Source organism: Theobroma cacao, chromosome 4 (genome assembly GCF_053813885.1).
Source record: "Theobroma cacao isolate CCN51 chromosome 4, ASM5381388v1, whole genome shotgun sequence".
NCBI classification, from domain to species: Eukaryota; Viridiplantae; Streptophyta; class Magnoliopsida; order Malvales; family Malvaceae; genus Theobroma; species Theobroma cacao.
In genome coordinates, this window is record NC_142642.1 from 120,283 (window position 1) to 673,321 (window position 553,039).

General features: G+C 34.5%; 72 protein-coding genes, 1 long non-coding RNA gene, 1 other non-coding gene and 4 pseudogenes across 126 annotated transcripts; 31 read left to right on the forward strand and 47 right to left on the reverse strand.

The window, feature by feature from the left end:
• Positions 1 to 5,704: 5,704 nt before the first annotated feature.
• Positions 5,705 to 13,602, forward strand: LOC18600669 (UTP--glucose-1-phosphate uridylyltransferase). 2 transcript variants are annotated; one of them, XM_007031258.3, is made up of 22 exons: positions 5,705 to 5,842; positions 6,003 to 6,108; positions 6,205 to 6,252; positions 6,367 to 6,458; positions 6,562 to 6,652; positions 6,783 to 6,843; positions 6,942 to 7,019; positions 7,106 to 7,156; positions 7,262 to 7,335; positions 8,256 to 8,328; positions 8,435 to 8,492; positions 8,604 to 8,650; positions 8,746 to 8,811; positions 9,485 to 9,517; positions 11,596 to 11,648; positions 11,715 to 11,790; positions 11,862 to 11,918; positions 12,008 to 12,091; positions 12,175 to 12,273; positions 12,358 to 12,462; positions 13,172 to 13,243; positions 13,328 to 13,602. In XM_007031258.3, the coding sequence occupies exons 2-22, from the start codon at positions 6,056 to 6,058 to the stop codon at positions 13,352 to 13,354; spliced, it is 1,398 nt and encodes a 465-aa protein (XP_007031320.3). In that variant the 5' UTR covers positions 5,705 to 5,842; positions 6,003 to 6,055; the 3' UTR covers positions 13,355 to 13,602. The 2 variants fall into 2 exon arrangements, with proteins under 2 accessions (XP_007031320.3, XP_088661519.1); XM_088805393.1 differs by having other exon boundaries at positions 5,796 to 5,853.
• A 9,503-nt stretch (positions 13,603 to 23,105) lies between these two features.
• On the reverse strand, positions 23,106 to 30,100 carry LOC18600670 (isocitrate dehydrogenase [NADP]). Its single transcript, XM_018120076.2, has 16 exons — positions 29,940 to 30,100; positions 28,595 to 28,638; positions 28,387 to 28,496; positions 28,174 to 28,211; positions 27,944 to 28,021; positions 27,795 to 27,848; positions 27,598 to 27,699; positions 27,385 to 27,476; positions 27,182 to 27,285; positions 27,033 to 27,101; positions 26,833 to 26,948; positions 26,638 to 26,672; positions 26,025 to 26,167; positions 25,796 to 25,918; positions 25,502 to 25,600; positions 23,106 to 23,376 (listed from the first exon to the last, which is right to left on the reverse strand). Exons 1-15 carry the CDS (start codon positions 29,986 to 29,988, stop codon positions 25,513 to 25,515), a joined length of 1,245 nt encoding a protein of 414 aa, XP_017975565.2. The 5' UTR covers positions 29,989 to 30,100; the 3' UTR covers positions 23,106 to 23,376; positions 25,502 to 25,512.
• A 4,018-nt stretch (positions 30,101 to 34,118) lies between these two features.
• LOC148763041 (small nucleolar RNA Z103) lies at positions 34,119 to 34,217 on the forward strand. The gene has a single exon (XR_016026097.1). It is a non-coding gene; the product is annotated as a small nucleolar RNA Z103 (small nucleolar RNA).
• Positions 34,218 to 34,535: 318 nt separating this feature from the next.
• On the reverse strand, positions 34,536 to 49,003 carry LOC18600672 (Protein kinase superfamily protein). Of its 5 annotated transcripts, none has more exons than XM_007031262.3 (16): positions 48,703 to 49,003; positions 48,506 to 48,589; positions 47,348 to 47,488; positions 47,180 to 47,250; positions 45,430 to 45,523; positions 44,607 to 44,684; positions 42,157 to 42,223; positions 41,566 to 41,651; positions 41,379 to 41,429; positions 37,849 to 37,896; positions 37,417 to 37,537; positions 37,140 to 37,320; positions 35,807 to 35,944; positions 35,621 to 35,733; positions 35,292 to 35,363; positions 34,536 to 35,186 (listed from the first exon to the last, which is right to left on the reverse strand). In XM_007031262.3, the coding sequence occupies exons 1-16, from the start codon at positions 48,871 to 48,873 to the stop codon at positions 35,068 to 35,070; spliced, it is 1,635 nt and encodes a 544-aa protein (XP_007031324.3). In that variant the 5' UTR covers positions 48,874 to 49,003; the 3' UTR covers positions 34,536 to 35,067. The 5 variants fall into 5 exon arrangements, with proteins under 5 accessions (XP_007031324.3, XP_088662133.1, XP_088662132.1 ...); XM_088806007.1 differs by having other exon boundaries at positions 37,417 to 37,564; XM_088806006.1 differs by having other exon boundaries at positions 41,379 to 41,480.
• A 499-nt stretch (positions 49,004 to 49,502) lies between these two features.
• Positions 49,503 to 53,716, reverse strand: LOC18600674 (2,3-bisphosphoglycerate-independent phosphoglycerate mutase-like). Of its 3 annotated transcripts, none has more exons than XM_088805891.1 (9): positions 53,418 to 53,716; positions 53,014 to 53,097; positions 52,639 to 52,788; positions 52,357 to 52,560; positions 51,517 to 51,941; positions 50,923 to 51,115; positions 50,745 to 50,840; positions 50,140 to 50,295; positions 49,503 to 49,895 (listed from the first exon to the last, which is right to left on the reverse strand). In XM_088805891.1, the coding sequence occupies exons 5-9, from the start codon at positions 51,717 to 51,719 to the stop codon at positions 49,731 to 49,733; spliced, it is 813 nt and encodes a 270-aa protein (XP_088662017.1). In that variant the 5' UTR covers positions 51,720 to 51,941; positions 52,357 to 52,560; positions 52,639 to 52,788; positions 53,014 to 53,097; positions 53,418 to 53,716; the 3' UTR covers positions 49,503 to 49,730. The 3 variants fall into 3 exon arrangements, with proteins under 3 accessions (XP_088662017.1, XP_088662016.1, XP_088662015.1); XM_088805890.1 differs by having other exon boundaries at positions 52,970 to 53,097; XM_088805889.1 differs by having other exon boundaries at positions 52,929 to 53,097.
• On the reverse strand, positions 51,903 to 53,028 carry LOC148763042 (2,3-bisphosphoglycerate-independent phosphoglycerate mutase-like). The gene is made up of 4 exons (XM_088805355.1): positions 52,929 to 53,028; positions 52,639 to 52,742; positions 52,357 to 52,560; positions 51,903 to 51,941 (listed from the first exon to the last, which is right to left on the reverse strand). Exons 1-4 carry the CDS (start codon positions 53,026 to 53,028, stop codon positions 51,903 to 51,905), a joined length of 447 nt encoding a protein of 148 aa, XP_088661481.1.
• A 14,417-nt stretch (positions 53,717 to 68,133) lies between the features above and the next one.
• LOC18600675 (cyclin-dependent protein kinase inhibitor SMR11-like) lies at positions 68,134 to 69,895 on the forward strand. Of its 3 annotated transcripts, XM_088805146.1 has the most exons (3): positions 68,141 to 68,294; positions 68,484 to 68,621; positions 68,795 to 69,895. In XM_088805146.1, the coding sequence occupies exon 3, from the start codon at positions 68,825 to 68,827 to the stop codon at positions 69,548 to 69,550; it is 726 nt and encodes a 241-aa protein (XP_088661272.1). In that variant the 5' UTR covers positions 68,141 to 68,294; positions 68,484 to 68,621; positions 68,795 to 68,824; the 3' UTR covers positions 69,551 to 69,895. The 3 variants fall into 3 exon arrangements, with proteins under 3 accessions (XP_007031329.3, XP_007031331.3, XP_088661272.1); XM_007031267.3 differs by lacking the exon at positions 68,484 to 68,621 and having other exon boundaries at positions 68,134 to 68,294; positions 68,656 to 69,895; XM_007031269.3 differs by lacking the exon at positions 68,484 to 68,621 and having other exon boundaries at positions 68,134 to 68,294.
• A 1,887-nt stretch (positions 69,896 to 71,782) lies between these two features.
• Positions 71,783 to 72,838, reverse strand: LOC18600676 (uncharacterized). Its single transcript, XM_007031270.3, has one exon. The coding sequence runs from the start codon at positions 72,763 to 72,765 to the stop codon at positions 72,142 to 72,144; it is 624 nt and encodes a 207-aa protein (XP_007031332.3). The 5' UTR covers positions 72,766 to 72,838; the 3' UTR covers positions 71,783 to 72,141.
• A 6,300-nt stretch (positions 72,839 to 79,138) lies between these two features.
• Positions 79,139 to 86,780, forward strand: LOC18600677 (transmembrane 9 superfamily member 4-like). The gene is given in 8 exon segments (XM_088805543.1): positions 79,139 to 79,382; positions 79,492 to 79,532; positions 79,631 to 80,216; positions 80,292 to 80,429; positions 80,592 to 80,748; positions 82,745 to 83,229; positions 86,125 to 86,375; positions 86,462 to 86,780. Coding segments are annotated over 7 exon segments (1,779 nt in total). The 5' UTR covers positions 79,139 to 79,230; the 3' UTR covers positions 86,345 to 86,375; positions 86,462 to 86,780.
• A 1,143-nt stretch (positions 86,781 to 87,923) lies between these two features.
• LOC18600678 (P-loop containing nucleoside triphosphate hydrolases superfamily protein) lies at positions 87,924 to 92,213 on the forward strand. 7 transcript variants are annotated; one of them, XM_007031272.3, is made up of 5 exons: positions 87,924 to 88,164; positions 89,010 to 89,128; positions 89,306 to 89,351; positions 91,457 to 91,536; positions 91,660 to 92,213. In XM_007031272.3, the coding sequence occupies exons 2-5, from the start codon at positions 89,110 to 89,112 to the stop codon at positions 92,079 to 92,081; spliced, it is 567 nt and encodes a 188-aa protein (XP_007031334.3). In that variant the 5' UTR covers positions 87,924 to 88,164; positions 89,010 to 89,109; the 3' UTR covers positions 92,082 to 92,213. The 7 variants fall into 7 exon arrangements, with proteins under 7 accessions (XP_007031334.3, XP_007031335.3, XP_007031337.3 ...); XM_007031273.3 differs by having other exon boundaries at positions 89,309 to 89,351; XM_007031275.3 differs by lacking the exon at positions 89,306 to 89,351 and having other exon boundaries at positions 87,926 to 88,164.
• Positions 92,214 to 98,613: 6,400 nt separating this feature from the next.
• Positions 98,614 to 101,386, forward strand: LOC18600679 (voltage-dependent L-type calcium channel subunit). The gene is made up of 3 exons (XM_007031277.3): positions 98,614 to 99,005; positions 99,724 to 99,961; positions 101,007 to 101,386. Exons 1-3 carry the CDS (start codon positions 98,739 to 98,741, stop codon positions 101,159 to 101,161), a joined length of 660 nt encoding a protein of 219 aa, XP_007031339.3. The 5' UTR covers positions 98,614 to 98,738; the 3' UTR covers positions 101,162 to 101,386.
• A 1,656-nt stretch (positions 101,387 to 103,042) lies between these two features.
• On the reverse strand, positions 103,043 to 109,234 carry KAN (Homeodomain-like superfamily protein). Of its 3 annotated transcripts, none has more exons than XM_088805234.1 (7): positions 107,667 to 109,234; positions 107,373 to 107,449; positions 106,719 to 106,764; positions 106,313 to 106,478; positions 103,345 to 103,426; positions 103,174 to 103,265; positions 103,043 to 103,091 (listed from the first exon to the last, which is right to left on the reverse strand). In XM_088805234.1, exons 1-7 carry the CDS (start codon positions 108,541 to 108,543, stop codon positions 103,082 to 103,084), a joined length of 1,350 nt encoding a protein of 449 aa, XP_088661360.1. In that variant the 5' UTR covers positions 108,544 to 109,234; the 3' UTR covers positions 103,043 to 103,081. The 3 variants fall into 3 exon arrangements, with proteins under 3 accessions (XP_088661360.1, XP_088661361.1, XP_017974326.2); XM_088805235.1 differs by having other exon boundaries at positions 106,313 to 106,469; positions 107,667 to 109,230; XM_018118837.2 differs by having other exon boundaries at positions 103,345 to 103,423; positions 107,667 to 109,228.
• A 5,308-nt stretch (positions 109,235 to 114,542) lies between these two features.
• Positions 114,543 to 116,691, forward strand: LOC148763043 (uncharacterized). Its single transcript, XR_016025758.1, has 2 exons — positions 114,543 to 115,231; positions 115,563 to 116,691. It is a non-coding gene; the product is annotated as an uncharacterized LOC148763043 (long non-coding RNA).
• A 142-nt stretch (positions 116,692 to 116,833) lies between these two features.
• Positions 116,834 to 118,829, reverse strand: LOC108661531 (protein GAMETE EXPRESSED 1-like; annotated as a pseudogene).
• A 21,489-nt stretch (positions 118,830 to 140,318) lies between these two features.
• LOC148763044 (protein GAMETE EXPRESSED 1-like) lies at positions 140,319 to 142,709 on the reverse strand. Its single transcript, XM_088805828.1, has 6 exons — positions 142,216 to 142,709; positions 141,521 to 142,108; positions 141,306 to 141,432; positions 141,044 to 141,230; positions 140,763 to 140,910; positions 140,319 to 140,678 (listed from the first exon to the last, which is right to left on the reverse strand). The coding sequence occupies exons 1-6, from the start codon at positions 142,689 to 142,691 to the stop codon at positions 140,432 to 140,434; spliced, it is 1,773 nt and encodes a 590-aa protein (XP_088661954.1). The 5' UTR covers positions 142,692 to 142,709; the 3' UTR covers positions 140,319 to 140,431.
• A 36,576-nt stretch (positions 142,710 to 179,285) lies between these two features.
• Positions 179,286 to 182,607, reverse strand: LOC18600686 (protein GAMETE EXPRESSED 1-like). Its single transcript, XM_088805685.1, has 7 exons — positions 182,390 to 182,607; positions 181,302 to 181,795; positions 180,607 to 181,194; positions 180,394 to 180,520; positions 180,133 to 180,319; positions 179,865 to 180,012; positions 179,286 to 179,780 (listed from the first exon to the last, which is right to left on the reverse strand). Exons 2-7 carry the CDS (start codon positions 181,775 to 181,777, stop codon positions 179,528 to 179,530), a joined length of 1,779 nt encoding a protein of 592 aa, XP_088661811.1. The 5' UTR covers positions 181,778 to 181,795; positions 182,390 to 182,607; the 3' UTR covers positions 179,286 to 179,527.
• Positions 182,608 to 183,121: 514 nt separating this feature from the next.
• LOC18600688 (plant viral-response family protein (DUF716)) lies at positions 183,122 to 185,778 on the reverse strand. Of its 4 annotated transcripts, none has more exons than XM_088805164.1 (2): positions 184,568 to 185,778; positions 183,122 to 183,525 (listed from the first exon to the last, which is right to left on the reverse strand). In XM_088805164.1, the coding sequence occupies exon 1, from the start codon at positions 185,568 to 185,570 to the stop codon at positions 184,569 to 184,571; it is 1,002 nt and encodes a 333-aa protein (XP_088661290.1). In that variant the 5' UTR covers positions 185,571 to 185,778; the 3' UTR covers positions 183,122 to 183,525; position 184,568. The 4 variants fall into 4 exon arrangements, with proteins under 4 accessions (XP_088661290.1, XP_088661292.1, XP_088661291.1 ...); XM_088805166.1 differs by having other exon boundaries at positions 183,122 to 183,538; XM_088805165.1 differs by lacking the exon at positions 183,122 to 183,525 and adding an exon at positions 183,571 to 183,896.
• Positions 185,779 to 187,288: 1,510 nt separating this feature from the next.
• On the forward strand, positions 187,289 to 189,875 carry LOC18600692 (Pyridoxamine 5'-phosphate oxidase family protein). Its single transcript, XM_007031291.3, has 6 exons — positions 187,289 to 187,653; positions 188,059 to 188,094; positions 188,687 to 188,888; positions 189,199 to 189,277; positions 189,361 to 189,478; positions 189,665 to 189,875. The coding sequence occupies exons 1-6, from the start codon at positions 187,484 to 187,486 to the stop codon at positions 189,687 to 189,689; spliced, it is 630 nt and encodes a 209-aa protein (XP_007031353.3). The 5' UTR covers positions 187,289 to 187,483; the 3' UTR covers positions 189,690 to 189,875.
• Positions 189,876 to 191,077: 1,202 nt separating this feature from the next.
• On the forward strand, positions 191,078 to 197,929 carry CFM2 (CRM family member 2). Of its 3 annotated transcripts, none has more exons than XM_018120200.2 (14): positions 191,078 to 191,918; positions 192,583 to 193,111; positions 193,188 to 193,318; positions 194,169 to 194,483; positions 194,565 to 194,721; positions 194,889 to 195,181; positions 195,415 to 195,474; positions 195,585 to 195,641; positions 195,719 to 195,805; positions 196,056 to 196,304; positions 196,390 to 196,621; positions 196,957 to 197,087; positions 197,182 to 197,417; positions 197,509 to 197,929. In XM_018120200.2, exons 1-13 carry the CDS (start codon positions 191,229 to 191,231, stop codon positions 197,389 to 197,391), a joined length of 3,141 nt encoding a protein of 1,046 aa, XP_017975689.2. In that variant the 5' UTR covers positions 191,078 to 191,228; the 3' UTR covers positions 197,392 to 197,417; positions 197,509 to 197,929. The 3 variants fall into 3 exon arrangements, with proteins under 3 accessions (XP_017975689.2, XP_088661572.1, XP_017975690.2); XM_088805446.1 differs by having other exon boundaries at positions 191,082 to 191,918; positions 197,506 to 197,929; XM_018120201.2 differs by having other exon boundaries at positions 191,083 to 191,918; positions 196,393 to 196,621.
• Positions 197,930 to 203,336: 5,407 nt separating this feature from the next.
• Positions 203,337 to 206,473, forward strand: LOC18600695 (ferredoxin thioredoxin reductase catalytic beta chain family protein). Its single transcript, XM_007031296.3, has 6 exons — positions 203,337 to 203,569; positions 203,984 to 204,096; positions 204,793 to 204,842; positions 204,964 to 205,035; positions 206,020 to 206,080; positions 206,196 to 206,473. Exons 1-6 carry the CDS (start codon positions 203,473 to 203,475, stop codon positions 206,238 to 206,240), a joined length of 438 nt encoding a protein of 145 aa, XP_007031358.3. The 5' UTR covers positions 203,337 to 203,472; the 3' UTR covers positions 206,241 to 206,473.
• Positions 206,474 to 207,226: 753 nt separating this feature from the next.
• On the forward strand, positions 207,227 to 210,883 carry LOC18600696 (uncharacterized). 2 transcript variants are annotated; one of them, XM_007031298.3, is made up of 7 exons: positions 207,234 to 207,577; positions 207,793 to 207,914; positions 208,179 to 208,228; positions 208,335 to 208,777; positions 208,936 to 209,016; positions 209,707 to 209,769; positions 210,600 to 210,883. In XM_007031298.3, exons 1-7 carry the CDS (start codon positions 207,533 to 207,535, stop codon positions 210,660 to 210,662), a joined length of 867 nt encoding a protein of 288 aa, XP_007031360.3. In that variant the 5' UTR covers positions 207,234 to 207,532; the 3' UTR covers positions 210,663 to 210,883. The 2 variants fall into 2 exon arrangements, with proteins under 2 accessions (XP_088661841.1, XP_007031360.3); XM_088805715.1 differs by lacking the exon at positions 208,936 to 209,016 and having other exon boundaries at positions 207,227 to 207,577.
• Positions 210,884 to 211,043: 160 nt separating this feature from the next.
• Positions 211,044 to 212,037, reverse strand: PMZ (zinc finger (AN1-like) family protein). The gene is made up of 2 exons (XM_018120167.2): positions 211,806 to 212,037; positions 211,044 to 211,639 (listed from the first exon to the last, which is right to left on the reverse strand). The coding sequence occupies exons 1-2, from the start codon at positions 211,908 to 211,910 to the stop codon at positions 211,184 to 211,186; spliced, it is 561 nt and encodes a 186-aa protein (XP_017975656.2). The 5' UTR covers positions 211,911 to 212,037; the 3' UTR covers positions 211,044 to 211,183.
• Positions 212,038 to 214,517: 2,480 nt separating this feature from the next.
• On the forward strand, positions 214,518 to 216,997 carry LOC18600698 (RING/U-box superfamily protein with ARM repeat domain-containing protein). The gene has a single exon (XM_007031303.3). The coding sequence runs from the start codon at positions 215,031 to 215,033 to the stop codon at positions 216,753 to 216,755; it is 1,725 nt and encodes a 574-aa protein (XP_007031365.3). The 5' UTR covers positions 214,518 to 215,030; the 3' UTR covers positions 216,756 to 216,997.
• Positions 216,998 to 219,889: 2,892 nt separating this feature from the next.
• On the reverse strand, positions 219,890 to 221,150 carry LOC18600699 (peroxidase 31-like). The gene has a single exon (XM_007031304.3). It carries the CDS (start codon positions 221,014 to 221,016, stop codon positions 220,039 to 220,041), a length of 978 nt encoding a protein of 325 aa, XP_007031366.1. The 5' UTR covers positions 221,017 to 221,150; the 3' UTR covers positions 219,890 to 220,038.
• A 2,372-nt stretch (positions 221,151 to 223,522) lies between these two features.
• SAG101 (senescence-associated gene 101) lies at positions 223,523 to 226,840 on the reverse strand. 2 transcript variants are annotated; one of them, XM_007031306.3, is made up of 4 exons: positions 226,239 to 226,840; positions 225,767 to 226,127; positions 224,870 to 225,439; positions 223,523 to 224,628 (listed from the first exon to the last, which is right to left on the reverse strand). In XM_007031306.3, the coding sequence occupies exons 1-4, from the start codon at positions 226,247 to 226,249 to the stop codon at positions 223,795 to 223,797; spliced, it is 1,776 nt and encodes a 591-aa protein (XP_007031368.3). In that variant the 5' UTR covers positions 226,250 to 226,840; the 3' UTR covers positions 223,523 to 223,794. The 2 variants fall into 2 exon arrangements, with proteins under 2 accessions (XP_007031368.3, XP_007031367.3); XM_007031305.3 differs by having other exon boundaries at positions 223,523 to 224,631; positions 226,239 to 226,834.
• Positions 226,841 to 227,103: 263 nt separating this feature from the next.
• Positions 227,104 to 235,228, reverse strand: LOC18600701 (sulfatase and phosphatidylinositolglycan class N domain-containing protein). Its single transcript, XM_018119526.2, has 18 exons — positions 234,870 to 235,228; positions 234,296 to 234,487; positions 234,054 to 234,209; positions 233,355 to 233,648; positions 232,822 to 233,039; positions 232,648 to 232,722; positions 232,417 to 232,483; positions 231,681 to 232,006; positions 231,032 to 231,265; positions 230,759 to 230,946; positions 230,151 to 230,292; positions 229,948 to 230,056; positions 229,307 to 229,409; positions 229,005 to 229,194; positions 228,443 to 228,541; positions 228,302 to 228,360; positions 227,646 to 227,751; positions 227,104 to 227,513 (listed from the first exon to the last, which is right to left on the reverse strand). The coding sequence occupies exons 1-18, from the start codon at positions 235,105 to 235,107 to the stop codon at positions 227,349 to 227,351; spliced, it is 2,961 nt and encodes a 986-aa protein (XP_017975015.2). The 5' UTR covers positions 235,108 to 235,228; the 3' UTR covers positions 227,104 to 227,348.
• Positions 235,229 to 237,262: 2,034 nt separating this feature from the next.
• On the reverse strand, positions 237,263 to 239,298 carry LOC18600703 (Gibberellin-regulated family protein). Its single transcript, XM_018118728.2, has 4 exons — positions 239,137 to 239,298; positions 239,011 to 239,043; positions 237,795 to 238,416; positions 237,263 to 237,687 (listed from the first exon to the last, which is right to left on the reverse strand). The coding sequence occupies exons 1-4, from the start codon at positions 239,191 to 239,193 to the stop codon at positions 237,503 to 237,505; spliced, it is 897 nt and encodes a 298-aa protein (XP_017974217.2). The 5' UTR covers positions 239,194 to 239,298; the 3' UTR covers positions 237,263 to 237,502.
• A 4,045-nt stretch (positions 239,299 to 243,343) lies between these two features.
• On the reverse strand, positions 243,344 to 246,287 carry LOC18600704 (Heavy metal transport/detoxification superfamily protein). Its single transcript, XM_018118714.2, has 4 exons — positions 245,811 to 246,287; positions 245,174 to 245,227; positions 244,109 to 244,168; positions 243,344 to 243,802 (listed from the first exon to the last, which is right to left on the reverse strand). Exons 1-4 carry the CDS (start codon positions 246,162 to 246,164, stop codon positions 243,674 to 243,676), a joined length of 597 nt encoding a protein of 198 aa, XP_017974203.2. The 5' UTR covers positions 246,165 to 246,287; the 3' UTR covers positions 243,344 to 243,673.
• A 446-nt stretch (positions 246,288 to 246,733) lies between these two features.
• On the reverse strand, positions 246,734 to 249,766 carry LOC18600705 (uncharacterized). 2 transcript variants are annotated; one of them, XM_088805736.1, is made up of 9 exons: positions 249,551 to 249,766; positions 249,069 to 249,227; positions 248,728 to 248,802; positions 248,285 to 248,380; positions 248,029 to 248,121; positions 247,796 to 247,939; positions 247,585 to 247,692; positions 247,145 to 247,256; positions 246,734 to 247,030 (listed from the first exon to the last, which is right to left on the reverse strand). In XM_088805736.1, exons 1-9 carry the CDS (start codon positions 249,638 to 249,640, stop codon positions 246,999 to 247,001), a joined length of 909 nt encoding a protein of 302 aa, XP_088661862.1. In that variant the 5' UTR covers positions 249,641 to 249,766; the 3' UTR covers positions 246,734 to 246,998. The 2 variants fall into 2 exon arrangements, with proteins under 2 accessions (XP_088661862.1, XP_017974252.2); XM_018118763.2 differs by having other exon boundaries at positions 247,145 to 247,196; positions 249,551 to 249,764.
• A 278-nt stretch (positions 249,767 to 250,044) lies between these two features.
• Positions 250,045 to 254,361, reverse strand: EMB506 (Ankyrin repeat family protein). The gene is made up of 8 exons (XM_007031317.3): positions 254,169 to 254,361; positions 252,925 to 253,295; positions 251,894 to 251,973; positions 251,625 to 251,723; positions 251,435 to 251,533; positions 251,245 to 251,343; positions 251,065 to 251,163; positions 250,045 to 250,673 (listed from the first exon to the last, which is right to left on the reverse strand). The coding sequence occupies exons 1-8, from the start codon at positions 254,207 to 254,209 to the stop codon at positions 250,569 to 250,571; spliced, it is 993 nt and encodes a 330-aa protein (XP_007031379.3). The 5' UTR covers positions 254,210 to 254,361; the 3' UTR covers positions 250,045 to 250,568.
• A 345-nt stretch (positions 254,362 to 254,706) lies between these two features.
• LOC18600707 (protein VACUOLELESS GAMETOPHYTES-like) lies at positions 254,707 to 255,976 on the reverse strand. Its single transcript, XM_007031318.3, has one exon. It carries the CDS (start codon positions 255,881 to 255,883, stop codon positions 254,999 to 255,001), a length of 885 nt encoding a protein of 294 aa, XP_007031380.3. The 5' UTR covers positions 255,884 to 255,976; the 3' UTR covers positions 254,707 to 254,998.
• A 3,296-nt stretch (positions 255,977 to 259,272) lies between these two features.
• CSLC04 (Cellulose-synthase-like C4) lies at positions 259,273 to 262,553 on the reverse strand. Its single transcript, XM_007031320.3, has 4 exons — positions 261,522 to 262,553; positions 260,730 to 261,038; positions 260,238 to 260,642; positions 259,273 to 260,148 (listed from the first exon to the last, which is right to left on the reverse strand). The coding sequence occupies exons 1-4, from the start codon at positions 262,155 to 262,157 to the stop codon at positions 259,513 to 259,515; spliced, it is 1,986 nt and encodes a 661-aa protein (XP_007031382.3). The 5' UTR covers positions 262,158 to 262,553; the 3' UTR covers positions 259,273 to 259,512.
• A 19,305-nt stretch (positions 262,554 to 281,858) lies between these two features.
• Positions 281,859 to 284,661, forward strand: TBL22 (TRICHOME BIREFRINGENCE-LIKE 22). The gene is made up of 3 exons (XM_007031323.3): positions 281,859 to 282,217; positions 282,288 to 282,583; positions 283,721 to 284,661. Exons 1-3 carry the CDS (start codon positions 281,986 to 281,988, stop codon positions 284,492 to 284,494), a joined length of 1,302 nt encoding a protein of 433 aa, XP_007031385.3. The 5' UTR covers positions 281,859 to 281,985; the 3' UTR covers positions 284,495 to 284,661.
• Positions 284,662 to 285,225: 564 nt separating this feature from the next.
• On the reverse strand, positions 285,226 to 288,152 carry LOC18600712 (uncharacterized). Of its 2 annotated transcripts, none has more exons than XM_007031325.3 (2): positions 287,253 to 288,152; positions 285,226 to 285,409 (listed from the first exon to the last, which is right to left on the reverse strand). In XM_007031325.3, exon 1 carries the CDS (start codon positions 287,827 to 287,829, stop codon positions 287,278 to 287,280), a length of 552 nt encoding a protein of 183 aa, XP_007031387.3. In that variant the 5' UTR covers positions 287,830 to 288,152; the 3' UTR covers positions 285,226 to 285,409; positions 287,253 to 287,277. The 2 variants fall into 2 exon arrangements, with proteins under 2 accessions (XP_007031387.3, XP_007031386.3); XM_007031324.3 differs by lacking the exon at positions 285,226 to 285,409 and adding an exon at positions 287,020 to 287,131.
• A 1,689-nt stretch (positions 288,153 to 289,841) lies between these two features.
• DOX1 (Peroxidase superfamily protein) lies at positions 289,842 to 294,679 on the reverse strand. Of its 3 annotated transcripts, none has more exons than XM_007031328.3 (10): positions 294,524 to 294,679; positions 293,670 to 293,933; positions 292,415 to 292,564; positions 292,200 to 292,333; positions 291,854 to 292,067; positions 291,571 to 291,716; positions 291,174 to 291,401; positions 290,767 to 290,969; positions 290,437 to 290,680; positions 289,842 to 290,250 (listed from the first exon to the last, which is right to left on the reverse strand). In XM_007031328.3, exons 1-10 carry the CDS (start codon positions 294,587 to 294,589, stop codon positions 290,019 to 290,021), a joined length of 1,881 nt encoding a protein of 626 aa, XP_007031390.3. In that variant the 5' UTR covers positions 294,590 to 294,679; the 3' UTR covers positions 289,842 to 290,018. The 3 variants fall into 3 exon arrangements, with proteins under 3 accessions (XP_007031390.3, XP_007031388.3, XP_088661791.1); XM_007031326.3 differs by having other exon boundaries at positions 294,055 to 294,661; XM_088805665.1 differs by lacking the exons at positions 293,670 to 293,933; positions 294,524 to 294,679 and adding an exon at positions 293,484 to 293,598.
• Positions 294,680 to 307,022: 12,343 nt separating this feature from the next.
• On the reverse strand, positions 307,023 to 314,435 carry LOC18600714 (alpha-dioxygenase PIOX-like; annotated as a pseudogene). Its single transcript, XR_016025827.1, has 11 exons — positions 314,321 to 314,435; positions 313,913 to 314,150; positions 313,361 to 313,510; positions 313,106 to 313,239; positions 312,675 to 312,895; positions 312,461 to 312,599; positions 312,097 to 312,324; positions 311,687 to 311,889; positions 311,492 to 311,603; positions 307,535 to 307,681; positions 307,023 to 307,244 (listed from the first exon to the last, which is right to left on the reverse strand). The product of XR_016025827.1 is annotated as an alpha-dioxygenase PIOX-like (transcript).
• Positions 314,436 to 317,721: 3,286 nt separating this feature from the next.
• On the forward strand, positions 317,722 to 322,917 carry DEG9 (DegP protease 9). 3 transcript variants are annotated; one of them, XR_001927627.2, is made up of 10 exons: positions 317,722 to 318,464; positions 319,089 to 319,288; positions 319,375 to 319,555; positions 319,720 to 319,911; positions 320,806 to 321,038; positions 321,598 to 321,699; positions 321,849 to 321,899; positions 321,996 to 322,100; positions 322,206 to 322,529; positions 322,809 to 322,917. XR_001927627.2 is itself a non-coding variant. In XM_088805445.1 (9 exons), exons 1-9 carry the CDS (start codon positions 317,864 to 317,866, stop codon positions 322,286 to 322,288), a joined length of 1,821 nt encoding a protein of 606 aa, XP_088661571.1. In that variant the 5' UTR covers positions 317,722 to 317,863; the 3' UTR covers positions 322,289 to 322,545. The 3 variants fall into 3 exon arrangements, 2 of the variants coding, with proteins under 2 accessions (XP_088661571.1, XP_017975391.2); XM_088805445.1 differs by lacking the exon at positions 322,809 to 322,917 and having other exon boundaries at positions 321,996 to 322,122; positions 322,155 to 322,545; XM_018119902.2 differs by lacking the exon at positions 322,809 to 322,917 and having other exon boundaries at positions 322,206 to 322,545.
• LOC18600716 (WAT1-related protein At3g28050-like) lies at positions 322,712 to 325,167 on the reverse strand. Its single transcript, XM_018119903.2, has 7 exons — positions 324,845 to 325,167; positions 324,682 to 324,747; positions 324,441 to 324,554; positions 323,781 to 324,051; positions 323,507 to 323,665; positions 323,256 to 323,407; positions 322,712 to 323,157 (listed from the first exon to the last, which is right to left on the reverse strand). Exons 1-7 carry the CDS (start codon positions 325,039 to 325,041, stop codon positions 322,992 to 322,994), a joined length of 1,125 nt encoding a protein of 374 aa, XP_017975392.2. The 5' UTR covers positions 325,042 to 325,167; the 3' UTR covers positions 322,712 to 322,991.
• A 2,707-nt stretch (positions 325,168 to 327,874) lies between these two features.
• Positions 327,875 to 330,318, reverse strand: LOC18600717 (WAT1-related protein At5g40240-like). Its single transcript, XM_018118708.2, has 7 exons — positions 329,970 to 330,318; positions 329,797 to 329,862; positions 329,549 to 329,682; positions 328,746 to 328,957; positions 328,495 to 328,653; positions 328,264 to 328,415; positions 327,875 to 328,164 (listed from the first exon to the last, which is right to left on the reverse strand). Exons 1-7 carry the CDS (start codon positions 330,158 to 330,160, stop codon positions 328,011 to 328,013), a joined length of 1,068 nt encoding a protein of 355 aa, XP_017974197.2. The 5' UTR covers positions 330,161 to 330,318; the 3' UTR covers positions 327,875 to 328,010.
• Positions 330,319 to 331,877: 1,559 nt separating this feature from the next.
• Positions 331,878 to 334,475, reverse strand: LOC18600719 (WAT1-related protein At5g40240-like). The gene is made up of 7 exons (XM_007031337.3): positions 334,097 to 334,475; positions 333,919 to 333,984; positions 333,680 to 333,793; positions 332,968 to 333,211; positions 332,686 to 332,844; positions 332,457 to 332,605; positions 331,878 to 332,317 (listed from the first exon to the last, which is right to left on the reverse strand). Exons 1-7 carry the CDS (start codon positions 334,285 to 334,287, stop codon positions 332,155 to 332,157), a joined length of 1,086 nt encoding a protein of 361 aa, XP_007031399.3. The 5' UTR covers positions 334,288 to 334,475; the 3' UTR covers positions 331,878 to 332,154.
• A 2,375-nt stretch (positions 334,476 to 336,850) lies between these two features.
• LOC108661533 (WAT1-related protein At5g40240-like) lies at positions 336,851 to 339,138 on the reverse strand. The gene is made up of 4 exons (XM_088805815.1): positions 338,069 to 339,138; positions 337,795 to 337,953; positions 337,565 to 337,716; positions 336,851 to 337,419 (listed from the first exon to the last, which is right to left on the reverse strand). Exons 1-4 carry the CDS (start codon positions 338,309 to 338,311, stop codon positions 337,266 to 337,268), a joined length of 708 nt encoding a protein of 235 aa, XP_088661941.1. The 5' UTR covers positions 338,312 to 339,138; the 3' UTR covers positions 336,851 to 337,265.
• A 120-nt stretch (positions 339,139 to 339,258) lies between these two features.
• Positions 339,259 to 341,889, reverse strand: LOC18600721 (WAT1-related protein At5g40240-like). The gene is made up of 7 exons (XM_007031340.3): positions 341,487 to 341,889; positions 341,309 to 341,374; positions 341,069 to 341,182; positions 340,357 to 340,600; positions 340,067 to 340,225; positions 339,838 to 339,986; positions 339,259 to 339,698 (listed from the first exon to the last, which is right to left on the reverse strand). The coding sequence occupies exons 1-7, from the start codon at positions 341,675 to 341,677 to the stop codon at positions 339,536 to 339,538; spliced, it is 1,086 nt and encodes a 361-aa protein (XP_007031402.3). The 5' UTR covers positions 341,678 to 341,889; the 3' UTR covers positions 339,259 to 339,535.
• A 4,007-nt stretch (positions 341,890 to 345,896) lies between these two features.
• On the reverse strand, positions 345,897 to 348,559 carry LOC18600720 (WAT1-related protein At5g40240-like). Of its 2 annotated transcripts, none has more exons than XM_018119831.2 (7): positions 348,221 to 348,559; positions 348,059 to 348,124; positions 347,799 to 347,912; positions 347,115 to 347,319; positions 346,840 to 346,998; positions 346,611 to 346,762; positions 345,897 to 346,465 (listed from the first exon to the last, which is right to left on the reverse strand). In XM_018119831.2, exons 1-7 carry the CDS (start codon positions 348,406 to 348,408, stop codon positions 346,303 to 346,305), a joined length of 1,047 nt encoding a protein of 348 aa, XP_017975320.2. In that variant the 5' UTR covers positions 348,409 to 348,559; the 3' UTR covers positions 345,897 to 346,302. The 2 variants fall into 2 exon arrangements, with proteins under 2 accessions (XP_017975320.2, XP_007031400.3); XM_007031338.3 differs by having other exon boundaries at positions 348,218 to 348,559.
• A 1,034-nt stretch (positions 348,560 to 349,593) lies between these two features.
• Positions 349,594 to 351,779, forward strand: LOC18600723 (Pentatricopeptide repeat (PPR) superfamily protein). 2 transcript variants are annotated; one of them, XM_088805471.1, is made up of 2 exons: positions 349,594 to 349,844; positions 349,948 to 351,779. In XM_088805471.1, the coding sequence occupies exons 1-2, from the start codon at positions 349,697 to 349,699 to the stop codon at positions 351,285 to 351,287; spliced, it is 1,488 nt and encodes a 495-aa protein (XP_088661597.1). In that variant the 5' UTR covers positions 349,594 to 349,696; the 3' UTR covers positions 351,288 to 351,779. The 2 variants fall into 2 exon arrangements, with proteins under 2 accessions (XP_088661597.1, XP_007031405.3); XM_007031343.3 differs by having other exon boundaries at positions 349,594 to 351,779.
• Positions 351,526 to 354,054, reverse strand: LOC18600724 (WAT1-related protein At3g28050-like). Of its 2 annotated transcripts, none has more exons than XM_088805472.1 (7): positions 353,768 to 354,054; positions 353,595 to 353,657; positions 353,412 to 353,447; positions 352,859 to 353,093; positions 352,518 to 352,676; positions 352,116 to 352,267; positions 351,526 to 351,917 (listed from the first exon to the last, which is right to left on the reverse strand). In XM_088805472.1, the coding sequence occupies exons 1-7, from the start codon at positions 353,953 to 353,955 to the stop codon at positions 351,776 to 351,778; spliced, it is 975 nt and encodes a 324-aa protein (XP_088661598.1). In that variant the 5' UTR covers positions 353,956 to 354,054; the 3' UTR covers positions 351,526 to 351,775. The 2 variants fall into 2 exon arrangements, with proteins under 2 accessions (XP_088661598.1, XP_007031406.3); XM_007031344.3 differs by having other exon boundaries at positions 353,334 to 353,447; positions 353,768 to 354,053.
• Positions 354,055 to 354,327: 273 nt separating this feature from the next.
• UVH3 (5'-3' exonuclease family protein) lies at positions 354,328 to 363,636 on the reverse strand. 3 transcript variants are annotated; one of them, XM_007031345.3, is made up of 18 exons: positions 363,483 to 363,636; positions 363,153 to 363,403; positions 362,710 to 362,882; positions 362,552 to 362,624; positions 362,273 to 362,350; positions 362,025 to 362,146; positions 361,836 to 361,950; positions 361,249 to 361,326; positions 361,091 to 361,144; positions 360,313 to 360,497; positions 358,315 to 360,115; positions 357,628 to 357,822; positions 357,066 to 357,151; positions 356,528 to 356,846; positions 356,285 to 356,421; positions 355,990 to 356,074; positions 355,268 to 355,795; positions 354,328 to 355,159 (listed from the first exon to the last, which is right to left on the reverse strand). In XM_007031345.3, the coding sequence occupies exons 1-18, from the start codon at positions 363,568 to 363,570 to the stop codon at positions 354,515 to 354,517; spliced, it is 5,013 nt and encodes a 1,670-aa protein (XP_007031407.3). In that variant the 5' UTR covers positions 363,571 to 363,636; the 3' UTR covers positions 354,328 to 354,514. The 3 variants fall into 3 exon arrangements, with proteins under 3 accessions (XP_007031407.3, XP_088661754.1, XP_088661753.1); XM_088805628.1 differs by lacking the exons at positions 362,273 to 362,350; positions 362,552 to 362,624; positions 362,710 to 362,882; positions 363,153 to 363,403; positions 363,483 to 363,636 and having other exon boundaries at positions 361,836 to 361,942; positions 362,025 to 362,036; XM_088805627.1 differs by lacking the exons at positions 362,025 to 362,146; positions 362,273 to 362,350; positions 362,552 to 362,624; ... (1 more) ...; positions 363,153 to 363,403; positions 363,483 to 363,636 and having other exon boundaries at positions 361,249 to 361,322; positions 361,836 to 361,939.
• A 298-nt stretch (positions 363,637 to 363,934) lies between these two features.
• Positions 363,935 to 365,802, reverse strand: LOC18600726 (protein RESTRICTED TEV MOVEMENT 3-like). The gene is made up of 6 exons (XM_007031348.3): positions 365,761 to 365,802; positions 365,352 to 365,481; positions 365,056 to 365,225; positions 364,693 to 364,978; positions 364,420 to 364,589; positions 363,935 to 364,295 (listed from the first exon to the last, which is right to left on the reverse strand). The coding sequence occupies exons 1-6, from the start codon at positions 365,783 to 365,785 to the stop codon at positions 364,138 to 364,140; spliced, it is 939 nt and encodes a 312-aa protein (XP_007031410.3). The 5' UTR covers positions 365,786 to 365,802; the 3' UTR covers positions 363,935 to 364,137.
• Positions 365,803 to 367,262: 1,460 nt separating this feature from the next.
• LOC18600727 (putative inactive receptor kinase At2g26730) lies at positions 367,263 to 369,758 on the forward strand. The gene is made up of 2 exons (XM_007031349.3): positions 367,263 to 368,576; positions 368,907 to 369,758. Exons 1-2 carry the CDS (start codon positions 367,277 to 367,279, stop codon positions 369,482 to 369,484), a joined length of 1,878 nt encoding a protein of 625 aa, XP_007031411.3. The 5' UTR covers positions 367,263 to 367,276; the 3' UTR covers positions 369,485 to 369,758.
• A 1,841-nt stretch (positions 369,759 to 371,599) lies between these two features.
• LOC18600728 (RING/U-box superfamily protein) lies at positions 371,600 to 375,862 on the forward strand. Of its 8 annotated transcripts, XR_001927545.2 has the most exons (3): positions 371,600 to 373,309; positions 374,890 to 375,182; positions 375,308 to 375,862. XR_001927545.2 is itself a non-coding variant. In XM_018119569.2 (2 exons), the coding sequence occupies exon 1, from the start codon at positions 372,104 to 372,106 to the stop codon at positions 373,304 to 373,306; it is 1,203 nt and encodes a 400-aa protein (XP_017975058.2). In that variant the 5' UTR covers positions 371,600 to 372,103; the 3' UTR covers positions 373,307 to 373,309; positions 374,881 to 375,862. The 8 variants fall into 8 exon arrangements, 7 of the variants coding, with proteins under 7 accessions (XP_017975058.2, XP_007031413.3, XP_088661722.1 ...); XM_018119569.2 differs by having other exon boundaries at positions 374,881 to 375,862; XM_007031351.3 differs by having other exon boundaries at positions 374,890 to 375,862.
• Positions 375,863 to 376,466: 604 nt separating this feature from the next.
• Positions 376,467 to 377,444, reverse strand: LOC108661758 (uncharacterized). Its single transcript, XM_018119570.2, has one exon. It carries the CDS (start codon positions 377,237 to 377,239, stop codon positions 376,760 to 376,762), a length of 480 nt encoding a protein of 159 aa, XP_017975059.2. The 5' UTR covers positions 377,240 to 377,444; the 3' UTR covers positions 376,467 to 376,759.
• Positions 377,445 to 381,752: 4,308 nt separating this feature from the next.
• LOC18600729 (uncharacterized) lies at positions 381,753 to 385,460 on the reverse strand. The gene is made up of 7 exons (XM_018119568.2): positions 385,280 to 385,460; positions 385,093 to 385,173; positions 384,799 to 384,975; positions 383,848 to 384,018; positions 383,408 to 383,623; positions 383,234 to 383,322; positions 381,753 to 382,734 (listed from the first exon to the last, which is right to left on the reverse strand). Exons 1-7 carry the CDS (start codon positions 385,362 to 385,364, stop codon positions 382,045 to 382,047), a joined length of 1,509 nt encoding a protein of 502 aa, XP_017975057.2. The 5' UTR covers positions 385,365 to 385,460; the 3' UTR covers positions 381,753 to 382,044.
• Positions 385,461 to 387,624: 2,164 nt separating this feature from the next.
• LOC18600731 (potassium transporter 8-like) lies at positions 387,625 to 393,738 on the reverse strand. The gene is made up of 8 exons (XM_007031355.3): positions 393,162 to 393,738; positions 392,590 to 393,079; positions 392,454 to 392,507; positions 390,560 to 390,820; positions 390,421 to 390,473; positions 389,582 to 389,705; positions 389,245 to 389,499; positions 387,625 to 388,845 (listed from the first exon to the last, which is right to left on the reverse strand). Exons 1-8 carry the CDS (start codon positions 393,198 to 393,200, stop codon positions 387,746 to 387,748), a joined length of 2,376 nt encoding a protein of 791 aa, XP_007031417.3. The 5' UTR covers positions 393,201 to 393,738; the 3' UTR covers positions 387,625 to 387,745.
• A 5,032-nt stretch (positions 393,739 to 398,770) lies between these two features.
• On the forward strand, positions 398,771 to 399,994 carry LOC18600733 (uncharacterized). Its single transcript, XM_007031358.3, has one exon. The coding sequence runs from the start codon at positions 398,913 to 398,915 to the stop codon at positions 399,873 to 399,875; it is 963 nt and encodes a 320-aa protein (XP_007031420.3). The 5' UTR covers positions 398,771 to 398,912; the 3' UTR covers positions 399,876 to 399,994.
• A 283-nt stretch (positions 399,995 to 400,277) lies between these two features.
• On the reverse strand, positions 400,278 to 402,562 carry LOC18600734 (spermidine synthase 2-like; annotated as a pseudogene).
• A 337-nt stretch (positions 402,563 to 402,899) lies between these two features.
• Positions 402,900 to 406,344, forward strand: LOC18600735 (cyclic nucleotide-gated ion channel 18-like). The gene is made up of 6 exons (XM_007031360.3): positions 402,900 to 403,358; positions 403,660 to 403,872; positions 403,966 to 404,276; positions 404,633 to 404,744; positions 404,890 to 405,126; positions 405,571 to 406,344. Exons 1-6 carry the CDS (start codon positions 402,900 to 402,902, stop codon positions 406,342 to 406,344), a joined length of 2,106 nt encoding a protein of 701 aa, XP_007031422.3.
• A 4,721-nt stretch (positions 406,345 to 411,065) lies between these two features.
• On the forward strand, positions 411,066 to 415,153 carry LOC18600736 (benzaldehyde dehydrogenase, mitochondrial-like). The gene is made up of 11 exons (XM_018120340.2): positions 411,066 to 411,254; positions 411,728 to 411,862; positions 412,027 to 412,169; positions 412,320 to 412,473; positions 412,575 to 412,804; positions 413,257 to 413,346; positions 413,535 to 413,708; positions 413,811 to 413,948; positions 414,313 to 414,450; positions 414,554 to 414,615; positions 414,698 to 415,153. Exons 1-11 carry the CDS (start codon positions 411,179 to 411,181, stop codon positions 414,969 to 414,971), a joined length of 1,614 nt encoding a protein of 537 aa, XP_017975829.2. The 5' UTR covers positions 411,066 to 411,178; the 3' UTR covers positions 414,972 to 415,153.
• Positions 415,154 to 421,519: 6,366 nt separating this feature from the next.
• Positions 421,520 to 425,559, reverse strand: LOC18600737 (putative serine/threonine-protein kinase PBL28). The gene is made up of 7 exons (XM_018118893.2): positions 424,898 to 425,559; positions 424,756 to 424,809; positions 424,337 to 424,450; positions 422,666 to 422,884; positions 422,466 to 422,581; positions 421,993 to 422,253; positions 421,520 to 421,905 (listed from the first exon to the last, which is right to left on the reverse strand). The coding sequence occupies exons 1-7, from the start codon at positions 425,547 to 425,549 to the stop codon at positions 421,666 to 421,668; spliced, it is 1,656 nt and encodes a 551-aa protein (XP_017974382.2). The 5' UTR covers positions 425,550 to 425,559; the 3' UTR covers positions 421,520 to 421,665.
• A 145-nt stretch (positions 425,560 to 425,704) lies between these two features.
• LOC108661514 (UDP-Glycosyltransferase superfamily protein) lies at positions 425,705 to 429,272 on the reverse strand. Its single transcript, XM_018118820.2, is given in 3 exon segments — positions 425,705 to 425,844; positions 427,602 to 428,222; positions 428,225 to 429,272. Coding segments are annotated over 2 exon segments (1,410 nt in total). The 5' UTR covers positions 429,081 to 429,272; the 3' UTR covers positions 425,705 to 425,844; positions 427,602 to 427,668.
• Positions 429,273 to 430,325: 1,053 nt separating this feature from the next.
• Positions 430,326 to 431,912, reverse strand: LOC18600738 (RING-H2 finger protein ATL1-like). Its single transcript, XM_018120300.2, has 2 exons — positions 431,424 to 431,912; positions 430,326 to 431,178 (listed from the first exon to the last, which is right to left on the reverse strand). The coding sequence occupies exon 2, from the start codon at positions 431,056 to 431,058 to the stop codon at positions 430,405 to 430,407; it is 654 nt and encodes a 217-aa protein (XP_017975789.2). The 5' UTR covers positions 431,059 to 431,178; positions 431,424 to 431,912; the 3' UTR covers positions 430,326 to 430,404.
• A 755-nt stretch (positions 431,913 to 432,667) lies between these two features.
• LOC18600739 (uncharacterized) lies at positions 432,668 to 435,754 on the reverse strand. Its single transcript, XM_018120299.2, has 6 exons — positions 435,618 to 435,754; positions 434,454 to 434,732; positions 434,251 to 434,357; positions 433,983 to 434,115; positions 433,616 to 433,810; positions 432,668 to 433,186 (listed from the first exon to the last, which is right to left on the reverse strand). Exons 2-6 carry the CDS (start codon positions 434,718 to 434,720, stop codon positions 432,905 to 432,907), a joined length of 984 nt encoding a protein of 327 aa, XP_017975788.1. The 5' UTR covers positions 434,721 to 434,732; positions 435,618 to 435,754; the 3' UTR covers positions 432,668 to 432,904.
• A 3,872-nt stretch (positions 435,755 to 439,626) lies between these two features.
• MBD9 (methyl-CPG-binding domain 9) lies at positions 439,627 to 453,051 on the forward strand. Its single transcript, XM_018119490.2, has 10 exons — positions 439,627 to 440,207; positions 442,174 to 442,888; positions 443,058 to 444,155; positions 444,263 to 444,955; positions 445,554 to 445,859; positions 446,609 to 446,947; positions 447,604 to 447,702; positions 447,886 to 448,320; positions 449,318 to 451,525; positions 451,958 to 453,051. The coding sequence occupies exons 1-10, from the start codon at positions 439,723 to 439,725 to the stop codon at positions 452,255 to 452,257; spliced, it is 6,678 nt and encodes a 2,225-aa protein (XP_017974979.2). The 5' UTR covers positions 439,627 to 439,722; the 3' UTR covers positions 452,258 to 453,051.
• A 1,436-nt stretch (positions 453,052 to 454,487) lies between these two features.
• LOC18600741 (homeobox 1) lies at positions 454,488 to 457,125 on the reverse strand. The gene is made up of 4 exons (XM_007031371.3): positions 456,471 to 457,125; positions 456,251 to 456,384; positions 455,757 to 455,996; positions 454,488 to 455,104 (listed from the first exon to the last, which is right to left on the reverse strand). Exons 1-4 carry the CDS (start codon positions 456,553 to 456,555, stop codon positions 454,733 to 454,735), a joined length of 831 nt encoding a protein of 276 aa, XP_007031433.3. The 5' UTR covers positions 456,556 to 457,125; the 3' UTR covers positions 454,488 to 454,732.
• Positions 457,126 to 465,666: 8,541 nt separating this feature from the next.
• Positions 465,667 to 467,838, forward strand: LOC18600742 (bidirectional sugar transporter SWEET4-like). The gene is made up of 6 exons (XM_007031372.3): positions 465,667 to 465,885; positions 466,157 to 466,193; positions 466,757 to 466,973; positions 467,049 to 467,210; positions 467,330 to 467,449; positions 467,550 to 467,838. The coding sequence occupies exons 1-6, from the start codon at positions 465,843 to 465,845 to the stop codon at positions 467,712 to 467,714; spliced, it is 744 nt and encodes a 247-aa protein (XP_007031434.1). The 5' UTR covers positions 465,667 to 465,842; the 3' UTR covers positions 467,715 to 467,838.
• A 2,994-nt stretch (positions 467,839 to 470,832) lies between these two features.
• On the forward strand, positions 470,833 to 473,330 carry LOC18600743 (bidirectional sugar transporter SWEET7b-like). The gene is made up of 6 exons (XM_007031373.3): positions 470,833 to 470,866; positions 471,288 to 471,324; positions 471,858 to 472,077; positions 472,608 to 472,766; positions 472,925 to 473,044; positions 473,144 to 473,330. The coding sequence occupies exons 1-6, from the start codon at positions 470,833 to 470,835 to the stop codon at positions 473,279 to 473,281; spliced, it is 708 nt and encodes a 235-aa protein (XP_007031435.3). The 3' UTR covers positions 473,282 to 473,330.
• A 2,662-nt stretch (positions 473,331 to 475,992) lies between these two features.
• On the forward strand, positions 475,993 to 479,348 carry CYP38 (cyclophilin 38). The gene is made up of 7 exons (XM_007031374.3): positions 475,993 to 476,355; positions 476,624 to 476,914; positions 477,032 to 477,231; positions 477,922 to 478,157; positions 478,547 to 478,689; positions 478,803 to 478,874; positions 478,967 to 479,348. Exons 1-7 carry the CDS (start codon positions 476,170 to 476,172, stop codon positions 479,192 to 479,194), a joined length of 1,356 nt encoding a protein of 451 aa, XP_007031436.3. The 5' UTR covers positions 475,993 to 476,169; the 3' UTR covers positions 479,195 to 479,348.
• Positions 479,349 to 479,966: 618 nt separating this feature from the next.
• On the reverse strand, positions 479,967 to 488,725 carry LOC18600745 (Protein kinase superfamily protein). 7 transcript variants are annotated; one of them, XM_088805694.1, is made up of 9 exons: positions 488,584 to 488,725; positions 488,366 to 488,455; positions 486,918 to 487,003; positions 485,448 to 485,520; positions 485,050 to 485,364; positions 483,554 to 483,675; positions 482,807 to 483,003; positions 482,489 to 482,663; positions 479,967 to 480,557 (listed from the first exon to the last, which is right to left on the reverse strand). In XM_088805694.1, the coding sequence occupies exons 5-9, from the start codon at positions 485,348 to 485,350 to the stop codon at positions 480,054 to 480,056; spliced, it is 1,299 nt and encodes a 432-aa protein (XP_088661820.1). In that variant the 5' UTR covers positions 485,351 to 485,364; positions 485,448 to 485,520; positions 486,918 to 487,003; positions 488,366 to 488,455; positions 488,584 to 488,725; the 3' UTR covers positions 479,967 to 480,053. The 7 variants fall into 7 exon arrangements, with proteins under 7 accessions (XP_088661820.1, XP_088661821.1, XP_088661819.1 ...); XM_088805697.1 differs by lacking the exons at positions 486,918 to 487,003; positions 488,366 to 488,455; positions 488,584 to 488,725 and adding exons at positions 481,065 to 481,298; positions 481,500 to 481,634; positions 485,652 to 486,175 and having other exon boundaries at positions 480,420 to 480,557; XM_088805696.1 differs by lacking the exons at positions 479,967 to 480,557; positions 486,918 to 487,003; positions 488,366 to 488,455; positions 488,584 to 488,725 and adding exons at positions 480,907 to 481,298; positions 481,500 to 481,634; positions 485,652 to 486,172.
• Positions 488,723 to 496,608, reverse strand: LOC18600746 (uncharacterized). 2 transcript variants are annotated; one of them, XM_007031383.3, is made up of 19 exons: positions 496,335 to 496,606; positions 495,916 to 495,953; positions 495,799 to 495,821; positions 494,906 to 495,012; positions 494,781 to 494,832; positions 494,616 to 494,700; positions 493,525 to 493,615; positions 492,891 to 492,929; positions 492,679 to 492,746; positions 492,519 to 492,581; positions 492,336 to 492,391; positions 492,174 to 492,247; positions 491,928 to 492,020; positions 491,733 to 491,834; positions 491,501 to 491,581; positions 491,298 to 491,389; positions 491,161 to 491,176; positions 489,316 to 489,426; positions 488,723 to 489,218 (listed from the first exon to the last, which is right to left on the reverse strand). In XM_007031383.3, exons 1-19 carry the CDS (start codon positions 496,455 to 496,457, stop codon positions 489,117 to 489,119), a joined length of 1,416 nt encoding a protein of 471 aa, XP_007031445.3. In that variant the 5' UTR covers positions 496,458 to 496,606; the 3' UTR covers positions 488,723 to 489,116. The 2 variants fall into 2 exon arrangements, with proteins under 2 accessions (XP_007031445.3, XP_007031447.3); XM_007031385.3 differs by lacking the exon at positions 491,161 to 491,176 and having other exon boundaries at positions 496,335 to 496,608.
• A 784-nt stretch (positions 496,609 to 497,392) lies between these two features.
• On the forward strand, positions 497,393 to 499,434 carry PDE329 (calcium homeostasis regulator). The gene is made up of 3 exons (XM_007031386.3): positions 497,393 to 497,898; positions 498,117 to 498,281; positions 498,692 to 499,434. The coding sequence occupies exons 1-3, from the start codon at positions 497,500 to 497,502 to the stop codon at positions 499,010 to 499,012; spliced, it is 885 nt and encodes a 294-aa protein (XP_007031448.1). The 5' UTR covers positions 497,393 to 497,499; the 3' UTR covers positions 499,013 to 499,434.
• A 259-nt stretch (positions 499,435 to 499,693) lies between these two features.
• On the reverse strand, positions 499,694 to 502,806 carry FDH (formate dehydrogenase). The gene is made up of 6 exons (XM_007031387.3): positions 502,576 to 502,806; positions 502,019 to 502,190; positions 500,878 to 501,418; positions 500,635 to 500,759; positions 500,082 to 500,194; positions 499,694 to 500,005 (listed from the first exon to the last, which is right to left on the reverse strand). Exons 1-6 carry the CDS (start codon positions 502,657 to 502,659, stop codon positions 499,892 to 499,894), a joined length of 1,149 nt encoding a protein of 382 aa, XP_007031449.1. The 5' UTR covers positions 502,660 to 502,806; the 3' UTR covers positions 499,694 to 499,891.
• Positions 502,807 to 507,355: 4,549 nt separating this feature from the next.
• Positions 507,356 to 512,264, forward strand: ERA1 (Prenyltransferase family protein). 2 transcript variants are annotated; one of them, XM_007031389.3, is made up of 14 exons: positions 507,356 to 507,661; positions 507,735 to 507,821; positions 507,910 to 508,015; positions 508,327 to 508,362; positions 509,136 to 509,218; positions 509,295 to 509,348; positions 509,623 to 509,674; positions 509,843 to 509,907; positions 510,548 to 510,604; positions 510,712 to 510,865; positions 510,977 to 511,063; positions 511,141 to 511,321; positions 511,426 to 511,553; positions 511,697 to 512,264. In XM_007031389.3, the coding sequence occupies exons 1-14, from the start codon at positions 507,546 to 507,548 to the stop codon at positions 511,931 to 511,933; spliced, it is 1,443 nt and encodes a 480-aa protein (XP_007031451.3). In that variant the 5' UTR covers positions 507,356 to 507,545; the 3' UTR covers positions 511,934 to 512,264. The 2 variants fall into 2 exon arrangements, with proteins under 2 accessions (XP_007031451.3, XP_007031452.3); XM_007031390.3 differs by having other exon boundaries at positions 507,361 to 507,661; positions 510,793 to 510,865.
• A 734-nt stretch (positions 512,265 to 512,998) lies between these two features.
• On the forward strand, positions 512,999 to 515,812 carry LOC18600751 (uncharacterized). Its single transcript, XM_007031392.3, has 3 exons — positions 512,999 to 513,870; positions 514,283 to 514,418; positions 515,414 to 515,812. Exons 1-3 carry the CDS (start codon positions 513,113 to 513,115, stop codon positions 515,606 to 515,608), a joined length of 1,089 nt encoding a protein of 362 aa, XP_007031454.3. The 5' UTR covers positions 512,999 to 513,112; the 3' UTR covers positions 515,609 to 515,812.
• Positions 515,813 to 517,675: 1,863 nt separating this feature from the next.
• LOC18600752 (2-methylene-furan-3-one reductase-like) lies at positions 517,676 to 519,813 on the forward strand. Its single transcript, XM_018118648.2, has 4 exons — positions 517,676 to 518,103; positions 518,548 to 518,871; positions 519,148 to 519,307; positions 519,429 to 519,813. The coding sequence occupies exons 1-4, from the start codon at positions 517,891 to 517,893 to the stop codon at positions 519,692 to 519,694; spliced, it is 963 nt and encodes a 320-aa protein (XP_017974137.2). The 5' UTR covers positions 517,676 to 517,890; the 3' UTR covers positions 519,695 to 519,813.
• Positions 519,814 to 521,004: 1,191 nt separating this feature from the next.
• On the forward strand, positions 521,005 to 522,447 carry LOC18600753 (2-methylene-furan-3-one reductase-like; annotated as a pseudogene). Its single transcript, XR_016025885.1, has 4 exons — positions 521,005 to 521,292; positions 521,410 to 521,733; positions 521,829 to 521,988; positions 522,094 to 522,447. The product of XR_016025885.1 is annotated as a 2-methylene-furan-3-one reductase-like (transcript).
• A 598-nt stretch (positions 522,448 to 523,045) lies between these two features.
• LOC18600754 (2-methylene-furan-3-one reductase-like) lies at positions 523,046 to 524,521 on the forward strand. The gene is given in 5 exon segments (XM_018119342.2): positions 523,046 to 523,267; positions 523,398 to 523,476; positions 523,479 to 523,720; positions 523,818 to 523,977; positions 524,129 to 524,521. Coding segments are annotated over 5 exon segments (975 nt in total). The 3' UTR covers positions 524,401 to 524,521.
• A 6,035-nt stretch (positions 524,522 to 530,556) lies between these two features.
• LOC18600756 (Exonuclease family protein) lies at positions 530,557 to 532,696 on the reverse strand. The gene is made up of 8 exons (XM_018119344.2): positions 532,619 to 532,696; positions 532,448 to 532,519; positions 532,127 to 532,278; positions 531,899 to 532,029; positions 531,570 to 531,790; positions 531,254 to 531,463; positions 530,997 to 531,077; positions 530,557 to 530,911 (listed from the first exon to the last, which is right to left on the reverse strand). The coding sequence occupies exons 2-8, from the start codon at positions 532,468 to 532,470 to the stop codon at positions 530,674 to 530,676; spliced, it is 1,056 nt and encodes a 351-aa protein (XP_017974833.1). The 5' UTR covers positions 532,471 to 532,519; positions 532,619 to 532,696; the 3' UTR covers positions 530,557 to 530,673.
• A 5,508-nt stretch (positions 532,697 to 538,204) lies between these two features.
• Positions 538,205 to 541,341, forward strand: KLCR2 (Tetratricopeptide repeat (TPR)-like superfamily protein). Its single transcript, XM_007031400.3, has 3 exons — positions 538,205 to 538,360; positions 538,763 to 540,757; positions 540,894 to 541,341. The coding sequence occupies exons 2-3, from the start codon at positions 538,767 to 538,769 to the stop codon at positions 541,105 to 541,107; spliced, it is 2,205 nt and encodes a 734-aa protein (XP_007031462.3). The 5' UTR covers positions 538,205 to 538,360; positions 538,763 to 538,766; the 3' UTR covers positions 541,108 to 541,341.
• A 1,959-nt stretch (positions 541,342 to 543,300) lies between these two features.
• LOC18600758 (GDSL-like Lipase/Acylhydrolase superfamily protein) lies at positions 543,301 to 545,150 on the reverse strand. The gene is made up of 5 exons (XM_018118671.2): positions 544,814 to 545,150; positions 544,500 to 544,700; positions 544,151 to 544,323; positions 543,804 to 544,074; positions 543,301 to 543,713 (listed from the first exon to the last, which is right to left on the reverse strand). Exons 1-5 carry the CDS (start codon positions 545,070 to 545,072, stop codon positions 543,463 to 543,465), a joined length of 1,155 nt encoding a protein of 384 aa, XP_017974160.1. The 5' UTR covers positions 545,073 to 545,150; the 3' UTR covers positions 543,301 to 543,462.
• A 1,461-nt stretch (positions 545,151 to 546,611) lies between these two features.
• On the reverse strand, positions 546,612 to 550,962 carry AO (L-aspartate oxidase). The gene is made up of 8 exons (XM_007031403.3): positions 550,693 to 550,962; positions 550,080 to 550,224; positions 549,585 to 549,942; positions 548,854 to 549,096; positions 548,576 to 548,632; positions 548,366 to 548,446; positions 548,107 to 548,168; positions 546,612 to 547,852 (listed from the first exon to the last, which is right to left on the reverse strand). Exons 2-8 carry the CDS (start codon positions 550,211 to 550,213, stop codon positions 546,841 to 546,843), a joined length of 1,947 nt encoding a protein of 648 aa, XP_007031465.1. The 5' UTR covers positions 550,214 to 550,224; positions 550,693 to 550,962; the 3' UTR covers positions 546,612 to 546,840.
• Positions 550,963 to 553,039: the final 2,077 nt, after the last annotated feature.

The following is a 553,039-nucleotide window of genomic DNA, read 5'->3' on the forward strand; positions in this document are numbered from 1 at the left end:
AGCATCATTGTAGGTTGTGTTTTCTCATCTTCTAGTGCACTAGTTTCTTACTTTAACTAATCTTGATCACTTAGAGAACGTTTATGCGAATGTGAGAGTGTTTATAAATCATGAGTTTTAGAATTTGTTTTGGTTTCTCTCAAGGTGAAATCCTAAGCTAAGCTTAGTTAAGGAGATGACTTAGGCCGTTGTTGGACTGATTGAGCTTTTTAAGCCTACCAATTACAATTATATCCCTAGTCACCCTTGTTTGAGCCAAAATTTTTCCTTTCTTTCATCACACTCAATAAAAAGCCTTAACTTGTAAATAAAATTCCCACTCTTACACCCATCACTCTTAAGCACATAGATTAATTCTAGGAGATGTTGTGAGGGTAGACATGATGAAAAAGGGTAAATAAGTGGGGTCACTTATTCAAAAAAAAAGAAGAAAAAGAAAAAATTTCACCCCATTACTTACACCAAAATGACATAAGTTTGAGGGTGCATATTATTTAAAAAAAAAAGTGTGTTTGATGAATTTAGAGGATGATGAATTGAAGAAAAAGGGTAGTGACTAGGAGAAGTGAGAGGTAAGGCTTGTTAGAAATCTTAGGATAATCATGTGCTTGGGGTGACTTGAGCTACAATTGATCTTTTATCATACCTTAACCCGAGCCACTCACTACAAGCTAGAAAAGTCCTAAGGATCTTTGACTACGTGGTAGCCTACATTAGTGGAGAGAGAAACGAAGAGCAAACTTATGAAACTCTTGACAATTTAACTTCTTGCATGAGTATAAACTAATCTGAGTGACATGATATGTATTGCAAGAAATTTTACACACACTCACGGGAAACCAACTGAAAATGAGCTTGCAATTTTGTTGATGCATGCACTTGAACAATATTTGTGATTTGCTGTGAACTTGGAACATTAGGTAACTTATGAGGAGTTTAAGAGTGATCTTTGCGTTGGTGCAATGAATTTATCGTTTAGTGATTTTTGTTTTAAGTTTCTCAGAGTATTTTAAGTTTTGCTTGAGGACTAGCAAAAGAGTAAGTTTGGGGATGTGATAACTCTATTATATAAAGTTATCATAAGGTATTTTTCGAGCATACATTCGGCTTATTCTTTTAGTTTTGTACGTAGTCCTTAGCAAATTTTCATTTCTTTTTTAGAAGTTAACTTTTAAGGCGGTTAGAGTCATTTTGACAATTTGAGCTTCGATTGCTGACAAAAAATCCCCTAAATCCAACTTTTGACCATTTAATCTTTTTGATTTTTGAAGGAATGGAGGCTAAAAGTGAAGCAGAAGGATGGACCTCAACAACTCTTCACTAGGTGGCCTAAAGGAGGAAAACATGGTGGCAGAAAGTTCAAGGTGTAGCAGCAAAGAAGGCCAAGAAGAGAGTTTATCGTTGCAGCGAGAAACCATTCTCGCTACAGTAAGAAACAAAGCATTTCAACAGCAGAGCAGAAGGATTTTTTTGCAGCAAGAATCCAATCTCGCTGCAGCGAAATTGAAGAAGTTTGCAATGCCAAGTCAGCTTTAGCTTGCTGCAGCGAGAATATGTCAGACAAGAGGAATATTCTGGGCTCGAGATCCTAGGTCAAAGGGGAAAAAGAGGGGAGTATAAAAGGAAAATTTTGCACAAAAAACAAGAGGGATTCGGTAGAGACATTTTTGGCAAGAGGAGCTGTAACCAAACGAGAAAAGAAGAAAGATTTAAGGGGAGGATATTTTAAAGCTGCAACAGATTATTTTGCTCTCTCTCTCTAGATTTGAAGCTTTCTCTCTCTCTCATTTTGTAAAACTATGCTCTTACTGCTGTATTGTGTACTCTATTTCTTTGAAATGTTGAGCTAAACTCACTTATCTAGGATTATGGTTAACTCTATTATTTAGTTGGGATATTGGTTGGTTGGGTGTTTATTCTTAATGCAAATCTTGATGTTTATTCAAGCTGGAATCTATTATCCATTTAATTGATTGATCACCAATTAATTGAGTTTGAATATTTGGATTACACTTGAAAAAGTTAATCTAAATTAGACTTAGGCTTGAGTAAAGTGTGTTCAAAACACTAAAAAATGAATGTTGGTGCTTTGATGTGTAGTGAGGGTAGAAATACAACTAATTGCCACACTTAGTTAATTAGGAATTCCTTAACTTAAAGAGCTTAAATTACTTGTATCTTATAGATATATAAGGAGGCAAATAGACTAGGCAAGTGTGTAATACCTTGACAGAGGATTACACACAACTTAAGATCCTAGACTAATATCAAATTCCATTGAGAGTAAATAACTAACCAAGACCAATTCCAAATGAAGTAATAGAGGACACCATAATCCTAGGTTATTAGACCATTGATACCAATTCCATTTATTAATTGCATTACTTAGAGTAGATTTTTGTTAATTAGTTTACATTTTCTATTTAGTCATAGTCCAAAAATTAATTTCTTGGATAAGGTTAGCTTGTGTCAATTTTGGTAATTAGCAGCAATCATTAGACCAACTCCTCGAGGTTCGACATCCCACTCATCACTTACTACTTGTCACGACTGTGTACACTTGCACGAAGTCTTTGCTAGTAATTTACATTCAATTTGAGTATATTTACATATTGCATAGGCAAGATTATTATTATTTTTAGCTAGCAACATGCAGGGAGAATGAATTTCGCTGCAGCGAGAAACTTGCTGCCATGCTTGCTACCTTGCTTGATTTTGACCTACTTTTTACCCATTTAACTTCATGGATTGATCATGGGTTTGTGAAACACTATAAGGGTATTAATCAAGGTTTGAAATGAGGGGTTTTTAGTAAGAAATTAAATCAAGTGCATTGTTTTTGAAACAAGTGCATCATGATTTCCAAATTCTTCCTATCGATTGCTTGTTCCCTTCTTATGTTCACTCACTGAGTTTCGTACTCACATTTTTAAAATTCATGTTTGTAGATTTGGAGGCAATTGGGACCTAGATTGAGTCGCACACATATGCTCGTCTTCTTGGTAGGTACTATGGCATCTAAATAGTTGTATCTTCACCCAGAGTCACTCCGCTAATGGTCTCGAGTCTATTACTTGTGAACATGTATATATTATGTAAACTATTAAGAGTCATGTTATAAATGAAGTATGTATATGTTGGATTGATGATGACAGTACTTTGATATAATATAAATATGAATATTCAGTTGCTATAAAATATTACTAGAATATTTACTTTTGAGAGTTACAGCACTTCATTTTAAATATGATGGATGGGAATGATAATCGAAATTGCATAAAGAGGCTTGCTTGGGCTTAGTGGGCTATGCCCATTGGGCCCATGCGTCGGTCATGGCCCGGGAATTTGGGCTGTGACAGTAGGTGTAAACCGATACAAGTATTAAATGAGTGTAGAAAGAAGAATATTTAGCTTAAAGAAATGTTACACTTATGACTTGAAAAGCTAGAAGAGTAAATGAGAAATAAATTATTGAAACTTTAAGTTGTGTTTTAGATTCTTTCTATGTTCATAATGAGGTGGAAGCTTATATCTATAGTGCTGAAGCCTTTGAATGTGGTTGAAGGTGTATTAAATGCAAAAACAATCGTTCTGTTGTTAGATTTATGCTCCAACGATGTATTTGGGAATGTATTCAATATATTAACTGCATTGAATTTAAAAACCCGTGATAATCTATTGATACATTTTGAGCTGTATCGATAAATTTTGGACAGAATCATTTTGTGAAAAATCTATAGATACATTTTGACAATGTATCGATACATGCAACTCAGTTTGGAATTCTGAATATTCTATTGAAAATTTATCAAGACATTTTGACAACATATCGATGCATGCAGACTAATTTAGAACTCTGAGCATTATGTTAAAAATCCATCAAATACATTTTGACAATATAACGATACATTTAGTGTAAAATGCCCTTCTTAAAGTTTCTGTGAACTATTTTCCTTTTCAAAATGTTTTTATCATTTGCTTAAATATATCAAGAAAATTGTATACTTTGTTCAAAATACTTCTAAGCAATTTTTATAAATTTATCTTTATTATTTCAAAACATGGAATTAATTTACAAGCTATTGATGGATGGTTTTACTAGAATAGACAATATCCATATTATTGTTTTAGTAAATGATGCGAAAAATGGTAATAACATTGATTTGATCCACAAGAAGAAACTATCTCTTTTCTAACACAGCAACACAAATTTCAAATAATATATTGACACAAAGCACTACATAATTTGTTTTTTTTTCTTGCTTATTGATGTTTAACCGCGTATCATGCAATAGAAAATTTTTCAAAAAGTGAAAAAGATATATATTAGATGTGTCTTAGTTTATTAGAGAATTTGATTATACTAAAATAATCTAGATATCCATACATAAACTATGTTTAACGCATTTAAAAGTTAAAGATAGTTTAGAATATCTGTATTCATTTACATACCTTCTCGTAAAATATAAAAAGTTGAAACCGTTTGTTCAGCGTTATCCCAGTTTATATTTCCACCGACGGTTTTTGGCCACCGTGATATGGAATGTAACAGGAAGCAAACTTGAAAAGGGCATAAAAAAAAAAAACTTGAAAAGGGAATATTCTAGGCATGAGACCAGAAGGTAAAGCAAGATGCTGCGGGTAAGGTGTCTTCCTTGCGTGAAGATGGCGCCACTCATTCCCGTTTCCAACGTGCTCTTGCCGTCGTATTAGCCTATTATTTTTATTTGTTTTGGGACTTTTTCATTCACATTACAAAATATTCTTAAGACTTTTATTAACAAAATCTATATTTCCTAAAGGAAGATCATGAATTAGAGATTTTCTTGCAAGAATGCCAGACTTCTCATCACACTTTTCCTTTTTATTGAAGCATCAAGATTCTTTTCCTTATCGAGAGAAACGTAACAAGAAAGAGTACTAGTAATATTTTGTTTTTCTCTAGAAGTTGGAATATTAATGGTATATTTATTTTCAAAGGAAAGAAAAATCATGTCATGAATAACAAAAAAATCGAGATAAAAATTTAAAAACGTATAACTTCTTAAAAGAAAAAGCAAATAAAAAAGATTTTCTTCTAGAACATGAATAATTTACTTTATCAGTTTAAAACAATTTAATCGATTAAGGGTTAAATAAAGTATATACTTCTACATTCCATATTCTCTGATCATTTTTCATTTTTTAGATATTCAAAATTATACTTTTCTCCCCTTTTTGGACATCTAATATTTTTATATTTAATTTTAATTTTCTGTTTCCCTACTTTTTTGGTATTAAAACTATGGAATATCAATTTTATTTAAAAAATAGAAATTTTTAAATTTTTTAAAAAATACAATCAAATCAAAGTTTAATTTTAAAATTTCGTAAAACTTGATAGATACAGAGGGAATTGATTTTAGATATATTTTACCTTGGTAAAAGTTTAAAAAAATAAAAAAGACTATAAAATTAGTGTAATTCAATAATGTATTCTTCCTTAAATGGAATTGACTCAAAACGTAGCATTTTAGTTATTTAAGATTTTCATCGTTTTTTCATCGATAATTTTCTATGAAGTAGATTCTAAAAATAAATTATCAAATACATTTTTAATGGATTATTTATCTCACACTAAAGTGTAAAGAGTTCAAGGAATCCTTTTATCTTCCTTTAATTTTTATTTATTATTTTGTAGTGGTATTAATGGCGTCAAGGGCCACATCCGTCACCCATCCCTGCGATTAGGTGTTGTCTGTACTCATGCTTCTGGAACATATATACTTGATAAAAGAAAAAAGAAAAAAAAAACGAAATTTGGTGTAGATGCGTATTTTACGAGCTTGAGATCATTTCCAAGGTGAGACAATAGTACGCAACGCAACATTCTCCTCCTATTCCTACATCTCTTTCTCTCTCTCTCCATATGTTATGTGTATATATATACGTGCGGGCGATTTGATTTGGGCATTTCTAATTTATTTCTCGTTTCCTTTCCTTTGTGTTTTGGTTTTGCGTAGTGATAGAAAGATAGGTAGCCTTGTTGCTTCCGCCATCACTCATCACCAATTCAATGGAAAAGCTCACTCACCTCAAATCTGCCGTTGCTTCTCTTTCTCAAATCAGGTTTCCAAATTTCTTCTGCTCTCATCTTTGATATCATTAGTCATTCATAACTCATCAGTCAAGTATTGACAATAATAGCAATCTTTGATTTTTCAGTGAGAATGAGAAAAATGGATTCATCAACCTCGTCTCTCGCTATCTCAGGTAAAATTAAAATAAAATAGCCCTTTTGGATCTGTTTTTTTTTTCTTTTTCTAAATTTTTATATTTAGCTTCCAATTCTGATATTGAAAATGTCATAAATGATAAACATCGAAGTGGAGAAGCGCAGCACATAGAATGGAGTAAGATCCAAACACCAACTGATGAGGTGGTGGTTCCTTATGATACCTTGGTTTCCATTCCTGATGGTAATAACATTAATCAATATATATCCATTTTTGTTTAAGAAGAAAGGAAAATCGGATCGCATTTGATTTGATCTTTGACTAACAAGCAAACAAACTGATGCAGATCCAGCTGAAACTAAGAAGCTTTTGGACAAACTTGTTGTCTTAAAGCTTAATGGAGGTCTTGGGACAACAATGGGGTGTACTGGTCCCAAGTATGTCTTTTCATCCTATTCCATCCACTCTAAATAAAGAATCATATACTCCTATATTTTGCTTACTAGAGAAAATTATAAACTACTGAATATCTAATTATTGTTGTTTCTTTTAAAAAAAAAAACACAGATCTGTGATTGAAGTTCGTAATGGCTTGACATTTCTTGACCTGATTGTTATACAGATCGAGGTATCAACTTTTCCCCCTCATAAATTGTTGAATTGCTTTCCTTTTTCCTTTTTGTTTTATGTTAGGAGCTTCAGCTGACAATTTTTCCTTTTGTCCAGCATCTTAATTCGAAATACGGATGCAGTGTTCAATTGGTTCTGATGAACTCATTCAACACCCATGATGACACACTGAAGGTTCCTACTTTTATGTAACTTGACTTGTTATTTTCATATTTGTTAGAGATTGGATCTAATATTCTTATAACTCTTGCTCAATGCAGATTGTAGAGAAGTATTCCAATTCAAACATTGAGATTCATACTTTTAATCAGGTTGGTGATATTGATTTCAAATTTGCATTCAACAACTTAAAACAGAGATCGTTTTCTTGTAGTTTCTTTCCCTGATTTTTCCCTTCATCTCTTGGATAATCATAGAGCCAATATCCTCGTTTGGTTGTTGAAGATTTTACTCCATTACCATGCAAAGGCCAGGCTGGCAAAGATGGATGGTAACCTATCACTTAATTTATTTCTTTTCCGCTTAATTTAGTCACTTTATTACCATGCAAAGGCCAGCCTGGCAAGGTTAATTGGTATACTTGTAGCTAAAGATGGATCATAATTTTTAAGACCTGAAATTTTGCAGTTTCATCTGCTGGTCTCATTTCATGTGCCTTCAATAATAGCTGTGAATCACTGAAGATGGTATTCATTATTTTTGAGCTTCGTAGTTAAACTTGAACTGATCATTTGCCTCTTAACATGTTATGAACTTTGGCATATTTTGAAGCTTTGAAGTGGTTCAGAAACAGATGGATTTATTATAAAGATTAAGTGGTTAGTTGTAATTCAGGAAAGCATGGGGAATTCACGTGTCATTAATATTTAGAGTCCTTTCAAAATCATTTTTCTTTTCCTTTTGAATCTAAGCTATAAGCCATTCCTACGAAAAGTAGTAGTTGTTTTTGTTGTTTTGAAATCTGGCCCATAAGTTCATAAGAATTTTATGTTAAATGATGAATGTTTTTATTCTAGTTTAAGGTTTTCACAGGATTCAACATGGTTGAAGAGGATCAAAGTTTTTGCAAATTAAGTATAAGAATTTTATAGAATTTTATGTTAAATGATGAATGTTTCTCTTCTATTTTAAGGTTTTCACTGGACTCTGCACTGTTGAATGGTTTGAGTTATGGGTAATATAGTCATCAGATTGATTGATTTCAAATATGTAGCTATAGTTTCTATAATATGCTATCTTTTGCCTGCACTTGGATAGTTCACAATGTGAAAATTATTTATTCCAGCTTTTTAGTTTTATTAGTGTCCTGCAGTGATTAGGGTTGAGAATTATGATGGAGCTTTTGATTACTTGTTTTAATTGCTTATTTGGTGTTTTTCTCTTTACAATATCAATTTTTTCTGGATGAAGGTATCCTCCTGGCCATGGTGATGTGTTTCCATCTTTAATGAACAGTGGCAAGCTAGATGCTTTCCTATCACAGGTTGTGGCTGCAATGCAGTGTGATTTCTGTTTTTTGGAAAAAATTTCATGTATTGAATTGGAAATTTCATTTTGATAATTTATTTATATTTCATTTTTAATTGTAGGGCAAGGAGTATGTGTTTATTGCCAACTCAGACAACCTGGGTGCTATTGTTGACTTGAGTATCCTCATTCTGGTTTCTAATGAACTCTGCTTTCTAGTTAGTAGTCACACACACGCACACGAATCTCAAGTTATTTCTGGCTATTTTAGTCCTTGACAGGATGCTATAGAAATCTTAAATCATTTGATCAAAAACAAGAATGAATACTGTATGGAGGTACAGGAAACTATTTAAAAAATTCCTCATTGTAAGCAATGTTATTTGGTTTTCCTAGCTCCGTGATTATAGCTTCATTACTTTTGTTTATGTAGGTTACACCCAAAACCTTAGCTGATGTGAAGGGTGGTACTCTTATTTCTTATGAAGGAAAAGTTCAGGTATGAAATGAACTCTTATTTTCTTTAGGATTTATTAATCAATCCTCCCTTAATTTTTCAAAACAAGAGTATCTGCGGTTGCAAAGATAAGCTTTGTTATCTTTCTTTTTAATCAGCATAAATAGGATTTTGGAATATAATTACTATTTCGCATGTTTTGTGATAATGACTTGATAAACCAAATGCATAAAACCTTAAAAAAAAAAAAACCAAATGCATAAACAATGTCATACTGTCTTGTTAAAATTTTGTTAATAGATTTTCCAATCCTAGAAAACTAAATAATTATTGTTGTCTTTTACCACAAAACTAAAAACAGTCTGAGTTTATTGTAATCTCGTTCTAGATATTGAAAAATCAGAAATGATTTCTGCAGCAAAAAGCTTACTGAAGTTAATTTTGAATAATTTCCTGCTTAAGCTTTTGTTTTTAGTTAATTGTCTCAGAGTTTTTTCCTTTTGGGATCATGATACATTCTGTTTTTGCAATGTTATCTTTTTCTAATGCTTAATGGTGAATCATTGCTGAGAAAGAAAACAAATATTTTCCCCTCCACTGTGCACTAGTGTACAACACATTTTTCGTCTTCTGCATTTGAAAGGAAGATAACAGAATGAATTTAGACATTGCCTAACAACCTTTTATTTATTTTGATTTTATTTATGTGATTCAGCTCCTTGAAATCGCCCAAGTCCCTGATGAACATGTAAGTTATCCAGATCTCCCATCTTTTGCTTGTCTATTTTTTCTTTTACGTCAATTGGTTTTAACTCTTCTTTTCTAATCTCTAATAGAGATCACATGGTTTTAATATTAGAATCATCACAATTTTGGATGGCAAGTGATGCTAGGCAGTGCTTGGATTTGCCACCTTTAATAAAATACGTTTAATTATAGTGGGGATGATTACTATGTGATCTATTCTTATTAGATGTTTGTAAGAAAGCTAAAGTTTTTTGGGGTGGTTATGGACTTCAGTTTTTATGAGACAATATCTACTATATTAACAAATATTGAACAGCTAGAAAGTTGGACATTTTGCTGAAGTTTAGGTTAACTTGGTTGCAAAGATAAAAATTTTGGGGGCAGTTAGGATTTGTAAAGGAATATCCTATAGGCTAAGATTGAATGAAGAAATCAATGTTTAGGAAGTTGTTCAGATGCTTTTCTGTAACTATGAACAATAGTTTAAGCGGTGAAGTAGTAGTCACTGCTCAGACCAACAGGCAAGTTTAGTTCCCTTTTATTTGTTTCCAATCCTTGAAACTGAGTATTTGCTTTGTAAACCAATCACCAAACCCATATTATCTTCTTTCATCCGGTTAAACGCTAAAATTACAAGTTATTGCCAACCATTTTACTATATTTTTCTCAATTTCATGCGACCCTTTTCCCCATCCTAACACAAAATTGGCCTTTACTATCCTATTCCTACAAGGACCTGAGGTTGATATCATGAAACTACCAAGATTGACCAACTTCAAAACTTTAAATTTATTGTTTCCCTTTACTATTTACTATTTAAAACTTTTGATCGCACAAAATTGGCCATTACTACCCTCACTTTCCCTTTCTTTCTTATTGTTCTTTTTTGCGCCCCTTTCTTCTTTCTTTTACTGATTTCAACCTCCCTTTCTTTCTATTTCACCCACCAATTTGGGTCCATGATTTTGGCTATTCAGGTCGTGTACCTAAGTGATCTAGGATGCAAAAGAACTGTGTACAAACTGCATAGCAGTTCCAAGAGGTAGCAGTGATCATGGTAGATATAGGGAGAAATTGGGCTGGGGGCCTTTTTTACTAAGAATTTAACAAGATTTACCTTGCTATTTGCAACTATTACTTCTAAAACATGAGAGATGAAAGGCTGAGCCGGAGGCTAAGAACATAACTAGATTTAATATTTTTTTTTGGATAATTTACAAGATTTAATATTAGGTGTAACATGTCTTTAGATTTGGGCCTTATTTTTGTAAATATTTAACAGGATTTGCAACTGTTAGGTCTAAATATGATAACTGGTTTTGGAAGTGTTAAAGTGAGTGGGGCAACATGATAGCCTTACAAGTGTGCTAACTTTATGTGAATTTTGATCTCTTGCTAAAGTCTAAACCCCAATGAACCCCCGTGTTTTTGTTTGGTAGGACTAATGAATCCAACACCTCTGTCTAGTGTTGGACGCATACAAATTCCTTCATCCCCTCTACATGGCAGCAGGCATCTAAATTGCCTATGCTAGCAAAGTGCCTTCAATTCTCTCTCTCTAAACAATGTTGAGGCTATCGGGAGGGTGGAAGGAATCTTTGAAGAATTTAATTATTTATAATTGTAATTGTGCTACTTTATTACATACTATGAATTCAATTGTAATTTTTATATATATTTTGGTTATTTAATATGGATTTGTATTTTACTTATTTTCCAAGTATTAAGGCTTTAAGTTTACATTAGTATTTTGAGTTTGTTCTATGGTTTTGACCATAAAAAGATGTTTCTTCTATAGTTTAGGGTTTACCTATAAATACCTTTGTCATTTCCTGGTAGGTTGAACTATGAAATATTGAAGCTTTTGATTATGAGAAATTAAGATTTTGATATTTTTAATATTTTATATCTGAATATTTGAGATTTTGGGTGTTTCCATTTTTACTTTGGAGAATTTTATTGAGATTTTCAGATTATTTGTGAAGTGTTCATTTTAGATAGTTTGTTCTACGTCACTGTTTGCACTGATAAAGAAAACTTTTATCAGGTTTATAGTTGACATTATTCTTTCTGTTACAGGTCAATGAATTCAAGTCAATAGAGAAATTTAAAATTTTCAATACAAATAATTTGTAAGTCACGCTGCCTTAATATGTCGTAACTGCTTATTGGTTTAGCACTAATGATTTATGTTTCAGGTGGGTGAACCTGAAAGCAATTAAGAGGCTTGTGGAAGCTGATGCACTGAAGATGGAGATCATTCCAAACCCAAAGGTTTGTTTCTTTTGCTTTATGATGTTGCCTCTGTTAGAGTTCTGATTTTCAAATAATAAAATTACCTGTAGGAGGTCGATGGAGTCAAAGTTCTTCAACTGGAAACTGCAGCTGGTGCAGCAATTAGGGTATAAATTGTGCCAATTATGGTTATGATTTATTAAATGTTGAAATTTTTTTGAAACTTTTCTAACTGTTATTTCCATGTGTGAACAAGTTCTTTGATCATGCTATTGGTGTCAATGTACCTCGATCACGATTCCTTCCGGTGAAGGCAACTTCAGATTTGCTACTTGTTCAGGTTATTTTCTTCTTCCACTGACACTGCAACCCTGGATGACGATATGAAGCTCCCCTAACAGGTCCTCATATTCTGTTTTGCAGTCTGATCTTTACACCTTAATCGATGGCTTTGTTATCCGGAATAAAGATAGAACAAATCCTGCGAACCCATCCATTGAATTGGGGCCTGAATTCAAGAAGGTAAATACTTGTCGCGTTTATCTTTCACTTTCTTATGGATGCTATTCGCATAAAGGCCTTGATAGTTTATAATTTGCTTAACAGGTTGGCAACTTCTTGAGTCGATTCAAGTCAATCCCAAGCGTCATTGATCTTGATAGCCTTAAGGTGACTGGTGACGTATGGTTTGGTACTGGTGTTATTCTTGAGGTATTTTTACACGCTCCAGGTGTTGTTTACCTAGATGTATGTTTTGAAGTTTTGCCTCTACTGCCATATGGGCTAATATATAGGAAGGAATCAGTTGGCGCTTTTGCTGAAATTAAATATTATCATGATTGTATGTGGTGTCCTTGAAATTAAGTTTAGTGGAATTTCCCATTATTTGGATCCTTTTGATGAAATATAGGTCAAAATATCTGTTAGTTTCTGAATAGTTCTTGTAGCCTAGGTCTCTTATTTAGTTACTGGTAGTAATTTTGTGAAAGTAAATAATGCTGTAAATGGCTATAAATTATTGCTCTAAAGTATTGTGGTTCACCAATTTTATAACTTTAATGGATTTGGCTGTAATGGTGTCTAATATGATGTAATAGATTAAAACCTGATTATTGCCGATGTTTGCAACAACGTTGAAGAAAATGTGTACAACTGTATTGATGCTTATTTTTTTAAATAATTCATTTGGTACTTCATCTGCAACGAAATCCAGTTGCTGGATGCTCTTTGCTTTGATGGTCCAGAGTATCATGGGAAATTTTGCTGTAGATATAGCCTCTGTCAAAAGGTTTAAACATAATGCTTCTAGTTTTACCTCTGGCACTTATCAGGATAGGTCAGCAAGGTTCAAATAAACCGGAATTAGTATTTGATTTGATCAGCTTGTTGATTGAAACTATTTATAACCGAATCTTTTCAGGGGAAAGTGAGCATTGCTGCAAAACCTGGGGTGAAGTTGGAGATTCCTGACGGAGCTGTAATTGAAAACAAGGTAAACACTGGCATGCAGGACTTTTCCTTATTGCTATTAAGCTATTGGTTTTGTTTTGCTAATTGGTTGCCATTTTGTCCGTAGGAAATTAATGGCCCCGAAGACATCTAAGAGTTGCCTGCCAAAGTTTCTGGTAGGGCTTACCATGTTGAGTCTTGAAGATTTGACGTCTGGTTTTGGTCTTGCAATGGTTATGCTTGTTGATAGGAAATAAAATACATGTACTTGGAAGTATCTGGTTTGTATCTTGCGGGAGTTCCACCGAGAACTTTACTATTTGAGCTGTATGTGAGTGAAACCAGTATTCTGCCAATGTTCTATGACTTTGTTGTCTTCTATGTACTTTTTCTTATTAGCAATTTCACCCTTCCTACTTGGAGTAAGGACATCATTTCTCTATCATTCAAAGGCATTTCCAATTTTGAAAGATGATTAGGTTTTCCCAGCTATCAACCAAGGAATTCTGTTATGAAAACATCATCTCAAATGAAATCTTCAAAAGGAGAAGGATAAATCTTCGTTCTTAAATGGTCAATCGAAAGAATTATAAAATAAGAATAAAATTGGTCAAATTATAAAATTAGTTCTTGTATTTTATAAAAATTGTGAATTTAGACTTTGTACAATAATTTGTAAACATTAAGTCTCTATACAATTTAAATGTTGATAATGTCGGTCAATGTGATAAATATTTTTTATTACTTATATGATATGATGTTTAGTTGTGTAAGTGTGGTATTTTTTTGTTGATGTAGCATTGAATCTAACGGTATAATAATGATAATATAATATTTTACAAATGATGTAATAATAATGCTGACATGATGAACCAAGCATTGATATAAATTTTACAAATGCGAGTGTAAAATTATTTAATATGAGGTAAATGTTTTAAACAGGATTGGAAAAGAAACAAATAAAAAATATGAATAGAGTTTTAAGATTTAGGGAAAGAGTGTTATAAGACAAAGAAAAATTGAATTTTTATTTTTCTTAATTTAAAGTAGTGAAAAAAGTGTTATGAAATAGATAAAAAAATACCACATTATCATTAATAGACTATCATATTTAATGTCACATCAATAAAAAAAGTCATGTTGACATAAATAACAAAAAATTTTAAAAACTTTTAGTAATTGGATTAATATTGCCAATTTTAAAAAGTATAAAAATTCAATTTTTATAAATTATTATATAAAGATTAAATCCACCACTTTATTAGAGTATAAGGATTAATTGTATAATTTAACCTATAAAAATCAAGTGCTTAGGTAGAAGTGGCAAATGGGTGGATTTTTTTTTTTTTTTTTGTTTAGAATGCAAAATTTTATTAATTAGGAATCACACCAAATGAAGTGCAGACTCCACAAAAATAACAGTCCAAGTACAACAAAGACAAATCAAATTGCTTTCAAAAAACAACCGTCAACAAGAAAGGAAAAAAAAATAAAAAGGGGCAACACAAGCCAAAGTAAAATGCCTAGCATCATCGAAAGCAAAAAGAAATAAAGTCAGGGCATAAGACAAAACGAAGATCAATAGATAAACTGAACCAAATCATCTGTACGATCAACACCATCCTTGGCTTAACATTCTGCAAGCTGATTAGCAGATGACGGAATGTACAACAACAACCATTTGAGCAGCTTACGTTTAAAATTATTCATCAAACACATAATATTTCTCATTCTCCAAGGAGTAAGAGAAGGATCGTTAGCCCATTGAACAACATTAGAAGAATCAGACTCCACAATAAGTTCATGAGTGTTAGCCCAAGGAAGGTTTCCTTAATAGTAAAAATCTCAGCAAAATTAGAATAAAAAATACCCACAGATTTGGAGAAAAGAATCTTAATGCTACCGTTATTATCACACAAAACTCCACTAATCGCAGCATCCCTGGGATAGCCTCTAGCAGTTTCATCCACATTAAATTTCATGCATCCATTAGGAGGCTTGATCCAATCAGTCATTAGTTTGTTTTTCTTTAACACCACAGAAGCTTTAGCATAAGAGGGGTCACTAACAACATCCATAACAGATGAATTCTTAGGAGGCCACTTGGCCTTAGCCCACCAACCCACTTTTAGTTTAATGACATCAAAAATTTGGAAAATATCAAAGAGCTTCCCATTGAAAATAAGATCATTTCTAGAGAACCAAATAGTCTATATTATAGAATAAAAAGCCATGTGCCAGATAGGATGTCACCTTTGCTTTAAAATAATGCCATTCCAGAGAAGAAAAAGATCTGTCATGTTGCTAGGAAGAACCATGTTTAAGTCTCAAGATTCAATCCACAGGTTTCATGTTCTCCAAGAGTCATAGCATGCGAGACGTGCGAAGCAAAATAGCAAACATGGTGATAACGCGAAGCGCACCTGAGGACTATCAGAGAATAAGGAGCTTGATACCGTGATGGCCATGTTAAAGGGTCAAGAGCACTATCCAATGAAAGTTTGGACAATTAAAAAGTCAAGTAAATCTTTTGGTGATTGTTGCAAGTATCTCCAATGCTAGCTTAGGAGATAGGGAAAAAAGAGCCAAAGTGCTAGAGCCTAAGTACTATATACAAAAGGACTAGAGATGTGAAAAAGCTAGAGAATTTCCTCTTTGATATAGAACATTACTTCCGAGCTGTCATGTGAAATCCCACCTTTTAGTTAAAGAATGGAAAGTATAACTTAACTTGTTGAGCTACGGATTTGAAGTTCTATAAATGATTTTGAACACTTTTTAGCTTAAGAATACCCATCAAATGATATCAAAGAAGTTTTGGGAAAGTTAAGATTCAAATGGGGTTAAAAAGACTTGATTTTCCTCTAGAAAATAATATTCTGGAGCCAAAGTATCGAGACTTAGCTGAAAGTATTGAGACTTGATTCATGGGATGAAGAATGTCTCGAGACTTCACATAAGGTATTGAGACATGACTACTTCAAAAGAAAGTATTGACACTTTCAAAAAAAGTATCGAGACTTTGGTTGAAATACCCTAAACAAAATCATTTTGTTTCAAAAGTATTGAAACTTAAGCTCAAACTATCAATACTTCAACGTCAGACTTCGAAAAATAAAGGATAAACTTGTGTTTTCACACCTTTAAATAGAGCTCAAATTTCAAGACCTAACATTCCCCTCACTATTCCTGCTGCCAAAGCTTTTGTTTTTCACTCTTTTAACTCTTTTCCAAGCTTCAAATTTGTTTTCCTTAAAAGAACAAATGGTTTCAAATCATTAAACTCCTTTTCCATTATTTTGGAGGTAAGCGAATGATTTTTCAGCAATTATGTTTACGAGTTTTTCTCTAAAACTTCTGTTAAGTCCTAAAAATGTGATTTTTTATCTCAAATGCTAGGTTTCAAACATTTTCTAGCATAATAAGCTCATCAAGGGAAAGCTATCACTAATTAAAATTAGTTTTGGAGACTAGACTATGGTTGAAAGTATGAATAGAAAAATAAATAGAGATTTGGACTAAGTTAGTTGGAGATTTATACTCAAGGTTATACTTAGAATGCTATTTATGATGCTAAGGATGTTATTGACACTTGTTTAAATGTTGCTAGGCAATGTAGAAAACGTTGGTATTTTTGGAGAAGCCAAGTACTCATCGAAAGTCAAGAAAAGGTTCAATACGCTTCAAGAAAGTGAGTAGATATATCGTTTTTAAATTATTTTAGTATGTAAAGCTAAAAGCATGAATTGATGAGTTAGTTGGTTGACATGATTTCTATTCCCATTTTAAAGGTGAAAATATATTTGTGATTGAACCCATGTTTTGAAAGAGTTTTCAAACTTATATATATATTATATTAGTTTTCAATAATGGGGATAAGTCCTTTCAATCGATTTAGACCAAACCACCATTTCAATAAGATATGTATAAAATGCATGTATGTTAAGTTGAAATTGGATGTATTGATGATTCCACATACCACACGAGTTAAGAACAAACACATAATGTATGCTAAGTTACCATTGTATGTGTTGATGATTCCACACATTATATGAGATAAGAATGAGCACATGATATATGCTATGTTGCAATGTCTGTGATGATGATTCCATATGCTATATGAGATAAGTATGAGTACATGTTTAAAATGCCATATACATGACAACGTTGAATGAGAATGATGAACTATATGATGAGTATGTAATGATTGATAGTTCAGAATAAAATGATAGGGTGTCCACGTTAATGAGGGTTATACCATTGACAACTATGAGCTCTATGGGTAATGGAAGCTATACCATTACGATCTTTTTATGAGAACGGGAGTGAAGCGCTGATTCCATTCCTACGTGCGCCACATTTGTCCAGGTTAATGGGGGTTATACCATTACCAATCCCATGGGTAATAAAGGGCCATACCATTACCATTATGTCTTATAAGATGTGGACATTTTCATAGTCACTAGCTAGACCTTAGCTTGATCATTAACTTGATTAAATGTAAGTTGCTAAGTTATTCTAATACATGTTATGTTAGAGATGCTTAGAAAGAGCTTTCTTAGCCCATTATGGATGAAAGTTAAGATGTAAAACTTATATTAAGTCTAGAAAGAGGAAGTCTCGATACCTATGAAACGAAATGCTAAGAAAGCATTCTGTGAAAGAAGTCTCGATACCTTTAAAGGAGATATCGAGACCGCATCCAGGATTCTCGACACCTCCCTTGAAGGTATTTAGACATCAAGCATAGAATGAAAATGTTAGCCCTTTTTTTATGTATTATAAATGGTTTTACACTTAGGCTTTATTCTAAAGGTTTATATGGCTTTTAAATGCTTTGAAAGACACTCAAAGATTTGATGTAAATCTATTTTCAATATTTTGTTGTTCAAATATTTTATTCAAAAGGTTTGATTATGAGTTCAAAGGCTCGAAATATATTTTTTAGCAAAGTTGATAAATGTGCATTTGAAAGATTATACATGCATGGTTATTTAGAGGTTATATTTGTGTAAAAGCTCTAACTTCTTGACTTATTCACTTATCATATCCATTTACGGAGTCTTTATGACTCACACATTAGTTTCCCATTTTTTTTTGGTAGATTAGTGATAGCTTTTTTACTAGCAATCAGTGTTATGGGGACGTAATCTGTTCCTCTTCTTTCGGTAGGTGATCTAGCAGCTGTTTACAGCTTAGAGGTCGTTTCATGTTTCGTTGATGAGTTGGTTTTTATATATGTTTATGTTATGAATGTTGAACATATTATAAAGTTGTAGATTTTCATGGCATTGTGCATATTTTATTGATTTATATTTTCATGGCTAAGGCCCAGTTAAGCATCAAGGTGCAAGTACATGTTTAATGAGATGATTTTAAACTATGTTTGAAATGACATGATATGAGCATGTGAGCTTTTCCACACGTTATAAGCCAACATTTTGTAATGATTGATGTGATGACGCTTTTCTACAGTTTATGTGATATATGAATGAATGTTTAATGGTTTATATGTGTAAAAGGAGAAAACTTGTTATCCAATTACAAAATGCCACATGTTCAAAATTAGTAAATTGAAGATATTTTTTAAATACGAATTACTTACCGCTATATGGACTTGAAGATATCATTTAAGATAGCCTTATAATTAATCATAAAATAATTAATTTAATGGTTGAATTATCTAAAAAACACGTAGTTAGACTAATTAAAATTCACTTATGAGTCATATATATTTATTTCTTGAGATAATATTTAATTTGGACTAATTAAAATTTACTTATTGGTCATCTAAGTATCTCTAAATAAATCAAGATAATTTAGAGATAATATTTAAATTTGACCGAGCAAAATTTACTTAATAGTCATCCAATTTATTTTCAAAAAATCAAGATAATTTAGAGATAAATTCTAAATTTAATCATCCAATTTATCTCTAAATAAATTAAGATAATTTAAAGATAATACTCAAATTCAACCAATCAAAACTCAAAGACTCAGAGTTTGACTAATCAAAAGATCATTTATGAGTCATCTGATTTATCTCTAATTAAATTAAAATAATTTAAAGATAAATTCAAAGAAACTAAATTTTCATGAAAATCTCTCATCTAACACTACAAATACAATATTCCTTCAAGCCAATTGACGAACCACTAAGAAAAAAGATCAAGGGAGAAAGAAGAAAATTCTGAAGAACCAAAGCCTCCAAAGTTCCACATATCCAAGAAAAAAGGAAGATTCTGAAGACCAAAGCCTTTAGAGTTCCACATATCTAAAAAGGAATATCTAAAGACCAAAACCTCTCTAGATTTCCAATCTACAAGTCCAAGTGATCCAAATTGTTCGTTTCAAGATCAAGTCAGAGTACCCTTGAAGCAAAGCCTTCAATTTGTTCATAAGACCCTTGAGGTCGAGATCAAGTCAGAAGACCCTTGAGGTCGATATCAAGTTATAAGACCCTTGAAGCAAAGCCTCTAATTTGTTCATAAGACCCTCGAGGTCGAGATCAAATCATAAGACTCATAAGACCCTTGAAAAAAATATTCATTCAAGATCAAGTCGTAGACCCTTGTAGAAAATATTCATTCAAGATCAAGTTGTAAACCCCTGAGGCTGAGATCAAGTCATAAGACTCATAAAACCCTAGAAGAAAATATTCATTAAAGATCAAGTCGTAGACCCTTGTAGAAAATATTCTTTCAAGATCAAGTTGTAAACCATTAAAACTAATTCAAGATCAAGTCATAAACCTTTTAAACACATATTCATTCAAGATCAAGTCGTTGACCCTTGAAGCAAATTCAAGATCGAGGCATAAAACCCTTAGAAAAGATATTCGTTCAAGATCAAGTTATCATAAACCCTAAAACAAGGATTGAAGAAACTAATTAGAAGATATTCTCTATTGGAAAAGAATCCTAGATATTGTAAATTCACGTTTGATATATAAATAAATATTTGATATTTGTCTCCTAATTTTTCAAGTCTAAAACATTCGACACAAAATTTATGTGTACAATATGATTTTTTTAGTTTATGTATGGATGTAAAAGGCTTACTTAGGTCTAGCAAGCTATATTTGTCTAGGTCCATGCACCAGTCACGGACTCCCAAAAATGGGTCGTGACATGTCCACATTGAGTCAAAAGAAAAGGTGGCAATGGCCACGATGTATCTTGTTGGGGATGCCACATTATGGTGGTATTCAAAATTTGTCAATGGTGAATGCCTCATCAACACTTGGGTCGACCTCGAGCGAGAAGTAAGGAATCAATTTTCCTTAAGAATGTCTAATGACTCCCTTCCTTAAAGGCTCTCCTTTAACAGTCTTTAACCTTTAAGAACATGCCAACAAAGAACTTCCATTTTAGGAAGGGCAAGGTTAACCCAAACCTCTTTCCACATATGTCGATTATTAGCAACATTACCAACAACCAATCTACAAAAAGATTTGGCAAAGTAGAGACCATTTGAACTCTCTTTCCATGTGACCTTATCCAACATCTCTTTATCAAGAAAAACATTGCTTAAAATCTCCATTAATTGCTTCCAGTGATCTCTCTCCCAATCAAAAAGGTCTTTTCTTAAAGGAATATCCTAACGCCAAAAATCGTCAATCCATGAGCCAAAATCAAGTAAGGAAAATTTTTTGTTAGAAACAAGTGCAAAAATTAGTGGAAAAGCAACACAAAAATAGAGATTATCAATCCAAATATCTTGCCAAAATTTAATACAATCACCTTGACCTAGAAGAAAACCAATACTTGCGTTCACCAAATCTGAAAAGTGACCATTATCTAGTGACTGGCTAATGATATTCCTCCATACATATGACATCCTTTGATAATTACGACGGGAAGGTAGCAGACAATTAGCAATCATACCATTCTTTTTAGCAATAACATATCTCCAAAAAGAATCCCTCCCTTCATCGAAACACCAAACTTATTTATTAAGGAAAGAACCATTCTTGACATGAAGATCCACAAATCTTGAACCTCCATTATCCTTAGGAGCATAAAGAGAATCTCAATCAACATAATGAATTTTACGGTTCGAATTATCTCCAGACTAGAGAAATCTTCTTTGAATTCTATCTAGTGCCTCCTTAACATTATGAGGTAATCGAAACAAGGACATATGATAGACTAAGAGACTAGAAAGAACATATTTAATAGGAATCAATCTCCTACCAATTGAGAGAAATTTACCTTTCCAATCAGCTAGTTTATTCTCAAATTTATCCACTATGGGGATCCAAATAACTCTTAAGCCAAGATTAACACCAAAGGGCAACCCTAAACTAAGTGAAAGGGTGAGCCCAATTTACATGAAATTTCATGAGCCCAATCTTGAAGCACATGATCTTGGATGCCGATTCCATAAAGGGAGCTATTATTAAAATTTGTTTTAAGACCAGATAGTAACTAGAAGCTAGTGAAATTCTCTTGAAACAAAGTAAGCTATCTATGTCAGGCTTGTAAAATAACATGGTGTCATCTGCAAATTGGAGATGAGACACCATAAAACCATTGCTCCCTATTCAAATTCCATTACAATAACCAAGAGAAACAACCTTGCTAATCATAGCTTCAAAAGATTCCACTACTATGTTGAATAAGAATGGAGAAAGAAGACATCCTTGCCAAAGCCCCCTGCTGATTTTAAACTGCAGGGTTAGGGTTCCATTAACAAGAAAGGAAATTGATGTTGAAGAGATGCAAGAACTGAGCCAATTCCTCCATCGAAGACCAAACCCCATTTTAACCATGATTAAGTCTAAGATTCCCAATCAACTCTATCAAATGCCTTATTGAAGTCCACTTTCAAGAAAACACCATCATGTCCATCTTTTTTAAGCTTACCCAAAACTTTATTAACAACCAAAGCACAATCAAGAATTTGCCTACCTTTAGTAAAGGCAAACTAGTTATGACTAAGGATGGAGTCCACAACATGACGAAGCCTATTGGTGAGGACTTTCGCTGTCAACTTATATATCCTTTCAAGTTCCAACCGAGCTCATCAAACCATAATCACTAGGACTTGAAGGGTCGGCTTATTTTGGAATAAGAGAAATAAAAGAAGAATTAATTCTAGCATCAAACTTACCTAAATCAAAGAACTCCGAAAACAAGATCATAACATCAGACTTGATTCTATTCCACTGATTTTGAAGAAAGCTCATGTTATAGCCATCAATACCTGGGGTCTTGTTTCCATCGCAGGTTTTGAGGCAAATGGGTGGATTTAGGTCCTTTTGAGATTGAGTTATATCAAACTCGATTTTGGTTTGCTTGAATAAAGTTTGTCTCATTTCATTTTAGATTTTATATAAGACGCATAGAATCAAGTATTATTATTTTGTATCTTAATGGTTACAATTTTTTAAACTGTATAAACAATATAAGCAAGTTTAATACTTGCCAAGAAGTTAAAAAATTTTCATTATCAATATATTAAATTAAAAATAATCTTAAAATTAATTGATTTGAAATGATATATCACACAGATATTTCGATTTCAAATCATTTTAAATGCATGAGTCATTTCAATTTGAGCATCTCAAATTGGAGTTATATTTGATTTGAGCTTCTGGAAACTTGGATCTTTCACTTTTTGATCAACTTGAATCCGGTTAGGATACTTTACCTATATTAATCTGTTAAGTTTTAAAGCTTACTTAAATTTGATGTCTCCTTTGCCTTTTTCTCCTTGACTTCTTTCTTCATTCTGTTCCGTATACAAAGCCCTGTTTTTTCGGTCCTCTCCTCACCTTTTCTCTCCTCTCCTGAACGTCTTTCCACTTGTGCTACTTCCAATTTTGTTTTAACCTAATTCATAAATAACTATTTTTCTTTGCAATGCAAACCATTAATCATACATTACACAAACTTCAATAATTGCTACCAAAAGGATCGAAAATAGATAAGTTTCAATGATGTGAGATCATTATCTCAATTCTTTCATCATTTGGTCACAGCCAGAGTGAAGGATACAACCAGGGAGATTGAACAAAATCCACATACAGTAAATAGCGCATAATCAGAGCCTTACAAATAATGTCCATCAAATGCCATCCCCAGCCTTCTCACCTCACATTCACGCTTTTATTATTTCCCTGCAAAAGCCCCAAAGCATCAACAAGAGCTCTCAACCCTTGCATATCTGAACCTGCAACAGATTGTGATGCAAACATTAACCGCACTGAGTAAATTCAAGGATTGAAATCATATATAAATCTTTTTGACAAGAAGCCCCTTTAAAACTTATAGCTAATCTCCTGAGTAAAGTCACGGTCTATAACAATTACATTTCAATAATGAACAAAAGTCATAGTCCACCTTGTGATAAATCTCTTATATAGAATTATTTTGCCACATTTTAGATGTTAAAATAGTTAAATCCTTGTGCTTTTAAGTTACGTTTAAGCAGCTATTATGCTTTTAGTTGATAAGTTTAATGCATGTTGAACTACTTTAGATTGAGTAATTCTAACTCATTTTCATGCTAAAAGTCCTAATTTGAGTCATTTCTGGTTTAGTCGTTGCTTTGAAGGTTCTCAAGTGTATAAAGCTTCATGAGAGTGAACCGCGCAAAGATGGCTATGTACAGATTTTTACTGAACATGCTGCAGTATTTTAGGCATAACTTGCACTACAGAAGTCTGATTGATGAAGTTCTTAAACAATTGGAAAGCTAAGAGGAAGGGCTACAACTTTCATGTTTGTCACTTTGCCCAAGTCTGATCAAATCATGGTCAAACACCTTGTTGAAGTCGGAGCACTACAGTTTTCTGCATAAGGCAGCAAGATAAAATGAAGGCTGCAGCTTTGGAGAGTCAAGGTTGTGGCACCCTTAATGTCCAAACTCCCATACATGAGAAAGAGAGCACAGCGCTGTGGCGCTGGTAAAGCAAGGCCAAGGTGCCCTAGTAAGTTGAAATTCCCATACTCTCACCCGAGAGCAGAGCAGGGTGCCACGGTGCCCGTCGTGTTTCCAAATTACTACAACTTACAGGATTTTTAAAACTAGGGTTTTTGAAGAGTATAAAAGGCCCTTTTCAGAGGTTTTGAAAGGGAGAAAACAAGCAACTATTTTAGAAAAAAAAAAAAAGCCAAAAAGAAAGCAAGAAAGTAAGAGAATTCGAAAGAAAATTGAGATAAAAAAGCTTCAAACTATTAGTTTCTCTCTCTACTTTAATTTCTCTTAATTTTCTTTAACTTAGATTAATAGTTAATTTTCTTTGAATAATGTTTTTAGTTAATATTATGAACTAATTTACTTTTTCTAGGATTATAATTGAACTCAACATATAATTTGAATACTTTATCTCTCTTTTATCTATTTTCTGTAGATATGAATTGTTTATTCCAATTCTATGTTTCATGTTTCTAATTGCTTAATTACCAATTAGATTGATTTAGATATCTAAATATAACTTGACAAAGAGAGTTTAGATTAGGTCATGAATGGAATAACATGTGTTTAAGTTCACTTAATTGATTAAGCGATTTGATTTGCATATAAGCTAGACATACACCTATATGTTGTACGTAACCAAAATTAGAGCACAAACTTAATGAATCTATTTTCAATTGAATTTACATAAGCATATAGTAAATTAATTAAAAGAGATTTTTATTGACACCTCAACAAAGACTTGTAAATAGCTTAGATTTTAGATTAGCAACTCAATCCATTGAAATAAGTCTAGAAGGACAGATGATTCAGATGAAGTGTTGAGGGATATCATAAATCTAGGTTTTTAATCAATTGTTTTTCTAGTAAATTTTGTCATTTAATTATTAGTTTAAGTTTGTTAGTTCAATTTTGCTTTTAATTAATCTTTTAATTTTGATTACTTGGATAAAATTAGTTTGTCACAATTTTAGTAATTGGTGCAATTCCCTGTGGTGTTCGACACTCTACTTCTATATCACTTGTTATGATACGTACACTTGCATGAAGAAATTTCAACAACACCTTGCTCTACCAGAACTACACTTTTCTCCTCTGATATATCAAGAAAGAAACATGCTGTAGAGATACTATGTTCCCATATTTACCAAAGTTACAGCATCTATTGGAAATATACACTTGCCAAGGAGTTCATTGCAACTAAATTTCACAGCATAAATAAGTTTATTTAATATGATTATCTTCACAATAAAATGATCTCTTTCAGGTGTAAGAACAAAACAAGCACAAAGGACTTGGTCAGGACTTAATACACAGAAACATTTTGAAACTGCCAAATAAATGTCATTTGGTAGCAAGACGAGTTAGACGTAGTTACCATGTTTAAAATCATGCTTTAACAGAAAGTCTTGCTCTGAGCTCTTCTGCCACAGCATCAATGAAATCCTCAGTGTTCAGGTATTGGTACCTAGCAAGCCTGCATCATTCATATGAATGTTACAACCATATTATGTATAATTGCATATATGCATGCATGCAAGTGAACATACAACAAACATGAGTGCCCAAAAACATATCAAATGTATGTATATACTCATTTGCAAATTCATTGACCATATGCTGTAAGCTCTTGTTATTTAAACTGTATAAAATGTGCTTGATAAATAATTACTTAGACCCGTGAATGATCAGTGCAAGATCTTTGGTCATCTTCCCAGATTCCACAGCTCCAATACAAGCTGCCTCAAGTTTCTCAGTGAACTCCAAGAGTCTGATATTGTCATCCAATTTTGCCCTGTAAACAACAAAATTAATATTCTCACTTAGTAGTTTTGGTAAACATTTAAATAATCTCATTCAATACCAACATAAAAAGGAAAATAACCAAGTGTTATTACTACCTGTGTGCAAGCCCACGTGTCCAAGCAAAGATGGATGCTATGCTGTTTGTGCTGGTTTCACCACCCTTTTGGTGAACTCTGTAATGTCGCGTAACCGTACCATGAGCAGCCTCTGCTTCTATTGTCTTCCCATCTGGGCACACCTGACATGTAAACCAATTCATTTTCAAGTAGGGCAGATTTGGTGCATAGGATGTCAGTTACGATAAAACAGAAAGCATGTCATCCCAGGTTCGGTATTTATCTTAAGAGGAGAGGATGACTCAATACAGTGGAGGGGACGAATATTTTTAATCGTATGGGATAGGATGATAGATATGAGGGGTAATTTTGACCAATAACAAAAATTATCATACCAAACTCTTAATCTTGCACACACCAAATATAGAATAGGATAAAAATTATCCAAACCTAGTGGCAATCTTTGCACACACCAAACATAAGATACGAGATATTATCTAATCCAATTCCCTTCCTTATATTATTTTATCTTATCCTCTTCATTATCCTCTGCATAAAATGCACCCATAACTTCTTAAATATAAACTTATTATTTCCACCAGCAGATAAGAAGATAAAAGTTGAGAAAAGAAACTGTAGACATGAGATATACCAGCACAGATGTCATCAATCCAAGAGATCCAAACCCTACAAAAAGCAATTTAGGTTTAGTTACCAGGCCAATATGGGTTACATGCAACAAGAATAATGCATAACAAATCTGAGAGCCTTTATGGCTGTAAACTTCATCAAATTAGGGTTGAAAGGGGGAACATTTCTTTGCCTACTACTAGTTTGTAGCACAAACCTTGGGCTAAGAAATCACTTTGGACATCACCATCATAGTTCTTGCATGCCCACACATAACCTCCTTCACTCTTGACAGCATATGCCACCATATCATCAATGAGACGGTGTTCATACCTTCAATTAAATCATCTAAATCAATATTTAACATAAATATAAGCAATAATAAGGTCATTTAAATAAAATAGAATCCCTACTCACCATATCCCAGCAGCCTCATATTTTGATTTCCACTTAGCCTCATAAACCTCTTGAAATATGTCCTTAAATCTTCATTGAAAAAACAAACATGTTTATAGGAGTCAAAATTGAAAAAGAAGTGCATAAGACTAATTAAGCAATCTGCATACCTTCCATCATACTTCTTAAGAATAGTATTTTTGGTACTAAGATAAAGGGGCCACTTTTTCTGATAAGCAGTGTTCATAGAAGCCTCAGCAAAAGCACGTATGGACTGCATCCCCAGTCAAATGTAAAACAAAACAAATCAGCCACAACTAGAACAAGCAAATTTGGCTTCAACAAGACCATCAAAAGATTTATAGATTTAGACCTCATCTGTGTTATACATGGCCAATGAAACTCCTCCATCACCAGTGAAGTTGAAAACTTCCCACTCTGTCTTCTCATCTTGTCCCTCTGGCACTGCAAACAACAGAATCAATAAGCCAGTTATTTATGAATGAAGTTGTGCTGAAAATTAGAAAATACCAATTGCAAAATAGCAACGGAATCTTTGGAATCATCAAGCAAAGAAAAGATTTACCAAAAACAAGTTTTAGTTTCCCAGGTCCTTTAATGACAGCATCAGTTGCTCGATATTGATCACCAAAAGCATGCCTTCCAATGCATATAGGCTTCGTCCAACCTGATGAGACAAGAAGTCAGTGTCACTTCATATAAATGTAAAAAAAAAATAATAATAAAACATATAGAACTTCAACATCAAAAAAAATTAGAGACCTGGGACCAATCGCGGGACATTTTTGCAAATAATTGGTTCTCTAAAGACAGTACCTGAAAGTTTATACCAACCAAAATAGCTAGTTATTGAGCCAACACAAAATAATAGGAAAATTTTTCAGTGAAGACATGAATGCATTAACGCTAACCGTTCAAAATGTTCCTAATCGTCCCATTAGGACTCTTCCACATTTGCTTTAAGTTAAACTCCTTAACACGAGCTTCATCTGGCAATCACCAACACCATATTGTAAGAACTTGCCCAATTTCAAGCTTTAATGAATATCACCATCCAGTAAGAATCCAAATTTCACTAATTCAACAAGTGAATGCTTGCTTCTTTCCAGTAAGAAATTCAGAATAGTTCAACGATGTATACCTGGAGTAATAGTAGCACACTTGATGGCTACATTGTACCTAAAATAAGAACCAAAAGTACTAGGGATCAGCAGGAGAACAAAACTCTGATAATAAAATGCAAGTACATGGACCCAATTAAGTTACCAGTAGGAACAACAGCATTAACTAAATATTAGTCCAAAGAGATATTATCATTATGTAGGAATTTTAGAAAGAAATAACAGAAACATACTTAAGAGTAGCTTCTGCACTTTCAACTGTAACTTTGTCATCAGTAGCATCACGATATGGAAGGCCAAGGTCAAAGTACTTAATGTCCAACTCCAAAAAGGGAAAAATGAGCTGCAGAAAAATCAAAGGATGTTAAGTTCACAAAAACTATCTTTAAATCTTTTGACAAATATTATATACACAGCATCACACACAGATCAATGAATCACCTTATCCTTGATAGATTTCCAAATAACTCTGGTCATTTCATCTCCTGCAGCACAGAAATGAACAAGCACATGGGATCAGGAGGAGAAACATAAGAACGTTCAGCGACCAAAGAATTTCTAATAGTGATTATGCCAATTCAACAGAACCAACACAAAGTAACTGCAAGGTATAATGTACAACATTGTCAAAGTCTTAAAACGCTTAAGGTATGCCTCATGGCATTCTTCTCATAAAATTTATAAAACTCAAAGATATCTTCCCTCTTCAACAAAAACTCAATCATTATACCTCGCCATATATATGCATATATGTAGTTTGCTAACAGGTTTTCTACAACATGCTCAATCCAATGTCAAGAAATTATTCTTTTCCCTAGAGTAAACTTTTCACGACAAGCCATGCAGTGCCAGTACAATAGCATGCTTTAGCCAATTTGTTAGTTGTATATTAATGAAAGATCTCCTGAGCCCTGCCTACTGCATAAGAGCTCATTAAAAACATCACATAACAATCAACATAATCGAATAAACAGCTTATTAAGAAAGGACTGCCTAGCACACACATAGTGAAAAGGATGTTCTTGGCTTTGATTTGAAAACAGTCCTCTTTTCCATTTTTGGCCTTTTAGATTTGGAAAGGCTTTGCTTTTTATGGGGATGGAAACCATTTTCAGCTTCCTGCTTTGTAGCTTAACCATTGGATTATAACTTTGTCCTTCATTCCTCACTTCCATTTTCCAACCAAGCAAAGCTTAGGTTGATCCAAATGAAAATGGTTTCTGAGAAAATAGAAATTCACAATAGCAGAAAAATGAAAATAATAAAACATGTTTTAACTGTTTCAATATATATTTTAAAAAAAGTTTTTTTTCGCATTTACTAAACACACATTCTAGAACTCAACTGAAAAATGGTTTACAGAAAATGAAATGACCTAAGTTTCTCAAAATAAATTAAGTTGCAGGATCTATTATTATTGTAAATTTGTATACAGATATGAGATGTTAATTTGATTGGTAATAGTGACTAGCAGCATCTCCATAGGTTATGGACTCCAAACAAGTCCAGATTGGCATCCACAAACAGTTTAAGTTTTGGTTTTTATTTCTTTTTCCCAAGTGTATCAAGTTAAGAAAGAAATGTTAATATAATGATCAGATAAACACCTTTGCATCCAATCGAAAATCAACCACAGTTAAAGCAAAGAACAAGTCCGGATCTCAATGCAAAAGCTAATATTGATTCTAAGCAAAGTAAACCATTTGGATCTGAAAGAGAAAGCAGAAGCAGAGAGAGGGAGATCTGCGGATAGGGGGAAAAGAAAAGCTGAAAGAAAGAGACATACCATCCATCTCAACGATGGGATTGACGACCTTGATCTTCTCAAAAGCCATTGCTTTTAGTGTTAAGCCTAACCGATTTCTGCTCAAATGTATGTGGTTTTTAGATGAAAAATCAAAACTGGGCAGCTTTGTTAGAAGAAGATGACATGCAAATTGCTGACTTTTTGACCTTACCAAACCCACTATTTATACTATGACCCTATCTTCCCCACCAACCATAACGTCTCATTTACAAATATATTTTTTAGAGGTATTTTAAAAAATAACTCTTAAAAATAAGATATTTTTAAAAATAGTTATTTTTATAATTTTAATTATTTTTAGTTAAATTAGATAAAATTATATGTTATAATGTTACATGTCATGTATAAAAATATGTTACATATCATTATTAGGTTATTACACGTCATGTACAAAATATGTAACAAGTTATTGTTAGGTTGTTACACGTCATAGTTAAATTGTTACATATCATATACAAAAATATATGACAAGCTATGATTAGGTTATTACACGGCATGTATAAAAATATGTGACGAGTTATTGTTAGATTGTTACATGTCATGCTAAAAAAAAATATTATTGTTACACGTCATGGTTAGGTTGTTACACGTCATGTTGAAAAAAAAATACTGTTGTTACACGCTATGTACAAAAACATATTACACGCCAAGGTTAAAAAAAGTTGTTACACGTTATGTTGAAAAAAAAATATTATTATATGCACGCCATATTAAAAAAAATTATTATTGCATGATATATTTAAAAATATTTTGTTATTCTTTAACACCTAAAATATTATTGTTACTTATGAACCAAAACTTCAAATCATTTAAAAAAAAAATTCTTTATAAACCTAAGTTTATAAATTTCAAAAATTTGAGTTTATTAGTGTTTAGGTCCCGAATTGATTCAATTAAAAGCTATTTCAACATATGATTATTTCTATCGTTTTAGTTTTATGTAAAATACCTAAAAATCGAATTTTTCAAATAACTACCCACCCATATAGGTCAAAACCATTGCTTAGTGTCTTGAAAAAAATACTATTGTTACACATCATGGTTAAGTTGTTACACGCCATGTTGAAAAAAAATACTGTTGTTACACGCTATGTACAAAAACATATTACACGCCAAGGTTAAAAAAAGTTGTTACACGTTATGTTGAAAAAAAATATATTATTATTGCACGCCATATTAAAAAAAATTATTATTGCATGATATATTTAAAAATATTTTGTTATTCTTTAACACCTAAAATATTATTGTTACTTATGAACCAAAACTTCAAATCATTTAAAAAAAAATTCTTTATAAACCTAAGTTTATAAATTTCAAAAATTTGAGTTTATTAGTGTTTAGGTCCCGAATTGATTCAATTAAAAGCTATTTCAACATGTGATTATTTCTATCGTTTTAGTTTTATGTAAAATACCTAAAAATCAAATTTTTCAAATAACTACCCACCCATATAGGTCAAAACCATTGCTTAGTGTCTTGAAAAAAATACTATTGTTACACGTCATGGTTAAGTTGTTACACGCCATGTTGAAAAAAAATACTGTTGTTACACGCTATGTATAAAAACATATTACACGCCAAGGTTAAAAAAAGTTGTTACACGTTATGTTGAAAAAAAATATATTATTATTGCACGCCATATTAAAAAAAATTATTATTGCATGATATATTTAAAAATATTTTGTTATTCTTTAATACCTAAAATATTATTGTTACTTATTAACCAAAACTTCAAATCATTTAAAAAAAATTCTTTATAAACCTAAGTTTATAAATTTCAAAAATTTGAATTTATTAGTGTTTAGGTCCCTAATTGATTCAATTAAAAGCTATTTCAACATGTGATTATTTCTATCGTTTTAGTTTTATGTAAAATACCTAAAAATCGAATTTTTCAAATAACTACCCACCCATACAGGTCAAAACCATTGTTTAATGTCTTGAAAGCTCAAGAAAGATAAATCTGAAAATGCAAAAGAGAAATCGGAAGCATAGTAAACGAATATCGAAGAGAGAAATCGATAAAATTTGAGAAAGTGTGATGCTGAAGAAACAAATTAAGATAAATTATGATAAATGATTTAATTTATTTGAAATAGTTTAAAGGTAATTTTTTGTCAAATCATGATTAAATATAACTAAAAATAATTAAATTTATTTTAACGATTATTTTTAAAATATCTTTATCAAGAAAGGTCATTCCTCACAATTTTTATTCTTTGCTTTTTCTAATAAAGTCACAAATTACAAATACAATTAAAGATCTCACATGAAAAAAATTAATGAAATAAGTTGAACAAAAAAATTAGTTAAGAAGTTAGCATATAATTAGACACAGATAAATTTAACATAAAACTAAACTAAATCCACTTATAATGAAAAATTAAACTTGAAATCTCAAAATTTTAAAATCGACAAGGCCTCTCATTGATTTTCTTTTTTTTATTACTATATTAATTTTTATTTTACATACCACAATTTAATGTCAATCATATAACCAACCAATACATTTATATTATTAGAGAGAATTCAGCTTCAATAATTAAATTCAAATCATAGAGATAAATGGATATAGCCTTATCTTAGCTTACCTTGATATTGTAATCTTATTACTTTGATATATCTTATCACTAGTTTACATAGGTTTTATTTATATTGTAAATTCTTAAGTTTGTACATAGTGGAATGAGTAGAAGATGACTCCCTGCCTTTACACCCAAATGGGCGTTTCGTTAACCTATATTTCTTTTATCTTTCTTCATGGCCGACCAATCAAACTCTGTCAAGTTCTAATATCATTTCATCTAACCAATTGAATCATTTGGTAACCATGGGATGCTGCTACACACTACACAGTTATCCATCAAACTTTACCTCAATTTTTCTCATTATCGATGAAGCTCAAATGCAACAAAGAAAACTCTTGTGATCATGTAACAAAGTTATGGATGTATCATTTGTCTTGTGTTAATGCATGTTGTTTTATCTGCTTAAATTGATCTTCATATTGTCATATGATGTATCCTTTATAGAGATGGGGAGTGAGGATGATTTTTTTGGTACTGGAACCTTGAGTGATGAAGCTGCTGATGATAGAATAGGAAGATAAAAATGTAGATGTTGCATTTGTGAGTTGAACTCTTCAACTTGAATATAGCTTCTTATCTTTGAATTTGTATGTGGATACCCAAGAAGCTTCTTAATTAACTTTTTCTTGCTTTTGTAAAACAACAATACCATTACCATGATATTTACTTCTTTTTTCTTTTCATATTTGTTGACAGCCCACTCTTACTATTTCTCTTTTCTGAGTATTTGTGTTTGATTGTTATGAATGAAACAAGGAAATTCTTGGTTGTCATCTTAAATGCTCTATTTTTATGCTAAATAGATTTGTAATAGTTAACGCACTTTCCTTTTATTCAATTTTTTTTTTTTTCGGTCATTGTTGGTCATAATGGTGGTACTGGCGGACTCTTCACTCTCTTATTTTGGGTTTTAAGAGTAATATGAGTTATGTTGAATAATATGATTTTTGTTTGTCGGCAGCCCAAACTTTCCACCGCCCAACCCCAATCTTTTGCCCAATATTAACTGAATAAACCCAGTTGGGGAGACAAGGTTACTCTTGTAATTTCAAGCGAACTAGGGTTTTGTCATCTCTTCCAGACTTATAATCCGCCTCCTCCTCCTCCTCTTACTTCCTCGGGCTAACTCTTTTCATCCTCTCTTTAAAAATTTCTCCTCTTTCTGTGTTTTTGTCCGCTGGGGATTTTCGTAAAAGAAGGCAATAAATTAGAGTCACTGTTGCGCTTGTATTAAAATAGCGACTTCAGCGCTGTACGTTGCCTATATCAATTTTGGGGCTGAAATTCTGGCATTTTGCTTGTTTCCCTTCAAGTTTCATGCATACAGATGGGCCAACATTTTTAAATTTATATATATTTCTTTGTTTTCTATGTTCTTTTTTTTTGTAGAATCAGAGGGAAGTGATGAGCATTTCAGTTAGATGATTAAATCTGCACCGATTGTGCCATTTTTTTCTCTACTCTCTAATTCGTTAAGAGATTGCAAGCCACAACTTAAATGCATCTCCATCCAAATTTCAAAGGAACTTTAATTGTGTTTCATTTTTAGTTTTTGTTGAATTTAATTATTATGGAAGTGATGATTATTTCCCCAGATGATCGAAGCTGAACATACTGTGCGATTAGATTCTCATTTTTCATGAGAATCCAAGCCAGGAATCTGATCCATAATTCTTTATTTTGATTTGATTTAATTGCCAAGGATTTTTTTTTTTGAATAACTTTATATTAGTAAATTACAAATTACATGTCGACTGAAAATCAATTTAGATCTATTTTATTGAAAACTAAACTTGGAATTTGATTAGGTTTTTGAAACAAAATAAGGCGAGCTGATAATGGCGGGTTTCTATCGTAAAAAATGATAACATATCCCTTATTTTTTTCTCATTTTAATGTGTATAATTTTAAAAAAAAAAAAAGAAGAAGAAATGGTTGGTATCAGAATTCAACACCACACTTTTTATAACTTAACAAGTGAAAATGATACCACCTCCTGAAAATATTTGTCTTACTATAGAAATGTACAACGAAAATGTCAAGTTCCACAGCCCTTTTTCACCAAAATGAAATAAAATTAAAAAAAGAAGCGATGATGTCATAAAAAAATTAAAAAAAAAACTAAAGCAGAGGCAGAAACAACAGCACCGCCAACTGCCAACCTGTGATTTGAATCTCGTGATCTATTTTCTATATAATTTCTTCAAAGATCAAATTTATCATCAATTATAATTTCTTCATTTGCAGTGAACTTTATCAGGGAGAAACATACATGCTTGCAAACAAATGAACTCCTAGGAAATTTACAACAGGTACAAGACTGTATCATATAGCATTGGCCATGCCCTCCATTCTTCCCTTTTATATACACAACTATCGTGCAACACTCAATATTCCATCCGACCAATCTTCAAACTGCGGTTGTTACCCCTCCTTGAGCAAATTGAGGTCTAAAGTCGGAATCTCTTTTTGCACCTTCAACTTTCTCCTAATACAAAATAAATAAATAAATAAATAATCTACACTCTAATGTTGAAGAACAATGTCAAAAGGCTTTTTCCAGAACCACTCATCTTTTTATAGAAGTTATTGAAAGATTGCTTCAACTTCCCCATCCAAAAAACCAATTCCATTACCCCTGAAAATATTGAAACATTTCAATCATTCTGCTACCCTTCCTCACATGGTTTATTAACCATATACAAAGAAGGATCAAAACATATTAGAAGAAAAAAGCCCTTACCCAGAGCAAGCTTTAGATGAATGTATTGTATATTTCCTATCAATCTGGCAAATAAGACCACTAACGTCAAATCTGACAAAAAGAACAAGAAAAATAATAATATTAGTTAAATTTCTTATTACAACAATACATCGTGCCCATATAATCAAAGTCTTCCAACTTAGCAATGTTAACAGTTCAGGAATATAAATCCCTCTCACCATATACTCAAAAATGCACATACGCACAAGGACAGGCACAGGCACGGGCACATGGAGACACATGCATTAGAAAGCTCTCTCCTGCTTAGCAAGATTAAGACTGATTTAAAAATTGGAAGAAATATTTACCAGAGCAAGGATTCAACTTCCGAGAGAGACCATGTGAGGCATATTTGCCATAGGTTTGCAACCTCACCCGTTTTGAAGCACCCAGCTTGCTAATTATAGATCTCAGTAATTCACTAAAAAAGAAATGACGAAGCAAGATTAGGAGTTACTAAACTCCAAATAAGCTACTGAATTTATCTATCTTACTCTGTTCGCAAGATCATGAGAAAGTCCGAAGGCAGAGATTCCATGAATGAAGACAAGTCCTCCATCTTTAGAGACTTCAAATCTTGTTTCAGTTTCTTTTTCTCTTCAACCAACATTTCCTTCCCAAGACCAGATTTACTGCCAATCAGAAAATAAAATTGTCAATTAGGTTGGTATCACAGCTGTTAAGATATCATAAATGTGTCACTAAATTGAACCTCTCAGTCTCTCTTCGGCCCATTCCTCTCCCAAAACAATGACACAGAAAAAGAAGGATGAAAAGATGAATTAACATATCGGCGGAAATGCTTCAGGTATTATAACATAGGAACCTACAAACAAGAACTAGAAAGTGAATAGAAATTAATTATGGCATGTTGTTGAACACTTACAAACCACTGTCTTTCTTAAAGGGAAAATCACTTAATATTGTGTACACAAATGAGAACTAGTGCTGATAGGAATTACAAGAGGCATGTCACTGAAGCTGCACTTTATCTAACCTAGAAGGACACTTTCAAGATTGTGCTTATCATGTCAGAATAAAAATTGCACCAGAAAGTGGTACCTTGTTTTTACCTTAACAAGCAGAATGAAAAACAAAAGTTAGAAAGAAAGACAACATGAATCAAAGCAAGAAATATTAATCAAAATCAGACGATGGCTTGATTCGTAGATGCAACATAAATAGTGCCCTTGGGTTTCAATTCCTATGGTAAAGAGGTGACAAGGGGAGTAAGTTTGGTTCCAACTTTCTTGAGAATAAAATGACGTAAAGTTGATCTATAATTCCATTATCCTTAAATTTAAAACCACAGAACTACGAATTTTTTCTTCATCTCAAGTTTTGACAAGTGGAGCATTATCTTGTTGTGAACTTTTATGAGGGATCAAAAGTAGGAAACAAAAATTAATTGTGTTTTCTAGAACAGCCTAGCTTGTGCTGCAATAAGCCAATAATCTTTATTATTACACTGTCATGCATAAGGGTTGGGGAATTTGAACTTATGACCTCCCAAAGGATGGCCAATCTTTATATCTTAGAACCAAGGCCACTCTGACAAAATGTATGATATCTAGCATCATCTTAAGATGAAGTATAGTAATCTTGACGGTTACATTTGGTAAGTGTTGCCATCAGAAATGAGAATACTATCCTTACAAAGTTGATGCAAAGATATAAACTTCTTCCACTACTGATTTTACTTCAAATTCTGAAAGGAAACACTTCATCAGCATTCTACTTAATGTCTCCACAACTAAAATCCTTGACAAATAGCAAGATTCGAGAACAGAAATTAGAAAAGCATAGAGCAAAAAAAAGGTAGATCACCTATCAATTGTTCTTCCAGTGAACATAACGGGGAAGTATCTGGAGTACTTCCCAACACCAAAACGTTCACCTAAATGCTGTATCATTTTTGAGTCCAAAAGAATCAAAGCCTTCCAAAGCTGACAATATTCTAGCCTGAACTCTTCATTTAATTTTTTGCAGATTCCATGGTCCAGAAGAACTGCATGTTTCACCATTTCAGCATAAAGGTACATATGCATATTAGCATGATTAGTAAACCTTATCTTAGAGAGAAATTAATAGATTCAGGACATACCCAGAGAAAAGCCATCCCGACCTTCTGGAGATACCAATATGTTACCGGGGTGTGGATCTCCATGCAAGAAACCATGAATGAATATCATTTCTGCAAACACTTCCACCAATGCCTTAGCAACCTTCAAAACAAACCGAGTGAAGCCAACCTGAGTAAGTGAATTTCCTTCAGTGCAATAGAATGAACTACTGAAAGCCTATCAAAATCACTATGGTAGCTAATTCAACGACCATACATACAGAAATTAAGGTACCCAATTTAGAGATGTTTCACCATCAACAAAGAAACTTGACACATAGGATTTACTCACCTACCCATAAGACAGTATTATCCAGAATTTAAAACAATATGCATAAATAATTGCAATTGCAGTAAACTCATCACCCGTCATGACAAAATTTTAAAAAAATATTTCTCGCAAAAAAAGAAAACCTTCACTGGATCTATTTTCATTCCCTTCAGAAATTCGACATCGTCAACCTGAAAGATAAGGAACTTCCTGTTAATGGTACATTACAGTCAAGCCAAAACCACAATATACACATGATCTCAAGTGCAACATAAGCAACAGTACAATAGTTAGCTGTATGCATGATGAAAATATATTCAGCAATCAATGCCAGAAGTAATCTTCTAAAATTAGTAACCTCACATTCGATAATTGTTACCATTTAAAGGTTTTCCCAATAGTTTAGAGGCTGATTTAGTGAAGGGAACAAAATTTGCACCCAGTGTCAACTCTACCTTTATCCTCTCCTTGTCAAGGATCAAAAGTAAATATTATTAAATTCCAATCAAACCAATTATAATATTGCTAATTAATGGAAACAAGCCAAAATCAATATCCCAGTTGATATGCCATGCTCAGGTATTCAATTCCAACAAATATCTTTCTTCATCCCCACACCCGCCCCCACCCCCCTAAGCAAAGTAATTAGAACAGGTCTATCCATCTTGCTTTCACTATTAAAGTAGTGATGCTATCTTGAAAACGCCAAGCGAAAAGTATAGTAAAATTGCTCCTTTTTCTTAGAGCCACTCACTTGAGTTCTAAAGATGCTGCAGAAATATCATATGATTTTTAGTCAAGGGATCATGGTTGTTTTGCTTTGGCCACATCAGCATGCTGATGCCAGTGTTTCGGACAGAATAAAATCCTCCTTAGATCAGAGTAGCGGTTATAACTAACAATCTGCCCTTCAGAAGAAAGTTAAGGCTACTGATCAGGCTATAGCAAAGCCAAAATTGATACTCTTAATTAGCAAGCTTACTAGGTAGCCTGATTTACAACTACCAAGTCTATCTAGACCATGTATATGGAGTACACTACCACATCTAAAAGTACTGTCACCCGATACAAATATCCAACCCCCTAGCCCGCATCATGTTCCAAAGCAAGTGATTCCAATGACAAGAAGTTCACAAATCGAACCCTACTAAGTAGAGAAAAGGTTTGAAGATGAGGAAGATAGAACAAGAGAGTTTATTTTCAACAAACAGAGTTGTAGAGATGTTAAGTGAAAAGATATGCAAGTCTTAAAGCCTAAAAATGGATTTTCCAAAATCCAACATCAGTAACTGTTTGGTCAACTAAAAGTTTATAATGCATTTAAAACCATTTTATTTTATTGCTCTTCCTTTTTCAAAGAAATACTACATATATTTGCGCTTGCACATTTAACTGAGTGTGCATCTTACTAAACAAAGTAAAGACTCTCAAGTGTAACACAGCATCCAATACCCGGCACAAGTTGATCAATAAACTCACATGCTTGAATATCTGAAACCTACATTGTGTAAGTACCTAACCCAAGCTTCCACTTGTTGACTATAGCTTTTTATTGGACTTGAAGTCCAATGTGATAAAATGCCATGATTATATAGTGTGAAGGATGTGACGGACCAAGAATCTCATATCAGAAATGAAGTTCAATGTTGATGGAGCAGCTCAAGGATGCCCCGGCAAAGCCGGGATAGGAGGGGTAATGCGCAACAATAAGGGGCAGATTAAAGTGCCTTTTTCCAAATCTATCGGGATAGGTGATTCTAACATTGCGGAAGTTAGAGCCATTAGGGAAGCTTTTCTGATTTTCTCAGCTTCTAAGTGGGCTATGTCCCACTCACTTGTGATTGAGAGCAACTCACAAAATGCAGTGAAATGGATTAATGCACCAGGGGAAGCACCATGGAGATTCAAGAAGTGGATGTGACACATCGAAAAGCTAAAGAAGGGAATTAGGAAGTGGGAAGTCAATCATATATTTCGAGAGAATAACCAGTTGGCCGACAGTTTAGCCAAAGAGGGGGTGCTGCGCCATAGTGATGTTCTGAACATCTATGAGGATTAGATGGGTGGGCTCTGCAACATGGGGGGTCAGGGTCTTAGGAGTGTCGAGGAGGCTGTGGTGGTGTCAAATTCGGGAGGCAATGCATCCTGGGGAGCTGAAGGTAATGATTTCTCGCCTCAAACAGAGTTCTGATCATGTTCTGAGGCATGCAGGGGGAGATCATCCAGGAGGCTCTTTGGTCATGGGAACTGTCAAGGGATTCCATCCAGATGTACCTGTGCGCTGGTGACCTGGTAAGTTTTGCAAGGTGCTGGTCCTCCACTATAGATATGGTTGTTTATGGTCTTGTGTGAGACCTACGGGGAATTGGATATTTGATTTGGCTGATTTGTGTGTTGAAGCTTAAGCTTCGTGGTTGACGCTGAAACGAGTTGAGTGGTGCTCTGCTGATAATGATTTATCGGATTTGGGTTGGTAGCGTCAGGATCTTTGATATGTAGGCTGAATTGATGTTTAGGATCCGCCATGCATCTTGTGTTTTCTGTTGGAAGGGGTTATTTTGTATTGGGAATGGATGGGACACCTCTGCTGTGTGATCCTTTTGTAATGCCTGGATTTTAAGTTGATATGATAGCAACTTAAAATCTGGAACTGAACTGTATTTCTTACAGGGAATTGCTCTTCCCTTGTTGATGAAAGAAATGGTTAATTTTCAAAAAAAAAAAATCTATATCTAAGTGGTGTAAAGCTTACTTAACTCCTCCAGTTGCTACTTATGTAGCCTTTAGGTTGAACTGTGATTCAATGACCCCATAATTCTGCATGAAAGTCAAGGAATTGCCTTTTTTCCTGTGTGCATACTGCATACCACAATGCAAAAACTTGGCAAAACTTTTTGAAGTTAATTAAATAATGAGGGTATCTCAGGCATCATGGTGCTTGCGTAGTGTAATATAATCCTTCAATATATGACACATACCTCAGAGGTCTAATACTTAGTAACTCTACATTGACGCTAGTAATTTCTAGTTCATTTGATTTAGTTTGATTTATCATCCAGCAGCAGTTCTTTCCCAAGTTGATCATAGCTTAATCTTTCCTTAGCAAAGCAGTCTAAGCTTCTTTTCTAATCCAACCACTAATTATTACTCACTTCGTCTCATCCCATAAAGCTACAATCTGTAGCTTACCTTGCATAAGAGATATGTAAACCAGTCACACACTATGCAGGTAAACCCCAGAAAAGTAATATAAAGATACATGGATATTAGGGATGCTCAAAAAGAAAAATAAATAGAAACTTTTATTTCAGGATTTTAGATTTTTTCAGTTCGCTCCAAGAAAGAATTGATGAAGTTTGGTTACAACTCAGATTGGCTTACAGAAAAACAATCAACCCAAGAGGGGGATCATATACTATTTTACATGATATATTTAAACTTCATAAATTCAGAACAATTTCATATTATTACTATAAATGAAAGAAAACAATCATTGTAGAATATTTTGCTAAAAAATATATATAATATAGAATATATAGCACCAGTTACCAGCCATCTAACTTCAAGAGTTAGAGACATTGCAACGGTAAGGAGTTATAAGAAACCTAAACTTCGACAGCACCATACATTACATAAAAAATATAAAACAGATTACTAAGCCATTTGCCCTTACCTTGTGGCCACTACAAAACTGCATTGTGAGAACTTGTTTTGTTGTAAATTCCTGAAGAGTGGATGTAAATCTTATATAACCAAGCTTTTTATATGTTCCCACCTTGTTAGAAACATGAAATACTCAAATGGAATTTATTCAATAAATGGTGAAGTAGAAAATTAAGAGTAGAACAACTATGTCATACCCAAAATACATGAGGTACCCTAACAATCTTGTTCTTTTTAAAGCTGTTGGCAATTGTCTCAGAGTTTCTTGCCTCTTGAATAAAATCTGTGGAGACATAGGGGGAAAAACCAATAAAAATATTGCAGCCATCAAAGTAAACAACTTAAAGTTGAAAACAAAACGTAAGTAGGATATCAGCTGATATCCTGGTCTCTCAATTCAAACATATATCTTTGAGTAAATTACACAGAAGTCCTTGAAGTTTAACCAAAATTCAGCATTGAGACACTGTTTAGGAAATAACAAAATCCCTAGAAATATATATTTTCATTTTATTAAACCTTTCAATCATATTCAAACTCTTATTCAGATAATGGAAGGGGCATAAACACAAATATGCTAGTGACAAGAATATAATATGAGAATCAGGAATTTTATGGATGTGTGAATACTCACCAAAAGATACCAAACTAACATGAAACTATGGGCACACAATACATTCCCAACTTGATTGACGATCATAACTGACTATGAAATATAAAACCGAAGAACTAATTCGCAGCACGTATCAATAGCAGACATGACTGTCAAAGACAACTCTATAACTCACCAAGCTCCATAGAAACTGCTTTAGTGAATTCTGAGACCAGCCACCCAAACCTATATTCAGGGAAAAACTGAACAGAGAGAGAGAGAAGATTAGGAGATCTAACATAAGTATAATATAAAGGGAAAAAAGTAAAGACATCTCCGTGCCAACATTATTTATTTTCTCATTTCCAGATCCAGCTTAATGTAGCAGAAACCACATTTGGAATAAAAGGGGACCGCAACTCCTAAGTGGTACACACTGCTGTTGCTTATTAATTTTGAGATAACTAGACATCTAGCTCCACTTTAAGGATCATTAATTTTGAGAGCAAAGCTATTGATAAGATTAATTCATGGATTACTTGTCAGACCCTACCTTTTTTTTAAAAAAAAAAATTCTGACTATGGGAATATTTATAGAACATTAAATCTGGTCAGCTTGGCTAGGACCCAAAGAAGAGTCCAATATCTTCCTTACATTTCACATGGATGCTCAAAAACCCAAACAGCCTGTTTAATTGTTCAGAACATGTCAGGCAAACCTTTAGTTGGTTGAAGATCACCCCTTTCCACCTCAATATTATTCATTTAAGAAATTTAAAACTCTCAGTTGTTTTTTTACTTTTTTCTTGACTTTCTCTTGCTACTGCTAGAAATTCCTATTTTCATCCACCATCACTTTCCAACCACATTCCACACTTATCCACAATGTACACTTCATGCATGTACCTCCATAGCTTCAATAATGAACCCCTGGCAAGCAAGAAAATCATGGTATGCTAGAGCTGGCAACATGGGTAGGTCCGGGTCATTCGAGTTCAGATTTAAGTAGTTTCGGGTCATTTTGGGTTTCATGTAGCCATTTTCACAAATTAGGACAAAACAATGGTTTGACTTATAATATGATTGATGTTAAGTTACTATTACAAATTAATGTAATAATATTTTAATATAAAATGCGATAAAAATAAATTTGAAAATTGATAATATATCATATAAATATAAAATCCTTCCTATCCAGCTATCCCGCCAATAAAATTGGATAAAAATTAACTGACTATGTCGAATAATTTTATATTCAGCATATTTTAAATCAAATTTTAGATAAGCATGACAACCATTCAAATATTGAAAAGTATAGATCTTAACCTTCAAAAGGTTGAAAATATTTTATATAACTATATTATAAGGAATATTATTTTCAAAAAATTTTAACATTTGATTAAAGGAGAAAAAACAAGTTAATTAGTGGTAATTTTGCATTTTGTATAACATCATTTAATTTCAAATATAGTGATTTTCGTATTGAGCTCAGGCCATTATAAGTTCAGGTCATATTGGATTCAGGCTTTTGACATTTTTTGTCAAATTGAATTGGGTTGGTTTCGGCTTCAGGATAGGTATTCTAATTCGGGTTAAATTTGTCACCTCTACGTCTGGCCACCACCTAAGATTACATCTACTGCTTAAATCTAGGTCACATGTATGAGGGATCAAGCCCAGGGCACATGTTGTCTCTGAATCACACCACTACCTTAGTTGCCCCAAGTGAACTCCAAGCTTATAGCCTATTCCTCCTTTTTCAACCTCTATTGGTTCATCTTATAACTTCAATAAACAATATCCTTTCTTAATCACAAACCGACTTTAACATGCTAATAAGACCCTTTTGCAAATGCTATCATCTTCACCATTTAGAGTAAAGCCTTCATAGTCCTTCCAATTTCATGGAAAATAATGAGCAAAACTATTGTAGACGGTTTGGCAGCATAAAAGAAAATCTAGTGAAGGCATGATTTTATCAAAGTTGCTGCAGAAAAGGGGTTAAAGTACTGAGGAGGTTCCTGTGCTAATCAAAAAACGTATTTTAGTCTCTCTATCAAAATTTTGGGTAATTTCATCCCTATACTTTGATATTTGTAAACAACTAAGGACAATTGATAACACCGCAAAAGAGGATTGTTACCCAAGCTGACATGGTGATGACATAGCATTGATGTGTAACTTTCAGTAACAAGTTGATGATGTCGAATATAAAAGTATCTGTATGCTAACATGGAATTTTAATTAAGGGTTTAAGCTAACAACAGTCATTACCCAGTTCGCATAGATAACGGGTCACAGTGTTATCGATTGTCCTTGATTGTTCACAAATGTCAAAGTACATTGTAGAGGGAGAAGTACACTTTTTGAACTAGTATAGGGACCTCCTAAGTACTTTAACTGCTGAAAAGGTCCCCAGCAGCATTGATAAAGGTGAAAAAGAATGACATGACTACATGCAAAAATCTACAAGATCTACATCAAATAGCTTAGTGAAAGTCTACAGGAGGGGTAGAATTCGTTTCGTTTTCAGAAAACCTATTTGAAATGACTAAACATGGTAAATACAATCTTAAGTCATAGAAAAGCAAAATTGATATCATTTGACAAATATTAAGAACAATTATTAAGAAATTCAGTGCATACCCATGCAACAGATTTTGAAACGAAATGCATTATTCTTGTGTCTAACTTCATTTTCTTCTCTAATCCAGGGTATTGCACCTATTCTCCATAAAAGGAAAAGCATTTTGTTGTCAAATACTTACAACCATATGAACATGAACAAACTTTAACGAATTAAACAAATACTTACAAACTGTATTAACAAACTTTAATGAATCAGACAGTATTCAACAAGCATCATGGTAAAAACAAAGAGAATAAGAGGTAAAAATAATAATAATAAAAGAAAAAAATAGTTTCTTTCCTTCTCTTTTTATGCATGAACAAAACAAAAGTAATAAATGACATAATGAAAAAAATGGTGACACATATGTTTTACATACTTCTATGCAAGTTTCCTTTAACTAGGATTTCATGAATTTAGCATATTGGTTAGATACTACAAATAGTATGCAAAGAAAAGACATCCTTTATTTCATGAATTTAGGATTTCATGATTGGATCAGTCTCCAGTTTGAGTTGCTTCGGGTTTAAGTCATTTCGGATTCATGTCATTTCGTGTTCAAGTGTTTCAGGTTTGGTATCTTCGAGTTTTGGGTCAGTGACTTTTTCAATTAACTCACGTCGGATCAGGTAGGGTACCAAGTGGGTTCAGCTGGGCTTGCAGGTTTGGATAGATTTTTGCCAACTCCAGATGAATGGTTCCATGCATGCATCTATGAATGACGTTAGAAATCTCTCCATTAACTCTACCCATCTATGTATAAGACAAAGACATCAACCTCAAGTACAAAGAGAAAATCAATAAAGGAATTAACTAAAATCAAATATTCTGCCAACAAACCTTAACTGCTACTTCTTGACGGTCTTTCAACATTGCATGATGCACTTGAGCAATGGACGCAGCAGCTATTGGTTGTTCATTAAACCAAATGAAACTGAAATTTACACAATAATCTTCTAGTCAATCAAAAATTTGTGTTGTTCATAGACAAGATTTTACCAACATAAGCAATGAATAGAATTTTGCTTTCCCCTTTTCTGTTGGTTCTATAGGATCTAAAACAAGATGTTAGGATCCATATTCAAAAATTTAATCTATTTCTATCGAAAGTACCTACAAAAAATAATGTGCTACATTGTTACACCATCTTACCTTCAAAGTACCTAAAGCCCTCTCTATTTTGAAAATAGACACTTTCACCCCTAGACTGTCAACCAAGTTAGTCAACTATTAAACTCTTGAGGGACCCGCTGCCAAATATTCCTAAACAGCCAAATCATATTTGTCTTTGGTATAAAGAGACAAGTGAGGTTAGTCGAAGAAGAAATAAGGCTATTTTAGTCAAAGACATTGATTTAGCTTTTTAAAGAATATAAATATTTGCTCTTACATTCGTTGCGTGTAAATACTTGTCATTTATTTTAAATAAATTTTATATAAAATACAAATAATTATAAAGTATAAAGTTTGAAGAATAAATAATTGTTTGTAATAATAATTTATAAACTATTCAACACTATAATTCGAATAACGAAATAAACTAAAATTAAAAAAATTAATTATATTGAAAGTAACTATTAATTAATAGTATAATATATTCATAATTTATACTAAATAGCAAATGAAACCTTCTCATTAAAATTTTTCTAAATCCTCAAAACACTTTTGATGGATTTTTAAAATTTCCCTTATTTAAGAGTTTTCAAAAAATATATTACTTAGCATTTTTTTTGAAATGCTATCATATGTTAGACTTTCATTTACTTACATGATCAAGGTTAAAATGCATGAGACGCAAACAAAGCTAGTTGAGATAAAATTTATCATATTTAACTAGAAATAATCACTAAACAAAGCTCAACATTTCTAATGGAGGACGGAAATATGCTTGTTGAGAGATCAAGTTATCTAGGACTTCATTTTATACTTAATATTTTTTACTGTAATTTTTACATTTATTTAGGCTATTTTAGATTATTTAGGTTCTTTTATATTAATTAGTATTTTACTTCTTTTCCTAGTATACGGGCTTTAGGGTTGTATTTGGTATTTTATGTTTTAGGCTTAGTTATAAATACCTAAGTTATTTTAGTTTCAGGTAGGCTTAGATTTATTATTTATTGGTATTTTCAGGTTATTATTCCTTCACTTTCATCTTAAACAAAAAATTGAGCGCTGGATGACCCAATCTGTCATTCTTATAAAGAGAGCTAATGTCCTCTTTTAACTTTTAAAAGAATAGCATATTAAAAACTTAAAATGTAAAGAAACCAAAGGGACACTCAAGTCAGAGGCCTTCTTATGCACCTTTCCACCTAAAAAATTATTTAGAAAAAATCACCTTACCACAAAAAGCATGTGAGGTAAGGTGCGAGATGCTTTTCTCGCTTTTCTTGATTTTCACTATGCCATAGTGCCTGAGCATACACCTTGACAGCACTGGAAGGCAGTATACTATCTGGACTATATGCTAGCCAATACACACTTAGTAGTTGTCAGGATGAAATCATCCAAAGGGAATATGGAAAAAGTGAGGAAAGATGTTAACAGTTAAATGAATCCAAACTATGATTAAAGCAATGAAACTTACATCTTAGACAGATCCTGACCAAGATTGCTGATTATTGTTTCTTTTATGACCTTAAAATCACAAGGAACTGCCTACAGTGTCATAGAACCAGAATTTAGAATGAGAACCTACAAGGTATCTCTTCCTGGATAACATTATATGCACAGAAGAGAATAAAATCAACCATACCTGATCCTGCAACGAAGAAAGGGTCAACGAGTATTCTTTTGGGACCTGACGCAGGGAAGCAACAAATTGACCAGCTTTCAAATAAAAACCTTTATTCATTTCACATAACTTCAGCATTCTCTTAGCTGAGCGCAAATGAACCTAATTAGCACCACAAAACCAAATATTAGTATCTACTGCATATGTAAGATCAAACATTCACCAAAGCTGAAGCTTTTTTATACAGCCTTTTGCAGTCTACACAAAGTTCATTCAAAGAATTTTATTTTGTTTCTTCGACAAGATTTTTGAACAAATAAGAAGGTGACATCAACTGATGTTTCCTCGTTTGAGTTTCTTTTATAAAGTATTTTATAGGATAATATCAGAGTTAACAAGGTTCTGTTTTCTTCTTCTTTTTCTTAATTATAGCAGTTTTAATACTATAAAGCTCTTACTAATATAATTCATTTATTTAACGTAGTCATGGGGGAAGAAATGCAGTTAAGAGATTCTTCCAAGAACAGGTAACTCAGTTGAAAATGAAGGCCTCCATTAAAGGAACTACATTTCTTAAATTTGCTTCGGCCGAAAGCAACTTCAACCCTCTAACAGTAACAGAAAGTACGGCATCTTACCCAACCAGAAAAATCAAGATGCACAGAAACATCAAGAACACATCAATTTAAAGCTCCAGATATATGTTTACATGCCATTTGGTGTTTCTTTTTGCCATTTGCCTTCTATTATTCACATTTTGCTTCCTTAAAACTTGCTACAATGTAAAAAAAAAAAAAGTTAAAAGCAAAATCATATTTGATTAATAATCAGCAAATGGTTGCAGGATAGTTTCTTTTCAAGTATTATCGGTCAATGTACAATCATACATTTTGTAATCATAAAAATCAATTTTTCAATTTTTGGTTATTTAATAAAATTGTTTACTTTGGTATCCAAATACACCTTTTACCTTCTGTTTTGGAAGCAAAAGGCAAGCAATCAATGTGAACATGCAGCAAACAGATTCCATGTATATTAATTTTCTATTAGTATTTACTTTCGTTTATATAAAAAAAAATGGGGAAGTGACTTAATGGAGCTTAAGAATTCCTATGCGAGTTACAAAGTTTTTTAAGGACAATAATGTTATACAAAATGGAAGATAGAATAAAAAGGAACCTCAGATAATAGAAGACGACATTCATCACAGTCCTTTGGCAGCCCATATAAAGAATACTTGTAGTCAGCGACGGTGACCGCAATCTGCACCACAAGGAGTCGAAATCAGAAAACAGGTTTTGAAAAAAAAAAGAAAAAGAAAACAAAATCCAGGCAAGGGATTAAGGGACTCCGAGAGGGAGAGAGAGAAATCTGACAGTGAAGATTGCACGAGAAGAGCGAAGAAGGCCTTGGAAAACGGAAGTGTCAGGGGAGAAGGGGAGAAAATTGGAATGGGACGCAGCTTGATAACAGAGGCCGCTGGCTGTGAGTACGTAAAATGCAGCCTTGGCTTTCGCGGGAAAGTTTGATACTGTTTGTCTTCTCATCTGCCTACTGCTCACTGTATGCAATTTGGCTTTGGTATCTCAGTTTCAACTTCAAATAATGGAGTTCTTCAAGTTGAAGCATTGTTTTAATAACAGCGCCGTCGGGCTTATTTCCAGTTCAATCGGCTAATCCAGTTAAACATAAATAAATTTATTGGCAATTGCAAAACCATTCGCGTTATTAGTTTGTTAGAATTTTGCTCGTAGATTGTAGCAGGAAAAATATTATTTATTAAATTTTAATTTTAAAAACATTTTTATATATATATATATATATATATATATATTTGCATATCTTAATATATGTTAACATTAGTAAAATTATATTTTCTTCATAATTATAATTCTTATTTTTGTCCCTCTACACCTTAAATCTTTTTTCTACACCTTAAATTTTACGTATATTAATTTCATGAAAATACAATATCTGATCTAACTAGATTTGTTCAGCTTTTGAAAGATGTATTACTGTTTATTTTACTTTTTGCAATTCTCTTGAATTCTTAAAGATCCATTGAGTCTGAGAATCGATCATTTCTTTCTTTATCCACAAAACAAAACAATCTTTGAAAAGCAAACCGAATTTTAATATAGTACAAGTGGATTCGATAAGATTTAAATAGTATGAGTAGTTTAAAAGAAAATAAGATTCCAATATGAATACCTCAAGGCAGTGATTATCTTATCCGTGCTGATACCTAACAGCAATTGGCTACAAAAAAGAAACTTTCCAAAATTACCAACTCACAGATTCAAAATTTAACTTATTCAACCAAATAACAAGCTATAACACCCAAGCATCTGCCTTGAGTAAATAATAGTACAAAACAAAATCTAGGCCATGTTTTCTTGATATCCTAGTTATCAGCTACTTCAATGAGTGTTGGCTCGTAGTCACTTGGAGCCACAAATCCATGAAGATTCATCACAGTTGCAGCCACGTTGGCAAGCCCACCATCAGGAACATCTTTACGGAATCTAACACCAGGTGCCAATCCAGAGCCTCCAATCGCAATAGGCACCTGTAACAAAATCCAACAATATACAATATGCATCAGTAAAAGGGAGTGGGGGGCAGATAATAGAAAAACGAAAACCAACTCAACAACATAATGAATTCCATCATATGGATTTCCAGGCTGATAAAGCCACCCAGCTAATAAAAGTACTAATAGATACAATGCAAATTGGCCTCAAGCCACCCAGCACATTGAACCTCATCTTGCAATGTTTTCAACTGATTCTTGAGGTGTTCTGTAAACTTACAGGCTGACAAGTATGCGAAGTGAGTATTTGAAGGTTGCCACTCTTGTCATAAAGAGGTTGCCCAGACTTGTTCCTTTTCACCATATCCTCAGCATTGCCATGATCTGCAGTCACAACATATATTCCGCCAACTTGCTCGATGGCATCAAGGATCATCTGCAATCCAACAATGTAACTAGGTAACTCAAAGAATACTCTGAAAATGGCTTTCAACATAGTAAAATGGGTCATTCACCCTAGAAGCAGACTACAAGCAAGGCTGCCTGTTTCAATCCAAAATTGGATACAATGAAATTTAAAAAATAAAAAAGATATCGAGAAGCAGACATTTATCAGCGGTACTTAGATCTAGCCAGAAGGATAAGAGCCAGAGAATTGAAAAAGATAAAACATTCTCATTATATATTTCTTACTAACTTCACATCCAATGAAGAATTACCCATCTAGTCTCATTTTTACCCCAAAATTCAAACTTTCTCCTTAGATCTTGAATTTATGATTTGCTAGGTTACTCCATGAGTCTTGCAAATTATGATTAGTCTGTCAAAAACCTGTAAAATATGAAGGATTCCAAAATGCGAATACAGGAACTATAGCCATCATACCTTGACAGCTTCATCAGCAGCCTTGCAGGCAACAATTGTAGCTTGAATATCTCCAGTATGGCCCACCATGTCTCCTTTTTGTAGGTTAACACGAACCTAAGGCAACATGAAAAAAAAATTAATAAGTATCTATAATCAACCTGAACACCTGTTTCCAGATACATAAGGCATCTGTTACCTGGTCAAATTTGTAGCTCAGAATGGCATCCCTAGCCTTTTCAGCAATCTCCACTGCCTTCATCTTTGGTTGCACATTAAATGTAACGCCAACATCACTCGAAATTTCCACATATTCTTCCATGTCAGGACTGAAATAGCCAGAGCGATTTCCATTCCAGAAGAAAGTGACATGACCAAATTTGACAGTTTCACTATTGGTCAAGAAGGGAAGATTAGAACAGCAAAGCAAACAAATAAAACATGTGTCTCAGAAGTCAGCGATTATAATAAAATGATAACCCCCAGATAAAATAGGCCATTAACTCTTTATATATCATAAAAATAATATAGTGTGCGACAAAGTAGTGAGTCATCACACCTGGGGACGAAAATAACTTTAGGATTGAGATTCTAGTTATCTTAACCAAATTTATTATAAAAAATGAAAAAATAAAATCAAACTTCAGAACAAGAAATGGAGAATTTGTAGGGCTATAGGACACTGGCCCACTCCAATTCTGGAATTAGCCAAAGAACTTACTGTCATTTTCAGAGAGTACTCTACAAAACTAAATGACATTTTTCTTTTTGGAAAATTCTGCTATTAACACACCTGCAAGCAAAAGTACGAACACCATTATGCACCAAATATTCACCAGATGTCCTTTCTATCTCTGGTGGAGAAACAAGGTAGTGGCTTGGAAGCTTCAACTCTCCATCATACTGTAGCATTCCAGCATAATGGATTTTAGGGAATGGCACTCGATCAAATTTGTCAAAATCATGATACTCAAGAGCCCTGGCAAGCATGACCATACGATCTGCTCGAAAGTTAAAAGTAACAACAGCATCACCATCCACTATTGGATCCACAGCCTTCCCATTCTCATCAACAACAACAAAAGGCTGAAAATACTGGTCATTTGCATTGGGATGCTCCCTCAATTTCTTCACAGCTTCAACAGCATTCCTAAACTTGTGTGGAGCTTCACCAAGAACTTAGGCATCCCATCCTCGTTTCACAACATCCCAATCATTCTGCAAAAGATCCACTCATAAAATAACTAATTGAGCAGATCATCTAACCACAGAAGCCAAAATGTCATTCCCAATACACTTTTTTTGGTAGAATCCCTTCAAGTTTTCTAAATTTAACTGCCTAGCCTAGCAGGGATTGATCCAGGTACTTGTATGGTTGGTCTCACCAGTGAGTCAAACAAAGAAAATGACAGACCATGATCAAAAGGATAAAAACTGAGAGGCAATAAATCAACAACAAAGAGGAAAATTCATAAAAATAATAATAATAATTTGATAAACAATAACCTACGTTTACAAAGAACAAGAGAATCGCATTTATGATTCATCAGTCTATGCTTATTTGGTTCAGAAGTTATCCATTACCTACTTAAATCAACATATTTGTTTAGCAAGATTCTGATAAATTCCTAACCTCATAACGGTCCATTGTGACATACATACGGCCTCCGCCAGAAGCAATCTGGGCATCAATGCCTTTCTCACGTAATTTTGCAAGGTCATTCTCAAGAGTCTCCACAAAGCCTACACTTGAACCATCCAAAACATCACGCTCATCAGTGAGAATGTGAACACGGATTTTTTTAGCACCATGTTCACTAGCTCCCTTCAACAGCAACTGCAAAAGGAAAAATAAAGAAACAAATCATAACTTCCGTTAGGGGAAGCTGAACCTTGAAAAGATAATTTAAGTTACCTGCAATTGATCAAGCCGAGAGTGTACACCACCGTCACTCAGTAATCCAATAAGGTGCAATGTCCCGTTTTTGAAACATTCACTTATGTACTTAATCCTTCTCCCTGATAGATTTTTCCAGAGGAAAGAGCAAGATCAACTAGCTTAGCCCTGCAATTTGAAAAAAAAAAAAAAGAATAAGCTGGCTCAGTTAGGATGCCAAAAAGTTGTCGATGGGAAAGGCTGGGAAAGGAAATGCGCAAAGCCGCAAACCGAAGGATATGTAAAGTAACAATATGAAGGAATTTTACAAAGAGCGCAGTTTTCCTGAAACAGGATGAGAGCATCAGACCCTTGAGCAAAAATGCGTCCCGCACCAAGAGCATTGTGACCAACCTCACTGTTGCCCATGTCATCTTCTGTTGGAAGTCCCACGGCGGTTCCATGAGCTCTAATCAATCTCCATTTCTCAGGGGCACCCTTTGAAGAGGAATGACAAGATCACAGTCAAGGTTAATATTATTATTAACTCATGACAAAAGAAATAGTATCGATTCCATTCATTCATTCAATCTTCAATTGATTGAATTATTTTAAACAAATATATTTATGGACCGACTCGAAAAATATGTATCAAAGTCCTAGAATAGAAACTTACAATTAATTAATTTAACCTGTAGTCTGAACCCTCGTAAATTTTTTGGTGAATAGAAAAAGGTGAAAAAAAAGAAGTAGCAGATAAAGAAACTAGAAATACAAGGAAGGGGAAAGGCAGATAGAGTTGAGCTCAGGAGCGGAACCTGTTTGAGAGAATCCATGGTGGGAGTGTCGGCAACATGGATGCAGTTGTACTGATCAGGCTTGTTCTCACCCCAACCGTCCAGAACCACCAAGGCTATGGTCTTTCCCTTTGGCAGCTTCGGGTGATCCTCCAACTTCCACGTATTTTGTCCTGAGCTTCCCATATTTTTCTTTCTTTGCTCCTACCTCTATCCAACAGGCGATAATATCAATTTAGCTGAAGCTTTGAGAGAGAACCAACGCTATATAGCCAGTGGAGATGGTAGAGTAGCATAACCGCATTTCACGCCGATAGATTACTACAATATATATGGATATATTGGAGAATATTGTATTAATATTATCGTATTCTATTCATTTATAAGCTTTTTTTTTTAACTATAACCTATATTAATAATTTTATATAATAGTATTAATATTGAAAAAAATTTCGATCCATAAAAATAGATATGTTTTATTTATTATATTTTTAAATTATAATTTATTATTTTTAATTATTATATAAGTAATATTTATGATTGTGTGTAATAACATCAAATAAAAAATAGACATAATGTTCAAATAAATCCTTAAATTATTTTAAAATATTTAAATAAGTTTTTATTCTTTTATTATATTTAATCAAGATTTCGTATTTTTATTTTGAGTCAAATAAATCTTTATAACTAATAATTAATTAATTATCATTAATAAAAATATTACTTGTCATTTCATATTCATATAATATTGACATAACATTAATGTGGAGAATGAAAAATACTACATGACCATGTTATCATGTCAAATTAATATGTCATATCATTATCAAATATGATACCTCAATATGTCACATTATAATCAATTATAATATTTTAACATGTCACATCAACGCGATACGATATAAAATAATAAATAATTTTTTAATTAAATCAATCATTAATCTTAAAAGCTTATTTAACTCAAAATAAAAAATGTAAAAATTTATTTAACTCAAAATAAAAGTATAAGGATTTGATTGAATACAATAAAAGTATAAAGATTTATTTAAATTTTGTTAAATAGTTTAGAGACTTTTTTGTATATTATGAAAAAAATAAAATGCAAATTAGAAGTAAACACAATTATTAAATAAAAAACTTATTTTATTTTTAAATTATCATTTTAAATATTTTCATTAGAAATACTGAAATAATCATGATAGCCAAATTAAAAATAGGGTTTGTTATTATGAGTACATTATCAAAGGAGAGTGCAAGGGCCGCCCACAAAGATTGGTTAATGGTTTCACCTAATTTTCTTATTAAAAGGAAAAACATTAAAGGTAAAGATGCAAGGGCTTAATTCGCCACAAATCGCAAGGCAAGAAAAAGTTTAGTTAATATAATTACATTTTCTATGTGACGTTTTAATGAAAAATAAACCTGCTATTATGCACTTGGTCTGGATTAGTCCTGACATATATTCGGTTTAACTTTGCCGACTTTGCTTATCAGATCAACACCTGTTACGAGGAAAGAGGAGAATAAAAAGTAGTGTGAATAAAGTATAATAATAAAAAAATGTGTTGGTATGATTACCTGTGAGGATAGTGTTGTCTTTGTATCTGGGTGGAAGGTCCTCTAAACTCAATAAACTGAAAATAGTGGTTAGGGATTGTCTTTGGCGGCCGGTGTTTCTGTCTGTCTCAACAATAAGAGTGCGTTGGCCTCAACTGGTTTACGTGCCCTTTGGTGCTAACTCAAAAGTCACTTGGTTGTTTTCCTATCTCTAACTTACATAGTGGCTGATAAAGTCATACTTAATTTGTCTCAATTATCTGCAAGGACGGTATGTAAGAAACGCGCAAATGATTGGTGGGCTCTCTATGTGAAGAATGATTACTGTTAGGGCAGACATAATGACCGAAGGGAAGATGTATAGGTGGAAATGTAATCTATATACCTTAAGGACAGTATTTGTAGCAGCAAGGTATATAAAGACAAAGAGCAAGAGCAAAACATTACAACATGGAGCCAAAAGATTGTGTAGCAACGATTGCAGGAAGTAAGACACGCCAGATGGTGCTTTGGTACTAATAGTTGTGCAAAAGTTCATCTATTATAATCCGTCAAATGGCATCATATATTTTTGAAGAAGCAAAACAGCTGGGAATATAGTTTACCCGGTAAGAGCAATAATTATACATGAGTGAAAAGCTTCATATAATAAAAAGAGAGTGAACATAATAAAAAGTATAATATGTACCATATCATATGTATTAACAAAAACAGGACAATTGATTAGCATTAACACTTGAAGGTTCCTTTGTAACTATGTTTTTAGTAGGTGTGCATTGAAGATCATGAATTAAAATTTTTAATGCGTTTTTACTAATAGCTCTTGAAAGAGCTACATATAATTCACCATAACTAAAAACTGGTTTATGCAACCAAAGCCCAATACTTGGGATGTGAAGGATGATGCTGGCGAGGAAAATGCTAGCTCTGAAGATGGCATTAGAGGAGTTGGGTTATGCAAAGGCTAGTGGTGAGAATGTTAGATAGTTTGTTAATGTTGGACTTATTAATGAAAAGTTGTGACTCAAGAATTACAAACACTAACCTTATTAAAATATAACTTTTAAAAGATTACTAGATATAATTATTGAATAGTTATATTATGAAAGAAAACAATTATTTGAAGAGTTATATTATGAAAAGAAATTAGTCTTTTCATACTATTTGAAGAGTCATATTATGAAAGAAACTAAATCTTTTTATTGAAAGACATATACGTTGGTTTATTATATAAACAACGTTCTTACACTACTAATTTCACAATTTTGATAAATGTGTTGAGGTATTTGTTGTATCCTGGAGGTTAAAAAGATTCCGTAAGGAAAGTGACAATTCAAGCCCTCAAAATCATACTCTTTCTTCTTCTCAAATTTTCTAACAATCTTAAGGTATTTTTTAAAAACTTTTTCTCAATTATTTCATGATGGAGACTGGGTTGGATTCAAGTGTGAAGGTTCACTTCCAAAATCAAGAAGTGATCTGTCACGACCCGAAACTCCCATCGAGCCCGTGACAACCGTCGCGAAGCCTCGATAGACATTCTTCCCTCGAACGCCTTTCGAGACCTCGCAAGGCTTTTGTACCAGTTTTTCCATTCCTCTCTCTTTATTTCCTTTTCTTTTTTTTTTTGAATAATAAAATAAACTAAAAATATTAATTAAAATAATCTATTTTAATGTAAAACAATATATATATATATATGTATATTTTTGAAACATCAAAAAATTAATTTTCTGCACATAAAAACAAAATAAATTTATACATACTATAATATAGAAAACTAGAGTATGCACTTTAAATTACAATGACACGTGAGCCCCCAAATAACTGAGAAGGTTTAAGTCTATAACCTTGCTTTTTAGGATGCAACTCCGAAATTTACTTATCGATGCAATTGACAGTCTACTGCCTATTCTGAGCCTGAAAAATATATAGGAAGAAGGGGTGAGATTATAAAATCTCAGTGAGTAGACAGATATCATCAAAATAATCTAAAGCCGAGTAATAGGAGACAATTAAAATAATTCATCCCAACCCATATAAATAATTGGATTTTATCTAATTACTCAACATGGCTTATGCACTTTTCAAAAACTTGGCCCTTGTCAAAAATTCATTCTCGGGGATACCTCGCGAAAGCATCTTACCGAGACCGCCAAGGCTGTTTATTGTCACACACACAAACACATTTCACCTTTGAAAACACAGCCGTTCCTTGGCGTTGGCTGAGTCCCACTTTCATGTGGTGGCCAACGTGAAGTGTACTCAAATCCTACCTCGGGAGTTATCCTACGAGCCTCTCCAATCGAGGTAAGCTCAATAATTGGGAACCGTGCCCCTCTATTTAGGCTAGCCCACGGAACCCCTGTCACTGCAGTGCCCACTTTATAATCCACCAACCAATAAAATCACAATAGTATGACATGGCTCACTTAACACATTCAAGACAAATCAAAGCAATTCACATATTCTTTAAATTATAAAAATAATCAGTCATACCCACATTTATCATAAGCCATTTAATGTAAAATCATGGATAAACAACACAATCATAGTATAGGTCTCCAATTACTCTATTTTTGAAATCATTATTAGATTTTTTTTTAAATTTTATAAAACTATTTTATAAAATCCCATTTTCCCATAAAACACAATAATTTTTCCAATTAAACCATTTTTTCATAAAATCACACAATTAAATAAATCTACTCTAGATAATTAAGACGATAATAAGTTTACTCACAGTACTAGGAGTAGATATACTCCTATTCTCGATCCTCGGGTGTAGTCTTTTACCCGTATAAGATAGCTCACCACCTATCCACAATACATGACACAAAAAAATTCAATAATTTGTGTCAAATCAATATATATTATTTCAGGCTCTTATCCATGCGTATGCACTAGATAGGGTGTGAAATGTTTGGACAATCGCTTAATCACAGTGTCCGACCTAACTCGCCTATACACAGTGTAAATTTCTAAAATCTTCAATTCAACTCCAAGTCCATCCATTTCAATTTCAATTATCCAATTATATCCACAATACCTCAATGACTGTGAATGTGGTCCAATTTATCAGTTCGGATCATAAATTACACTTTTACCCCTAATGGGTAAAAATTTCAATTTTTTTGCACCAAAAATTCCCATTAAATTTTCAACCTCATAATTCATCATTTTTCCATCTAATTCTCTTAAAATAAAGTCAACCTCATCCTCACACACCATTGGCTAGATTCAGGCTAGAGAAATTCATGGAGAAAATGAATATTTTTCTTGTTGTTTTACTCATAAACATGCTAAACTAACACTAAACACTAACATAGTTCAAAATCAAATTAATCTAACAACTTTCTCTCTCTAAACCCATATGATCAGATTTGAATCCATCATCAAAACAAATAATTTAACCATGGAAAATAAGGAGAAATGCATGGAAATGATAAATCTTAACCTAAGCTTGAAAAATTATACCTTTAAACACTTGATTCCTTGAAAAATCACATTTTTTCTTTGAATTTTCTCACTCTAGGGTTTGTTCTTATTTCTCTCTCTCTCCTGCTGGTTTTGGCTGACCCTCCCAATGAATAATTCTGAAATTTTCAAGCCTTTTAATAGGCTTAATAAAATATTATTATTTTATTTACCTTTTGAATATTTTATTATTTTATTTTTTTCTAGTCATCTTTTTGACTTTATTTTTCTACCACTCAATCCTCTTCACTTATCCATGTCTTCCATGAAATTTCTAGACTTTTCCAAAGTTTTGGTGGGGTAAATTTTTAAAAATTACACTTTTACCCCCGTAAAGTGAAAAATTACATTTTTGTCCCAAAAATTGAAAAATTGCCCATAGACATATTTTTCATCCCTTATACTCATACCATTCTCCAATTTGTCAAATGTGATCTAAATTCTCTCAAAATCTCAAAATTTATCCGTGAGTGGAAAAATTACGATTTTGCCCCTAGATAGTGAAAATTCTGGTTTGACTCCAAATTGATCCTCAAACTCCGAATTACCATTTTGAGTCATCCCTGAACTGTGAAACTCTTAATTTCACCTTAAAATTCCTATTTGAACTAGTTCGAGGCTTAATCGACTCAATGGTACCATTAAGGGCAATATCGTCTTTTAACAATTTCTCGAACTTCCTAAATATACAAACATTCTATCGAGCATGTAAATGACGTAATAATTATTTTACAAAGCAGGGTTTGACATGATCAAACTCAATAGATTCAACAGAATGAATTTCACTAGATGGAGGGATAAGATGGTATTCTTATTAACCACATTGAAAATTTATTATGTTCTTGAGACGAATTAACCATCTAATTCAAAAGAAAATCATGTCAATAGAAGTAACATCTTCTGAAAATAACGTTGCAACAACAACTGCTGTCGCAACCACTACTGATGTTAACATGGAGTAACGGAAACATGATGAGTTTATATGTCGTGGATACATTCTCAATTCTCTCACTAATCAATTGTATGATCTTTCATATATAAAACTTCAACAAAAGAAATCTATACTACACTTGAGGAAACGTACAAAAAGGAGAAAAAAGGTACGGATAAATTTCTTGCATTGAGATACTTTAAGTTTACCGTGATGGATACTAAACCAATTATGGATCAAGTACATGAGTTACGAATTCTGGTCTTTAAATTAAGCAAACTGAAAATAAAAATTCCTTACTCATTTCAAGTAGGAGCAATTCTATCCAAACTTCCACCTTCTTGAAATAGATATAGGAAGAAAATTTGCACTCTCTAGAAAGTTTTACCATTGAAAAGTTTCAAACTCGTTTTCATATTGAGGTAAAAAATCATGCTAGAGATGCACTCGTTCTGGGGTCAAATACAAATTTCGTCAGTGAAAAAGAAAAGGGTTTTGGAAAATTAAAAAGAAATAGAATCTAGAAAATAAACTTCAAGAAATCCAAGGAATATAAAAGTGATAAAATGTGTTACCATTGTGGAAAGAAAGGACATTTTATCAAGGAGTGTAAGTTCAAAAATTTTGAAAATCTTGAAAACAAGATTATTGCTTCTTGTTATGGAAACAAGGTAAACCTTGTTGAACATGATGTTAAAAAGCTTGTTGCAATGGTGACTGAAATACATATTGGAATGGTTACCGAAGTAAATATGGCTATTGTAACAAAACATTCAGAATGATGGTTAGATTTTGATGCTACTATTCATGTTTGCAATGACAAAAGACAATTCAAGAGTTACGAAGAACTCAAGAGACCGGAAGAAATTTTAATGGAGAACCATAATCTTGCTAAAGTGCTTGGCAAAGGAACGATTGAGTTAAAATTTACATCAGGGTAGAAATTAACTTTACTTAATGTATTCTATATTCTTGAAATTAGAAAAAATCTTGTATCTGCACATTTATTGTGTAAGAATAGTTTTAAGATTGTACTAGAATCTGATAAGGTTGTAGTATCGAACATTGCTGTATTTGTTGGAAAATGATATTCTTGTGACAAAATGTTCAAGCTCAATATCAATAAATGAATAATTCTTTTACGTATACTGTTGAGCATTCTTCTGATTTATGGCATGTTATACTAGGTCATTTAAATTTTCAATTTTTAAAATTTATGTCAAAACATTATTATATTTCATGTCAAAAAGATAGTTTTGAAAAATGTGAAATTTGTGTTGAGGCAAAAATGATTAAGAAACCTTTTCCAAAAATTGAAAGAAAATTAGAATTATTAGAACTTATACATTCTGTTATTTGTGAACTAAATGGTTTACTAACAAGGGGAAGGAAAAGGTATTTTATAACGTTCATTAATGATTATTCTCTCTTCACTCATATTTTAGAACCCTAAAACAAAAGATGAAGCATTTGACAAATTTAAAGAATTTAAACTGTTATTGAAAATCAAAATGAAAAGAAGATTAAAATTCTTCGAAGTGATAGAACAGAAGAATATTTTTCAGACTCGTTTTCTCTATTTTATAAAGAGAATGGAATAATTCATGAAAGGACAACTTCTTATGCACCCCAACATAATGGATTAGTCGAAAGAAAAAATAAAACATTAGTAGATATGGTAAATAGTATGTTGTTAAATGCAAAAGCTCTTTTTAATCTTTAAGGAGAAGCACTTTTAACAACATGTTATATAAGTAATAAAGTTCCTTTAAAAAAGTTACTTATGACATTATATAAATTATTGAGTAATGGCAAAAAACCAAATTTGAATTATTGTAAAGTGTGGGGGTGTATAGCTTATTACAAAGTCACGGATCCGCATAAGACAAAATTAAGACCTAGAAGCATTAAAAGTATTTTTGTTAGTTATGCACAAAATTCAAAAGCATATAGATTACTTGATTTAAATTATAATGTTATAGTTCAATCTATACATGTTGATTTCTTAGAAAATAATTTTTTTTACAATTATATTAATTTTGAAAAAGAAAAGTAAATTGAAATGTATAATACCCCGTACTTTGATATTGTGACTAATAAAAACTTACTGGATGCCAATTGAGGTTAATTATGATGTTTAGAAATGATGAAAGATGAAAGGAATAGTTTGGGATAAAATATTCTACACACGAGAAAATAATAATAAAATAATGATAGTTTTATCAAAGAAGAATTTGTGAGATAAAAGTGATTCGAAAGTCAATTGAGGCATAATAAGGCATTTTGGATACCAAGGAGACAAGAGAAAATTTTTAAAATAAAATAATATTTTATTAATAAAATAATATTAAAAAATTAATATTTTATTCAGTGTCAAAATTTTTCATGAAGAATGAGTATATGGTCAATCTAAGTGGGGGAGAAGAAGAATGAGAGAATTTTGGAGAAAAATGACGTTAATGGGGCCGCGTGTTTTTATTAAGTAAAGATAGCGCGGACAAACAAATATTTAAAATATTATGGAGACACCGTGTTGGAGTACAAACTTCGTACTTTATTTGTACATGTGTAGAAGAAGATAATAGAAGGAAGTTGGAGTTAAATGAGTATTGGGAGGACTAAATTAAAATGGAAAGAAACAAAAAGAGCAAAACGATAATTTTACACAAAGCTTGGTCAAAGCTTCCAAAGGAAGCTTTGACTCTTATCCTTATCAGCCCAAAACAGTCCTCATCTCCTCCAGCAAGATGTTTCTTCTTCATTCTTGAAGCTTCAAATGCCATTCTCTCATTTTCCCATGGAAACTTAATTTTCTTTCATTTTCTTTCCATTTCCTTTCTCTTCTTGCTTCTTTCATCTCCCAACTCCTTGTGCACCAAAGTTACAACTTCTAACCCCAATTTCCAGCACACCTAAACCCTAAGAGGAGAAGAAAGAAAAAGAGAAAAAGGAAGAAAAAAGCTTGGTTTTGGTGATGCAAGCAAGGAACGATAAGAATTCTTGTTTTTGACTTAAGTAGTTTTTGAAAATGAGTTAGTGACTTAGAGAAATGTCTTGTGGCAACAAAGATTGGCTTGATTGGAGAAAAATTGGTAACATGTAAGCCAATAAACCCATGGGTACATGAATGACTCAAAGTGGAAAAGGAAAATGGTAAGCATAACACTATGTTTTAAAGTCTACGGTTAGTTGAATATTGTGAGGAATTATGGTTGTTGAAATGATTTATTTGCCTAAGCTAGTTGAAAATTATTAAGATTGTATGGCATGTTGTTTGAAAGAAATGAAAAAGGAATATTGTGGATGGAGGATTGAGAAACAAAGTATTGAAAGTTAGATAGATAACAATGCATGTAAACTAAGAAATAATCGAGTGAAAGTGAGAATGATTGTTGCTGCCATATATGTGGATTATGTGTGGAAATATAAGATAGATTTGGGTGAAAATTATTTAGAAAGGTTGAAGTAGACACGTGACATCATAATTAAGTTGTCGGTGATATAATCTAAGGAATTTTGTAAGCAATGATATAAGTAATTTTGGTAAAAATGTATTAAAATGTGAGTTAATTGAAGATGATTTCATGATAAGATGAAAAATATAAATTTAAGTAAGGATTAATTGATTGAAGTGTTACCCGTATACATATGTAATTAAATATATTGAGTTCGTATTATTGTTAGAAAGTGCAAAGATAAGGTTAGAGTACTATGATGGCGTGCTGGAGTAAATAACGAGAGACCGGCCAGTGAAAATAGTTAGAGACACATCCAATCAAATAGCGATGTAATATCCCGCTATAGTAAGGTGAGTGAACTACATTTCAAAATCATTTTGAGAATGTGACTGTTTTGTACAAAGCATTTGAATGATTTTATACAACTTTATCTTAAAACAAGTGCCTTGGGAACAAGCTTTTGCTAAATGATTTTATGTTGTGATATGTGGTTGTTATTGATTCATGCACTATTTCATTATGATGATATATATATATATATATATATATATATATATGTTGTGCATGATAATTGATATTGTGTATGATGACTATAACCGTGTGTGTGCACGATGTGGGGGGATGCACATGCCGGTGATGATGGTGGTGTGGGAGATGGATGATGATGGTGCCCGTGTGCACGATGTGGGGGGAAGTACACGATGACACTGATTGTGCACGATGTGGGGGGATGCACATGATGACATCGGCTATGTGCACGATGTGGGGGGATGTACATAAGCCAGGTGTGATTATGCTAATATTGGTGTTTTCTATGCATTTATATATATATATACATCTATATTTATGAAATCAAAGTTCATGAGTATGGTATATGGTTTTGCATATGTGAATCTTGCATGTTGAACTTTGAAAGTTGCTAAGTATTGTCAAATTGGTGTTCATTGCAACAAGGAATTTGGCTGTAGCGAAATGGATTCTCGCTGCGGTCAGAAACTCTCGATGGTGATGCAGTGTTGTCACTTTGGTAGCAATTTTGACCACCTTTCAATCAGAACTGGACAAAATGGTAAACACTAAAGTCGTAGCCCTGCCTCTTAGCTTTCTAATGACCTAACAAACATGTCAATTGAACCCATGTAGTGGAAGATATGCTTGAAAAACTAAACCGTATGCAAATCGAAAATGCCTTTTTCTGCAGCGAGAATGAAACTTTCTATTTCACGTAGCATTTGGCTGGTTTTTACCATATTTTCCACTTCTCCAATTTCATGTTGAATATGAATTCTCTATCGTCACATGATTTAGCGACCAAGGGTTCAATTGAGGGTTTTAATAAGGACTTAAGCTAAAGTGCATCATTTTCAAATAAGTGCATTATGATTTCAAACTTTTCCTTATTATATTGCTTGTTCTCTTCCTATGTTCACTCACTGAGTTTATACTCACGTTTTCAACTTCATATTTTCAGATTCAATGGTCGTTGATTCGTAGATTGAGGTGTCCGTGTACCCCCATCCCTTGGATAGGTATCTTGACACTCAGTAGTCATATCTCCTCATCCAGAGTCACTTCGTTGACGGTTAAAGTCTTTGTCTATGTTTCATGTGAATTTGTAAAGATATATTGACAACTATTTATGTATGATTTGAATTATGATGCTAATGTGAGCATTCACTTGGGTTTTATAAGTTGCGTTGGAGAAGTTGACATTTGAGCACTATTAAGCACAGATCTTAAAGAAATATGCTAGATAGATGGGTTAATATACAAGTGCATATTGAGAGGCTTGCTTGGGCCTAGTGGGCTATGCTTATTGGGTCTTTGCATCAGTCATGCTCGAGAATTGGGTTGTGACAAAATGGCTCCAATAGTTGGTGGAAAAAAAACTTAATAACTCTATTAAGCCAAGAAAAAGTCAAAGATTGAGAAAAAGAGAAACATTTAGATTATGATTATGTTTCTCCAAATTCAATTATTTTTTTAGTTGAAGGAGATAGAACCAAAATAATAAATAAAATACCACTTCTACTAAGTGTAGATGAAGACCCAAAAACTTTCAGTTAAGTAATGTTTTCAAGAGATGCAACTTTTTGGAAAGAGGTTGTAAATGATGAAATGGACTCAATAATGTCTAATAATGCATGGGTCTCAGTTGATTTGCTTTCAGGTTCTAAACTGATTGGATGTAAATGGGTGTTTAGAAGAAAATATAATACCAATAGTTCCATGTAAACCTTTAAAGCAAGATTAGTTACTAAAGGTTTCAAACAAAATGAAGGTATAGATTATTTTGATACATATACTCTAGTAGCTAGAATAATATCCATTAAAACACTTATAGCATTAGCTTCGATCTATAAGTTACATATATATCAAATGGATATTAAAACAACCTTTTTAAATTATGATTTAAAGGAGAAAGTATACATGGAACAACTAGAAGATTTTATACTTCCTGGAAATGAGAAAAAAATGTTTGTAAATTGGTTAAATCACTTTATAGGCTAAAGCAAGCTCCTAAACAATGGCGTGAAAAATTTGACTCATCCATATTATCTTATGGTTTTAAACATTATGGGACTGAAAAATGTGTTTACTCAAAATTCACTAAAAATTATGGAGTAATTATATGTCTTTATGTTGATAATATGCTAATATTTAGTAATAACATGATCGACATAAATGAAACAAAGGAATACTTAACCTCTGTATTTAAAATGAAGGATTTGAATGAGGTTGATACCATTTTGGGTATTGAAGTTAGGAAACATAATAATGGTTATGTTATCAATCAAAGTCACTATATTGAGAAATTGATCAATAAATTTAAACATCATAATATAAAAGAATTTAGTACTACATATAACTCAGGTATGAAAATGCCTAAGAATGGTGACAAGTAATTGCATAACTTGAATATGCTAGTGCTATTGGAAGCATTATGAATGCTATGCATTGCACTACGCCAGATATTGCATTTGCTGTCAGCAAATTATCAAGATATACAAGTAGACCTAATAAAATTCATTGGAGAGCTATTAAGAGAGTTCTTGGATATCTTAAAAGAACTAAAAATTTTGACTTATATTATTCAAACTATCCAAGTGTATTAGAAAGATACTCTAATGCAAGTTGGATTACTAGTGTAAATGATAATAAGTCCACTTTAGGTTAGATTTTTACCCTAAAAAGTGGTGCCATTAATTGGATATCTAAGAAACAAACTTGCATCTCATATTCAACAATGGAGTCTGAGTTTATAGCTTTAGCTACTGCAGGAAAGGAAGCGGAACGGTTGAAAAATTTGTTATTAGATATAGAGTTGTGGCCATAACCAATGCCAGCCATTTTCTTATATTGTGATAGTGTTGTTACAATGTCTAGAGCATATAGTGATGTCCATAATGGAAAATCTAGACATATTAGTTTAAGACATGATTATATTAAAGACTTAATCTTTAGTTGGGTAATTACCATAACATATGTTAAATTTGTAAGTAATTTGGTAGATCTTTTGACAAAAGGTTTTGCAAGGGATTTGGTAAGTAGTACTACAAAAGGTATAGGTTTAAGACCCTTATTAGACACCAATAACGAGAACCCAACTTTTAATTAATAACCTTTAATTACAAAGTTCAATGGATAAAAACAAGTTATTGTTATGTGTCTGTGATGCATTATTAGAATCCATTCATTAAAATCTTATTTGAAAATAGTGCAGTCCATTGCATATAGAGGTTCAGTTATACTCTTAATGCAGTTTGAATATTATATTATGAAAAGAAAAATGTCTAGAGCAATGGGGATATTAATGAAAACTCCACCTACATAAACATAAGGAGTGGTGCCGCTGCAAGAAAAAGAATTTGGGAGTTTCTCTTGTAAATGTTTATTATGAACAGGATAAGTCCATGACCATTATGGTGCTAAAACTGAACGATTATTTACAGAAATATAAATGAATATTATGTGTGGTGTATCTTCAATTCTAACACTAGGAGTCGAGGTTCAATCTGCGGACACCATCGACTTCGTTCGGGTTCTAAGATGCATTCACTAATTGATAGTTCAAATCGAGAGATACCTTCTTACGTAATATTTGTTTGAGTGAAAGGTAAAAATAAATAAATATATATATTATAAAAAAAATTAACATTTCAAACTAGTGGGGGATTGTTAGATGGTTTGTTAATGTTGGACTTATTAATGAAAAGTTGTGACTCAAGAATTAGAAATAATTACCTTATTAAAATATAACTTTTGAAAGGTTATTAGATATAATTATTGAATAGTTGTATTATGAAAAGAAATATCTATTTAAAGAGCTATATTATGAAAAGAAATAAGTTTTTTCATACTATTTGAAGAGTCATATTATAAAAGGAAATAAATCTTTTTATTGAAAGATGTATACGTTGATTTATTATATAAATAACGTTCTTACACTGTCAATTTCACAATTCTGATAAATGTGTTAAAGATTTTGTTATATTCTAGAGGTTGAAAAAATACTTTAAGAAAAGTAACAATTCACGCTCTCAAAATCACAGTCTTTTTTTCTTCTCAAAATATTCTTCTTCTGCTTTAATTTTCTAACAAAGAACTCCATTGAGATGGGTGTTATTGATCATTTGTCAAGCAAGCTCTTGAACTACTCCGATAGTTGTGAGCATCGATACCATTTTGACATTTTTGGTTTTTACTTGTCTGCTTCAATCTCCATTTTGATTTACATGGCCAATGTTAAAAAATACATCAAATGACACATATTTTCTAATAATAGTATGTATATTTTATTTTATTAATGTGTACCTAACATTATAACTTCTTGTATCCATTTTTCTTGACGGGCATATTTGGCACTTCAATTATTTACACTCAATAATCACTGGATTACATTTATGTGTCTCACTACAAGGTTCAACAATTTTTTTTCAATAAACCACTGACCATTAAGTTGTTTTCATTCCATTACACCCAAATGTATGTTTTATTTGTTTTGTTTAATCAGGAACAAAAGCTGAGTTTTCCACGTGAACGTCACTTGGATAGTAGCGACCATGAGCCGCGTTGTGTAGGTAAGTAGGACAAGAAGTGGAGCAGCCGACTTGGAGCTTCAAGTTTGACTGCCGCACATGACGACCCACGTGCAAGCAGCTTATTGGCTCTATATATCTCAACTGAGGATTGAGGCTATGTCTATGAAAGCTTAAAGTGTACTCCACTCGGACCAGTCTAGTACTCCTTTGTTATGATTATCAGCACAAGAAAATGATCGAACGGCTTATATTAATCTAAAAGGGAAGAGATTCAGCGCAGTCAAAAGGTCCCCAAGGACGGGAACCTCCTTTTAACTTTATCGCTTCACTAATCAAAGTAACCAGTCACTTTATTTCCCTTCCCTTCCCCTTGCTGCGCTGCGGCCGCTGCATTGCCTCCCGCATTTGTGTTTGCCTCGTTTTCAATCCTCAGGTAACCACTTATAACCTTCGTTTGTGTTTTTTTACTATTTTAAATATTCCATAGTTGATTTATTTATTACCTGTATTTTTTTCTTTTATTACGGATTTGTTCATCTTCCTTGAATCTTCATTCTTCGGTGACTGTTTTTTAATTGAAATATGTTTCTTTTCTTCGCTTTTTGCTCTTTTCATCCTATAGTATAAGGGTTGTTAGAATTTTCTGCATCCTTGAGAGCGCAGAAATTCCTCATGTTGGGGTTTGTGATTTCGAATAAGAAAGGAATCTTCTTCCGTGCTCAATTTGCTTATTTTATCCTCAGATTTCTTATTGTCCCAGGTTTACTTCTGAATCTAGCTTGTTTACATCTCAGGATTTCTCTTTGGAAGGATTAATTTTAGAACACAAAAGCTCAGTTTTGAAATGCTATATTAGCGTTCGGTACTCAACTGCCATTGTAAATATTAGCCACTATAACCTTGGGGTACTTTCATTTCTTTTCTTTGCTGCAGCTTCCTTGGCTTAGATTCATTGTCGGATCTATGGATACGGGAGTTTGTGCAAGCAAATGCCAAGACCTTTCTCCCAAGTTAATTAAAAAATCAGATAATATTTGCATAGAGGAAGCTAATAGGGAAGTTATTGATCCATCTACATCTAGCAGAGAAGGTAATGAGGAAACTTCCCTTGGTCCTATCACTCCAGATGCCAACAGAGAAATTGGGGAGTTCCCCTATAATTGTAACTCTCCGCCCACGGCAGTCAAGAAACCACAAAAAATTCCTCACTTTGATCCTGATGCCACCACAAACCAAGACTCATTGGCTTCTGCCAACCACTGTAGTCCCAAAACCCCAAAGGATGGTGTTTTCGACCCATTTGCTCCTGGCCCAGAAGACATGGTGTTGGCTCCCCTCTGTAGGAAATATATTGACGAAATGAGGACTAGTGTTGCACGCTGCCTAAATTTTGATTGTTCTGTCAGAAATGTGGATTCTGGAACTCATGGAACTGGTGCAGAATCTATTTCGGATGAAGAAATGTTTGAGTCTGTTTATGAAAATCTCTTGGAAGCTATTGTTTCAAACCAAGCTGAGGGTTTTCTTAATGAATTTTTAAATATAGGATGGGATTCTGATGGTTGTAAGACGCCCCCTTCAGCTCCTTGCCTAAATGGAGTTGCTGAAACTTGCCCTGGTGCTCCTATTAAGCCCTCTGGGAAATCAAGGAATATTGATTTGGGATTTTGCAGAAAGCTTGAATTCTAACAGTAATGACGAAGTTCAGCATTGTATACACTCAATCACATGGCAATGGGATCTGTTTTGCTTTGTGTGTCTCTACCCTAACTGCCATGCCTCTAATTATAGCTTTTGCTCTTAGAGATATCTATCTGACTGAAGTTCACAGGGTAGAATTAAATTGTATAGTTGTTTTTTATTTAAAACTCTATTTATTCTTTTTGACAAGGGATAATGCTTGCATTATGCCTTCTTTGTAGCATCCTGTCTGCATATCATCATTGAACCATCTTGTAACTGGTTTTATTTGTCAGATGATGATCGTCTGTAGTAGTCAAGCTTCAGGAACTTCTTGTATCATTGGTGACTCAATTCTGTGGCCCCCCTCTTCTTTCAGTGTCTGCTTCTGTTTCTTTTCCTTTCTTTGTTAACCCTCAAAATGAAATGCTTGCACTTCATAGTCAACATTATGTTCCCCTAACACGTTTAAGGGATAGCCTTTGTTTGAACAGTTGAACTGCAAAATTATGAGCGCTCAATGTTCCTTTGGTTTGCATTTAGAGATACTAGATGTAAAGATACAGTTGTGTCTTGAGCCCTAGAATGCAGGGATTCATATTTATGGAGTTTTACTTGTCAGGGATGTTAATGTCGTGTCTGTGCTGGAGGTGAGAGTTTTACTCATCTCATTATGTCATGATGTTGTTGTCAACAAAGTGCTTTTAGACTTAGCTGTTTGCTTTAGTGCGCTTATTTGCGTGGTATTCCCTGTGAAATGCTATGACCGGAGATGCTGATGGTTCTGCTTGTCTCAAGTAAATGGTTTATTGATACTTTCTGGATTGTTGGGTTTAATGCATTGGAAAATATTTAGATGGAGACAATAAACTACAGTTTATTTTTTATACGTATAAGAGTCTAGAAAGAGAGAGACGATTCAAACCTTGGACTTTGAGTCTTCGATCATCTTAATCTTTTATACATACGAGAGTATAGAGAGAGAGGGGGTTCAAACCTTAAGCTTTGAGTCTTTAGTCATCTTAAAAAGGGGTGGCAATCATCAGGCCGAGCTTCGGTTGTTAAATTATATTAAAATCTACAATTGCTTCCTATAATCATGTCAAATGTTCATTTTTGTATTTAAAAAAACTGCCATCAATATCAATTCTACTCTTATGATGGCAGGTGCGTATCCTTGTGTTTGTTTCTACACGGAAGAGTTTATTGATGATGCTTTTCAGGTGCTTGGTGAAACGTATATTAGCTTTTTTTTTAAAGCAAGAAGGCTAATTCTATTGGAGAGGTAGAACTACTCTATCAATTGGCTAAGCAAGTTATGCATGTTTACAAGATTAAGTGTGATTGTATATATCATTTCAAAATAAAATTCGTAGTTTGAGGTATAAAGAGAGAATAATGTGAAATGGTTATTTAATGCCAGAAAATATTATTGCCATTCCCATTTTGACACATTAATCTATTTTAAGAATAACATTAGGACCGCCAGTAGTTATCTCTATCATTTAGCTACCCTCTTTTTCGTTTTAAGAACATTTGTTTACCCTCTTGAATGAATATATCAACATTTATTAATTACTCCATAGGTATTTATGTTGACATTTTAAAAAATTTGAATGGAAGTGATATTTGCTTATGCGAAGAAATCATCACAATAATCTTTTTCAGAACAACACTTTGATATAAATATAATTTTCTCAATTTGAGTTATCAATCTTAGACTTGGGGCTCAGGCGAGGAGGTTCTGGGTCCACTGCTTGAGATCATTTTATGTTGCAGGACATTCTATAACATTATTAAAAGGAAGCTTCTAATTTTGCCAAGTGTAAGGGTTTAAAGAGGAGATTTTAAAACTCTAACAGGGTGCCTCCAAGATTGGGTTTTAGATGTCTAACAAGTTTCTACAAAAAGTTTTAAATTGCCCAAGCGTGAGAAAAGTAAAAAATAAAAAAAAGTTCCTTAACAATTCTACCAGAGTAGAACAGTAGACTCTAAAACAAAAAAAAAAATGGTAACAAATTTGAAGAAAAAATAAAAGAACAAGATGAATTTACAACAACCACCCACAAAAAAGTTAGATTTTATTTTTTCTTTTGCTTTTTTCTAACAAAAAAAAAGAAAATAAAAACAAATAAAGTTAGACTCAATTTCTTTTTTTCTGAACAAAAGGTAAAACTTTTGTAAAACACAATAATAACAAAAGCTCAATATTGAAGAAAGAGATCAAGAAATATCCTTACCTTCTTTGATAATTCTACTTGTTTTATTTTAGAAGAGAAAGAAAAGAGATGTCGAAGCAAAGAGAAGTGCAAAGAGACCCGTGTGCATTTAGAAGCTGTCTAAGAAATGAAAAACAAAAAAGGTGTAATAAAATATAAGGGGACTCTTCTGCATTTACAAGCTGTCTAAGAAAAGAAAAAAAAAAAGATACGTTCTATATCCAGAGCTTTATCATCCCTATATTAAGTATGACGACCAGCACAAATATACAAAAAGAGCATACTGTACGCGTTCCATATACAAAGTAAAAGGGAAGGGGGAGTAATAAGTAAAGATGCTCCCAGTCACATATTAAGCAGTTAACACGCAACGCATCCAACTCACAGCTTTGTCTTAGTCTTGCACTCCTGGCTTTGGATCTTGAGAGCTAGAACAGCTATGGTAAAGTGGCATTCAGATGTAGCAACAGCATGCTTCTTGAAAAGCTTCAGGAAGGTGACCCTGCCTGGAATCCTTGTCCGAGTATCCACGACAAGTTGCCCATCCAATACATCACTGACCAGAGCTGTTATATTGGACACCACCTCGTCAACCTCGAGTGTAAGACGGGAGGAAATTGTTGTGGACCCCATCGCAGGTATAAAACCTGGTGGGATGTCAGCCTCCCCAATCTGGTTGCCTCGATATGAAAGGAAACTCTTGCCAGAACCGTGCTTGAAGCTGGCACGGTTTCGATTTACAACAAGGAGTTGGAGGTCGAGTGTGATGTTGAGTTGAATATTAAAAACTGGGAATGTGATACGAGGAGAGACCCCATCAAGTGTTGCTGAGAGGAGTTTGATTCTAGGCTGCTTGGCTTTGAATACGGTTAATGCCAGGACAAGAAATATGATGAATATCAGCAGAAGGCAGATGATGAGCACACAACCGACTGAGAGACACCGGCGTTTGCATATATTTTGCCTGTGTTTCTTCTGGGAGATTTGTTCGTGATCTTCCGTCATTGTTCTGATTCTGATCAGAAAAGCCTCCTTGGAGTTTTAATTGATTGTGGTGGAAAAAACGAAAAAAGAAAGGGTATTATGGTGAAGTAGCGGGGCTGATATTGATATTTGATCCAATGCAAATGCAAGCAGTTGGAGGGGTAACAGCTAACAGTTGGGAAGCAGGGGCTTTAAATGCCTGAAACCGACAGCGGAGACTCTCTTATGCAATGCATCGGATTTGGACTTCGGAGGCAGGCGGCAGGGGGTTGGAGTCCTTTAATGCGCTCCAATAGGCATATTGATCTTAGCAACCAAGAATTTCGTGTTGGAATCAGTAACGAATTCTTTTTATTCTTTCTTTCTTTTCTAGCATAGGTTTTTTTTTTTTTTTTTCTTTTATCTACTTGGTTGTAGTTTTCTCTTCTTAAAACTACACCTGATAACTTTAGACACGACACGTTAACACGATATGAGAAGATACAGGTCAAACAGGTTATGGGTTTAGTCTTAACGTGTTTCGTGTCTAATCGTGTATGACACGTTTCGTATCTTAACGTATCAGACACGACAAACATGTTTAAAACATGTTTACTTAATCGTATTATCGTGTTGTCGTATTTAAACATGTATACGTGACACTTTTATAAACCTATTAAAAATTAATAGTTAAAGATTATTTTAACTTTATATAAATAATTTTAAATAATTATTTTAATAAGTTTTTTAATTTTTTAAAGGTAATAATATAAATATTACGATTGAAAATTATGAATGATTTTTGATATTATTTGTATTTGAAGATTAGATGTTAATGATGTATTTTATTATATTATATGATAATGAATTTTACATATGTTATTTATATTAAATTTTATTATATTCGATGTTATTATTATTTTTTTTGTTTTGTTATAATTATTTTTATAATTATTGATTTTAAATTTAAATAATAAAATTATATTTAATTGTAAATATTTTTATTTAATCGTGTTAAACGTGTTATTAATCGTGTCGTATCGTATATTGACATATTTAATAAACGTGTTAATCGTGTCGTGTCGTATTACACATTTATTAAACGTATATGTGTACGTATTTTAAATTTAAAATACGAATATTAAACGTGTTATGTTTGTATTTAACCTTAACGTATTTCGTGTTTAATCGTATCTGACACATTTACAACACGAAAGCACGAATTGCTAAATCTATTTAAAACTATATCAATCAATCGATCTTAATGACTGATAGATACACAAAATGGCGTATACCTCGTCGTTGGCCATTGGGACTCATAAATATAACAAACTTCCCCTTTCAATCCTAATAATTGCTCCACTCCTCGCTGCAAGTCCATCTCAACTTACTTGGTGCATAACTCAAGATTATTCCTAGAAATATAGTAATAATGTTCTTATCTGTGTGAATCTCCTTCAACAGTATCATTTGTTCCTTAATCACCAACCTAACTAATATCAAATACCAAATATTCTTTGTACGACTGTGGTACATACTCTATTTGCTCAAACCAATAGCATTCTGGCTGTCACCGTAAGACAACAAATACGCATCTTGCTTCAATCCCAATTCTTAATAAAAATTTTTCATCCAAAGCATTTTCTTTCCAACTTCATTTGCAGAAATATATTCAGGTTGTCATATGTTGTTGTTTAAAATTCTACTCATGCTCGTATATGTATCACAAAAACAATATAATGGCAAATAGAAGATAATGTAATGACAAATAGAGTATCCATCTCAAAGAGAATTGTTTTAAAAATTTTATCAAGTATTAAAATTAACACAATTTAATTTTATCCAAATAGTTAAAAAGTAAATAATTATTTAAACTAAAAATTAACAAAACTAATTAATAACAATAAAAATCAAAGCAGAAATAAAATTTGATAAAAGGATTATAATATCTCTCATATTTCATCTAAATTTTACATTTCTTCGTTAACTTATTTTAATGAGCTGAATTGCTAACCTACCTAAAGTCCTTAATTATTTGTAAAGGTGTCCCGACTAATCTTAAAAAAATATTTATTTTAATTAAAACACTATATTGTTATGTGAATTGAAATTAAAATAAACTCATTAAATTCAGATTCTAAATTTGGCTACACATGGCATATATGTGTATCTCTATCCTATACACAAATAAATTAATAAGATCATATGCTATTTCAATCTTAACCTACATTAAACTCCTTCTCCCGATTTATGTTTAGATTTTTTCATCAATTTAATTGGTAGTGAAGCAATTAAAAGTATTAAGAATAAATTGAAATAAACAATTCAATTTCATTGAAAATAAAGTAAGAAAAAGATTAAAAACTCAAATTAAATGTAAGTTCAATTGCTATCTTAGAAACTTAAAAATTAGTTGCTCATAATTGTAAAGATAAATAAAAGCATGTGAAATTTAACCATTAAGAGTAACAAGAAAAATAAAAACCAAGGAAGAAGACAAAACAAATATTTGTAACTTTACTTTTTAAGTTTCAACCTCAACTTCTACCTTATTGAATCTCAAGATTGTCTTTAACTTCTCTCAAAGCATTCTTTAAATACTAACTAGAGTGGTCCCCGCTTCGCATGGGTGTTGAATTTTTTATTAAAAATAATTTAAAATTACATAATATTATAAATAAAAATAATAATAATTAAAGAGAAATAATTTGAAATTTAAAAATACTATAAATAATAGTTATAATGATAATTTAAAGATAATTTTTTTAATTTTTTTAAAATATTTTCTTTTCTCTTATTAAGCAAAATTTTTTATTTAAATATTTTTTTTGGAAAACGATTGATTTTTAGATCTTAATATATGCTAATGTTCATATAATCATATTTTGTTAATTACATGATTCTAATAGTGAAATCAAATTCATATTGAGAAAATATAATATTTTAAAAGTAATTATTGATAAGCTACATAATTGATACTATAAAATTATTAAAATAAAATGAATATTTTTTGAAAGTCAAAATAAAATGAATATTAATTATACTTATAATTTTTTTTAATTTTAATGATGAAATTTTCTAAATGATTTTCAATTTTAATTAATTCTTTTTTATCTCATGCCTTTAAAATTATTTAGAATTACTCCACCTTGTGATTCTTATCATGTCTCATTAAAAATTAAAAATTTATTTCACGTCAAACTTGGAAGAAATCCACAAATATCCACCAAAAAATTTTATTTTTATATTATATTTTATAAAAAAAATATATTTCTTAATACATGGAAGCATTGTTAGCTTCAATTCCCTGTGAACCAAAACACCATCACTCAATGTGGAAAAACCTTTTCTAAAGCTAAAGAGAAAAAATTCCTTGTTGACAATCCTAATGCAACCGGCTCCACAAAAACCATCTCTAAAATCTTTTTAAATCAACTATTTTAAATTAACCACATGTCAATAGAAGAAGCCACAAACATAGCCAAGTGTGGAAGCCCCTTTGGGGTTTCTTTTTACTTATGTTATAGATAATTTTGACCTAAAATTCTTTAAATTAAACATAATTTAACCTAATGACTCAACTTGTAGGTTAAGAGGTGTTCAAAAGCCAAAACATCAAATATCATTCTTCAAATTGCCACTTCTACAGCATAACACTAAGTCAATCTTCTGACGAGATTTTCTTTGTCTTCGAGATAGAATGGGAAAAAGTGATCCTTATGAAAGTTGTAATCCTATCTCTATCTCTTAGCTTTCTTATGATTTAAGAATCACATCATTTGGATATCTAGAGTAAGAGTTATGGTCAAAACACTAAAGCATGTATTAGTAGAATTCTGAGTTTTTCAAACACTTTTCTTTTCAAAATTAAACTTTACTTTTTTAAATCCTACAAAAGCATAAAAAATAATAAATGATAGTCAAATTAAAGTAAATAAATATAAAATTAAAATAACTCAATAAAAACAAACTAATTAGAAAAATAATTAAAAATAACCAAATTCTAGTAAAAATTTAAAAACAAAATAAGACTAAAATAATTCTATAAAATAAAATTATCACATGTCATTTCTGCATCTATAAAGCTTGTTGCACATCCACTTAATAGTATTCTAGTGAACCTTTCCCGAATTAGAAAAAAATCTATTCTATACGCTAATTGCGTGAGCAATGTCACGTTGTGTACAAATCATAAGATTCATTAATCAACCATCTTCAGAAAAGTAAGGAATTTTTTTCATCTCTTTTGGACAAGACTTCTTGCTTAACCTGAAGTAGTTGGCAAAAGACTGCTAACTAATTTAGCATTATTCATGTTTAACTTTTCAAGCACCCGTAATAGCCACAGCTTCCTAGCTCTTCGTTTCAAGAATTTGTCTAGTCAATCTCAAGTTTTGCATATCAAATGACTTTGAAAACTCTTTCAACTTACTAATCATTATCACATCTTGTCCAACAATTAACTTATTATTGACATATAACGAGAAGATAATGAATTTATCATTAGAGAATATTTTAATGTAAACGCAAGGATCTAAAGATGTCATCGTGCACTCTTGAGTCATCATGAAACAAATCAAACTTCTTGTTCCACTGTCTCGGGTCTGCTTCAAATCATGCAGACTCTTTTTCAATTTGCACACCAAGTGTTTTTTCTCTTTCACTTCAAAACCCTCTAATTGCTTCATATAAATCTCCACATGCAAGTTATCATGCAAAAAATGCAATCTTTATGTCACGTTGATTAATCTCAAAGTTCAAACTGGCTACAACTCGGGTGAAACTTATCTTCACAACTGGAAAGAAGATCTTATCAAAATCAATGCCCTTTTCGTGACCCAAGCCTTTCACCAATGAAAGAGCTTTGTATTTTCATCATCTTTTTTCAGCCTGATGCCCCATTTGTTCTTTAATGGTTTCTTACCTTTTGAAAGCTTAACCAACTCATAGGACATAGGTGCAATTTTTCCGCAAAGAATTCATTTCTTCTTGCATTGAATCCAACTAACATTTATTGTCTTTATAAGATTGTATTTCTAAAAAGCCCTCAGGCTCCCCTCATCAGTAACTAAAATATAATCAGAACTGGCAGAACTTAAGAATGGCCTTGGATTTGTTTGTTTTACCCTGCCTTTATCGACCCTACTTTGATATCACGAGTTAGCTTTTCTCCCAGTCTTGTGCATGGTGCACGCTTCGGATCCTCCAACTGTGGCTGTATTCTTACTTTCCTTGTATCTTTCCATCACCTTATCCTCTACCAAATATGGGTGCATTACTTATGGGGTTAGATTGGCCGGAGTTGTACCCAGCTGAGATCAATCTTTCCGCAATTACTTTGCCGTTTTCACGAACCTGCCAATAGATAGACTTAGTAACGAGAATATATGTGACCCTAATTGGTTTAAGACAAAACTAACTATGGATTCGAGCCGTATGCTCCCACCAATAAAAATCATTTTCTAATTAACACTTGAATACACAAGTTAGACTTAAAGCTGTGAATGTTATTGTTATCTCGAAAATAATATATATGGAGTAGACAGTAAAACAGATAAAATCGTAATTATCATGATACAAAAACATAATCATAAGTATGAATCTAAAAATAAATGTTATTAATTGGAAAGGAAAGATACATTTTTATAAAATATCTTTATCCTCTATGACATACATTTTAAACCAAAGTTATTAATTGATGTACTTTTCTGTTTTTTCTTTCTTTCTTTCGTTTTAAATATATTTATAAAAGTTTGTAATATACATTAAATTGATAAAATCATACATTTGATCAAACAATTTATAATTTTCAAAACTAAAATAAAAATTATAACACTCACCATGTAGCACAAAAAGCCAATATATAATACTAAGTAAATATTAGATCTAATTTCTTTTTCTTTTCTGAATCTTCATATTTGGATAATATTTTGTGTGTTGATTAAAATTCTTTTTATTTTACTTTGAAATATTTAATAATCAATTAAATATTTTTTCTTCATTATTATTTTAATTAATTTATATTATTTTAAAGTCATAAATTAATTAAATTTATAAATTTTATTTATTATCATTTCTTTATACATAAACAGTATTCACTTAGTGCGAAAGTGTCAGAAACAAAAATTTTATATCCAAGAAAAGTGGCAACGAGAAATTGCTGCTTTCAATAATTTGAAATATTCGGTTTTATTTTCGTTTTTGCGAAACAAAGATATGTTTATTAAAAAAAAAAAAAAAGGGGAAGAACCTTAGGCCCCGAGGTTTGGCGTGTGTGTAAGTTTCGAACGACTACTGGTTGTGCGGTCCTTATCCTTTGGTTAGAGATGGTGTGGATTGCTTCTCACTCTTTAGGACTTGTAACTAGTTGGTGTCAGTCATACACTTTGCTATAAAATATAAAAATAAAATAAAATAAATACTAGAATAAAAGTTGTCCCCTTTCCTTCCGACCGAGACCCCAACACGTTTTTGCAGAAACTTGATCTCTGGACTCTTGGTGAGGGAATGGAGAGAATAAGGGCGTGTTTGGTAGCGCTGATCGTTCTCAGCCTCTGCGGCGTACCCCAGGTGAGATCCAGTGCTTCTGATCATCGTTACAAAGCTGGAGCTGAAGTTCCTCTCTACGCCAATAAAGTAGGTCCCTTCCACAATCCCAGGTATTGCTTCCTTTCTTTCGGATCTCGAACTTGGAATTGAATACATTTCCTTCTCGATTGCTTTTGTTTGCTGATCTACCTCAACTTTGTCGTTTGTTTTCTTTAACAGTGAGACATACCGTTATTTCGATTTTCCATTCTGTTCATCAAGTTTGCGTCCAACAGCTATTCGAGCATTTTTAATGTTTATAAATAAATCAAAATTATTTGTTGAGAGTGTTGTAACTAAACAATTTGAGCTTGTGCAGCCCCCGTGAAGGAAAAGAATGAAGCTCTCGGCGAAGTGTTGAATGGAGATCGATTAGTGAGTGCCCCTTACAAACTTGACTTTTTGAATGACAAAGAGGCTGAGATTGCCTGCAAAAAGAAGTTGACAAAGGAAGAAGTCGCCAAGTTCCGAAGTGCAGTTTCAAAAGACTATTACTTCCAAATGTATTACGACGACCTCCCCATTTGGGGTTTCTTAGGGAAAGTTGATAAGGAAGGGAAGGTTGATCCCAGCGAGTACAAATATTATCTCTTTAAGCATCTCATATTCGAGATCCTTTACAACAAGGATCGTGTCATTGAGATTACTGTGCAATCTGATCCCAACGCCCTTGTGGACCTCACCGAAGATGAACAAGTCAATGTGGATTTCATGTACACTGTTAAATGGAAGGAAACGGAAACTCCGTTTGAGAAGAGGATGGACAAGTACTCGCTATCTTCTTCGTTGCCACACCACTTAGAAATCCACTGGTTCTCAATTATCAATTGATGTGTCACCGTTCTGCTATTGACTGGTTTCCTTGCTACCATTCTTATGCGAGTCCTTAAGAATGATTTCGTCAAGTAAGCCCCGCGTTTTGATGCATGCCAATCCATATTTTATTCAAATCACATGATCCTGTATTTCTTCTTTAATAGGTATGCACATGACGAGGAATCAGCAGATGACCAGGAGGAGACTGGGTGGAAGTACATTCATGGTGATGTGTTCAGGTACCCAAAGCACAAGTCTTTGTTTGCAGCGGCTCTTGGTTCTGGCACCCAGCTCTTTACTCTGTGAGTATCACCCAAAGTAGTCAATGGTTATTCTCCATACAAAAGAAAGAAAAAAAGGGGAGAGAAGTGTTTAGCTAAATTTGTCATTCCCTAAAAATTTACTTTTGGCTTTCTGTTTCTGAGTAATTTGGTAACTATCTACTTGTTTGCATTCTTTTCCAGTACAATTTTCATTTTTATCCTCGCTCTAGTTGGGGTCTTTTATCCATATAATCGAGGAGCTTTGTTCACTGCTCTGGTTGTCATTTATGCACTTACTTCTGGCATTGCTGGCTACACTACTGCCTCTTTCTATTGTCAGCTAGAAGGAACAAATTGGGTATGTAAGACTGGTCTCTTTTGCTGTTTCCTTTACATAAATTATTTTCGCTTTAGGCTTTGCTTTGTAGGCGGATAGAGAAATGGAAAGATGGAAAAAGAGGGGAAAAGTGAAAAGATGGAAAACATGTTTTTTTCTTTCAATTGGTATGCTTCGTAGGAAAGATGGAAAAGTGGATAGGAAAAATGACCTTTTTTCCCATCCATTCTTGGTAGAGTTGAAAAATGAAAGGGAAGAAAATGAAAATTATATAATTTTACCATTATACCTTTGTAAGTTAAGATAACAAGGTTACTCTAAGAAAATGATGGAAAATATTGTAAATGTGCAACACTTAACTCACACTTCTCCCATTTTCTCTCCTCTAATCATTTCAATTTGGAATGATTTGTTTTTGTGTATAAGGAAGGAAAATGCTAATATCTCCTATTTTGTTTCCTCTCACTTTTCTCTCTTACCAGGCACTAGTGAAAATATTTTCTTTCCAATTTTTGACTCAGCCCTTTCCATCCTCCCACTTTTCCCCTTGACCAAGCAAAGCCTTGGTTTAGAGGTGAGAGAAAGAAATGCGATATTACATTTTCAGGAATCTTTTTCTCGTTTATAATAGTCATCATCCTTTTCACTAAACATAAATTGCCCAGCTGGTCAAGCCAAATAAAATGTTTCTGTTCTCGGTGTGTGTGTGTTTTTTGAAGTGTGGTGGGGGAGGGAAGTTAGGAGATTTGTTAGGAGTAGCTGATGAGCACAATTACAACCAAACTCTTGAGACTAAGACTTAACTAACATGGGAATCACAGCCGTAAGTTCAATTAAGTATCAAGGAACAACCAACAACCAAGAATTAAGGAGGTGTAGGAGTTCCTCTTTATTTTTAATGTACACCAAGGATGATGGGGGTAAGTTCACCCACTTTTAAGGACGTAAGAGCCTGACTTTATAAAATATTTCCCACAATCATCTTTAGGACAATCCATTTTGTACTTGCCCCCTACTTTTACAAATCTTTCTAAAGTAACTCTTTTAACATTTTGAAACATTCTAATGTGAATTGAATTGCGTTATTTATAATTCTAAGATGATTCTCTTGTACTTGGCCTCACTCAACCAAGTCATAACTAGTCATCTGATTTAAACTAAATACTAATAGGCACCCTTAAATACCTATTAATGTTCTATTCAATTGAAGCCTTATGGCACATTGGAGGTATATGGGTAAGATATTTTATACGTATAAAAAAGATTGTTTGCTCAATTAATTGACTGCTGATTAGTAGACCTAATGACTTGTTTACCTTACCAGGTTGGTATCTGTCTTGGGCTTCTAACTATTCATATCATGTTAGGGTCATTAAACTAAACAAATATGTTATAATCCCAAATAATTTTCCATGAGTGAGAATACTCAATCTTCAGTGTTACCAAAAAGCCCTAATGCGAAAGAATTCCAGGAATTCCATTCTGCTTGCCTATGTAAACATTCTATGTTCTCTCACAATTTTGGTTTTTATGAAAAAGAGAAAATGGAAAAAATTGTCTCTGAATGATATGCTATTATAATGTGCATTTGGACTTAGAAAAGCATGAGAGGAGGCTAGTATTTAGAGATTGAAGCTTATATTTATTGATATCAAAGCAGAATTACCCTATTTTTGTCAGCATGAATGAATTTTAGTTCCTTAACTACTATTGAAGGTGAATGCTCTCAAAATTTGAATTGCTTCATTGTCTTTGAGTCTTACAATGCTCTTTCTAGAAGCTGATTTTAGGGTTGCTATAGTTTTAATCTAAGCATCATGCGGTGGCAATCAAGCAGTTCCTTATTTTAATTCCATTTTCTCCTCCCTGCAAGAGAACAATAACAGAAAGTAGGAACTTGGAACTAAAACATGCTAGCCTCCTCATTTTATAATAGTACTTAAAGTGAAAATGTCTTTCTAAAATTGAATATCTTTTTGGCCAAATGTAATGACTATTTCTACCTTTGTCATGACAGGTGAGAAACTTATTACTGACTGGAGGCTTGTTTTGTGGACCTCTTTTTATCACATTTTGCTTTCTCAACACTGTTGCAATTGCTTATAAAACCACTGCAGCATTGCCATTTGGAACTATTGTAGTGATTTTTCTCATATGGGCTCTAGTCACATCTCCTCTATTAGTATTAGGAGGTATTGCTGGGAAAAATAGCAAGGCAGAGTTTCAAGCCCCTTGTCGCACCACAAAATACCCCAGAGAGATTCCACCGTTGCCTTGGTACTGCAAAACTCTTCCTCAGATGGCAATGGCAGGGTTCTTGCCGTTCAGTGCTATCTATATTGAACTTTACTACATATTTGCCAGTGTGTGGGGACATAGGATCTACACCATATACAGCATCCTGTTTATTGTCGTTATCATTCTCTTGATTGTCACGGCTTTTATCACTGTTGCTTTGACTTATTTTCAACTTGCTGCTGAAGACCATGAGTGGTGGTGGAGGTATGTTTTGCTTTTGGCTTTCTGATATGCATATTTTAAAAAACACATGCGTTTGCAAGTGGGCATGAGCAACATATAGGAGCATACATATAGATGGTTGCTTGAAGAATATTTTAAAATTTCTCATATTTTGAAACATTGTTCTACTAAGCTCAAGTACTTTATTTTGTTTGTTTGTTTGTTAGCCTGTGTGTGCATACTTATCTTTTAGTTATAATGTGCATAATTTCTTTTGATATATAGGTGGATTGTTGATATTTGTGTCCTAATTGTCCTTTTCTCCTCTATAATTCTGAATGAAATTCTACATTTGTATAATCCTCAAATGTGAGAAACACAACCCAAGTTGCCAAGTGCTACTATTCTTTCTACTGTGTAGTTGATAAGCTTTTTGTAGATCTGCAAACGGTCTCCTAAAATGTGACGATAGAGCTGTCTTATGATAATGTAATGAAAAGTGTAGGAAGAACATATTTGATTATTGCATGTATGCTATTAATGGCTGCTTGATTATTACACTAGTCGTACGATATGTTGTTGGAAATCAAGCTCCTCCAACATGTATTTCAACCAAAGCAACTAATAAGTGGTATTGCCAAGCTCAATACTTTGACGCAACCCCTGATCTTGATTGATGGTTTTTTTCTTACTTTTCCAAGACAGTTAGTTGCCTCTAACACAAAATGCCCTGTAGTAAATCCTTCATTAGATGGATATCCAGTCAATCTGCATTAGTTAAAACCTGAAAATAACCTTGATTATCTTTAAGTGAACAATACAATGGAGCATTCTTAAAATAGTTGAAGATGCACATAATGACAGCCTAATTACTAGTCCCTGGAGACCTTGAGAATGGTTACTGCAGAAGAGGTGTTTACTTTTTCAATAAGAGAGAGGTGTTTACTTTTCTTTTAGCCACCCATTTTGTTTTGTAGTGCTAGTACAAGATAAGATGGCAATTTGTATTCCTTATGGTGCACATAATGGCATCCTTAAAACTAGTCCTTGGAGAGTAAAAAATTGACTAATCATGCTTATTGCAAAAGAGTCTATTTTTCTTCTAGACACCCATTTTATTGTTTAGTGTACAAAAAAAAAAAAAAGACTAATGGATGAGATCCATGTTACTAGTTGGAGTGTGCTACTCTAAAAGAGACCATTATGCATCTAACATACTTATTTTTTATTGGCTAAAATACTAAAAAGGCCATCCTATCCTTCTGTTGTACCTAGAGCCTTTAAAGTGTTATTTTTGTTTAATTGAGCCCTTATTTGGATGGAAGCTGTTAAAATCCATTATCTTTGCCATGTCAATATCTGCATGGTCATTATTTCTACCTCATCAACATCTACATGGCAAAGTAAGGCCTCTATATATGCTGATATGACATGCCATGTAAGTTAGAGTTACATGATGTAAGCATCTTCACAGCATGAATTTTCATATTTTTACACGTGTATGCTAATGTGGAAATGATAATGATCATGCGGATGCTGACATGGTAGATGTAATTGACTTTAACGGTTGCCATAAAAAGTAAAGGTTTAATTAAACAAAAATAGTACTTTAAGAGCTCAATTGAATACAATAGAGTAATAGGGGCTTATTTGGGAAATTTGGGAAAGTACAGGGGCTCTATTAGTATCCTGACCTTTTATTGGCTAAAGAACATGACTGCTGCTTGATGTGATTCTATTTCTAGATGATTGCAACAAAGTAAGGTGGCAGTCTGTATTCCCTCTAATGCACATGTGATTTTTCAACACCTCCACTACGGGAAAGTGATAGAATTTAAATTGGGCCTATTGGGCTGAAGCATCAACCGTGTTCTTATGTCTGAATTATATAAGTAATTATCAGGGAGGGAGAGTTGGAAAGGTAAAATAATGTGATGTTGGAGCATTTATGTATGATCTTCTTGCGATACTAATGTCCTAGTTTAAGGGTGAAATTGCTTTTGTCAGCTCGTGGTGGTTGTTTTGTCTTCTATGAATTTGAGAAGTTCATAAATAAATTAGTCTGTAGAATTTGGATGTCGGTATATTAATGTCAACCAGTCTTGAGGTAGTACCAAAACAAACAAAGAATGAAAAAAGAGAAAAGAGAAAAGAAACAAAAAATTCAGTTTGAGATGTAGTATGGAGCACTGTAATTCTAGAGTTCCACTAGGAGCTTCATTCTTTTAAATTACAGTGGTTCATCTTCATCGGAGATTGTGCACATTTTTTTCTTCATTTCTTTTGGGTGGTTGAGTGAGGGTTATTTTGCAAATGTGTTGCTTGTGTTCTATCTTTGCTTGGGCCTATGGATGCTTTCTTGTGTTATTAAAAGGGATAGCAGATAGTATCATGATGATGTATCACTGATGGTCATGGCTTTAGGTGGTGTCACATGATAATCTTGGCACACTATTCAAACTTATTGGACAATGCCTTAAACTTATTATTCCTGTTCTCATTTATGCATATTCTATGGAGTAAGCTCTAATCTTTGCTAGATCAAACCTCTAGGCCTGAATAGGAGGCATTTGAGTGAATCTTTGCCTCATCTCACCTTGGATCTGATTACTGATAACATTTTGACTCCTCAATTCCTGAGTTAATCTGCTTATGTCAGACCAAGTGAAGATTCAAAGCATATAAAATAGCCTGGAAATCCACTTTCATTGCTGAAACTTTACTCAAATTTGCTAGGAGAGGGTGTAAACACCTGTGGAAAGTTGTCATTTTTGCATGGGCATCAAGTTACTATCATTTTTAAGTCTATCTTGGATCGTTTCTGGAATTAGTAATATAAATTAATTTTATGACTAACTGGCATTTCGGTAGCATCTCAGATGGGTCTGTTTTCAATAATCAGCTGGTCTAAAACTGTCGTTCTCTTTGGTCTGTTAGGTCCTTCCTTTGTGGTGGGTCTACCGGGTTGTTCATATATGCCTACTGTTTGTATTCCTACAATGCACGATCAGACATGTCAGGCTTCATGCAAACCTCATTCTTCTTTGGGTGCATGGCGTGCATTTGTTATGGTTTCTTCCTCATGCTTGGGGCCATTGGCTTCCGTGCTTCTCTGTTCTTTGTTCGTCACATTTACCGTTCTATCAAGTGTGAGTAGGAAGATGGACGGTGTTCCCTGTTTACTAGAGGTATGTTTATATTTGCTTTATGGGAAGCATTCCCTTAGTTTGTTTTAGGATTTATAATGATGATTGGAGCTTCTTTCATATTACAGAGAGCAGATTGGGACAATGTGCTTCAGCCCATGTTTGCTGCCAAGGGATATTGCAATGTTGTATGAAATATGAATCATGTAGGGTCACCTTATTTGATTACGACAACCAGATGCCAACAGAAACTTGTATTTCTGAGTTGACTCATTACACGACTCAACAATTCCTTTTATTTTTGTTTTTAATTTTTATATTGGGGAGTATCATACTGAATATTAGGATGCTTTAGGAATAACTTGGTGCTGTTATACATGTAAACCCGAATGAATTGTTCATCTTCACCATGTTAGCTCTAAAATTAGTAACATATTGCAATCTCTATGTTGCTCAAGGTTTTGGGAAGTGATTCAGAGTGAACACCAGTTGGGAACAACGAAGGCCGGGTTTTTGACATGAAATCTCTGAAACCATTTAGTTAAAAATAATTTAATTTCTTGAAATTGAAATTAAAACATGTGGATTGGTAGGTTGCATGTGATTTTTGCATGGTTCGATCACAACGTCAAAATATTAAGTGGTAACAGATGAATCATAATTAATTTAGCTGGCAAATCGACTTTTTTTTTATTTTATAAAATTTTAACGCAATTGTCTTTACAACTTGTAAAAATCACAAACTATTTTGTTTATAAAATATAAAAGAAAAAGGATTTTTGTGATATAATAAAAGATTTGTGTGAGTAGCTGTAGTTGCAAAATGTGGTCGGCTATGTGCTCTACTTAGGACTGTATACGTGAGCGAAAGTACAAGGATCTACCTTAAGGTAGCTTAGCATGAGAGAAGTGAAAATATATTTTTTGTAATGTGTTTAATTAAATTATATTAAAATATTTATTTTATAACAGATCATTATAATATAATATTATAATATAATTACATTATAGTTAAGAGATATAATGTGATTATAATCTAAAATTAATGCAATCACGTTACATTGCATTCTGTAATATTATTAACGTTATTTTTTTTTAATTTTATTATTTTATAAAAAATATTTTATAATATTAAAATATAAGTAAAAAATATTAAAATAAAATATATAATATAAAAATTAGAAATTAAAATAAAAAATTAAAATTTATATAATATAAGTAAAAAATTTTAAAAAATATATAATATAAAAATTTATATTAAAAAAATAAAAATAAAAATATAATATTATAATAAAAATAAAAATAAAATATATGATATTAAAAATATATTTAAGAAATAATATTATATAAAAATTAATAATAAAAATTATAAATATATTAAATTTTTGTTTTAATAAATAAAAATAATTTTAAAAATTAATATTATATTTTAAATAAAATACTTATAAATAAAAAATTATAATATTATATTTTTTACATTTTAATTATTATTTTATTTATATATTAAATATTATAATATTATTTGTTTTATAATTACGTTACTAACGATCACGTTACATTTTAACTACCAAAGGTACCGTAAAAATAGATTATCAGCTTCAAAACACCAATTTTCTCCCCTTCATCCATTCTTTTGCTTTTGAAAACAGAAATACAAGTATTTTTCCAGTTCCACCAACCAAAGCTGTCCTGGAGTGGAGAGGCTAGAGCCAAGTCAAGTCGTTGGGAGGAGAATACTAAACCAATCTCTCTCCTCTTATTACCGCCTCTATATCCGGCGACAACCCAACTGAAATTTAAAGTAACCTCATTCCAATCCGATAAGTATTTGGTAACTGCTTTACCCTCTCTTTCCTCCTAACTATATACCAAATATATCACTTCTTTTTATTACTGTTATTCTTCTCGTTTTGATATACATATATATATATATATATATTTATATATATATTTGATATGAGGAAATGGGATTGAAACTTAGCTCTTTCGACACAGGATGTATGTATATACCATCAAACTAAATGCTCAGATGCTCTGGTTTTGATATATTCATTTCATGTGACATGGAAATATGACTTTTGATTTTGATTTAATTTTATCAAAATGCTCATTTGAATTTGATTTCGTTCATAATGATTGGTTGACTTGAAAATTTGATAGGCTGTTAGGGGTAGAGATGTAAACAATAGCAATTGCGAGTATGAGAGTTGGAATGGTAAAGTGTTAATTTCAATTGAAAAGAAGGATGATATGGTAATTTTAATATTAAATTGCTAACTGAGAACTGTAATTTGGGCAGCAGAAGTTTTCAAATGAATATAAAAAAAAAAAGTACAGAGTTGCGTTTTTCAATAGAGTTTAGGTATGTGATTGTGTCCTGGCCAGCATTTACAAAATCTGAGTGTCATTTTGCTAAGAAAATATTTGGATTAGGGATTAAATGGTTGGTATCTTACTGTTTTCTAGCATAGGAAAGAATATATTTAATTAAAAGCTAAACTTAGTACTGTAAATGATGGAGTTTGTAGTTGATGATAAATGAATTTTGGACTTTGTCAGTTTCTTTTATCATTTATTCCTTTTCTATGTTTGAAGCTAGCAAGTAGAGTTTTCTAAAATGCTACTCTCTCTAGTTGGATCATAATGTTTGTTTTTTCTCGTGTTTGAAAATTGCAGAGTAACCGTCTTTTCTTAGTGAAGGAAGGATCCGTCTTACTGTTGACTTTTAAAATTTCCACCTGTTGTCGCTAAAAGATTGTATATTGTCCCACTTAATATGGCTTCTGATCACAAAGGTAATTTTATCTGATATTGCTATACTTTGAGTTGAGATTGATGCTATAATTGGAACTCATTGTGGTATCAAATTCAAATTTTCATTTTATATCTAATTCCTTCCTTCAGTTCATTTTAGTCCTTGTTCTCGTTTAGCTGTTTATGCAATGCCTTAATATTTTCTTTATTTCTCTTAGTAGGAAAAGTTGTTGTGATTATGGGTGTTAGTGGAGCTGGAAAATCGTAAGCGTTTTATCCCCTCCTGAATTGCTTGTCGCACATGGAACTTAGAAGTGTTGAAACTCATGCAACATGTTCCCTTTATTTTTTTGTGTGTAATTTGTCATTCATAATGATCACCTTTACATTGTGTACCATTTGTCTAAAATGCAGTAAAAGCTAAAACTAAGAAGTTCTCTTTGCCTCATTTAAGTTTCTTGATCTCTTCACATATTTATTTGTACAAAAAGAAAAATTATCTATTAATTTAGATTTCATTTGTTGATACTATTATTATTTGTAATTTTTTCTTTCTAAAAAAATGGCTAAAAAGTAAAAAAAAAATTAAAAAATTAAAACAAAAGGAAAATATGAAAAGTCAATAAAATGGAATCTTAATGATGAATTTGTTGTCTATTTGTGATAAACTTTCATTAAAATGATCATGTGTAGGTAGCTGCCGTCCATGAAATGAATGTTTTGGATAATTATGCTATGCTCTTCACCCTTCTTCCCTTGCCCATTATATATGACAATTTTTCCGCAATGATACCTTGCTAGTAATTTCTAATTTTCTTTTGGATGGTAAGGTTTAAATTTTATCTCTTTCATGGCCAAAGTGGAATCTGTTACGCTGGTTTTATTTGGAATTTGCTTCTGCAGTATCTTAGAAAGAGGAGATTTTCTGTTCACACAGAATCCTATGAAGATAGTACATTGAAGAGCAAGTAGACTTACTCTTTTTATTTGTGGCTAAATCCGCACAATAACAACATAATCATTGCCATACACGACCCATGCCTGATATCTTTTTGAAATTTCCTATTAGATATCTCTTGGTGATAATAAATGATGATTTGTCCGGAGAACATGTATCTAATCTGCGTATTTAATAAAAGCTCAAGAGAATGTTTTGTGCATCTTAATGTACTGATCTTTGAATGGCATTGTTACCCACAATTCTATCGCCATGTTATTTTTAGTAATGATGAGTTTAGAGATTTTAGCAATTATGGTCTACATGTGATTTTCATAGGATTTGAAGGGATCATGGAATTGAATTTTTTGTAAAATTTTTCACTGTTACATGGTTGTATGTTTCAGTCTAATTGATATAGTCTTGAATCCTAAGGTACATTACCTGAAGCAACTGTTATATATTCAATAAAATGAGTCTTGTCTATTTTGTAGATACAAATTCTGTATCAAACCATATTCAATCTGTTTACGTTTTCAAACTGTTAAAATTGCCATTCCGTGCTTCAGAAGGTGGGGGTGTGACAATTTGCAGTCGAATCCCCATGATTTTCAAGCCCAGAAAAAAGTGGAGAACAGGGTTAAAACAATATGTCGAGATTTTTCCATATTGTGTAAATAGAAAATAAAGGAAAATGCTATTACAAGCACATATAGTGTCTAATGGTTATTGATAGGGAATGAGATATTACATTTGACATAATGAAAAATGTTTTGCTTTGAATTATTGGTTTTTCAAATAGAACTTTCCCAAAAGTTGTATGATTATTTTGTGACAACATCTCTTCTTTCCGCTTAACTTTCTTACATCATTTTTGATAAGGTAATAGTTGATTTTTATTTGAAGTTTATTTTAGTTGCATGACTAGGATCTCACTCTAATTCATTCACTTGACTGAAGGATTTTGTTCCTATTGTCATATTCAGATATAGAATCTGGGACATTGTTTATTATGATATAATTTCTCTTTCTACCTCTTAATCTTTTCTTTTTTTCATTGAGAGGCCAAGAAATCTTTTGTTTAGAAAGCACTTTGATGTTGATGGAATCATCAAGATCCACTAGATCAATTGTTAGTTCTCTTCTTTTTCTGTTTCGTCGTAATTAGTTTGACTTGACAATAATTACGTGTACTCTATGAATTCTTTTAATATATTCTATTATTCTATAATGCAGATTCAATTATTATATTGTACTACTGTAATGCAAATAAGATTATGTTGATCCCATTTATTGCTTTGTTTAATTTTTGTTTGTTTCATTCTTTATATTTACACCGATTTCCCAAGCTGTTTACATCACATATGTTCCCATGTCCTGCTAAACTAAGATCCTCTTCATGCTCATCTACTGGCTTTGTGTCTTTAACCAGCACAATAGGTGACATGTTGGCCAAAGTTTTGAACTGTAGCTTTCTTGATGCTGATGATTTCCATCCACTATCGAATAAAGGTAAACATAGCAATCAATGACATGACTATTGAGCATATATTCATGATTTTGTCAATTTTTTTTTCTTCTATAGGGTTAAATATGTTACTGTTTTTTAATGTTTATAATCATTTAAATACACAGAAAAGATGCGCCAAGGTATTCCCCTCTCAGAGGAGGATCGGATTCCGTGGCTGGAAATGCTAAGGGATGTTCTAAAAGAGAACTTAGTAGTTGGAAAAACTGTGGTACTTGGGTGTTCTTCTCTGCAGAAACATTACAGAGAAATTCTAAGATGTGCTGATGCTGCATATGAACATGGCAGCTATGCCAGTAAGGTGCAGTTTGTTCTGTTGGATGCTCAGGCTGAGGTGCTTGCTGGTCGGCTTGAGAAGAGAGCTGCAGAAGGGAATCATTTCATGCCAGTCACGCTTCTGCAATCTCAACTAGACTTACTTCACATAGATGATGCTGAAGGGATATTCAGGGTTGATGCTACTTTAAGCCCTCAAGTCATTGTAAGCACAATACAAGCATTGTTGTTGTCTAAACAAGCCATACATTAACAGTCCTTTTAGGAACTCTTAAGGAGTCCTTCATATCTTGACCTGATGTGTAATTATGCATTTATGTGAATGTTTAATCGATTAAAATTTTACCATTAATTGATTAAAAAACAAGGAAAAACTTTGTTAAAACTGGTTTGTTGATTATTAGCCACCTTATTCCACTAAAACTTTTCTTTTCTAAAATTTTGAAATGATTGAGCATGGTTAATAGACTAACATCTCTTGATAGTCGACTAATTGAGTTTTTTCTATTTATAGTAGTTGTTTTCATCAGGCACACAAAGTCAAATGGAATGTCGTTTCATATTCTTCCTGTCAAATTTAAAATTGACGGAAAACCTACCTGCATTACTTGAGTCCAAAAGTTAATCAATCAAAATTTTTACAATCTATCAAAATTCTCAAATTTCATTTGATGTTTAGAAAATTTACAAACCTTAATGGTACGATTAATGCCAAAATTTCAGGAGGAGGTCTACAAAAGTAAAAGGGAAAGAGGAAAGCAGACCCACTAAGTACATCCCTGTGAAAATTTTGTCTAAAAATCATTTTTCTTTTGATTAAAAACAATTAAAATAAAAAAAGTTATTTTTAAAAATATCGTACTTCTAAAGACTAAAAAAAATCATCCTTATTCACAAATTGACAATATTTAAACTAGAAAAACCTCCCACAAAACCTTTGCCCATGACAGAGGGTGGGGATGAGACCTCTCATCCCATATACAGTTCTTGTCGTGCAGGCATCACCAGTCTCCGTGCTTAGATTGTGGATTTCCTTTTATTGGTCCCTACGCCACTCCCTCAAGCTCCCTTGCCCAACGCATTTAGTGCAAGATTTTCATCTTGGGTGCTCTTGCCCAACACACTGTCCGTCGTGCTTGTCACTTCACTGGACACCTTGCTTTCGGCGTGTTGGTTTAGGCCTTCTCAGCCTTATTTGGGCACAATTCCTTGCCTACAAAAGCATCTTGGATTAAGGAAAGCCTAGCCATTTAGTTTGAATTTCCTGAAATTAAGTTTCTTCATCACTTTATTGGGACATTAGTGTACTACAAAACAGGTAACGTTACATGAAAAGAATCGTGGTTTCTTTCCAAGGTCTGTTGACTATGTATACGACAGACATATTAGTTTAGATTATCATCAAGATGAAAAAGATTCTAAGATGAAATACCAACATAATTACCATGATTGCTAAGGTTGAACAAGTACTAGTGAAAGATTTACCATGGAGCCGTCATAGTTAGCTATTGGATATGGATGCCAATCCCACATTTCAATGCATTATATAAATTACTTACCAAGAGTTTCCATTAAAAATGTAGAAAGTAAAATTTACAAACACCCTAAACTTATAAAACAACTCTATATATGAAAGAGAAATCGAGAGGTATTATAGGATTGTGAAGAAATTAAAGAATTTGACAATAATATTGATGTCAAATAAAAATTAAAAGTAAAACCTTTTTTTAAGAAAAAAGTCATCCGAGCATTTGGCTCGATGATTTTGACATGATTTCATATTCAAAGAATATAGTTTGAATCCTCCTTCTCTAAATTAAAATAAAAAATTTGAACATATATAATCATCTATAATCAAGCACTATATAAAATAATGTGATAAAAAATCCACAAAAAAAAAATAAAGAGAAAATAAAGGTTAAAGAAAAACTCAAAAAACTACCTTATGTTATGAATATATGTGAATATCCATTGTATTTCATAATATCTAATGTATCTCCTCATATCCAATGTACATATTTATGTTAATACATTCCTATCTCCTAGGTTCATCTAGTGTATGTACATTCCTATCTACTAAGTTCATCCCCTCTATTTATATAAATTCATTTTCCCTCCATCTATATGTGCCTATAAATAAAGGTATTGTAGTTGATGGTTGATAGACTGGAATAAGAAATGAAATAGAAGATCTTTTTAAATTCGTACCACTTCTCTCTAATATCTTTTTCAAAGTTATATTTCACAACACTTCTAAAGTTATATTTTACAACACGTTATCAGCACAAGGCTTTAATCAACTAATAAGGTAATTTTTTTAATTTTTCAATCATTTAGATTTTAATTTCGTATATCGTCCAATTGGCCTATAGCCGACAACGGACCTTGAGCCTCTTTTCATCTCTTGAAGCGACGGTGGCCTCCTAAGACACTTGAAGTTATCAATACAAGTGCAAATAGAAATCACTAAGAAAAAAAAAAGATGTCTGTTTGCTTGATAATGCAACGACACATATCATACTTTGTGGCAAGCACTTTTTCTCAAGTGTGACATTGTGCAAGGCAAATGTCCACACAATACCAAGTCTCGTTGGGATTATTGATGGCTTTGAAAATGCTACAGTTGTTCTGTCAAATGGCACCACCTTGCATATCAGAGATGCATTGCTAAGCAGTAGATTAAAAAGGAATCTACTTACCTTCAAAGGTATACATCATAATGGGAACCATTTTGAGACAATTTATAAGCAAAATAAAGAATATCTCTGCACCACTTCTTATAAGATAGGCCAGAAGACCATCCATGAGAAGTTGGAAGCTTCATCTATAGGATTGTATTGTGTCACTATTAGACTTATTGAATCCTATGCTACCATTTCCTAGAAACTAGTAAATCCAGATGGGTTTGAACTTTGGCATGATTGCTTAGGTCACCTCGGTACTACAATGATGCGTAAGATAATCCAAAATACTAAAGGACACCCTTTAAAGGATAAAAAGATTTTGTTGTCCAAAGATCATACTTGTGAAACTTGTTCACAAGGAAAGCTCATTATTGAGCCTTCTATGACAAAGGTGAATCTTGAATCCCCTTCTTTATTGCAAAGAATTTCGGGTGATATTTGTACATTAATACAACCGACAAGTGAGCCATTCTGATATTTCATGGTATTAGTGGACGCATCTTGTAGATGGTCCCATGTTTGCCTTTTATCTAAGCGCAATGTCGCCTTTGCACGTTTACTTGCGTAGATTATAAAGCTCGAGACACATTACACTAATTATCCAATTAAAAGCATAAAGATGGATAATATTGGTGAATTTACATCAAAGAGCTTTGATGCTTATTGTGCTTCACTAGGAATCGAGGTTGTGTACCAGATTCCACATGTTCATACTTAGAATAGATTGATAGAATTCCTAATTAAATGCATCCAAATTATCGCTTGTACTCTATTATTGGGGACAAAGCTCAACTTTTTAACATGAGATCATGTTGTTTTGCATACAGTAGCACTAATTAGATTGCGCCCTACTGCTAGTCTCTTGTAGTCTCCCATGTAGTTGGCTCTAGGTTATAAACTAGACATTTCACATTTCACATTTCACATTTCACATTTCACATTTCACATTTCACATTCACATTTTATAGCATGGCCAAAAATGACAAAAATGGGTCCCCAACATCGTTTGGACATTTACATTGGGTTTGATTCACCATCCATTATTAGGTTCTTGGAACGAATGACGAGTGATCTTTTTACTACTAGATTTGCGGATTGTCATTTTGATGAAATGGTGTTTCCACCAACTAGGATATCTAAAGATTCCATGGTTGAGAAGTAGAAACCAGTAGAGATTTTCTCCTAGAATGAGAAAAATCTATCCCATTTAAACCTAAGAACACCTGAATGTGAAATAAGGTACAGTGTATAATCCATTTACAGGCTATTGCCAATAGACTTCTTGACACATTTAATGAAGTTGCCAACATTACAAAGTCTCATATTCTAGCTGTGAATGTTCTAGTTAAGATTGCTGCTCCTGAAGAATAGGTTGAAATATATCAAAATGGCTCACGCCTGAAGTGTGGAAGACTGATAGGATTAAAAGACACTGTTCTTTGAAAACAAAAAGGGAGGAAACAGGAATCCACTCCAAAAGACCCTGGTGTTGAGTTGGCTCCAAGAGAGCCTATTACCCTTAAAGAGGCATAAACCCATGAAAAGACCACTAACGTTGGGAATACTAAGATTTTCATTACATATTGTAATGAGATTTGGGATAAGAGTGAGATAATCATCGATGATGCTTTTGCACTCTCAATTGTTCACGAGATTATAAACGATGATTATGAATCGTAATCTATTATAAAATGTCGTCAAAGGCAAGATTGGCCCAAGTGGAAGGAAGCAATACAAGCTGAATAGGCTTTTCTAGCTAAATGAAAGGTTTTTCGGCCTGTAGCTCAAACCCCCAACAATATAAAGCTCATTGGAAACAAGTGGTTCTTTGTCCATAAACGAAATGAGAAAAATGAGGTCGTGACGTATAAAGCCCGACTCGTTGCCCATAGAGACTTGAGATTGATTATGATGAGACATATTCACCTGTGCAGGATATGATTACCTTTCGTTTCCTTATTAACCTAGCTATTTCTAAAAAACTGAAAATACGTCTTATGGACATTGTGACGGTATATTTATATGGTTCACTAGATTCCGATATTTATATGAAAATTCTCGAGGGATTCAAAATGCTTGAAGCATACATTCCTTGCAACTTATTCTCAATAAAGTTTTAAAGATCTTTGTACACGTTAAAGCAATTCGGCCACATATGGTGTCAATGCTTAAGCGAGTACTGAATTAAAAAATCGTACAAAAATGATTTTATCTACCCATGCATGTTTATTAAAAAATTAGAAATAGGATTTGCTATAATAGCAATTTTATGTTGACGATATGAATTTGATTGAAACTCTAGAAGAGTTATCTAAAACTGTTAAATATTTGAAAAGGGAGTTTGACGTTAAAAGTTTAGGTAAAACCAAACTTTATTTTAGTCCTGAGCTTGAGCACAAAGCAAATGGAATACTTGTCTATTAGTTAGTATATATTGAAAGATTGCTTAAACGTTTTAATATGGACAAAGCTCACCTATTGAGCACCTCTATGGTTGTAAGGTTTCTTGATCTCTAAAAAGACTCGTTTCGTCCTAGAGAACTTGATAAGGAAATATTTGGTCCTGAAATACCATATCTTAATGCAATTAGGGCTTTGATGTATTTGGCATAACGTATATGATCGGATATCGCTTTTTGTGATAATTTTGTTGGCACATTTTAATTCTAAGCCAACGTGGAGACACTGGAATGGTATAAAACATATCTTCATTTATCTCTAAGGAACCATAGATTTAGGATTATATTATTCCAAGGATTTCACTAACTCTAATTTAGTTGGATACGTTGATGCAGGATATAAATTTGATCTGCATAAGGCTTGCTTTCAAATCAGTTATTTATTTTGCTATAACGGCACCATCATTTCTTGGCGCTCTACTAAGCAAGCACTAGTGACTACATCTTCCAAGCACTTCAAGATTATCACTCTATATAAAGCTGGAAGAGAGTGTGTTTGATTGAGATTCGTTATAATGCATATTTATAATTTTTGTTGTTTAACATCGGTTACAAATTCTCCCGTTATAATTTATGAAGATAATGCTGTTTGCGTTGCATAAATCAGATGAGGATATATTAAAGGTGATAAGATCAAGAATATATTGCCGAAATTTTTCTACACTCACGAACTCCAAGAAAGTCGACGAGTTGATGTTAAACAGATTCACTCCACCAATAATCTTATAGATTTTTTTACCAAATCATTGCCAACGTCAGTATTTGAGAAATTAGTATATAGCATTGGAATGAGAAAAATTAATAAGATGCAAGATTAATTTACCCCTTGAGTGGTAATATAACTTAATTGAAAGGGAGCAATTTTGGATTATGCACTGTACTTTTTTTTCTTTTTGATAGATTTTTATCTCACTGGGTTTTTTCAGCTTAAGGTTTTTAATAAGCAGAATAATGAACATTTAAGGGAGAGTGTTATGAATATATATCAATATCCATTGTATTTTATGATATCCAATATTTTTATGGATATCCAATGTATATATTTACGTTGGTACATCTCTATCTCCTAATTTCATTTAGTGTATATTTCTATCTATTACGTTCATCTTTTCTATTTATGTAAAGTTTTTTCCCTTCCATCTAAGTGTATTTATAAATAAAGATATTGTAGTTAATTCGATAGATCGAAACAAGAAATAAAATAGTAGATCTTCTTACATTCTTACTACTTCTTTTTAATATTCTTTTTCATAGTTATATTTCACAACACTTTTTAAAGTTATATTTTATAATACCTTATTATTATTACCCTAAAAAATCTAAGAAGAAAAATATCAAAAAATCCATGCTAAAAATATAAAATAATTGTAGTATGTTTACAATTTTAAGGTGACAATTAAGTTAATTAACTACCTCATAAGTAAATGTTTTAAAAAATAAAAATATCTTTTAACTTCCTTAAGAATTCGTAATCATAAAATCCTAAACTCTAAAAATACCTATAAAAAGCACTCAAAAAAAAAAAAAAAACCTTTAACTTGTTCTAAAATATCATTGAAATCCTTGACCACAAAATCCTGAAGCTCAAACTCAGGATTCAATTTAGTTTACGTAATAATGACATACAATTTCAATTCTATGACATATAATAAATTATTTAAAAAGCTAATCCGAAAGTTTCCACTTTCCATCAAACAGTTAGACTGAGAAGGTGGTTGTAATCTACCCTTCGTTCTTCAACTTACAGTAAGTAACAGCACATCCGTGATGGCGGAAAATATGAACGGCGTGTCCGCAGACGAAAATAAGTGCTGCCACAGGGAGGAGACGCTCTACGGCGTTCTTCATCGTTTGGTTTCGATGATCATCTTCCCCGATGCATCGTCATCAGCATCAACTCCGCTGCTGCAGCGGATCAAAATCTCCATTTCCGAGAACGGGCCTCATCTGGGCGAAGCGTCTAGAAACACTGGCCGGGCTGTTCTGATGTGGACTCGTAGAGGCAGCCCTATTCGTGCTCTTCTCGTCATTTCTGTGAGCTTTTTCTTTTAATTATTCAATTAAATCGATGAACTTTCCTTGCTATAGAATTGATAAATTAAAAATGATTCATTCTTAACTTGTAACTAACTATGGCTTAATCTTGCACATTGCTTGAGCAAACACAATTGTGAATATCTCCTATAACAACTTATCTGATGTTTGTATAAGCGGGGATAGACTTCCCAAAATTCCTCGTTTTCTCATTCGTTCTTACCTTTTCTATCTATTTGATTTGATTTGATTTAAAAATTAGTTTTTGATGCTCTTTCATGCTGCAAAATTTTCTGTTTATCAATTGAATGGAGTAGCACATATTTTTCCTGCCAATCTCTTGTCCTAATAAGCTTTTTCTTAGCTTTGTTTTAGTAAATGACATGGAAAACTTTAAATCATGATGGTTCCATCGTATTTATACCTGAGTTACATATTGTGGTATGAGTTTGGAATTGCTTGTGTGCCTCTGGACTTGATCACTTTTCTACATTTGTCCTTCCAACTTCTTTGTGGATCTCTTATGCACCAAGCAGCTCTTCTTTCTTGCAGCTTATATTGATTTCTAGTTATGATAAATAAGTGACCTTTGATTCTGATTACATCATATTATTAGCTTGCTTCTCTTGCCCATACTCTTGCCTCTTGCCTGCTACCTCCCATAATTCCCATTCTTCAGAATTCCTCTGATTTTTTCTTTTTACCAATACTTCTGCAGGTTGGGACTATTACTTTTCTTACCTTAACAGGATTGCTCGTATTTATGCTTTTCTTTCTGGCTGCAACTGTCAATGCCATCGTCATCTCTCTTCTCATCTCTTTGGCAGCTGCAGGAGGCTTCTTGGCTCTTTTCTTTGCCTGTGTAACAGCTATATATATTGGGGCCTTATCAGTTGCTGCATTTGTTATTTCTACTGCAACAATTTCTGCAATTGTAGCTGTTATTGTAGCTGCAGGTACATCTCTAAGCATCTGCTTTAGTTTTTCTTGGTTTCATTCTTATAAATTTTTAGATTCTGTTCTGTTTATAAAATCCAATTTTAATCCTTGGATTAGAAACCACAAGATGAAGCATTTCAATTAATTAATTTATTTAGGGTTGAATTTTTTTTATCTATATAAATTTTTGCTGAACCTATGACCCTGAACGGATATCAGTCGAATGGAGTTTATATGGAAAGCCAAATGAAGTTGCAAGAATTTGCTGTACACAGAACTCTCTATATTGGGGCAAATCATCTCCTTGATTTTCTCCTTGAAGTATTTGTCTGGTCCTTCAGTGCCCCAAAGTCGGAAGATAGATAGAAAAAATATGATGAAAACTTAGGATGTATAAAATTGGAAAACAGAATTTGCAAGGGCCCATAAATGGTGAACTGAGTTTAGATTTTCTACTTTCTTGACCTGGTTGTATCTCCCATCATCACCATGAGTATGTTCACTTTCTCTCTCTCTCACTCATGCTGTATGGCTTGGCCTACCTACGAGCACAAACGTATAACCATGTGCACTTTGTTGACTAAGTTTGCTTTATGGTGTGAGTGGCTACCTTTATGTGTATGAGTTTGCATGCTCTCACACACTGTGGTTGCTTGGTGTTTTTGGCATTACTTATTCATGCTATTCTGGTGTTTCATGGCCTCCAAATTTAGAAATCGTGTAAGATGTTTCAGCGACAAAGTTGAGGTCCTTCATAGTGCACATTCTGGTAGTTTGTTATTAGTGTATCCACACTGTTTGCTGTCTCTTTTGTGCCAATTGCTGTCTTTTTTTGGCACTGCTAACATTTTTAGGCTATTATGGTAGTCTTAACTGATTATGGAGTTCCATACCCTCCTAATTGCCATCTCAAGCTGTTTCAGCAAGAAGCTTCAGATTTTTCGTAGTGGATATTGTTTAGGCTTTTTATTTATGCAACTTGAATTTTCTGGAGTGGTGCTTTTCAGTTGATATTTCAATAGAAAATTGGTGCTTTTCAGTTGATATTTCAATATGAACCAGGTTGGGTTGGGTTCATTTGGGCTGTATGGTTGGCTACTAGGAAAAGTGTGGCCCTTGCTAAGCACTCATTGAGCATGACTGGATCGGCTCTTTCAGTTTACTCTTCTGCTCGGCATACCCGTCACTACCAGGAATCGGATAAAGTTTCAGATTGAAGTGCTTTTGTGAACATAAGCCCCAGGCTTGCCTTCAAGAAACCTGCATGCTCTGGATATTTGTACAAGTTTTATGCTTGCGCTTATGTTTTTGACAGCTTCTGTGCATGTGTGTGTTTTCAGATGCTGTTGCTTGTATATAGATCAGAAGCATGACTGTATTTGCCTATTACCAGTGGTTCCAGAATCATAGGTAATGGTATAGTATTACAGTTTGTCTAGTTACATAGCCTGCTTGCTGGCATGGTGTTAGATTTTCCTGTTTGTCTTATCTTTCATCCTGGGTAACAAAATTCCGGTGTAAAAAGGGTCCTGACTGTTTGGAGTTCAATCATTTCTGGATGAATGATGTATGCTTATTCCTCTAGATGGGTTGATGCTTAGCTTGTAGTGGAAACCATGATAGTTATGGACCAATTGTATACTATACTTGATGGAGTTTCATGTGATTCACAGGTTTGTTTTCTAACGTGTATTTTGGGATATGGTATGATTCAGAAAGCGAATGATTGGCAAATGACTGGTTTAACCATTAATAATTTTGCGCATATTGCTTTTAATGATTAAGTGGAAGATCATTTCAATTGATGTAAAAATGATTGGTGGCATTTAATCACTTAATGGGTTTTCCGATCATCAAAATTGTAAGTCTTGGGGGGGAAATCGTAGGGGCTAAGAAAAAGAGAAAAGGCTGTGCCAAAGACATAGAAAAGGACAGCACAATAGGTAAGAAAGCCCAAATCCCAATCCCAAAAATTTAAAAAGAGCCCAAACGAGGTGATGAGCTAGCATTCATTATCTCGGGAACAATGACAATCTCTTCAACTTTACACTCTGCTACAGCGATGAGATTGATTTCAGTGAAATTGAAAAGAGGAGTGGCGATGAGATTGACAATGGTGACTCTGAGATTTGAATTGCAGTGATGAGATTGGAAAAGATTACAAAAAAAAAATCAGACGAAGCGGAGTCCCTTTAAAATTCCATTGAATGTAGGAAACTAATTCATTAGTTTGCTTGTTTTTGTGTCTGTCTTTCATGCTGCTTCTTTGATGTCCAATAATATTGAATTTTTAAATGAAAACTGCTAAAGTGTCTTGATCTAACAATCCGACTATATATTCATACAATTCATAAAAATTAAATATTCATATATACATATGTTCTTCATATCATTCGGAAATATGGCCCGACTGTACCTTTTAATTAAAACCATATCAAATCAATCATTTACCAATCATCCATCATTAATCAGAGCGTTGGAGTCAAAATGGAACAACTAGCACCAAATTTAGCTTTAATTACAATTATCATGAAAAGACATATATATAGAGAGAGAGAGAGAGTTTAGAATTGTTTGCAATAAACGAATTTATAAACCTCATTAAATTCATTTCAAATTCAAGGTTGTTACTTTTGAAATGTTAAAACAAGTGTTAACTTCAAATCAACAATTTTAATTCCATAATTTCATTACTATTGTTTCAATATTCAACTGTTGACATATATAGCTAAGGAATTACATAAAATGAAGACAAGACAAGGTGTTGCTTTGCCAAAATAACTCTCTAAATTTCATTTCAAGTGAACTCCCCTGTTCACTACTTGGCATTTAAAATGTGTCAATTAATCCATTTACAAATGAATTCTGTTATATATATACTCATACCAAGCATATATAGAGTTAGTGGCTATACCTGACTGACTGACTGTATGTATGTATGACAAGATGGTTACTTCTCAAATGATGAAGATTAATTAATTTCTTTTCTCGTTTGTTTGTAAAGGCTTGCAATCAACATTTATATAATGAAACTTCAACTTTTATCACCAAAAACAATCTCCCAAAAAGATTTAGATATCTAATTACTAATACTGAAAAAGCTGGAATGGCTGCAAATATAGATCTAATCTCGTATTTCATGTATGCCTGTCCATTTATGAATACAAGGGAAAGAATCAGCGAAGCACACATCAAATGTAAATAGAAGCAAAGTGTGATAGTAAATTACTTATGTTGTGTGCCATGCCAGTCCGGTCTGCCTAACGTGAACTCCAAGCTTGGGTTTTTGCAATTCAACAATGGAGTTGAATCACAAGATTCCTGCAACAGTTCACAGATTTGTTTACCATATATAGTAATCAAACATATGATATATAGAAGGCTTTCTAGCTAAGGTTACCTCAGTTCTGTTGGATTGGAAGGATAATGGTCCTCTCACCCCATCTATATCATTCGAATTTGCGTGCAACCATGCTTCTCTGCTACCAAATCAGGTGTGGTTCAAATGACAAAACTTCACGCCAGATAATTAATATTCTTTTTTAATTAAAAGTTAATTACAGTAAAATTGTTGATATGGTACCTAAAGAAAATAAATTCATAATTAAGTACTTCAATTTTCATTTCATTAAGCAATTGAACAACTTGCAAACTCTATTAGTCAAACGAGTGAAGTGACAAATAACATCCAATAAGAGTTAAACACATTATGCATTCTTATCAATTGTTTTTTACCACCTCATCGATTTGTTTAAAGAAGTTAGTCTATGTTGCATACTATTTGACGAAGCAAAGTTGGAGTATTTAAGTGCAAATTTTAAACTCTAGATACCAAATCGAATGTTGATTATAATTCAAGTATTAAATATGTAATTAATCTTTTAATTAATTATGATATAAAATCTTTTTCTTGGAACATCAAAATGTACCTTATAGTTTGGAACTTAAAAGGAAAATTACGATTTGAGAAATACAAATTATGCTTTCCCTGTTGTTTCAGTGGAATTCAGTTAACCACACTTCAACTCTATGGTTGTACCAAAAACAAAGGGATGAAAAAAAAAAAAAACTCTAGCTTGCTTCATTAGACACGAGATGTATCCTGACCAAAACTTGATCTCCTTTTCTAATCTTTTATGTGTTTTGACAATTTTCTTCCACCCTAAAGAAACACAAACAAGTTTAAAATTCCAATCCAAAACCCCTATATATATATATATTCCTAGAGATTTGTTCACTAGTAAGCAAATGACGTAGCTGTTGTATGTTGTCACTTTTGCAGGTGTGTGATGCTGCGATTGGGCAAAAGTTCAAAGAAAATGTGTTTGCAAGAGGGGTGCGACACAAAATGCTCACGGTTGAAGGGAAAATATTAGGTAGGGAGAGGTGATTTTTTTATTTATAACTTAATCGACTTGATTCAAGTGGCATGGTAAAAGCTAAATTTATCCTATACATGCAGAAATAGAAAGCTTTGATTTTTTTTTAATTCCGTACCTAAATCTTCTAATCATGTTCTTTGACAACAATGAGACTTGTTATCTTGAAGTCTACATAAGTACGGGCTTTCAGTTCCAACTATAAAAATTGAGTGACAATTCCAAACTTACCTTAAATAACATTATTTTTGAATCTTGTTAAAATCTAGACTTGCAAAAATAAGCGGTGAACTTGTGTCGCTTACAAAAGGCAATTTTCTTTGCTTAATAAAACCCTAGACATCTTCAATTTAAATTTCATAGTCGGGGTTTATAATGTCCATTAAGTTTTGATTAAAAAGATTAATTAATTAATATAATTACAAATTGAGCATGTACACACTACGTACAACAAATTTTATCTTTAGTTTACCAAGATAATATTTGCAATAACTCTTTTAAATTTAAAAAATTTGTCTTTTTTTGCAATATAAAAGGTATATATTGTGCTGCAATAAATTATTACAAAGTGCATTGCGCTGCTAGAATGCATACAAAAATTGTTGCAAATACTTTTTAAAATAATATCATTCCTGGTACTTTGCAACAACTTACATATTTTTGTAAAAACATTTTTTGCTGTATGAGAAACCTTAATAGGTGTTGCAAGCTACATTTAAAAACAAAAGAGTGTGTAAAAGTTATTGGCATTTTGGAATTGGCATTGTTACATTATACAAATATCTGATTAAGAAGCTTCCTTCTTTACACTTGTAGGCATATATATGTGGGATCCGTTCACTTAGTGTAAAAGATTCAGATTAAAATCTATACATCTTTCTCTGCTGTTTTATTCCAGAAAACTGGATTAACCTCTGGGGAATCAATGCTAAGATGAAGTGCACCAAAAACTCATGAGTATCAAGTTTTGTTTATATTGTAAACCACCTATATCCAGTCTAGTGGAGTTCTTACGCTAAGCATTATATATGTTTTTGTGAGCTGCTTGCATATCAGATTTTTGGGTATCTATCATTTAAACTAGTCAATTTGAAACAAAATATATATGCCAAAGAAGAGCCATACTAAACAAGACATGACCAACATTTAAATGAGGTTGCTACCCAAAAGATGTTTATTTGATACAGCACTGACACCATATAATATAGTTTATATTTATAGGAGTGACTAAGTCAACAGAAAAGTCTTATTGGTCCTTTAGATGCAATCAATTTCAAGGTAGGTTCGAATTAGAATAAAATTAGTAATTAAATTTTATATGTTCAACAATAATTTTAATTTATTACAGTTTTGGATCATTTCAAGCTTGAATCTTTTTAAGTGTAAATTATTTCGAATACTTCAATTCTTTTCAGGTTTAAATATTTGACTTTTTTTGTCAATTTGGATTTGATTGAGTTCGAATTTTGGATTTTTTTGTGAGCTTGAGATAATTTTCTGAGCTCTAAGAAAGAAGAGTTTAAAATTGATTAGTGGCATGGGATGAGTCCTAAAGAAAAAGAACCAAGTATAGTTTCAGCTTTTTACTCTCATCCTAATTAATTAATTAGCATTTCATTATGTTTCTCATTGCTTTTCTCTCAGCGCTGACAGCCTCACACCAATCAAACTCCCAAATCTTAGCTCAGCATAAAATTTTCCCCCAATAATAAAAAACGAAAAAGAAAAGAGTGAGAGAGAGAGAGACTAAAGAAAAAAAAAGGAAAAAACCAAGCAGAAAATAATAAAGCAAAAGCTGCCACAAACAACAACTCCTTTTATTCTTAAAAAATGGTGGACGTGGGTTTGCATTTCTAAGCTAATATAGTACCATGCAAAAAAGAAAAAGGACAGCCAATAGCTACTAGTGCTACTGCATCCAATGCAGTCATGCTCATTTACATACATACATTCATACATAAAGAGAAAGCGAGGGAGGGGAAATGATACCTTGAAGAATTACTCCACATAGTAGTAGTAGGATTACAGGGATAGTCCAATTCTTGTTGCAATGACCCATCTGAAGTTCCTATTTGATCTGTTAATCCACGCAGGCCACGTTCGCTGCCGCTAACAGCAGTGGATATGTCTTCTTCTCCAGACCCATCTGATTGACCTTGCAGATATATAATATTAATGTGCAAATTGAAGAATGAACCATGCATAAATAACAATATATGTATGTATGTGTGGATATCCATATCCTGTGTGAAAGTATGAATTATTTACATATACATAATTTATATATATCTACATATAGATATAAGAGAAAGGAAAAGATAAAAGAGAGAGAATTCTTAAAATAAGGCTGCTAAAAAAAGCTGAAGCTAAGCAAATACGAAATAGTAGGAATTACCTGAGGAGGCTGCAGGCTTGTCAGTTGTCTTAACAGTACGATACATCTGCAAAGCAAAGTCATAGCAAAGGAAGACCATTTGAACACATATAGCAGAAAGAAAAATAGAAGAAATGAGAACAAAGCCAAAGAAAGGATATAGAGGCATATAATAAATTAAAAATCCATTCAAATCTCTCTCTCTCTCTCTCTCTCTCTCTCTCTCTCTCTCTCTCTTTTCTCTCTCTCCATAGGTGGGCTTCTGGGCTTTGTCTCGGATTCATCATTAACCACGAGGTTGATGTTTGATAAGGTAGTATTGAGGTGTGTATTATTGAGAAATGATGACTACTTTTGTCTGTTGTCATTCTACCAATTTCTTTCTCTCTCTCTCTCTCTCTGTTACAGCAGAAGCTGTCTATTTGGTCTCAGAAAGTTGCAGGCTCTTGGCACACTTCTCTTATTTATTTCACATCCATTCATTCACTCACTTGTTCCTTCATTGAAACCATTGCCTTCTATGGCTACCGTGCTGGTAGGATTAGACCAAGACCTGAGCCTCGCGTGTGAGCGTGAGAGAAAGAGATAGAAGAAAGAGTGACAGACAGATAGTGAAAGCTAGGTACCCAAACCATAAAAATGAGCATGTTTTCTTTCTTTCTTTATTTGGCATACCTGTAAATGGCTTTTCACATGAGCTAATGTGAGATCTTTGACATCCATCAGCTCAAGAACCGACTTCGGAGTAGCTCCTGATGAACCCCATCAAAAGAGATTATATTAAAACAATGTATATGCACCTCACCCCCCAAAAAAATCTCTTACTTATCAAGAAAATCCAAAATCAGTACCGCTCAAAAGCAGAATAACAAAAAAAAAGACTATCAAATTTAAGCGATAACTAGAACAAAAACATTATGAAGAGCAAGCTTCTTTGTAAAGAAATAAAACAAAAGAATGAAATTTTACTTTCATGACCACCAAGTAGCTCAACAGCGTGAACAAATCTAGCGTGAAGTGTGCTAGTCCATCGCATCCTTGGTGCTCTCATACTTCTTTTAGTCGGAAGCTTAGGCAAGAATCTTGATCTAATCAGTCCATTAGAAGTATCAGAAGATCCAATTCCATAGTGGCTATGTTGGGGCTGCTGGTGCAATTGGTGGGATTTGAAAGCATCCTTGGAAATCCCATTGAATCTAATTGTTGCCGGTGACCGATAAGCGGGCGAAGCTTGAGTAGACCCTGAGCTTAATATGGAGATGGGATCTAATCCTCCTCCAAAGTAAGGCGAAGCAGAGAGAGATGGAGAAGAAGAATATAAAGAGGAAGAGGGATAAGGTATTTGGTAGAAGCACATCTTTGGATCCCTCTCTCTTGAAAGATTTTCTAAAGTCGGAAAGGGGAATGAACGGTTTTGATATACTGGAATCCCTTTTATTGGCCTTGCTCCATTTGATACATCAAGTAGGGAAACCCCATGATTTATGTGATTTAAGTGAGTATTAGTTGGGTGAGGATGGCGATGAGTGAGGTGAAGAGGGGTATGCGATGGTTGTTCAGCTCCACCAGTTGAATTTCTTCTGCACTGCCTCTCCTGCTCCATGACATTAGCTGGATGTGGACGTGCTAGAGACAGCTCGGTGTAAGCTTGTGAGTCACTTATCATGGAGGTGCCGCTGTTGGATTTGCTGACTTCATGTCCGCTCAAAAGATTGAAGCTTGTATCAATAACTTCACTGCTCTTGCTGCATATCATAGAAGTGGAAGCTTTAGGTGGACTAATGTGAAGGGAAAGATCAGGAATTGGGTTCGAAGAGGGTTCAACGAAAACCCCTTCCAAGGGCATGGTTCACGGCTAGGTTTCTTTCCGAGTAGTTACCTTTTCTCGCTGCTTAATTAATAACTTAGTTCCTAGGAAATGAGAAAAGTGGGAGTGTGGTCAAGTGGGTGTTTGATCTTTTTCTCTTCTTTTTTGAGAATAAGTATGTTTAAAAGTGTTTGATGTTATTAGAAACTTGTGAGAAAAAAGATGAAAAAGCTATGAAAGTCCAGCTTGGATTGTGTTTGCTAAAGGGGAAGAAGGAGTTAAAGAGAGGAGATAAAAAGGAAAGAAAAGACTCTTCAATTAATCTTCTTCAACAAACAAACATGCTCTTGAAGAAAAAAAAGAGAGAAATAGTGTTAGTATTGGCTTGGAGGAGCAGATGATGGCTGGAGAGAGAGAGAGAGAGAGAGAAGTGCTTTTAAGCAGGGGAGGAAAAATCTATAAAGAAAGAAAAAGAAATCCAGAAAGGCATTGAAGGGAAAGGGGAGAGAGAGAGAGAGAGAGTGAGGAATTGGCAATGACGTTCCTCGAGAGTATATCTCGGAAAATGACACTAGAGGAAGAAGAGCACAAGGTATCTCTTTCTCTTTCTCTATCTCTGTCGCTCTCTGTTTCTCTCTTAGTCAAAACCAAGCTTTAAACAAGCAAAAAGAAAATTCACCGAAATAATAAGGTGGCTTTGATTTTCCTTCCCCGGAGACGACGGGATAAAATATGTTAGAGAAAGAATGAGTCTCTCCACGCTGATTCCTTTTCCCCCACCCTCCTCGCTCCAATCTAACTCTCTCCTTTTTGTCTATATGCTTTTCCTTTTTTATCCCAAGACTTTCTTCACACTAAGATATTAATGTGGTTTTTTCTACGTTCAAATGGGCAGAGGCTAGCTAGTCTAGACAAAGAGAAAGCTGGTACATAGACATGGGATTAGGATATACAGGACCTTTTTCATTTTCTCTATTTTTTTTATTTATACTATTATTATATGTAGAGATACTATAGACCCATTGACCTCAGTAATGAGAGACCCACCACAAAAGTGGGTTTTGTTTGCTTTCATGTGTTCTCTTCGTAAACCCTAAATCTGCTCATTTCCTTTCTAATTCCTTTCCAACCTCCCAAATATTCCCTTCTAATCTTGTCTGGCCTTCATGGGTTTTAGTATGTCTTTCTTCACATGAACCTCCAAAAAAATATATCCTCATTGACTCCCACACAATATGCACGTAATTACTATTTGCAAAACCCTAAGCTAAATCAGATTAACATCATCTTTGTTTATATTCAGAAACTATCCTTTTACTCTAAATACATTCACAGGAGATAACAAACTAGCTCTTGGGGAGGCAACTCTTTACTTTTTTATATATATATATTTGGAAAATGGGGATTTGAACCCTACTTTTTTTTAGAAATAGATTATATACTAATTAATGAGTCAAATGCTCAAATGTATTTCTTTTTTAAAAAATAAAAGGCATAGAGGTTTTAATGCTACCAAAGATTGCTAAGTCAAAAGCGATGTTTAGATGGTGCATTCAATGCATACTAGGGTTACAAGGATGTTCATGTTTCTACTTTCATCCTCGAGAGCTTGCTCTCATATAATTGGAAATGTTATAGTTTAATTTTCTTTGGTACATATGGTAGGTAATAGTACATCAAATGAAATAAATATTTGATTGAACAAAAAAATGAAATAAATATTTCTTAAATAAGGCGCTTAACTAAGGATGAGAGACATTAGTCGCTAACATAACCATCAAAAATATATATTATCTCTCCAGTCTCATTTTCTTTCTTCATATTTTCTTTTTAGAACATCCAAAAATTACTAAACTTTTATATATCCACTTTTAAATACATAATACTCTTACGTTTTTATATGGACTTTTTTACTTATAGACTTTAGAAACAATTAAATATCCATAGTATAAAAAATTAAAATACATGTTATCAAGAAGCAATTTAGCCTAAAAGTTCATTCAGAATCCGTAAAAGTAAGAATTTCAGGGAATGACATTCGACTATCCCTATTTCTTAAAGTGAATAAACCATGCGATTTATTTCCACAATTAATCCAACCAAATATCATATTGCAATCAAACAATTTATCTTCAAAATTTAAAGCGCAAGTGTCCACATCAAACAATAGATTTTGCATTTCATAAGTTGCAAAAAACAAAAAAAAAAATTTCATGCAACATACATGAGAGTGCCATATAAGGCTGTCCAGGTGCCGACACTTCCAAATTGGTTCATAAGACCATTGGCACAACAGTACCATAAGGAATTTTCATCTAAGGTAAAGATCGAGTTGCCAACTAGATTTATTAACGAGCCTGAGAACTCAAAGAAGCGACTACACCCCTTGCAAAGTACCTACCCTCTATATATCATACTGCGCTAGAGATGGGTTGGGATAAGTTACAAAAGTGGAAAGGCGTTAGGTCTCTACTCAAGCTATAGAGCTCCACCTTTACAATTATCTAATTAGTCCACACAACACTAAGACACGCATTAGCAATTTAAATCAATCAAATTCATAAATGAAGCAGACAGCATTCTTAGCATTCAAATATAATGAACAATGCATAAAATAAATCCTACAACATGCCATTCTAAACAAATAATTTGACATAAAATCCTAAAACATGCATACTAATGAGTAAACCATAAATAACATGCTTTATGAAAATAATTTTGAACGCGATTTTTTAAAATGGTAGTTTTGAAAATGTTTTGTAGTGAAAATGGTTTTGAATATAATTTTTGAATCCTATAAGTCCAGAACAAAATGGAATTGTTGAGAGGAAAAATAAGATTTTGAAAGGAATGGCAAGAAAAATGCTCTATCAAAAAAGTTTGTCAAAACTATTCTTAGGTCTAGACTATCAACACAACTCACTAAGTTTTAAATAGAATATTGGTTAGGCCTTGATTGTGAAAACGCCGTATGAGCTTAACAAAAGAAGAAAATTAAACATCTCACATCTAAAGACTTTTGGTTGCAAATTTTATGTTTTGAGCAATGAAAAACGCACCATTGAAAACTTGATACTAAGAGTGATAATACTATTTTCGTGTGTTATAAAATTAACTCTATGTTCGATTAAGTGTTTAAAATAAGTTTTTTAATTGTTAAAGAGTCTACATATATAGCATTTGATGAAACTAAATGATGCACCAAGAAAAGTTTGTTGTGATGTTGTTGTATAATAAAATTGTTTTACAATACTATTACCTAATTAGACTACAATATTTAGTTAATGATCCAAGATTGAAATTCGACAAAAGACTCACATCTGGTTTGAAGTTCTAATTAAAAATAAGGATGTTAACAAGTAGAGTAGCAGTTATTTTTAAGATATATTAATCCGAATCTTATTTTTTTGATAAGATATCTAAATTTTATAAATATCTGATTAAATTTTTGAATTGGTATTATTTACATTGAGCCATCATTTTTTTGAATCCAAACATATGAAGCCCAACACAAAAGGTCCAAAACAAAATACAAGAATGAACAGTAAAAAAATTCAAATAAAGAAGGAAAAAGAAAAGGTCTATATGTATTTGAACCAAAGTCAACGAGGGGCAGCTTAGCAACTTTGAACCGCGCTATACTGAGAGAGAAGAGAGAGATCGGCTGAGCAGCTGAGAAGAGAAATGGATGAAAGGAAATTTTAGGGGTTTTTTAGGTTTAAATGAAAGGGCAAACGGCGGCGTTTGGGAGGGTGGAAGAGGAAAAATAGAAGTCGGCCGGTTCTAAACAAGCCCAATCCAGGTCCATTCAGTCTATCAGCGTAGTCAAGGCCAAGCCCAATTGCTAATCATTTCAAGCCCTTGCACAATTAGAAGTGATTTTGAGGTATAATTTTCCAATTTCTTTGTTTTATTCTTACTATTTATTTATTTCTTTTCCAAGAAAAAAATTGAGAAAATTATTTATTTTTTTATAGGACTAAATTAACTAACCATCATAGGGGATACAACAAATGCTCAAAATGGTCTCATTAATGCATGTTAAGGAAATTTGCAGTGACATTTTCTTTCAACAAATTTTTGAGGTGAAAAATATTTTAATGCACTCCACGAAAGTCTTAGGAGTGTTTCAAAAATATAAAAATAATTATTCCAACATGTGAATGAAATTCAGATAATCATAAGAATGTAGAATAGATAAAATAAGTAGAGAACAATTCAAAGAGAAAATTAATTGAGAACAATAAAGTTAAAGCAAATAAATTAACTCTTAAATAATTTGAAAATTGAATCATTCTTTGTTTTCATCACATGCATTGGAATATCTATTAATTGTGCAAGTAAATGAAAATATGAGCAATGATGGGATCTCAAGGAAATTATGGTGACAACTTTCTTGAAACATTCCCGAGGAAATATTTTGAAAATTTAGCCAAAATTTATGGAGAATTTAAAAAATTTTCCAATATAAAGGGAGAAGTAAAACGATAATAAAATAATAAGAGGATTGGATAGTATAGAAAGAAGGATAAAAGACATAACAATAATAATAATAATAATAATAATAATAATAATAAGAGGAAGAATAATAAAAACCATTTTCATGAAATATTGAATCAATCCAACAACAAAGTCTACAACTTAAGTGCTTTTTTTGAATTCTCTTGAATTGAGGAGAACTTTTCTAGATCTCACAAAATTATTGGGTAGGTTTGGAAATTTTCCTCAATATTTAAAAATTGAAATAATAAAAAAATAAAGTTATAAGATAATTATTAAGGGGAAACAAAATTAAATACATGAGACTTAGGACCATTATATTAAGGTTAAAAAGATTAATATATGATTAATTGTTATCTTTTTTGAGTGGACACAGTAGACCAAAACCTATTTTTGTAATGAGTCTTAAGTCAAGCTTAACAATTACTAAAACCAACGGATTCATTTTGATGACCAATCACATCTAAACAAAAAAATTAATGGTAACTCTCTACGTGTCAAGCGGTTGAGTTCTGAACCCTGCATGTTTTGACATAGATCCAAGCACATTTTTGTCATTTTAGATGTCAAGTGCCAACCAAACAACAACTCCATAAGTTTCCCCTGTTTCACGGGCTTGAAGCACGTGTTTTTCCTTGTAGTCAAGGTAAAGAAGCATTTCAGTCATACGTGACATTGTTAAGTTGAAAGATTGAAATTGAAACTAAGCTACTCCTTTAGAGTATGTGGCTACAACCTCAATTTAGTCTTTGTGGAAGTTCTGACGCTTCAATAGTAAATGTCTGTTCCAGCATTAAAATTCCTATTTGTAGGACTAGCCCAATATTATTCTTATTAGCTTTTACACTTGTCAACTGCAATTGGCAACAAAAGGATCTGAGCATTTTGCCAGGATGCCCAATTTTGAATGCATCAAAGGATTGAGGTGGGTGAGGTTTGATCATGTTGCCCGTAAATATAAGTAAGATGACTCGGAGGAGAGAATAGAGGCATCCCTGACTGTGAGCCCTTCGACAATAACATGCACGATATCATAGTGATTGAAGATAGAACTAAGCAGCTCTGCCAAAACGTGGCAATTGCCTCATCGTTGGTGTAACATGGTCAATACGATGTCAGTATTAGCGAACATAATCATCGTAATGTCAACATTTGATGGAAGACTACTATAAGTGATAACAATTGTATAAAAAATTAACAATTATTATATTATAAGAATTTGGATTTATATAAGTAATAGAAAAGAGACCAAATTCAATTATTATAACCTAAAAATTAAATTTAGAATTTAAGCATTCAATTTTGATAAACTTAGAATAAAAAGAAGTTGGAAATAGCAATTTTGAGACGTGGACTTTGATTAATTAGAGGGAATAGCTATTCCCTCCAATATCCATTCTATGAATCATGGCAGAATGACGGATTCCAATGGAATAAGGACGAAATGAAATATTCAATATCCGTCTAACCAAACGTAGCACGTTTCTCATTCCATATCCAGACATTCGAGCCTGAAAGCATTTGATAGGGTCATTAAAGGTTCTTGTAGCTCATACTTTTGTTGTCAGCAAAAAGAAGAGGGAATCGAAAAGAAATAGCTTTGAAAAAAGAAACTAGAACCTTTTCTTTCTCACCCGTTTTCTCTTTTAGTCTTTTTGCTGTAATTATTTTCTCTCTCCTTACTTCTGTCTAATAAATAATATTCCAATCATAAAGCAATCGATTACAAAATCATTTACCCACCTCTGACATGAATACTTTTCTTTTCCAGTTCAGCCAAAAGAGTCCCATACCCTTCTGCCCCTTCCGCTTGCATTTATTACTCTCATTTGAAGGCATGGGCCATCTCTCTTTATCTCTCTCTCTCTCTCCCCCATAAAGCATCAAATGATGTCTTTTGACTTTTCTTTACCATTTGGTTGAGTTGATTTTTGCATTCACGTCTTGCGTTCTTCATTGGTGACCCTACAGTGACAACTTAATATATAGAAGTTTGCTTGGTTACCTGGACGGAAAAGATGCTTGTTGAAGTTTCTATCTCAGGTTTTTAGTTGATTTCTAGGCCCATGGAACTTGACTGGGTCTTTCCCTTTTGGTGTTACCGTTAGAGCGAGCTGGATGCTTGTGGTTCATCCCGGTAAGTCTCCTAATTCAACGAAAAGTATTCGCAACAGTTGCAAACCTCTTCTGCCAGGGGCCTCCTACCCATTGGTTTGGGTATTTTTTGGTATTAACACTATCCCTCTGTATCTTTATCGTCTCATAAAGCTAAGCCTAAATAATAAAAGAACAAAATAATTGGTTTCTTTCTCTTTCTATTGCATTCAAGGGAATATGTCAGTTTGAAAATCATTGGCGGTTAAAAAAACAGTTGGTGTTCAGAATATCGAGCTCGGTGAAGAGCTTGATGAAGTGACCAATCTTTTTTTTTGAGCAAAGACCAATAATACTTTGTCGGGCTTATTTGATAATTGCGTGTGTTTCCAGTCCAGGAGATGTTAACGTGTTCGATGAAATGACTGAAACGAGTTTTGTATCTTACAATTTGTTGATTGTAGGTTTTGATAAGTGAGATCAGCTTTGAGTTGGCCATAGCATTTAGGAGGATGCAAGCAGAAGGAACTACGTTTTGTTAGGTTATCCTTTCGACGTTTTTTTTTTTGTGTACATGAGTGATCACGTTTTATAGTGGCAAAGGGATGCATGGTCAGATTGTATGATTGAGCCAATTGCTCATGACTTATGGACTGAGTGAACATTTGACTTCATAAAATACCATGTCGAACGGCTCTTGCAATATGCAATCAATGGACGCATGGAAAGTCCTGTCAAGTTATTCGATGAGATGGTTGAATCTGGCATCAAGCAAAATGGGGTAATATTTATCTGGTTGTAGACTTGTGGTCAATCCAGGGATCTAGTAGGTACGGATTTGGGGGTTTTATCAAGTTTAGAGGTTTGTGCTTGCCTGGTAGATATCTTAGGTGGAGCAGAAGGTCGAGGAGGCAATGGCTTGAGTTTGTGAACTACATGTCCGTGAAGATGTGTGGCAGCATATAATATATTGCTTAACACTTGTTTGAGCTCGAGCCATACAGTCCTGGAAACTATTTCATGTTATCTTCTGTTTAACACAAATGCAGGGGTATGTGTGAGGCAATTTAAATATAGGGTAGGAAGGTGATACAGTAGAGAGGAAATCAAAGAAAGGCTGGTTGCAGCTTGATGCAAGTACAGACAGAATTCACAATTTTGAGGTGAAGGTTTTTGAATTTAGTAATTCTGTGGAGCAAAGCAAATTTTGGAGTGAACGGCTGGAAGATAAGGAAGAATGGAAATGTAGCTGACATTAATGGCATTGTGCTTCATATGTACATCAAGAAGGACAATGAGGTAGGTCTGTGAATGAGCAGATAGCAACTATATTTTAACTCATTTAGACCGCTGGTGGATAAAAATTGTTTCAAGAGTAACAAGGAGAGTGATTATGTTTAGCTGGTACATAGTAGTCCCTTCGTTTCAAACATTGTGAGTGCCCATACAGGGAGTGCCCGTAAAGCATGCAAACAGTCTTTACTCCTTAATTTCTTCTTAAATGTATAGTATAGGGTTGTGGTCCTATGTCAATCATAAAATGAATGCTGAGAAAATCTAATAACAGTGTTAAAATTCTCAGTTTCAATTCAACACCTGGGTTTAGTGCAGTGTCCACTTTATTGCCATATTGGTGAGCTAAGAAGGTAAAAAAGAAAGGAAGAAGAAAAACGTAGGGGAATCCATGGAAACAGAGACAAGAGACTTAGAGACAACTTTATAGGATGAAGACTGTTTAAAACACTAGAGTGGGGGCCTCTGAATAAACAGCTCCTGCGAGGAAAGTAGAAAAACAGTATCAAAGAGAAGACACTGTCGCAAGGTGTAGTTAATCTTCAAACATTTTTAACACACACTCCAATATGCAAGTCAAAATCTCCATTACAAAAACAAAATGATAATGAAAATCTGCTGACCATTGTAATAATAAAGAAATTTTACATTTCAAAGGAACTTTTTTAAAGCTCTCGCATCTAATACCAAATATGAAGATAAAAGGAATAACAAATGAAAAAGAAAGAGATAAAAGTAAGGCAAAGTATGTATGCATACCAATATATAGCCTGGGTCTCAAACTATATGTTTGTTTTGTGCTAGTGAACATGTAGATAATAAAGCTTGACAGAGAGTAGACTAAGAATGTTTTAATTAATCTTGATTCAAAGAGCATGGCATTGAGCAGGGCATGTAGCGTATCTACAACAGTGAACATGCTTTCTAGCTTTGATTCGACAGCCTCCTGTAAAATGAAAAAACCAATCAGAATGCTATTCCAAGCAAGAACATTACTGAAGGTATATAACAATTCTAAACCTGTGCTGCCAACATTGACTTGGTACTTTCGACCAAGTGATCGTGGACTTGTTGAAACCGTTCCTATCGTTCAAGAAACTCTTCCAGTTGTTTTTGTTCATATTCAGGTAACTGCTGCAAAGCATTCCTATAATTCAGAAACAAGTAAGAAAACGAGAAATTATTGAAACTCTTGAGTTTGATATGTTCTCGTAAAATTTTTTTCCTTTTTTACCTGCTTTCTTCTAGTGCTTCAGATTGAAATCTAATCATATATTGGACACCCTCAACTGCTGTTGACTGCCCCTCTAGCAGTTGTCGTTGCTTATCTAGAGAAATCCCTGCCGTATTTCCAATGTCATGAGCTGTTCTTTGCAGATTGTTTATGCTTGAAGACATTGCATTTCCAACTTTGCTAATCTCATTCTCTATTGAAATAGCTTCATTTTTCAAGTTATCTATTTCATGCACCAAATTTTTGTTAGCACCAACAAGCATTGTTAATCCTTCCTTGAGTTGATCATTCATCATTGCCTGACCATTTCGCAGCTCTTTTTGCGAAGCTGCAATATCGACGGTTTGCTTTGTGTACTGTCTGCCAGCGCTCATTTAAACTGTGCATATGACCCTCTAAACTGTGACTTGTTTGATCTACATTAGGAATTCGAATATCAACTGCATTTAATGAATCATGAATCGGACTTGAACTCTGCAACAGAACATTAGTTCTTTCTTCTATAGAATCTAGTTTGTCTTCTGCATATTGGGCTGAATTTATCAGTTCATTAACCAGTCTCTCCCTGTCATGCTTAAATGCCTAGTTCCTGATAACACAAAAAATCCAAATTCAGGTAAGCATAAAAAAGAAAAAAAATACGCAAGCAAAGTAAAACTGAAATTAATTAGGCTGGTAAGGGACGGAAGCTTAACTGTAACTGATAGCAGATGGGATTGGTCTTGAGCAAGAATTCGAGATAAACCTTGTGTTCCAAGTGTTCAAATTTTTTAGGTAATAAACCATGTGAGATTTTGTGTCACAAAACGGAAAAAGGGACCTTCCAGAATCCTTTTGAAAGCGGTCACTTAGGTGCCATGCAAATCTTGAACGCTTCTCGTATATAGCAATGATCTCTTTGCACCCAGCGAAGAGATGTCTATAAGCTTTCTTCCAGCAAGAATTTTACCCGACCAACTTATTCTTCACATCTTTGAGCAACTTGATTCCCTTCTCATCGTCTAAACCATCCATTGAGAATTCAACCACTAAGGTGTGGTGAATCGCATTTGTATTAAAATGAGTTTCTACAGGAAAAAGAGAGAACACACACCATTGCTGGCATCATGGTGAAACACAGAGTAATACCACCAAAGACAGAAAAAGTGATGATAAATAATTGAAGCCTTCATTTTCTCAAAACCCAAAGACCTGCATTGAACATTTCAAACACAGAAATTTAATGTTCACCACCTCAAAATCCTACATCAAACAAAGCAAAAATTTGACTCCACTCCCTTTACTTTTCGCAACAAGGTTCAATAAAGCTTCATATATTAGACTAGACTAACAAGTCTTGAAGTCCAAGAGAAGCTGAGTCCAAATATTTTAATTGCTCTTTATTTTATTTATTTTATTAATCTTAAAATTATTTTTTTATCATCAATCCGACTTTATAAAGAAAAAGTAACATCAACAAACAAATAGCAAGTTCATTGCTAAACAGTTCCCATTATGTCAATATCAGTTTTGTTCAATTAATATTTGAAAATTCAATTAGACAAAATAAATAGATCGACAGAAGATGAAAAGTACAAGACAAAATTACATGCCAACATTTTTAACCAACTAGACTTGCAGACAATCTTAAACTTGCTATCTTAACATCGTATAGACAACATTATCTTTTCATAAAGTGACAAAGAAGTCTCAACCCACAAAATCAATCAGATAAATATATAATTGTTTAATTAATCACAAATCCTAAATGAACTTTTAGTATAGTAATGATAATGGAAATCAAATATGTTAGAGATAAGACAACCTTGGCTTGCGAAATGTGAGAGGAAAAAGAAAAACAAAGGGAGAAATGGCTTGAAATGAAAACTATCAAGATATGAAGCGATTCGTTATAATCCAAATATGAAATGATTCGTTGTTATCCAAAAATGAAACAATGTGTTTCTTTATACAAGAATGCGTAAGATTCTTTTGTTTTTTTCAATATTTTTATTAAAAATATTTCGCTGTTATGAATATATGTGTGAATGTCCATTATTTAATACTTGATAAAAAATCGTGAACCTTGTCTATTTCATGAGGTGAATGCGACATTATTTAATAATTCTAATCATGGACATGAAAAAAATCACCATAATTACTATAATTGTGCTCATCACACTAATTATTATATTAATAATAAGAATACTTTTAACCCACAAAGAGTGAATGAATACTTTTAACCCACAAAGAGTAGATGAATACTTTTAAATACTTTTAAACACCAGATGTAAATGAATACTTTTATACCATCAAGCGTGGGAGAACAGTGAAAAGATATAAGAAAAAGATAAAAGTGATCAGAATAAATAGAATGTAGAAAATGTTTGTTATTGATGAGCCATAAAAGGCTGTTGGTTACGTACTTGTTGTACAAACATGCTATTGACCTTTATGAAGCATTATTGAAAGTGAAAAAAGAAAAAATATATATTGAAACAAATTTTGTTCAAGATGATTGTAATTATGGCCAAATTGATATAACACATTTAGATGTTGTTTTTCTTGTCCATCCTAAAGGAGGAATTGATCATTTGATTGATAATAAGAATATCCAAAAACAAAATTTCTTAATAGTTTGTTGGTATGTTTTAGTATAGATGTTTGTATATGTTCTCATTACATTTAAATGACATATTCTTATAATGTGTTTTAATAATAAATTTTATATTTAATATTTTCTTATGCTAACTTATGAGTTTCTTATTGTATATATCTTATTTTATTAAAAAAATATTGATATTCATCTGATTAGATCTAAGATCAATGATGCAAATATATGTTTAGAAGACATTATTACAATGCACACTATATTTAAAGATAAAAAATATTTTTCCCACTTGACAATGGAAGAAACCAATGTCAATAAAATATTTGGAAGTATAAGATTAATTGAAGACTCCGGAAGAGCCAATATTTATTATCCGTAGGAACAGAGTTTATAATAAAGATGAATTATTTCTACTAAGTCTCAAAGAACTTTATTAAGTTTTAAAGATATTCGTCCGAACAGATATCATATTGAGACAATAAATAAAAGAGAACGAACCCCATGATTGGCATCATGGGGAAACAAGGAATAATACCAACAGAGACACAAAAAAAAAAGTGATGATACATCATTGAAGCCTTCATTTTGTCAACACCCAAAGACTTGCGTTGAACATTTCGAACACAAAAATTTAATGTTCACCACCTCAAAATCTTACATCAAATAAAGCAAATATTTGACTTCGCTCCTTTTACTTTTTGCAACAAAGTCCAATAAAGCTTAATATATTAGACTAAACTAACAAGTCTTGAAGTCTAAGAGAAATGAGTCCAAATATTTCACTTGCTCTTTATTTCATTCATTTTGTTAATTTTAAAAATTAAAATTATTTTTTTATTATCAATCTGACTTTATAAAGGAAAAGCAGCATCAAAAGACAAAGAGTAGGAAAATTAGCGAACAATTCCCATTACGTCAATATCAGTTTTGTTCAAATGATATTTGACAATTAAATTAGACAAAATAAATAGATCAACAGAAGATGAAAAGGAAAAGACAAAATTACATACCAACATTGTTAACCGGTTGGACTTGCAGACAATCTTAAACTTGCAATCTTAACATCATATATATAACATTTTCTTTTCATAAAGTGACAAAGAGGAACTCAGCCCACAAAATTAATTAAAAAAATATATAATTGTCTAATTAATAAGAAAGTCAAAAAAATTTTAGTATGGTAATGATAATGGATATCCAATGTGTAAGAGATAAGACAACCTTGGCTTGAGAAAGGTGAGTGGGAAAAGAAAAACATAAGGAGCAATGGCTTGAAAAGAAAATCGTCAAAATATGAAACGATGCGTTTCTCTCTAAAAGAACGCGTAAGATTCTTTTGTTTTTAAAATATTTTTATTAAAAAGATTTATCTGTTATGAATATATATGTGAATGTCCATCATGTTAATTCTTAATGAAAAATCATGTATCCCATCCATTTCATGATGTGAATGTGACATTATTTAATAATTATGGTCATGGACATGAAAAAGGTGATCAAAATTATTGCAATTATGGTGATTACACTAATTGTTATACTGAGAATAAGAATACTTTTAACCCATCAAGAGTGAGTGAATACTTTTAAACCACTAGGAGTGGAAAAACGGTGAAAAGATACAAGAAAAAGATAAAAATGGACAGAATAAATAGAATATAGAAAATGTCTATTATCGATATGCCATGAAAAGTTATTGGTCACTTACTTGTTGTACGCCAAAACATTTTGTTGAACTTTATAATGCATCATTCAAAGCGAAAAAATAAAAAATATATATTGAAACAAATTTTATTCAAGATGATTTTAACCATGACCAGATTGATATAACACATTTAGATGTTGTTTTTCTTATCAACTCTAAAGGAGGAACTGATCATTTGATTGATAATAGAAATACTTAAAAACAAAATTTCTTAATAATTTGTTGGCATGTTTTAGTATAGATGTTTGTATATGTTTTCATTATATTTAAATGATATATTCTTATTATGAGTTTTAATAATAAATTTTATGTTAACATTCTCTATTGTTAACTTGTGAGTTTTTTTATTGTATTTATCTTATTTTATTAAAGAAAATATTGATATTCATCTGGTTGGATCCAAGATCAATGATGCAAATAAATATCTAGAAGACATTGCTACAACGCAGACTATATTTAAAGATAAGAAATATTTTTTTTAACTTAACAATGGAAGAAACCAATATCAATAAAATATTTGGTAGTATAAGATTAATTGAAAGCTTCGGAAGAACTAATATTTTTTCTATCTAGAAGAATAAAGTTTATAATAAAAGATGAATTATTTTCTACTAAGTCTGAAAGAAATTTATTAAGTTTCAAAGATATGCGTATGAATGGATATCATATTCAAACAATGAATAAAAGAGAACCACCCCATGATTGGCATCATGGGGAAACACGAAATAATACCAATAGAGACAAAAAAAAAACTGATGATAAATCATTGAAGCCTTCACTTTCTCAAAAGCCAAAGACCTGCATTGAACATTTCAAACACAAAATTTTAATATTCACCACCTCAAAATCCTACATCAATTGAAGTAAAAATTTGACTCCGCCCCTTTTACTTTTTGCAACAAAGTCTAATAAAGCTTTGCATATTAGACTAGATTAATAAGTCATGGAGTCTAAGAGAAGCGAGTCCAAATATTTCAATAACACTTTATTTATTCATTTTATTTATCTCAAAAAATTAAAATTATTTTCTTATTTTCAATCTGACCTTATAAAGGAAAAGTAGCATCAAAAGACAAATGGCAAGTAAATTGCCGAACAGTTCCTAATATGTTAATATCAGTTTTGTTCAATTGATATTTGACAATTAAATTAGACAAATTAAATAGACTAACAAAATATGAAAAGGACAAGACAAAATTATATGCTAACATTTTTATCTTGTTGGACTTGCAGACAATCTTAAACTTGCAATCTTAACATCATATAGATAACATTTTCTTTTCATAAAATGACAAAGAAGAACTCAACCCACAAAATCAATTAGAAAAATATATAATCGTTTAATTAATGAGAAATCCTAAAAGAACTTTTAGGATGGTAATGATAATGGATATCAAATGTGTCAGAGATAAGATAACCTTGGCTTGATAAAGGTGAGAGGGAAAAGAAAAAGAAAGGGAGCAATGGCTTGAAAAGAAAATCGTAAAAAAATGAAATGATGCGTTACAATCCAAATCTGAAACGATGTGTTTCTCCGTAAAAGAGCACGTAAGATTCTTTTGTTTTTTGAATATTTTAATTAAAAAGATTTAATTGCTATGAATATATGTGTAATTGTTTATTATTTTAATTTTTAATGAAAAATCATAAATCTCATCCATTCTGTGAGGTGAATGCGACATTATTTAATACTTATGGTCATGTACATAGAAAAAGTCACTATAATTATTGCAATTGTGGTGATTACACTAATTGTTATACTAATAATAAGAATACTTTTAACCCACCAATAGTGAATGAATACTTTTAACCCACAAAGAGTAGATGAATACTTTTAAATACTTTTACATACCAGATGTGAATGAATACTTTTAAACCATTAGGAGTATAAGAACAATGAAAAAATATAAGAAAAAGATAAAAGTGGATAGAATAAATAGAATATAGAAAATGTTTGTTATCGATGTGTCATGAAGGGCCATTGGCCACGTATTTATTGTACATCGAAACATCTTGTTGAATTTTATGAAGCATAATTGAAAGTAGAAAAAGAAAAAATATATATCGAGACATATTTTGTTCAAGATGATTTTAACCGTGGCCAAATTGATATAACACATCTAGATGTTGTTTTCCTTGGCCACCTTAAAAGAAGAATTGATAATTTGATTAATAATAGAAACATCCAAAAATGAAATTTCTTAATAGTTTGTTGATGTGTTTTATTATAGATGTTTGTATATGTTTTCATTATATTTAAATGATCTATTCTTATTATGTGTTTTAATAATAAATTTTATAGTTAATATTCTCTTATGTTAACTTGTGAGTTTCTTATTTTATTAAAGAGAAATATTGATATTTATCTGGTTGGATCCAAAATCAATTATTCAAATATATGTCTAAAAGACATTTCTACAACGCACACTATATTCAAAGATAAGAAATATTTTTTCCACTTGACAATGAAAGAAACCAATTTCAATAAAATATCTAGTAGTATAAGATTAATTAAAGGCTCTAGAACAGCCAATATTTTACTATCCGAGGACTAGAGTTTATAATAAAAGATGAATTATTTTCTACTACATCTCAAAGAAATTTATTAAGTTTTAAAGATATTCATCTGAATGGATATCATATTGAGACAATGAATTAAAGAGAACCAACCTCACGATATGCATGATGGGGAAACACGGAATAATACTAACAGAGAAAGAAAAAAACTGATGATAAAGCATTGAAGCCTTCATTTTCTCAAAACCTAAAGACCTGCATTGAACATTTCAAATGCATAAATTTAATGTTCACCACCTTAAAATCCTACATCCAATAAAGTAAAAATTTGACTCCATTTCTTTTACTTTTTGCAGCAGAGTCTAATAAAGTTTCGTATATTAGACTAGACTAACAAGTCTTGGAGTCTAAGAGAAGCGAGTCCAAATATTTCAATTGCTCTTTATTTTATTCATTTTATTAATCTTAAAATTAAAATTATTTTCTTATTATCAATCCAACTTTATAAAGGAAAAGTACCATCAGAAGACAAAAAGTAGGTAAATTGTCGAACAGTTCCCATTATGTTAATATTAGTTTTGTTCAATTGATATTTGACAATTAAATTAGACAAAATAAATAGATCGAAAGAAGATGAAAAGGACAAGACGAAATTACATACCAACATTGTTAATCAGTTGGACTTGCAGACAATCTTAAACTTGCAATCTTGACATCAGATAGATAACATTGTCATTTCATAAAGTGACAAAGAAGAACTCAGCCCACAAAATCAATTAGAAAAATATATAATCGTCTAATTAATAAGAAATCCTAAAAGAACTTTTAGTATGGTAATGATAATGGATATCAAATGTGTCAGAGATAAGGCAACCTTGGCTTGAGAAAAGTGAGAGGGAAAAAAAAACAAAAAGAGTAATGGCTTGAAAAGAAAACCGTCAAAAAATGAAAAGATGCATTATAATCCAAATATGAAACGATGCGTTTCTCAGTAAAAAAGCGCGTAAGATTTTTTTATTTTTTGAATATTTTTATTAAAAAGATTTAATTATTATGAATATATGTGTAAATGTCCATTATGTTAATTTTTAATAAAAAATCATAAATTTCGTCTATTCTGTGAGGTGAATGCGACATTATTTAATAGTTATGGTCATGTACATGGAAAAGGTCACTATAATTATTGCAATTGTGGTGAATACACTAATTGTTATACTAATAATAAGAATACTTTTAACCCACAAAGAGTGAATGAATACTTTTAACCCACAAAGAGTAGATGAATACTTTTAAATACTTTTAAACACCATATGTGAATGAATACTTTTAAACCATTAGGAGTGTAAGAACAATGAAAAGATATAAGGAAAAGATAAAAGTTGACAGAATAAATAGAATATAGAAAATAAAAGTATAGAAAATGTCTGTTATCGATGTGCCATGAAGGGCCATTGGTCACGTACTTGTTGCACACTGAAACATCTTGTTGAACTTTATGAAGCATTATTGAAAGTGGAAAAAGAAAAAATATATATCGAAACAAATTTTGTTCCAGATGTTTTTAATTGTGGCCAAATTGATATAACACATCTAGATGATGTTTTTCTTGTCCACCCTAAAGGAGGAATTGATCATTTGGTTAATAATAGAAATATCCAAAAATGAAATTTCTTAATAGTTTGTTGGTTTGTTTTAGTATAGATGTTTGTATATGTTCTCATTATATTTAAATGATATATTCTTATTATGTGTTTTAATAATAAATTTTATATTTAATATTCTCTTATATCAACTTGTGAGTTTCTTATTTTATATATCTTATTTTATTAAAGAGAAATACTGATATTCATCTGGTTGGATCCAAGATCAATGATGCAAATATATGTTTAGAAGACATTGCTACAATGCACACTATATTTAAAGATAAGAAATATTTTTCCCACTTGACAATAGAAGAAACCAATTTCAATAAAATATCTAGTAGTATAAGATTAATTGAAGGCTTTGGAAGAGCCAATATTTTACTATCCGGAGGACCAGAGTTTATAATAAAAGATGAATTATTTTCAACTACGTCTCAAAGAAATTTATTAAGTTTTAAATATATTAATCTGAACAGATATCATATTGAGACAATGAATAAAAGAGAACCAACCCTATGATTGGCATCATGGGGAAACACGAAAATACCAACAGAGACAAAAAAAAAACTGATGATAAATCATTGAAGTCTTCATTTTCTTAAAACCCAAAGGCTTGCATTGAACATTTCAAACATAAAAATTTAATGTTTACCACCTCAAAATCTTTACATCAAATGAAGCAAAAATTTGACTCTATTCCCTTTACTTTTTGCAATAGAATCCAATAAAGCTTCGTATATTAGTCTAAACTAACAAATCTTGGAGTCTAAAAGAAGCGAGTTCAAATATTTCAATTGCTCTTTATTTTATTCATTTCATTAATCTTGAAAATTAAAATGATTTTTTTATTATCAATACGACTTTATAAAGAAAAAGTAGCATCAAGTGACAAAAAGCAGGTAAATTACTTAATAGTTCCCATTATGTCAATATCAGTTTTGTTCAATAGATATTTGACAAATGAATTAGACAAAAAAAAAATAGATTGAAAGAAGATGAAAAGGACAAGACAAAATTACATACCAACATTGTTAATTGGTTGGACTTGCAGACAATCTTAAACTTGCAATCTTAACATCAAACATATAACATTTTCTTTTCATAAAGTGACAAAAAAGAACTCAACCCATAAAATCAATTAGAAAAATATATAATCATCTAATTAATAAGAAATCCTAAAAGAACTTTTAGTATGGTAATGATAATGGATTTCAAATGTGTCAGAGATAAGGCAACCTTAGCTTGAGAAAAGTGAGCGGGAAAAGAAAAACAAAAGGAGTAATGGCTTGAAAAGAAAACTGTCAAAATATGAAACGATGCATTATAATCCAAATATTAAACGATGCGTTTCTCCGTAAAAAAATGCGTAAGATTTTTTTATTTTTTGAATATTTTATTAAAAAGACTTAATTATTATGAATATATATGTGAATGTCCATTATGTTAACTCTTAATGAAAAATCATGAATCCCATCCATTCCATGAGGTGAATGCAACATTATTGAATAATTATGGTCATGTACATGAAAAAGGTTACTATAATTATTGCAATTGTGGTGATTACACTAATTGTTATACTGATAATAAGAATACTTTTAACCCATCAAGAGTGAATGAATACTTTTAACCCACCAAGAGCAGATGAATACTTTTAAATACTTTTAAACACCAGATGTTAATGAATACTTTTAAACTATTAGGAGTGTAAGAATAGTGAAAAGATATAAGGAAAAGATAAAAATGGACAAAATAAATACAATATAGAAAATCTCTATTATCGATGTGCCATGAAAGGCCATTAGTCACGTATTTGTTACACACCGAAACATCTTGTTGAACTTTATGAAGCATTATTGAAAGCGAAAAAAGAAAAAATATATATCGAAACAAATTTTGTTCAAGATGATTTTAATCGTGGCCAAATTGATATAACACATCTAGATGTTGTTTTTCTTGTCCACCTTAAAAGAGGAATTGATCATTTGATTAATAATAGAAATATCCAAAAATAAAATTTCTTAATAGTTGGTCGGTGTGTTTTAGTATAAAGTTTGTATATGTTCTCATTATATTTAAATGATATATTCTTATTATGTGTTTTAATAATAAATTTTATATTTTGTATTTAATATTCTCTTATGTTAACTTGTGAGTTTTTTATTTTATATATCTTATTTTATTAAAGAGAAATATTGATATTCATCTTGTTAGATCCAAGATCAATGATGTAAATATATGTCTAGAAAGCATTACTGCAGTGCACACTATATTTAAAGATAAGATATATTTTTCCCATTTGACAATGGAAGAAGCCAATTTCAATAAAATATCTAGTAGTATAAAATTAATTAAAGGCTTTGGAAGAGTCAATATTTTACTATTCGGAGGACTAGAGTTTTATAATAAAAGATGAATTATTTTCAACTACATCTCAAAGAAATTTATTAAGTTTTAAAGATACTCATCTAAACAGATATCATATTGAGATAATGAATAAAAGAGGAGCAACCCCATGATTGGCATCATGGGGAAACATAGAATAATACCAACAGAGACAAAAAAAAAAAAAAACTAATGATAAATCATTGAATTCTTCATTTTCTCAAAACCCAAAAACCTACATTGAACATTTCAAACACAGAAATTTAATGTTCACCACCTCAAAATCCTACATCAAATGAAGCAAAAATTTGACTCTATTCACTTTACTTTTTGCAACAGAGTCCAATAAAGCTTCGTATATTAGACTAGACTAACAAGTCTTGGAGTCTAAGAGAAGCGAGTCCAAATATTTCAATTGCTCTTTATTTTATTCATTTTATTAATCTTGAAAATTAAAATGATTTTCTTATTATCAATCTGACTTTATAAAAGAAAAGTAGCATCAAAAGACAAAAAGCAAGTAAATTACTTAATAGTTCCCATTATGTCAATATCAATTTTGTTCAATTGATATTTGACAATTGAGTTAGACAAAAAAATAGACAGGCAAAAGATGAAAAGGATAAGACAAAATTTCATACCGACATTGTTAACCGGTTGGACTTACAGACAATCTTAAACTTGCAATCTTAACATTAGATAGATAACATTTTCTTTTCATAAAGTGACAAAGAAGAACTCAGCCCACAATATCAATTAAGAAAATATATAATCATTTAATTAATAAGAAATCCTAAAAGAACTTTGAGTATGGTAATGATAATCGATATCAAATGTGTCAGAGATAAGACAACCTTGGCTTGAGAAAGGTGAGAGGGAAAAGAACAACAAAAGAAGCAATTGCTTGTAAAGAAATCCGTCAAAATATGAAACGATGCGTTATAATCCAAATATGAAACGATGCTTTTCTTTATAAAAGAGCACGTAAGATTTTTTTGTTTTTTGAATATTTTTATTAAGAAGGTTTAACTGTTATGAATATATGTGTGAATGTCCATTATGTTAATTCTTAATGAAAAAACATGAATCACATCCATTATGTGAGGTGAATGCAACAATATTGATTAATTCTGGTCATGGACATGGAAAAGGTCACCAAAATTATTACAATTATGGTGATTACATTAATTGTTATAGTAATAATAAGAATACTTTTAACCCACCAATAGTGAATGAATACTTTTAACTCACCAAGAGTAGATTAATACTTTTAAATACTTTGAACACTAGATGTGAATGAATACTTTTAAAGTACTAGGAGTTTGATATGTTCTCGTAAATTTTTTTTTCCTGTTTTACCTACTCTCTTCCAATTCTTCAGATTGAAATCTAGTATGAGATCGAAGACCCTCAGGTGCTGTTGACTACCCCTCTAGAACTTGTTGTTGCTTATCTAGAGAAATCCCTGCCTTATTTCCAATGTCATCAGCTGTTCTTTGCAGATTGTGTATGCTTGAAGACATTGCATTTCCAACTTTGGTTATCTTATTCTCTATTAAAACAACTCCATTTCTCAAGTTATCTACTTCAGGCCCCAAATTTTCGTAAGCACCGTCAAGCATTACTAATCCTTCCTTAATTTCGCAGCTCTTTTTAAGAAGATGCAATATCTACAACTTGCTTGTGAATTGTTTGCCAGCACTCATTTAAACTTTTCATATGACCCTCTAAAGAGTCATTGCCTATTACGGGAATTTGTAGACAAAGACTTTCCAAGATACAACAAACTTATAGCAAAATGTTTTTCGAAGGTTGATGTCTAGTTTGAAAATGCGTTTCCTTTTATAAACACAAAAAAGTTGTGTCTATTGTGTTTCTATAGATGTATTTTTTGTATTCAATAGATGTGTTTATTATGTTTCAATAATTGTGTTTGTTGAAAATACTTTTATTTATTCAAAAAGTTATGTTTTAATCTGAACAGTCACATCTTAAATAATTATCAAATATTACAAATTATCCAACAATCCCCCACGCATTGAATATTCTATAATGAGGCTATGAGGCTATTTAATATAAAAAAATTCAGTACATAATAACAACATATAGTAACTTGTTATTACCTATTTAAAATTTATTGTTAGTTTTGCTAACTCAAAGTTGAGCTTTCATTACTAACGCATTTAAGTGAAGAGTGTTAGCCTTATTCCATTAAATGTAGATTTTACAGTCTCTCTTGGCAAATCTTTGGTAAGTGGATTAGCCAAATTCTTGCAAGATTAACATAAATTATATTTATGATGTCATTTGAGATTAATTCTCTTATGTAGGCATGTCGCAAACTTATGTGTTTAGACTTTCTATTATAAATCTTAATGTGAGTTATACACATTGTAGCTTTTCTACCACAATACATGGAAATGACTGGCATCAATTCTGGCCACAACTTTATATTTAATAACAAATTTCTTAACCATTTCGCTTCCTTTCCAACAACTACTAATGCTAAAAATTTAGATTTCATTGTAGAATTTACTGTAGATGTATTTATCAGATTGATTGATCTTGTAGCCCTCAGCCAGAACAACCTCATCAAACTTTGACGTTATTGTTTAAGTACTAATCTTATTCCATACAAAGACTTTACAGGCTTACACGCATTCCCTTTTTCTCAATTAACACCATTGTAATGCATTCCCTTTACTTGTTTATAACGCATTCTCTTGTTATCACAAGAACTCCTTTTAAAGGTCTCAAGTAAGAATTTGAGATAAAACCCTGTGTTCCAAGTCGTTCAAATTTTTTAGGCAACAAACCATGGGAGATTTTTGGTCACAAAACGGAAAAGCGGACCTTCAAAAATCCTTTTGAAAGCAGACACTTAGGTGCCACGCAAATCTTGAACGTTCTCATCTGTAGTAATGATCTTTTTGCACCCAGCAAAGAGATTTCATTGTAGAATTTACTGTAGATGCATTTATCATATTGATTGATCTTGTAGCCCTCAGCCAGAACAACCTCATCAAACTTTGACGTTATTGTTTAAGTACTAGTCTTATTCCATACAAAGACTTTACAAGCTTACACGCATTCCCTTTTTCTCAATTAACACCATTGTAACCCATTCCCTTTACTTGTTTATAACGCATTCTCTTGTTATCACAAGAACTCCTTTTAAAGGTCTCAAGTAAGAATTTGAGATAAAACCCTGTGTTCCAAGTCGTTCAAATTTTTTAGGCAACAAACCATGGGAGATTTTTGGTCACAAAACGGAAAAGCGGACCTTCAAAAATCCTTTTGAAAGCAGACACTTAGGTGCCACACAAATCTTGAACGTTCTCATCTGTAGTAATGATCTTTTTGCACCCAGCAAAGAGATTTCATTATAGAATTTACTGTAGATACATTTATCATATTGATTGATCTTGTAGCCCTCAGCCAGAACAACCTCATCAAACTTTGACGTTATTGTTTAAGTACTAGTCTTATTCCATACAAAGACTTTACAAGCTTACACGCATTCCCTTTTTCTCAATTAACACCATTGTAACACATTCCCTTTACTTGTTTATAACGCATTCTCTTGTTATCACAAGAACTCCTTTTAAAGGTCTCAAGTAAGAATTTGAGATAAAACCCTGTGTTCCAAGTTGTTCAAATTTTTTAGGCAACAAACCATGGGAGATTTTTTGTCACAAAACGGAAAAGCGGACCTTCAAAAATCCTTTTGAAAGCAGACACTTAGGTGCCATGCAAATCTTGAACGTTCTCATTTGTAGTAATGATCTTTTTGCACCCAGCAAAGAGATGTCCATAAGCATTCTTCTAGTAAGAATTTGACCTAACAAACTTATCTTAGCCTTTTCGAGCAACCCGATTCCCTTCTCATTGTTTAGAACATCCATCGAGAATTTAGCCACTGAGGCGTGGCGAATCACTTTTGTATTAGACTGAGTTTCAGCAAAAGAAAAGAATTAACCCCATGACTGGTATCTTGGTGAAACATAGAATAATACCAATAGAGATAGAAAAAATTGATAAAAATCATTGAAGTCATCATTTTCTTAAAACCCAAGACCTGCACTAAACATTTCAAACATAGAAATTTAATGTTCAACACCTCAAAATCCTACATCAAACAAAGCAAAAATTTGACTCCGTTCCCTTTACTTTTTGCAATAGAGTCCAATAAGCTTCATATATTAAACTACACTAACAAGTCTTGGAGTCCAAGAGAAGCGAGTCCAAATATTTTAATTGCTCTTTATTTTATTCATTTTATTAATCTTAAAATTATTTTCTTATTATAAATGAATCAAAAGACAGAAAACAGGTTCATTGTCGAACAATTCCCATTATGTTAATATCAGTTTTTTTTCAATTGATATTTGACAATTAAATTAGACAAAATAAATAGAATGGCAGAAAATGAAAAGGACAAGATAAAATTACATGCCAACATTTTTAACCAGCTGGACTTGCTAACAATCTTAAACTTGTAATCTTAACATCATATAGACAACATTTTGTTTTCATAAAGTGACCAAGAAGAACTCATCCCACAAAATCAAGTAGAAAAATATATAATCGTCTAATTAATAACAAATCCCAAAAGAATTTTTAGTATGGTAATGATAATGAAAATTAAATGTGTCAAAGATAAGACAACCTTGGCTTGAGAAAGTTGAGAGGAAAAAGAAAAACACAGGAAGCAATGGCTTGAAAAGAAAGCTATCAAAATATGAAACAGTGTATTATAATCTAAATATGAAATGATGTTTGTCTTTGTAAAAGAGCACGTAAGATTCCTTTGCTTTTTTAATATTTTTATTAAAAAGATTTAACTATTATGAATATATGTGTGAATGTCTATTAGGTAATTACCTAATGGAAAATCATAAACCTCATCCATTTCGTGAAGCGAATATAACATGATTGAATAATAATAGTCATGGATATGGAAAAGATCACCATAATTATTGCAATTGTGGTTATTACATTAATTATTATTCTAATAATAAGAATACGTTTAACCCACCAAAGGTGGACAAATACTTTTAACAAAAGTTTTTTAATTGTTGAAGAGTCTATATATTGCATTTGATGAGACTAAATGATGCACCAAGAAAAGGTTTTTTGTGATGATGTTCTATAATAATGTTATTATACAATACTATTACCTAATTAGACTATAATATCTAGTTAATGATCCAAGATTGAAATTTGACAAAAGACTCACATCTAGTTTAAAGTTTTAATAAGAAGTAAGGATGTCAATAGGTAGAATATCAACTATTTTTAAGATATCGTAGTTGGATCCTATTATTTGATAGGGTACTTAAACTTTATAAATATCTTATTAAAGTTTTTACTTGGTCCCTCATCCAAATATTTTAGACTTTACTTGTTAAATACTCACTTGTTAAATACCCGATTCAAATGAATTTAAAATTAATTTTTATGTATATTATTAATGAAAATTGATTTAATAAATTAAAATTAGTTCATAAAATTAGATTAAAATTTAAAATCATATTTAGAATAATTAATGAATTTTAGTAAATATTACATTAATTATAAAAACTTAAAAACATAATATAATATATATAACTAAAATTTAATGCTACAAATCATTATCTATAATCGAGTTTGGATAGTGGGTATCCTAAAACTACTATTCGAACCCTACTTGAACCTAACTATAAAGTACTTCAACCTTAAGTGAATCAAATAATACAAGATATCCGATTATAAGGTATCCATTAATATCCTTAATCAAAAGTTCGAAATCCAATTTAGATTTTTCACTAGAAGTCTTAAACCTAGTCGACTAGAAGTTTTAAACAAAAAGTTTAGTTTACATTCGACCCATGCCAATGACGAACTTCTAAACCCATATGCAAACGAATTCATTTACTAAAATCCAAGCTATCCACATGAAACATAATAATATAAAAATCTATTAGTTCATATGGAAAATTATCTTTAAAAGCATTAGTATATATACGATACAATGTTATATAAAAGTATAATAATGTCAAAACCATTACGATGCTGAAGTATGCAATGTAATATGCAAGGTGAAGGTATTGGTAAATGTATTGTTAATTTGTTGTCACGTATATTTACTTAGATAATTTTAAATAAATAAAATTCAAATTAATTGGGCCTACAAATGCAATGAAAACTTCAATATCCAATTGTTTACATTGAGCCATCGATTTATTGGATCCAAACATATGTAGCCCAACACAAAAGACATTTAAGAAGTTGTGGTTGCAAGTTCTATATTTTAAGTAATGGAAAATGCACCGTTGAAAATTTGATGCTAAGAGTCTTATGTTAAAATTAACTCTAGGGTGAATAAAGTGTTTAACAAAAGTTTTTTAATTGTTGAAAAGTTTATATATATATATATATTGCATTTGATGAGACTAAATGATGCATCGAGACAAGTTTTTTGTGATGATGTTGTATAATAACATTATTATAGAATACTATTACTTAATTGGACTACAATATTTAGTTAATAGTCCAAGATTGAAATTCGACAGCAAACTCACATCTAGTCCGAAATTCCAATGAGGAGTAAGGATGTTAACATGTAGAGTACTCGTTATTTTTAAGATATCTTAACCTGAACTTTATTATTTGATAGAGTACATAAACTTTATAAATGTTTGATTAAATTTTTGACTTGGTACTCGAACCTACATTTGAATATTTAGACATTACTTGTTAAATACTCATACTCGTTAAATACCCAATTCAAATGAATTTAAAATCAATTTTTATATATAATCGAGTTTAAGTAGTGGATATTCTAAAACTACTATATGAACCCTACTTGAACCCAATTATAAAATACTCTAATCTTAAGCAAATCGAATAATACAAGATAACTTATTATAAGATATCTATTGATATCCTTAATCAGAAGTACGAAATCCAATCTGGATTTTTGACTAGAAGTCTTAAACCTAGTTGACTAGAAGATTTGAATAGGAAGTTCACTATAAATTTGACCCATGCCAATGACGAACTTCTGAACCCATATCCAAAGGAACTCATTTACTAAAATTCAAGGTATCAACATGAAACATGGTAATATAAAAATCTATTAATTCATATGGAAAATTGTCTTTAAAAGCATTAGTATATAACTGTATATATGCTACAATGTTATATAAAAGTATAAGATATTAAAACTATTACAATGCTAAAGAATGCAATGTAATATGCAAGGTAAAGGTATTGGTAAATACCTTGTTAATTTGTTGTCAGGTATATTTACTTAGCTAATTTAAATAAATAAAATTCAAATCAATTGAGCCAACAAATGCAATAAAAACTTCAATATCCAATTATTTCAATTGAGCCATCAATTTATTGGATCCAAACATATGAAACCCAACAGAAAAGGTCCAAAATAATACACAAAAATGAACAATAATAAAAAATTTAAATAAAGAAGAAAAAAGAAAAGGGCTTTTTGCATGAAAGTCAATGAGGGGGCAGCTTGTCAGCTTGATCCTTTACAGAGAGAGAGAGAGGTCCGAGATCGGCTGAGAAGAGAATTGGATGGAGGGAAAGTTCGGGGATTTTTAGGTTTTAATGAAAGGGTTAAACGGCCTCGTTTTGCTGGGTGGAAGAGGAAAAATAGAGGTTGGCCGGTTCTAACCAAGCCCAATCCAGGTCCATTCAGTCTAATCCGCTCAGTAAAGTCCAAGTCCAATTGAAAAAATTTCAAGCCCAATCTCAATTACGAGAGATTTTGAGGTATAGTTTTCAATTTCTTTGTTTTATTCTTACTATTTATTTGTTTGTGTTGCCAAGAAAAAATTGAGAAAATTATTTAGTTTTTTATAGGACCAAATTAATTAACCATAATAGGGGATATAACAAATGCTCAAAATGGATTTGAAGGAAATTTTTATTGACATTTTCTTTCAAGAAATTTTTTAGGTGAAAAGTTAAAGAAAATAAATTAATTCTTCAAAATCTGACCAATGAAGGGATTTTTCAAGAAATTTGAGAAATCCCAAGGGAGGAAATATTTTGGAAATTCTGTCAAAATATTGGGAGAATTTAAAAAAATTCCAATGTAAAGGGAGAAATAAAAGGGTCAAAATGTTGGGAGAATTTTTTTTGTTTTAAAAATCCAATGTAAAGAGAGGATTTAAAGGATAGTAAAGTAATAAGAGAATCGGATAGTATAGAATGAAGGATAAAGAAGAAGAATATAAAATATTGAATCAAACAAACATCGAAGTCTAAAAATTAAGTGATTTTCTTAAATACTTTTGAAGTGAGGGAAACTTTTTTTAGATCTCACAAAATTATTCAGAAGGTCTTTGAAAATTTATCTCTATATTTAAACATTGAAATAATAAAAAATTAAAATTTTAAGATAATTATTAAGGGGAAGCAAAATTAAATACAAGAGATTTAGGACTATTATATTACAATTAAAAAATTAATAAATGATTAATTGACATTTCTTTAGTGGATGTCGTAAACCTAAACCAATTTTTATAATAAGTTTATGTCCAATTTTAGAATTTTATTAAAAATAATAGATTCATTTTGATGATCAACATATCTAAATAAAAAAAATTACCAGTGACTCGTTAATTTACGTATCAAGCAGTTGAGTCTTCGAAGTTAGCATGTTGTGACATAATTCGTCAGAACATCCAAGCACATTTTTGTTATTTTAGATGCCATGCGCCGACCAAACAACAAGTCTATAAGTGTCCCCAAATTCGTGGGCTTAGGTGTTTGTTGTTGTAGTCAAAGGAAAGATGCATTTCAGATATATGTAACATTGTTAAGTTGAAAGATCGAAATTGAAACTAAGCTACTCTCTTAGTATGTAGCTACGACCTCAATTTAGTCTTCGTGGGAGTTCCGCTGCTTCAATAGTAAATGTCTGTTCCAGCATTAAAATTCCTATCGGTAGGATTAGCCCAGTAATATTCTCACTAGCTGTTCCACTTCTCAATAGCAATTCTTGCAGCGATAGATTGTCGTAATAGTAATGTGTCCAGTCATAATGCATCCAACCACAGATTCTCAACATTAACATTTCTGAGAGTTGGAACGTTCGGACTTATTATAGACATTTCTGCTACATGTTGCTCATCGATAATTATGATTAGTCATTAAAGTGTTGCAAAAATTAGATTCCAAAGTGAACGAGGGAGAAAGCACCTTGACACGTTGAGTTCAGGCATTTCAAAGTAAGTGGTCATCTTCGCCGGTGACCCTACAATGACAACTTAATACGTCGAAATTTACTTGGCTACCTCGACGGAAAAGAAGCTTGTCGAAGCTTCTATCTCAGGTTTTTAGTTGACTTTTAGGTCCATGAAACTTGACTAGGTCTTCCCCATTTGTTGTTACCGTTACTGCGAGCTGGATGCTTGTGGTTCTGCCGGCTACGTCTCCTAATTCGACAAAAACTCCTCTACAGTTGCAAACTTCTTCTGCCAGGGGACTCCTATCCATTGGTTTGGGTATTTTTTGGTATTAACAGTACTCTCCCTCCATATCTTTATAAAACCTAACAGAAAAGAAGAAAGAAATGAAGTCTCACAAGTGGCACAGTCGGGCAAAGCCAAACGAGGGAGGCCATGCCTTACTCTCCTCCAAATCCGGAAGGAATAAAAATCTTTCTCACATAAAAAAAGACCAAGACTCGTCACCTATTTCTCCGTTCTTGAGGACGGCCTCAAAGATGTACCCAGGCATGTGAGTGGTACAGTGGCATTACGGGAAGTGGCAACATCAATTCAGTATTCCTGAAATGGGTGTTTTGGAGAAAGTCTGTTTGTTTCTATTTCTATTGCATTCAAGGAATGTGTCAGTTTGAAAATCATTGGCGGTTAAAACAATAGTTCATGTTCAGAAGGTGAAGAGCTCGATAAAGTAACCAATAATACTTTGTTGGGTTTATGAGATAACTGCGTGTGCTTACAGTCCAGGACATGTTAAGGTGTTCGATGAAATGACTGAAACAAGTTTTGTGTCTCACAATCTGTTTATTGTAGGTTTTGATAAGTGGGATCAGCTTTTTGAGTTGGCCAAAGCATTTAGGAGTATGCAAGGAGAAGGAACTGCGCTTTGGTAGGTTATCCATGAGTCGTTCTTTGAAGTGTGTGCATGAGTGATAACGCTTTTTAGTGGGAAAGGGATGCATGACCAGATTGTGTGATTGAGCCAAATGCTCACTTATGGACTGAGTGAACATTTGACTTCATAAAATACCATGTCGAACGGCTATGCAATATGCAATCAACGGACGCATGGAAAATCCTATCAGTTATTCGATGAGATGGTTGAATCTGGCATCAAGCAAAATGGTAAACTTAATCTGGTTATAGAGTTATAGTCATGAAGGGTTATGGAGGGATGGATTTTGGGGTTTTATCAAGTCTAGAGCTGGATTATGCTCGCTTGGTAGATATCTTATGTAGAGTAGGAAGAAGGTCAAGGAGGCAATGGAGTTTGTGAAGAACATGCCTGTGAAGATGTGTGGCGGCATATATATGTACTGCTCAAGTCTTGATGATTTCATGGCAATGTTTCTCTTTAATAGCGTGTTGAAGAAAAGTTGTTTGAGCTCGAGCCATACAGTCCTGGAAACTATTTCACGTTGTCTTCTGTTAACACAAATTCAGGGATGTGTGAGGCAATTTAAATTCAGGTTAGGAAAGTGATACAGTTCAGAGGAAATCAAAGAAAAACTGGTTGCAGCTTGATACAAGTACAGATAGATAGAATTCACAATTTTGAGGGAGGTGCAGGTTTTGAGTTTTGCAAGTCTGCAGAGCATAGGAAATTTTGGAGTAAACTGATGGAAGATGCAGAAGAAGTTGGAAATTTACCTGACATTACAAGTATTGTGCTTCATATTTACATCTAGAAGGACAATGACGTAGGACTGTGAATGAGCAGATAGCAACTTATTTTATCTCATTTAGACTCTGGTGGATAAAAATTGGTTCAGAGTAACAAGGAAAGTGGTAACATTTAGGTGATACATGGTGGTTCCATCATTTCGCACATTGAGCGAGCCCATCCAAGGAGTAATGGTAATAGCATTTGAACAACCTCTACTCCTTAATTTCTCCTTTAATGTGTAGTCTAGCTCTCCTTATTTTAACTACTAGAGAAGTGTTGGAGAATGTATTGCATCTTCTAAACTCTTATGTTCATACGGTTGTGGTCCTAAAACAGTATTCTCAGTTTCAATTAAAACTTGGGTTCAGTGCAGTCTCCATCTTTTTGAGTAAAATTTATCATCATTTGAGCAAAAAGAATACATATTACTGAGTACTGTGCATGGAATAAGACTATAGCACAAACTAATTAGACTAGTGTTATATGCAAAACTGTGCTTTTACACACTGGGGTAATGGGTTCAACTTTATTGCCATATTAATTGGCTGTGCTAGGAAGGTACAAAAAAAGAACTGAAGAAAAAATAAAGGAAATCCATGGAGACAGGGACAAGAGACATAAAGAAAAATTTAAAGGATGAAGACAAGAAAGAGGGCAAAATAGAAAAGCAAGAGATATACAAGAACTCTAAGGGTAACTCTTTTAAACACTAGATTGGTAGCCTTAATTGCTCTGAATAAACAGCTCTTGCAAGGAAAGTAGAAAAAGTATCAAAGAGAAGACACTGTCGCAAGTTCTAGCTAATCTTCAAACATTTTTAACATGTAGTGTAGATTTTGATTTGGATATCTCCACCACAAGTACAAAATGATAATGAAAATCTGCTTACCATTGTAATAGAGAGGTAAAGAATAGATCAAAACTTAACAGCCAAGAGTTCTATTTTGTGATAATTTCTGCTATGCCATTGTAACAAACAAGTTAGGAGCAGTTAGGACTGAATAAATGTCGAAAGTTTAATTGTTGGAAAAGAATACAATTTGGGATTTGAAGTAAGCTTTCAGCATTTAACGTTGACGGAGGTTATATTTTCTTGTGTTCGAAAAGGTCGTGATTAAATTCTCCCCAAATTCTTCTTGAATTAGAAAGTCAGGGTCTTCAAGTTTGTCTACATCCTCTGGTAACTCATCATTTATCCAAGGAGACCAATCCACATCACTATCCGTTTCCCATGACAACGCTTCGTTGCTTTGAATTATATTAACTTTCTCCATTAATGTTAATAACATCTGATGGTTCAAATACTCATAGTCCCTGCATATTTTATTACAAGGAATTAATTTAGACATGCAATCTATAAATCTCTCTTTGCACAAATATCAGTCTTATTTGGCATACCTGTATGTGAAAATGGCATGTAGAAGCTGAATAGAAGCAATAAACACAAATAGTGACCTAACCAGATTTACCATCCACGTTTTGTGTTCAATATCATTTGTTGTGAAGCGAAGAACGGCAACTTCTAACAAGAATGTAGCACATAGTCCTGCGAACGTGAAGAAATTTTGCATTGCAAAGGAACTTATTTAGAGCTCTCACATCTAATGCCCAATATGAAGAGGGTAAAAGATATAACGAATGAAAAAGAAAGAGATATAAGGCAAAGTATGCACGCGTACCAATATATAGCCTGGGTCTTACAGCATATGTTTGTTTTGTGCTAGTGAACATGTAGATGATAACGATTGACATAGAGTAGATTAAGAAAGCTTTAATTAATCTTGATTCAAAGAGCATGGCATTGTGTAAGGCATGTAGCTTATCTAGAGCCATGAACATGCTTGCTTGCTTTGATGCAATAGCCTCCTGTAAAATGAGAAAACCAATCAGAATGCTATTCCATGCAAGAACATTACCTAAGGATATATAACAGTGTGAAACCTGAGCTGCCAATATAGACTTGGAACTTTTAACCAAGTGATCGTGGAGTTGTTGAAACCGTTCTTGTCGTTCAAGAAGCTCTTCCCGTTGTTTTTGTTCATATTCAGCTAACAGCTGCACAGCATTCCTATAATTCAGAAGCAAGTAAGAAAAAGAAAAATTATTTAAACTCTTGACTTTGATATGTTCTCGTAAAATTTTTTCCCCTGTTTTACCTGCTCTCTTCTAGTGCTTCAGATTGAAATCTAGTCAGATATTGAAGATTCTCAAGTGCTGTTGACTGCCCCTCTATAAGTTCTTGTTGCTTATCTAGAGAAATCCTTGCCATATTTTCAATGTAATTAGCTGTTCTTCGCAGATTGTTTATGCTTGAAGACAATGCATTTCCAACTTTGCTTATCTTATTCTCTATTGAAATAGCTTCATTTCTCACGTTATCTACTTCATGCCCCAAATTTTTGTAAGCACCATCAAGCATTACTAATCCTTCCTTGAGTTGATCATTCATTATTGCCTGACCATTTCGCAGCTCTTTTTGCGAAGCTGCAATATCTACAGCTTGCTTGTGAACTGCCTGCCAGCGCTCATTTAAACAGTGCATATGACCCTCTAAACTGTGAGTTGTTTGATCTACATTACGAATTTGACTATCAACTGCATTTAATGAATCATGAATCTGACTTGAACTCTGCAACAGAACATTTGTTCTTTCTTCTATAGAATCTAGTTTGTCTTCTGCATGTTGCGCTGACTTTATCAGTTCATTAACCAGTCTCTCGGTGTCATGCTTAAATGCCTGGTTCCTGATAGCACCAAAAATTCAAATTCTGGTCAGCAGAAAAACAGGAAAAAGAAACGCAAGCAAAGTAAAACTGAAATTAATTTGGCTGATAAGAGACGAAAGCTTAGCTGTAACTGATAGCAGATGGAATTGGTCTCAAGCAAGAATTCGAGATAAACTTTGTGTTCCAAGTGGTTCAAATTTTTCAGGCAATAAACCATGGGAGATTTTGTGTCACAAAACAGCAAAGAGGACCTTCCAGAGTCCCTTTGAAAACAGTCACTTAGGTGCCATGCAAATCTTGAACGCTTCTCATCTGTAGCAATGATCTCTTTGCACCCAGCAAAGAGATGTTTATAAGCATTTTTCCAGCAAGAATTTGACCCAACCAATTTATTCTTAGCATCTTCCAGCAACCTGATTCCCTTCTCATCGTTTAGACCATCAATCGAGAATTTAGCCATTGAAGCATGGTGAATCGCTTTTGTATTAGAATGAGTTTCCACAGAAGAAGAGAACCAACCCCATGACTGGCACTTTGGTGAAACACAGAGCAATACCAAGAGAGAGAGAAAAAAGTGACAATAAATCATTAAAGTTTTCATTCTCTCAAAATCCAAGACTTGCACTGAACATTTCAAGCATAGAAATTTAATGTTCACCACCTTAAAATCCTACATCAAACAAAACAGAAATTTGAGTCTGCTCCCTTTACTTTTTGCATCAAAGTTTGGAGTTCAAGAAAAGCAAGTCCAAATATTTCAAACATCAAAAGACAAAGAGCAAATTCATTGGTGAACAGTTTTCATTATATTAATATCAGTTTTGTTCAATTGATATTTGATAATTAAATTAGATAAAATAAATAGATCAATAGAATATAAAAATGACAAAACAAAATAATATGCCAACATTCTTAATCGTTGGACTTGCAGACAATCTTAAACTTTTAATTTTTTCAATTTTAACATTATATAGATAATAATTTTTTTTAAAAAGCGACAAAGGAGAACTCAACTCACAAAATCAATTAGAAAAATATATAATTATCTAATTAATAACAAATCGTAAAAGAACTATTAATATGATAATGATAATAAGAATCAAATGTGTAAGAGAAAAGATAACCTTGATTTGAGAAATGTGAGAAGAAAAAAAAACAAAAGAAGGAATGATTTAATAAAAAAACTGTCAAAATATGAAACGATGCGTTCTTTGTTAAAAGATACGTAATCCGAATATGAAATGATGCGTTTTTTCTGTCAAAAGATTCGTAATCCCAATACGAAACGATCTGCGTAAGATTCTTTTGCGTTTTTTACGTTTTTATTAAAAAGATTTAACTATCTAATCATCGCTTCTCTTTTAGTTTTCCGTGATTTTATCGTTTCAGTGTAATAGGCCTCAATAGTAAGACTGAGTTGTCATTGTCAAGGAGTAGTCCACCCAAATAGACTTCTTAAAGTTCATTACATAGTTCATTTGACAGGTGTCCAACCTGCTCGGGATGGGTCAGAGCATCGTTTTGAGGTCGGATTTGATTTTAAAAAGAAAGGCCCGATAAACCAAAGTCACGAGCAACTCTAATTCATTTATCTTTTCACTAGAGTTAACCCAATTCATGACAATTCTTCCGTGGTACTTCTTGGCTCAAGTTTTGGGTCCCTCGGTTGATCCATATCCGTGTGCCTATTAATTGACACGTGTTTAAAATTAACTCTATAAAGTTTTAGATTCACCAAAAAAATAACTTTTAGTTATCATTTATCACGGATAATATTTTATCATTTAGGTATTAAAAATTTCAATTTATATATGGAGCAACATCTTTGTTAAAAAGTATAGACTTAAGACATATTTTCCTCTCAATACATCTTCTTTGTTGGAAAATTTTGGCTTAAATTTTTGAACTGGATTCTTTAGGATCTAGTTGATTAAGAACACAATTTGAGTGATAAAAGGAATTGGATGGCAAGTATGCTTCATGGAAAAGAATCCTCAGTTGCAAATGCAAAGTACTTGGTGGGTAAGCATGTTGTTAACTAAAGATAAAAAACAAGACCTCGATGTCTAAATTTTTGGGTATAAAATGCCCGCTGTAGTCTACAAATAAATATGCAGGAGCAGGACGAAATGAATTAAACTTAAACAAGAATCATGATATCCACAAGTATGCAAAGAACCCTTGCTTGAAACTAATACACATCCAAGATCCAAGAGGTCGAAATGGTTTAGGCCATCAAGTAAATCTACTGAAAACAAAAGGAGCATCATTTCATATCTTAACATCCAATTTTTTTGCTCAGCCTTAACATCAAATTTTACCAGGCCAAGAGATCTTCGTAAGCTAAGGATGCATTGTATCTTTATGGTTGGATACAGCTTGGCGTTGAGATTAAGCATTCAAATGCTAGCTGAATAAGGAGCTGTCGTTATTAAGAAATTGTTAGAAAAACAATATAAAAAAAAAAGGAAAAAGGCTCGAGGTTTACTGTAACACAATTTTTTTAAAGAGTTATTATTTATTATGGAAATTTGCAGACAAAGATTGTCTATAATACAATAAGCTTATTGTAGAATGCTTTTTGAATGAATGAAGTCTGGTTAGGAAGTACATTCCTTTTATAAACACTGAGAAATTGTGTTTGTTATTTTTCAACAGATGTGTCTTGTTAAGTTTCAACTGATGTATCTATGTTGTTTTTATAGATGTGTCTATTGTGTTTCAACAGACGTATCTTCTAAATAATTTTCAATAATTGTGTTTATTGAAAACACTTATTTTATTAAAAAATTATATTTTAATATGAACAGTCACATCTTTAATAATTATCTTCCTTCTCTATGTAATGTGATTGATTCAATGAAATCACATTTTGATCTCTTTTGACTTTAATTCCCAAGACTGTATCAATTTTATTGAGATATTTTATTTTGAAAACTGAAGCTAAATATTTCTTAGTTTCAACAATTTCAAAACCAACTAATGAAGATTCTGATGCACAAAAGACAAAGACAAAAAAACATGAAGAAAATGAATTGATATGCCATGGACATATCCTAAATACTTTGACAAATCATCTATATAATCTCTACTCTAATCTGAAGACTTGAAAGGAAATTTGGATAGCCTTGGAGACTACTTACAAGAACGAGAAACAAGGTAATAATAAATTTTTGTCCTTAAAATATTTCGAGTTTAAGACTAGTGACAATCTGTCTATCATGGATCAAGTACATGAATTACAAGTTTTTATTTCAAAACTAAAAGACCTTGAGGTTAAGGTTCCTAATGCGCTACAAATAGGTGCAATTCTTTCTAAACTACGTCAATTCTGGAATAATTATAGAATACAGGTTTTGCATTCTATGGAGTCTCTATCAATAGAACAATTCATAACTTAGATGCAATAGAATGTGAAACACGTGCTCGTGATGCACTATTTCAACCCTTTAATTCGAATTTGAATCTTGTGAGTCAAAATTTCAATAATTTTGGAAAAGAATTCTACGAAATCCAAGTCATCTACACTGAAAGTTTCAAGATAGGCCTTTAAGAAAAAAGATAAGAAAAATATAAATTGTTTCCATTATAGAAAGAAATGTCATATGATTAGTGAGTGCAGATCAAGGAAGGCATGAAAGAATTTTGGTTCTAAAAATCTTGAAAAAGTAAACATGGTAGAAGAGGCTATCGAGGAATTGGTTGCCATGGTTTCTATAATGAATATTGGAATGCTAACAAAATTGAATATGGTTGTTGATTTTAATCAAAGTAAAGATTGGTGATTAGATTCTGGTGCTACAATTCATATACGCAATGACGAAAACTTATTCAAGATTTGTATGGAAGTTAATAAACCAAAAGATGTTTTGATGGGAAATCATGTTACAGTCAGAGTTGGAGAAAAAAGGATTGTCGAGTTGAATTTCACTCTTAGACAGAAGCTAACATTACTCAAGTTGTCATAGAATCTGATAATGTAATAGTATCGAAAGGTAGCCTATTTGTTTGAAAATGATACTTTTGTAATGAATGTACAAGTTTAGTATTGATAAAATAAATATGGTTTCTGCTTTACTGTTGAGTCTAATTCTTTATTATGGCATGCTAGATTAGGATATTTAAATTTTGGTTCCATGAGATTTGTGTCTAAATATGTGAATTAACTAGAAGAAGAAAGAGATATTTTATAACTTTCATAGATAATTATTCTAGGTTCACTTATGCTTATTTAATTAAGAGCAAAAATGACAAAGAAACCTTTTCATAGTGTGGAAAGAAACTCACAAGTATTAGATATTGTGTATTCTAATATATGTGAATTAAATGGAAAATTAACTAAAGGAGGAAATAAATATTTTATAACTTTCATGGATAATTATTCTAGGTTCACTTATGCCTATTTAATTAAAAGCAAAAATGACAAAAAAACCTTTTCGTAGTGTAGAAAGAAACTCACAATTATTAGATATTGTGCATTCTAATATATGTGAATTAAATGGAAAATTAACTAAAAGAGGAAAGAGATATTTTATAACTTTCGTAGATAATTATTTTAGATTCACTTATGTCTATTTAATTAAAAAAAGATGAAACTTTCCAGAATTTTAAAGAAAACAAATCTGTTGTGTAAAATCAAGAAAATAGGAAAATCAAAATTCTAAGTAGTGATAGAGGAGGAGAATATTTTCCCACGGAATTTGATAATTTTTATGAAGAAAATGGTTTGATACATTAAAAAAAGTGCTCTTTATTCAACACAACAAAATGGATTGCCTAAAAGGAAAAACAAAATTTTGGTTCATATAACAAATGCTATGTTATTAAATGCACGTGTAACAGCATGTTATATACTGAATAGAGTTCCTTTCAAAAGTAGTAAGTGTTCACCTTATAAATTTTGGAATGGAAGAAAACCAAACTTGAAATATCTTAAAGTGTGGGGGTGCTTGACTTTTTATAAAGTTCTTGAATCATAGAAAACAAAACTAGAACCTAGAACAATAGAAGGTGTTTTTGTTGGCTATGCCCAACATTCTAAAGTATATAGAATTTTAGATTTATAATCATATGTTATTGTAAAATCTATCTATATTGACTTTATTGAAAATAAATTTCTATATAACTCTAATAATAAATTTGATTGTGAACAAAATGTCTTAATTCTAAGTTGTGAATAAAGTAATATGACTTCTAATAATACATCCAGTAAAAAAAAAAATAAATGATACTCAAATTGAGCCTAAAAGAAGTCAAAAAGCCAGAAAAAGAAAGCACTTAGATTCAAATTTTGTTGACTTGCAAGCATTAGCATTCCTTGTGTAAGGAAGTAAAACAAAAGTGTATAATAAGATACTTATTTTATTAAATGTTGAAGATGATCTAAAAACATTCAAAGAAGCTATGTCTTTAAAGAATGTAGCTTTTTGAAAAGAAGTAATAAATGATGAAATGGATTCAATCTTGTCAAACAGAACATGGATTTTGGTTGATCTTCCTCTTGGATCAAAATCTATAGGCTGTAAATGGGTATTTAAAAAGAAATATAACACGGATGGTTTTATGCAAACCTTTAAGGCTAGACTAGTTGCCAAAAGTTTCACGTAAAAAGAAGGCATTGATTATTTTGATACTTATACTCTAGTAGTAAGAATAACATCCATAAGAGCGCTTTTAACTTTAGCATTTATTCATAAATTACATGTACATCAAATGGATGTTAAAACAACTTTCTTAAATGGAGATCTTAATGAAGAAAAATATATGAAACAACCTAAAGGTTTTATACTTCTTAGAAATAAGAGAAAGGTTTGTAAACTAATCAAATCACTTTATGGACTGAAACAAGCTCTAAAGCAATGGCATAAAAAGTTTGATAGTATTATACTTTCAAACGGATTTACACATAATAATGTAGATAAATGCATTTATTCTAAATTTACAAAAGACTATGGTGTAATCATATATCTTTATGCAGATGATTTGTCGATTTTCAGTATAAATATGCTTGAAATTGTTGAAACCAAGAAATATTGGACTTCAGTTTTCAAAATAAAAGATTTCAATGAAGTTGATATAATTTTGAAAATTAAAGTAAAAAAAGATCAAAATGTAATTTTATTAAATCAATCACATTACATAAAGAAAATTCTTCACAAATATAATCATTTGGAAATCAAAGAGTTTAATACTCTTTATGATTCTAGTATAAGAATTGTGAAATAATTATGGCACAATTAGAATGTGCAAGTGTCGTAGGTATCATAATGTATGTTTTACATTGTACTAGACCAGATATAGCCTTTTTCGTTTGCAAACTTTCAAGGTTTACAAGTAAACCTTGCAAAGATCATTGGAAAGCTATTATTAGAGTACTTGGATATTTAAAGAAAACAAAAATTTTGAAAATTTGTTACAATGGTTTTCCTATTATTTTAGAATGATTTTTTTATGCTGGTTGGATAATTAATATTGATGAAAATAAATACACATCAAGATGGATTTTTACCTTAAAAAGTGGTGCCATTAGTTGGACATATAAGAAACAGACTTGTATTATGCATTCCACAATAGAATTTGAATTTTTAGCATTAATAGATGTTGGAAAAAAAAAAGAATGATTGAGAAATTTGTTATTAAATATAAAGTTGTGGCCACAACCAATGCCAGATTTTCGTATATTGTGATAGTGAGGCTACAATGTGTGTAGCCTACAATAAGATTTATAACGGAAAGTTTAGACACACAAGTCTGCGACATGTTTACATAAGAGAATTAATCTTAAATGGCGTTATAATAATAGATTATGTCAAATCTTGCAAGAATTTGGTTGATCCACTTGCAAAAACCTTTGCTAAGAGAGGTTGTAAAATCAACATCTAGTGGAAGAGGGCTAAGGTGATAACAAGTTACTATATGCTGTTATTATGCACTGAATTTTTTATATTAAACAGCCTTATTATAGAATATTCAGTGCAATTGTTACAAGGAGAAGATGAGCAAAAGGCTCTTAATGGAAATGTCAAATGCTTGTGATAATAAGGGCATAATTACAAATTCTACTTATATGAATATTGGAGTGGTGCCGCTTCAAACAAAAGTTAAAAAGGTTTACTCTTGTAAATATTCATGAAACCAAGATTAGCACAAGGCCATATAAGTGTTAAAGCAGTAAACAGAAGCTTAAAGTGATTAAATAATAGTATGTGTGTGATACTTTCAATTATGACATAAAGAGTTGTGGTTCAATTCTTATGATTCCAACAACTTCATCTTAACTTTAAAATTTCTACACTAGTAGATAGTTCAAATCTTCGAGATACTTTCTATTATGCATAGTATTATTAATATTACAAACTAGTGAAAAATTATTGGATAGTTTGTAATATTGGAGAGATTCACGTTGGAAGATAATTATTAAAGATATGACTGTTCAAATTAAAACATAGCTTTTTAAATAAAATAACTGTTTTCAACCAATACAACTATTGAAAGTTGTTCAGTAAATACGTTTGTTGAAACACAACAAACACATCTGCAAAAATAATACAGACACATCAGTTGAAACTTAACAAGACATATCTATTGAAAGACAACAAGCACAATCTTTCAGTGTCTATAAAAGGAACGTACTTTCAAGCCAGACTCCATTCATTCAAAAAGCATTTTGCAATAGGCTTGTTGTATCCTGTAGAATTCTTGTTTGTAAATCCCCATAACAGGTAATAACTCTGTAAAGAAAGTGTGTTACAGTACGCCTCAAGCCTTTCTCTTCTTTTCTTATATTGTTTCTTAACATCAAGTCAATTCCTTAATTTTATCATGCAAAGCCAAACTTCTACAACAGTGACTTGGAAAATTTTAGGACATAATAATAGGAGAAACTATTAATTATGTTGACAAAAAGAAACCAAAAAGGTGACCAAATCATGATATAAAGGACAAGAAAACATTCAGGTCCATAAGAGGTTGTAACTTTATTGTTGCTTGCTTAAACAGAGTTCTTTATTGTTCTCGATAGTTATGGGCATGCCTTTAATCTTACTAGATGACTTGGAACAAAGGCAATATCATATAAGGGTCTTATTACATCAAGAGTTAAAAATAGTTACCAAAATCATGGTGCAACAGTGAATATTCATATCAATTTGCATACAGAAGTTGGCAAAAAGCATTAAATATGATTATTTTGATATATCTGTTGTCACTTAACCACACTTTTGGAAATTAAAAATATTCTTAAATACGAAAAAGCAAAACTGATTCTTAGCCACACATCTTAATTTTGTATTTACTTTCTAGTAATTAGCCTCACAATTTGATACAAGACAATTCTCAATTTCAATGAAGGTTACAAATATATCAAACTACGAAATATGAAGAATGATCAAAGCCAAACAAAATTGAATCATAGAATTTACATATAATCATTACCACTAACCAGGCAATTGAATATTACAAATATTCAACTATTTCATATATCCAAAAAATAAAAATAGTCAACTATCCTGCTCATATTGTTAAACAAAAGAAATTCCAATTGTGCCAAACACTTCAACACATGCAGCAATTGATAATTCTATTTTATAGAATTATTTTACTCTAATTTTGTTATTAAATATTAGCTAAATCCTCAATTTTTAATTATAATTTACTTATTTTCAGTTGTTTTTATAATTAGGTTACTTTTAAGTTAGTTATTTTAATTTTATGTTATTCTTGTTAATTTGGTTATGATTTATTAGTTTTTATATTTCTTTTGTAGAATTAAAAGTGATTGGGCTTAATTTTGAAAAGTAAGATGTTAAAAGACCCAAAATCTGCTTGCATATATTTCAGTATTTTGGCTATATCTCGAGCTACAAAACTTCAAATAATGCTATTCTTAGATCAGTGGAAAGCTAAGAGACAGAGCTACAACTTTTATGGGATCTCTTTGTCTAGTTCTACCTCGAAGATAGAGAAAATGGCGTTGGAAAATAGCTAGATGTACTGTGCCGGGAATGAAAATTTGTAAAGATTGACAATTGAATTTTGGGCCTCTTATTATACTTTTAAGCCCAATTAAACCCTAGGTCAGCTTAAGGAATTTTAGGTTAAGTTTATTGGTATAAATAGGATATGTTTAACAACATTAAAAAAAAAAACCTTTGGGAGATTCAAGAAGCTAGAAGTTAAGGTTGAAACTTGGAGATCAAGACGACAAATATTGTTTTGTTTTATTCCTTAGCTTTTATCTTTCTTGATACTTTCAATGGTTGAATTTTATACAATGTTATTTTATTTTACGATTATGAGTAGCTAAATTTCTTTTTCTAGGATTACAATTGAACTCACATGTAGTCTAAGTTTTTAATCTCTGTCTTACTTATTTTCAATGGAATTTGAATTATTTATTTCAATTTGTTCTTAATGCTTTTAATTGCTTGGCCACCAATTAAATTGATTTAAGAATCTAAACAAACTTGGGAAAGGAAGTTTAGAGTAGACTAAAATTGAGATAGTATATGATCAAATTAATTGATTTGCGTACAGGATAGGGATATACCTATAGGCTATATGTAGTCAGATTAGAGCCTGAACTTAATGAGTCTGTTTTAATTTCAATTCACATAGAAATATAGTGTTTTGATAAAAATAGATATTTTTATAGGACAAGTCGAGAGACCCTTATAAATAATTGAGGACTCTAGGTTAGCAATTTAACCCAATGAAATAAGTTAAGGAAGAGAGGTAAGATTTAGATAAAGTGTGAGGGATATTGTACTCTTAGGCTTGTTTGATTTGATATTTTCTAAAGTTATTATTATTTTGATTTTTCTTGTTGGTTTTATTTTTAGTTTTAGTTAATTAATTAATTTTGATTATTTGGATAAGATTAAATTGTTCTAATTTTAGTAATTAGTAAAGTTTTAGATTAATTCCCTGTGGGATCGATTCCCTGCTTGCTAATATACTATCTATTCGATACGTATACTTGCGCAGTAGGATTTTAACTGACAACCATCAATACCATGTTCAAACTAATCTCCATTAAGATTCAGATAGAACAAGAGAACACACAAACTAATCTCCATTAATTTATGTAAACTCAATTGTGATTTCCTCAATAATAACTATTGTTGATTTCTCAAGCAAATGCACGTATTGTTAACAAGTAATATAATGATAAAGTAGAGTATCGTTCCCATAGAGAATTGTTTTAATTCATATTTTTGCTAACTATTAAAATTATAACACCCTAATCTTATCCAAACAACCTAATTATTAAAAAGAAAAATTAAAACTAATGAACTAAAACAAATCTAAAATCTATTAGCACAATTACTTTATTAAACTTGATTGGCTTTGAGATATAAGATTATAATGTCCTTCAATACTTCATCTGATTATTGTCTCTTTCTTAAATCAGTTTAATGGATAAAGTTATTAGTCTAGAGTCCTAAATTATTTACAAGTCTCTGTCGAGTTTCTCATAAAAATATCTCTTCCAATTAATTTACTATATGTCTATGAAAATTAAATTAAAGAAAGATTCATTAAGTTCGTGCTCTAATTTTAGCTATGTATGACTTATAGGTGTATGTCTACCCTATATACAAATCAAACAACCTAATCAACTAAGTGTATTAGATCATACGCTATTCTATTCAAGGTCTACCTAAGTTTCCTTTGTCAAGATTTAACTTAGGTTTCCAATTCAATTTAATTGGTGATCAGGCAATCAGAAGCATTAAGAACAGAATAAAATAAACAACTTAAATCCATCAAATATAAGCAAAAGAGAAATAAATAAATCGGATTACGTATTGAGGTCAATCATAATCTTAGATAAATAAAATAGTTTCTCATTAAGTCACACATCATCATCAAATAAAGTTTAAACGTCGAAACTAAAACAAGAAAAATAATGTATAAAGAAACTCCAAGATCGAAACTCTTGATCTTCAAATCTTCTTGAATCCTTCAGTTTCTTTTCAACTACAATGAGAGTTTTTTCAGCTATTTTGTGGCTTGAATCACAACTGTCAATCTGGTGTTTCGTTCTCCCTCAAAAGTCCTCCGAAAGGCTATTTTTATAAGCTTTGAAGTTAGGCCACATTGGGTGAAGAAAAAAGTCAATTCTAATCAGGATTTTATCATCACACTACATGAGCCGCGACCTTGACCAATTAATTAGCAAAAATCGTAATTGCTTTAAGATTGCTGCATTGATTCAACTTTGACAAGATTTTGGCCATTTTTTAAGCCAAACTGGATGAAGTGATAAACATGAAAGTTGTAGCTTTCTCTCTTATCTTTCCAATGGTCAAAGAATCACCTCATTTAGAGCTCTGTAGAGAGAGGATGGTCGAAATACAGAAACATATGCAATAAAAGTCTACACCTTAAAATGACTCTCCTTCTTTCATTAAAATTCTTCCTTCATTAAACACTTACAAAACCACAACTAAATTAATAATAACCTATCTTAATCACATTAACACCAAATTAAGCATAAAATTAACCAAGATTAGATTGACTCACCTAAATTAACTAATTTAAACTTATTTAAATAAAACTTATTAATTTCTATACGTTACTACAAAAACTAAGTTATATTACTATCAAAATTAAGTCCAAATAACTTTATATCATAAAGTTATCAATAACATTACAAAAGAATGAATTATAATGCTTTCATTCATCTACTAAATAGAAAACACTAAAAGTTTTACCTCACATATGTGAACTTTGACCATTGACACCCAATTCCATAATAGCTGCATTTTCTTTCCCCAATTCATCTTCTTGTTTAATCTCATCATCGAGATCATCATCAAAATCTAAAGTGAAATTCCCCACATTATTATCCATCTACTACATTTCAGCCCCTAATGGCCTATATCACAAACCATTTTCTAAAACACCAACACCATTCCTTTTACCCATAATTGACAACATCACAACAACCAAAACCACAACCAAAGCAAGATGGCAATCAAATTGCAATGTTGCGATAGCTCTTCCTTTATTATTAGAATCTTAAACCATTTAGGAAATTTCACTAATATGGAAATCCATGCTAAACATTTTAGGAAGGTTTTATTATCATTTTAGATGCTTTAAATATTTTAGGAAACTTACTAAATTTGTCTTAACATTTTAGGAAACTTTTCATATTTGGTCATGGGTCCTAAACATTTTAGGAATTAGCCTTATCCATTCTATAATTATGTGTATATATTCTTACTAATTTTAGATTATTAATCTTTATTAGTATCTCCAACAAATTAGTAAGACTTTCCTTAATTAAATTTGCTTAATCTGTTAAGTGGTTATCATTTAAAATTTGACCAACAAACTTAATTAAGATAATCTAATCTTTATTAGATTATGATCAATTAATCAATTCCATTCCCTTAATCGAGAGATTTTCAATTTAATTGAATAGAAAATCAACTTGAAAATTTGATATCAATTAATTAAAATTAATGGATTCCAAGCACGTGTCCCCTACAATTTGAGTGTAAATGATTAGCCAAGGAAAGAATCCTTACTCACCATTTGCCGCCACTTTATTTAGCTTGTTGCCTACTATAAAGTGTTATGGTTCCCATGTCAATAGGGAGGTACGGCAACCTTGTGTGGTGGCTCCCTAGACAACTCTTATCATAGTTTGTCGTTTGCATAATAAAAAACATTGTTTTCATTTTGTTGAATATCCAGCCCATCATTCATCAATTCTAGCCAGGGTTGTCAATGGGTAAAGTACTTGGTAATTTTGAGATAGTTTACCCTAAATTTTATTAATAAATAGAGTACCCAAATCCTATAATTACCCGACTAATTTTAAAATTTTCTACCCAAACTCGAACTTTAATACTTTCACACTACTCGTTAAGTACCTGAACCTGTTAAAATACCCGATTCATGTATTTTTACTTTAAAAATTTTTCAATCAATCATGCATTTTTCCAAAAATGCAATGTTGCAAGCATCAACATAAAGCTAAATGATTATTTTGATACAAAGAAAACCAATTTGACAATGCAAGTTGCTACCCTTCTTGCAATTGTATGACATTAATCTTTTTCTCTTTTTAGCTATTCTAGTCCATAGCAACACTAGAATGCATAAATAAGAACTTTTTCTTCACAAATCAATAGTGGCATCAAATAAAACAAACCACACAAACTACCATTAATTAAGTAAAGGAATTGCACTCTAGATGCACAAATCTAATACTAAATAATCTAATTAACAAAAAACCACACAAACTACCATTAATTATCTAATCATGGCAAAGAGAAGAGAAATGACAAAGACGCAAAAGGATTCACCACTCACGACAATAGAGTTGGCACGATAAAGAGAAGAGAAATGGAAAAGAGGCAAATGGTTCATTACAAAGAAAAGAGAAGTGGTGAGGACAACTCATGGAAAAGAGAAAAAAAAGCGGTCAGATTGAAGAAATTTTGTGGGAAAGAAAGAGAGTTGGCCACATAAGGTTAACAGGTCAGGTTAAAATTAATTTTGATGTGATGTGTATCTATTATATATTCTATAAATAATAATAAAATATTATATAAATGGGTATAGGGTTCAAGTTTGGGGCAAGTACCCACTTGAACTCAGATATTGACATAATCGAGTTTGAGCAATAAGTACTCAAGGGTGGTACCCGAATCTTATTCGAACTTAATATGGATAGTAAAATTAGTATCTAAACTCGTCCCAAACTCGATTATAAGGTATCCTTGTAATAGGGTACCTATTGCTAGCCTTAATTCTAACACAAAATTAATCCCTTAAATGAACATTTCAAAAAGGGATTTAATTCTGAAATTTTCTAAATTAAATTTGCAAGACTTTCTTGTCATTCAAAACCAAAACATATGCTAAAATTATGTGTTGGACATATTTTGTGTTTTACTCCAATTCATTGCTTAATTTCAACCTATTTAATCATGAACATTTCATGATCAAGCTGTCCACTTATCCAACATTGAATGTGAACAATTTCACACCCTTAGCTTGTTGAAAATTAAGCAAATCTTTGGATAAAAATAGTATAAGGACTATCCACACGGTTTCTCCCTTAATTGAATCTATTTTTGTAATTATTTAAATGTGTGTCTCATTTATCATTTAATTGCATTTTAGGCAAGTTACTAATCCTTCGAATTGACTATAAAAACACAAAATCATTTTCAAAACAAAAGCTAGTCAATTTCAAAATTAGATTTTAAAATTAAAAGGAAAACACATGTGTTGCCAAAGATAGCACTAAAACAAAATTAAGATTTTACTTCATTTAGAAGTGTATTTCATTCAACACTTAACCTAAACTTTTAAAAACTTTAAGTACTGATTTAAAGTGGTTGAAAATGCACTTAAAAGGTTAATATTCAAGTCTAGACAGAAGCACAATGATCAACAAAACAAAAAAGATAATGATGCCTTAAGACAACATCCAAAAAATCGAATGTAATTGTGTTTCATTGGTTATGTAAGACTTATCCATACTTTAAACAACCCTTTGACATGAATAAAGAAGGCTTAAACATGATCAAATCAAATCTACACTTACGCAAAAATGAAGCAAAATGGAAGGATTAAAATAGCATCTATTTGAAATTGGTTTTGCACCAAAAGACATCAAATCAAAACACAAAAAATCCTAGATGCTAATCATGATCACGAAACATGTAATGATCATCCAAAGCCTTGAAACATGGCTCTGATACCACTAAAAGGAAATGATCAATCATACATCACAATGCAAATAATGAAAATAAAATAAAAAAAATCAAATGTAGTAAAATAATAATTAAAACCAGCCTTTTCACCCAAGGCCACTTTCATGGTTTTTGGATGATGTGTAATGTAACAAAACACACATGTAATTTAGTCCTTACCTTGGGTACAAAGGAAAGTTTGATTTCTTGTACCAACTCCACCAAACAACCCCTCTAAAAAACCTCACACCAAGCTCGGTTATTGTAAACGAAAGCTATCCAAGAAATTTTTGTGTAACCTTTGATGAAAGTCCACACCGTGAATGGAGAAATCTCTACAAGAGGGTGAGATTGCCAAGCCTTCAATGTGTTAGAAAAAATGTGTGCTAAACACTATTCTTTTCCTTTCACTTTAGCCAAAAAGATCAAGAGAAAAATAGATTTTTCTCTCTTACACTAACAAGGTGCAGCAACACTACTCATTAGTATTGAATGGTGGCTCGGTTACTTGGATGAGTAGTTTAAGCAAGGTATTTATACCATGGACTCTTACCCATTGGTTTAGGTATTTTTTTGCTGTTAAGAGTATCCTTTCATATGAACTCCTACCCATTAGTATTTATACCAAGTTTGGTTGTTGCAAACCAAAGCTTTTCAAGAAATTCTTTTACAACCTTTATTGAAAGTTCACACAGTGAATGAAAAAATACCTACAAAAGGGTGTGATTGTCAAGCCTTCAATGTTTTAGCAAGGATGTGTTCTAAACACTATTCCCTTCCTTCCACCCTAACCAAAAAGATTAAAAAAAATAGATTTTTGTCTCTTATACTCACAAGGTGCAACAGCACTACCCACTAGTGTTGAATGGTGATTAGGTTACTTGGATGAGTAGTTTAAGCAATGAATTTATATCATGGACTCCTACTCATTGGTTTGGTATTTTCTTGCTATTAAGATTATCCCTTTATATGGACTCCTACCCATTGGTATTTATACCAAGCCCCGATTGTTGCAAACTAAAACTGTCCAAGAAATTATTGTGTTGTCTTTAATAAAAGTCCATACGGTTAATGGAAAAAACCCTACAAGAAGGTGGGATTACCAAGCCTTCAATGTGTGAGCAAAGATGTGTTATAAACATTATTCCCTTCCTTTCACCCTAGCCAAAAAGATCAAGAGAAAAACATATTTTTTTCTTTTACACTCACAAGGTGTAGCAACAATACTCACTAGTGTTAAGTAATGGCTAGGTTAGGCAAGGTATTTATAACATAGATAAGTAGCTTAAGCAAGGTATTTATATCATAGACTCCTATCTATTAGTTTGGGTGTTTTTTGCTATAGTCTTTTCAAGCAAAGTTGAATCTAAAAAAATAAGCAAAATTATTTTTTCATGCAAAAGATATATTAGAATTTTTTTGGCAAAGTCAGGCAAAACCAAACGAAAGAGCCCATGCCTTGATCTCTTCCAAATGGATTTGGAGAAAGTTTGTTTATTTCTACTTGTATTGCATTCAAGAAATATGCTAGTTTGAAAAATCATTCTATTAAAAAAAGAATTCATGTTCAGATTATCGAGCCAGCACAAAGCTTAATAAAGTGACCAATAATATAGTGCCACAAAATGGAAAAGAAGACCGTCCAGAATCCCTTTGAAAACAGTCACTTAGAGGCCATGCAAATCTTGAACATTTTTTATCAGTAACAAAGATATTTTTGCAACCAGCAAAGAGATGTCTATAAGCATTCTTCCAACAAGAATTTGAACCAACCAACTTATTCTTAGCATCTTCAAGCAACCTACTTCCCTTCTCATCATTTAGATCATCCATCCAGAATTCAACTATTAAGGTGTGGTGAATCACTTTTGTATTAGAATTAGTTTCTGTAGAAGAAGAGAACCAACCCCATGATTGGCATCTTGGTGAAACACAATGTAATATGAATAGAAATAGAAAAAAGTGATGATAAATCATTGAAGCCTTCATTTTCTCAAAACCCAAGACCTACACTAAATATTTTAAACACAAAAATTTAATATTCGTCACCTCAAAATCTTACATCAAATAAAGCAAAAATTTGACTCTGCTTCCTTTACTTTTTGCACAAGAGTCCAATAAAGCTTCATATATTAGACTAGACTAACAAGTCTTGGAGTCCAAGAGAAGCAAGGCCAAATATTTCAATTGCTTATTATTTTATTCATTTTATTAATCTTAAAATTATTTTCTTATTATCAATCCGACTTTATAAAGAAAGAGTAGCATCAAAAGACAAAAAACAAGTTCATTGCAAAATAGTTCCCATTATGTTAATATCAATTTTATTCAATTAATATTTAAAAATTAAATTAGACAAAATAAATAGACTAACAGAACATGAAAAGAACAAGATAAAATTACATGCCAACATTCTTAACCTATTGGACTTGAAGACAATCTTAAACTTGCAAACATTTTCTTTTCATAAAGTGACAAAGAAGAACTTAGCCCATAAAATCAATTACAAAAATATATAATCATCTAATTAATAACAAATCCTAAAAGAACTTTTAGTATGATAATGATATTTGAAATCAAATGTGTCAGAGATAAGACAACTTTGACTTAAGAAAGGTGAGAGGAAAACGAAAAACAAAGGAAGCAATGGCTTGAAAAGAAAACTGTCAGAATATAAAATGATGTATTTCTCTATAAAAGAGTATGCAAGTTTCTTTTGATTTTTTAATATTTTTATTAATACGATTAACTGTTATGAATATATATGTGTGAGTGTTCATTATATTAATACATAATGAAAAATTATGAACCCCATCCATTCTGTGAAGTAAATGCGATTATTACATTAATAATTATGATCATAGAAATGAAAATGGTTACCATAATTACTGCAACTGTGGTGATTATATTATATTAATAATAAAAATGCTTTTATTCCACCAAGAGCGGTTGAATACTTTTAACCCACTAAAAGTCAATGAATACTTTTAAATATTTTTTAACACCAAGTGTGGATGAATATTTTTACACCACTAAGAGTGGATAAATACTTTTAATCATTAGGAGTGGATGAACAGTGAAGAGATAAAAAAAAATGAAAGTTGACAAAATAAATAAAATATAGAAAATGTCTATTATCGATGTGCCATAAAAGGCCATTGGTTATGTACTTGTTATGCACTCAAACATCTTATTGAACTTTATTAAGAATTATTGAAAGATAAAAAAGAAAACCTATATATCAAAACAAATTTTACTCAAGATGATTTTAACCATGGCCAAATTGATATAATACATTTAAATGTTGTTTTTCTTGTTCACCCTCAAAGAGGAATTGATCATTTGATTGATAATAGAAATATTTAAGAATGAAATTTCTTAATAGTTTTTTAGTACGTTTTAGTATAAATGTTTGTATATGTTCTCATTATATTTAAATGATATATTCTTATTATGTATTTTAAAAATAAATTTTATATTTATTAATCTCTTATATTAACTTGTAAGTTTCTTATTGTATATATCTTATTTTACTAAAGAAAAATATAGATATTCATCTAGTTGGATCCAAGATCAATGATGCAAATATATGTATAGCAAACATTACTACAATGCACACTATATTTAAAGACAAAAAATATTTTTTTCACTTGACAATGGAAGAAACTAATGTCAATATAATATTTAGTAGTACAAGATTAATTGAAGATTCCAGAAGAGCCAATATTTTATTACTCGGAGAAACAAAGTTTATAATAAAAAATGTATTATTTTCTATTAAGTCTTAAAAAAATTTATTAAGTTTCAAAGATATTCGTCTAAATGGATATCATATTAAGATAATGAATAAAAAAGAAACTTTAATAACTTTATCTTACATCTATTATATCGGGTAAGAAATGTGTCTTGAAAAAATTACCGTTCTGTTCTCTAGATTACACTACATAAATATTAAAATGATTGAAACTTATACTATAGTAAATCAGAAGTTTACTAATACTACCAAAAAAAGGGGCATTATTAATGAAAATTTACGTCAGTAATAGTTAAGATTCTGTCGGTATGTTACTTTATCAACGACAATATCGACTAAAATTTTTGTCAAAATTCGATCAGCAATAATATAGTCAATAATGGCAAATCCATTGGCGATGAAAATATTTCATCAGTAAATTACCGATCAAATAATTTATCGATACGTTTGTAAGAAAAAATCCAGTTTGTTGGCCAATTTGTAGTTGATAATGGGGAAAATCTATCAATAATTTTCCTCGATATTCTGTCAGTAGCTACTGATAGAAATTTCTATTGGGAATTTCGTTGGTAAATTTTTTTTCTCAAATTAAAACTTAAATTAACAATCTAAGCTTTGGCTTTAATGGAGAAATAGTCTGCAAAAGCTAAAGCTAGACTTCCTACGATGGCCTGAGAGATCATAGCAACATCAACTTTACATCGAGAGAATCCATTTTTCAAGGTACTTCTCATAGATGCTATTAAGCAGAAAAAACTAGTAACTAATCTTTTCACCATTATAAACCATGGTTTTGAATATGATTTTAAAATTTGTTGTATCTCAGGGATATCATTTTCTTAATGTAGAGAATTCCTATCTATTTTTTTTCCTAAACTTTTAATATTGTTATTTTCACTTCTGGAAGAAACTCTTTGTTTTGAAGTTGTGTATATTTAGCTGATTTGCACCTAAAACTTCATATTGAACGCAATTTTTAAAGATGGTAATTTTGAAAATGTTCTATAGTGAAAATGGTTTTAAACATAATTTTCAGATCCTAGAAATTCACAAAAAAAAAAATGAAATTGTTGAAAGGAAAATTAAAATTTTGAAAGCAATGGCAAGAAAAATGTTTTATGAAAATAATTTGTCAAAAATATTCTTAGATTGAGGTTGTCAACAGCGCTCATTATGTTTTAAATAGAATATTAGTTAGGCCTTGATTGTGAAAACTCCCTGTGAGCATTACAAAAAAAAAGAAAACTAAACATTTTACATTTAAGGAGTTTTGGTTACAAGTTTTATATCTTAAGTAATGGAAAACACACCATTGAAAATTGATGCTAAGAGCGATGAAGCTATTTTCATGGGTTATGAAATTAACTCTAAAGTGTTTAACAAAAGTTTTTTAATTGTTGAAAAGTCTATATGTATTGTATTTGATGAGACTTAATGATGCACCAAGAAAAGTTTTTTGTGATGATGTTGTATGATAACATTATTATACAATACTATTCCTTATTAGATTACAATATCTAGTAAATGGTCCAAGATTGAAATTCAACAGAAGACTCGCATCTAGTCTAGAGTTCTTATGAGGAGTAAGAATGTTAAGAACATGTTTAGCTTGGCATTTTTTTTTTTAAGTTTAAAGCTATTATAAAGCTCTTATGAAAAATAAAGCTTTTAAAATTACATTAAAGTTGTTTGGTAAATTTACTTTTTATAAGTTTTTTTTTTGGATAAGCTGTTTGACAAAAAAACTTATATAAACTTTAATTTTAATTAAAATTACTATAAAGGGTATTTAATAAATCATAAGAAAAAAATTGAATCAAATAAAAAAAATGATTGTGAAAAAAATATAATTTTTCTTATAATATTATAAATTGCTAAAAGATAAAAGAATAATATAAAAAATTATTTGTTGTTATTTTTTAAAAATTGACTTGAAATTTATGACTTTTGGAGCTAAACAAAATCGATGTTATATACAAGGAAAAGAACCCAGTATGATATTAATAATGGATCCAACTAGGTCAGGAAAATCACGTTTAGCCATTTGGCAACTCATTTTCTATTAAAATCATCAACGTTAATTCCATACAAATCTATCAAGGTTTTGATGCCCTCACCAATAAAGTTCCCCTCCATGAACAAAAAAGTTTTGGCTTTTATATTTTTTTCACTTTTTAATAGGTTATTTATTTTGTCAAGGAATGCCACATCATCTGTTGGTACTGTTAGCTCAAATGTAAAATTCACTGTTAAAAAGTTCAAGGATTCTGCAACTTCTGTTACCAAATGAATTAAAGTCTATTTCAATTTTCTTATAATGCAACCTATTATTATACCTACAAGAAAAAATTCTTTAAAATTGAGTTACCACAAACGAGTTTGAATATTAACTTTTCAATTTTCACTAAATTTATCTCAACAACCATTGACCTATTTGACTAATTATTTCAATCATAATCAACAAATATTATATACACCAGAAAGAAATTAAGAATAAATAAACATCGCATAATTGTCATATCAAACAATAAACTGAGAAATATCAAACAATAAAAAGAATTTTCAAAGCAAAAAAAAAGAATGATAGAAAATAAAATGACAAACGAAATAGAAAGAAAAAGAAAAAATAATACCTTAATGTAGTTTTATATTTTGGGTTTTCTTTTCCTTTAATTTTTGTAAGAACAAATAAAACCCTAAGAAGATAATTTGCAGAAAAGGGGACAGAAGAGGGAGATCGATAAAGAGAGGGAAGGGGTATTTTTTTAGAGATGATCTTTTTGGGAAAAAAAATAACTCTCTTAAGAAACTTGCATGTTTTTTTTTCAAAAAAAAAAAAGAGAAAGCTCTTATTTGGAACTTTTTTTAAGCTTTTTTTTTTAATTTTGTTCTTTAAAAAAGTTATTTTTTTAAAGAACTTTTCACAAAATACTATTTGGCCTAACTTTTACTTTTAAGAAGTGGATAAGCTGAAAATAAATTAGGCCAAACAAGCACTAACAAGTAAAGGATCCGTTATTTTTAAAATATCCTAGCCTAAACCCTATTATTTGATGGAGTACTTAAACTTTATAAATATCTAATTAAATTTTTGAATCGGTATCTAAACCTACATCCGGATATTCTAGATATTACCTATTAAATACTCACACCCATTAAATATTCGCTTCAAATTAATTTAAAATCAATTTTTATGTATATTTTTAATGAAAATTAATTTAACAAATTAAAATTAATTCATAAAAATTAAATTAAAATTTAAAATCATATTTAGAATAATTAATGGATTTTATTAAATATTATATTAATTATAAGAACTTATAATCAAAAAATAATATATATAAAACAAAAATTTAATATTAAAAATCATTGTTTATAATTGACCTTGGATAGTGGGTACCTTAAACCTACTATTCGAACCCTACTTGAACCCAATTATAAATTACTCTAATCTTAAGCGAATCAAATAATTCAAGATACTTGATTATAAGGTATTCATTGACATCCCTAATCAAAAGTTCAAAATCAAATCTGGATTTTTGACTAAATGTATTAAACCTAGTCGACTAAAAGTTTTGAATAGGAAATTCAATTTAAATTTGACCCACGCCAACGACAAACTTCTGAACCCAAATCCAAACGAACTCATTTACTAAAATCCAAGCTATCCATAGGAAACACAGTAACATAAAAATTATTAATTTATATGAAAAATTATCTTTAAAAGCATTAGTATATATATGATACAATGTTATATAAAAGTATAATGATGTTAAAACTATTACAGTGCTGAAGTATTATGTAATGCAATATGCAAGGTAAAGGTATTGGTAAATATATTGTTAATTTGTTGTCACGTATATTTACTTAGATAATTTTAAATAAATAAAATTCATATTAATTGGGCCTACAGATGCAATGGAAACTTCAATATCCAATTATTTACATTGAGCCATCAATTTATTGGATCCAAACATATGAAGCCCAACTGAAAAGGTCCAAAATAAAATACAAAAATGAACAATAAATAAAAATTTAAATAAAGAAGAAAAAAGAAAAGGTGTATATGAATTTGCACCATAGTCAACGAGGGGGCAGCTTGGCAGCTTGATCCTTTACAAAGAGAGAGAGGTCAGAGATCGGCTGAGAAGAGAAATGGATGGAAGAAAAATTTCGTGGTTTTTTAGGTTTAAATGGAAGGGTTAAACGGCCGCGTTTTGGTGGGTGGAAGAGGAAAAATAGAGGTTGGCTGGTTCTAACCCAGCCCAATCCAGGTCCATTCAGTCTAATCCGCTTAGTGAAGTCCAAGTCCAACGGAAAATAATTTCAAGCCCAAGCTCAATCAGAAGAGATTTTGAGGTATAATTTTCAATTTCTTTGTTTTATTCTTACTATTTATTTATTTGTGTTGCCAAGAAAAATTTGAGAAAATTATTTATTTTTTTATAGGACTAAATTAATTAACCATAAAAGGGGATATAACAAATGCTCAAAATGGATTTCAAGGAAATTTGAATTGACATTTTCTTTCAAGAAATTTTTTAAGTGAAAAATATTTTAATGGACTCCCCCAAAGTCCTAGGAGTGTTTCAAAAAAATAAAAATAATTATTCCAACATGTGAATGGAATTCAAATAATCATAAGAATGTAGAATAGATAAAATAAAAATAAAACAATTCGAAGAGAAAATTAATTGAGAATTATAAAGTTAAAGCAAATAATTAATTCATAAATTGCATCTAAGTATTTAGCTTATTGGTTGGTGCATAATCCCCATACCTAAAGAGTAGAGTTTAAATCCTCCTTCTCCCAATTATAAAAAAAAATTAACTCTTAAATTATAATTTGAAAATTGAATCATTCTTTGTTTTCATCACATGCATTTGAATTTAATTGTGCAAGTAAATGAAAATCCGACCAATGGTGGGATTTCTCAAGGAAATTGTTGTGACAAATTTCTTGAAAAATTCCTAAGTGAGGAAATATTTCGGAAATTCTATCAAAATGTTGAAATAAAAGGATGATAGAATTGGATAGTATAAAAAGAAGGATAAAAGACATCATAATAATAATAAAAAACAAAAGCAAGAATAATAAAAACCATTTTCACAAAATATTGAATCAATCCAACAATGAAGTCTAAAAATTAAGTGATTTTCTTGAATACTTTTGAAATGAGGGAAATTTTTTTTAGATCTCACAAAACTATTAGGAAGGTCTTTGAAAATTGTTCTCAATATTTAAAAATTGAAATAATAAAAAATTAAAGTTATAAAATAATTATTTTTTTTGAAGGGCAGAATAAAAGTTCATTTCATAAAAGATTTACAAAAGACTACCACATAAGGTAGTGAGGCAGTTCCTTATTGCTTACAATAATCCAGTAAGTTGTAGAAAAAAAAAAGGTTAGGAGGCAAGCCACTGGTTGCCTATGAGATCAAACCCAATTTGGAGTAATCCCATAACAACCAATGAAGAACCTCAAGCAACATAATCCCCACCACAATATACATTTGGGACCTCAAGAATGACCACAACTTAAACAAACAATGGTAGAAGTTCCACAAACATAAAAAACAAGAACCGAAAATGTAGCTTGGGAAAGTAATTTAGAAGAGCTTACTCTGTATCAATTGCCAACCCATGTTTTCTATCATCATTGGTCTCCAACAGATCAGAGGCCTTTTGAACTACCCCTTTAGCAAAATTTTCAATCATTTTATTTCCTTCCCTTAGCGTTTGATAGATTTCCCAATCACTAACCATCTTCTTCAAGCTCTCAATGTGTAAAACCCATTTTCTAAGTCTCCATGGGGCATCGTTTGGACTTTCGATGCACTTCACAGCATTAAGAGAATCACTCTCAATGATGCATGAGAAATTTCCAACCCAAACCGAGAAGGCAAAGATAATGAAAGCTTCGCGAATTGCAAGAAGTTCTGTAAGACTTGAATCCCCAATGCCAATATTTTTTTAAAATCTAGCCAGCACCATTCCATTTTCAGTCTTTAGAATGCCTCCAATACTTGCATCCCCTGGGCTGCCATTAGCCACCCCATCAACATTGAATTTAAGAGCCCTTCCAACTGGTCTATTCCAATTAATGGCAACTCTCTTCTTAGGTCCATTGGTCTAGGTAGTAGGACAACCTGAGTGTTTATACACATCTAAAATCGATCCATGCTGAAAGGGACAATTAGCATTTACCCATGTTTCCGTTCGCAAGTGAATGAAGTCCTATACTTACTTGCTATCCTAACTTGCATTTTGAAATACAACATCATTTCTAAAAAGCCATATGGTTCACAAGATGGTGAAGGCGCTCAACACCCAAATTCTTTTATCTCCATTATTGGCGCATGAAGAATTCCATATCAACACCAATTCTTTTATCCCTCAAGGCATGACCCAAGTAATCCCTCAACATCTACACCATGAATACCAAAAGGTCCAAACTTTGTCAAACATAACAAAAAGGTGATCAACCGTTTCAATGCAACTTTTACAAAGGCTACATAAGGCATTTTTTCCTCTTAAAAGGCCTATTTGCAGAAGCTCAACCTTTACTACAATCCTTCCATTCATAAGTTGCCACATGAACGCCTCCACCTTGTGAGGGACTGTTCCCCCCCACACCCATTTCCACATAACAATCTCATTACTTGGTCTTGCACAGTTCATCACTTTTTTTACAATAAGCTTTGGGAGAATAAGTTCCACTAAAATGTCATTTCCACAATAATTCATCTTTCATTTCTTTGTTATGATGAAATTCCTCAATGACTCTCAAAAACTCATTATGTTACCCCATCTCCCACTCCAAAGAAGGTCTCTGAAGCTCAACCTTCCACACCCATTTCTCGCCTTCCCAAATTCTGAAATCTTTTGTTTTCCTTACTTTTTTAACAACAAGAGCAAAAATGCGAAGGAAGGTGTCTTTGAGCTTTAATCCTTCGATGCATTCATTTTCCTAAAAATTTAATCTTTCCCCATTTCCAACAATAAAAGCAAAGTTAGGTACCACATGGATGAAATGAGGATTAGAGGGGGATAACGGGGAGATAATATTCTTCCACATGGGGGAAGCCCATCTGCTGTTAATATTCGGATGAAGACAATCTGGATCCATGTCATATTTTTCAGACAACACGTTCTTCCACAATGACACCCTTTCCACCCCAAATTTCCATAGCCATTTCTTCAACAAGGCCTTATTTTTAATATGAAAATCAACATTACCAATTCCCTCATTTTCTTTGAAGTTGCAAACCTCCTCCCATCTCACGTAGTGCGTTTTGCTTTTTTGTTCACTCTCTCCCCACAGAAAGCTTTTCATGATTTTTTCTAATTCATCTTTAATCCTTCTCATCATGACAAATAAGGACATAAAAAAATTAAGGGACACAAGAAAGAATAGACTTTAAAAAGGTGATGCGTCCACTTAACGAAAGAAGTTTTAATTTCTAAGCAGCTAGTCTTGATTCAAAACGATGCACCACTGGCCTCCAAACTCGTGTTTTGTTTAGGGCAACTCCTAATGGTAGATGAAGATAAGTAAAAAGAGGATTTTCCACATTGCAACCAATTTCTTCTACCCATATTTTCAAATCTAAGGTATCAACTTTGATGCCAATAAAGGAGCTTTAGTCAAAGTTAATCTTCAAACCTGAAATAAATTCAAAACACCTTAGCACTTTTCTAATTACTTTCAAATACTCAAGAAATAGAGGGCAGAAAACCATTATGTCATCTGCGTAGTGCAAATGTGAGGTGGACATATTATTTCTTCCAACTTGGATACCTTTGCAAATATTGTTTTCCTCTAGTTTTTTTCATCATATGGCTGAAAGCTTCTGCCACAATATCAAAGAGGAACGGCGACAAAGGACAACCTTGTCGTAGTCCTTTCTACATTTTGAATTGATGAGTGGGAAACCTGTTGACTAGAATTGAAATGTAAGCAGTACCTATACACTCCAAAATCCAACTTATCCATTTACTCCCAAAGCCTATTTTACTCATGATAAGATTCCTATAGTTCTAATCCACATTATCGAAGGCTATTTCAAAATTGACCTTTAAAATTAAGCCACCACTGTCTTCATTTTTCATGATATCAATGATCTCATTGGTGATCAACATTGAGTCAATGCGTTATTTTCCTTTAATAAAGATAAATTGGAAATCACCAATGATTTCTCCCATGAAATTTTTAAGCAGATATGATAACAGCTTTGCAACCACCTTATAGAGGCTACTCACGAGGCTTATAGGTCTGAAGTCTCTCAATACCTCTAGATTTTCAATTTTGGAGATCAAGGTGATGAAAGATTTATTAACCCCTTTGCCCAATTTACTGGTTTGGAAGAATTTAGTGACAAATTTTGTGTCTTTTACTCCCACTACGTTCCATTACTCTTTGAAAAAACTTATATTGAAGCCATTTGGGTCAGGAGCTTTATTCCCTTCGTAACTACTTATTGTATCCTAAATTTCTTGTTCCGTGATTGGCCTTTCGAGCCAAAAACTAAATTGATCCCCCCGCTTGCTAAAATCAAAGTCCAGATCAAAAATCTCCAAAACCCTAGGTTTTTTATACAGCTCCTCAAATTGATTAGCAATGACATTTTTCACATCAGGTGGATTCTCAACAAAGTTGCCATCAATGTTAACTCTGGGAATAAAGTTGTGACTCCTACGAGCTAATGCAATCAATTGAAAGTACTTCGTATTTCTATCCCTATCTTTAACCTATTGCACTCTCGATTTTTGTCTCCATTCTTTTACTTCACCTTTGTAGAGACTTCATAGTTCAGATTTCAAGGACAACACCTTATCTCTAAAGTTCCACTCATCATTCCTTTCATTAGGTTTTTTGGTAACTTCACTAAACTCCTCTTCCATCGCTCTAATTTTGTCAAAGATATTTCTATATTTCCGTTTCTACGAGGACCTGATCTTTAGCTTGAGATTTCTAAATATTTCCCATAATTGTTTATCACTTGAGTCTCCATTCTGTTCAATATTCCAATGACTCCTAACCAACTCCTGAGAGTTAGCCTCTTCAAGCCAATAGTCAAACAATTTAAAAAGTTTGAGATTGTTGTTCAATTTTCTACTCACGTAAGCGTACGTATCACAAAGATAATATAAAAATGAGTAGAGTGTCGATTCCACAGAGAATTGAATTAATCCTTATTGTTAACTACTAAAATTAGCACACCTTAATTTTATCTAAACAATTAAAATTAAAAAAAATTAAATTAATAAACTAAAAACTAAAACTAATATATCAGTAAATTTTACTTCTAGTGATTAACAAACCTAAGATTATAATATCCCTCAACACTTCATCTGAATATTGTCTCTTTCTTTTAACTTAGTTTAATGGATTAACTTGCTAACCTAGAGTCTTAAATTATTTACAAGTCTCTGTCGAGTTTCTTATAAAAATATCTCTCCCAATTAATTTACTATATGTCTATACAAATTATATTGAAGAAAGATTCATTAAGTTTGTACTCTAATTTTGGCTACGTATGGCTTATAGGTGTATGTCTACCCTATATGCAAATCAAATCACCTAATCAACTAAGTGCATTCGATCATATGCTATTCTATTCAAGGTCTACCTAAATCTCCTTCGTCAAGGTTTAACTTAGGTTTCCAATTCAATCTAATTGGTGATCAGGCAATTAGAAGCATTAAGAATAGAATAAAATAAACAATCTTAAATCTATCAAATAGAAGTAAAAGAGAGATAAATAATTCAGACTACATATTGAATTCAATCATAATCTTAGATAAAAATTTAGTTCCCCATCAAGTCACACATTATCATCGAATAAAATCTAAACATTAAAATCAAAACCAAGAAAATAAGAGAATAAAAGAAAATATAGAAAAACTCAAGAATTGTATTCTTGATCTCCAAATCTCCTTGAATCCTGTAAATTCTTCTTAACTTCAATGGCTTTGTGGCTTAACTCTCAGCTATTAATCTGGTATTTCTTTTTTTGCTTAAGTCCTCTGAAAGGTTGTTTTTATAGGCTTTGAAGTTAGACCAATTTGGGTGAAGAATGAAGTCAATTTCAACTGGTATTTGCTCATTAGACTATGTGAGTCGCAGCCTTGCCTAATTAATTAATAGAAATCGTAATTGCTCTAAGACTGCTGCAATATGTCAATTTCGATAAGATTTTTGGCTATCTTTTAGGATGAACTGAGTGAAGTGGTAAACATGAAAGTTGTATATTTTTCTCTTATCTTTCCAATGGTTGAAGAATTGCTTCATTTGAAGCTTCGTAAATGAAGTTATGGCCGAAATACCAAAACATGTACAGTGTAAGTCTGTACCTCAAAATTGCTTTCTTTCTTTCATTAAAATTCTTCTTTCAAACACCTATAAAAGTATAAATAAATCAATAACAACCTATCTTAACCATATTAACACCAAATTAATAATAAAATTAACTAAGATTATATTGACTCACCTAACATAACTAATTTAAAATAATTAAATAAAATCTACTAATTTCTATACATTACTACAAGAACTAAGTCAAATTATTATCAAAATTAAGTTCAAATAACTATATATTATAGAGTTATCAGAGACCCTAATTTTCAATCATCTGCCCTAATTTGATTGGACAACGATCTGAAAGAGAGCAGGAAATGGTAGTTTGAGGAGACTATGAAAGGTAGCAGGTAAACATGGCTCAAGCAAAAAAAGGTCCAACCTGCTAAAGGAAGGCTCGTCCTAGTGATTACACCAAGTATAATTAGCGTTTGTCAATGGCAAAACTACAAGGTCAATGTCATTTATAAACCCTTCAAAATCAGCAACTAATTTCGTGATGTCACTACATCTAATTCTTTCTTCCTCGCACCTAACCGCATTGAAATCACCCTTAACAATCCACCAAGCATCAAATTTCTTTATTTGTTCAATCAACTCCACTCACAAATTTTTCTTCTGCCCTTAATCAATTGGGGCGTAGACATTAATGAACCCGCACTTTTTGCCAATTCTTGAGACTATTCCAACCATCAGAAGATAATTCTTCTCAATAATGCATACCTTTAATTTAAAGAAATTAATACTCCAAATGTTTAGAATACTACATGATCTCCCTTCTGCTTCCACTGCCAATCCAGAAATACTGTCACGGTTCCATAGTTTTTCATAGGGGTTTGATTTGACTTTGCGCAACTTGGTCTCTTGAATAAAAATCATGTCTGGTTTTTCGTGATTAATTAGTTTCTTAAGAGCACTTTGTTTCTCACCATGACACAATCCACGAATATTCCAAGTTAAAATGATAATCAAAAATAGAAAAATCACAAAGGAAGAATAGCTCACTAGGAGAAAGCTTACCCACGGATTGGGGTCCTCAAGACCGTCACCTTTTTACTCTTTATTTTGCCCTTCCAAGATATTTCTTTTGCTTCTCTGAATTTTTCCACAATTGTATTTCTGTCATCACAAAAACGAATGCTTAGCTTATTGCATGTACCCCACATCATGGCAGCCTCATTTAATATTGCCATATTTCTATTTGCAATGTCACTGTCAGAGATGGAGAATTCTTCTAGTATAATTTTGTCTCTATCTTTTTCCATTGTAGCCCTCAGTTGCCTACGAAGTTTTTTCTCTTGATGGCTGGTCCACCACTTTTTGCTCTTTCATTCCATTCTTGACAGTTCCTGCTTCCCTCACCGACCTCTGATAGATGTTCAATAACCTCAATCGGCAATGACTCGAAATTAGAGTCTTCCCAACTGTCAATCTCAATCTGGCAAGATTTAAGAGCTTCTTCTTCACATCTCTATTCCCTTAAGTCAGTGCTATATCGTTGGTATGGATCCTCATTTTTGTCATTCTTATAAGTTGATTATGTCAAGACTGGAACGCCATTTCCTATCACTATACCAAGTTCAACTTTTTGGGAGAACGGCACTTTGGAGCTTTCACTGTTCTGGTGCCTCAAGATTCCAAAAGGATTAGTCAAAGTGCAAAGCAAATGAGAACTCATGGTTTGATTGGGTTTTGAATGACTAAAGCTTTTTCTTAGATTTTCAAGGCCCCAACTCTTATGATTCACTTTATCATGCACAACCCATGCTTCCATTGGGCCTCGTGACGCCTTAATGGATTGCGCTTTCACTGTAAATATTTTTTTTTTCTTTCACTCAAGTCCAGATTACTTAGTTTACAAGGCTTGAGCTCATTTTTTTGGTCTTGTCTCATTTCTTCCTTTACCAAGTTAATCCTTCTGTTCTCCCGTTTCAAATTCAAATTTGTCTGACAAACACTGTGTTATGGAGATAGGCCATTGCCCTGTCCCATCAATCTCTGCTTAGTTTCTCAAGGTGATGTATCACCCAAATTGGCTGACTTGACAATCGTTTCCCCTACCATGTCATCAATAGCTCGACGTTCCCCCATTGCCTCTTTACGACTGTGAGTTGTAACATTCCGGTGAGACGTTGACTGATTTTTTAAATCTACTACAACCAAGCCTTTCATGTTCTATAATTCCTTAAAGTAATTGCTGTGATCCCATTATTTCGGCCCTAACCATATGGGATTCACCGTTAAGAATAATACAGTTCACAATCTTGATTTGAGTTTTGCTTCTCACCTCAACTAACATCATTACCTAATCAAGTTTTCTTTTTTCAAGAGTTTCATTGTTGAATCTGATAAATTTCTCCCAGCTGTTTCCAATTGCTTCAAAAACAGGAAAATACCAGATCTTCAATGGAAATTCCTCAAGTCTGACCCATACACGATATTTTCTTTCCTCCTTCCATGCATGAGAAGAAGTGATGCAGTCGAACCACCCTTCAAATAGTTCATTATACATCTCCAACAAACAATTCATTTCTTCAGGATCTCCAAAGGTCAGCATCATAAGTCCTCCACCAATGGGTTTAACGTTAGTCCGGATTCCTTGATTGAAAAGGGCTTTCTGGATATCTTCCTGCTTCGTGTAAGCGCACTTTGGTCTGCCAATTGCACTACATTTAAGCCATTCAAGATTGACTTCTGAGATAGTCACTTCTACAAGTGGTTCGATGATTTCAGATGACTTTTTAGTCTCCACTACATCCCTTGTAGCCACTGAATCAGATTTATTTCTAGTTGGTTCTTGCCTTACTGAAAGGACCTCTTTGAAGGATTTTTTTGTCTCTTTTTCCTTATCCTCCTTCCCATTTAAATTTCCACCTACCTTGGGGACCATTCTCCTTTTATCCGCGACCTTGACCAAGATAAGTTTGCCCTTTATTTTGTTACCCTGACACCCATTAATGGCTCTCTTTAACTCCCCTTCAAACCTGTATCGTATAAATGCATACCTTGCCAATTTGTTGACTGCAATTTTGGGAAGGAAGATGTCAACCACGACACCGAAACAGTCAAAGATATCCTTCAATGTTTGCCAAGATATCTGTGGATCAAGGTTACCCACGTAGACTGAAAATAAGCTATTCCTCCATCTTTCCATGGCGTTGGCTCATTGTTAACATGCATCTGCTTTCCAGTGCTTGCCAAAACTCCCTTCTTCTCCCCCGTAGTCGTTGACGATAATGCTCCATCATTATGTCATTTTCTTATGTATTTAATAATAATGCTACTTTGTATTTTATAAAAATAATTATTAAGAGGAAACAAAATTAAACACAAGAGATTTAGGACCATTATATTGCAGACAAAAGATTAATATATGTTTAATTGGTGTTTTTTTTCGAGTGGACATCATAGACCAAAATCTATTTTTGTAATAAGTCTAAGTCAAGTTTAGAAATTTTATTAAAAATAATAGATTGATTTTGATGATCGATCATTCCTAAACAAAAAAATTAGTGATGACTCCTTTACATGTCGATAGCGTTTGATATGAGGGAAATGAGAGCACATTCTCTGTAATATGCTCAATTAAATTACATTACAGTGTTTGTTTTGTAAGAAATTACTGTAATATAAGAATACTATGCAATCACATTACAACCAATGGATGTAATGTGATTGCAGTTTAAAACCAATGCAATCAAATTGCATTACACTCTGTAATATTATTAAAGATATTTTTATCTTTCAACTTTGTTACTTTATTAAAAACATTTTGCAATGTTATAATTTGTTTTTTTATATATAAATTTCAAGAGATTTTTTTTTGTTATTCTCAGTGGTCATGGTGATTGTCAATAAATTTTATATTATCTTTTAAAAAATTAAAATAAAAAATATAATATAGAAAATTATATTAAAAAATAAAAATAAAATATATAAGATTATAATAAAAATAAAATATATGACATTAAAAATATATTTAAGAGATAATATTATATAAAAATTAACAATAAAAAAATACAAGTATATTAAACTTGCATTTTAATAAATATGAGTAATTTTGAAATTTGACATTATATTCCTAGTAATATACTTGTAAACTAAACGCTGTAATATTATCTTCCCTATATTTTCATTATCATTTTGTTTATATATCAAATACTATAATGTTATCTTCCCTGCAATCACATTGTTTGTAATTACATTAACTATAATCACATTACATTATAAAGTACAAAACGTCATCATTAAGCGGTTTGAGTCTTTGACCCTAGCATGTTATGATATAGATGCAAGCACATTTTTGTCATTTTAAATGCCATGAGGAAACCAAATGACAACTCCATAAGTGTGCCCCGTTCCGTGGGCCTAAACCACGTGTTTGTCCTTGTAGTCAAAGGAAAGATGAATTTCAGTTATATATAACATTGTTAAGTTGAAAGATCGAAATTGAAACTAAGCTACTCCTTTCGAGTATGTGACTAGTACCTCAATTTAGTCTTTGTGGGAGTTCTGATGCTTCAATAGTAAATGTCTGTTCCAGCATTAAAATTCATATCGATATGATCAGCCCAATAATATTCTAATTATTAGCTTAATTTTACAGTTGTCAACTGCAATCCTCTTCAGCAATAGGTTGTCGCAACGGTAATGTATCCAGTAATAATGTATCCAACCATAGATTCTCAACATTAACATTACCAAGAGTTGGAACGTTATAGTGATAAATTATTCGGACTCTTATCATAGACAATTCTGCTACATGTTGCTCATCAATTATTATGATTAGTCATTCAGGTCTTACAATGAATGAATTTCAAAGTAAATGAGGGAGAAATTAAGCACCTTGACACGTGAGTTCAGGCCCTTCTTGTGTCTGACATCATCTCGTAGTGGTTTGTATCGCGGTAGCTCAGACCCTTTTGTTGCCAATGGTGGTTAGCAAGAAAGGGACAAATGATGTCGTTTTCTACAAGGATGCCCAATTATGAATGCATGAAAGGATTGAGGTGGGTGAGGTTTGATCATGATGCCCGTAAAGATATGTAAGAAGACTCGGACGAGAGAACAGAGGCATCCCTGACTGTGAGCCATTCGACAATAACCTGCACAATATCATAGTGATTGAAGATAGAACTAAGCAGCTCTGCCAAAAAGTGGCAATTGCCTCATCGTTGATGTAACATGGTCAATGTGACGTCAGTATTAGTGAACATAATCATCTTAATGTCAACATTAGATGGAAGATTACTATAGGTGGTAACAATCGTAGAAAAAATTAACAATTATTATATTATAAGAATTTGAATTTATATAAATAATAAAAAAGAGACTAAATCCAATCATTATATTCTAAATATTAAATTTAAATTTTAACCATTCAATTTTGATAAACTTAGAATAAAAAGAAGTTGGAAACAGCTATTTTGGGACGTGGACTTGGTGTAGTTAGAGGGAATGGTTATTTCCTCCAGTAACCATTCTATGAATCATGGCAAAATGACCGATTCCAATGGAATAAAGACGAAATGAAATATTCAATCTGTCTAATCAAACGTAGCACGTTTCTCATTCCATATCCAGACATGCACGCATGAAGCATTTTATAGGGTCATTAGAAGTTGATGTAGCTCTTACTTTCGTTGTCAGCAAAAAGAAGAGGGAATTGAAAAGAAATAGCTTTGGAAAAAATGAAACTAAAACCTTTTCTCTCTCACCCGTTTTCTCTTTTAGTCTGTTTGCTGTAATTATTTTCTCTCTCCTTACGTCTGTCTAATGAATAATATTCCAATCATAAAGCAATCGATTACAAAATCATTTACTCACCTCTGACATCAATACTTTTCTTTTCCAGTTCACCCAAAAGAGTCCCATACCCTTCTGCCCCTTGCATTTATTACTCTCATTTGGAGGCATGGCCCATCTCTTTTATCTCTCTCTCTCTCTCTCCCATTCCCCAACATAACATGTTCCACATGTCAAACTCAAAGCGTCAAATGATGTCTTTGACTTTTCTTTACCATTTGGCTGAGTTGATTTTTGCATTAACGTCTTGCATTCTTCACTAGTGACCCTACATTGAGAACTTAATACGTCGAAGTTTACTTGGCTACCTCGACTGAGAAGAAGCTTGTGGAAGCTTCTATCTCAGATTTTTAGTTGATTTTTAGGCCCATGAAACTTTACCAGGCCTTCCCCTTTTGTTGTTACCGTTACTGCGAGTTGGATACTTGTGGTTCTGCCGGCTAAGTCTCCTAATTCGACCAAAACTCTTCTACAGTGGCAAACTTCTTTTACCAGGGGACTCCTACCCATTGGTTTGGGTATTTTTTGGTATTAACACAATCACTCCAAATCTTTATTACGGGAAAGTGGCATTACGGGAAATGGCAACGTCAATTCAGTATTCCCGAAATGGGTGTTTCGGAGAAAGTCTGTTTGTTTCTATTTCTATTGCATTCAAGGAATGTGCCAGTTAGGAAATCATTGGCGGTTAAAAAAACAGTTCATATTCAGAATATCGAGCCTGGTTAAATGCTTGATAAAGTGACCAATAATACCTTGCTGTGCTTATTTGATAGTTGCGTGTGTCTCCAGACGAGGAGATGTTATTGTGTTCGATGAAATGACTGAAACAAGTTTTGTATCTCACAATTTGTTGATTGTAGGTTTTGATAAGTGATATGAGCTTTTTGAATAGGCCAAAACGTTTAGGAGGATGCAGGAAGAAGGAACTGCGTTTTGTTAGGTTGGTCCTTGCAACATTTTCTTAAGTGTGTCCATTATGATAACGTTTTATTGTGGCAAAGGGATGCATGGCCAGATTGTATGATTAAGCCCAATGCTCACTTATGGACTGAGTAAACATTTGATTTCATAAAATACCATGTTTATCGGCTTTTGCAATTTGCAATCAATGGGCGGCGCATGGAAAATACAATCAGTTATTCGTTGAGATGGTTGAATCTGGCATCAAGCAAAATGGGGTAATATTTATCTGCTTGTAGACTTATAGTCATCCAGGGCAATAGCAGGGATGGATTTTGGGGTTTTAATAAGTCTAGTGGATTATGCTTGCTTGGTAGATATCTTTGGTAGAGAAGGGAGATGGTCGAGGAGGCAATGGAGTTTGTGAACAACATGAAGTGTGGCAGCATATATACTGCTCAACTCTTAATGATTCCGTGGCAATGTTTCTCTTTAATAACGTGTTAAAAAAAAAGCTGTTTGAGCTCGAGCCAAGCAGTCCTGGGAACTGTTTCATGTTGTCTTCGGTCAAATGCAGGGATGTACGAGGCAATTTAAATATAGGTTAGGAAGTTGATATAGTTCAGAGGAAATCAAAGAAAGGCTGGATGCAGCTTGATGCAAGTATAGACAGAATTCACAATTTTGAGGGAGGTGCAGGCTTTGAATTTTGTAATTCTGTGGAGCATAGAAAATTTTAGAGTGAACTGATGGAAGATACAGAAGAAGTTAAAATCTACCTGAGATTACAGGTATTGTGCTTCATATGTACATCAAGAACGATTATGATGTAGGACTGTGAATGAGCAGATAGAAACTATTTTTTTACTCATTTAGACTGCTGATGGGTTAAAATTGTTTGGTGGGTAACAATGAGAGTGATTATGTTTAGGTGATACATAGTAGTTCCATTCAAACATTGTGCCTGCCTATACGAGAAATACTGCTAATAGCATTCAAACAGTCTCTACTCCTTAATTTCTTCTTTAATGTAAGGTCATATGGTTGTGATCCTAAAAAACAGTCAATCATAAATGAATGACCGAGTAAATCTAATAACAGATGGTAAAATTCCCTGTTTCAATTAAAACTTGGGTTCAGTGCAGTCTCCATTATTTTGAGGAAAATTTATCATCTGATCAGAAAGAAATACTTATTACTGGGTACTGTACATGGAATAAGGACGATAGGACAAACTAAGTAGACGAGTTTTATATGCATAACTGTGGTTTTACCCACTGGGGAAAAGGGTTCAACTTTATTGCCATATTGGTTATGCTAGGAAGGTAAAAACAAGAAAGGAAGAAAAACAAATAAAAGGGTATCCGTGGAGACACAGACAAGAGAATTGTAGAAAAAATTATAGGATGAAGCTTCTTTAAAACACAGAGTGGTGGCCTAAATTGTAAATTGCTCTGAATAAACACCTCTTGCGATGAAAGTAGAAAAAGTATCAAAGAGAAGACACTGTCGCAAGTTCTTGCTAATCTTCAAACATTTTTCACACTCCAATATGCAAATCAAAATCTCCACTACAAGTACAAAATGATAATGAAAATCTGCTTACCATTGTAATAGAGAGGTAAAGAATAGATCAAAAGCATACAGCCAAGAGTTCTATTTTATGATAATTTCTGCTATTCCATTGTATAAGATACAAGTTAGAATAAATAAAAAATTTTAAACTAAGAGCTCTATTGTATGGCAATTTCTGACATCAATTCTCCATTCTGTACATATAGGAGCAGTTAGTACTGAATAAATGAATACTAAGAGTTTAATCAATGGAAAAGAATACAAATTTTGGGTTTCTGCGTGTGTGTCAGCAGTCGGGTGCACCAGCATAAGTAAGCTTTCAGCCTTTACGTTGCCGGAGATTATATTTTCTTGTGTTCGAAGAGGTTATGATTGAATTCTCTCCAATTTCTTCTTGAATTATAAAGTCAGGGTCTTCAAGTTTGTCTACATCCTCTGCTAACTCATCATCTATCCAAGAAGACCAATCCACATCACTATCCGTTTCCCATGACAACGCTTCATTGCTTTGAATTTTGTTAACTTTGTCCATTAATGTTAATAAAATCTGATGGTTCAAATATTCATAGTCCCTGCATATTTTATTACAAGGAATTAATTCAGTCATGCAATCTATAAATCTGTCTTCGCACAAATGTCAGTCTTATTATGCTTACCTGTATGTGAAAATGGCATGCAGAAGCTGAATAGAAGCAATAATCACAAATAGTGACCTAACCAGATTTACCATCCACGTTTTGTAATCAATATCATTTGTTGTGAAGCGAAGAACGGCAACTTCTATCAAGAATGTAGCACATAGTCCTGAAAACAAAAATAAATTTTACATTGCAAAGGAGTTTATTTAGAGCTAAAGGAATAAATAATGCAACCAAAAAAAAAAGGAAGAGAGAGATACAAGTAAGGCATAGTATGTAGGCGTACCAATATATAGCCTGGGTCTTACAGCATATGTTTGTTTAGTGCTAGTGAACATGTAGATGATAACGATTGACATAGAGTAGATTAAGAAAGCTTTAATTAATCTTGATTCAAACAGCATGGCATTGTGCAGGGCATGTAGCTTATCTAGAGCAATGAACATGCTTGCTTGCTTTGATGCCGTAGCCTCCTGTAAAATGAGAAAACCAATCAGAACGCTATTCCATGCAAGAACATTACTGAAGGATATTAACAATGCTAAACCTGAGCTGCCAATATTGACTTGGAACTTTCATCCAAGTGATCGTGGACTTGTTGAAGCCGTTCTTGTTGTTTAAGAAGCTCTTCCCGTTGTTTTCGACCATATTCAGCTAACTGCTGCAGAGTGTTCCTATAATTCAGAAACAAGTAACAAAAAGAAAAATTATTAAAACTCGAGTTTAATATGTTCTCACAAATTATTGTTCCCTGTTTTACCTGCTCTCTTCTAGTGCTTCAGATTGAAATCTAGTCATAGATCGAAGACCCTCAAGTGCTGTTGACTGCCCCTCTAGAAGTTCTTGTTGCTTATCTAGAGAAATCCCTGCCTTATTTCCAATGTCATCAGCTGTTCTTTGCAGATTGCTTATGCTTGAAGACATTGCATTTCCAACTCTGCTTATCTCATTCTCTATTGAAATAGCTTCATTTTTCAAGTTATCTATTTCATGCACCAAATTTTTGTTAGCACCATCAAGCATTGCTAATCCTTCCTTGAGTTGATCATTCATCATTGCCTGACCATTTCGCAGCTCTTTTTGCGAAGCTGCAATATCTACAGCTTGCTTGTAAACTGTCTGCCAGCGCTCATTTAAACTGTGCATATGACCTTCTAAACTGTGAGTTGTTTGATCTACATTACGAATTCGAATATCAACTGCATTCAATGAATCATGAATCTGATTTGAATTCTGCAACAGAACAGTTGTTCTGTCTGCTATAGAATCTAGTTTGTCTTCTGCATATTGGGCTGAGTTTATCAGTTCATTAACCAGTCTCTCCATGTCATGCTTGAATGCCTGGTTCCTGATAACACCAAAAATCCAAATTCTGGTCAGCATAAAAAAAGAAAAAATTACGCAAGGAAAGTAAAACTGAAATTAATTTTGGCTGATAAGCGACGAAAGCTTAACTGTAACTGATAGCAGATGGAATTGGTCTCAAGCAAGAATTCGAGATAAACCTTGTGTTCCAAATCGTTTAAATTTTTTAGGCAATAAACCATGGCAGATTTTGTGTCACACAATGGAAAAGGGGACCTTCCAGAATCCCTTTGAAAGCAGTCACTTAGGTGCCATGCAAATCTTGAACGCTTCTCATCTGTAGCAATGATCTCTTTGCACCCAGCAAAAAGATGTCTATAAGCATTCTTCCAGCAAGAATTTGACCCAACCAACTTATTTTTAGCTTCTTCGAGCAACCTGATTCCCTTCTCATTGTTAAGACCATCCACCGAGAATTCAGCCGCTGAGGCATGACGAATCGCTTTTGTGTTGGAATGAGTTTCTGCAGAAGAAGAGAACCAACCCCATGACTGGCATCTTGGTGAAACAGAGAGTAATACCAACTGGAACAGAAAAAAGTGATGATAAATCACTGAAGCCTTCATTGTCTCAAAACCCAGAACCTGCACTCAACAGTTCAAACACAGAAAATTAAAATTCACCACCGCAAAATCCCATATCAAGCAAAGCAAAAATTTGATCCGCTCCCTTTATTGCAGTAACAGAGTCCAGTAACGCTTAATATATTAGACTAGACTAACCAGTCTTGGAGTCCAAGAAAAGCGAGTCCAAGGATTTCAATTGTTTTTTATTTTATATACTTTATTAATATTAAAATTACTTCCAGTTCTGAATCCGACTTTATCACGGGAAAGTAGCATCAAAAGACGACTGTTCATTGCCGATAAGTTTCCATTATGTCAATATCAGTATATTTGACAATAGATTAAACACAATAAAAAGAGCAACAGAAGATGAAAAGGACAAGATAAATTTACATCCCAACATTTTGAACGGGCTGGACTTGCAGACAGTCTAAAACTTGCAATCACAACATCACATAGACATCATTATATTGTCATAAAATGACAAAAAAAGAAGTCACCACAGAAAATCAATTAGAAAAACATTTAATCATCTGATTAATCACAAATCCTTAAAGAAACTTTTAGTACGGTAATGAAACTGGAAATCAAACGTGTAAGAGAGAAGACAACCTTGGCTTGAGAAAGGTGAGAAAAATGAAGAAACAGAGAGGAGCAATGGATTGGGAAGGAAACCTTCCGAATATGAAACGATGCGTTTCTCAGCAAAAGGGCGCGTAATCCGACTATGAAACGATGCGTTTCAAAAGTCGCCCTGATTTTACCGTTTCGGCGTATCGCCGTTAATTGGCCTCAATGGTTAGACGGAGTTTTCGTTGTCAAGGGGCAGTCCGGTGTCCACCCAAATAGGCTTTTAAAGTTTTATTTCATAGTTCATTTTAGAGGTGTCCAATCTGTTCGGGCTGGGTTGGAGTATAGTTTTGTGGCAAAACATGGTCCAAACATTTGGTTTTGAAGTTTTTGGACTTTTCACTAGACTTCATCCAATTCATTAAAATTCTTGCGTCGTACTTCTTGGGCGCAAGTGTGGATCCATATCCATGTGTCTATTAATTTACATATTTTCCAATCAATACCTCTTCTTTGTTGGAACATTTTGGCTCTACTTTTCGAATTGGATTCTTTAGGATCTGGTTGATTGTACTTCCTTTGGTAATAAAAGGAATTGCATGGGAAGTATGCTTAACGGAAAAAAACCCTTTGCGAATGCAAAGTACTTGGTGGGTTAGCATGTGGTTAAGTGGTGATCAAAAACAAGACCTAGATGTCTAATTTGTAGGGCATAAAATTGCAGGAGCAGGACAAAAAGATTGCAACTTAAATAACAATCATCACATCCACAAGTATGCAAAGAACCCTTGCTTGAAGCTAATACACATCCACGATCGAAGAGGTCGAAATGGTTTAGGCCATCAAGTAAAACTACTGAAACAAAAGGAGCATCATTTCATATCGTAACATGCAAATTTACTAGCCCAAGAGATCTTCGCAAGCCAAGGAGGCATTGTGTCTTTATGGTTGGATACAGCTTGGCATTGAGATTAAGCACTCAAACGCTAGCAGAATAAGAGGCCTTGAACTCTAATCTTCCACTTAATGAAGGGTCAAAACAAATGACTCATATAAAGAGCTGTCATTATGTGCATCCACTAGTGGATGCTAACTGCTGCCAAGGTGTGCGTACTCTTGATTAATTCACCAAGATCAGATATATCTCGCTGGACTTCAAGTGACCAGCATATACACCCCTGTAATTTGTATCTAGATGAGGCACGATTAACAATTCAAACATACATGGATGCCAACCATGCAGAATCAAAAGCTCAAAAGAGCTAACAGATACCAAAACAGTGAACCCGGCTAAATTATGATGATAATTTTACTAAAGTATCCCATATGTTCAAGTAAAGTCCCAAATTTTATCACGCAAAGCAAAACTCCTGCACAGTGGCTTGGAAAATTTAAGGACATAATAATGGAAGAAACTATTAATTATGATGACAAAAGAAAAACAGAAGCGTGGTCAAATCATGATATACTGGGCAGGAAAACATTCAGGTTCACAATGGGGCTGTAGCTTGTTGCTTGCTTAAACAGGCCTCTCATCTTATTAGACGACCTGAAACAAATGCAGTATCATCTAGGGGTTCTATTACAGAAAGAATTAAGAAGAGTAACCTAAATCGTGGAGCAGGAGTGAATATTCATATCATTTTGTGGACAGAAGTTGCAAAAAGCATAAAATGTGATTATTTTGATATATCTGTTCTCACATATTGACCACACTTTTGGACATTAAAAATATTCTAAAAAACAAAAAAGCAAAACCGATTTTTAGCCACACATGTTAATTTTGTATTTACTTTCCAGTAATTAGCCTCGCAATTTGATGCAAAATACCTCCCAATTTCAATGAAGGTTACAGATCAAAGCCAGACAAAATTGAATAATAGAATTTGCATATGATCATTACCACTATTCAAGCCACTGAATACTTCAAATGTTCAACTACCTTATCCAAAAAAAAAAAATGCTCAACCATCCTGCTCATACTGTTAAGCAAAAGGAAATCCAATTGTGTCAAAACACTTCAATACAGGCAGCCATCAATGCCATTTTAAAACTAAAACTGCAATAACTAATAAGATTCAGATAGAACAAGATATCACACAAACAGATCACGATTCATTTATGTAAACTCAATCATCACTTCCTCGCTAATAACATTACAAAAGAATCAATTATAATGCTTTCATTCATCTACTAAATAGAAAACACTAAAAGTTTTACCTCACACATGTGAACCTTGACCATTGACACCCAATTCCACAATAGCTGCCTTTTCTTTCCCCAAATCATCTTCTTCTTTAATCTCATCATCGAGATCATCATCAGAATCCAAAGTGAAATTCCCCACATTATTATCCATTTGCTGCATTTCAGCCCCTAATGGCCTATACCGCAAACCATACTCTGAAACACCAACACCATTCCTTTTACCCATAATTGACAACATCCCAACAACCAAAGCCACAACCATAGCAAGATGGCAATTAAATTGCAACGTTGCGATAGCTCTCCCTCTATGATACTCAGGGTGACCTTTGCACTTAATTGTATAATTCCCTCTACTTTTTTCATGTAAACTACATCCATGAACGATCAAATTAGTGTAAAATGAAAACCCCATTTGCACAAACCATGTTCCTTGTAAAATCAATCCAATGCCTCGTCCCAGTTTCGAGTAAATCGACCTTTTCGACCTTAACTCTAGCATTGTAGAAACCACACAAATTGCTATGGGAACACATAAAAGATCAAAATATCTATTCTCAATCCCACTTGTATCCTTCCTTTGCAAGTAATACAACATAAATTCTTCAACAAAAGCTAAAAGAAGAACTAAATCAAGAACAGAACCAGGCCATACATATGAACTTTGCTTATTATTTGAAAGACCAATAGCAGAGTAAAGCAAGAAAAGCAGAGCAATTGAGAGTACTTGTAATTGGAGCATCGACCCCACCCGGTCCTTTGAACTGAAAGCATCAAAGATTGAAACCAGAGAATTAAAGAAGATCAATAGGGAAAAGACTGATACAAAGATGAAGGATGATGAAGAGGAAAATGGATTTTCTTTAGTTTTTGAAATAGAGGTAGATTTGATCTGGGTCGAAAGTGAAGAAGATGAAGTTGGATTCGGGATTCGGGTCAGGTTTAAAGAGGTTATGGATTCCCAGGACCCAATCAGGATGAAACCAACGCCGGTAATGGCGTAGGTGAAAAATCCCATCTTTTTTTTCCTGTAGAAAAAGCTGAATTCTCTGTTTTTTGGGTTTATTTCTTTGAATTTGCGAAAGGTTTTTTGCTATTTTGCTTTCCCTTTCAAGAATTTTAAGATGTTTGATGTGGGGTTCTGTTTTCCTGGGAAAATCAGATTCTGAAACAATGTTGAAGTCAAACAGTCTGTTGTTGTTGGTTGTTTGATGTCTTATTTCTTGTACTTTGACTTTTCTATTTGGTTTTTGATTCAAGCATGTCGCCTCTTGGAAACTTGCCTATATTATGGATCTGGTCTGACCCGGGAAACTGAACCCATTTCTAATGCTTAAACAAAGCCCAACTGTTTTTGGATTTAGTTGGTAGTGTTTTATTGGGCCTTTTGCCTTTCTTTTGGGCTACTAATTATAGAAATTAATTAAGATATTGATAATTAGAAATTAAAAGTAATTATGTGAATTTTAAATCTAATATAAATTTATAAAAGATAAATGTATTGTATAAATCACGGATATAGGATACTTAGTGAAATTGTCATCATGTTTTAGCCTGCTTAAAGTTACAGTAATTGGCAAATGTAATTTTAAGCAAGATAAAGGTGTGGCTGCTTCCGATTTTGCCCCTTGTTCTCTTAATGGAACAAATGACAGCATCCCTGAGATTGAACATATTGTCAAGATTTTAAGGCAAATAATAAGAAAAGCAAATACATAGTATAACTAACACAACAAAAAAGTAAAAAGACTAATTAAGAATATAAGGTTATATTAGATTAGATTTCACATAATTACTTTTTATTTGTAATTACCTTTATCTTGCTTAAAATCACACCTATTACTTATAAAGGAATCATTTTCCTTTGGATGTTAAAATTATCCGTTTAATTCATCATTGATAAATGATTTATTATTGTTTTGAAATTTAATAAATATAATCTCAAATGTTAAATGTTGTTTCTTGCATCGCATAGGTTTAAAACAAATACATAAGATAATGGCAACACAATAGACATTTTGTAAATGAAAAAAAAAAAAGAAAAAGAAAGAAGAAAAGCAGAGTTTAGAGAAGAGTATCAAACTTGTTAAAAGGAGATGAAGTAAGTGTATAGGACAAAGAAAAGCGATCTCCATCTACAAGTAAGGGAGTGATGATGAAGATTCATTATTGAAAGCCTATCTTTAAACTTTCCTCTTGCGTGCTGTCTATGATTGTAACCAGAAAATATGATAAACATGCAGAACGTACAAGTAAGAAGCTGGGTGGCTGGATGATCCATGTGAGCCAATAAAGATCGAAAAGCCAAGAACCAGAGAGCTGTAGTGTTAACCCATACTGCTGGGACCCTGGATTTCAGCTCAAGTTATTCTTTATAGTTTCAACTGCCAAATCTGCTACAACCCAATGCACCATCCACAAGCTTATATAAGCATTATTTTCTTATACATTAATTAGGAATTATGATTCTTCACACATATGTTTAATGTCATTTAATTATAATTAAATACATAAGCAATTGGAGCATACATTGATTTCTCAGTTGTCAACTCCCAGTGCATTCCAGATTAAGCCCAAAAAAGGATAAGGATACCGCTAGTGACATTGATCTTTTAGGTTTGTAAATCTTGGTCAAAGTTGGTGACATAAATTCTATGTACAACCCCAAGAAGCATAAGTTTTTTCCCTATCATGTACTTGACGGCACAGGATTAAGCACCCATCTTTAATCAGTTCATTGGCGTATCTTCTTCTGGTTGAAAACTTGAAAGCTGACACAACCAAAACGATAAATTTGCTGCCTTTACCCAATTGCCAATTCACTTGCCTTCCAACTCCCAAACTTTGTGCATAAATACAGATACTGTCCAGTTTATCTTCGTCTTCACACATAGTCTTTGTCAGGAAAGAGTCACAGAGAAACAAAAAAAAATGAAAACCAAAGGCCTTTACTGTTTTCGTACTTTCCTTTTAGTCTTGTTTTTCCTGGGTTTTCAAGATTGTGTTCAGGGAAGGTTGTTAGCAGTATCAAAACCTGACAGAGATGATGCTGCTGCCTATGCCCGTTGGTTGGTGTCCCAGAATACTTGGGGGATTTTAAAGTAATACTATTTTCTCCCTTACTTCTGCTACTTTTCAATTATTACAATCTGTTGTTCTGATTCTTGTTTTGGGATTGTAATTCGGGTTCTGTGTTCATTTGTCTACTTAGCTGTTGATTAGATGACCCGATTGATTGATATTGTTAAATTATGAATTGCAATTATATAAAAATGAAGCTTTGACGTTTTTTCGCTAAAAGATTGATTATGGTTGAAATGAAGGGGAAAAAATGCCATATTTGCAGTAAAGACAGAAAGTTTATCGCTGATATATCTTTTAATGTTAGAGCTTGTTCTAATAATTTCTATTGTGTTGTATGTTGCGTAGATCATATTTGTTGCTTGGTAAAGCTCATAAATCATTTGAGTTGGAGGTTTGGCTTATTTGTCATTTTAATTTTGCAGTACATTATCAAGTGAGTTGGAAGGAGCGCCCTTTGGGTAAGGATTTCTCACATCTTTATGTAGTTAATGAAATGAAGTTCTTTCTCACGGTTAAGCTCGATAAATTTTGCTCCTTTCTTTGGTAATACTCATTTCTTTGGCTTATACGAGTAATTTCACCTTTCTTTATAAGCCAAAGTTAGATGTTTTCTAGAATTGTGAGTGAATGGTATTCGGGATCTTTTGGTGTCAATTATTTTGGATTCTGTACAAGATTAGCAGACCTAGTTACAGAGAGAACAAGGATCTTATCTAATCTTACTCTTGTTTTGAATCTCTGGTTTTATTGGTAAGGATTAGATTTTGATGAGATCTGATTATTCCTTTCAGAGTTTTAGGAGCTTATATACAGTTCACCAACATGCAATCATTCAGAAAGCATAAGGATGCTTAAACTCTCTACATTAATATATAGTTATATACCTATATTTGAAAATTTGCATGGCATTTATCTTTACATTTTCTTATCGCCATATAACAGGCTTTCCGAAACCTTCGGTATTCAAATCTAGTTGTTTGAAATTGTCATGATACTCTCTCATGTCCTGTATTTTTCCCCACTCAACCAGAAAGTTAATTTTCGCTGCAGGAATGTTGTTTCATTTAGTGATGGGCTGCCTGACAAAGGTACTGGCATACCATATTTCTATTTGACAACCCTTGATCCAACAGCAAGAAATGCATTGAAAGACCAGAGGTCCTCACTTACAATCAGTGAGTATCCACTTGGAACTTGTGGCAAAGCAGACCCAGAGAGCCCTGTTTGTGCAAAAATCACATTTACAGGATCAGTACGTTTGCTAAATGCAGTACTTTTCTCCATAGAGCTTATTGCTTTTTCATTATTCTGTAGTCACCATTTGGAAATTATTATTGTGTTTAGTGTGAATAATAACTTCTGGTTCTTATAGTATTTGGTTTTGGCTTACTTGTGTCATTTATAAAGATTAAGTTCTATATGTTAATCTGATACTTATGATGAAGTTATGCTGTTTTTAATCACTTTAACTATTGGAAAGAAAAAGAGAAAGGAAAAGAAGAAGCAAAGAACTTTTTAAATGATTTTTAAACTTAATTGGATTGTGCCTTGTGGTGTTTTAGTTGGGACTACTTGATGCAAAGTCTAAGGAGGCGGAATTTGCTCAAACTGCCCTGTTCACAAAGCATCCAGAGATGAAGGGTAATTTGTTAGCCCAAATAATTGTCATTCACTTGGTTTCCTTTTTTATTCTAGTGACCGAGTTTGCAATGATTGGTGCACAGGGTGGCCTAAGAGTCATAACTTCCAGATCTTCAAGTTGGAGATCAAGGACATATTTATGATCAACTGGTTTGGTGGCCCTAAACCTCTTACAGTGGAGCAGTACCTTGACTACAAAATGTGAGTATCAAAGTAGTATGCCATGTTTGCTCTTGCAATTGTATGTTACAAATGGCCCCCAAGTATAAGCTTTGTACTGTCAACCATTTGTCATAATGAATAAGTCTTACTTTACAGCGCAATTTCATATTTATTGTCTGCTAATTAATTTTTCCTCCCGTGCATATTGGTTTTTGCCATCCACAGGAACAAATTTGCTGTCAGTCTGTGAAAAGTGAAAATCCAACCAATCTCCATTCTTTACACAGTTATATCTGTACGTAAATGTGAAACTGTGTATAATGAAAAATATCTTGTAAATAAACGTAACACAGTTGCGCTTATTGTTTATGGTTCACACTATTGCATTCTGAAACAATCAGAAGCAATAAAATGGTTAATATAAGAATTTTTTCAATGCCTTCCTTTCTATTTCATCATAATCTGAAATGCATGAAGCTGTATGCTCTTTAGAATTAATAGCATGCAGTTGATTTATGTGACTACCTTAAATCATTGCTATCACAGAAACAGTTGATAATTTACCTTTTAGGGATGGATGGTAAGTTTTAGTGATGCCTGATATGCAGGCAGCATAAAGATCAGTACACAATAGTGATCCAAAGCGCAAGTTCCTTTCGCATGATCACATCAGACAGCTTATAATTATTCTACTAATTTTTTTAGTTAATCTCTGATGCATTTTCACGGATTTGTTCTTTGTACTTCTAGCAACTGCTTTGTGTGAATTTGAAAGTTCATAGCTTTCTAGTTCAAATCTAAACATGCGCAATGGAATCCACTCTCTTTAATCCTGCTATAAGAAACAGCAGGTGCTTCTTCTTATCTTCTAGTGGCTGAGCTCTGCACTCTGGGCAGAAGTATCTTCTGCTTGTGCTTGACTTTGGCAGCAACCAGTTTCTCATCAGGTATGTAGTTGAGGATATTTGATATGAGATATGGAACAGTTTGATAATACATATATGCAAAACTAAAACCTTTTGTTAGCAAAAGAAGGAAAGGAAAGGACATAGGAATAATAACCAAAATCGTACAAAGGTATCTAAATCTGCCTTGCAAGAAGCCTGGGGAATAGGTTCCATGATACAAGTAGTTTATATTAGAATCATAAGAGAGGAAAAGCTAGCGCATAAGGTGAATGCTCTCTAATTGCCTAGTAATAGAAGCAAGATCAATCCAATGATCATCCGAACTCAGTCACCAATTGAATTCAGGCATACCAAACACACTGAAACCTGTTAAACATTGCTGTAGTAAGCATATACCTAAACAGCGCCCACGTAGAAACCAATGAAACGTGTCATCATTCAAAACAGAGGGAAAGGAAAAACCAAAGAAATAAGGAAAGAAACCGGCCCCTGATATGCAAAAATCTATTAGGATGCCAACCTCGTGAAATCAGAATAAAAAAAGTCAGTATGCCAATCATTAATTAAATATTCGTTTTTTTTTCCTTCAGTACATTGGAGTGGCAACGAACTGAAAGAGCCATAGCTTAACAGGAAGAAAATGGCGCCAAAAAAGAGGATGAAAGATAATCACGCAGGACTCACGTGACATGACACCTATATAAAGACAACTAGATAAAATCCTGTCTCTTCAAACAGTTGTAGTTAACGTTAGCCATACTGAGTAGAACTCTTACAACTCACTCTTCTTTTAGCACCTTGGGGGAAAAAAAAAAAAAAAAGGAGCTACTCATTTCTTTTGCTCTCTGTTTTTCCTCTGTTTCTCTCTCACCCATGAAAGCATGTTACTTCCTCTATACCAGCAGCCTTTTTCTCTCCCACCCAAAACCCTGATTCCGCACTCTTTACCCGCCAAAATCCTCGCTTCCCAATATCCTAAAACCCCCAAAAACTCCCGCAAAGAAATTTTCGTTATCCGGAGCTCCATAAAGCGAACCGGAAATCAAACCCTTCCTCAATCCGCCATCCAACGTATTGCTGACAAGCTTCGTTCCCTTGGATTCTCCGAAACGCAAAACCCAGAACCTGAATCTGAACCTGGGTCCGGGTCTGATTCCCCTGGAGAAATCTTTGTCCCTTTACCGGAGAAAATACCCAAGTACCGGGTTGGTCATACTATTGACACCAGCTGGAGCACGCCGGAAAACCCGGTGCCGGACCCAGGCTCCGGTCCGGGGAGCTTGATGGCGAGGTTTAGGGAAATGAAGAGGGAGAGGAGGAAAGTGGGGAGGGTGAAGGAGGAGGATAGGGCGGTTCCAAGTTTGGCGGAGCTGAAGCTGTCGGCGGCGGAGCTGAGGCGGTTGAGGACCGTGGGGATTGGTGAGAAAAGGAAGTTAAAGCTTGGGAAAGCCGGAATTACGGAAGGGATTGTGAATGGGATTCATGAAAGGTGGAGAAGGAGTGAGGTGGTTAAGATTGTTTGTGAGGATATTTGTAAAATGAATATGAAGAGGACTCATGAGGTTTTGGAGGTTTGTTCATTGATTTGGTTGTTTTCTTTGCTTTTGGAGTTGTTCTTTTTTATTGCATTGAGGTTTTTATGTTATGTGAATGAATGCAATAATAACTGAGTCTAGTTTACAAAACTGGAGGGGAATCCTTTCGCATCTCTCAAGTCATGAGACTTTTAAGTTGAAAGCTTCAAATTCTAACAGCTGAAGTGTTCCCTTGGGATGTTGGGTGATTTCTATATGTATTTGCTTGGTATGGTTTGTTAACATACAGTGCATATCTAACTTGATTAACTAAATTTAAGTATGATAGATGAAGAAATGAGATTGATTAAGGTGGGACTGTGGTTGAAAAAGAAATTGCAAATGGTACATTCTGTTAGTAATGAGATGCAATGGAAGAGGAATGCTGTAGGTCAAAAACTTTTCATCAGTTAATTGTGTTTCAATAATCTCTTCAGTGTAATAAATCATGACACCATGTTACTGTTTAATTTCCAGTCCAGTTGTTAATTATGTCATGAACACTTTATCGGCACACATTTAGGAGGTTATATTTGGGTAAATGATTGGCAGACTCCTGATATAATAATATTAACTCATCAGAAAATCAACCTTAGCTTGTAATTATTCCTCAGTGTCCTGGAATAGGACCCTAATGTTGGATTTGTTGTAACATTCTCAGAGAAAGACTGGAGGGTTGGTTGTTTGGAGATCTGGAAGTAAAATAATATTGTATAGAGGAGCTAATTACAGATATCCTTATTTCCTGGCTGATAAAATCGCAACAGATGACACTTCTTCCAATGCTTCACCAGATACAAACATGGATAATGTGGAACTCCATGAAACAGAAAGCTGCTCATCTGAAATCAATAGTGCAAAAACTGCTATACCAAATGCAACCAACAAAATGACTAAACCAATGATCGTTCAAGGTGTTGGTTCTCCAAGTAGAGTACGATTTCAACTGCCTGGTGAGGCAGAACTTGTTGAAGAAGCTAACCACTTGTTAGATGGACTGGGTCCAAGGTTTACAGACTGGTGGGGTTATGAGCCTCTTCCAGTTGACGGTGATCTTCTACCTGCAATTATTCCTGGATACAGGAGACCTTTCCGCCTTCTTCCTTATGGTGTGAAGCCAATCCTGACAAATGATGAAATGACCACTTTGAGAAGACTTGGCCGACCCTTACCCTGTCATTTTGTGTTAGGTGAGTTTGACTTCTAATTCATACGTATAATAATTCTAGTGTATTTTCATTTGACTCTTGTTTCCGTTCATATCAGGAAGAAATAGAAAACTTCAGGGATTGGCTGCATCAATTGTCAAGCACTGGGAAAAATGTGAGATTGCTAAAGTTGCCGTTAAGAGAGGAGTACAGAACACTAATAGTGAATTGATGGCAGAAGAGTTAAAGGTTAGTGATAACTTGTACATGTTACTCTTTTGTCTTTTCTTTGGGCACCCTTGAAACGCAATATTCCGTTTGAATGCTTAAATTTGGTTTCATAGATGGCAAGTGATAGGTATACAGAGTAATTGAAAAATATATTATTGTTCACTCTTGGTGATTGGAGAGATTGTTAAATTCTCTTTATGTTCATTGAAGTTCAAGCACTTCTTTACTTTGAATATTCATATATATTTGGTCTTCCTCAAAAAGTCATCACACAACTGGTTTACTGCAGCATCGCAAAAAATGTTGCATCATTTGGTCAATGTGTTATTGGACAAAGTGGCTAGAGCATATGTTCTGATGCATTGCAATACCAATGAAAGGCAGGAAGCATGTTAAACTCCCATAAAGATAAAAATTTCTAGGTTATTCTTCTTTCTCGTGATGTCCATGCTGTTTTAGATGGACCACTGAACTACATGCCGATTAGTGATTTGATCAATATATTCTTCTGGTTGAACACTTATTTTTTTTTAAATTTTTTCATGCCTCTCTATATGGCCAGATCTTTAGACGTCAATTGCTTGAAGTGTTGGTTTCAACATATCTTAATTAATTTAACTACACATAAGATTTTATATCAGATTAAAGTTTGTGCTGAGTAAAATCTTAACTGTAAGTCACTGTTCAGCTCCATCATGGAAGTTGCCCAGTGGTCTGCTTTGGCCTATTACATAACAGCACATTTAATCTAAAGGGAGAATAAAAAATTTATGTTTTGAACCTATATGCTATAGTTAATTATTGCAATATGTTATAGTGTAGTAATTTTCTTCATGGCCATCTATTAATCAAAAGTACTTTGTTTCAGTGGCTGACTGGAGGAACTTTGCTCTCACGAGATAAGGACTTCATTGTCTTATATAGGGGAAAAGATTTCCTGCCTTCTGCTGTCTCTTCTGCAATAGAAGAGCGGAGAAGGCATGTAATTCATGTGGAGAAACAGGGTGCAGAGTGTAGTAAATCAAAGAAAACTGCACAGGAGGTCATTGTTGAGGATACTAAAAGTGGCTCTGAAAGTAAAATTAATAGTGCCAAGGATCAAAGAAGCAATTTCTTTGGTGACCCAAAAAACATGAAGTCTGCTGAAGCAGCCATTAGAAAGACTGACGTGAAGTTATCTATGGTACTATTTGCTAAGATGCTGCCCTTGGTTGATCTTTTGGTGAAATCATTTTTAATATATGTGGCATTTCTTCCACTACAGGCATTGGAGAAGAAAGCAAAGGCAGAAAAACTTCTAGCAGAGCTGGAGCAGGCAGAGATCCCTCAACAATCTGAAATTGATAAAGAGGGTATAACTCAAGAAGAAAGATATATGCTTAGGAAGGTTGGCTTGAGAATGAAGCCCTTCCTCCTATTGGGTGAGTTAGACCTTTTAGTGTAAGCTTTTTATCTTGAAATAATGGGTCCAATATTTTTTCCTTATCCTGGAGGCAATATAAAGGGCACTTTGAAATGATGCCTACCTATTAGTCTAGCTAACTCCTGCAGAAGCACATCTGATTTGCTTTTTCTCATTTGTGCTTAGGTAGACGGGGAGTATTTGATGGAACAGTTGAAAACATGCATCTTCATTGGAAGTACAGGGAACTAGTGAAGATAATTTCTAAGGAGACAAATGTTGAAGCTGTTCATCAACTAGCACGGATGTTAGAGGCAGAAAGTGGTGGGATATTGGTGGCTGTGGAGAGAGTAAGTAAGGGTTATGCAATCATTGTTTATCGTGGAAAGAACTATGAGCGGCCTACTTCTCTGAGACCTCAGACACTTCTTACTAAGAGACAGGCAATGAAGCGCTCTCTAGAGGAACAGCGTCGTAAGGTAAAATTGATTATCTTGCCATGTATGCTTGCTACTACTTTATATACAGTTTGCAGCCTCAAAGGAAAAAAGACCTAAAAGACTGGAGGAGAAGGAAAAGAAAAAATGCACCTTCACGAGAATTGTACATATCATTCTGGGACAAACTCTTGATTTGCTTGACTGTAGATAGCCCTTTCAACGTTTCCCCTTGTGCTTTAGCTTCTTATTCTTTTTCTATGTTGATTTTGCAGTCTTTGAAACTACATATTTTGAACCTTACCAGAAACGTAAATGACTTGGAACACCAACTGGTAAGCTAGTCACAAAATGGTTTTTTATTGGTCAGTTTTTTACTTTTTCATTTATATCCTAAAAGCATCCAATCAATTGATATGAACTGTGTATCACTGCTTTGACGAAGGTTGTAGACAAGGAGGCAAACAGCATGCAAACTGTTGAGCAATCAAGTTTGCCACTGGTGAGCTACATCATGCTTGCTATTTACACTAGTGGATTTATGTTTCTAGCAATTGACACATTTCTGTCACAATGAAGGTCCAAGAGGAACTGGAAACCTTGCAGTCAGTCGAATACACAGGATCAGTTATTGAATGTCCTGCATCTTCGGGAGGGCATGTAGAGGTAGGTAGTTTAACTCTGTAATGTGTGAAAATCGAAAGGAAACATTTTAACTGTTGTTTTAAATTTGCATTTCAAGGCTTATGTCATGCCCTCATTGTTAACTATACATTATCACATGAACACCTTGCTTAGCCTTGCAGTGATTGCTAGTGCACTAATGTCATTTAGGAATGTATGAGACTCTCTTTTGTAATTTAAATGCATTTAGTTTATATAACATCTGGAATGGTGTTTGATGTGTTTATTGTAGTCTAGAGACAAAGATGGATCTGAGTCAACATCCATGAAAAATGATAAAATGGTTGCTACAATAAGTATTCGCCAACCCTCTAAACAAGAGTTTATGGAGCCATCTTCAATACATGATGGGTTTGAGAATCATAAAACGGAATCTGAGTTTTCAGCAGAATCTGTGAACAGAAAAAGTCATGCAACTGAACTGAGGGCTTTGCATACTCAAGTTGAAATGGTTGACACATCCTACCCTGATAACTTAATGGTAATGTGTGCAGCTCCTTCCCTGTCATCTTAATATTCTTAAATTCTTGATATTTCTCATCTGAGATGGCATATATTGTTTAAAGCAGGAAGAAATAGACGATTCTGGTGCTATTAATGCTGAGCATGGTGTTTCCAATAATGGGCCAATGGAATCATTGGTTGAATCAGCCAGCATGTTGGATGTTTCAATTTCATCAGCGGTTGAAAATGTGTCAAATAAGATGGCTTCAACAGCAAACTTCCTTTCTAACAAAGACAGACTTCTCTTACGAAAGCAAGCTCTTAAGATGAAGAAACGTCCTGTGCTTGCAGTTGGTGATTACTACTGACTTCTATTGTTTCAGTTTCCCCTCATTACTGATTATCCTGTGGTTTTTAATGCTTGAACTTTATGGCAAGTAGCTGCAGTGGTTAGAGCTCCATGTGTTTAGTATTTTTTTTTTTTGGATAAAGGTGCTAGCTTTAATCTGCATAACTTAACTGCATTTTCATCCAAAGCTTGCTTTAACATGATATATCTACATGCATATTGAAGTGACATTCAAAATTCAAACTCATGGTTGCAAATGCTGAACACCCCTCTCTATCTCTCTAACTTATTTTCATGGTGATCATGGGAACTTATTTTGGTGTTGCTTCTCTATTTTTAGGGAGGAGCAACATTGTGACTGGTGTTGCAAAAGCAATCAGGGCACACTTTCAGAAGCATCCTCTTGCTATAGTAAATGTGAAAGGGAGGGCTAAAGGGACTTCTGTGCAGGAGGTGGTACTAAAGCTGCAGGTCTGCACTCTCAGATTCTAACTTCTATTTACCCCTTGTGCCAGAAACGAAATTATATCTATAACGAGAGCAATCGTCTTTATTGAATTCACAGGAAGCCACAGGTGCAGTTCTAGTTTCTCAGGAACCTAGCAAAGTCATACTGTACAGAGGTTGGGGTGCTGGAGATGAACTAGGCCGTGGTGATAATAGGAATGCAAAAGATTCATTAGCTCAGAATCGGCCAGCTGTATCCCCTGAGCTTATTGCTGCAATCAGACTTGAATGTGGCTTGCAACTTCAGCAAGAGGAAGAGGCAACTTGATTTGCTGGATTTTGAGGTTTAAAATGGTAATACCGGATTAGTTAATTTTTCATTATGCAGACTTTAAATATTTGAACGCCTGTCATTGATATCTTGTTATGCAATAACTGTTAGCAGGTGGTTCTCGGAGTACCATGCAGATATAGACATAATTCTTCCAATTGCAATGTAAGGACACTTGTCTGTATCAAGTTGTCTAGATGCTCCTCTCTTCATTCTTCAGTTGTGTTCATCGAGGAACAGAACTGCGAGCTTACATCTTCAAATAAGTCAGTGTGTTCCCACTGCTTTCAAACCTGTCACTTGTCACTTACATAACAGAAGTAAATGCTATGTTGACATCTCGCTCAATGCTCCAACATTAGGGATCTTTTCTATGTCCCATTGTCCATAAAGTCAATAACGGATAGGGTCGATACTTGTTCTTGTGCAGTGAATTAGTCTTCTTTCCGTCCTGTGTAGTCCAAGGCTTTGTCAAATTCGTTTATTTGTAAGTATTATTTTCAGAAAATGAGAAAAACCCTTGCTAAGTGTGTCACCTTGAAGCATGGTCTCGTGACTCAATTCTTGTTTGGTGTTAAATGAGCTGGCTGTTCAATTTTGAATATGATTTTATGCCATATTCTGCATGCTTTTGTTATGTTTTTCACCAAGTACGTGCATCAAGCTTCCTATATATTTGACAAAGTGATCGTTCAACAAGTTCAGCGGAAAAATTTCTTTTGACCACGTTAGTAGGAGCCAATAAAGTTAAGTTACCACTTTGATTAGCAGTTAATCGAATTACCTTTGGTATGAGGCCACCAGTAATCGGTTTTGAACGGTGAGTGTGAATCAGGTCCAAATTTTCTCTTCACTGTACAAGCAATAGTAAACTTTAGTATTTCTTTTCCTTTTTCAACCTTATTAACTTTACCAAGGCTAAATAACCATTTCCCAATACAAAACTTCCAGATTCCTGCAGGCTCATTGCCCTCTGCTGCACAAGGTGATCAATCAGTCTCTGGGAATAAGGGCTAAAGTGAATATCCAATAATTACACTATTTGAACATTGAAAAATGCTAAAAGAACCCGTCAGGAAAAAATAATATTGATTACTGGTATATAATATTTCCGAGATTTCAGCACCCCAATGGCCACTTTTAACTACATCTTTGAAAATTTGAACTTTGAGATATTAACTTTCTGATTGATTGTAACATCTGTTGGCTGTAACCCAGAGAAATTTAATTTAAAGTTGCTTGATAGGGTCACCTGATTTTCAATTGTGTTTCTGCACACAAGCAGAATTGTACAGGATAACATCATGATTATTCTTGTTTTCTTGTGTTGAATGAGGGTCATGAAATCTTACCCCAAAATACATAAGCAAGGGTGAATATTCAGAAGGCAGTACAGGAGGATACCAAGAAAAATCAGTTGTCAAGATTGGCTCAGAAAATCATGAAATAACTTGCCCTGGTAAATATTTTTTCCTGGGCCATGAATACATAAACCTTTTGCCCTCAACACAGTACACATCTAGTTTCAGAGTAGCATTAATTTGTCTAAACTTTCACAGTCTTCATGTGGAACATGCTTCATTGCCAAGCTAGTAAAATAACCATGAAGGACATGTTTAATGTGATTGGTATATCAATTGATCAGTCAACATTTTTTATTCTGGAATTAAAATTAAAAATTCAAACCTATATATATGTATCAATTAATAAAACAATAGCCTACTTTATGATCATTTGTATGTGAAATAAAAACCATGTTATTAATTATTCATTCTTGTAGTCTGTCCTAGTTTGCTATACACAGTAATCGATTTGCCATCAGGAAAATATTTGCTAACCCTGGCCTAGTTTGCTAGTTAAATGTAGGGTTAGAGCAGACAATCTAATTCAAAACTTGATGGCTATGTTATTCCAAGGGGTCTTGGGTTTCATTATCCCTCTCTTTCTCTCTCTCTCTTTTGTCAGATGAGAGAGAGAAAGAGGACAGCACAAAAAACCTTGAATTTTCTTTTCTTTTCTTTCTTTCAACGCCACAGAGAGAGAGAAAGAAAGAAAAGAGAGAGCCCCAACAGCAATCATCATGTCCTCTTTCTCTCTATCTTCTCCATCGCCATCATTGTTCCCACACCACCCCACTTCCTTTTATGATCATAACCTTCCACAATCTTCAAAGCATGTCATCATTTCATCAACAACAAAAAAAAACAAGGCAACAAAAAGGAAGAGAAAAGGAAAGGAAAAAAAATATCAGAAGAAGCTATCCAAGGACATGTGTTTTCAAGTGGGAGGAGATCAAGAAGAAAGCAAATCAAGAAGGACCCTGAAGCTAGCTTTCTTGTTTGAGCTTTGTTCTTGGTTTTGAGTGATCGGTCTTTTCTCTTCTCCTGCTCCTTTTTCAGACTTTCCAAGTCTTTCTTTTTCACTTTTTGGGGGAATCAAGCATCTTGGTCCGAAAGATTTGCTAGATCAAAGCAAATTTACTACTAGCTTTTAGTTTGTATGGTTTTCTTGTTAGGTACTTGCAGACAACTAAGGAGTGGAAACTTGTGTGTTTTCACCATGTTCTGTAAGAGATCTCGCTTTTGTTCTTGTTTCTACGTATCAATGTCTTTTTAACTTACTTTCTGCTTCTTCCAAGCTAATCTTTTAGTATAGGAATATTGATATGAAGTTTCAACTACATGAAATATTTGAAGTGCTTTTGCTATGCTTGAGACTTGAGAGCATGATAGTAAGGTATGGAAATGGCTTTGTCAAGCAGATCTACCATGTTTAATTATCATAACTGAAAATGTACTATTTTTCTTTTTCTTTTTTCTTTTTTTGTATTAGGGTTTACAGTTCAAGCTTCTAACTCATATATCTTTGTCCCCATCCAAGTCTATCTTTTTAAAATTTACTTACAAACCTAAAAGTATACCACTTTAGGACGTAATCTTATGATTAACCTCACATCACGAGCTTGCAATAAGATCTTGACAAAAACAAAGGTAACTGTACATTCATTTGCTAGCATTGGACTTGTTTTTATGCATTTATTTTTCTTTCTTTTGGGTGTATGATGTTTATGTAAACAGTAAATAGGAGTAGAAATTAACTCTTGGATGACGTGGTTATCTACTCCAGAAGATATCTTCTCATCGCAACTTGTTTCTTTTTTGTTTGGTAGAATCCATCTATTCTCTATATGAGATGCTATAATACCTTCAAGTTTGAAGGATTTAACTTTCGTTAAGGAATTGTTCATTGAAGTAGAAGTCTTGGACTTAAAAGCAAAAGTACTATTTAGCTTTTTCAGTCTTATTGTAAGGCAACAAAAACACTTACAAACTGTTAACTAGGAAAACCTTCATATTGGTTAAATAAGATATATCTTGTGATATAAATATTCTTTTGTTTAGCTATTCTAGAAGCAGTTTACTGCTATGGGAGCTAATTTCCGTCACATGTAGTACCTTTTCCCCTTGATTTTCTCATGAGTTTGGAAAAGGTTAACATATTACAATTGCTTATGATGTTATTGTTGTAAGTTTTTTTTGAATAATACATGTCTGTCTGGATTAGCATGATCAATTTCTTACTTTATTAGGGCTTAGGAGAAATAAGATACGTATATATATATATACTATCTTTAGTAAATTATGTTAGTTCCAATATCATGTATAGGATAATTTTGTCCCCTTAATTATGGCTTTTTTCACTCTTCTCCATCAAAGAGGAGATCCATATGTTATCGTGTAAGTCTGTAAATTGCGTATTGTTACGTTAATTATACTTATTTCTTACTAGGAAAAGTTTGCCTTGGTCAACATATAACTTATTCTTAATAACTTGGCACAACATTCAAATGTTGTTTGATGATGGGTTCAGGTTATTAGCCGCATATAGATATTGCAGGCAACTCCGCGCCCTTGCAACATTGTATATCAAGTACATGAACGGAAACTTAGATCCCCAAAGCTTTCTAATCCGGTGGATAATCATCATTTTGCATCTTGTTACATTAAGTTTAAAAAGGCTTGACTTTGTGGCTTTATGTTGATGTTGTTAACGGTATGAATCTGGTTTTTCCTGGTTAAATGATGCTACAATGAAGGGTTGCTGGTATGTTGTTTATGTCTAGTGTTACTGATCCAGCGATGTATATATTTAAGGGGGTTGTAAAGGGACTGTAAAGGATGAATATGGTGTTTATGTGAGAGAATACTTGTCACTAGATATCTATATCAGGTCTGATATGGGACGACTAGTAAGGTACATGGGGTGTTTGTCAGGTGTTACAAACAACTGTTAAAGAGCAAAGGAGGGTTCAGGCCAGCTGCAGAGGCCATGCGAGTATTGTCCCAGTTGTTTTCCTTGTTATAATCCATATGCATCTGTTATTCTTCTTAGACATGAGGTTAATCCAAAATCAAAATCAAAATCATGAAGGCTATCTTTCTTTTTTAATTTGTTGCATGAAGATTATATTAATATCATTGTCATCACTAACATGGCTAGTCATGCAAAATTATGCACAAAAACAATAACTACAATCGAATAATAAGCAAATCATTTCCCCCTCTTTCAAGTGCATGCATGAGCTTTGGTTTCTTTGTGATCATCTATAATTAATTGGCTAGTACCAATGATTAATATTTTGACGTAGACTTACACCACTTTTGAAACTAAATTTGGGTGATCTACTAAAGTGAATTAACTGGAAGAATTGTTTGCCTCGAGACCTTCATTTGTGGGGATGAAGAGTCGCCGGAGAGCTGCCCAATGTATACCATGCTGAGGCGCAAAAGAGAGGTCTAGACGGGGTCTACAAATGATCAACTCTTTACCTTGAAAGTTGCCAATATTATTAACCATTTAAAAGAAATGAATGAACCCAATGAGGGGCACCAAAGGGCTAGAAAGGGGGAGTTGCTGATCGTTTGTACTCCTTTTTCCCATATTCCCTTGGTGGCTGGTGGGTTACCTCTACTTTATGGTGGCCGTGCATGGTTCCCATGTCGTAAGCCATCCCTCCTTTTCTGTGATATAACCCTTCACTTGACCCACTAAGAAAAGAAAAGGAAAGAGAAAAATATAGAGTACTGTAACTGTACTACACAAGCAAATTTGCCCAGCATCTGAAACTAATTGTTGCATTCATAGAACTTTTCTTGCGAAACTGCTGCAAGATTGAAGGTTCTATATATTACAAGTTAAACTACATCAACAAAGATGTGGAATTTCCTAATAAACAATATGAACATTACAAATTAGTCCTTCCTTGTTCAGAGATCTTTATAGAACTGGATTGATTTAAGTGTCGAATTGTTTGAATTAATGAAGGTGGTAAAAATGAGGGAGAAGACCTGGCTATTCATGCACCACCCAGAAGACAAGAACAGCGATGGATTTGGTTGAGTGTAGCTAAACAAGCAAGAAAAGCTTAGCCAGGTTTGAGTATTGGCAGTTCAAGGCTGGAGCAATATTGTTAGCATTTGAGATAATGGTTAGTGGGCATGTCCAGCTAACAGTCACGCAAAATCTAATTATCCCATGTGATTACTGATTAGTGGGGTTGTTACTCTTCAAGTATTGGATTATCTAATTATAATCATCAAGACTATATATTATAAGCCAAATTCATAACCATCATGACTGGGTTATCTTTTTCAATAGAAATAAAGCTCAAGTTTCGAAACTTGTACTACGCAAAATGGCAGTGGACATTGATCCCATCCAAGAAGTAAACCAAACCAAACTAATACGTATCTACCATAGGACAGCCCAACAGGGCCCAAAAATCTGGGAAAATCAAAGAGGCAGAATGAAACCGAGTGGTTTGCGCAATTTGTTGGCTGATATTTTTACAACGAGTGGTACACAGCCCTTAAAAAATATTCCAAAAAGAAAAGCATAAATAAATAAATGTAGAAAACTAAAATCAAATAATCCTATGACTCAATCGAAGCAGAAACCAACAGAAAAGAAAAAAATCTGAAAACTATAAGGCAACAACAAACAATTGATAAACCCAGCTCACATACTCAAAAAAAGAGAGGTGGTTTAGTTTCTGTTGCAGTTTAGCCAAGTAAAGTCATGACTCTTCAAGCAACTTCCTGTAACTTTGGAGGCATTTCATCTCTTCTTTGCCCTCCTAAAACTTCCCTTCACCGCTTTGTTATCAGAGCTAAAGGTAATAACGTTTGCTTGTTTTTAATGAAGACCCAAGTTTTGTATAATCATTTTTAGCTAGAATTTGATGAATTTGAGTTGGGCTTTTGGTCTTTTTCTTTGAGATAATTCTTGGGATTTGAATGCTGATGAGTTAAAGTTTCTTCCTTTTTGTTTTTAGCTTGAATTTGATGAATTTGAGTTGGGCTTTTGGTCTCCTTCTTTGATATAATTCTTGGGATTTGAATGTTGATGAGTTAAAGTTTCTTCCTTCTTTTTAGCTTGAATTTGATGCTGTTTTTGATGAATTGGAGCTGGATTTTTCGTTTTTTTGTTTGAAATAATTCACGGGGTCTGGATGATGTGTGATTATGTGAGTTAAAGTCTGTCTCTTTTTGATGATTTTCTTTTTCGGTTCTTCGGTTTTTTATTTCAGTGGAACCATCAGAGAAATCTGTGGAAATAATGAGGAAATTCTCAGAGCAGTATGCACGTCGGTCAGGAACATATTTCTGTATGGATAAGGGAGTGACTTCTGTTGTAATCAAGGTACTCGTTAACATTCTGCTCATTTCAGATTTAACTGCATATTCTCATTTCTTGTTTGCATCTCGGTTTCTAGAAATCTTCAGATATGAGACATTACCCAGTTTTGACCCACCTAAATGAGGCATTCAAAGGGCTGAATTGGATAGGATACGCCCTTTGGCGTTTCTGCTAATATTGCTGCTCAAAAAGCCTCACATATTAGAAAAGTCTTTGAGTTGGATATAAATCCATGTTAAAATAGGTGAGTATGGTTGATGATCGAAGCCATGTCACATTGTTTCAGTTGCAATAGATTCCTTTGAGCAAAGAAATATTTAAAATTTGTTATAGCTATTGTATACGCTGCCGTGTGCCAAAATTTAATACGCTAGCACCAAAATTCAAGGGCCATTGCCTAGTTATGGCTTCATTAAGTGAGATCTTTGGAGGGATAATTAGAAAAAGTCCATCCTTTAGTATTTTATCCTGAACCCTTCTTAGCAGAAGCATTAGTTATTCTGAGTTGGTGAACTTAGGTTGTAATTGGATGGAATTGTATGTTGTCTTCTAAGGTTAAACTAGTAAGGAAAATTTTCACTTGGACTGAATTCCAATTGCAAAGCTCCAACTGATTGCAAGCACAACTAGAGGATTTAGAACTTCACAATATTTATGAGTTGTTCTGTTCAAGAAATCTCATTTTGAATATTTGAACAGGGATTGGCCGAGCATAAAGACACGTTGGGTGCACCACTCTGCCCTTGTAGGTAAATATTTCCTCCATGATCCCTCTCTCTTTTTCAGAATTATTATTCTATTACATTCACATATCCTGATGTTTATAGCCAATTTAATAATGTTTCTAAGTGTAAAACCAACGTATTACAGGCATTATGATGACAAAGCTGCTGAGGTAGGGCAAGGCTTTTGGAATTGCCCATGCGTTCCTATGAGAGAGAGGTAAATATATTGTCGCAACATAGTTTCATTTATATCCCTCATGTAAATTTGTTTCAATGCAAGAGCTGTATGGGAAGAAGAAAGATCTTTTGATTCATCCTAGAAGGCTTGAATGATACCTGCCTTTTGCTAGTTGGCCAGTGTCAGTGTTATATGGTATAAAACCTTTAAGGTTCCTTGTATAATTAATGGCTGCACTGTTAACTTGCTGATTGTTTACTTGGTGGAAGAAGTTGAACTAGCTTTCCTGGAGAACTATTTAGTTATTTCTGTGAAACTAAGAACACAACTTTAATCTCTGATGATTGAGATTGATTTTAAAGCACTTTCAGCAGGTAGGTGAGTATTGAAGGTATTAAGTGAGGAAAGGATTTCCATGATCTTTAATGACTCAGAAAATCTATCATCAGGCCATTAGAGGGACAATTTTCTAAAATATGAAAGTAACATCCAAGGATATTTCCGAATCTCATCTAACATATAAACAATTGAACAAGAAACTTGCTGCAAACTAAAGCAGATCTGTGGTAAAGTTGATATTGTCCGTAGAAGATGAGATTCCCTGTTGTATCACCTTTAATATTATGGCAAAGGGTGTTAAGTATTTATTCTGGCTTTTGTCTGATTTGTGTATGCATACTGATGTTTCTTGCATTCATAAGTATATAATGAGAAATTCAAGCTAAACTTTTCATTTTCCAAAGGGACACGGTCTTTTGAAATAAAAAAAAGTAATGGTAATGAGAACTACTTGGTGTCTATGCTCTTTGTTCTAGCGAGGCAAGTTGTTGTATGGGTTGAAAGTTTGCAGTTCATAATATCAATGACAACAGTAAAAAAATCTTGTTTGGCTGCTTGATTGCAGCTTGAGAACAAGGATATCATCAGCTCAGATATTTTAGTTTGGATGAATCTACAGTTTTAATGTTAATTTCATTAATGTAATTTAAGTTCTCATATTCTATTCCTACAACTACTTGGCAGGAAAGAATGTCATTGCATGCTCTTTCTCACTCCAGATAATGATTTTGCTGGCCAGGATCAGGTATTTATTTGGTTTACTAAATCTTTTGTCACGGGACTTACAAGCATCATATGAATAGCGGATGTTTGTTGTGGTTTTTGCTCTAACAACATGCATATGTTTTCTTGCTGTGCAGTCCATCACATCGGAAGAAATCAAGGAAACAACAGCAAACATGTAGCGCTTGACATTTAGAATTTACTTCTCTAAACAATCATAACTTGTATGTGGCCCCAAAAAAGAAGAAATACCAACAGAGGGTGTATTTTTATGTATAATTGCATGTCAACAGGGGATAAACTCTTTTATTCTTTTTTCCTCCCTTTACTGCCTGCCTCCCCTGTAATTTAGAATTGTAGTCTACTCTTTGTATCTATGTTTTTTAACCTCCTTCATGAGCCTTGTTCAGGTGCAGCCTACTCTGGTTTGCTTCAACTCCTTATAGCAATCGTAGTTCTAAAATTGCTGCATGAATTTTTGGAATCCTTCTGGCAATAAACTTCAGTGATGTATTTTGAATCATTACTCAAATTATTGAATGCTAAAAGCTGTTCTAATTTTGGGTGCCAAAGTCTCCATCCTTAGACAACTGTGGCTTTTGATTACTCTTGCAAACATGATTATGGAATAATCAAAGTGTTAAATTTGTTGTATCATTGGCAGCTGGCAAGTGAGCAAGTCTTTTTGTGTTTCTCTCCGTACATAATGTTTGCCTTTATTCGGAGAAATCTACCTTCCTTACAAGACGGCATCAAGCAACCTCTAAATTCAAAGAATTACTAGGAATTAAGTACAACTGAAGCCAATAGATTCTTTAGAGAAGAATAAAATAAAATAAAACTTTATCCAGTTTATCATTTTTTTAAAGAAAATGCGGTAGAAGGACATGAGAATTTCTTCCCCTTTTACAGCTTAATGCAGATATGAAAACTTACCCAACATGAAAATCACAAACGTATTAATTCAATAAAAGGTACGTATTGATCAATAAAAAGTTACATAAAGGTCCCGTTTGAAATTTTGTCAAATTTCTCATCTAGATTGTTGAATAATGAAGTCAGAAAATTACTATGGAAAGTGCGATGATCTTACAGAAAAAGACAAATTTACAGTTTTTATTAGTCTTCGTTTCTCTTTTCTCTCTCCCTCAACCAAACACTGTCTTCGAGTAGATCCACTCAATGAAATGAAAATTGCATGCCAATTAAAAGCTGGGGCATTGACTTGACTAAAAAGACTTGTAGAGTCAACAAAGGCAAATTCCTTCCCTTCTTCTCAACATGGCAAACCCAGAACAGTGGTTACACCATCATTTTCTTCCCTTCTTCTCCTGCTTTGCCATGTAGTTTATTTACAGTTTCCTAAGACCCAAATTCCATCATCAAAACCCTTGCTTCAACTCCTTATAGCGAGGAAACATTGACACTTTAAACCCCAAAGTTTCATTCTTGACTTCTCAGGTCACAAATTTATATGGAAAAACCCAGAGTCACCATCACCTTGGGAGACTCAGGCAAGGTACTCATCAGCTCATTCATTCTCAAATTTCAATATGATCATTTGGTTTGTAGGGTTCTTCAATGATTATTGGGTTTCTTTTCTTTCTGCTAAAACTGGTACTTTTGGGACACGCGAGTCATGCTTTTTGTTTTTTTTTTTTTGGGTAAAATAAGGACTCAAGTAATAAAGTGAACATCTTTGTTTGGGTAAAAATGATTCTCTTTTTTGGTTAGGTGGTTAAGATGAGAGATATTGTCATGGTTGACCGTCGAAGGATGAGTGGAAGCAAAAGATTCATTAAAAACAGGCCCCGGTCTTATGGTGGTGCCGAAAACTACATATACAGCAACAAAAGGTTATTTTTTGTCTGTTTCTGTTTTTATTCGTACTGTTTTCCAGTTTCAACTCTTTGTTTAATTAGCTAGTTCTTGTTGAACTTTTAGGTGTATGTATTTGCTTAAATTTTAGTAAGTGAGAATTTCATCTGTTAACTGACATTAATTTGCATTCAGAGTAGATATCAGGTACGACTACTTTTCTTCTATGTTCTTTCAGAAGTATGATGACAATTCAATTTGTGTGTTTGTTTTATGTAGTAGTTTTGGGTGTTATTTTCTAGGCATCGAGGAGATGGTTCTGAATGGAGATCAGGTGGCAGTCGATTAAAAGGTGATAGCTAGCTAGTATTGTTGGATTCAATTAGGCTCGATATATATCAGTTTTTGCTCTTTAAATTTGGTTGTTGACTGTTTGTGGTACCGTGAGATGACTGAAGGTTCTTGTCTTGCTGGAAATGACCTCCGGTCAAAACTGATACGCAAGTCCCGACCACATCACTTTCGAAGTGTTTTAGAAGACCGTAGAAAAAGGAATTCAGAAAAGCTGTCAAAAGATACTCGGCCACCGCAAAATCTTAGCATGCATCCATGTAGACCTGGACCAAATGGAATTGACAATCTGAATCGAATTACTACAAATTGCGTTAGAGATGGTTTGCATATTTACCCTTTGCAAACTATGGATGGATCGAGAGGTTTTGCTGAGATGCCTCAGATAATACCAACTGCACCTGCAAGAGCTGATCTGTTTTCAAGCAATGGGGTTTTTGATCCCTGCAGGGTGACTGGCATCATACCTCTCACAGAAAAAGATGTAACTGCCAGCCGGGTCACATATGTAGCACCAATGAGCAGCCTGGTGCAGAGAAGGCAACATGTTGTATGTTTTCTTGCACTAGCTTCAAGTTTCCTTAATTTGGTTGATCTTCTTTGTTAGTCTACTTTACCCATGTAAAAATGTTGCTTTGACCATTAGCCTTTTGGTTTCAGGGAGAGGTCTTACTTTTAATCTAGTTTCTATTTCTTGGAATTTCGCAGGATAACGAACCTTTCACTGTTACTGCCTTGTTGGACTCACTCGGTTTAGGGAAATATGCCATTCATTTTAGGGCTGAAGAAGTAAGTGACCTGCTTTTATCAAGTATCTCGAAAGAATGTTGCCTGGGAATGTATCCTTATGGCAGAAATTGAGTTGTGTCTTGTGTCTGTTATATGTTGAAGGGAATATAAAAAATCCACATTGTTATTCATTTCTGAGAGCAAATAGAATCTGTTACTAATAACATCTCTTGTAAATCAGTGGTGAGTATAGGCTCGTACAGTAAAACCTGGGAAATTATGATAATTTTGCAGTGTGAAACATATTAAAAATTAGTATGACACACTAAAAAACGGAAGATTGTGACATTTGGAAAGTACTTGGTTTGTCCAGTGTAAAGATGTAAAGAAAGGAGATGTGAAACTTCATGACACATAGCTTTCCTTCCGTGATATTCCATTTCTTGAGAAATAGATTAGGAGGGGCTATTCTAATTTTCTAAATACTATACAAATGCCTTAATAAAGTTGTATGCATGCACCTCTATCATGAGATGTTTCTTGTGCCCTTCTACACTATTTTGGCAATTGCATTTATATTGCCAAAAACTAAAATATATGGAATGGGATACTTTTGAGGAAGTGGCAGAAGAACAGTCTTTAGGGAGAGAGAGAGAGAGGGAGGGGGGGATTTTTTTTCTTTTCAGGGGTTGATTGTAGCCTGTTTCTTTCAACGTCCATTTGGTTGATGCTTGGTCTGTGTGATTACAGGTGGATATGACCGCATTGAGGCAAATGGGAGACAGGGACCTCAAAGAGTTGGGGATACCAATGGTATTCTCATTGCATACTCTTGTACTTGTCATTCTTTAAGTATATGTACATATAGCTTTTCATAACTATTTTTTTTGGTTAATTGAGTACAACTTATGGTTTATTCCATAAGTGTGATACATGCATTTGTCTTTTAGCTAGAACAACGAGTGCAATGCTCTGCTTAATCTTACAAAATATGATTGTTTGCTGACAAACAAACTTGCCAAAGAAATTCACAAGGGAAAAAGAAAAGAGAGGGGAGAAAAGAGAGATAAGGCATCAAGAACTGGAACAAATGGTTCAAATATTTATACTTATTAGAATTAGTAATAATTTGCATGATGACATTTAACCATAGGCTCTGCTTGTTGGAGGTTTGATAAATTAAAATCAAAGCCTAAAATGATTTTTCATGCTTTTGCTGCCATTTGCCTTCATATTGATGAATTTATACATATATCTCAAGTGAGTAATCTGACACATTCAATATTTGTATGCCTACTGAAATAAGTTGTAAAAACTGTTAGATACAGTAATCTTATATACTTTCAGTACAATCTTAAGCATTGGATGGGTCCTGTTTAATATCAGGATAGGCCAGAAGATGCCAGTTCTTAACACATTGAGTTGTTGGCATAGGTAGTTCCCAGTTTTTATTTGCTATAAAAATTCTGAAATATGCTTGGGCTAACAAAATTTTTGTTGGGAAAGAAATTTGACCCCCAAATGGTCTTATCTGAAAGTGCTTTTGCTTGGCCTGATAATGCCATGAAAATGACCTTTTATCATGATAACAATTTGCATTCTAAAAGTTTGATTTGTTCTGGCAAATTCTGCTTGATTTCCAGGGACCGAGAAAGAAACTTCTTGCTTTTATGCCCCCTTCAAGGCGGCATCTTCCACATATGTGACTTTAGTTTGCTGTTTAGTTGATGGAGTTTCCACCGCATGTAAGTTTGAGAATCTTAAAGAGTGTAAACTAACAAGGTGTGCTTTTCATTTCTAAGTTGTTGCATCCATCATTTGTAGTTCTCTTCATTTTAGTAAGGAAAAATAGGTGGATTATCATATTGATGTATGTATCTGGACAAATCTCTCATTGTAATGTAAATTACCCCCCATTTAAATTTTCTGCCCTCTTAGTCGCGAGTTTGATATATTCTTCGCCTCTTTGGGTCATGAGAGGATTTGATAATAAGATTTCAACTATTCTTATATCATGATTAATTTAGAATTATAATGATGGTTTATAATTCATCATGATCTTTTACCATAATGTATCATAAAGAAGGTTAAAGAAAAGCAGATTATCGCTTTTTTCCTTCGTGCACATTCCCTTGCTGCTTCAAATGCAGTTTTTCCAACCAAATAAGAAAAATTAATTGTACACATTAGAGAGGGAAAAAAAAAAACCATGTAATGTGTGTAAGTACTAATAGGCCTTTACAGATGGCGTAGTTGGAGATGACGACCGCCGCCCGTTCTTGGCACAATCTTTCCCATTCCTTGAAGCAAGAGCAGCCAAGAACTTGTCGTTCCATCCTCCTCTAGCCGCCTCAGCTGGAGCGGTGGAAGTCTGTTTGCAAGCATGCTCAGAGGGGAACCTGTGTTTCAGACAAACCTTCAATCGGCAAGTCTTGCAAACGCTTGTATTAGAGAATGTCAATATCTGCTTGCACCTCCTAACAGGGCAAGTTGGTTTCTTCTTCTTCGTTGGATCACAATCTCCAGACTTCTCATGCCTCTCCAACACCATCTTCTCCTCCTCCCCTTCTGCTCTTATCTCAATCGAGGTCGAACAGATTTCACAAACTACCACCTTCCTGCTCTTATGATCCGATTTCAGGCATTCGTGAGACTTATATGACCTATGCTCCAAACAAAACACCTGCATAGATAGATTTTTCAACACAAAATTAATACCAAGAGTAGAAAAATATTGTCACGTAACCTTCTTTTTCCTAATGTGATCCGGATTTTCTTCTATCAGAGGCGTTTTATTTGATCCATGTGAATAGAATTACGAAAGAAAACAATAGTAATAAGCAATGTACCTTGTGACAACCGTCGCATTTGAAAGGAAGAAAATCTAATTGATGACAATCTGAATGTTGGCAATGTCTTCCCAAATCAGGAAAAGCTTCTGTTCCTCCGCCCATGCTTAAAGTCAACAAAGATTTATCGGAATTTAGGATGTTTTGGGCGGAGGCCAGAGAGGGGAGGCCTTTATATAAAGAGGTTGTCTTGTGGCCTAAGCCAAGTCTTGCCTGGAATCGAATTCCGTGTTTGATTTCTGTTATATACAGTTGTTGGGAAACTTCCAGGGGAAACAGCTGGGTCGGCTTATCACCTTGTTTATTTTTATCTATATTTGAAGAGGTCCTAAGCTATCCAATTAGCAAACGCCACGTCACCTTAAGAAAAAGGGCTTGGCCTACGGTTACGTAAGCACTTCCGTAGTTGGATCTGGGCCCATGTGCAGTGATTGTGGAATCCCATTAATCTTTTCTGGGCCCAGTAATTCCTCTTTTTCGATAAATTTGTACAATTTAAAGTTTGGGCCCTTTGGGCCAAGAGCATTGGGCCCTAAAGGGTGATGATTCACTAGCACTGTTGGGCAAAATTTTAACAGTTTGCATGCTTTCTCCTTATTAATCATTAATGGTAGGAAAAAAAATAGTAGCTGTCTCCAAGCTCGATTATTGAATAAAACACAATAACTAAAAGTGAAGAAAAAGGTGCACTTTCTTTATTTCAAGTCTTGATTATTTGTGTTTAGGAGACATTTTGACCCATATTTTCTTTTTGACATTTGGGTTCCTCACTCTATTAAGTGCTTTTTAAGCCATTAATTAATTTTCCTTTGTTTCCTTTCTCACCTTTTTCTAGTTACCATTGGAAAAGGGAAGAGTCTTCATCACTTTTGTTTTTTGTTTTTTTGGGGAGAAAATATTATGGAAGAGTTGAGAGTAAGAGTCTTACTCACACAATAAACCAAGGGGTTTAATGCTGTAATTTATATGTATTTTTCTTTAGTTAAATGATAGCATTATTGGTTAGACCATAGAGCCATTGGTGCATAATTTGAATTATTCTTTGACTTATATACAAACAAAAAGGTGAATGATGCCAATTTGTAAAGTTAGAGAATTCTGCTTTTATAAAGTATTGGTGAGTGATCAATGGGAGTAACATACAATCTTTACTTGGAGATCTATGCAGCCAAAGCTTAATGTCCAATCTATTACATAATCAATATCATGGGACCCTTGCATGTTCTGATTTTGGGCATCCTTTGCATGAAAAAGATAATAAAATAAAGCAAAATTTCCTTAAAATAAGTTTGGGTTAATTTTGAGTTCTGAAAAAAATCATTTTAAAAGTGACTACAAATCCTATTTCATTTTGTTGAATACTGAAAAGAAGTCAATAAGCTATAATCCAAAATAAAGGGAGGAAAGAAAGCATAAAATTTTGATAAAATTAAAGCAGTGGCACTAAATTCCTCTGAGCAAGACAGCATGTAATGTGAAAGGGTAGAAAATATGAAAAGTCCAATCTTCTATCAATGGGAAGGGGATGGGCTTTGATAAACACTCCTCTCCCCTTTCCCCTTTCCCCTTTCCCCTTTCCCCCTTAAAGAAAAAAGGAATCAATCCCTTTGATAAAGAAAGACAGAGATATCATCCAGCCTAGAACACTTAAAAAGTCAAAAATACTATTCAAATGCTGAAGAAACTTAGCAATTAAGAATGCAATAATAATTTGGTTATGTTGCTGGCTACTTAGTTGTCTATCAACTCCATGCAAAGTTAAAAAGTAGCAGTGGCCATGGCAGGGCCATTTGCTCATCAGGAAAACAACATTTTGAAAAAAAAGGGTTTGCTTTTTCTTTCAACTTTTGGAATTAATAGAGCAGCTGATAATAAAGCAGCACGAGTGGTTGTCTCATGGCAAACAATTTCTTGTGAGCATATAGGCCAAAAAAGTCTTGGTTTATGTTATGGAATAAAACCATGTTTAAGCCACATATATACTGAGACTTTGACAGAATATAAAGCTGTGAATGTTGTGTGCTTCAACAGCATCAATAATTGCTTCAACAGATTTGAGAAGGCATCGTTCTTTATTTAATCAAAAGCAGTATGATCGGAGAGGATAACAATAGGGTTTTACATGCTTTTGTTGTTGGCTTCTGACAGGTTAATAAACAAATGAAGAGGTGACAGACTTGGCTTAAGTTCATAAGAAGGTAAAGATTAATTTATCTGGAAAGTGAAACTTTTTGAGTTGAAGTTTACAATCTTTCAATCTGTACAAGTGAAAGAAACAAAGAAACTAGAACTTCTATCTTTCCCTTATCAGAAGACAAAAGACTGAAGGGTATAGCAATCCTAGAAACTATCCTTGGCTAACAGGATTCGCACATCCCAAGTTTATAATGATATATAGAAGCAAAAAAAAATGTTTGATAACTCCAAATTAATGGATAAAAAATACAAATATCTACCAAGAAATAAGAAAAAAAAAAGCCAAAAAAATTGTAAGCAAAGAAAAGAAATTAGTGTCCCAAAAGAATGAACAGCATAAACTGATGTGATGTTTCCGCGTCCCACAGTTGATTCAACAAAAGGGCCAAATTATATTTATGCTCCATTAACAATAATCCATGATTGTCTGTTCAACTATAATCTACAAAGGAAATGAAGAATATGATCCCAAATTGTAAAAGATTACTGTAAAATTACCTAACTAAAAAAAAGGAAAAAAAAGTTAGAAGTCCACAGCAAGTGAAAAGGGCAGTCGCGACTAGAGTTTGGGAAGTGCCTCATAGCAACTTTTTCTTATCCGTCATTGGCCGAAATTCAAGAAAGCAAGAAAAAGAATCCGAATCCTAACAGGCAACTGCAACCCTCACCCCTCTCCCCCATATTCTCTCTCCCAAATCATCATTTCATCATCCCAAATCAATTGCCAAGTCTTTCTTTCTCTGTTTGGTTCAACATAGACTTGGTCTACAGTAACATGTTCCTTAACTTTCTCCTCATGATTCTGTCTTCCTCGACATTAAAGGAACTCCCCTGATCCCTGTAACATCCCCTGGATTTCGATCAACAACGAATATTTTTATTCTTAAAGTTCTTGTTTTTCTCCTCCCGGAAATCATGGAGTCTCTGCAACGTCTCTTAATGTTTCCCGTAGATACGTTGATACAAAGTTTAAATTAAGTTTCATTCAGAGGAAAAGTGTTGGGTTTTCAGCTAAGGGAAGGATTCAACATGGAGTTCCGGGAAGCTATGAAGTTAATGATTCATAAAACACCAACTCATAAAGATTTTTTTCATGAAGGTTCAGGAAAACAGAAAGTGAAAGTTGCAAGCAGTGCAGCGGCCAAGCAAAAATGGAGAATTTCATTTTACAGGTCGTCATCAACCAACGCTTCAAAGACATGTCAGGCTCAGCCAAAGCAAACTCCCGAAGAATTTTCTTGTCCCATTTCAGGGTCTTTAATGGCTGACGCGGTTATAGTTTCCTCAGGTCATACCTTCGAACGAGCCTGTGTTGAAGCCTGTAAAACCCTGGAGTTTACACCAACTCTCCAGGATGGTTCCAACCCTGATTTCTCCACCGTTATCCCTAACCTGGCCCTTAAATCCACCATTCTCAACTGGTGCCAAAAACATTCCTTAAATCCTCCAAAACCCCTGGATTTCTCCACAGCAGAGGAACTTGTCCGTACATTAATAGCCAAAAATCCAAATACCCTGATCAAAAAAGAACAGGAAAAGGTGTCTAATTCAGAGAAAGAGTTGATTCAAGGAGTTGAAGATATTCCTTCAGTGAAATTCGACCATGCAGCCACTCAGTTAAGTCGGAGGCCTCCTCAATTCCACTCGAGCTCGGAGGAATCGATTGCTGCTGCTGACGCCGCTGCCGCCGCCACCAACGTTCTAACACCGCCATTGCAACTCGCGACTCGTCCGAGTTGCTACTCATCCACTTCTTCCTCCTCCGAAATCGAAACCTTAACCCCAAACATTAACGAAGAAGAAGAGTTTTTCCTTACAAAACTAGAAGGCCCTCAAGTTTTTTACGTCGAAGAAGCCACGGCTTCATTAAGGAAGATAACAAGAACCCAAGAGAGTTCCAGGGTTGTTCTTTGCACGCCACGTATACTTTCAGCTTTAAAGTCTTTGATCACATCCAGATACGTGAACATTCAAGGGAACTCACTTGCAGCTTTGGTGAACTTGTCATTAGAAAAAATTAACAAGGTGAAGATCGTACGGTCAGGATTGGTTCCTGTTTTAATTGATGTGTTGAAGGCAGGATCCCTTGAGGCGCAGGAGCATGCTTCCGGTGCACTCTTTAGCTTAGCCCTCCATGATGATAATAAGACTGCCATTGGAGTTCTGGGAGCTTTGCAGCCTCTCATGCACATGCTAAGATCAGGGACTGAGCGGACTCGGCACGACTCGGCCTTGGCACTTTACCATCTCTCACTAGTTCAGAGTAATAGGAGTAAGCTGGTTAAAATTGGGTCGGTTCCGGTTTTGCTAAGTATGGTTAAGTCGGGTCACATGACGGGTCGCGTCTTGCTTATATTGTGTAACTTGGCTTCTGCTCCCGACGGGCGGGCCGCGGTGTTGGATGCGGGTGGGGTGGAGTGTTTGGTGAGTTTGTTGAGGGGGAAGCAGTTGGATGAGTCGACTCGGGAGGCTTGCGTGGCGGTTTTGTATGGACTGAGTCAAGGACGGTTGAGGTTTAAGGGATTGGCGAAGGCAGCCGGGGCGGTGGAGGAGCTGGTGAAGGTGGAGAGGACAGGGAGCGAGCGGGCAAGGGAGAAGGCGAGGAGGATGTTGGAGATGATGAAGGGGAGCAGTGAGGAGAAGGAAGAGGATGTGGACTGGGAGGAATTGCTGGACGCGGGGTTGATGAGTCGGAGTCGGTTTCGACTCGAAGGAGGAAAGAACGGGTCATGTGCGAACTCATCCGAGTTTTGAGCATTTCTTTTACAGGTTCTTTTTTTCGATTCGGGTTTGTAATTATTGGTGGAGTTATTGTGTTGCTTTTTAGGTTGTAGTGACTTTGTTGCGACAAAGTTGTAAATAAGTGATGGAACAATATTTCTAGACAAAGAATTGATTCTGAAAAAAAGAAAAGCAAACTCTTTGTTAGCTGCTGCTTTGTATTTGTCACACTAATTTCTTCCTATTATTAAAAAATAATGATATCTTCAATTTTATTTTGCAACCATATAACCATTTTTATTTCAATTTATTTCCTTTGTACTAATTTCCTATAATCAAAATAATAAACATTTAAAAATTGTTTTATTACTTTTAACTTACACATTTGTATATAAAATCTAGTCTTTCATCATTTTATTTCTGATTTCTATATAAAATCTTTGTGAATACTCTTTATGATAATGACGGATTTTGTAATATATCCAGAATATATACAAAAATATTGTGGATATATTGATGTATATCCATGAAATTTAAAAGGTTAATTAGTTGCTTTTTTTTGTTATTGACACTCACAATTTTGTAACATATCTAAATGCATGTCAAATATTATTAATCATAATAGTTTTGCACCCCCAGCAATCAGTGTATTAGTATTTATGTTATTAATCATATCAATTTGTAATAGTTGACTATCTTGCAAACCAATACTTTAGATTTTATCCAATTTTATTATATGTATAATAAAATATGTTAATATTGATTTATTTATATTTTTATACAACATAAATTCACAAACACATTATGTGTAACATTTTACTATATTATAATTCTTATATTATGACACTAAATTATATACTAAAATTTATTTTAAATTTTCAATATCTATTATAGATTTGGTCATTTATTTTCGTTTTTATATATGTATCCATAATTTAGAGGACTTGATATGTACTATCTATTTCCTTATCCTTAGGACGTGCATTGCTTAGCCGAACCTTGCTCCTTAGTAGATGGAGCAATACTTTTGTCCTGATGGGCTATTTTGATTGGGACATAGCCATATTGGCCTGAGTTTGTGATTCAAAAATATAACTTGGGCTGATGACTGATGAGTTGGAGGCCAAAATCTCTCACCCGTTATGTTGAGCATTTGAACCCAAAAAGGACAATCAGCTTCAGCACGTTCCAAAGGGACCAAAATCAAACCCAGAGAATGAGAAAAGCCTTTGCTGAGATTAGTTGAATGAGCTCTATTTATATCCTAAAAGAGAAAACCTAAAGGAAATAGAAGATCATGAACAATCTCAACAAGGACAAACCAAAAGGGGACTGGCCTCCTAAACTTTTGACTGCGGTTGCTTTCTGGCGGCCATGATATCCAAGCATGAGCAAAAGCTGGAAAAAGGTGACTAATGCATCCAAAAGTGTATTCATGGCAGTGTGCTCAGTACCTTAAATATAATACTTGCATACACCTTTTCTTGGCTCATCAATTCACAACTTCCCGCTGTGTAATATCAAAGATATGAGTGAAACTTGACCAAAGATAAGTGAATCAATAATGCTTTGACTGGATAACATTCTGTCATTCCATTTCACTGGTAAATTTGCCCCCTTTTTTTAACTCAAGTGAGACAAGAATGGAGTAAAAATTTGTCACTTGAACAACAAGCAGTAGATATATTTAAGCCTGCACTTTCATGTCTTCGAGCAGAAATGGAGAGAAACAAGCTTATGGCTACCATTTGAGGTTGTTGGGGTGATAAACCTGTCTAGAAATACTCTCAACGGTAACATTTTGGCACACTTGAGTAATAACTCCTCTCTGCCCTTCAAATTTAAAAACTATCGTCGGCAAGTCTATGGTACCCACTAGCACAAAAGAACGGCAGCAAGTTTTCTTCCTTTCTAGGGGACAAAGTTGTCTGGTCAGTGTTTAAGTGATAATTGGTGGTGGTGGAAGGCTATTTGCTTTAACAAGCTTGATCAGAGAATAGACAATTAAATGATGCAGTACAGAAAAGCTAATTTATCAACATCTGGTTAATGTGTCTATTCTACTGTAGTTTTTGTCTTCCATGTAGGCATTTTCAGTTTCTATGGCTTATTGTTTCCTTCCAGTACATCAACGAAATCTGAGAAGGGTTTCTCATAACAGTGAATTGAAATGACACAGCCGAACCAACCTCGCTAGCAGGTAGGAAGCAGAACTTGTCCAAGGCTTGGATAAGAAACAATTCAAGCATTGAAAACATATCCATGTAAGCTAGATTTCACCTATGGGAAAGAGAAACAAAATGAAGAAACACATAACATCCGTATGTACCAAAACTTGCAGTCTTTAAGTTCAACTATCAGTTCTCTTCACAATGCGATTATGTTCCTTAATGCAGTTGGAATGGTAGTTGCTGTTACAATTCTGAAATAATTGGGGTGGATGGTAATAAGGCAGTTCATCAGTTGGAAGCTCAAACTTTGATGACATTGGATTGAAAAGTGTCATCCATAGCCGCCAGTTTCAAATTTCAATCAAGTTCCAATCCTCAAAATAGTTTTCAAACTCAAGTAATAAACCACAGCTGCATGCAAAATCAGATTGCTTTCTTGGAAATGGTTTCTTTCTTTGGCTGTTGAATTCAGGGAACATAGAGGACAGAAAAGTACAGATAAATTTTCAATTCTGCATTTCAAAATTAACAACCCCACATGGCAGCAGGTGCAACAGTGTGATTACCCAGGTTGAGAAAAAGATTTAGTGCATGGATTAACGCATCATCAAATACATAAAATAGGACACCGTTAACATTTCAAATTGATGACTAAACTAGTACTTAATCTACTTCTTGAAGAAGACAAAGAGAACAGACAAAAGTAAACTCAAAGAACTTAAACAATCCAACATCATCAACTCCAAAACCCCAAAAAAAGGCATCTTTCTAGTTATTTTCATGATTATTATATCCCCTCTTTCAATTCATCAACATCTCCCATGTTTCCAGAAACAAAATCACCCCAATTAAGTTTCTGATTATACTATACAAAAACTTGAAATCAGCTCTTTCTGTGAATCATACAAATAAGTAAAACAGAATCAGGCAAATCCAGGACCACCAGCACTGAAGAAGAAGAAAAAAGCATTGGAACTTTAAAACCCAGAACACAGATTTGATAAATATGTATAAATTTAAGCCTGATGTGATAATTGGTACAAACAAAGGCAAGTATACATAAGTATTTTCAAAAGATCTTCAAAACCCCAGAAAGAATTCAGTAAAACGAAAAAAACCTCAGACAATAATATCAGCTCAAAAACTCAGTTAACAGCATCACACCTGCGCCTAATCTCTCCTTTCCTCCCAGTCTTGATCCCATAAACACTAAGCTTCTGCATAGCTCTAGCAAAATCTTGAAAGAAGTTGTTTTGATCCTTTGCATACAATTCCACAAACGGCTTTGTTCTAGGATCATTATACAACCCATGATCTGATTCCAAAATCCCCAAACCCTTTGGTAAGTTCTGAAAATACAAGTTATCAAACTTGTTGGGAGTCATGATATCATTAAAAACAGATAAAGTTGGGTTCTGCGGATAATCTGAACAAGCTTGCTTCAATGCTTGAGCAAACCTTGGATTGTAATGGGTATCATTGCCAATGTTTGAGCTAAACTCCTTGCAATGAGAAAACCCGATTGTGTGTGCCCCACTTAAGGCCACCATTTCTTGAATAGTGAACCCTCTGGCTGCAAAAAGATTGATAATTTGTGACATATCCATGTTGGGCTTAGGCAGGTTCCCTTCTATTGAAGAAGCTTGAGAAAATTTTGAATCTTTCCGTCCCAGATACACGTCATAGTACGGACCACCAAGCATAGTAACAAGGTCACGGGCGGCGACAGAGAGGATGTCAGCACAAGAGACGGTGTTAGGACAGGAGAGTTCCAGGGCAGTCTTGGCACGTACAATGAGGTCGAAGGCATCTCCAGGAAGAGACAGGTTGATGTCGGCGTCACGTTCAGCCTTGTTGAATGCAGTGGAGGAGATGAGAACAGAGCCGTCACATCCATTCGGGAGACAGTCGTGGAACATAAGCCGGAGGGTTCCTGCGGCTGTTGTGGGACTGGTGATCTGCTTGTTGGTAATGGTTTCTTGCATGATTTTGCTGAAACTTGGACAGGTTTTGGAGTAGTAATCCAAGCTTAACCTTGATTCACAAAGCAATGCGGTGGAGGAGAGTAAGAGGAGAACAACGAGCAGCGAGGGAGGCGGCGGCGGTGGTGATGACGGCGCCATTGGTTGAGCTGAGTTGAGCAGAGCACAGCAGAGCAGAGCAGGGCTGAGCTTTGAGGGAGAGTAAAGGATGAGAGAGAGAAGTGAGGGGCTTTTAGATTTGAGCTTTGAGCTGGGGAGTTGAAAGTGGGAAGTGAAGGTAGATTAGAAGATGGGACAGGACTTTTTAACTGCTGCCCTTATATTTTTACTGTTACTTTTACCAAAGGAAGCTCCAATCACGAGATGTGTGGCGTGGGGAAAGGGATCCAGGTAAATTCATGCATGTGATGAAATCTCAGCCGTTGATAAGATTGTGACTCTGCGACAAAAGCGGTTTAAAAGTAAAGATGATGCCATGTCCATACTACTCGAATAGTTATGAGTTGAAGCCGATTGTCGTGACACTTTATCAAAACTAAATTTAAGACATAAATAAGCTACGTATCACCCAATAAGTTCAAGGGTTAAGATTTGTTTTATCAATGGTTAAGAGTGGCTCTAGCTTTGATCAAATTGTACTTGTGTCTTATCTGCATGAAAACTCAGGTTTATGCTAAATTTCACTCTGAAAAGGAAAAATCAAATTCTTTCATTTGTATGGTTGGAGTTAGCTGGATTGAACTCTTAGCTCTAGAGTGTAGAGGGTGCGAAAATGAAGTGAGCGTAATGGGAATGTGTTGGGGTTGTGGCCATGTGGGCCAGCAGTCACGATCATGCGGTTATCATACAACTGGGTTTTGTGGAGATTGACGACCCTGAACTGGAAGAAAGAAATCAATACCATTTTGATATTTAAATTAGGAGAAAAAGGGCCAGCAAGGCAGCGGTGTAATTGGCGCATATTTCGTCCATCACATGAAGGATCATGGCTTGGCCACCCGCAATTGGTTCAACGCGGAAGCTTTTAATGGGCCCTCTCTCCGCTTCTTGTCTTTCCATATAGTATTATTATATTAAAACCAGCGGCGATTTTCAAACCTTCCAATTTATTGTTTTCTCCCTCCAGATCACACTCCTTTGCATACATACCGTCTCAGGTGTATTCACCATTCTTTCTCCCATTAAATATATGAAACAAAAAACCCAAATTTTAATCCTTCATCATCTTATATGTTTGAGTTTTCAATTAGGAGTGCAAAATGAGTTGACTCAAGCTCATTTGTTAAATGAATCCTCGCAAAATCTATTTTATCAAAGTCAAGATCAAACTAGAATTTAAATTCAAAATCCAATTTAACAAATGTACCAAGAAGACCAATAGCCGAATCTTGCATGAAACCCAACATTAATTTGAACTTGGTTAAGCAAGCATGTCTTCAAACTCTAATTCACCTCATCTCTTGATTATACATGTGAAGTTACTCCCATAAAGTTGAGTTACAAATTGGATTATTTGGAGCAAAGCAAGGTTACTGCTATGCTTACTAAAGATAAAAAGAGGATTATATATTATGTCATCTGAATGAAAACAATTTAGAGTGAAGTCATTGAAACTCTTGTTACCTTTCTCCAATTCTTCCATTGAAACAAATTAAAAACCTATACATGATACTTTCAATGATCCTGTGACAGATACAAAGTTGAAGCAAGGACAGGCCACGTGGAACACTGCAAATAATAATTGCAGTAGCTGCAATTTTCCTTGGCCTGCAAAAGAGTTTCCTATTTCAAGAAAAGCTTCTTTTAATATCTCCAAGTCTACATATTTCCCTTCCAACTAATTCAATGCCAAATTGTACCAGCAAGGAAAAAATTAATTAATTAATTAATTAATTAAAGATCAAAATCCCAGAAATTCCATTGTCAATCTGACCTTAAAAATAAAGATTAGGTCACATTTTCTGTTTCATGTGCATGTGCTTGTTGGTCCCACTGAAAGCTGGGTTGTTTCTAGGTTTAGTTTGTGTCTACATTTAACAGCTCATTCCCATTCTGCCATGAAAACACAGCTAGATCTTGCCAAGGGGATGGCCCTACCTTTTACAATCTATCACCTTTAATTTTGTAGGCCTGCTCATCAGGTAAAGCTAATCATGAGAATGAAATGAGAACAGTTTTTTCCTTTTGTTGTTCAAAGTTTTAGGTAATAATAGATGTGTTGATTTGAACGATTTGTGTAACAACTTCATGGTTTTTTGAATTCATAGATTAGATTTTTGTCATTTGATTGAATCAAATGTTTAATGGAGTAGTCACTTCAATCTGCTATATGGAGTTTCATATTCCCAGAGTTGGAATTTATCTCTTATCAGGCTAGTGTTAGCATGCGCCAGGCATTCTTACTCTTACTTTTTTTATTGTTTTTTACCTTTCTTTATTATGTTGCATTAACAGAAACTGTTATCTGTCCTATATATAATTAAATTTAAGATTTGATTGTATATAACAGAACCTGTTATATATTCCATATATCCAACTAATTCTGTGATATTTAGCATTATGAAAGAAGGGAACCCACCATAAGCTTTTACTACTTAAGATTTGTTAGAGGAGAAGATGCATCTTGGCAAGGTCATTCAACAAGATGTCCAGTATAAACATTACACTGAACTTGCTTCAGGCAAGCAACAGTAGTAATTTTCTATTTTATTCATGGCAATCCACTGTGGAATTACATAATAATTGATGAAAAGGCGGATGGACTTAGGTTTAGGTGTTGTGTCTGATTTATAAGATGTTTCTTTTTTTGTTCATACAGAGGAGGTTCACTAAATCTATGACTACACAACAAAGGGGATAACCTTTTTCCATTCCAAAACTTGATCTCCAAGGTTTGAAGTAGAGACCAAGTTGTAATATCTATATTTTCCAGTTGAGTGCCAAGCACCCGCTACCATACTGGTGATATTTACAATTTTTCATGAAGTCAGTCAATGGTAAATTGTGGTGAGGTTCTATAATCTTCTCATACTCTTTCCACCATTGCATAAAGCTGCTGTCTTTCAGGAAAATTTCTGAAGATACTGCAGACTTCTTGATTTGTTCCATAACATACAGCTCAAACTTCATTAGGTTCTGTCTTGATGACCCTCTGTCTGTTATACTAGCATCTGCATTTTCTAGTGTTCTGCAACATATTCGAGCCTCTTCCACACGTGCCCAAAAGCAAGAATCATATGTTAGAATAACATCCACATTTTGTTTCTTCGAGTTGATAGAGAAGCCACTTTGTTTTTCAGCTTCCTCCAGCCACTGCTCCATCTTTTTATAATGATCTGATCTGCCATTATTTATGTAGTTCTTTTGGCCAGTCTTATAGTATTCAGCTATATCAAGCGGCTCAATCATTCTTCTATAGTTAGTACCAGCATACAGCCACCGGGTTCGGACCCCTTCTTTCTGGGGTTTTTTCTCAGTCTGGGCAACAAATTCTTTCCAGTAGTTTGTAAGAAATTTCTTGAGCCTGACAATGTCCCTGTCCCTTTGAGAGAGCTGGTTCTTATAACAATCATAGTAACCTATTTCTTCAGCCTTGGAAACCTTCTTATACCATTCTAGAAGGGCCATTTTTATTTTTATGTCATTTAATTTCTTGGCAGGGTCAAATACCTTCCTCTTGTTTAACATACAACTCTCTTCCAGCTTCTCCAATTTCTCAATTAGTTTGTCAAAGTCATTGTTTTGCTGCTGCTGCTGCTACAAAATTCAGATAGAGATTAGATCAGAAATGAGATTTTGGAACTTTTTTTTTGGAAACAATTGATGACACAAATAATAAAAAGACGACACAAATTAATTTTCGCTTCAATTACAACATCCTAGGTTATGCATTGTCAAGCTATTCTTTTGTTTTTGACATGAGAGAAAATTGAGTAACTCAATCAAGAAAGAGTGATGTACCAGATCCCATAAGGTGAAAAGAAATTTGATCTACCTGTCTTTTCTGGAGTCCAATTGCTTCCAACTGTAAAATTGTCCCTGCCCGAAGTGAATTTGGCATAAAGTCACTAAACTGTGAGATTCCTTCGAAGATTATCCAGGACTCCAGTTGTTCAACAATCTTCCCATAATCAACAACCAGTTGTTCCTCATTCCGGGTACCTCCCATTCCCATTGCTACCAGTAGTTCTGAAATTGCTTCGGGGTTATCAGAGCAAGTGCATCCCATATCAAAACACAAAAGAAATGTACCAAAAGGCTTGTAGATATAGGGTTGTGAAGTTAAGCCCATGGTGTGAAGATTATGGGGAGGAATGAAGAGTCTTGGGATGGAGTCTTTGCTCGTGGCAACATGGAGGAAACAAGAAGTCCATACCGGATGTTCAGAAATGGATTGTTGAAAGCCTTTGTCGCCAACAAGGGCCGGTGAACCAAAAGTGAGGCAGAGTGGGCGTGTTGCGGCTGACACATCGAGGCTCTCTAGCAGCCATAAGGTGAAGAGAGAGGCAACAGATCCTCCTAAAGAGTGTCCAGTTATAATTAAGGGTTTGGAACTGCTGCCACACTACATAAATTAAGACATAACATTAATGTACCGTTATCAGTATACCCTCATTTTCATACTTCATTCATTAAGCTAGAAATAATTTGAGCCTAAAGTTGATGCAAAACTTGATTTAACAGATTCACATTTATCACTTTATAAAAAAGAAACCATTGAACTATTACCAAATTTGTGGTCAGGGCAAAATGCAAGACGATTGTCACTGAACTTCTTCCTATATTTTAAAATATTCCCTCCAGGGAATGACTAATTGCCTAGCTATTTGATCCGGTTGTAGTAACCCAGACTGCGACTTATCCATCATTTACAAACACAGTAGAAGCGTACCTGATTTTTCAGTTGCAAGAGCTCATTCATGTGAGCAGCAAAAAGCGTAATTGCTGCTTTGTGAATAGAGAAGGAGTTGCCATTGCTGCACAAGAATTCAACGAAAGGAAAAGTCTCCCTTAGAGCTGTGGATGAAACCAACTCTGCTTCTTGAAGGTGGGATTTGGTACAAATTGGAGAAGTGACGAAAGCGATGATGTTAAATTTAGCTTCTTGATAAGCTTTATATCTCAAAGAGAAACCCAGAGCATGCTGCTCATTTAGGTTCACCCCTCCATAACAATCCAAGTTTTTAGCCCACGAAAGTTTGAGCAACCCAGAGCTCACCACGAAACTTGCTACTTCTGAGCCACTGCTGAATCTGTAGTTGAGAACAGAAAGTAAAGCAAGTACAAAAGAATGGTTAATAATGAAAAAGTAACAGTCCTTTTTAGTTATCAAAACAAGAAAGGAATGAAACTTTCTAACTTACAATTGGTTCATCTTGTTTGCTATGGGTTGATCTTTGGTTAGCGAAAAGGAAGACTAGAGATAATAATAACATCCATGGGCATGAGGAAATTGTACAGCGATATAAGCTCAGTCTTTTTCCACCGCCTTTTTCTTCACTTCCTCGTTGAAGTTAAGCAGTTTTCGTTGACGTTGGGACTTGGGAGAGGAAACAGTCAAAACACGGTGTCCCTAGTAGTGAAGATGCTAGGAAATTGAACATTGTTTTCCTTTGCAGTAAGTTTCTGTTTGAGTTTCTTTCAAAGTCATGTTTTCCCAAGACTTATTCATGTGCCGAAGTTTCTGTTGAATCCAGCTCAAGTCTTTAGTCTATGATGACGTTTGGTACACGGAATGCATGATGACCTTGCCCTGACGGATTCTCGGATATTCATCTTCAAACTGAATTATTTCCATGAATCCATGCATACAGATAGAGTAGATGTTTTTTGAGGTAAAAGTTGTGTCCTATTCCTTCCGTCAGCCAGTCAGAGAAAGAGATGATCAATCCGGTTAGTTAAATGAAAAAAATGTCTGAAATGGAAATAGGGAGACAATGATCTTGTATGTAAATAATACGAGAAGGATAAAAATTTTATGAATCTTATTCGAAACTTTTGTTGAATCATCAAAAACCAAAAAGACCATGCGTTATGAATTCCAAGATTCCTTCTTCTTTTCACACCTTTGCATACGTTGAAAGCTATTTGCACAACCACGAAAGCACGCAGCAGATGCCGACACCCTTTCTTTTACGGCAGGGTGAAGAAGAAGTCATAAAAATACAACATTTCTAGATGCTTCAAATTGCAAAGGACAAAGCAAAGCCAAAGGTGAGGCAACTTCAATTAACAAAGACCAAAATGATTCATATCGATGAATGGGAAGAAATTGGACAATCCCATTGGTCAAAATTTCAAATTTACACACACAAGCTAACAGGAATCATTGTAAAAAATGAATGAAAAAGAAAAATTCAGATGAAGGCTGCTCCAAAGTCCTTGAAAGCCACAATCTGATTCTAAAAGTGTTCACCTTACAAATAGAAATTGTGTACCTAATTCTAATGCATCAACGCCTAGTTTCTTGTGAATCACATTGCTTTCCAAGAGGCTCGGCTAGCTGATCTAATTTGGATATCCTTTGTGTATATATTTGTGAGCGCAAAAAGTAGTAGCACAAACACAACTTGTGCACTCACAATTCCAAAATGGCTGATGCTATTACCAATTTCCATCCAGCTTCCTGTGTTCCTCACCTGTTAATCAATAGCAAATTCGTGAGGCCTTCGCGAAACAACAATAACAAGCAAAGCAAGGTTCAAAAGAGACTAAACAATCAACCAATAGAATTGGCTGCACTAAACTTTATTTCTGGAAAAATGTATTACCAGGAAGAAGAAGTGGATGGTCATCACGTCTGAAAACAAAATCACAAGGAAATAGCATCCCAATCGTGGAATTTGGAGTAGTTTGGTTGTTGCACTGAATGCACATCTGTATTTTGAAGAAGTAACAATCAAACTTTGTTGTCCCAACCAAAGAACAAGTAGAACCACATAAAAACAACACATGACTATAAATACAAGATAATTTTCTGATATTGAGAACTTCAATTAGAAAAGGGATGTTTATAGTTAGTGTTATTTTCTAAATTCCAACTGAAAAACCCTCATTTTCTCACCTAAAGTTATTGTAGTTATTATAGATATTTTAAGCTTAACTAAGAATGGGAAACCAAGATTAAACATGCCACTTTAGCCACTGATCATCTTTGCAGATTAAAATACTTATGGATCATTCACTCAAAAGATGTGCTTTCCGTGTTTCAAGGATTTTGAAGCCAGATGAAGTTTCTAAAGTAATGGAGCAACAGTTAATGAGTTTTCACGGAAAGAGATCAAAGTTAATAATAGCCCATAAAGAGAACCAAAATGTAACATAGCATGCATAAAACCAGTGGCAGAAAAGAATGGTCATGGAAGCCTTAAGGTGTCATTGAAGCATCACTGATCATTTTAACACTTTTGCAAACCAGGAAACTTACATGACAAGCATGAATGGTATGAATAACTTGAAGATGAGGAGGGCTGCCATCAGAAAGGGCTGCAGTCAAGAAGTAAATTATTTCAGCAGGGCTTCCAAGAAGAAACTGTAAAGATGTTTTGGTAGTTTAACCATTACTTACACTGAAGACAGTGATGAACCTGTAGACAGATGAAATCTCAAAACTTGCAATACTTGCAAAATTTCCCGTCCCAAAGAAGGCCACATTAAATAAAACCATCTAGCAAAGACAGCCATCAGCGCCATATGAATTACAAACTGTAAAATCCTCTAAACTAAGCAACTCATATTCCTTTCTGACAGAGTGTGAAGAGATTTTTCTAAAAAACACTTGGTTGGACAGAAAGAATTGGGAGGGGGGGGGGGGGGGGGGCGGGCGGTGGAACTGCAACAAAATGGGCGGGGAAAGCAGTTCAACATTCTTGTTTCTACTGTCAGTTTTCAGTGGTCTGCATGAAAATGTATTTCATCCAAAGTTAAAGGAAGAGAAATCAGTCCTTCATATAAGAATTTTTAATGAAAAAACTTGCTATTGGCACTATTTATCACAGACATAAGTAGCTACTTTGTCCCAGTGCCTATAGCAATCACAACTCCTAAGGAGAAATACATGAAGAACAAATTCAAAACTGATGCAAATATAGGTGAAGAACTATGGAACAGGCAGAGGAAAGATGACTCACAAAGGTTAATGGAATTCTCACATCAGACAGCTGCAAATATCTAACTTCATTTTCGAGAAAGAAATGTTCTTCCAAATTCTTTCTAGAAGCAGAAGATTTTTTCACTTTACTTAAGTGAAGAAGTGAGTTTTCAAACAGTATCCATGCCATTAGTACAAGACCAAGTGCACCATAGAAGACAGCTTCATATCTGCGCAGGTTTCAGAGCAAAGGGAGAAAAATCATAATATTCATCAAATTCTCCATTAGCAGAATACTGTTAATTGAGCACCATGATGACAGAAGTTTAAAATGAGACATACCCAATAGATAGCAGAAGGAATGTTGGTGCGAAACCAAGAAATATAGAATTGAGCCTAGACAAGAAACCATTATCGGAAAACAATGGGAGGACCATTGAGCAACCTACAAAAAACAAATATTTAGGGAAAACATAGATGGAACATAATGTACACTTTTGCTAGTACATGATTGAATGCGATTTGTATAATTATGAGTCTGCAGTTCCAATACTACTGAATGGTCAATATGCAGCCATTGTGAAGCACAGATATGTGGAAGATGCAAAGTTATGAAACATTTAATAAATGAATATGTGGACCATACACATTAGAAAATTCACACCTCTTTTTCCTGAATTAAAAAAAAAAAAACCTATTGTTTTCAGTAGCTACTGCCACCTAATCAATTATGTTACCCATGTACATCGCATGCACATGTTTGACATGTGGAAAACACATTTGACCTGGAACAGCCAGCATCTTGAGGTATTCCAGTCACACAGAAATTAAACAACAGAAAATTAGCATCAGATGTGAAGAAAATGATTTTCAGAAAAGTCTCCAATTTAGGTTAAAAACATAGTTTCTTTTGTACATTACAAAGGGCTGAAGCCCTATAATAGCTTTATTGAAGAGCCTGAAAATAGACTATAAAAGTATACCCGCAATGGACCAGTTCATCAATTGATGTACTGTGTGTAGTTCTTGCTTCTCTGTTCTATAAGAGGTAGATAAAAACACCATTACTGACGATAACCCGACCAAAAGAGCCTGATTTTCAAGCAGAGAAAGCAATTTCTTTTAAATCTGTTAACAATATAGATGAGCTTCTCATTCCAGCGGAAGGTAGAGAGATGTTTCCTACCTGGAAGAGAAAGAGCATAGGGAACCTGGGTTGTTTTATTTCATGCTTGCAGATACCTAACCAATATTTATTCCCATCAGCATGCAGGTCCAGCCACTTTGCAGTTAATCCTATCACGATAATCATCCCTCCACTTGCAATTCTACAGGCATGATAAGGAACCAGTCACAACCAATTCAAATGTAATAGTTAATAGAATTAAGCAAAGAGAACAGATACTATAATTTTCTGTCATTTCTAAAGAATTAAACTTTATCAACTAACAATAATTTTATGAAACCCTAACTTCGGCATAAAGATTTGATGAAATCCATTTGCTGGGAAACAGTATTATAAGATCATACTTTGAGTCAATGACAGTATTACATTAGCAATGAAGCAATCTACTGCCTAAATACTAAGTCTCAGAGAAACACACTCTGGGAATGATTAAGGTTAGCATGTGTTTCTCTGGGAGCAATCTACTTCCAAAACAACTTATTGAGAAATCATGATAACTCTGGGTTCTACTAATCCTCTCCCAGATGATTTTCTTTTGTAAAACCATTTAAGATTTCTTTAAATGAAAACAAGATCACAATAAAGGAGGAACAAGGAAGGCAACTCACACCAACTTATTATTATCGGGAATTTCTGCTGGCATTAAAGTAAATAGAGACAGGAACCAACAAGTAAGGCAAACAAAAACTGGAATCCTGGATCTCCAAGGAATTAAATTGTAAAGATACATAGAAGCTATGGCTCCCACTACCAGGAAGCACCAAGTGTAGAGTTTTCTTTCAGTGAAGCTATGCACCTGCACAGGGTACCATAAAACATTGTTAAGAATGCTAAACTATCACTTTATAATTATCACAAGAACAGATGTATTACTACTATACCAGGAACTCCAGAATGATTAGTGACACCACACCAGTGACCAGAAGTTTAATGACATAGTTGAATTTCCTCCTACTTAAGTGTCTCCATAGTGCTTTTATAAACTGATACTCATTAAGGATTTGTGTCCAGAGAAATACTGTCATGGCAAAGTATGCATGGTAAAGAGGAGGGGAGCGCTCCAGAAAAAGTAGAACACTGAGTACTCCCATAAACAGACAGCCCCATAGGTTAACCTGCCACATAGAATGATATATGTGAGAAATGTAGCAACTGACTGGAAGAAACATATGGCTTCTTTTTCCCTTTTTTCTAGAAATTGCACATTAGATTACAAAAACTAATACAAAAACAAGCAAGGAAAGCAAACAATCACGATATAAAAATTGTAAAGTAGGCATAAGAGATAAAATGGTTGGTGCACTCAAGGAAAATAGGGTAAGCACAACTAATAGCACAGAGTAGGTCTTGTGAGAAGAAAACTATAGGGTAATTCTGAAGAATCTAAATGACCATAGCATCGGAATAAAAAAAACCTTTTGGCTTCAAACTTCATAAAACTCATGAAAAGAATTTGCTTGTTTTCATTTAGTTTCCTCCTCTAAGACTAAAAGTAAAGTTTAAAAGAGGTTAAGCTTACATAGACATTACTTTTCCTGTATTATATTGCTGGCGAAATGCTTCCTCCTTTCTATATGTATCTCCTAACAATGAAGTATAAGCTTGCAGAACATGAAGAACAAGAAAGACCATCCAACCGATATATCCAAGAGTAATTATGGTCATCAGCATCAGCCAATCATAAGTTTGAAAATAATGAAGTCCATCCAGTGCCAAGCTTCTGAGATTTTCTGATAGCTGCATGGCAGCTTTATAGTCTCTAGCAATTAGCAAACCCTCAATTTGATTCAACATAGAGGAATATTGAGCAAGTGGCTTGAAAGGCTTGAAATATAGTGAATGTGATCGCTTTATTTCTAAGTTTGTCAAAGAAAATGCATTTGAAAATAGCCAATCCATAACACTTTGCAACCCCTTCCACATAATAACACCAGAATCAAAAAAATTATGTGATAACTGATTAAGAAAATGTGGATAAAACGGAAGAATAAAATTTTGATGGACTGAAATCAGGTCAACATCTCCAAAAGTTAAAAATAGTATTACCAAGTAAATGCGTGAAACATAGAGTTCCAGCCAACACAACTAAGTTTAAATTTAAGGGGAACAATAATTCTTAAACCGTTGGACCTTCAGTGGACCTTTGATAGATATAAAATTATTTTACTTTGCAAAAAAATTCTTTCAAGGTTTAAGGAAAAGAATATTAAGGCTTTAATGCAGTATCATATTACAAAATACTAAGATTAGTATCAGAAGAGGATACGTGATTTGCGCAGAAACTGGTTAAGAATCTGCTTTGTGTTAGCTACCACAGCTTCAACTTCTTCTTCCTGAACATTAAATACAGAATTAGGTTCATCAGTCCTCTACCATTTATTATACTTAAAACTTATCTAGTTGCATTGGAAAACCTAATTTTATTCCATCTTTGAGAGAACATAAACAAACAAATCTCAAAAGAAAAGTTATATTAATGAAAAATATTTGGACTCACCTCTTTCATGTCAACATAAGAAAGGGGTAAATTCCCAACTGAATTGACTGGACAAGGCAAACCAAGAAGAGTTGACTGAAATAAAAAATTTTGGAGCATGTCAGTTCAATGTGGGCTAAATATGTTTCCAAGAAATGCTTTGACTAGGAACATATATTGTCAAGGTTGTACAACCATGAGGGGTGCAATATCAGCTTGATTAACATCAACCCTTTCAATGCCATCAAGGCCCCATTCTTTAGGTGTTGGTGTGTCATGCAAATGTTCATCAACAAACCGAAGAACATGATCAGAGTGGTCTCTTCTCGTGATTGGCTTGGGATGTTTAATGCCTGCTCCCCAAGCAACTAGAGGGGTATCAGTGTTTGAAGGATGGCCATCCCCATGACTTCCTATTAATGAAATCCTAATCATGTCAGAATCTGTAATTGATAACTATCAAAGAAAACAAAAAAGAAATGGAGGAAGGAAGAAAGAGTAAGGCATAGCAAACTAGTTGCAGTCTACTATAAAATTTACATTTAACTATGGCCAAGGCATAGCCTAATGGTAGACACACCTTACCTCCAAGGTGGTCTCAAGCTTAACTGTCATAGCAAAAGACTTTCAGCCACACAGCCTTGAGAAAGATAACTAACATGTTGCTAATCTTATAGCTGTAACAGCTAAATGAAATTAAGGTGAAGTATATAAAAGAGTTCTCCAACCTTTGTCACTCATTCCATGATCTGCTGTGAAAATATATGATGTACGATTGTCCTTGTAGTAACTCTCCAGAAGATTATAAACACGTTCAGCAATACGATCAACAACTTTTACATTGTTGAGATAAATGGATGAAAAGGGACGATGTGCATGACCATTTGAATCACAACCAAGTAGATGCAGAAATATAACAAGATTATCTTGTTGTAGTAACCTTTTCAACTTTGGGTCTTCATTGGACTTGTTCAGAAGGCTCTGAAATTGATCAAAAGACCACTCATCCAAAAAGGATGCATCTGCATTAACATCAATTGAAATATGCATGAAACATGACTAAGCAGCATAAAAGCTGAAATACAAACATATGTGAGCATCACTATACAAGGATTGCAAGAGAGACAAAAGTAAATAAGAGTATTGACACAATTTAAACTTCTGGAAGGTGTCAAGAATGTTTAGTAATTTCACATCAATGCAATCTAAGCCAACAGAAATAAACTAGATACAATGGGAAGCAATGAGGCAATATGAAAAAAATGCTGGCTGAGGTATTTAACAGTAGATTAATATTTCAAAAAAAAAAAAAAAGAATTTGATCTGAGCCCTTCTTTTTTCCACTATAAGCATTCTACTTTCTTTGCTTTAAGAATGATTTCATAAAATCTAAGAGAAAATTGCCTTTCACAGAATTGTAAGCAGACCAGTTGCAAAGTCTTCAAACTCATGAGGGTAGGTATTCCAAGTGCTGTGTGGCAAAGCGCCACAAAATATTGGAACAATATCAGGGCTACCATAAGAAAATGTATGCCGGCTCCGATTAAAAACTGAATCAAATTCTACTGGATTAGCTTTCCATCCTGCAACCAAAATGGAAGAGCTTTAATAATGGAAAAACTGTTGGTCAATTCTCTCACGGTGATGCAACAATGCTTAAAGAATTAACCTTTTGTAACTGCACTAGGGTCCTCATAAAAACCAGCAATTATAGCAACATGTCCTGGCCTTGACTCTGTTGGAGGCCGAGCATGAGATACTCCCCATTTACCTTGATTTTTAATCACGCTTCTTAAAAATGGTGCTCTAAAATTTCCTTCTGAATCCGGCTCAAAAAACTTATCAGCACGTAAACCATCCGCTGCAATGAATTAAAAAATGAGTTAAATCATTTGAGAAAAAAAAATTCAAACTTTTAACTAAATGCAGCACAATCATCATGACAGTATTGAACTCCACAAAAGGTAGTTCAGACCCACATCCCATGTCAAAACTTAGCTTTTTAGTACAAAGCTATCATTCGCCAAATGCTCTCTAGTTCTATTAGCAACCAAAGATTTCAATGCAAATAAATGATAAGCAATCCAAGTAAGCTGAATTGCACAATGTGCGTCAAACTCACCAAGGCATTCCTCACTAAAAACCATATTAGACAAAATTGAAATCAAAACAAAAAATCAACAGCGAAGATACTTCTTTGAATATAAAAATCATGTCTTTGAGCCCAAAAGAAAAGCTTTTACCAACAAGGAGAACGAGGCGTTTAGCGGGAGCCAAGAAGCGAGGGGAGACAAGATCCATGCCATGAACAATGGGTGTTTTGAAGTAGATGTCGAAGATGCTCAACATGTAAACAGCATGGAGGATCACACCAAGGATCACCAGCCATGTTTCTCTTCTCTTCACCCATTTTCTTCGTTTGGGTATACTTGCTTTGCTCTGCTTTGAGTCTCTGTTGCCCAAGATCCCATCGCTACCCATTTATTTCTTTTTCTTTCTGAATTTGGTTTCTCACCCTGAGCCACAACTACTTGGTCGCGGTCCTCTCTCTCTATAACAAAATGCTTAAAAATCTGTTAGGTGTTTCAATTTAGACTATAACACCGTTTACGGGGTGAGATGTATGTTTCTGAAATTAATATATATACATGAAATTATGATTAAAATGTGAGAGTTTCAATATATTTTATTTTTTATTTATATTTTTAAAATTCTAAAAGATGTGTAAAATTTGAAGACAGATTAATGTTGTTTTCTTGTCATACATAAGGATATAAAATGGATCTTCAATTATATAGTAATGAGTAATTAGAGATAATTCTCTCTTATTATCCATATAAATTTCTTACAAATACCAAAAAAAATCTAAATAAGCTTTCAAAATATTTTATATTTCATTTTTTTAATCTTAGAATTGTCCGACTAAAAGAAGACAGAAATAAATGGTTGGGCTTTGGGGTCTACGTTTGTGTTAGATTTAACAGATATGGGCCTAAGGCTCAGGCCTTCATGGCCCAGTAAGAATCGTGAAAATAGGGTAAGCGTAAATAATATTTGGGCCAGAAGCCCAATAGTATTTAATAGCTGGGGTATACTCCTGCTGAAAGGAAGGACAACAAGCAACACTTTGTTATTTATATCTTGATTTATATATATTCAATAATTTTCCACTTAAATCATTCATCATATGTTTCAAGTTTCCTTTATTTTCATATTGTTATTTCATAATCTTTTTTCATCCATTATATATATTTGTTTATTTAAAGAATGGAGATATAATTTTATTTAAATAGAGAATCATGCACTTACCATTGAATTAAATGTTTGGATGTTTCATTCATTACATATTGATCATAAAAAATACAATATTTCATATCTAGTACAATGCTCATACTATAATTTTAGAGATTAAATATTGTTTGAGCAAGAGAGCATGCATCAATCATTAAATTAAAATTAAATGTTCAGATATTTTGTTCATTACATGTTGATTATAGACAATATAGGATTTCATGTTTAATATAATACTTGTACTATAATCTTAGGAATTCCCTTTTTTGAGCAAGAGAACTGTTGGGTAGGGAATCATGTTTAATAGAATGCTCATACTATATAGTCCAAATATGATTTATGGTAAATAAGAAGAGTATGAATACATCGACGCCATAAATTACAGAAGGTAATACATGACACTAATTAAACATGTGTTATTAGCTGAAATGCTACAATGCAAATCACTCAAGGATACAAGAATACTATTTAAGGGCTGCATTATGACAAGATATACTAAAGGCAGGTAATGGGACACTCAAGCCACCACTTTAAGGATAAAGAATGAAATAGCAACACCGATTGCTCCAACCAGCACTGCTGGAAATGATTCGAGGGCACTGGGTGCAGCACTGGGGTCGGGGCTGGTGCCCAGCTAGAAGTTTCTGCTGCTGCAGGAGCAGAAATGGTTAACATTGAGCAGGCCAACCATGCAGTGAAAATTACAGCAGCCTTGTCGAAAGCCATGAGCTTTGCTGCCTTCTCAATTAAGCTGGATATTTATAACACTCACTTAGTTATGTTAAAACGTTCTGTGGTGTACTATAACTATTTATGTTTAGTGATTTCTGTATTAATAGCAGCAAAATATCCTAGCCTGGTTTGCATAGAAGGCATCTAGCATCTAATGATCAGAAGGTGAAACCGATGAGTGTTTTCCTGTCTTTTTATGTACTCATCACATCTTTAAGCCATGACGTCTAGCACAAGGAAGACAGGTGGCGTGAGATGAAATATTGTTACCATGGTTTTGCCAGATTGGTGACAAAAACCAAGAAAACCATAGCACCTGCCTTGTTGCTATTTAATGGTTTAACAGGTGGCAATTCCTCATTGTTCACCTCTTTGATTGTTTCCAGTATTCGGGGAATTGGCATATTAACCCCCCATTTACTTTAAAGACTTTTGTCTATTTTTCACTACCAAGTTAAGATTTGAAATGAAATCACTTATTTGATACTAAGGTCATAAGAAGATGATTTCCTGTTTATGTTAAATTGTGCATTATGGGGTTCTGAGGTGCCTTGAACAATGTCAATTGTAGCTAATTATATTTACTTAGCATCTGCTCAGTCGGGAATAGAAATTTTCATTAACAAGAACAAGGGACATTCACGATATATTAATATCTTCAATTACCGTAACAAAATTCAGTAGACACAGAGAGTGAGTGTTGCCCTGAAACTGTTTGACAAGTTGATAGCTTCTAGGAGTAGTAGTGGTTACATTACAAGAAAATCATTCCTTTTCTCCCTTCTCTAAAACTTATTACCGCATGCTTTTAGCTAACATATACGTAAAAACATCAACAAGTGTTGTTTGGCTTTCAAGGACACTTGGGTTTATTGCGGTGCGTTTTCATCTCAGTGTAACACTTGCCACACATTTCTCTGTTGCCAGATGTCCCTGGTGGAACGCATTTGCATCTGTCACAGCATGTGATGCATGCTCTCATGCATAGGTTAGTCCTTGAATGTAATCTGCACCTTTGTTCACATAGAGGGGTGCAATCTGCCAGCAACAAATGTCCAACTCATTGTCAGAAATGAAAAAATTACCCTAAGTTATGGGAAGCTTATATTAGCTTTTACTAAGGTAAGGGAAAAAGATAATTTTACCCTTTCTTGTCCTAACAGGTGGCAATGGTGGACTTGGTGGCTTGTAAGGGGGTGTAGGAGTTGGCGGTGCCTTGTAAGGAGGTGTAGGAGTTGGTGGTGCCTTGTAAGGGGGTGCTGGAGTTGTCGGTGGCTTGTTTGGAGGCGCCGGAGTTGTTGGTGGCTTGTATGGGGGTGAAGGAGTTGGGGGTTTATATGGGGGAGCGGGAGCCTTGGTTGGGGGTGCAGGAGTTGGGGGTTTATATGGGGGAGTAGGAGCCTCGACTGGGGGTGTGGGAGTTGGGGGTTTGTACGGGGGAGTAGGAGCCTCGACTGGGGGTGTGGGAGTTGGGGGTTTGTACGGGGGGGTAGGAGCCTCGACTGGGGGTGTGGGAGTTGGGGGTTTGTACGGGGGAGTAGGAGCCTTGACTGGAGGTGCAGGACTTGGGGGTTTATATGGGGGAGTAGGAGCCTTAACTGGGGGTGTAGGAGTTGGGGGTTTGTATGGAGGAGTAGGAGCCTTGACTGGGGGTGCAGGACTTGGGGCTGTGTAAGGGGGTGCTGGAGTGGGAGTCTTAACTGGGGGTGCAGGGGTGGGTGCCTTCACTGGTACTGGAGCTGGTGCAGGAACTATAACATATTTAATCTGCAGAGTAATATGCTACAATTTCAGTAAACAATGAATGCTAAAGAACTCATCTAGTAAGTTCATTTTCGATGCAGATAATTTCTTGTTTGCAAAACAGATAATAGCCAAGGTTACCATTAAAACACAAAGCCAGTATGTTCAGCACTAAGTGATGCACCAGGCAATATCCTTTCTCAATATGATCTTTTTTGTGCGTTAGATGCTATCCATTAGCAAAAGATTGGACAATGTACAACTGCAGGTGAACGCAAATGCAGCTTTCAAAATGCTATGAAGAGAAAGAACAGTGCTAGTGCGTTATCCACTGTCCAGTTAATTGAAACTAGCTTGACAATGTTCTTTGAAGAGGGAACTGAATAATAATAAAGCTCAAGAACAAACTCTTTGGGCAGTTCAGCTTATGAAACCAGAAAATTGTTCAAGAAAGCCATTAACCAAATAAAGACAAGAACCAGACTGTTTCAAATGGTTCAGCTGTGCCTCAGGTCTAATCTTATATTAGACCAACTTTGAATTGACTTGGACCACCACATTTAAGATTCTTGCTAACTAGACAAGAAAATAAGCTGTAAACATTGTTTAAAAGATCACCTCAATCTTCTCTTCCTCCTCATTGGATGCAACCTACAAGAACAAAATATACATGCCTTTGAGTTAGATAACATAAAAACCTAAAAACTTTGTGATCGAGTGTAAAAAGCAAGGAGGTAGCCATACTCTTGTAGCAACAAGCAGAAGAGTGGCCAATAGAAACAGCAGAGCTTTGAAAGCCATGGTGAGAACAGGGGAAAGAAGAGTCAGAAAAGGTAGGAGAGCTTTGCTACTCACTACTCTTGATGTTTCACTCAAGAAACTGACTGGTGGTTTAAATAGAGGTGCAGTCGGTGATGAAAGATGTTATTTACTTGGTTCAATAAATGTGCATGCCAGCTTCACCAGATCACTGATGCATAAGTTAAGGCTTATTGCCCAAAAATTCTGACTCAAGGATAAACCCAATTGCCCCAGCCCCCCAGGACCCTGTCCGCCAAAGTGGCATACCTAATTACTTCATTAAAGTGTGTTTCATCAATAGTTTATTAACTGGCACACGAGGTCTGTCGTTTCGAGACTTGGGACAATGGCTCATGACCCACACTCCCATGACTTAAAATATGGAAACAAGTCTGACCATCCTGGTTTAGTAGGTTTACTTGCTTTAAAATAGATAATTGGAGTACCCTTGACTTCAAAATACTAGCACTTTGGATATGTGTACACAGCCCATGTTGTCACCAAAGTGAAAGATGAACATGTAACCTTAATAAATTAATCAAGTTGATTAGTAATTAAGTATACTCTTTGCATAGTAGTTTGGATTCAAAGTTTTAAATAATACTCAGATCAACGACAACAATTTAAAAACTTCAGAAACTTCTAGCATATAAAAAATGGAGGTGAATGTTTTGAACTTCTATCATACTTTTGCTTCCCTTGCATGCTGTCGAAAATAGGGAATTGAGGTTAATTACACTTTGTATGTCTAGCAGGACAGGATAAGTGACTTTTTTGGTCTAAGGACACTTTATGAGCTGAAAAGCTTCAAAAGCGACTAATTGTAATTATTGTACCAGTGTATTGATTGATCAGGGATGCATTCTTTTACATGAATTGAAGCATGTGTTTTGCATTACAATCCAATTAAATAGTTGTTTACTGTCAAGATCAAACGTTTTGAACTGTTTCAATTGCCAAAGCTGCAAACCAGTCCAAGCTTGAAAGCCTGTCATTACAGCTGGCCTTAAGCCTTCCCTCCCTCAAGGCCAAATTTAAAACTTATAAACGGTGCTTGCAAGTGGGATTATTTGTTTTTCTACTTTACATGTGACATCACATGTCATGAAACAATGGCCAGAATGATCAGTTTGACAAGTTTCATCATATACGATATGACCTAGGAAGGTCAGTTCATGGAATCCCTCCCATAAAAGGAAAGAAAAAAAACAGAAAAGAAACAAAAAAGAAAGAAAAGGAAAGATAAACTGTAAAATTTTCATTAGCATATTCCTCTTTGATCCAGTGGTTTCGGAGGGGGTTGGTGCAATTTGTTGAAATTCTAGAAATTGACATTTCCATGTTTTTTTCTTCCTTCCTTGTTATGGAGTAAACATTTGCTGCTGCATGGGATGAGACAATATATGTTCTTCTTTGGGATGGAGATGGCATCCAATGCTTATTTTCAGCGAGGCTGACCCCTTTAACTCTGAAGGGATCAAAAAAATATCAGTGAAACTTGTTGGGTCATGCGACAAAAATCTATCAAATCTTCATGGCTTAGGGCCCTTTTCTGAGAAGCTGCATGTGGATACTAAGTTGATGTCAAGTCAAAAAATGTAATGACAAACTTCTGAATGATTGGCTGCATAATTTTACTATTACTAAAGCAGTCAAGTGTATGTATTCCTTTGTGTGGGCTCAAAACACCTATGAAACTTGATGTGAGACCATTCTTATCTGCATTGGTAATGGCATCAGGGTAACTGGGTAAGGTAATAGGTATGATTCAGCCATGAAAATTTTACTTTCAAGTAATTGAATGGAATGGGAGTAAAGAGTTTGAAATCTGAAACTCTACAATAGTTACTACAAGTCATAAAACTCATACTAACAAATTTTAAGTTACATCATATTTTCAATAAGATTTAGATTAAGTTATGAGTCAACTCATTTGAAGAGCAATTTTAATTCTACAATATTGGATTCCTGTAAGAGGTAATCATATGGAGGCCATCAGTATCCTTCAAGTTGAAGCCGTAACTATCATACTTGTTTCTCTTTATCTGTTATGCAATGTATCAAAACAAGTCTGTGGAGGGTGGACTCCTCTCTGCAATGAAAAATATATTATCTGGAACAGTGGTATGGTATGTTCTCAAAGCATGCTTTGGCCCACTTATTAACAACCAACGAGACAAACAAGTACTGGAAACATCATTTTACATGCCTGTGGGCCAGATTGAGGTGGAATCTCTACCAGGTTCCAGGTTTTACCCAAACTAATTATCTTGATGTACCTGCATTTGGAGTATGAGCTGGTTCTTGGTCCCCAGTTGAACAGTTCAACAGCTTGGCCTTGATATTTTAAGATGTTTTCAGTGAGAAAGTTCTGATACAAATCTCAAGAATAGGGAAACAAAATTAAGGAACGATATGAGATTGAACTAATCTAACTTTGTAGCTTAGATTTAATGAATCCTCATATGCACTCCCACCAAAAAAAAAAAAAGAAAACAAAAGAGCTGGTCTTGCTTCAGGACAAAAGCCTTTTGAGTTAAAAGGCTTGAAATGGATGTCTTGCCAGTAAGTCATGGTTACACATGTGATTTCTTGAGGAACAAAGCAAAGAAGTATAACTACCCCAGCATTTGTTACTACAGAATTGAAGAGGTTGATCTGATATTTTCACAAGGATTATTAAGAAGGAAACAAGGACAAAGGTAAAAGCTACAATGACAGCAGCACTGCAGCAGGCTCTTATTTTCAGAAGAATCCAGGGTCCATCATTCCTGGGCTAGTAGCTGCCAGCTACAGCTTTGCTGTGCTGCATTCTGGTTCTTGTCAAGACCTTCACTTTCTTCAGAGTAGGTCCAATTATTTTCCCTGTTTTCTCTTTTTTATTCTCTGTACAAAATGTTTTAAAAAAAGAGCCAGTACAAGTGATTAGATCTGTCACCCTTCATATCTATCCACCGTCAGCATTTTTAAATTTTAATGACCTTATTAAGTTTTGGCAATATCTGCTTCAAGCTGTTTTAGTTTGTATTTACAGTAATGTTGTTGTTTTGCAGAATCACACATTTCAGACATAGTCAAATCCTCAATAATAAACAATTGCAAAGTCAATGTACTTCCTCTTGTTTGTTGTGTCAGAGGTGTTAATCCAGTTTCTAATGCAAGGTAGGTGGGTCCTGGTTGGTAAACAGTTACCTGATCAATGCCTGGAAGGTAAAATCGCAGCAAGACGTAAAAATCCAATGCCATATCCGCATGTTATTATCATCAAGTTGTCAACAAGGTTGAATCATGAATGTTGATGAATTCTATATTGTACTAATCTAATAAAACTAGTCTTACTGGTATCTGAAATCATACTTCTGATATTTAGTACACACAAGAACACCAGCAACTTAAAATCTTTCGACCAAGGAAGTATGTGCACTTCACAGCTGCATATGACTCATTGAAGCCATTTATTGACACTGGGGAATTTAATGCAAAATCAAGTTCCTACGTGGCCTTAATTTTTTACATACATACAAACATACATGAATATATATATGTATGTATGTATTTGAAAAGATGTCTTTGAGTGATAAAGAGAGATTGCAGTGAACCGGGTAATGAGTTGGAGTGGGACATGGGCTGGAGCTTTCTTCCGGTGAGAAGGTGTGAAGCATGGGCAGAGGTCTTGCGTAGGGGCATGATTAGGATTTAGGGGCCTTTATTGGACATGAGTTGGTTCTGAAGCCTTTCTAAACAGAATGCCTTGATTTAATTACTTGAGCTAGTCAATTGATATTAAGTGAAAAAGAATCTTGTTTTCACTAAGTTCACTCATCTCAACACAATTATATATCAATCGTGAGACTCACTTGATGGACGGTTGTGATAAGAGGATTAGTAATTATAACATCTCACTTTAATGAATGCCTTCGCAATCATGAATGAAGCATTAGGACCGCTTACACAATGTGTAGTATAATGAACATTTTGGCACTTCTAGAGAAAAGAACATAGCTCCCTGAGCCATTGCTTGACGGATGGAAAGCAGAAAAGAAACCAAAAAGAGCTCTAGAACAGCTTTGTTAGTTGATTGGTAGAGAACCAAATCACAGAGGTCTATGCTTATTTCTTCTACCACATTAAACAGATATATCACAAGGGGTTTAAGCAAAGGTTTACAGATCATTTCGAGTAAATTTTCAATTTCAATCTCTTTCCTCCAAATTGTGTTGCTCTATAGCAGTGCTGCATGTCCCCAAGAGGAGGCAAACATAAGAATAGAGTGTACAAATAAAGGTTTGTTCCAACAGGTATCCACAGGGAAAAAATTTTCAGCTGTTGTGCAGAGGACTACCTTGACATTGAATTGTTCAGGTAAGATCTTTTTGGATTAAAGGGCAAAATGGAAAAAGGAGAATACAAAAAAAAGAGCAGACGACTTCAAAAATACAATTTCTTCTCTTTTGTGGGTTTTAAAATCTAAATAAAAGATCTAGACAGGAATATCCTCTTCATCATCAAAACTCAAATTCAATGTTTGTAACTTGAAGCCTGCACCCTGTATGATCTCGACCAAACTGGAAGCCACTCCTGTAGCTTGAACTGTTGTCTGTTTTGTTAACTGAAAAAGAGAATAAAAGGGGTCATTGCCTATGATGTAAATGCTTATAAAAGAATATGCAAAAAAACCCTGGAAACTAAGCTAGTACTCCTTTTTGAGCTAAGGGTCTCATAGAAAATCTAACTGAAAGGTTTCATGAAACAACCAGCAAGAAAGGAACATTCCATCACATATATCATAACATGTCATTTTTGTTTGTTTGACCAAGATCTCAAGCTTTATGACACCACAGATCAGAGAAGGTACTCATGGGAAGTGAACTGAAATCTTAAATCAAGCATGAAGTAACAAGTAATAAATACTGACCTCAACAGTGCCAATACCCTCAAGGACTTGAACCTTCAAGTTGGAAATGCCTTCAGCTGCCTACAAGGAACGGATTCATTATCAAATTTCCTATGTCAAATTAGTTGTAACTAAGTAAACAGACGTAGGGAATTGATATCTAGCCAAGCAGGAAGCGATCCTCTGAGGGGTTGTGTGGAGACCATCACTCAACCTTCGAGGTATTGTCCACTTTGACCCAAAGGGTATCACGGTTATGTTCACAAAAGGTGCTTCACAAGTATAGGTTTAAGTTTCTAAATATGCCATAGTGGTTCCTCACAAATTCCCAGTATGGGATTGGAGGCATTACATTTTCCCTCTGTTAACGCCTTGACACCCCAATCAAGTCCAACATATCACACACAGAACCAGGATCACATCAAGCATTAGGATTGTAGGGGTGGCTCCCACCACATGCAGACAATGTAGCATTTTGCCTCGTGTAACACTTAGCTCCCACACTTTTGGATTGTTACAGGTTGGGTGAACCACTAGCTCAAGCTCTAGGCTCTAGATAGAATTAGCTGACACAATTAAGTTAGATTCCTTCCCTTCATTGTGGAAATAGAGGTGACTATCAATTTGAGGATAAATCTATCAAGCTGCCTATCACAAATGATCAATTGGTTAGCAGTTTAATGTTGCTATAATTTGCTTCTATATAGACCAAATTAACGTTTGAGTTCAGAGCTAATAGCAAAATATCCTATACACTCTGATTTATACTTTTAGCAGGTCTAATCAGTTCAATCTCACAATAAGCTAAATGCAAAATATTCAACTCATTCCCCTCCCATCTTCTCATCAGTGCAACTTAATACATCTCTAGCATTCAAATTCACTAAGCTACTATAAAATAAGGGAACACTAAAGCTTGAAAGGTCTCAACAATTCTTTACAAAGAAGGAAGCGGCCATTTTGCATAACCATGCCATATATATTTAACTGTTTTAAGAGAAAAGGAGGAAGAAGAGACAATACCCTAGGGGAAACCATGCCTCAATATCCACAATACCCAATAGTTAAAAGGTAAAAAGTTTCTACCTCTAACGCCTTGGTCACTTTTGGAATTTCAACTTCATTCAATGTTCCATCTGCCTTCAAGCAATCAAGATTGATTATCAGTGACCTACCATACAGACATAAATTCAAGCAAAACTAGTCAAAAGAAACCAATTCTTGCTCAATTTCAAAATCCAAATTCTATGCAGTTAGTAATAGAAGGACACACATGTTGAAGAGATAGTTTAAGTAACTAACAAGAATTATACTTCACAATTCAGAAACAAATACAAGTAGAGAAACGTTTAAGCAGAACTAATAAAAAAAAAAAAACTAATTCTTGCTGAAATTCAAAACCCAGACAATCTATACAGCAACCATTTGAGAAATGCAATAAGAATTCCACAATACTTAATCAACTTCTACTAAGAAGGTTTTTTATCTAAAGCTGCAAGATACATACATATATCAGCTTACGAAATCTTTAAATAACTTTTAAAATAATGAAACTTTACAAAATTGAGTAACAAAATATCACCAAATCAGCACAACTTTATTACATCAGAAAAGGGTCTTCGGTAGTTACCACTAATAAAACAAGCCAGCTCCGAATTGCCAAAGTTCAGTTTCCCCAGACCAAAACAACATAAAACTAACAGTAAAAGCATATAAACCATACCTGGAAGTACATTCTGAGAGTGTCTGAAGGAGAGACAGGGACAGAAACTGACTCTTGTTGTTCAGCCGAAGCTGTTTCTTCTTGTTGTTGTTCTTGTTCAGGAACAGCTGTTTCTTCTTGTTGTTGTTCTTGTTCAGGAACAGCTGTTTCTTCTTCTTCAGCAGACTTCAGCTTCCAAAACCCATGTAGATTTTTGTCCTTCCTGAAAGACAAAGTTAAGTTGTTGAAAGAAAAGGTGCTGACTTTGGTCTGAAAATGGATAGAGTTTGGATGAAAGGAGAGGTTTTTAGGAGTGTGGAAAGGGGTTTTGGAGATAAGATGTAGAGGAGTTGAGAATGCTGAGACTGTTGCCATTCTTCTATTTGGTAGAAGGGAACAGTTTTGAGTTCTATCGTTATTATCTGAATTCTGAGTTCTGATGAGCGAAGTGGGGGTGGGGTTTTCGATTATGTTTTTGTTGGGCTTTTCACTCCGTCGCTATTCCATTGGGAAGGGTTTTACTGCTGTGTGCATGTTTGGACCAAACTTTTGGTATAAAATGGACAAGGGTCGTTGGTACTCTCAGTTCTTTCTTTTTAACTATGAAAGTTGAAATTGTACGCAGATAATGATATTTTCAGTCCTTAAAAGTATCTAGTCTCAACTTCTTTATCTCATTTTGAACTCTGTTCATTAGTCAGTTTGGGGTTCTTAACCCAAATTGATCCTTAAAGGAAAAAGGGAGCAATTCTCAACGCCAATTTCCTTCCACTGCCTTTCACCTTTTGTTATGGTAAAAGTAGTTAAAAATTTTAATAATATCTGTATGCCTAAGACAGAGAGCAGCCAATCGCAAACACCACAGTTTAGCCCAGGTTAACAACTCCAATATTGTAAAACTTGGCTGTGAATAATTCACATTTTATAAAAAACACGAACAAAACTTGACACAAAGGATGATTTCATTTTTTGCTGGCCAACCAACAGCTTAGTTGAAAGGTTGAATGATGTTCTAGAAACATTGTCAGTCATCGTAAAAACTACTTTAGTCAATATGTTGAAGCACATCTAATATGTCTGACATACTTTCACTGGCTTATGAACAAAAGCATGTCAGTGCAAGCGAGGGCATTGACAAATATACCGGTGAACCAGTCAGGACCTAGAAATCAATGCATTTTCCGTGGTGCTCCCTGAACTTTGGATTTACTACATGATCCAATCCTCTTGAACTTGACCACCTGCAAGAGCAACAGAACCAATCCATTATGCCAACACCAAGACTAAAGTATCACAAACTTTGGAAAGCCACAAATAATTGTTCCAAAGATTTACAGGAGCTTGCAGACCCTTACTCATGAGATTAACACCTTGGTTTGCCAGAGCATCAGCTTCAGAGTTAAATTCCTTCAATACAAACAATCCGTCATTTGCAAACCAGAGAACAAGAATCCATTGTTCCAAGAATTGTTCAACATAAACACAACAAATCCAAGTTTTTCAAAATTAAACACATCTGTATTTTAAAGTATCTGAAACATACATATCCAGAAGTTAATATGGGGTAATCTTTAATATGAATGAAAACTTGTGTTATTATAGACACATTCTACTCTTTAATTGCCAGAATTGATGCTATTGATCAACTAAGGAAAAGATCATAAAAGAATCCCCTATTCATCATATATACCCATGATGTTCTTATTGCTTCATCATTTTTCATAACAACTAGTCTAAAAAGCAACATGTATTTGGTGGAGAGCTCATAAGTAAGGAATTTATTATAAGCCTGTACCCGGTCAACATGATTGATCTGGAATGACACAAACTTATCTTTGAGCTCCATTGCCTGTTTATTCAACTCAACCAAATTCTGACTTTTAATTTTCCATCGACCCTGAACCTGTTTCATGAGGAAATTTCGGAAGAATGACATGAACAAAAGTAGAAAATCATGAAAACAGGGAGAACACTTGAAAGTAGTAAAAATCAATAAAACTCTCAACCTGCATACAGACGAGGTTAGAGTCTCCTTGTACACGAATGTGTTTAAACCCTTTTTTAAGAGCACACTTCATCCCCAGAATGGCACCTCGATATTCAGCCACATTGTTTGTGGCAATGCCAACACCTTCACGCAATCGACAGACCTATTATATTTCAAGGTTAGGTACAGCTAGTGCACTAAATAAGGATTCATAACCTTAACTGGTTGCATTAAATTCAAGTGACAGCATACCACTCTTCCATCTGCAGCACGTAAAACAGCTCCTGCACCAGCTGGTCCAGGGTTTCCTTTAGAGGCACCATCAAACTCAACAATATAGGATTGCTAGGAATTGACATAAATGACATTCTTAGTTAAACTGCCAATGTACAGAATGTCTTGTTATTCTGGATGTGCTCTTAATTATTGCATTAATTGTGCTATTGATGCTGATTATGGAATTGGTTTAGAGAAATAGAAACCTTTTAATTTTACAATGATAACTCACACAGTTAAAGGGCATCATCTGAGTTTCAACTTGATTAGCTAAGTTTATATGCTTCATCCTAGGATCAGCAAAAAGTGAGGTTGATCCAACCACCTCCTGCAATAAGAGACAAATGCCTGTCCACTTAGTTTAAGAAAAAAAATGTTAATCAAAGGTCTTGAATTCTTGACTGTCCTCCAGTTATTTAAGTAACTGCAAGAAATTACTCAACTTTCATACTAATAATATAGTTACTGTTATTTGTTTATTTTGAAAGCTAAATCTGATGAAATTTTCAACCATCAAAAGTTCAAAACTGGGTGAAACTTTAGAGTACTCACAATTTTTAATATCAACATCTAAAGATTGCCACATTTTTGTAACTAGTTATTTGATCCAGATATGTTGCACATAATGAGTTACTTAATCTCAAGTTTAATAGTCCATAAGTTTCAACAAAGAACCTTGCCAAGTATTTGTTGCAATCTACGTGGTGAAGGATCCCTGTTGGATGTGTTTCCTCTTGAAGAAGTTGGTTGCTGAAAGCAAATAAGCATTCTTAATAAGCATTCCCCTTTTATGGCACAACTTATGCCAAGTAAGACCAAAATAAAATAGCACTTATTTACAAGTACACAACATACAGATATAAACGTATACAGTTGCACAAACAGACAGTAAGACGGAAGCTGATAAATTATAAAAGCGGAAGGAAAGAAAGCCTCATATATTGACAACCTGGTAAGCAACAAGGAAATTCCAGCAAATAAAAAAAAAATCATCTAAAAAAGGAAGGAGAATCTACCTGAGGAGGGCAAGGAACAAGTTTGCCAAAGGTTTTATCATTAACATCAGAGGCCCTGATAGAATAGGCAGCATTTTTGAGCCCACAAGAACCAAGGTACGCCTCAGCCTGCTCTGTCAAACCATATCCTTTATATACAATTAAAGAAGGATCATTTACCTAAAAAAAAAGACATAAAACATCAAATATCAATCCATAGCACATATCTTTTTGTCTTATTCAACATTCAAACAAATGAGCAAACCCACGAATAGTAACAGCATCCAAGAACTATTTAAGAACAAGAAATAAAAATGCAATGAAGTATTGATTATTTCATCCAGATGAAGCAGACCCAGAAGTGAAAACGTCAAATTTGATAAAAAAAAGCAATAACCCATTTGCAAATTCACCTTAATATAACAAAAGTAAACTAAAAAAGCCTTGCTGGAATGTAAAGAAGAGAAAAAAATAAAACAAAGAAAGGAATTAGCAGGAGTTACAGTTTGTGCTTGTAAATCCCTTAAACTTCTGTAAATGCCAATAACATCTCCCTTCTTGACAACATAAAAAGCATCTTTCTCTCCCTCCATTGATTATGTCAATGAAAACAAACACGAATTTGAACGGTTATTGAGAAGCTTTGAAGTACAACTGTGAAGGGAAAGTGGCAGAGGAGAAGAGATTGTGGCCTTTTCAAAGTTTCCAGAGGGGTTGACGAGACAAGACAAAGGGCAACGACAACTTTTGCCCTTTTGGATTGGGCTTTGGCGGGAAAGAAGAAAGGGGAAGAAGGGGACAAACGGCCCATTAGTGGTGGACTAAAGCTCAATTTTAAGAAACTGGAATTCTTTTCTTTTAGGTTATCTCCTTGTAATTCTGCAGGAATCATGCAAATGATCATTTTGGACTTGTCTGAATACATTTGCTTAAGTTGCTAGAATTTTGTCATGATTGTCAAGTGGTCTAATGCCGTTAATTTGGGTAATTTAAGAGATACCATAAATCTACTATCAATTAACTCTGAATTTACATCCAGGAAAAGTTACATTCATTATGACAAAGGGTATGGAACAATCAATGGCCTACTCTACCACAATATACTTTCAGCTAAACTGAAATGGAAAATAGACATTCTACTCCCCAACTACGATGATAGTAGTCTTCATTCCACATTGGCCATCACACAGGGCAACTTTGTCGACCGGCTTATGAAGAATGTTGATTGCCCAATGGCTCCTAGTCTCCATGCCATTGCATCTCATCAGTGCGTTTCTGAATACACTGCATATATTCCCATATTCCAGACAGTTATAGCGGACGTCCAGGATCACAAACTAAACATTTAAGGATTTCCGATAATTAGAGTATCATTCAGATGATCCTCTCTACCCCATATATTTTCTCAGTTGTGCTCAGTCTGAAAATGTAGGAGTGCTTGGACGATTAAAACACCACGTAGTAAAATAATCTATTCCCACTGTAAACTGCATCACGAAGTCCAGGCTTGCTTGCTGCCCATCAAAAATCCCTGTCAACTGGCAGTATCTTCAGTAACTTGGCAAGATCATAAGACTTGAAGTCCTTCCCGTAACACAAGCTTAAATCCAAGGCAGTTTGACCATCCTGTAATGAAGCAACCCCAGAACATTAAAGTTCCATTTCTTGAAAGCATAGAGCAAAGCAAAAGCATCGGATGGTAAATAGCAAATCAGTGATATGTTATTTCTCAGAAAAAGAAAGAAAAATAAGTACTGAAATATGCAGAAAAACAGAAACACGTGAGCACAGGTATTCATATTATACGTATTTAACATTAAAATAAAAGTGGAAAGTAAGAGAAAGTTTAGCGCTAAGCAAGCAGTCCCTCGTGTTAACTTTGTTCCTATTGTTGCTAACTGTTAAGGAAAACTAAGCGTAACATATATATAAAACTAGTAGATGGAAACAAATATTCATCAATAAAAAAAATGGAAGAAAAAATAGATGATATTGCCATTTTTGCCATATTTCTTACCTTGTTTTTTCTGGTCTTATCTGCACCATTGATCAATAAAACTTTTGCTATATCTCTATTTCTACTTTGCACAGCAATGTGCAATGGGGTCCATCCATCCTGGAAGAAGGGGTTACAAAAGAACTAAGAAGCAAATTCACAAGCTAATAAAGAGGTCAAGAAAGTTTACAAGCAACTGACTCTATCAGTAACATTGACGTCAACATTGCACTTGAGCAATAATTTCACAGTTTGCATAGCACCAACATGAACTGCATAATGAAGTGGGGCGGCACCATCCTGTTATCAGGATAAAGAGATGAATTGAAGCTTAACAAGTGTAAGGAAGGAAAAGGAAGCTGAGGCAGGTTTATGATAACAAAACGTTCACCTTATCTTTGACATGTGGACTTGCACCTTTTCTCAAAAGATGACTGATAACAGCCTCCTTTTTACCAATAATTGCTTTATGAAGAGCAGTTTGACCATCCTGTCTCATCATATCATAATTAGATTTTGTATGCTAGAAACTGGCAATCTTAAAATTTAGATGTTAAAAATTCAGTATGAATAAAATTTACCTTATCCACCTCATCTATGTCGAGCCCATCTTCAAGTAGCTTGTCCATAAAAGGTATCTGCAATGATAGTGCAAGTGTTTGAAGTGGTTTCCATTTGGCCTGGAAATCAGGGTCACAAGAAGTTGATGATCAGTCCATAACAAAATCTATGCTTTATATGTTTTCAAAAGGCCTTAGTAAAGAAAAGTGGTTCAATACCATGTTGAGCAACTAATATAGGAAAATAAAATTATTATATAACAAACAAGACGGAAAGTATGCAAAATTACAGTTGAGATTTTGCTCAAGTTAGGAGAAGAATTCTGTTGCAGAATTGCTTTTTCTTCTGGTCCCAATAGCTGCTCCACCTCTGCAATCAGAGAACATCCTTATACTATTGCTTGATCTTTGCTAAAGATAAAATGTAGAAAACACATAAAAGGTAGTTATATAACAAGGATTTCTAACAAGTATAATAAAGAAGACAACCACTGTAAGATGAATTAAAGATACAACTCCATGCATTCCCAGAAAATGAGGCAGAAATTGGCTTTCGATCAATTATATTAGTTCGAGGGCTTAAGAGTCAAGCTGCAGTATAAGACACCAACTGGGTAACCATGGTTTTGGCTTTTAGAAAAACTAGGTCTAAATGGAGATTGTTATTGGAACAAAGCTTATGTCTCTGTTCTAAAGAGGAGAATGTTAACGATTAGTACAAATATTCATCATGCATCAGTTGTTCTATGATTTGCAGAGGATAGAAAATTATTCCCTCATGATTTATGTGACAATAATTATTAAATCATATGAGGTTCTGAATCAATAAAAGCAACAACTTTACCACTCAACTAATCCCCTCTATGGCCATTCGTTCAAATTGGAATTGACAATTACCAACAAAAATTGTCAAGGCTCACTAGCAATTTAAATCACCACCTCCTAATTTCTCATTTTTGGGGGCAAATGAATGAACAAAATATTTACAATTACTTTTGACATAAGAATTGGATGTAACAGAGAGGATAACTATAGATATGAATTATAGCGTCAAAGTCTACTTCACCCTATAAAGGACTGCAAAATGAAACCTTGCCCTCATGCCTAGTTAGATAAGACAAATTCCTTAAGAACTACCATCATAATCTAATAAGTTACTAACTGGTAGCTCTACCACATGAGTCTTACTAGCATGCCATATAATAGCAACATAATAATAACAATCAAAATTCCCATGTAAAGTGTACCTACAAAAACATAAGTATTTAAACAAGTAATTTCCTTTCCATCAAAAAACAAGAAACCCAACAAAAAAACAAACCTTTGACAAGGTCTTCCTCATACTGATTCCCTGTATACTTGTCAACAACCCCAACGTCATTTCCTTCTTGAAAACCAGACTCATCATTCTCTTCCACTTCCTCTTCTTCATCATATTCACTTCCACTTCCATCATCTGGGTCTTCCCATATTCCTTGATGGGTATTTAAAGAATCTGTCGGAAAACTTGAATTAACCACAAAAAGCCTTGAAAAGCTTCTCCCTGGATTGCTCAAGTTGACACCTTTGTCCCTGGCCAGGAAACGTAAGGTTGGAAGTGGAGTTGGCACAACAGGAGAGAACTGTAGAAAGTGATGAATTGATGGAAATTTTGTCCTCGTAATCCAAGATGAAACCGCCATTTCTCTAACGCTGAAGAATAAAAAAAACATAGCAAGAGTACAAGAAATGAGAATTTGACAAGGAGAAAGAATAAGACTTGCTTTTGAAGAATTTATATATGCATTAGACAGATATTAGTGAATGCCCAAATTATTGCCCAACCCGGAATGAAAAAAAAATTTGAAAATCAACCCGCTTTTAGGCCCATCTAAATGCAACATGAGTATGACATAACATATACCAATGTAAATAGTTGTAAGTAGTAACTTTTATTCAAACCAGGCAGCTCCTGAATCTTTCTTCTGTTCAACTGAATTACCAACAATATGATCAGTGGCAACTTATCTTTTGAACTTCAACTTGGCAGCAATTCCAAATACCACATTCGGTTTAAAAGTTTTAAACGTAAAATCCCATAAAACAGCCTCTTAATTCACCCGAACCACTCAAATTTAGAAACAATTCACTTAATTTCTAAACTTATCCTTGAACAAGTAGAATTAAATAACAATACTTGCTTTCACATAAAGCAATGAGCTTTGGCACTGTTTTTCTTCTTTCTTTTAAAAGAAAGAAAAAGAAAATCCAATAGAAAAATCTTATCGAGCTCTTGACGTGCAAAGAAATGAAACAATTCGCCAGAAATCAAACCTAAAAGACTCAATTAATCAAGTAAGCAACGAGAAATTGTCTAAAAGTAGTTCAATTCTTCTTCGCCTCTATTCACTTTTTTTCAGCGCCAAAAATTTTCAAGAGAAAAAATTTAAAAAGCTTCGACGACTCATTTCAATAGAATTCTCATAAGTCATAAATAAAAAAGATAAATTATTAAACCACAATCAAAGAATCCTTAAGTGAAAGCAATAAATTAAGACGAAAAAAAAAGGAAGAACTTTAAGTTACCTTGAAGATACGAAGGAGTGATGATGAAATTTAATCGACATGTACAAATGGCGAGGGAATCAACGATGGAAAACCTTTGGCGTTTGGATTGCGGGAAATGGCTGGGAAGAAAAGAAGAAAAGAAAGGGAGTGAAGTAACTGTTTGGAGGGAAACAGGAGAGGTGTTTTATCCACAGACATCAGAGAAAACTGTTGTCTCGACGTCTCCTTCCTTTTTAGAAAGCGTGTGACGTGGGCGGGGTTTGGATGTTTCTATGCTGCTTCAGGTAAGAATATCAAACCTTAGGGCAAACTTGTAGCCCACTTTTAAGCATTTGATTTAGTTTGGGCCATCTTCCAACTTCCATAAGTCGCCAAGCCCGTTATTAATTTTGGGTTTTATTATTTCTTGTTAAAAGTTTTGAGGAGCAAATTGTTTTCGTTTACAAACTCCTTCCAAACATTATCCCGTCCTTGATAGGGTTCCTTGAGTAACAATGAAATATCAGAAAATTTACAGAGGAATGTATAAAAAGGATAAGAATAAATTACACAAAAGTTTGACTTTCTGGCTTTGGCAAGCAGCAACACAAAGTTTGATTTGGGAATCAAGAAAACAATTTACAGTTGCAACAAACAAAGTTGTTTTCCATATTACAAAAGACTTCCAACCCTTTAAAGACATGGCCTTGTGGCACAACAAGAGCTTATACAAAACAAAAATATGCCAATTCAACTTCTGATTTATATTACTATTATTTTCTCCTGATTTACTCCAACCAACCAATTGCACCAGCTGATGACTTTGGTTGCCCATCTTCTATTCTTGATGATCCGAATTTTGTACAATTTCAGGAGGTACCCAACATGCCACTCAAAAGAGAAGACCCAATATCAAGAATAGATGATGAAGAATTATTGTTGTTACCATTGTTACCGTTGCTACCATTATTAGAATCATCACCCATCAAACTTTGCACGAAATTCTGGCCAACTTGTTGACCTGCTCCTTCTGCAAAGCCCTGAACAGCTGCATCCATCAAAGCGTTTCCTGACATGGCTGTTGCATTGTTTTGACTCTGCGACGTCTGCATGTAATATTGGTTATTCATTTGTACAGGTCCATTCCCATACTGCAAATTGTTTCGTCCTGGATACGAATTCCGTGGCTGAAACTGGATTGTTGCTTGTCTAGTTGTGTTTGTGTACGCTGCAGTACTTGCACAAGTCAAATGGACATCAAAATTGCATATGCTACAGCGATATAGCCAATGGTTTGACCCAATCTGATGGCAGAGATCACAGGAAAAACCCTTGGTTTCGTAAGGTGGGTAAAAGAAAAGTTGAAGCTGGCAAGGATGAGATTGGTGGAGGAGAGAGAGCGGCTTGGAAGCACAAACAGAGTGGATATCGAAATTACACTGGTAGCAGTGGTAGCTGAAGCCATGTCCTTGTTGACCACAGGCATCGCAGTTGAAACAGCGGACGGGGTAGGCAGGGGTTGGGAGGAGAGTCAGAGGGTGGCCGGGGTGGGCTGGATGCGTGATCAGTTGAGGCAGTTGGCTGCAGGATGTATGCAGGGTGAAGTTACAGGACTTGCAAATGTACATCCATCCGGAAGATTGAAGCTTGCAGCCTGAACAGGGAGTGATGTTAAGAGTCAGAGGGTTGGTTAGCTCTAGCAGGTGGGGATGGCTAAAGTGCTGGATGTGTAGATCATGACTTAGCTTTCCCATCTCTCAACCATGGAAGAGGAAGGCAATAGGCAATAAAAGGGCTCAATTTGATTTAGCTCAAAATTGAAGAGATGACCTGGTTGACTTGTAAGGGCATCTATTTTGTCAATGGAACGCGTTTTTCGTCGTACACTTTGGTATGATTAATCTTTGAACATTTCAAAGAGAGAGTGGAAACAGAAAAGCGGTTCACGAGCAGCCGGACCATCTGTTCCAAACTTGACTTATTAGTTTGTGGTTAGTGAGAGGAAAGTTGCCATTGCACAACGACAAGGACGGAGGACGGAGCAATTGACGTATTGCAACATTACCCCGAAGACACTTTGTTTTCACGTTTAACATCTTTGTGTATCTATTGCTCGTTAAACTTTGATATTAGGTTGCTATTAAAGGTTACAGCTCATGTCATTATTAGGTCATTCTATGTAGTATTGAAGTGGAAAAGAAACTGATGCTTTGCCATAAATATATATAAAGGAATAGAAACTACATGCATGCATCAAAAAACAATTGGAGCTTTAGTGAGTTTTAAATTAATGGATTATGAGTAGTTCCTGTTAGAATACAGACGGTCAAATAAAAAAAATGATTTCAAGATGTGTATTAATGTCACTTGTCTTTAAATTTTATTTGTTTTCATTAATAATATGTAAAAAGGTTACAAATAATACATTTCAAAAATTCTATAAATCTTAGTGATTGATTGTGTTTTACATTGACGAAACCAATTCACATTAATATACAGCAAGATTACTAAACTTTTATAAAATTTTTTATGACAAAATAGTACAAAAAAAGTTTGAAGAATACAGAAAAATGAAAGAGAAATTGTTTAGTTGTTTATGTGCTTTTCTAAACAGAGAAGTGTCTATTTAATTCATATACAATTAAAAAAATTAAAAATAATCATAATAGTAAAGTGCCAAATACCAAATATCAAGTGTCAAGTGCCATATGTTGGCAATTAAAAAATTAAAAATAAAATATGATTTATTATTTAATTGACAGCAGAGCAATCTCTTTATATAAACTAAATCAAGAAGATTGAAACCAAGAATCTACTTTAGTTGCATTGGTAACAAGAAATTCACAGATGTCCAGTGGTCTTAAGATGGCTGAGGAGGAACTGCTGCTGGCCAAGTGGGTCGCGCAAGCTTGAAAACTGCCCAGCAATCGGGCAAAGATCGTTGGAACTCACTGCTAACTTCCAGAGTTCGGTTCTGAAGATTACAACAACATGCAAAGCAATCTCTATACCACTCAGTGAATCCTTACTGTATGCTCCGGGAACCATTCGCCTCAGTCCTAATGTTTTAATACCCACACTTTGAAGACACCACGATACCGATTATACCATCCCGCTGATATGCATCTCAGATGTCCTTGGCACACTTCAGAAAGCTTGTCAAATCCTGTATCAGGGTCTTCTTGTAATCTAATAATCTGGCAGTGATTAATATTTCTATAGAAGTCAATGGCAACAAGGTTTTGTAGTTCACCAATTAGATTGAATATTCCATTTAAGCAACGAAAGAGCCAGCATCCTCAAATTGGACAACTTGAGGTCTTTGCATTTTATGAGATGTCCATTGACCAGTTTTTGAAGAAAAGATCATTAGGTCGATAATATCAGTGATTTCACAAGTTTCTTTGATCAGCACAACCTTGTAGCCTGTCAGATGCCTTTTTCTGTTTGAATGGCCAAACCCTCATCCCAGAATTCTTCCAAAGAGTAAAGATCAATATTTGCAGGAATTGGTATAGCTTCCCATTGCCAAGTAAGGGGATTGCAAACGAAATATTTGGGTGCAAAACGCGGCAGGCATAATATCAATCCATCACTTGATGCCCGAACTGCAAATTGATCTTCTATTGGTGGAAAAAAAATGAGAAATAGGACCTCACAGCAAATCCAAAAGAAAAGGAATCCATAGAACTTGCATGGCCAGTGACAACATCCTTAAAGTTTTTGCAAGGACCACGGTCCAGGAGTGACCATTGTGAGGATGAATTTGAGTTCTGAGAGATGCCTGAGGAAAAAAGATCAGATATGAGAGACAGCCATTGCTTGGACACGCACTTGAACCTGAATACACATTTGACAGGCATCCAAACAAGGATTTGCAGCAGTTAGGATATGGAAGGCCACTATTTTCATTGCAAATACCAGCATGAAAATTTTGGAGTTCGTTGCTTCTGATAAGAGTTTTTGGTCTCCAATGGTGAAGTTTCATGATTTTCATAGTCATCAACAGGCTTAGTTTTTCTTCATTTCCAGAAAATGGAGGTCTTATTCCACGGAGCGGGAATTTGATGAATACTTCACTATGGCCCTTAGGCGTGTTTATATTCTAGTAAAGTCCAGGATAATATTCTATCAAATATTTGAGAAGTAATCTTTTATTGCCAAAAATTTAGAGGATTTTCATATATCTTTCACATCAAATATCAGATGGTTTCCCTATTATAAGGATTCTATCAAATATCAGAAGATATTTTTCCTATGTATCTGATTTGACCTTTAAAATATTATGTGACTCCTAAAAATAGAAATGTTAATCTTTAACTTAGCTTTTCAAAAAAAAAAAAAAAACCCTTTAACTTTAAATAGAGACACCCACATATCTGTGTAGCTACCTAATATTGCTATTAATGCCAAACAGTACAACTTTTAGAATGTTTCCATAGATGAGAAGATCTTTGGACACCTATACAAACAAACGTAAGGTATAGGCATGGAAATATCATTAGACTCATTGATCTCAAACATTAATAGCTTTTATGTAGATGCAGCAGTAGTGGAGTGTCTCAAATATTTATTGAGGTAGAATTCGTTTGTTTTATAACACAGATGTAAAGAGGAGAGCATTTTAGGGGAATTGCTCAATTTACCCTCCGGCAAAATAAAAAGGCAGCTGCCTTAAATAAACCAGAACATTGTCCTATCTTACCCGAACATAAATTTCTCTGCTGGCTTGATGCTGTGCTTTAATGCACCATCATATGCCTTTAAGCACCAAAGAATATCACATCAAGAATGTTCACAGCCTTAAAATCTTCAGGCACTTATCTTTTGTTTGCTAGGTGTTGTGTTTTGACTGGCCCGCTCTGCTGAAGATTACATGTCAAAATTGTTATTATTACGAATACATGAATGGGTGCAGAAACCGATGCCTTTTGACAGGAATATATGGAAGAACTCAGATTGAAGTTCATCATTTTAATCCATCCTAATAGTGAATAGAAATTTTTGCAGGTAGGCTTCTGAGGCATGAATCTCGGAGAAGCTCATATCTCTTGATCGTGGTTCTTGGAGCATACCTTCAAGGAGAAACCACATGCTCCAAGTGATGAAAGCACAGTCATTGTTTCTTCATTCTAAAGATATATAAAGAAAATTGAAATGAAAATTTTATATTGAATTCTCATTATTCATACACAGATTACTTATAGTAGTATACAATAAACTCAACTTTAACCTCTTAGTCCTTGCCCAATAATTCAGATAATGTTTCTTATCTGTGTTGACATCCCGCTCCTATCCAAGCCAAATTGTCAGAGAGCTGGAAATCAGTCCGAACTCCGCATATGCACTAAACAACATTAACTCCGAAAACTAGGTGGTCCTTTTAACTTATCTGCTCACCAATCAAATCCAAACCAACTGCTAGAAAAGTTAAGCCTTGAAACAACAAGAAGTAGAAATGAACTCCATGGGCAGATAATAGACTTCTTGCAGCTGCAGTGAGTAGAAGAAAAGCAAGTGCAAGCTCTTTCCTATAGAGCCTATTTCTCTTTTTTACAGGGGTAGCTTCTTGTTCCTTGAGTTTATTCAACATTTCCAGACCAGACTCGGAATGCCTCCTAAGGATTTTCTCTTCGTTGGGAGATGTTGATTCCCTCTCAGCCAAGGCCAATAAATCAGATTCAGATGATCTACCTGTCTTCTTTGTCACTACCCATTCATAAGCACTTCCAAGCTGAAATAGTCCTGATATCATGGCATTGAATTTGGTGACCGACATTGTGTTTTCAAAGAGAAGATAAGGAACCAAGAAAGGGACAGATTTTGGGGAAGGAAGGATATTTAGAAGAGACATGAAAATAGGAACATAACAGATCACCCAAAGGGGTAGTTCAGCCTCGGGAATAAACATGGTCAACGGAAGTATAATACAGAACAATGTGAAGGAGTAAAATGGAAGTATAAGTTTCCTCAAAAGAAAGAAAAGAAAGATCAAGTTGCTTTTCCTCAACACCGATATCTGCAACAACACATATCCATTAGTCAACTACATGTACTTTCAACAGATTCAGATAGATTGAAGATACTAGAAAAGAAAAATAGCCGAACCTTGGAAGTTATGATGGCAGGAAGACATAAACGGAATAACTGCATTGGACCTGAGTGCCAGCGGTGTTGCTGTTTCTTGTAGGCTTCATAAGACTCAGGTAACTCACAAAGAACTTTTACATCATTGAGGAAGATAAATTTCCATCCATTTAAGTGAGCTCGAACTGCAATGTCCATGTCCTCAACCGTTGTTCTCTCAAGCCAGCCTCCAGATTCCTCTAAAGCCTTAATTCTCCACACACCTGCCGTCCCATTGAATCCGAAGAAATTGAGGAAAACACCATTCACTTGCTGCTCCACTTCAAAATGGAAGCACAGATTGATGTTTTGGAGCCTTGTAAGCAAATTCTCATCCTTATTCACGAAGGACCAGCGAGCCTGAACAAGACCAAGCTCAGGATCTCCCTGCCATAAAGCCCAAGATTGTTTTAGTGGCTATTGACATTAAAATGAAATCTAGTTTCTTTCTTTCCATTGGATTTTATAAGGTACCTTGAAGTGGGGAACAGTTTGTTTGAGGAAATCAGGGTTGGGCTGGAAGTCTGCATCAAATATAGCAACAAATTCATAGTCCTTGACATAGTCACAGGCCATAGCTGATTTAAGATTGCCAGCTTTGTATCCAGTTCTGATTAACCGATGCCTGTAGATTATGTTTACTCCTTTCTCACGCCACAAGGAGACTTCATCTTTAATCAGAAGCTGTAAATTTCCATCATCTGAGTCATCTAGAACTTGAATTAGAATCCGGTCTTTTGGCCAATCGAGCTGACAGACAGCTGCAATTGATTGTGCATATACCTAATTCCAGGAATTACTTCAGAATAGATCCAGAAACCAAATTCAATAGTAAATAATGAAAATGAACGCTTAGAATCCTTAGGATATAACGTTCTCCTTAGAAAAATGCCATTGCCTTCACGAGGAGAAAAGGGTAAAAGGAAAGTGCTTTGGTTTTTTGTCCAAAAAGCAAGAAAATAATGTCCAACATGTTTAACAAATAGTAAAAACAAAATTGGCTGCTTAAAAGTTAAAAAATAAATAAACTGAAGTGAACAAAAGCTCCTGCAGAAGTCACAAATATGTACTAGAATTTTGTTAAGAATCAGAAAAAAATTAACTATTTAAAGTAAATCTAAGTGAATTTAAATAAATGTCCAAACCTTCAGCAACATTTGTACATGGATTAGTTAAAGAAACACACCCAAGAAGATTGTCAACATAAAACAAAGAGATATAGAGAGCAAAACAAACCAATTTGAGCAAGTTCAGTGTAATTCTCACCTCTCTCTCATTGCACATAGGAATCTGAACAAGAACCATAGGGAAACTTGAGCCATCCTCCATGTCATAAGCCGCTCCTTCGATTCTGGGCTTCAACTTCTTGTATTTAATCCAGAAACACCCAAGACAAAGAATAAGCCGATCGAGAGATTGAATCAAGAATAGCACAGTGCAGAATTTTGACATTGTTAACACCAAAGGAGCAATATAATCAACTCTAAATGACAGCCAAGCCATGTAGGACCATTGCACAAGACCTTGAACCTCCCATGGCTGTATCATCTTCAAATTCCATTTCTTCAGATGGGCGACAATTTCTATTACCAAAGCTGCTATAGAGATAACAAGAAAGGCTTTGATAAATCTATACAATCTTCTGCTTTTGGCCTCTTCTTCACTCACATCAGATAATGCAATGCGTTTCTTGACTGATAAAAGCATGGTCTTTAAAGCCATTGCCAGCCATGAAATACAAGCAAATACTCTGTGAGCTTTGAGAAGAAGAAACCAAGTAAATTGCTTCGGACTAACTGCCTTCTGTTTCTCAAGCAGTAACGATGAATCTGAGGCATTGATCTCTACTAAAGAGAACTTATTCGGCTTCTCAATTGTCACTACGACTGAACCTGGAGCCATTTCTTTGTTTAAAACTTCAGTTCCAGAGGGCCAAAACAGAGAAGAAAGATGAATAGATTCAAATACCCCAGATCAAAGCTTTGGAAAAGAAGCAATAACTCGAACTGGGTTTTTCAGTTCTGAGATTTGGAAAACAGCATAGATGTGAATGGGAGATAAAGAAGCCAAAAAAAATGTCAGCTTCTATGTTTTCGTGATTTTTGGACTGAAAACTGGATCCTTGAAAGCAGGGTGGAAACAGAATCCAGAAATTGAGATGCAGGGGTGTTTAAGGTTGACAAATGAGATTTTCTAGTCAAAGCATGATGCTAATGCATTGTTGGCATACAGAGAGAGACAGACAGACGGAGGGAGAAAGAGAAAGGGAAGTAACACTCATATGCTTTCAGTGGACGACTAATAAAGGAGGAGAGGAGAGTTCGTGTTACTTTAAGGTGAGAATATGAGGATCCAAAACTAAATTAAATACTAATTTCTTAAATGCGTAATTAGTGATTAGATACAAAGAAGCCTAGTCAACATGGACAGAGCTTTCAAAAAGCTTAACTGGACCAATCCAGCTTTGACATGTGACCACTGTTCACAGGAAACAACCCTGAAACTCGTCTGATGATTAATGAAACCAAACCGAATTATTGATGATGACAACTAGGTACAGCCAAACTGCAGATCACACCTCACAGCAAAATAACCTGACCTCTCTTGTTTTACCAATTACTAAGAAGTTTCTTTTGCTGTTGCGGGAATACCATTAGTGTTGACAAATAGTTTAATCATTTAACGCGGTATCATTGAGATCTACATACAAAGTATAATTAAATCCCAGCTGCCACAGCTCATTAAGCTTTCCAATTCAACAAAATTAACTAAATATGGTTAATTTTAAACTTGCATTGTTTCCCACCAAAACTTTCCATGGATTATCATTTGTCAACCTTAGCAGACAGGAAACTCCTCGCAATCCATGAACTGACAGACACCTGATAATTAAGTTGTTCACATTCAGGCCTGGTTCTTATATTGAATGTGCAAAGTCAAATAAGGCTCCGAAAAGCTAGTATGGTTGCTTATCTCCTGCAAATCCCCTGGTTTCTGTGTTTCCCCCATCCTTACTACCCAAACCAAAGCAAGGCAGCATTGGCCACAGCCAAAGGGACAGTAGTTGCTTTTGTGTTTCCCTCCCCTTTTGTTAAGATTGTGCATTAAGGTCATTAACAGAAACACTTGCTTCAACAGTGACAGAACAAGAAATGTCAATGTTTTTGTGGCTCCATTTGCATTATCTGTCCATCATAATGTTAATATGAATGTTAACAGAGGATAATATTTCTTTAAGTAGATCATTATCAAACTACATCATTAGAGAGTGTCAGAGATAGATAGAGAACTCTTTATAGTTATCAGATCAAAATTATTTAATTATCAAGTAAAAGTAAAATGAAATACTTAAATCCCAAGGTAGTATTATCATCAAATCAAAATTATCCCAAGAGTCCACAACCGATAAGAAGAAATATATAAACTTTCTTTTTTCGAAACCAGAAAAATGTAGCAACGATCAAAATGTAAAAGTGTTGGCGATGGTGTGTTAACCCACGTGAAGGTAACACCACAACCAATTTGAGGTGGAAGATTAAATGATTATGGCGTCTTTTTATACTTTTCACTATTATTTAGGCAATTTTAATATGTATTATGTAACTCACATATTTAGGTTTTCAATAAAATAAACATTATGAAAATATATCGATCGGATTCAACACCATTTATTCAACAATTTTTCTAAACAATAATAATTGATTTAAATTCGTATATAAATTTTAACAATCACGTACACATTTCATATAAAATGAAATATCACAAAAAAACTATTAAAAACTTATTATTACTAGCATGAATTAATTTCAATCCACTCTTAAATCTTCTTTCTTAATTTGAATTCAGTGCTTTAAACATTTATAAGAAAACAAAGATTGGTTGGTTCAAGCAGGGACTGCAACTTTTTTCATGCAAAAAATTTGAAGTGTCAAATGATGATGAACATGATACAGTGGTCCATGAAATGAAAGACTATGGTCATGGTGATCTACTTTGCTTTTACAGAAACACCATAATTGCTCATCGTGAGCATGCATTGTGCATGACATCCATTTCTGCCTCAAACAGCCCTTAGATTTAATTTCTCGTGACTACATTTACATCTATTTTCCCTAAGGTCTATCAATACATCTAGTTTTGGCTTTGCCCTTGCATGTTTTCCTTTTTATATTTCATAAATGAAATTCACAAGTTGGGATTTTATCTGATATCAACGATTTTGTCTTACAAAAAATACTTTATAGATTGAAGATAATACGAATAATATACAGTCTCATTCTAGTATTATTGTCACTTGGAAATTACTTCACCATCTTTCTTAAACTATATAGTCTTATATGCTTTCTTATAAAAAGATTCTCTTTTATATTTCATAAAGATTCACAGGTTAAGATTGTGTTTGCCAAGTGTCACGATCCATATCAACTTGTAATGTTTTACCTGCTTTAATTTATTGGGTCTCACGGTTTTATCTCATAAAAAAAATATTATAAATTGAAGATGATGTAAACAGTTAAATATTTGATCTCACTGTAATATACAGTCGATGTAAAATTCACAACTCTCCTTTGAGACTATAACATTAAGTTTGTGTCAGAGATATATAATTACAATAGGTGCAATTTATTAATACTTTAAGGGTACGCGATTGTTCTTTGTGTGTTGTATTCGAACTGATATACATTTTCCTTCAATAAATTCAAGTTTTTATTATACTATAGTTTGTTTGAAAGGAATATCCAAATCTATTAAAATATTCCTTCGTTTGTTTATTAAAAAAACTAATTAGTAAAATATAGGAGAAAAGAAATGAACCAAACATTATGGCGGCAGGATTGTAGGAAAACAAATGAAGCAACGTCATCTTATAATATAAACTATATAACAAGAGAAATAAAAATGTTTTATACCAGCAACAACGCCATGTATCTAGTTTAGTGACATTCAAAGCATTTTTTTAATTAACAATTTAGATATTAAAATTTTTAATGTTTTTATTCGTACAAAATAGAAGAGATTCAAATATGACTTTTTAAATAAGAAATACATGAATATATTTTATATTATTTTAATCTTCTTGTTCGTACTTGTATTTTCATTATCAATTATAAGAGAAAAAAATTTAAAATTAATTTTAAAATATGGGATACATGAACCTATTTTATTAAACCAAATATTCAGGTAGTAAGAGTACAAGTATTTCAGTTATTGAACAGTGTAAATGTATGTGATTGAAAATAAGAGGCTGTGAAATGGAAGCAAAATTTAGAAGCTCACATGGCTTGATGTTCTCCCCCTCCCCCTCCCCCTCCAAATGTTCTAATTTTCCTTTTTCTTTTGGTCACTTTCAAAAATAAAGTAAACAGTACAACAAGTCTCAGCATTTAGTGGAGTGGGGTCTCCTTAACTTTAAAAGTTTAGGGCTCCCCATGTGACCCTAACTAAGACAACTCTTTTGTGGGCACCTTCATTCATTTTTCCATCCCCTACCTTCGACTTTGAGTTTGTTAGTTATTACAGTTAGTATATATTTACCCACGTGTAAAGAGTAGCCAGAGAACCAGTTAACTATATATAGTCTTTCTTTCAGTACGATGTGGAACTTACTTCTAATTTCCCCTCAAGTACGGAGCAGTAACATAAGCTATAACAAGTAGGAAATGGATGTATTGATTACTGTAAGTTTTAAAAGACAATAACATTAGTCGATGCTAATGTACCTGCTGGCCTGTCTGTGGACTGGTCTGTTAGTGTGTCAATGGCCTGAAGAGCTTATTATTTCTTAACAATAAAAAGGAAAAAGATGATAAAGACGGTCAAAATATGGATAAATCTTGTCATTTTCACTAAAATCTAAAGGAAAAGCAAATGGGGTTTGCATTTTTATGTGGTAAGATGGAAGTGTGTCCTATCAACCAAGCATTTGCAACTCAAGCCTCATCCAGGAAAGCCCACAAGCAGCAAGCAGAGAACATGGTAGATATTTTCACCTCAAAAGGAGTTTAGCTCTTGGCTATTTGGCATGGTCACATGTGAGAATGCTGTCCTGCTACAACTCCCATGTGATTAGCTACCCTGGCCATGGCTGTACCCTGCATTTTAGTGTAATATCAAGTATTCCAAGTTGACTAATTGATTGTGATGTTGTTAATATATATATATATATATATATTTTTTATTTATTTATTTTTTTTTGTGACAATATATCTGAAGATATGAAATTTCTATTATTCCTTTCATTGTTATATAGTGTATATATTTTTACTTCCATGTCAGTCAGATCATTATTTAAAATCTGAGTATATATTTGAATCATTAATCATATAGCAAATGCAGCCAAGAACCAACAGATCCAAAAAGCTAGCAGCAAATCACTCAGGTTTCGGTCTTTCAGAGATGCTGCTGAGTTTAGATACTCAGCGTATCAAGGTGAGATCTTTTTCAGTCTTTGGAAAACAACAATTTTAATCATAGGATAGGATCATTATTCATGGGGTTAGCCTTGTTTCAGGTCCAATGAGTGCTTTTCCAGGGACCAAAGGGAAAAGCCAACTGAATTACATATCAAAGGCAACATTGACATCAAGAAGATCAAAGCTACATATATAGGTTAAAAATGGTGGACCAAGCAAATTTCCAGTCTTGAATTACATACAAACTGCATATGGAACCCACAAAACAAGAGGGCTATTTACATATGCGTTGCCAGCTGCCGACAGAGAACATTTGCTATATGTCCATGACCGTGATGAATAATGGTACTAACAAAACCAGCATTAATATCAATGTGTCCTTACCAAAAGACAACCCTCTCCGTACCTGCCAAAATCTACTTTTACTGGGAAGGCTTATCATTGGAAATTAAACTGATAAACAAGTTTAGCCCGATAATAAATGGGTTAACTTGAGACCAGATGTAAGCTTACATGTCTTTAGTTAATTTTTATCATACAATCATATGAGATTATCGATAAGGGGGTAATTTCTTGTCATTAAAGAAATACAAAAGGAAAAAGGATTATCAAGAAAGAGAAACAGCCTCAAAGTTCACAAAAAGGTTGCACTTGGTAGATACAGGAATGGGAAGAGGATGCTCAAGATAAGAATAATGTGAGACTGCCACAACTTTTTGTCGAGATTCTAGTCAGTTGTCTATTTGGTGAGATGTCCATGTCTTTAGCAGAGTTGGACTGGAACTCTTATGCAGATGGCTCATGATTGAACCACTGGCTACCCCATTGCCTGCATACTTGAAACTGTGGATGAAGATATCAGAAAATGCATAAACTGGCAATATTTGTATTGGTTGGAGCATTCCAAGGGCCTTCCAATTATTTCAGGTCCTATTATGCATCTTACCTGTGTCTCTTGACTTGCTCAATAGTAGCCTTAAACATCCTGCAAAATCACACTAAGGACAGCCCAATCTATTGAAGAAACCTGTCCTTTCCAGCCAAAAGCTAATGATTAGCTGCTAATGCACTATTGATTATGGAGCTACTCGCCATTTTTTCCCTTTGATCAGGGAGGATCTGGTGCTTATTGCCAGTGATTGGTTAACGTCAAACCAAGATAAATTAAAACAGAGAGCTTTACACTTAAGACCTCAAAGAGTCTCAATACGTCCTTTTATCACTAGACCAATACCTTATTGGCAATTCGGCCAACGCTCTCATACACAATTAGCCATAAGATCATTAGCTTGTAGATCAATGTTATACATGTACATGTCTAGTATTACACAAAGAAGCTAGGAATAGTGATCCATCCTATTAAACAAACTTCTCTAAGATACATGTGATTTGGTTTGTTCTCTACTATTGATAAACTTATATGCGCTTTCTTTGCTTCATAAATCTTATATTGGTTGTATTGATTACCTGAAATTAAAACAATAATTTGGACAATTTAAATGAAAGAAAAAAAAAATTTACTTACACATTACTGAGTCCATGATTATGTAATATGGTAGTATAGTACCTTTTTCTTTTCAAAAACACAAGATTTTAAATTCAAAATTTTTGCTTCTAGGTGGACAAAGAGATAAGAGCAGCTTGCCTCCTGTTCTCTTAAACCCATGAAAAGATTGGAGGAAGACAAACAAAAACTGAAAACGACATTCTGCAGGCAATCCAGTCCAGTACAAGTTGATGTCTAGTAGCAATAACACGAGCTTATGGGTCAATATTTGGTATATAGTCTTTCACGAAATTTATAAAGAAGTACTGTATACATATAGTTCACAGTGCCACTGTGCTTCCAGAAAGATTATTCCTTATCCTCAAGTCCTAAATATTTCATTCAATTGAATTGAAATTTAAAACTATAGATCAGCCTGAACATTCCTGATCCCAGCTGCACATTGTGATGTGTGCAATTCCATTGACAACTCATGTTATTAAGGGGCATGAAGTTGTACTCTGCAAGACTTTTGTTTCTTTTCTTTCTTTCCACATCCCACATCTAGGTGTATGTAGCCATATAAAGGATTTGGGTACGTAGGTACAGGAATTTTGGTCTCATAATTGGTGTTGTTAGGTCGACAAAGCTTAGAAAGTTAATTTTGATGCTTTCCATTTTGTTCATTGCTTTTGTCACATTGATCGAGATTTTAATATTTAGTATCACATTATTAGGGCATAATAGTGTTAGCTTGTGACCCAAGCTAAGGAAAAAAAATGAAGCAATAAGCTGCTCTACTCTCGATAAAATTTCACAAGGGTAGAAAAGAAGACTTCGAGGAAACACCCCCCACTTTTTTTTTTATTTTTTATTTATATCTTAAGAAGCAGAAAGATATTAAGGAAATGCTAAAATTAACTAATCTATGTTTACCACAGGCTTTTTCTCCTTGGGTTTTCTCCATAAACATATGAAAGGGCACTAGTGGCTGTTAAAATAGTTTGAATATGAATTGAAAACTTCAAGGTAACTTTCACCATCCATCATATATAGTTGTGTCTTTAGTCTTCAGTTTCTTTCATTTTATGTTACTTCCTTTTCTGTCTTCTTGGCAAATGAACATATGCAGGCTCCAGCCCAAAGGGTAAGGAGATATGGTATGAACATTGATCCGAAGTACATTTATGTGATCTGATTTGAAGATGGAAATGCATCCACTGAGAATATATTTCTTAGGGACAAAGACAATGAAGTTATTATTACTACGAAATGTCTTCGGTTTTTAATGCTGCTATCTAAACTTGGGAAGCAAATGCCTGGTCTGATTTTTAATGTTCCGAAGTTTATTCTAATTGAGATGTATTCTGAACATATTCAAAGTGCTGACAGTACACCATAGTACAGGAGGATGCGAGCAACCAGAAAACTATAGAGTTACAAGCTATTGAAGGTATATAATAACAAAGCCCTGGTCGAAGAAAGCAACCTAATTTCTATGATAAACATCAACCAGACCTATAACTCTGAATCCTGATAGCGTATGCGATATCTTCAAACAGAACTTCTTCAGTTCTACTAGCATTTATAGAATGCAATCTTCTGTTTCCCCATATGTGGAAAGGTCTCATAAAGATGATGGTCAAGATTCAAAAGAACCTGGAATTTCGTCAACCGAATTTACCTTTAATCAATTGAGATATTCTTTTTTGAGATGCAACAAGAATAGTCTTCATAACAGTTTTAAGAATCACCTTCGTTTTGCACTTGATCTATGCATCATTCTGACTGTAGCGAAAGTTTCCTGTATACAAACTGCTGGAAATACTGCATGAACTGATCATGAATAGATGTCATTGAACTTCGATATGGTTTTTTATTTCATTTTGTTTCAGCCCTGTTTGTTATAATTTGTACCATTTGATTTTTTTTTGTGGAGCATTAAAGAAAAGGTGAGTAAATTCTATCTACTTGTTAAGAACTTATGAGGAAACGATGGCTACACTTCCTATCTAACTGTTTTCCTGAAAATTTTCTGATCATTAAATTGGTTAGCCGCACATAGAAGTAAAACTGAAGGCAACCGTAGAGTTAAGTTCTTTGGCATGTTAATTAGTGTTTGCTTTCATTTTACAGCAAAATAGTATGGAGTTGGCTGGCTTGTTGACAATGTGAGAAATGCATCTAAGATTTATAAAGTGTAAGAGGCATTAGACTTCATAAGCCAAAATGAACACTTGGCAGGCCCAAACTATATATGCCCCTTGGAAGAAAAAGGTTGTTGAAAACTGCTCAAATAGCAACATAAAATAGCCTGAATGCAGATACAGGCAAGGACAACAGTGGTTCTGCACTCTAACTCTTTAACAGGTGATAGCCAAACAAGAGGAAATGAATCAATGATATGATGAACCATGACACTTAATAGTTTTGTAAAGAACTAGCTCTCTCCCATGTCTCATTCATATGTTTTCAGTCACAAAAATATCAGCGACATACTGCTTGCAAGTGGAGTCCATTGAATTTGATTGTGTGGTTCTCAAACAGGGAATAAAGGAGAGAGGGAGCAAAAAGGGAGTCTAATTTTTTGTTTACCTGACAAAAAGGTAAAAATTTCTTTTTCGTAGAATTTCAAACATATAATATTTGAAATAGATTGTGCAAGGCGTTTCTTGGCTATCCAACTTAGAACAGAAATAATGAAATGTCTAAAGTCTTTGGGAGTATAATTAAGAGAAGGATCATTAAGGAATTAATGGGACAAAAGATGTAACAGAAACAGAAACAATGGGGCAGGAAAGCACCATACGTTTAAAGGGTATGACAAGTATTATAAAGAAGTTGAACATCGAGATTCTGAAGAAGTCAAAGTTTCATCAACAGAACTTACCTTTACTGAATCCAGATGTTCTTTTCGACATGCTATTAAGAATCCAAGTAGAATGTCTTATACAATTCGAGCGTTAGTGTAAATTCTGGTACAACATGATCCGTTTTGTGCAGGCACATCTTGATCATCGAAAGTCTCAATCTAGAGGGATTATCTTTACCTGGATGATCCCATTTATTTTTCCTACTGGACGCATGCATAGCTTTCCTGTACTGGTCTTTTCACTTGGAAAATGACAAGGACATCAAGGCCAACTTCAAGGAACTGTGCCTCAAGGGCTATAAGGGCCCAAGGAATTATGTCCGAATCTTAGCCTCTCGCAATGGTTTGCCTATGATTTTCAGAGAGAATTCCAGCTCACATTTGTCAATGCAATCCAACCACTCAGCTATCTTAGACCCTCCCAGATCCGCCTGTGAGTATGAGTCTTGTACATGGACTTGATGATGCTGCACTATGTATAAGACATGCAATGAGGATTCATGATATGAATGGATATAGTAATAGCTATGATGAATGTTTTGCTATTACGTACATTAGGCCGCTCTTCATCATGGAGGAAGTCAATTACCTCCTGTAAACATAAATGGATATCAGAACCATGTGTCTTTGCAAAACTGATAGCTGCAGTGGCTTGCTAGTGCTTATCATTCATCAAGTTTCTGAGGGGTCTAGAACTGAGAAAACATGCTCATACTCCATGGACATTGAAGCTGAAAAATTCGAGCAAAACACCAAGTCCACTTCCCCTACATAGAAAAGGGCACGAATTGCAATGGATTAATAGATTGCTGCATTATATGGTTAATAGTAGGCAACAGGACTTGGATCTCAATGGAATAGGAAAAAATTGGGAAAATGATAAAATTTTAAAATAAATTTCAGCATATATTTATTCATATATTCATACATCATACTACAAGATTTATAGATAGTGCTACAAAGATATTAGTAAATTTTTATACCGTAAAAAATACAAATAATTAATGAAGATTAATATGTTATATTATAATTTTATATAATTGAAATAGAAATAAATTAAACAAATTTGTAAAATAATATTAATTTTGAATAACACCAAATATTATAAAGTTTGAAATTATTAATAATACTTAACATCACATTGAATTCTTTGGAAACTCAAAAGTACGTATTACAATCACAATTTGTACTCATTTTCATTAATACGTTAAGCTATTACACAATATTGATGTCATTTCAGAACATTTTGATAATGAATTAAATAATTTTGCACATAGATAATGTTTTCCTCTTTGGTTAAGTTGCACCAGATATGCAAGTGAAGGGAACACTTTAATCCACTCGTTGCTTAGTTGGTTCATCATATTCAAAAATTTGTTTTCCAAATGGATAATATGATGGATACTAATTATATGCATATGGTTCTCTATAAAGATCATCATACCAACTACCCCTGCTTCATCCCATTCTTATTTCATAGCCAATTGAATTTTATCCTGTTGTTATACTCATATATAGAGCTAAAATCGTTAATAAAATTACTCATTAATCCAATTTTTCATGAATATTTTTTAAAAAAAAATCCTTGATATTCAACAAAAATCTGTAACTTTTATTACGAATAATTAAAGAAATATCCGTAAATATATGAATATCCACATATTTATCCATATAATCATATATAGTTTACTTAAAAAATGAGTAGTTTAAAGAATCAGTGTCAAGTGTAGTGAAAAGAGAAAAAAAATGAGAGAATTCTGATTCAGGCACGCGAATAGTAAACACTTGGAAAGAACAGGAGAAGTGAAGATTGGAGGTAAGTTCAATGGTTTTGACAAATTCAATGACAGACTCAAGTATCGGCGCTTGGGTAAGGAGGAGATGGGAAAATGGCGCAATAGTTTATTCACGATTTTTGTTGGCAATTTGTGTCCAACCATTGAATGGCAGGAGATCAAAGACTGGTTTGATAGATTTGGAGTGGTAATGGATGTTTATCTCCCCAGACCCAAGAATAGAGGTTCCTCAAGATTCGCCTTTATCAGATACAGGTACTAATGGGAGTTATGGAGAGCCATTAACGCGGGGAGAGGGGTTACTATCAAAGGGAGGAATTTGGTGGTCAAGGTGGCAAATAGACCACGGGACAGTTCAAAGGGCATTAAAGTGGAAGTAGGACCCAGATCCTACAAAGATGTCTTAAAGGCAAGAGTCAACACCAACGATAGCAATGAACACAGTCTGAATAGAGAGGAGACTAAGTCTGAAGCGAAAGCTGAATTTGTGGGGGCAAATAAAGAAAACAAAAAGGAAACAGAACGGCTTTTAGAAATGGCTAGACAAATGGGGAAGCAGGATGAAGATAATGGGGTTGGTCCTTTAAAGGGATGGATGGAATGCTCAGCCCAACTGGGGGAAGCTGAGAACGACTGGTTAAATAGTAGTGCAGTGGGTAGACCAAGAGTCGATTTTAGCAACGAAGAGATACAAAGGTCCTTACAGGCAAAAGGGGTAAGTGTTAGGATCAGAATCATGGGGGGAGGCTATTTTTTAGTTTCTTTTGATGAGGTCAAAATCATGCACTGTTTATTAAGCCTGTATAAAGAAATTTTTGATGCTTGGTTTGTTGAGTTAAAACCATACCATGAATGGGCAGAGAACAGGAAAGCTTGTGTATGGGTCAGACTCGAAGACATCCCGCCTCACTTATGGCGGGGGTTTTTTTCCAAGCGATTGGAAACAGCTAGGGAAGGTTTATAAAAACGGACAAGTAAACCCAAGATAAAGAAAGATTGGACTTTGCTATGGTGTTGGTGGAGGTCACAAGTGAGATAAAGATCACGTCGATGATCAAAGTCATGGTCGACTGGAATGAGTATTGGATTAGGGCGATTATCTTGGGCTCAAGCGATCTCAACAACATCGACAGTGCTGACAACAAGAGTTCAACGAAAAAAAGAAACAATGGAGAGAACGGGTTGATGGCCCCTTCAATGGCGGAGGAGACGCAAATGGTTGCCGGCTGCAATGGATCTAGCTGGAAGGTAAACAGTCCCCAAAGAAAGTCAGGTGAATAGGGCACAACTAGGCTTACACGTGGTGAAAGCAAATGCGACGGAAACAGGCATGGAGGGCAGTTGTCAGCAGAAAGCTTGACCAGATTTGACCATGAGGTGACTGAAGTTAATAAGTCAGACCAGCACAGAGGCGTGAAGGATAGTTTGAATTCAAAAAAAAAATGGGGAAATCAGAGAGAGCTTGAAAGATAATAAAGAGGGTAGGCCCAGTATCGGGAGTGGGCCACGAAAAATAAATAAACTTAATGGTGAGGAAAAACAAAGACTGATTAAGGAAGCCAGAACCAAGAGGGACCAAACCGTGATGAGGCCCAAACCACATGCAATTGAAGGAATGAAATGGAAGTTTGTGAAAAAAGCCCAAACGCAACCAGTAAGTGGATCTGAGGAGAGGTTTATGACTAATGCCCATTCTGATCTTGCTTCTTGGACCCAATTGGATAAAAAGTGTTGCCCACTAAGAAAAGAAACTAAGACTGTCGGGGAAGGGCTTAATTCAGACGTGAAGCATGTAGAATTGAAGGAGGTTAAGCTTCATAAAGAAGAAGGCAGCCATATCAGCACGAAAGAAGGTACACTAATAAAAGAAAATGAGTTGAAATCAGCAGAGAAACAAAGCTCAAGAAAGAGAAAATGGAAAAAAGAGGCTAAAAAAGGCAAGGGAACAAAAGTTGATGAAGATATGGAAGAGGTTGAATAGTCGACTAAGCTTACCCATAAAAAAGATAAAGGCAAAGGGCACATAGTGGCTGATAGAGGCAGAACAGGGATGATCCGAGTTGAATGCGAAATAGAAGAATGCTCAAAAAAATGTCAATTCAACTGAGATGACATTGTTGAACTCAGTGAAGAAGTGAGAATCTGTATGGGAGATTTAAGGGTTAACAGCCAGACCACAAGCGCTACCTCTAGTGGCCAGAGGAAAGCATTAAGAGAAGAGATCAGATAAATTATTTGCTTAAAGGAAAATGGTGGAAACAGCAAAGATGAAAGTAGAACAGAATCAGCAAATGACAGTGTCAAAGGAAATGGTCATGCATGGGAGGAAGCTGAAGCAACGTGGAATTTGAGCAGAGAATTAGGTGTTCAATATAGGGCAGACAGGGTGGAGGTAGTAAAATTTTTCCATGGGATGGAAAGAGAAACAAATGGGCAGAGGTGAAGGAAGAACAGAGCAAGTTACAGGGTTGAGGCATGAGTGAGTTCGTCCATTGGTATGAATCTCTTAACATGGAATATTAGAGGTTTAGGGAGAGCAGAAAAAAAGAGAGCCCTTAGGAAGTTAATAAGAGCTGAAAAACCAAGCATGGTGTTCATCCAAGAAACCAAAATGAAGTCAATGCTTGGAAGCTTCTTTAACGAATTATGGAAAGATGATGAGATTGAAGGGAAGACAATTGAAGCCGAGGGCAGATCGGGTGGAATTCTCAGTATGTGGCAAAAAAAGTTTTTCGTGCTTGAAGAGTGCAAAACCGAAAGACATTTCATTTTGCTGATAGGGAAAGTTAATGGCATTGAATCCAAATGTGGTTTTATCAACATCTATGCCCCCAATGATGAAGTAAAAAGAAAGGAGCTATGGGATGAACTGGGAGTAATAACGACCAGTACGGAGGTAAGATGGATTTTAAGAGGGGATTTCAATACGGTGAGATTTGAGGAGGAACGGATTGGTATAAGCAACATTGACCACACAACTCAGCATTTTGATGAGTTCATTAATGTCACGGGGCTTGTCGATTTACCGCTAACGGGAGCAAAATATACGTGGTGTAACAACTGGCAGACGGCGGCTTTTAGCAGGTTAGATAGATTCCTTGTTGATGCTACTTTTTTGGAGCAATTTGATAATGTTTTGCAAACCTGTTTGTCGTGCTCTTTATCTTATCATTGTCCTGTTAAAATTGGGTCAAAGAACCTTAACTGGGGACCCAAACCTTTCAGATGCTTTGATTATTGGTCTGATGAAAAAAGTTTTCAAGAATTAGTTAAAAGTCACTGGGTGCAAACAGAAAATGATAATGAAGGAATTGAGGGAGTATGGCAAAAACTCAGAAAACTCAAATCCAAAATAAAAGACTGGTAAAAGCAAGAAGTTGGAAACACCTCGGTAAAGATTACTCAACTCGAGAGGGAGTTAACTAACCTGAACCAAGGTTTTCTTAGTAGCATGAATGGTCAGAGCTTTTGTACAAATTTGATCTCTAAGAAAGCTGAATTGTGAAATTTTTATAGGATACAGGAAAGGGAATGGAGGCAGAAATCTAAAGTGAAGTGGGTTAATGAAGGGGACAAGAATACCAAATTTTTCCATGGAATGGCATCAGCTAGGAGAAGAAGTAATTACATCGATAAGGTCAAAGTGGGAGAGGGGTATATAGAGGAGCCTGCTGAAGTTAAGAACGTTATTGCGAGCCACTTCGAATCCCTGTTCAACCAAGGCAGGGTGTTGAAAATTAAAGACTTAAATTGTGCAGTAAGGCAAATCAACCAGGAAGATGCAGAAGAAATGATAAGGCCAGCTATTAAGGAGGAAGTATGGGAGACAGTCAATAGTTGTGATGGAAGCAAAGCCCCAAGACCAGATAGATTCAATTTGAATTTTTTTAAAAAAAACAATGGGGGATTGTCAAAAGTAAAGTGATGGAATTCGTCAATCAATTTTTTTCAACGGGTAAGCTTGAACCGAGGGTCAATAACTCCTTCATTACTTTGATCCCAAAAGTCAAAAACTTGATAGAAATGAAGGACTACCGTCCCATCAGCCTTGTCGACAACCTCTGCAAAATTGTGGCTAAAATCCTGGCCAATCGGATAAAGGTAGTAATTGGTGATGTGATTGAAAACAATCAGTTTGCCTTTGTTAAGGGGAGGCAATTGACGGATACGGTTCTGGTTGCTAATGAACTCGTAAATCTGATCAAAAAGGAAAAAAATGGGGGTCTGATTTTGAAAGTGGATTTCGAAAAGGCCTATGACTGCATTGATTGAGGTTTCCTTGATTTTATTATGGCTAAGATGGGTTTTCACGAAAAATGGAGAAGATGGATCCACGAGTGCATTTCCACAGTCCATATGTCGGTTCTTGTGAACGGATCTCCCACAAAGAATTTTCGTACGCAACAAGGCCTCTTCCAAGGCTGTCCGCTGTCCCCGTTTCTTTTTAATTTGGTTGCGGAAGGTTTTAGCTATTTGATGAAAGAAGCTGAAAGGAAAGGTCTCCCTAATGGCATTCTAGTTGGAAGGAATGGACTTATGGTTTCCCATCTCCAATTTGCAAACGATACAATGATTTTCTGTTATCCAGACCCGGTGCAGCTAAGCAACATCAAAAGGGTTCTTAAAGTTTTCCAGTCAATATCTGGCCTGAAGATCAACTTCGCCAAGAGCAGCCTTATGGGAATCGATATGGAGCCAGGGAGTATGGAGGAGTGGGCTAAACTGATCGGATGCAGAAAAGAATCATTACCTGTAACCTATTTGGGGTTCCCTTTAGGTGCTAATCACAGATCACTGCAGGTATGGAGGCCGATCATCCAAAAAGTGCAGAATCGATTAGCTGGATGGCAATCAAAGTTGCTATCCATGGGAGTAAGGATCACACTCATGAGGTCAGATTGTCCAATTTACCCACCTATCACATGTCCATCTTTCCCATGCCTATAGGAGTGAGTCATGAGATTGAAAAAATTCAGCGTAGATTCCTTTGGAGTGGAAACGAAAACAAAAAGAGGATTCATTACGTAGGGTGGGATAAAGTTTGTAAGTCGACTAAAGAAGGGGGGCTTGGAATCATAGACCTACAGACAAAAAATAGAGCTTTGCTAACCAAGTGGATATGGAGGTACGAAAGAGAAAGAGAGAGCCTATGGAGGAATGTGGTGAGTGAAAAAAATGAAGAGAACACAAAGTGTCTACTTCCTCAAATGCTAATCGGAAAGAGAGTCTCTTCAGTGTGGAGAAATATCACAAAACCCCTTACCCCCTCTAACTCGTTTTTCATACATGTACAACCTTTTTTTGGCTTGGCGCTTGGTGATGGGGAAAATATCCGGTTCTGGGTGGATCAATGGACCGAAAATGGTTGTCTCAAGGAGATGTATCCAAGAATTTACGCCTTGGCTGAAAACAAATGTGGAGTTGTCAAAGAGTTCGGACAATGGGAAAACGGGAGTTGGGAATGGAATGTGAAGCTCAGGTGAAACATTTTCGGATGGGAACTGGAGTAGTACAATTCTTTCATCAAGACAATCAGTGAGTTTTTCCTTTGTAATGACATAAGGGATGAACTTGTATGGAAGAAAACAGCGAATGGTGCTTTCTCAGTCAAATCTTACTGTCAAACGAATGGGGTCCAAAGAGAAATTACACAAAGGGAATGGAAATGGGTTTGGGGGGGTATAGCTCCACACAAAACGAAAGTATTGGTCTGGCAACTCTTACACGGAAAAGCAACAGTCAAATGTGAGTTAGTGAAAAGAGGAATTATCAACAATGCTGATGGCCTGTGCCCATTGTGTAATGAGTCAATGGAAACGGTGGATCACTTATTTGTTGGGTGTATAAAAGTGACAAGTCTATGGTATGATTGGTATAATGAATGGGGCGTTGCTTGGGTCATGCTGGCAAGTTTCAAAGAGCTGATGGTCATATGGAATAACATCAAGCTGACGCCTAACTGTGACAAAATCTGAAATACTGCAATCTTTGACATCACTTGGACTGTATTGATCTGCAAAAACGAGGTGGTTTTTCACAATAAAGCATGGGATAAAGAACTCATATGGGAGCTCATCAAATTAAGAGTGGCAATGTGGGTCAAAGCCAAATGTAACAACAGTGCTTATTCAATTACTGACATGTTCAGGTGCCCTGCAGTGGGCTTTAATCAACAAAGGGAAGAGAATACAAGACCCCCTACAACATGGGAGAGACCGGGAGTAGGTACGATAAAGTTCAATGTCGATGGTGCTGCCAATGGATGCCCGGGCGAAGTGGAAATTGGTGGCCTTCTTAGGAATGAAAATGGAGAGGTCCTTATCAAGTTTTTCAAAGCTGTTGGTTGGGGTGACTCAAACATGGCAGAATATTTGGGCATTAGGGAAGCCTTCATCTTGTACTTAAATTCTATATGGGCTAACAATTACTCACTGCTGATTGAGAGTGATTCCCAAAATGCTATTTGGTGGATTAATGAACCCTCCAAAACACCCTGGAAACTGAGAAAATGGATGTTGCACATTGAAATTCTAAAAAAAAGAGTGAATGACTAGAGGATAAGACATACGCTGAGGGAAGGAAATAAGGAAGCTGATCTCCTTGCTAAGGAGGGAGTAGGCAGAGAAATTGACCTTGTCGAAATATACCAACCCCGGTAAGTTTTGGTTCTTCTTCCGGGTAGGGGTCTCCCTGTGCTTCTCGCCGATGAAGAATTAGTGGACGCTTCTGGGGGTGAGATGTGCTACTGACCGTGAGGTGGGGCCTGGATGAGGCTGACTTTCCTTTCCACTGCAGTGAGGATTTGTGGCCTCAGAAGAGGAAGCTTTATGATGGTTGGTCTAATAGCTTAAAGTATCAAATTTGTTCTAGTTCCTGAATCATATTTCTAGCCTCCCTGGTTCTGGTTTGGGTAGGATTATCTTGTGTATTTTGTGTGAATTCTGATAGGTTCTGGTTTTTAGTTTTTTGATCCATGAATGTGAATGGGTGTATTGGGAAAGTATACCCTGCTTGGCATGGACATATTAACCAATATTCTTTTTGTTCTTTGTTTTTGGAAGCCTGTCATGGATTCTTTAAAGGGGAAGCTCTCTTCCCATTCTTATCAATGAAATCTCCATTTGCCTTTAAAAAAAAAAATGAGTATTTATATTGAGTCCCATATATAGCAGATGTAATATGTCCATGTGAATAGTTCAGTACATTCTGTCTAGGTCATGTGAATAGGGGTGTAAAATTATTGCAGACTTCTCATTCAGTGTACTTCAACTCCCCCTGAACTCAACTGCAACAGCAATGGCCATAAGCTTTTCTTTTTGTGGAAATAGTTTGTACCTGGAAACTTTTTCCAGGCGAGTGGGGGGTGCTGTCAAAAAGTGTCTTACAGCAAGATATGCTATATTCCTTTGTCAGCGTCACTAAAAGTTAGTGGATTTCCATTTTACTACTATACATAAAAATGAAAAGCTGTGGTTAAACTTAAGAGGGAAGGATATGGAGCTTGTCTGACAAATTTCTTTTGATAAGTGGAGGAGAAAAATCTATGATGTGACCTTGATGGTTTGTCTGTTCCTAGATAACTTGTTTGACAATCCCAATTTATGTGCTCATTTTGTTGTACAAAAAAACACAGCTGTCTATTTGCTTGACTTTAGGTCAAGCAATGAGATGGACCTCAGATTCTCTCTCGGCCTTAGATTTGTTAGGGCATGAGACACAAACTGTGTTTAGTTGTCACCTAAACTTGTGAGTTCTGTGAAGCAAAAATTAGCAAATAACACAAACCAAGACAATAATGGTAATTACTTGTAAACTTTAACTGTCCCGGCAGATAAGGGCAAGTGAATTCAGAGCGGTAACAGTGATGAAGGTATAATGAAAGCCACCATTCTTTTGTGAGGGGAGATGAACAACAACTATCAGCACACAGTTCTACATTGCAATTCACTTTTGGTGAAAATGACATAAAGATATAATAATAACAATTCGTCTAAGCATTTATAGTGTTATTTCATGGAGCTGTTCATCAATTTTTCTAGAAATAATTCAATTTATCTGATGCACTCTGATTAATATACTCTTTTTTGTTAATTCTCCTCTTTTAAAAGAGATTCACTTTGATCTTGCAAATCACTTTATAAAGCCTCAGTTGGCCTTAATTAAAAGAATGTCGGTAAAGAAGTGACCATTCTTGACTGAATGATAGTTTTGGCACTTCCCTACTTTCGGGCCCATAGACAGGATATGGACTAATAATTCAAATCCTTTCTTCTTTCCTCCCCCTAAGAACTAAAGCACATTCAAGTACAAAGAAGAAGTAATTGGTAAAATCATTTCAGTAACTCTCTTATTCCGATTGTTATGCCCTTTTCTTCCCCCCTAACGTATGCCATTTCCATTGGTGAAACTAATTATGATGAAATTTTTGAATGGAGAAAAGGAAAAAAAGTGCAAGAACCAACTTTAAAGATGATCACTTTAGTGTAAATGCGTTGCTAAGATAAGACCCTTTCCAATTCTTTTTGTGTCATTAATTTAATATGGTTGGAAGCACGATTGGATGACTTTTCCTGTCATCAAAGTGCACTTGTCCACATTCTTTTGTAGTATCTATAAATAAGCTTGGCACATGATGAATACAAAATTTTTTTGGACTTTCCATGGAGAAATTGGCCATAATAAGACATTTCTTGGTCTTTGCTCATGGAGGGTTGGTGCCTGTTGTTAACAGATGGTAGAAATAGGAGCAAATGGAGAGTGCCCAAGACAAATTTGAATGGTGTCTTTCTCCCAAAATCTTCAAGGGATTTGCGCCGGGAAATCAGGTTAAACAATGAAGACCCCACTAGACAAATTCACATGCACTCTCCCCCCCATCATGCTGTGCCACGTTTAAGAGCAGCCGGCTAGCGTTTTCCCTCCCATCAAAGGCAGTATCTTTTTGACCCTCCTATCAGAGGAATACAACTACCATACAAAAAATTATAATCTAGCTAATGAATGAGGGGCAGTTACTTTTATTTTATTTTTCCAAATTAGAATCTCCCTACCTCTATCTTTTTCAGACATTCAACTCATAAAATCTCCGAAAACCCTTCTCTCTCTGTCCTTTCATTCTTCCTTCTCGTTCTCTTTTATTTGGTGCTACATGGAGAAATAAAACATGAAGTCTTCTTCTTCTTCCCCTTTCTTCCAAGATAAACTACATCAGTATAATAAAAAAGAGAGATGCCTCAACATGGGGATGCTCCCTCCATTCTTCTTGTCTTCTCTTGTTGTAACTGTCATATTCATACTCTTCATTCTCTATTCCCCAAACCCTTTAAAGGCCATGTCCAAACGTGACCTTGATCAAAGGCTTGCCTTGATCAGACCTCCTGATACTACCTTTCAAGGTAATTCAATCTCCTCCTCTCTTCTCCTTATAAAATTGTGTGATTCTGATTTTTGTTTTTGCTGTTTTAGGTGATGATGATGAGATTTTGAACTGTGACTTGTTTAAGGGTCATTGGATACCTGACCTGCAAGGGTCTCAATATACAAACTCAAGTTGCACCACAATTCCTACATCAAAGAATTGCTTCCACCATGGAAGGGAAGACAGAGATTTTCTGAATTGGAGATGGAAACCAGACCAATGTGATCTTCCAAGGTTTGATCCTAAGACATTCCTAGAATTTGTTCAAGGAAAGAAACTTGCGTTTGTTGGTGACTCGGTTGCCAGGAACCACATGGAGTCCCTTCTGTGTCTCCTGTCAAAGGTTAGTTTTCAGAACTTCCTGTTCTTAGTTAGGCCCCATCGTTTTCACATTATTCTGGTGATAAATTGCCCTGGAACACAAAAGTTCCAGCACTGCTGGTTGGTTTTATCCTGATTCCATTATCCCTTGCGTGCCCTGATTGAGGTGTGATTCCTTCACATGTCTAGCAATTTTAAATAGTACTACCAAATATGGTAAAAGCGATTGCTTCTGGGGTTGGCATTACCTTGTATTATTTTGCTATCTTTGGAAGAGAAATAAATTTACTTCCATGGAATTCAATATCAAATCAAAAGGCTGAAGAAGTTCAGTGGGGATTTAGAGTTAATTAGTGTTACCTAGTTTCTGTCAAATTTGCAGCAAAATTGCATATTCAGAGTTAATTACCGTGGACCACAGAAAAACCAGGCTTGATCCTCTAGTTTTTGATAGATTAATTACTGCATTTATGACTTACCAAATAGTTACTATTCACTACATTGAAACAGTTTTGAATGAATTTGGCCGAGGGCAACAAAACTGGCAAACTTCACGGCCATTCAGAGAATTTAGTGCGTTTCGAAGTCAGAATGATAAACAGCGTCCTTGTCAAATGGCTAAAAATGCTGTTTCAGCAGACAAAGTCAGTGAACAAACACCGCCAATTTAGTTAATTAATTCAGTTTTCCATTATGAAAATACTATTTTTCACATGCAACAGGTCCGTGCAAATACTGAATTATTGCCAGGTTCTTCAGCATTCTGAAAGACTTATTAAAATTATAATTTCAGGTCCATAATTGAAGTCTTACATGTAAATCTTTGACCAAAGAGATTGAGTAGGCTTCATTTATTTAATATTTTTTCAACAAGAGAAAGGGTTGACTTGGACACGTTAAGGTTATATGCAGGTCAACTTTAGTTCTTGGCCTTTTTTTTTTTAAAATATTCTTTGTTTGTTAATTTATTTCTTTCATTCTTATTCCCTGGATAAGAACAGAACAGCATTGTTCCCCAGTTTTTACTGCACCCTTTTACTTCTACCATTTCAATTTGCCTGTTTTCTTTTTTTTTTTTTGAAAATTAATTTGCCCGTTTTCTAATGTGGATAAAAGTTTAAAAAGTTTTTCTTTGATCTTGAACTGCAATGTTTTGTAGGTAGAAACTCCCAAAGATCAGTACAAGGATTCAGAAGACAGGAAGCGGATATGGTACTTTCCTGATCATGACTTCACTCTCATGATCCTTTGGACCAAATTCCTTGTAGCTGGTGAGGAAAGAGTGGTCAATGGTTCATCATCTGGCATTTTTGACTTGCACCTTGACAAAATTGATAAAGAATGGAGCAGAGATCTTCCTGCTCTAGACTACGTTATCATCTCAGATGCACATTGGTTCTTCCGACCGATTTACCTACATGATGCCACTGGGGTTGTTGGATGCGTATATTGCAATACTCCAAATGTGACGGATTATGGGGTGGGCTTCGCGCTCAAGATGGCCTTTCGATCTGCATTAAGTCATATTAACCGCTGCAAGAAATGCAAGGTGAGGGTTACCCTCGCCAGGACATTTTCACCAGCTCATTTTGAGAATGGGACTTGGAACACCGGAGGAAGCTGCAACAGAACAAGTCCTTTAAGTGAAGGAGAGATCAACTTGAGTAGTAATGAATGGGAACTGAGGAGCTTGCAAATGGAGGAGATCGAAAAGGCGAGAATAGAAGGAGATAAGAGAGGGAAGAGGTTTGGAGTTTTGGATGTCACCAGGGCTATGCTCATGAGACCTGATGGGCACCCTGGCCAATACTGGGGAAACAAATGGATGAGGGGTTACAATGACTGTGTTCACTGGTGCTTGCCAGGTCCGATCGATGTATGGAATGATTTTCTGATGGCGGTTCTGCGAAGGGAAGCTGCATTAGTTTCTTAGTTAAGGGCCAGGTCGATTAGTTAGAATCTTATACCATACATATTTACATCTTAATAATTGTCCTCGATTTTTTCTCTCCCCGGGCATATATTTTTTATGGCCAACAGATGGAATTTTTTTTATTGTTAATACAATAAATTGACATATGTTTTCCCTGTAATAGCAAATATCATTGATCCTGCATAGCCTAATATTTATAATAATAATGATAAACACAGAGAAAGAGATGATAAAAGATGCAGCAATATTCAATCCTCTTACATAGAAAACTATCAGCTTCAAACAACAGTGGCATTTTTCCTACTTGATGAAATTTGACATTCTGCAAGCACACAAAATTAAGAGATTTTCCTGGTTCTCTATTGTGCTGGGACCCAATAAGAGGAGGGAAAAGCAAAGGTGGGATTTGAGATACTGGACAAGGAAACCCATAATCATTCATCATAAAGTGGATTTCTTGTTAATATCTCCAACTAGCTGGAACCTGGAAATGTTAGTATCCAATGACAAAACTTCTGGTAACTCATGTGCAAACGTGGTGGGGTATTATTTATTTCAGAATCATTTAGACAAGACAGGAGAGGAACTTGAAAATGAGGATAACAGACGCCCCCAAAAACAAAAGAAAAAAAGTCCAGGTGGTCCTCATCCAAGATGAGGTGGGAAAAGAATCAATTTACAAAACAATTCCAGGAGAAGAAAAGAAAAAGGAAAACTCGAATAATTGTTTCAATCATGAAAATGCGGAACATAAATCTTGCAATGAAACAAGGGTATCCTCGATAAATGCTAAGACAAGTTTAGAGGAATTAAGCAAGAACTTTTTTTTCTCTTGGATGGAAAGTAAATGTAAGAGGCTTGATTCTAGTTCTTGTGAAAACCCGAGAACACTTCAGGATGGGATGGAACTACAATCTGCAGATCAGACAGTTAGGCTCCAAAATGGTTATCTAAATACAGCAAGCATGGTGGTAAATTGATTACTTGCATAACACAAACACAATGATAACCATACAATCAGATACAGAAAATTAGTTCTAAGACTTGTATGTTTTTTCAGGAGTAAATTCCACCATGCTTTTGTTAAAAGTGTGCATTAACCTAGTGAGAGCGGAAATCCTGCTTTCAAGAAAAAAGGTTAAAACTACCACACAATATCTATAGCAAGTCGCATCACTCTGTAGGTGGCTTCACACTATCTGAATACTTCCACTAAGAGTGTGTTAATGGCAGCAGTCAACATACAGATGCGTGGTACAGGATCCTGCCTCAAAGTGCCACACTTCGTCAGGCACATGTGTGTAGCCAACTAGCCAGAGCATTACCACTCCACACTGTAAGTTAAAATCCAATCTAAACTAAATATGATAAACACTGAACAAGATTAGAATGATCCTGCATTAAATCTTTAAAAAAAGGAGCCTACCTTTGCAAAAGCTACATATCCTAGTTATTATCTTCAATTAGGCTTTATCATCTTTATTTGGCCAAAAAGAAGGCTTTATCAATATGGACACTATCGTTGACAAACATCATAGTGATGACATAAACTAATAAACTACTAATGTGTATGAACGACAAAATCGTTTACTGATTTCACACAGAAGTGATCTAGACACGGTCAATATCCTAAAGGTCAGAATTCTAAACTAAGCCGCAGAAAGTAAGGAGGATGTAACCCCGTCAAATCACCAATTTATTTAATGTTAAACATCAAAACAGAAATCCCTTAAGCAACCCAGGCCAACTAAGAAGGATTCTTAATTTGATTGCATATGAGCGGGAAGTCTCAAACAATTTGCTTAGCATGAAACTAATGAAGATTATATCGACAAACACTTTTACCAAATTAAGCATTTCCAAAATTTGAGGACACAAGGCAAAGAAGGATAAGGCAGGGAAAAAAGTGTAGAAAATGGTGACAATGAACAACATCTCATACTATTTTACTAGTAGAATAACAAACATAAGTAGGTCTGTGAAACAAAGAACACTGCTAAGTAGAATACTGGATTATCTCTAATGATTTGGTTAAATACTTTAACATTCAGTTGTGGCAGTAAAAAACACCATTCGATTTTATGATTATCAAATGGTAAATAACATAATCAAATTCCATTTGCTCACTTAAAAAAGTCAAAACTAACATACAAGAAATTCACTGCAGCGGCGCCATATGAATACCCATCACATTGACAGAAAACTTGGCAATCTGCTCTTTATAAATTCCAAAATCTAAATCAGAATGTACGGTGAACTCAATATATATACAATTACTTGTTTCCAGACATTCAAACCAAAATGACAGATTAATAAAATGTTTGAACCAATCCAATATATTTCTTCCCCATCCAATATAGCATCTGGTCATGCCATGGTAAAACGTATCCTTATCAATGTAAGAAGTCAAACTAACATACAAGAGATTAGATGCAACAATAACAACTGAAAACCCCTTACATTAATGGGATTCTTTACATGTTCCACAATTCAAATTATCAAGACATCTGGGAGAAGATAAAAGGTTTGAGCCAATCCCACTTTTTATTTCCATTCAATATAGAATCGGGTTATGTAGTGCTAAACATGCTCTCAACAAATAATGCAGGCAAGGAAAAGATAGGATAGACAATTGACCTGTAAAACAACACATTAAGCTGCAACTAAGAATCCATCATTCATGAATAATTATAAAACCTACATTAGCAACACATCATGTAAACACATTTTGAAACTGTAACAGAAAACAAAAACTAACACTGTCATAATGACCCCTCCAAATCTCATGCCTCTACTGAATTCCCAAGACCAAATGAGAAATGTTCGCGAACAGGTGAAAACTCCACCAGTCCAATATCCATTGCGTATCCAGAAACAGGCATCTTCAACTCTCTCAACACACAAAAAGCCTCAGCCATTCTTGTTTTTGGCACTTCCTGAGCTACAGCACAATAAGGAATCCAAGCGTCAGCTCTAAACTCTTCTCCAATTTCAATCCCTTCTTTTTTAACTGCCTCACATAACTGAGCCTGGAACTGAAGGAGGGCCATTGTTGGAGCTGGTGCAAGAAAAAGAACATTTTTTTCATTTGGGAAAGTCCCAATTGAAGAAAAAGATAGAGCTAAAGGTTCTTGCTTTGAAGCAAAAAACTTTACAGCAGATTCAAGCTTGGCAGGATCAAGAAAGGGGCTTGAAAAGAGAGTAATGTGAGGCCTTGACTCAATTTCAATTAACTGAGTGCTGATTTGGCGACGAGCCAAAACATTCCAAGCTTTCAAGACTTGGTTTTCAAGTGCTGGATCAAAGTAAAGCTCAATTGAAAAGCCTTGTGACATTGAAACTTTGAGAAAAATAAAAGAAACCCAGAGTTTAAAAGGGAGATCTAAGAATACCCAGACGATGAAAATTGGAACTTGAAGAAGAATTTGAAGTGACCCAGAAAGGGGGAAAAACTCAAAACCCTAGAAAGAACATGGGAAATGAAAGGTACCCAAATTAAATTTGCCGTTGTAGAGGCCAAAGAAGAAGAAAAAATGTGATACAAGAAGGGATTTTTATGGTGTTTTCAAAGAGACAGAATAGAGAGAGACGAACACTTTGTATGGGGATTATGGAGAGAAGAGTCTGATTTTCTTTGGCAATTTCACAGTGAAGATTAAAAAGAATTAAAAAAAATTAAGAGGTCTAGTAATTTTCTTTTTGCACTTGTTAATTTTTTATTTTCCTTTTGGCCTTTTTGGCTTTATACTAAACACTTTTAACTGAATTCTAAGTTGGAAGATTTTTGTTTTCGAAATTAAAAAATTGGAAGGGAAAGTATATAAAGTCAAGAAGTTCTGGCTAAAGCTCCAATATGGTTTTTGAAATTAATTACTAGGAGTAATTAATTAAAAATTTAGTTTGTCTTCTAGGAGAATTTAATTTTGGATTTTTGTCTTATTTGAATTTAATAAATATTTACATTTAAAGAAAAAATAAACCAACAAAATTAAGAAAAACCAATTTCAATGCTGATGTAGTTTTGGTTATTTTAACTAATAATGGTATGTATGTTAGATTCATTATATTTAGATAGTAGTATTTAAATTTAAATTACAATTTATTTATATTTCCTAGAAGTATTATTGATAGGTAATTTTGGTAATAGTAGGTTAAATTATCCAATTAGTTTCTGTATTATAGTAAATTGGTAGATTTAGTTCTTATACAATAATTTGTAAAAGTTGAATCTTTTTGCTTTCTAAAATTGACAATATTAATCCTATTGTTAATAATGTTAAAATTTTTTTTGTTATTTATGATGATATGGTATTTTGTTGTTAATGTGATATTAAATATGATGATGTGTTTATTACGATGCAACATTTTTAATCTATTTCAAAATATTTTTTCATTACTTTAAATTATAAAGCACAAAAATTCAATTCTTTTTTTATCTCGTGACACTCTTTTCTTAAATCGTACTCTTGATCTGTTTCTTTTTCAATTCCATTTAAAACCATTAGCTTATATTGGATAATTCTCAATCTCTAATTATAAAATTTATATCATTATTTAATTAAGTTATATTGCACTATTAGTGCATTATTCGTGAAATGTTACATCATTATTGTCGTGTCAATAGATTCAATATCACATTAATAAGAAAATATCACGTCAATACAACCAAATTTCATATTTATACAAAAAACAGAAATTTTTTAATGCATTGGATTGACAATGTTAATTTTAAAAACTATAAAAATTTAATTTATATAAATTATTGTGCAAAAATTAAATCTACCAGTTTAATAAAGTATAAGAACTAATTACATAATTTGACTAGTAATATATATATATATATAATATAAACTCTTGTTCAAGCCTGTTAAATGTTAATTACAAAAAAAAAAACAAAACTGAAGATATTGAATTTGGACTAGACATACTTTTATGAAAAAAGAAATTATATAATATTAGCATATTACAGATATACAATAAAAGTTACAAATTAAACACAATAATTGTAATATTCTTTTCTCTTCATATACAATAAATCTCAGAATATTTAATAAAACAACTATTGAAATTAGGTCCAGTCAAGTTTGTTGGCTGAAATTTCATTTTTTATGATGCATTTGGCTTAATTATTTAATTTTTTGGTATAATCTATAATAAACTACAAAAAGAAACTTGCCCAAAATGTGGACTACCGCTGCAGCCTTGCAGGCCTCTAAAACAGTAGGTCTGAATTGGAATTGCGGCAGGTCCAACCCTTTCATGGGCTACATCCACATCCCACAGCCAGGAAAATCAAACCTTTGGGATTGAATTGAAGTGAAATTTATGACTTGATCAAATATTACCATTGTTTAGTACAAGAACCATTGGAATTTTATTGATACATAGCAATACAGAAGGAAAAAACACAAACAATGTTATTGTAGATTACAGCATGGAGAAGTTGATGTCTTACATTAAAACACTGATGGAATAGCTCCAATACGAATTACAGGGTGAGTTTTTGTTTTATAGTTGCTGAGCTTCAAGAGGGAAGGCGAAGATAGAGAGGGATGCAACTGTGAGCACTGGGAGGTGAGTCCCAGACAGAGAATGCACTGGTGGAGCTGGCGTTGATCCATTTCTTTGTAATATCTGGGTAATGACGCTCTAGCACATCTTTCAAGCTCTCTGTAGAGTTCACCCATTCAAATCCCTTCTTTGTGTATGTCTCCTCGTTGAAATTGCTCGTGAAAAACCTATCTGCTTCAAGCCTCCTGCGTCACCCAATTCAAGATTCAAAACCCCATTTCATTATCACTAACATGATTGATTTAATAGCATTATTCATTTGAATTTGTTCGGCTTACGACTGATATGATAAGAAGAGCTTATAAAATAATTTCTTTCTTAAACTCAGGCTAATTGGAGGTGGAAAATAACTAAATTTTTGGTTGATTTACCTGGTTGCCATCAGTAGAAATATGATGAAAGCTGTCTCACTGATGGCAAAACCCTTGATCTTCTTCTCTGCCATGAGGCCCACCATCAAGTCCAGCGCTTCAACGTCATCACCATAAACCTCCTCAAGAGTTTCAATGGCCTCTTTATCATCTGTCAGATCTTCCCATCTATTGATTGGTATCAAAAGCAGAGCCCTGCGGAATTGGTTATACCGTGCCACTTTTCTCTCCCTGTCCCTATAAACTGCATCAGTGATATCAAAATAAATCAAACTTCACGTCATTCTTGTCAGTAATTTCACTGAATGCAAGTGAAAAGTGAAAACTCACTTTCAAGAGCTGCCAAGTCCACATGGTCAGGCCTGTCTTTACCGTCAACATCTTGCGGCACAAGGTCCCGAAGCCAGGAAGGATAGTTCCAAAGCTCTAGTGCACCGCAAGCCTGATGCCCCATTGAAACTATTTGCCTGGTGAATCCAATTTGTGATAAAGTCTTTTCGCCTTCATGGCCTACCAAATCTGGCATGGGAACCCTGCATTTACAAATGCAAAAAACAAAGTTAGGCCGAATAACACATATAAGGCATGATAAAAATTTACAAGAAAAGCCATGGGAAAGGCAATATTGTTTTTTTATGTCTCATCTGACTAGGCTGTACTAATACAGGTTTAACATAATGAGATATGTCTCTCTAGTCAATAAGGCACAAAAGAAGCAGCCTGAAAGAACACCATACTTCTCAAGCAAAGGTGGAGATTTATTGGGCCCTGGTGGGACGTTGATGTTCCTTAGATGGAGAAAATCTGGTAGAAGCGGGTGCATTCGATAGACGCTGACAAACTCCTCAGTCAAAGAGTAAGGAACACCATGATTAACAGGCTTTCTTTGACCAACCAAACCTCCCAACGAGGCGTTCCCAACATGCCCAAATGTGTCTTTGAATTTCTTTCCCAGTAGGCCATACCTGTGATATATTAAATGCAAATGATACGTTAAACCTTAAAGCTTGACTCTTCGTTATAACAAGTAAAGAAGCAAAGTGATTTGAGTTTTAATCAGTTTGAAATATCTGCCAAATGATCTTCATTGAGTCAAAAAAGAAGAACAAAACAAAGGCTTCGTCAGATATATACCAGTTAGCACGCATCCCTGCAAGCAACATATCAGTTTTCAGAAGCTCCACAGTCCAGTCAATAGTATGGATCTTTGCAATCACAGCAGAAGTTACCAGCCTTGCATGACGGTATAATTCTTCATCATTTAAGTCGGGATATTCCTTCTAATCGTATTTCAAAGACAATTACAATTGATGTTTAGTTAATACACCATAAAATATATAAACTAATTAGAGATATCATATTTTTTTTATATCAATTCAATAATCTATTAACCAAGCAATTTGCAAAGATTGAATACCTTGAGGGCATCGCAGACTGCATTGTGCTCTTTAATGAATAGGGCCTGCAATGTAGAGACACCAGCCCAGTTGTTCCGAACATCTCCCGCTATGGGAATCCCATCCTCGTCATGTACAAGTAGCCCAGATTCTGAGATCTTTAACTTTCCATCTTTGAAAGTCCTTACCTTTTGTAACCTTTCCGCATTGCTACCATATATAGCACTTCCATCCCTACAATTCATGTAAATGCATGCTATAAATCTTCAGGCGTAGGTCGACATATGATCATTAATGTTTCGGTTCACAAACACCCAGATACATGGTAAGCTCAAGCCAATTTACACTCCATATGTATGTTCTTACCACCAAGGTGTACGGATGTTTTTGGTGCCAGTTTTGATCTCATAGGAACAAGTTGGAAACCACTTTGTCTCGTAAAATTTGAAAGAACTGAGGGGGCATTTACTAGCAACTGCTTTAGGTGCAATCAACTCAATCTGCAATAAGTTTGTACAAGAAGTAAGTTATGCATTAATTTGTGTAAGAATGTATAGAATTTGTGGATAGTTATACTTAACCTGGTTGGTGTCCTCCAGGTGGTCGACCCAATCATGGATCATAAACTGGATCCAAGAGGCCGCTATCATGTTGAATTGCTTGTCAGTGTCTTTGTATTGTCTTCGTGCCAACAGTTTTGTGGCAACAACCATTGGATCTGGCTTCATTAACTACACATAGTTTTATCATTATTATAATATCAAATTAAGGATAATTAATGAATAAAAAGAATATTATATGCACCCAAAAAAAAGAATATTATATGTAAATTTAATGTGATATAAATATAGTATTTTCATATCTGATTATTTAATTTATTAATTAGTGCATGATATTTCTATTCAAAGAGTAAGGTTTGAATTTTTTTTCCTCAATTTCAAAAAAAAGAATACAGTATTTTTTATTTGATAAAGTCATAAGCTTCAATATTAAGTGCTTTTTTGGCCTGACTTTTTTTCAGCTTATCTACCTCTTAAATTTTGAAAAGCTTTTAAAAAAAGTAATTTTTTTTTTAAAAAATAAAATTTTGAGAAAAAGAACTTTTGAAAAAGCTTTTTCTTCTCTTCTTTTAAAAATGCAAGAGAATTTTTATTTTTATTTAAAAAATATCCTCATCTATTAAATATAATTACAATATTACCCTCTAAAAAAAGAAATACTTTTTATGATAATTTTTACCGAAATTATAACTTATAAAAAAAACTTATAAAAAAAAATTTATCAAACAATTTTAATTTAATTTTAAAAATTATTATTTTTCATAAGAACTTCATAATAATTTTTAAGTTAAAAAAAAGTCAAGTTAAACAGGTTCTAAATCACCAACAATTTTTTTTTTGTTTTTGTGTGTAGATACGCAAGGGGACCCAACAGCAGTAAGCCTCCAAAAACAGGAAACAACACCAGAAAGACAAAGAGCAATACAGCAAGCTAGCATACGCCACACACCATATAGAACAACTTTGGCTTATGCAACTGTTTTCCCTAAACTTCCTCATATGTAATAAAAAGACAAAAAAGAAAAACTAAAAGGATATATAAACCCTATGCTTAGTTCGGTAAAGTTGCTTAGCCTGCGTAAGGTAGTACCGCGTTAAACTTTACAGGTCTGAAAGGATAAACCGTATGCTTAGTTAGTTGATGCAAACTGCTCTGAACCACCAACACACTGAGATCAGCCATGGCAGTCGGTTGCATCAAGGACCTGCATTTCCGAACACCACAACATGCAGAACCCCCCATAACATGACAACCAAAAACAGGGATTAATTATACCTTATCTTTTTGATCAACAGGCAGAATGTTCCTGCCAAAGAAGCTTCCTTGGCTGCCTGCTGCTTCATTGAACGGTTCATTATATCTTCCATCAGCTGTTCTGTAAGGATAATCACCGGGATTAAACCGCACACCGGAGGGAGATTTACCAACGTTGAACAAATTGTACTCCTGGTGAAGATGCCGACGAATTGCCAGATAAAATAGACCTAAGAATACTGGTAACCGATGCCATATGCCCAACTTATCAACCGAGTGGACAATCTTCTCAAAACAAAAAAAAAATGTTAATTAAGCAAGAGTTTTGAATTTAATATACAAGAAAAACTATAATTAAATTAATGTATAATTAGTAAGGACATGAGGAGCAAGGAATTGATTTTACGAGGAAGAGAAAAGCATCGAGTATAGTCATCTTAGAGACAGCTTCATGGAAGTCTTCATGGATGAAACGGTACAGCATGCTCTTGATTGAGGACACAAAAAATGCCATGGCTATTTTAGACAACCAAGTTTCCTATAAAATCATAGCGAAGCATGGCGATATTTATAGACGAAACTAGGGGGAGGTAGAAAGTTAGGAAGCAAGTAGACAGCTGAAAGGCGTTGAAAAGTTGGATTGTACTTCCCAAATCGAAAAAGGTTAGCCATGGAATATGAGCTTGAATATTTCTTCAGCAGAGAAACGCCAAAGCTATATATGATTATTCTGGAAGAGGATATTTCTTGCCTGCGCTAAACTTAATTGACAAAACCATTAAAAGGGATGTCAGTCCTAGGCTTAGCCAAGCATGGCCGATGGTTATTGACGAAACCGAACAAGAGGAATACCAGGTCAGGAACCAAGTACGTACAAGTGAAAAGCGTTGAAAAGTTGCATGCACTGATATATTTCCCAACTCAAAAAAAGGCTTATCCATTGGATGTGCTTGAATTAGTGTTACTTGCAGCAGACGAACATCAGAATTATGATTATCCTAGGGGAAGAATTTTCTTACATGAGCTAAACTTAATTGACAAAATCATTAAAAAGAGAATATATATATATATATATATATATATATATATATATATTACTCATTTCCTCTCATTTTCTTTATTTAATTTTTTTAGATGTTTCAAAATTATTTTTTTATTTTTTTGAATACTTAATTCTCTTATTTTTTCTAAATGTTGAAGTTTCTTTTTCTATTTTTTGGCATAAAAAAATCATGCAGAAATTTTATTAAAAATTTTAAAATTTTAATATAAAATACATTAAAATCAAAATTTTTTCCCCTTAAATTTTATAAAAATAAAAAATAGACAAGTAAAATGGGGCAAAGTATTATATGATAGGAGACGTGCCACATTTGGTTGCATACAGTCAAGGCCATACATTAATTATAGTAGTTTTCTCTTTTATATCTTGACAACGACGGATCATGAATTTCATACTTAACATGTTTTTTGGGACCAATCATGGTGGTTTTGTCTTTGGCATCTCTTAAAGGTGGAACCCAAATCCCCTGCCTTTTGTTTGTACCCCGTGTTTAGATTTATACCACGTGTTTATTTTTAATTATTTGATTAAAACATATTTGGTTTTAATTTTTTCCTCTCTCACTTTCATATCTCTTCCATCTTTCTCTTTCACGACCCATTATTTTTCAATTACAACGCGCCTTTTACTCCAATTGCATTAGGCAATTAATTCCTAGTAAATTTTTTAAAAAATCACATATAGAAGCCTACAAGTCATAGGCAGAGGGAAGTCATTTCCCTCTCTCTATAATTTGTAAGTTTGTCAATGAGATTCTTTTAAAACCGCAGTAGAAATTAATTGGGCTAATGTAATTGGAGTAAAAGGCAAGTTGCAATGGAAGGAAAGTAAGTAGTAAAGAGAGAAAAAGGGAAAAGATATATATGATAAAAAAAGCAAAAAAAAAAGAAATTAAAACTATACTTGAATTAACTTAATAATGGGACACCAAATGGAGGCATAAAAATGGGTTTGATCCCTTAAAGCTGTTGTTGGTTCTGCTTAATTATCCTCTTAATTATTCTTTATAATTTTATTTGCTTCATGGGGCATTTCTTCCCATGCCCGAAAATGCTAGAAACATATCATCCATACGTGGAAGCATGCCCTACAAATGTTTTTTTCTTTTCGTTTAAACATCTCACACATATATGTGGTAATTATTCTGTTTTATTTTTATAAAGTTAGGTGGTTCCACATTTACAGATAAAAAATCATTTGCAGGATAGTTTTATACTTTTGGGGTAATATACATGTTAAATGTTTTATTGACTATAATACCATACTGACCACTCTAGCATATCTCAAGGATGATGGTTTTCTTATACACCGAATTATCTTTTTGAGAATAATTTGAAACCTTTAATTCTGGATCGTGATAGGATAAGTTTATGGTATCTAAATTCAAATTGAATCGAAAAATTGAACCAAATCGAAGTGAGTTTAATTTTTTTGTTCAATTAGTTCAATGTTCAATTATTTTCATTAAATATGTTCTGTTACAATAATTTAATCGGTTCGATTTTTGATTGAAAAAATTTCAACCAAACTAACCGAAGTGGAAAATACTTATATAAAGAAGGGTAATTTTATTGATAACACAAGTCTTTTTTTAAAGGAATTTTAAATTTTATTATATTTGAGTTAAGATGTGAAGCAATTATGCTTAGAATCATGTGGATTTGAGATCAAGCAAGTAAATCTAATATTAATTGATATCTAACATATATCTAATTTTAACATATTTTTCATAAATTTGGTTTTAAGTAACTGAATTGAATTAATCAAAATAGTTCGGTTTTTTTATTTTTCAATTATCAATATTTTTCAATTCAGTCTTTTTTTTTTAAAATTTAATTTTTTTAATTTAAAAAAGTCTAAAACCGAATTAACCATTTTAACTGTTTGCACACCCCTACATAGGATTATGTCCAAGTAGAGAGTTAATGAATACGCATTGCTTGCTGAGCGGGGATGGTTGCTAAGCTAGCTCTTCTTCTTTTGGATATGAAGAAAAGGACATGTTTGATCTTTAGTAACATACAGAAATGTTTGCAACGTGTTTTTTTTTTTTTTTTTGCTTTTGACCTTTGGTAGGGTAAAAAGGCAGATAATAACTGTTTTAGAAACGTGTGGAGGAAGAGGAGAGGGGGGAAATTGAGTGAAAGACTTCAAGGTGGTCTAAAGGGTGTTATTAAATGTAGGGATGAGCAAATGGGTAGATTGAGTAGTTTGGTCTATTATACCTAAAAACTAAATAGATTAATCAATTTTAAAAAATCGATCAAAACAGATCAAATATGAAGAAAGATCAAACCGATCAAATATAGAATTGGTTTGGTTGGTTCAATTGTGGACCAATGAATTAAAATTTTATCACTTTTTTTTTTACAAATTATAATATTAAAACTTATAAACTTCATCCATAATTATATATACATGAAATTAATTATATAACTTATATGTTAAAATGTTTTATATTAAAGTTTGTATAAAATCTAAGGTGATGGTTAATAAACTTATTAAATGTAATCATATAAATAAATTTATTATAAATTATAGTAATGCTTATGTATAAATTAAATATATGTATATATATAATATATTACTTTATTATATATATATATAATTAATGATATAAATTATATGTTAAAATGTTTTATATCAAAGATTGCAGAAATAATAACTAATTATAAACAATATGCTATAAAATCTAACGTGATAACTAATAAAGTTATTAAGTGTAATCATATAAATAATGTCTATTATAAATGATAGTAATGCTTATGTATAAATTAAATATATGTATATATAACATATCTATACAATTATATATATATTCATAACTTTTTATGTTATGAAACATTATTAAGGTGTATTAATTATAATATATTAATATGTAGGATATTTACTATCATATATTATAATATTAATATATAACTTATATCATTTAAAATATATAAGTTGTAATTTCATATTAATACAGATTTATAAATAAATAAATAAATATATATGACTAATATTAAATTACTATGATTATAATTTGTATATATACGTATAATACCCTAATATATTTTAAGTACACTATTAATTAAGTTTACTCTCAATTCTTCTTAATATATATAATAATATTTTATATATTAATATATAAATATATAAAAAATTAGTTTGGTTTTTTGAGTAGATTGGTTTAAAAATTTTAAAACCGAGAATCGATCAAAAAACGAATTGGACTAAACATTTTGGACTAATTGATCCAATGGACCAATTAGAACAAACCGTTTTATCCAAATCGCATTTGGTTTGGGTAGATAATTTATCTGAATTGGTTTTGCTCTCCCTAGAACTTGCAAATTATTTTTTTTCATTTATTTATTTGTTTGAACATTTTCAACTCTTTCTACTTAAGGTGATTTGGAAGAGGATAAGTCTTGAGAGTGGAGTCAAACACTCTCCAAGCTCCAATATTTTGCTTCTTTCTATTGCTTAGCTATACTTGTTTATCTGGACTGCATCGTACACGGGTGTAGACACTCATTTAAAAATAATAATAAAATATATAAAATATAAGATAAAATAATGAGAAAAAAAGAGGAATGGTTGGGCGTACGCCCATCCATCCCTTCCCCCAACCACCATGAATGATGGGGGTTTTGGCTACCAACTCCTTGGTGCCAGAACCCCATTATCGGGTTGCCCAAATTTTTTGACAACTTGACTTTTAAAGATTCACGACCTACAAAACAAAGGGGGGAGAGATTTTTTTAAAGCCAGAAAACGTAGCCAAAAACCAGGGAGAAAAACCAAAGAGAAAACGATTCAAAAACAAAACTTTTTTTTCCAGAAACAAGAAAAAAGATCCAATCCAACAGCAATAACCAAAAAAAAAAAAACCTAAGTGTTCTAGCAGCCAGCTATCCTAACCACAATAAAAAATATAAAAATAAAAAAAGAGAAGTTTGGGTTAAAGGCCTCGATTCGGCCAAACCCAGATCTGGTGGTCAGATTTGAGCGACACCAAAGGGTGAGAGAGGGAGATCCAACTGGCGGCACGAAAGAGAGGAAGGCCGTCGACTCTTTACCGACCTAAGGTAAAAGGGGATCGACAACAAGAAAGGAAACCGACACCGACAGAGAAAGAGAGAGGAAAGGAAAAAGAAAGAAACAGAGAAAGAGAGGGAAGGAAAGAAAGAAAAGAAGAAAGAGAGAGGAAGAAACGGTGCCGGTGAAGGAAAGGGAGAGAGAAGAGTGACATCGGGAAGAAGAAAGAGGGGAGAGAGATCTGGCGACCAAGAAATAAAGAGAGAAAGAAAAAAAAAGAAGAATAAAATTTTCTAAAGAGAAGGTAGAGAAGGTGACCGACTAAAGAGAGAAAATGAAGGGTGAAAATGAGAGAAAAGAAAAAAAAAGGGCTTATATATCGAGATTTAGAGTCTAAACGGTGCCGTTTCAGTAGAGTAAGGAATTAAGAGGGATCAACACCTAAACTACGTCGTTCGAAAGGGAGCCCAGCGGACCAACAAAGCAGGCTCGGGATGCTCCTATGCGGACCAGATAACTTGGGCCATCATCCTAGCCCAAGCAAGGTGAGGCATTTCCCATTTATTGTGAATTTGGACTTATTATTTAGGGCTTATCCATTCTATTTAATTAAAAATTTGCTTATTTGCTTAGTTTAAATAAAAATAAAAAATCAATAAAAAAATACATAATGTTTTAGAAAAAAAATACTAATAAAAATATTAAACGAAAATAATAATAATAATAATGATAATTAAGAAAATAATAATAAATAACAATAACAATAAAAACGATATAAAATATATAAATCACAAGAATAATGTACAGGTAATACTGATGATGGGATGCCCATTCAGAATGCCAGAAGTCACAATTTTGAGTGAATTTCCTTAGGTTAAGGATTTCGATTAAGACTCCACCAGTACGATGGGAGGGTCCTAATTCGAAATTCTAATGTTTCTAATTTTAAACAAATAAAAAACCATATATACTTAATCACCAATTAATCAAAAAATATATATAAAGAAATAAGAAATTAATGATAACAATAAATTTGTTAATCATAATAATACAAAAAGAGAAAATACATATGCATGAATAATAATAATAATAATAATTACATATAATAAAAAATACTTGATCTAAAAAATATATAGTTCTAAAAAAATTTCATATAGTAAAATAAATAAGCACTTATATAGCAAAATGCATAACGAAGCAAAAAACAATAAGTAAATGTAAAATATTTGTTCATAATAAATACGCACACAAAGAAAAGTAGTAAATTTTGTGAAAGATAAGAAACAAATATCGAGTGTGTAGACACTAAATTACAAATAAAAAACGGAGTAAAAAATATATATATAATAAAATTTTAAAAAGAATAATAATAATGAAAAAATGAAAAAGAAAGGAGAGAGGTACGTCTGGCAGGGTAGTGGAATTGCCCCCTGATGCCCGGGGACAAGGCAATGGAGAGTGCCCCCTCTAGAGCCCAGAAATCGGGTATAAAGGGGAGGGGGATCCGAGCAACAAAAAAAAAAAGAAAGGAGAGCAACAAGGCATCACCTGCAAAGAAAATCCCTAGTCTAACAGCCAAAACAAAAACCCACAATCCAGAAATCAAAAATAGAGATCGAGCAATACCAAAAGAAATCAGAAAATATGGGCACAAAAGGGGGAGAAAGCCCTGGGTTTTGGGGGTGGTTGTGACGCCGGCTTTAGACAAAGGTAGGGAGAGGGTGAACTGATTGGCGGTGAAGGGAAAGATTGGACTTTGGGCGCCGCTAACGGAGAAGGAGGCAGATCCGGTCGCTTAAGGGAACCGGTGACAGTGTAAAAAAGGGGAGATCTAGTTTGGGTAAAATAGGGGGGTGCTGCCGGTCTTGGGTGCGACGCCGGCAACGTCGGAGTGAATAGAGAGAAGGGAGAGAGAGCCGGCGACGTCGGAGTGAATAGAGAGAAGGGAGAGAGAGCCGACGGGTAGAGAGAGAAAGAAAAAAAAGAAAATGAAAGAGAAGGAAGGAAAGGAGGTTTTTATAACTAGGGTTCAGAGGGCTTAAACGACGTCGTCCAGTAACCCATCCAAAGTCCGCTTTATTCCCTCCAAACGGCGTCGTTTTGGGCGCACCAAGGGCTGCTGAACAAGACATCGAAACGGTGCGTTTTGGGAGTGATCTGAAAGCTTTGGGAAGCAGATCAGCTGGAGGGATCCGGTTATCGTGGGCCACTCTAGCCCATAAAAGGTAAATATTTTCTTTTGATTTGGACTTTGTGGTTGTCTTTGGCCCAATGTTTGATAGATGGATAAATTAGTCATAGTATGTTGTTAGGTAAAATAAAAAGATAAAATACTTTTAAAATGATTAGATGCTAAGAGAAAATAGAAATAATAATAAATAAAAATAAAACAACAATAATAAAGAAGGAAAATACAAAAAAAATCAAGGAGGATAAAAATAGAATGTTTAATGATATATGAAAAAATGATGATAAAAAAAATGGTGAGAGTAGATAAAAAATATAAGAATATACCTATATATTTGTTTATATAATAAATAATAATAAATCGAGAGAAATAGCTATTTAACTAAAAAATACCCAAGCATAATACATATGAAGAAATAAATAAGCATTTAATTATTAAAAGATTAATGAATTTATTTAAGTAGTAAATATGGGGAAAAGTAAACATTTAATGATAAAAATAGATTTAGATTGATAATGTATGTACATCTTTGGATTTAGAACGTTTGTTTAAAAATACATAAACGTGGGAAAAGATGAAATGTGGAACATATTTATGAGATTCATAGTCATGAAAATTTATGTAGAGATAATAAGAGTGAAAATAAATTAGGGAGAACTAGAATTAAAATATGATGAAACAAAAATGTGGAAAAATCAAATTAGGTAAAAAGGTAGTTCTATATAAATGGAGAAAGAACAAAATAGGAGAAGATAAAGAACTATTTAATATAGATAAGATAACTGCTCAATTTGATGCCGATGATGGGATAATCGATCGAGATGCGAGAAGTCGCAATCCCGAGTTTATGTTCCCTAGGCTCGGAATCCGAATCAAGGCTCCACCAGTATGATGGGAGGGCCTCGATTTCAAGGCTCCGAAATCCTTAATAAATAAAGAGCTTGATTATACAAAAAAATTTACTTGATAAAATTACTTGATAAATAATAAGTAATAAAATAATGATAGAGTAATAATAATTCAAACATATAATAAATAATTAATTTGTGAAAATACAATATACATGACATTAAATAAATAAATAAATAAATAAATAATAAAAAATAACTAATTTAAAATTAAGTATTGAGTATTAAGTGGCATAAACTATAAAAAATGTGAAGATAAAGATAAAAAAATATAATGATAATATACATATGAAGTAAGATCTTAGGTATTAGGTTTGAATAAAAGGTTGCTTATGAAAAATATATAATAATAAAAAATATAAAAAAATACATAAAATAAAAAATATTTTAATAAAAAATATATAATTTTTGTTCACTAAAATAATATAGAATTATAAGCAATTTGTCTAAGTATAAATGGAAAACATAAGAACTTAGAACAAAAAATGTAAAGATAAAGATAAAAAAAATAATAATAATAAGAAATAAGAATAGGAAATATGATAATAAAATATATAATAAAATAAAAATAATTAATAATAACAAAAAATATAGATAATTGCATTAGCATAGCATATATGTATTGCATCATACATATCATTGCATATAAATATTTTTGTTTTCGAGTTTAAGCCCCGATGATGGGATCTTTCGGGGATCCTGCGAAGGCGGGTATTTCTCGAAAAGTTTCTTAGGTGAAAAGATGTCCTCGGGTCCCACCAGTATGATGGGAGGGCTCGAGAACCATCTTTAATAAAAGGCTTTTGCCCGAATTAGGTTCATTATGCACAAAAATATTATTTTAAAAAGAAAACGTACGATAACTCCGATGACGGGAATTATTCGTCGAATTTGCAAAGGCGAGTTTGTCGGATAATTCCCTAGGTGGGAAAATATCCCGAGTCCCACCAGTATGATGGGCGAATTTGGAAAATATCCTCGATAAAAGGTTATTTGTCCGGTATTTTTATCTCACGCCATGCATTTCATCTCGCCACCCATTTGCATTCCATTTTAGGTTAAATAGGAGATAAAAATAAAAAAAATAATAATTAAGGAAATCTAGTGAAATTAAAAATTAAAGCCCAATAGGATAATCTAAAATGGTACCGTTCATGGAACGGGCGTCCGAGGGGTGTTAATCTTTCCCCGGGCGTAACCGTACTCCCGAACCTAGATTCAGAAAATTGTAGACCGGTTTAAGGTTCTTTTCGGTGGGTTTAAAATTAATTTAAGTTTGCATCGATTAGAATCGAGTCAATAGGTGGCCAATCGCACCTAGTAAAAAAAAAGATTGGTGGCGACTCCTAGTTTAATTTTTTAGTGAGTTTTCACATTCACGTCTAGCGGTCGGGTTCCCGGACCCGCACGTTACTACAGAGTGTACGAGTGCATCACGTATCATCGTTGCATTGTTAAATGTCATAGTATATAAATATATTCTGTATACGGGTATAAATCCTGATGATGAGACTTTTCGAGAAAGCTTGCGAAGGCAAGTTTCATTGGTAAACTCCCTAGGTGAAAAGATACCTCCGAACTCCACCAGTACGATGAGAGGGTTCGAAGAAATATCTTTAATAAAAGGCTTTTACCCCGTATTAGGATTTGCATTCATGAAAACATTATTTTTTACTCATAAACGACTATCCCGATGATGGGATCTACCAAGTAAACTTGCGAAGGCGAGTTGCTAAGGTATTTCCCTAGGTAAGAGAATACTTTCGAATCCCACAAATACGATGGGCGAATTCGAAAAGTACACTCAATAAAAGATTTTCGTTTGGCATTATCCCGATTTTATGCCACGCATTTCACAATTACATCATGTGCATGTTAAACCCGTAAAAAATGAAATAAAATATTCTAATAAAAGATTAAATAAATAAATAACAATTAAGGAAACATAAGAATAAAATTAATGGGTTAGAATAATATATGATTAAATGGTACCGTTTGTGGAATGGGCGTCACGGGGTTGCTAATCCTTCCTCGTGCGTAACCGTACTCCCGAACCCAAATCTAAAGGGTATGTAGACCAATTTATCGTTTTTGTGATGGACCTAAAATTAATTTAGGATTTCATTGAGTAGGACAAAATCAGGTGGCCAATCACACCTAACAAAAAAAGATTGGTAGCGACTCCCAAATCACTCCACGTCTAGCGGTCGGGTTCCCGGACTCGCAAGTTATGACAATGGGTAAGTAGGACTTGAGTTGTATCTACTGACAACCCCTTATAACCTTTTATTTCCATTTTCCACATCTTTCTAGTGTAACCTGGAAATGGAATCATTGAAGGAAATCTAGAAACAAAATGCAAAACTCGCATCTGAGTATTTAGATTATTGATTGGTACACGACATCATCTCCTACTAAAGAGTAGAATTCGAATCCTCTTCTACTAAATTTTTTTTTAAAAAAAATGCAAAACTAATCCCATAAATCTGCATGTATAAGGATCAACATTAGAAATCCTCTAAGAGAATAAGAGGTTTGGGTGTATGGGATAAATCTAGCAAGGTGGATGACCAGAAAAAGAGAGTAAGAGGTGTTTTTTGAGCATTGCAACCAGAACTAGGGGCTTTGCCTCCAAGCACGCATATTGTTTAGTATGTAAATACAAGTTAAATTGATACCACAAGATGGACTACTCATCCAATTGGCATTAAGAAGAATGTGAATTTCCTTTTGATCAATGTTTTATAATGTTGAAAGTGATGGACAATGATTGATGTTAAGGGCATTCAATTGCTTGCCTTTTGGTAGGACATCCATGCCCTGAAATGATAAGGTAGAAATCTTCATGGGGTGGCCTCCGCCATAGATATCAATTTCAGTATGGATCACGTTTATCTTTAGGAAATTTAAGGATATGGGTTCCGTACCTTCTTTCCCTATCAACAATATTAACTTTATTTGTATCGAAGAATGAATTATATGATCGTTTAAAATGACAGAGATTGAATAAATATATCCAAGTAAAGGTGAATTAATATCATTTGTGAACTTTTTCAATTGCTACACACTATTTATTAATTTTCTTCTTATGTAATTCATGATTTTTAGAGTTAATGTTACAATATTTAAGGTGTTATATAAATGCATAACAATTGGCCTTTGGGTTTCATTTTATGAAATTATATGTACCAAAAAAAATTAAAATCTAATAAAATATGAAATAAATAAATAACAATTAAGGAAACATAATAATAAAATTAATGGGTTAGGATAATATATGATTAAATGGTACCATTTGTGGAATGGACGTCATGGGGGTGCTAATCCTTCCTCGTGCGTAACCGTACTCCCAAACCCAAATCTAAAGGGTATGTAGACCAGTTTATCGTTCTTTTGATGGACCTAAAATTAATTTAGGATTTCGTTGAGTAGGACAAAATTAGGTGGCCAATCACACCTAACAAAAAAAGATTGGTGGCGACTCCCAAATCACTCCACATCTAGTGGTCGGGTTCCCGGACCTGCACTTTATGACAATGGGTAAGTAGGACTTGAGTTGTATCTACTGACAACCCCTTATAACCTTTTATTTCCATTTTCCACATATTTCCAGTGTAACCTGGAAATGGAATCATTGAAGGAAATCCAGAAACAAAATGCAAAACTCGCATCTGAGTATTTAGATTATTGATTGGTACACGACATCATCTCCTACTAAAGAGTAGAATTCGAATCCTTTTCTACTAAATTTTTTTTTTAAAAAAATGCAAAACTAATCCCATAAATCTGCATGTATAAGGATCAACATTAGAAATCCTCTAGGAGAATAAGAGGTTTGGGTGTATGGGATAAATCTAGCAGGGTGGATGACCAGAAAGAGAGAGTAAGAGGTGTTTTTTGAGCATTGCAACCAGAACTAGGGGCTTTGCCTCCAAGCGCGCATATTATTTAGTATGTAAATACAAGTTAAATTGATACCACAAGATGGACTGCTCATCCAATTGGCATTAAGAAGAATGTGAATTTCCTTTTGATCAATGTTTTATAATGTTGAAAGTGATGGACAATGATTGATGTTAAGGGCATTCAATTGCTTGCCTTTTGGTAGGACATCCATGCCCTGAAATGATAAGGTAGAAATCTTCATGGGGTGGCCTCCGCCATAGATATCAATTTCAGTATGGATCACGTTTATCTTTAGGAAATTTAAGGATATGGGTTCCGTACCTTCTTTCCCTATCAACAATATTAACTTTATTTGTATCGAAGAATGAATTATATGATCGTATAAAATGATAGAGATTGAATAAATATATCCAAGTAAAGGTGAATTAATATCATTTGTGAACTTTTTCAATTGCTACACACTATTTATTAATTTTCTTCTTATGTAATTCATGATTTTTAGAGTTAATGTTACAATATTTAAGGTGTTATATAAATGCATAACAATTGGCCTTTGGGTTTCATTTTATGAAATTATATGTACCAAAAAAATTAAAATATAATAAAATATTGCTCAATATTGACATAATTAATGGTTTGTTACTCCAGATTAATGAAGGCTTCTGCTTTTCAAAAAAGAAAATTAACATAATTAAATACTAATGAACAAACTAAACAAATCAAAGCATTAAGTTAGACGAAACCTACATATAAAGGGACTTGAACCTATAACCTAAAATTAGCTAGGTCTCTATTTTGCCAAGGAGGTAAAGTCTTTCGTTTTATATTTATGAATTTTCAGAAGATAGATTCATTTTATATTTGATTTATAGCTGAAGCTTTTTAATGAAACTATTGGCTCATCAAAAAAAAAAATCACCATTTAAAGCATTGTTTTCCCATTAAAATTCTGCTATCAAATCTCCTCTTGCTATTCATTTCAACCATATATACTTCCTTTGAGAAGGTGAGGTAAGGAAAACGTTTCATCAGCTTGCCCTGCCCACAAAAGAAACATGTTAAGTTTATTGAAAGTTTGACTCAAGTATATATAACCATTCAAGCAATAATTATGGAGTACTATTAAGATACATGATATATTGAACCATACAAGCCTATGCTATATGATTGCCACTGAAGAAGCTAGCCAAATAGAAGGGCAAACCAAAGGAGACCATATGGTTTTTTTTATTTTTTGAAACAGTTCAAACGGTGATCTTTAATAATTAAGTTTGTTTTGCTGCAAAGATTCAAGAAGGAACACGAAGATAAAGAGGAACATGATTGCGAGTATTTGGAGGTGAGTCATCAAACAGAGAATGCACTGCTGGAGTTCATCCATTTCTTTGTGATTTCAGGGTAATGTCGGTCTACCACATCTTTCAGGCTCTCTGTTGTATTTACCCATTCGAATCCCTTCTTTGTATATGTCTCCTTTGCTTGTAAAGAACATATCTGCCTCTAGCCTCTTGTGTCAGTACCCCATCCAAACATATAGAAACACTCATTATTTTAGTTGCATAACTTTTGTGTTTGCCTAAATTTTACTATCCTTAATTCAAGCTAATGTAAGTGTAAGGTGAATTTCATGATTTGAAACAAGGATCTTACTTCCTCACCAACCCAATTAACCTCATGGAAATGTTATTCATTCATTTTGGGAAGATTAAGTTTTAGAATTCAAAAGTTTCTCTCTTTACCTCTACCCTTATATTTCCAATAACCTTTCTTGAATTTGATGATGTAAATATTGCTTTGCTTGGTTGCCATGAGGAGGAATATGAAAAAGGCTGTCTCACTAATAGCAAATCCCTTAATCTTCTTCTCTGCCATGAGGCCAACTAGTAAGTCCAGCTCTTCTACATCATCATCATAAACTTCCTTAAGAGTTTGAATCTGTTAGGATAGTCTTGAATTGTGATTTAATTAGGATTGTTTAATTCTAATTAAATTAGTATACTTTATTAAAATAGTTTTTAAATCTAGTTAGACTAGAATAACAATTCTTAATTATATTAGGATAAGATTCTTAATTATATTAGGATAAGGTTATTGTACTTGGCACTATAAAAAGACCTTAAGGGGTTAAAGAATAATAATCGCCTAGATTTAGAGAGAATGATTTAGGTGTACGTGGGATAAGGGTTGTGAGTTTGAGACTGTTCTTGTAATCTCCTGATTTTTCTCTTAGTGGAGTGGATTTTTCTCTGTTGCTGTACCCGTGGACGTAGGTCATCAAAAGACCGAACCACGTAAATTCTTGTGCTCTTGTGGGTGTGCTTGATTTCTTTCTTTCTTTATTCTATTGATTGTGTTAGATCTTGGGTAATTCTTTAGAGATAATTTCATAATTTTCCAACGAACTGGTATCAGAACTTCAAGGTCTTGAGTCAATCTGAATCTCGCTATGACAACTTCGTCAACCAAGTATAAGATTGAAAAGTTTAATGGAAGAAACAATTTTAGCCTGTGGCGTGTTAAGATGCGTGCATTGCTAGTGCAACAAGAACTGTTGAAGGCATTGAAGGGAAAATAGCATCTTCCCTCAAATTTATCTGATGGTGAGAAAGATGACCTCATGGAAAAAGCACATAGTGCTATTCTCTTAGCTTTGTCTGATGAGGTACTAAGAGAAGTCATGGATGAAAAATTTACTGTTGCAGTGTGGCTTAAACTCGAAAGTATTTATATGACCAAATCCCTAACGAATCGATTTTATATAAAGTAACGATTGTATACTCTCAAGATGAGTGAAGGTACGTCCGTTAATACCCACATTGATGAATTTAATAGAGTTATTCTTGATTTAAAGAATATCGATGTTAAAATTGAGGATGAAGACCTAGCCTTAATGCTTTTATATTCTTTGCCTCCATCGTATGAAAACTTCGTGGATACTATGTTATATGACCGAGACATTCTCACTTTTGAAGATGTAAAGGCATCTTTAAATTTCAAGGAATTGAAGAAGAAAGTTAATGGTATCCAGAATGAAAATCAAGCAAAAGATTTGGTTGTGAATAGAGGAAAAGATAGAGAAAAGGGTATAGACAGAAAAGGTAAATCTAAAGCAAAAAGGAAAACTTGCTGAAATTATGGTTAGAAAGGGCACTTTCGTCAGGACTGTACCAAACTCAAGGATAATGAAAAGATCAACAAATCTGTGAATATTGCAAATGTGGTTGGAGATGACTTTGATAGTTTTGAAGAAATTGATAATGTTTTTGCAATTACCAACGGTAACATGATGGATACATGGATCTTGGATTCGGCTTGTTACTTTCATATATGTTCTAGGCGTGATTGGTTTACAACTTATCAATTTATTGATATGGGTATTGTACAATTAAGATATAATTTCTCTCTCTTAGTTGTTGGGATTGGCACAATTCAAATCAAGATGTTTGATGCTATGGTAAGAACATTTTATGTAAAACATGTCCCTGACATGAAAAAGAATTTGATATCCTTGAGTTTGTTAGATAAGAAGGGCTACAAATATAGTGGCCAAGATGGTGTCTTAAATGTATCTAAAGGAGCCTTAACTATCATGAAGGGCAAGTTATCCGATGACCTTTATTGTCTAGTGGGAAACACGATCATTGAAACTGTTTCTGTGGTCTCATCCAATGATCCTGATGATGATGTGACACGTTTATGGCATATGAGATTTGGTCATATGAGCGAGAGAGGGATTAGAAAACTAAGTAAGCGTAGTTTGCTGTGTGATCAAAAGAATGGAAAGTTAGATTTCTGTGAGCAACATAGAGTGAAATTTAGTACTACCATTGAACCAAGAGTACAGTAAACTACATCTATTCAGATTTGTGGGATCCTTCTCTGATGGCATCAAAAGGTGGATCATTATACATGTAGACTTTTATCAATGATTTTTCAAGAAAGGTGTGGGCGTATCTTCTAAAGGCTATGAGTGAAGTGTTAACCACCTTTTTACATTGGAAGGTATTGATCGAGAAGCAAACTAAGAAAAGGATCGAGAGCCTTCGAACAAACAAAGGTTTGGAATTTTGCAAAGGTGAGTTTGGTCTATTATACAAGAATGAAAAAATCGTTAGACATTGCACTGTCGTCAAAACACCACATCAAAACGGTATTGTAGAATGGATGAAGAAAACACTTTTGGAAAGAGCAAAATACGTGTTCTCTAATGTTGGCCTAACCAAAGTATTATAGACAAAAGCTATCAACAACGCTTGCTACTTAGTAAATCGGTCTCCATCAATTGCAATTGAATTTAAGACTCTCAAGGAAGTTTGGTCTGGTAAGCTCGTTGATTACTCTATATTGAGAGTATTTAGTTGTTTTGTTCATACTCATGTGAGTGATGGTAAACTTGAGTTGAGGGTGACGGAGTACATATTTCTAGGCTATGCATATGGGGTGAAGGGTTCCCCAAGTTTATGGTGAGTCGGGATGTTACCTTTGACAAGTCTGCATTATTTCGTGGGATAAAGTCTAGAATTGTAAACACATCAGACTAGAAAGTTGGCAAGCAAGTGGAGCTTGAAATCAATGCTCCTGTGACAGTACGGGATGATAGTGAAATCCATAATAAACTGCAAGAAGTGCAAGAATTAGTATCTCAACGAAGCATTACTCGTATCGATGGTAATTTTGATTCTTATGTTTTATCTGTTGAAGTAGAGATTGTTGAGTCTTACTTTTATCATGAGGAAATTACATATGCCGAGTCTTATAAGAAAATTGAGTCTCTACATTGGGATCAAACATGGGAGCTTGTGAAAACACCTAAAGGTACTATTGAAGTTGGCTTAGTGTGTGAAGGAGGTGCAAACATTAGTCGTAATATGGTTGGCTTCTCCAAATCAAATTTTGCTAGTGATCTAGATCGTAAAAGATCTCGAATGGGGTGTGTGTTCACTCTCTTAGGGTCTGCAATCAGTTGGAAAGCAATTCTTCAATCAACTGTTGCTTTGTCTACAACTGAAACTGAATATATAGCTGTGACCGAGGCAGTGAAGGAGGCTTTGTGGCTTCGAGGCTTGGTTAGTGATCTTTGTTTTGGACAAGAATCTAGATTTGACATTATAGTAAAGAAAATAGCTACAGATGAAAATCCGACATATATGCTAACTAAGTCAGTTTCTGGGATAAAGTTCAAGCATTGCTTGAACTTGATCTGTGTTCGTAGTGCTTGAGGCCCTTTGGGGCAGTGGCGGTGTCGACAGAGATTGGTTCGTAAGGTGGAGCTTGGTGAATTCAAGCCTAAGGTGGAGATTTGTTAGGATAGTTTTGAATTGTGATTTAATTAGAATTGTTTAATTCTAATTAAATTAGTATACTTTATTAAAATAGTTTTTAAATCTAGTTAGACTAGAGTAACAATTCCTAATTATATTAGGATAAGATTCATAATTATATTAGGATAAGGTTATTGTATTTGGCACTATAAAATGATCCTAAGGGGTTAAAGAATAATAATCACCTAGATTTAGAGAGAGTGATTTAGGTGTACGCGGGATAAGGGTTGTGAGTTTGAGATTGTTCTTGTAATCTCCTGATTTTTCTCTTAGTGGATTTTTCTCTGTTGCTGTGCCCATGGACGTAAGTCATTAAAAGACCGAACCACGTAAATTCTTGTGTTCTTGTGGGTGTGCTTGATTTCTTTCTTTCTTTATTCTATTGATTGGGTTAGATTTTGGACAATTCTTTAGAGACAATTCTGTAATTTCCCAACAGAATCTCTTTCTTATTATCTGTTAGGTCTTCCCATTTAGAAATTGGTATTAAGAATAAAGCCCTTCGGACTTGATTGTACCTAGCAACGTTTCTCTCTCTGTCCCTGTAAACTGCATGAGTAAAACACAAATGAATTAACTTCACATCACTTCTTGTTCAAACCACATGAATCAAGTTCGTAGATAGCAGTTACTTTCAAGTGCCGCCATGTCCACACGATCAGGCCTATCTTTGGCATCAACATCTTGTGCTATAAGGTCCCGCAGCCACAATGGGTAGTTCCAAAGCTTTAGTTGGCCACAAGCTTGGTGCCCCATTGAAACCATTTGTCTTGTGAATGCAATTTCTGACAAATTCTTTTCTCCTTCCTAACCTATCAGATTAGCCATTGGAATTCTGCATTTAAAAATTACAAGAAACAAAATTAAGCAAAATATGTATTATTCGATATCTAAAAACTAAAACATCAAGGTACTGTTATTTATGTGTCTTTTTTGCTTCGCACGTGCTCTAGCTATATTTCTATTAGGTTAATTACATGAAAATGAGGTGCATAGCTCATGTAAAAATGGACAAAAGTATACATATCTTTTGTAGGCATACTTCCCTGCTAGTGGTGGAGATTTGTTGGGTCCTGGTGCAGCTTTGGTGTCCCTAAGGTAAAGGTAATCAGGTAGCAGCGAGTGCATTCGGTAGACGCTAACGAACTCTTCAGTCAATGAATATGGGACCCCATGATTATCAGGCTTCTTTAGACCAACGACACCTCCTAAGATGGCTCCCCCAACATGACCAAATTTGTCCTTGAATTTCTTTCCCAATAGTCCATACCTATAGATGATGAGGTAATTGTCAGAGTGATACTCAGTAGTTTTACATGGAAATCTCAAAATTTTCAGTATTTTAATTCAGGCTAATAGTGCATCAATTTAAATGGTTCTCTTTGCTCAAATTTGAGGTATGTTACCAGTTAGTGCGCATTCCTGCAAGCAAGATATCAGTTTTCAGGAGTTCCACAGTCCAATCAATGGTTTGGATCTTTGCAATTACAGCAGAAGTTGCCAGCCTTCCAATGTGGTGTAAATGTTCATCATCTAAACCGGGATGTCATATATATATATATATATATGTATGTATGTATTTAGATCAATAAATCAAGCAACCGAATTAAGGATGTCCAATGAATACTTTGATGGCATCACAAACTGCATTGTGCTCTTTAATGAAGAGAGCCTGCAGTGTGGAGACACCAGCCCAACTGTTTCGAACATCTCCTGACAATGCAATTCCATCTTGGTCATGAAGAAGAAGCCCATCTTCAGAGATCTTGAGCTTCCCATCCTTGAAAGTCCTTAGTTTACGCAACCTTTCCACATTGGCACCATATATAACACTTCCATCCCTAGAAGGTCACGAATCATACATCTATGAATACATGCTATAAATAGTACAAGTAAAATCAACAATTTTCAGAAAAAATAATATTTAGTCGTAATCTATGTTTGCCAAGTTAAATAATTCTGCGGTCAAAATGATGAACTTACCATGTTCTTAAGAGCATGAACATAACCATTTTAAGCATAATTTAGTTCATCCTATTTGTAATTCTTACCACCAAGGCGTACGAATATTTTTTGCCCCATTTTTGATCTCACAAAAGCCAGTGGGAAACACCTTTGTCTTGTAAAACTTGAAAGAAGCTGGGGGACATTTAGCAGCAACAGCTTTAGGCGCAATTAATTCAATCTGCAATGATTTTGTCCAAAGATATTAACCATGCATTATGGTAACGACCCCATCAGTTAATTATATTTTGATTTAAAAGCAAGTAATCAAACATTTGGCAGAAAGAAAATATTATTTTGACCTGGCTGGTATCCTCCAAGTGGTCTACCCAGTCATGAATCATGAACTGAATCCAGGAGGCTGCTATCATGTTGAACTGCTTTCCAGTATCTTCTTATTTTCTTCGTGCTAGGAGTTTTGTAGCAACAACCATTGGATCTGGTCTCATTAACTGCACAAGTTTTAGGTACTTTCTTTTAAAGTGTTTAAGGTGCAATTGAACATATAAGTACCCATTAAAAGCGTGGAGCTTAATATGTGGAAGGCATTGGAAACCAAATCTGAATTTTAGTGCATCACAAAAGGGAATCAAACCTTGAGTTTGATTAATTCCTTGTCTCAAATTGGTTATTTAGACAAAAAATATTTGATGTTGAATAGATCTTGCTGGTCACGTGATATATATATTTGGCTCTTGCAGCAGCTATTTCCTCGGAAACGTCAAGAACGTTTTTTGGTATGAAAGTGAGAGCTGTTTTTAATTCGTTGTATGCAGAAAATGAAAAAAGAAAGGAAAGATTTTGGTAAAGTTTGTTGCTTTGCGTCAAGAAGTTGGATGGATTCCATACAATACCTTATGTTTATGATCAACAGGAAGCATGTTCCTGCTCCTTCATTGAAGGGATCATTGAATCTTCCATCACTTGTTCTGTATGGATAGTTTCCAGGATTAAACCGTACTCCTGATGGAGATTGTCCAACATTCAACAAGTTGTATTCCTGGTGAAGGTGTCGCCGAGCAGCTAGATGAATCAAACCTAAGATGACTGGCAATCGATGCCATATGCCCAGATTATCTTTAGAGTGCACAAACTGCTCGAAACACACGCATAAACAGGAAAAAGTTATCGTCAAAAGCTTAAAAATTAAGCTCACTTAATCATTAGAGATAATTAAATTTAACAATGAAATGCTTAATTCAATAAAAATTGAATCTCATATTCTTTTTTTATTGAAAAGAAAATAAATGATTAAAACTTTATAAGAAAGAGGAAAGCATCAATGATAGTCATTTTCGAAATAACTTCACAAAAATTTTCATAAATCAAGCGATGCAATAACCAACTCAAAAAAGTATTCTTCAAGAATTCCAACATGTTTTTTTTTTTGTAATTTTTTCCTTTTACAAACTTAATTGATATATTTGTATGCCTATTTATATGTGTAAAAGCAAAATTAATATTGATATAAGTGACATAAATAAGTAAACAAATAGGCAGACTTGCGTCACAGTTTCCTTTATGCAGCATGTTTTGTTTGATATCTGCAACAAAATCGTGCCCAAGATGCTTTCGCTGAAAGGAGATGTGGGGCATAAGTGCTTTCTTTGGTGGGACATTGGCTGCCCTGGATAAGCACCAAAATTGATAAGGCAGAATTTTTATTAACATGCATTCAAGTATTTAATTTATTACTTAATGAATAATCTTTTATTTAAAGAGTAAAGTTTGAATTTTTTTTTCTAATTATAAAAAAAAAATTTACTATATGTATCATATTATATGACTTATAATTAGATTATGATAGCTATGCAACTCTACTTTCATTAGTACTAAAGCACTTTTCTTTTGCCAGCAAATTTATAAAAGAGATAATTTCAATAATATAAATTACACACAATCTTTCTACTTTACCTTCAAATTAATTGAAGGTGAATATCTCCTTTCCCAATCTAAACATACATATCTGTGAGACAATCTCCAGGTGTAAAAGCAACAAGCTCATTTTGTTCAGTATTTTTGTGCTTAGCTAACAATAGTGTGCATATATACTCAAAGCAAATTCCAAATATGTCGATATCTCTTGCAGGATGCTTCATTCATGCCTGAATTGGGCATTGGGGGGTTCTTTTTTTTTCCTTACGAGATTACATGTACAAATAAAAGTTATAATATAATGAAGCATTACTCAATATATGATACGATTATCACATTCAAGAAGAAACTAACAAACAAATTAAACAAAACAACATAAATTTGGATGAAATCTATGCATGATGAGACTTGAATTTAAGATCTAAAAGTAACAGGGCCTTCTATCAACAAATCTAAAAGATATATTTGCCATTCAGAGCAGTGTTAATTTGCCCATTGAAATTCTGCTATCAAATGTCCAATTGCTCTTTGTTTCAACCATAGTCCTTAGAGAAGGCGAGGTAAAGAAAACTTCTTGATTTCGAGCTTCGTCAGCTTGCCCTGCCCATATAGAAAACAAGCGTGGGACTTGATAGGAAACCCCCAGCTGCTAAGTTTGCTTAATGTTGGAATTTAATATATATATATATATAACCATCCAAGTAATAATTATCGAGCACTATATATTTGGTTAGAAATCATTATGAAGCACTATTTATGCACGTGTATTAAATTGTTTAAATTTAATAAACTTAAAATCGTGTATATATAAGTATCCAAGCAATAATTATGAAGTATTGTTTAGACACATTCATTAAATCTTACAAACTTATCAAATTTGAAATCGTGTATATATAACTACTCAAGTGATCATTATCAAGTACTATTTTGCACATGCATTAAATTGTACAAACTTGTCAAACTTAAAATCGTGTATATATAACTATTCAAGCAATTATTATGAAATACTATTTGGGCACATATATTAAGCTATACAAACTTATTAAATTTAGAATTGTACATATATAATTGTTCAAACAATCATTATGAATTACTATTTAAGCACATAAAGTAAACTGTTAAAACTTATCAAATTTGGAATTATGCATATATAGCTATTCAAGCAATTATTATAAAATGTTATTTAGACACATACATTAAACTGTACAAACCTATCAAATTTGAATATATATATATATATATATATATATATATATATATATATATATATATAAACAATCATTATGAAATATTATTTACGCACAATAAGTTGTACAAGCCTATCAAACTTCAAATCGTGTATATATAACTATTTAAGCAATTATTATAAAATGCTATTTAGATACATACATTAATTCGTATAAATTTGTCAAATTTAGAATTATGTATATATAACTGTTTAAGCAATTATTGTGAAGTACTATTTAAACACAAACAATAAAACTGTTCAAACTTATTAAATTTGAAATTGTATATATAGCTATTCAAACAATCATTATGAAGTACTATTTAGGCACATACATTAAATGGTACAAATTTATCAAATTTGAAATCCTCTCTTTATATATATATATAAAACTATTTAAACAATTATTATGAAATATTATTTAAGCATATGCAATAAGTTATACAACCTTATCAAACTTGACGCCGTGTATATATAACTATTTAAGTAATCATTATGAAATATTATTTAAACACATACAACTTATCAAATTTGGAATCGTTTATATAATTATTCAAACAATTATTATGAAATACTGTTTAGAACATCCAAATAAGCATTATGGATATCTGTTTAGGCACATAATGCATTGAACCATACAAGTCTATCGAAGTTGGAATCCAATGTATATAAACATCCGAGCAATCGTTATGGAATAGTATTTAGGCAGATGATGCATTGAACCATACATGGCTATCGAAGTTGGAGTCCAGTATATATAACAGGATATGCTTCTTGGATCTTCCCTTTTGTCTATGGCTATTATATACTGTCCGGGAGCCGGCATACGAAATAAAGACTATATATTGTTAGTTAAGTTTCAGTTTGGAGCAGACAATTCAAGTTTGCTGCCTGATTCCACATGTATCAATCAATACGCTTACTTGTCAAACCGAGGTTTCTCTCTTCAGCCGAATCTCCACAATCCGTATCGCTCCCGTCGCCGGGCGGATCTACGATGGGAGGTGACTGATCCGCCGTTTCTCCTCCTTCCTCGTCGATTTTTGTGTCACCTAGCATCATCTCCTAAAACGAAGTGAAATGGCCCATGCAAATTTAAAAATTCCAAGATGAGGTGTCATCGTAACATTTGCCTCCTTTTCGAATAAAGGCAAAATCCGAAAGCACTGTAATGTCCAAACAAAATATTTAAAATTTTGAAGATCAATTGTCATTGTGCGCAGCAGAGTTTGATATTAATTAAGGATAAATTATTTCTTTAATAAAGGTCAAATCTGATGTTTAAAACCTCCCAAGTCCCAACCCGATAGCCACAGCCAACACTCTGGAATTGGGCAAAAGGCCCATCCCCCAAGTCACTCCTGACCCATTACCATGCCAACTGTGTCATCAGAGCCCAATTATAGCCCTGTAAGTCCTCGGAAGCCCAAAATGCAGGATCAACTCATCAAGCAATCCTATTAACTGCCCCAAATTCTAAAATGGGCTGTAAGGCCCATATTCAGCCCATCATAAGCCCAAAGTATTCTTCTCTCCTCTCCTTCCCCTCTTACCATTTGGAAATTTTCATTTCCCCCACCTATTGCCTCTGCTTCAAACTTCAACCAAAGAGGCTGAAAGCAAATAATCCTCTATCCCAAATCAACAATCCCCTAATCAAAAACCCTACGTTGAAACCGCTATAAATCCTTAAAAACGAAATCCAATGGGGGAAACGAGAAAACGAGGCCGCAAACCGAAAACCCCTGCATCAACCACCGAGGCTATGGACTTCCAATACACCGCCGCCGCCGCTGCCCAAAACGACGCTGTTACAGCCCAAAACGACGTCTTTATCGCTGCAAACGACGCCGTATCGACCGCCACCGCCAACAATGATGCGAACAACCCACCACCAGCGCGACGGGGCCGAGGACGACCGAGGAAGTCGGGAGCGGGGCACACGGAGGATACGGAGCCGCACGTGGCAGCGTCTCCGGAGCGGAGACCTTATCAAAACGGGGGGGTGGTGGTGGAGCCACCTCCACAGCCAGTGGCGAAGTGGGAGAGCGTTGCGGCGAGGGTGGTGCCAGCGATGGATGCGGTGGTGAAGGTGTTTTGCGTTCACACGGAGCCGAATTATTCGCTGCCGTGGCAAAGGAAAAGGCAGTATTCTTCAAGTAGTAGTGGGTTTATAATTGGAGGGAAAAGAGTGTTAACAAATGCTCATTCAGTGGAACATTATACTCAAGTGAAGTTGAAGAAAAGGGGTTCTGATACTAAGTACTTGGCTACTGTTTTGGCTATTGGGACTGAATGTGATATTGGTAAGTGAAAGTTTTGAGTTCTTATTAGATTTTTTTATAGTGTTTTCTCAAGCAGTTATGTGGGAATTTCCAATCTTTTGGGGGTCGTTTTGGGTTTGGAGGTAGTTAAAGTGGTTTGATTCTAATAGTATTGAAATGAGTAAAAAATGGTATTGGGTTATTTGTATTCGAGTGACGGGGTAGGGCATATTAAGTGTAGAGTTTTTTGTGGGAATTCGTTTTGAATGCTTGCGAGGCACTTAGAGGCAGTTTGTTTTTTTGCTTGTTTCATCTTTTGTCCTCACCCTTTTGGGTTCAGTGAAGTTTGAGTAATGTGATTTTGTTGTATTGGAAAGGGCAGAGGACAAATCATTGATTTTGCTTGTTTTAGACCATTGGTTGATATGTCTATGTTTAGAGTAAATTGAAGTGATTTTTAGTATTGCAACAGGTATATGTGGAAATAGCTCCTCTCAACATGTTTTCTGAATTTTGCTACTGCTTTGTTATGGATGGAGGCCTACTGGTGCTCTAGGAGAAACTAGATTTATGTGATTTGATTTTGTGAAAATGGCTATTGATTAAAGTAGGGTAATGTTGGAGTTGATTAATTAATAAATTTCTTTCGTTTTGGGGATGATGCAGCAATGTTAACTGTTAGCGATGATGAGTTTTGGGAAGGTGTTTCACCTGTTGAGTTTGGAGATTTGCCTGCACTACAAGATGCTGTAACTGTTGTGGGCTACCCGATTGGAGGTGACACAATCTCTGTTACGAGTGGTGTTGTTTCACGCATTGAGATACTCTCTTATGTTCATGGGTCAACTGAGCTCTTGGGACTACAGGTTGTGAAATTAGTTCCAGCTTCTAGTGGTTCAACATGTTTGCTTGTTATGTTTATTGACTTCGGGCGGTTGATATTCTGTTTCAGATAGATGCAGCTATAAACTCTGGAAATTCTGGCGGGCCTGCCTTCAATGATAAGGGCAAATGTGTTGGTATTGCATTTCAATCTTTGAAACATGAAGATGTGGAAAATATTGGGTATGTCATACCTACACCAGTCATAATGCACTTCATTCAGGATTATGAAAAGAATGGAGCATATACAGGTATTATTCCAAGCAGTATCATTTTATTAAGTTCAGTCCAGTCATCATTCTTAGCTCTTTTTGCCTGGTTGGTTTTGGAATTAGAAATTGGTATGACTTCAGTCATATTTCTGGTATATGTGCTTGAATTCTTACTCCAGTCCTCCTGTTCATTTCTGTTTTAGGCTTCCCAATCCTTGGTGTTGAGTGGCAAAAGATGGAAAATCCTGATTTGCGCTTGGCAATGGGGATGAAACCTGATCAGAAGGGGGTACGTATTAGGAGAATTGAGCCCACAGCTGCAGAATCTCATCTTCTGAAGCCATCTGATATTATACTTAGTTTTGATGGGGTAAAAGTTGCTAATGACGGAACAGGTAAGTTATTTCCTTTACCCCCCCATGTTAGTAGGATGTGATGCCATTATATTCATCATTAAAATTTTTATGTATGAATGTATGTATGCTTATATGCATACTTCTTTATATTTTTCTAGTAATTTTTGCATCATCACTAGAGTCTAGACTATTCGCAGAGTCAGAATATTTGTATTTGCCTTTCTAGAACTAAATGTTAATTCTTGTTTTTATTTTTGGTAAAGGTTAGATGCAGATGTTTCTGTAGGATGTCCTTCTGAGTTGAGAATGATGATTTGGCTGTGGTTACTTAACTTACATGAAAATTTGCTATGGAGACATTGTTTAGTGTAATCAGGGGTCATCTATGAGAACTAGGTATTACAAGCAGTGTTTATTCTTAGTTTAATCAGGAGGTAGTTTTAAGGTCTAACAGATTTGGTTTCTTATAGTGCCTTAAAAGTTCTTTTTAACCTTGAAGAGGAGAGATTTCCTTAACAATCATGGCTGATATGATTTTTGGCTCAAAAGAATTTAAAATTGAAACTTGAATAGAATCTTCAGTTCAGAAAATTGAATTATTCAAGTGGTCTCTTTTGGTATTCAATACATTGCTTAATTTATAATATGAGTTCTGGAGTTTTGCAGTTTTCTCTACATATGAAAGTTTTTTCGGTTGTGGGTTTAGTTGTTTTTTCATCAGCTGTGGGCTGTGTTGGAGTGATGGTTGCTGCATAATGCTGGCCAACTCACATTTCACTACAAAGTGGAAAGTCCACTTGATGACTCTCACATGTTTGACCCCAGTTGTCTGTTAACTTTTAGTTTATTTATGTATGCAGCGGTGTGTTACATGGGAAACATCCTCCTGACCTTTTCTTTCTCTTTTATCTTACAAAAAAAAAAAAAAAACAGTTCCATTCAGGCATGGGGAGCGCATAGGTTTCAGCTATCTTGTTTCTCAGAAGTATACTGGGGATACTGCATTGGTTAAAGTTCTGCGTGATTCAGAGATAGTTGCACATGACATAAAACTTGCGACGCACAAGAGGCTCATCCCAGCACACACCAATGGGAAACCTCCTTCTTATTACATTATTGCTGGATTTGTTTTTACAGCTGTAACTGTTCCATACTTGCGATCTGAGGTGCGTAGTGATAACTCTCTCTGTATGTGTGTGTTTCTTTCTCTCGAGCTTGGTAAAGCAGTTATTGGTGATTGTTTAAATGCATAACAAACTCTTTGTTCTAGCTTTTTGTTTCTTGTCTTTGTTGCATTATTGAGACACTTGATTGGATTTCTTGTGGTTGGTGGAACAAAGGGCTCCATTAGTGATGTTTGAGGTCTGCATTATTGGAGTGGTACACCATTCCTTCTGCCGTCATAAGAAATATTCAAGAGCTGTTTAATGTATAATTTGTCTTATCCATTGCTAAGAATTTGGAAAGAATCTTTAAACTTGCTAAATTTCTAGTCTTGTGTGTGTGTGTATGTTTTATGGAACAATTTGTACATTGTCACTTATTTGCTAGATTCCCATTGTTTGGGGTCTAAACCTACTTCATTCTTTCATTTTCATCCACTGTCGCAAATATGGTGAGCCTATTTTCATGGGTGTATGCTGAAGACTGGTTATGTTTTTATGTTTTGCTGTTCGAGTGGTCTAGTTTGCTTACTCCTAACATCCCTGTTTCTCTCATCTCCAGTATGGGAAGGATTATGAATTTGATGCACCAGTCAAACTATTGGATAAGCATCTACATGCAATGGCAGAGTCTACGGATGAACAGCTTGTTGTTGTTTCACAGGTCCCTGTTGTTTCTCATGTTTTTCCTTCTAAGACATTGTTATAAATATTTACATGATAAATTTACAGTCCAGTATAACAGGATGATTTGGTTTTCTTTCTTGTTCATGCAGTATACTTTATTTTTTACAATTTTTTCTTCATTCTCAGGTGCTTGTGGCTGACATAAATATTGGATATGAAGAAATCGTCAATACTCAGGTCAGGGAATGTTTCGAGACATTGCTGATGATGTAATGCATCTTAAAACTTTAAAGAATACATGTTAAAATCTTTCTTTTAATATCTTTTATTTAGGTTCTTGCTTTCAATGGCAAACTTGTGAAGAATCTAAGGAGCTTAGCTCATATGGTTGAGAACTGCAATGATGAATATTTAAGATTTGAACTGGAATATCAACAGGTTTTCTCTCTTTCTTTCTCACATAAACACACCTAAACACGCACACACACACACACATACATATATATATATTGGTTTTGCTGATTCTTCAACTTTGCCATGCAGATAGTAGTGCTACAAACCAAGGCTGCAAAGGCTGCAACTTTAGATATTCTAACCACACATTGTATATCTTCTGCAATGTCTGATGATCTCAAGACTTGATAGAAGTTTGAGGGGAAACACAAATGATAATTCATGTGATTCTCCTTTTGCATGTCTCCTCAGGAACATGATACAACCTAGTGGAGTGATATTTGCCTATACAAGCGGCCGTTGAGGGGTACCGCATAGTGTTAAGTTTTGCCTCTTCATTTGCGGGTGTAGTTGTAGCTGGGTTGCACTTCTTAGTATTAGTTTATATTGGAAGGAAACAGAGAGGATATGAAGGTAAAGCTTTTTGTTACTTCTTTGTTCTTATTTTACTTCTTGTAGAACTATGTATAATCAAGTAGAGTTAATAACATATATGGTATTGGAATTATACCAAACTATACATTTTGGTATCCGAATTAAAAAATTTTATTATTGCATTTATTTAAAGGAAAATATAAACTAAGGTGCTAATTAAATTTGTGAGAGCAAAATTAAAATTTTTCTTAAGTTTGGGGTAATTACATCATCCATCTATAAGTTGTACCATCTGTTTTCTATGCACAAATTCTGCAGGCAGATGGATTTGACATGGACCGAAGCCTGAAATGGGGGGGGCCGAGGTCTAAAGCAGACTTTGTAACCTCTTTGCAGTTAAGAAATGATCCATCTCCTGTACTCTTAACTGCAGATGTTCTTTTTCCGTTTGCAGATAGTAGTTAAGCAATGTGTTTTTTGACATGCGTTTGTTTGTACCATCTAGACATGTTCGTTTTTATAGCTTTGCAGCAGGGGGACTTTGTGGGCAGATGGTGACACTCTGCTGCTGTCAGTGGCACTGACATATTCCTCCGCCATCTCTTCTTTTGCTTTTCCCCACATCACCGTATAAAATCCAATCGATATTATTGTTGCTCCAATGAGACTGCAACCAAATCCTCCGGTTAGCTACAATATAAACTGACGAAATAAAATTAACCACAATGACAACACGACAACAAAAAGCAGTGCTCTGTTTTATACCTCCCAAGATGGAGAGTATCACCTAGGAACATCACACCCATGGCAGCAGCAATGGCGATCGACAACGGCTTAAACATTGCCACGAAAACAGGTCCCTTCAAGCGCAGAGCCCAGGTATGGACGGTATTGTTCAAGCAAGAACCAAAGAGTCCCTAAACAGGGAACATAGGCAAAACGTTTACATTGGAAGTTCAAAGAGTAAGACTATTTAACCAACTCTAGTATGCATCCGTGGTGCATTATTTTCTTACTGAGCAAACGACAGAGGCCAATGCTATGTCTGGTCTTATTCTCCAAGCACTTGCATTTCTTTCTGAGGCTAAACCAACAATTGCAGCTATGAAGCTCACACATAAATTGTAAAAGAAGACTACCGTTAGTTCTGCTGGATACTCCTTCATGATCTGTGTCTGCATAACATTACAGAATCCATTTATTTCTTCCAATTTCCCCAAAGGGTACCACCATTCCTGCAAATATTTTGGAAAATGTTTGCAGTTTTATACTTCGTAAACAAACTCTTACCTGAACAATGTACCAGAGTGGAACCAGGATATACTCAGCAGTGAGGAAAACGCCACCAATGACCCAGTTTGGATTTGCAGAGTGAAGTCCACCAAAAACCAAATTTGATTTTGATGGATTAAGGGGTTGTTGAAGTGACATGGAAGGTGTTGAGGCTATGACTATTGCAGGGCCCTTGTAGAGAGTCACCACAAATGCACCTGTAACTGATATTATGGTGCCCATCACTTTAGCCGCACTGCTTGTTCTCTTCCAAACGAGCTTCTCCATTCTTCAAGTTGCAAGAAAAGAAAAAGGAAAATAAATCAAAATAAAAGATAGAAGAGAGAATAACAGAACAACTATTGTGGTCCTCAGGAAAAAAGGACTAGCACCCCACTAGACCTTAGAAATTGTCAGCCACTTGACTACACCGTTATCAAAAACAGCAAAAGTGAAACCCAAGTACCATCCAAAAAGCTAAAGGCATCTCACAACCGAAAGACGTAATCCAATGGACAGAATTAACCGATGAAAATCTATTCTAAACTGGCTCTGATCAAATGAAAGTAACTGCCAGTCCTAGTACTTTATCATAAAGCAAACAAGAGGGCAACCTCTTTTCAAAGGATTTTGTGCACCGAAGGATGCTTTGCTAATTGAAGGTGGAACAATAGTTACCTGAAAATGATAGCTAGGACGAAGGTAAAAGCTGGTGTGAGGTTGCTGATTGCAGAAGCAAGAGTGGGAGAACTGTAATTGATGCCTGTGTACCCCATGATCTGAGATGAACTCCTGTTCCAGTTTCAAAACAATGAAGATAAAAAACACAACAAAATTTCCTATGAAATAAAGAAAAATTAATAAGGACATGGTTCTTGTTTCTAAAATCATCACTGCTGCATCAACCAAACCAAGTTACCCTATAAGTCCAAGAAGTCCAATTTTGCATAGAATAGGGAAGCTGAGTGGAGGAAGCACTCTTGATCTGCAAGACCCAAAGAGAAACAAATCTGAAATGACACCTTTTTGGCTTGCATGTCTAGAGTCTAAGATTGACAGACCGAGTGATGAGAAAGAAGGACCTGTAAGAGAAGAAAGGAGCAGGAAGGAGAACAAGAGCAGCTATAGCATAAGCGTAGACCACAAAAACGTGGTAGCTCATGCCCTTCAAAGTAGCTGCTTTGAAAAGTGTGTTTAGCCCCACGTTTGCACACTCCATTGTCACCATAGCTGAGAATGGCAGCACATCCTTGTAACAGTAACTCCATCTTGACACCATGTTTTCTTGTCTCAGTTTCTCTTAAAACCAAACAGAAACACCCCCCAGAGAAAAACACTGTAAAAATGGTTTTTGTGAAATTGTAAGGTACTGTTATTGCTGAGGGGTGACTAGACAAATAAGGGCAGCAGATTGTTACTTTATAATATGTGATTTCCTATGTGCCATAATTATTGGCCACTTGTGTTTTCCCTTTTGACAAGCGAAGGAAAGAGTGGAGATAAGGCTATGTTTTTTTTTGTGTTTCATTGCTGGAAGGTGCAATTTACGATGTTTTTTTACATTGTATTATAATTAGTGATACATGCTAAGGCGGTTCAACAAGTTCAAAATTTTAAAACGAAATCTTTAAATAAATTTTTTTTATTAAAATTAAAAAAATTATTAAAATTTTATTTTTTTAATTTTTTGAGATGTAAAATTTTTAATTAAATTTTTATAATAAAAAATTTTTAATAAAATATAACTCTAAATTAAAGTAAAAAAATCTGTAAAAATTAAAATAATAGTACTTAATTGTTAAATGCTTATTGCAAACCGCAAATGAGATTCATGACTTTTTGAAGATAATAAAAAAACAGATTTCTTGTATATTTTTTGAAAAAAAAACTGAAGTTGAAAAAAAAAAGCAAATGAGAAAATAAAAATTAAAAAACAAAAATTATACATTGAAAAAAATAATTAGTTTTATATTAGGAAAAAAATAGTTATTGAAAATCATTAAATGAGTTATTGAAAATAAGAGAAATAAGTGAGAAAAAAATAACTGTTGGAGATTAAAAACATATGACTATTAGTTGATTGAAAATAAAAGAATATAGTTAAAAATTAATAGTATTTTAAAAATAAAAAAATAATAAAAAATTAAAATTTATTAGACACATAATTAGATAAATGTGAGAATAAATAATTTTATTAATTATTTTTTACTTTTATATATATTTTTTAATTTTTATATATTTTTAATATAATTATTATAAAATTATAAATTCTTTTTAAATTTGAAACCTTCCTAAATTGAGGATTTAAAGCTTTTGCTTGGTGGCTTCACCCGAGGGCCGGCCCTGGATACACGGAGCTTGTCATAAGGATAAATAAATTAGGTTTATAGTGTGAAAAATATCTTCCTCCTTCAAATAATTTAAGATGTCATTTTATCATAGTTATTATATATTGGTTTCATTATTATATATTGGTTTCATAATGTCGAAAGAAGAAAATGATCTTCCTAGTTAAATCCTCCATGATGGCAGATATGTCGTGGCACAGGCTAGACTGACTCTACCGCACCACCAAGAATTATTTCTCATTAGTTGATGCTGATGGTGCCGAAGATAACTCTAAGCGCACAACACATCATCTTTTGAAGTTTAGGTATCCAAATTCTAGTCACATCACTTGCTTTTTTGAGTGGTGGTGTAATTAAACCCTAATAGTAATAAAGAAAAAGGCCGGTGCACGCCAAGCAGAGACGGTCCAATAAATTTAAAAATTTAAAATAAAATATTTAAATAAATTTTTTTTATTAAAATTAAAAAAATTATTAAAATTTTATTTTTTTAATTTTTTGAAATGTAAAACTTTTAACTAAACTTTTATAATCAAGTTTAAAACAATAGTACTTAATTATTAAATGTTTATTATAAATGAGATTCATGATTTTATGAAGATAATAAAAAAATAAAATTTTTATATATTTTTTGAAAAAAAATTGAAGTTAAAGAAAAAAAAATAAATGAGAAAATAAAAATTTAAAACTAGATATTATATATTAAAAAAAATTGATTTATATATAAGAAAAAAATATCTATTGAAAATTATTGAATTAGTTAATTGAAAATAAATGAAATAAATAAAAAAAATAACTGTTGGATATTAAATACATACGATCGTTAGTTGATTGAAAAAAAAAATAAAAAAAAAATTTTTATAAATAAAAAAATAATAAAAAATTAAGATTTATTAAATATGTAATTAAAAAATAATTTTATTAATTATTAATTATTTTTTATATTTTTAATATAATTAATTATATTATAATTATTATAAAATTATAAATTTTTTCTAAATTTGAAACCTCCCAGGTTGAAGCCTTTTCTTGAGTAGCTTCATCGAAGGGTCGGCTCTGATGCCAAGAATAGTTAAAAAGGAGAACATCTTGACATCCCAAGGAAGAAAACGCCGCCTGGTGGTGAAGCAAACGCTGCAGTTTGAAAGGGCCAGGTTGCCGCCGGATCCCAAACGTACAGGCAAAGCAACTTGAGACCCTACGCACTCTCTATCCCCATTTTGGAAAAGGGACACGTGCCCTCCAAGCTCTCTTTGAATAGGACATTTCACTATTCACACTGCCTGAAAGCCAGAAGGAATCATTTGCTTCACTTTCCTAGTGGTACTCTAAATAGTTTTTCCCTTTGCTCAAATTGAATATTTATTATATATTTTTGTAATTTTAATTACAAATAAATATAATAAATAGTGGTTAATTTTATTTTTATTTAACCAAAGAAAAAGTGAAAATGGACATTAATTTGGAACCAAAAAGAATAATTAATTACAAAAAGTACTTTTCAGAAGGCTCAAGGAGCCCAAGTACCATCAAGCTGTAGCCCAAACAGTGCAAGCTAGGGATCGCTGGACGGCCCAAAGGAGGGACTATGGGCAAATCTGATGGCCTTTTGAAATGCCCGAACCCAACAATAGCCCAATAGCCATTAACCCCTTTCTATCACGTGGGACCTTAGAATGGCCGACCAGGTCACGTGATGGACTCCACGTTGTCCGTGAAACATGTTTTTGAGGTTTCGTGTTTGTCTCTTTAGAATTTATATCGTATAATAAATATTAAATATATAAATATTGCATTTTGGGGATCCAAGTTGCTCTACATGGAGCTCTGTTTTTCAGTTCTCCAGCTTGATTGGAAACAAAATGGCTTACTGAGCTCAGACTTGTTTTGAATGGATTCATTACTGAGTCATATCTTCGATACATTGAGTTTGCAACAAAGGGGCCGTGGAGGAGGATGCCAAGCTGCTAAAGCCAGAGTCAGCCGTATTTTCTTTTGCTTTTCCCCATATTACAGCATAAAATCCGACGGATAATATCACTGCTCCAATGACATTGCAAAATTTTGAGTTTAGATCCAGCTTAGCAAATTGTGTATATAAAAAAAATGGCTCCTTAAATGATTCTGCTAAGATAAGGAGAGAATTTTTGTACCTTCCAAGATGCAGAGCATCACCAAGGAATATAGCACTCAAAACAGCTGCAATAGCGATAGACAATGGCTTAAAAAGTGCTACATAGACAGGACCCTTAACGCGTAGGCCCCAGGTGTGCACAAGAATGCCAAGTAATGTCCCAGTAAATCCCTAAACAGAAGTAGTAAACTCACATTTAGAGAATGTCTAGCCTGCTTTGAAATTTTGTAATTGGTTAATGAATTCTTACAGAGTATACAACTGCAACTTTTGCTATGCTAGGCCTTAGTCTCCAGGCACTCAAGTTTGATTCCGCTAACAAGCATACTGGTGCAGATATAATGGTTCCACATAAGTCGTAAAAGAAGACTACGATCAGCTCTGCCGGGCATATCTTCATAGCCTGTGTCTGTAGATGCCTAACTGATTCAAGGTTAGTGTTCTGTATACAATTGAAAGTTTTCCGTGGGGTTGAGGGGGTGATCTAGTAACAAGCATTACCTGAATAATGTACCAGATGGAACCAAGGAAACACTCAACAGCAAGTAGGAGGCCACCAGCGGCCCAATTTGATTGTGAGGACTCAAGAGGCCAATATGAAACAGATGATGATGGTATCAAAGTGGGAGATGAAAACACTTCGGGGCCCTTGTAGAAAATAATCACTAATGCACCTGATATTGATGCTATGGTGCCAATAATTTTAGCTTGAGCTTCTCAATTCCCCATTTTCCATTCTTGTTATGTGCACCCAGAGAATTGGAAAGAGAAGGACTTAAGCAGAAACTAGCCCAATGATTATAGCAATGGATTTCAAGCTCACAAGTTACAACTTGGATTTTGACTCTTCACAAATTTACTTTGTACAATTTGATTCATCTTTGTTGACTATCATGTGAGAGTAGTTAAGTTGGGAGGAAGACTGTGAACGTAAAAAATAGTAACTAATGCACAAATCTTTGTTTTTATGCAAATAGGAATGTGATCAGATATATTCTCAATCTTATAGCAATTGATTCCATTCTCGGCCTGATACTGACTTGCACTCTGGTTTTCTTTCTTTCTACATTATCATTGTCTAATATTTATTTATTCACTCTATTTTGACATCTTTTATGTTTCTCAAATGTTGGAGTTCATCATGTGCTCATCACTTTAGAGTATTTTATTGCAAATGATATAAGCTCTCTTACAAATTAATTAAGTTCTTAAATTAAGGTAGTCATAAGCAAACAAATCATGCATATTGTAGCCAATGGATTATGGATCAGAATAATTCCCTCTCATAGAAACAATGAACCAACAAGTAGAAGAGGGAAGAAACCCGAAAATGATGTCAAGGATGAAGGTAAACGCCGGAGTGAGGCTGCTGATTGCTGAAGCCAGAGTTGGTGAGCCATATTCTATACCTTTATATCCGCACATATGAGCTACAGACCTGTCACAAGCATTCGTTAGTAATATGACTGTCTTGTAATCTTTTCCAAGACGAAAACAGATTGAAAGGAGTTCTATGCAAAAACATGTTACAGCTTTAAGAATGCTTCAATACCCAATAAGCCCGAGAAGACAAATTCTAGAGATAAGGGGGAACTTCGATGAGGGAAGAGCTGCTGTGCTGCATATAGCACACAGACGAAGATGTTAGCTCGTTATTTTCTAATGGAATTATTTGAGGCTATCAAATTATGCATGTGTTTCTAGATGACTGAAAGATGGAAAGACCTGCGAAAGATTAAGGGAAAAGGGAGGAGAATAAGAGTAGCAACAGCATAAGAGTATGTGATGAAGACATAGTAGCTCATTCCTCTCAAAGCGGCTGCTTTGAAAAGAATTTTTAAGCCCACACTAGTGCACTCCACTGCAACTATTGCTGTGAATGGAAGGACATCCTTGCGGAAACACTCCCATGCCATCTACCCCTCTTTCTTATCTCTTCTTGATCATTTTCTTACTTCCCTGATTTCTCTCCCATTTGCAGTATTATTTACCTCATTTCTTTAAGTGTCATTTGGAAGCAAACAAAAGGAAGACAGAAATTCACCAACCAATAATTGTACTTTGAACAGTTTATGTATTTACTACGACACAGTAACGCAGCACCAGTCAAGATGGGGCGTCCCTATACGGTTGATAGGTAATGGTAGTGCATTGGTTGGTCTCTCTTTGCATGATTATTGTGGTGTCTGTTGATGCAGGGGATGTTTGACTGTTAGGTGTCATCATTTCATTTTGTTCATTGTATGGGGTGCTTTCTGGATGCAAGCGGCTAACCAGAGTTAGTGGGGTTGGCTGGTTTCGATGTGGGTGTTTAGGGTGGTTTCCTTTCTGAAAGTGTACAGGGAATTCTACAAGGAGAGAATTTTGTAATGGTATACCCCTGGTTGTTGGGGCATAACCTTGCAAAATTGTTGTAAGTGGTGAACTCAGGTTCTCCCTTCCTTCAATACAAATGAAATTTAAAAAAAAAAAAAAAAAACACAGCACCAATGAGGATATCATAAAAAACATGTTTATGAACTAAAGTTGTACTGCTGGAGTGTATATATTGCTTGAAATTTTTAATTGATTGAGGATTTATCTTTGTGATTTTTATCCATAGTCAAGCTAGTTTACATATTTTTCAGTAGTGAACCAACCAAGCAACATTCCTGCCAGAAAAATCATAAGGCAACTGAAATTCCCAAGTCCTTACTGAACTTATAATCAAGGAGTTGACTTTAAGGCCCTTACATGACGCATACCAAACTAGCTTTTAGCAATTTTAATGGAAACTAAGCAATCACAATTTAGATTCTGCTAATCTTGAACCACAAGATCATACAATCTGAAAATTGTCAGCTTGGTAAGATCTGACCAGAATGCGTGTGAGAAGGATAGTTGATAGTCTCGGTGGGACTAAGATGGGATGGTTAAAAATGCATAGGTTTCTGTCAACTAATCAAAAGCAGGATTTGGCGGGCCTTCTCAAACCACAGGAGAACATAATAGTGAAAAGACAAAACATTGAGTTACAAAACTAACGGGACTAAAGTTTTGCAAGCTTCGGACAAGAAGCCAATCCATCATTGTCTGATGCCACATCGTCTTTCATTAATGAAAGAGAGCATTGGCAGGTGTCTTTGCTTGAGATAGATGACGTTGTTAATGCTTCATTCACACTAAGACAATCCATCATTCCATCATTCCACCATTCCCTACAGTGCAATCTTTCATCACAATAAGCAATTTGCTAAATCCGGAAATTTGGATTTTCCTGTAAAATGGTGATCATCTCATCGTCGGTGTCACACTTTAAGTATGCTGCTGTGTACACTTGACGTTTTTAACCCAAAGGATAACAAATACAGATGATGCGTTGTCTCTGACTTATTCCAAGTTCTCTGAAACTCTGTAAGTCTTTTGGTCTCTGTATTGCATTTGTATTGAACAAATTACTTAATGATTCAGAAAGCTTGAAATGAATCATTGAAGACTACTACTATTTTCCATCCAATCTCTGTGCTACTGTTGGATTTTTTTGGTAGGAATCGGATGCACACAACATGACCAATGGTTAAGCTGAACTAGAAAAACAGAGTAAGTGAATATTATTTTGATCAAAGTAATGGCTGTCTAATATTTCCTTGCAAATAACAGGGGAACTGAGACTTTCACATTTCAAAGCCAGATTACAATACATATACACACCGCCATCATCATTACGGGGAGGGATTTTTTAATGCAACATAATCTACCTAGAGTTTTCCTAGGATATGGAAGCCACGTGGCTCTTACACAAAAGAAGACTATATCATTTCACTAGGTCTGTGGCAGACATTGCTGTATTTTTCATCTGTCACGTACATAAATTTCAAGGAACTCTTTTGCCTCTAAAAATATCTTCAAAATGATCTCAAAGTTCAAACGGCTACGTATCTTCCAGCTTATGGCTTTGCAACAAAGGAACCTTACCACTGGACGAGGGCTCCAAGCTGTTTATTCCAGAGTCATCGTGAATCCTTTGTTCTTCTTTTGCCTTCCCCCATATTACAGCATAAAATCCCATAGATATGATAACTGCTCCAACAATACTGCAAAATTAAGATTGAACTAGGCTTATCATTTGTGATTATAAAGGGAATGGCTGACCAAAGTAAAATATTTGCCTTTGAATGATTCTACTCAATACTGGTAAAGGAAAAATATGAAATTAAAACATAGTTTTAGTACCTTCCCACATGCAGAGAATCACCTAGGAAAACGGCACTCATGAAAGCAGCAATGGCTATTGATAGTGGTTTGAAGATTACAATGTAGACAGGCCCCTTCAAGTGAAGGCCCCATATGACCACAAGAGAGTAAAAGGTTTGGAAAATTCCCTTGACAAATAGAGAAACTCACATTTAGATACTACCAATTGTCTTCTCCTTAAGTGTAGTTTGATCACTAAATTTCTTACTGAGTATAGGACCGCAATAACTGCTACACTAGGCCTTAGCCTCCAAGAACTCAAGTTTGGTTCTGCTATTAGGCAAACTGGTGCAGAGATAATGGTCCCACATAAGTTGTACAAGAAGGCTACAATTATCTCAGCTGGGTATATCACCATAACTTGGGCCTGGAAAGATCAACCTAATTAAAGTTTAGTTCTATGTTAAAAATTTTCTAAAGTGAGGAATTTGCATACGAGTAAATAGTTTTCCAGAAGAACCACGGTCCCTTGGAAATATACATGGTTTACCTGAATAATGTAACAGAATGAGAAAAGAAGATAGGCAACAGCGAGTAAGATCCCACCAATGGCCCAATTTGATTCTGATGACTCCAGGGGCCATTCAAGTAAAACAGATGATGATGTCCCACGTGGAGAGGAAAAAACTTTGGGACCCTTGTAGAGAACAACTACTAATGCACCTGATATTGATGCTATGGTCCCCAAGACTTTAGCTTGACTAGATGAGCTTCTCAAGGCTACTCTTTCCAATCTTGTTAGTCATGGTATCCAAGGAAAGTGAGAAAAAACAAGACTCAGGATACCAGCAAGTCTGAGACAAAACAATAGTAACTTCTGTACAATTTTTGCTGGTAATGTTATGTCACTGTCTATATCTGACCAGATAAAATATTCTGCATATGGTCACTTCTACATTCAAAAGCTTTCATAGCATAAAATTGTGATTTTTGTCAAATTAAACTACAATTATCAAAGAAAGATTTTAAATATTTCTGTATGAAATTGAGTGATCAGCTTTTGGTTTCTAATTCTCAACTTCTCCATTATTTATCTGTCCATCCTTTATTTTTGTAATCTTCATTGTGAGAATGATTTCAAGGGTACATATATTTTAATTTCAAGGCTAGTTGAAGTTTAAAGGAGAGATGTCATACTAGTATGCAAGATAAAATGTAGAGTTTGAGATGATGAAGAACTGCTAGGAGAAGAAGGAAGAAACCTGGAGAGAACGGCAAGTATGAAGGTAATAGCTGGTGTGAGATTGCTGACCGCAGAAGCCATAGTTGGGGAGCTATATTCTATACCCTTGTATGCACATATTTGAGCTGAAAACCTGCTCGCAAAAGGAAAAGCGATCTTGGTTTTTCTGTTAGTATCTTCTAATCTTTTTCAAGCACCAGAAACTGATCACATCCCATAAATAGAAAAAAGAAAGAAATTTACAGCTCAGTTCAATACCCAATAAGCCCAAGAAGGAAAATTCTAGAGACAACATGGAACTTCAACCGGGGAAGCACTGCTCTACTGCAGACATCAAAAGCGAACATAGATGTATCATCCAAGTACAAAAATTTGAATGGATTTGGACAGGAAGACAGCATGTATATGTAAACATAAGAAAGACAAAAGAAAAGACCTGGGAAAGATGAAGGATAAAGGGAGGAAAAGAACGGTGCCAACAGCATAAGAATAGGCGATGAAGATGTAGTAGCTCATCCCCTTCAAAGTTGCTGCTTTGAATAGAATGTTGACGCCTACGTTGGCGGATTCTAATACAACCATAGCTGTGAATGGCAGGACATCGTTGTAACAAGACCATCTTGCCATGATCTTCTCCTCCCCCTCTCCTGCCTTTCACTAGTTTGAAACGGAGAAACGATCTCTCCTATCTCCAAATCAAAGGCTATACAAGGGAATCTTTTATCTCTTTTTTCGTAGCATTAAACTTTCAAGGCAACATCATATTCCTTGTCTTTTTAATTATGGTTGGTAGTGAGGTTGTTGGCACATTCTATTTCTTATGTACTTTGTTTGGTCTTGAATTGAGAAAATGTACAATCGAGCAAAACTTTGAATATTTGTGCATGATATCGACTTGCACACTTATGGTTTCCTTATTTTCCACCTACACCTGCTCTGGTTGGATAATCTTTTCTTTTCCTCCAAAGCGTGACTTCATCAGGTGTCCACGAGCCAAGTTGCTCGTCCTGATATATAATTTTAATAATAAATAATTATTATTAATTTTATTCTAATTTCAAAATATAAATATTTTATTAATAAATATAATTTAAATTAATTAATATATAAATTAATAAACTATTAATTTATTAATTAAATAATATCTCAATTAATTAATAAATTTTAAAAAATATTAATTTATACATTAATAAAGACTAATTAAGGCAAGACTCTCCAGCTACTGATCACACGCTTTGTATGCTTTCTTAGCTTTGCCAGCCGACTATCATTGGAAAGAGCATTGCCACAACAAATTTCGGTGTCCCCCTTGAGTGCTTGGTTGTCTGTCGGCCCATCTCATCATATCAGGTCCAAGCTTTGAGATCGCCATCTTAACAACACGCCGTCGCCAAGGTGGTGCGTGGCTGAACGTGCCGCCTCCGGGAGTTCTCTTTGAGTTGAAAATAACGTGAAGCTGATTCGAAGGCACGTTTTTTATACCTTCGCCATAAAAAATTCTGAAATAATTTGTTTTTTGTTTAAAGATATTTCATAACTTTAATATTTGCAGAAAATTTATTTTAAAAATAAAATATCTTGAAAAACATTTGAGACTCACTTGCATGTGTTAAGGCGCATACATTGTTTTTCAAGTCAATGAAAGTTTGTGCCACATACGGTAATGATTTTTTCAATTTTGAAGCTTATAGTTTTTTAAATAATCTATAGTATTATATAAAGTCAATAACATAATAAGGTCTATTATTGAGTTAATGTCACGAATTACTCAAACACTAGTTGGTGAATTGACAATAAAATATAAAAATAATAATAAAAAAATATGAATATAAAAGATATCTATAATATATATAAAAATGATATAACTGATTGAATCAATTGATTGTCATTGTTAATTGAATTTATTTTTTTTACACCTTATTATGTCAAAACTACATTATTTTTAACATTTGAAAGGTTCTTTTACTTTTATTTCTTTCAATAAAAAAAATATTTGAAAACAATAATTTCTAACTTTTAATGTTTAGAGGATAGATTTATTTAATATTTATCAATTGTAATTTAATATTATTTTTTATCTATATTTTCTTGTTTTGTATGAACTTAGTATTTAAACATCCATTTTATATATGAATATTTAAATTTCAATAAATATCCATCAAATTTATTAAATAAAATAAAAGCATTAAAAAGATCTATTCATTTCTCAATATCTATAGCACACAGTTATCATTGAATAAACAAAACTGAATTTGATAACCTTTAATCATTTTTTTTATATATATAAAATATAGATACTACTACAAATTAGTAACTATTTTATATTGATAGGATATTTACATTATACTATCGTCCTATATTTTATAATATTATCTTATATTTTATAACTATTTATCTTAATCTGCCAATAGCACGAGTTATATATTCTCTTATTTTTTTAATATTTTATTATATATCTAATAATCTTTGATAGGATTATTGTCTTTTTTTTTAAAAAGTACTGTTTTACAACCATATATGTAAGTACATGTTTACGGTAATTGAAATTAGAGCAAATATTTATCTTCAATTAATACCAGTTTATCTTTTCCTCTACCAATAAAACCCATACATTCATGCAATTCAGTAATACAATATACTACTACAACAACAAAAATCAAAAAATAGAAACAAATGTATATGGCAAAAGGAAAAGCAAACTGTCACTATAGTTAAACAAATTTGATATTTGTGCAACAGTTTATATTCTCTTAATATTTAGTTAAGTACAAATCTTGCATCTAAAAAGTTGATATACATCATCTAACAAAAATGAAAACTTTCAAATTACAAATGTTATTCATTTTGTTTGAACAATATATTTTTAATGAAAAAAATTATTAGATGTTTAATAGAATTATTATCTTCTTTGCTTAAATATTGTTTTAAAACCATATATTTAGAAACTTTTAGTGATTGAAATCAAAGCAAATAAGTATATTCAATTAATATCAATTTATCTTTTTGTTATTAGTAAAAACCATACATTTATGCAGTTGACTAATACAATATAATTTTTTCTACAAACTCTTTTGAAAGTACCAAATTGAAATCCATTCCAACATAATAAATATAATCTAATATATGTAATAGTGTGCTAATAGTTTTTTTATAAAAAATAAATAAATAAATAAAACTCACAACAGACCAATTGCTTGTATATAAAACATTTCTTATGCAATTTGCCAACCATACGAAGGCACTTGTTTATGTTTCAACACCACGTGATGCTTTTGTCCAAAAATTAATCCAAAAAGAGACACATATTTTAAAACATAAGAATTCTCAACTATCTTGTTTCATGTATTCAAGAAGACAAATCCTTCCTTGTTGGAGGGCCCTTCCTCTCTCCTTAGCAGGTGCAACTGATTTATTAACCAGAAGAGGCTATTGCCCCAAGCTGTCCTTGTCAATCCATGAACCGAAATGGTTCAACCAAAAGAAACAAGCTAAATTAATCTCAACTCTGATCTAAGAAACTTATTAAACCTTTTGATTCCCATTGTTCTGCAGGGATAGCATTCCAATGATGAGGGAAGAAGCATTGAGCCAATAAGCTACATTTCTTAATCGTTGTGGCTTTGCAACAAAGGGACCTTACAACTTGACAAGGATCCAAAGCTACTTGACCCAGAGTCATAGTGAGTCATTTCTTCCTCTTGTGCTTTTCCCCATAGTACAGCATAGAGCCCAGCTGATAAGATCAATGCTCCAATGACACTGCAACATTACCATTGAATTATGCTTGTCAAAGAGTGATTGTAGAAGGAATGGCCAACCAAAAGTACAGATGTTTGCAGCATGTTTGAAATGGCTCTACTAATAACTAGTAATATTGCACAACTTAAAGAGATGGCTTTAATACCTTCCAAGATACAATGCATCACCAAGGAAAAAGGCACTCATAATGGCTGCAATGACAATTGACAATGGCTTGAATATTGCAACATACACAGGCCCCTTCAAGCGTACACCCCATGAGTGTACACCACAGCTGAAGTTTAATGCAAAAAGACCCTAAACAAATTAAGAAAAAGGAACATTTAGATAGTGCAAATTATCTCCTTACAATTGTCGTTGATACTAATTTCTTACCGAGTATAGGATAGAAGCAGCTACTATACTAGGTGTTGGTCTCCAGGAACTCATATTTGATTCTGCTAGAAAGCATACTGGCACAGATAAAATGGTCAGAGACAAGTTGTAGATGAAAGTCACAATCATCTCTTCTGGGTATATCTTCATAATTTGGGACTGTAAAACAATCAACAATTCAAGTTTAGTTTATGCGAAAATTTTCTATCTTAGAAAATGCTTATAATTGAACAGTTTTCTGGAGGAACCAGGGGGCCTAGCAAACTAGTTTTACCTGAATGACATACCAGAATGAAGATAAAAGATATGACGCGGCTAGTAAGAGCCCACCAAACACCCACTTTGATTGGGATGATCCGAGAGGCTGTTGAAGCAATACAGATGATGATGACCAACGTGAAGAAGAAAGAACTTCGGGGCCCTCGTAGAGAACAACTACTGATACACCAGACACTGATGCTATGGTGCCAATGATTTTAGCTCGAGTGCTTGAGCTTCTCAATGCTACTTTCTCCATCCTGGTTTGGAAAGACGGGAGAAAGGAAAGAGAAAAATTAAGGGACTGAAGGCACTAACATAAACATGAAACAATAGAAAATGTTACATAAACCTTTCCACTTCTTAAATTCCAAATGGCCATCCATTCCCATTCTGAAATTAAAAATCTGATTATTTTAGTCTCATCATTGGTGGGAAGTTGTAAAAAGTTGTAAAAATCATATTGCTTGTAAAAAGTTGTAAGGTGGGATGGTTAAAAATGCATAGGTTTCTGTCAACTGATCAAAAGCAGGATTTGGCGGGCCTTCTCAAACCACAGGAGAACATAATAGTGAAAAGACAAACATTGAGTAACAAAACTAACGGGACTAAAGTTCTGCAAGCTTCGGACAAGAAGGCAAGCCATCATTGTCTGATGCCACATCGTCTTTCATTAATGAAAGAGAGCATTGGCAGGTGTCTTTGCTTAAGATAGATGACGTTGTTAACGCTTCATTCACACTAAGACAATCCATCATTCCACCATTCCATACAGTGCAATCTTTCATCACAATAAGCAATTTGCTAAATCCGGAAACTTGGATTTTCCTGTAAAATGGTGATCATCTCATCGTCGGCGTCACACTTCAAGTATGCTGCTGTGTACACATGACGTTTTTAATCAAAAGGATAACAAATACAGATGATGCGTTGTCTCCGACTTATTCCAAGTTCTATGAAACTCCTTTAAGTCTTTTGGTCTCTGCATTGCATTTGTACTGAACAAATTACTTAATGATTCAGAAAGCTTGAAATGAATCATTGAAGACCACCACTATTTTCCATCCAATCTCTGTGCTACTGTCGGATTTTTTTGGTAGGAATCGGATGCACACAACATAACCAATGGTTAAGCTGAACTAGAAAAACAGAGTAAGTGAATATTATTTTGATCAAAGTAATGGCTGTCTAATATTTCCTTGCAAATAACAGGGGAACTGAGACTTTCACATTTCAAAGCCAGATTACAATACATATACATAACGCCATCATCATTACCGGGAGGGATTTTTTAATGCAACATAATCTACCTAGAGTTTTCCTAGGATATGGAAGCCACGTGGCTCTTACACAAAAGAAGACTATATCATTTCACTAGGTCTGTGGCAGACATAGCTGTATTTTTCATCTGTCACGTACATAAATTTCAAGGAACTCTTTTGCCTCTAAAAATATCTTCAAAATGATCTCAAAGTTCTAACAGCTACGTATCTTCCAGCTTATGGCTTTGCAACAAAGGAACCTTACCACTGGACGAGGGCTCCAAGCTGTTTATTCCAGAGTCATCGTGAATCCTTTGTTCTTCTTTTGCCTTCCCCCATATTACAGCATAAAATCCCATAGATATGATAACTGCTCCAACAATACTGCAAAATTAAGATTGAACTAGGCTTATCATTTGTGATTATAAAGGGGATGGCTGACCAAAGTAAAATATTTGCCTTTGAATGATTCTACTCAATACTGGTAAAGGAAAAATATGAAATCAAAAGATAGTTTTGGTACCTTCCCACATGCAGAGAATCACCTAGGAAAACGGCACTCATGAAAGCAGCAATGGCTATTGATAGTGGTTTGAAAATTACAATGTAGACAGGCCCCTTCAAGTGAAGGCCCCATATGACCACAAGAGAGGAAACGGTTTGGAAAATTCCCTTGACAAATAGAAAAACTCACATTTAGATACTACCAATTGTCTTCTCCTTAAGTGTAGTTTGATCACTAAATTTCTTACTGAGTATAGGACCGCAATAACTGCTACACTAGGCCTTAGCCTCCAAGAACTCAAGTTTGGTTCTGCTATTAAGCAAACTGGTGCAGAGACAATGGTCCCACATAAGTTGTACAAGAAGGCTACAATTATCTCAGCTGGGTATATCACCATAACTTGGGCCTGGAAAGATCAACCTAATTAAAGTTTAGTTCTATGTTAAAAACTTAAAAATTTTCTAAACTGAGGAATTTGCATACTAGTAAATAGTTCTCCAGAAGAACCAGAGTCCCCTGGAAATACACATGTTTTACCTGAATAATGTACCAGAATGAGAAAAGAAGATAGGCAACAGCGAGTAAGATCCCACCAATGACCCAATTTGATTCTGGTGACTCCAGGGGCCATTCAAGTAAAACAGATGATGATGTCCCACGTGGAGAGGAAAAAACTTTGGGACCCTTGTAGAGAACAACTACTAATGCACCTGATATTGATGCTATGGTCCCCAAGACTTTAGCTTGACTAGATGAGCTTCTCAAGGCTACTCTTTCCAATCTTGTTAGTTATGGTATCCAAGGAAAGTGAGAAAAAACAAGACTCAGGATACTAGCAAGTCTGAGACAAAACAATAGTAACTTCTGTACAATTTTTGCTGGTAATGTTATGTCACTGTCTATATCTGACCAGATAAAATATTCTGCATATGGTCACTTCTACATTCAAAAGCTTTCATAGCATAAAATTGTGATTTTTGGCAAATTAAACTACAATTATCAAAGAAAGATTTTAAATATTTCTGTATGAAATTGAGTGATCAGCTTTTGGTTTCTAATTCTCAACTTCTCCATTATTTATCTGTCCATCCTTTATTTTTGTAATCTTCATTGTGAGAATGATTTCAAGGGTACATATATTTTAATTTCAAGGCTAGTTGAAGTTTAAAGGAGAGATGTCATACTAGTATGCAAGATAAAATGTAGAGTTTGAGATGATGAAGAACTGCTAGGAGAAGAAGGAAGAAACCTGGAGAGAACGGCAAGTATGAAGGTAATAGCTGGTGTGAGATTGCTGACCGCAGAAGCCATAGTTGGGGAGCTATATTCTATACCCTTGTATGCACATATTTGAGCTGAAAACCTGCTCGCAAAAGGAAAAGCGATCTTGGTTTTTCTGTTAGTATCTTCTAATCTTTTTTCAAGCACCAGAAACTGATCACATCCCATAAATAGAAAAAAGAAAGAAATTTACAGCTCAGTTCAATACCCAATAAGCCCAAGAAGGAAAATTCTAGAGACAACATGGAACTTCAACCGGGGAAGCACTGCTCTACTGCAGACATCAAAAGCGAACATAGATGTATCATCCAAGTACAAAAATTTGAATGGATTTGGACAGGAAGACAGCATGTATATGTAAACATAAGAAAGACAAAAGAAAAGACCTGGGAAAGATGAAGGATAAAGGGAGGAAAAGAATGGTGCCAACAGCATAAGAATAGGCGATGAAGATGTAGTAGCTCATCCCCTTCAAAGTTGCTGCTTTGAATAGAATGTTGAGGCCTACGTTGGCGGATTCTAATGCAACCATAGCTGTGAATGGCAGGACATCGTTGTAACAAGACCATCTTGCCATGATCTTCTCCTCCCCCTCTCCTGCCTTTCACTAGTTTGAAACGGAGAAACGATCTCTCCTATCTCCAAATCAGAGGCTATACAAGGGAATCTTTTATCTCTTATTTTGTAGCATCCAACTTTCAAGGCAACATCATATTCCTTGTCTTTTTAATTATGGTTGGTGGTGAGGTTGTTGGCACATTCTATTTCTTATGTACTCTGTTTGGTCTTGAATTGAGAAAATGTATAATCGAGCAAAACTTTGAATATTTGTCATGATATCGACTTTCACACTTTGGTTTCCTTATTTTCCACCTACACCTGCTCTGGTTGGATTATCTTTTCTTTTCCTCCAAAGCTGGACTTCATCAGGTGTCCACGAGCCAAGTTGCTCGTCCAGATATATAATTTTAATAATAAATAATTATTATTTGTTTTATTCTAATTTTAAAATATAATATTTTATTAATAAATATAATTTAAATTAATATAATTATTAATTTATTAATTAAATAATATCTCAATTAATTAATACATTTTAAAAAATATTAATTTATACATTAATAAAGACTAATTAAGGCAAGACACTCCAGCTACTTATCACACGCTTTGTATGCTTTCTTAGCTTTGCCAGCCGACTATCGTTGGAAAGAGCATTGCCACAACAAATTTCGGTGCCCCCCTTGAGCGTTTTGTTGTCTGTCGGCCCATCTCATCATATCAAGTCCAAGCTTTGAGATCGCCATCTTAATACCACGCCGTCCCCAAGGTGGTGCGTGGCTGAACGTGCCGCCTCCGGGAGTTTTCTTTGAGTTGAAAATAACGTGAAGCTGATTCGGAGGCACGTTTTTTATACCTTCGCCATAAAAAATTCTGAAATAATATGTTTTTTGTTTAAAGATATTTCATAACTTTAATATTTTCAGAAAATTTATTTTAAAAATAAAATATCTTGAAAAACATTTGAGACTCACTTGCATGTGTGAAGGAGCATACATTGTTTTTCAAGTCAATGAAAGTTTGTGCCACATATGGTAATGATTTTTTCAATTTTGAAGCTTATAGTTTTTTTAATAATCTATAGTATTACATAAAGTCAATAACTATAATAAAGTCTATTATTTAGTTAATGTCACGAATTATTCAAACACTAGTTGGTGAATTGACAATAAAATATAAAAATAATAATAAAAAGTATGAATATAAAAGATATCTATAATATATCTATAAATAATATAATTGATTGGCTTAATTGGTTGACATTTGTCATTTTCAATTAAATTAATTTTTTTCACACCTTATTATGTCAAAATTACGTTATTTTTAACATTTGAAGGGTTTTTTTACTTTTATTTATTTCAATAAAAATACTTAAAAATAATAATTTTTAACTTTTAATATTTAAAGGATAGATTCATTTAATAATTATCAATTGTAATTTAATACTATTTTTTGTTTATATCCTTTTATTCTACATGAACTTAGTATTTAGACATTTATTTTATACATAAATATTTAAATTTCAATAAATATCCATTCAATTCATTAAATAAAATAAAAAAATCAAGAAAGTTTTTACATTTCTCAATATATATAGCATACAGTTATCATTGAATAAACAAAATTGAATTTAATAACTTTTAACCATTTATTTTATATATCAAAAATAGAAACTACTAAAAATTAATAACTATTTTATATTAATAGGATATTTACATTATACCGTTGTCTTATATTCTACAACTGTTTATCTTAATTTACCAATAGTACAAGTTATATACTATCTCATTTTTTAATAGTTTATTATACATTTAACAATTTTTTATATGATTATTGTCTTTTTTTCAATAAGTACTATTTATTACCATATATGTTAGTGCATGTTTACGATAATTGAAACTAGAGCAAATAATTATCTTCAATTAATATCAGTTTATTTTTTATTCTATCAGTAAAAATCATACATTCATGCAGTTAGCAATACAATATACTACAACAACAAAAACAAAAAAATAGAAACAAATGTATATGGCAAAAGGAAGAGCAAACTATCACTATAGTTAAACAAATCTGACATTTGTCTAACAGTTTATATTCTCTTAATATTTAGTTAAGTACAATTCGTGCATCTAGAAAGTTGATATACATCATCTAATAAAAATGAAAACTTCAAAATCACAAATGTTATTCATTTTGTTTGAACAATATATTTTTAATGAAAAAAAATTACTAGATTTTTAATAGCATTATTATCTTCTTTGCTTAAGTATTGTTTTAAAACCATATATTTCGAAACTTTTAATGGTTGAAACCAAAATAAATAATTATATTCAATTAATACCAATTTATCTTTTTTTTTATCAATAAAAATCATACATTCATGTAATTGATTAATATAATATAATTTTCTCTACAAACTCTTTTGAATGCATCAAATTAAAGTTCACTCTAATAAAATAAATATAATCTAATATATATTTAGACGGAATGGGATTTCGGGATACAAAAAGCTTCAATCTAGTCATGCTTGCGAAACAAGGATAGAAACTTCAGTTACAAGTGCCCACACTTGCCTACAAAGTGCTCAAAGAAAGATACTTCCCCACAACTGATTTTTTGAATGCTCCAATTGGTACTAACCCAAGTTACTTATGGAGAAGCATTCGGGAAAGCCAACAACTGATTAGAAAGGGTGCAATTTGGAGGGTAGGAGATGGACAGAGTATTAGTGCCTTAAATGATGTTTGGATTCCGTATGCATCTCTTAGGCTTCTATCATTTCCTAATCAACTGGTTGATGAAGAGATAAAGGTATCGGAGCTGATCGATCAAAGGACCATGACATGGAATGATGTGAAAATAATAGAGATTTTTCCTCCTTATGAGCGTGAACTGATTTTGTCCATTCCTTTGAGCTACAGGCGTCCCAATGACAAGCAAGTGTGGTTCTTTAACAGGCATGGTCACTACTTAGTGAAATCTGGGTATAGAATGGCTCAATCTTTATTGGACTTGCAAGTAGCGGGGAGTTCAAGTTGTAATATGATGGCCTTCTGGAAAAGAATATGGCACTTGGAATTACCAAGGAAGGTTATTTTATTTTTGTGGAAGACTTTAAATGGTATTCTCCCAACCCGCCAAGCCTTAGTTTATAGGAGCATCCTATATGAAAGCAATTGCCCTTCTTGTGACAATAAGCTGGAAACTGATTTCTACTGTCTTTGTTGCTGTCCATTAGCAAGAGTAGTTTGGCATTTTTGTAAGTGGGGTTTTACTAACATAGAGGTGTTGTTCTCTTCTGTGCAAGATTGGATTTTTTATATTTTCCAAATAATGGAGAATGAAGAGATTAAAGAAATCGGATGTTTCCTATGGGCTTTATGGAAAGTTCGAAATCTGAAGATTTTTCAAGGAAAGAGCTTTGAGCCGTTGCAAGTTATTGAGCTAGCTGGCAATTTGTTAGAGCAATACAGGCTTGTTAAGGGAGTAAGGTCAAGAAGGAGGATCTTGTAGATTAATCGAACATGTGAATGGAGAGCTCCGGTTGAGAGCAAACTGAATGTGGATGCCTCTATTTTTGAGCTTTCAGGTGTAAGGCGGATGGGAGCTGGATTTATTGTTAGAATGCAACAGGAGAAGTTGAATTGGCTGGAGTAAGAAGAATGGTTATGGGTCAATCGGTGGAGGAAGCTGAATTGTCTGCTTTAGCTTGGTCTCGTCGCTGCTGCCAAAGGAAGAATATCATGGTTAAGGAAATTGAAATGGATTGTAAGGTGGTGGTTGAATGGATAAAAGGAAGAATATCATGGTTAAGGAAATTGAAATGGATTGTAAGGTGGTGGTTGAATGGATAAAAGGAAGACATTTGTCTGGTATTCTGGGTCATATTGTAGAAGACTGCCTCAATTTGATGGAGAGTATTAATTGTGTTGATATCGTCCATTGCTCAAGAGAAGGTAATGAAGTAGCGCACATGATAGCTAAAAAGGCAAAAGAAATGAGAGAGGAAGCGATTGCCTGGTTCAATATTTCTCAAATGCCGGAGGATTTTCAACAAGCTATCATTAAAGAGGCTGGAAGCTTGGTCGGAGTGTTGAGAAGAATGTTTATTGAAAATGTTGCTTCAAAGTATATTTGTTTATTTAGTGATGATAACGAATTCATATTTTATTCCAAAAAAAAAAAATAGTGTGTTAATAGTTTTTTTATAAAAATAAATAAAACTCACAACGGACCAATTGCTAGTATATAAAACATTTCTTATGCAATTTGCCATCCATACCAAGGCATTTGTTTATGTTTCAACACCACGTGATGCTTTTGTCCAAAAATTAATCCAAAAAGAGACACATGCTTTAAAACATAAGAATTCTCAACTAACGTGTTCCATGTATACAAGAAGACAAATCCTTCCTTGTTGGAGGGCCCTTCCTCTCTCCTTAGCAGGTGCAACTGATTCATTAACCAGAAGAGGCTATTGCCCCAAGCTGTGCTTGTCAATCCATGAACTGAAATGGTTCAACCAAAAGAAACAAGCTAAATTAATCTCAACTCTGATCTAAGAAACTTATTAAACCTTTTGATTCCCATTGTTCTGCAGGGATAGCATTCCAATGATGAGGGAAGAAGCATTGAGCCAGTAAGCTACATTTCTGCATCGTTGTGGCTTTGCAACAAAGGGACCTCACAACTTGACAAGGGTCCAAAGCTACTTGACCCAGAGTCATAGTGAGTCATTTCTTCCTCTTGTGCTTTTCCCCATAGTACAGCATAGAGCCCAGCTGATAAGATCAATGCTCCAATGACACTGCAACATTACCATTGAATTATGCTTGTCAAAGAGTGATAGTAGAAGGAATGGCCAACCAAAAGTACAGATGTTTGCAGCATGTTTGAAATGGCTCTACTGATAACTAGTAATGTTGCACAACTTAAGGAGATGGCTTTAATACCTTCCAAGATACAATGCATCACCAAGGAAAAAGGCACTCATAATGGCTGCAATGACAATTGACAATGGCTTGAATATTGCAACATACACAGGCCCCTTCAAGCGTACACCCCATGAGTGTACACCAGAGCTGAAGTTTAATGCAAAAAGACCCTAAACAAATTAAGAAAAGGAACATTTAGATAGTGCAAATTATCTCCTTACAGTTGTAGTTGATACTAATTTCTTACCGAGTATAGGATAGAAGCAGCTACTATACTACGTGTTGGTCTCCAGGAGGTCATATTTGATTCTGCTAGAAAGCATACTGGTACAGATAAAATGGTCAGAGACAAGTTGTAGATGAAAGTCACAATCATCTCTTCTGGGTATATCTTCATAATTTGGGACTGTAAAACAATAAACAATTCAAGTTTAGTTTATGCGAAAATTTTCTATCTTAGAAAATGCTTATAATTGAACAGTTTTCTGGAGGATCCAGGGGGGCCTTGCAAACTAGTTTTACCTGAATGATATACCAGAATGAAGATAAAAGATATGACGCAGCTAGTAAGAGCCCACCAAACACCCACTTTGATTGGGATGATCCGAGAGGCTGTTGAACTTCGGGGCCCTTGTAGAGAACAACTACTGATGCACCAGACATTGATGCTATGGTGCCAATGATTTTAGCTCGAGTGCTTGAGCTTCTCAATGCTACTTTCTCCATCCTGGTTTCGAAAGACGGGAGAAAGGAAAAAGAAAAATTAAGGGACTGAAGGCACTAACATAAACATGAAACAATATAAAATGTTACCTAAACCTTTCCACTTCTTACATGCCAAATGGCCATCCATTCCCATTCTGAAATTAAAAATCTGATTATTTTAGTCTCATCATTGGTGGGAAGTTGTAAAAAGTGTTAATCATATTGCTTGCAATATTTTATTTTATATTCTCCACAAATCTCGCCCGCTTCCATTGTTTAACTGGTGGAATTCATCATGTGCCCTTAAAGGATGAATAAAATAAGAAAGGTAAGCAATCAACGTCGCTGACAGATTATTATAGTTTCACCACTAAGTATTAGTTAATTGTTTCCAATTAAAAGGCCATATTGGTTCAAGATAAAGGAAGTAACATGTATATTATTATGTAAGATACAATAGAAAATACATACGGATAATGAAAACTAAGAGAAGGAAGAAACCTGAAGAAGACAGCAAGTATGAAGGTAAAAGCTGGTGTAAGGTTGCTGATGGCAGAAGAAAGAGTTGGGGAGCCCAGTTCTAAACCTTTATACGCACACAATTGACCTGCAAACCTGTCCCCAAAAGATGATCACAGTCTTGGCATATTGTTTTGTTTCTTCCTCGGTACTATATTGTAATCTTTGTCAATCACTAGCAAAAGAGTGCATCAAATGAACGAACAACAAATCTCTGAGCTTGAGGTTCAGTACTTCCATACCCAACAAGACCAAGAAAGCAAAGTCTAGAGATGAGAGGGAACTCAAATTTGGGAAGCCCTTTTCTACTGCATACACCAATAAACATTGGAGCAAATTTTTAGTGAAATTCTAAGAGAACATGCATGTGATTTAGATGATTAGGAGAAGAAAGAAAAGACCACAATAACAAGCAGATCAAAGGGAGGAGAGCAAGGGTGGCCAAAATGTAGGCGTAGGCGATGAAGATGTAGTAGCTCATCCCCTTTGAAGAAGCAGCTTTGAATAGAATGTTCTGGACTACGTTGGAGCACTCTACTGCAGCCATGGCTGTGAATGGGAGGACCTCATTGTAGCAATATCTTCTTGCCATCTCCTCTGGTCTATCTCTCTCTTCCTATATCTATCCAAAATATCATCAGTTTGCCAGTAATAAATACTCTCCCTGCTCCCTTTGCTTAATAGAATTAAAAGGGAGAAAGAGAAGGACGAGACCTGGCCTTTTCTTTCTTCTTTCTAGCATCAACGTCATCATTTTGCATTATTAATAAAAGTTGGTGGTCATATAATTGGCAGGCTGCTTAGGCCACCCAATTTTCAATGCTAGTTCTCTGCTCTCTATTTGTTCGCTTCCCATTGATTGCATTATGAAAATATTCTGTGATTACATAACAAAAATTGCTACATCATAACAGTAGATGAGGTTTCGCTCAAACACACTACTTAAAACTCTATTCTAAGAAGCTGCTCGTTTTGGATTATAGTTCAGCAGATTGTCATATGAAAACTGAGATGGGCCTTACTTTGCTAATAGGCTGTCATTCTCAAAAGGGATCGATGACAGACACAGTATCAGCAACAAATTTCCAGCACTATAACTCCCTAATTACCTGCATAGCCTGTCAAAATCCTGTGACAAAAAGTCCCTCCCAGGAGCCCACTTTTATCATTTTTTATCATTTCGTACTTTCTTCATTTCAATCTACTTGACTTTTTCTCTATGGTGCCAATGGTTTTAGCTCGATCACTTTCATCCTTGTTATGGCATGCAAAGAAGGGAGAAAGAAAAGGACTCCGCAAAGCACAAGGATAGAAATATCATGAACATGAAACAATACTACAACGAATTTTTTTTCCATTTTTTATTATGTCACAATGAACTTGAATTCATCATGGCATCTCTACCATATGGTCATCCATTCATCTTCTGGCCCTCCCTCCCCCCCCAAAAAAAAATGGAAGTCCAGTCAATTATTCACAATTATCAATGGAAAGTGATAAAAAAATCTGAATGATCTTGACTTGCAACATTTTTTATTCTCCAGTACTTATCATTTTCCCTTGTTTACTTTATTTTGATAATCTGCCTATTTTCCTTCCTATGGTACAGTCCTTCATGTTTCCTTCAATAAAGAAAGGCATAAGCAATCAACATGAGCGTTGTAGTCGATGGATTATGTATGATCTATACTTTTTATTTTCATAAAATAAAAAAATATTCATTTTATTTCTAAATTTACATCAATAAACTAAAATAGTACAAATTAATAGAAAATTTTAGCCAAAACGGCACCGTATAAACCCGGTCATCACCCTCCCTACTGTATAAAACTTTCAGCAGTTTTAAGTTATTTCCGTCAGCGTAGACAGTAGAAAGAGGCATGCTCCATGTATGGTTCAAGCCAACTAAAACTGAACCAACATGTCTTAGGAATCCTGGAAAAATGCAATCATCTCAACCATCTAAAGCAACTCCAATCCTTCCTCATAACCCAGGGCCACTCCCGAACTCAGTTCTACATTTTCAAGCTGGTTCGCTTTTGCACACTCAAGATTTTCAACTTCTGCTATGCTCGCTTACTCTTCGATCATCTTTATGCGCCCAATATTTACTTATACACTGCTATGATTACTGCATATGCCTCTCACCCCAACCACCATACTTCCGCTTTTGCTCTTTACCGTCACATGCTTTGCAAAGGCAAGCCAACTCCCAACCATTTTATCTACCCTCATGTCTTAAAATCAGCCCCTGAGGTTTTGGAGTCTCACGGCACACAACTGATTCATTCCCAGATTTTTAAATCGGGTTTTGGACAATACCCAGTTGTTCAAACGGCTCTGGTTGATTCGTATGCGAGGACTGGTTCGAGCACTGGGATTGCAAGGGATTTGTTTGATGAAATGGCTGAGAGGAATGTTGTGTCTTGGACTGCTATGGTTTCTGGGTATATGAGGGTAGGGGATGTTGGGAAGGCTCTTTTGCTTTTCGAGGAGATGCCTAATAGAGATGTTCCTTCTTGGAATGCTGTCATTGCAGGGTGCACACAGAATGGATTGTTTTCTGAGGCTATTTCACTCTTGAGAAGGATGGTTATGGGGGAGAAACAAGGAGTTCATAGGCCTAATCAGGTTACAGTAGTGTGTAGTCTGTCAGCTTGTGGACACAATGTGATGTTTCAGCTCGGTAAATCGCTTCATGGTTATGTTTATAGAAATGTTGTTGGTGATGATTGTTTAGTAGCTAATGCTTTGATAGATATGTATGGTAAATGTGGGAGCTTAGAAACGGCAAGAAGGATTTTTGAAATGAGTTCAAAGAAAAACTTAACATCTTGGAACTCCATAATCAATTGTTTTGCACTTCACGGACAAAGTGACAGGGCAATTAGTCTGTTTGAGGAGATGATCAAGTGTAGAGCCGAGGGCGTAAGACCAGATGCTGTTACCTTTATCGGTCTGTTGAACGCTTGTACACATGGAGGATTGGTTGAAAAAGGTCGTGCTTATTTTGAGTTGATGACTAGCAGTTACAATATTGAACCTCGGATTGAGCACTATGGTTGTTTAATTGATCTTCTTGGTAGAGCAGGTCAGTTTGACGAAGCACTGGAAGTCATCAATGGTATGAAAATGGAGCCTGATGAGGTCGTTTGGGGCTCATTGCTAAATGGGTGTAAAATATACGGTCACACGGATTTGGCAGAGTTTGCAGTAAAAAAACTGATTGAAATTGACCCAAACAATGGTGGTTATGGTGTAATGCTGGCAAATTTATATGGAGAGTTAGGGAAATGGGATGAGGTTCGCAAAGTAAGGAAGAAGTTGAAGGAACAGAATTCTTACAAGATCCCAGGTTGCAGTTGGATCGAGGTAGATAGCCAAGTTCATCAATTCTATTCTGTTGATAAGACGCACCCTAGAACTGATGAGATATACAATATCCTGGAAAGCGTGGTTGGTTTGTACTAAGCTCATACTAGTTTGGTACTTTTGCCAGCCTTAGTCCAAATTGCTTACTGTGGCTCATGTGTTCTTTTATTATTGACAAACTGTGGCTCATATGTTCAGAAGCCTGGAACAGCTCTAATTGGAATGTTTTGCCCAGAAGGCAGAGCTTGCTTAGCTGTTGCAGCACCTCAGTGGAACATGTGAAACTGAATGATATTTCCAGCCTGCTTTTAACGGAATTTACAGGAAAGAATGAAACTGCCCTGCCAACTACTACTGCCATGGTACATGATGTGCAAATCAAACTGCTGAAGCTCTAGAGGTGCTAGTGTCAAGAAAGTTCAGAGCTGAAATGACACCGTTTTTTTAATGTTTCTGCCAACATATTTCTCAAATAGAAATGAGAAATGGAGAACAAGAGCAAAAACTAAGATTGTTTGTGTTAGCCACTTATAGGGCTCTTTTTCGTTGTATTCTTCTAACAAGATATACAAACTTTTTTACATGGTTTAACTGCTCGGGATAAGAGGATCCTTTTGGCCGGATGATTCCAGGCGAGAAACTTCATTTTCCAAGACCATGTTCTTCTCTTTCGCTCTTCCCCACATCACGGTGTAGAATCCGATTGCAATAATAACTGATCCAATCACACTGCAAGAGGAACAGATCAAGACCAATTTACCCTTTCTTCAGTTGCAGATTGTTCTCATGAATCACCTTTATATCAATTGAATCAAAGTCTGTGATGTTCTAATGTTGGTGTGTGTTCGAAATTGATATCTGGTGGTTACTTAGGCAACTCATTAACGAGTAATTTTAAGTTCAGACTTCAAGTAGAGTATGACATACCTCCCTAGATAAAGAGTATCACCAAGAAATATGACTGTCAGGACTACTGCAACAACAATTCCCAAGGGCTTGAACATTGAAACATACACAGGTCCCTTCTTCTGTAAGCACCATGTATGAATAGCAATTCGGAACACACTCCCAAATATAGCCTGAAAATGGAAAAAATTGAAGCTAAATAACACAGAATATGGCAATAGTATTCTTAAACAGAGGTTGCTGTTCAACCCTGTTTTGGATTCTCCCAAATATCAATTTATAGAATTGCTCTTAGCTGGAAAAAATGACTAATCCAGCAACAAACTGTTTTAAACTTTAACGTGTGAAACTTCTAAACATCATTAAAGAGTCTTGTAACAATGAACACTTCATCTAGGCTTTTTGATGGTTATTAATTCTTACCGTGCACACAATGGCAGCCACTTCAACATTAGACTTCAACTTCCATGCAGTTGGATTTCTTTCCAAAATTAGAGAGAAAACCAAGGATTGGATGGTTATAAAGAATGTATAGAAGAAGACAGTCGTCATCTTATCTGGATACTCCTTAACAGTGGCTGCCTGAAAGCATGAAATCATGGCTATGGTTATCCTCCATAATAGGTCACATATGATCATTAATTTGCTACAAGCAGAACAATACAACTTTTCCTAGCAGAAATTTTCACCCATTTCGAAAAAAAAGTAAGTCTGAAGATGTGAAATCATTAATGGTGAATCCTAACTGAGTGTTCATATTATACCTGAACAACATTCCACGTTGCAGATGATAGGCAAACCAATACAATAAGAAAGCCTCCAATAATCCACTTAGATTGATCTGAGAGATGTAAATTCTGAGGAAAGTTTGAAGGAGATGAAGCCATCAGGACGGAAGGACCTTTATAGAGAGTCACTACAAATGCTCCAGTCACAGCTACAACAGCACCCAAGGCTTTTGCTTGACTGCTTGATCTTCTTAATTCTAGCTTTTCCATCCTATAGCTCAAAACATCATTAAATATGTATCATATAGGGAAAAGGATTCGTCTCTCATACATAAAGAGCAGAAAACATAATTGCTAACTTTTACTTTCTTCATTATTCCACCCCCCACCCTCCTTTTTTTTTTTTGTTTTCACTCTGGTATTGCATACTTAGTCTGAGAATTTAACATACCCTAGATCAATTTAAAAGTAAAAATTTTCTGCTCAAACTTAGACCATTGTTCCTTACTACCTGAAGATTGCTGCAAGCAGGAAAGTGAAAATGGGGATAAGATTTACTAAAGCCGATGAGAGAGTAGGAGAGCTGTACTTGACTCCAGTAAGATATACAATCTGTCCCGAGCTTCTGCAAAAGAGAAATTTTCTGTTGTCAAACAGTAGGCCTCGAAGAGGAAAATAAAATTCCAAAAGAATGCAAGGTTGATCATATAAGTTCAACCCAGATGCCAAATTTTCAGTACCAACATGAACTGCGTTATTTTTTCCTCATTACCCTATCAAGCCTAGGAGGAAGAATCTCCAAAGCAGTGAGAAAGTCAAAGGAAGTTGCTTATTTCTGCACAAGTAAATTTCAGGACGGTTGGAAACGATTCTCACATAAAACATCAAAGTTTTTCAGCTATGAGCCAATGGTAACAAGGAGAAACAAGGAACAAGAAACAATACCTGCAAAAGATGAGGTATGGGAGAAGGATCAAGGTACCAAGAGCGTTATAGTAGACAACTGAAACAATGTTGCTCATTCCTTTTGTTAAAGCTGCCTTGCTGATCACTGAGATACCCACATCTGTACACTCCACTGTTATCATTGCCACAAACGGTGCTGCACTCCATAGGTAAGAAGTTAACCCCATCTTTTCACCAGGAGAATTTTGCAGGTCTTTTTTTGCCTGATACTTGCCCTTTTTTTCAGCTGCAGGCTGGAAGGAGAGAGAAATGTACAGATATTTTGTCTTCAAACTAGGAACACATTACTCATTTGTGATGTGTCTGACCCCACAAGGAAAGTAACAAGTTGCTGCAATTTGTTTGATTATAACATGTGGCTTTTAATACTTTATGCCACACAAAGCTCAGCAACTTGCATTGAACAAGACTGTCCAGCTTTTTGTGCAAGAAGGGTCACATCTCACAACCAAAACCAATTGAATACATAATGAAAAGAAATATATATATATATATATATATATATATATATATATATATATATCATCACATGGTCATCATTGACTTAATAAATATTTTCGTCCTAACATACTTCAATATTTCTCGAATTTTCGAAGTGACCCTAGGCCCAGAGTCTGGGCAAAACTTAATACAAACGAGTTAAAAAAAAAAAGAAGAAAAAGGGATAATTTACAAATTTACAGGCTCCAAAATGTTTCACAAACATCCCAGAACGTATACTCCGGTTCACCTCTTCCTACGCTTTCTCTTCAAGGTAGGCATTGCGCTTAGACCACCAACGAAGGCCGTCACAGTATCATTTACGGTTGTCTCCTGAGGCGGCGCACTTCCCTTGGAATCATCTTCATTTGCTGCATTTTGATGGCCCAGATTCAGCTCAGTGAAAGACGCATTTTGGAGTCCATCCAATGATCTTTTGGGACTGGAAGATGGTTCAGCCGAAGCAGCGTTGTCATCGGCTTTGTCCGTAAAAGCAACGCCATTGGAAGAGTCAGTTGCAGCGACAGGATCTTGGTCGCAAGCAGCATCTGGGTCCTTAGATGTCTCATTTTCGTCAATGCAAAATCCACCTCCCATTTTCAGGTAATCTTTAGACGCTTCCGCTTCAGGAGTGGGATCAACACCTTGGCTTTCATCAGGGTGACCAACTTCCTTTTCATCCATGCAAAATCCACCTCCCCTTTCAAGATAGTCTCTACTGAAGTCCTCTTCAAAAGTAGGATCTCGCGCTTCACTAGGATTCTCTTCATTTAGATCATCAGCTGCTTCTTGTTCCATTGCCTCTTCACAAGATGATTCTTTATTGCTCAAGCCAACCTCATCTTCTAGGTCATTCACATTGTAATTCACAGGGTTTCGAGTTCGCATTGACTGAAGACACGAATAGGATTGAAGCAAACCATTAATAACCCAAGAAACAATTTCGATTAGAGTTTTGTCAAGTGGAGCAATTCAACGGAGAAAAGGAAGACAGCTTACCCTTCGCACTTGCTGTGGCCGATCTAACTTCTCTCCATCAACTTCCTGATAATCGTTGCCACTATTTCCACCAGAAGAGCTGGTTTCAGACTGCTCAAAATCAGGGCTTGCTTTACGCCTTCTTCTTCTCGCACCATGACCTTTACGTCTTCCAATCCCAGGTGATTGTTTATTGGTTTTCCGCCTGCGAGCTGCCCGTGGAGGTTGTTCTGGAGTGCTCTTTCCAGGGCTCGTCTGAGGTGGCCTTTTCCTTGATGGCTTAGGCACTGATTTTTCCATGGATTTGCTTTGACGTTGAGAAACAATGTCCTCTTTCCAGTTCGAAGGTTCCCCTGATTTGTCATCTCCACTTTTAACTGGGCTAACTCTTCTCCTTTTCCTACTTTTAGAAACTTGTTGCATGGCATCATCTATCAACTCTGAGGATTGGTTCCCAGTGATTCCTTTAACCGCTTTCTTAATTCTCTTGCTACGAATTTTTGCAAATCTTTCATTGAAAGTGTAAAAGGCTTCCAGTCGCAATTGAGTCTTAATTTAACAAACAAAAATATATGGTATCAGTAACTTCATCTATGACCAGTCCACCAGTGATTACAAAATAATGAAGCATGAGCAGTCACCACGCCATTCTTGATTATTTACTAGGTGACGCTGCAAATGCTATCAAGTGCATCATGTGCACAACCATATAAGTATGAGAAGGAGAGGAATAAGTCTCTAACCTCACGTTTTTCGTACTCTCTTAAAACAGGCAGTAGCAAATCGTCTGATTTCTGACTACCCCATCCAAACTTGTCCCAGCATAGTCTGCATGCAATCAAAGCTAATCAGAAAACGTTTATCACATAATCTTATTCAATCTACATAGCATACTCCAGTAAGAACCTCCAAAGTGTTTATGCTAGAAGTCTTCTCAAAATGTTTGCTAAAAGGGAGAACCTGGAAGATACCTTAAAGGCAATAACATGCACTTATTAATTTTCGTTAAGGCTTAGAGCTAAATGTAAGGTAACTCACTTGCGAAGTACAAAAAGATCTGGCCTTCCCCATGTGAAAGGCTCAGTTGACTTATCTACTTGTGGAGAACAATATTCAGAAATAACTGCTTCACTTGGGAAAGATGAAGGTATATGCCAGTTCTTGCTCACATTTCTCTGTACATTGTAGTTCGATAAATTCAAAGATGATGGAGAAAGCAGAATAAAAATTTTTTGACAAGGAAGGCAATAGAAAAGAATAAGCAGGAAACAATGCACTCACATGCTTGTCCATGAAAATCTGCTTTATGTCATCGATACAATCTGTAGACTGCGTGTTCTTGTCAGCTTGAGAAATATTCTGGTCAAATGAAGACAGTCCTTCAATGGGACTTCCAGAGTCTCTCATGCTGGTTTTTGCACTAATGACATCTTTGTCACTGAATTTTGAACCTCTCTTCCTTGCACTAGATCCTTCTTGCACATTAAGTTTCCCCAAGATGGCAGGATCTGGAGACTCAATCCACTCCCGAAATTTATGAAGCCCATCTTCTTCTGGGAATGCATTTACAACCTCAATAGCATTAACAATGCCAATCCCACTGCATTAAAATGTACATGAGTTAAAGACCAAGTAATTAGCAGGCTAACGGAGCAGAAGTGCATTGAACTAGGCACTAAATACTGATAAATGAATGCAAAAATTCAAAACATAACAATCTCAAATGGAGCAGGTCTAGGAAAAGTGTTAACAATAAAGGGTAAAACTATTTCCTTTTAATTCATCAAATCAGTAGAGCCAAAATGCCTCTATTATTTACCTAACCCCCTCAGTGTAGTCACTGCCAAGAAGCAATGCCATTCGCATTAGCTTTTCCCTTGTTAATCCAATCTCCTTTTCAATGTCCTGGACCAAGAGAGAGACAGAGCCAAGAGAGATAAGCAAACCAAAAATCTGAGGGGAATAAAGAAGAGACATAATGTACACAGCAAGCACCATATGCAGGCCAATACACTGCAAAATGGCCAATAGCAAATAATATTTCCCAGAAAAAGAAACATCATTAGAACAAGGCAAAAGACATACAGTTTGTATATGTGATAAGGATGCTAGAGTCTAGAGAACCGCCAAAGGAAAAAGGAATGAGAAAATGGCAAGCAAAATCTCCATTATAAATATTCTAGAAAAACTATCAAAACGATTGAAAAACCCAAATCCACCCAACTGAAAGCACCCTTTAACATTTATGAAGACTTACTAAAAGAATAAGAAAACTGTGTGTAATATTAAACAAACACTATGAATGAGTTACTTAAAATGAAAAGCAATTGAGGCACAAGAAGAAAATAAGAACTGCTCTGCAGCTTTGTCAGAATCCAGACCTGCATAAAGTAAGTCTCCACATATTTCCGATCATCAAATATATTCTTGTAAACACTTCGTGCCCCAAACAAGAATACATCAGAATCATCAGTGACAACACCATCAACAATGTTAGTTAGCTCCATATAAGCACATTGAGCCTCGGCCTCCATTGGTGCAATAATGTAGGGTAAGCCAAACATTTGCAGCAGTTCCTGCAGAGCACCATGGGCACCAAAATATCAGTAGAGACATTAGGCAGAGAGCATTTTGGAGAGGAAAGATTCAATAGCAAATAACATCCAAGTACACCTAAAATCTCCCAATATTGACCATAACAAGTTAGATGCAGTTTTCATGTCTGTTCTCTACCAAGTTATGTCCCTTCTGTTCACCAGCTAGCTCCCTAGCATGTAAGTATGGGAGAGAAAAATTACAAAAGAGGTGTGGAAATGCACATAAGTTCCAAATTCTAAGTAGAATGCCTCATGGATTTTTTATGTGCAAACTAATTGTTCAGTCAGATAAAACCATTTAAATTTTTGCCCTTAGACCCTGTAACTTTATTTTAGATTTGAAATGCTACCTTACCATGTTAGTAAGGATTCCTGTTCCATAAAAGATAACTAACAAGCCAGTCCAAGCAATCTGGTAAACATGACCATGGATGTCCTTTTAAAATGTAACATGAAAGTCAGAACACAAACCTGACACTCTGCAAACATCTCACTACTGACAGATTCTGCATTACGCTCAAGCTTCCTCTGCTCATCTCCTAGATTCATACATTCTTGACCTAAAATTAGCAGTTCCTCATCCAAACTAACCTGTGTAAATTCAACATCTGCATAATCATTGCCCTTAACATTAGCCATGTCAGTCTCCTGCTCTGCTTCATTGACATAATTTTCGTAAGTTCTATCCCCTACTAATTCTTGCTCAATGTGAATATCAGATGTTGCTTTATTCACAGATGACTGCACCACAGGAATGGATGAGTCAACTATCTCAATTGATTGATGCAAAGATTTAGCTTCAAGATCATTTTTCTTATCTTCAACCATACTACACAGTTCAGTTTCAACCTCACTTTTCTTCTCACTGACCAGAGTAGATGGTTCACCTTCAGAATCATTTTTCTTATCAACCAGAATGGCACCAGGAAGGTCATCAAGTACCACGTCTAAACTGCGAGAACTATCCTTAGACCAACTATTAGAGACAGTTGACAATCCATCAACCTCATTAGAAGCATTCGACTGTTTCCCTGGAGCCAAATGGACCTCCCTTTCCAATGTTGTAACTAATACTGTGCTTGCAATGTCCCTTGATTGTTCAGAATGGGGACCATCAGATCTTTCACAAGGTTTATATGATAGTGTCCCATTTCTATCAGAAGAATGCGCTATTGGTGACAGCCTCTCTGGAAAATTAGAGGCTTCCGATATACTTAGTTCATCCACACTATACAGCTTCTGAACTCTATCTAAATTTTGACAAGATTTATTCTCCTGATTAACTTTACCCTCCCGGAAACTTGGTCCATCCATACTACTTTTGCCATGTGGAGATCCAAAACCTTCATCCATGTTTTTTCCAAATTTTTTTAATTTCTCAAATTCAGAGGGAAAATAATTAGATTTTTTGGCCCCTATATCTGTGAGACTTCTCCTTATTGCCTCCTGCAAATCAGCCTCCTCTTCCAAATAACCTTTCGAGAGCATTACTCCTGATTCAACAGGGCCAGAGGAACTCTTGGGAGCATCAGAAGGTTCTTCCTCCCATTCCACTTCACTCTCATCACTAATATTGCTTTCCTTATAAGAGGGATTATTTTTAGCATCCATACAATGAGCAACACCATCCCAGTTTCCTTCAGTCATACCTTCCTCCCACTCACAATCTGAATCAGAATCTGAAGTGTGCTTTCCTGAAGGTTTATTCTCAGGAGAAGGTAGTGTTACAGGATCACCAGCTGCTAAACGTGCAAAGATATCATCATCATCATCAAAAAACTTGTTCCTTCCATCATCTTCAAAAGTTATTTCCATGCAAGCTTCAGTTTTAAACGCAGACTGCTGGTTGCTCTCATTCAAATTTACAGATTCACAGTTACCATCATGTGAAGTTTTTAAAAACTGGTTTTCACTAGATGAATTCTTTGAAGTGCCAATTCTGTTCCTATCTGGCACAGACTGCACATTCATATCCTTATTTGAATTTGTTCTTTCCTGCTCAATCTCTTTCATCAAATCCAAGTTCCTTTGTAAATCACGGGTCATACGAATCCCCATACCTCTCACTCTACTGACACGTACCTGGCCTCTTTCATCCAGATATGTCCCAACATCTTCATCAGGAGCACTAGTAGGCTCATTTGGGACTGATTCTGTCACCACATTGGACTTACAGATTGATTTAACGCTATTTAAAAAACCTGAAGGATGATTTGAATGTATCTCTTGTTGCTTATCTTCATCTCTCTCTTTTCTAGCAGATGTAAGTACCCTGGCATAATTAAGAATTGTATAAACCAACAAAGTTATTATTCCTGTATAATAAAAACCAAAAGAGAAAATGAGCAAGGAGCCAGCCCCTCGTTTGAAGAAGAATTGTATAAACCAACAGATTATAATGATATGGGGTTTCAGCCATAAGTTCATGCCTTGCATGGTCATGTGGATAACAACAAAATCACTACTTACTGTTTGTCTCCGGTAAATGATGATGAAAAAATAAATTCTCTGTTGGCTTCGGAAGCTATCCTTGAAGTTTGTACACCAGCAACCCCTCTCCCAGCAGCAGCCCTCTGCACTTCATCTATCTCTCGACGGAAAGCAACAGTTTTAAGATAAGACTGTATTTGTAGCTCAGAGAATTGTTCAGGTGCCTAGATGTGCAGAAAAGAATCAAAGAAAAAGACCCATTAGGACCAAATAGATCTACCTAATCAGAGTGACTATGGTAAAGAAACATAGCATTAATGTGGGTCTGATATGCATTTTTTTAATAGGTAAAACCAAAGGATATTAAAGAGACTGTCCTATACCTACCCAAATATTCAGCAATATCTCCCAATTCTGATCAAACTTCTTGAAATTATGAAAATCTAGGCTTCAACCATACTTTTTCTGTGTTAGATTGGACCTAGCATAGTCTATTAGCTTATCAAACATATCCACTCTCTCAGACTTCATGAAATTAACATATATTCCCAACTTCCATACATTGCTTCCATCATACTGAAACATCTCAGCATTCATTGTGTAGAGAGGGAGGGTACAAGCTTCTCATATTAAAAACCAGTAACTATGCATCATATCATTGGATCTTCTAAAGTTACATCCCATTGGGTAAATGACACACACACAAGACAGTCCATCAAGTACACCTTCAGGAATCCTATAGCTTGTGCCCTGCAACATCGTATACATTTTGAATCAACATGATCCCGTTGCATATTAAATCATCAAAGAAACATACCTTTTTGACTTTTTGATACTTTTGTCTGTTTACAGCCATCAACTTTTCTCTCATCTATAAAAGAGAACATAGCAACAATCATCCAAAGATATTGTGAAGTAGAAGCCTGAAATCCAGACCTGACAAGAATATATAACCACATATATAGATATCATCACCTGAACAAGAAGATCAAGTTGCAGAGATGGAGGCAAAGCAGCTAAAACAGCGGGATCAACATTCCCATGCATTGCTGGCTAAAAATAAATGAGGTTAAAAAAAGTTACATAAATATATGCATAACAATCAGCTGTCACAAAAGGACTGAATATGAGATCACATGACCACAAAGAGAGTCTGTATTTAGCAAATGGGGCAACAAGACATTTCATAACAACAGAGTTTTCATCCTTTTCCAAACTGAACTGGAGAAAATAATAAGCATCTCAAAAATGCAGAATTTTCTATGACATGCAGTTTTGGAGCTTAAGTACATACTATCCTCAATCTTCCCAAATTCCATTTGCTAGAGTTTTCATACTTCTCCAAACTGAACTGGAGAAAATATAAGCATCTCAAAAATGCACAATTTTCTAGGACATGCAGTTTTGATGCTTAAGTACATAATGTCCTCAATCTTCCCAAATTCTACAATTGCTAGGGTTAAGAATCAAGTTAAGGTTGACCGATTTATTCTGATAACACTTATGACCATGACAAACACTACATGCATTAAGTATTATGTGAAAATACAGGAAAAACTTACAAGTATCATCTCTTCATCTTCATCACCATCCTCTTCAGAATGGATGGCTGCAGCTGATGTTGATGCATTATTGGCTAAATTGCTATCTTCCTGTGCCGCAAGAGATGCTGCCAACCTAAATTAAGTCATCAAAACAAACTATTCACAAACTGAATAGTTGATATAACTTCAATTGCAAATGTTGCTCACATTTCATCCAGCTTTTCCTGATTGTAACTACTTGATGCCATAGGATCATGTTCTGCATTACTCCTCTCCATGTTAGACTGATCCAAATCATTTGAGAAAATCTTCTTATCCTTAGCATTATTCTGCAGTTTAATCAAGAAAACCAAATGTTACTGATATCAAGCATCAAAAGAAAAATAACATGGAGAAAGCAAAACCTGGAAGGCAGAAACGACAAAATCTCTCAACCGCCTATTTATGCATCCCACCTGACTAAGAAGTTGGCGTTGCATTGACTGTGGCAAGGCAGCTAAAACATCTGGATCAATATTTCCATCAATCTCTGGCTGCAAAATGAATCAAGTACAATAACTATCATAAACTAAAAAAGTTGAAAAACATTAAAAGCAATGAGTACTTGAGTAATACTTCCATTAAAGTGGTTAAGTCGACCTTCAAAAAAAAGTGGTTCAGTCTAAAGTAAAATAATGAAAAGAAATACTTCCATAAAGACAGCAACTTTGAGTATATAGTTAGTATTTTCTTACAAGTATTATCTCTTCATATTCATCTTCATTTTCATCGCCACCCCCATCCTCTGCAGGAATAGGCATTTCTGATCTAAAATAATAAGAAACCCATTTAAGGACATACCTAGTCGAAAATGTCCCTACAACAATAACCAACTATTTAAAATGCAGCTTACTTTTCTTTGAGGTTTACATGATCGGAATTTGTCAATTCAACAGCATTACATCCCACAATGTTGGCATCATACGGCTTATCTGAAGAAACCTTCCTACCCTTAGCATTATTCTTCTGCTTTTTCCTCTGGTCCTCAAGATCCTTCGCCAGTTCTTTCAGTCTCATTTGCTTAAGCTATTAACAAACAAAAAGATGGAAAAATAACTCAAAAAAGAATAAAGTTTGAATCCAAAAAGAAACAAAAAATCTTTTTTTTCTGGCAGACGTTCAAAATTACAACACCTTGGCAACTGCACTGTGGAAGAAGGTGATGGGAAAAATAGTAACCCCTCAACAATTTATTTTTTTTAATTAGTAACATAAATAGTACTTAATTACCAAACTTAGCCTAAAAATTCAGCATTTCAAACTTAAATTTAAAGAAAAGAAAGTACGAAATATTACGTGATTGAGAAGCAATTTTTCAGCGGTTTTACGGATCTTAGCCTGGGAGTTTTCTCGCTGTCGACGGCGAGCGATGACGGTGCGGCGCTTGAGAACCGGCGTGGCACCATCGAAGACGAAAACAGGCTTAGTTTTTAAATACAAAAGTTTGCAAATTCTCCTAAAAAACCCTAACAAATGAGCGTTTCGGACCATTTCTCCTTTCTCGTCTCGCATCGCTTTCATGAATTGAACCATCCAAATACTCGCATCTTCAAAAACAAAAACAAACAAAGTAAAATAATTTGTTTAAAGAATTTAGAATTGTTAGGGCTAGGGATTGGGAGTTACCGATGGCGAGTTTCTTTCCGGCTAGCGTTTCAACGGAGACACGGCGGCCGACGGGGGCCAGTAGTTCCCAGAGACCGTGAACTCCCATTTTCTCGGCTTGCTCAGCAAGATTTCAAAATTTTTTGTTTTCTAATCGATTTATATAGTTACTTAAAATTCGTTACCGTTGCCGCCTATAGGCTGAACGAGGAAGATGGATAGAAGAAACGACGTCGCTTTGATTTCCCATCTTATTTTATTTGGTTTTAACAGGTTCAAGCTCAATTTCTTTCATTTTTTAAATACATAACTGCAAATTTGGGCTCAGGGCATGGAAAAACTTTGCTAGGATTAAACAAGCTTAAGCTTATTTAATTGTCAAATTTAATTGAGACTAAAGCTTTAACAAGGATCCAAGCCATAAAGAAGAAAACCCCTTGTTTGGGCCAAATTGATTGAATATAAGACGAGTCTCATCATGATGGAAGATAGTTTTATAAGGGTAATATTTCATCATAATGCCTATTCGAGTTTGCTGCCATGAGCATACCAGCTGCAAACTCAAATCAGCATTGCAGTTACATCATAGCATTGCAGATACATGGAGATGGTCTGGGTACTAATAACTTGAACTTATTCAAGTTTGAAGCTGTATTATAACTTCTTATAGATAGTTCTATAAGAAAAGCTTGACTTTAGAAACCATGGTGATTACTGCTTCAACTACCAAAGAATCATTCACAATGTAGCCTTTGGATGTATCCTGGAGTTCCCACAGTGACAAGAAGTATAGATTACCCCTTTGATATGATGAAGCAGTAAACCAATATGTAGCTGCAGCATATCTCGGAAAACAAGAAATTAACACAATTAATAGATTCTCGGAAAACTAAAGGTTCCCAGCTTTCTTGCTACCAAAACAAGGTCTTTTCCACAAAATTTAAGTGGAGAGTTTCACCTGTAAATTCCTTGGTGTTGCTGGAGTTGTATCGGTCTTTGACTCTTAGTTTGTATTCTGCGTACACTTTTCGTTTGGGTGGAAGCTGGTAAGCCTCAACCAACTCCAAGAAAAGAGAAAGTGAATAACCCTTCCATAGTCCCTTTCCTCTAGGATAGACTATTAATTTCCTGTTTTTAGTGACAAAAACCACAAATCCCAATAGCAAAATTCAGTACAAGTGAACAAGAGATCAACTTTTCTAGGGAGTAAGGCAAGTTGATACACAACTACCATTTTGAGTCTCCAATAGTTTGAACATCAGAAGTATAATAGTCAGAGTATGATTTTGAATAGTTGTCAAGCTTGAAAGTTATTGTATTGTTGGCAGGCTGCTGTATCATGGAAAGACACTCCAATTTTCCTGTATGTTTAATCACAAAAATCTCTACCCCAAACGTGCAAGAATCATCAACAAGGTATCCCTTCGAAGCATCACTGAAATGGGCAAGAGAGAGGAATTGGGCAATGCCCCATTCGGTTTTCATCTGGTAAAATCGCTTAATAGCCCCATCACCTTCTGCATGAAAAAAAGAAGAAGAATTACTGGTTTTCTTCTTCGTTAAAACATAAAAGAATACGCATGAAGAGACACACCTTCAACGGTTAAGTATTTGTCACGAATCTGGTCGAGCACAAAGAACCTAAAGTTGACATTGACTTCCCATGTACGAGGTAAGGGATCTGTCTCTTCAATTTGCAAGTAAAGGGAGATGAAGCCACTTCCATTGCTTTTCTTGTTCCCGTCTGGGTAGAGTACCAACCTCCTGAGAATGGGGTGAAAACAGCGGGGGAAATGGAAGAGCCTTGAGACAATACTATTTAAAGATCAAAATAATAATAGGGTATTGGGATTTAGGACGTAAAGCATTTCCCAAGAAATAAATCCTCACCATTTGTGACCCCCAACTTCAAATGCATCAGATTCATAATAATCCACCCCTGTCTTAACCAATAAAGAGAATGACTCTATGTTGAATAGATAGTGAGCTGGTGGAAGATCTCTTGTAACTCTTCTGATTTCTACGAACATCAGAAACCATGTGATGACTGAATGACTTGGTGTTTGGTTCAATCCATTCATTCATGATTTCAACTTATTAACTTACAAATAAAAGCATAAGATTGCATACCAGGTTTTTATGGAACCATAATATTCTCTTTATAAACGTAAAATTGCATGCAATAGGACATGGTGGAAGAACATGTTTCGATGGAAATTAATGGCAGGATATCCTTGAATTTCGACCAACTAATAAAAAAATGAAAAAGGGCTAGTTTGAAGGGGAAAACAGAACATACCAGGTTTTGTCAGAATCTCTTCCATGACAAATTTGATTACTTTTTTACTTGCTAAGGATTTAAGGTTTTAAGGGAAACATTTTCCTTTATATCCTAGGCTTGACATGGGATTCTTACCTTGTAAACTTCATCAAGAAGACCTATTTGGGATGATATGCTTGTCTTGTAAACTCAAAAGAGACCTCTTAAAAGGAAGGAAAAAGAATAACACTAAAAGGACCTCTAATCTCAATTAGTTTAGTCAATAAAAAACTTTTGCTGATTATACAAAAAGTTTAAAGTAAATTTCAGCTATACTAACAATGGGGTTAAGGGGAAATGGAGATCTATCCTTTTTGTATAGCTCCATTGCATTGCTAAAAGAATAATGAAAACTCTTTACTTTTAACCAATGGAAACTTATCTTAAGGGTAAGGCAAAGGAATACAAAGGTCTTGGAATCAGTATATCTCCAGTTTAAATTCTACTTTGTGTGAGTTATGTTATTCAACTTTATTTAAGTTAGCCTTCTTCCAAATATATATAGATCAGCTTGTCGTCTTTGGATAATCACTCGCAATATCGTATCTATAAAGTCAAACTTGTAAACTATAAAAGGATGAAAAATCCATCACTAAATATTCAATCCCACAAGACATAGGATCTCTGATGCTTCTGCTTAAGAAAGACCAGAATATTGCATGTGAATTTAGTATACTACCAAAACAAGGAACACCCTTTCAGTTTTTACGGTAAATTCTTAGTAAACATTGAAAATTATATGATTACTGAAGAAGAAAGTATCGGATGCTTTTCTTTGGTGTATTCTCATTGATACCAAGCCCATGCATCAATTTCTTTCATCCTTCTGCTTTAGTATTGTTGTTATAATTTCCCCTTCTCTTGGGAAATTGCAACAAGTAATATGTGAGTTTCAGTTCAATTCGACCCTCGTCTCATACCTTGAGCTTTATAACTCAAATCTTCCTCAAAAAGAAGTCACGTAGTTATTACGATGAGGATTTGTAAAAGTTGGTTAAAAACTTAGTTCCTACTATAATATGACATAAGCAGTTGGCTGGAACTGAGAAGTAGATCTTGGTTACATGTTTACAGCATATTCTGCTGAATCATTGATGATGGAGATCGGTCTGGGGCATGAGACCAAGGGCAAAAGGTCAAGATAGTCAGTAGCATGTACTGTGTGTGTTTTGATGAATATTCTCATTGAGAAAGACATGACATTATATTTCAAAACTTCCCTGTAGCTGCCGGCTCTTATCAGTTAATTTGGAGACAAATGGCTGATTGTTTAACTCTATTACGGCAATCAAATGCAGAAGAAGACAAATTCTTGTTGTATATTCAGCCAATGGATCTCTTTTTTCATTAATTCCAGCAGTCACCAAAGCATAGCGATTTCCTCCTTGTTTCACAATCCCAATCAATGAAACGAAGTTCCATATGTACTACACCTTCAACCAAAGTTCTACTGTAAACCTGTTTGGACTAAACTGCAAGCCTGAGATCATCCAAAATGAAACAAATCTCCATCTGGGTACTTTCTGTTTCATTCGTTCTCATCACTCATGTGACAAATTCCGTGGATGATGGGGCCAGGGATTCATTGGTTGAATTCTATAAACAATTGTCTAACAACAATATCCCACCTGATCCTAGTTTCGGTTGGAACTCAACTTCTGATCCCTGCAAGAATCAGTGGAAGGGTGTGATCTGTGATCATAACACTAACAGTGTCGTTAAAAGAATAGTTTTTGATAATTTTAGCCTTTCAGGTTTTGTTAATGCTAGTGCTCTTTGCAATGTGCAATCTCTTGCTGCGTCTCTTAATGTTATTAATCTTATTCTGAACAACATTGGTGGTGCGATCCAAGCTGATATTGCAAATTGCAAACAACTCACTCGGTTGCTCTTGGGTGGTAACCAGTTCTCCGGAAACCTTCCAGGCTCACTTGCAATGTTAGGTAATCTGAAACAACTTGACATATCAAACAACAGATTTTCTGGTGACTTGCCAGGTTTGTCCAGGATTTCAGGTCTCAGAATGTTCCTTGCACAAAAAAATCAGCTCACAGGGGAGATACCTGAATTTGATTTCTCCAATCTTGTTCAATTCAATGTCTCCAACAACTTCCTCAAGGGTCCTATTCCTGATGTGAAAGATCGATTTCCTGCAAGCTGCTTCCTAGGCAATCCTGAATTATGTGGAGACATATTGCAAAAACCTTGTCCACGAGAGAAAAAGAAATCAAAAGGTGTCTCCAAGAATCAGATTCTTATGTACTCAGGGTATATTGCACTGGGCTTGGCTATTGTTGCTTTGATTCTTTGCAGGCTCAAAAAGAAGAAAGGAGAAAAAGTTGACTCTGCAAGTCCAAATAAGGTGGCATCAGTTGATAATGTTGTTGACAAGCCTAGTGTTACATCAACCGAGTTTAAAACAGAAGTGAGCAGATCAGAATTTTCAATCCATTCAGCTGAAAGTGCATTGGCCTCATCTTCACTGGTAGTTCTCACGAGTCCTGCAGTAAGTGACTTGAAATTTGAGGACTTGCTTAGAGCTCCAGCTGAGTTGATTGGGAGGGGAAAGCACGGTACCCTCTATAAAGTCATCTTCGAGAATGGGATGGTGCTGGCTGTGAAAAGGATTAAAGATTGGACAATTTCAACTGATGATTTTAAGCAGAGGATGCGTAGGCTAGACCAAGCAAAGCATCCAAATGTCCTGCAAGCTCTTGCCTTCTATTGTTCAAAGCATGAGAAGCTCCTGGTCTATGAATATCAGCTGAATGGAAGTCTATTCTCACTTCTCCAAGGTAAGCATACTCAGTTTCATCTAAAATGTTATCATTGTTAGCATTTATGCTTGGCAGGTCTAAGATGTTGTGATTTGCTGCCTCATTTGTTGATAGAAAACGTTTTTTCCTTCAAAAATATGTTGGAACTGAAAACTTAGGAAAACCCTTATGTTGCAACACATGATCGCCTTTTTCATCTTCATTTCTGCAATCCGAACATGATAAACATATTTCAAACTCGAACATGCATTCTCAGATCAGACGTAACATATATGCCCTTTTGCAACTTAAATTCACTTCTATTCTTAACCACATACAAGGATTTGAGAAGCTGCATATGTACTTCAGGAAACCGAAAGGGACAAAAATTTGAATGGGCAAGCAGACTTGTTGTTGCAGCAAAAATTGCTGAGGCACTGGCCTTCATGCATCAGGAGCTTCACAGCGATGGAATTGCTCATGGTAACTTGAAATCCTCAAACATCATGCTGAAAAAGAATATGGAACCTTGCATAAGTGAATATGGTCTTATGGTGGTGGATCCTCAAGAATCCTCTTCAAGTGCCAATGTTAATGGCCTGAAAACAATGCAACAAACTAAGGATAATGCATCTAATGCCTTCAAAGCAGACATATATTGCTTTGGGGTGATTCTGCTCGAGCTACTAACTGGAAAGCTGGTCCAGAATGAAGGGGTTGAATTGACTTCATGGGTTCACTCAGTGGTTCGCGAAGAATGGACGGTCGAAGTTTTCGACAAGTCTCTAATTTCAGAAGGTGCAAGTGAAGAGAGGATGCTGAATCTGCTGCAGGTGGCTATAAAATGTGTTAACCACTCTCAGGCTAGGCCAAGCATTAACCAAGTTGTCGCCATGATCAACACCATAAAGGAGGAAGAAGATAAATCACGAGTCAATGAACCATAATCAAGCAACTTCTTCATCCATCGATCAGATGAAGATTCACCTAAAGATGATACAGCAAATTTCAGGGTCCATATGTTTTCGTTCAAATTTTTCATTGCAGGTAGTCCACCACTGAGTAAAACTCAATTTTGCAGAGAATATTTGTATTTTAAACTCAATAATTGAGCAGTAACTCCTGCCTTAAGTCCCATGTCTTAGAAGTTAGAATCTTCAAAAACTATTTTTACCACAAAATGATGGGATATATATTGCTACACTGTTTTATTTTGATATGTTATAGCTCCTGGTCTGTAAGATAATAGAAACATCCAACAATCGCTGGCCTGTCCGTTTGGAGTTACTAAAAATTCCCGATCTCAATGCTTTGGTAAGAAGGATATAATCTGCTATTCAAGATGTTGTAAATTGATTCTATGGAATCTCAGCCTCCTATGCAAAGAGGGCATTTTCCACAACATGAACTCATGACCACCAGGTCACCATAGCCTCTGACAATGGCAGGCCTCTATCCATTTTGATGTCCCTTGTCTGTTGGCATGTCAGCATCCTTTGCTTGATGGGCACTAGGTTTTCTGTTGGCGTTGAACTAATGTAGCTCAAAGTCAGTGTGGATAAAATTGCACCAACAACTCAATGGATAATTAGTGGTATCAGGAATGCTATGAATGAATAGAAAAGATTAAGGGTGAGCACCAATTTCCATTAGAAGAAGTGCTCCACTAGTAGTGAACATAGTCATGGGTTTGAGCACTTGTTTGTTGGCATGCAGAAATTTCTTTTCCGAGTGCTCCGCTGGTCAAGCAAGGAATTATAGAATCTGAGACCACAAAGCATATATGCTTTTACTTCTGCAGACTGACAGATACCGTGATTCTCATAAAATGTGGGATGTCACTTTCAGAATCTATCCTTCAATATTTATGAATTGAAACTACATGACTTGACAATCATTGGAAACATGAAATCAAACATCCCATAAACATTTGTTACGTTTCCATTGCTTGATAAATTAAGTTTCTTCTCCAGCTTTCCCACAGATTGTCCCTACATTGGGAAATATTATTAGCTTGATCACACACTTTTGCGCTCACTATATCCATAATGCGTGGCAGATCATCATCATCCATCATCACCCAAATAATGGTTTGCAAATTGAAATAATTAAAGGAAAGCTCACTCCTAAATCATAAGGAGTGCCCAACTACAGAAATCTCAACCCTATCACCTAAAAGTCATCTGTCCCTTCCTCAAATATCCAACTAATGTCTGATTGTCATCCAAAACCTTCACCTAATTTGCCTTTAACATTAAGATGAAGACTCAAGAAGCATTCACATCTTCCACACTCCAAAGGCAAACCCAAGACAAGTAACAAATACAGGTTACCTCACACATATAGTAAAACCAAACTCACTCATGAAAGGTGACAAATAAACTATATCTATGTGCAACAGAAACCTTTGTAACTCGATCATTGAATGAAGTGTTTTCATGTTCTTAATGCAATTCTTAATCTTTGCTTGAATGGGTAGTTGAAGGAGACTGCTGAAGCATTGATTGCATAATAATGGGAATTAGGTTGGATTTTGATTATAAAAAGGTACATTGCTCTATCTTTTTGTTGTGGATTTTGATATTGTTGTCCAAATACTTGGACTTTATGTATAAAAAGAAGTCTACATTATCAATATCCTAATACAAAAGTTCTTGAATTAGGTGGTGTGCCATGCCATCAATGTGTGAATAAAAAAGTCATAATTTCAGTACACTATATTTAAAGATTATTAATGTGTATAGCTTTTTTTTTCCAATACTTTTAAGCTTCCTCCAAGTGTAAAAATCAAGTCATTTTCATGTCATTAATCAAAGACACACCTAACTGTAGTCTCCAACCCTAGCCCCCTAATTCAGTAAATGAAACTCAAGTAATCGAAGTCCAAAATCCTTTTCAGACTTTTTAGCCCAACCTCACAAAAGCCCAAACATAGCCGAGGACAGAATCACATTGTCTGTTTGTGGTTGACCATTTGAATCCCACGCGCTCAAATTAGCAAGTGGGGCCAAATTCCAGTGCTTCTTTTTGGCATCCTTTAACCTCGCACTTTGGAAACTACTGCTGGCTGTCCTGTCCTGCCACTCTCTCCTCCTGCCCTTTTCTGTTCCACCAGAACTTAGAAGGGGGAGGAGACTCACTTTTGAGAGAGAGAGAGAGAACCCAAAAACCAAAGTGCTTTTCGACATTTGGTTTTTTTTTTTTTCTGATAAATACTTGGATTTAGATACCCTTCTCCACTCTCCTCATCTTTCTCCCATTCTAAGTTACTTAAAGAAAAAAAGCCCAACTTGATAAGGCTTCCTCTTTTTTTTAGTACTATAAAAGTTTTGGTAAGTTTCAAAGGCTCAAACTTTGCTAATTTCTTATCTTTTTGGTTATTATTTCATGTAGTGTTAAAAAAAGATTTTGGAAGATATTAATGCAAAGAAGGAAAAGGAAACTTGTGGTGTATATGGTGTTCTTTTACTAGTGAAAAAGAAAGGTATTGTTTTGAGCATTGTTTTTAGGCTGAAATATGAGTTGGGTCTGAGCTTTTTTTTTTTGGCTGTTTTGAGGTTTGAAGTATGGTTCTTGAGTGCAGCTATATAATCTGTGGAATGTTAGAAATCAAAGAAAAGAGTTGGGTTTTGGAGCATAACCATTTGAAGATGTCTTGGGTTCATCATAATCAAATCAGGCAAAAAGATGGTTACTTTCAATATCCACCACCTCTTCCTCCATCTCCATATACTGCTGCTACTACTTTTCATAAAGATTCAAACCCTTCACCATCATCAACATCATCATCTTCTGGTACTAGAATTAGTCCTGCAGTTCTGTTCATTATAGTAATCTTGGCTGTACTATTTTTCATCTCTGGTCTTCTACATCTGCTTGTTAGATTCCTTATAAAGCATCCATCTTCATCTACATCTTCTCAGTCTAATAGATACCCTGAAATGTCTACCTCTGATGCTCTCCAAAGGCAGCTACAACAACTGTTTCATCTCCATGATTCTGGTTTAGATCAAGCTTTTATTGATGCTTTACCTGTTTTCCAGTACAGAGAAATAGTTGGTCTTAAAGAGCCTTTTGATTGTGCTGTTTGTTTATGTGAGTTCTCTGAGAAAGATAAGCTGAGATTGCTTCCTATGTGTAGCCATGCTTTTCATATAAATTGTATTGACACTTGGCTGTTATCAAACTCAACATGCCCTCTTTGCAGAGGTACTCTTTTTACTCCTGGGTTTTCAATGGAAAATCCAATTTTTGATTTTGATGACATAAGGGAAGATGAGGGGTGTGCTGGTAATGGGGAAAATGGATATACCCCCGGTCAGAAAACAGTGGAAATGGAAGAAATTGTTGTTGACAAGGGGGTTTTGCCCGTGAGGCTAGGTAAATTCAGAAGGCTAAATGATGGACCTGGGGAGGCAGGAGGAGAAACTAGTAGCAGCAATTTAGATGCAAGAAGGTGTTTTTCTATGGGTTCATATCAGTATGTGCTAGGTGACTCAGATCTTAGGGTTGCCCTGTCTAATGATCGAAGCAGTGGCTGTGATGTAAAGCTATCAAAAGGTTTGGAACAGAATGGGAATTCTTCAGTAGAAAGGGATGCAGAGGCGAAAAAGATTAGTAGTGTGGCCAAAGGGGAGAGCTTTTCTGTTTCCAAGATCTGGCTTTGGTCTAAGAAAGGTAAATTTTCAAGTTCTTCGGATGCCCAAATCGGCATGCCTTCTTCTCTTAATACAGACTTACCATGGTTGGAGAAAACACAAGAAAAATGAAAGGTAATTTCTTTGGCGGTTTCTGGTTGAGCTATTTATTCAATTGATCAAAGCTTGTTATGCTTTGGCTCAGCTCCTACTTTTAAAAATTTTTTTGTGATGCTAATTCAAAATTGTAATGATTGGTTGTGACATATTTTTGTTCTGAAACCTCAAAGTAAAATTACTCACAAAGGCATTTGCTGGTTGTAACTTGAACTGAATGAGAGAATAGAATTCACGTAGGTAAGACTATGCTGATGACTCTTCTTCTAATTCTAGCTGTGTTACTGAACTCATGATGATGTCTTAGTTCTGCAAAAGAAGAGATACATATACTTTTTATGAAATAAAGAAGATATTCATACAATATGTTCCATGCTACTGCACATCTCAGCAATCTTATCTCATTTGAAGGGTTTGCACTGCCTATGTAGTATTATATATAGTGCATGACAGGAAATGTTAATGCTCAGAGCAATTTGACTGTTGTGTTAGTGTTTAGCTAGAACTCCATTGTCATCATGTTTGATTGTTAGTTAACTTTGACATTGCTAACAGAATCATTTTATTCGCATCATGACAGTTTTGTTGTCAATCCACAGGTAAATTTGTTATGGAGAAGGTTATGGTCTAGTAAAGATTGAATGATTACGGTTGAAATGGTACTGATTTTACATTGTTCACCTTAGGGGTGTGCTAGTTCAAAGTCAAACATGGAGTACTAATTTGAGTAGTTTCAAGCAAGGATGATGTCTCACAACTTAGGGAAATCATAATACTCATTCAAGATGCAACTTTTTCCATGCAATGCTACTGTTAATTTGTTGCCCAAGATAGGCAATTCATGCTAGCCTAGTTCCATACTTTCCCCTATTGATGTTGAGCCTATAAAAAATCTCTCTCCCCAACAAAGTATAGTGATGTTTATATATGTCTAAACATGATCTAAGGCAGGAGCCTAATGCTTTTGCTTTTCTTGGCTTTTGATGAGCTGGGGTTTTTCCCCCTGCCCTTTTCCTTTTACTTTTTAATATATCAACCCTTTTAGGATAATGTGCACTCAATCTGTTGTGTAGAGTGATCTTTGGCTTTGAGAGTGGGCAGTTGTGCAATGATGGTGGGATCCACGAAAGCTGTGTGACAGAATTTTTTTCAATCTTGTGATGAGCCCTTTAATTCAAAAATCTTGGCTGTGGCAGCTAAAACTGTGGGGTCATCCTTTGCTCTTCCCATGTGGCCTTGTTGAAATCAAAACCCTTTGCATTAAATCTAAATCCATTCTTATTTAAAAATCAAGGCTATCTACTGCATTATTTAACAGTCAAAATGCAGCAAGTTTGAGGAGAGGTGTTTACACTTGGATAAAATAAGAGTCAAAAGTGAGTAGAAAGAGGAAAAATAGAAAAGAAAAGGGAAGAAACAAACAAATACTGATATAAAGCCATGAAGGGATGTCAAGTGTTGTCATTGTGGACCTAGATAGACTTTATGATCCAAACAAATTTATTATCATCTCCTTTTAAACATCTATTATGTTAATTTATATAATAAAGTCTTAGGGTATTTCTTGTTTACAATATATTATTTTTTAGAATATGCAGATGGTGGGTGGTGGTTGTGATGAACTGTAGTATTTTGCAAAGGGATACCTATGTGAAAATGATCTTCAGCCCCACTTGAGAGGAAGTGTCCAACAATGACTGTTGAGAAATGATAATGTCATCTCTGAGACCCAAATATAAAAGCAGGGCACACGGTCACCAACCAATGACAATTGATTAAAGTACTTCCAAGGTGGGCTCCATAATCCTGCCTGTTACAATCCTGTGAAGCTGTGAAATGCTCAGTGTTAACCACCTCAGAAATCGGAATCATATCATTTGACAACAATGAGGTACTTTTGTCTCTTTCATATACCTCAGGGCCTGGTATAGAAAGGGCTAAGCCCAGCACACTGGGTGACAAACCATAATGTGAGCTTTGACCCAGCCCCCTCTTTTACCATCCCTGTTTTTCCAGTGAAAAGGTTTGCTCAGCCCTACTGGTGATAAACAGATTAGATTATTCAGCACAAAAATGGTATCGGCCAACATGATCTAGTTCAGAAGTTGATCATATCATATTGTCTGCAATCAGAAAAGGGTTGAGAATGTGCTAAAAACCCTGTGGCAAACAGAATGCATGAGAATTAGTGACTTGACAACCACACCTGCAAGATTCTACAGGGACAGCATTAAAAATACAGCAGGAAATGCGGAATGTGGACAGGACTTTGCCATTGAGATGAGAGAATGATGAAAAGGGAGAATAATTTCCAGTAATGGTGGATCACAATCAAGTAATTTGTAAACTCGTAAGCACTCCTTTCCTGTTAAAAACTGTTCTTCGTCTGCACCATAACAGTCAGGACTAGGAGCCCATAAGACAATGCTGTTTTTTTGTTTTTTTGGCTGGCTTGTCACCACTGAAAGAGGAGGAAAAACCCCAGTGGGATTGGGATTCCAGTAGTAAAAATGTGAAATGAAATTAGCTACAGGAAACTTGTGATTCAATGGCATCAACTCATTTAAAAGAGGGTTTTTTCTCTCTCTTTATTTATTAGTAAAAAGATTGCATCTCGTTTTAAGGAATGGTGATGTACAAAATGGTAGCCCATGAAAATGACTTTCTAGGAATCACCATGATCTTCATACATAATGTTATCAAATGCAACAAAAAATGAGCCCAATTAGTGCCGGAGGCAAATTCATTTCAAGAATGACATTTACTTTTCTCAAGTTGAAAGCCTCTGAATGACCTTTAACTATGTTAGAAGGACAGCTAATTGACAAACCTTGGAAAACAAAGTAGGACTCTACAAACCATGGCCACTTATCTCAACATCAATAATCAATTATATACAATCAAATGTCATATACCAATATCAACAAGCACAAACTTAACGCCCACTTCATCCAAATACGTGATCCAAAACCATAGTTTCCAATTCAACACATTGAAAAACATGAAATTGAAATATAAAATAAAAGACACAAAAACTAAGGGTTTCAATAGATGTGGTAAGTAGATGCCACTATACCAAACATTGCTGACTTAATTTCTCCCCAACTCCTAAATTATATATAAAGCAAAAAGAATTGCTACTTTCTCACCTTGGCATTCTTTTAACTCTCTGATATTCTTAGGTAAAAATGGGACAGGAACATTTGTATTAATTCTTTGATTATTTTACATTTCCCAGAACAAAAACAACCCTTTTGACATTTACAAGTTCTCTTCTCCCTTCTCTCATCTAACAATATCAGGAAAAATATTATTCTCTTATTATCCTCAACAAAAAAACAATTAATATTTTGCTTTACAAAAAAAAGATTAACCTTAACGTAAGCCACGACCACGCCGACAACTATCTGGTGCGAGTGACTGTCACGTGAACTGAAAAACCATAGCTTAAGCGAATGACGTGTACAGTCAGATGAGAAAGGGCCCGTCTTTGCCAAAATCCATGGAGGATTTCGTGGAGACAGGCAACGAGGCGTACCTGGAAGAGAAGTTTCTGTTCATAAAATCCTCATCGAAATGACCGTTTTGCCCCGGTCCTTCGTCGAAATTGAGGGAGTAACTCAAGGGATCGTAATGGAATTTCATTCCTCCGTTACCGGTTTTGTTCTTGTTGAACCGTCGTATAAACGTCTTCCATTTCGGTCCAGCTACCAGCTCCGACCATTCTCGAACCTTCTTCCACCCTCGGGTCCACCACGGCACGTAGTGACTTGTATTCGTGGAGGCGGCGGAGTTGGTATCGTCGGTCGAAATACGCTCCCACCAGATTGATCTAACGGCAGAGCGACAAGGCATCCAAAAGCAGCAGCCTCCATTGGAGAACTTGAGATCATGGACGTCGTCTTCGACGACGACCGTCTCCTCCTCCGTCGTAGGCAGTTGCGACATTCTTTTTGGAAAAATGGAAACACGCTCAGGAAATTCCCGTTACGATTAAAGATAGAACGAGAAAGGGAGAGAAAGTGATTGAATTCTCTCTCACTTTCTCTCGCTTTCTCGAGAAAGAGAAAGAAATTAAGAATTTTCTCTCAGGAGAGACAGAGAGAGAGCCATTTCTTCTCTTTCTAATAAAAAGATTTTTTTTTAATTTTTATTTATTTTTAACGGAAACGGCGGGAATTTAGGAGATTGTAACAGCTAAACCAGCTAACAATAACAGCTCATGAAGCCTTAGATAGAGTTGTTAGTTATTACTTTGGTTTTATATTTAATATTAAAAATAAATAACAGAGAATTTGGTTCCCATATTTCTTAAAATTTAATTATTATTTTTATTACATTATATTTAAAATTTTAATTTTAAAAATATATAAAATCTTTTATATTAGTGATAAACAATCTTAAGTTTATGGGCTTTGTTGAAACCCACACCTTTATGGAGTTTTGGCCTTGGGGGGTTTAGACTTAATAAATCACATTGGATTTTCATGAGAATTGCTGCTTAATCCAAATTTCAGAAAATTAATTACTGATAATTAATATTCATACACCTTGACCCTAGGACTCATGACATTTGAATTTAAGTTTAGGTATATATAATTCAAATAAGCCAATTGTTCAATTTTCGGAATGCCCCTTTTAAAGTGTGGTTTTTACATTGGAGCATTTGATCTATTTATTAGTACATGATCTTCCTATTAAAAAGAAAAAGTTCAAATCACTTTCTTCCAATCAAAAAATAAATAAATAAATAAACTGATAGATCGAGAATAACAATTGCTAAGTTGGAATTGATATAAGATAGTTTGAAAGCTTTAAAAACTCAGCATCTACGTGATACTAAATGGAAAAATCAACGCAAACTGGTCAATATATAGGTAAAAAGCAAACATTTGAAAATAAAATAAAGTCGACCAATTTTTATTCTTCGTCTCTACCATCTTGTCGACTTGGACTCTTGCAACAATTCCAAATTCAGACATGTTCCACTTCCACAGATGAATTTTCCTATCCTGCTTCCTTAGTCAAAGCAAGCTTATCATGATTCCCTTTATAAATCACTCTCATGCAAGATGCCCACTCATCCTTTACAACAAGCAAAACAAGTTTATTGATTACTCTTTGAATTTCCTCCAACGATATGGCCATGAAACTCAAAACCCTCCATTTCTTGCTCCTACTCACTTTCCTCACCTTCATGTTGCTAGCTTCCACCCCGGAAGCTCGCCGGTTCGCTCCCAATCATCTCGGCCGTGCTATTATGAAGGCTGGCCCAAGCCAACGGCAGAATGGGGGACCTCAACTTGATGAAGTTGTTCAAGTTCTCGATCTTCTGGGAATGAAGGATTCCTCCGGACCAAGTAATGGCGGCGAAGGGCATTGATATATATAGAGTCTACGGTGCAAACAAAACGTTGTCATTAGTGTTAAATTTCAACATAAATTCAAGGTGTTGTAATGTGTAATGGTTGAAAATAAATCCCTTGCCTTGGTCATTGCATAAGGGTCATACATAGAAGAAATATCATCAAATCCTTGTATACATACAGAAGAATATATAAATTTTCTATTTACTCTTATATATATATATTTTTGTTTCATTAACCAAGACAGCAAAGGAATATACTGCATGCTGACTAACAAGGGGCATCTAAGTTTTGTTAATTACCAAGAAAAGGGTAACATGTTTTTCTAAGATTTAGCCTTTTTGCTAATGGCAGGATCACATAATTTACCTTCCTCTGGTTAATTTGTGTTCTTTCACGGCTCCTCCTTCTTATATAAAGTTTTTTTTTTTTAATTAGAAGAAAAAGAATTGAAATCTTATTTTTTAAATAAAAGATCATGCACCAACCAATGAATCAAATAATCGAATACCTTTATATTAAGTATCTTATTTATCAAGACTTTGGGGTTGTTAGGCTTAGGGTTTGCGCTTTGCGGTGTTAATTTCCGTCCCTTCATTGTACCAAAAGCAAATTATATATATGTTTGAAACTTTGAAACCAACTGTGCTATGGCATGATTCATGGCACTTTTCATGTATCATGCTACATAAAATTGGGTTATATATTAGATTAAGAGAAATTTGTTTTGAATTCAAATTCATCAAATTTCGTGTTGCATATTGTTATTAAGCTGTTGGTTTTTCAAGTCAAATGATTTAGATAATTAACATCGTGTGCCTCTAATTTTTTAGGTCACATGGTATATGACCGTAAGATTAACAAGTTGAAAGCACTTTAAACTTAGTCTCCCTTCAAGGTTGGACTTGGATTGGAATGAACCAGGCCGGGAGGCGTCTAGATCTGCAAAAGCTCGAGCACCTCACGATTTCATATCCGACACTTCAATCGGTAACGGGGTACCTTATAGCATACACATATCTATATCTTATTATACTGGTAATTGTCGAGAAATATTTAACCTACCCTTTCGAAGGACAGCTAAAATCTATTGTTAAGATTGCCTAAGCACCCCTTTGCAAGTGAGCTTCGTGGACTCTTAATCTAAACATTTAGACGTTAAGTCTAGTTACAACACAATCCGTGAAATAAATGAAATAATCCACCTAATTATATTGGTCAATTGGTAAACTTAAACAGTTTAGACTAGAATTATGTTTTCAAATTCAATGAACTGTGTCTAATCTAATCCTCAAAAGTTGACCCTCCAAAAAATTCCAGCTCAGAAAATATGAACAACTTCCCGGAATGAATTTCCCTTCCTGCTTCCTTAACATCAACCCATTTCTCATACGTCTTTGAACTTACCAACATTTTCCCACCATTGCTAGTCAAACAAAGCTCACCATCGTTTCCTATATAAACCATGCAAACTGCCTAGCTACTCATCCTCATAAACAAAGAACACAATAAACTTACTTTGTTTAACCTCCATTCATGGCCATGAAACTCAAATTAACCCCCCCTTTCCTTCTCCTCATTGTTTTCTTGAGCTTCATGCTACTGGCTTCGACTCCAGAAGCCCGTAGGCTTTCACCAGAACATCTCCATGGCACCATTGTGAAACCCGAAGGCCCTATCGGACAAGGGCAGGGACTTCAACTTGATGATGTGGTTGAAGCTCTGGATCTGCTGGGAATCAAGGATTCCTCCGGGCCAAGTGATCGAGGAGAGGGGCATTGATGGATAATACAATGGTGCACCCACAACCTTATAGTTAATAGTATTAGGAGTGGTAATGTGTAATGGTTGAAAATAAGCTCCTTGGATTTTAATCAACCTTACAGCAAAGTCCATGTGAAATAAATAAAAATAATTATTGTATGTATTACAAGCTTAATTTTGTCAATTTCGGATTATTGGATTTTATTGGTATATATATTTCTATCTAGATAGATGTAGTCTTCTTGATATGAATCATAAATGAAAATTACTTGGTGCATTTTATAATTAAATAAATATTTATTTATTTATTTTCGTATGAAAAATCTTACTCTCATCTATCAAAAAAATGAGAAAGAGATGTAAATGTGAAAACATTAAGATTATTAAAGAAAGTCATGTTGAATACTTGATAAACACAAGAGCATGTTTGGTTTTTTCATTTGAAATTAACTTATTATAATTAATGTTATTACTTTATTCAGAAGATTAAGAGAATAGTTTTCATATTTTCTATCAAATTTGGGAGAGCAAAGGGTTGTTTACTCTAATTAAAAGCATCATTCATGACCAAATATCGTGGAATTCATATATAGCAAAGGGTGATGAATAACTTTTCCCTGTTCAGGAGCATAGCAACTTCCAATGGGAATTCTCTTGCTTTATTGTAGAAGTTTGACCCAAAAGCATCAGCTCTTAACTATGCTTCCCACCCTATCATGGAAAAAGCAACCAAAAGACTTATAAAGACTAAATTCCACAGTGTTAATTAGTTAAAGAGGATTGAAGATGTTGACTCTCAAACTTTGTTCACCTGTCAAATTTTCTCCAAGCCACCTACTTTACCAAGGAATTTTTAAAATTATATATTTAATTTGAATAAGCAATAACCAAATGTCACATATCATTGGTATATATGACCCTCACCCAAAACAGAAAGTTGCAGTATTTTTTTTCTCTCTCTTTTAAAAAAAAATCTGCCTACCATAGAAAGGTGAATCCAGGCAGATGAGTGCATCCCCGGGGGATTGTGCCACCGGTGAATAGTGATCCCCAGCCAGCTGGGCAATGATTTAAGATGATAATAATATTTAACATCAACAAGTCAAAGCAATGGATAAGATACATTCGCTTGGTGCATTGGTAAATGAGACCAATCTGCCTGCAACAACACCTTGGCAGGCTGCATATTCATTCTTGCAAAAATTATTTGGGAGTTTCTTTTAATAAAATTTTCTAGAGTAGCCATTAGCTCGAGGTCTGAGTGGCTACCTATTGTTGAAGAGAATTCATGTCATTTAGTTCAGTCTAGCCCTTCATCCCACCTCAAGCAGTGATCTAATTTTGCCCTTCAATATTTGTGTAGCATCCAGATTGATTACACGCTGTCCAAAGTGCTAAACCATTGACTTGATTGTCTTCATTTTGGGTCAACTACAATACATATATTACATCCTATTATGCGGAACAAACTTGGAAACTAACATATCTCCTGAGAAAGGAAAATCAAATGGGAAACTGTAAGCTTACATCATCAACAGTCCTACATCCCCATGTTCATAGCATACATAGGGACTTGAAAGATCTTTGTTTGCTGTCATTTGATTAATAAGCTCTGGCAGATGATCAATAGCCATGGGAGTAACCCATGTAATTCAAACGAGGTCGAAGGTTGTGATTATAGATAGGATCCCCATAGTCTACAGCCTTTATTACCACAGCTTCACGCCTTCCATCCTGTTCTTGAACTGCCCCAAAAACGATCTCATTTGTCTCACAGCTCTTCTCATAATAAGTTTGTGGGTTGGATGAATAATGCTTATGTGGGTGCTGCTGCTGCTGCTGCTGTTGATGGTGCTGCATCTGCATTTGCTGCTGTTGCTGATACTTAGCATCCCACCCATTATAGTGAGGCCGGCTTTGTTTGATATGGTGTTTTCTCTCAAGGTCCTTGGTCATAAATGGGTAACTTCTTTTGGGTGTTGGAGTCCTAGTATCTAAGGAAGGTGGCTCATCTTCATCAGGAATCACAAAGCTCTCTTGCATAGGCCATCCTCTCGATTGTATGGTTGATTGCTGGTACTGATGTTGATACTGATAGTGTCGAGGCTTCCTTCTAAAGCCCGAAAATAATCCCCCAAAAATTTCAGCCACAGATGAGCCAGTATTGAGGACGAGCCTACCAACTGAACCAAAGAAGCCTTCCTCTGCTTTTTCAGGTTCATCTTCGGGTGGAATTAAGGGAGGCCTGACTGATTTAGGAGGCCTCTGATACGGTGCCATAGTTGCTTCTCTCTTTATTGGAGTTCTCGAGTCCTAAGAAGATTGGAACTTGCTTGGTGATTTCATGTAGAATTCAGAAAGTTGAAACTTTATGATAATATGTATGTGTCAGAACAATTCTCTAACATTCACATGCAACACTGAAATTACTCCATCCAGAGAAAATCAGAAAATCAAGTACAGTGAATAGTATTACATTCCCCTTTCAATGCATAAGAAAAGAAGAGGGAAAAAATATGAAAGTAGGATATATAATGGTTATGAATGCACTCACCAAATTTATGAGAAAGGAGAGAAGGAAGAATCCAAACATTTAAACTCTTACAATAAGTTACAAGCAAATAAAATAATTATAAAGTTTAAAATCTCTGACCTTCCATCCATTTGCTTTGCAATTAGCAAAGTTGAAAGCATTACATAAGGCAAAATCTAAAATATTTTGAAGATTAATGGATGGGAAACTCTCTGATAATATAAGCAATAAATTAATGACTAGAAACAGAAGAAAAACGTAGAACATTATGTCACTTACGTCATGGGAAGAGAACATTGCTTGTACTCTACGCTGCAGCAAGGCCAGCATGTAACCAAAGAAGCCAGCAGCAACCAGCACTGCTATACCTACAATGATGGACCCATATCTTAAAGATTTTCACGGTCTTGAGAGAAAATGGCATCAACAATATACAGTTCAAAAGAATTGTACCTAATTGAAAACTGCCATCATACTGATGGGAACAATCATCATCATTGAGTTGAATCTCACGAATTGCCTGGTTTCCTCTATCTATAACCAAAAGAGAGCAGCTACTTCCTACGTAAACCACATCAAAATCATTCGAAAATTTTGCATCTTCACTTGGACCATCGACATGACCTCCTCCTCGGCTCCATTTTCCTCCACCAGCAATAGTTGTAACCCCTGCATAAAGAAATAAAATAAATTCAGCTCAGAGGTTGCGTTAGAATGGCTGATGCTTTCAAAGAACTTAAACCTACAAATTTTTTAGCAAGGTAGCTGTGTAAGAATGGAGGATTTAGTGGACAATTTTCTTGCACTTGTCTAACCACAACAGCTGTAAGACTAATTAAAAGGAGAGTCCCTTCTTTAATCATGAGAAATGTCTCGAACATTGCCCAAATCACCTGATTCACTGATCTTCCTTATAGCCATATTCATTGTGTCTGCAATGTATACATTTCCGCTGTCATCCACCGTAAGACCTTTTGGATGATTCATTCTAGCTTCTCTTGGTTTCCCATCTACATGCCCAGAGTACCCTTCAGATGATCCAGCAACCAACTTAGGTCTGCTGTCTGCAGATATTCCTCCATGTCAGCAAATGAAAGAATGATAGGTTTTGGAGAATATTCAAATGAGCACCAAGAAAATGAACAGATGAGGTAGAAGAAAATCAAATAAGGAAAGTGAATCCTGGCATTTCTGTTTCTAAGAAAACAACGTAAAGTCCATCAGTCCTCCAACTTTTCTAACTTTAAAATGATTCCAAAAATTAGAACAGCAAAGTGAACTTGGACTATTCACCATTCAAATTAACCAAGGTGATTAAACTTCATGAAGAAGCTCAAAGGTGTCCACACCTTAGTCAAATATTGAGTACTCTAAAAGTGAAAGTACTTACACATAAGGCTTAGATCAGAAAGATAAAGGACAAAATGAGTAAATTTTAAGTCTTAAGTATTCGATAGAGAATGTCGACTTTGAAATAAAAAAGAAAAAGACTGTATAATCTTCAAAAAGATGTAACTGGGAGGCAGCAAACAGCCCTAAAAGGTGTTCTGTCCTTTTAAAAGTAGAGTCTTCTCCTAAACAAAAGCACATCAAACTTACCCACAACGTTGTGTAAGTAATGTGTTAAGAATCTATCAACTTACGTAGAAAGAAAAAAAAAATGCTCCAAGTACCTCCTAGACAAAATTAATCAAAAGAGCCAAGCTTTCAAGTTTCAACAAGAAAACTTGAAATGTTCGGCTTGGCAATCAGCATTGTTTATAAACCCAAATCTTCCTCTCAAAAAAGGAAACAAGAACACAAATCTTGAACCCCAGAAAAATGTTACTGCAAAATTAACTCACATCTAGACAATGGCATTGAGATCTTGTAAATGTTACTATTTTCAGAATCCAACACCAAGATAGCTCCACTTGGGGAAACTTCAACAGCAAATGGCTCAATCCCAAGCTTGCTTCCATCAAAAACTGTTTCCACAGTGTATCCACCTTCAAATTTCATCATGGAACGGCTAGAAATAGCTGAGAAAACAAATCCCATCAGCCCAAAAAACCAGTCCTTAGACTCCATACAAAGAGGCAGGAAGACTAAAATGCAGAGGAAAATAGGAAACATATTGAACTATGAAGCAAAGTTACCAGTTTTGGGTGCTGATTTTAGTGACCATAGCCATTTAACAAGAGCAGACACCACATTTGAGACAACTGAAGTTACAATTTCTGCAAAAAATCAAAATGAAAAGCAAAATTTAAACAAAAATATATAACAAATACAGAGAAAAACAAAAACAAAAAGTAAAATAGTGAGAGCCATTTTTAGACTTACTTGCAGGTGGGGTGGCAGAAACTGAAGAAAACCCATTAAAGAGAACCAAAAATATGAGAGTAATAACTACCCATTTCCTCACCATTGCTTAAGTTTCTTACTTTAACATGGAAAACAAAGAAGAAGAAAAACAGTTCAGGCATGAAAGATTTGAGCCCTGTTAAAAAAATATTGTTGCTTTGTATATATATAGTTCCTTAAGAAGGAGACCCCACAACAGTATTGTTTCGCTTTGCCAACTTTTTTTTGCTTTACATTTTAATCAGTACAAACCTTTTTGAAAGAGAAAAAGAGAGGGTAGATTCATACTATGAAGGGTTTTAATACCGCTGTGTAGGGGAGCTCTGTTCAAGAAAAGGAAGTAAAGGCAAAAGAAGGAGAGGAAGGCCTTGGTCTCTTAGACCACAGCGAATGCCAGTTAAAGCAGGAATCATATTCTCTGGTTTTGTCTTAAATTTTTTTGTTTTAATTGCTCTCAAATCATTTAATGACAAATTTGATCTTGGCAGCCATCGCTTTTTTTTATTTTCTTTCCCTTTTGCAGGAAAATGGGGCACTCTTGTTTGCAAACAAAAAGTGAATGAAATCATAGATGTATTCAACAATTCTTTTTAACAAGTTGTAGACAGGTTACTTATATCAAATATTCCCTGTCTCAAATCAAATTTGTCTTTCATTACTTTAAGTATAGTTTGATTAACCTTTTTTTTTTTAATAATTCAGTCAAAAAACTTTATTAATCGTTAAAAACATTGATACAATGAGACATATTTTTATTAGACATAAATGGCTTAACTTTAACTCTTATCAACTTTAATGTCATGTAAAAAGAATCTCATTGAAAAACCTTTTCATGATAAAACCCAATGAAATAAAGCTCATGAAAAAAAAAAAGAATACCCTTTCTTATATGTCTATTACATTAATCAGGAGATCTTGTATCCCTTCCATCACAACAAAGCTAGTAGCTTCAGCTCACGTAAATCTTGCAAAACAATATTTGCTATATTGCTTGGCATATCTGCTACATTTGTCCAAAAGACTTCACCACTCATCAATGTCTTTGCATGTTGAGCTACTTTTAATATAATAAAAAAAAATTCAATTCTAGACAAAGGAAGTACTAAATTTTATGACTTCAATCTTTTTAAAGCTAGCATTACTCTAATTATGGTTCATGTTGCCATTTTGTTAAAGGAGCCCCTTGTTCAATTTGATTCTGTGGGATAAAGAAAGGGAAACTTGACTATTTCTTTACAAACTTCCAGGTGAGAATGCCCTTATAATCTCCTTAAGAGCAAACTTTGTTTAATTAAAGAAAAGAAACAAGCCTCCCTGTTTGTCTCTAATTTAATGCTTTACTTGTGATGTACAACTTCTAACTGATCTTTCCTTCTGTTTCTACTCTCCACCTTGTGGTAGCTACCATGTGCTTTGGGGTGGATGAGAACTTATCTGCCAATACGGAATCAAATTCAGTAACTGTCTTTCTTTCTCTTTCTTTTTATTGGAGAATGTTTGCTTTCATGTTTCCTAGAATTCTTTTCTTTGGAAAGAGGATTTCTTTAGCTTCTCTTTTTTTCTTCATGGGGTTGAATTAGTGGTGTTTTTGATAAGATGCCCATGGCAATGATTTAACTTTAATTAATGCTTTTACTGGGTTTTGTTTGAAGCTTATACACAATGATTTTGCCTTTGAAATTCTAGTCTTATGGTAAAAACTAATCATTGTAATCACATATTGAGAATCCCATTTTTCTTCACCTTTAGATTTGTTCAAGTTGCTGATGATTATAAATCAGGAAAAATCAGGTAATTTTATGCAAAACAGTGTCAGCTTTATCCATCACATTGTAACTTAGCATGAATTGCAGGCCTTTATTGTTGCATGGTTTTGATCAAACAGAAATTCTACTCATCTCTATAATATATTTTATGAATCATCATAGGCCTTGATCTCTCATTTAAGTGAGAGTTGACGCATTATTCAGGGTCCTTCTCCTAACTTATGCTAATGCAAATAGAAATAAACAGTGATTACCCCATAGTTTAGGTTATCATCTCTGACGCTGGGAAACTTTGTATAGATATCTTTTTCTAGGAATAAATGTTATTGGACATTGTGCAATTGCATGGGAAGTAAGTACAATGAAATGTTACAACATTGTACATTTCATGGTCATTGTCGATGCCAAGTACTGTGTGATAGTGCCACTTCCTCGACCTTAGCTTCTAATTTTTGTCTTTTATCTTTTGATCTCTCATAACCTTAAAGTGATGTTGAGATGTTTCATCAGTCAACGGATCTTGTCAATTTGTAATCTTGTGCTGGAAACTGCTTAAAATTGAACTCAAAACAGTACTTCCAAGTGATATAGCATCTCAAAAAGCTGTGTTCTATCATATACAATAAGACTGGAAGAAAGACAAATGATTGAATACAACACCTGTGCTGTGTACTCAAATTTATACCTGGTACACCATTCCCACCTCAAGTGTAGATGCATGAGGAATGCTTAAGGCATAACTTGGTCCCCTAGAGTTTCTCCTCAAGAAATCATACCCAAAATTTATCACAATTTTCTTCATCAGACTTGACCCTTTCTTTGCCCTTACATACGAGTGCCCAAGTATAAATGCCATTCCTGCCTCCCTTGCTTCCATCAGTTCCTGCAATTCCTCCTTTGCATCCCTGTCTATCCGTGGGCTTTCCGGGACAACAAACCGCACCCTCTTCCTAGGCCTCTCTGGGGACTTTGTCTCCCTTAGCTCTGAAATACTTACTATTTCAGAAGAATCCTCACCATCTTCACACATTCTAAAGCCCCCTACCATTTCAGAAGAATCTTCGCCATGTTCACACATTCTTACACCTTCTGAATTTGATGATGAAGTCCCAATAACTGTCATTTTCTCGTCATTTTCCAAGTCATCTATCCCAATAATACATTTCGGCCTCTCTGACCGAATAAATTCTGCAATGCTACAAACAAGGTCTTTCTCAAATTCCAAATCATCTTTGTGAATGTCTCGATATCCATAACGTGCTATACATCGATAGAGCCTATATTCCTTTGGACCAACTCTTCCTACTAGGAACCTTTCCATGGGACTGACATGTGGTACTGGAACTGACTTGATGCAAAGGAACACTAAAACTTGGTGGAAAGCAGGGAGGTTGGTGACAAAGTGAGAAAAAATAGCTGGGATTCCTGAAACAAGCTCAGTATGTATAAGGCCAATGCCTGGAACCCGAACAATGCCTAGAGTAGGACCTAGAGCGAGGAGCCAATTGATAGAGACCTTATTCTGGACATCAAACTCATACTTCTTGAGTGTGCCATAATGCCAAGCATACATTATGAGTAAAAATATAAAAGCAAGGGCAATAGGAACCCAAGCCCCTTCAAGGAACTTGATAAGAGATGCTGAGAAGTAGAGTGCCTCTATGGAGCCAAAGAAGAATATAAACAAAATAGCTAGGTAGACACTTTTGTGCCAGCATAAGACAATGACCAGGGGCATTAGGCATGTGGTCACCAGCATAACTGTTATAACTGCCAAACCTGTTAGAGAAGAGAAGAAGGTGCTGTAAGAATGACCATGATTACAAACTCTCAAAAGAAAATGTTAATTCAATTAAGTGAAATTGGAACTGCAACATCACAATCGGAAATAATTTAAAAGAGAACACAATTTGGAGGATTTAACTCCCATGTCACAGCAGTGTATCTTATCAGAATATGAAGTTAATTTGAACAACCACGCCGTTCTGGTTTGTTGTACTAACAGTTAAACATCTTCATTTCAAAGACATGTCAAGGAGTTGCAAAGAATGTAGATTTTAGCAGTAGAGATTGCCATTTGTAAATCATGGGTATCATAAAACCAGATTTCCCATCTCTCCCACCTTGAACCCCTAAATAAACAAATAAATAAATAGCATGGAAAGGAGAAGACGATACCTGATGCATTTCCCATGCGTTTTGTGTCTCTAAAACCAACAGTCACAGCCAAGCACAACAGCAATAAAGTCCAGTTGATTTCTGGAATGTAAATCTGGCCATGGATTTTGGATGAAGTATGGATAATCTTGACCCTTGGGAAGCAACCCAAAGCAGAACACTGTTTGATAATTGAAAATGTTCCAGTGATGATGGCTTGACTTCCTACAACTGCTGCAAGTATGGCTATAACTAGAACAGGCCATCTTATTTTCTCTGAAACAACAGTGATGCTTAGACTTAGCTAATCAATATTATGAAGATCAAAGTGAATCTGTGTTATCTATGAACAACATACCAGGTACAGACACATAGAATCCAATCCGGTAGTCAGTTTCATTAATATGATGCATAGAAAGATAAGCAGCTTGCCCCATATATGCAAGGATTAAGGATGGGTACACCACAAAGGTGAAAGCAATCTGCAGGAAAGTTACCTTTAGTTAGGAAAATGACAATGTCACCATTTCCACTCATAATATACTGAATGTAGGCAATTTTTCATGAATTACATATGATCATAATTGAGTCAAATAAGTCCGGAAACATGAACATATTTGTTTAAATTGTGCATGATGTGCAAGTCTAATAAGGCAGTGATCTATCCAAATATTCTTCTTGTGAAGCAAACATGACCTTCCTGTCTAATTAATAACCAGCTGCTGTGATACCAATGTAAAGGAGGTTGTCCCATCTGAAAATGAACCAATTTTTAATTAGTTTTCACTAATTCTTGGCCCTACCTTTCTGTTTTCCTCATCTGCATATTTTGGACATTGTAAGCACCCTACAGACATTTGAACACAACCCCAAATCAACTTGACTAAGAGAATCCCTTACAAATAGCCTCTCGGTGTAGGGCCATAATTCTTTGGGCTATATTTTCCCCTTTCCAGCCCTGATCCTGGTAGGTCAGTATCGAGACATGCAACTGCGTTCAGATTGGGCTACATGCTAACCCAAAGGAGGACGCCTAGGACAGGGGAGGGATTTTTTTTAGTTCTTTGATATCATAACATTCATCGTCTACCTAATAGTTGTCCATCAACAATGAAATTATGCAGCTACACATGAATAAAATAAGTTGTTGAATAAGTAGTAATGTAAATGGAAAATTGATAACAACCAACAAATTACCTTGATAGACAACTGTGAAAAGTGTCCAAGATCAGCAAACATAGCTTCTGAGCCTGAAACAATTAGAAAAGAAGCATTAGAAAAAGAACAAGAAGATGGCTGTCAAAAGTTAGACAGTACGGTTGATACACTCATGTACCTGTTATACAAAGCAAGATCCCACCCAGTGACATCCAGCCCCCCTTTTGGGTCTTCTTCAAAAACTTATACATGTAATAGGGAGAGAGTGCTTGGTAGACATGGGGATTCCACTGGACAATATTATACACCCCAATTGCACTGATGCATAAAAGCCATGTTATCACAACTGGTGCAAACAAGAATCCTACCCGGTTGGTCCCATAATGTTGGAGGGCGAACAAGAATATGAGTATGGCACAAGCAGCTGGGACTTCAACATCTGCAGAATTAATAAACTCTGAGGAAACACAATATTAAGCACATAAGCAGTGTTTTTAGTTTGAGCTGTTGAAATAATTCATACTATGCTTGCATTAACCAAAACCTTATCAACCTATAACTTGTCAAATTGAAAAAGTTAAAGATTTGCTGAATCCGCTGTGAACAGTTAGCCAGTTTTGTTTCTGAATTAAACCAGCAGGAAATTTGCATTATGCGTTAGGATTTCTCTTATCATTTCTGAAGGCAAAAAGTTAGAGCAGTAGTAATAGAAACAGGCAGAGAGTAAACCATATATGATGAACGTTGAACTGATTAAACTGTTAAAAAATCTTTTATATGTACTCTTACAGATAAGTTGGATTTACCAATTATTTGCCTTTGACTAGTTCTTGCATTTCAAAATATTTCCTTATATGAAACCTTGCTATTTATTGCTTTCAAACTAAGTTGTAAAATATTGTTAATGAAATCTCAAATCCACTTGTTTAGGATATTTTATTTGACCATGAGTCCATGACAGAATGCTCGATGGAGTACATGTCACCCACAAACAGAAAATGCTTGCAAAGTATGGATGCAGGAACACAGATGAAAGCCCACTAGAATAAAGAATAAGCTAAAGTGACAAAGGAATCAAACATGATAAAAGGAATATATGACCAATGCAATTACAGTGAAAAAATTGAACAATCAAAATGTAATATATATCTTCAAAAAATGATCCAAAAGGATGAAGGAGATGATTTGACCACATCAATGGTGGAAGTCAATCTTAAATAGTAGTAAGAGCTTCAGGCTTGGTTGAAGCCATAGGCATGATCGATGATTCATCTCTCATTGAGGACATTTAGTCATGGTCTTGTTTCAGATTGACTAGTCTAAAAAAACAGGAAGTCCTCCCAAATAATGTAAACAATGAGATAACATGCTGATTAATGTAGCAGACTCTCCCCTATAATTTTCTTTATTCTGACTCTTATCCTTCCAAAAAGAATACCTTTTTCTCGCCATATAACGACAGCTTCAAATATGAAAGTTGACACTTTGCATAATCTTTCTGATATATGAATTTAACCTTCTTTTCTTGACCACATGTTCCACCTTTACTTTATTATATACAGAAAGTCATCAACTTGACCCTCCACATTACGTATCAAAGCATAATTTATTTGGACTGATGGTGATTTGAGTTTGATTAAAGCAAAGAAGCTGTCTTAGGCCCTTAATTACATTTGTGGGGGACCCACAGCAATGCAGACGCTTATCACAATTTGATAAACTCTGGTCGTCCTTCTGCAGATGAAATAGTGAACAATTTTTAGCCAGTTTTTGGGCTCTGATATGTAACATCATAATCACCATTTGGCTACCTAACCATGATTGGCCTCTTACTTTGTCATGACAATAACAGTAAGCAGATGCCGTAGGAAACTGTCTATAGATGCTTAAAGCAACAAAGAAGGAAGACCAGGCAAAGAGAACCTGGTTGTACTTAGTGCTTACCAACTAACAAAAATCATTCAAAAGACCAATGAACTATATTCTCAATTACCTATTACTATTTATTTACATGAATACTATATTCTGCTGCAATGGAATTATGAAAATTGGCTTCTAATTTAGGAACTTACAACGATGTTGCTCTTTGGACATGGAAAGCTCCAGCCCCGACACTGCTGAAAAAACTGCAGAAATCGAGAAATTCTCAGTTACTAACCACTCAAATTGCCAAGTATAAACCAAAACCCAGATTGTATCTTCCAGTACCGGAAATTGCGGGTGTGAGCACCCCATCTCCAATGACCATGCAAGTCCCAATCAAAGCCAATACAAGCAACGCCCTTTGCAATATTTTGTGTTTCTCTAAAGTTGTTTTCAAACTTGTTCCCAAGAAACTCTTATTATTTGATACCATCCCATCTTTCTTGTACTCTGATAATTCCTCATCTGCAAGTTGACAATTAGGCAAGGAACAAACCCTGGCATGCCTGCAGAGCAATGAATATAAGGCAAAAGTGCCACCTTCACCATTATCATCAGCTCTAAGCACAATAAAAACATATTTCACCAATGGTATCAATGTTAATGTCCAGAACACAAATGACAGAACCCCATATATCTCTTCATTAGTATCAGAATGTTGAATATCCTCAGCAAAAGCACTTTTGTATACATATAACGGAGAAGTACTTAAATCTCCATAAACAACACCTAAACTTTGATAAGCCAAAGTTAACACAGTCTTCCATGATTCCTTCTGCAACAAAACAAACAAAAGAACAAAAAGCTGAGATTTTGAAGAGAGTAACTATAATAAAACTAGCTGCCACATGTCTTACCTTGATTGGACTCTTGGGGATCACACCTTCAAGATCCATCAGAAACTGCCACAGAATCACTCAAAATCCATTCTTTCAACAAGTAAACCAAAAATAAAGACTACCCAGTTCTTACAAGTTTAAGAACAACACAGCAAAAGAAAGAAAAAACAAAAGGGTAGGCTTTTTGTAAGAGAGTATACAGAAAGTAGGTGAAGAAACAGGCAATGTAGACAAGTCAAGAACAAACACGAAACACAAAGAAAATGAATATATATATATAGTGAGAATAATATTGAAACAGGAAGGTGGTGGGATTTAGAGCTTAGAATAAAAGAATATCATGGGGTCTTAGTTTAAAAGACAGAAAACAAAACAAGATGGATACAGAGAGAGAGAGAGAGAGAAAGAAGTGGTGATTTTTTGAAGAGAGAAACTTGGGTTGTCTTTTTTAAGCTTTGTTTAGTATTTGAGATTCTAGATGGCATAAATTTAGTTAATGTTTAGTTTTTTTCGTCTCCACTTTGTTGTCTTATACATAAACTTGCTTGAGTGGGTGGGAAACTGAAGTGCCCTTGTAAACTGGGCATGCACTAACTGAAAATTGAATTTTTCCTTTTTATGAAACCTAACACTGCCACTCAGAAAACGTCTCTTTTTCGAAGTTTGTAAAGTGTTTTTCATTGTTTTCTGACACAGCTGATTAACTCCTAATTACTCCTCAAAAAAAAAAAATGGGACCATCATATCGTGTGACTCAGGCGAGTTGGCTCATGAATGTGCCCTCCCTTTCTTTTCTGGTCAACAAATTTGGATCTCCTAAATTTGAAGAGAAACTGAAAATCATCAGTTACTCTTGTTGGTTAACTTTTTTGCTTGTAAGTTTTGTTTTTGTCTAAACTTAGCCTTACTTTACCTTCCAATGAAGAAAATGAAGAGCTGATCTTGTCTGAGTAACTTATAAATGGCCATTGATTGAATGTCATGTGATGCATATTTATGTTACATAAAAGATTGAGATTCAACGATTGTGACATAAGTAACTAATTCTGTTGACTTGCTTTTCACATGAAACATGCAGTAAAAGTTGAATTTTCATACGTGGAATGTTATAAACCAAGATTGTTAATGATGTGAGGAATCATTTTCTTTCAAAAGTCACATGATAAACCTGGCCGAAGCAGAGGACCATGTTAATAGTAGACTAGGAGGGGAAGATAATTCCAGGGAAAAGGAGAAAGAAAGTGAAATCATGTGAAAATGATTCATGAAGCGGAGAAGTCGTGGTGCATATACATGTGCAAGTGGTCACACAATGAAAGGGTAACTGCCTAACCTAAAATATCAAGATGAAGCTAAGGCTTCTTGACTCTGTTTTACAACCTTTGAATACATTAACTGATAAGCCTATTGCCTATCAGTGGTTGAGTTCAGACCTTTGACAATTGATAACAATGAACTCTAAAAGTCTAGGATAAGCAATTTTTTTTCTGGTTTACAGCAGTTGGTTTTGAATGATATGGGAATAAAGGCTTGTATGACAAAGAAAATTCTATCTGATCAAAAGGGTATGTCAGAATTAGCTTAACCAACTTTCAATTTTAGGAAAGAAGGTGGATTTAGTTTCGTAAAACTCAAATTTGTCGGCCATTTTGTGATGTATCTTTGATTTGTATTGTTCACAAAATTCAAGGGAAAAAGTGAAATCACTTTCTGATCTACCTGTGGCAGTTGGACTAGTTGTAGAAATCTTTGAAACAATCCATAAAATCTGCATCTAAGAATATAACAACACCAAACAATTCTTCCAGCATTAATGCAAGTAATGCTGTACCTGTTGCTGTAGAATAAATCCTTCAGGAATCAGATGCCTTTAACCAGGGAAAGTTGTGAAATGCCACTAGTCAGCTCAGGGAAGATTGCCTGCATTATTCATGCTTTACTATTCTAACATTCAGGATTGTAACTTTGAATCATTAGCTCAAACAAAGCAGTAGGAATCATTTGAAACTGTGGCTCAGCATAAGATTTAAGCCGATGCATGAGAATTTAAGAATACATAGAGTAACTTTTAGTTTTGTTGCAATGTACAACGCATTAGAGTCAAGGTTTTTGGCACATGAGAAGACTTTGGGTATAACAGACACCGTAGCAAAATTTTGAAAAAATATTTTGGTTGCCTGGACCCCTTGGAACCCCACCTTTCCTACAAATTTGTTACTTTCTTGCCCCATAATGTGAGGATGGGGGGATGGACATGGACCCATGGAATCAAAACTGAAGGTTTTACCTAGAATCCTACCTATCTCAAACATGTGATCAATATTTTGTAATTTTCTCACCAACCAAACAGAAAAATCAAAGAAATTTGATCTGAGTTTGAGTTAACTCAAAGGACTCAGCTCTGAGTGCTACACTTGACCTAATCTTGTACAATATTTTAATTAGCAAAAATGATTAGAAGAGAGATCAAAGATGCAGACAAGAAAATCTGCTTATGTCATTGCTTGCATTACTTTTTTAAAAAATTAATAAAAAGAAAAATTAAGATAAAGATTGAAGAGAATGTGAGGCAAGTAACATCATTGGAATGTGGGGAAGAGAAAAAACAAGTGTCCATATGTAAAAACAAATGGTTCCAAAGAGCCGGTACAAACTGGTATTTGTCATGTCAATTTTTAGTGGGTGACCACTTTCCACTACTGGTTAATGTCTTGTACCCTACCCTTTGGCTCTTCTCCTTTGCTGTTTTGAGTTTGATTTGAGTTTTTGGAATCTGAATTGGAGTTTTTGATATAAAGTTGGATCCCATTGCACTATTTAGATCATTATATCGTTCTTGTTATCATCATACAAATAAGGAAAACCAAGTCTTTGATGATACTCTCTTTTGATTCCTTTGGATGCTTTTGCAGAAGAGAAATTGAAAGGTAGGAGTGATGGATATGACTTTGATAGCATTAGTTTGATGAACCATATTAATTTATTTGATGGAACTAATGGCCTGCTTGCACAGAACCTCAAGTAAATATCAAGAAAGGATATTCCCCATAATATTTTAAAGTTTGGGTCTTGGGACCAGTAAGCTTTTGGCCTAACAGGATCAGTTTCTTATCCAAATTAATGCAGAGTTGCCAACAATACAGTAAGGTGAGGTAAATGACTTTTCTGGGCTAATGACTAGCTTGCTTATTTCATTACTATTCAAGCTGTAGTAAAAATTACAAGGAGTTGAAAGTTGAAACATGTTGGAGAAACTAAATACTGGCAGTTAATATGGTTATTAACTGCCAAATGGACCCACTGAAACCTTTTTAGGGGCTGAAACGAGTGGTGCACATCATGCATTGGTGAAATAGATAGCACTTAGCAATGCACATAAAAGAAAAACACAAGATAAGGGATCTCCAAAAGAATCTTCCAATAGTGCATAAGGTCAGGCCATTATCAGAATTATTATAATGATTAGCTGAGTGATGATAAAATAATAGAGTGAAACTTTTCTATGCCGACGCCATGAAAGATCAAGCGAGTCCTCAGAATCTGGGTTTTATTCTGTTACTGCACACAGGCCAGCTAAAAATTTATGTATACGTGAAGAGCTGTGCATAATTGTATTATTTTAATTCTATGATGTTCAGAGATCCAATGCTTTGAAATATCCTGTTGGCCTGACATCAGGTTTGGGTGCAGCTCGCATCACAGATTTAAAGTAGATTAAACAATATTAGTAATTAAGTCATAATTGTATTCTATATAGTCGGACAGGGTTATTCCTCAGACGATAAACATGTGCCTAGGTGCTGAAGTTTTCAATTTTTCAATGTCTAATCACAGCATGAAACACAACTTGTTTGGATGGAAGTGATAAAGTCATAGGTAATACTAATATATTACAGACAACCAACGAGCTGATTAAGGGCCAGAGTCTGGTTCAGCTTGCCAGCATGACATTGGAAAAAAGGGTTTTTCTTTTTCCTGGCCAGAAGCTTGTATTCAGAAAGTTGTTGCAGGTACCATAAAAATAAAAGGAAGAAAGAAAGAAGAAAAAGAAAAGTCTTAAGAGGCTTTCCCAAAGGCTTCAGTGGATTTAAGTTAAATTCAAGGTTTGTCGGCTCCTTGTACTTATTTCCTAGCTAGGTGCCATTTGGCAAAGAGGTATACACCTTGAATTTTTTAGTTAGGGTTTTTTTTTTCTTTTTTTTTTCTGAGTTAGGCCAGATTAATTCCAGAATAGTCATAAAGAGCCCTGTTGAACATCTTTGATTCCTTGTCTTCCCATCATCTGAAAGTAACCCCAGCAGGTGGATGACTTCTAGCCAGCCACTTGCCATACTGTGGTCCTGCAATGCATGTGTGCCTGAGGACAATGAATGCAAGACTAAGACAAATCAACAATCTTAAGAGCTTATCATTAAGTGTTAGGTTGTGTTTGAAGTTCGGGAGAATGTGATTGACAGAATGGTATCTGAAACTACATAAAAACACAGGCAAGGAAGGTTTTGCCCCAGACAATTGCTTGTTGGGAAGCAAGGATTTGAGAGTATGTTAAAGCTGGAGTTGACCATGCAATCCCACTGTTACAGCTCACGTTACAGGTCTTACTGTACTGCAGGCAATTACTGTATCGTTGACAGTGACTCTTACTGTAATCACAATAATAGGCAGCTAGACCAGCTCCACCACGGCCATCTGTTTTAAGCAGAATAATAGCCTATGATTCTTGCAGACATTGGCGTATCATATCATTACCAACTTAATAGTTCCACCCTCACCATCTCCCAAGCTTCCTGGCTTGCTGGCCTCTTCAAAAGGCCCAAATTCAGTATACCAGGTTAGCTGACTGGCTGGCCTAGTGCCATGCAATTGGCAGGAAAGGTCCATATCCAAAAATCCATACATAATCAAGATGAACAGTCTGAAAAATAGCCCTAAACAATGACCCAACGAAGAAGACCTGTCACTCGTTAAAAGAAGACCCGTCAAGGACGTTCGATTTAAGACCCGTCAAGTCCCCTCTTTTAAGTTCAACCAAATTGCTGTCTGTGCAGTAAGAGTCCAATTCACTGGCTCCATGGGTCAATGTATTCAACTTTCAAGGAACAAGCTTATTCATATAGTCAACAAGATCAAAACTAAAGACTAGAAAAATTGGATGGGAATAATGATTAAGCTGAATTGGATGTAATTTGGATAAAATAATCTAATTTATTAGTCTATTAAATTATTGATTCAAAAAATTTTATTTAATTTATTTATTTTGTTAATTTTTAATTTTAAAATTTTTGGATCGAATTAATAAAAAACTAAGTTAATATTATATATTATATTTTAAATTTATATATAATATATCAAACTCTTCAACATTAATTTGATGATTTATGTGAAAAGATAAGTTTTTTTATATTTAGATTATTTATATATTTTATAATTATAGATGAAGTTTATAAATTTTAATATTGTAATTTATAAAAGATAAAAATAATAAAATTTTAATTTTTTTAATCCAAAATCAAATTAATCAAATTAATTCAATATTTAATCTATTCAATTCTCTTTTAAATTTGATTGAGCATAATGAATTTTTTTAAATATTTCATCCATTGTATCAGACCAAATGGATTAATTGCTCACTCCTATGCATACCTTACCTTGCACCTTCCGCCAGGACGGGTAAGAAGGCATGATAAAGTCAACTCCTGCAAAGACCTGTGGCATTAAATACTTAGCCCTTCATATGGAATCCTTAGGCTATGGAAGCTAGAAAGGAAGATGGAGAACTCATCAACAGTGATGAAAGAAAGACTAGGATTCTTTGAGATAATCAAAGACTCCTTGAAAATCGCCTTCAAGAATCCCAACTTCATTTTGTTTACCTTCCTCACTTCCCTCCCTCTCTTTTGCTTCCTGGTTTTGTATGAAATCATCCTTCAGTATGTCCTGATTGAAACGGGAAAAATTTTGCAGGAAGCAGCTGATCCTTTCCAAATTTTTGGTGATGGTTACGAAAGACTGGTGGACATTGAAAACTTGTTAGGGAAAGTTTCTTCAAAGGTCCTTCTACTTGGTTTCATACATCTGGGAATCATCCATTTCCTAGACCTCTTCAACACTATTGCAACTGTGGATGTGGCATCAATAATCTATGCAGGGGAAAAGTCCATCAGTCTCAAGGACATGTTATGCAGACCTGTGAAGGAAACAAGGTTCAAAGGGCCTCTAATCACATCTATCTGCTCTCTCTGTTTAGCTTTTCTTATTTTACTTGGGCTGCTCTCCTTTGCAACATACATATACATCACATCAGCAGATGTTTTGTTCATGATGCTATTTGTGGTGCTCTTTATAGCTCTATTAGCAAAGTTCATGGAGTGGAGTTCCATATGGAACATGGGGATTGTGATTTCAATCCTGGAAGAGAAACAGGGGGATGTAGCATTACTGGTCTCATCATATCTCAGTAGACGTAACAGGGCCTATGGATTTTTCATAATGTTTGGGTTCTTCGCTTGGAGGCTTGCTCTACGATTCTCATGCCTCTATCAAGGATGGGACAATGGAGGAAGTACGATTGTGGTCACGGTAGGCCATATCGGCCTTGTTTGCTTGGCAAACTTGTTCAAGTGGGTGGCCATCATGGTATACTTTTATGGTTGTAAGAAGCAAAGTTCCTATCAATATACCGATGAGGAGGAGGCAAAATTCAGGAATGATTTGCAGGCCGAGCCTATCTAATAATTTCTTATGCACAAGTTTTGACATTTTAGTCAATAAATGTACAATTGACATGTTTTTACATGGAATTATTCCCAGAAAAGCATGATCAAGAAATTTAAAATTCTAGTTTATTGCCTCCCTGTCCTCTTACATTCTCTCACTGTCACCTTTTATTGATCTATGTTTGAAAAGTACGTACTTATAAGAAAACAATTGAGTTCAATCTTATAACATATTTGTCCCTAATTGAGCAAAAATAAATCTATAATTGCCTAGAAATTTCATTTTTGGTATATACTTGCTTATAAATTTGGCCGCAGCAGACTTTGTGCATTAAGCAGATCTACCAAAAAACTACTTCCAGAGTGCCCTTTATCTTATCCTTAAACGCCACATAAACATGAATTGCGGGGTGATAGTTCAAGTGAGCTTGGGGCCAAGCACCTTCTCTGCAGATGATGGCAAACAGAATGCTGCAGAATGGATCTGGATCAAATTACAAAAAATTGTGAAGTTAACAAAAGAATATAGGTTGATTAACAAAATAGTAATAGAATATTAAGTGAAATCACCTCAGCATTGACAAAATTCAGGGGCCCTTTAGCTTTATTATGATTGCCAATCACATCCACTCAGGTCACCGGGTGCCTGAAATCGACTACAGGGCCCTCAGAAGAGCAAACCATAAAATCAATCACCCCACTGCAAGTTGATCGGCAAAACACATCCATCAAAATGAATATATTCTAGCAATTTGACTATAGACACACATTTATCTTTGCCAATCTTAATAGAGGTCTGCACTTATGGATGCACAAGTCAAATCTTCAAAAGAAATCTATAGCATATACCTTGGATATGCATATGTTGACAGAACCTTTAAATATTTGGCGACGTCCGATGATATGCATGTGAAGCCATAAACTCTCTGCCTGTGTGCAAACTACACCTCCTGGGCAAATGGCCTTTGCTACAAACTCAAAAAAGGCTTCCTGTAAAGTTCTTCTGCAGGTCTTGTATAAAAAGATGGATGCCTATGGTTTTGAAAGGAACAACAAATTTGAACTTGCATCAGAGCTAAAGTAACAATAAATGGCAGAGGAAACTTACTAGTTGGATCAGAAGAATCAACTATAGGGGCATAATAACTACCCCAGGGAGCAGCTTCTAAAAATTCAACTCCTGCAAGGTTTTGAAGGGGAAAAACCTTAAAATGCATACATTAAACAAATAGAAGACAAATAAGATCGAGGAAACAAGACTGCAGATGGTACCATCAGCAATATGGAGATTAACATGTAAGTCCTCATATCGAACAGCTACATAGACCTCGGAAAAAGAGGGGGAAAAGTGCATGTCAGACAGAAAACAGATACCATCCAAATCTGACGCAGACACCCAGTTGCATTAAGTTGAAAAGCTTCTAATTTTCCCATCTGTTCAAAATTTTGTTTCCCTTTTGCAATTTAACAATAATATGTCATTCTATGGTGATTTTTCGTCAATACATCAATCTAGAAAAAACTTGACAATCTCTTATGATTGAGGAAAAATGAAGACGATGAGCAATTTACTCGCATCGACCACCATAGCATATATCTATTTGCTCAAAGGAAGAATGACGAGAGACACCTCAGGCAGGACGCCACCATCAACTCCACCAATGACTAACACCTGATGAAGAATATAATATCCAGGTTAACATTATCTGTTTAACAATAATAACAATAGTAATGTGAGAAGTGAGATAATACTGAATTCATGAAAATTGAAATATAACATTCTTTGAGTTCTCAATGGAGCAAAGTGGAAGGTGAGTGATCATTTCTTGGTATGCATACACTCATCCCTTTCAGTGACTTGAATAACTCCATCCAAGACAAGAACATTGCCATATGTAGCTGACTACTAGAAGAAATCTAATTGCAAAATGACAACTGAAAGCATTAAAAGATTCAATTTCTGAATATTACAATCAATAAGAGCTGGAAGGAAGTGTGCAAAGAAGTTTTCTTATTTTCCCAGATGAATAATACCTGAAATACCAGAACATCTTGATAGTCAGACTTACCCTGAAATAGTATCTTCTATAACTTCAAAGACTTCAAAGAATTAGCTTCCCCTGTCAAAAGTTCGATCATAATTCAAACTGTCTTTTGCCTTATCATGAAGGAGCTAGCACGTAAAAATCAAAACTTTTTTAACCCAACAAAGTTAAATAACTTCATTACCTAAAAAATACTCAACAAGCAATTAAAAAAAGTAAAAATTACATCTTTGAAAACCCATTAATCCTGGAAATATGATGAAAAAGAGAAACTTTACCCGGCCACAATGGGCTAATTTTAGAGAACTGACCAGGAATAACAGAGGACATGCCTGAAACCATCGGATTGTTAAAGACTGCACACTTTTGATACTCAAAGGAGAAACCAGCTGCAAATTTGGGTTTAGGAACAGAATTTAGAGAAATAAAACTTGAAACCCAATCGAGTTTAATGAGAATTTGATTGGTTTTAAACCTTTTCAGCATAGATGGTAAGGAAGCTAGCACGGGGTGGGAAGTTGAGTAGGCTAAAGAATGTTAACCCTTACATGTCACTTAGTTACATATGTGAAAAATGAAGGAGAGAAATAGAAGCAAACAATTAGAAAATAATATTTAGACGTTTACCCTTGTAGCTCACATATTCCAACCTTCCCATTTACCCTTGTAGCTCTACCGCCCGCAAATAGTTACCTCCGAGCTCCATGCACTTTCTTTGGTTTCCCGCAGATCTCTCCTCTCTTCCTTAACCTGTTTCTCTTTCCACCACCCACTATCTCTCTCCTTCCTCTCTCTCTCTCAAACAGTTTTCCTTCGCATTCTTCCTCCTTGTCATCGCCGTCGCCGCCACTTTTTTTCTTCTTCTTTCTTTCATTTTTTACTTATTAACACATTTGATATTTTGGGTTACGTTGTATATCTTTTAATCCTTCCTCTTTTTCTATCATTTCTCTTTCGCCGCGGAATCCGTGTAACATCGGAATCCGCAATGGAAGATGAATAGCATAATCCCTTCCTTCCGCCACTTACCTTCCTCCTCCCCTCCTCCTCGACGACCTTCCACCGCCAACGCTCCTACCGACTTCTTCCTCCTATGGCGCTACCAAATCTTCGACCCGGACAGCGACATTGTTTCTTACTGGAACCATGTGTTCTTGGTCATTTGCATTATGTCACTCTTCATAGACCCTCTCTACTTCTTTCTCCCTTACGTTGGAGGCCCTGCATGCTTGCGAACCGACGCCAGCATGGGGGTCATCATCACGGTTTTTAGGTCTATGGCTGATCTTTTATACCTTTCAAACATGCTAATGAAGTTTAGGACTGCATTCGTCGCGCCGAATTCTAGGGTATTCGGAAGGGGTGAGCTTGTTATGGATGCGAGGGAGATTGCCATGCGCTACTTGAAGTCGGATTTCGTCATTGATCTCGCAGCTGCCCTACCACTTCCTCAGGTTATTGTTTAAAAAGATTGCGTCAAATAATGGGATCTTTTATATGGTTAGGAAGAACTCATTTGAAATTTCGCATCATAAGATACCAACAATACTAATTAGATATGCCTATATATGTTTGTTTCCACATTCTTGTTACTCGATGTTCAAGAATAGTTTTAAATAATATTCTTCTTGAAAAATCCTAAATGGTCTTAATTATTTTGCATGCTTAATTTGGGATACAATGAGAAGCTTTTTATAGCCTTCAATGTTATTTGTTCTTCTTGGGGCTTACTTTTTGCAACGTTTCGCCATGCAGTTTGTCATCTGGATAGTTATTCCAACCACAAGAAACTCCAGAGCTGATCATGCCAACAACACCGTGGCTCTTATTGTTCTCCTTCAGTATATTCCGAGGCTGTTTCAAATTTTCCCTCTTAACCAAAAGATCATTAAAAGCACTGGGGTTGTTGCTAGGACTGCTTGGGCAGGAGCTGCGTACAATCTCCTTCTATATGTACTTGCCAGTCACGTACGCATCCAGTTACTGCTTTGCTTGTAATTTTACTCTCCATTTAATTGTAATATTTCATTACATTCAATTGGTTTCTGACTGTTGGTGTAGGTATTAGGTGCAATATGGTATTTGTGTTCCATCACAAGGCAGTTTTCCTGCTGGAAGATGGAGTGTGCAAGAGAGAATGCCTCTAAACTTCTTGCTTGCGTCCCGAGTTTCCTAGATTGTAATAGTTTGACAAAACCTGAGAGGCAATATTGGGTGAACGTCACTAATGTGCTTCGTAACTGTGACGCAACGAACAGCCTTGTTGATTTCAAATTTGGAATGTTCGCAGATGCTTTTACTACTAATGTTGCTTCCAAGAACTTTATTGTTAAGTATCTGTATTGCCTTTGGTGGGGTTTAAGAAATTTAAGGTATGACCTCAAATTTTGGGTATTCAGATGGATCAATTCCCTCGCCCCAATCTGTATAGCAGAAACTTTTTTTTGGCTAGGTCTGATCACAGGCCGAACTGCCCTGTCATTGTATGTCATTGACCTTCTTTGTCATTCATCTCTCTGTCTGATACTCCAATGGAACATTTAAGCAATCCCAGGTGTATAAGATAGGATTCATAAGTTTTAAAGAAAATTAAAAGAGGCTAGAAATCAAAATGTGCTTTTTGAATCGATCTTTTAGTCTGACATGTTTTACTAAATGAAGATGTTTATTATGCATTGATAGTTTCTTTCAACTTTATGCTTATATATCCAACCTGTTTTCTTTGCAGTTCATATGGGCAGAATTTGGAGACAAGCATATATATCTGGGAGAATCTGTTTTGCATTGTCATATGTATTCTTGGATTGATTTTGTTTGCACTGTTGATTGGCAACATGCAGGTAACTATACTACCACCTTTACTATTGTCTCATTCTTGTGATCTTAACCTATACTAGACTGGCATTTCAAATTACTTGAATAATGATGGTAGCAATTCAAAACAGTAGTGAATAACTGATGCTGAGGTTTTCTTTTTCCTTGAAGACTTCTTTGCAATCAATGACAGTCAGAATTGAGGAGTGGAGGGTTAAACGAAGGGATACAGAGGAGTGGATGAGGCATCGTCAGTTACCTGAGAATTTGCAGGAACGTGTTCGCCGGTTTGTTCAATACAAATGGCTTGCTACAAGAGGAGTTGATGAAGAATCTATATTGCAATCATTACCCTTGGATCTCCGTCGCGAAATTCAGCGCCATTTATGTATTTCACTTGTTCGCCGTGTATGTCTATCTTGGTACCTTCTCTTGTTATTTATTGTTGGTGCATTCATTTCTGCTATAAATAAAAGAAACCAATTAGTCCAGCAAGCCACATGATCCTTTTCTATATACTTGTAGGCCACCATTTTAATGGAAGAGGAAGTATTTTACTTCTAAAAGGAACCTGTTTCATAGTTTTAAGCTCTATGTTAATTAGGTTGATTTTTCTTTGGCCTTGGTTCTCTTCTATGTTTAAAGATTTTACTCTCTAAACCCTTCAATTAATGTGGTCATTTTAGCTTATCTTTGATGGTGAGTGTATTCTTCCTTTGTTGGTATCTTAATCTGTATAACATTATGCAACTTTTGGGAAGAATTAGCTGGTTAGTTTAGAATGGTGAAAGTAATTGATTTCTACCCCTGGAATCACTTGTTTCTTGAACCACTTTTTATTTCACTGGCCAGGTTCCATTCTTCTCACAAGTGGATGACCAATTTCTTGATGCCATATGCGAGCGTCTTGTATCATCTTTGAGTACTGAAGGCACTTACATTGTTCGAGAGGGCGATCTGGTCAATGAGATGCTATTCATCATTAGAGGGCAACTTGAGAGCTCCACAACCAATGGAGGAAGATCAGGGTTCTTCAACTCCATCGCGCTTAGACCTGGTGACTTCTGTGGAGAGGAACTGCTGACATGGGCCTTGATGCCAAACTCTACTAGTCTGCCCTCTTCAACTAGGACCGTCAGAGCCCTTTCTGAAGTTGAAGCTTTTGCACTCCAAGCTGATGACCTACAATTTTTCGCACATCAGTTCAAGAGGCTTCAAAGTAAGAAGCTCCAGCATACTTTCAGGTACTATTCTCACCAATGGAGGACATGGGGTGCATGCTTCATACAAGCTGCTTGGAGAAGGTTTAAAAAGAGAAAAATGGCAAAGGAGTTGATTACAAGAGAGAGCAGCTTCTACTACAGGTCATTATCTAACCCAGAGAGTTACTATATTGATGACATAGAAGATGAGGATGAGAACATTGAAAGAACATCCACAGATAGCCCAACTAATGTTCAGCATCTTGGAGCCACAATTTTGGCATCAAAGTTTGCTGCAAATACTAGAAAAGGGTCTAACGATCAAAAGGTTGCTGTGATTGATTCTTCTTCAAACAGTTTAAAGATGCCCAAGTTGTTTAAACCTGATGAGCCTGATTTCTCTGTAGACCATGAGGATGGTTAGATAGACCATGAGAACTAGTTAGAAAATGTTCATAACATGGCTTGTATAAATTTTACTGGTAGAATAGCATTTAAAATCACATTCTTAACTCTTTAGTGTTGATTTATTCACTCACAACCTCTATCCTATAAACTTAAATGAGGTGTTTCTGAACTCTGCAGCCAAATTGAACAAGAATTACAATCACATTTACAAAATCCTATAACTTGTTGATCATATTCTGATATCTAGAGTTAGATTATGTGTTGGCTGTTGGCTGTATATCTTGAAATTCAATCAGCTAGAACCTGTTGAGTTGAGACCAACCTCAAAGAGCTCGAATGGTTAAGTGCTTATATAGCTAAATAATATTGTTGCTGTCCAAGGAGAACGTTTAAAAGTACGTTTGGTTCACAAAATAGACAAAAATAAAATTAAATAGTTATTATGTGAGAATATAATAAAGTGAAAATAGAATAGAATAAATATTATATAGTTTGGTACAACGAATGGAATAAAACAAAAATAATTATTATAACTTATTACCGTGTTTGGTTAGTAACAATAACTTTGAATACGAAAAGAATAAAAAATAAAAAGATAAAAATATCTTTTATTATATATATGATTATTTATTTTTATTTTATTTTTTAAATATTAATAATTTATAATTTAATTAAACTATTAATAATGCATAACTTAAATATTAATATTTTTAAATTTTAATAATTTATTATAATTTAATCATTAATATTTTAAATACTAATATTTTATTTATAATTTAATATTATTATGATTAAAATATTACTAATTTTAATTAATTTTCAAATTTAAAATATTAATTTTTATAATATAAAATCAAAAACTAAAACTTTTTATTATAATAATATTTATATTTTTAAACAACAAAAATACCCTTTATATAATTTAGTAAAATTTATACCAAAAGAAAAATATAACCAAAATTTTTCTTTTTTAATTTTTTAATTTTTAATTTCATTAAAATTTAAAAAATTTAAAATTAATAGTATATTATTAAAATATTTTTATAATTTTTTTCTCTATTTTCATTTTTTATTTTTATTTATGCTTTCATTAAAAATTTAATATGTTAATAATTTAATAAGATAAACATTAATATTTTAAATACTAATATTTTATTTATAATTTAATATTATTATGATTAAAATATTACTAATTTTAATTAATATCCAAATTTAAAATATTAATTTTTATAATATGTAATTAAAAACTAAAACTTTTTATTATAATAATATTTATTTTTTAAAACAACAAAAATACCCTTTATATAATTTAGTAAAATTTATACCAAAAGAAAAATATAACCAAAATTTTTCTTTTTTAATTTTTTAATTTTTATTTTCATTAAAATTTTAAAAATTTAAAATTAATAGTCTATTATTAAAATATTAGTATAATTTTTTATTTTTTCTCTATTTTCATTTTTTATTTTTTATTTGTGCTTTCATTACAAATTTAATATGTTAATAATTTAATAAGATAAACATTAATATTTTAAAATATTAATACTTTATTTATAATTTAACATTATTATGATTAAAATATTAATATTTTATAATTTATAAATAAATTTTTAACTTTTTATTTTAAATTTTCTTTTTTTTTCCTTTTTCCTTTCTTCTTCTCCATGGTTTGACCATCGGAAATGTGGCCGATAAAATGAAACGCCAATATGGCACAAGATGTGGCCTGATCTGGCCACTAGAGCACCAGATTGGCACTTCTCGTGGCCGTATCTAGTTGTGGAATGTCAGATCTGGTCGTGGGGATCTAGTCGGGAAGCACCAAATTTGGTGCTTCCTGTGGCTAGATTAGGCCATGGATCCTTGATCTAGTGACTCCTCGATTGAATCTTGTCAAAAAGCACTAAATCGACACTTTTCGACCATATTCAATCATGGAACCACTATCGTCACCGTCATCCGTCGCTATTAATGTCATCTACAATGATGAGTGCAAGTTAGAGAGAAAATGTCAAAGGTAAGAATATGAGAAGAGAGAGAAAGAATAAAGAAAAATGAGAAGAAAAATAAATATTTATATGTCTAGAATTGTAATATTTCATTGTTTTAAGGGGCATTTTAATCTTATCAAATTTAAAAGTTATTCCTCCAATCATGGAATAGCAAATACCATGAGGTTGCTTGGGTGTAGCTAAGCCTCAATTTTAACCATTTTTTAAGAATAGCTAATACTAAAGAATAGCTATTATTTTGTGGCAATTCCTTACCAAACAGGGCAAAAAAAACATGAGAATAGATAGAGAATAGCTCAGCTATTCCATGTACCAAACATGCTATAAAAGAAAGAAGAAAGCCATGCAATAGACACGTGATTAAATTAGTATATTAATTACTTTTATACATTTCTTTATTAATATTAAAATCTTTATTAAAGTAAACTTTCTTCCATTAAAATTAATTTAAGCATTATGTCAAAAATATACCATATGTAGGCAAGGATGGTGTCATTCGCGATAGGCAAAAAGGTGAAACTGCAAGTGTTGTCAAGTTCCAAGTTTAAAGACAACCTTGACTGATTCGATGGACCAAATTCAAAGACAATATATTGACTGTAGATACTTGATTTTGATTAATACATATTTTTTAAAAAATTATTTTATAGTATAATATTATACAAAAAACAATGAAAACAACCATTATAAGTGAAACACTATTTTATACAAAATAACTAAAACAAGTGACACGTTACTTTTTACAGAACAACTAGAACAAGTGAAGCGTTACTTCATGCAAAACAATTAAAATAAGTGGAACACTACTCCATATAGCACAATTAATATAAGTAGAATAGCTACTTCGCACAAAATAACCACTTCATATGAATAACAATGAAAGCAATCCGAAATGAATTGTAAAATTCATGAGTTATTTTTATCTTGAGATGTTTAAGAGAGTTTGATTTAGTGGCTCAAATATAAAAGTAATTAAGAGGTCTTCCTCTTAACTTTTTCTGAAATATAAGTGTTTCACCTTTCTTACTTTATTCTTGCATATTTGTTCACATACATCTTCTTCTCTTGCACCTATTTATGTACAACATCTTCTTTTGTACCTGTTCATGTATAGTTTTTTCTCTTACATGTTTTCACGTATATCTCTTCTCTATTATTTTTAACTCGAGAACAAGTCATATTATACCTAATTACAGTAACGATTACTCACATTAAAGCTTTTTATAATAATGTTATTCATGAGGCACATTAAAGTTTATTCTTGAGTAACCATCACTTTTAACATTATATACAAAGCCTCACTATTCATTTAGAATGGCTCTTTCCCCCCAAGCTAATGGATAATTCTATAGAGCTTCTCTCTCTAAATTCTCTCTCTAATTCTTTTCCATCTCCAAATTATTTTTTTATTGTCTTCCACTTGCCACTACACTCAATATTTCATGAACTACTCTAATTTTCCTCTTCGTTACCTTCAACACATCCGTTTACTTGTTTGTAATACTCCTTCTCCTTATCACAAGAACTCCTTTTACATTGACTAATTAGATGGATTATTAGACTATTCATGTCCGACACCAACTAATTAACCTCACAACTCACAAGCATGCCTTGTATATGTATAATATCTTACTGAAAAAAAAAATGAATAATAATATCTAACATGTATCATTGTCTCATTCACTTTTTCTTTTAAAGTTTAGGTTTGTTCATTAGAGATTAAAATAGAGTAGGAAAGTATTTCTTCTTTTCCCTATTTGGGATTTGTTCCTATTTAGGGTAAAACTCCTTGTATGACACCTGCTTTTTATCCAAAACGTACAAGTTGTTTGTCTGGCCTGTAATACAGAAACAGGGTCACTATTTCCATTTTCCCTTTTGGTGCATGAATCTATACAAATACAATTACTAGCTGAAATGCTGGTAATGATTTCGATCATAAAAACCCAAAATTGCCCACGAATTATACATTTTTCCACTTTATTTTCTAATTCTGGGATCCTGAAAACATGACAAAAGTTGGAATCTGTTGCCCATATATATAGAGCATATAGAGTCTGCAGATTTCCTGGTTTTTGGATAAAAGCAGAGGGCAATAAGTCACATTCTTACCAAATAAAAGTTGGAAGTTTGCTCCGCTTAACAAATCAACAAGTCCCAATTCCCAACAAGATCATCCACTAGCATATTTATAGACAAGGTGAAAAAATTCCAATGCTGCAACAGTAAATTTCTATTTAGGCGGCTCACTGTCACCCATTTTTTGTTCTCAACTTGATATGAGAAATAAGGAAAATTCTACCAACTATGCCTATGATAAGGATTGGATTGCCTGACTCTTGTATAAGCGATAATGACGTGTTTAGGCAAGTTGCCTTTATCAATATTATTCATTCATTTTGACTGCAGGTAACTCAATAAATCGGTAATGATTGGCCTTTGAGCCTTTTCTTTTTCGTTACTCTTTTATTCACATGGAAAATGATTGTTTCCTTTCCTATTTGGATGGTTACCTTACTTCTATGACAAAGCAGGATGTCGGTACTCAAGTTGCTCTTTTGCGTGGGATTAAATCTCGTGAATTAATATGTACGGAAGCAATAATGAATTTAAGGAAAGTGATTAATACTTGAAAAAACAATGGAAGGAAATCGAGCTGTCCTTATTCGGCTGTATCTTTAGATGGAAAGTACAGAAAAGTTTCACCGCTTGGCCAAGATATTGTAGCATGTCGAGAAGAGTCCATTTGAAAATGATTATAAAGAGGCTAAATGAGCGAGCCTGTACGAGCCATTGAGAAGAGAAGTAGAACAAACAGCAACAATATTTGCAAACTTGATGGCTGCTCGAAGGCTATCCTCTCTGCTCTCTCTTTCTTCTTCTGCTACTGCTGCAACTTCTTTAGGTTCTTTTGGTAATATTGATCTCTCCCTCCCTCTCTCTCTCTCTCTCTCTCTCTCTCTCTCTCTGGAGTGAATGCTTTAGTTTCTCTGGTGAGCTTTTCCAAGCACGAAAGTCACTTCATGTTTCTTGGACAAAACATCTGAACTGCTACCCTTGTATCTTGTTCCTTTTTCCTTCCTTCCCATGTTTCCCTTTCCCTATAGTGCCTGTGCTGTACATGTAGTCTCAAAAATATAAATATGTTTATGTTTTGGTACCACGTTCAATATTCATTTATGGACTCTTTTTTTTTTGTGTGTAGTTTAAAGGTTGTTTAGATAATTGTTTGCTGAACGCCATAAATCTTTATTATACTGTAACAAGCAGCATGCTATTTGGATTTAATGAGTGAAAAGTAAAAACTGTTTTGATCCTGTCATATTGCTTGAGGAGACTGAATCTTGTTTGACTACAAAAAGGAAATCAATCAATGATGTCATGTAGGGCGATTTTCTAGATGGGGAAGAGGAATCAATAGCTTCAGTACCTCTGCTGCAATTGATGAACCTATCAGTCCATCTATTTTAATAGATCATACTCAGCTCCTCATCAATGGACAATTTGTTGATGCTGCATCAGGTTAGCCTCTCATTGTTTGATAGTGTTTTCTGGTTTATATATATACCAACAAGTTATAATATAACATTATGTATGATCATTCTGTTTCTTAACTTCAAACTTTCATTGAATAAGAAGCAAATATATATGCAATGGAACTAATCCATGAAAATTTTCTGGCTCAGGGAAAACCTTCCCTACCCTTGATCCTAGGACAGGAGATGTGATTGCCCATGTTGCAGAAGGTGATGCTGAAGATGTCAATCGTGCAGTGGCTGCAGCTCGCAAAGCATTTGACGAAGGGCCGTGGCCTAAACTAACTGCTTATGTAACATCTGCTTTGCTTTCGCATACTTCCTTTCGTCTATAGCCACATTGTTTACTTCATTCATTGTGCTCTGCAAAACATAGTTGAAGACAATGCTGAATGTTAAGGTGTATGAGAATTTTACCTGACTCCTACTGTGAATATGAATAGGAAAGATCGCGTATCATGTTTCGTTTTGCGGATTTGCTTGAGAAACACACTGAAGAGGTAGCCACACTTGAAACTTGGGATAATGGAAAACCTTATGAGCAGGCTGCTAAAATTGAGATACCAAAGGTTGTACGTATGTTCCGATATTATGCTGGTAGGTGAAGTATAGAGGAAAAATCACATCCTTTTGTTATCTTGCCATTATAGTGTTGTTACTTGGTTTAGAATATTAAAGCTTTTCCCCCTATTCTTCAGGCTGGGCAGACAAGATTCATGGACTCACTGTTCCAGCTGATGGACAGCATCATGTCCAAACACTGCATGAACCATATGGTGTAACTGGTCTAATTATTCCATGGAATTTTCCTCTTCTGTTGTATTCTTGGAAAGTTGCCCCTGCTTTAGCTTGTGGGAACACAGCTGTCCTGAAGACAGCAGCGCAGACACCACTGTCTGCTCTCTATGTTTCCAAGCTTTTTCATGAGGTATGTTGCTGCCAAATTTCCTTTTGTGCTTGATATGTGATTCATCCGTCCCATGGTTCTTACTTTTAACATAATCTGGTCTGTTGGATATTGAGGATATCATACAAGGTAACAATGCTGAGACGGCAATTTTATTGCATTACATACCAAAGCCATAGTAGAGCTGGTTATGGACTATATCCTATTAGATATTCTCGTTTGTAAAATTCTACCCCTCAAGGATAGGGCTTATAGGAAAGTTCTTTCAAGAAAACCTAATAAAAACCACTTCCTCATTCTATATCAAGAATTTAATACACAGAAACAGGCGTGCTTTGTTCCTACTTTGTCCAAAATCGGATTCTAGTAACATCAACAGCTATAGCAGGCCTTAGTACTCAGTGTATATTGAGACATTCCTCATTTGATTTTTATTAACATCACATTCTACAAAATTGAATTCTGCCCCTCAGGCTGGACTTCCTCCTGGTGTTCTAAATGTGGTCTCTGGATTTGGTCCTACAGCAGGTGCAGCACTTGCTAGTCATATGGATGTCAACAAGGTATTTTACAAGCTTTGAATTCTGTTTTTGAATTTTGATAGGGGTTTCTCTTAACTGTATGAAGGAACAATTTTTGGTTTTTCACGTATCCATTTCCAGTTTATTGATGGGATCAGAACTTTATTTGACCAGGCATGGAGCAGGAGTGAATCCATAGAAAATATTACCTAAACAGTTTGTGTTTGCAGCTGTCATTCACAGGTTCCACTGCCACAGGTAAGACTGTAATTGGACTGGCTTCAAAGAGCAATCTTAAACCGGTAACATTGGAACTTGGAGGAAAATCCCCTTTCATTGTATGCAAGGATGCCGATGTTGACAAGGCTGTTGAGCTTGCACACTCTGCCTTGTTCTTTAATCAGGTTTGTTCATTCAAATCCTATAGTAAAAACCAGTAGGATATCAACAAGTTTCTTGAACTAGAATTTTGCTAAAGATGTCATAGCATTACTTTCCATCTGCAGGGTCAGTGTTGTTGTGCTGGTTCTCGCACTTTGGTGCATGAAAGTGTATATGATGAGTTCGTAGAGAAAGCAAAGGCTCGAGCACTGAAACGTGTTGTTGGGGACCCTTTCCAGAAGGGGATTGAACAAGGTCCTCAGGTGAGAAGCATGACCTTCCAACAATAACATCCTTTCTTTATTATCCAAACAGAGGACTTTGTGCATTGTTATTTTTAGGTGAATTAAAAAGAAGTAAATTATATGTATAGATATTCTGCACTGATGCATGACACCAATAACATTGGCTCGTTATATTTAATTTTGTCTTGTCTTTTGAAACATTGGTTTTCTCTTCCTAGAGATTCATGGAAAGTGACATTGCTTATGCCTCTTCTGATCCATTAGTATAGGCAACTACACAACTACAGAATTGAGAAATTGCTATCAAAAGAAACACACACACACACACACACACATCATCTATGAGAAACTGAATCTTTTCGTTTCTTTTGTTATAATTTAGATTGATGATGAGCAATTCAAGAAGATCCTCAAGTACATAAGGTCTGGCATTGAAAGTGGAGCTACACTTGAATCTGGAGGTGAACAACTCGGCTCCAGAGGCTACTATATTCAACCCACTGTTTTCTCAAATGTTCAGGTATCAGCAATAACATTTCTTTTTGGTTACTACGCTGATAATTCTTTTTATTTCTGAAAGTAGCACAGCTAATATGATTCCCATTAATTCTTATACCAATCAGGATGACATGTTGATAGCTAAGGATGAGATCTTTGGTCCAGTGCAGTCCATCTCAAAGTTCAAGTAAGCTATCAATCATAGTTATGTCTTGCTTTGATGCTCTGGGGTTTTTTGGGCCCTTATTCAATGCTTTGATTCACAATAGGGATCTTGATGAGGTGATTCAAAGGGCAAATGCAACTTCTTATGGACTGGCTGCTGGCGTTTTCACTCAGAACTTGGAAACTGCCAACACCTTGACCCGTGCATTGCGAGCAGGGACGGTATGGATCAACTGCTATGATATATTTGATGCTGCAATTCCTTTTGGTGGGTTCAAGATGAGTGGACAGGGAAGAGAAAAGGGAATCTATGGCCTTTCTAGTTACCTGCAAGTTAAGGCTGTTGTCACTCCTTTAAAGCATCCAGCGTGGTTGTAATTTATTTTCTCAACTTGCCATCATCTAAATCTACATTTGAGCAGAGAAGGCGCTGACGATTTTAATTACAGCTTGTCAATGCTATGAATAATCCTTCTCTCCCATTTGTTCTTCGAATTTTGTATGATGTACTTATCGTATACTTTATTATTCTAATGAATAATCTGCTCTACTAACTAAAATTAGCCTGTCATAATGAACAGCTTCTATTTTTAAATAATATATGAATCAATGATGCCGGGAGACATGGGGACTTAAGAACTGAAAATAATGTTGACACGATGTCCACTGCCCTTGGCTAGCTCCTAGTAAGACAGCTTTCATTTCTCAAAATGGCGAAAAGGATCCATCATTAGCTGTATAAATTGATAAAACCCAGCAGCCCTAGATATTATTAGAATTTTTTGTTTTTGACAGGCAGATAAAATTTCATATATAAGAAAAAGAACACAAGGCTACAGGTAGGAGAAACCTCACAAACAATCCCCAATCACCAAGTCAGTCCAAAATAAAACCCATCAACGGTTGCGAGAGAAAATAAGATCTCAAGACAACCCTGACAGAACACCCAAAACACAATAAACTGTACATCAAAAATCAAGACAGCCCAAAACTCAAAACACAAACTCAGCAGTGTAGCAAAGCAGAGACTAGAAATTCAAAAAGTGGCAGCAACGAAAAAAGAAAGAGGTTGAAAACACCAACGTAATCCAAACCACACAGCAGTAGAAAAAGTCAAACAGGGAGATCAAGCAACGGTCGGAAAAGAGCTAGTAATTTCTAATAGAGTAACGATGTGCCATTAAAGATAGTGGGTTCTTATTTAAGTGGAGGAAAATGTTAGACTCTTGATAGAGATTTGTGAATTTCGCATCAACTATGTAATAGAGTGAAAATGAATATTTAAAGTTCTATCATCTTGATTTGCATCATTTTCAACTAATGAGGCAAATTGGGCATTTAAGGTTTGCATCATCTTTAACTTCTAAAGTATTTTTTTAAGAAAAAACTATGAGATCAACGGGTCAAAGTGGATAATATTTTGCAAAACTATGACTATTGGTATCAAAACTGTGAGGCTAATAAGTCAAAACAAATAAGGGGAAATGTTAGGCTCTAGCAAGAAGCCATTAATCCTACATCGTGAAGGTTGTCATGCTCTTCGTAAAGAGGAATGAATCCTACATTGGTTGTATATTAGAGTGAGATTAAGCATTCAAGGTTCACATCATCTTCAATTTGTGAGACGCCAATAAGTGAGTCAAAGTAGACAATACCTTGCAAGATCGTGACAATTTGGTATCAAAGTAGGGCCAGCGAGCTAAAGCGAACAATACTTTGCAAGATTATGACAGTTAGGTATCAAAACCATGAGACCAACAAGCTAAAGAAGGCAATACCTTATAAGACCATGACAGCTAGGTATCAAAGCGGACTTTAGGATACTAGCAATGTATCAGTGAGATCAGTAAAATCTTAAACAATATTTTGCAGGACCATAACAGTTAGGTATCAAAATCGTGAGAAACAGGTCAAGGCAGACAATACCTTGCAAGACCGTGATAGGTAGGTATCAAAGCAGGCTCTTGGGTACTAGCGATATGCCATTGAAAACAAGTGGATCTTATTGGAATTGCAAAAAATGTTAGGATCCCAGTGAGGAGCCATTAATCGTACATTGTGGAGGATGTCATAGTCCTAGTGAAGAGTCATAAATCCTACCATTAATCTTATATTGTGGAGGATTCCATGGTTCTAATGAAAAGCCATAAATCCTACATCAGTTGTGTGTTAGAGAGAGATTGAGCATTTAAAATTCACACCATCTTCAACCTGTGAGGTACCGACTAATGGGCCAAAACAGACAATACCTTGCAGGATTATGATAGTTGGGTATCAAAGTAAGGCCAGCGAGCCAAAGCAGACAATACTTTACAAGACTATGACAATTGGGTATTAAAACTGTGAAGCCAATAGGCCAAAGCAGACAATACTTTGCAGGACCATAACAGTTAGGTATCGAAGTGGGCTCTATGGTACTAGCGATGTGCCATTGAGAACAGTGGGATCGTAAACAATACTTTGCTGGATCGTAACAATGGGTATCAAAACCTTCAGGTCAGCGAGCCATAGTGAACAATTCCTTGCAAGATCGTGATAATTAAGTATGAAAGCAGGCTCTAGGATACTAACGATGTGCCATTAAGAATAATGGGATCTTATTGGAGTGGGGGAAAACATTAAGCTCACAATGAGGAGCCGTTAATCCTACATCATGGAGGATGTCTTGGTCCCAACGAAGATCCATGAATCCTACATCATGGAGGATGCCATGGTCCTAGCGAAAAGCCATGCATCTTACATCGGTTGTGTATTTAAGTAAGACTGGGCATTTAAGGTTCACACCATCTTCAACCTATAAGGTGTCTTTTATGAAACAAAATCATAAGGCCAGTGAACCAAAGTAGACAATACCTTGCAGGACCATGACAATTAGGTATTAAAGCGGGCTTTGGGGTATACCTTGTAGAACCATGACAGTTGGGTGTCAAAGCGAGTTTTGGGTACTATCAATACGCTATTGAATTGAAATGAGGGAAAATGTTAAGCCCCTAGTAAGGAGCCATAAATCCCATATCATGGAGGATATCATAGTCTTAAAAGGGTGCCATTAATCCCATACCATGGAAGATCTCATGTTCCTAGAGAAGAGTTATGAATCCCATATTGATTGTGTATTAGAGTGAGACTAGGCGTTTAAAGTCCACACCATTTTCAACTTGTGAAGCACTTTTTGTGAGACAAAACCGTGAAACTGGTAAGCCAAAGAGGACAATACCATATGAGCCATGACAGTTGGGTAGAGGTGTCAATATGAGCTGGCTCAACCTAAAACATTATGGGTTGAGAAAATATGAGTTGAGTTAGGCTAGCGCATCTTTTACATGAGCCAGCCTATCCCTTATTAGCCCATGGGCAAGGCTAGGCTATCCCACTTTTTTTTTCAAAAAAAAAAATTCATTTCCACAATTCTACGTAACAAACTCCCTATCAATAAAATTATTCCATAATTTAATCCATAAATTGAATGATAAAAACATATTACAAACAAATAAATTATACCAAACATAAAAGAACAAATAAATTACATCAAACATAAATAAAGTTTTAATCTTTAATACGAACTACAATCCCATTAACATAAGTACATAACCAAATAAATAAAAACTTCAAAATTCATTTATACATCCACAATCCTCATCCTCAAATAAAATATTTGAATCTTGTTTGGACAGTAATGATGTCTCAATATTTGAATGATTATCATCTAATATTTATTGTCATAAAGGAAAAAGAGATAGCTAGTTTCAATCTTAACTAAATTATTAATTTGACAAGCAAAAATTAAAGACATTGAAATATATCAAATAAACAATACTATTTGTAACTAAATTATTAATTTTATATAGGTAAATATATAAAATTATTAAATTAACTAAAATTATTAATTTAATTTTTTTTCTTCTAACCCACAGGGCTAGCTCAACAGCCCACTGATCAGATGGGTTGGCCCAACTAGGCCCAATTTTCAAACCCCAACCCATCCCACTTTCAATGAAAAATGAGCCCACCTAATGGGATAAGCCCATTTTGATAGGTCTACTGTTGGGTATCAAAGCAGGTTCTAGGGTGTATACTTTGCAGGACCGTGACAATTGAGTATCAAAACGGACTCTGGAATACTAGTGATGTGCCATTGAAGACAATGGGCTCTTATTGGAATGAGGGAAAATGTTAAGCTCCCAATGGGTAATCATGAATCTCATATCAATTATGTATTAGAGTGAGATTGGGTATTTGAGGTTCACACCATCTTTAATCTATGAAACTAACAAGCCAAAGCAAACAATACCTTATAAGACTATAACAATTAGTTATGTGTCATTGAGGATAGTGGGCTTTTATTGGAGTAAGGGAAAATGTTATGCTCCCAACAAAGAGCCATTAATCCCACATCATAGAAGATATCATGGTCCTATAAGGGAGCCATGAATCCGACATTAATTGTGTATTGAGACTAAACATTTAAGGTTAACACTATTTTCAACTTATGAGATAAAATTGTGAGAGTAGCGTTCCAAGCTATGACAATTGATGGAGTTAGGGACAATGCCACGCTCTCAGTAGGGAGCCATTAATTGTTGGATATTTTCAATAATAATAAATGTGGGATATAATCCCACATTGGAAAAATAAAAGAATAAAAGTCATTTAAATAAAGAGGAGTATAAATCCATTATAATTGGATTTTAGTAGGCAATGGACTATGGATGGGCTTTCTGGACATGGTTAATTAATTATGATGGCACCTGACACATGTTGATGCAAGCAATTAAAATAATTTTTAAAATTTTGTCAACAGATAATAATTGTTGGAAACAGATAGTTCGATTAAGTTTGTTTGAAAATAATTATATCTATTGGAAAAACCAATAGACATAACTGTTAGAAACAAACAATGTCTGTCTGAAACAAACACCCATAGAAAGGGCCTTTTTTTATAACAAAGAAAGACACAGAATAACAAAAAAACACTATCTCATTTCTTTTCAATATTCTCTAGATTTTTTTCTATATCATTTTACTGCAGAAAATCATATAGAAGTCTAGATAATCTTGCCATAAATCAGTGGATTGACTTCATTAGTGTAGAACACAATCAATTTGTCTTCTCGAGGTTTATCGCTTGCAACCCTTCTACATACAATTAATGGGAGCGAATAAAACCTTAAGGATAGTAACATTGTTACACGCTTTAAAGCCATTTCGATATTTTTCCAATTCAGAGTTCTAACATTAATCTCACATCATGGAAGACACCATGGTCCAGAGAAGAGCCATGAATCCCACATCAATTGTGTTCTAAGTCATGGTCTCAAAAAAGAACCATGAATTCCACATCAACTGTGTACAAAAACTAAGATTGGGCATTCAAGATTCACATCATATTCAACTTGTGAGATGCTTTATATGAGACAATTGAACATCATTGTCAACTGATGAGATGCCTAGGAATATCAATGAGTAAGGTACCCGTTAATTTTAAAGTATCAAAACCTGAACCTGACTAGTTAAATGGAATACCCAAATCTTATAATTACCCAAATATTTAATAAATTTACTACTCTAACCCTAACCCTAATACATACCTGCTACTCGATAATTACCTGAATTAGTTTCAAAACCCGATTATGTAAAAAAATTATTAAAATGCTTTTTATGGATATCTAATTACCCGAATCCGTACCCGTATTTTTATATAATAATATTTCCATCCATATTCCATATAATTCACAAATAATTAAATTTATAAAAACACACAAAAAATAAAATTTAAATTTAAATAATCAAAAATAAATATCTCAAATATCAACTTGAATAACTAAAAACAAATATCCAAACAACAACTTAAACAACATTACAAGTTTAATTAACTATATGGGTTTGTTGTTAATTACATTAAATTAAAAAAAATAACTAAGTTTCAAAACTGTTTTAATTTCACAACTTCTTTTTAAGTATATATTTTATAAGTTTATATAAATAAAAGTATATATATTATAATTAATAATTTTATAAGTTATAATTTTTGTAACGTTAATACAAAATAGAAAGTAAATATGTTTATAGATTTAAAGTATATATACTAAAAGTATATATAGAATAGTGATTATATTCTTCATAAATTAACACAATATACAGAGTATATGTATTAAAAAATATTACAAATTAATTAATCATTATAGTTTCATGAATTAATTTAATTAACAATATAGATTTGTATTTAATTACATAAAATTAAAAAAAAAAACATAATCGGATTCGGATATCAGGTATCCAAGGGGTGGTACCCAAATCCTACTCGAACCCATTTATAAGATACCCGAACTTTATATAATTGGGTCAAGTACCCATGAGTACCTTGTAATAGGGTACTCATTGCCATCCCTAGAGATACCTTTTGTGAGATAAAACTGTAAGGACAATTGAGGACAGTGGGTTTTATAGGACTGGAGGAGGATATCATAGTCATAACGAGAAGCCATTAATCTCACATCGACGATTATGTTAAGATCCCAACGGGGAGCCATGAATCTCATATTAATGGACCATGAATCTCACATCAAAGAAAAATATCACGGTCTTAGAAGAAAGCCATGAATCTCACATCGACTGTGTACTAAAATGAGATTGGATATTTAAAATTCACACTATTTTCAAGTTGTGAGGTCTCTTTTATGAAAAATAACCGTGAAGTTAGTAGGCCAAAACAAATAATACCTTAATAATCATCTTGCATATTAGTGTGCCAAGTTTACTTGGTTTAGTGGCTAATATGTATATGAACACGCGGAGATCTTGTTCTGCACTTTTTCCTCCTTGTTTATCCTTTCACTTCTTTGCATGCCTTAGATACTTTCAGAAATGAAGACTATATACTTTTCTGGCTCATTCCTGGATTTGTAGATTTTCCTTTTCTTTGCAGTTAATTAATTGTCTAATCCTGGTTTATAATCTGACATGATTTTGTATTATTAGATACTAGAATGCATCTTTACTATACATACCTTAAAAAAAATCCTCTGTATCGGAAGTTCCTCTTACAACCACAAAATAGTTCAAAACTTTTCTTCTATGTAGTAGAATGTCTATCTGGTGTAGCTTCTGGAGTAGAGGCTCTCTCCCTTGTTGATATGTCTAGGGCCTTCTCTAAATTCGCAACAACTTGCTCCATACATGGTCGCTGTTGCTTAACTGATGTGCATGAGAGAGCCAGCTGAAATGTGAGGTCAAAAGCTTCTACTGAGTACTCACCTTCAAGTTTAGGATCTGCAAATTCTTTTACACCGCCGCCTCTACTCAGAACTCTAGCCTGGGAACATTGATGGGTATATATTAGAACCGATGGTCATGTCAACCCAGAGTTCAAAAATGAAAGACAATTAGGATGGTTTCTGACCATTTTATTTAATGCCATTGGTTTTTTCAGATTCAAGTTGAAAACCTTCTTCCCGGAGAGGATTTGTAGCAGTACAATCCCATAGCTGTAGACATCACCTGATGAATTCACTTGGCGGTTATTTTGGTACTCAGGATCAACATAACCGAAAGTTCCTCTGACTTCTGAGCTCACATTGGTTTCACCCAGATCAATGAGCTTTGATAACCCAAAGTCTGAGAGCTTGGCTTCAAAGTTTGGTCCCAGGAGAATGTTTGTTGGCTGCAAGACAGACGGTAAGATTAGTTGATTGGAGGACAGAATCCTCCCTATTGATTCCATGCATAGACTCAAAACTCCTCGTGCCTTAACTTTCATATGGCACAAATTAACAAGATGAGCTTGGCTTTGCCAAATCTTGAATTACTTTACAGCAACTATAAGCAATGATATATTGGCATAAATGATGAGATCGATATTATCTGAAGCCGGACCTTGATATCACGATGAACAATGCAGCCTTCTGAATATGTGTGGAGAAACCAAAGACCTCGAGCACTACCAATTGCAATCTCAAGCCTTTGGATCCAGGAAAGTACCTTATCCTTGCCTGTTGTCAATGATGTTTGATTTATTATTCTTGAATCATGACATATATAATTTGAAATATTGTAATCTTAAGATAGAGGAATACCAAAAAGCCACTCTGCTAGATTTCCATTGGGGCATAGCTCATATATGAGGAAGCACTCTTCTCCACTTAAGCAGTAACCAAGCAAAGTCACGAGGTTCGGATGTTTGATGTGAGATACGCTAGTAACTTCCCTCACAAAAGTCTCAACATTTCCATCATTTATGATGTGTTTTACTGCAACAGGCTGTTGATTTGACAATATGCCTTTATACACCTTTCCTGACATAGTAAAAAAAATTTACATTGAGATTAAAATCCAGAACACCATCAGATGATGCAAATACAAGAAAGTCAGCAGTTCTAAAATGAAATCCTAAGGAATATCTGCTATGCTTAATTACTTGTAAACAAACAAATATATATATATATATATATATATATATGAGTATGACTATGTGCTGAAGTTTGCAAAACTTTTGGCTTATATGAGCAAACATTTTTCGTATGATCTACAAGAAAAAGTTTGTCTCAGTCTGTCAAACCGGCACCATGGTTCCAATTGAGATGAACTGTCTCAGAAAAGACAGCAAAGTCGGAAATAATAACTTGGAGCACTCAAGTGGGCACAGCCACAGCAAGGTAAATAAAATTCAATAATTTATGTGCAAAGAGCATCAAACATGAGTATACCATTGCTGGAAATGGAAGGTTCTGCAATGGTCGATAACTGGTAATAAGCAATAACTAAGGATACCAAAGTTCAAATGCTATATATTTTGGCAAATTTGGCTCTTTGGTAACGAGATCCATTGCAGATTGTGGACTTGGTTAAGATCCATTTAGCATGGTGGTTTAAGGCAACAACGACTCAAGTTATTTTCAAATTTGATGACTTTGTTACTAAATCCTACTGGTGCTTATTCTGAGTTAAGCTCCGTAAAGAAAAAAATAAATAAACAGGCTATTTGGTCTCCTCCACCTTAGCAGTTTCATACTCAACATGGAAGACTCTGCATTGGGGGAAACCTGACGCAACTAGTATCGGTGGGGTACCACGTGATCATCAAGTTAAAAATCCATTAGTAGTGCAGACTCTAACCATGCTGAGTTTCTTGTCATTCGAAGTGCTTATTATGTATGTAGCATCTACTTGAGTTCATTCATGCCCTCTGATCGTTGAAAGTGATTACTCAAATAGGGTACTTAGGACAACAATCGTTTTACCAGCCCAACTTCAAAAATTCTCAAATTATTTTGTTTTATTAAATGATACATATTGTTAAAGTTGATATCCTTAATATATCTAGAGAGTGGAACTCAATGGTGGATGGACCTAAGGCTAGATTGAATCGAACTGAGAATTTGGTATCTTGGATTTGATTCTAGAATGGTGTTTCCTTGGAGGTTGGTTCTCGTTTCATTAACTGTGAAGCAACGAAGCTGATTTTGAAAGATGAAGTTGGCTGCTTCCTGGGGGATGGCAATGCAAACAGTTTCTGCTTTAATGAGTCTAAAGGTGACTGATAGACGGAATATCTCTATCTCTTCAATTTCATTGGAAGCTCTTTGTGCTTTCGTTGTGGTTATGGGTTGTTTTCTTGTTATCTGATTGTTTTAGCCTCATTGTCTTAAATCAATTAGCCTTTGCAAACTGAATCTCTATGCACATTATTCAATATTCTTTCTTGAGATGGGAACAAAACACTCCAGCTGCATAATTGGTATACTTACCAGCAGTTCCTTCACCAATGAAATTTGATTCATCTAGACTGTTTGTAGCAGAATACACCTCCTTGATCCGAAATTTGGGACAACCTGACTTCTTCAACAAAACATCCTTAGATGCTACAAAATGAACAAATGGAATTAGTATAAAGATGTGCACCCTGCCTGTATTTATGCAAAACTTAAGGTCTCACAGAGATGAAATGATGTTGTTGGAACATACAATGTTTTTTGGATGATAATTTTGATGGACGACCTCTTTTGGAGAAGAAGTACATTATAATAACTATTATCACAAGAAACGCGACAAGGCTTCCGATCAGAACCCAAATACCTGTGATAATGTAGAATTCCCAGTAAGTACATATCATCACAATCTTTCAGATTCTAGAATTGTGTTCATACAATAACACATGGAGAATTACCTGTTTTAACTTTTGTCTTCTTTTTATCTTCTGGTGTTGATTCTTCAATATTCTCTGTCAAGAACAATGGAATTTGTGAGAAATCATTCTATTGAAATTAGAATTTTTATTTTACATTGAATCTGATGAGATCATGTGTTACCGGCATAAGAACTAGTTTTCCGTGAAAGGCATTCATAAATTCTTTCAATATTCTCATCTCCAATCTTGCTACTTGTTAATGAAACCAGTACTGCAAACCTACAGATCATGGACTCTGCATCTGTGAATTTGGACTGTGTCCCTCCTATGTCTTTCCAGCTTCTAACACAAGAATCACAAGATTCATCAAACCCATCAGAGCTAAAAAATTTGCACTTTTCACTAAAACTTCTCAATTCATCTCCCAGTTTGTTAGCAACATCAGCTACAGAGTAATCAGAACATCCACCTGCACCTCTTGTTAGCTTCTCAATCCCACAAATAAAAACATCTCCTTCAAATCTCTTCATTGAAGCCAAACAACTTGTCTGCTCACTATAACTTAGGAATATCAGCCCTGTTTTATTTGCCCTCTTCCCCAATGCATCGAGGTAGCCAGGGAATGCTGCTCCGCAACAGTTTTTGTTAAGAAATCCACCCCAATCACCCCCTTCACAGCTTGAACTTGGGGATGCTGTAGACTCAAACTCAAGGCTGCACTTTGTTGTGGAAGGCTGGGAAACTGTAACTTGGGCACTGGTGATCAAGACGAAGATGCAGAAAACAGGAACTGGTTTTGAGTGCTTGTTCCAGTGCCAGTTGCACATATACATTGTGAAATTGCAGGTCACTTCTAGTATATCAAGAATATCAACAGAAGTCTGGGCAACAAGTCGATTTGGGGAGATGAGATTTCACCAATCACAATGTTAGGAAGAACGCAACTAAGAAGTGGATAATTAGAGAGCACTCGGCATTGCAGAAAATTGTCTATGATGACTTCTTTAACCTTCTGTTAAAGAGTGCGACAAGTACGCAGTGGAATTGGCAGCTTAATGCACAGCAAGTAGGATTCTGGAACTTTGACATTTTCTGGTTCAACATTCATTGCGATGAAAGAAGAGATGGCTGCACAAAGAAACAACAATGAACACATATAGCCAGACTGACTCAAGAAAAGGGATAAAAAGATTGGTCATATTACAGCATGGAAAGTAATTTTCTACCCCTTATCAGAACTCTATGTCTCTGGCATTTGGTTTCAGTTGTTTCAAGAACAATACCTGGATTCTTGGTATCGTTTTTTACTAATTTTAATCAGAAAAAGCTGACATAAATAAACTAATAGCATTGTTTTACCTTCCAATTTCAGAAAGTGCGGATGCCGGCCTAGGTACTAACTTTTATGCTAAAAGCTCCATTTACAGACATTTTTCCAAAGCACAAGACAGAACTAGCATGAGAAATGGCAGCCTCCTTATAACAGTTTTTTTTTTTTTTTTGATCGGCTACCCATCCACGGAGGGTGGGGTAGCCTCCTTATAACAGTTAATGACAGTTTTACACATTTACTTGAGGTCAAACAAAATGCTAGCAAAGACATTCCGAGGAATAATAGTTTGAATTAGAAACCATGATTCTTGCCCAGAAACACCTTATGCCAAGATTTGTACCCTATCCATGATTGTGGCATAATTTAGTAATGACAAATTCAGACATACACAGCAACAATGCCTGATGTAGGTGATCCAGATATGATTCAAATTCAGTTTTATCTTTACTCTCATTGGGGTTGACTATTATTTTTTGGGGTAACTTTTGACACCTTTGCCAAACCCTAATTACATGATTATTAAGTTATATTACCTAAGTTTTGCACAATTTGAGTTTGAACTTCAGATATCTGAGAACCCTACACCATATAATCAGTTACCAGTTGAGTCAAAGCTTACAATACTGTAGAACTACAGTACAGTTGTTGCTGCAGTTCATGGAAGCTACAACTGAATTATGGGCATGAGGCCATGATTATTGGAGCCAACCAAGTAATTTAGATGTTGGCTTTATCATTTATCCAAAAAAAGATGTTGATTTTATCTTCATAAAGGATTATTCTTTAGTTAGATCCTTCTACATTGTCAGCTTCTTTGTCTATGCTTGCTATTGTCAATTTGTCATTATCTCTCGCTCTAAAGCATAGTTTGACTGTTATAATAAAATGTTAAAAGAAAAAAAAAATAATAACTAGGGTTCCCCAAACCCTTGTATCAATTCGAAGCCACGGCCACAAGAAAAATCCCAAGTACAAACCAAGAACCGTCTTCCATCGGCTGCCTCGAAACTCACCTATTCATCTTCGCGTTTCTTGTGTACTTCTATTCTACAATTCATTTAGATGAGTTTACTTATTATATAATTCATGCATATGGAGACACTTGTCATTCATTCAGATGAAAGATTGAACCTCACAAAGCTTTCAATCAGTCCAACCATATGATAGCAACAACCTTCCTTTCCCTTTGTAAGCCCCAATGCCTCTCTCACTTTCTTTTCCTTAAGCCTTTCAATCATTTCTATGCTCTTGTTAATTTCATTGGCAAAGTAGTTTCAGTGCAATTAATGAAATTTTATTTTTACTGAAAAAAAACTGCAAACTATATGAACCTAGAGCAGGCCTGCAAGAGAGAAAAATATACAAAAACAGCCTGAGAACACAAAATTTACCATAAATGATCTCGTAAATGGAGTGTCTAGATTAACACTTGAATTACAATCCTAATATCAAAAAGAAATGCATTAATGGCCATGGAAATTTTTCATGAAAATGCTGAAACACAAAAAAAAAGTTTCAAGGAAAGTTTGCTAGGAATAGAGCTCTCAAGTACCGTCGTGCGGTCCTCTTTCCAAGCCTTGCAGGGCATCGAGATCGGAAACAAATTACTTGCAGATATCTTACTTATTGTTGCAGAACTCATTAATGAGCATGTCTAATGTGCGCCAAGATGATCCAGTATTCTCCTCCATAGCCATCTTGGCCAACTCTGCAAGTTCTTCCACCTTAATCCTCACCTCTTTCCCCATCTCTCCTTCCATCAACTCCCTTACCATCTTCATTAATCCTTCCCATTTCACCAAACCTTTCACTGTCCCATCACAAGTCTCCACTCTTAACCCTACCTTTATTTCTTCTACCACCATTCTTGCATTCAATGGCTGCTCAGCCATCATTGGCCATGCAAGAATTGGTACCCCTGCACATATGCTTTCCAACACTGAATTCCATCCACAGTGACTCAAAAACCCTTGTACGCTTTGGTGCATCAATATCTCCTTCTGATCAACCCACTCTCTCACCACAATACCTGTCTCTTTAACCCTTTCTTCAAACCCTTCTCCCAATTCTGATTCTTTCTTCCTTACAACCCACAAGAAGTTCACCTTTGATTCTTCCAGCCCAGTTGCTATTTGTTTGAGTTGTTCTGATGAGATATCTGCCTGAGACCCAATGCTACATACAAAACTGAGCATCCCTCATCTAGCTTTTGATCTAGCCACTTGATCCAAGAGGGTTTCTTCTTGGGTTCATGTTCATGTTCTACCTTGGGCGGTTCAGCCAGACATAAGGGTCCAACACTCCATGCCTTGAGCCTTTCCTCAAGGTTGCAACTATCAAAAAAATATTTTTCCAGCTCATAGAAGCTATTAACAAGCTTTCCTTTACTGTTTTCTGCTGCTATCACTTGATCCATGAATAACCGCATCGGAGGACTATCTGGATCAGGTTTTGAGGATAATATTGGTTCAAAGTCATTTCTAGTAACCCTAATCCATGGAAACTGAGTGACTGTGATCAACTCATCATCTGACTCAGGCCCAAACAAAAGCCTGTCTACAGCGACAGCTTTGGACACAGTTGAAGCATAGTGGCTCATCCCATAGAACATCAACCTTGGCAAACCAAACTTTGTTGCAGACTCTAGAGTCCACCAAAGGAACCCATCTGATACAACGAAACTCACAGGAAGCAGACTCTGGAGCTTCCTTTCAAACTCATGTTGCATGAGCTTTGTGGCTGCACAGAACGGAACAAAGAGTGAAATGGAAGGTAGTGCATCTGTGCTCTCAACACCAGCTGGAATTTCAGGGATGTTTTCAGGGTAATTGATGTCAATGATAGAGGCAGAAGTGTCAGCAAGAGACTTAGCAATGAAGGGACGGTTTCCTGGCGTGGTAAAGACTGTGACGGCTAGGCCACGACGGAGTAGGAGGCGAGCTAGGTGGAGAATCGGTATAGTGTGACCTTTAGACATGAAAGGAAAGAGAACTGCATGATGTGATGAACAGTTAGAAGAAATTGTATCCATAATTCCTTTCCCTCTTCCTTTTGGTGTTTTTGGTTCTTCAGAGTTTCTACTCTATTACTCTCTCTCTAGTTCTACCCTCTTTTGGCAAAATGGATCTGAGGTTAGCAATGCAATGCTGATGCAAGTCTTCTAACAGGGAATTCTTAACTTAGTGCAGCTGAAATTGCCTTTATCAACGACTTTTTGGATTGAAAAGTCAAAACCTAAACTACTCTATTTATTAAAAAATTCAAGTTCTTCGTTTTTCACTCCCTTAAAGCAACTTGCTTAAATTTCAATTATAAGTAATTGTCAATTAAAATTAAATTTTTAAATATTTTATGTCTAAATATTTTTTAATTAATTTGATAATTTAAGTTCATAATTATAATCTAACTAATAAAAAATAGTATTACATGTCAAATAATATATTACAATTATGATTTTTTTTATTTGTTTTATAAATATATTATTTAATTATTATCTTTAACTTTATGTGGGTTGTGAATGATTATATTTAGTTTTGATTAATAAATGTAAAATCATCATATTATTAGTTGTTGAATTTGATAGTTTATTACGTAAGATCATATCTTATTTGATTTTAATATCTTAATTTATGCTAATAAGTAGTAATTTTAGATAAATGATCATTTTATGACATATATTGAAAAAAATATATTTGATAATATCATGTATTATTTTTCAAATATAAAAAATAAAATAATTATAATCATCTTAAATATTTTTATTTTTAAATATTAAACTGCAGGCCGGTAACCCACAATGATTCTTCGCCAGACAAGTCCCCTTCACTGCAGATTGATAGCAGCATAACAACGTATGCACATGGTTGGTTCTACATATTTTTTTTTTTAAATCAAAAAATAATGAATAAATTCAAACAGCGACCTTAAAAAATAAGAAGGTCCTGGTCTACATGTATAAATGAGATGGACCAAACCAGACTAGTTATTAGTATAAAAATTGAATGGCTGTGGAACTTGCCGTGAGAGTTTACCCTTTAGTAAGATTTGAAGGAGACGGATCCACGTAGGGGAACAAGATCAAGATACAGACAAGAATCTTCTGCCCACCAAGAAGACCAACGACCAGAAGCTCAGCCTTCTGACAGAAGCAGGCTGCGCTTGTGAGTCTTCATGGGCCATCCGACCTACTTCCTTATAGAAATGGAAGCAAGTGCTTGGGCTGGGCTGCTTGATTGGGTTGCCAAAATATAAATGGAAGCCGAGGGAAAAACAAGTATAGGTGAACAAGTTAAATTATTATAATCATTTAGCAAATATTTTATAAAATTTACAACATTTTGGAAACATAAAGTATATTATAAGGTAATAGTAGTAGTTTCTAGTGCAAAACTCAAATGAGTCCCAACTAAATTTGTTTGGTTTTCCCTAGATTCAGCACCACTATCAGTAACATTACTACCTTCTCTCATTTGGTTGTCTCTAACTTCAATTCTGGCATCATTTGTTTGGTTGTCTCTACCTTCCCTACTTTGCCTTCCTCGCAACTGACCAACATATTCACTGGAATGACTACTTTCCTCATCTAAAACCAACCCAGCCTTGCCTGAATCAGCACTGGCTCGACAAATTGGGCAAATGGGGTTCCTCAGAAGCCATGAATCCACACAGTCTGCATGGAAACTATGCCTGCATAGAGGCAGTAGCCTGCACTTTTCACCCATCTTGAAGTTTTCCAAGCAGACAGCACAATCCACTGGACTACTTCCTCCGTCTTTTGCTATGTAATCATAGCAGGGAATCTTCTGTAAATCATCCTGGGACATGCATCTGTTCCTGCTGTTGCTCCTGTCAAATCTTCCAGGGTTCCGCAATCCTCCCCTGAAGGCTCTTCCTACAATACATACATGTATAACCACCAGCATTCCAACACCTATAAATAGCAGAATCACAGCTATGAATATAGCCATTACAATAATCTGTACTGTGGCCTCCAGAAAGTTAGTGTTCATCACGATCCTTCCTGAATCCCCTTGATTTCCATCCCAGAAGGGTATGGCAGAAGTTACCACTCACATGTTCATAGCATAAGAAAATTCAGTCTTTTTCATACCTCAGAAGATAAAAACAACCTGAAAAATGACAGAAGGATGATAAGGTTTCTGTTCAAAGGGAATGGAAATTTTGGTCTGATTGAAGTTACTGACAAAAAGCTGATTAAGTGGTTTTCTGTTTTTATAGAGACAAAAAAATGTTCGAGCCAATGTAAGCAGGTGAACTGTTTCACTGTGGCAAGAATAAAAAGATTAATCCATTATTTAATGGGACTAGTTAATTTTCCGTGATGGAGTGGGTGGAAAAAGAACCCAAGACTTACAGGTGGAGACAAAATGATAGGGAGATTGATGATTCAAACTTTTCTTCTCTGTCTTTTTCTTTCATTGCATTCTTTTCGTTCTTTTTCTGACAAATTAGGCGCCCTCCAAGTGAAGAGACAACTCTGCTCTTCATTTGCAGCCACACTTTTGCTCAGTTCGTTTGTCACTATTGACCACCCCAATCCATTTACATCCCATAATTCTGAAAGCACAAACGTTCTGCCCAACTAACAAGCCAGGTCGATTTTGTCCTGTCTTAGTGGTATCTTTTTGGGTTACTCCCTGTCCCAAGTCGATGGATCTGCTTTCATGTCCTAGACAAATGGATTACTTCCAAATACCAAGACAGTCTGGTAGGATTATTTCCAATAGATAAATTATTGCTCATTAGAGAGATGTAGTAATTGCTTCTCTAATGAAATAGACTGCTGAAATTAATCCCCAAGTTCAAGTTGGCCGGTCACCAACCAGGCTGGAGCCGGGACTGTTCAACGACAGCTCATCTTACTGATTGAGAAAACAACTTCCATATAATAACAACAAACAATAATAGAATGAAACCCAAATTAACCACACCTTAACCTCCATACCAAATTAATTGGGACATTATTAGAAAATTTGAAAAAATGGGTATCAAAATCTAGGCCAGAAAATTTAGCATATAGGTTGTTTTGTCTCCAGGATTGAAGGGAATGTTCAAGTACAAAAGAACAAAAAATGCAAAACCTGATCTGCTATTGTAACATGGAATCTACAATGAGAGAGAAGAAAACAAGTTTAGTTTCACATCCAAGTTATATAAAAAGGATTATCTGTTCTTTGATTAATGCCTTACAATATAAAAATCCTATTCCCCAATCTTCCAGCTATGGCATGCCCACAAGCCAGAGCCAAGTAGATGAGAAATTGACAAGACGGCAATAAACATGGCTTTTCATTGAAACCTTTAAGTCAATTAACAACTGCTACATTAGCTGCAAATAGGTGACAATTAATTTTTAAAAAATTAAAAAAGATTTTAACATTTGATTAAGACATCTAAGCTAGAATCCAACTCTTAGATGAGCACTCAATAATTGACATCATTGCTTCTTTTAGATCTGCAAGTGCAATCGTAAGTCTATCATGGTATATTATTATGTAACATTTTTGGAAGAACATTCTTGCTATGAGATTAAAGCAAAATAGGAGAGAAATTATACAATTTTTGCAACCCATGCCATAAATGAGGAAGACTGAGAGGTGAACCATATGCAAAGAATATCATTGTACGATTTTCAATCCAACTAATTTCTTAACCAAGATCACAGACATCTCAATGATTCAAGAGAATTTACAAGGAAAGAGATAATAAACCAAAACCAAAGCAATGAAAGGTGACTGTGGACTCTGCTCACTAAAGCTCATATATGTGGGTAAAATAAAAATGACATTACTTGCTACAATACAAGCTCATATATGGTCTATATAAAACTCACTGTCAGGAACCAATGACGAGACCTTCCCCAGCAATGTTTGTGACACGAAGCACTGCTTGTGCACTTAAAGGAGACAGTTTTGACTGACAAAAATTCTCCCAAGAGCCCATCTCTGGATGCTCAGATACTGTTGTTGTAAGGTCATGGGATTTCACATATACAGTTTGCAGCTCCAAAAGAAGCGTTCGAGCAGCCTCCCGGGACTCTGGGAGCTGGTCACTGAGCTGGGATGCAGCTACTTGGATCAATTTGTCGATTCCGTATTCTTTTATTCCTTCAACACCCTATCAAAATCAAAACAACTGCATCAACTTATTTAAAAAGTGAAGGAAAAATATTTACCAGCCAAGTTGAAAAAGAAATATATTTGACACAAACCTTACAAAATGGTGCATATGCTCGTGGAAATAAGTAAACAAAGAGGGAAACAGAAGTTGATTTGCCAAATAATACTAGGCATACACAATAAAGTGAATAAGAAGAACAACCAAAAGCTTTGCAAACCATATACTATAAAATATCCACATATAGCTACACTAACTACTTAAAATGAATTTAGTTTATTGAAATTTATATGTTTTATGTTGCTGCAAATATAGAAAACCAGGGTACCATCCACATCAATGAAACAAATTTATGATTCAGACCAGAAAAACAAACCACTTTTCCAAACAAATAAAATACAGTAAGCTTATCAACTATCCTCTGCCTACCAGTCGTGGAACACTACGACAAAAGCACATTGATGCCTTAGCTCGAATTCGTGGATTTCTGTTCTTAAGATAGGGTTGCAACTTGGGCAACAATGACATAGGGGAAACTGAAGTAGTCATTGCCTCCAAAGCTCTCTCAGCTGCCTCACATACAAATCTTTTATCTTGAGAAGACTTAAGAAGAAGCTGTACAAGCTGTATCATTCATATTTGAACGCATAAGAAAAGCCAGCATTAGTTCACTTATATCCCAAGATGAAGAATCATTCACAAAAGAGAAAAATAACAAAGATGGCAGTGAACCATCCAAAATGCACACAAGCACCCAGACTAACATGGCAGTAAATCGTAGAGAATGTGAAAGTACCAGGGGATCCAAAGAATCAATCAAATCATCATTATATGCACTGAAAATGTCTGCAGATGTCATAATTGCAGTTTTACAAACAGCACTTCTTGGATTCTTCAAGGACTTAACAACAAGAGGGATCACATCACCCCTGTACATTGGAACAGGGAAGGAAATACACTAGTCAAGTTAAGTTCAAGAGAAAAGTAGCTGAGAGAAAAAGTAAATTAAAACCCTATCCTCTAGTCTTTACAGTCAGAAAATCATGTAAGAATTCATGACTTACAGCATCATATGCATTACTTCCTTATGAAATATTGATAATCGGCGAACATTATTGAGTGCTTCAACAACCAGAACCCAATCTTTAGAGTTGAGTCCAGATAAGAGCTTCTGATATAGGTAAATATGCATGTTATCAAACAGTGGAACACCAAATATTAGAACATGAAGTGTAAGCATAAGGAGAAGGAAAACAGAAAATTATACCTCAAGACATGTATCAACATCTTCTAGATCACTCAAGTTCTCAGATTCAATGTATTCTACTTCAGAATTAGCTACCTCTGCCCCAGCATTTACAGTTTCACCTCCATTTATATGAACGGAGGCAGGGCTTTTCTTTTGCTGCTCTTCAACATTTTCAATTGTGTTCCCATTGCAAGGCTTCATAAAATTCCCTTTACTAGAGCTGTCATTCTTCCACTCAGACGTAGGTAAAGTATTGAGATCTCTTAAAGCATTCCCCGACATCATAGAAATTAAAGTCTGAAACCGAAAGAAACAAATAGATAAGCATCAACATATTCTGCTATGACAGTGATCAACTATGCACAAACTTAGAAACAAAATGACAGTGATATTAAATCAATTTTTTGGCATAGAGAACTACATAAGATAAAATAAAAGTAAAAGACCTGTTTTTTCTTAGTCAATGACTGTCCCATCACTCACTTCCATATTAACACAGCAAAAAAAAATACAATATTAAGCCAAGTACTCTAAAATGCTTATACAATAATCATAGTTTCAATGCTTGCATTTTTTATTATACAAATTTTATCAAATTTTTAACAAGTTCCTAGAATGCCTAATATCTGGCCTAGCTACCAACACTTTTAACCGTCTAATGAGCCAGCGTACTGCCTACTTCTACTTCAAATTATAACTTTTAATACAGATTGAACACCAAAAATTTGCCACAATTCGAAAATATTACACTAATTATTGAGTAAATTCAACCAAATATTAGCATCATTTCATCACAAACCAAATAAATAAATAAATACTCACTAAAAAGGCATTTCATTTGAACAAATTTGCACCAAAATTCTTCACATTGCAAATATTAAAAAGAAAAAGAAATGAACCTACATAAATCTCCATTAACTTTATTAAACACAGATCAAAATCTACGGATTAGTACAATTTCTGAAATTTCCACAACAAAATAATATAAAAACAAGGAAAATAAAAATCAATGCAAACAGAGAGATCTAGACGTCGAAAATGTCATTAAAGAAAAAAACTTTAAAAATTAAAAAATGAATAAACAACAAGATCTCGCCACGAAACGTGTCGTTGATCCTAAATTTTTCTTCGAAAAATAAAATTAACTAAACAAAAATCTAGAGAGAGAGCGTGTGTCTGTACCAGAGAAAGGAAGCAAAGTTATCGGCGAATTCACTGACTTGCGTTAAGACTCTCCAGTGAAAATGCAGAGACTCCCTTTTATATATAAAAAAAATAGCAAGAAAATTAAACAACTGACTTAAACGACACCGGTTTAGACTATTTATGGAATAAAATCCGACCGGGGCCGGCAGGCACGGGTTTATTGCATGTGAGACGGCCTTGCTCTCTCGGTCGCGGTTGAAATTAATTTTTGATTTTGTAAATAGCCTTGGTCTTTCTTTAAATAGCGAAAATGCCACTGTTTGATTGATTTTTTTGAAAAAATGTACGGTATTTATTGTTTTTGAACTTGACGCTCCAACATTAGAAAATGAAATATTGAAATGATGCTTCATCATTTCAAAAGGATTAGCCTCTTTTAATTTGGGATTAATTAAAAGAGGGAATGTATTTGTTCATAAAATGACATGTCATTTGCATGCCTAATCAAGACATTGCCTTCAGCTTAACTTAAATAGGCAAACATCAATTGAGTTTTCCCTCCCCTTTTTTTTTTTCCCTATTGTAGATGATTACAAGTCAGAACCACTAATCTATTTTTGTTTAAATTTGGAACTAAATGAAAAGGTTTTTCTTTCTTTCCTTAACTTTTTATACATATCTTGAACATAAAAAATATAAGAAAATAATATATAATTATTGAATTTATTGATGTACAATATGGTATATGTTCATTTATAAGTGTGATTTTCATTTCATATCGGATATTAATATAATTATTCAAACGGGTCTAAGTTAATTATTATTAACAATTTAAACTTAAATTTAGGTTTCAAAAGTTATTGAAATAATGATGTTTAGAATTAAATCGTTACAATTATGAAATAAGCATATTCTTAGCAACTTTATAAACCAATAATTTGGGATATAATAATTTTTTGTTAATCTTTTGTAAAGATTAGATGATTATGATTAAAAAAAAGTAAATATCCGAATCTTTGATTCATTAATTAGTGTATAATTTTTTATTTAAAAAATATGTTTAAATTCTCATTTTTCTAATTAAAAAAAGTTTTTTAAAAAATAAAGAAAATGGTGATTGCAAAAGGATTCACATGGGATGCTGGTGTCGGCGCAACAATTCTTGGGCTGCTATTATTGAGGGGACACCAGGATATCCATGGGCCTTGACCAAGCCATATGGTTCTGTCCCATCTTTTCAGATATATATATATATATATATATATATATATAATATTTTGTATTTGAGAAAGGATAATTTGAACCTTAATTTCTAAGATGTGTATGGTTAGGGTGGGCAGTCGGAACCGTGGACCATTCATATAAAGTCGATCCTTAAAATTATGTGTCACGAATTAGTTTATCTTTTCGTAACAATAGTCTTAGAATTCCAAGAGGTCTAAGTCAACCTTTAATTTTATAATTTTTGAAAATTAATAATTAAAGTAATAATCTTTTATTCCTTATAAATGTATATTACCCTCAAACTGTGTATCAATAATCAAATCTATTAATTTATATATTTTTTGTTTGTATTTGGTATAAATGTTTAAGTAAGTAACTCTTTAACTTACTGATTGCCATCTTTAAAAATACCTTTTTATTGGTTTAAGTCTTATAGTTTCAAATATTTAATTTATTTTTTATATGATTTTCAAATGATCATTATTTTGAAATCGGCGTAAAACTCGAACTTGCAATTTAATCTTTTGGTTTGAACAAACAAATAAGTGTCTAAAATCATAGACTATTCTTAACATATCAATTTTAAAAATTTTAGATAAAAGACAATTCGTTAAATCACAAGATTATCTTAAAATCGATCAAAACCCATTAATCCAAGTTTATCTATCAACGAAGTCGGATAATTGTTCATCCAAATACTCTTTGCCATAATTTCTTATTGTGCATAAATGGAAAGTCCATTTCAACTTTTTCTTTTTTGTGATATAATAATTATTTATTTTGTTTTTTTTTACTAAAAAATAAAAATTAATAAATCATTGCATACAAAAGAGTCAATTATTGCATAGAAATGGTGGATCATCCTCTTTTTTTTTTTTGGCCCCATTCATTTTTTTTTTTTTGCCAAGATTTTAGCATGCATTTTGGGTAATGATGACCCTAGGCTTTAATGTGTTTTTATAGTAAAGCCCACCTTCCTTTAGGAGAAAATAATAGAGGCAATGTTGTCCAATTTCTTTTTTTTTTTTTTGGGATAAGTGGTCACAATTTCATCTTATGCTTAATATAAATAAATAAATTATCAAAACGTTCAATCCACCCCTACATATTGGAAATATCTCACTTTCAATTCGCATGTGTCAATTTTAGAAATATCTTCATCATCTAATTACTCCATCCCTTTTGCTTAAAGCAATCCCTTAAAAACAAAAAAAAGAAATTTTTGTTCCAGCAAACTAATTAAAAAGTAGTCAATAATTCAATAATTTCTACTTGTTGTTTAGTCCAATAATAAAAGTTTGAAAGATGACTGATCAAGGCAAAGTCAAGTTGAAACCCAATATATTTCAATTCCAAATTCAAGGAAAAAATCATCTTCATCATTGTCACATTAATTCAATACAAACGAAATTCTTCGATTATATTCAAAAATTGGAAATTTTTGTATCATAAGGCAAATTTTGAAATTGAACTTGAATTAGGAACACATTAATCTTAAATTTTGATTAATACAAAAAATCTATAATCAAGTCATATTAATTTATGTTGCCAATAACAATATCACTATATTTTTATAAAATTTTTATAAAAATTAAAAAATTAGTGACACCGACGTATCGTATTACCATAAACGAGTCCCATGAACTAATCTATTTAGAGTACGAATATGGCTAAGGAATTAAAATTAAAAAATGGTCATTTTTTATTTTATAATTATTTTTTGTAAGATATCATTATAACTAATGATATCTTACTAAGTACTTCATAATGATTTACATGAATTGAACATTCAAATGTTGTGGGAAAAGAAACGAAAGGGATTTGAATGGCATTTAAAAGTGGGAAGTAATTATGGTTTGTATTGCACTCCACTAGACAAATTCATGTTTGATTTATTGATTACTTGTAAAAATACAAAGCATTTTTCATAATATAAATTGCAAAAAATCCTCTATACTCCAAATCATTAAATGCATAATTATGAGATAATAAGATCAAATGCATACTTTTGTAGGACATGTACATTTTTTTATTTAAAATTTGAATTACAAAATTTAATAGTATCATATTTTAAAAAGTCCTTAGTCTGTTTAGAAAAATTTAAATAAATTTTTATTTTTCTATTGCATTTAATCAAATTTTTATTTTAAGTCGGTTAAGTAATTGTTGTTAGTTAAGGTCACTTACCATTTTTATCATAAAAATTTATTTAATCCAAAGTAAAAAAGAGAGACTAGATTCAACTATTAAAAAAAATAATTTTTTTTTAAAATTTTTTAAATAGTTTAACAAATCTTGAAAATATTATACAAAATTTAATTTATCAAATTATTTTATACTTATATATAAAAAATATAATTTTAAATTTTAAATTGTACCATTAAGATCTTTTGATGTTTAAAAGTCATTAGATATTATGATTTGATTGTTCATTGAAAATCTTCAAAGTTCATTATAAGAATAATATCAAACAAAACACAAAATTTCAATCACAAAAATATATGAAAAATATGAAATTTAAATATAATGATCAATAAATCAAGACAAATAGAAAAAAAAGGAGAAAAACTGAAAACTCAAACTATTTGACTTTTGTAGCTTCCAGTGAACCTAACTGTACAGTACTTGAAGACGAGGTTTCCCAACTAACTGCACCTCTCCTTCTTCCCAAACAGAAACCCAAACTTTGTTGACCCACTCCCACGTGTCATCCTCTCAAAGCGAGTATATCATTTCCCTCCTATCCAAAAAATAAAATAAATTAAAAATAAATAAAAAGCTCCATATTTTTCTCTGTCAAATCTTTTTAACTTTCGATTCCAGAAAAGAGAAAAAAAAAATTAACTCCCAGAGAAAAAAAAAGGAAGGAAATGTATTTGTTCTTTCAAAAACCACGACTCGGATAAAAACAAACAAAATGGAACTCACCGATTCGAACGATTCAAAGCCCGAGACTCGTTCACCTCTCGGCATCGATCTAAACGAGATCCCTTCTTCTTCTTTTAACGAAACCCTACCTGACTCTGACTCAGCCGAACCCGATTCGTTTTCCATCGTTCGGGCTATCCACGAGAATCCCGACCCGGCCCTAGGTGAACCCGCGGGGGTTCCGGTAGGGAAAGAAGAGGAGCCGTGTGGCGCATGTGGGACGGCAGCGGCGGCGGGAGGAGGACTAGTGGTGGTTTGTGACGGCTGTGAGCGAGGGTTTCATCTCGCATGCGCTGGGATTTCCGGAAGGTTGTCTGCGGCGGAGGAGTGGGTGTGTGCAGAGTGCGTCAGCCGCGGCGTAAGGAGTAAGCGGTGGCCGCTTGGGTTGAAGGCAAAGAAGCGGATTCTTGATATCAATGCTTCGCCGCCGAGTGATGGTGACGGTGACGGTGAGGAGGTGCAGGAGTTATTGAGGTAAAAATTAAAGCTTAGTATAAGTATTTGTGAATTTAGCTTATTTATTTTTTGATTTAGGTTTAAGTTATTAGTTTGAAGCTTAGTAAATTGTAAGCTTGCATTAATGCGAACCGCTTAGTTATGAGTTAATAAATTTGAAATGTGGTTATTTGGGTTGTCAAAAACTATATTCTTTGATTCCTTTCTAGTGTTTTTTTTTTTTGATAGCTTAAAACGATAAAAATTTGTTTAATTTGAAGCTGGGGTAAGTTTGCAAGGACTGTGTTTAAGCAAATAACAGCTAACTGATGGAATATATGTGTGTTTATTGGTCCTAGCAGTGCAATATCGTGTGATATGGAATGGGGGTTAGTCAAAGTGTATTGTATGTTGCGAGGTGCTTATTAGTGTTGGGGTGTAATGTGTATGGAAGCTGTTAGATATTGTCAGGACGTTCAAGTAGGGTCTAACTTATGACTCCTCATAGGGACTTTAGTTGTACTCTTGGCATATTGGCATTTTTAAAAGGGAAAACTAACTGTCTTTTCAAGCTGATCAAGTCAATATAATTGAAGTGGTCATTTGGGTGTTATAGATTGTATTAGTCGTATTAGGTGTGAGATTTATTCTGAAGCTTTTGGTTGCTTTTTAACATTTACTTGATGTTCAATGTGTATGAAAGAATATACCTATTTCTTGTTGTAAATTTGTCCTAAAAAATTTGCAACCATTTTTAGCTGGTGCCTGACAGTGTGGGAGTCAGGTGGTGGATAGAAAATACAGCTATATGGTATCTTAAGTTAGGATATAAGATGATTAATGTCTTCTAGGAATTGAAATTTCTAGTGGTTGAAATTGAGTGAATTACCATGGTTCTGCTGGCATCCTATCTTTTTGTGTTCCTTGTTTGAGTATTGTTTTCCATGCAAATGCCACTACCTTTGGCGTGCCAAGATCTATGTTACTTCCACCCACAAGTTGTGTTGTCAGGGTTTTAGTTAGTTGATTTTGATTATTCGGAGGTGTGTCATTTCTGCCATATTGCTGAGTCTTTAGGGTATTGATTGTGTTGGTGTCATATTGTTAGCCAATGCCATGTCTTTCTCATGCAGTTTGTGTTAGTATGGTTGGAACTTGGAAGAGCTACCAAAACATAGCATTTTTATCTGCAGTTTCATTAAAAGCCTTTTTCATGTATATATCAATTGGTATCAAGGAGGCTACACTACATCCAAATTAACCAAAGCTTGTCGTAGCACTATACTGCAGTTATCTCCTTTTTCTTTGAAATCATGGCCCAATAGTCTTTGACCTGTTTATTCATGAAGTGCTATATTGCTGCCATCTTCAGAGCACTGTAAAATATTATCTCTCTTTGTGAAATTGTGGCCTGATAATCTTTAACCTGTTTATTCATGAAGTGCTGTAGTGCTGCTAACTTCCTTAACTTGCTTCTTCATTTCTATTTGAAGTTGCTTGATTTATAGATTATTCTTTGATGTGCTAAGAAAGTGGTGTTATGCTACTTTGCCCTTTAGGAAGTCACATGTACTAGTTCTCATAAAATAAACGGGGGAAACTCATTGGCCAAAAAAAAAAAGAGGAAAAAATTGAGGAAGTTTCCACTTTAATTAAAAGCTGTTTATCTTGTCCTGTTATGTTGAAGACTACTTATTCTGAACCATGATGAATTGTTTCCAACATCACCTATTTTAACTTGGAACTGTGGGAAATCAGCTTTGTAATTTTCTTGCTTACATATGCTTCCATGTGCTATGAAAGTTGGTGTATTCAAAGTATTAGTATGAGCTTCTTTAGCTCATTTATTTGCTAGTAAGACCGAGAGGGTGCTAATCTCATGGTTTCATTTGTGCTTCCTTTGTGAATCTTTATATTCATGCATCTTGTTTGAATAACTATACTAGTTCTATTGAAATCTAAGTTGTTATGTATCATCACTGGTTAACATATGTTTTGGTTCCAGAAAGCACATACCGGGTGACAATTCTTTTGTTGGCAATGGGTTTGGTGCCCCATTGAAATATTCGAATTTCTTGTATGCGGGTAATGGATTTGGCTTTCAAAAAGCTTCTGGGATTATGACACATGCTGTCAAAGTGGGTTTTGAAGATATATTGTGTCATACGCGAACAAGAGATAGAAGTTTTGATGAGGTAGATTTGGGTTTTCCGTTAGGAAGGCTGAGGAGTAGTAATAATACAACCATTAGATTTCCATCTCGGAATACGAGTGATATATTTTTGCAGGATCTTAGAGAATTTGTTTCAGAAAGACATGGTGTCCTGGAGGAAGGCTGGCGTGTGGAACTAAAACATTCAATGAGCAGCTGTGAACTATATGCAGTTTATTGCGCCCCTGATGGGAAGACATTTGATTCAATGTTCGATGTTGCTTGTTATCTTGGATTGATGTCGAACTATAACTTGATGGATGCTGAAATAAAACGTGAGGGGGCTTCTCTTCAGGAAAGATTGCTTCTGCCAAGAAAAAGAAAGTCAACAAGATTTTCAATAGCCAATGGTTTTCCTGAAAATAAGGAAGGTTTGATAAGTAGCTATTGCAAGGAATTTTCATGTGATGGTCAAAGTGTGGAAAAGTGTGCCAATAAATCTGGTATTATGAAAGTCACTGAAGCCTTGCAATATGGGAAGGTTAGCTCTGAATCTGAGCAAATTAATGTAAGTAGACTGGTTAGTTTTATCTTGTCTTATTCGTATGTGGCTCATGTCTTTTCTTTCAGCTGTTTTTTTATGTTGTCTTGATGATATCTAACTGCTTTAGTTTCATTGAGTGTCCTGATGTTCTTTCTGTTTCTGTATCTTTTGCTTCTTCATTTTACTCCTCCAGGATGGGCTTCCTGTGCAGTTTGAAGATTTTTTTGTTCTTTCTTTGGGGCTAGTTGACACGAGACCTTCGTATCATGATGCTAGTTTGATCTTCCCTATAGGTTATAGGTCTTGCTGGCATGATAAGATCACTGGGTCCTTTTTTGTATGTGAAGTGTGTGATGGTGGTGATTCTGGACCTATTTTCAAGGTCAGAAGGTGTTCTTGCTCTGCGTTGCCCCTTCCGATTGGGTCAACTGTCCTCTTTTGGCCTCATATTGACCAAACTTTTTGTCATAATAAGGAAGAAGGTGATGCTATGTGTTATGATAACAAGGAGTTTGATGATGATGGCTGTATTCAGATGATCCTTTCAGACCCTTGCGCACCTATGGAAAGTGATATCTTGACTTGTCTAGGTAGTAGTTTGAAGGAAACTTGTGGTGTTCAGAACTTTGACAGATCACAACTTGAAGCAGGTTCCGTTTGTGACAAATCTGGAGATCTATTGATGGAAGAAATTGGTAGAATTTCAGTGGAAGAGCGATCGTCATCTGCAGCATGGAAAACAATGTCTCAGAAATTTATTGATGCCTGCTCTGAGATATGTAGAAGAAAAGGTTCTTTGAAGTTTTCCTGCAAGCATGTGGGAAAGGAAATGGAGTTATCAAGCTGGGATATGATGGATGAAAAGACCAAAGAGACCTATGCTCCATTAGTTAAATTTTGCGGCTTCCCCATCTCTTTCTCCATCCCTTTTGAGCACCAGGCTGATGAGCTGGAGACTTTGGCTGATGAACTGACAAAATGGCTGGGACAGGATAGATTTGGGCTGGATGCTGAATTTGTACAAGAAATCATTGAAGAGCTTCCTGGTATTGAGGCCTGTTCACGATATGAATCTCTGAAGAACAGAAGTTCCTATTTAGGATCCTTAACTATCAGAAACGGTCTCCTGAAGATTAAGACACAAGGTGGTCTTGAATGCAAGGGAGAAAAAGGATTATATGGTTTATTTGGAAAGTCCAAAATGCTCAGGTTGGTCGATGACCGTGGTCCTCCTGCAGGGAAGCCATTGTGCTCAAGACTTCCTGTTGAACTTGTTGGTGACTTTTATCAGGTATGCATGTTATGTTTTTTGAGAAAAGGAATATACTATACCTTTCGAGTATAGAATTTTGTGTATAATGAGGATCTTATTTATACTTTCTATGTTTATGTACTTAGGTATGGGAGTTGTTGTGGCGCTTCCACGAAGTCATGGGGTTGAAAGAACCTCTTTTAGCAAATGAACTTGAAGAGGAGCTTATCAATCCCTGGTCTAATCACTCAAATTTGTTTCGTAAATTTGATGGTGAAAGCCAGGGATCTGATGTCCTGAGTTTATCTAGAATTGATGGTATGGGTGAACAAAATGTGTCCCCAAGTGATGAATCTTGTATGGCAACTTCGACCAAAAATCCACATTCATTTCTACAGATGGAAACAGGAGAAATGATGGAAGCTGACCAGGCTAGGCTTGCATCTCTTAGTTACAGAAGATGCTTTGGTGTGACTTTGACCAAAACTCACAGCTCACTTCTAGGGGTGCTAATAAGTGAGCTGCAATCAAAGGTTGCTGCACTTGTTGATCCAAATTTTGATTCTGGCGAGTCAAGATCTAAAAGGGGAAGGAAGAAAGATGTAGATGGTACAGCTCCTGCTAAAAGAGTTAAGCTCAGTGTGCTCCCAGTTAATGAGTTGACCTGGCCTGAATTAGCTAGAAGATATGTGTTGGCTGTCTTATCCATGGATGGTAATCTTGACTCAGCAGAGATCACTGCTCGTGAAAGTGGTAAAGTCTTCCGTTGCTTACAAGGTGATGGTGGGGTGCTTTGTGGTTCACTTACTGGGGTGGCTGGGATGGAAGCAGATGCCCTTGTAAGTTTGGCTATTGATATTTTTATTTTCTTTTGATAACCTCTTTTCTCTAAGAGATATTGACTCAATATGGTGAAATGTTTCAAAATTTTAGAAAAGCTTTCTTCAGGAATAGTTGTTTGTGTATGTAGTTCTTGTCTTTCCTTCTTGATTGGCAGTCTTCTTATGATATATAATATATCAAGATGAGCTGTTGACAGGCATGCTAATATGTACGGAATTGACCTCTGTTTCGGATTTCATCCTTTGTAAGATGCTTGACAGCACTACTACTTTTCAGTTTGTGCAGAATAATGCCAATTGTTTTAGGACACATTCAGCCTGGATGTTTTGCTGCTAGGTGTAGCTTTTATTTAATGTTCAACTGTTTTTCCCCCTCGGGCACAATTATTGATGTGTTGCTGTATTCCTAGACTGTAGGGCATGGAGGAAATGAATTCACATACTGTTCCAAGTTGAGTTGGGATCTTAGTTAGTTGAGTCAGAGTTTATTTTTTATACTTGCAAATTCTGTGTTTTGTGCTGAATTTATTACATTCACAGCCTCTAGTTCAGAAGAGAATTTTTTTAATTAGCCATTAACTCTTTTGAACTTCAGTTGCTTGCAGAGGCTACAAAGCGTATATTTGGTTCTTTGAACATAAAAAGTGATGTTCTGACTGTAGAAGATGAAGGGCCTGATGACAATGTTGCTTGTGAAAAGAATGTTGTGAATGATGGTGATATTCCAGAGTGGGCAAAGTTGCTGGAACCTGTTAGAAAGCTGCCAACAAATGTTGGAACCAGAATCAGAAGGTGTGTTTATGATGCTTTGGCAAAAGATCCTCCAGAGTGGGCGAAGAAAATATTGGAACATTCAATCAGTAAGGAAGTTTATAAGGGCAATGCATCGGGACCAACAAAGGTAGCATCCATGTACTCTATGTATTTATTTGGTAATGAAGTTTCATTAATTTAAGAATTCAAAGGGGCATGTAGATTATTTTTTATTTTGAACTAATGGTGACTGATTGGTTTTGTATGTTGTCTTCTGGGCATGATTTCTCTTTAGTATCTTTTATGCCTTTTATTTTTTTTTTGGTGGGGTGGGTTGGTGGTATAGGCTGGAATGCTGCTGGAGACAGAACAGATCAGATTATGTATTTGTGTGATTTAAATATATAAGTTTTTCTGATGCGGGAGTCTATACCCTATTGATGGATTTTCTACTACTGGAATATTTTTTTCCTTCACGGCCGTTATAAAAGTTATAATTTGACTCCCTTAACCTGCCCTTTGGCCTGGCACTTTTTAAATCTAGTAAAGTTAAAGCAGATGAATCTTATTTAAGAATAAGAGAGTGTTTCAATTGTTTTAACCATAAATTTTTATCTCTCCATTTGTATTTATAATTTATTGTATATTACATTTTTTTATTAATGTATATGAAATCTAAGCATGAACCATTGCTGATGTTGAATATCATAAATGCTTTAAAAAAGACAAGGACTAAATGTTTGAGCTTGAAATTTCACTCTCTTTCAATTGATTGTTGTCCTTTTTATTCTTCTATATGGTCATGTTTCTCTTATCTAATCTTTCTTTCAGAGTTTGTGATATGTAGTAGCAAACATGATTCTAAATGAATTACTCTCTATTGTTGATTGAGCACAGAAAGCTGTTCTTTCAGTGCTAGCAGATGTTCGCAATGAATGTTTGGCAAAAAAATCTGAGAAGGGAAGAAGTAAAAAGAAGACTGTCTTATCTGTATCTGATATTATCATGAAAGAATGCCGGATCATATTACGTCGTGCTGCTGCTGCTGATGATTCGAAGATTTTCTGCAACTTGCTGGGGAGAAAGCTAATGAATTCTAGTGATAATGATGACGAGGGACTGCTTGGATCTCCTGCCATGGTATCTCGTCCTCTGGATTTTAGGACTATTGATTTGAGATTGGCAGTTGGGGCCTATGGTGGATCACACGAAGCTTTTCTCAAGGATGTTCGTGAGGTCTGTCTTTTCCATTTGTTCCCTGTCAAATGCATTTTGTGGTTGAACTTTTTAAAACATTTTTTTCTTCCCACTCGACCTGTGCATGGTTTTTGATGCACACTGCTTTCTTTTTTTCTTTTCCTGCTACTTGTTTGTTCAGCAGCATTTGATGATGTTGTGATCAATCGAAGATCGAGACAGTTTTAAACTTTTTGTGCATAATTTGTTTTTGTTCATCAATAAATATAAGTTAACATGTCTTTGCATGAGTGAAATTCTCTTAAATATGGCTATTTGAGTTTTATTTTCTGACTTTTCTGCATGGCCTTTTATTGTAAGATGTATAACTTAGGAGTTTAGGACCCTCAAGGATTGTTTTCAAGATGCTATGGTTGCTTGCTCGTATGCCTGAATTGTCTTCTTTTGATTGTCATCCTTGAGCTTTGCATGAGTCATCCAATGCTTTGATGCATTCCACTGATGCAGCGATTATCTCTTTCATATCTTGATTTTGGGGTTTCAATTTATTAAGTTTATCCATGTACACCTCTTGTTTGGGCATATTTGTTCTGATCCTAGTTTTATGTAGATTTCTAGGGATTGCTATGGTCTTTCTCTGTTTGGAACTATGCAGGTGTGTTAGCCTGTCTAATAATTGTTACTTTTGCTGGCAGTTATGGAGTAATGTTCGTACTGCCTATACTGATCAGCCTGATTTGGTTGAATTGGCGGAGTCATTATCCCAAAACTTTGAGTCCTTGTATGAACAGGAGGTTCGTAGGTTTCTTTCTGTCTCCTATCCTTTTCCTAAAGGTGTTTTTTATTTTTATTATTAACTGGACTGTACGTGCCATGTATTCTTGTTCTCTTTGGTTATTCACCGGTTAGTTTTGCTTGTTTCCATTTACACTTAGATTAGAGGCATACTAATTTTTCATTTATTTATTTTGTTGCAGGTACTTACCCTAGTTCAGAAATTGGCGGAATATGCTAAATTGGAATGCTTGAATGCAGAGACAAAAAAGGAAATAAATGATTTACTTGCTTCGACAAGTGAGATCCCCAAAGCGCCTTGGGATGAGGGAGTCTGCAAAGTATGTGGTATTGATAAAGATGATGATAGTGTTCTTTTGTGTGATACTTGTGATGCTGAGTATCATACTTATTGCTTGAACCCTCCATTGGCAAGGATCCCTGAGGGGAACTGGTATTGCCCTTCTTGTGTTCTCAGCAAACGTATGGTTCAAGATGCATCAGAACATTCACAAGTCATCATCCGACGGAGAGATAAAAAGTATCAGGGAGAGGTTACCCGTGGTTACTTGGAAGCACTTGCACATTTAGGAGCTGTATTGGAAGAAAAAGAGTATTGGCAATTTAGCATAGATGAGGTCTGTCTATGGGCTCTGCTTGGTGTGTGTTTTTTTAGTCTCATATTCTTTAGTTAACCCTTTTCTATTAATATTTTGCTTGAAACTTTCATTTGTTTGATTGCATGTTGACTGCAGACTGGCTGAATTTTGCTTATTATTTTTGTTTGCAATGATTCATGATAAATTACCACTTATGAAGTGCTTGCTAGTTGCATGTGCCCTTGAATTGAAGTGCATTTATGGTGGCTATATTAGATCACAATTGTTGTAATGGTGATATATCGCCTTCCTTTCATCTACTTGAATCATTTATGATTTAACTTGTCAATGACATTGCTATCCCTTTTTTTGTTTGTGAGCACTTTTGATGCAAACTTTTTTCTCTGCTTTTGTTGGGTCTGTTTTTGGTGACCTGGAATTCAGCCCCTACTTTTGTTTAGGCTGAGAATTGACTTTAAACTTGCATCATATGCTGCATTTTTCTATGTGTGCATCTTGTGGTTCTGTTTTTGGTGGAAGTAGTTAATCTCTTACATTTATGTAAAGATGAGAGCAAATTCTTGTATCTCCATCCTTTAGCATGGGAATGTTAGCCATGGCTTTCGCGAGGTAAAATAGAATAGGAAAAAGAAAAGTAAGATCAAAATATGTGTATTATGTGAAATTTGGGGAGATGCGTAGGAAAATGAAAATAATGGTAATTATGATATTATCTTGGCTGCTTAGAAGATATACAGGAAAACTGTTTTCCTTGAGGATTAGTTCTAAACAAAATGGTCTTTGCTTCTCATAATAACAGGGAGAAATTGCTGTGTTGTGAGATAAATAGATTTTGTAATCTTTATAGCTATAGAAGGTCATTCGATCATTTTCAATAACAAATGGCTTCAATGATGTGTGAATGTAGAATTTCATTGGCTAGCGTGAACTTTTGGGTTATTTTATATAATGTATAGGGCTCTTGAGCTCTCTGTTTGTTTCATCAATTAAAAAACTTACTTATATTCTGTTGCAGAGAATCTTCTTGCTCAAGTTTTTATGTGATGAATTGCTTAACTCAGCTCTCATCCGTCAACATCTTGAACAGTGTGCTGAAACATCTGAGTTACATCAGAAATTACGTTCTGCCTATGTAGAATGGAAAAACCTAAAATCTAGGGAAGACTTTGTGGCTGCAAAAGCTGCAAAGATTGACACAAGTATGAGTAACGCTGTTGGAGATGTTGGCGTAAAGGATGGTGATGATTGGCTTCCATCAGATGGTGGGAAAGAGGGTGCTGACCTTAATGGTTCAAATAAATATGCATCTGCTACTTATACAGAGAAAAATTTTACCGCTAATGGCCAAACTTTGAATCCCATGGATACTGAGGCTCAGTTAAAGGGTGATCAGGCCATTGTGGATGCCAGCAAAGTATCTTCTCAAAAAAGTGATAAATCCTTTAGGCCAAGTGAGTTGCTCGTACCAAATCATTTGTCCCAAGAAATTGAGAACTCAAGCAAAGAAACCAGTTTCCAGGGTAAATTGGAAGAGTCTAAGGGAATGGATGTGGCTTCTCCACCTTCTCCTTCAGATTGTAATGGACAGTTTCCGCCATCTGATGCAGCTAAGCAAGTGCCTTCTGTTACTGAGAACGAGTCACAATCTCATCACCTTGAGTTGAACACCATCAAGAATGACATCCAACGTCTGCAGGACTTAATTACCAGCTTAGAATCACAGCTTTTGAAGCTATCTGTACGGAAGGAGTTTTTGGGAAGTGATTCTGCTGGCCGGCTGTACTGGATTTCAGCCATGCCAGGTGGATATCCTCAGGTTATCGTTGATGGAAGTTTGGTGTTGCAGAAGAAAAGAAAATTTTTGGGCTATGAGGAGCGAGTGCAGAACACTTTTATCTGGAATTCTGCTTCTGCTGGCACAGATAATGGTATGAAGGCAGAGGGGTCCAAGGCTTCCTGTCCGTTTCTGTACAATTCCAAAGATGCTATTTCAGTTGGTTCACCATGGGTTACATATCAAACAGAGGCAGAAATTGAGGGACTCATTGATTGGTTGAATGATAATGAACCAAAAGAAAAAGAGCTGAAAGAGGCTATTTTGCAGAAGCTAAAGTTCCAGGATTACCAAAAAATGAAAAACCAAGATCAGGATGAGTGCCAAACTGCTTTTTCAATGTCCAGTGGTTCTGATAAAGGTTCATTTTCGAGTTTTCTTGGTACTAAGGCAGCAATGTTACTGGAGAAGAAATATGGTCCCTGCTTCAAGTCAGAAATAACTGATTCTTTGAAGAAGAGAGGAAAAAAGGCGAGGGTGATTAATGGAGATAAAATGTATAGGTGTAAATGCTTAGAGCCCATTTGGCCCTCCAGAAATCATTGCATCTCTTGCCACAAGACATTTTTTAGTGATGTCGAATTTGAGGATCATAATGATGGTAAGTGCAATCTGGGTTCACCATTAAATGAGAAGAGCACGTCAGTTGGTGATTCTTTAAAAGGAAAGGGGAATATGAATATTGATATTAATCGGGTAGATTGCACTGTTGACATGGAAATTGTTGAAACTTCTAAAAGTGGGCATTCTGAGTTGAGCTCAAGGTTGATTAAGTTTCAAAATGAAGGGCTAGTTTGTCCATATAACTTTGAAGAGATCAGTACCAAATTTGTGACAAGAGATTCTAATGAAGAATTAGTGCGGGAAATAGGTCTTATTGGTTCAAATGGGGTACCATCGTTTGTCTCATCTGTTAGTCATTTTGTTAGTGACTCTACACTAATGACCGTTCGTCCTCACCAAGAAAGAGGAGATTTAGGGGATAAGTTGAAGGCTACTGAGATGCCTGGTTTTTCACAAGGAAACAGGAGTGTGGCTAATGGAATCAATGAACGCTTATCAGACAATTCTTTCAGAAGATCTGTGGCAAGTGAGATTGAAGTGCAAAGGACCATAAGACCAGCTTTGAGATGTTTGGAGCAAAGGGATAGAATATCCTCTGCAGATAAGTATTCTCCTGAACTGGGTATTGGTCGCTGCTGTGTAGTCCCTCAATCTTCATTAAGGCCCTTAGTCGGTAAAGTTTCACAGATTTCAAGGCAACTGAAGATTAATTTACTTGATATGGATGCTGCACTCTCTGAAGAAGCTTTGAGACCATCAAAGGCATGTATGGAAAGGAGATGGGCCTGGCGTTCATTTGTTAAATCTGCAGAAACAATATACGAGGTTGGTCTTGATCCCTTGTGCTGTCTTTTTGTAGTTAGTACACTTGTAAATTGTAACCACCATTCATCATTGACCACATTTTGCATCTCCTAAACTGGTAGTAAACTAATTCTTTCACGTTCTTTATGTAGCATCTTGTAGTGGGTTGGATAGTTTCCTAATTCTTTAAAAGTAATAGCAGGTTGTGTCACTAACTTTTATCTGATGTAATGTTAGTTTTCTTTCAGGTGATCTTTCCACTTTGCTCTGTCTGATAAACTTATTTATGGTCTACTACTTTTATGATGCATGAACTGAATTAGTAGTTTCTTTTGGATTAATCTTTGCTGTAAGAACTGATGAGAAGTTAAAAGTTTATGCTTTGAAATCAGTTTTAGTTCTTAACTTCATGGATTTGGTGGGATTGGAGATAATATCCTCTTGTCTTTTCAGATGGTCCAAGCAACAATTGTATTGGAGGACATGATTAAGACTGAGTACTTGAGGAATGAATGGTGGTATTGGTCATCGCTATCTGCTGCTGTGAAAATTTCCACTGTGTCTTCTCTTGCCCTACGTATATACTCCCTTGATTCAGCTATTATTTATGAAAAATCATTTGAGTTCCATTCGATTGACAATTTGAAGCCCAGCAGCATACCAGACCCTAAGCTGCTCCCCAACTTGGACCTGGCAGAGAAGTGCAAGGTGAGCAGGAAGACTAGCAAGAAAAGGAAGGAACCAGAGGGTTGATCTCTGTCAACTAGGATTTTCAAATCTGAGAGGATCTTATTTCAATGAAAATTGATCCCTGTAGCAAGGGAAGCTGGTTGCAGGAATGTGTCACAGGAATATCAGAGGGTCCTAGACTCAGAACTAAAATGTTGGGTTTGCTGGTTCAGGTTGGCCCTGACTGTTTGGACCTAGAGTTCTGCTGCCATTGCCTCGTGTATATATTGATAAGGCTAACATGCTAACTTGGATGCTTTGATTCAGAATTCATAGAAGTGCCAATGGTGTTGGAAGCACCAGGATGATAACTAAGAATGCATCCAATTTTGGACTGATTTCTGCTGTATCTTTTGGATTTACTTTCTTGGGAAGCAGAAGGGTTTTTGCCACAAAGAGCAAGATTTATATACATATACAACATGAATTAATGTAAAAGGAAAAAGGAAAAAAAAAAAAAAAGAAAACTGATCAGTGTTGAAGTTGAGCAGGTGTAGGCAATATTTCATTCTTTATACATCTCTCTTTGTTTCTTTCCCTCTTCCTCCCTCTCTCTGTCTCTCTCTCTCGACCCTTTTGATTTTCATCTGGTGTTCCACAGATGTGCCAGGGTAACTCTGAAGAATGAGACTTTATGCCTTTGTGATTCTGTCCTTATATGTTGAGTTTTTTTTTTTTTTTTTTTTTTGTTTTCTGTGTGGAATGAGCTTTCATGAAGCTGGCATTAGGTGCTGGCTGCTGTGCTATTCGAATAATGCCTAATCTTCAACTCTTACCTTCTAAATACTATTTGTTATTGGCTAATTATTTCAAGTTAATCTTGATGCCTTGTCTGACTGCCAATTGGCCCAAAATGGAGGTTGCTTTGTTTGGAAAGAAAGTTGCTTTCATACTGCCCTTTCCTTCTAGGAATATTGCTGGATCATGGGGTTCAGATGGTCAGTGCTTGTAGGAAAATGCCATAGCCTGCATTGGCATGTTGATACAGGTAATTTCCTGTTCCACAATGTTTCTTTTTGTACAAATAATTTGGCATTTTAGAATTTCACAACTTTGATGGACATTTAATTTCGACCACGCATTGTTTTGTCCTAGCAATTATCATTCTTTTGCTTTTCTCTTAGCTACTGGTTTTACCTTTTTTTTTATTGGAAAAAAAAGAGGCACGGGTTGGGTGGGGTGTTTAGTTATTATAGATTACGTAAACTGTGGAACTGCAGGTTCTTGTATGGTTTGATGTGGCCATGTGGGCATCAAGCCCTGTTTCATGGGTTACTAATGTGTCTGGGAATAAGAATTCCCCTTTTTTGGGGTCTGATGAGATTGATAATGTGGTAATGTACTCATTCCAGGTCTGCGATTTGTTGATTGCACAAGCAATATAGAATGTGATTTCTCCCCTTCCCCTTTAACTTTTTGGTATTTGATTTATAAAGATGCCAGGGTTGTCTACTTCACTAAGATTTCTGATCCTAATTATATCTGTATAGATTTGGTACAGATTTTTCTGAATGTAGCAGCGACTACATTGGGCATTGCATACTCACTGCAAAGTCCAAGCAACACTAGAAAAAAGAAAATAGTAAAGAAGGAAGAAAAACACCCCACTATAGGATTGCGTAATTGTGGTTAATGTTTTATCAATTGAAAACTCTAAAGCTACAACGTTGGGAATATAGTCAAAGTGCATATATGCTATGGAGTGAGAATGTAAGATGGAACAGAAAGTTGGAAGTGGGAAAGAACAGATTCTTATAAAGTTTGTGTGCAAGTGGTTGATTTGTGAGGTGGGATTGTGCCGCTTCACATGAGCTGTCATCATTGAGTGGACGTTGGGAGCCCATGTTAGAAAAAGATATTTGACTCTAAACAAGTCAAATGTCACTTTGGTAGGATGGTCTTCAATCTTTACGTCTTGATATCTCCTCTTCTGTTGCTGTCAGTTCACTGTCAAAACTTGTAGCTCTTGCTTAATAGCGTCATCTTTCATGTCCTGGCACAGCTTTTGTAGGGTAGTGTTGGTTTCTAGCCTTGATCTAAGTGGCTTCTTGATCAATTAGATATTTGATCAATAGAGTTCTAATTTGTCAGGTATTGAGGGGCAAAGTCTATGCCCAATTATTGATTTCATTTTTGGTATGAAGTGATCATTTCTCTTCTTTACACTAGAGCGAGACCAAGCTTTATGTTTACTTGAGATTCCAGATTGTTTAATTATCAGCTTGGATTCTTGATGAGTTATTTGTGCCAAGACTGCAAATAATTTTTCCTTTTGTTTATTCGTGCCTATATGGCTTTAAATGGGGGAATGTTACAAGCTCAAAAAGAAGTTAAACAAATTATTATCATCATGCCATTTACTTGAACAAATTTTATTCATTTACTTTTCCCCATATATAGGGCTTCTGCCATCTGCCATTACCTCCTTTTTCCCTTTCATATGCAGTCTTAAAGCATGATGTACTATTAAGATAGTACAGATATTATTAATGGGATCCTTTAGGACCAGACCCACCATCCTAATGATTCTTCATGCTGCTGCTGCTCCTCCGTGGCCGTGAACACATTGGAGAAGTAACTCCGGCCATCATCACTGCCGTCGTCCTCCTCCGATTGGAGCCGGTTGACAGGGCCAACACATCCTCCGGGGTATTCATCACTTGGAAAGTATGAATCACCGCTGTCCAGGAGCTGTGGGGCATCCTCATCGACCACTGCACTCCCAGCGCTACCAGTACTCTGGCGGTCCTCGACCTTCACACTGAATTGGAGGGAGGAAACGATGTCAGCTGGGAGGGGTTCAGGCTTTTGACCTATTACCGGTTCTGTGGTTGCATCTTTGGCTTGTAACTTTTCAGTCAAGGAAGCCACCTACATAGTGCAAACAGTAAAAGTTAAAAGTAAACGTGGTCACATTGTTGAATTGGCCCTAATTGATTCTGTAAACCAAGTATATGATATCATAAATTTGGTATTTTATACAAAGGTGGGGACAGTGGAGATTACTTGTGGGGGTAGTTGAGATAATGCTTATTTGCTAAGTAAGCTTACCCAAGTGTGACAAAGTTATAATAATATAATATGGGTTGGTGCTACGCAAGCTTTTTCATCTTGTAGCCAAGGGAGTTCTTTTGAGGGAGCTACCAAAGGTATATTCTTCTTTTAATTTCCATTTAAAACTGTCAAGCTGGCGTTTGGAACAGATGCTATAATAACAAAGCACATGTCTTTGTTTTATGAAGTCGAATCTTCTCATGACCCACTACAAGCAAATATCCAATCCTCCAGGGCCACGTGTCCCCAAAGAATATGATCAACTTAGTGGTATGCTCCATAGCTCAAATTGCATCAGCTCTTGTCTTGTTTCTTCTCAACTTGCTTATATAATCCCAATGGTAATATATAAGTATTGGGAATTTGAGATCCAGATTGGAGTTCCTTCTAATTAAGACTTTCAGCATTTAATTACTTATAGGTTCATGTTACTACAAGAAAACATGAGAATGAAAAGGTGAGGAAGTACCTCAGATTTCAGCTTCTCGTTCTCCTGGACAATACAGTCATAATTTGACACAAGGGAATCATAAGAAGATTTGAGGAGATCATAGTCCCTTTCAAGCTGCTTTGTCTTCCACCTAGCACGGCGGTTCTGGAACCACACGGCCACCTGCCTTGGCTGCAGCCCTAGCTTCTTAGCCAACTGGGTCTTTCGCTCGGGCTCCAGCTTGTTCTCTGTCTCAAAGCTCTTCTCGAGCAGATGCACCTGAATTCATAATACAACATCATCACTCTCATCAAATTCCCATGTTTTCTAATCTCTTTCGAAATGATTCTCGACAATCTCTCAAAGTAGAACCCAAATAAAAGAGAACTTGATTCTGATATGGTGTTAGATTCTTCAAATCTTAAAAAGGTGGTGCAATATGGATGTTCATAATCGTATCATATCTACTAAGCATGCATGCATGTTGCCAAATGTAAAATGACTCGAGTCTTCACAAGCTATCATTAACTCACCTGCTCTGCAGTAAGGCGGCGCTTTTTCTCCGGCAACTGCTCGTCGTAGTACTCCTCATCATACATGTCCTCCGGCGAGCTGAAAAAGGGTCGTCTCTTTGAGGTTTCCTCCATGCTAATCATCGTTCTTGCCCCTTTACATGTCACAAAATCATCCATAAGTCTATAGCCCAACTCAACTAAACTAAAACATAAGACAGACAAAAGACAGAAAAATCACCTCGAAAGACGGGGTCACAGTTCCCCAGGAACAACATGTTGCCGTGGCATGTGGAGGAATTGAAGAAAAGACGGCCCGACTCCATCTTTATACCTTCTCTGTTTCCTCTCTTTCTCGCACTTGTACCTACGTATGTATGCGTAGTGTGTAAAATTTGTGTCTAGACTTTTTCGTCGGCCAAAGACACCAAAAATTACGTTGTATAACTTAAGAAACAAGTAAGATCTTTTACACAGAAAATCCCTGTGTTTTTATTTATTTTTTTGGTATGGATTAGAAGATCATAAGCTTATGGCGAAAGAAACTAGTAGTCCACAGCAACCTCGCTGGTGTCTCCAAGGGACAAATACAAAATCCCATCACACCACTGGTGTTATTGCTCCCCCTACGCTGATCACCCTGTGGAACAAGAAGCCTGCAGAAATGAAAATTCCTATAGGCGCAATTTTCGAGCAATAAGGGAAACCTAGTTTTCCACTATCGCAACCTAATCTTTTGCGACTCTCAAACTTGTTTCCGATGCTGTTTTGGTGGTGGGGGACGATGCTTTGGCTATGGCGGAAGGGAAGAGAAAGAGAAAAGAGGAAGAAGAAGAAATAGAAGAAGAAGAATTCTTCGTGTCGCTTCTAGGTGTTTTTTGCAGCTAAAGGCTAGTAGGGAGGAGGCTGACGATCTTTTATATTGACGTTGTCATGTCGATTAACGAGAATGCCCTTGCAAATCGATGTTATCCATGCAAAAGCAGGGGCTTTTTCAGTAATTTGCTGTGATCATTTTGTAGGCTTAGGCGTTGGCGGAGCTGCTGCTGGACAGACCTTGACCGTCTGATTTGAATTTTTTGTATTGACGGCTGTGATGCGATCTTTGGGGTATAGTAGTGTGTGCCGGAGTGTTTAATAGTGTCCTTGCTTTACTGTCGGGGAGACTGTCGGACCTAGTTGACTCAATCTTGTTGGGCTGGTATTAACGGCTGTGATTCTCCCTATTTTTACTGTTTCGAGAAATGATTTAATTCTCGTTCAAAAGAGACGATTTTTATCATTTTAAAACATACATAAAGAACTTGCTATTTTCCAAAATAAAATAAATTTTACATAATGAGTTATATTTTAGATTTGTTTGATAGCAAATTCATCATTATTTCGATAAACCTATACTTTTTTCATTCAAAAGTTTTTCCATCTAATTTAAGAAGTTAAAAGTTAATTTATCAAAAATAAATGTATTTTTTATATTTGTGTATTTTATTTCATTAATTATAATATATTTAAAAAATAAAATAAAATATTTCTCAAATTGTTATATTAATACAATACTAAAGTTGTTACTTTATTATAACTTTTAAAACATGGTTATTTTGATATTTTTTTTTTGTTATGAAACAATATCTGATTTTTGCGTAACACCAAATATGGTGGTATTTAATCCGTAGTGATTTACAAAAATTAAATAAAATCAAATCAAATACGATAATCTTAAATCATCACTAATAATAATGCTTTGTAATTATAAAAACACCCTATAATTTTGTAATAGAGTGAAAAGAGTATTAGCTAGGTTAATATGATGAAACAATGAGATGTCCCATATAATCACATGGTGGGGCTTGGAATTTGTGACAATGGATGACTAAACATATGATGGCTTTGCTGTTCAAAGAGTTGTACATTATTGTCTTCTTATTGTGATGCATTTCCATACACATATTTTGGGTACCATAGTGCCAAGCACTTTATAAAACAAAAGAAGCATGCACGATGCATATTCAAATCAATACTAGTTAAAAAAGCCCTAGTTCCATAGAGTTCCATTCTCTCTTCAACTAATTAAAAGAAAAAGAAACCTTGTACAACCATATATATATTTTTATAAGAAGAATGTTCAAGAAAACATTAGGTCACCCCTTGATGCATAGAAGCACAATATATTTGCTTATGTAATGGAAACTATATATGTGTGGCTAGGAGATGAGAGTTGAAACTATATTAAATTTTTCCCTAAGGAAAAACAAAAAGAGGGTTATCCTTGACATGTTCTTCCTAATTTGATGGGTCCTGAAAACTAGAGAGGTAAATTATCTTTGGGCTTACAAAGGTTTCCATCATGATAATGATATCTAATGGATTATATAATACAAGAATATTGTTATAAAGTAGAATAAATAAGCATTTGTTGACCTATGAATGTGCAAATGCAAACACTATGAAAACCTTGAGATAGTGCCACAAACATGTGTTCTCACTTTCCTTGAGTCTGATTAGATGGTTGGCTCCCAAAGGTTGCCTAGCTAGTGCATCCATCCACTATCACTTTGATCAATTTAATATACAAAAAAAAAAAACTCTCCCAATTTTTAGTTATTTAATTACAATATTCAATTTGGAATTGGATTTGAATAGTATAAATTACTTTATTTCCCCTAAATTTCTTTCATAAATACTTCAGCAATAAGTCAGCAGAAAATATACATTGTATCAAAGAGACATATGGCCAGCATTAAAGTTTAAATTATATAAAAAAAAGTCCAACTATACCATTAACTGTATTATACCTTTAGTTTACTTTGTATTTAAATGCTCCAACCATACTATAGTCCGACAACATTATACAAACCCACATGAATAAAATTCATAAATATAAATATATATATTTACTCAAAAAAATTCATAAATATATAACACTTGAAATTAACTTTGGTGCAATTTGCCGAATATCATCTTTCGTTTTATCGATAATCATTTAATTTTTAAGATCGAGTCCTATTATATGTAAGTTTTATTTAACTTTATGTCGATTTATTTGTTGCGCTTGTTAATGATAAAGAAGATGAAAAATAATGCAAAAGTAGGGGATAATTGGTGTTCTTGCATATATATCCATGGGGGAAAAAGAGAAGAGAGAGATTCATGAAGATGAAGCTGTTGGATAGTTATCATGTGTCCTATTCCCTCACCTAGGCAATTAAACTTAAGAGGGGGGAACCATGGCCAGGGGACCCAGAGAATCAAAACTTTCTTCTGGGAAGTAGTGGGATGAAAAAAGAAATAAGAAAGCACATAACCATATATTTAAACTGAAGAAAGAAATTATATTTAAAGAATATTATTATTATTATTATTATTATTATTAAAATTTTGGTCAACTACATCTTATTTTGTGGGCTGAATAAAAGAAAAGAGTGATTTAATATGAATACCTCAAATTTCCTTATCAATTGATGTCATTGATTTACATTTCAATTTATTTGCTTCTCTTATGCTACATATACTTTGGAATTGAAGTCATCTCTTATGCTTAATTAAAATATTTGAATGTCAAAAGGAATTTTAGGGAAATATTTTAGGCAACAAAAGAATTAAAAATTTTCCATCGATTAATTACCCAAGATTCTCTTCATGTGAATTTTTGGGTAAATAAAAAAACTTTGACTTCATCAAGGTGTAGATCAAATTAAGGAACATTAGCTTATAAGTAAGAGCAATTATTTTTCATTTTTGGTACATGGTACTTGCATATGATCCAAGGAAATTGAAGATCTAAGTGACATTTATAAATATTTTAAAACTTGGATTAAGAATATAATAACAAGATAAATATATATAGCCATTTTCCCATGTGTAGGCCAGTTGTCTCCCAATGGCTAGTAATGTGGGAAGGTCTATCATCACCCATTAAAAGGAATAAACATACCAACCCCCCCCAATAAAAAAAAAATAAAGAAGCAAAATTTAATTAGAAGACTAAAATAAGGAGTTCCCATCTTAAGAAGGAATGGGTTTCACTTCTCCCCAAAAGATAACAATGCCCAAAAGAATCTTTTTTAGGCAAGATTTGTAGCCATCTCCAACCCTTTATCAGGCTTTTTATTCTCTTCCACTATACTAAGCATAATTTCTCACTCAACTAATGGAATCAAGGAAACATATCATTACTTTACTCTCTTACATTGCACTTAACACCAACCAATAGTCCCTATGCACTTGTCTTGGAATATTTCTTCTTTTTTTAGTTGAGTTTTTTTTTTTTTTTTTTTTTTTTTTTTTTTTTTTATAATTGAGGGAGAGGGAATTCGAATCCTACTCTTTAGGCAGGGTGATAATGTACTAACCAATGAGCCAAATGTTCGAGTGCTAGTTGAGTTTAATTTCTTTCAAATTATTAAAAAGCAATGAAATCTTAAATAGAATAGATAAAAATTAACTCTGTCTTAATTATTAATCAAGCACCTTTGAATCCCATTGAAGCTGTTTGGTTCCATTATAGAAAGTTAACATCAATCGTCATCTACAAGAATCAATAGCATTTACACTATCTATCTTGAAATTTCTTGAACTAGTTCTCAAGTATAAGAACCAAGCACATTTGTGATCAAGGTTCATTTTGAGAGAATATCTTCTTGATTGTAAACATATACCAAATTCTCTGTCACATAGGAGAGAAAGAAGAGTTGCTTTTGTTATTTAATTCCTTCACAACTAAGGCAGAAGGGTTAAAAATGATGGTATCTTCTTTACTTAAAAAAAGGGTTTTTTGAGAGGTTGTATTTACTTTTATTTTTGTCCTTTATCTGGCTTTATAAAAAAAAGGGTAAGGATGAAAGAGAAGGCTTAGACTTGGAAACCAAAATGGGGTAGAAAGGGAAAGATTGAAAAGCAATATGTGAAGAAAGGCAAGGCAGCACCTGAGAGAAGGAACAATGCTTTTGAGATATGTTTTGAGAGAATGTGTGTTTCAATATGTTGGCTAATAAAAGAGTGATGATAAAGTGGGAGCATAAGGTAGTGCTGCTACTTTCCTCCTTTCTTTTCTTTTCTTTTCTTTTCTTTTCTTTTCTTTTTGACAAATGCCAAGAATACTGTAACTATCTGTCACTTGAAATTTAGCCATACTTGTGTCTTTGTCTGCATAACTAGTCTCTCCCTCTCTCTCTCTCTCTCTGTTGTTGTTTCTCTTCACATCCAGTCCACTATGGTATAATCAACCATCAACTTTTTAAGAAGCTTTAAAGGAATAATGTTGGTCACTGATTATTCAATTTTAAATCTTTAGAGATGATAGGCATATTATTCTTATGCATGCGTGCGCATTGCGCGAAAAATAATATACACAGAACCACAATTATCTTTAAAATTTTTTAATAGTTGATTACGTCTTATTCAACAACGTATGATATGATTTTATTTTGACGTATATATTCAATTTTTCAATATAAATCACTTACATTCACCAATACAAATGATTGATTTTTACATTGAATAAATCAAAACATTCATATTGATTTTTGCCCTAATACAACAACACTAAATATTAAGCGTCATAAAAAATAGAATGCTGTCTTCAACTGTTGATTTAATGGGCTTTTGGTCCTCTGCCATGTACTTTTGAGGGTAAAAAACCTGTCGAGGGAATGTAAACTGGGTTGGGCTAAAGTGAGTTAGTGGAGATTAGTAGGTGCTCTGGACTTAAACTCTTTAAAGTAAAGATAACATATTGGAGCTGGCTTGAGCTCAGTTAGCTTACCAATTACTATCTCCTTGTAAGCCCAGACTTGTTCCAAGCTTCAAAAAGGGTCATATTATAGATGATGGATTTCTTGGCAAGGTGGAAATCTTTGATATTCTTCAAAATGTTTTGATCAAAATGGGGGTTGTTGGAGGAGACAATAGCTGGATTGGCTTCTAATCACTTGATCTGTTTAGCTGTACCTGGCATGCTCACATAATGTTCTTTTCTTTGTTCCTATTCAGAAGATAAACAAACTATTTATTAGGTATTTGTACAGTGTAAATTGTTAGATTTTAATATTATTATAGATGTTGAAATTTAAAATAAATGAAATCAGATAAATTTTTATACATGGTCTTGGTCTTCTTGGCTGGTGACTCTTTTGGAAAATAATTATATTCCTCTGAAACTTGTGTGTTGATTGAGGATAGGTGGTGATCAAAAAAGATTCAGCAAAGAGTAATAAAAGAAATACTAATTCCAGATATCAAAAAAGGTCAGCAGAGGGGAGGAAGAAGTGCTTTGGATGTGTTGCAGGCCTCTCATATCTAGAATTTGCATAACTTTTACACTAATAGTATATTGTCTGTCCACTTTTTAGTGAATTATTCAATTAAGTTTTTGAAGTTCTTAACTTTTTTCAATTAACTCTAATTTTTTTATTTTTTATTTTCAATTATTATTTTCTAATGCATGTGACTTATTTGGTTTTTAACATATTTGCACTATATATAAATTATAATCCAAGGTGAACTAGGATTAGATCAATGAATCAAATTCTTTTGAATTTATCATTAGTTCCTTAATTGATTAGTTTATATTTATAAGTTAAGATTAGAATCTAGCAAAACATCGTGACTATCCAAATATTAAGAAGGGTTATAGTAGTTTGACTCAACCCTTCGGTATATAATCTTATTGTGTAATTATTATCTTTTCATCATCTAATATTCCGACAAGATATAGAGTATGATGCAATGTCTACTAGATCTTGTCTTTGTCTTATTAACACTTGAATCTAATAATCAAACCCATCATTAGAGTGCGCAAACCACTTTGTCGACATTTCTAGTTGCTTTGGTCAAATTAAGTCTTCCTTGGGTAATTACTTTTCAAGTTGCAATGGGATATTCCCCTTAAATTCAGTTAAAATGATGAATCCTCTATTAATTATTAATTTTCCTTCATGTGTTTCATATTACACTCAATATCTATTCATTTTTTAGTATCCTTCACTAAGACCATTTTAGATAGTATCAAATAAAGAATAACATCCCACGCACATAAGATAATCAAGTAATTTCAAGTCTAAAAATCACTTACACAACTGCTATATGAGAATTTTTTCTATATATGCTAGGTTGAATATGCCAAATAGGGTTCTCAATATGAAAGGTTATGTTCAATGGATTTTTTCTTGTAATAAGTACTTATATATTCGTTCAAGTATCTCCATACTTCAATTTGTGAGATCAATTGCTCATTTCATGAATAAAGAACATAATCATATTCCAATCTCTTAGTTTTATCAATATCCATTTTTCTTGATAAAACATTGACTAAAAACAATATAAAAATTTATATTTTAATGTAATAAAAATCTCATAATTATAACACTTTATATATAATTCTTTTTGTAAAGCACACTACATTCCATGAACCACTTCATTTCATCTTGCAACATTAGTAGTCTCATGAAAAAAAAAAACCTTATATTAAATATAAAAATCAAACGAATCCAAAATTTTTTTTTTCACATATAGACATGCACGTGTATTGACCTATTTTCACCACGTAAACATCCATATGGTTGAAATTTAATTTAAAAAAAAATGGGAAATGAGGCTAAAATAGTATAGAAAGGTGATGTATGTCTAGTGGAATCAACTATTATGGAAGACTCAAGAAAAGTTTGATAGCACTAATACATCAATTATTATGGCCGGTGAATATTATCCCTTAGTGACTTCAATTCCGTAATGTGTTGGTTTACACACAAACCATGACTTTAAGTCAATGAAAATCTTGAAGATATATAAGACAATGACTTGAAACAAAGATCAGATAGTGACATGAAACGGAAGAGAAGCAATTAACCTTGGGAAATAAAGTAGGCAAACAGGGAGGTAGGTAGGAGACCAAGAAACCTGTAAAATCTAAACTTCATTTAATTTGCCACGAACAGGTTAGTCCTAGATCATACGCAACACTTCACCACCATCCAGGGTATAACATGTAGCAGCTGCAAATGCTGAGAATCTTCAACTTCTTCTATGTATGGTCAATATTTGAGGTTGCTTGAGCTTATCAAGAATCTTTTTGCCAGGCTCAATAGATGCCTAGCTTTTAACTTGAGTCAGGATATAACGGAAGGCATAATTTTCCCAAAAGGATAATTGGAATCAGATATGAATTCAATCTGAAATGAAATTTGGCAAGCAGGCTATGCCGCGTAAGGTAATCATGTCCAGCTGATAATTCTTGACATTGAGAGTTTCCAAGTCTCTCCCAAAGATGAACTGTCGATGCCTTTGCTTGCAAATCACAATGTATTACTTCACTTTTGACAAGACAAAGAGCACAAGAAATCATAGAATTCAATGCTTCAAATGAATGTCACAGTCACAATTATAACTTACTGTTTAAAGAAATGTTTTCACTCAGTTTATTCAAATTAAATCATCATATTTACCATCAACTGATGCATTGGATGTGTAAATGATTCTAAAAATGGTATCCTAATAAGACATCTTCACTGGTTTTATCTATGATAGAATAACTGCATTTCATTCAAAGTTCTAGCTAGGACATAACAGGTAATTCAGCTACATTTCTTGATGTTGTTCATAACCATGTCCATGGATAAACATTCATATGAAGTTAACTTGGACAACACGTCTACTTATGCAAGGCCTAACCAGGCTACCAGAACTATGGTTAGGAAGTTCCTGAAGTTAAAGCATGAGGCCATTCATGGGATTTGCATGAGTTTTGGTCCACAGTATCATCATTCCATACCTGAAATTAATGAGACAGAAAGGGTTTTTTTTCGAAATGCTGAAGTGAAGGTACTCGAAAATTCAAGTGGCCCCAACAATAAATTCATTAAAGGATCCGGATACAATTTGATCTTGTTCTTTACGTTCCAAAGTATTTGCTCAATGCTGAAACATCTGGAAAGTATGCACTATTCACTGCATGTTAAACTGTACAACTTTCCTCCCATGAAATATTCATCTGACATTCAATTTTGGGTTCCCTCTTTTTATCCATCCAATTTACTTCTTACCCTTTTTGCCTTTCCTTTTAGAGAAGAAGAATTGAACTCAAACTTCTTCTTACCCCAATTTTCCATGAGCATCAAATATATGATATTGCTAATTATTTGTGCAGATTTTCAAGCTTAATCTGTTTCAGTTTTTGTTCTATTCAATAGCAGCTTACCACCTTGCCCATTAGAGGAGTAACTTTGGTCTGTTAACAGACCAAAGTCGGTACAGCAATGATTTTCATCCACTCCAATGGCATGATGTGGAGGGCATTAGCTGGCTGCTTTTAATAGCTACAGTGAACGCAACTGCATTTGATCGCATGTACCGCCAAAAGATTGCTATTTAGTTCTAGCCATGTAAATTTTGGCTTGGTAGGATAAAGGATAAAGATAAACCAAATTCTAATTTAGCTTAAGTTATACAATTCTCGGTTGGGAAAGATACTGAGTCTTTGCGTTCTTTCTTCGTGTTGTAATACATATAAATTCAGCAGCAAATAGCTTCCTGATATTGTATTTTACAAGTACTACTGCTGCTTGGATTCTTCATTTTCCTCTTGCACTCTTCCTCCTCCTTTTTCCAAGTAGCCTCAAAGATGGTTAGCGCTGAGGTTGCAAGGAATATTGTAGGGATCATTGGTGAGTTATTTGAAGTTTTCAGCTCATCTCTTTTAGTGATTGTATGACATTCCAGGCTCATGCTGCACAATATTTCTCTTATTCTTCTAGTGTAGTGGAAGCTTCTTCACAGGTTTTTGAGTTGGGGTAGTTTCTTGAGAGTGATCAGGGGAAAAACATTATACATCAATGAGTTGTTAATTGTGTCATATGATACATACCTGAATTCAGACAAATGAAGTTTTTGGGTTCTGGAGACATGAATTTCTCATTGTCCTATTTCATTTTGCAGGAAATGTCATCTCATTCTTACTGTTTGCATCACCAATGTAAAATCCTCTCTCTCTCTCAAGCCTTTTTATGTGTGTTTCATATGTGTATTAGGAAGGTGAAATCTTATTCTTCCTACATTACTTGTCATTTGCATGAAACTCCTGAACATGTGGAAGTAGGAATTACTAGTAATATTTTCGTACCCTTCTACAAGAAAAAAACAATTTAGTAGTAATAATGATATTTCTTTGCCGACGCTGGAAACCTATATAAAGGCCAAACTTTTGTTATAATGTTCCAAGTAAAGGCCGGTTCAAGGCCTTTCACCTTTTAGTTGTGAAGGGCCCAGTTCTAGACCCTTTCCTTTTCAGATCATTTTCCTGAATTTATTCCAGCCCAAACCCCAATGAACTTGACCATGCTGAGATATGGAACCAACTCTTTTAACACTTTCCCATACTAAAAATCAAAAACCCCAACAGGGCAGAAGGAAAAGTTTTTTGACACTGACTGTACAGTAGGGACCAAAAGGAAAAGAAAACAATCTACAGCCGCAATTGTTGTTGTTCGACATATATATATATATCTAAATACAATTGAAATCTTTATTTTGATACAGACCAACATTTGTCAACATCTACAAGAGAAAAGCAGTGGAGGAATTCAAACCAGATCCCTACATAGCAACTGCAATGAACTGCATGTTATGGATATTATATGGTTTACCACTTGTTCATCCTGATAGCACCCTTGTGGTCACTATCAATAGCATTGGACTTGCAATGGAGCTCATTTATCTCACCATCTTCTTCATTTATGCCCAGAAGAAAGGCCGAGTAAGAACACCATCACCATCATTAATTCTGACGTTAAAGATTTTACTACTTTACTAACCGAAGAATTAATATCAGCTCAAGGTCATTGGGTGGCTTTGCGTAGAGATTGCATTTTTGGGCGTTGTGGCCTCATGCACATTGCTATTGCGTAAAACTCATGCCCAAAGATCTGCTCCTGTTGGGATCCTTTGTGTCATATTTGGAGTGCTAATGTATGCTTCACCTCTTACCATCATGGTAAGCCATGCTTTTCTTTTCTTTTTGCCTATGCCTTCAATTAGTTAACTGATATCTTTCTCTAGTTTGCCTTTCAATCTTTCTCTTGTTTTGTGTCTATTTCCATTTCTATTTGACAGAGGAAGGTGATTAAGACAAAGAGTGTGGAATACATGCCGTTTTACCTCTCCTTGACCAACTTTCTCAATGGAGTCATTTGGTTGACATATGCCCTCATTCGCTTTGATCTCTATATCCTGGTAAACTTGAGTTTAGTTGAAACTTTCTATAATGTAAAAGTGATCCCTAGCAAGCTAAGTTGATGGTATGTATGTCTTTGCTCTTGATCTCTTTTTGTAGATTGGAAATGGATTGGGGACTCTATCTGGAGCAATACAGTTGATTCTGTATGCCTGCTACTGCAGCTCTACCCCGAAATATGAGGACGATGAGGTCGTTGTCAAGCCATCTGAGCTGCAACTCTCCGACAACGGAGGACCGGCTAGAGCTAGACCAACTGTTTGATTGACATCTAAAGCATTAAAAGCCAAAGTAAATCTTTCTGGAAAGAAATAATATGAATGTGTACAGTAAAGACTTTCCAGTGTTTCCAAGGTTTCTTGGAGATTGAAATCATAGTGGATCAAAATATCGTGTTCAAGTTAAGATTTGATGTTTCATCATGCAGAGGACTTGGAACTCAGTAGAAAAAGCAATACATACATACATACATATATACATATATATGTACAAATCTGATCAACAAGGTGGGATCAGATAGAGAAAAACACACCCGCAGTCAGCTACAAAACAGAAAATTAAGCACCCAAACTTATAAATAAGCAAGTACAGAACGAATAGCATATACGAATCAGAATAGGTAGAAGGGCAAGTACAAAATAAGAGTATTAAGTCCTTGAAAAGTAGAGTCACACCATAACAAAAGAGAGTCAAATATCGTCCATGTTGACACTGGAGCATATCTCCATGGAGGGTACTGTGCAGCAGATGAAGCATTTCACATAGCAAATGAAAGTGATAACATATCCGAGCCAGCAACTTTACCACCAAGCAAAGAACAATGCAGATACCAGCAAGTGAACAATGCATAATAATGTATAATAATCCACCACAAGCTTGTTAAAGAAGAAGTTTTCATCACTGACTCCTGCTATAATTTTTCCCCATAATAAAACTGGGTATTTTGAAGATTTGTTGAGAGACAATGGAAGCTGGTTAGAGGCATATCTAATTTTTGCCATTTTGAGGTTCAAATAAAGGAAATATACTAATAATATATTACAAGTATGAACGTGCAATCGAACATTTGGTTTATTGATTGGTGCATCATCCTCTATCTAAAGAGTAGAGCTCGAATTCTCTTTTCCCAATTATAAAAAAAAATATTGCAAGACTAAATGTAATTATGATGATGAGCATTCTATGAAATGGGGTTGTTGTCTGCATTTGACATAAATAACCATCCATCTCTTTCCATACCAACCTATTGTTGGAAGGGATCATTAGGGATGAATAATTTGTTGAATATTCATTGTTCACATTCTTTCATCATACAAACCAAACTCAAAAGCAATCTCTAAACCTTCGAAAATTCATCTTCAATGTCATCTACTTCTCAATAATCTTTAATATAATTAATGATATTAACACATATTACGGCAAAAGTAGGGGTTCTACTAAATGAAAAATATTTGATATAGTGTTTAAAAAAATCCTTAAATTATTAAAAAAATTTAAATAAGTATTTATTTTTTTATTATGTTTAATCAAAATAGGCCTTTTTTACTAATGATTGATTAATTACTCTATGTCACTTGTCATTTTACATTCACATGGATGTAATGTTTATGTGGGGAGTGAAAAAAATTACATTAATATGTCATATCATTATCATTACGACATATTAATATCACGTGGTATAAAATAACATATGATATTTTTTTTAAACAGTAACAACCTTGTTTCATTCCTTGATAGTAAATTTACAAAAAAACTACTCTTCGTGGAGCAGTTATATTACAATAAAAAGTATAAGAGTTTATTTAGTTCAAAATAAAAATATATGAGTTTAATTGATCGTAATTAAAAAATAAAAAATTATATAAAATTTTCTAAATATTTAAAGAATTTTTTAAGATATGCAAACATATGTTTTGGATTTTGTAACATTTTCGATTGATATGTGTAATCTCTATTTCACTTTAAAAGATTCTAACTTTGTTTTTTTTATAAAAAGAAATTTGATTCCCTCAACCTCAACTAATTATTGAAACTAATATAATAATAATAAATAAATAAATAACTAGCTAATAATGAAAATAAAAGAGTAGTAGTTCCAGTTTTCAGCGAGCTTGTATTGGTTGAAGCCTAATATAATCCAACTTCACTTGAAATCCCTTTTAGTTAGATTAAGAGCTTGTTTGGCTTAACGTTTTTTAATTTATTATAAAATTTTTAAAATTAAGCTAAAATTATTTAGTAAATTGATTGATAAAATAAATTATATAAATTTTAATTTAATTTATGTCATTTTTCAGTTTATATACGATTTTAAATTTTAAAATCAAAGAAATTCATAAATAAACAAATAACTCTCAAACTTGCATGATAATAATAATATGAGATTTTTATTGATCTAACAAACAATCAGACCATAATGCTTCAATTTTCAAAAAAGAAGAAAAAAGAGCAAATCATGTATTTGACATTAAAATCCTTTTTGGTGAAGAAGAGAAAAACTTTTAAATAAAATTTTAATACAGTTTTGAATTTTAGATCTTATTTTCTCTTAATCTTTGTAAGAACAAAAAAATATTAAATTTTGCTATTCTGTTACGAAGTCTATGTTTTTATTTTTTAGTAATTTTTGGAGAGAGAGGGGTAGAGAAAAGGGAGGTCGCGATTTGTGTTGGAGAATGGTGATTTGCAAAGGAAATGAGAGGAGAAAGAGATTAATTGAGAGAGGTATTTTCAAAAAAACTAAAAGAAGAGAAGAGAAAAAAATATTTTTTTAAATTTTATTATTTATAAAAGCTAGTTTTAAAAAAATTTTCAAAAATTTTATTAAACTTGATTTTTATTTTTAAGAGATAGATAAATTAAAAAAAAAAGACCAAAACTAATAAAAGAGCAAAAGCAGCAATCGAATATCCAACACGTGACTTCACGTTATTAATTCAAAAATCGTTGACTATTGCTGACATGGCAAAATGCTATTGGTGAAACCAGGTAAATCTAGAAAGCCTTCCCTAATAATCCGCAATGTTTTCGGGTAAGAGTGGCAGTCTTGGTAATTTCCATTGAAAGTCGACACCAATGAAATATTTTGCCGCAACAAACCAGGGAAACCGTTAAGACGCCGCTTCTCAGTGGGAAGCCATGCAGTGTGCATGCACTAAGGAATTGAAGTAGGATTATTAGAGGATAATTAATTTCCTTGTTTGGAAATCCCTAAAAAGGTAAAACCTTATCTACGCAGATTCTCTTCGACCTAAACCCTTCCTCTCTCTCCCTATATCTATTCACATTCTCACCCTTTAATTCCTCAAACAGCTATCTCCATATATCTCTCTGATCCCTCTCTGTGTGCGTCCTTCTCTTTTTGCTGCTAAAGCTTTCCAAGATGGGAACTTTTCGTTATGTCGTCGGCATTATCGGTATATATATCTCTCTCTCTCTCTCCGCTTAATTTATCTGGAGTATTCTTTTTCTTTTGTTTTTTTGTTGATCTCCATGATCAGCGAGGTGTATTATACGTAAGTTGAATGTGCATTGCTTACTCGCCGTCTGAGTACAAGTTTCGATGCTTTTGATCGATGAGGATCAGTGTTGCAATAATCTTTTTCTTTATTTTTTAGTCGAATAAACGAAGAAATTATAAACAGTTTCAATTGTATTAATTTCTTTTTTTTTTAAATTTAAAGTAAATATGAACTGAAAATATTCGTTTATATCATCATTATTTACGTAAATGAACTTGTGAAGACTGAAGAGATATTCTACTTTATTATATATGCTTCTTAATTTTTTGTTTGATGATTATTTTCTTGAGTTTAATTTACACTTTGTTTTTGACAGGGAACATCATCTCCTTCGGCCTTTTCCTCTCCCCAGTGTAATCTCTCTCTCTCTCTCTCTCTCTAATTTTCTATGCAAACTGCTTTATGTTTTTTCTTAATTTTGTAATCTTACATTACTTCAAATGAATCGATGATTTGATATTAATTTGGACACATATCTTAGCGTAGCTAATTAATGTAATTATTTATAAGAATAATATAGATATTATAAGCATTCAATTACTCATTGATTTAACGGATAAGTATATATGCATTCTTCCTTTTTATGGTTTTATCTTGAAAGAAACATGTGTTTCTTTTATATATAAGTGAATTTGTAATTTAATTGGTATCAAGTTGAGTATATATAAGTCCTTTCTGAATTAGTGTTATTTTTTCATAAATAAATATTTTTTTAACAAATTGCATGATTTGAGAAGTGATATTTAAGTCTCTTTGGATGTTTTTATAAAGCTAAAGTGTATATATAGAATGCTTGATTATTTCTTCATAAATGTTGTGAATACGTATAGAATGATTATTGGATTGAAGCATATAATTCTTGTTGTTGATATGTATATATACATAGGCCAACATTCTACCGAATCCATAAGAAGAAGGCGGTGGAGGAGTTCCAGCCATATCCTTACTTGTGCACGGTTCTCAACTGCGTTTTCTGGATGTTCTATGGTCTCCCCATTGTTCGCAAGGACAACATTCTGGTCTTGACCATCAACACAATCGGCCTTGTCATAGAGCTGATCTACTTAACCATATTTGTCATTTATGCCAATGATCGGAAGAAAAGGGTACGAACCAATAACCACTCTCTTATTAACTAATTAGCTTAATATACAATAATTTTATGCATTCCTATTGGGGCGAACATTTTAATTGTCATGAATTTATATATGTGCGGGTATTATACTTAATTTCCTTTTGTTGTCATAATCTGGATATCTCTATATAAGTAATGGCCCTTGGCATGCTTGATTTCACGTTGGCGTCAATATTGCTAGAATTTTAGGATGAGTACGTATGTTAGATTGCACGTTAGCGTCAATATTTGGTGCAACTTAAGATGAGGGTTTCCAGAGTTTGGGTTTTGCTGCCATTGCCATGTAGTTATCCTTAGCCAATCAGTCCTCTTAGTCTGAAACACTTTTGAAAAACTATACGCATCAAAAGTCAAGGCAGCATGTTTGGTTTACTATAACTGATTGATGCTATATATGTAGCTATTTGATCTATATATATTAATTAATCCAGGTTCAAAAAATGATTGTGTCTGGCTTAAAAAGTTTCTAATTTGTGCTTAATTAATCTTCTATTTTCTCAGGTTCTTGTAGGCCTTTTCCTTCTTGGTGAAGCAGTTTTGACAGTAATCGTGGTTGTCATTGCTATGCTGGCCTTCGAGTTTAAGAACAGGGATATTTTCGTTGGGGTTATATGTGATGTCTTTAACATCATAATGTATGCCTCACCTCTTGCCGTCTGGGTACAGTCTCTCTCCTCAACTCCATTTCCTTCACCATCGCTGTTACTGTTACTAAGACCATCTATACCTCCATGGTGAATTGAACTATATACATATATATATATATGATGATGAATGCTGTAGATTAATTTCAATATTCTCTTTCTTGTGTTTAACAGAGAAAGGTTATCAAGACAAAGAGCGTCGAGTATATGCCGTTCTGGCTCTCAGTCGCCAGCTTAGCTAATGGTTGCTGTTGGACTCTGTATGCCCTCATCCAGCTTGACGTGTTCATCCTGGTAAAACTAGCTTTAGCTAATTGTTGACCATGGTAGTAATCTTGAATATGAAATTCTCCTTCTTACATACCCATTAACTATTTTGTTATGCCTTTGCAGATAAGCAACGGCCTTGGAGCAGTGTTTGGCCTTATGCAGCTCATTTTATATTCCTACTACTACTTCCTTGGGAAACGCGATACCAAAGAAGATGGAAAGCAATCAGAGCTTCAGCTTTCTAACCAGAGTTCAGTCTAAAGCTATTGAGGAAAAGAAGATAATTGCAGTTCCAAATTAAAGGGGAGAATTTAGTATTTCTTTTTCAGCTTACTTTGTTCCTTTGTTTGTTCCCAATTTGTGAATAGGAATAGGACTTCAATTTTGTGTCGAGTAGATGGGATGGAGTTTTTCTCGGTTGGTTTATGTTACTGGCAATGGATTTTGGGTTTTTGCTTAATTTGGATATTAGTACTTTGAAGGGTTTTGCTAAGGATTTTGTATACAAAGAAAAAATTAAAATCTTACCTTATCTGTTTTGCCCTATTGAATTTTTTATTATTTTTCTTTTTTATAGACTCCAATAATCATTTTTCCTATAAAATGTGATTGCCAAGAAACTACTCTCTTGTTATAGTACTGTCAATAGCAACTGCTGCTGGCGGTGGTGCCGCTGCTGCGGGCGGCGCTGGCTTGATCAGGTCCTTGGTGCGGTGGTGCCCGTACTCCGGGGCACAGCTGAGCTTCTTCCAAATGGGTGCATCGAGGGCAAAACTTGGCCATCCCTTTGGTTGAAACACTAGTTTTTCTATCGCCTCTCCATGGAAATGGAGCAAACAAATGGGCATTGACAACACAACCACTCTCATCCATAGCCGGCCCTTGGGTGAAACCACCCAAGCAAGGGCTTTAGCCCCCAATTTGGGAAGGCCTCAAATTTAGAGAAAATTCATTATTTTATAATAATTATAATATAATTAATTATATGAAAAATATATAAAAGTAAAAAATAAATAATAAAATTATTTGTTCTCTCACTTTTTTAATTATGTGCTTAATAAATTTTAATTTTTTATCACTTTTTTATTTTTAAAATGCTATTACTTCTCAACTATATTTTCTTATTTTCAATCAATTAACGATCATATGTATTTAATCTCAAACAGTTATTTTTTTCTCACTTATTTTTTTTATTTTCAATCAACTCATTTAATGATTTTTAACAGTTATTTTTTTTCTATATATAAAATCAATTATTTTTTTTCAATGTATAATATCTACTTTTAAATTCTTCTTTCTCATTTACTCTTACTTCCTTTAACTTTAATTTTTCTCTAAGGAATATATAAAAAATCTGTTTTTTTATTATTTTCATAAAGTCGTGAGCCTCATTTGTGATTTGCAATAAACATTCAACAATTAGATACTATTATTCTAATATTTACATATTTTTTTACTTTAATTTAAAGTTTATATCATATTAAAAGAACTTGATTATAAAAGTTTAATTAAAAAGTTTATATATCAAAAAGCTAAAAGAATAAAATTTTAATAAATTTTTTTAATTTTAATAAAAAAAAATTCATTTAAATATTTTACTTTAAACCTTTAAACTTATTAGACTACCTCTGCTCTCATCCCTAGCCACCAACTCTATGGAAATGTTGCTCCAAAGAGACAATACTATTTGTTGGGATAGCCAAGCTTTATGATATCCGTATGGGTCGTAGAAACTTTTCCATTTTTGCCAGCTGGTGTACGTAAATCTCAAGGAACCCCTTTTTATGACAAGGTTTTTAATTATTTTTAATATCAATTATTATTATATATATGACACATATATAGAGAGTAAATTAATTCTTTGGTTATTTATAATTTTCAAGATTTTTTCGTTTGGATCATTGATATTATATAATTGTTATATTTTTAATTATCATTCATTAAATATTAATAATGGACTTATACTCATTTCACATTATTATCTTATGACGGGTGGTATGCCTATGTGATAATTTTATATCACATTATTATTATGCGATATAAAATAATATGACACAACAAGATGACGTGAGAATATGATGATTTAAATTTATCATTTGATATAAAATAACGACGCGAAATGTTAGAATGTTGAAATGTTAATTTTAATGGTTCAATAGTAAACAAAAAATATATCATTTATATTTTTCAAATTTAAGTGTCAAATAAGAAACTATAACTAAATAGGAAAGTTAAGGTAAATTACTCTAAGCCTAATGCAATACGCTTCCCTTGAATCCCTCGATGCAGTGGATGGTGGTGCTGGAACTGGCTTGACCAGCTCATTGGAGAGGTGCCACTACTCTCTTCTTTTAATAATTTACATGTTGAGACTCTCTGAGTTTCAACACTATAGGTTGAACAAGCAAAATTTGCACTAAATACCTTAATTCCATCTTCATGAAACGTCACTTTTATCTCCAATGCTACGATATTTGGGCAGAACGAAGTCTCCCCAACCCTTATGCTACAGGTTTTTTGCAGACTTTCCTCCGAATGCAGCAAATAGAAGACCACCCATTGCCCCTTCTCATCCCTAACTGGCAATGTCATGGCATTGCCACCATGAAAATGTGGGGAAATGGAGGCAAGGCTATATGAAATATATGTCCAGTATCAACAAAAAGCTACGAAATGGCCACTGGATCTTCCAATAATGGCAACCCCACAGTCAAGATTGGGCCCAATGCAACACTGTAGTAGGCCGAAAGCCCAATGCCAAAGGTGGATCCAGTCTACAATGAGCTGGGCAATAAAGTCCATCCCCATGCCAAAATAACAGGAGTCCAGTACTACTACTACTGTACAAGCACGCTGCACATTGCAGTACAAAGCGCATAGAATAAAAAAGATGAGAGACAGAGAGAGATCCAAAATCCAATAAAGAAATCTTATCCAGAGCGTGAGGATGACCCCTATTGCAGCATATCCTAACAGATCCTTGTAATAGTTACTACTAGTATTAGCTAACATTTATTTATTTCCTGTCAGAACCCACCAACCTTATCTTTTCTCCATCTCAAAGACTTCAACTCTGTTGTCAAAATTTCATTTCCCATTTTTATTCCTGAACCTTTGATAGTAGTTCATGTCCTTTCTCACCTCTTAAAATGGCAGCTATTATCTTTTGCAACTGTTACTCGTCTTTAGCTGCCTCTAAATGGGTTAATCCAAGAATACCCACCAAAGGTACAAGCTTGCTAAGGACTCAGAAGAGTAGTTCTTGGTTGAATAGGCAGTTGCTGCCCAAATGTACTTCCCAGAAGCATGTTCAATGTCACCTTCAAGATGGGCAGGTTGGGTTTTCATTTTTCTGTTTTTGTTTTATATTGCTTGAATTTATGATGGTGTTTTGGGGGTTTAGCATTTGATATAATGGAATCATTAAGGGAGAGCAAGCATTTTTTTTCGATATGAATTTAATCAAATTGAATGAATGGTGGATGTTATTGCTTTGAATTATATGAAGATATATAAGGGAATGCTAAAGTTAGATTTTTTTTTTTGGGTAAAGATTTGGTTTTTGATGCTATTGATATGTTACGAATATTGGTTTTTGAGCAGAAAGGGAGGTCATTTTCTCTGAAGGAGTGTGCAGTCTCAATTGTTTTGGCAGCCGGGTTGATAACTGGAATGCCATCATTGGATTGGTCTCCTAATGCTTATGCAGCTAGTCCTGCATTACCCGATTTGTCTGTTTTAATCTCTGGGCCTCCAATAAAGGACCCCGGAGTATTGTTGAGAAATGCACTGCCAATTAACAATAAAGCTGTTAGAGAAGTACAAAAACCGCTTGAGGATATAACAGAGAGTCTCAAGATTGCTGGTGTCAAGGCACTTGATTCTGTTGAGAGAGTAAGACCCCTCAGGCTTTTATATGAACTAGAAATCTGATACTTATATATGCTTCTGGTAATAGATTTAGCAACTGCATTCATAATAACTAAGGCCTTGTCTTTGTATCAAATATAGAATGTGAGGCAAGCATCTCGAGCCCTAAAGCAGGGGAAAACTTTAATTATCTCGGGATTAGCTGAAACAAAGAAGGACCATGGAGTGGAATTGCTTGACAAGCTAGAAGTCGGGATGGATGAACTACAACAGATTGTGGAGGATAGGGATAGAGATGCAGTGGCACCTAAACAGAAGGAGCTGCTTCAATATGTTGGAGAGTGAGTATCTCAATAAAACTTTTAAAGCATAGAGCTGAAGATAGCTTTCTTCTGATTAGTTTTTACACCCTCCCACCAAGAGTGGGTATCAAACAACAAATAATGCTTTAATTTCCAGCAGCTCTTCAAAATCAACTCAAAATGATCCCTGTATATGGTAGGTTTTTTTAGTTGCTGACATATGAAGTTAGCCTTGATTTCTATTTGTCCCTTTATGTTGCTAAGTGCAGTCCCTCATGGTGTGAGACATAATCTGTAGTTTGCATAAAATGCTCTGTGTGTGACTGTCATATAGTGGTCAAGTTTTAATGTTTGCTCAAGGTGTAAGGCAAAATTCCATTGCTCTGCTTTTGTCTGGGGTATAAGAAGTGCACCAAAATGGGTTAAGGTCTGCAACTGCAAGCCTGTGTGGTCACTATGACAAACAAGCATATATGAACCATGCTCCGGCTGTTGGCACCAAGCAAAGGCCCAAGTCAGTGAAAAATGCTAAACTAACAAAATTTACATAGAGGTTTTTGGCTTGCAAAGGTTCAGTGGGCTGCTCATAATGCCTTAAAAACTGTATCATACTTTCAGCATAAAAATTGGGAAGGACTTAAAAGTTAAGCCTCTTAAAATAAATAATTCTCATAGATACCTTGTCATTGACTGCAGCTGAGATCTTCCTGGGGCATTGGATTTCTGCAGTGTTGAAGAGGATATGGTGGATGGCTTCCCATATGAAGTACCTGAAGAATATCGAAGTTTGCCTCTTTTGAAGGGGAGAGCAGCTGTGGATATGAAGGTCAAAGTCAAGGACAATCCTAATCTAGAGGAGTGTGTGTTCCATATTGTTTTGGATGGGTACAATGCCCCGGTAACTGCCGGGAATTTTGTTGACCTGGTGCAAAGGCACTTCTATGATGGCATGGAAATTCAGAGAGGTAACTTTTATTTTTGCTTTGGTGTGTTCCTAGTTTCATGGTTTGTGGAAAAATATTCAAAGGGTTGCTGGCTGCCTTGGGAATGCAGAAGCTTTTCAAAGATCATTCTGTTATTATGGTTTTTGATTTGTTGTAGCATGAACAAAACAGAATCAGTTATTTAACACTTTTTTATTATTATTGAGATCCAGATCTTTGCTGATTTGTAGCATGTCTAATAGTGTAAAATCGAAGCAGCATTGTTGATAGTGCGGTGATAGTTTGCAGACTCTTTTCCAATTGTTACTATCAACATCAAATTGACTGCTAAGCTAATTACTTCTAGTATAAGGCCATTTTCAAAGATAAACTTAGACTTTTGGTTACACCTCTCCTTGGATTTGTTGCAGCGGATGGGTTCGTTGTTCAAACTGGAGATCCTGAAGGTCCTGCACAGGGTTTTATTGATCCTAGTACTGAGAAAACCCGGACAATACCATTAGAAATCATGGTGAATGGGGAGAAAGCACCTTTCTATGGAGCAACACTGGAGGTAAGCTTTCTTTTTCTCTCGTATCAAGGTTTAGAGCTAAACAAAAATAAAAATTGTATCAAATCCACACTTTAATCAAAATTGAAAAGAGTTGGTCATTTGTGTTCCCACAGGAGCTTGGTCTATACAAGGCTCAAACAAAACTCCCCTTCAATGCTTTTGGAACCATGGCAATGGCCAGAGACGTGAGAATTCAAAATTCAAAATTGTTTTTCCGTCACTTGTTTGGTATTTTGTTATCACTTTTCTCTGACTGTCCCCTTCTTATTTCTGACAGGAGTTCGAGAATGATTCCGCCTCGAGCCAGGTATTCTGGCTGTTAAAAGAAAGTGAGCTAACACCTAGTAACGCCAATATATTGGACGGCCGGTATGCAGTGTTTGGTTATGTGACAGAAAATCAGGATTTTTTGGCAGATCTTAAGGTTGGTGATGTTATAGAGTCAATTCAAGTGGTATCTGGCCTGGATAAGCTGGTCAATCCAAGTTATAAGATAGCTGGCTAGAACTTCTTTTGGTAGTTTTGGGGTTGCATATTGTCACTTCCAACAAATTTATGATAAAACAGTTATGCTTCATGGGGTTCAATTCATTCTGTAATCTTTCAATTTGACCAGAATTAGGGTATTTCCAGCTGGGAATGTATTCTTCTTTGAATAATGTACTGGCATCCTGAAGAGAGACATTCTCATTTTCCTTTCAAGTATATTAAGATGTGATAAAGGATTTCGCATGAAATGCTTATATGTCAAAAAGGCTTGGTTGTTATATCAGTAAAGCATAGTACTTAAAAAAATTTTAAATAATTTTTTAAATTACTTTTAAAGAAATTTTAATAATTTTATTTAGAATTGAATAAATTTTTATATTTATAATTAATGATTGATTTAATCAAAATATAATTTATTATTTTATATCATGTAATATTGATATATTATAATAATTAATAAATAATGATATAATATTTTAAATATAATATAATGATATAAGCATGGGTTAATTTTTATCTCTCACATCAGTATCATCTAAATATAAAATAATAAATAATATTTTAATTAATAATAAATTTTTTTTTAAAAAAAATAAGTTCTCTTATTGAACTGGAATCATCCGTGGGAGAGAGGCTCCAACATATCGTACATTAATAGTTTTCTTGCTCCAATCGGAGGATGTTCAAAAGAAACAAAAGAATCTACTGAAACAAAACCATAATTAGCCAAATAATCCGCTACCATATTACCTTCACGGTATATATGCACAAAATGGACCTCCCACTCCTTTTGCAAAATGTCTTTAATTGCACGTATTAAATCAGTATTCGCACATGATAGTACCTTGTCCATTAATACAGCCTGAACAACTATCTTATTGTCGTACCATCACTTTTTTGAACCCTGAATCCCAAGCTAGACGCAGACCGTGAAGCACTCCCCGTAATTCAGCTCTGTATGCTGAACATAAGCCTAGCTTTGCCACAAAGCCGGTTCGCCATTCCCCTTCTGCGTTGCGAATTACTCCCCCTGCAGAGGCTTCGTCTATCGATTTCTTGTATGCTCCATCCGTATTCAAGCATACCCAGCCAGCCTGTGGAGCCCTCCATCCGATCAGGACTTCTTTCCTTCTTCTATCAACCCGAGTGCCGTCAAATTCTGCTAGTGCGGCTGTTGTAGCAGTTGCCACACTTTTAACCATACTGAGGCGGTTTCTAGCTGGAGTAGGCGCTGCATCAAACACCACACCATTTCGCCACTTCCACAGATGCCAACACACCAGACCGAATACAACAGACCATGGGTTGCCTAAAATCAGCTGATGCTTTTGGAGATTACATACCAGCCCTTCCCGTAATGGTAATATAAAAAATGCATTCTGCTCATGTTGTGGAATAACAATTAATCAATTATTAATCACAAAAATTTATTTAATTTAAAATAAAAATATAAAAATTTAATTAAATATAATAAAAAATAATAATTTATTTACATTTTTAAAAATAATAATGTTATCATTAGCTTTAAGCATTTTTAAAATTTATTAGGAAAAGCATTTCTTGCATGCACAATATCAGATAGCTGATAAGCCAGTGATCATCTTAATGGGGACATCAAAGCTTCTGTGAGTGTGTGTGGCCCACCTGTTATATAACTGGCCGGTGGATCAGATACAGAGTACTCTTAAATGAAGAAAAATAGAGGAGGAGAAAGGAGGGGGGAAAAGATAAAGAAAGAAAAGCTTTACAAAATGCATGTTCGAATAGCAGATATTGCGGAATTTCTTTTAGCCAATAAACTCCACAATTTCCTACTTTCAGCTCTTACATTGCCATCTTTCCAATTCAATTAAATATGAATAAATTGGACTCTACCCTGAAAGCACCTTTTGATTCAAGGGGGTGTAACAATATCAAGGTCCGCGATATCTCCGAAAACACAAACAACCCTGAGGCTGATCATGCGGGATCATGCCTCCGCCCTTCGATGTGTCAATAGCCTCTATCATGGACACCACCTCATCCATCTCCGGCCGTCTGTCAGGGTTGGCATCCCAACATCGCTTCATTACATTTGCAAGAGAACTCGGACAGCAACGAGGTATCTCTGGCCTCAGATTCTGTATTTTAAAATCCATGTTATCATCTATCACTTATATATTTCTCAAATACCTTTGGAACTGTCGAGAGTAGAAAAAAACCGTACAATGGAGTATTACTAAGAGCTGTTGTATCTGTACTCTATGTACAATTGATATAGAATCATCATCCTAGTTCATAGTTTTCGCAACCAAGAATATCATCCGAGATCAATCATTTACCTGGCGGACAACAGCAGATGTCACTTCTGAGAAGCTGAGATCAGGGTATGGCATGTCACAGCAGTATATCTCCCACAAGCAGATACCAAAACTATACACATCACACTTTCTATTGTAGGGATTGCCATTAAGGACCTGTCCCATTTCAATTGATCAACGGCAGATGATAGGTTAGATACAAATGATTTGATGCTGTAAGAAGTCAGCATATAATCTCATTTAACCAAAGCTGAATTATCAGTGACTATCCACATGAACAGAATGTTTTGAGCTTCTTGAATCTACCCCATCTTTTTCTTCTTTTCCCCTCCCAGTCCAAACGCCCAAAAGAAAGTTAAATTGTTTCTAAATATGTAAAAATGCTTGCTAGAACAAGCCAAGAATCCAACAGTAGCTGCCATAATTCGGACTGAAGACCCTACATCTGATAATTCTAGTAAAATGAGCCTCAACTAACTGCCTTGCTGCCAGGTATGGTATATATGTCCCTTCAGGGCAAAGCTAAGCCAGTGGTATCAAACTATGCTATATAAAGAAATTTCGGCTCTGGTTCAGATACTCATGCTTGAAAGGGTCAAATTTGTAGGAAAACACCAATAACATATACCGAAAAGAGATCAAGTCACAGATCCAATCTCTTTTCTAGGGCTGCTATAACAACTTCAATAGCAGAGCAGATCCATAAACTATGCTCTTCAGAAACGGTGTAATCCAAGCATATCACTTTTAAGAATTAACCCAAAAATTGAGCGGCATGCATATTCTTCAACAGTTTGATTACAGAACCCCTCAGTAAATAAATGCAAATGAGCAAAGTTCTAAAATGCTTTTTAAATTCTTATGGAGACCATAATCCCAAACAGGTTAGAGAGAGAGAGCTAGATTGTAAAACCCAAATGAATTTCTAAATACCATCATTCACAAGCAAGAAAGATAGAGAGACAAAGAGATATGCAAAACTCAGATAAAAGCACATATAAGCTGTGTACCTCTGGGGCCATGTAACCAAGCGTTCCAGTCTCTCCAGTCATGTCGTGAGGATTTGAAGCCTCAAGGCGAGCAACCCCAAAATCAGCTATTTTCACAGTACGTGTCTTGTCCAGAAGCATGTTTTCTGTTTTGACATCTCTATGGACTATCTTCTTGGAATGAATATAGCTCAACCTAAAAAGTATTCAAAGCAACAGTGTCAACACAAATGATCAAGGGGAACTTTAAGTTAAATTACAAGTTACAATTTGAATATGATTCATAAATTATAGATTAAAAAGAACAAAAAGAGTGTAGATAAGGAACAGGAATTTGACCCTCGTGCAAGATCTAGTGCCAGTTGAATAACTACTTTAAAGGCCAGCTTCCTTCTTCGATTCTTTATCAGGTAAGATTTCAGTGCACCCCCAGGACAATATTCAACAACAACACAACAAACATTACTTGGCATGCCAATGTGACCATTTTCTGTCTGTATGTTCAGCTCTGACGAGCCCATTGTTGCCCCTATAAACTGCATGAGAAATTTAGCACACAGATTAAGACAAAAACAAGTATCCAACCAATATAACAAAGAGGCTTCAGATGCCATAATGCCCATATTACAGTATATGTGTTCCGGTCAGCATCAGATCTCACATATCCGATATACCCCCACACTGTTGTCAACATCCTTATTACCCAGTTGACATACTTAAAAGAGTAAAATCAGAAAGATAATAACTAGAACTGAGATAAGTGCACACGAAACATATAAAGAAATCAAATGCTACACAAACTTCTCAGTAATATCATTATGTGGAAACAAAGTTCCTTAACTTGTTAGTATTCACTGTTGCTTCAAACTTCAACCCTCAAGATGAAATGAACTAACCAAAAGGCTCATGCACCGAAGTCTAAACATGCAAGTTTTAGGGTTAGGGTCAAGAAGAGTGAGGAAAGGATCATGATCCAGTCCTTGTCCTGCTAGCATATTATACTAGGCTAATTTAGTTTGATTGCAGGGATGTGGAAAAGGGTGAAGAAACCTGAAAAAGGTAATTATCGAAGATAAGAAACATTACCTTTGTTACATTAGGATGATCAAGTTTATGCCACACAGCAACTTCTTGTGTAAAAGCTGCTCTAAGTGAAGCTATTTCAGCCTCTGATCTGTGGCCCTCTTCTCCCCAGTCAAGGAGTTTAACTAAGCATGATGGAAGAAAAAAGAAAAAAGTAGTTACAAAACATATAAGCAAAGGTCCAACATCTCTTTCTATTTTTCACACATAGATTAATAGAAAAGCAACTGAAAATCATGAAAGAACAATAGAAAAAATAATAACCAAATAAAGTGTCCTTATGATCAATCAAAAAGCAACCTGATGGTCCCAAATCTAGTCATTGATTAATGAGGCATTTAAGTCTGTGTAGCTCACTGAAAATACTTGGGTGGTGTTTTTTTCTAGTAGAGGAGATAAGGTCCATTTGGCAACTTTTTAGCTAGCCAGAACATGAAAGTTCACAATGTCAATGAGGCTCTTTAAGTTTTCTAGCTTTTATATCCAAAAAGTAAAGAAAAAAGATGAGTGCATATCAATAATAAATTAGGCCACATGAAAGGTTAGAAAAAAGAATAACATCATTTAAGTCACTGCAGCAGTGCAACTAACTGCCACCTCAAAAAATCTCGTGAATCACGGATTTCTAGAAGTTAGATCTACAAGTTTCGATCACAAACTGCTTTGTGAAAATTAACAGATTCACATAACAGGAAATCACTGCTACATTAGCAAATCATTTTTCCCTCTTGTAGTTTAAAAATCTGGGAAGCAGATAGAAATTATGATAAAGATAGATGTTTCATGTTGCTTACTATTAAGAAGGGAAAAACTCATTCCAGTATTAGGTGTATGCATGGGAATTGTTGTTGTTGTTCTTATAACCAACTTATTTAAATTTGAAGATTCAAAGTTCTGGTTTCTTTTCCCCTGCATTTTCTCAACAACCAAACAAATGAAACAATTGAAATAAGATTATTAAAACAGAAGGAGAAGAACTAAGAAACATTAAAATATTTGATCCCCTAACACGCTAGACACAAAACACCCTTAAAATTCAACTCCACCACTGCAAATCTCAGAAAGCCGCTATGATAAAAATGATAATACTATTGATATTGAGATTCTCCAAATTTGGTCAGCAGTGGTGGAGGAATAAAAACCAAATTACGCAATTGACTATTCAACACCACTGCCTATTGTCAAATTAACAGTTTCATTTTGTTTAACCTCCCAACCAAGAAGGCCTAAAGTGATAGCTTTATCTTGAGTGCCTAATGTAACTCCATGTAACACCTCATCATGCACAGAAAGTTAATTCCTTAGTGGGTTTTCACAGAAACCAAAAGAGAAAGAGAAAAATGAGTGAAATCTATAGTTTCAGTGTTTTACAATTATGAACCAAATGAACAACAATTTAAAAAAAAAAGTCATTTTGAGAAAAGTTCATTGTTTCAACAGCAAATGGGTACTCAGAAACATATCCTAAACAGAAAAAAGAGAGGAAAAAAAATCAATACCAGCAACATCTTGGCCATCATAAATACCACGGTGAACAGTACCAAAGGTGCCACGAGCTATGACACCTCTGATGATAAGCTTAGAAGGATCAATCTCCCACTCTTGTCTTCTCATGGTGTTGCTTGGCCTTAGCTGTTCTCCACCTCCACCACCTTCCTCTCCTTCCTCTTTCCTGTTCTTGTTCTTCTCCATCGTCCATGCTCGACTAAGATGCCTTTGGAGTTGCTCATCCAAGCTCTTCAGATCTATCTGATCTGCTCTTACATACCCTCCTCCACCACTCTCACTTTTCTCCTTCATCTTCTCAACTCCAACTATAAATCACAACTTTACTCTCAGAAACCAGCAAACAGTAAAAAAAAAGAAGAAGAAGAAGAAAGGAACAATTTTTGGAAACCTTTTTCTTAGTTTTTCTTCACTTTCTATTCTTGTTTGAGCTACTTCTGATTCTGGGTCTCTCTGTCCAAAATCTATACTAAAAACTAGAACTCAGTGACAATCTCATGTATATGTATATATATATATAAAAATATGAGGAAAAACAAGTAATAAAAAAAGTTGGGTTTTTTTTGTTTGTTTATTTGTTTCTTTCAAAACTCACAAACAGCCATGTGGGCACATGGATTTTGCCTGAAGACGACGTGTGTTGTTGTGACCCACTTTTGGTTTTCTTGTGTTACTGCTGGCTGTTGTTGTTTCTGCTCCTTCTGGCTTCTGCTTCTGCTTCTTTCTTCTCTTCTTCTGCTGCTTCTGTATCTCTCTCCCCCTCGTGGCCCTTTTGTTTTGTTCGGTTGTCTTTTTGTTTTAAGTACTTATGTTGTATGGGATTCACGGTCAAATGTACTTCTTTTTTATGTGTATTTTGGGCTGTGTTGTAAGTGAAACTTAAACTGTCCCTTTCTTATTTTCTCATGATGGTGGGACGATACTCCTGTTCCTACACCTTACAGTTACAATGGAAGTTGTAAAGTGTTTGATTTTTTTCCCTCATTGGTTTCAACTTTTCTTTTTTCTTGTGGACAATGACGTTAACACTATAGAATTTATTTTGAATACTTCTTTTTAAGTAGTTTCATATATAATATCATTAAGCCAGATTCATGTAAATTTTACGTAGCCAATTATTAATAAGCAGTAAAGTTTAACATACGAAAAAATTATATAAATCTCATAATTAAATATATCTAAACATCTCATTCAACAATCAAAGAATTGGGTTTGAATTTTTTTAAAAAGTAAATCATTTTTATCTAAAAATTTTTTGGGGAGAGGATAAGATTGTAGTTATGATAATTTTGTCCTCATTTCTAGAATAAATAAATATATATATATATATATATATATATATATATGGATTAGTTAGTCATAACAGAATACTAAGAGAAGATAATGTTTTTTATATTCTTTTGGGTATTTAAGAGTTGTAGTTCATGCCTTAACAAAAGGGAAAAAAAAGAGTGTGTTGTTCATGCAAGTTTTGGCATCGAAGGTTACCCTCAAGACTATTCAATGGTTGCCGTTTTTAGGATAACATTATGTCTTATCTTGGGTGTAAAAGAATAAATATTGATATCTAAATGAGTAAATCTTATCAAAAGAAACAAGAAACAATCTTATCTCTTATTAATATCATAAGATTTATTATATTATATATTGCTCAAGGGAATGAATAGCATTGAATTGAAAATTGAAAACAAAAAAAAAAGTATCATCTTTTTTAAAAGCATTTGAAAATTTTTCTTCCTAATTTTATTTGTGGGAAAAGAATACTGTTAGATGCCAGACTAGTCGGCTAGCTTTGCATGTGAGGACTCTTGCCTACATCCATAACATTTCATAATAGATTAGAGAGAAGATATCACTTAACTTTATACATAGCTTCATCCTTTTGAGTTGATAAGAGAAACAACCATATGCTGCCACATCAGCACCGCTGCTTGTGTCTCAAACCATCTGTTGGATTTTAAACAAGTCAATTATTAAAACTTCACAAATTGGTTTATAGTTTTATACCATGAAATGCTTTTCCATTATTTTCTTTCTTTCTTTTTTTAATTTGAATTAAAAATCGACCAGCTGTCGGATATTGATTGGGTAACGGGAAAAGAGTGGACAATAATGTACCCTTCGGGGTGGGTCAAGTGTTTATTAATCTTTTACTAAAAATGGGAAGTTCGGTTACATTATTGCATACTACAAAAACTTCTATTTTAAGCAATGAAACCCATAAACAAAGGGGAAAGGGATGGGTTATGTGAGGAACACTTTGGTTGGCCTCTGTTTTTCGTAAGTAAAGAGGTGACCCTTAGTTTTCGTTTGAGAACAAAGTTTATTGGGTATCAAGAAACTGTTCAAAAGGAGGATGGGGCCTTAAGCAGTACTCTCCGTGCAATCCAAGAATGGAACCTAAAACCTAATGATTTTTCATGTTTTTGGGGCTTTGATGCCATTGGTTTGGAAAGAGTAATCATCAGAATTTTGACTGGGAAAATAAAGTAGGGAGAATTCATGACTTAATATATTCTTTTTCCTTCATTTAACAAAAATTTAGATGCCATTTCATTGGGGTACAATATTTAAGATGCCATTCATTGGGAACAAAAATATCACTAGTAACAACAATAATAAGTGAAGAGGCTGTTGTGCAGGGAGTAGTGCATGGCCTCCAATTTTTAAGTAGCATTTAACTACTAAATGAACTCAAAATAATATAAAAATAAAAAACTATAGGTGAGGAGGAAAAAGCTTAAGCTAATGTAGCATGAATCATGCATTGACAAACAAGATTTTATAGTTAAAAAGTTGTATGAGCAATTATGATCTTGCAAAAATTCAACTATATAGATTACGCCCCCTAATATATCTAACTGTCGGCCGCGGCCCTTGAGGATGGAGGAAGAAGGGCGGCAGATGGAGATAAAACCAAAAGAAAGAAAGGACAGTGACACCCCAAAGCAGTATCTTTCCCATGAATTAAACACTATTCATTGCGCTGCTCAAACATCATCAAGCACGTGAAGTTCCGCCTTTATTGACTTAATGCAGGCATCAGAAAAAGAAAAGAGGGGTTTTGTAGAGGAGATAGTCACGGGACCAGAGGCCCAATTGTTTCACCAATTTTCCTCAAGGGAACTGGGAAATAATTAGAGACCAGCCAGTGACGCCCGTGATTTTGACTGTCAAGGCCTCCAGGGCCTTAGCCTTTTCCCCAAGAGTCAAACAAATCCCAGGACTAATAATTTGCCCCGAAGAAGAACACTTGAACATACAATAAAGGACAACAAGATATTAATAGTACCGACAGAAAATCCTTACCATATACTCTTGTAAAGCTCCTTCGATGGCAGCTCTCTGTCTCACATATCAAATTGTAGATGTATGTGTAATAAACTAGAGTGCTCCCATCTACAGAAGCAATACACATGAATACGTATGAGAGGCATCCCTAAGCAATCATCTTGAATTTTTCCTTGCAAAATGGTGCAGAAATTAAAGTTCAATTAGACAACATGGAACACTGAGTATACTCTTACCTGGTGAAAGTTGGAGTGCACCATGCCATTCACTAAAATTTATCAGATATTGGCATTTCCAACCCGTCTTGAACATTACCAACAAACTCGACGTTGTGCTTATCAAGTGCTCAACAGTAAAATTAAAGTAAAATTCTCATGGAACAATGTGAAAACTTGATCTAGAAAGTGTAGAGAGTAACATAAATAGCACACCTTGAACCTTGTGTACGTCAATAAACCCACGGTACTAGGACAGCAGTAAGTTTGATAGCTTGCAAACATACACTTTTCCTTGTGCAGCAAACGGATAGTTGATACAAAATCCCCAATAACAAATGACCAACTATACAAAATGGTTCATCTGATGTCCGTATGATTCTTTCTTCCAAGTTGAGGGGAAACTAAAATAACTAATATCATTTACTTCACAACGCATTTAGTGTATAACTTTGGAACTGTATTTATTTTTTGTGTGGCAAATGAAAATATACTCTATATATTTTTTGGACAAAAGGGGACTAACAAGGAGAAACAATCAACACAATGTAACCTCACAAGCGCCGTTTCTTCTTCTCTGGTGTAGCATGCACTTGTGCTTTAACTCCATAAGTTTTTAGTTGAAAATTTTCAAATGCCTCTGAGACAGCTGCTATCTGCTCATTAGTACATTAAAAAGTAGATGTTAGTGTGAACAGAATAAAGGAAAAGAGAAATAACAAACAAACAATAATCGCATTTGGATTCACAGACCAATTCAGGTTTTTTGGAGTACACCCTCACGATCATATCCTGATAAGATGTAGGCAGCAAGTGACTGATGCGACCATCCGGTATGGGGAACTTCTCCTCACTCTCATAATCCTGGCCAGAAATTAATTCTGTCAGAAAGCTGCACCTCCAAAGGAAATTATATAAAATACTTAAACAGTATCAAGCTTAGGGATGAGCAAATGGGTGGATTGAATAGATTAATCCACCATAGTTAAGGACCAAATAGATCAATCATTTTTAAAACACCAATCAAAACCGACCAAATATAAAGAAAAATCAAACCGACCAAATATAGAATTGATTTGGTTGGTCCGGTATTGAACCAATGGACTAAAATTTTATCACTTTTTTTTATAAATTAAAATATTAAAACTTATGAACTTTATCCATAATTATATCTATATATGAAATTAATGATATAACTTATATGTTATAATGTTTTATATCACAATTTGTATAAATAATAACTAATTATAAACAATATGTTATAAAATCTAAAGTGATAGCTAATAAACTTATTAAGTGTAATAGTATAAATAAAATTTATTATAAGTTATAGTAATGTTTATGTATAAATTAAATATATGTATATATAATATATATTTTTATTATATATATATAATTAATGAAACAAATTATATGTTAAAATGTTTTATATCAAAGTTTGTATAAATAATAATTAATTATAAACAATATGTTATAAAATCTAATGTAACAACTAATAAAGTTATTAAGTGTAATAATATAAATAAAGTCTATTATAAGTTATAGTAATACTTTTGTATAAATTAAATATATGTATATATAATATATGACTTTATTATATACATATATATGAAATTAATGACATAACTTATATGTTATAATGTTTTATATCAAAATTTGTATAAATAATAACTAATTATAAACAATATGTTATAAAATCTAAGGTGATAACTAATAAAGTTACCAAATGTAATCATATAAATCAAGTTTATTATAAATTATAGTAATGTGTATGTATAAATTAAATATATGTACATATAATATATTTATACAATTATAAATATATTCATAACATTTTATACTACAAAACATTACTAAAGTGTAATAATTATAAAATATTAATATATAAAACATTTACTATCATATATTATAATATTAACATATAAATTATATCATTTAAAAGTATATAAATTGTAATTTCACATTAATACAAATTTATAAATAAATATATATAATTAATATTAAATTACTATGATTATGATTTGTTTATATACATATAATACCCTAATATATTTTAAGTATATTATTAATTAAATTTACTATCAATTCTTTTTAATATATATAAAAAATATTATATATATTAATATATATATTTATAAAAAATTAATTTGATTTTTTGAGTGAATTGATCCAAAAATTTTAAAATCGAAAACCGATTAAAAAACCAATTGAACCTATGAACCAATTAGATCGAACCGTTTTATTCAAATTGCATTTAATTTAAGTGAGTAATTAATCTGGATTAATTTTGCTAATCCCTAATCAAGATCCAGACCGCATAATATTAACAATTTCCAGTCTCTTATGCAGCTGATATAGGTCCACTTTTCATGTTTGCATAGTCATTAAATAGCACAACATTTTTATTGTACGTGTTCATAGTCATTAAATCTTAGTGTTTTCTTCTTCCTTTAGGAAGGTGAAGTCCAAAGTTTGAGTATAGGCATGAGTGTAGAGTGAGTAAAAGGATGAAGTGAGGAGTTCCTTACATTTTAAGCCAGCAATGAATAAAAACAGGAAAGAAAAGAAAAAAAAATCAGGGTAGGTGAGTTTCAGCACCTTGAAAAAGTTGATGCTGCAAGAGTAGAAATGAAAAAAAAAAAAAAGAACAGAAACGAAAATATCAGAGACTATCGACACAGATTAAACACAGAAAAACAAGGAAAATATTTGCCTCTTCAAATCCAACATCATACCTTTCAAGAGGATTTTGCCTTCCACGAGTCAAATCAATTCTGACATTGCTAACAGCAATATCTTCTTCTTTTAGCAGCACTCCACCATTTTTCTGTTAAAGTAAAAATGCTTGATATCAACATTGGAGACTCTACTCAATCCTTTAGCCAAGAACAGTTGCATAAGATCATGCACATGTCAATGGAAAATATCAAGTAAGGACCTGGGAACAAGCGATGTCTTGTGCAGTGACATTTTTGAAATGTTCTAATTTGTCTTTTGGAACTGCAAACTCATTACAGAACTGCCACAGAAGATAAATCATTATACCATAAGCTTCGACTTTCAAATAATGAAAAGCCAAAGAGAGACAATAAACAGATTAGCATGCTTATGTGCATGCAATCATTTTTAAAGCACAAAGAAGAAGTGAATTGAAAGCAATGTTTTTCCACCTGATACAAATTTCTCCTGCGAATGCGCCGAATCAAATCTCTAGATTCTCGGAGTTCTTCATCTGGAGCTGTCTCAATAGTTTTGATTATTGTGTCATCTAGCTGGATTTAAAGAATACAAGAAACCACAGTACGTTATACATTTGGACTCTAAATTATTAATCACTCAAAAGAATGCTAAGCATGTTCTTCAACCTTCCAGTACTCAGAAGGATCTTGAATGGAAGATGAAATTTCCAGATAACTATTTGCTTTCAACAGCGCATCTACTACCATAATCTCAACTGCCTGCAATAAAAATGAAACAAGATTTTTACTACTTCAGATAGAAAGGGAGCCTACATAACTAATAATGCAACAGAAAAGATAAAAGAAAAATCAACATTGGAAAAAAGATCTGTTTGAATGATGTAGAATCTACAGAGTTAATTCTTTGAATACCTTCACTTTAGAGTGGGTGTAGACAGTTCGATACAGATCAGCACGAGTAGCAAATAATTTGTGGATGCTAAGATCTAGCAAAAGTATCCATTACACAATATGAAGCAGGAGATTTTAAAAAACCAATGCACTTTGCAAGTGAATAAAACATATGATACTAACAGTCCTTAGCACGGTAGCAGATCTCATCACCCAAAACTCGCATTGTCTCCATCAACCTGCAGGAGGTAAAGTATGTATAATGCTGGAAAAATAAATCCTCTAAAATTGTTTCTCTTTGGCTTTTAAATCTATCTATTGATAACAGAAACTATTAGCTAAATGCCTAAAAGATTTAACAAAAACCTTTGGAAATCAAAGCTGCATCCCAGGCCACAAGCTCGGCTGTCACGGTAAATGTAATCAAACCTACACAAGTAGAATTTCCATTTGTTAAATTCTTGTCTTTAATTGGAGCTTGAATTGGAAGGAAGATGTAATGAACAAATAATTGAATATCACTTACTTATCCACATCAATCCCATTCCGACCATTTGCAACAATATCATATAAAAATTGCTTCTCCTTTGCACTCTTCAACATAAGTACAAAATAGTAACAGTAGTAATAATAAAGACAAGAAACAACAACATCCATACATTTTCCTAATACTAGAGAGAAAATATTCCCAGTGATCAAAATATGCCTAAAAAATGGATCGTAGAAATAAGCACTTACTTTTGGTAGTGCAAACTCTGAGCTAGCTAGTATCAATTCCTGGAAAATAAATAAATGAATATGAATGAATCTCAATTCTGGCAACAGGATATCAAATTTTACACACGACTTGACATGCGCCTAGTTTTCCAAAGTGGGCCTCTACTCAAAAGAATTGTTATTATACATGAGGATCAAAGTAAGTAAAAAACACAGGAAAAGTTGCAAGCTGGAATTAGAAGTATGTATAGAGGGAGAAAATAAAAACATAGATGTCATCAAAGTTTTTGATGCCACTCATGGGCAAGAAAATATAGCTTTATAATAGACCACCAGCTCATGACACAGTTCAAAACTTTTCAACTGTAAATTTGAGATATATAACTAAAAGTGATAATTAAAGAAAGAAACCATATGGTTAAAAATAGTTGACAATTCCAAAACCATAGGATTTCTTAGTATCTAGATTACGGAAAAGGTATAAGGACATTCTAAGTTATTTGGGAATATATGCAACATCAATGCAAATGGCTCTGCATATAATACTAGTTAAGAGGATGCTAGACATGCCATAGTGACCAAAAGAAGCATACAGGAGAAAAAAGAAAGAAAGAAGATTGTGTAAGCAAAAAATTCCTAAACAAGATTAGCTTACCTTGACTCTTTTAATCATCTCAGCTTCAACATCAATATGGTGCACATCAACAATATGATCAATCAGCTTCGCTGACATTTGCTCATGAGCCCTGGAAAGTACAGATATGACCTAAAATGAATAAAAAACTTATATTTAAAGCAATTTTTTATATATATATTTTTTCCTTAGGAAGTGGGAGGGTGAATCACTTTAGAATTCCATCTCCCTCAAAAAAATCACAAAATATAGACACAGGAGATTACAAAAAGATACATACAACTTTCAAGCCATACCATCACCCAAGAGAAGAAGAAAACCCGATGTACTGACTAACTTTTAAATATCATTTTATGGAAAAGACATTAGAGTGACACACGTAAGGTCAATGGTTGATCAAAGATTATGACATAAATGGAACCTGTAATGTAACCTATAATGCAACCTAAAAGCAAAGTATGGCATTTAGCAAAATGTTAAATTTTCAAGAAACACTGCAAACCACCAAAAACAATTGACCAGTGCTGTCAAGAGAGCAAGGCACACTCTAGGCACTAGAACCCTTATATTCCTGAGGCACAAGGCACAAAAATAGCGCTCACCTGAGTGAAGTAAGGCGCAATATGTATACATATGTGTGTGTGTGTGTGTATAATAAACTTAAGATATATAATTCTGATAATAAACTCTAAAGAGTAGTCCATTTTTATCCTACAAAACATGCAAAATTTCGTTTTTTTTTTAGCCAATATGAATGATTTCCTTATGGTCTCAAGTTTGCTGTTGAATACTCAAAAATTGAGAATTCATGACTTTGATATTGTTCCTGTTTTTACTATTAAAAGTACAGCTAATTAAAAAAATTAAAATGAAAGAAATGAAAGCGAATTTCAATCAGGCGGGCATTGCTTGTGCCTACCGCCTTAAAAAAAAAAGCAGACTTAGGCGCACCAGGCGTGTGCCTCGCTTGAAAGGGTCTGAGGCACTTTTGTTGTCTGGCACTGCACCTCAACGCCTAGGCACACAGCTTAACAGCACTACATTTGACACAATAAGTTCATGACAGCAGAAACAAGGAAGAAATGCATCATATAAAACCATGTAAGATATACCATTTGAAGCCATTAAGAACTTGGGGGAGAAACTCTCGTTCAAACAAGTGACTGAAAGGTCCATGGCCTACATCATGTAGAAGTCCTGCAATTGGAAGAACAAAATCCATAAGGAACCATTTGAATTGAAATGAAGAAAAAACTTTTGGGAACAGTAGTAGTTACCTGCAATTTTAACTGTTTGAACATCAAACCGATCAATACCAAGCTCCAAACCCTAGAAGAACCGTATCTTAGAATATATACATAGAATATAATAGGATAAGAACAAGTGCAAAACATTTCTATACCTGATAAGTTTTGAGCTTGTGGATGGCTTCACCAGCAAGCCAATACACACCAAGAGAATGCTCAAAGCGGGAATGCACAGCCCCAGGATAAACCATGTGTGTCATTCCTGAAACATGTTAAAAGTTAGTCACATAAGCAAGTTACAGCCTGGCGCGTGATCTCAGTGAATTATGTGAAACGAAACACTTGAAACCTTGGACAAATTTGGGTAGAATCAACACAAAAGCAACGAAATGGAGTTGATTCAAGTCTAATACAAGTAAACAGACCTAGATCCCATTAACAGAAGTGTATTTTATTAATGGCAAACAAGGCAACTGACAAGAACACAACATAATTAAAGCATAATCTTTTAACTTAAAAACTGTTGATATCATCATTTTAATAAAGAGCTAAAATGCTACATCATATGCTTAGAACAAATAAGAGTACATGTAGATACTTATGCTAAAGGGTGGAGTCAGACTGCTCATCCATTCCATCCGAGCAACAGCAGACAAATGAAGTAAATGCCAACTCTTAAATCTCTTTGATAGCAATAATCACTGAAACATTTTAAATAACACAAAAAAGAAATAGCAGAAGACTTTGTCTATTTATCCTTTGATGCCTGTGATGTATTCAAATTATGATTTATGCCTACTTTGGCATGTAACAAAGAGGATAATATTGTAGCCGTAAATGCGTATTTTATACAAACATCATGAATTCCTACTTTGAATCTAACAAACACACAAATTCCCTGCCATTTCAGATATATCCTATTTTAGCTTGTTTCAACGTGAAGAATATACTTATTAAATAAATTACCCATCTCAGTCACACATATTTAGTCAACTGCAATTTAAAAACATTCATTCTCACAGGAATAAAAAAAGAATATAAAGATTACCGAGTTGCTTGAGCTCGCGAAGCCTATACCATAAAAAAAGAAAAAGGAAAAACAAATGAATAATGAGATTTAAAATAAAATAAAGCTAAAATAATAATGCAATAAAAGTCAACTAGCCTTTGAAATTGCTCTGTGTCAATAAACTTCAAAGAAAGCTGCGACCAAACAAACAAAAAAAAGAAAAGGAAGTAAATAATTATTTATCAAACTAAAGAAGAATAAATCAAGGTAGAAAACCATAAAAAAGCAGTCAGCTAGTCATCTTCACTCTCGAGTCAGCAAAGATAGCAAAAATTCAAACATAATATTCGTATCAATAAGAAAAAAAAATGTTCAAATTTCTTAAGATTTTGATTTCGTAAATCCAAACAGTGAAGAAAATCACTACTCTGATTAAATATCAAACTAAACATTTCTCGAGAATATTTTTTGAATTATTTTGTAAGTCACTTTACCAAAACAAACATGAAACAAATAACAAAAATGTAATAGAAAAACGGCTAAAAATGTTAAAAGGAAATAGAGAAAGCTTATACAGGATCGAGATAAATGTTGCCGTGGACGTTGTCGTGGACGTGTTTGGAGAGCCTGAGATCGTGCGAAGGAGACAAGTTACAAGCCGTAGGCAAAGAGAGATTTTCATTGCAGTAAGCGCCCATTTTTGTGAGACACAGGCTTTGCGAGGAAAAAACGAGAAAGGAAGTGGAAGGGAAAAGAAAATTCAAAAAAAAGATGTGTTTGGCGTAATTTGGGGGAGTGGAGGAGTGGCAGAGCCGCCGAGATTGTCCTAATGTGTGGGATTTTGTGTAGCTGAAAACACTAATAGAATATCCTTTTTTTTAATTTTATTTTCTAGGCTCTTTTTACATTCCTTTTTTTTTTCTTCTTTTATTTAAATTTTAATTAATTAATTAATTAATTAAAGCTTTATTTTATGGAAAAATTAATTTAAAACAAGAGTCTCTCATCATTTTAGAATTATTTATCTATATCTATATATTAAAATTGTCTCTAAACAAAATTAAAGGTTTTACTTTAATTCTGTTTCTCGAAATTTTTTTATATCTTTCTCATTTTATGAAATTTTAATTTTTTTATTGAATGAAAATTTCAATTTCAAGTAAATATTTAGTAATTTTAGTAATTTTTTGTAGATTTTTTTAAAGGAATTTTTTTTCGGACAAAAGAAATCAAATAGCCCATACAAAGGATAAAAGGATAGTAATGAGCAATTTAATACATGCCAAACATGCATTAATTACACTTAATTGTTAAAACTTAAAACTGAAATGATATTCAATATAAGTACTTAAATATTCATATAATTACCATAATCCTTAGTTTTATTGAGCACATTAAAATTATTTAAAAAAATAGACAAAAGGGGATCCAAAGGAAGCTAAGAATCATATTTTTCTCTTTACTTTATATTTCTTGATAATTTTTTTTGGCAATTTTTATAAAGCAAAAATTAAAAAAAAAAAAGAAAAAACCAAGAGGTATATTGACATGGGCCAGAAGGCAGCCCACCATTGGCCCAAAATAACCAGCTTAGAAAATGAAAATTCCCCTGTCCAAAGCACACCGTTACAACCATACACAACAAAAGCAGAGAATCCAACCTCCAAAGTGGATAACATATATAAACGTGCGGCTGAAAACACGGCATCCAACGAGATTAACTTCCAAACTCCGACGTCCATGGCAGCCATGCCACTGCCATCGTCTTCTTCCTCTCCGTCGTATGTCCACACTCACCAACTTTTCTCTTCATGCAACCAAATTTCGCCTTCACTTCTCCATTTCCATCACCTTTACACCATCCAAATAAGACCTCCTAGGCCAAAACAATCATACTCCAACAATGGCTACTTGGCTAGTATCAAAGCTTACATGGAAAACCCAAACTCCATCTCAGGTTTTGCTAACAAAGTCATTGGCTCTCTCCCTGTAATCGGCCTTGTAGCTAGGATTTTTAGTGATGAAGGTGGTGTTGGTGGGGATATTATAGATTTTGCAGAGTTTAGAAGAAGGGTTGGCAAGAAATGTACCATTACTGATTCTAGAGCCTTCTATGAGTTCCAAGATAGGAAAGGCCGGGTAATTTCCCTTTTTCTTCTGACAAAAACCCTTTTTTTATCTGATTTATTATTCTTTCCGGCATTGTATATGTTTGATTTGTCCATTGTGTTTTGTCATTAGTGTTATATTAATTGGTCATTACAGTGTGCATTATTGTAACAAAATTCTATAATTGGTCATGTTATCGAGATGCTGTTTGGAACCAAGATTCTGAGGTGGGTTTGTTTTATGGATAGGCAGGGGATCCTTTGTATGTTCTGCTATGCTGTTGGCTAGCAGCTGTTGGTGCTGGTCTTCTTAAATCCGAGGAGATATTGGTAGGGGTAGCAAGGCTTCGGCTTTCAAATGATATTGAATTTGAAGAGCAGAATTTTATTGCAATGATGAGCGATGCAAGAGAGGTCAGTTCATCTCACCTTATCCCGTGTGGTATCACACTTGACCTGATACAAATGATATGTTCAATGAGTAAAGCCAAGCACCTTATTTTATTACTAATAGTGAAGGAAAGGAAGTTTTAACCCAGCTCAAAAGATGAAAAAGAACTAGATACTAGAAACAGTCTCATGGTTGGTAGCTAGATTGTGTATTTTGTGACAGTGCTTCGATAGTTCTGTGGAATTTTCACGTAGAGCTTGGTAGTGAAGAGCTTACAATTGGACTAACAGAATAGTGAATAACTGCTTTGTGATCTTCATTCTATGTGGGTGAAATGTGTGTTTATGTTTCCATTCTTGTGTTGTTTCCTTGTGTTTTTGATGCTCATTTGAACTGCTTCTGTTGTATAAGTACTTACTTGTACACGCTACAGAGGAGAGCAAAGTTGAATGTTGAGACTCCTACTGTAGCCATGGAGACTCGAGCTGAGAAGGCTCTAGATGCGATTTATGTCTGTTGCTTTGGGAGAGATCCAATAGAAGAGGAAGACGAGAGCTTGCTGAATATTATGCTTAGTGCTGTTTTCCCAACTGTTGAGAAATCACAGATACAAAGAATTATCAAGGACAAGGCAGTGAAAGTAGCAGAAGGTGGTGATGCAGACACTGTTCCAGAACCGAAGCCATTATCAAAGGAAGCTGTACAATTGCAAATGAAAGACCTTGAATTTCTTAAACAAAACAGGGAGACATAGAAGAACTGTTAAACAAAATGGAATCCTTTTGTTTCTTCACACTACATAGTGTATCAGAAGTTGAAGCTAAGAAGAGTGTATCGGAAGTTGAAGCTAAGAAAATGGGTCCATGATTTCCATCCTCAAATGAGTGATGAAATGGAAACCGATACTTCACTGAAAACATAGACTCCCTGATCGGTTTGTTCTCCATGGCAGATAAATCATGGTGGTTGTTTCTCTTTCCACACTGTAACCCCAGTCTTTTGGTTTCCCTTTTCTCTGTTTTTGGTTCTTGTTGTTTTCTTGTAGTTCCGAAACTCATATTCTTGTGCAAGCTTTTGACAAAGGCACCATCAAAAGGAACATCTTGTGAGTGCAATACAAGTTCAAAGCTCTTCTGCTGATAATGATAAATTGGGACTCCTTTCACTTACTGTCAATTACTTGAGATTTGGGTAGACTAATTATGAACCCGGCAGCTATTAAGGAAAGTGGAATCCTCTAGCGTTTTACACTCATATCCTGTTTATAATTGTTTCTCTGGCATAACAAAAGCATTCACTGGAAGTCTTGAATTATAAGAAAATCTGATAAGTACTAGTGTTTTCTTGATATCAAATTCGAAGTTCCAAATAACTAATGTGCCTACTATCTAAAGAATGATATGCCACCACACAATGATAAAGGATGAACTCCGCATTATAACCATCAAAAGTTAACTCATTACGACTTTGTTTCTGTTTCAAAACAGAAAGTGTACAACACCACAGCAGTACATTATTTGCAGAGGACTCTGCTCCAAAAAGGAAATATTGAACCACTAAACAGTACGAAATTTCAAAAGGACCTTATTGACTGACATAAGATACATTCAGATTCTTGCACAAGAAGTACAAATCATCGGTACTGAGGAGCTAGTTCACCTTCCTTGACAATGTAATTTTGTGCAGGAAATTCTTCACCCTTGAAGTACCTGTCAAGCATATCCTTGACTCCAGCAGCATATCGCAACTGCACAAGTTCCATTTCATCTTAGTTGTTGGCAAGAAAGAACATAAAGGAGAAGAAAACATAAAAGTAAACATACCTGTGCATCAATGGTGGTACCAGAAATATGAGGTGTCATAGCTTGATTTGGCATGAAACGCCATGGATGGTCCTTTGGAGCTGGTTGTGGATACCAGACATCTCCACTGTAACCTGAAAATCAAGAGGGAAAAAAAAATTTATCTGTTAAAGAAGGAAAAATGAAACTTTTCTAGTCAATGAAATATTATGTCATGCACTGTCCTGACAGTTTAGAAAATGAAAGACCACCCCTGAAATTCATTAACTTTTCCTGTCTGCAGAAACCGGTTGTGGGTTCCTAAAGTAGTGCAATTGACGAGAACTTTGAGACAATTTTGCAATTTGGAACTGTTGATCACAATACTTGTCTCTATCCCAAGAATAGATGTTTCATTAAGCACCTTCTTAATTGTTTATTGAAGACATGTCTATGTAGCTTTACCATCCAAGGAAAGCATTATAATTTAAGTAGGCAAACTAAATCCAAAAAATGCTGGCTGCAAGAAGACATTTTAAGGACCAAAATTAAATTTCATCACTAGAACATTTCAATTTTCAAATAGTCAACATACCTGCAATGTGTCCACTTGAGCAAGCATCTGCAACTGCCTGTGTGTCCATAATTGCTCCTCGAGCATTGTTAACAATCAGGACTCCCTTCTTCAATTTTGCAATCCTATCTTTGTCGAACATCCCTCTATCACAATATTACAGATATGATAAATTTAATGCAAATTTTTTGAGCAACATCAAACAACAGTAACCAACATTTAACAGAAGGACTAGGACATTAATAGCTAATAATAAAACCAGACCTTGTCTTCTCTGTAAGAGGCATGTTTATGACAATTATGTCACACTTTGGAAGCATTGCATCAAGATCCTCCTCAAATTTTGCTCCAGTCTGCTTCTCCAATTCTGGGTCTATCTTGACTCGATCATGATATAGGAGATTGCAGTTGAATGGTTTCAGTCGTTGGAGTAAGAGCCTGCCAATACGCCCTGCACCAATAGTTCCCACCGTCTTCCCTTCAAGATCATAAGCTCTGTAAGCAATACCTGCAACATTCCAATCTCCAGTAATAACTTGGTGGTGGCCAGGCAAGAAATTCCGGACAAGAATAAGAATTCTCATTAGCTCGTCTTCGGCAACAGACACTACATTGCTTCCTGTAACCTCAGCAACAGTCAAGCCAGCTTCTGCAGCTGCCTTCAGATCTACGTGATCAGAGCCAATCCCCGCTGTGAGAAGCAGTTGCAAGTTTTTGGCTTTCTTGATCCTCTCTGCTGTAACATAGGCTGGGTGGAAGGGGGTGGATATGAGGACATGGAGATCAGGGATATGCTTTTCGAGTTCTGCGATAAGGACACGGGATTAGTTGAAAATTTTTCACAAATTAACTATTTTTAATGTCCATATACCTAATGAGTTTGTCCAAGGTGAAGTTTATTTCAGGTTACCCTCTTCAGTTTCTAAGATAAGACTAGGGATGCCATGGATTAGCTATTCGAATCATAACACCAACAGATAGTAATGCACTGGTTATTTTCGATGATGCAACTAATATTGCTGGCATTCTTAGCTATAGACTTGGCAAGTAACATTGTAAAATGCTCTTCATATACCATCAGGAACTCTGATAGCACATAAAGTCTTTTCGAGGCTTCAAGCTAATTGATGGTCATATACCTCTACAAGAGCCACTCTATTTGACACAGTTAGGACAGAAACAAATGCTTTCCACTATAACATTGTATCAATCATCTATCGATTTGCCATCAAACTCATTGCGTTAACCTTGATGCTTACTGCAAATTAGGCAGGTCACACCACCCTGTACCATCCAAATTACTTTCCTACGCAAGATCATGGTGGCATCGGTGTCATTCATGATTGTTAATGATAATACAATATGTGCATATTGTGAAAAATGTAATTGGCATCTTTATACTTACCGCAATCGGGTCCTTCTTTGTCATCAGTGACAATATACTGGTGGCCCTGTGATTCCAGCCACTCACGCAAGCCCAAGGCTCCCTCCACACAACCAACAAAGTTGGGATTCTTTTCGTAATACTCATTGGCCTTGTAAAACACACCAACAATCTTTTTGCTCCCTGGAGAAGCCTGTTAACAAAGATTAGAAGACATGAGCACTTAAACCACTAGAGTACTGAAAAGCGGAAGCGCAGGGCAACCAGAAATTCTAATTTTTTTTCATTTTTCTTGTTAAAAAAGGGGGGTTCTCATTGTTTGAGCAGTAGCTGCAGTGTCATGTGGAAGCTACACTTTCCCACACCAAGTCATAAATTATAACCCCTTGGATAATGCATGCAAAGGAATTAGCCAGGCCCTTCCTTGCCTTCTGATGATCCATGGCCAAAGCTAATCCAAACCATCTAATTAACTACTTAATTACCTAAAAGATTGTTGATCTAAGCCTACAATAGTCTTAAAAACAAATAATAAAACCCAACTTTTAACGAAAACAAAAGGCCACGAATTTGCTTACATGGAGTTGTCTGGTAAGAACAGAAGATGACCCAGAATTAGCCAAGGCTTTGATAGCAGAGCTAGCAACTTGCTTCATAGCCATTTCTCAAAAACAGTTGAAACTGACACAGGATATGCTATGAGGAGTTGAAAGTAATAATTGAAGTGATCTGTATATCGATCTTGTTAAAGCTGAACCACACTCGTCCTTTTTATAGGCAAAACAATCAGTTGCCAGTTGCGAAGTTACCCACCAGGCACATTTCAGATTGGCTTTTGCTTCTATAATTTGTTAAACGGAAGAACGTGATTGGGTGGTGATTTCACTCGCTTAAGTCTGCGTTTGTCTTTGTGGGGTATCGACTTTTTGTACGTGGCGAATTTCAGTTTGTTCTTGTCAAAGGGCAGCGCCTGGGTGGGTTTTGACTGCTAGCAGCCATTCGGATTTCAGAGAGAAAGAGATTTGACTGTTTAATCACACGTGAGATAGTCGTCGATATGGTTTGTGGATTAACTTTGATAACAATATCTCTTTCTTATATCATGAGTTTTAATTTAATCTCATGATTATTTTTAAGTATAATATTTTAACTTTTTTAAAAATTATTTTAAAATTTTTAAAATAAATATAATTTTTATTATATTAAATTAATTTTTTATATTTTATTTTAAATTAAAATAAAATCTTATAATTACAATTGATTAATTAATATGAATTAAAATGCTACTTATCAACTTATACTTATATATAATATTGATGTGACGTTGATGTAAAGATTAAAAATATTATATTATCATATCATCATTTTCTTACATAATCAATTATTATAAAATATCCAAATACAAAGTGACGTAAAATAATAAATAATATTTTAATTAATAATAATTAATCAATTATTATTTATAAATTTTAAGTTATAAAAATAAAAAAATATTTTATAAATAATAATTTTTAAAATTGTAAATACTTGAAATTTTCAAATTCTAAAATGTTAGTACCTCAAATGCAATTTAATGATATTTTCTTTTCAAAAAAAATCTAATGATTATTTTATAAAAAAGCAAAAGGATTACATTTGTTATGTTATTTTTCATTGCACAATAACTTAATAAATAGAATAAAAGGTTTAAATTCTGTAAGATAATTATTATTGCTTCTAAATGACTTTAGATAGTGAAAAAGTAAAAACCATTCAAGAAAACCACCTAAAAAATATTTAAAATTGTAAATACTTTTTTTTTAAAAGGAGTCACTCTATTGAGTGATCATACGTAGGGAACCAACTCCTAATTTGTCATTTAACAAAAGATGTGCCACATCTGCAGGTGGGACATCATATGTAGCAAAAGCAGAAATTAAATCAAGGCCTAACTTGGCCATGTAGTCAGCGACCTTATTTCCTTCCCAGTAAATATGACTTATGCTAACCCCTCATTGTCTACTAAGCAAGGCTTTGATTGCTCTTATCACATCTGTATTGGAGCAAGGATGCGTAGCTTGAGTATTAAGGGCATTAACTACTATCTTGTTATCTACCTGCACTTGAATTCTTCGATAACCGTGATCCCAAGCCAACTTGAGGCCTTGAAATACTCCCCATAACTCAGCACGGTATGCTGTGCTTGTGCCTGATTTACATCCATATCCTATTATCCATGAACCATTTGAATGTCGCAGAACTCCTCCAACTGAAGCAACACCCTTTCCACTCTTGTATGCCCCGTCTGAATTCAATGCTATCCAATCTACTGGTGGGGGGGCCCAGCCTATTAATATTTCTTCTTGTCGACCTGGTCTCCCATTTTGTAAAGGGCAAGTTAACCAATTATTCCACGTTGTCACCGCCATACTTTTGATAGTATTCAGTTGTCCTTTAATGGATATTTCACGACCTTCGAAAACAAATGAATTTCTCCACTTCCAAAAATACCAACAGGTTATGCCAAATATGATGTTTCAGGGGACTTCAAAAATGGAGGAATTTTTTTTACTAAGATTCACGGAGAGCCATTTTGGGAATGTAGCTTGAAAGAATTGGTGTGTATGATCTTGAGGCAGCAGACTCTTCCAAAGGACCGCTGCAGCTGGACAATCTCTCAGTAAATGAAGGTTGGTTTCCTAAAAAACATGACATTGTGGACATGAAGCGTCATGTGAGAGACCACGTCTCACTTTTTCTGCATTTCTCAAAATCCTGTTGTGAATACAATGAAAAAGGAAGACACATATTCTCTGAGGACCACTCCATTCCTAGGCCAAACTCCACATTTTACTATTCTCTGATCTAGCAGAATCAGATAAGGACTTTAAGTGGTCATACGTTGAGGATATAGTAAAGTGCCTAGATGAAGTTAGAGCCCAATACGGCTCGTCAAGACAGGCTGCTAGGCTATAAGGGATAAGATAAAGTACTTTCTTCAACATATCCATTGGTAATACAACTGTCAAACGCTTCTTGTCTCACTCTCCATTCGATGACATAAAATATCGTACCCGGTTTGTCATATCCAATTGCCCATCTCACATTTTTCATGAATTCACACCATAATCTGCTCATCGACCTCCACAAATTGAACAGCCATTATGCATAATGTGATTTGAGCATCGGGTCCTAATAAAATTATATTTATGTGCAAGTAGCCTTACCCAAAGTGAATCAGATTTAGCTATTAATCCTCAACAAAATTTTAAGATGAAAGCATCATTCATTACTGATAAACTTCGAATACCCATACCTCCTTGTGCTTTTGGCTTACAAAGAGTACTCCATCTCAGAAGATGAACCTTCTTGCTCTGACCATCACCATGCCAAAGGAAATTCCTACACAATAGTTCAATTTTTTTGCAAATTTCCAAAGGAATTGAAATGGTTTGCATTGTGTACAATGGGATACTAGTTAGTACTGATTGGACAAGGGTTAGACGTCCTGTTGACGATAAAGAGGATGCTTTCCATGCGCATAACCTACTCCTAACTTTATCAATCAAGGACTTGTAAATGTGAGCAGTTTTCCTTCCATGCAGCAAGGGGACCCCAATATATTTCCCCATACTATCCGAGTAAGAGAAGCCAGAACAATCCTTTACTTTGATATTTAGCTCCATAGGTACATTCTTTGAGCAGAAGAAGGTCGATTTTGCTATGCACACCTTCCCTCTCAAACATGCACAGAAGTCTTCTAATACTCCCTTTATTACCTCCATCTGAGATTCTGAGGCTTCTGCAAGTAATATGAGATCGTCCATGAAGAATAAATAGGTTAGGGGTGGACCATGTTTGCCCAGTCTAATTGGCTTCCACATTTCCTGTTCAACAGCCTGTTTTATCCCATGAGCCAACTTTTCTATACACAAAACAAATAAATAGGGAGCCAGAGGATCTCCTAGTCGAACTCCTCTTGAAGGGAAGAATTTTTCAAAGCAGGTGCCATTCCATAGTATATGAGAACTATGAGCATTCCAACTTCTGATTAAAATGTCTATAATGTTTTCAGGGATTTGGGCTTCCACTAACGAGTCATAGATGAACTCCCATCTTAGTCTATCATAGGCTTTCTCTAGATCGATTTTTACCATCATCCATCCCCTCCGCCCCTGTTTTTCATGAAAAGAATGCACTACTTCCTGGACTACAATTATATTATCTACGATATGTGTCTCTAAGATAAAGCTGGCTTGTGTTTCCTCTATCAAAAGGTTCATAAATGGTTTCAGCCGGTTAGCTACCACTTTCACTAAAACTTTGAAAATCACTGGTAATAAACTAATGGGTCTACATTGGGAACTATACTCAGGTGCCTCACCTTTGGGAATTAAGACGATCAAGGAACTACACATGTTGCTGCCTATCTCTGTTCCATTAAAAACGTTTTGCACATATTCAAATAATTTTTGTCCCACCACCTGCTGCCACTGTGACTGAAAGAATAAGGCAGGAAAACCATCCAGACCCAGAGCTTTAATGGGCTTCATAGCAAAAAGTGCTTCACGGACTTCCTCCTTGTCTACTAGTCGCTTCATAAAATCATAAGCTTCTTTTGGAAGACTAGGAAACCTGTTCTAGATTGGGTATGATGGGAGTTGGGCACTTTCTTTAGAATATAGATGTTGAAAGAAATTCATAGCATGTAATTGTAGTTGATTTTGATCTTCGCACCATTTATGATCTATCACTCTAAGTCTTAATATTTTCAACTTGTGTCTCCTTTTCATCGCGCGCAAATAAAAATATTTATTGTTACGATCCCCAAACTTTAAACATTCCGTCATGGATTTTTGAAGCCAGAATGCTTCTTCTTGCTTTGGTATCGTTTCGTACTCTAAAAAGTAAGCTATATTCCAACTCTTTCAGAAAATTAGAAGGTCGTAATTCTTGAGCTTTTTCAACCCCTTCCAATCTTGTTAGTAATTTCCTTTTTCTGTAAAAAATATTACCAAACACCTCGCGATTTCACTTCTTTGCTTTCTGGGAGAAATTCACCAACGCAATGTGGATGTTATCCAAGTTGTTCCATGCTTGTTTTACGAAATCGTCAAATCCATTGTGTGCCAGCCATACTGTTTGGAAACTGAAAACACTGTGTTCTATGTTCATTATGGGCCTCCCTTGTCTCCTTTTATTAAATAAAATATTCTTCTAAGTTTATCCTCTCCTAAAAAAGAGATATAATTACCCTACGTCGCACAGTCATCAAATTTGACCATACCTTTGACCAAAAAATTTATTTAAAAACAAAAACAATTTGGAGTAGCTATCTGGGTAAGGTGGATAAACATACCCCGCCCCCAGATGATTCCGGATTAATTAATTAGAAATGAATATGATTCAAGACCGTATCTCCGTTACCAAACAGTGAACATTGTCTCCCATAATTTTTTATTTATATTTTCTTTTTTCATTTTTCTTTCTTGCTTTTCGTCTGCAAGAAAAAGCGAGTTACCAGCTCAGTGTCTCAGTCCACTGTGTCACCGCCAGCGATCTTGAAACCATGGAATCGTTCCCGAGTCTAACCGTGACTCAGCGCGATCAGATATTGGTTGAGCAACAAGTCTTCAACATATACAAAGCTTTCTACGATATGCCTCCCAGCTCCCAGTCCCTCATGTTAATCCCTAAAGCCCTACAAAGTTTCATTGAATTTTCTCTTATTTTTAATTTCAATTCGATTTTTTGACAGGTTGGAGCTTCAACGGGAAAATCACGTGGAGTACTTAACAAACGGATTAAAACATCTCGGTCCTTCTTTCTGTGTATTAGATGCTAAGTAAATCGTTTTTTTAGCTAATTTTGAATTAGTATTAATTAATTAAAATTAGATGTAATTTTAATAAATTTGATTGTTTAATGTGCAGTCGGCCTTGGCTTTGTTATTGGATTATTCATTCGATTGCTTTAATGGATGAGTTTCTAGATCCTGAATTGGAAGATAATACTATTGATTTTCTTAGTCGTTGTCAGGTAGAAGATTTATTCACTTTTTTTAATTTATAATATTTTTTGAGTTTGCGGTTTGTGGATTCTTATTTTATGAATATGATTAATGGATTAGGTATATGCTTGGTTTATATGGGAATAAGATTGCATTATTTGCAGAGAGTGTGTGCTCACGCACATGGATTGGCACTTCTTGTGTTTGTGCTCTGCTCCAGCTCTTAGCAGCTTTGAGCTTGGTGCTTATTACAAGTTTGTTTTCTTTGGTGTCTAAATTTTTTCTTCGAATGGATATCTGATATTCTTTTTATTTTTATATGTATTGTTATCGCTATTAGGATCCAAACGGCGGGTATGGTGGTGGACCTGGACAGGCAAGTAAATTCTGGATATGATCATTGTTAAATTCTAACCTACTATATTCTTGTATGCTAACAGTAATAATTTGAGTGGCCTATTTTTAATTGATTCTTATTGATGCAAAACATCCTAGATAACTCATGTATGCATAGCTCCATCTAAAGATAGAATCATTTGCTAATTGCCACTGTCAACCAAGCAATAAAGAACAAAGTAAACGAATAATGGATATAAACATACCCAATTATGAACCTAGAGGCAAAAGGGGCTCCAACTGCGATAGGCCAACGACAAAGAGATGAGAAGCGTGAAAAAATTCCTTTCACTCTGGCAGAGTAACCAACGCTGGCATGTGGCAGTTGGTTTAGGGGAGTGGTGATTGCTTTGGCTGAAAAAAAATTTGGGTTAGGCAGGCAGCGACAAACCAAAGAGATGGGATCACTTTGGGTGTTTTAGGTTTGGTATGAGTTAGGGTTGGAGAATAGATAAATTAAAATTCATTTGGGGTTTAAAGTGGGAGAAGAAATAAATTTCTTTCAATATCAATATCATTATATATTTGTTGGTTAAGTTGGCAAAGGCTTGGAGCAATTACCTTTCTCACCCATGTTTGAATCCCACCCTTTACAAGTTTTCATTTAATTGATAAACTGACTGGAATATTGGCACCTGAACCCTATGTTGTTGGGTTGGGTACCCTCAGATACCCAACAATGGCTAACCTGTTGACATCCCTAATTTTATGTGTATATGAGAGACTAATTGACATTATAATTTCTTTTTCCAGATGCCTCATGTTGCAACAACATATGCTGCAGTCAATTCACTTGTTACATTGGGTGGTGACAAAGCTTTGTGTTCAATTAATAGGTGGTCAGTTTATTCAACGATAGCATTTTAAGTCCATTTTGAAAGTGATTTGATGGAAATTTGAAATTTCCTTCAGAGAAAAACTGTACACATTTTTGCGGCGAATGAAAGACCCTAACGGGGCCTTCAGGTGTGACTTTTCCCTGTTCTTTTTTCTTTTTAAAGTTTGAACCACCTTCTAATAGATGTACACTTGAAATTTACTTCTTGTCTTTTAAGTCGCTTTGCTAGAGAATGACTTTGTATTCAAAGGTTAATGTGATGTTGTAGTTGAACCAATCTACACTGAAGTATGGGGCATTGGTAGTACTTGCTATTAAGAAAATGTACTTGTTCATCACTTTTTCCTTTTAAACAAGTGTTTAGAGTGAAATTTTAAGCGTTCTCGATGAATTTTTTGGCAGAATGCATGATGATGGAGAAATTGATGTTCGAGCATGTTATACAGCCATCTCAGTAAGTGAGGAGTCATGTTGAAAGTTTAATATTACAAATTTTTTTATTAGGAAGCTCCACTATCATTGTACATATATTGTTTCTTTTGGGTTGCACATACCTTTCATCAGTTTTCTTTTTTAAGCTTATTCTATCTTTGCAATAAGCCAGCCATCTTGTCTTTTCCAGGTTGCCAGTCTCCTGAATATTTTGGATGATGATCTTGTTCAAGATGTTGGGAATTACATCTTAAGGTCAGTATCTAGTTTTAATTTGCATTTTGAGCTAGTGACTTGTGGCAGCTAATTTGTTTTTGCCCCTTTCATCTTCAACTTGTATTAGGTTTAATTGGTTTCCATGTCCTTTTCCTTTGTTTTATTGCTGCTAGAAAGCTCATTTTGTGGTGTGACATGCATAAAATTGTAAAAGCCTCATGTAGGTGGTTAAGGTTGGAACCTCTAGTCATATATCACATTCTCCTATAGCAGTTAAACATGTCAGGAAAGGCCCGGTCAGTTAAGATATCAAAATTTTAATACTGCAAAGAGAGTCTGGAACATGGGGGCTTTTTATCACTAGTGTTGTTTTTATATTTTTGTTGCATGGGCCTGTTTATGTTGTTTAAAAGTTGTTGTTAATTTGGGTGCATTTCAGGACTGAGTGACAGTTTGTTAGTATGACTATACTGTTATAACCAAGAAAAGCTCTTAATATCCATATTCCACTGCTGCAGCTCTGCTTCAATGGCATCGATGAACATGTTCTTCTGCATGTATATAATAGTATCATGGAATGCATGGCTTGGATGCATACCGTTAACAGTCACCTGATTTGTGTCTTGCTGCCTATTGTGTTCTCTATGTGACTGAAGTAGTTTGTTGCATCTCTTTGAAGTTGTCAGACTTATGAAGGGGGCATTGCCGGGGAACCTGGTTCTGAAGCTCATGGAGGGTATGTTCTGCTCTGCTCTCATCATTGCATGTTGATTTACCTGTTTTCACCAATTATTTAATAATTATCCTAGAAATTGTGTTCATTGTTTACTTCCTCATGTATAGCATATGCCAATTTGTTGCTTGCGGGATTGCTAGTATCCAGTATGAGAAAGCCTCCACAAGTTCTGACAATTTATTCATCAGGTACACCTTTTGTGGGTTGGCTACAATGATTCTAATCAATGAGGTTGACCGTCTGGATTTGTCTAGCTTAATTGTAAGACCACATCATTGCTCTTCACTGAGTCTATTATCTTGCTTCATACAAACTATGATAGCATTCTCTTGTGCTTGCATTAATAATCATGTGTTCTGAGTTCTTCTACAGGATTGGGTGGTTTTCCGACAAGGAGTGGAGGCCGGATTTCAGGGTAGAACTAATAAACTGGTTGATGGTTGTTACTCCTTCTGGCAGGTACTATTTCTATTTCTGCTCATCTCATTCATGTTTTTAACGAGTTGTAAGTGAAGTATAACCAAGGAAGTGGCCAGGGAGGTGTATTTGCATTATTAAAAAGATTACAATCAACTAAGGGGGAACAATCGGTTCCAATGGGTGATGGAGAAGATAGTGGTGCAGGAAGTCCACAAACTACTGCATCATCAGATGCAACAGGAGCAGAAGGTTTGAACGAGGATTCATCTCAGGCTGGCAGCCATTTTGAGCAGGGAGGTAGGCTGCTTTAGCAGTCCATGATTCTGTCTGGCTATCCTTTGCTTGGTTTCTGAGAATTCATGAGAATTGTGTTTTAATTTTTTTTTTCTTTTGGCTTGCAGAGCCACATGATGCTTCCTGTCCAGTTGTTGTTGAAAATATTGATCATAATTCTAGCAAGAGGCGTGCAAAAGTGGAACCTCTTTTCAACTGCTTGGCCTTGCAGCAATACATTCTTTTATGCGCACAGGTTTTATTACCAAACATAAGGAGTAGATTAGGGTTGCTAATTGGTTAAAAAATTATCTTCACTTTCTCAAAAACGGAATCAATTTAGGCCTCACATGAGTTAGTCAAAAGGGCTTAGATCCTAACGTGTTGTTGTGAATGCAGGAGCCTGGTGGTGGACTCAGAGACAAACCTGGCAAGTCTAGAGATCATTACCACACATGTTACTGTCTAAGCGGCCTTTCAGTGTGTCAACATAGCTGGTCAGAAGATGAGGATTCTCCGCCCTTGCCAAGTGCCATATTAGGTTCATATTCCAATCTTCTGGAACCCATCCATCCCCTCTACAATGTTGTATTAGATCGCTACCAGGAAGCACATGAGTTCTTTTCAAGGTCCTAAGCAAATCTTCTGTCTTATGAAACGAGTGATAGATCCTAATTGATGACAATTTATGAAGTGAGAGAAACATTCTGCTCATTTTAGGCACTTTGCAACATTCAGAGGTTGTATGAATGCTTTTGTTGAGTGTCACTTAGGTTGGAGGCCTGGAAGCTGGAAGCACTGATTCTCAAGGGTGCTCCCTTCCATTAGTACTCCCACCCTAATCTTGTTCCCTTTATCAACCATGCATCCTATTGGTCGATGTCGAAGTAGAGTTCCATAAGGAAAACAATCCATCAGGAATTAAAGAATTTATAAGTTATAATAATAATAATCTTTTTCGTTTTTATTTTTTTTAATTTTGATTGAGGAAAATTAAACATGAAATTCAAATTGACTTTACATTCAATTTTCGTCTAAATATTCGGTATTCAAAGGTTTGATATAAATGCTTATTAATTTTGTTTGAAATTAAGAGAAGGGGATTCAAATTTGGTCTTTTAAGTAAGGAGATTATGATTTTGTCTTTTTAAGTGTAAGTGTATTTTTTTTATTCACATGACAAAATAGTTATAAATATATTTATATATTTATTACTTTTAATATAAAAATCACGAATTTAGTTAAAAATCAATAATATATATATATATATAAATATGGATGATATTTCAAATAATTTCCATAAAAAATTTTATTAATGGTAGGTTAATGAAAATTTTGATTTTTCAATTGATTATAAATGAGAATGATATAAAAGTATTACCAATGATCTCAACATTCACGAATATAGGAATAAATTTATTTTCAAAATTTTAATATTTATTATAAGCTTTTATTATATATATATATATATTAATTTTTATTGATATTTGTTGATAATTTTATATGGATAGATGTGCCTTAGTTTGAAGAAGTAAATTTCTATAATGTTATCAAATTCCTTGATTTTAGTATATTATATAAATATTAAAGTGTGTGTAAGGAAAGCACCAGTATTACTATTAGTTAAAATTAAAAAAACACAAGTGAAAGTACCAGTATTAAGTGTTAGCCTAGGTAATAACGTCTGTCGTCTTCATGTCATCTTCAGTTTCGGTCCCCCCTTCTCCTTAATAGCCCCGACCCTGAGACCCCCAAGCCAAGTTCACTGTCAAAGTCAAGAAACCAGAAAACTCAATCAAACCACCTTCATCAATAATGGAGAACGAGGAACAAGAGCAAAAAGAAGATAAACGACAACACCATCATCAAGAAGAAGATAAACAACAACAGAATCATCAAGAAGAAGATAAAGAACAACAAGAAGAACGACAACATCATCATCAAAAGCTTCAAGAGGAAGAAGAGAAACAACAACAACATCATCAAGAACAACAGAATCATCGAGAAGAAGAGCAAGAGCAACGAAAACAACAACAAGAGCAACAGAAACAGGAAGAAAAAGAAGAAAAAGAACCAGAGAATAAGCAAAACCACACGGTATCGCGATTTCCATTAAGCAAGAGGTCAACACCACCAAGGACAATTCCAAAAGCTCAATCACCACCATCTAATCATTCTCCTGTTGACTCTCCACTGTCAACTGATCACTCTTCTCTCAGTCACGGCTTCTCTCCACCACAACCAACATCTAAACTTTCTGATCCCAACTTCAAGCCACCATCTTTGGTAGTTTCGACGGTGGAGTTCACATCTAGAGATCAGTCAACTACTACCACTACTACTACTGTTGAAGTTGAAGAGCAAAGCCAAAAACTTGGTTCTGGTAGTGGTAAAAGATTGAGGCCTGATTTGTCCATATTAAGAAGAACCAAGAGAGATAAGATGGTGAAAAAGGCTTTGTTGGGGTTTAGGATTTCTGGGTTTGTTTTTTGTTTGGTTTCCTTTTCTGTATTAGCTGCGGATAGAGATCAAGGTTGGGCTCTTGATTCTTTCTACCGCTACAAGGAGTTCAGGTTGGTGGCTTTTTCGATTTTTCACAATAATCTGTTAATAGCCTGCTAAAAGATGTTTCCACCCCCGTCTAGGTATTATTTTCTGTTTTTCCTTTTGGAAGACTGCTATTGTGGCTTTTATTTGCTTTTTGGGACTGTTCTGATTTGAACTGAGCATTGATTCAACTGTTGCTCATTCAAGGTCATTAACGAAGACTTGCTAGTTGCCATCCAATTGTTGGACAAAATGGTATAAAGATCTCGTTGTCTTTTATTACAAATCAAACTAGTTATTAGAGCCTGATTAGATGTTCAGCCATTGGCTTAATGATATTTGTTGTTTTAAGTGTTCATACCAAGTCTGTTGTTCAATGCTTCATTTGGTTTAGTTTTGTGTATTGTTTGATGTACAATGGTGTCTATCGGATTGCAGGTTCTGTATGGCGGTGAATGTGATAGGATTTGTATACTCTGGGAGTCAGGCATATGATCTAGCATATCAATTGACCATCGGAAAACAGAAAGCCCGGAGTCGCCTCCGTTGTTACTTAGATTTCGTTTTGGATCAGGTAATTCTTCTTCAGACCAAAGGCTCTTGCTTTTTATTTTTGGTTTTTTATGTTAATTATTGTACCTAACCTAGGCCCCAGGTTTCATTTTCACACCTAATTCTGGGATTGCTGTGATTAGGTAGTTTAGGGGACCACTGGCTATAAAGGTGGGTGCATGAGCCCAATGGCCTGTGTATAGCAATCACTAGACACACTACTGGTGTGTATTTATCTTTCTACGGCTCTGCCCAGGTTTTATTTCAGGCAAAAAGTTCTTAGGCTAGAATTCTTTTTTGGGACCAGTTTGTTCTCGGAAAACTTTTTGGAAGACCTTTTTAAAGCCTTTTCTCTGTGAAAATGCTGCCTTCACTTTCTCAACTTGTTTCCTGTATGCTATTGCGGCTACTGGCTTGGGGAAAAGTTGGTACTTTTTCAAAGTGGAGAATTTGGGGTTTTGGTGGAGTAACTTTTGCAGTGTCAAAACGCTTAATTTGCAAGCAATACTTACAAAATCTATGGAGTGCGTGTAAAAGTGGCAATTTAACGCCACCTCCCACAAAGCCTGTTATACAATCTCAAATGAGCAGATCAAGGTACTGTTTAGGTGGCATTGACATACTAACATAAAGGAATTCTGATTGTGAAGTGTCTTTTCCTTTTTAGTATTCGGAATACACGTGAGTCTGGAGCTGCTAAGCAATGTTGAATTGCTGAGCTGAGTTTCTGCTTTTTGTTCTATCATGATAAGATACCAAGCACAGAACATTTAAGTGCTTTCTATGTTTTTTTTTTTCTCTTTTCTGTTTCTTTTTAGGCTACCGTATCTCAAACTACCCTTTACCTGTAGTGCCTAAGATACCAAAATTCTTTAGGACCTGGCCTGAAACATTCCAAGATAGTTAGGTGAAGTAGATGGGTCAAACTCTGTTTATTCCTTATGCTGACATGATTGAAAACTGTGTGCTGAAGCACTTAAAACTGAAATGCTGGGGACTCTTTGTTTGTTTTGGCAGATGCTGGCTTATCTTCTCTTATCAGCATCATCTTCAGCTGCTGTCCGCGTCGATGACTGGCAATCAAACTGGGGAAAGGACAAGTTCCCGGAGATGGCAAGGGCCTCCATGGCATTGTCCTTGGTAGCATTTATTGCCTTAGCCTTAAGCTCACTTGTATCTGGTTATACCCTTTCTACTTTCAGATCTATGTAGCCGATAATACTTCTGGGATCCACGAATTAGTAATGTAAGGATTAAATAGTTTGAAAAGAACAAAGGGTGGTGGGTGCGGAAGGGTTTGGAAATATTATAGTAATGAATTGTGTATAGGAATTTACCTTTGTTTCACTTGGGCTATGTATGAAACACAGATGTTGAATGATTTCAACACATTGATTAACAGATCTTTCTGCATCATTTATCGCCTGTTATGATGCCATGAATCCTTGTGTATCTTAAATAGGGTTGTGGCGCTTAGTAAGACGATTGATTAGTGGTGAATGATTTCAACAAGTTAATTAGCTGATGTCTAGAATTTTGGGACCAATCTGCCATTCTAACTTTAATTACATAACTAAAGGGTTCTCACTGAATGATGAAAGAAGGTAAATTATCAATAGGAAGACATAAAGATAAATAAAAGAACAGAAGTAAAATTTTGCTGTTGACGGTTTTTGGAACCCATTTTACATCTTCAAAAGCCTTCCATGGTGTAAATGTTATAAGGCTTTTGATATGTATTTAGGTAACATCTATAGCTATATTTAAAGGAAGCCGGGCTTCCTTGTTTGACACTTGACAATATTGCTTGAAGGACGAGAGCCCAAATCCATATGGTTATTCCTTTTTCTTTTTTTTTTTATTTAATTTTTCAGAACTTATTATTAAATATCAAATTATATTTAATAAATATTAAAATAGTAATTGAAATGTAATTATCTTTTCTTTACATTGAAAGTTAAAAAAATTTAAATCTAATTATTTACTTAAAAAATATATATATACATATCAATTACTGAATCAAATTATATAATATATTTTTTTTATCAAATTAAAATATGTAATTGTCATTTATAAAAGTTTAATTTTAATTTTTCTAAATCTTAAATTTTAAAAAATAAGTTTTCTTATATTTAAATGTACTCCCGATTTTCACTTTCTAAGATAAGAAATACTAACTAATAAAATAACAATATAAGAGAACTTAAATATATCTATTGACATAACTTTAGTATCCATTTACAAACATGACAAGATAGAGAAAAAAGAAAAAAAAAAGAAATGATAGACTCATATATAGTCTTGTTAAGGTATAAGTATGCTCTTAGATAGTGTTTGATATGAGAAAAGTGGGATCATATTTTTTGCAATGTGCTCAATTAAGTTATATTTTAATGTTTATTTTGCAACAAATCACTGTAATATAAGATTATAATGAATGATTGCATTTTTAAACTAATATAATCAAACTGTATTGCATTCAGTAATATTGTTAAAAATAATTTTACCTTTCAATTTTGTTACTTTATTAAAAATATTTTATAATGTTATAATTTGTTTTTTTGTATAAATTTCAATGATGTTTTTTTATTATTCTCAGTAGTCTGTTAGTAAAATTTATATTATCTTTTAAAAAAATAAAAATAAAATATATAATATAGAAAATTATATTAAAAATAAAAATAAAATATATAAAATTATAATAAAATAAAAATAAAATATATTATATTAAAAATATATTTAAGAGATGATATTATATAAAAATTAACAGTAAAAAATATAACTATTGGTAACTACAATAACCATAGTTATATATTTTGTAAAATAATATTTTATATATGTCAATGTACACTAATAATTATATATGATAGTATAATTACTATTATATATCTATTTTATAAAATATTCTCAGCTCAATTAAAAAAAAAATTATCATCCCAAATTTATTTTAGAGACAACAAAATATTTTCTAACTCAATTAAAAAATTTTTTACTATTTCTAGCGCGTCGTCCGGCCAGCAGGCTACTTACATTGCATGTGGAAGTAGTGAACATCCATTCCTTTCCTTACCACATATTAAACTTTTGTCTTTTCATTTCCAGCCAACTACCTTTTACCAGGACTGCAATTAAATCCATATCTGCGGGCCTACGAAATGAACTTGGCCATAAATTAGTACCTATGCATTTCTTAACTTTTCTGATTTGGTCTTTGCCTTTTTGGGCAGACCACAAACCCTCTGCTTTCAAACCTAACACCAATATAAGTGGGGGACATTCTACCTACACGGAAAAAAACCTCAACTACGGCAGCCTCAATTTTGGCATTGTTTCACCAACCTCAACTCTTGGCCTTACTTGATTAACTGTTGTAATGAATTATGTGCAGTGGATGAGTAAAAATTACTACTATAAGTTAACAAAGGTTAATTGAGATTCTTACCTGTATCTCCTAGCTAGCTAGTTGATCAAAGGAAAGCTTGTTTACATTTCTCATGGCTTCAAGCGCAACTCTTCCATCTCAAATGAAGGCCTGGACTTATGCTGAATATGGAAAATCATCTGATGTCCTGAAATTAGGCTCAGATGTTGCTGTACCCCAACTGAATGATGACCAGGTTCTGGTCAAAGTTGTAGCAGCAGGGATTAATCCTGTTGATTTCAAGAGAATGCTTGGATTAATCAAAGCCGCAGATTCTCCTTTACCTGTAAGTCTCTTTCTCTTCCAATACTCGTTATTTTCTTTGCTAAAACTTTTCCTTCTGTGTGGTGTCAAGCTAGAGGAAGAAGACTGTGGTTAACTATAATTATGGTCTGATTAAATATCTGCTAATTACTGTTCAGAAACATGCAAAGAACATATAGATTGTGAGAGCTTCGGGATTTTTAGACTAGTAGAAACAGTCCTTCTAACAGGAATCAATGAAAGAATAAAAAAAGCAGCTGATTCCCTGAGGTCAGGTAGGATAAAGTGATCTCTTTAAAAAAACAAGGAAAAACACAGAACGAGCTATAAAATATGAAGCAAATCTTGTTGTCTTGTTATTGTCATATGACAAGTCGTTTTCTATGTTATTAATACTTCAGCCTAGCACAAAAATTCCTATGTAATTTCTTTTAAAATTTCTTCTTATGTTATTCTATTTTGTCAGATTGTTCCAGGCTATGATGTTGCTGGTGTGGTGGTTAAAGTGGGAAGCCAAGTAAAGAAATTTAAGGAAGGGGATGAAGTATATGGGGACATTAATGAGAAGGCCTTGGATCACCCAAAACAATTTGGAACTATAGCTGAATACACTGCTGTTGAAGAGAGGCTGTTGGCTTTCAAACCGAAAAATCTGAGTTTTATTGAAGCTGCAGGGCTGCCCTTAGCCATTGAGACCGCCCATGAAGGCCTTGAACGGTCTCAGTTTTCTGCTGGGAAATCTATCCTTGTCTTGGGTGGTGCTGGTGGGGTGGGCACCATGATTATTCAGGTAAATTATATCTGCTAACTTCCCTTTCTCGGCTCTTGCTAATTCTCCAAGAAAAATCGTTATCTGCAAGATTGGCTGAATCCAATTATTGACATCCTTATCACAAGTTCTACATACTATTTGGAGTGAGTTCTGAGGACTTGAATGGTTGTTTCATCCTTAATTAGTTTCTCTTTTTTACTGATAATTTTTTCTTACTAATAAGTTTTGGATTTTGAATTAGAACTTGAATTCTTCCCTGTCTCTATCGATTAATGTCATTTGCACCTGGATCAGCTAGCTAAGCAAGTCTATGGAGCATCCAAAGTAGCAGCTACCTCAAGTACAGGGAAACTGGATTTGCTGAAGAGCTTGGGTGCTGATTTGCCTATTGATTACACCAAGGAAAACTATGAAGATCTGCCAGAGAAATTCGATGTAGTCTATGATGCAGTTGGTTAGATTCTAAAACCATTGTTGAATTTCCTTAATTTCTAAGAAGTTAGATAGCAAGTACTTAGCATCATTTTTATTTTTGTTAACTGACAAATTAACATGTGTATGGTTTGTGTAAACAGGAGAATGTGAAAGGGCAGTGAAGGCAGTGAAGGAAGGAGGGCATGTTGTGGCAATAGATGTAACAAGTCCGGTGGTTCCACCAGCTGTTTTCTTCGTTCTCACTTCCAATGGGGCTGTTTTGGAGAAACTGAATCCTTTCTTGGAGAGTGGAAAGGTTAAGCCAATGATTGATCCCAAAGGCGTATTTCCTTTTTCTCAAACCAGGGAAGCCTTTGCCTATCTTGAAACTGGCAGAGTTACTGGAAAAGTAGTCATATATCTATAATACCAAGAGAAAAAGAAAATCATCAATGTACTTTATCTATCTTTCTTTCTGGTTGAGCATCCACCTGTGTTGTTATATGTAATGATGGTATTAATAAGAGTTTGTTAAGAGAGGAATAACGTTGGATTAATAAAACTTAAGAAAGATATTACAAGTTTTTAATGCTTATCCTTAAAAACAAAAAAGGAGTAGCAGCTTATCAAATTTACCATGTAAGCCCAAATTGTGGTCATTAGCTTGTCACAGGGAAGATCTTCTGGAGAGATATCAAAAGAGAATGCAATGCCTTTTGAAGAAAGATTTTTAGAGTTTGGTATCCTGTCAATGGCTTATCACAAGGAAGAGATCAGTCTTTGTATCACATGCCAAATCAGTTTGACTTTAGAAGCAAACCTTAAGCTTTTTTATTATTTGCTCAGTTCAAACCTTAAACTTAATCCACTTGGATTGTAATTTCCAATTCCAATGTGTTGTTCTTTGTAGTCTAATTGTTACAGTCATGACTTTTACTATATCTCAAAAGCAGAGAGAAGCTTGGAGAGAACTAGTGAAGCTCATTTGCAAAACAGGGTATCCATTCACAATACATGATGATGACACAGTGATCATATATATGACAAGATATTAGAGTGTATAACACCTGTGACAATCGCTTAACAGGTGTTCAAATAAGATGAAAACAACACAGCATTATACTATCCTAACATCAGAGATATTGACAACAAGAAAGCATACTAAGCACTAATTATATTGTCAAAATGCTTGCACGTGTCCATGCTGGTGTTATTCTCTAACACTGATGACCCAAAACCCAAATCCTGGCTGCTATTTCTTTAATAAGCAAAATTTACCATGTTGTCAGCTTGTTCTCACTATAATGTTAATTAAAAATTTACCTGTAAGAGACATTAAAGATTAATATAATTTCATCAAGGATTAGGTAGGTTGTGCTACTTCAATGATTTTATACTTTTTGCTGCGAGGCTGGGACGAAAGTTCAAATGATGGTCTCCAAATTCGATCCAGTTTCGATGGCAACCTAGGAATGGTCATATGATGAAAGGTGTCTGCACAATGAACCTGGACAGAGAATCAACTCTTATAAATTGTTTGAATGAAAACGGAAACTATAAGATTCTAAGGTTTTGGCATCAGCCATTGCATTAGCCATAATAAACAAATTAAGGACATTAAACTATAGAATTTAACAATCTTATATGTTCTCATTAGGTGTCCAAATCCATTCTCTGCAGCCAAAGTGATTGAGGCTCATTCGTAATGCTATAAATACTTGCAGTCTTATCATTTATCAAACAACAAAGAAGAAAGAAAGTATTGATACAGCAAAGAAAGAACAAAACGTTGCTTTTGAAAAAATGGAGAATGATGCCGGTGCTGCTTCTGTTCCCTCTACAATGAAGGCTTGGGTTTATGCTCAACATGGAAAACCTGCTGATGTTCTGAAACTCAAGTCAGATGTTGCTGTACCCCAAGTGAAGGAAGACCAGGTTCTAGTCAAGGTTGCTGCGGCAGGGCTTAATCCACCTGATAACAAGAGGATGATTGGGATATTTATACATGCTGAATGTCCTTTTCCAGTAAGTACCATTCTCTTCCTCTCGGTTTTTTTCTTTTTTTCTTTTTTGTGGTTTCACTTTTCTGTTTTGCAGTAATAAAGGATTTGTTCTTTCTTCTTTTGTTACTCTGCCTTTCAGACGATTCCAGGCTATGATGTTGCTGGCGTGGTGGTGAAAGTAGGAAGCCAAGTAAAGAATTTAAAGGTAGGAGATGAAGTATATGGGAATGTTCATGAGAAAGCCTTGGATCATCCGAAACAATATGGCACTTTAGCTGAGTATACTGCTGTTGAAGAGAGGTTGTTAGCTCTCAAACCAAAAAATGTGAGCTTTCCTGAAGCTGCTGCACTGCCTGTTGGCACTGGGACTGCCTACGAAGGCCTTCAACGATGCCAGTTTTCTGCAGGTCAATCTATTCTTGTCTTAGGAGGTGCTGGTGGGGTTGGCAGTATGGTCGTTCAGGTAAATTTGTTCAAATTAATATCGATAAAATTTTGGCTTATGAACTGTTGGAACTTAATCCCTTTTCATCTTTGTACTTTCCTCTACTTGATCAGCTAGCCAAGCATGTTTTTGGGGCATCCAGAGTAGCAGCTACAGCAAGCACTGGAAAACTGGAGTTGCTCAAGAGCTTGGGAGCTGATTTAGCAATCGATTACACCGAAGAGAACTTCGAATATCTACCAGAGAAATTCGATGTAGTATACGATTGCGTTGGTAAGATTATGAAGCTGTTGTTGATCCTTAACAAATTTGATCTTTCCTTAGACGAAATACTAATTATAAACACCAATCAATCATGGGAAAAAAAAAAAAACACAGGGCAATGCGAAAGGACAGTGAAGGCAATGAAAGGAGGAGGGCGAGTGGTGACAGTTAGTGGTGCTGTGACAGTGCCAGCATTTAAATTCATAGTCTCTTCTAATGGAGATGATTTGGAGAAACTGAATCCTTATTTGGAAAGTGGGAAGGTAAAGGCAGTGATTGATCCCAAAGGCATTTATCCTTTCTCTCAAACCCTGGAAGGACTTGCCCATGTTGACACTGGCAGAGTTGCAGGAAAATGGTCACATATCCAATCCAAGAAGAGAATTGATTATGTCAATTTATCCTTTGCTTTCTTCTACATTTCTTGTTGCTCTTTATACAATTCTAACAAATGTGAGTGATACCGGCGCAATTGGATTTATGTAAAAGTGTTTGAAATTATTTGAATCTTATAATATATTTAAAATTTGAGATACAAAACAGTTAATTAATGGAGTTGGTATTGTTTATGACAGATCTAATTGCTTGGAATTTTTGTAAATATGATTTTTTTAATATCCTGTTGACATGATGCTTCTCAGCAATCCTCTTAGGGATAATAGATCAATCTTAATGGAGTTGGTATTCTGCAGGCCTATAAGATGAACTTAGTGAATATCAAATTATAAACTTTGCCATCGGCCATCACATTAGCCATAAATAAACAAAGATCATTGCCCAATGGATCCACATAGAAAAAGTAAATGCACATTTAACTTTTTTTATTGTGAGCCTAAACATCAAAATTACTTCTGTTGTCTTCTACTAGCCAGCAGCCATAATGATCAAGACTCTTTAACTGATCACCCCTTTCATCTTTCCTATAAATTGTTGCATCAAATCTTGTCCAAGTACTAAGAACAAAAAAAAGCCAGTGTTAAACTTGCTATTTCTGTTGGTAGAACAAATAAAGCTTTCTTTCTCTTTGTTTCTAATTTTTGGTGAAAGCTTTCTTTCCCTTATTCTCATGGAGACTACTTCTAGTGCTTCCAATATTCCATCTAAAATGAAGGCTTGGGTTTATGCTCATCATGGAAAACCTGTTGATGTTCTGAAACTGGACTTGGATGTTGCTGTTCCCCAACTGACAGAAGACCAGGTTCTAATCAAGGTTGTAGCTGCAGGGCTCAATCCAGTTGATTTCAAGAGGATGCTTGGGATGTTCATAGGAGCTGATTCTCCCCTACCTGTAAAATTCCTTTTTCTTCTCATCTTAGTCTGCCTTGACTAAATTCTATAGAAATCTCAACATTGCACAAGCTCAAATGTTGCCTTAACTTTTTCTTGACTTGTTCTTGTTGTGTAAAACTTTCTGTCAGACTGTACCAGGCTACGATGTTGCTGGTGTGGTGCTGAAAGTGGGCAGCCAAGTAAAAACTTTAAAGGAAGGAGATGAAGTGTAGGGAACATTAATGAGAAAGGCTTGGATCACCCAAAAAGATATGGCACTTTAGCTGAATATACTGCTGTTGAAGAGAAGCTGTTGGCTCTCAAACCAAAAAATCTGAGTTTAGTGGAAGCTGCTGCAATTCCCCTAGCTATTGGGACTGCCTATGAAGGCCTTGAAAAAACTGGCTTCTCTGCTGGCAAATCTATCCTTGTTTTAGGAGGTGCTGGTGGGATTGGCACCATGGTAATTCAGGTACATCAATACCTATGTTAATTGCTTCTTACTTACCAATGCCTTGTACATTAATATCTATGGAGTTGGCACCATGGTTTTTTCCCTCCTGGATCAGCTAGCAAAGCATGTCTTTGGAGCATCCAAAGTGGCAGCTACCTCTAGCTCAGCAAAACTGGAATTATTATAAAGCTTGGGAGCTGATTTGGCAATTGATTATACCAAAGACAACTTTGAAGATCTACCAGAGAAATTTGATGTAGTATATGATGCAGTTGGTAATCTCAACTATTTGGAAAATAATTATACTTTGTTTTATTGTTTTTCTCCAGTCTTGGGTATAGTTGAATAATGGACATACTCTTCCAATGTAGTTAATTGCATGCTACTAGTTTGTAGTTATTTTCACAAACACTTAATACGAAACAGGGCAATCTGAAAGGGCAGTGAAGGCGGTCAAAGAAGGTGGGCAGGTGGTGACAATAGAACCCATGAAGGCTCTGACTGCACCAGCTTTCAGGTTCATACTGACTTCCAGTGGGGCAATGTTGGAGAGATTGAACCCTTTCCTGGAAAATGGGAAGGTGAAGCCCGTCATTGATCCGAGAGGCACGTTTCCTTTTTCTCAAACCCCCGAAGCTTTTTCCTATCTTGAAACCGGCAGAGTTACGGGCAAAATCGTCCTTCACCCAATTCCATGAATAGAATGAATACGGAATATGTATAATATTATCGAAGTTAAACTTATTATAGAAATTTCTTGAAACGTATGAATTAACCCTTTTTCCTATATATTAAATCAAATCATAATATTCAAGTAGTCATCCGAATAATATAAATTCTAACTAGAATTCTTTTGTAATTATTGAATTCCTTTATATTATATGCATACCAGTCCAAAATCTTTACAAAAACTCAATATAGAAAAACAAATTCCTCCCAAAGTTGACTCTAAACGTATACAATATGACCCTACCTAGAGAACAGAACAATCAACATTTACCTCAAACAAAAATGTAACATTTGCTGTGTTTATGAGAGTCTTTCATGGTATACACTGAGTGCAAAGCAGTTAATATGTATGCAGCAAAGGGAAAACCCAAAAAAAAAAACTATGCTGTAACAAAAGTTATTTGACAAAAAGAAGCTGCAACAATGTGAGTTGTGCAACTAATAATTATTAGCATTCTGATATATATTACAAACTTGCTAAACAAGCTGTGAACAGTGATAACACAATTGATTACTAGCTAAAACATCACTTAGTCAGTTACTAGGGGCATAAGCATCATAATTTTGACAGTGAAGTAGTCGCTATCACAGCACAAAACATCTTGGTAGAAACCATTGGTTAATAGCAAGCACTATGCAGGTCTTCAATACAAGTCTTAATTCAACACTCCTTCTTAGGACTTGCTTTGCAGACCCTTAACTTCAATCTAAGGTCTTCAAACCTCTGCTTTGGCAATGATTTAGTGAAAATATCAGCAACTTGATTTTTGGAGCTACAGTAGTTACATTTAACTTCACCATTACTTTCTGCGTCATGTATAGCATGGAACTTGACTTTAATGTGTTTTGTTCTGCCATGGTTAATAGGATTTTAAGCAATAGAAATGGCACTCTTTTTATCCAAAATAACTCAGTGGCTCCTTTTTGTTCAAGCTTCAGATCTTGAATCAATTTTCTGAGCCATATTGCTTGATTTATGATAGCTGTAGCAACAATATATTCTATTTCAGCTATTGATTGAGCCACAACATCTTGCTTCCTGGAATTCCAGCTGAAAGCAGGATTCCTAAGGGGAAAACATAACCTGAAGTGCTTTTACAATCGGTAGAGTCCCCTGCATAATCACTACCACTAAAGCCATGTAGCTGGACTTCAAAAATTCTTTTGTAACTCAAACCAAAGTCTAAGATGCCTTTCAAATATCTTAAAATTCTTTTAACAGCCATGAAATGTTGAATTGAAGGAGTTTGCATGAATCTTGAAAGGTAACTTATTGAGAACATAATGTTTGGTCGAGTGCCACATGCATATAACAGACTCCCTATCAAACTCCTATATGATGAAGGCTCAGTAAACTCAGGAAGATCACCAACATCAGCTTTGTCATTCACAACCACAAGACAATCAACAGATTTGCAACTCAACATATTAAACCTCTTGAGAATCTCAAAAATGTAATTTTTCTGAGAAAAAAAAAAGATACCTTTTAATTGCTCCAAAAGTACTTTTAAATAGCCTCCAAAATACTTACTTCGAATCAAATCCGGAAAAAATTCTTAAAGAGATATCGTGCTGATGCCACGGCCTCCACTTTCTGGCGTCGCGGCTCCCAACTCCCGGATGCCTTGGCATCGCAGCCTTACGTCTCTAGCGTCACAACGCCCTACTTGTTACCCCATGTATGGCTGCCTCATCTTCTTGGTGCTGTCGCACCCATAATTCCGTGGCCGCAACGCCCAACTTGTTGATTTTTTACTTAGCTTCATTTTTATTCACCGTTTTGAAGCCTTTGGATCATGCACCTTCAAGAACAAACAAAAACAAGTTACTAACATAAAAAATATGACTTAATCAACATAAAATCTAACTAAATCAAACTACTTAAAACAATTAAAATTAAACTTAAAAGAAACAAGTAAAAAGTGACCATTTCAAATCTAAACTAAAGGATTTAGTCAATTTCAATGCTCAAAATGTGACAAAATAACTCTATAAAGTAGAGTTATCATTCACTTATATCTTGGAGTAGCCGTGTAGGGAACTAATTAGGAAATTATACCCTTCTACTAATAAAATAGGAGGATGAGTGCCCTTTGATTTACTTGCAAGAAAAGAAAAGTCAAGCATGTATATGAGTAAAAAAAACACTTAGTTGCTAATAACTCTTTTATATAAAATTATCTTATGCATATTTGGAACATAAAATTGAGCTAAGTCCTCTAATTTGAAGTCATCCATAGGTAATTTTATGCTTAGTAGTAGTAATTTAATTTATATCATGGCATTCATCATTTATGCAATTTTAATGAATTTCTTGTTAAAATCCCTCATTTCAGCCTTTAACTAATTGATTTTCTGATATTGAAGGATGTGCAAAAAAACTTAGAACTTAAATGGCAAAAGATGGTGTAAGTAGCTTAAGAAATGCCTCCGAACATGCTATAATGTTTTGAGCATAACTCAAGTTACAAAACTCCAATCGACACAACTCTTAGACCTAAGAAAAGCTAGGAGGAAGAAATACAACTTTGATGTTTAGCACTTCACCCAATTCGGAGGGGATCGTGATAAAAAATGCAAAGAAAGTTGACTGACTGCATCATAATGCAATCAGTGTTGACAGAAGCTTGGGCACCTAGACGCCCAGCTCTTAGTGCTTAGCCGCCGATTGCACTGTCCAGCATGTTAAAACAAGTCACAAAATAGAATCTTGGGTGCCTAGGATTTGACACGTAATTTTGCACATTTTTGGACATTCAATTTTACATCAAATGGCCATCAAAAAAGATATAAATACAATTATTTTTTAGAGCTGAAGGAGAGCATCTTAAGAAGCAACAGAGGCAAAAAGGAGCTTTCCACAAGGAGAAAAGAAGAGAAAAAATCTTGAAGAAAAACTTGCAAAGCTGCACCAAAAGAGTTTTCTCTCACTAACATTATTTTTCTCTCTCTAAATCTCCTTATATAAATACTTAGTTTTGTTGAAATTTTATTATGGGCTGTTGAAATGTTAACTTGAACTTTCTGTTCTAGGATTACGGTGGATATTAATGTACAGTTTGGATGCTTGATTAACTATTACTTGTTTTTATGAAATATTTAGTGTTTATTCAATCTGCACTTATTTCTCATTTTATTGACTAATCACCAATAGGATGTGTATGGGTTTTTAGATAATGCTTGACAAAATTAATTTAAAAAGACCATGGTTTAGGTAATATATGATCATTACAATTATGAATTAATTTGTTAATAAGGTAGACATACACCTATTAACCATATATAGTCAATTTATAGGATTTATATTTAAGAAACTTAGCTTAATTAATTAGCTATAGACATATAGAGAATTAAATTAAGTTAGGCTATTGTACGATATCTCGACGGAGGTAATTAGTCAATCTTAAGTCCAAATGAAGTATTAATTAAAGCCATAATTCTAGGTACTTCCCCATTGTTTTCCAACTCAATTTACTTGCAATTTTTTTAGCTTAGTTCACTAGTTTAGCCTTGTTACTTTAATTTTCATTTTCAATTAATTTCCAAACTAGATTTACTTAGATAAAATTAAATTGCCCAATTTTAGTAATTAGCAAGAATTTAGATACAACTCCTTGTTGAGACGATAACTCGTTTACTACTATATTGCTTATTGACCATGTGCACTTGCATGATGCTTTGCTAATTTGATAAAGTTTTAAAGTAAATTGTCTTGATAAATTGCACCCGAGCATTTGACTAATTAATTAGTGTATGATCTTCTGTTTAAAGAGTAAGGTTCGAATCACCTTCACCAATTATTAAAAAATAAATTGTCTTGATAAATTAGCCTGAAGCAACAGTTGCCGCTGCTTTATACTTGGATTTAAGCCATATGTGCATCTTCATATATAGTTTTGTGAGATGGAAGAGGAATCTACAACTAGTAGCTAAAGTGCATTTTAAGGCGGTAAGTCTTCTAGTCTTCATCTTTTTTGGAGATAATGATATAATTTAATGGCATAATATATAAATAAGTCCCCAAATTATTTTAAAAAATTTAAATAAATTTTTATATTTTTATTGCATTCAATTAAGTTTTTATATTTTTATTTTGAGCCAAATAAGTCCTTATACTTTTATTTTGAGTCAAATAAGTCATTATGACAAATGATTAACTTAGTCAAAACGTCATTTGTTATTCTATACCACATGACACTGATGTAAAATACTAAAATATCATAATTGATAATGATATGACAAGTTGACATATCATAATTGATTATGACATGGCATACTAATTTTGTATGATAACATGATAATGTGATATTTTTCACTCTCGACATCAATACCAAATCAATGCTATGTGGATATAAAATAATAAGTGTCATTTTTACAAATAACAATTAGTCAATCATTAGTCAACAGGCTTGTTTGACTCAAAATAAAAGTATATGGACTTAATTAAATGAAATAAAAGAATAAGGAACTTATTTGAAAATTCTTGCACAATTTAGGGACCTATTTGAGTATTATGTCCAATTTAATTATATATCATCTTCACCATGAACATTCTTGTAGCTTTTTGATGATCAACCAGTACTGGTTGTAACTATTTTAGGGAAGAACAGGCCTAGAACTCTTGATATCCATAGAGTTCAACCGATCACTGGTTGATCAGTGCCTATATGAGTGTTTCGCCTATTTGATGATCAGAATTCCTACTTTAGAGTCGCTATCTTGATCGTAAGCATCTTGGATTCCTTGTTACTTTACTTCTTTCCCTCCTTGTTTTTCTCTGCTTAGCGTTTGGTTGGGGTTTATTCTTTCTTGTTGATCTGTAATTACTAGTTTTCCGTGCCACTTGTTCAAGATTAAATGTAAAAATGTATATTCAGCCTGAAAGAGAGAAAGAGATTCAGACTTAATTTTGGAATCATCTTAGTCAGATGAATAATCTCCAAGAAGCAAGAACAAGTTAACCTTTAGTTAGGGTTAGATTTTAAAGTAACTGAAAGCTCGAAAGGCCTAGTGCAGTCTGCCAAATTTACAAACATCTTTTGGTTCTTCGTTAGTCTCTCTTGATGGATCTGTTTTGGTGTGTGATCCCCGACTATACATGATCCCTCCTACCAGGGACATGGAGTACTCTTTTCAACATGTTATTTGCATCTGTATTTCATGGAGTACGTACATCAAGATTCAAAAGCGAAGGAGAACTGATCAATTTCAAATTCCTGAACATCTGATTCTAGTAGAAGCTAATGAGGTCTAAGATCTTGCGTGTGGTCCTTAAATGGGAATCGATTTTAACCATGAGGCCTAGATAGTGCCACATGCATGGTAAATATCAAGCTCCACTGAAACATGACAAGTTTCCAGGTCTTTGAACTTGGAAAACTTTAATCACCAGCAAGGCCATGATGACAGGCAGCAGAATTTGCAGGCAATCACAGGCAAATTTAGAGAACAGTAATCTTGTATGTTATGATGATTCATATTTCATAGTAAGTCTCTTTATATGTGCGTAAGTTTGTGTTTGTGGAAGGTTTTACAGTGTAATAAGCACTACTTTTAGCAATATAATCTGGGAAAGAAGTACTTAAAAAAGTTAGATCAAATGACTTTGATAAGAGTTTTTCCTTTTTCAATTTTTCAAATTTGCACAGCTTGTTCTTGAATTTGTTAATGGATTATTATGGCTTTTCCAGGTTTTACTCAATGAATAACGATTGACGATGTCCAAAGAAGTTATAATATAGATTAACAGGGTCAGAGACGATAATAACAGCAGAAGATGTGGCAAGGAGGTGATATTATCCGGACAGAAGGAGACATTAATCATCATCTCAAAAACAAAGAGCGCTACAAGGTAAGGGGTTTACATAATTTAGCTAGCTTTGGCAATCACAAATACTAAGGAAATAATGCCTTTTATTTAGACGTTTACTTTATTTTATTATACACCGGTGCACACATACTCCAAGAATTTGTTTTACTAGTACAAATTTAACAACTAGTACACTAAGGAAATAACAAATACTTCCTTCTTATTGCTATTACAAGTCCTGGGATGATAAGCTAGAAAGTTTATCATACTCCTTTTGGATATATATATATATATATATATATATATATATATATATATATATATATATATATATGTATGTATGTATGTATGCTAGCATCCTTAAACTTTAATCAGAATGGAACACCTGTTTGACCACATGAGAACTACACATATATATGCTGGCGTTCAATGCTCATTCAGAGTCCAAACACCAACAGTAGTAGTCAGACCTTGAGGTAGCCAGCATTTCTTCTGGGGACATCCTCTCGAGCTCACTTTGCCTCCATGATGCAAAGTTGTTTCGGTTTTGAGGGTCAGAAGCCAGTGGATAGTTTTCTCTCCTATGAGCTTGATTCCTCATCCTCATGTAAAGCCTCATTGTGGCAACGCAGTCCTCATAAGGGTCTTGAATGCCGGTTTGGATGTCATACCTGAATGTAGAAGTTGCATCATTGAATAATTATCGACAGATATGATCATGAGGAAATTAAATAGATATTGTGTATAGACGCTTACCCCAGGTATGCTTGGGTTAAGTACTTGAGTGAGTTGCTAAGTTTGCTTGTTTTCATTAACGGAGGATATTTTGCAGTATCCCTGTAGGCACATAAACTTATACCATATTAATTGTATTTTCCACATGAATTTCATCATTGAGCTGTGTCTCTAGAAGTAGAATATATAGGGAAAAGATGAATGTGCAATTTAGACTATAAAATAATTGCAGCAGCACCTGTTCCTTTTGAATGTATGCTAGCATCCTTAAACTTTACCTTATCATGATTGCTGGGTATTCTACTTGGAGACGGTCAAGGTCATGATCAAGACCATGACCCACGAGAATCCTGGCTTTTCCACCTTTAGGTGATCGAATTTTCCACATTGGTTCTCCATTGAAAAGGAAGTCTTGAATCCTTCTTTGCACTTGTCTCAATGGCGTTGCATCTCTCAAATATTCTGGTCGAATGCCTGTGGTTTCATACCTGAAAGTAGTTGAAGAAAACCTAATTGGTTTGTTTGATTCCATTTGTTGGAATTCTCAGAATTCGCATATTGGCATAGTCATATTCTCATTTTCATTAATGGTACCTGTAGTTTGTAACTGGAATTGGTGGTTTGACATAAGTATGGTAGATCATATTCTCATTTTCATCAATGATGCAAACCCTTGCACAAAGATCTAATGAGCCGTCACTGCCAGCACCAACCATTTTGCAAGCTAGTGCAACTACTTGCGGGCCTCTTGAAAAACCATTGTCGATTGTCAAGCTATCACGAAGACCTAAGTTAGCCAGACGAGCCGCTATTCCCTACAAGGAGATATCATGTAAAAATTTCAGTGTAAACTTAATTTGCGAATAGGGGGAAGGAAATATAGTTGAAATATGTAGTTTTAATTTCAAGCTAAGGGTTCATACATAATTTACTCCCGAGAGCTGGCATCTGTCTTGATGGATCCTAAGAGCATATGGGCTATCCAGAATGGCTAAGCAGAATTTGCATCCTCGGATGTTGAACAAATTCTTGCACTCTTGTTTCGGCAATGGACCTATTTGGAACAAAATAGTACTCAAGAGTCAAGAGTCCGTCCTCAGAAAACCTTTGGATTAACAAGACCTATGGATGTGCTAGTATTTATTACTTACCTATAAGATGTTCCCTTAGCGATTCAAACGACCTGCAGTGTTTCTTACACACTCCGCAAGTAGGTTCATGAACTGAATGATATGTAGTTCTCATGTGGTCGACCAGGTGCTCCATTCTGATGAACTGTCTGAAGCATGCCGCGCATTTGTTCCTGCAGCTCGAATAATTTGATCAATTTAGCATTAAAATCATTTGTGCTATAGTATTTATCTACAAAGTGCTTTCTGTTTGTTGCTTATATACATATGTTAGTGTGATTTTATGTGTGCATGCCTGTGTGTGTTTGCATGTTTGTGTGAGCAGGTAAGAAGAGAGAATACCGCATGCTTTCTGAAGACTCCATCTTGTTATGATGAGCGTCGAAAATTTAGCGTGTGTTACTTTAGAAGGACCTGAGGAAAGAAGAGGGAATAGGGGAGGGTATTTATATCAGTTAAGGAAGAAATTTGTGTCCCACTTGAGCCTAAGGATGATTCCTTGAGGAAAATTACTTGAATTTTGAAGCTCTATCTCTGCACCAGAACATTCGTAGTAATCCAGATGCTTGGAGCCCCACTGATCAACTAGAATATTTCACTCTTTGTCTCCTCCATCCCTCCCTTGCTTTTTATATGTGTGCATGTGTATGTGAGAGTTTACACATGAACGTGCGCAAGCCCGTGTGCATGGTTAGCTTTACTTAATGCGCTAAACAACATGTTAACTATTCTTTTTGTAGTATAAATTGATCAGAGGCCTACACTTTTAGTCATCAGTTTGATACTGAATTTCCCTCTTTATAGAGGTTTTTTGTGGTGCATTTAACACAAGACTGGTGCAAGTGATGAACACGAGCTACTTTGGTCATACTTCTTTAAGAAGTCGTGTGACTTAAGGCACTATTCACTAATGCAAACAATGTCCATGGCTTACTTTTTCCATGAAGATTTGGTCAAAGATTGCGTTGTTTCCATCGTTTGCTTTTCTATCACAAACGTAGGAAGTTCACAAACTCCCGAATTTGAATGCGGATGGAGAAAAGGCCAAACCCAAGTTGGCTGACAAGACAAAAGGATAAAATTGCCCAGCATAAAATGGGGGGTAAGTTCGTGATCAAGTTTAATCTCCTTTTACTTTCGGCAAAGGCAGGGATAAGGTCTTTTTCAAGCTGGAAAATGCCATAGCTTATCTCTTTTGTCTTGCACTGTGAAGGAAAAAAGGGCAAGACCAAGTTGGCTGACATGACAAAAACTGTCCAGCAAAAGCAAATGCCAATGGGTAATGGGCTTTAGAGACTCATGGTAAAACCCTCATAGTTATTCAAGTTTAAGCCCCTTTACTTTCGGCGAAGGCAGATAAGGTTGTTTGCATAAGCTTAAGCACAATTACTTACTTCTCCTTCCAAGAAAGAAAGAGGTTTGACTTTAAGAAAAACAAAACATGGGGAATTTCAGCAAAGAGTCACTTTTGACTCTAAAGGGACCCTGGTGGAGATTCCCTCCATGTTGCTTTTGAAGAAGATACCCAACAGAAAAGTTGTAGGTGAAAGAGCACTTTTTTTCCCTTAATGATTCTGTTCCATACAAGCCCATTTCCATCATTCCCATAAACGTCTCTATATTCACAAGTCAAACAGAATCCACCCCAGAGATTGCCCTCCCTTCGACGAAGATAACTGGCTTTTTCTCAATCACAGCTTCCCCATTGACACTTTTACATAGTTTAGCATTTGATAAAATTTTTCCAAATCAACTAAGATGTGTATGTTCCTACTCCTGTTGAAAATTATATATGGGAATTGCCATAAATTCAATTTCTTTATCCTCTGATAACTCTTACTTACATAGATTATTGGAGCAGCTTGTGCATTAAATTTCTGTGTGTATATGATGGTTTTTAATCACTTACATGCATGTTGGAATGCCCTTAGGCATGCTATAAAAAGGGGCAGCTGTAACCTGTTGGCAAACTTGGGCTCTAATCACAACTTGCTTTTTAGTAAGAAAAATTAACTGCGATATGTTTTGTCTTTCTTTATTTATATCGATTTATTTGATATAATATTTTTAAAAAAAAATAAAAAGATGAGACATCTCGATTCTTTATTTATTAATATTTGATTTAAAAATGTCGATCGCCTAGACATCGATCATGTTAAAAGTTCTTTAACTTAATGCCTGACCTACATTGGCAATTATTCTAAAATCATTGGTGAAAACATTGTTGGGTATGGGAATCTGATGATATATAAATGGGGGTACCCTTCAACTTAAAACTGCACATGTACAGTGGATGAAGAAATGGTCCATATGCACCCTGCTGACTGTAACCCTCATATAGAACCTGCACAGCTTGGTTCACTACAGAAAAAGCTTATTTTTGACTAGTTTCAAAGGAGGTGAAGGAATTAATGTCATTGAGGGGGCCAGTCTGTGGCCAAACTATTTGGCATTTTGAACCACACATATGTTATATCCCCTTAATTTTCAGTGAATCAATAAAAGTCAAAATTGAAAAGAAAGAAAAGAGATCAGAACCTTTCAAAAAGGTCCAAAAAAATAAATAAAGTTGCCCCTTTGACCTAACCGGGGGATCAGATCCTCTCTCCCTCTTACTTCACTAAAGCTCCATTCCATTCCATTCCATCTCATCTCCAGTTCATCCCCTCACTTTCACAACAAACTTACTCTAGAAAAAAGTCATTACAATAAAATTCCTTCTTTGAAAAAATTACCACACAAGTTAGATTCGAATGCTGAGTTGTGATACCTGTTGGTGCTGAGCTTTGAAATGATACCAAGGTACTTTCTTGATGCTAGGGTTGGATGGCCTGGGTTTCTGTTTGAGTTTGGAAGCTCTTGTCGTCAGCTGATATCTGTGGGACTGGATGCTGCTGTTACTCCACTGTCGTTGCGTCTTGCTAAGTGTGGGATCACACTCTAGTGAATCAAGCTTTGAGATACTTGTCCATATGTTAATTTGAGGACAGTGCTAAGCTGGTCTTTGCGTAACTAGGAATGTTGAGTGTCGGGTTTTGTATTCTTCTTTAATCTGGTGTCATGATTTTCACCTCATTAAGAGATATGGTGGGTCTTGATTTATAAATAAGAATCTTTATTCACTTAATAGATTTATCTTTTAAATTGAAAATCTGATAATTTTCTATTTTCTAAACCCTGATTTATAAGATAATTTTTCTTAATTTTTATTCGTGTAATCCTATGTACCAACTAGCTAGCTAGAAAGTCAGTCTTCTCCCAAAATAAATAAAAAGTTACTATCAGTCACTAAATTAAGGCTTGTTTGACTGTTAACAAGGTTTCTTGAGAAGATTATTAACGAGATTAATTTAGACTTTTCTTTGATATACAAAGCAACTAAACCAGGTAACCAGCTGGGCTAGAGCCAACCAGCTTTGTCTATAAGAAATTTTGGTGGCATTATCAGATTTGGAGTATGAAGTGACAGTTCAACAATTACAGCAGATCTGCATCAACATTCTAGAAAGTGGTTTCTTATTTAAGAACTACTTACAACCTTAACTTCTCCAAAAATATGCTCTAACCTTAAAATAGAAGCTTTTGTTTGCACTTCTTTGAATCCGTCGGTAAATCCTTTACTTTCTTCTTCCCCAAGTTATTTCCATGGTGCACTATAAAGATTTTATGCCCATTACACATGCATATATTTAGCATGTTAATTAAGCTAATTTTGACTTGGTAGTCACGTATTCAATTACATGTTTAAAAAAGGTCAAAGAATCCAACAACTTGTCAAAATAAAGATAGTATTTCCTCACTCAAATCTTATTAATTGTTCAAATGTAAAAACATGCATGACTCAAGTTGGATAATCGTGCAATCCAAACTATCCAACTATAAACCTATATTCTTCCTTTCCAGCAAACCCCAAAAGGCCAAAGGAAAACCCAACATGCTGCCAACAAAGTGAGACTTCAAATCAATCAAGGAACCCTATAATGAAGGAGCCCCCCAAGAAAAGAAAATAATTTAAAAAGGGTAGGCACTAAGACACAAGATATATGCAAAGGGAGAGGGTAGGTGGTATTATTCTTTCTATCCTTCTAGTAGTTGGGGTTTGAATATCAGGTGATTAGGCTTTGCCACCATCTCGATGTCCATTTATATATAAATATCAGCAGCAGCTGTCACTGTTGTTTGCTGTTGAAGATGAGACAATTCTACTCGAAAATTGAGGTGAAGTTTAATTGCTGAGTAATTAATACCTTCGGTTGGTGTTTCTGTTTTAGATTGCTAGCTAATCATGGTACTGGTGGGACACTAAACCTAATAGTAGTGCTAATCCAGAATAGCTCATCATTGGACAGGAATCTGTTAAAGTTCAATAGATATAAGAATAACATACTCAAACCCCACAGTTTATTATGTGTGTAAAGTTGGAGGGAGAGAAAATATTATGAACCTAAACCCCATGACCCCCCAAACTTGGAATAAATATTATGAAGATTGGGCCCTAACCACCAGGCAGGGTTGGGGGTGTCAAAAAGGAAGGGAGTTGCAGGCACCATCAGAATATACTCTACTTATCATAATGCAGCACACATTTATTAAATATATTTAAGTATTCAAAAATACTTTAGGATGTCTTCCTGTCTTTTAACTTACTAATTAATCATTTAATTGTATTTGATCCATCACTTTTTCTCTTTGGACCCTACCTAAAATCTTGTATATAGCTTTACCTTAATATAAAAAAGAAGACATAAAGTTCCTTTACTTCATCACACTTCTTTCTCTTTCATACTGTATATTGTCTTGTTTCCTTACTTGTGACTTGTTGATGACTCTACTTTTAGCTTATAAGGGTCCAAGCATTATTAGATCAATAATTTTTTGAGTCTAAATTACGTAATTTTTAAAGATTTAAACTTAAATTACTAATATGTGATAAATTTAAATTTTTATATAAATCTTAACAATTTAAAATGGGATATTACAATCTCACCCACTTATATCTTTGATATTCTAATCAAAGTCACACATCACAATTACTATCAAAGCTAACTCTACATGACTAAGATCTCACCAGTATAATATGAAATGTCTCATTGGATTGGCACATGTTTGCTATCGATTATAACGGTCCGAGTCCAAACACCACTAGCATAATAACTTTTTGTATTTAAATTACTAATAATGATTGACTTAACCATTATATAAATCTTAATAATTATATTCACTATTTCATGGTAACCATGACTACTTTAAAATTAGGAGAAAAAATCAATGAACTAGGGACTTAGCTTTGGTTTCTAAAACAGAGCCATACTATAATATAAATACCGATTTTGTAAGAACTTAAGCAAACATAAAGTAGATTTACTATTAAACTTTATTATATGTACTTATAAATGCAAATTATATAACTGTTTAATTATTTTAATATAAGAAAATCATACATATTAGTTTATAAATTGCCTTAAAATGGATGTTTTATTTCCTTATTTGTCTTTTGCAACATTTAAAAATGAGAATAAAATTTTATCCATTTTGGAGTGATGTGGGCCATGCTCAAATTTGGGGCCCACTATTATTGGGCTGCAGTAGGACCACCCAAGGGGATCAGAAAAAATTGCTGTCCCGAACAAAACAGCAAGAACGAAGCTGGATGTGGTCCACGTGGAGTCCTACAACGATTAAAAGCGGCAACCAATCCCTCCACGTGTCAAAATGAAAACAACCTTTCACGGTTCCTAACGATACAGCCCTGTCATCACAACTTATTACCCTCGAACCTTTCCCCCTTGAAAAGCCGTTAATGGCGCCAATTTTTCAACTGTCTCTCCTTTTCACGGCCCAAAATATATTCCCAAAAACACAATAATTAAAAAAAAAAAGGTTAAATTGGCAGTTGGAGGGCAGCCCAAAAAAAATAAATAAAAAATAAAATAAAAAAGGTTGGGAGAAAAGTCACCTTCTAAATTGCTTCAAAATTCCACCTCTTTTATAGCCCCACACTAATGAATAAATTATTTGCATTAATCTCAATTATTTTAATTTATATTTTCCCCATTTTGCCCCTTTCCTCTTCTCAAAATACCCCATTTCTCCCTCGTCCTTCTATGCCATAAAAAGTTTACATATAAGCCAACAGAGATACAAGTACATGACACCACCCCATTCCTTCTTCTTCGACTTCTTCTTCTGTACATAACACCCAGAGAGAACATCAGCATTTAATTTGGGTTTCTTCATTAAACAGAACTAAATAAGGTACTACTCATTTATCCATTATCGTTATGGAGCATTCATTTTCTCTTTCTTTTTGTTGTAGCTGTTTTTGGTTTAGTGGTCTTATTGTGATGTTGATCATTGAATTTTCTTAGCTAAATTTAGCAACTGGTTTTCACTTTCTTGTTGTTGTTGCTGTAGTAGTTAGTCTTTGACTTGTACAATGAATTGGATGTTAAGTTACTTTGGTTAGCTTTGTTGGGATACTATAGAAGAATTTGACAATGAGTATGGAATTTTTTTTCTTGGGATTTTGATGATGGAAAGGTGTACATTGTTCATGGTTGGCTTAACCTCATGATTGTTTCTTTTCTGGTTCATTATTGGTTTTCTCTGTGCACTTCGGTGCTTTACTTGTGAAGTTTGCATTGATTTTTTTGGCAGAGCAATGCCTGGATTAGCTATGGATGCAATAAATGGAGAAAGCGGAGTCGATGAACCTAATAATGGGTTTTGCACTCCCTACAAGGATAGCTTTAATCAGGAAAGGTCTCCGAGAAGTGCATTGAGTCCACAGAGTCAGCAGAGTGATTCCATTGATTTAGCCATTGATGGGGTGGTGGAAACCTCCATCGAGCAGCTTTATCACAATGTCTACGAGATGCAAAGCTCTGACCAATCACCATCGATGACTAGCTATGGATCATATGGTGAGGAATCAAGGATTGATTCAGAATTGCGCCATCTTGTTGGGGACTTCGGTGTTGTTGAAATGACAAAGGAGGTGGTGGCAGAGAAGAAAGAAGAAGGCAGTGTTGGTGACTTGACCCCTAAAAAGGAAAATGTATCCAGTGACAAAAAGCCTGTGAAGAAGAAGATCAAGAATCAAACTCCAGGTGTTAAGCATCGTTCTCGCTTGCAATTGGATTCTGCAGCATCAGCAAAGTCAAGTCCACAGAGCAAATCTTCCCGGGATAAAACTCCAGTTGAAAAGCGGTATGAGAAGAATGCAAGAAAACTAAATGCGGCTTCCCCTCTGAGGAAACAGAGGAATTTTGCTTTACTTGGTGCAAAGTTTCAGAATGGAACTGGGGATAACCTAGAGGCAGGGTTGGAGAATCCAGACCTTGGACCATTTCTACTGAAACAGACAAGGGATATGATGTCTTCTGGTGAAAATCCTCAGAAAGCCCTTGAAATGGCTCTTCGAGCCACGAAATCATTTGAGATTTGTGCAAATGGCGAACCAAGTTTAGAGCTCGTCATGTCTCTGCATGTTCTGGCAGCATTGTACTACAACTTAGGACAGTACAACGAGGCAATTCCTGTTCTTGAGCGCTCAATTGAAATTCCAGTGATTGAGGATGGCCAAACTCATGCACTCGCTAAATTTGCTGGATGCATGCAATTGGGTGATACCTATGCAATGTTGGGTCAAATTGAGAATTCGATATTGTGTTATACAGCAGGTTTGGAGATTCAGAGACAAGTTTTGGGAGAAACTGATCCTCGAGTTGGTGAGACATGTCGATATGTGGCAGAAGCACATGTTCAAGCACTGCAATTTGATGAGGCTGAGAAGCTTTGTCAAATGGCCCTTGACATCCACAGGGAGAATGGTGCTCCTCCTTCTATCGAAGAAGCTGCTGACAGGAGACTTATGGGACTCATCTGTGATTCCAAAGGAGATTATGAGTCAGCTCTTGAGCATTACGTTTTAGCTAGCATGGCCTTGGCAGCCAATGGTCATGAAGTGGATGTCGCTTCAATTGATTGTAGCATTGGGGATGCATATTTATCGATGGCTCGGTTCGATGAGGCGGTTTTTGCCTACCAGAAAGCGCTCACAGTATTTAAATCAGCAAAAGGAGAGAATCATCCAACAGTTGCTTCAGTTTTCGTTCGTTTGGCTGATTTGTACAATAAGATAGGAAAACTTAGGGATTCCAGAACTTATTGTGAAAATGCACTCAGGATTTATGGAAAGCCGAATCCTGGGATCCCCTCCGAAGAGATTGCCAGTGGTCTCATTGACATTGCTGCCATGTATCAATCTATGAATGAATTGGATCAGGCACTCAAACTACTTAAGAAGGCTTTAAGCATTTTCGGCGAAGCCCCAGGTCAACAAAGCACAATTGCAGGCATTGAGGCACAGATGGGAGTCATGTATTACATGATGGGGAGCTACGCTGACTCCTACAACACCTTCAAAAGTGCCATTTCAAAGTTTCGAGCTAGTGGAGAGAAGAAGTCTGCCCTGTTTGGGATTACTCTGAACCAAATGGGTCTTGCCTGCGTGCAGCTGTATGCAATAAATGAGGCAGCTGATCTGTTTGAAGAAGCAAGGAGCATATTGGAGAAAGAATATGGTCCTTATCACCCTGATACATTGGGGGTATACAGCAATCTGGCTGGAACCTATGATGCAATGGGAAGGTACAATCTTTTCTCTTAAATTCTAGCAATGTCATTTAAGTGATTAATCTGTTTTCTGAACTCAAGGCTGCAAAATTCTGGACCTTTTTACTTTTAATTTGTAGTTCTCATGTTTTACAAATTTTATGTTTCACAGATTGGATGATGCCATCGAGCTTTTAGATTATGTTGTTGACATGAGAGAGGAGAAGCTTGGAACAGCAAATCCTGATGTCATTGATGAGAAACGAAGGTTGGGTGAGTTATTGAAGGAAGCAGGCAGGGTCCGGAGCAGAAAATCAAGATCACTGGTAACCCTCCTCGACACCAGCAATCAGATAATGAAGGATGATGGAATTAAGGTATCATAATGCTGCTCATGTAAATACGGTTCATCTGTATAAATATACCATTCTGAAAGAGGATTAGGTGGTTGGTTCATCAGACACATACCAAAAGCCTGGTTTCAACAGTTGTCTTGAGGGGTCAAGAGAAAGTTTGCATTTATGGTTCATTTATCACGGAATTGTTGATATTCCTTTGTAACATTTTTCTCTGTATGTTTCAATTTTTAATAAAGAAAATGGTGGCGTTTTGTTTTCTTAGTACTGGTTCACCAAACCATCCATTTATTGAAATACATATCAGTTCATTGCTGTGTTTTCCAGTGGTCACATCGGTTCATTGTTGGAAAACTCCTGGATTGGGAAATAAATTGACTAATCTAACTAGCAAAGATAAGTTGCCTTCCAAGCCTTGAAAACCTTTGTGGCAGTGGTTGGCCATGGTGTTCCAAGTGATATGCAAGTTTAACAGGCTGATAATGAAAGAATTGACTAATCTACCAAAGTTTGAAAGGCATTTGTCGGCATCCTTGCCCTTCCCTTCATTGTAAGTAATCAAGGTAGATTGTTGCACAACACTGAAGAAACAATCTGAAATGGACAAACTTCCCTATTTGCTTCAAATGCTAAGCTAACATTCATCAGTGATCGACTACTGATAAACCAGAAAACTTTTCCCTTTCCTCTTTCCTTTTGTGATATTAAGGAAAGTGAGGCTTGCTTATCAAGAAAGTCCTCAATCAAACAGTTAAACTGAACTGGCTTACAAGGAAGCATAGGCCTTAATCTAACAATATTACCATATAAAGTATTTTCCCTAATCCCTAAGCTAATATGACAAAGCAACACAATTTTTACATTCATGAGAAAATGACAACTCTCCTCAATTTGAGCTGGTGGGTCAGAGAATGACCCATTGAAGATGCAAATTGCAGGCGATAAGTTAGTTGCCTGAGTGTGCGTATGACACCACAGCTAATACGACTGTATTGAATGTCACATGGATCATAATGATGAACTGTTCCATTGACCTAGGCTTTGGCCAGGCAAGATTATTCTGGGGCAACATCAATTGTGTACAAGGAAGGCCTCTGAGAAGTCATCTGCCAGAAGGTGAATGCTTTTGATTGATGGGTTATTTTCCTGGATGTGGAAAATGACCAAACAAAGTATAAGATGCCTTTATTTAATTGATTGGTAAACCAGAATTGACAGTTAGGACTTGGGAACCTAAAATGCACAAGACACAGAAGCCCAAACCAACAAAAGACCTTGATAAAGGCCATAGTCTCATGGCAGAGCATCAATAGATTAAGAAGCAAATGTTGGATCTTTGTCTTCTTAGTTGAAGAAAGAAGTGGGCTGAAAAGTCACTTACCAAACCATTTCTTTTGAGTTATAAAGACAGGATCCACAACACCAATGATGGTTATCCTTGGTATAGCCTGAGTTGATAGAGAAAAGGGTCATGACATTACTACTATTACTTTTGAGAGCACATACTCCAAAAATTGGACTCAATTGAATTGGTCTAAGGGGTGGTACTATTATTTCAATATATGAGATCCTTTATTTACTTTATAAGTGAGTAACATAATCATGTATTGGTCTTTCAATTTTATCAATATTCAATATTGATAAAGCATAGATTAGGAATATTTAGAAACGACACTTTAATGCAAAAGAGATCTCATGATTATTACTTTTTATAATTTCTTTTGTAAAGCATGTTTAACTCTTTAAACTTTATCGTATTAATTAAAAATAAAAATTATAAACATAAAAATAAACAAAAACTTTATTAAATGTAATAATGATGTATAGCTATATCCCGTCAATTCACCTATAGAGCATACATTAACTCCACCAATTAGCATACAGCTCATGTCCTCATCCATTGAGGTTATTGATATCTAATGCTCACCAAGTTAAGTATTTATTTCAACAAAAAAGTTATGATCCCTTTGAAAATGCTGCACCATGTGTCTCTGAAGAGACCAGAATAATGGCAAGCACATTGCTTCGTCACATAATGAAAATTTCAACCAGTTATCAACAACCATTTGCCATGAGTCATTGGTAAAGCTAAAAAGGCAGGTTTAAACAAAATGCTTAAGCAATAAAAAAAAGATGATGCTAAAAGATACAATATTGATTGCTAATGTGTTACTGGCATCAGGAGAATGATACTAAGTGCAGTATAAATTTATATAGAAATGCTTTTGGGAATTGGGATATCTTGTCCCTAACGTTTTCTGATCAATTGATAAGACTGTTGTCTTAAGATATATAATTTATAGTGCCAAAAGAAGGTAAACACTACAATATCTCTGTCAAATTTCTGAGCAAACATACCATGATTGCTATTCTTTTTTCTCATCATCACATGTTTCTTTGATGATGACAAGCATCTTGAATTGGGACTGGTGGGTCAGAGAGGGAGCCATTCAGAATGCGGTCTGCCACCCACATGTTAGCTGCCTGGGAGTAATGTATACCATCCCAGCTAATGTGCCTTGATGGATGATTGCAAGGGTCGCCATACACTGTTCCATTCACTATGGCTTTTTTTCCACAATTAATGTGGTTTCCATAAAAACTTCCACAGCAAAAATTAACTGGATCAACATAACCTGCCATAAGAACAACAGTTGCAGTTAATCTCTACTTTTCCCAGCTGCTTAGTTTAAATGCCTGCATTGCAGTTTTCGAACATGTTTTACCTAGAGTCTTCGCGCTGCTAATGAGTCCATATTTGGCTGAATAGACATCAACATATGTGAATTTGGCAAAGGGGAGTTGTGTCCTTAACCGGGATATCTTGTCCTTAAGCTGCCTGTTAAACTCCATAGCCACCTCATTTAGAGGCTTCACACATCCATTCTTATCTAGAATACCCGGCTTTGACTTGTCATGTAGAACATTATAAGGCAAGCAACCAAGGGGACCTGTATTATGTACCCAAAAGAACCTTGCCCCTTCCTTGTATAGTAGCTGAAACCAGGACAAGTGACAGCATTAGTTCACCTATAGATTGGAACACTTCTGCTAAAAAATTGTTGTTGCTTACATGAATAGCTTGGGACAACTGGCCTATGATATTGGGAATAGATGCTCTAACTTGGTTTTCTGTTGTGACTTGGAAACCATGGGCAAGATCATTTTGTCCAATATCAAATGTGTACAGAGCCTGTGAGAATTCTGCAGGCCTTGGTAGATTGCTAATCGTTACGGGAATTCTTCCTGATGTCATAATTCACAAAAAAAAAAATAAAGTATGATTTCTAATAGAATTCAGTAGAAAATTGATAGTATATCCAAGCAACTTCAGCAGACAAGAAAGTAAACACTGTAAGAGTTGTTCTCTTAATCCTAGCATACAAAATTTTGATGTAAAATATATAGAGGGAAAGACTTACTACTGAGGCTAAGTTGATTGTAGAGAGCAGTGGTGCGAGCTTTAAATTGAATGAACTGTGAAATCTGAACCCCGAGATTGAATGGACTATAACCAGGTGGTCTAATGGATGAACCTCCAGTTGCAAAATTAGCACCATGCCTGAAATTTGTCCCAACTGAGTCCAGGTATGCACTAAGGTATGGTAACTGCAGATTCTCAGCTGCAACAAGCAACAAAATGGAAAATTCAAAGATGTAAGTTGAAGCATATATATTCAGAATGGGGCTAACGTTTTGCCAAGAATAGCCAGGAAGACACGTGATGTAAGCTTGCCTATAAAATCTATGATGAGGCGACCATCACAGGCTCTGCCTGCAGGATGTCCAAAGAAGGTTTCTCCATTCGGTGGAGGGATTTCTGTAAATGCTGCAGATATTCCCCCAGTATCTGAATTGGAGTCCCCAAAGTTGTATATTGCTGGAAACCCACATGACAGTGAACCACCATCACTTTTCACTGCCGCCCATTGTGCTGCCAATCCAAAAACCAAGATCCCAAAAGTGTAAAACAGTTTCCAGGACTCCTCCATCATCTTTCTTAGCAGAAGCTAAACTCTATCAAGAGTTTAAGCAAATCTTGCACTGCCTACACTAATATAAGCCTTAAAGAGTTAAAAAGCTACCGACTTGAACAGTGTGGACAGTGAGTGAGATCTTTCTGACAGTTTAAGTTTTTGGATTCTGGCATGATTAGAAAAAGACATGAATCACCATTCATTGAATTGGAAGCATCAGACATGGCCCATATGGATAATGGGGACATCAACTTTCTTTTTGAAATTTCAAAATTATTCACTTTACTTTGTTATTATTCGGCATGGGGGACATTACAAATGGTCCACCGAAAATTAAATATATATGTGGTACTAGGTCCAACTGGCATATGGTCCCTTTACTCTTTGCTGTGATGATGATTTGACATCAGAATGATCATTATGAACATAGATTTTAGGCTATTGAGAATTTGATATCTCAAGCTCGAATTTCTAAACATTATCTCAATCTGCCACACCCCGTCTAGGCATTTTCCCCGTTTAGGCTATTGATGCAACTAGAATGACTTGCAATCTTTCTAAATTGACAAGAACGCCTAACATTCACCTATGGACCCACTAGAATTGAATGATATCAAATGTTTTCCAACTGCTTCGTAAGTACATTTCTAAAGTGATAATAGCTAGCATGCCGAAGGCAATTACCACTATGAGTCTGGCATGATTCATGAGAAAGAGAAGGTAGAGCCTGTGATTACAACACAAGCTTGATAGCATACCAAAAAGCTGCCTGGAGGGTCCTTAACTGTGATCCAGTCTTTTATTTCTAGGGAAGGGAAGGAGTGGTTGGGGATGAAATGAGAAGTTGCCAAGGATAGATTTAGTGGAACATGTAATATTCCCCCAATCCCATGTTCTTAACTATGGTATACAGGACAGATTTGAAAACTTGGAAGCGAAAAATCGTGAATAAGCCCATAACTCATGACACCAAGAGTGTTCTTGCCAACACATTCCAAGATAATGCAGGACTGGATTTATTTATAGTGAATTTGTCAATCCAGAGAAACTGGTGCCAACAAATTTCTGGCCATTTCCACTGTAGACAATTTCCCCTTATCTTCGTTCTTATCCATACTGTTCTGGTAGAAGTTAAAGACATGATCATTCTAGAAACAGACTCCTGATAATGTAGTATCATATTGCTTCAGGATGCAGAAAATTTAAAGGAGTCACTGCCAGAAAACCAGGCAGTTCTGTTAGGATTTAGGTGGGAAAAAGAATCATTTTCAGTAGACTTGACTGAGGATGATGATGATCACAATGGATTGGATTAACATTTGATAGAATGACTGTTATGCTCTTACAATAATCTAAATTGGTCTGCCTTTGAACAACAGGAATAACACAACAATATCATCAACGAAGGAAGTAAATTATCTGCTAGTATAACAACTGCGGTTCCATGGTTCTTGACATGACTAATATACAATCTGATAAACTGCTACATTATCATGATTTGCAGGTTAGACTAAACCGATAAAAGAAAACTATTCTGATGACATGATCATTCTGGAATTGAATAGAAAACTTTTCCTTTATTTCTATAAGAATGAATCAGAAACACTTAAACGGGGATGGGAGAGGAACAAGGACACCCTAGCTTTTCTTTAAAGTGCCCTAAATATGCTGTAAGGCAGATCTCTTTCCTTGCCAAAGGTTTTCCAATGCAAGTGATCAAATAAATGATAAACTATAACCCAATTGATACAAGTTTTCATAGATGAATTGAAAACCAGACCATGGACTAATACATGGGTTGCTGGTGTAGTTGTCGTGAACTCCACGTACTCATCATATGGGAACTGGGGAAAATCACTGTTGGTAACCTCTTACTTTCCTCCAAATGAGGAAAATCAATCATGTAGTGAAGCCCGCGGCTCTCATGCCTAGCAAGGGCACTGCTTACCACTAGCTTTGCACAACAAAAGAGGTTCCTCATTTCACAAGCATCAAGTGCCACCATTGTCTGCTGCCACCCATGCTCAAATAAGTATGTCTCCCATTTAGCCTCCAACTCACCAATTTTTTGCTCTGCCTCTTGTAGTCTTGTTGTTGATCGAACAATCCCAACGTACTTCCACATGACTGATTGTAGTTCTTTCCTCACTTCCTTTGTTGTCCTTAATATTTTGTGCATTACATCACTCCCGAGTGATTTGGGGACAACAGGCTGGGTCCACAAATTAGAAGCACTAAGATCAAGACTAGAACTCTTCATGTGATCAATTGAGGGCTGGACAGCTCTTCGTGCAAAAACTAAAGCCTCAAGCAATGAGTTGCTAGCGAGTCTATTTGCTCCATGCAAACCTGTGCATGCAACCTCACCTGCTACATACAAACCATGCACATTTGTCTCTCCCTGGAGCCCAGCGCGGACTCCTCCACACATGTAATGGGCAGCAGGAACCACAGGAATTGGCTGCTGAGTGATGTCTAGGCCATGCTGGAGGCACTCAGCAGCAATGTTAGGGAAGTGGGAGAGAATCTTTTCTCTTGGTTTATGACTTATATCCAGCAGCACATACTTCTCATTGCGCTTCTTAAGTTGATCATCAATACTTCTTGCAACCACATCCCTTGGAGCAAGCTCAGCTCTCTCATCATAGAAGGGCATAAACCGCTCCATACTTAAATTGAAGAGGATGCCTCCATCACCTCTTACAGCTTCGGTGACAAGAAATGCATTTTCTCGAGTTTTCTTTGGCTTGATAGGAAGGCCTTCATCAGCCAAGGCTGTTGGATGAAACTGCACAAATCTGAGAAGAAATAATTCCATACAAACAGTCAAAAACGCCAACAACCCAAATCTATCTGCACATCCTAAACCAAAAGATGATCACGTTCAATATAAATAATCAAAATGATTCCACTTCCTTGTCATCTAGAGTCCTCCATGATTTTACATAATTATAGATATCAGAAACAATAGTACAACAATGTTCCTTTTAATAATAAGTCATGTTTCACAAATTACAAAGAGTACTAATGAAGATGTATTATTGTTACTCACTCCATGTTGGAAATCACCGCTTGAGCTCGATGGGCCATAGCCATCCCATCTCCAGTCGCCACCTATAAGAACAAGTGAAGAATTTGAACTACTCAGATGGTGCACTGCACTCATAACCAACAAGCTGAATCGCTTATAAATAACCAGAGAAAAAAAAATAGTACTAAATGATTCGTGAATGAATATACACATGAGAAAAAAGAAAAGAGAACACAAGGGAAACAATGAAATGCAGCAAAAACTCAAAATGAAGAAGTACCGGGGGATTTGTGGTTGATGGATAGATATGCCCTGCACCACCTGATGCCAATAATGTTACCTTTGAAACGAATCGGACAACCTGGAAGAGCCAGGGGGAAGATTAAAAAACAAAGAATAATCAGTGTCAAGATACAGACATGAAATATATTCAGTAAAGTGATACCAGATGAAACTTAAGAAAGGTTACTTAGATAGACCCTCTCCTCACCTCTTGTGTTTCAGTATTTAAAGCATCAACACCATGACAAACTGTGTCAGAACCATACTGCAAACCATCAAGGCTTTCATTTTAGTATTAAACATACACTAGATTCTAATGAAATAAGCCAATCAAATAAGCACAATTTTATAAACGTCCATAATAATTTCACCCAAATCTTAAGCCTTGAAAGAGTATGCTAATACAATGATACAAGAAACTCAATTGGCACTGTAAAGTAGTATAATATAAAATTCAAATCATCACTGAAGGGGAAAATGTAGAACCTGAGAAGTAAGCAAATCTATTGCAAAATGGTGCTTGAACACAACAATATTGGGATCATTGATAACTGCCTCTAATAGAGCCCGCTCAATCTCTCTTCCAGTCATGTCAGCAGCATGAACAATTCTGTGATGAGAATGCCCCCCCTCCCTTGCTAGATGCAAGTTCCCATCCTCCCCATGGTCAAATGATGCACCCATGGCAATCAATTCTCTAATTCTATCAGGTCCTTCCGTACAGACAACCTGGAGAAACAGATCAAATTCAAAGGAAACCTCAGTAATGAGCTAGAATGCTGGAGATGACCACAAACTTAACTATGCATGCCTGCCTCTGCAAACCTACTTTACCAGTGGCTGCTGTAATCTCACATGTTTAAATTTCAGAACACCTCAATATTTAATAACTAAACTTTCTAAGATGAAAAAAAAAAAATTTAAAAACAGACATCATTCTTATTGCACAAACGACAGGAATTGATTAAAAATTTAACTCAAAGTGATTTTGGGAGGTAACAAAGGCCTGTGTACTAAAACTATTTCTGAGAGATAATGGATCAACCTTCTCTCCCTTGATTGCAAGCACAATGTTGGACTGCGAAATGCCTTTCACTCAGATAATTTTTTATTTAAATTAAGTTTCTCGTTGCTCACAGAGCAAAAAAGTTCATGTGAAAAATAAAAAGGATTGATGAAGGAATACTGCCGACTAGAAGAAAGAATCTCGAACTAACTTTGACAGTCTCCTCATCACATAGATAAGCCCCTGCCACAATTGTATCCTGCATGTGACTCTCCACAGAATCTGAAGGACACAGCACAGCACTAACACCACCTTGTGCATAGTTTGTATTACTCTCATGAGGCTCAGCCTTCGTGATAACTGCCACAGTTCCATGTTTCGCAACTTCAAGAGCATAACGAAGACCTGCAACTCCGCTGCCAATGACAGCAAAATCAAAATACTTTGTTGAACCATCTTTCAAGTAAGCTGATGTGGTGACTGTCCTGAAGGACTTCCAATTTTCTCTCACCGGATAATGAGAAAAATTACACCTATGGATCTGCAAAAACTTGGATACCCCACGTGACCTGGAAAATCTCCCAAAAAGAAACCATAGATATAGTTAGAAGCTTTGCTGAGAATTGAAAACTCCACTGCTCTGATATAACATCTTTCAACAAATACAGAAACGAAATAGACTGTAATTAAGATTCTTAATAAATACCATGAGAGCTCTCTCTGCAGGCATCCATTGATTGTCACACCAGGAACCCAAAGAGCTTGTCTATAACCTTGTCCCCAGTAAAAGTTCATCCCATATTGCAACTGGCCACCTACATAAGCTACACTGGCAGCCATCACAACACCCTCTGAAAAATCAGCAAGAACAACAACAAGATAATCAGGCCAGAGCTTTGTACCAGAAAAGCAAAAAATCTTCGCAAAAAATGCTTCTTTTCTCCTCTTTTGACTTCACTGATTAGATGAACAACCAAGGAAGATAGAAAGGACCAAATTTTTTAATCCATGCAGTCCTCCATATATTCATGAAACGCATTTAGAAAGAAAACTATCGCTGCCCTCCATAAGAAAAATCCAAGTTTTGCATTACTTTAACTCCATTTCAAAGCAAACCAGAAAAATTATTCAGAAGCCAAAGAAAAAGTGAAATTCCTAATACTTCAATACCGATCTAACTGAAACAAAGAAAGAACCTTCCAAAAGGAGAAGTTAAAGCTGAAAACAACATATTTATTCATATCAAAACAAAACCCAGATCCCATAATTCATTGAAACATTGAGTAAACATAAAAGAAGAAAAACAAGTCAATACTCACAACAAAATAAAGGAAAATCTGAGTCTGGGTGTTGTTGTTTTTGGTCTTTAGAAGGTGAAACTAACCATAACCAGTCAATAAAAGATGAGGAATAGGGATTGAAAGAAATTTAGGAGGAAGGAGAGCTCGAAGAAGAGAAAACTACAATGGCGGGCGAGACGCCACACCAAGATTTTCTAGCGCTTGTTGCTCCTCCACCCCGGAACCATCCTTGCAATTCGCGCCTTCTTTAGCCTTTTGTGAGCCGCCTACTTTTTTTTCCTTTTTTTTTTCTCTTTTTGTCTTTTATTGTAATAAGATCCTGTTTAATCTCTTCTCTAATAAGCACTTCATTTGATCAAATCAAGCATGAGATCAACAAAAAGGCAAACCACATGCAATGCTGGGAATCCAATAACATATTTTTAATCCTGATATAAACTGGAACCATCCAAAATTTCTTATTAAAATTAATAATAATAGAAAGCACCCAAATTAAAATCTTAATTTTGTAGTTTAGGGCTTGATTAATCATAGAAAATGCAAAACCAACATTACTTTGTCCATTCAAACGCTAAGGAGGTAGTCAAAAAAGTTATCATATGGACCCACATAGTATATATTTTTGTGAACATTAGTGTTATGATTTATATAATAATTAAATCAATCATTATTAAAATTTATAAAAATCACTTAATTTAATTTTGAAAAATTATTAGATAAGTGGTGCTTGGATTAAATAAATGTAATTGACATTAAACTATGTATCAAAATGCCTCTGAGATCTTAATTACGTAAAATAGATCTTGATTATAATTATAATTATTGTAATTATAATATATGATTGTGACGAACACATCAAGAATTTGAGTAAATAAAATTGTAATATCTTATTTTATATCAAAACTGAATATAATTATTAAAATTTATATAAAAATTTAAATTAATCATTACTAATTATTTAAATGTAAATTTTTTAAAATTATTTAATTTAAAGTGTAACCTCACGTTCTCGTGGAAAAGGATGAGACAAAGTTGTAGTTAAGAGGGTCATTCATAGAAAGAGCAAAAGCCAACTCAAGAGGCTTTTCGGCTTGTACTAAAGGTCTGGCATTGTCCACTTCATGAGAATATGTGGCCCTAATTTTGTGGGTTCCACCATAATTTCTTGACAAATAGTATTGCTGTATGTGAATAACTAGCCACCTATTTCTCGTGGCCTTCCAACTTTCCCATAAATTTTGTCAAAATGAAAATAAATAATATCAAATTGATTATTGGTTTTTAAATATTTGAAATATGAATTTATATTTATTCTTAATGAGACGAAATATTTGGATTCCACAACTGAAAAAGCCCATCTTCCGCGTATGGAGCTTGTGTTACTGGGGCCACAAAGGTACAACCACGTGTCATGTAAGGAGGGCTACCCAGTGAACACGTAACAATTGTTTCGTGTAATTGGAATAAAAGAAAAATAATAATTTCATAATTTAATTTATAAAATATAAGGTAAAATACACTAATATTTATAATTTTTAATCATAATTCTATATGAATCTATTAATTTTCAAACTAAACACTTAACCCCAAACGTGTAAACAGTATTAATATCAAAATATGAAATTATTAAAATATCCTTATTTATTTTTTTTACTTTTTTCCTCTTTGATCCACCAACGATACTCCCTTACACCAGTTGGTCATCTCATTATTGAATTTGACTGTGAAATGTCAAATCCAGTCAAATCTCTCTATAAAAGCACCATATCAATACTCCCCTAATCAAGAAAGGGCACCTCCTCATGCTTCCTCCGATTGAGGGTGCACCCATCGTGCTGCCCCCGATTGAAGGAGCACCATGCATCCATGGTGTTGCTCCCCCAATCTGGAGAGCATCGATCTAGTCAAATCTGCAGCTTCCCAATTAGATCTGATTGCGAGGTAATTGGCTAACTATAGGTTACATAGAAATTTTTTTTCTGAAAAATTATAATTTGATAATTTTGAAAATTAATGAAAAGTCAAGTTATCTTTTCAATATTACACATTATCAAACAAATGAAAATATTAATAATTGATTAACTGCTGGACTTATATGTTCAACAGAAGATATTCTTTTAAAACATAATATTCATTTTAAAAACTATTAGACTTGTGTATAATTATGGTTATAGTTAAAACTTGAAGGTATTAGTATATTTTAACATAAAATATAATAAAAGATGGATTTTATAAAAAAAGATTCCATTGGTTAAAACCATAACCATATAAAGAAAACATAAGATTAGTACAAAAAAAATACTATTTTACTTATCAAATCAAATTACATTTTATTTATTAAAAAATCACCCATAATTACCATATG

Excerpts from the sequence above, each read along its gene's own strand:
- LOC18600745 (XM_088805694.1), bottom strand. The coding sequence starts at position 485,350 with ATGAAGGAGAAAAGTGAGAGTGGTGGAGGAGGGTATGTAAGAGCAGAT. Across the intron at positions 483,676-485,049 it reads TGATGGCCAAGATGTTGCTG|TTAAACTCCTTGACTGGGGA; the intron begins GTATTGATTTTT and ends CATCATGCTTAG. Across the intron at positions 480,558-482,488 it reads TTGGTTACATGGCCCCAGAG|AATGCATTTTTTATATTACC; the intron begins GTACACAGCTTA and ends CAACATGAGCAG.
- KLCR2 (XM_007031400.3), top strand. The coding sequence starts at position 538,767 with ATGCCTGGATTAGCTATGGATGCAATAAATGGAGAAAGCGGAGTCGAT. Across the intron at positions 540,758-540,893 it reads ACCTATGATGCAATGGGAAG|ATTGGATGATGCCATCGAGC; the intron begins GTACAATCTTTT and ends TATGTTTCACAG.
- AO (XM_007031403.3), bottom strand. The coding sequence starts at position 550,213 with ATGGCTGCCAGTGTAGCTTATGTAGGTGGCCAGTTGCAATATGGGATG. Across the intron at positions 548,633-548,853 it reads TAGATTTGCTTACTTCTCAG|TATGGTTCTGACACAGTTTG; the intron begins GTTCTACATTTT and ends GATGGTTTGCAG. Across the intron at positions 548,169-548,365 it reads CATCAACCACAAATCCCCCG|GTGGCGACTGGAGATGGGAT; the intron begins GTACTTCTTCAT and ends TTGTTCTTATAG.
- DEG9 (XM_088805445.1), top strand. The coding sequence starts at position 317,864 with ATGGGGGAAACGAGAAAACGAGGCCGCAAACCGAAAACCCCTGCATCA. Across the intron at positions 319,912-320,805 it reads AGTTGCTAATGACGGAACAG|TTCCATTCAGGCATGGGGAG; the intron begins GTAAGTTATTTC and ends AAAAAAAAACAG. Across the intron at positions 321,900-321,995 it reads AAGAAATCGTCAATACTCAG|GTTCTTGCTTTCAATGGCAA; the intron begins GTCAGGGAATGT and ends TCTTTTATTTAG.
- LOC18600696 (XM_007031298.3), top strand. The coding sequence starts at position 207,533 with ATGGAAAAACCCAGAGTCACCATCACCTTGGGAGACTCAGGCAAG. Across the intron at positions 207,915-208,178 it reads TACATATACAGCAACAAAAG|GCATCGAGGAGATGGTTCTG; the intron begins GTTATTTTTTGT and ends GTTATTTTCTAG. Across the intron at positions 209,770-210,599 it reads AAGAGTTGGGGATACCAATG|GGACCGAGAAAGAAACTTCT; the intron begins GTATTCTCATTG and ends CTTGATTTCCAG.
- LOC18600723 (XM_007031343.3), top strand. The coding sequence starts at position 349,704 with ATGTATGGTTCAAGCCAACTAAAACTGAACCAACATGTCTTAGGAATC.
- CYP38 (XM_007031374.3), top strand. The coding sequence starts at position 476,170 with ATGGCAGCTATTATCTTTTGCAACTGTTACTCGTCTTTAGCTGCCTCT. Across the intron at positions 476,915-477,031 it reads CACTTGATTCTGTTGAGAGA|AATGTGAGGCAAGCATCTCG; the intron begins GTAAGACCCCTC and ends TATCAAATATAG. Across the intron at positions 478,875-478,966 it reads CCATGGCAATGGCCAGAGAC|GAGTTCGAGAATGATTCCGC; the intron begins GTGAGAATTCAA and ends TATTTCTGACAG.
- LOC18600699 (XM_007031304.3), bottom strand. The coding sequence starts at position 221,016 with ATGGCGCCGTCATCACCACCGCCGCCGCCTCCCTCGCTGCTCGTTGTT.
- LOC108661533 (XM_088805815.1), bottom strand. The coding sequence starts at position 338,311 with ATGGAGAAAGTAGCATTGAGAAGCTCAAGCACTCGAGCTAAAATCATT. Across the intron at positions 337,717-337,794 it reads CTGCTTCTATCCTATACTCG|GGTCTTTTTGCATTAAACTT; the intron begins GTAAGAAATTAG and ends TAATTTGTTTAG. Across the intron at positions 337,420-337,564 it reads GATGCATTGTATCTTGGAAG|TGTCATTGGAGCATTGATCT; the intron begins GTATTAAAGCCA and ends GTAATGTTGCAG.
- LOC18600705 (XM_088805736.1), bottom strand. The coding sequence starts at position 249,640 with ATGGAGGGAGAGAAAGATGCTTTTTATGTTGTCAAGAAGGGAGATGTT. Across the intron at positions 248,122-248,284 it reads AGATGATGCCCTTTAACTGT|CAATCCTATATTGTTGAGTT; the intron begins GTGAGTTATCAT and ends GTCAATTCCTAG. Across the intron at positions 247,257-247,584 it reads AGATCAATCATGTTGACCGG|TTCTTGGAACAATGGATTCT; the intron begins GTACAGGCTTAT and ends TATGTTGAACAA.
- LOC18600688 (XM_088805164.1), bottom strand. The coding sequence starts at position 185,570 with ATGGGATTTTTCACCTACGCCATTACCGGCGTTGGTTTCATCCTGATT.
- LOC18600672 (XM_088806005.1), bottom strand. The coding sequence starts at position 48,873 with ATGAGAAGACAAACAGTATCAAACTTTCCCGCGAAAGCCAAGGCTGCA. Across the intron at positions 37,897-41,378 it reads AGTTTTGTAGTGGCCACAAG|GTTGACGATGTCGAATTTCT; the intron begins GTAAGGGCAAAT and ends CTTATCTTTCAG. Across the intron at positions 35,734-35,806 it reads CTCATGATCTTGCGAACAGA|TGAATTACTGAGATCTATAA; the intron begins GTAAGATAGATA and ends TTTCTTTTTTAG.
- LOC18600670 (XM_018120076.2), bottom strand. The coding sequence starts at position 29,988 with ATGGCTTTTGAGAAGATCAAGGTCGTCAATCCCATCGTTGAGATGGAT. Across the intron at positions 28,497-28,594 it reads GGAAATCTATCAAGGATAAG|CTCATTTTTCCCTTTTTGGA; the intron begins GTGATTCATTGA and ends ATTTTTCTGCAG. Across the intron at positions 27,477-27,597 it reads GAAACTAAAACTTGTTTTTG|TGCCAGAGGGACAAGATGAG; the intron begins GTAAATCTTTTC and ends TGTTGTTTGCAG.
- PDE329 (XM_007031386.3), top strand. The coding sequence starts at position 497,500 with ATGGCAGCCATGCCACTGCCATCGTCTTCTTCCTCTCCGTCGTATGTC. Across the intron at positions 497,899-498,116 it reads TCCAAGATAGGAAAGGCCGG|GCAGGGGATCCTTTGTATGT; the intron begins GTAATTTCCCTT and ends TTTTATGGATAG. Across the intron at positions 498,282-498,691 it reads TGATGAGCGATGCAAGAGAG|AGGAGAGCAAAGTTGAATGT; the intron begins GTCAGTTCATCT and ends TACACGCTACAG.
- LOC18600712 (XM_007031325.3), bottom strand. The coding sequence starts at position 287,829 with ATGTCACAAGGCTTTTCAATTGAGCTTTACTTTGATCCAGCACTTGAA.
- LOC18600716 (XM_018119903.2), bottom strand. The coding sequence starts at position 325,041 with ATGGTGTCAAGATGGAGTTACTGTTACAAGGATGTGCTGCCATTCTCA. Across the intron at positions 324,555-324,681 it reads GGACTTCTTGGACTTATAGG|GAGTTCATCTCAGATCATGG; the intron begins GTAACTTGGTTT and ends AAACTGGAACAG. Across the intron at positions 324,052-324,440 it reads GTCCTAGCTATCATTTTCAG|AATGGAGAAGCTCGTTTGGA; the intron begins GTAACTATTGTT and ends TGCAACTTGAAG.
- LOC18600743 (XM_007031373.3), top strand. The coding sequence starts at position 470,833 with ATGGGAACTTTTCGTTATGTCGTCGGCATTATCG. Across the intron at positions 470,867-471,287 it reads TTATGTCGTCGGCATTATCG|GGAACATCATCTCCTTCGGC; the intron begins GTATATATATCT and ends TGTTTTTGACAG. Across the intron at positions 471,325-471,857 it reads GGCCTTTTCCTCTCCCCAGT|GCCAACATTCTACCGAATCC; the intron begins GTAATCTCTCTC and ends ATATATACATAG.
- CFM2 (XM_018120200.2), top strand. The coding sequence starts at position 191,229 with ATGTTACTTCCTCTATACCAGCAGCCTTTTTCTCTCCCACCCAAAACC. Across the intron at positions 195,642-195,718 it reads AGCAATCAAGTTTGCCACTG|GTCCAAGAGGAACTGGAAAC; the intron begins GTGAGCTACATC and ends GTCACAATGAAG. Across the intron at positions 197,088-197,181 it reads AGGTGGTACTAAAGCTGCAG|GAAGCCACAGGTGCAGTTCT; the intron begins GTCTGCACTCTC and ends TTGAATTCACAG.
- LOC18600719 (XM_007031337.3), bottom strand. The coding sequence starts at position 334,287 with ATGGCAAGATGGTCTTGTTACAACGATGTCCTGCCATTCACAGCTATG. Across the intron at positions 333,985-334,096 it reads TTATCCTTCATCTTTCCCAG|TAGAGCAGTGCTTCCCCGGT; the intron begins GTCTTTTCTTTT and ends TGATGTCTGCAG. Across the intron at positions 333,794-333,918 it reads TTCCTTCTTGGGCTTATTGG|GTTTTCAGCTCAAATATGTG; the intron begins GTATTGAACTGA and ends TTTTGCGAGCAG.
- LOC18600692 (XM_007031291.3), top strand. The coding sequence starts at position 187,484 with ATGAAAACCAAAGGCCTTTACTGTTTTCGTACTTTCCTTTTAGTCTTG. Across the intron at positions 188,095-188,686 it reads TTGGAAGGAGCGCCCTTTGG|GAATGTTGTTTCATTTAGTG; the intron begins GTAAGGATTTCT and ends TTTTCGCTGCAG. Across the intron at positions 189,278-189,360 it reads AAAGCATCCAGAGATGAAGG|GGTGGCCTAAGAGTCATAAC; the intron begins GTAATTTGTTAG and ends ATTGGTGCACAG.
- LOC18600669 (XM_007031258.3), top strand. The coding sequence starts at position 6,056 with ATGGAAAAGCTCACTCACCTCAAATCTGCCGTTGCTTCTCTTTCTCAA. Across the intron at positions 6,844-6,941 it reads TGATTGTTATACAGATCGAG|CATCTTAATTCGAAATACGG; the intron begins GTATCAACTTTT and ends CCTTTTGTCCAG. Across the intron at positions 12,092-12,174 it reads CAGATTTGCTACTTGTTCAG|TCTGATCTTTACACCTTAAT; the intron begins GTTATTTTCTTC and ends TCTGTTTTGCAG.
- LOC18600752 (XM_018118648.2), top strand. The coding sequence starts at position 517,891 with ATGGCTTCAAGCGCAACTCTTCCATCTCAAATGAAGGCCTGGACTTAT. Across the intron at positions 518,104-518,547 it reads CCGCAGATTCTCCTTTACCT|ATTGTTCCAGGCTATGATGT; the intron begins GTAAGTCTCTTT and ends CTATTTTGTCAG. Across the intron at positions 519,308-519,428 it reads TGTAGTCTATGATGCAGTTG|GAGAATGTGAAAGGGCAGTG; the intron begins GTTAGATTCTAA and ends TTGTGTAAACAG.
- MBD9 (XM_018119490.2), top strand. The coding sequence starts at position 439,723 with ATGGAACTCACCGATTCGAACGATTCAAAGCCCGAGACTCGTTCACCT. Across the intron at positions 442,889-443,057 it reads CTGAATCTGAGCAAATTAAT|GATGGGCTTCCTGTGCAGTT; the intron begins GTAAGTAGACTG and ends TTACTCCTCCAG. Across the intron at positions 451,526-451,957 it reads CTGCAGAAACAATATACGAG|ATGGTCCAAGCAACAATTGT; the intron begins GTTGGTCTTGAT and ends TTGTCTTTTCAG.
- LOC18600729 (XM_018119568.2), bottom strand. The coding sequence starts at position 385,364 with ATGGTGAGGAAATGGGTAGTTATTACTCTCATATTTTTGGTTCTCTTT. Across the intron at positions 384,019-384,798 it reads CTCAATGCCATTGTCTAGAT|ACAGCAGACCTAAGTTGGTT; the intron begins GTGAGTTAATTT and ends GAATATCTGCAG. Across the intron at positions 383,624-383,847 it reads AAGGAAGATCAGTGAATCAG|GGGTTACAACTATTGCTGGT; the intron begins GTGATTTGGGCA and ends TTCTTTATGCAG.
- LOC18600679 (XM_007031277.3), top strand. The coding sequence starts at position 98,739 with ATGGCGGAAAATATGAACGGCGTGTCCGCAGACGAAAATAAGTGCTGC. Across the intron at positions 99,006-99,723 it reads GTGCTCTTCTCGTCATTTCT|GTTGGGACTATTACTTTTCT; the intron begins GTGAGCTTTTTC and ends ATACTTCTGCAG. Across the intron at positions 99,962-101,006 it reads AGCTGTTATTGTAGCTGCAG|GTTGGGTTGGGTTCATTTGG; the intron begins GTACATCTCTAA and ends AATATGAACCAG.
- LOC148763042 (XM_088805355.1), bottom strand. The coding sequence starts at position 53,028 with ATGGGCAACAGTGAGGTTGGTCACAATGCTCTTGGTGCGGGACGCATT. Across the intron at positions 52,561-52,638 it reads CTCGGCTTGATCAATTGCAG|TTGCTGTTGAAGGGAGCTAG; the intron begins GTAACTTAAATT and ends TTCCTTTTGCAG. Across the intron at positions 51,942-52,356 it reads TCACAATGGACCGTTATGAG|AATGATTGGGATGTTGTGAA; the intron begins GTTAGGAATTTA and ends GATCTTTTGCAG.
- LOC18600751 (XM_007031392.3), top strand. The coding sequence starts at position 513,113 with ATGGAGAACGAGGAACAAGAGCAAAAAGAAGATAAACGACAACACCAT. Across the intron at positions 513,871-514,282 it reads TACCGCTACAAGGAGTTCAG|GTTCTGTATGGCGGTGAATG; the intron begins GTTGGTGGCTTT and ends ATCGGATTGCAG. Across the intron at positions 514,419-515,413 it reads TAGATTTCGTTTTGGATCAG|ATGCTGGCTTATCTTCTCTT; the intron begins GTAATTCTTCTT and ends TTGTTTTGGCAG.
- TBL22 (XM_007031323.3), top strand. The coding sequence starts at position 281,986 with ATGAAGTCTTCTTCTTCTTCCCCTTTCTTCCAAGATAAACTACATCAG. Across the intron at positions 282,218-282,287 it reads TCCTGATACTACCTTTCAAG|GTGATGATGATGAGATTTTG; the intron begins GTAATTCAATCT and ends TTGCTGTTTTAG. Across the intron at positions 282,584-283,720 it reads TTCTGTGTCTCCTGTCAAAG|GTAGAAACTCCCAAAGATCA; the intron begins GTTAGTTTTCAG and ends AATGTTTTGTAG.
- LOC18600737 (XM_018118893.2), bottom strand. The coding sequence starts at position 425,549 with ATGTATATGTGCAACTGGCACTGGAACAAGCACTCAAAACCAGTTCCT. Across the intron at positions 422,582-422,665 it reads TCTAGCAGAGTGGCTTTTTG|GCAAGGATAAGGTACTTTCC; the intron begins GTATTCCTCTAT and ends CATTGACAACAG. Across the intron at positions 422,254-422,465 it reads TTGTTCATCGTGATATCAAG|CCAACAAACATTCTCCTGGG; the intron begins GTCCGGCTTCAG and ends TCTGTCTTGCAG.
- LOC18600721 (XM_007031340.3), bottom strand. The coding sequence starts at position 341,677 with ATGGCAAGATGGTCTTGTTACAACGATGTCCTGCCATTCACAGCTATG. Across the intron at positions 340,601-341,068 it reads ATACTTGCCGTTCTCTCCAG|ATTGGAAAGAGTAGCCTTGA; the intron begins GTTTCTTCCTTC and ends ATAACTAACAAG. Across the intron at positions 340,226-340,356 it reads CATTCTGGTACATTATTCAG|GCCCAAGTTATGGTGATATA; the intron begins GTAAAACATGTG and ends TGATCTTTCCAG.
- UVH3 (XM_007031345.3), bottom strand. The coding sequence starts at position 363,570 with ATGGGAGTTCACGGTCTCTGGGAACTACTGGCCCCCGTCGGCCGCCGT. Across the intron at positions 360,116-360,312 it reads TCATTTACCGGAGACAAACA|GGTACTTACATCTGCTAGAA; the intron begins GTAAGTAGTGAT and ends TAATTATGCCAG. Across the intron at positions 356,847-357,065 it reads GACTACACTGAGGGGGTTAG|TGGGATTGGCATTGTTAATG; the intron begins GTAAATAATAGA and ends ATTTTAATGCAG.
- LOC18600724 (XM_007031344.3), bottom strand. The coding sequence starts at position 353,955 with ATGGGGTTAACTTCTTACCTATGGAGTGCAGCACCGTTTGTGGCAATG. Across the intron at positions 353,448-353,594 it reads TTCCTCCTAGGCTTGATAGG|AAGCTCGGGACAGATTGTAT; the intron begins GTAATGAGGAAA and ends TCTCTTTTGCAG. Across the intron at positions 353,094-353,333 it reads CTGCTTGCAGCAATCTTCAG|GATGGAAAAGCTAGAATTAA; the intron begins GTAGTAAGGAAC and ends TTTGAGCTATAG.
- LOC18600686 (XM_088805685.1), bottom strand. The coding sequence starts at position 181,777 with ATGAAGGCTTCAGTGATTTATCATCACTTTTTTCTGTTCCAGTTGGTA. Across the intron at positions 180,320-180,393 it reads AGTCAATATTGGCAGCTCAG|GAGGCTACGGCATCAAAGCA; the intron begins GTTTAGCATTGT and ends CTCATTTTACAG. Across the intron at positions 179,781-179,864 it reads CATGCCATTTTCACATACAG|GGACTATGAATATTTGAACC; the intron begins GTAAGCATAATA and ends TAAAATATGCAG.
- ERA1 (XM_007031389.3), top strand. The coding sequence starts at position 507,546 with ATGGAATCGTTCCCGAGTCTAACCGTGACTCAGCGCGATCAGATATTG. Across the intron at positions 509,349-509,622 it reads GACCCTAACGGGGCCTTCAG|AATGCATGATGATGGAGAAA; the intron begins GTGTGACTTTTC and ends ATTTTTTGGCAG. Across the intron at positions 511,322-511,425 it reads CAGCCATTTTGAGCAGGGAG|AGCCACATGATGCTTCCTGT; the intron begins GTAGGCTGCTTT and ends TTTGGCTTGCAG.
- LOC18600695 (XM_007031296.3), top strand. The coding sequence starts at position 203,473 with ATGACTCTTCAAGCAACTTCCTGTAACTTTGGAGGCATTTCATCTCTT. Across the intron at positions 203,570-203,983 it reads CTTTGTTATCAGAGCTAAAG|TGGAACCATCAGAGAAATCT; the intron begins GTAATAACGTTT and ends TTTTTATTTCAG. Across the intron at positions 205,036-206,019 it reads TGCGTTCCTATGAGAGAGAG|GAAAGAATGTCATTGCATGC; the intron begins GTAAATATATTG and ends ACTACTTGGCAG.
- LOC18600746 (XM_007031383.3), bottom strand. The coding sequence starts at position 496,457 with ATGGGCGCTTACTGCAATGAAAATCTCTCTTTGCCTACGGCTTGTAAC. Across the intron at positions 494,833-494,905 it reads ACAAGCTCAAAACTTATCAG|GGTTTGGAGCTTGGTATTGA; the intron begins GTATAGAAATGT and ends CGGTTCTTCTAG. Across the intron at positions 492,582-492,678 it reads AATGGGATTGATGTGGATAA|GTTTGATTACATTTACCGTG; the intron begins GTAAGTGATATT and ends CTACTTGTGTAG.
- PMZ (XM_018120167.2), bottom strand. The coding sequence starts at position 211,910 with ATGGGCGGAGGAACAGAAGCTTTTCCTGATTTGGGAAGACATTGCCAA. Across the intron at positions 211,640-211,805 it reads AATGCGACGGTTGTCACAAG|GTGTTTTGTTTGGAGCATAG; the intron begins GTACATTGCTTA and ends CTATCTATGCAG.
- LOC18600675 (XM_007031267.3), top strand. The coding sequence starts at position 68,825 with ATGGATACGGGAGTTTGTGCAAGCAAATGCCAAGACCTTTCTCCCAAG.
- LOC18600742 (XM_007031372.3), top strand. The coding sequence starts at position 465,843 with ATGGTTAGCGCTGAGGTTGCAAGGAATATTGTAGGGATCATTG. Across the intron at positions 467,211-467,329 it reads CTTCACCTCTTACCATCATG|AGGAAGGTGATTAAGACAAA; the intron begins GTAAGCCATGCT and ends TCTATTTGACAG. Across the intron at positions 467,450-467,549 it reads GCTTTGATCTCTATATCCTG|ATTGGAAATGGATTGGGGAC; the intron begins GTAAACTTGAGT and ends CTCTTTTTGTAG.
- LOC18600698 (XM_007031303.3), top strand. The coding sequence starts at position 215,031 with ATGGAGTTCCGGGAAGCTATGAAGTTAATGATTCATAAAACACCAACT.
- LOC18600741 (XM_007031371.3), bottom strand. The coding sequence starts at position 456,555 with ATGGAGTCGGGCCGTCTTTTCTTCAATTCCTCCACATGCCACGGCAAC. Across the intron at positions 455,997-456,250 it reads GCCGCCTTACTGCAGAGCAG|GTGCATCTGCTCGAGAAGAG; the intron begins GTGAGTTAATGA and ends TTATGAATTCAG. Across the intron at positions 455,105-455,756 it reads ACGAGAAGCTGAAATCTGAG|GTGGCTTCCTTGACTGAAAA; the intron begins GTACTTCCTCAC and ends TGCACTATGTAG.
- LOC18600704 (XM_018118714.2), bottom strand. The coding sequence starts at position 246,164 with ATGGCAACAGTCTCAGCATTCTCAACTCCTCTACATCTTATCTCCAAA. Across the intron at positions 245,228-245,810 it reads CTCTCAGAATGTACTTCCAG|GCAGATGGAACATTGAATGA; the intron begins GTATGGTTTATA and ends GATTGCTTGAAG. Across the intron at positions 243,803-244,108 it reads AGGGTATTGGCACTGTTGAG|TTAACAAAACAGACAACAGT; the intron begins GTCAGTATTTAT and ends TCTCTTTTTCAG.
- LOC18600717 (XM_018118708.2), bottom strand. The coding sequence starts at position 330,160 with ATGGCATGGGAGTGTTTCCGCAAGGATGTCCTTCCATTCACAGCAATA. Across the intron at positions 329,683-329,796 it reads TGTCTTCTCGGGCTTATTGG|GTCTGTAGCTCATATGTGCG; the intron begins GTATTGAAGCAT and ends TGCTTGTGACAG. Across the intron at positions 328,654-328,745 it reads CCATCTGGTACATTATTCAG|ACACAGGCTATGAAGATATG; the intron begins GTAATGCTTGTT and ends AGGCATCTACAG.
- LOC148763044 (XM_088805828.1), bottom strand. The coding sequence starts at position 142,691 with ATGAAAACTTTAATGATTTATTGTCACTTTTTTCTCTCTCTCTTGGTA. Across the intron at positions 141,231-141,305 it reads AGTCTATATTGGCAGCTCAG|GAGGCTATTGCATCAAAGCA; the intron begins GTTTCACACTGT and ends CTCATTTTACAG. Across the intron at positions 140,679-140,762 it reads CATGCCATTTTCACATACAG|GGACTATGAGTATTTGAACC; the intron begins GTATGCCAAATA and ends TAAAATATGCAG.
- LOC18600676 (XM_007031270.3), bottom strand. The coding sequence starts at position 72,765 with ATGACGGAAGATCACGAACAAATCTCCCAGAAGAAACACAGGCAAAAT.
- LOC108661758 (XM_018119570.2), bottom strand. The coding sequence starts at position 377,239 with ATGTCGCAACTGCCTACGACGGAGGAGGAGACGGTCGTCGTCGAAGAC.
- LOC18600739 (XM_018120299.2), bottom strand. The coding sequence starts at position 434,720 with ATGATGTCGGGGAATGCTTTAAGAGATCTCAATACTTTACCTACGTCT. Across the intron at positions 434,358-434,453 it reads ATGTTGATACATGTCTTGAG|AAGCTCTTATCTGGACTCAA; the intron begins GTATAATTTTCT and ends TACCTATATCAG. Across the intron at positions 434,116-434,250 it reads GAAGTAATGCATATGATGCT|GGGTGATGTGATCCCTCTTG; the intron begins GTAAGTCATGAA and ends TCCAATGTACAG.
- LOC18600738 (XM_018120300.2), bottom strand. The coding sequence starts at position 431,058 with ATGAACACTAACTTTCTGGAGGCCACAGTACAGATTATTGTAATGGCT.
- CSLC04 (XM_007031320.3), bottom strand. The coding sequence starts at position 262,157 with ATGGCTCCAGGTTCAGTCGTAGTGACAATTGAGAAGCCGAATAAGTTC. Across the intron at positions 261,039-261,521 it reads CTATGTGCAATGAGAGAGAG|GTATATGCACAATCAATTGC; the intron begins GTGAGAATTACA and ends TCCTGGAATTAG. Across the intron at positions 260,149-260,237 it reads CTGCCATCATAACTTCCAAG|ATATCGGTGTTGAGGAAAAG; the intron begins GTTCGGCTATTT and ends GTGTTGTTGCAG.
- KAN (XM_088805234.1), bottom strand. The coding sequence starts at position 108,543 with ATGCCCTTGGAAGGGGTTTTCGTTGAACCCTCTTCGAACCCAATTCCT. Across the intron at positions 103,427-106,312 it reads ATGTGGAGTAATTCTTCAAG|CAGAGAAGCATGGTTGCACG; the intron begins GTATCATTTCCC and ends CTGATTTGGTAG. Across the intron at positions 103,266-103,344 it reads TCCAATCCAACAGAACTGAG|GAATCTTGTGATTCAACTCC; the intron begins GTAACCTTAGCT and ends GAACTGTTGCAG.
- DOX1 (XM_007031326.3), bottom strand. The coding sequence starts at position 294,162 with ATGGCATTTTTTGTGTCCTCAATCAAGAGCATGCTGTACCGTTTCATC. Across the intron at positions 291,717-291,853 it reads CAGTCTGCGATGCCCTCAAG|AAGGAATATCCCGACTTAAA; the intron begins GTATTCAATCTT and ends AAATACGATTAG. Across the intron at positions 290,251-290,436 it reads TTTCTACTGATGGCAACCAG|GAGGCTTGAAGCAGATAGGT; the intron begins GTAAATCAACCA and ends TGGGTGACGCAG.
- LOC18600720 (XM_007031338.3), bottom strand. The coding sequence starts at position 348,408 with ATGGCAAGAAGATATTGCTACAATGAGGTCCTCCCATTCACAGCCATG. Across the intron at positions 346,763-346,839 it reads CTGCTTCTATCCTATACTCG|GGTCTTTTTGCATTAAACTT; the intron begins GTAAGAAATTAG and ends TAATTTGTTTAG. Across the intron at positions 346,466-346,610 it reads GATGCATTGTATCTTGGAAG|TGTCATTGGAGCATTGATCT; the intron begins GTATTAAAGCCA and ends GTAATGTTGCAG.
- FDH (XM_007031387.3), bottom strand. The coding sequence starts at position 502,659 with ATGGCTATGAAGCAAGTTGCTAGCTCTGCTATCAAAGCCTTGGCTAAT. Across the intron at positions 501,419-502,018 it reads CAAAGAAGGACCCGATTGCG|AACTCGAAAAGCATATCCCT; the intron begins GTAAGTATAAAG and ends TCCTTATCGCAG. Across the intron at positions 500,195-500,634 it reads CTCAAGTGGACACATTGCAG|GTTACAGTGGAGATGTCTGG; the intron begins GTATGTTGACTA and ends CTTGATTTTCAG.
- LOC18600701 (XM_018119526.2), bottom strand. The coding sequence starts at position 235,107 with ATGGGTAGCGATGGGATCTTGGGCAACAGAGACTCAAAGCAGAGCAAA. Across the intron at positions 232,484-232,647 it reads CTTATGTTGACATGAAAGAG|GAAGAAGAAGTTGAAGCTGT; the intron begins GTGAGTCCAAAT and ends TTTAATGTTCAG. Across the intron at positions 232,007-232,416 it reads CCAGTTTCTGCGCAAATCAC|AAATAAAGCGATCACATTCA; the intron begins GTATCCTCTTCT and ends TGACAAACTTAG.
- LOC18600678 (XM_018118614.2), top strand. The coding sequence starts at position 91,302 with ATGTTGATCCCATTTATTGCTTTGTTTAATTTTTGTTTGTTTCATTCT. Across the intron at positions 91,537-91,659 it reads CCATCCACTATCGAATAAAG|AAAAGATGCGCCAAGGTATT; the intron begins GTAAACATAGCA and ends TTAAATACACAG.
- LOC18600736 (XM_018120340.2), top strand. The coding sequence starts at position 411,179 with ATGGCTGCTCGAAGGCTATCCTCTCTGCTCTCTCTTTCTTCTTCTGCT. Across the intron at positions 412,474-412,574 it reads TATGTTCCGATATTATGCTG|GCTGGGCAGACAAGATTCAT; the intron begins GTAGGTGAAGTA and ends CCTATTCTTCAG. Across the intron at positions 412,805-413,256 it reads TTTCCAAGCTTTTTCATGAG|GCTGGACTTCCTCCTGGTGT; the intron begins GTATGTTGCTGC and ends TCTGCCCCTCAG.
- LOC18600703 (XM_018118728.2), bottom strand. The coding sequence starts at position 239,193 with ATGGCTTTCAAAGCTCTGCTGTTTCTATTGGCCACTCTTCTGCTTGTT. Across the intron at positions 239,044-239,136 it reads TTCTGCTTGTTGCTACAAGA|GTTGCATCCAATGAGGAGGA; the intron begins GTATGGCTACCT and ends TTGTTCTTGTAG. Across the intron at positions 237,688-237,794 it reads ACCTGTTAGGACAAGAAAGG|ATTGCACCCCTCTATGTGAA; the intron begins GTAAAATTATCT and ends TGTTGCTGGCAG.
- LOC18600674 (XM_088805891.1), bottom strand. The coding sequence starts at position 51,719 with ATGGTCATGCTTGCCAGGGCTCTTGAGTATCATGATTTTGACAAATTT. Across the intron at positions 51,116-51,516 it reads GTTCGTACTTTTGCTTGCAG|TGAAACTGTCAAATTTGGTC; the intron begins GTGTGTTAATAG and ends CTTGACCAATAG. Across the intron at positions 50,296-50,744 it reads CTGCTGATGAAGCTGTCAAG|ATGATCCTTGATGCCATCGA; the intron begins GTATGATGGCTA and ends GTTGGATTGCAG.
- LOC18600728 (XM_018119569.2), top strand. The coding sequence starts at position 372,104 with ATGGTTCTTGAGTGCAGCTATATAATCTGTGGAATGTTAGAAATCAAA.
- LOC18600727 (XM_007031349.3), top strand. The coding sequence starts at position 367,277 with ATGAAACAAATCTCCATCTGGGTACTTTCTGTTTCATTCGTTCTCATC. Across the intron at positions 368,577-368,906 it reads TCTATTCTCACTTCTCCAAG|GAAACCGAAAGGGACAAAAA; the intron begins GTAAGCATACTC and ends TATGTACTTCAG.
- LOC18600731 (XM_007031355.3), bottom strand. The coding sequence starts at position 393,200 with ATGGATCTTGAAGGTGTGATCCCCAAGAGTCCAATCAAG. Across the intron at positions 390,474-390,559 it reads GATCTTGCTTTGTATAACAG|GCTCAGAAGCTATGTTTGCT; the intron begins GTACATGAGTGT and ends TAATTGTTTCAG. Across the intron at positions 388,846-389,244 it reads ACGCATGGGAAATGCATCAG|GTTTGGCAGTTATAACAGTT; the intron begins GTATCGTCTTCT and ends CTTCTCTAACAG.
- LOC18600756 (XM_018119344.2), bottom strand. The coding sequence starts at position 532,470 with ATGGAGTCTTCAGAAAGCATGCG. Across the intron at positions 531,078-531,253 it reads TACCCAGCAATCATGATAAG|GGATACTGCAAAATATCCTC; the intron begins GTAAAGTTTAAG and ends ATGTGCCTACAG. Across the intron at positions 530,912-530,996 it reads TTAACCCAAGCATACCTGGG|GTATGACATCCAAACCGGCA; the intron begins GTAAGCGTCTAT and ends TTCTACATTCAG.
- LOC18600726 (XM_007031348.3), bottom strand. The coding sequence starts at position 365,785 with ATGGAAGAGATTCTGACAAAACCTG. Across the intron at positions 364,979-365,055 it reads CAAATACTTAACCGTTGAAG|AAGGTGATGGGGCTATTAAG; the intron begins GTGTGTCTCTTC and ends TTTTTCATGCAG. Across the intron at positions 364,296-364,419 it reads CAACACCAAGGAATTTACAG|CTACATATTGGTTTACTGCT; the intron begins GTGAAACTCTCC and ends GATATGCTGCAG.
- SAG101 (XM_007031305.3), bottom strand. Across the intron at positions 225,440-225,766 it reads TCTTGCAACTGAAAAATCAG|TGTGGCAGCAGTTCCAAACC; the intron begins GTACGCTTCTAC and ends TAATTTATGTAG. Across the intron at positions 224,632-224,869 it reads TTGGACTCCAGAAAAGACAG|CAGCAGCAGCAGCAAAACAA; the intron begins GTAGATCAAATT and ends TGAATTTTGTAG.
- LOC18600735 (XM_007031360.3), top strand. The coding sequence starts at position 402,900 with ATGAATAGCATAATCCCTTCCTTCCGCCACTTACCTTCCTCCTCCCCT. Across the intron at positions 404,277-404,632 it reads TGGGGTTTAAGAAATTTAAG|TTCATATGGGCAGAATTTGG; the intron begins GTATGACCTCAA and ends TTTTCTTTGCAG. Across the intron at positions 404,745-404,889 it reads TGTTGATTGGCAACATGCAG|ACTTCTTTGCAATCAATGAC; the intron begins GTAACTATACTA and ends TTTTCCTTGAAG.
- LOC18600733 (XM_007031358.3), top strand. The coding sequence starts at position 398,913 with ATGGAGAACTCATCAACAGTGATGAAAGAAAGACTAGGATTCTTTGAG.
- EMB506 (XM_007031317.3), bottom strand. The coding sequence starts at position 254,209 with ATGTCGATTAAATTTCATCATCACTCCTTCGTATCTTCAAG. Across the intron at positions 251,974-252,924 it reads TGAGGAAGACCTTGTCAAAG|AGGTGGAGCAGCTATTGGGA; the intron begins GTTTGTTTTTTT and ends CTCTGATTGCAG. Across the intron at positions 251,164-251,244 it reads ACGTCAATGTTACTGATAGA|GATGGATGGACCCCATTGCA; the intron begins GTCAGTTGCTTG and ends CCCTTCTTCCAG.
- LOC18600758 (XM_018118671.2), bottom strand. The coding sequence starts at position 545,072 with ATGATGGAGGAGTCCTGGAAACTGTTTTACACTTTTGGGATCTTGGTT. Across the intron at positions 544,701-544,813 it reads CCTCATCATAGATTTTATAG|CTGAGAATCTGCAGTTACCA; the intron begins GCAAGCTTACAT and ends TGCTTGTTGCAG. Across the intron at positions 544,324-544,499 it reads CAATCAACTTAGCCTCAGTA|GAAGAATTCCCGTAACGATT; the intron begins GTAAGTCTTTCC and ends TTATGACATCAG.
- LOC18600707 (XM_007031318.3), bottom strand. The coding sequence starts at position 255,883 with ATGGGAAAGCTAAGTCATGATCTACACATCCAGCACTTTAGCCATCCC.